General features: G+C 46.5%; 10 protein-coding genes, 1 non-coding gene and 1 pseudogene across 12 annotated transcripts; 7 read left to right on the top strand and 5 right to left on the bottom strand.

Moving 5' to 3' along the window:
• Positions 1-5,854: 5,854 nt before the first annotated feature.
• On the top strand, positions 5,855-22,747 carry LOC121444649 (nuclear prelamin A recognition factor). Of its 2 annotated transcripts, XM_041646545.1 has the most exons (11): positions 5,860-6,217; positions 7,481-7,561; positions 10,553-10,696; positions 13,124-13,256; positions 14,306-14,440; positions 14,653-14,771; positions 16,412-16,541; positions 18,629-18,692; positions 19,741-19,878; positions 20,238-20,395; positions 22,224-22,747. In XM_041646545.1, the coding sequence occupies exons 1-11, from the start codon at positions 6,191-6,193 to the stop codon at positions 22,463-22,465; spliced, it is 1,371 nt and encodes a 456-aa protein (XP_041502479.1). In that variant the 5' UTR covers positions 5,860-6,190; the 3' UTR covers positions 22,466-22,747. The 2 variants fall into 2 exon arrangements, with proteins under 2 accessions (XP_041502481.1, XP_041502479.1); XM_041646547.1 differs by lacking the exon at positions 10,553-10,696 and having other exon boundaries at positions 5,855-6,217.
• A 7,808-nt stretch (positions 22,748-30,555) lies between these two features.
• LOC121444634 (forkhead box protein K2-like) lies at positions 30,556-74,833 on the top strand. The gene is made up of 9 exons (XM_041646523.1): positions 30,556-31,066; positions 56,619-56,813; positions 59,063-59,210; positions 62,816-62,962; positions 66,526-66,719; positions 67,342-67,517; positions 68,681-68,977; positions 69,703-69,912; positions 71,823-74,833. The coding sequence occupies exons 1-9, from the start codon at positions 30,675-30,677 to the stop codon at positions 72,017-72,019; spliced, it is 1,956 nt and encodes a 651-aa protein (XP_041502457.1). The 5' UTR covers positions 30,556-30,674; the 3' UTR covers positions 72,020-74,833.
• LOC121444658 lies at positions 61,748-61,875 on the top strand. Its single transcript, XR_005973808.1, has one exon. It is a non-coding gene; the product is annotated as a small nucleolar RNA SNORA24 (small nucleolar RNA).
• Positions 74,834-78,247: 3,414 nt separating the features above from the next.
• LOC121444655 (WD repeat domain phosphoinositide-interacting protein 3) lies at positions 78,248-102,440 on the bottom strand. The gene is made up of 10 exons (XM_041646555.1): positions 102,260-102,440; positions 94,630-94,704; positions 91,328-91,429; positions 89,049-89,136; positions 87,515-87,609; positions 85,997-86,187; positions 81,307-81,392; positions 80,442-80,543; positions 79,664-79,785; positions 78,248-79,413 (listed from the first exon to the last, which is right to left on the bottom strand). Exons 1-10 carry the CDS (start codon positions 102,324-102,326, stop codon positions 79,307-79,309), a joined length of 1,035 nt encoding a protein of 344 aa, XP_041502489.1. The 5' UTR covers positions 102,327-102,440; the 3' UTR covers positions 78,248-79,306.
• Positions 102,441-105,703: 3,263 nt separating this feature from the next.
• LOC121444631 (ras-related protein Rab-40B) lies at positions 105,704-138,943 on the bottom strand. The gene is made up of 6 exons (XM_041646519.1): positions 138,710-138,943; positions 112,143-112,203; positions 109,109-109,169; positions 108,355-108,432; positions 107,486-107,708; positions 105,704-106,896 (listed from the first exon to the last, which is right to left on the bottom strand). The coding sequence occupies exons 1-6, from the start codon at positions 138,852-138,854 to the stop codon at positions 106,625-106,627; spliced, it is 840 nt and encodes a 279-aa protein (XP_041502453.1). The 5' UTR covers positions 138,855-138,943; the 3' UTR covers positions 105,704-106,624.
• An 8,730-nt stretch (positions 138,944-147,673) lies between these two features.
• LOC121444605 lies at positions 147,674-157,399 on the bottom strand (annotated as a pseudogene).
• Positions 157,400-160,282: 2,883 nt separating this feature from the next.
• On the top strand, positions 160,283-172,065 carry LOC121444632 (ketosamine-3-kinase). Its single transcript, XM_041646520.1, has 6 exons — positions 160,283-160,463; positions 163,774-163,925; positions 164,632-164,723; positions 166,789-166,871; positions 170,526-170,648; positions 170,882-172,065. The coding sequence occupies exons 1-6, from the start codon at positions 160,323-160,325 to the stop codon at positions 171,218-171,220; spliced, it is 930 nt and encodes a 309-aa protein (XP_041502454.1). The 5' UTR covers positions 160,283-160,322; the 3' UTR covers positions 171,221-172,065.
• A 3,427-nt stretch (positions 172,066-175,492) lies between these two features.
• Positions 175,493-188,534, top strand: LOC121444635 (fructosamine-3-kinase). The gene is made up of 6 exons (XM_041646524.1): positions 175,493-175,815; positions 178,126-178,277; positions 180,673-180,764; positions 181,349-181,431; positions 187,067-187,189; positions 188,134-188,534. The coding sequence occupies exons 1-6, from the start codon at positions 175,675-175,677 to the stop codon at positions 188,470-188,472; spliced, it is 930 nt and encodes a 309-aa protein (XP_041502458.1). The 5' UTR covers positions 175,493-175,674; the 3' UTR covers positions 188,473-188,534.
• Positions 188,535-190,067: 1,533 nt separating this feature from the next.
• On the top strand, positions 190,068-338,437 carry LOC121444590 (tubulin-specific chaperone D-like). Its single transcript, XM_041646431.1, has 39 exons — positions 190,068-190,330; positions 191,579-191,629; positions 197,011-197,108; positions 198,184-198,285; positions 198,963-199,109; positions 199,521-199,576; positions 209,957-210,089; positions 226,527-226,572; positions 229,318-229,450; positions 232,271-232,413; positions 234,517-234,577; positions 235,626-235,700; positions 239,007-239,101; positions 273,852-274,008; positions 281,909-281,966; positions 291,420-291,449; positions 295,603-295,688; positions 305,287-305,367; positions 306,912-306,985; positions 307,642-307,759; positions 310,081-310,141; positions 311,570-311,592; positions 316,326-316,357; positions 317,894-317,956; positions 318,929-319,005; positions 320,651-320,732; positions 321,274-321,392; positions 322,949-323,040; positions 323,786-323,926; positions 329,491-329,574; positions 330,197-330,355; positions 330,430-330,568; positions 330,814-330,935; positions 332,476-332,553; positions 334,156-334,245; positions 334,780-334,867; positions 335,490-335,599; positions 336,906-336,990; positions 338,300-338,437. The coding sequence occupies exons 1-39, from the start codon at positions 190,114-190,116 to the stop codon at positions 338,315-338,317; spliced, it is 3,624 nt and encodes a 1,207-aa protein (XP_041502365.1). The 5' UTR covers positions 190,068-190,113; the 3' UTR covers positions 338,318-338,437.
• On the bottom strand, positions 246,456-249,614 carry LOC121444591 (zinc finger protein 750). The gene is made up of 2 exons (XM_041646432.1): positions 248,194-249,614; positions 246,456-247,919 (listed from the first exon to the last, which is right to left on the bottom strand). The coding sequence occupies exons 1-2, from the start codon at positions 249,612-249,614 to the stop codon at positions 247,214-247,216; spliced, it is 2,127 nt and encodes a 708-aa protein (XP_041502366.1). The 3' UTR covers positions 246,456-247,213.
• Positions 338,438-339,172: 735 nt separating the features above from the next.
• On the bottom strand, positions 339,173-419,162 carry LOC121444592 (UDP-GlcNAc:betaGal beta-1,3-N-acetylglucosaminyltransferase-like protein 1). Its single transcript, XM_041646433.1, has 13 exons — positions 419,027-419,162; positions 416,754-416,870; positions 416,568-416,667; positions 398,422-398,486; positions 391,873-391,938; positions 384,770-384,865; positions 353,161-353,256; positions 351,328-351,452; positions 346,798-346,933; positions 346,613-346,681; positions 346,132-346,206; positions 341,986-342,102; positions 339,173-339,288 (listed from the first exon to the last, which is right to left on the bottom strand). Exons 1-12 carry the CDS (start codon positions 419,072-419,074, stop codon positions 342,022-342,024), a joined length of 1,074 nt encoding a protein of 357 aa, XP_041502367.1. The 5' UTR covers positions 419,075-419,162; the 3' UTR covers positions 339,173-339,288; positions 341,986-342,021.
• Positions 419,163-445,749: 26,587 nt separating this feature from the next.
• Positions 445,750-459,210, top strand: LOC121444574 (meteorin-like protein). The gene is given in 5 exon segments (XM_041646408.1): positions 445,750-446,198; positions 451,055-451,175; positions 451,177-451,441; positions 457,653-457,712; positions 458,664-459,210. Coding segments are annotated over 5 exon segments (957 nt in total). The 5' UTR covers positions 445,750-446,007; the 3' UTR covers positions 458,984-459,210.
• The last annotated feature ends 135 nt before the right edge of the window (positions 459,211-459,345 follow it).

The following is a 459,345-nucleotide window of genomic DNA, read 5'->3' on the forward strand; positions in this document are numbered from 1 at the left end:
AAGCAGACACAAGAGGATACCTCACTGCAATACCTAATGTAGGGCATCTGCTATTCCAGAGGTCCTGAGTTCAATTCCCATTAACCACAATGGTGGCTCACAACCATTCACCACGGAATCTGGTGCCCTCTTCTGGTGTGCAGACATACATGCAGACAAAACATTGTATACATTAAGAAAGAAAGAAAGAAAGAAAGAGAGAAAGAAAGAAAGCTTTTTAAAAATTGAATATAGGGCAGCAAGAAGGGGGATAAAAAGGGGGTTGATAGATCAGGGCCACAGAACCGTGATCCCACATGCCTACTGAAGCAAGTATTTAAACACAAAAATCACAAGTACCAGGTTACAGGGTGAACTAGGAAATCCTCCCTCTGCCTCTCCAGTGCTGGGACTTAAGGTGTGTGCCACTACCACCTGGTTGCATCTGGAATTTTAAGGAAATAATAAAGACATTACACTATACACTAGTACAGCATGGGAAACATGGATTACCTGAAGTCGATCTAACAAAAGATGTAAAACAAATGAAATTTGAGGTTTTTATTATAGATGTAAGGGAAAGCACAACCAGAGGCATCTAACAGAGGCCATAGTGAGCATGGCCAGCAGAACAGACTGAGCCATGAGTGAAAGAGAGAGGGGCAGAGCAAGAGAGGAAGAGAGAGGGAGACAAAAGAAGACCCCCAGGGCAGAGAGAATCAAGAGGCCAAGAGAGCGCCTAGTCACAATGACTGGGTCTTATAGGAAAAGAGAGACTAAGGGGAGGGAAGGGAAGCTCAGTGGTGGAGAGGTTTAGGGTAGTGGGCGGGAATGAGAAGTGCTGAGGAGTCGGGCTTGTCTCTTAAAGGGACAGGACAGACCATTACACTCCTGCCTCAACCTCTTTGTTTTTGTTTGCTTGTGATAGGACCTTTCTATGTAGTCCTTCCTGTCCTAGTGTTGTGGGTTATCCACCAGAGAAGACTGCTTGGACATAGAAGTAGAGTCTTTAGTCAGCCAGTGACTACACTGGGTGTTCAGGAACCCAGTGTAGCACCAAGCCTTTCTCAGGGTGAGATTTTAAGCAAAACAACAACAACAACAAAAAAAAAAAAACATATTCTGGGTTAACATATTTCAGTTAACAAGAACAGTTAGCTAGAATCAGAACTATAGAAGCCAAAAAGTAAGGTTAGTATGGTTAGTTAAATAAATTTTAAGAAAGAAGAGGCTTTGTTTGTTTTGGTTTCTGAAGAAGGGTTTTTCTATGTAACACTGGCTGTTCTGGAACTCCCTCTGTACCCCAGGCTGACCTCAGACTCAGAGATCCTCCTACCTCTGCCTCCCTAGTGCTGGGATTAAAGGCGTGTGCCACCAACTTCCAGCTCAAAGAGACACTAGTGCTAAACTAGCTCTATACCTGGCACTCATTCCTGAATGCAGCCCCAGCCAACTCAGCCAGGAGTTTTTGAAGGCAAAGAATACAAGGTTATATTCTGTTCTAATGTGACCAGAAGGTCCCCTTGTCCAAAACAAGTATTTATTACAGAAGCTGAAACAGCAGTAAACAATTAACCCTTAACAGTCCTTAACTTTTGGAAGTCTAATTAACTTTGCTTTATAGTTCTCTTAAGCACAGAAATTTAAAAATTTTAAACTTAACTTTAGCAGCAGAGCATGCCTTTAATCCCAGCACTTGGAAGACAGAGACAGGCGAATTTTTGAGTTTGAGGCAAGCCTGGCATACAGAGCAAGTTTCGGGATAGGCTCCAAAGCTACAGAGAAACCCTGTCTCGAAAAACAAAACAAAGCAAAACAAAAAAAAAAATTGTTAGTTATCAACATAACTTTAGCCATTACAGTGGTATGTGGCTGAGTTTTACAGCTTGAATGGTTCCTTTATGTGGACCAGGTTGACCTCAAACTCAGAGTTTCTCCTGCCTTTTCCTCTCAAGCACTGAGATTCAAGGCACGTACCAACACACCCAGCTGCTTTAGGTTAATTCCCCGCCCAGCTAGTTTTTTAAATCACTAACTTTGGAGTTCGCACAGCCTAGTAATAAATTATTTCTCCTGGTAGGTTTGTACACCTCTCCCTGTACCTGTTAAGGTCTGAGCCCACTTCCAGGTTTGAAAACCTATCAAAACCCACCAATCTCTGAGCATGAAAAAACATCAATCCCTTAGCTAAACATTCCACCTATCCCTGGGCTTGGCTTTAAATCTCACCAGTTCTCACCCTGGAAATCTCCTCCTTCCTATATAAACCTGTCTCCTGCTCAGTTCCCTGCTGCTTCTCACTTGAGCAGAGGCAATAACCCTCTTGTATTTCTCCCAATAAACCATGTGTGAGGTTTGTTGTGCTGTGTGACTCTGTGTTACTCCTTGGCTCAAAACTGCCAGGAAGCCTTCCCCCTCAGAGCTGCAACACTTTCATAGGGGAAACCTTCCCCTCAGAGCTGCAATAGCTCCATTGGAGAAGCCTTCCAAGCTGTAACATGGGCATGGGAATTCCCACAGAGCTGTCAAACTTGTATTGGGGAAATCTTTCCCCACCGAGGAAAGCTCTAACACTTCTGTTGGAGAAGCCTGAAAGAGACACCCCCCCATACACACAACAGCAGCGGCTTCCTCCCAGACCCCGGGTTAAGCACAAACCACATCCAAACACCTGTTTTCTTACAGAGATCCTTTATTAAGTGGGGGGGAAAGTTAAAGTGGCTGCTCTCTGACTTACGCACAAAACAGCAGCAAATGACCTTGCAGGTGTAATTTTTACGAGAAAGAGGAGGGGAGGTTATGTGTTACGTGCTATGATGAGCTAGGATGTGGTGGTTAAGGAGTTAGGGGATGAAGGAGAAGGGAAAGGCAATAAGGAAAGAGGGTAGGAGTATTTGTCCTGGAGGGACAAAGGGCTGCCTCTGGATGGAGAGGAAACAGATGTGGCACACAGGCAAATGACAGTTTATAAAGGTAAAGGGGAAACCCGTGTTAGGATGAGGTGTTAACTTTAATTGGACATGTTAATTAGGTTAACCAAAGGGGGCTTTCGATTGCTGGACTTTCCTCAGGAGGAGGAAGTGACCAGGAGGAAAACCTTAGTGGCTAGCTTTAGGAATGTAATCTAACAGTTTTTAGCAAAGCAGAGGGAATGGAGAGAAGAACAAGGTCTGCCAGAGCCACATGCTCAAGTGGGCTAGTGCCCCTTTAAAACCTTTCCTCTCAGGACAGAGCTGTAACACTTCCATTGGGGAAGCCTTCCCCTCGAGCCGGAACATTGAAAGTACCAATGCAGTAAGCTAAAATTGTTCTCTGGTGTGGCGTTTAGTGATTGAGCATTTGCATGCATGCAGAAAGTCCAGTTTTGTGAGTGTAATTGAGGGTCTGAAGGGTAGATTGAAAACCAGCTGACCAGCTGCACACGCTTTTAATCCCAGCACTCTGGAGGCAGACAGGTCGTTCTCTGTGAGTTCAAAGCCAGCCTGGTCTACAGAGCGAGTTCCAGGATAGGCTCTAAAGCTACAGAGAAATCCTATCTTGAAAAACAAAAATGAAAACACCAAAAAATCCCATTCCATCCTGTAGGAAGCTCCTTAAGCAGGAAGGTAACTCAGAATAGCTTCTGAAAATAACCAGATTCACTAGGCCTTTTCCCTGCTCGAGATAGTCTCTCAGAATTATGCTGAGCTGCAAAGAAGACTCTCAGATCAGACCAGCTACCTGGAAGATGTTTAGACCAACTGAGGCACCTGGGAAGGACACTCTCCAGCCTCTTGAGCTGCCTGCAGGCTGTGGAGTGTGCTCCAGGTTTCCTGTGAACCCTCACCCAGCTATTGTTGGCTTTGGTGATGCAGCTGTCTTTTGATCATTTCTGCTCCTATAAGTAACCCCTCACCTATACTCCTGCAAGTAATCTAATAAAGCCAAGTTGGACTCTGTTAATATCCATACTTTGGTCTGTTACGGGTTCCCTATCTGGGGTAAGTAGACATGTATGCATGTTGTGTCTCCCCAGGCAAAGTTCTGTCATACAACACTGCAAAATAAGAAGTAAGCACATGTCTGCAAAGAGTTCAGTATGCCATAAGAAAACATCTTGTAGGGCTAAGGATGGAGCTCAGTACAGAATATTTACTTCTATTTTTTAGATTTGTTTACTTATGTTTGGGACAGGGTATAGTGGTAGAGTATTTGTGCGATCTGGGAGCTGGGTGGCGGGCCCTCCAAAAAGCCAAAAGAGTAAAACATCACACAAGATACTGAAACCAGGATGTGACAACCAGCCCTAGCCTGATGGCACTATGTGACTGCCCGCCCAGAAACAAACGGCTGTATCCCACTCATTAGAGACACTTTCCCCGGAGTGCTCTGTACTGTGTAATAATTTACACTTAACTCCCCTGTGATGGCTAAAGACACTTATAATGGTAACAGGCATTCCTTTAGAGCTGTTGACCCCTGTAATGCTTGTGACATCCTTGTGGCCTGCAGATGGGGTAAGAACAGGATAAAGGCACGGGAGGGGGTGGGAGCAGACATAGCCAGATCTCTGTGAGGTCAGCCTGGTCTACAACCATGAGTTTCAAAACAGGACTGTTACAGAGAAACACACACAGAGTATAATGGTGTTCCTGTTCTGAGCAATTGTTTGCATTTTGCTTTTGTAATGAAGGGATAAAAAGCAATGTTCCTGCCCAGCCGTGGATTCCCTAGATAACTGTAATGCATACCTTTGATATCCACCTTTATAAACCCTCACTTAGCCCCTCTTTCAGAATGCTGTTTGCCTCTAAGGGTGACATCCTTCTGGTAACAGTAAAAATAAATCCATTTACTCTAAATTTGAGTTGAGTCTGTCTTTGGTCTTTCCCAGTAGATTCCAGAGCTGCAATGAAAGGATAAGTCGTTTAGTCTGCCTTTGAGACAGGTCTCACTGTGTAGCAGTGTAGGACAGGTTGGCTTTGATTTCACCTTTCTCTTGCCTCAGTTTCCTGAGTGCTGAGATTACAAACCTACACCAATAGAGGGCTGGAGAGAAGGCTCGGAGATTAAAGAGTACTGTCTGCTCTTCCAAGGGTCCTGAGTCCAACAACCACATGGTGACTCACAACCATCTGAGATCTGGTGCCCTCTTCTGGCCTGCAGGCATACATGTAGACAGAACACTATACATAATAAAAAAAAAATAAACCTTAAAAAAAAAGTCGGGTGGTGGTGGTACACACCTTTAAGCACAGCACTCAGGAAGCAAAGGTAGGCGGATCTCTGGGGGTTAGAGAACAGCTAGGGCCCTGTGTCAAAAAACTTTTTTTAAAAAATTCACCAACATTCCTACTTATGCTACCAGACTGTTTTTGTTTGTTTGTTTGTTTGTTTGTTTTGACAGGGTTTCTCCGCGTAGCGCTGGATAGCTGTCCAGGAACTCTCTCTGCAGACTAGAGTGACCTCGAACTCAGAGATCCGCCTGCTTCTGCCTCCCGAGTGCTGGGACTAAAGGTGTGCGCCACCCTGCCCGGCAGAATTTTAGCATTTTCTTAACTGTAAGTGATATAAGGTATTCCATGCCAACCTTCAAGGTCAGCCTACTTTCAGCCTGCCCTCCAGACTCAGCCAAGCTCACAAAGCGACGCAAGCCTGCTGCGCATGTGCACGTTTACAGCACCAGCCTACGTGAGGCTTGGCTGGGTGGTCATGGCGGTGGCAGAGGGCGGCGCCTACCCCGCCCTCGAGGAGCTGCAGTGGCTTCATCGAGACGGCCGGGCCTCGGCCTCCGCGCAAGGCGCTCTGCAGTCGCCGCGGACCGCGTCCTCCGCTCGGCCAGCGCTCTTTTTCCGCCGCCTCCGCCTACCGTGGCCGCTCTCACCGGCAGACCTTCCCGCGGCCCGTCTACTTCCAGCCGGAAGGAAAGCTCCTCCCCCATTTTCTGATTGGCTCTGGGGAGGGACCTGCCACTTCCTGGCCCTCTCATTGGCCTAGACGGAAGAGGAGGCGTGGGTGTGCCATACCACCCTCGCACTCGTCTCATTGGTCCAGGGGCGTGACTCATCTTGTTTCGACTCTCTCATTGGTCTACCACCGTCCTGGGGGCGTGGCCCCCGCGGATGAAGACAACAAAGGGTCGCGGGTCGCTAGCCGGCGGCAGGCGGCAGTGTTCCAGGCTTCCTCGTTCGGCTTAGCTGAGGGTGTCGGCCTCCCACCAGTCCCGCTCCAGATGAAGTGTGAGCACTGCACACGGAAGGTGGGTGCGGCGTCCCGTGGGACCGGGGGCGAAAGCCAAGACTGTGCGGACCGTGCCGCGGGTCGGGCTCGGCCGCGTGCACCTTCCTTTCTGTTCTGTCAGTCTCTGGTAGCCGTCACCTGTCTGCCGGGGACTGACCGGGCGGCGAGCTGGCTGCGGGCCACTGCGGGCGGCTGCACCGCCGGACTCGCTGTGGGGTCAGTGCTCCATCTCAGTCCTGGCACGCTGGCTCCGTGGAAGTCAAGGCTTAATGCAGTGATCAGAAATGCCTTGATGACTCTTATATTAAAACAAGGACAAGAGGCAGGCGGATCTCTGTGAGTTCGAGACCAGCCTGGTGGTCTACAGAGCTAGTTCCAGGACAGGCTCCAAAGCCACAGAAAAACCCTGTCTCGAAAAACCAAAAAAAAAAAAAAAAAAAGACAACAAACCAGCATACTTACAGTATCAATGAAAACGAGCGAAGAAGGAATTAAGGGCAGGCCCTCCTGTCCTGCTCTGCTGGGTGGTTGAAATGTCTGACAGCAGCCACACTTGGTTCCACATGGGATAGCCATGTGATGCATGTGCAGGAACCTTTTTTTTTTCTTTTTGACAGAGATTGTATCATATCCAAACACCCCATAAGTTGTTCCTTTTTACTTCTCACCGTAAGTGGTAATTAAATGTCTTTCAGGGAATCACCTGTATTCTTGTGTGATAGCCATCTAAGGGTTTTGGTATCCATTGGGTTATATCTGTTCTTAGTAAAACAGTGCAGATGGAGGTGTGTGTTTATGTGTATCCATCTTTAAATATGGGTGATTTTATTTCTGTAGAAAGGGTTTCTAGAAGTAAGACTTACCTGTTCAGGATATGTTTTGTGTTTTGATAATGGAGAGAATCATGCTAAATTATTCTTGGCTGAGCTTGGTGGTACACACCTGTGATCCCAGTACTTGAGAGATTGAGACAGGAGATCACAAACTAAACGTTAGACAGTGCAATTTATCAAGAGCCTATCTCATTTTTTAAAACCTGGTGTGGTAGCACACACTTTAATTCTAGCACTCAGGAGGCAGAGGCAGGAGGATCTCTGTGAGCTTGAGGTCAGCCCCTTCTACATAGTGACTGCCAGGGCTATATAGAGAGACCTGATCTCAACAAAAGCTAAAATAAAGAAAATAGAAGAAGAAAGTTCCCTTTCTAACATTTCCTTGTCTTTCTCCATCCCCTCTTTTCTTTTCTTTTTTCTTTCTTTCTTTTTTTTTTTTTTTTTTTTAGGAATGTAGTAAGAAATCAAAAACTGATGACCAGGAGAATGTGTCCACTGATTCATCAAGTCCAGCCCAGGAGAATGAAGAGGCAAGTAAACATTTGAGTTTGTGTCGGCCTAATGTGAGTGGGGGGAGCTGCGGCTGCGTCGTCTCCTGTCGGGAGTTCATATCGCCTCGCACTTCACGCACTAAGAAAGATTGAAGTAAGAAGTGGCAAGGGCCATGTATAGGCCAGTCTTGAGTCATCTCACACACCAGGCCAGGTACTCCGTGAGAAAGAGGGACATCCTGGTGCGCTGTTGAAACCTGTGTTCTGTGAAGTGGAAGGGATTTAGATTCTGTAACATGTGAAAAGACCTAACTCAAGTTTCGTGATTCTTTAAGCTTGCTGTTTAGGTGGCTGTTTCTTGAGTTCACCATAGCGATGCTTGTTTTGTATTTATTACACATCACAGTCTGAGCTGGGTTTTATACCTACCTTACTTCATGCTCTGGGGGCATTTGCCTATCTCTGCATGTGTCCTGCCATGTTCTGGATTCACAGAGAAAGTTACGGTCACTGTTCCCTTAGAAAATATTAGGACTAGTCAGGCATGGTGGCATACCAGTGAAGTCCCAGTTTGAGTCCTGTCTAAGCTATACAATGAAACCTTGTCCCAGAAACAATAACCGAGAGATAAGGATTTAAGTCAACAGACTGATTGGCTAGCTAGTGTGAGGCAGGCCCTGAGCTCAGTCACAAACAGACACATTAATTTTAGTGCTATTTAGATAGCTCAACTGGTAAAGAAACTTGCCGCCAAGCCTCAGGATCTCAGTGTGATTCCCAGGACCTATGAGTGACATGAACACAAGATGACATGAAAGAACATTCTCAAGTTGCCTTTCTACCTCCACACCAACACATGTGCCATGGCTCTAGCTCCCCACCACACACTATTAGGCAAGCAATCAGTCAGTGTACAAAAACAGCTTTTTTATATAAGCGGAGAATTAATAACGTGGGAGAGTTAGTAGTTCTGATGTTCTGTTTAATCTGATGGGCATAGCTCTTGCTCTCCGGTGTGCCATGACTGTGCTTTGGGGAACAGCAGTGGCCCCTGGAGTTCTGGGTCAGTTTGGGCCTGTGCTTTAGACACCAGGACTGCTCCCTCATGCCTACACCCTGTTGCATGGTGTTGGAAAGAAATCCAATCCCACTGGATGCGAGCACACACCTGAGAAGTAGAGGCCGGGTGTCAGTGTCATGAGTTTAAAGCTTGCCTAGACTGTACAGCAAAATTCCATCTCCAAACAACATGAAATAAACCCACAATCTTTTGAGGCCCTGTTTCTTATCAGTGTTGTGGGGAGTTGGCTTTCTTCCCTCCTAGGGTTTTGGTGAGGACGAGATAAGTCTGAACACCATCTAACCAGTACCTGAGCAATGTAGTGTGGACATACTTGGGGAAGGGTTGGTAGACTGAGCCCTTAAGGTGAGAATTCAAGGTAGGATGGAGCATCAGACGGATGTCTGCACCACATAAATGCCTGGTGCCCACTAAGGTCAGAAGAGGGTGTTTGAGGCCCCTGGAACTGGAATTACAGATGGCTGCTAACCACTATTTGGATGGTGGGAATTGAACCTGGGTCTTCTGAGAGAGCAACCAGTGCTCTTAACTGCTGAGCCATCTCCAGCTTCTGTTTGCTTGCTTTTCTCTCTGAGGCAGTGCCACACTAAGCATCCCTATGGCTTGGAACTTGGTCTATACCATGCTGGCCTTGAGCTCTGTGATCTTTTCTCTGCCTCGGGAGTTCTGAGATTAAAGGCATGTGCCGTCATCTCCTGGCTTATTTTATTTATTACTAATACAATCTGAACTTAGAACCTTGCACTTGCTAGGAGAGGTGTGTCAGTCACCCACACCTCTAGCTCCTAAGCACCTTCTAGAGGTGCTGGGCAGCATAAGGAACTTAGGTTGCCAGCCTATGTGAGTTCATGAGGGAGGGACAAGCAAGTTGACAGTGTGGGAGTGGACACTGAAAATAAACGTCAGGATGCCAGCTCTGTTAGGGCCAAGCGTGGCTGAACATGAGCCCTTGGGAAGGGCAGGGCAGGGCAAGGCAGGCAAGAGCTGTGCTGTGGCCCCTGTTCTGAGCGAGTGCTGTCAGAGGCTTTGAGCAGTGGGAATGTGGCTCGTGCTTTAGTGGATTCCTCTGGAGACTGAGAAGGACAAGGGTGGGGCACAGGTGTTCAGCACCCCTTTACTGAGCTGGGAGTGGGGCAGTTCAGAGCTGGGGGCTGAGCTCTGTGTTGCACACAGGTGGAAACCTCAAGCCATCATGACTGTATGGAAAGTCTGCTTAGCACCGTGGAGCTGGAAGAGCTCGGCAGAGAAACCTGAGGCTTGTTACAGGCACTGGAGAGGAAGGGTGGAAGGAGGAGATGGCCGTCAGGCCAGTTTGCAGCAGGCAGGAGTATCATCTTTCCACACGATAACACTGGGGCTAGTTCACCCTTGTTCATCTGCTAAGTGCCGTCAGGGGCCTTGTGCCATGACATGTGCCTCCAGTGCCGTGAGCTGTTCAGAACGGCGACCATTGCTCAGTAGCTCCACCTGACACTTCAGGCATTCAGGCATGACTTTGTCTCCATGTTAAGTGTAGATTTTTTTCTTTATTGGGCTTATGTAGTTACCCTCCCTAGAGAAACAGTGCTACCAAAAAATAAATGAAACAAAACGAAACATAAAAGCAAACAGGTGGATCTCTGAGTCTGAGGCCAGCCTGGTCTACAGATCGAACTCTAGAATTCTAGGAATTCTAGGCTACACAGAGGAACCCTGTCTTGAAAAACCAAAAAAAAAAACAGAAAAAGAAAAGAGCCGGGCGGTGGTGGCGCACGCCTTTAATCCCAGCACTCGGGAGGCAGAGGCAGGCGGATCTCTGTGAGTTCGAGACCAGCCTGGTCTACAAGAGCTAGTTCCAGGACAGGCTCCAAAACCACAGAGAAACCCTGTCTCGAAAAACCAAAAAAAAAAAGAAAAAAAAAAAAGGAAGAAAGAAAAACAAACAATGTTAACACCATTTTCTTTCCTAGAAGGGAGAATTCCATAAGCTGGCAGATGCTAAGATATTTCTGAGTGACTGCCTGGCATGTGACAGCTGTGTGACTGTGGAGGAAGGGGTCCAGCTTTCCCAGCAAAGTGCCAAGGACTTCTTCCATGTCTTGAATCTTAATAAGGTATGGGTGTCAGCTGGAACTGATGGTGCAGGCCTGTAGTTCCAACTGCTGGGAAACTGAGGCAGGAGAACTACAAGCTCAAAGTCTGCCAAGGCTACAAAGTGAGCTCAAGACCACACTGGGCAACTTAATAAGACTTTGTCTATGAATGAATGACTGAATGAATAGCTCAATGGTAGAACACTTGTACTCGGTTCAATCCTCAATATACGTAGATAGATAGACAGATACATAGATACATACATAGATATATAGATACATTCCTATTAGGGATATTATTACTGTGATGAAACACCATGACCAAAAGCAAATTTGGGAAGAAAGGATTTATTTGACTCATACTTCCACATCTTAGTGAGTCATTGAAGGGGAAGCCAGGTTAGGAACTCAAACAGGGCAGGAACATGGAGGCAGGAGCCGATGCAGAAACCATAGAGGGGAGCTGCTTACTGGCTTGCACATCATGGCTTCCTCAGCCTGCTTTCTTATAGAACCCAGGACTACCAGCCTGGGAAGGCACCACTCAAAATAGGCCCTTCTCCATCAATCTCTAATTAAAATGCCCTGCAGCTGGATATTTTCTTTCTTTCTGTCTTTCTTTCTTTCTTTCTTTCTTTCTTTCTTTCTTTCTTTCTTTCTTTCTGTGTTTTGCCTGCTTGTCTGCCTGCAGGCCAGAAGAGGGCACCAGACCCCATTACAGATGGTTTTGCACCACCATGTGGTTGCTGGGAATTGAACTCAGGCCTGTGCTCTTAACCCAGTGCTCTTAACTGCTGAGCCATCTCTCCAGCCCCTCTGCAGCTGGATCTTATGGAGACATTTTCTCAGTTGAGTTTCCCTCCTTTCAGATAACTCTATAGCTTGTGTCAAGTTAGCATAAAACTAGCCAGCACAGATAGAGAGAGAGAGAGAGAGAGAGAGAGAGAGAGAGAGAGAGAGAGAGATCTGGCCCCATCAGTGTCTGTCACTGTACCTTGGTTCTTTGTATCTACAACTTGTTCCTGATGGGATGGGGGCCACTACTGCTTTGTAGAACATACTACATTCTATTGTTCTATTCCACAATGTTGATTTTTGTGGGTGTGTTGGAATTCTATGGTTAACATGTGAATTTTGTATGTGGCATTTTATAAACTTAGTCTATGACTGATTTGCCAAAGTATTTTAGTTTTATAAGTCTATTAAATGAAAAAAATTCAATTTTGTAATCCTTTCCTTTTCGTGTTGTATGACAATATCTAATATTTATCAGGCTAGTCCCAAAATTTCTATTCTCCTGTCTCAGCCTCTACAGTGCCTGGATTGTAGGCTTGTGCTACCATGACAGAAGCTTTGTACATCTTGCTTTTTCATATTGGCTGGAACTTTTAAACTGGTGCACAGTAACAGTGGTGATAAGCAGTACTGGTTAAAACCTTCCTATGAGCCGGGCGATGGTGGCGCACGCCTTTAATCCCAGCACTCGGGAGGCTGAGGCAGGCGGATCTCTGTGAGTTCGAGACCAGCCTGGTCTACAGAGCTAGTTCCAGGACAGGCTCTAAAACCACAGAGAAACCCCGTCTCGAAAAACCAAAAAAAAAAAAAAGAAAAAAAAGAAAAAAACCAAAACCAAACCTTCCTATGGACATTAGTGGAAATGCTTCTAAGTTTACTTCTAAGTTGGGTTTTGTTAGGAATTTATTGTAGATGTCCCTGTCATCCTGCATTTCACCCAGATAATGAGCTCCGTCTAGAGCCTCATAGACAGCACCAGAAGCCTAGGCGTACAAGAGATGTGCAGCCGATCCTCCTGCCTCCCGTCTCCTGAGTGATGAGGTGACAGTCAACCACTCACCACCACACCAAGACCCTATGCATTGTTCTTGTTTGCTTGTTTGTTTTTAAGACGGGATTTTCCTTCTCTGCGTAGTCCTGACTGTGCTAGAACTTGCTCTATAGCCTATAGTTTTTTCTTTTCTTTTTCTTAAAAAATGTATTTTAAAACTTTTATTCTTTTTTTTTTTAAATATTTATTTATTATGTATACAATATTCTGTCTGTGTGTATCCCTGCAGGCCAGAAGAGGGCACCAGACCCCATTACAGATGGTTGTGAGCCACCATGTGGTTGCTGGGAATTGAACTCAGGACCTTTGGAAGAGCAGGCAGTGCTCTTAACCTCTGAGCCATCTCTCCAGCCCAAAACTTTTATGTTTTGCTGGGCTTTGGTGGTACATGCCTTTGGAGGCAAAGGCAGGTCAATCTCTTGAGTTCGAGGCAGCCTGGTCTACAGAGTGAGGTCCAGGATAGCCAGGCCTACACAAAGAGAAACCCTGTCTCAAAAACAAAACAAACAAAAACTCCATTTACTATGAATTTGCCGTCGAGGTGTCTGGCTTCGCCCCTGATGCAGTCGATACACGTGTGACATTGCTGTTCTCCCGTCTAGAAATGTGACACCTCAAAGCACAGAGTGCTGGTCGTGTCTGTGTGTCCTCAGTCGCTGCCTTATTTCGCTGCTAAATTCAACCTCAGTGTCACCGATGCATCCAGAAGACTCTGTGGCTTCCTGAAAAGTCTTGGTGAGTCAGTCACTTTTTATTTTGTTAGTTGTGAGACAGATTTGGCTGTCCTGGAACTCACTCTGTAGACCAGGCTGGCCTCAAACTCACAGAGATCCGCCTACCTCTGCCTCCCAAGTGCTGGGATTAAAGGCGTGTGCCACCACTGCCTGGCCAGTGACTTTTTTTTATATATATATTACTGTTGGTATATACTTTAAACTCATGAAGGGCCCTTTTTAGTTTTCAGTTTCAATTTTCAAGGGCACAGGATAGAAAAACTTTGAAGAAACCCCTGGAACGTCAAAACCCCATTCCTTGTGTCATGAGTCCAGCTTCCTATCAGTGGTAGATGGGTGTCACACACCCTCTGCTGTGTGCAGACAGAAGTTTTGTTACAGTGAGGCTGACTGGTCTATTGTAAGATGTGAACCGCTTACAATATGGTTGTGTCTACCTATAATGCTAGCATACAGAAGCCTGAGGTAGGAAGATTACAACTTCATCGCCAGCCTAGGCTACACAGAGAGAGACCTTGTCAAGATTAACAACAAAAAGCCAAGTGTTCTGGTCCACGCTTTTAATCATAGCACTTGAGAATCAGACAGATCATCACAAGTTCAAGACTAGCCTCGTCTGCATAACTTAATGAGATCTGGACCAGCTAGGGCTGCATAGTAAGACCCTGTTTTAATATAAAATGAAAGGCAGAGAGTCCACAAGTTCAAGACTAGCCTCGTCTGCATAACTTGATGAGATCTGGACCAGCTAGGGCTGCATAGTAAGACCCTGTTCTAATATAAAATGAAGAAAGGCAGAGTGCCGGGCGGTGGTGGCGCACGCCTTTAATCCCAGTACTTGGGAGGCAGAGGCAGGCGGATCTCTGTGAGTTCGAGACCAGCCTGGTCTACAAGAGCTAGTTCCAGGACAGGCTCCAAAACCACAGAGAAACCCTGTCTCGAAAAACCAAAAAAAAAAAAAAAAAAAAAGGCAGAGAGTGCTTAGAAGTCAGATGTGGTCTGGACCCATACTTGGTCTGAGAGAAACATCCATGTCCCTCTGTCCTGCAGGGGTGCACTATGTATTTGACACCACAATCGCAGCAGATTTCAGCATCCTGGAGACTCAGAAGGAATTTGTACGCCGGTATCACCGACACAGTGAGGAGCAGCGTGAACTACCCATGATGACCTCTGCCTGTCCTGGTGAGCACAGGCCTGCTGGTACCATTTCCCCAGAACTGTAGAAATAAATGTCCTGGCTTTGGCTAGAAGTGGGCAGGCCCATCCCACTCGGCAGGGCACCTTCTGAGCAGGGACAATGCAGAGGAGGTGTCTTGGTTCATTCTGGGGCTGACAGTCTCAATCAGAAGGCAGGAGGAAGCAGAGGGATCTGACCTCATGTGTTCTCTCTCTAGGTTGGGTCAGATATGCTGAGCGGGTATTGGGCCCCCCAGTCATCCCACATCTCTGCACTGCCAAGTCCCCCCAGCAGGTCATGGGCTCCTTGGTGAAGGATTACTTTGCTAGAAAGCAGGTAAGCCAGCCCTCTCCAGAGAAGAGCAGCAGAGGGTAGACTCAGGGTGGGGACAGCCTGAGGGAGAACACTGTACACTCCACAAGACAGTGTGGCCCTGGACCTCCCGGTGGAGACACTGCCTGATTGCATCTGTTCTGGGTGCTTCAGAAAGCTAAGCGCCCCCTCCCCCCTTATCCTGGCTTTTTGCTCCAGGCTACAGATGCCCCCCCCCCCCCCCTTAGCCTGCCTTTTGGTTTTGTTTGGTTTTGGTTTTTTTGAGACAGGGACTCTCAATGTAATCCTGGGTATTCTGGGACTCACTGTATGGATCAGGTTGACATCAGACTCAGAGAGATCTGCAGCCTCTGCCTCCTGAGCACTGAAATTAAAGAAATATTCTAACACACCTGGTCCTAAATTTTTTTATTTTGAATTTTACTTTTTATTTTATGTGTGTGGGTGTTTTGACTGTTTGTTTGTATGTCTGTGCACCACTTACATGCCTGGTGCTACAGAGGTCAAAAGATGCTATTAGATCCCCTGGAACTGAAGATACATCTGGTTGTGAGCTACTCCGTGGGTGCTGGAAATTGAACCCAGGTTCTCTGGAAGAGCAGTCAGTCTCCTTGACCACTGAGCCAACTCTCCAGTCCCTGGTCCCATGGTCTTAACACTATCTGTCACATGATAGATAAAACCTAGTCTAGGGTGCCTTTATGTCCCTTGCCTCAGTCCATCCCCATCTTGTATTCCAAGACTTTGGGCAATTTGAGATAAATCACACCCTTCCTTTCTTTCTTCTTGTTAACCACACTGACTAGGAAAGACAGCAAGGGGAGGGATCTTCCAAACACTGAAGCCAGCCTAAAGGTTGTATCCATCTGACAACCTCATTTTAGCCATAGGAAATGTTTCTTTGTTTATAAACCGTTTATATACAGTTGGCAAATTTCACCCCCATCATGTGTATTGAGTGGAAGGGGCAGAAAACTGGCTGTGGATTGGTACACACACACACACACACACACACACACACACACACACAATGTTCTACCTGCATGTCTGCCTTCAGGCCAGAAGAGGGCACCGGGTCCATTATGGATGGTTGTGAGCCACCATGTGGTTGCTGGGAATTGAACTCAGGACCTCTGGAAGAGCAGCCAGTGCTTTGAACCTCTGAGCCATCTCTCCAGCTCCCCCTTGCCCTCTTATACCTGCTTTGAGAGTTCTAGCATTTCTAAGTCTTCTCAAAGCTCCCAGCCCTGTGCTCTCTGAGTGGAACCCAAAGTTACAGATCTGATTGCAGGTGCAGGTGGGGACAGCTGAACCTATAGCAACCTCTTGGCCTAACCCCTAGAAGGCTAAGATCAAGGTATAGTTCCTCTTGAACTCTGCCCCTACCCTGAGTAGGGCTTTTGTGCTCTGGCCTCAATGTAAAGGTCACTGGGCAGCTGGCTCTTGATTTGTCTCAGGAGAGCGGGGTGGCCTAGATGTTGTTCCTTGAACAGCTTCAGAAAGTCTTCAGGTAAAACCTGCTCTTACCTGTGTAGAGCTGGTGGGGTAGTACTGTACATGGGGTAGGGTAGGAGCAGCATTTTGGACTCCCCCATATTCTAGTTGACATCCTTGAAGCTCTAAGTGAGTGCTCTCCTCCACAGAATCTGTCTCCAGAGAAAATTTTCCATGTTGTCGTGGCTCCTTGCTACGATAAGAAGCTGGAAGCTCTTCGGGAGGGACTTTCCACCACTCTGAATGGTGCCAGGGGCACTGACTGTGTGCTGACATCAGGTGAGAGCTGGACTCAGAAAGTGAGCATTCCTCTGACAGGCCACTCTGGCCGAGCTGCCTGGTGGCACTGATAATTGGGTTCAGCTGCCTAAAATGAAGAGGAGGATCCTGCATCCTTCCTGCCCTTAGTCTTCTTCCAGAGGAGTCAGGTCTCTGGGAGAACGATTGATATGTTCTTACAACACAGCCATCAACATGGTTTTCTGTAGAGGGCAACAAGTGTTTGTGCACACCGACAGCACTGGGGAGGCCAGGAAGGTTAAACACACAAGCATCCTTCAAAGGAAAGAGATGTTTAACTTGTCCTCCTGTAATTCTGGGAGTGGACGTAGTTTACAACCTGTCTGTCGAGCCAGGCTTTGCCCATATCCCCCAGAATTTAGGTTTTACTATTCCAGACCCTTCCCCCATAAATCTTGAGCATTGTTCTGGGCCATAAAACCCATCCTTACGAACGATGTCTTTTGTACAGCCCCAGTGACTTCTATGTTGTCTTAGGGACAGACCAAATCCTGACTCCCATGGGCATTATGTCTACATCAGTCATTCATTCTCCTTAGAGCCTGTCCAGGAACTCACTCCATAGACCAGGCTGGCCTCGAATTCATAGAGATCCACCTGCCTCTGCATCCCAAGTGCTGGGATTAAAGGCATGCACCACCACTGCCCAGCCCCTAGACCCTTATCTTGAGCATTGCTTCTGAGTCAACAAGAGACCATCTTAGGGATGAAGCCATATGTGTTTGTAAAGAGCATCAATGTAAAGACGTCTTAAGCTTTCTTGTCATCACAGAGCCAAGTTAATTGTTATCAGAAAACTTTTTTCCCCAAAAGTGTGCTGTGCTTAAATATGGGTAAAATAAGTGAGCAGTTGGTCAGACTCTCAAAGTTTTGGCCCAGCACCAATACCAGGCTGAATTGAGTTTCATCCTTGTCTCTTTGTGGATACTTCTCTGCCTGCTGTAAAGGCTGCGGAGACCCTCCACACTTTCCCACATGTGAGGAAACCAATATACACTGAAAAAAGTGGAAGATTCCTATGTACTCTAGTGAATGCTGCATTTAGTGACCCTGCTGGCAGCTCTCTTCAGATGCTATGCTTTAGAGCAGTTGTTCTCAATCTGTGGATGGCGACCTCAACTGGGATTACATATCAGATATCCTGCATATCAGATATTTATAGTATGATTCATAACTGTTGAAAAATTATAGTTACCAAGTAGCAAGAAAATAATTTATGGTTGGGGGATCACCGCAACACAAGGAACTTTACTAAAGGGGCTAGCATTAGGAAGGATGAGAACAACTGCTTCAGAGAGAGACTATGGCAAATTCGGTTGGGGATGAAAATTAGCCACTGGTGTTCTGGAAGCTTTTCAGAAGAAAGAAGGTCAAGAGCGCTTGTGGGCGCTTGTTAGGATCCAGGCTCGTCTGCTTGAATCAGACTCTGAAAGCTGATCCTTGAATGTGTGTGGACCGGGGTCAACCTTGAAGACCAGGAGCTCTCTTCCTCCCTGTCCTGTCCTGGGACTCTAGCTTTGACCAGGGTGGGACAGTGTAGCAGGAAGTATTCAATGGTGCTGGTCGAACTTCCTGAGCAGGGGTCCGGTTTCTCTAGAGCACCACATTGAGAACTCAACCTGTGCTGTGTGTTAATGGTGTCTCATGGCACCTGGTGCCTTACTGATGTCTAGGGGACTCTCCCAGGGGTTTTTCTTGGGAACCTGTATATAGAAAGAAGGCGGTATACAAAGTGTACTTTTCTGATAATGCGCAGTGTTGCGTGTCACAACCTCCAGTGCAGTGTGGCGCATAGACAGGCTTTCGCTTTGATTCAGTATGAAGCAACTACAGCATTACCTCAGGTCAGGGTTCAAAAGAGGATTCTGTTTTCACATCTTTTTAGAGCTTTTCTGATGCCAGCATTACCTTTTCCCGGCAAGGGGCTCCTGAGATATGAAATGGATTATACAGCAAGAGGGGTCCTAGCTTTCTAATGCAGAATTTCTCTGGGAGAAGCAAAGCCTGGCCCAGAGCTCTGGACCACCTGTCCTCCCAGTGACTCATTGCCTCTTGTTTTCCTCCAGGTGAAATTGCTCAGATAATGGAGCAAAGCGACCTCTCTGTGAAGGACACTGCTGTGGATACTTTGTAAGTGGCATCTTTGTAAATGGGGAGGGGCCTCTAGTGAGCTTTGCAAGCCCCAGGGCTGCCCTAATCAGATCATGTGAGTACTGAGACAGACAGGTTCCTGCAGTTTTACCAACCTGGCCTTTGCAGTGGATTCTCTAGTACTGCCAGGGGACTTGCAAGCTTACTGTATCCTTCAGGAAGAAAGGAAGTGTAGAAGCTATGTGGGGAAGAGCCACACATCTAACACTGTGACTTCTTCTGGTCCCTTTGCACCAAGAACACAGCTGTTGGGTTTCTGTTTCCCATAGTGCCCTGATGTCCAGCTAGGACTTGGGCTTTCGCTGCACAGAGAAGCAAGGAAGTGAGTCCCAGTGACACAGCCTCACGGCAATCTTGGGTAGATGTGAAATGACAATTCACGTTGGTCATTAGACCTCATTAAAAATATTCTCTGGGGGGCTGGAGAGGATTCAGTGGATTAAGAGCGTTTACTGCTTTTCCAGAGGATCCAGGTTTGTTTCTCAAGCACCCACATGGTGGCTCCCCAAAGTTTAAATACCTGCAAAGTGGTTCCCTGGATCCTGTTCCTATAAAAACTGGGTTACTACTTTGTCTTAGTCAGGGTTTCTATTGCTGTAACGAAAAACCATAACCAAAAAGCAAGTTGGGGAGAAAAGGGCTTATTTGATTTACACTTCCACATTGCTGCTCATCACTGAAGGAAGCCAGGACAGGAACATCAAACAGGGCAGGATCCCGGAGGCAGGAGCTGAAGCAGATGCTATAGAGGGGTGCTGCTCACTAGCTTGCTTCCCCTGGCTTGCCCAGCTTGTTTTCTTATAGAACCTAGTAAGTACCACCATCCCAGGGATGGCACCGCCCACCATGGACTGGACCCATCCCCCATTGATCACTAACTGAGAAAATGCCTCACAGCTGGATCTCATGGAGGCATTTCCTCAGCTGATGCTCTTTCCTCTAATGGCTCTAGCTTGTGTCAAGTTGGCACACGACACTAGCCAGTACGTCATCAGCACCAGTGATGATCTTATCTTGTCTGTTTGAGGTTTGGAGACGTGAAGGAGGCAGCAGTACAGCGTCACGATGGAGTGAGCTCAGATGGGCATCTGGCCCACGTCTTCAGACATGCGGCCAGGGAGTTGTTTGGCGAGCACGTGGAGGAGATCACCTACCGTGCACTGAGGTTTGCACCGGCGGCGGCGTATCTACGGCTGGGGTGCCCAGGAGGGGTGCTGACAGACAGCCAGAGCCGGGGTGATACAGGCGGCCCATATGCAGTGTGTGTGGTGCGCCTGGTGTACATAATGTATGTGGCTGCTCCACACGAAAGCCAGCGCTGCCTACGATAGGAGGGCCTTTTGTGAGTCTCCCCACTGAAATTATCTTGGTGACATTCAAAACTTAAATTGAAAAATGGGTAGATACGGTAAACCTCGCATGGGGGAGACTGAGGAAAGATTGTGAGTTCAAGGTTAGCCTGGTCTCCATAGTAAGGACTGTACTTCAGACAATGACCATTAAAATCCATGTTTTGATTTACAGAAACAAAGACTTCCACGAGGTCACCCTTGAGAAGAACGGGGAGGTCTTACTACGCTTTGCTGCGGCCTACGGCTTTCGCAACATCCAGAACATGATCCTGAAGCTCAGGAAGGGCAAATTCCCATATCACTTTGTGGAGGTCCTTGCATGTCCCAGAGGTAAGCGGTGCAGCAGGCCCGTAGTAACAGCCTGTCCACAGTAACCACGCAGGGCAGGTTGCTCCCTCATGTGCGGCATGCCATCCTCGGCCATGAAGTTCCTTTCCCTCAACTGTAGCGTGAGAAGTGGACAGCTGTATCCTTAGACATTCCCTTGTGAGCGCTGTAGGGATCTCCACCTGGTACCAAGGTGGCTAATGTGGAGCTGTTCCATAGGGCCCACTGGTGGAAGCTGGCTGAGACAGGCGTTGATTGCTCCCTAGGAGTTCCCCTTGCTGCACAGGGAAATTAACCATCCAGGTGTAAAGACTGGGGCAGCTGAAGAAAGTTCCTGTCTAGGCAGAGAGACAATGAGAACAGGCCAGAGCTGGGATAGGTGTAGTGCCTAGAATCTCTCGCTGATAGAGAAGGTGTAGGTACTAGAGAATGAGCGGAGCCTCTGATCTTAAGTGGTCTCTCTATGCCCCTGGGTGTGACGGAGCAGTCTCAAGACCAGGAGTGTCTAGGTCATCCTGAGTTTGTGGTGACGAAAGGTACTCAAGTAGGAACACCAGAGTTCTCAGAATGGCCCCGGGGGAGCTAGGCAAGGTGCATTGTCAGAGACGAGAAAGGGTCCATAAGGAGTGAGATAAAGGAGAGCCTATATATTTCTAGTCCATCCATGTCCCAAGGGATCTTCCAGAGGAGGGAAGCTGCTAGTGACCAGCATCTAAGGGGGGATAAGAGCAGGGAGCATCTACTTCGCCTGGGGTTGTACCCCTGTGCTACAGTAGAAACAAGATGGCTGGGGGAGGGAGCCTCTAGGAGGGCCCCTCTTGCTTTCTGGGGAAAACTGCATAGGCCTGTGAAGGAGAGAAAGTGGGTGCAGCCCGCGAGAGAGTGGACATCAAAAGTCCAGCTGTCAAGTGGCCGATCAGTGGAGTCTGAACCCCCAGGTATTGTACGTGTATATGGTAAGCAAGGGTTTCCTTATAGCTTTCTACTGAGATATGTATTCCCAGCCTATCTCCTGGCTTGTTTAAATGAAAGCTTGATGCTGGGAGTGGAAGCCAGGAACTTGAGCCTTCTAGACACACACTCTGCCACCAAGATATTCCTTCCCCTATGTCCTTTGGGGCGTGTGTGTGTGTGTGTCTGTGTGTGTGTCTGTGTGTGTGTGTCTGTGTGTGTGTGTGTCTGTGTGTGTGTGTGTGTGTGTGTGTGTCTGTGTGTGTGTATGTGTCTGTGTGTGTGTGTGTATGTGTGTGTGTGTGTCTGTGTGTGTGTGTGTGTCTGTGTGTGTGTGTGTGTGTCTGTGTGTGTGTGTGTGTGTCTGTGTGTGTGTGTGTGTCTGTGTGTGTGTGATCGGCAGGTCTAAGAGTGGCTGGTACTGACAATAGACCCACACTGATTTAGACCGTATGGCTGGGATGCTCACGCAGAGCCCTTAGCTCCCTCAGCCCTCACGCAGCCTTGTGGAGCCTGCACACTGACAGCATTGTGTGCAAGCGGTTGTGTTCATAGCTTTTTAGCCATTCTGTGCTTTTTGGGTAATTTTCAGAAGCCAGGAATCCAGACAGCAGAAATCTGCCACTTCTAAAGGCTTTTAGGTAAAACCGGTTTATAGGTAATGTATATATATATGGTAAGACTAAAGAATACCAGAACTCTCCTCCTGGGCAGGCTCCATGATAACCTCAGAGAATGCTGCGAGCCCCAGAAACACGCCCAGATCACAAGATACTGCCTGTTTGATGCTTCTGCTTCCAACTGTGCCCCTTGATGTGAAGCTCCCTTGTAACCGGCTGTCCCACAGGGAAGATGAGGTCCACCTCTGTGTATCTTTCAGGATGCTTAAATGGCAGAGGCCAAGCCCAGACAGAGGACGGCCACACAGACCGTGCACTGCTGCAGCAAATGGAAGGGATCTACTCCGGCATCCCCATGCGGCCCCCAGAGAGCAGTGCGCATGTGCAGGAGTTGTACCAGGAGTGGCTGGAGGGTACCGAGTCCCCCAAAGTCCAGGAGGTGCTGCACACCACATACCAGAGCTTGGAGCCCCGCACAGACGGCTTGGATATCAAGTGGTGACAGAGCGGGAGGGCAGGAGGGGGCAGTGCCGAGTGGAGAGCAGTGGATGTTTCACGAACAACGGGTCGCTCCGTGGCATGCAGCTTCACGTGGTGCTACCTTTGTAGTGTGTGAGGGAGTGGAATATTTTCACATGGAAAAAGCTTTTTTCCTCTCTGAGTGTCCTTTTAGCCCAAGATTGTGAGAAAGAGCCCAAAGATGAGGCCAGGGACACGCCCCTGTCTTTCAGGGGTCTTGTTTGTTTGTTTGTTTTGTTTTGTTTTTTAAAGAATCCAAAATGTATTCATTTTTTGGTTTTTGTTTTTTAAGAAAGGATTTCTCTGTGTAGCCTTAGCTGTCCTAAAACTTGCTCTGTAGACCAAGCTGGTCTCAAACTCACAGAGGTCCATTCACCTCTGCCTCCCAAGTGTTAGGATTAAAGACGTGTGCCACCACTGCCCGGCTCCAAGTGCTAGGATTAAAGGTCTGTTCCACCACCGCCCAGCTCAAAATGTGTTCTTAAAGACTCAAGCCCCTGGAGTTGTGATCCATGAACCTCAGAGTATTGCTGCGGAAATGGAAGGGCCAAGCTGCTCTATGGTGGATAACTGTGGTTTCTACACAGGTCCAGTCTTCCTACCCAGTTTGGCTCTTTTACTTGTACACATTTTTGAAAGTAATTTTGAATTCTAGGGCCAGCAAGATGGCTTATTGGTAACAACCGTAGTTTGACAATCTCGTCGTGGAAGGAGAGACCACCTACTGTAAATTATCCTCTGACTTCCACACAAGCACCGAGCCTGGCAGCTTTAAGGTAGATCCTCTTCACGGCAGGGGAAAGGCTGGTGAGAATGACAGATATCTGCCGATGGAACACTTGCTTAACATACATGAGGGCCTGATTTGAATTATTTTAAAATAAATGAGTCGAGAATGAAGAGGGTAGCCTACTTACGCTTTGGGGTTCTAAGGGAGGTCCAGCTCATCGGTTACCCTCATGGGGCAGGAAGATGCTGGTAGAAAGGGGAAACAGTGTATCCACACAGAGGAGTAGCTGTCCAGAGGTAACCTCTACACAATCACTTGACACATGCCAGAGTTCATCCAGGAGGTGATGCCTGGAGAAACCCAGGGGCAGTTTTGTAAAGCCCTTGGATTTTGCTCTTGTATGTAATTGCCTTGACTCCTCAGTGCTGTCGGCTTTGGTTTGTTTTGTTGCTCCTGCGAGACTGTCTAGGAGCGTAACTGAGTCTGTTGTAAACAGCAGTTCTCAACCTGTGGCTCGCAACCCCCCCCCCAAGGGGTTGCATATCGGATATCCTGCACATCAGATATATGTATTATGATTCATAACTGTAGCAATATTACAATTATGAATTAGCTGTGGAAATAATTTTATGGTTGGGAATCAGGACGACATGAGGAACTGTATTAAAGGGTTGCAACCTTAGGAACGTTGAGAACCACTGTTGTAAGTTATAATTTTTTGCCTTCAGTCTATATGCCTTGGTATCTGTCCCTCAAAGTAACTGATTATGGAATAAACAGTGCAGCAGGGCCTGAGTATAGAGTTGAAGGGCCCAGAAGCTGTCCTACCTATCCCAGACTACAGCCTGAGTGATGTTACCTTGTTCCTGAGTCCCTTCCTGATAGGTCAGGAGGATGCCCAGCCAGCTCAGAGCACTGAACGTCAATGGTGGGAAGGGACTGACTTCCTATCTGTGACAGCAGCTGAGGTTAGGTCTAAGATATGAGATGAATTCTGTTTTGCTGATGCTAGTTTGTGGCCCTGTGAGCTTCTCAAGACTGCAAATGGTTTTCTGTTCCTCCATCATAATGGAAGCACGAGCAGGGTGGTGGCAACACATGCCTGTAACCCCAGTACTCGGAAGGCAAAGGCAGATGAATCTCAAGTTCAAGGCCAGCCTGGTCTAAAGAACAAGTTCCAGGATAGCCAGGGCTACACAGAGAAACCCTGTCTTGAAAAAATCCAAAACAAAAGTGCAAATAGTTTAAGCACAAAGTGAGACAAGACCTGGTCAAAGCAGCATGACAGCTGTGGTCAGAGTACACAGTGTCTTCTGGTGAGTGACTGGTCCCAGCATGAGGAGACAACATAATCCCAGTTCATATCTACTCAGTATCCTGTTTCACAGTGCCTATGATCTACACGGCAGAGGACCACTTTCTTAGTTTGTTTCCTACCTGACCTGAGCTGTATTGGTTTCTGCCACTGTGGATAACCATGCTTATACACGATGAAATTCTGTCACAAAGACAGCAAACTTGGTTTCTATTACAGGTAATTTAGAAATGGTTTTATCGGGGTGGGAGTCATGGTTCAGGAGTAGACTGTGTGCCTATCATACCTGGCACTGGGTTCATCCTCTGAAACCACGAAAGCAGAAAGTTGGTGGGGAAAGATTCACTACATTCTTTCTGGTAATGTATATGTGGGATTGCTGTAAGATTTGACCCAGCCGGTGTGCCCTACCCATCACTGGTTGACATCTGGGCTTGCCAGGTGCATCACAAGTGAGCCAGCTACACAAGTTGCAGTCGCAGCTGGCAGCTAAGCTGCAGGTACTGCCTTGGGTGCAGCACTCATCTGAGGGGCACAGCTGGCTGGAAGGGTAAGGCAGGAATATGGCTTTTCATGTGGGTTCCGTTCTGCAGCTACAGATGGGAAATTACCTGAGGAATTTACTTCGGCTTGGTACAGTCCATTACAGCAGAGAAGACACCTCATACCTCACCTTTCATGAAGCACAGTGTCTCCTTGTAAATACTAAGTTGAGATGGATGTGAACCGAGTGCAGTGTGTGTGTGTGTCTGTCTGTCTAGTGCTGGGAATGGAACGCAGGTATGTCATGTGCTAGGCAAAAACTGAGCTGCATCACACACACACACACACACACACACACACACACACACACTTACTCTTTTTATTTTGAGACAAGTTCTCAGTAAGTCACCCAAGCTGGCTTTGAACTCACTCTGTAGCCTGGGCTGACCTTGCAGGTTAGGCGCGGCCAAGTAGTATGGCAGGTTTGTAGACTTTCTAGCAAGCGCCAGGAAAAGTCCAGTCGCTGCAGATGCTCAGTGACTCAGAAGCTCAGCTGCTTCTGCCGCTGTAGTAGGGCAGAGCAGACCGGCAAGGAGCTGTGCTGAGAGGGTACAATCTGCATGGAGGGAGAGGCCTCCAGTGAGGGGCGGGTCTGCTCACCCGGGAGGCTCTGAGGGGGGGGGGTGTCCGAAAAGCCCCACTTTGGGCGCCAAAATGTAGTGGTGTAAATAAAGGCAGACAGAAATTATAATAATATATTCAGCTTTAATTGGGAAAGAGACTTACAGAGCCTGAGGGTCCAGCGGAGAACAGGAAAGCAGAAGGGAAGGGGGAAGAGCACACCAGCAATATTTATTAGTAAAAAATATCCCCAGGTGACGCCGCCCTACAGGCAAGGTGATTGGCTGGGGCTACCCCTACAATTTTAATCATCCTACCTCTACTTCCCAAGTGCTAGGGTTATAGATGCAAGCTGCAAGCTACCATAACCTGTTTGTTTGTATTTATTTATTTATTTATTTGTTGTTTTTCAAGATAGGGTTTCTCTGTGCAAGAGTCCTGGCTAGCCTCAAACTTGCAGATATCTGCCTATCTCTGCCTCCTGTGTACTAGGATGGATTTAAGCCTGTGCCACCACCACCCAGCCCATACCCTGTTTATACAGTGGAGGGACTGAATCTAGAATTTGGGGATATACTAGGCAGGCTTTCTGATAACCGAGCTATGTCCCCAGCTCTGTTTCTTCTCCTTATCCCTTTCTTGTCCTCCCCTCTGCCCTTTTCTTTCTCTTTCCTTTCCCTTTCCACCCTTCCTTTTACCCCCACCCCTCTGATATCTAATGCTGGCCTTGAACTCTGGCTCATGGGATCCACTCAGCCAAACAAGTAGATGTGACTACAGATTTACATCACTGCTGGAGAAGTTTTAATAGAGAAAGTCTCAGAATCATACTTTTTCAGCCAGATATGGGGCATACACCTTTGATCACTGCACTTAAAAGGTAAAGGTGGGTGGATCTCTTGAGTTGGAGGCCAGCCTAGTTTGCATAGTAAGTCTCAGACTAGCCAGAACTAAATGGTGGAGACACTATCTCAAAAATCAAACCAAGGTCTGGAGAGATGGCTCAGTGGTTAAGAGCATTGCCTGTTCTTCCGAAGGTCCTGAGTTCAATTCCGGGCAACCACATGGTGGCTCACAACCATCTGTAATGAGCTCTGGTGCCCTCTTCTGGCCTGCAGACATGCACACAGACAGAATATTGTATACATAATAAATAAATAAATATAAAAAAATCAAACCAAAAAATCCCTTTCCTTCAGCCTTCCTCCCTGCTTCCTTCCACCTTTAAAAAATTTTTTTAAATAATTTATTTGTTTTTATTTTATGTGCATTGGTGGTTTGCCTGTGTATATGTCTGTCTGAGGATGTCGGATCCCCTGGAATTGGAGTTACACAGTTGCAAGCTGCCATGTGGGTGCTGGGAATTGAACCTGGGTCCTCTGGAAGAGTGGCAAGCGCTCTTAACTGCTGAGCCACCTCTCCAGCCCCCCTTTTGTGTTTTTGAGACAGGTATATACCTCTATGTCCAGCTAGCCACATTCACATCTCCTCTTCCACCCACTTTCCCTGTCCCTCTCATTGCCTTTCCCTTTGTAGCCAACTCCCTCCGTTCTGTTTTGTTTTGAGATACAGTCACATTTAGGCAAGGCTTGCTTTGAACTCCTGATTCTCCTGCCTCCATCTCCCAAATGCTGGGGTTACAGGAAAGCCACCGCCCAGTGAGATTCTCCTTCAGATCCTGACAGTAAATTTGGGAATGGGGGTAGCTGGAGAGATTGCTCAGCAGCTAAGTATGCTTGCTACTTTTCTAGAGGACCCAAGTTTGGTTCCCAGGATCCACATCAGGTGACTTAACCACTTTTAACTATGGCTCCAGGGAAACTGATACCTTCTTCTGACCTCTGCAAGTAACCATGTGTACCTGGCACACACAAAAAAATCTTAAACCAGCACTGGAGGCAGAGGCAGGTGGATCTTTGTGGTTTAAGGCCAGCCTGATCCATGTAGTGAGTTCCAGGTCTGCCAGGGCTACACGTGGGATGATCTCAAAAAAAAAAAAAAAAAAAACCAGACAGATAAATCTCAGTTTGAGGTCAGCCTGGTCTACAGAGCGAGTTCCTGGACAGACTCCAAAGCTACAGAGAAACCCTGTCTCAAAAACAAAAACAAAACAACAAAAAACCCAAAACAAAGAGGAAGGCAAAACCCAGAATATTTTTTAAAATTCAGTCTGCAATGTATATTGTTCAGATCAGGTATTTCCTTGCCTAGCATTCGCAAAGCCCTAGGCCCATCCTGAGCACCAAGTAAGCAGGCACGAGAAGCAAATGCCTTTATCCCAGCATTTGGGAGGTGGCATTAGAATGAGAGTTCAAGGTCATCCTCAAAACATTCAGTATTTTAGGCCAGCCTGGAGTAGATTGAAAGGAAGAGAAGAAGGAAGCAAACCATCTCCCATAGTGTCTCACTAATTTCTCTTCCCAGTCACTTCACGTCATTGCCAGGTCTTTATAATGTCAGTCAATTTTAGCCCTTCCATCAGGTGTCAGGATTTTGGGGGTTGGTTGGTTTGTTTTGTCTTGTTTTTTTGAGACAGGGTTTCCCTGTGTAGCTTTGGAGCAAGTCCTGGAACTAGCTCTGTAGGCCAGGTTTGCCTTGAACTCACAGATATCTGCCTGCCTCTACCTCCCAAATGCTGGGGTTAAAGGCTTACATCAACACCACCCGGCAGGATTTTTATTTTACATTTGTTTTTGGAGAAAATATTCCCAACTATTGAGGTGATACTAAACACACTTCTGCCATTTTGTAGCTGTGTATATAAAGCAGTATTCTTAGCAGTGATAATCATAAAATCAAAATTTGCTGGAGTATGCATTAAATTTCAGTACTAGGGAGGCAGAGAAAGGTGACTCTGAGTTCCAGGCCAGTCAGGGCTACATAGTGATACCCTGCATACAGATCAAACTGAAAATCATCAAAGATGCTCTATGTCTTGCAGGATCAAACGTTCAGCATATGGAGCAACTGAAAATCATCAAAGATGCTCTGTGTCCTGCAGGATCAAATACTCAGCTGGGTAGGGGTGGGGCATAGGAAGAAGTATATGCGGGTGGATCCTGGGGACTAACTCGTCAGCCATCCTTGCCCAAAAGGTGAACTCCAGGTTCATTGAGAGACCTTGCCTCACAAAAAGACAAGGAAAATAAACATTGGGGAAGACATCCTGACATCAATCCGTGGTGTCCACACATCCTACGAGAGAGAAGCATTCACTCTTATATAATACATATATATAACTAGACAAGCACATAGACCCTATTAGTATGCAAATTTGCTTTACGCTAATAAAAGCTAAACATGTATGTTGAATAATTGCTCTAAAAAATATCTTTATAATTTATTATAAGTGTTTGGTTTGGCCAGATATGGTGTGATGCGTGCCTTTAATCCCGACACTTGGGAAGCAGAGGTGGGTGGATCTCTATGAGTTCTAGGTGATCCTGACCTACATAGTAAGTTCCAGGCCAATCAGAGCTAGAGAACAAGACTCTTGTCTTTCCTCCCCCCCCAAAAAAAAACAATCAACCACAAAAACCAAACAAAGCAATAACTGTATGTTTATTTTGTATACCTGTTATTACCAGGATTGTGTAAAAAATTATTGGACAAAAATTGGTGGAGAGTGGAAAAAGATTTATCCCTGTTATAGGTAGATGCTTGAAGCACAGTGCAGCCTCAAAACGGCCCTGGGCTTGAACATGTATAAAGTAGAAGCTCAGTCGCTGTCAGTGATGGCGAAACACTTCTTGCTCTTGACTACGCATTGTCCTTTGACTGCGTTTTGTCTCTAGACGTTTACCTAGTTATTTCCATGGTTATCTCTACATCATCTACAATCCCTCAAATGAATGTTTAATGAAATGTCTTTCTTCCATATTTATAGTACAAAGCAGTCAGCCTTTAGGAATTTGTACGGTGATTAGTCATCTATATGTCAAAAAAGACATGGCAATGTTATAGAGACACATTGATTGTCATTACATTTATCGCTGGGACACACAGAATGAATTAAAATGCGAAACGTTCTGATGCCTCTCGCCCGGGGCCGCTATTTAGAAGCTCTTGTGCAGAGTAAGTACAGCCTGCTCTCAACCTCTCCACTATACGGTCCCTGACCTGAACTCCTTTTGTGCCTCAGTGAGAGAACACTGGATCGCATCAGCCAGCACCTAGGGGCCACCATGTTGATGTGACGTTCCTCATGACCACGTGCCTCCCTTAGCAGAACCAAAGCAGGTGCATCGCTGCCCTTCGGTCCTGGAAAAGACACTGGGGCCTGAGCTTCACCCCTGTATGGCACTGGCTTCTTGAGCCCCTCACAGTCTGCTCGATCTGCACGGCTCTGCTGTTCTCACGGCCCCCGTGACGGTTTCTTTTTTAATGGGAGTGATGGGCTGGCTGGCTCGCTCTCTCTCTCTCTCTCTCTCTCTCTCTCTCTCTCTCTCTCTCTCACACACACACACACACACACGCACTCGCACACACGCACACACACTGGCAAAACGTTCAGATTTGCAGTCATTGCTATGAATTACTGAGTGCAGAACTATACACCGGGGTAGTTTTGAGTTGCAGCGGTGCGCTGTGTCACACTAGCCGTGCAGCGTGCGGGACTCGACGTAGCCTAGGGCGCAGTACGAGCGTGGCCACCGGCTCTCGGGGCGCACCCGCGTCCGTCGTGACCTTGGACCCCCGCTCACCCTGCGAACGCGCGCGGCCCCACGCCAGCTCCCCATCCGCCCCGGGTTTTCCGCGCCGCCGCGGCCAAGCTGCGTCGCGCGACGCCGCCGGACGTGCGGGCGCTCGGCGGCGCGGCTCGCCATTGGCCGGGCTCGGTAGCCCCACTGCGTGCGCCGCGCCCATTGGCCAGCGTGCCCGTCCGTCGTCGGGCCCGGCGCGCGGCCGCGCGAGCTCCCGCCCTCGCAGCTCTCCTCGCCGGCCGGCGGTCTCGGCGACCGTGCTCGGCTCGCGCGGCCCACGACCGCGCCCGGGCCTCGGCCCGCCAGGGCGCCCGCGCGGATCGGCCGGGCCTCGCAGGCGATGGCGGCCGCGGCGGCGCTGTCGGGCGCGGGCGCCCCTCCCGCGGGCGGCGGGGCCGGGGGCGGCGGATCCCCGCCGGGCGGCTGGGCCGTGGCGCGGCTCGAAGGCCGCGAGTTCGAGTACCTCATGAAGAAGCGTTCGGTGACCATCGGGCGCAACTCGTCGCAGGGCTCGGTGGACGTGAGCATGGGCCATTCGAGCTTCATCTCGCGGCGCCACCTGGAGATCTTCACGCCCCCGGGCGGCGGCCATAGCGCGGCCGCCCCGGAACCCGCGCAGCCCCGGCCGGACGCGGGCGGCGACTTCTACCTGCGCTGTCTCGGCAAGAACGGCGTGTTCGTGGACGGGGTGTTCCAGCGGCGCGGGGCGCCGCCGCTGCAGCTGCCGCGCGTGTAAGTGGCGGGCGGGGGCTGCGGCCTGGACCTGACCCACGCTAGCCACCCCTCGGGAGGGAGGGACCCAGATCCTGGGGGCAGCCAGGACCCAGACCCACCACCTCAGCTACCTACGAGCGGGATCAGACCCTGAACCAGACCTCTGGTCACCCTTCGGGAGGGAACCTGACCGCTATCCAGGAGCAAGGCTAGATTCAGCACCAGGACCAATTCACTGATTGTGACCTACAGCCAGAATCTAGACTTAGGGACCCACCCTAGTTTAACGCCCACTGCTCGAACTGGACCACATCCGCAGATTCCACCAGGGATGTTTAACCTGCTGGACCCCCTATGTCAGATCCCATGCACTGGTATTGCAGTCCACAACCCTTTGTCCAGTCTGACATGGGACTCCCAGGACACAGACCGTCATTTCTGCCATCAACCACCGGCTCTCCCACCTTCCTCACCTGTGTTGGTGGGTGGAAGTTTTACGGGCTCTCTGTGCCTTCTGGGAGTTTGCATAAGTTGTTATAACCATCAGGGAGGTCGCACCCAAGGGAGATGTTAAGCTGTGTGTGGTAGGAAAACTGACCCGAACTTAATACCCAACTTAAATCAAGAATAGGTATCGTGTTACTTTTTCTTTTTCACATTTTCAGTGGCAAAAAATTTTGAGGGCAGTGTCTTAAGCCTAAGAGTAATCTTTTCCCAGTTTTTTTGTAGCCAAAAAATAGAAAACTTCAAACCTGAAGGATCTAAAAACTGTCCAGAATCTTAGACATCTGGGGAAACTGGGTACTTTCAGCAGTTTTTTTTTTGTTTTGTTTTTGTTTTTAAAGCATCTCTAGCCAGGTGTGATGTCTACAACCTGTAATCCCAGCACTCTGGAGGCCGACGCAGTAGATAGAAATTTGAGTTTCCGGCTCAGTTGGACTGTGTAATAAACTCTAGATCAGTTTGAATTGCATGGCGAGACACTGTCTCGTAAAACTAAAATCAAGAACAAAAGGTGTTTGGTTTTTAAGGACTTGTCACAGGTCACTTAGGGTGACAAGGGAGCCTAGTAGGGACTGTCAGTCGTAGTACAAAACAATTTCATTTACTTCTTTGGTTGGAGAAAGTTGTTGTTTGCTGTGCGTGAAAAACAACTTTGCTCTCCAGGAAATGCTAATTATTCCCCAGGGTTCCTTTTCTAGATCTTTGCTAGTGTAGCTTTTGCCACAGACTGAAGTTTTTATTGCTTTCAGTTTCTGGAGATAGATAAGAGCTGTGCTTTTAAGTTAGGTTGATATGTGTGCCATATATCATAGCCTTGGAAGGGTGTTCCAGTATGGGACACTGCTGGGCTGCAGAGCTCACTTTTAAGTTAGGTTGATATGTGTGCCATATATCATAGCCTTGGAAGGGTGTTCCAGTATGGGACACTGCTGGGCTGCAGAGCTCACTTTTAAGAAGAATTTACCAGTCTCTGTGGTTCAGGCACTTGTTGCTCTTGCAGAGGACCTAGCTTCAATTGGCAGCTCGTCCACATTATAGCTGCAACCATTGGTCACTCTTAGGTGTCAGGTACCCTCTTCTGAACACGGTGCTCACCAGGCATACACATAGTGTACAGACACATGCAGGCAAGTACCCATCCACTTAAAACAGAATACATTTAAAATTACATTTGTTGCCAGGTATAGTGAGTGGTACACACCTTTATTCCCAGTACTCAGGAGGCAGAGGCAGGTGGATCTCTGTGAGTTCTTCAAGGCCAGCCTGTTCCACAGAGAGAGTTGCGGGACAGCCATGCTTATCATAGACCCTGCTCCAAAACAAATGAACATATAATGTTTGTTTATGCGCGTGCCTTCCTTACGTCCTCCACAGCACACAGGGGGCCAGAGGACAGCAGTTTCCTCAGTTGGCAGCTGTGGCCGAGTGAGCCTTACCAGTGAGCCGTCTTGCTGGCCTACAAGTTCTTTTTTATTGTTATTACTTTATCAAATTTGAAATTAAATTAAAACACTTAAGATTAAAGAAAACTTGTGAATGTGTGTCTGTGTGTTGGTATGTACTTGTTGAGGGCATGTATCCTCGGGCATCAGGATCCCCTGTAGCTGGAGTTAGGGGTGGTTATGAACTGACAGGTGCTGGGAAATAAACTCAGGTCTTCTGAAGGAGCAGTACATGTTCTTACCTGATGAACCATCTCTCTAGCCCCAAATTATTTTTTAAATCTGTCCTTCAAATTTTATTATTACTTTACGTGTATAGATGTTTTACCTGCAAGTATTTGTCTGTGTACCGTTTGTTTCTGGTGCCTTCACAGGCCGGAAGAGGGATTTGGATTCCCTGGAGCTGGATTTAGACAGTTGTGAGCTGCCATATGTGTCCTGGGATTTGAACCTGCGTGCTTTGGAAGAATAGCCAGTGCTCTTAACCATTGAGCCGGCACCCTAACTGCCCAAATTCTTTTTAATGGATTTTAAACAAATACACACACATGTACACACACTTAAAAGGGAGTGTAAAAGAATAATTGTGCTGAGGCTGAAATGGTTTTTATTTTTATGTTTTTTGAGACAGTCTGACTATGGAGACCAAGGTGACCTTGAACTGGAGATCTTCCTGTCTCCATCAGGGAGCTAGGATTACACCTACACCTGGTGTAAATACTTGTTTTATTTTGTTTTCAGACGTGTTATTCCTCTACAGGCCAGGCAGACTGGGAACTCAGTGTGGTGTTAGGCTGGCCTTGAACTCTTAGTGAGTCTTTTGCCCCAGCCTTTATCTCTCTCTCTCTTTTTTTTTTCTTCCCCAAACAGTATTTCTCTATGTAGCCCTAGCTGTATTGGAACTCTGTAGACCAGGCTGTCCCCAAACTCAGTGTTCTGCCTGCCTTTGCCTCCCAAGTGCATCACTACAGGTTCCACTAACCCCAAGTGCTAGGCTCTATGGACTGCCACGACTGCTTGGTTTTCCTGTTGAAAATCACTGTACATTAAAAAAAAAAAAAGCAGTTCATGGTTGATCTCTTGTTTAAACCATCATGATTTTATCTAGTTCCAACTTTTACATCTTTACATTTTGTAGTTTACTTAAAAATTCAAAGAGGTGCCCGGCATCTTAGTGCCTGCCTCCCAGCACTTGGGAGGAAGAGGCAGGAGGATCTCTGTGAGTTTCAGGCTAGCCATGGTTTCAAGTGCCACCCTGTCTAAGAAAACAAAGATAATTTAGAAGAATTATGAAGTACAATAGTTTAGGTTTAAAGTGTGATTGATTCATTGGAAGAGTATATTCTGTGTGTATTTGGCATATCCAGGCTCTGGTGAATATCTTTGGTACTCTGGTTGTCTCTGCAATGGCCAGTGAACCCTGTGCCCACTGTGGATGGGTACTTGGGACTCGATATTGCATGGCAACAACAGGGGAATGTGTTTTTCTAGAAACAAACCCCCACATGATTCTGAACATCCTTGTTCTTCGGTCAAGGGAAGTGTGACATTTTAGTTCTGAGACCCTGTGACTCTGGAAGCACTGGTGTTCTGGATTCGGTTCTCTTGGGGCTCCTGAAGGTGGGCAGGTGAGTGAGCCTATAGCCTGGCATTGGAGTAGAGGGCATCCAAGCTGGGAGTGACCTTAAGGGGGAAGTGGGTTTATTTGCCTGGTGGGACAGTGCTTTCACTTTAGTGAAAATGCCCCCCAGCCCAGGCTCAGATAGTTGAATATTGGGTCCCCTGTAGGGACTGTTTGGGGAGGTTGAGGAGGTGTGCCTTGCAGGGATATGTCCCTCAGGGTAAGCTTTTGAAATTAAAAGCTTCTAGTTTTGTTTTTTCTATTTCAAACTCATGGTTCAAGATCTGATCTCTTAGCTTTCTGCTCCTCCTGCCATGCCTGCTGCTGTACCTTACACTGTAATGGTTTTTATTCCTTTAGATAAGATTATTCCAGAATAAACTTTTTCTTCCCTAAGTTGCCTTGTTATGGTATTTCATCACAGCAATAGAAAAGTGCTAATGCAGTCTAGTAAAGAAAGTCCTCTTAGAGGACTGGTCCCTTGCTGCACAGTGCCTAAGACCATGGTGGTGGCCCCTGTCTTTCATCCCAGCATGTGGAGTTCCAGGATAGCCAGGGCTACACAGAGACACCCTGTCTCCAAAACCCTTCCCCCTCCCCACCCCAAAAAGAGAAGAAATCAGTGGGACCATAAAGTTTGGGGTTGCTCCTGTTGTCGTCATGGTAGCAGACTTAAATATAACATCAAAATAAACATTTTTTTTTGTTGTTTGTTTAGGCAACTTTTAAAAATGTTTTCTTTACAATATATGTAAGTGCATGGGTGTCAGATTCTTCAGGGGTGGAGTTACAGGTGGTTGTGAGCTGATGTAGGTGCTGGGAACCAAACATGGATCTTCTCCAAGAGCAGTAAATTCTCTTAATCACTGGACTATCATTCCAGTCCCACCCTGATGTGGGAGTCTTCTGTTTTGAGTTGATTTCATTGGTTAATAAAGGAACTGCCTTGGCCCTTGATAGGACAGAAAATTAGGTAGGTGGAGTAAACAGAACAGAATGCTGGGAGGAAGTGAGGCAGACGCCATGCCTCTCCTCTCCAGGGCAGACGTGATGAAGCAAGCCGCCAGGTCAGACATGCTGAATCTTTCCCGGGAAGACTGGTGCTACACAGATTACTAAATATGGGTTAGGCAAGATATGAGAGCCAAGAAGAGGCTAGATATAATGAGACCAGGCAGTGTTTAAATGAATACAGTTTGTGTGTTGTTATTTCGGGGCATAAGCTAGCCAGGCGGCCAGGAGCTGGGCGGCAGGAACGCAGCCTGCAGCTCTCACTACACCACCCCAACCCCCAAATAAGTTCTTTGTTTTGTTTTCTGAGACAGGGTCTTTCCACATTGTTCTAGAACTTGATGTGTAGACCAGGCTGGCCTCTAACTCAGAGATCTGCCTGACTCTGCCACCTGAGTGCTGAGATTAAAGGTGTGTGCCACCACAGCTCAGCCTGGCCCAGGTTTTTTTTTTTTAAGGTCTGTTTGTTTGTTTAATTTTATTTGTGGGTGCTCTATCTACATGTAACCTTTATGCCAGAAAAGGGCATCGGACCCCACTATGGATGGCTGTGAGCCACCATGTGGTTGTTAATGCTGTGATTGTCCCTCTTGGCTTCTGTCAGTCTCTGTTTGCTTTTTATTTGTATTTTTAAAATCCATATATATATTTATACATGAGACCTAGAACATAACCTCTTTTCTGGGAGAAGTGGGCATTTGAAGCTGAGTTCTGTAAGCTTTGAAAGTCATCTCTTGCTTTCCAGGTGGCATAGCAGCTTAGGGTACCCTGGGGGTGGTTGGTGACATGCTATCCTCAAGAACAGCCTGGCAGTAAGTTACCCTTTTGCTGCCAAGATTAGAGAGGCAAGAGGGCTTCTTTTCTGTCCACAGCACTTTGTGGTCTGTTGTCATTATCTTCTTGAGTTCTAATTCCTCTTCTCACACAGTTTTTTTCCCCCTGCTAGTCTATCAGGTCCAGTACCAAATCCCCCAAAGACTTGCAATCCCTAGAAATGGCACAGCATAGCTGCCTGGTAACAGTCGTTATTTGTGCCATTAATTGTTGGTTTACCACATTACTCTTGAGCAGACATGCTCAGGTGCTGGTATAGTAGGATGGGATTCTAACTGGATGTGGCTCCCTCATCTGCTCTCACCCCGTGTTCTAGGAGGTCCCTCTGTATCGCCAGTTGCAGAAGCACAAGACAGCTTTGTGCACTTTTGGAAATACTCCAGGAGAGGATGTGGTCGTGAGTACAGACTTCTCCATTGGGAAAGTGCAACTGTTTCTGTTTTGTTTTTAAACAAGAGAGAGAAAGAGGGTTTCTAAAACAAGTTAATTTCTAAGGAAAACAATTAGTATTTTGGATAATATTTTTTTGTTTGTTTGTTTTGTTTTGTTTGATTTTCGAGACGGTTTCTCTGTAGCTTTGGAGCCTGGCCTGGAGCTAGTTCTTGTAGACCAGGCTGACCTTGAACTCACAGAGACCCACCTGCCTCTGCCTCCACCATGATTAAAGGTGTGCGCCACCACCGCCAGGCTTGGATAGTACAGATAGTACATTTTGTCCAGTTCTTCTTTTCTTATTTTATCTTGGTTTTCTCTCTGTCTCTTTCTCTCTCTGTCTCTCTGTCTCTCTCTCTGTCTCTCTCTCTGTCTCTCTCTCTCTCTTTCTCAGCAGGTTTTCTCTGTGTAGCCATGGCTTTTCTGGAACTTATTCTGTAGACCAGGCTAGCCTCAGACTCACAGAGATCCTCTTGCCTCTGTCTCCTGAGTACCAAGTGCATGTGCCATCACCGCCTAGTTTATGTTTGATTTTTTTTAAATTGTTTTTATTTTATGGCATTGATATTTTGCTTGCATGTATGTCTGTGTAAGAGTGTTGGATTCCCTGGAACTGGAGTTACAGATAGTTGTGAGCAAGCATGTGGTGCTGGGAAATGAACCCAAGTCCTTCGGAAGAACAGCCAGTGCTCTAACCGCTGAACCATCTCTCCAGCCCCTCTTATGTTTTTGGTTTTGTTTTGTTTTTAAGCAAAGGCGATTTATACCATCTTAAATAATGACAATATATTTGTCAGCTTTCATGCTTCTGGTCTTTTGAATTCACTAATTTAATTTAAGCGAACCATGATCTGTCATAGGCACATGTTGCTATTGCTGTCACTCAAAGCATGTGTTGAGCATCCTATCAAGTTGTTACCTCTCGTATCCCAGGAGTGGTGGCACAGGAAGATGTAAGGACTCTTCTTGAGACTCAGCTTCATTGAGAGGTACTACCTTCCTTCCATATGGATTTGCAGTGTGTAGCTACTTTGAAGCAGATTCTAGGAATTCTTTAGACAGTATCTGCTTTTTGCTCTAATTGACCTTTTGACAAAGCTTGTGTACCTTATACAGTGAAAGCTGTAGTAGTCCAAGAAGTGGTTCTGATGTCTCTCCTCAAGACTTTAGGCAATGTAGACATGTTTTCTAGGCATATGTAGAAGGCTGGTGTATTGGCATGCAGAGATTGAAGGCCAGGGATGCTGGCACAAATTCCGCAGTACTCAGGACAGATCCCTACAATGGATGACAGTCCCAGGTGTCAGCAATGACAGTTTTCAAAACATTTATTTTGTGTGTGGGGGGGCACATATGTAGACTCACAGGAGGACAACATAGGGAACTGGTTCTCTCTATTATGTATGTGGGTTCTGGGATCACACTGAGATGTCTTTATTCACTGAGACATCCTGTTGGCCTTTGACAGATTAAAAAATACACGTGTGTTATTTGTGGGGAACTAATGTGTGTCATGGTACACGTGTGGAGGTCAGAATAACATCAGGTGCACACTCTTGCTTTACGGTGAACTCCTTTGAGACCTAATTCTCTTTCAAACTAGGTAGGCCTGTAACTTATGAGAAAGACATCTCAGTTTTGCCCCACAACAGTATATGACTTGTGCCTCTAACAAAAGCTGCTCTCGTCCTCTTCTGTCTTGTGGTTGAGGGAAGGACCTTGGTTCTAGAGCTGAGAATTGAGTCCTGAAGATCCTCTTTGTTAATGATTCTCAGCAGACTTGATGAGAGCCTGCTGAATTTGGGGGGAGAGGGAGGAGGGTTCTTTGTAGAAAATCTGAAAAGATTCCAGGGTCAAGGTTGAAGTTAAACATTTGTTGTTTTTTTTTTTTTTAAATATTTATTTATTTGTCATGTATACAATATTCTGCAAGCCAGAAGAGGGCACCAGACCTCATTACAGATGGTTGTGAGCCACCATGTGGTTGCCGGGAATTGAACTCAGGACCTTTGGAAGAACAGGCAATGCTCTTAACCACTGAGCTATCTCTCCAGCCCGAAGTTAAACATTTGTAATGGTTATGTTGAAGCCTCAAAAGGTGGTTCCACTGTAGCTTGGAAAAATATTATTGTAGTTTATAAAAAGAACCCAAAATCCCAAACTCCAAGTTACTGTTTTTCTGTGTTGATGTTATCCAACTAGATCCCTACCTGCTTTCACCATAGCATGCCCATTCTAACCCTGGAGAAGGAGCCTAGGAGTGTCTGATTGGCACAGCTCTGTCCCATGGCCGCGGTAGCTTTGGTTCGTCCACTAGACAAACTTCTGTCCAGTTGATTTTAGTGTGACGTAGTCTTCTGGGCACATTTATGGTTACTGAGGGTTGGGTCTACGTTGGTTGGGGTTTGGTTTTGTTTTGTTTTGCTTTGCTTTTTTGAGACAGGGTTTCACTGTGCAGCCCTGGCTGTCCTGGTACAGGCTCTGTAGACCAGGCTGGCCTTGAACTCACAGAGATGCACCAGCACTGCCCAGCTGTTTTATTTTTTGTTTTTTACCTGAGTTCTACTTTTGCCACCCTGGTTTACTGCAGGGAGAGTGGACCGGTTAGGTGTACATTGGAGTCACCATAGCAGTAAGTGACAGCTATCCAAGGTACTGAGACTCACGCAGCTGCAGTGGCAAAACTCATCTCTTGGTTCTCTCTTAAGTGAATATAAACAGGTTTGCTAGAGACACGAGAGGAGTTGTGAAAATGCTACGTTTGCCATTTCTAAACTGTTAGAGGTCATTTCCATGCCCATCTGAGCTTGGTGTGGCCTCCGTGGCTTAACGGTTAGCTGTGCATTCTGATTTTTTAAAAAAATTATTATTTTATGTACATTGGTGTTTTGCCTGCCTGTGTATATGTATGAAGGTGTTGGAACTCCTGGAGCTGGAGTTACAGACAGTAATGAGCTGCCATGTAGGTGCTGGGAATTGAACCTGGGTCCTCTGGGAGAGCAGCCAGTCTTCTTAATTTCTTCAGCCCCCATCCTGGCTTTTTAATGAGTCTTTGTCTACTTTGCCCACTTTTCTACTAGAGCATATCCTAAATATACCTAAATAACCATTCAGGTCCTGAGTATATAGTCTGTGGATCTGAATGGCTCCTCTTCAGGTTCTCCTCTTCCTGGAGTTGTGACCTGTGACCTCCTCTAGGTCAAGGGACTTAATGGGACTCAGGTGTGTAGCACGAATTCTAGTTGGTCTTTCTTAAATTTGTTTTTTAAATTAATTTATTAATTATACACACATACGCACCAGAAGAGGGCATCAGATCTCATTACAGATGGTTGTGAGCCACCATGTGGTTTCTGGGAACTGAACTCAGGACCTCTGGCAGAACAACCAGTGCTCTTAACCTCTGAGCCATCTCTCTCTCTCCAGCCCTCTAGTTGGTCTTAATAATAAAAACCCAGAGTCAAATATAGAGGTTAATGCTGAAGATGAGAGAACCAGAAAGGCCAGCCACTAGAGAGTTTTTTTACCTCTACCAATTCTCAGATTGAAGGGGTAATTCAGTCCTCAGGCTGCATCTCCAGACTCCCTGTCTCTGCTAAACCTCAGACTGCACTGAGCTCCTCTCTCCTCCCAGCCAAATCATTCCTGTCTCTACCTCCCTAGTGCTGGGTTAAAGGTGTGTGCCACCACTCCCTGGCCTCTAGTGGCTTAACTCTGCACTCTGATCTTCAGGCAAGCTTTAATTGTTAAATCATAAACAAAATATCACTACACAGGTGTTTACTAGTGAATTGTTCAAGGTAGGCATAAAGAAAGATATGTATGGGTATGTACAAAATGCTCTATGTAGGTCAGAGGATACACATGTATACATACATATATGTCAGAGGACAGCCCATGTTGGTTCTCTCTTCTGTATGAATTCCAGAGATAGAATGCAGGTTGGCAGACTTGGCAGCCAGTGCTTTTACCTGTTGAGCCATCTCACTGGCCCTTGATGTATGTAGGCTTTGTTTTGTTTTATTTTTAATCTTATTTTGTGACAGGGTTTCTCTGTGTAGCCCTGGCTGTCTTGGAACTTGCTCTGCAGACAAGACTGGCCTCTAACTCAGAGACTAGCCTGCCCTCTCCCTCCTGAATGTTGGAATTAAAGGTGTGTACCACCAGCCCATCAATACACGCTTTTAAAATTTGACTTTTGGGGGATGGAAAGATGGCCCAGCAGTTAAGAACACTGGCTGCTCTTACAGAGGACCTGGATTTGGTTCTTAGTGCCCCCCCCCCCATTGTACATACTCACAGACACAAAAATAGAAATAAATTTTTAGGCCAGATGTGGTGGTATACACCTTTAATTCCAGAATTTGGGATCTAGAGGCAGGCAGAGATCTCTGTGAGTTGAAGGCCAACCTGGTTTGTAAATTACAGGCCAGACAGTGAGACCCTGTCTCAAGAGGCAAAATAAATCATTAAACAGAACAGCAACAAACTTGGGAGGTGGCTAGAGAAATGGCTGAGCAGTTCTAAGCATTTACTACTCTTACAGAGAACCCACAGCTGACTCTAATTCTAGTTTCAAGGGATCCGTTGCTGCCTTCTGGCCTCTGAGTGCCAGGCATGCACGTGGTGCACAAACATACATACAACCAAAAGACCTTTACATGTAAGATAAAAGTAAATCCCCAAACAAAACAAAACGGCAAAACTTGGTGTTTCATGAATGCTGCAGAACAAGACAGGATGTTACAGGCAATTCACCTTTGATTCTATAACTATCTCTACTTCTGGGGAGTCATACTTATGGCCTTATACCTGTTGGATCAAATCTACCCCCCATCCCCATTAGACAGTCTCATTATGTAGACCAGGTTGGTCTCAAACTCGTTTGCCTGCCTGTGCCTCTCTTGTGTTGGGATAGTGGTGTGGGCTGCCATGCCCAGCCACCTATTCCTGTTTTGGTTGATGATGGACTATCCAAAGTGGCTTTTGTTTTTGTACTATGTGTTTTAAAGCTAAATATGGTTGATTCATGGAGAGGCAACCTGTGGAAGCGTGGGTACATACACAAACGGTTTAAGTAAGTGAAAATGTGTTTCCATGTTTAGAACTCATGGTGGTGATTGAAAACCATTATTAGTTTCTTAGAGGAACAAGGCAGACCTGCTATTGGTCTTACCTTGATGCTAGACAGAAGGACCTGGTCTTCCCTGTATTCCCACCACTCTTGCTTGTTTTTGCTTCTCTCACAGACCACGTGTGACTCTCGCTCTCATCTGACCTAGATTCCTGTGTGTCTTAGATGGAAGTAGGGTGTGGTGGTCTTTGTTTATTTGCTTATTCTGGTGACTCTCCTTGCAGAGGTCTGGGGAGAGATGCTCCTGAGAGTGTCCAACTGGAGCAAATCCTGCTCCCAAACCGTGCCTTTTCCAGTTGTGCGTACCATCCTGACTGGACCAGCCTGAGTTTAGTGACTTGGTAGCTCAACTTTCACTTCCTTCCCTTCCCTGTTTCTTATAGAATACTGTCAAACTTGTTGAAATTAGCTTTTCAAAGATAAAATATTTCTTTCTTAGTTTGTTTTGAGACATCTGATCTGGACCTCTGAAGACCATGATGTTTTGTTACAGTCCTCCTGCCTCTGCCTCCTGAGTGCTAGGACTAACAAACCATCCTGTTCTCTTGTAGAAGTTTTTTCTTGGTTTGTTTGTTTATTTGTTTCTTTCTTTCTTTCTTTCTTTCTTTCTTTCTTTTTTTGAAGACAGAGTCTTTCTACTCTAGTTCAACACTGGCCAGGCCTTGAACTCAGATCCAGCTACTTCTGTCTTCTGTGTGCTGTGATTAAAGGGATGAGTTACTACACTCAACTTCTTTCTTTTTTTTAAGACTTATTTTGTTTTTAATTATTTGTATGTGTGTCTATATGTGCCCAGGGAGGCCAGAAGCGTCAGAAACTCTGGAGCTGGAGTTGTAGGTGATTGTGAACTGTTCACAGTTTTATTGCTGGGGGCCTGAACTCTGGTCCTTGCCAGTTAGTATACTCCCTTAACCACTGAGCCAACTCTCCAGTCCCCAAATTTTATTTCATTTGTTTGTTTTTTGAGACAAGAACTCAGTGTTCTACAAGAGCTAGTTCCAGGACAGGAACCAAAAGCTACGGAGAAACCCTGTCTCGAAAAATCAAAAAAAAAAAAAAAAAAAAAGAACTCAGTGTTTAGCCTAGGTTGGCCTTGAATCTCAGCTTCCCAAATACTGGGACTGCAGGCATGAGCCACCATGCTTGGCTAAGGAAATTGTTTTAAAGTTGTTGTGTAGTAAGTCCAGCACCTGGCCTTTCTTCAATAATGGTTTCTTTCTATTCAATTCTTGTTTGTGTGGCTATGTACATTAGAGATTGAACAGAGGGTCTAACACACGCTAATCATAGGGTCTAGCACCAAGCAATATACATAAATCTTGTTTGCTTCTTTGGTGAGTCACCCTTTCCTGTTTCTTTATGTACCTTAGGACATAACATAACCTTGTTATCAGTCTTGACTATCAGCATTGGAAGTCATATTCTCCTTGTAGTTTGCTGCGGGGGGGGGGGGGGGGTTGTTGGTTGGTTGAGAGCCATGTGAACCTTTCATTTAGTAACTGAGATAGAGCATGTATCTGGCTGTTATTTTGATAGATCATCTGAAAGCCGGTCTTCCCAGTCTTGGAATTGGGTTTGACGAGGCCCACCATCATCTCTGGTCAGTCTTGCACTTTGGCTGGGGAGCAACCCAAGTGACTTATTTACATTCTAGTGTAAATATCATACATACTGATACTTTGGAATGTCTTGATTCCCAGAGAAGGTCTCAAAGCCCATGCCTCAGGCAGTATCTTTTGTTTTTGGACTAAATTAATTTGTCTAAAGCACTGAGGTTTGGTGGTTTGGCTTGAAGTTTTTTTTCTTTATTTTTTTCTTTTTTTTCTTTGCTTTTTACTTGAGTTCTTAGGGATGGAGCAGAAACAGATTTGGAGACTGCGTTCAGCTTCTACTGGTAAACACTCAAAGTTAGAAAACATTGGTAGGAAAGATGACTGCATTGCAAGTGGTTGTAGGTGGTTCTTCACCATGCCAGGTCAGATACTGAATGAAGGGCTGTCAGCTGACCTGTGAGTAGGATTGTAGTCTGGTTTTTGGAGTTGTCTGAAGAAAATTATGTCTCAGAGGTCTGAATACGTTTTATTTATTTTTATTTTTATTTATTTTTTTTAAATATTTATTTATTTATTATGTATACAGTATACAATATTCTGTCTGTATGTCTGCAGACCAGAAGAGGGCAGCAGACCTCATTACAGATGGTTGTGAGCCACCATGTGGTTGCCGGGAATTGAACTCATGACCTTTGGAAGAGCAGGCAATGCTCTTAACCACTGAGCCATCTCTCCAGCCCTCTGAATACGTTTTAACCTTAATTGACGAGATGCTGATATTGTCTGTCTGTCTGTCTGTCTGTCTTTTGCGTTCTGTTGCTCTCACTGTTTCACTCCCAGCCCACCCCGCAGGTAGTCTTTTAAATGATCAAATTGTATTTGAAAATTTGAAAACTCCCTGAAGTAGATGGGGTTTGTAGAAGTACTATTCTGTGAAAAGTTTCTGTAAGCAAAAGCATAGTGCAAACACTGACCTAGGCCACTGTGGACAGAAAGAAAAGTTTAGGGCTGGAGAGATGGCTCAGAGGTTAAGAGCACTGGCTGCTCTTTCAGATGTCCTGAGTTCAATTCTCAGCAACCACATGGTGACTCACAACCATCTATAGTGGGATCTGATGCCCTCTTCTGGCATAATACATATAGTTAGAAAACTCATACATAAAATAATAAATACATTTTTTTAAGAAAGGAAAAGTGTATTTGGGGGAACAAACTGCTGGGTCTTGCCAGTTTTATGGGGACAGGTGTGTATGTGGGGTGTTTGAGCCAGAAAACCTGGGGGCTAGAGTGAGGACTTTCATCTGTTACAGACTAATTTGGCTTAATCTGGAACTAGATGCCCTTTGTTGGAGATAGTTGTCTGTTGGAGACAGATAAGGGAACTAATAACTTGCCAGACAAACAGGAATTCACTTCAAGAGATTGCTGAGGGATGCTGGGTCTACGTTTTTGTTTACCTCATAGCAATCCTGTTACCCTGTAAGAATCCAGCCTCAGGTTAGCCCAGACTGTCATTTAGGATATTGTCAGTGGCTTTGCTATTTTTGGGACCTGCTTTGGACTTAACAGTTAGAATTTGATTTTAAACAGTAGAGACCCTGTTGGAGATGAAATGTATCCTGACTGTGTCAGTATTTGTTATTTGTTTTGGGTTTTGAAACAGGGTCTTCCATCATAGCTTCCTTAGGCTGACCTCAGACTACTACCAGTCCTCACCAGCCTCTGGAGTGCTGGGGTGCCAGGCTCGTGGCCACACGCAGTGCTCACTTTCCAGTCACTTTGTGACTTGCTCTACACGGATTCCTGTCTGTTGGACAGGGTGTGAATTATGTTGTGTATACACATTCTCTCCCTCTCTCTCTTCCAGGATTTGATTCTTATCATCCACGTAGCGGCTAATAACCTGGAACTTCAGTTCCAGGGAATCTGATACTCTATTCTGGCCCTGCATGCACGTAGTGCCTGCAAGCAAAGTATTCACACATCTAGAGTAGAAATTAAATATTAAAATAATGATTGTGTTTCTAGTCCTCGTAGCCTAGATAGACTTTACTATTGTTTTAGATTTATTTATTTTATGCATATGAATATTTTGCTTGCGTGTATGTTTGTGAGCCACATGCATATTTGGTGACCACAGAAGTCAGAGGCATCGGATCCTATGGAGCTGCTGTTGGGAGTGGCTGTGAGCCACCGTGTGGGTTCTGGAGGTAGGGATCAAGCCTTATACAAGAGCAACAGTCATGCTGAGCCGCTGAGCCATTTCTCCAGTGTTAGGTGGTTTGTATTTTTCTTTGTTTTTCAAGACAGGGTTTCTCTGTATAGTCCTGGCTGTCCTGTTACTTACTCTGGCCTTGAACTCAGAGATTTGCCTGCCTAGACCTAGTGCTAGGATTAAAGGTGTGCACCACCCACCACTGCCTGACTGGTTTTGGGGTTTTGTGTCTCCTCTTCAGCCTGTTTATGGACTATGAAGCTGTTCTGTTTTCTAAGTCTGGATTAGTTAATTTTCTTGTGCAGTGATGAAATATCATGGCCAAGGCAATTTTTAGAAGGAAGGGTTTGTTTGGATTTACAGTTCCAGAGGGATGATAGTCCATTATTATCATGGCCATGGTGGGGAAGCAGGGCAGCTAGAGCAGCAAGCGGGAGAGTTCACACCTTTAACAAGCAGAAAGGAGGGAAGGAGGGAGGGCACGCGCACTAGAAACTGCATGGCTTTTAAAACCAGTGACACACTTACTTCATCTCCTAAGCCTGCCACAACTTTGCCAACAGCTAGGGACCAAGTATTCAAATACCTGAGAATATGGGGGACATCTCATCTGAACGACCACATTGTTTTAATTAACAATGTCCTCTCACTCTCAAGGAGGGAAATGTCCTTGACAGTCCTCATCTGCATTTCTGGCTAAATTAGAACAAATGGATTAGAGTTAATAATGCTCGCAGATTAAGATTTTCTGTTTGCTGTCTTTGAATTTTATGTTTTTCCTATGATAAGAAATCAAGACCTGTTTTTTAAAATGTGTGTTTGGCGTCTGGGATTATAGGAAATAAAATCAATTTGGGCTAGCAAGATGGCTCATTGGATAGAGGTGGTTACCACCAAGCCTCAGCATCTGAGTTCGGAGTTCAGTTCTCAAAACGTACATAGTAGAAGGGGAGAACCAACTCTCATACACTGGGGTGGACACTTATTCCCCCAAATAAATAAGCAAAAATGTCAAAAGCATAAATTAGCCTAATAAAATTTCTGACAAAGAGCTGCTTGCTCACTATGGAGATTAAATTCTTTCTTTGTATGAACTGATCTTGTCCATCAGGATCTGAAATTTTAAACAATTTAAGACAGTGTGTCAAGGGTGCAAACCTAGTGGGCTTTTTTTTTGTTGTTTTTCTTTTTGTTTGTTTGGTTGTTTTTTTTTTTTTTGGTTAGGTTTTTTGTGTGTTTGTTTTCTGGTTTTGTAAAAGAGGATTGCTAAATTTGCTATCCAGGCCTGTCTCAGACAGGAAGAGAATTTAGTTCTTCATTTTGACTGGGTTGATAATATTGTTTCTTTTGGATTTTAGGTGAATGGAAAATGATTCTTGTCTTGGGGGCAAGGGCATAGCCTGGCTTACTGTGTTCTGTTTTCTGCCGTGCCCCTGTAGATTTTCTGTACTAAGCAGACAAACTTCTCTGTAGAATCTCCTCATGAGGTTAAAGCTGGCATGTCGTAGGAACAGTTGGATCTTGGGAAATAGGACTAAGGAAGATGAACTGCCGTTTCCTGTTGTCAGGTTAATACATAAAGGGTAACTCATGAACTCCTTTTTAGAATGAACTTCTGTTTGTTCATTTTGTGTTACTAAGGGAAGGGATTGAACCTAGGTCTTCTTAGATCCCAGGCAAACATTCTACCAACTGAGAGCCATTTTAGCCCTAGAATGGAATTGTTTTGTTTTTGGAGACAGGGTTTCTCTGTGTAGCCTTGGCTCTCCTGAATTTACTCTGTAGACCAGCCTGGCCTCAAGACCCAAAGGTCCTCCTGTCTCTGTCTGTGCTGGATTAAAGGTTTGTGCCATTACACCCACCTCAAAATTTCTTTTTTTAAATAAATGTTTTTTGAGTAGTTATAGGTTCAGTGTGTTAAGGGTAAAGAGATTTCCTTTAATACTCTCTGCCCAGTGACTACGGATCATATAAACTATGAGTCAAGATTTTGTTTAACCCACTGGGTAGTAGCTAGTTGTCTGGTAGTGTGTGAGTGATCCTCTGCTCCTGGCTCTGAGACATGCCGGCCAATAGAGGGCAGGAGTTATTGCTCTGCTTCTCTGGATAATTTTGGGTCTGCTGTGAGAGTGATCCAAGATAAGTATGCAGGGAGCATTTATTGCCTATCAATAACAATGGATATACTAACTAGTGGTCTAGGACAGCAGTTTAGGGGACTTCCTCCTTTTCGTATAGTCATCTCGTGTGCCTATTTAGAGAAATTCTGTGAGGAGTGGCACAGTGTTAGAATCCACTGGAAACCTGCGGGTCTGGTGGACTAAAGAAAAGTGGATGTCGTGTGCGCTATGTGTGATTCCACACTCCCGAGCACCTTGTGATCCAGACTGTTAGACTTCTGAGGCAAAAACACAAGGATGTTCTCACTAAGTGGGGCAATTGAAGGCTATAATTAACTCTTCAATGCAGGTCAGATGGGCTGCCAGGGGATTTGAGGTTAGGTTGTAAGAACCTTTGCTTTTAAATTTGGACAAGGGACTGCAGACCTGTATAAGATACAGGGCAGGAAGAAGGAAATGCTAAGGGATGGCATGCTCTTCAGCATTCTTGTTCTTTCTTCCCGGGTTTTCTCTTTAGTCCCGGTCCTTCTGTAGCCTGTGGGTTCATCCTCGTCCTCCCTACTTCTCTGAATACACAGAACTCCTTACCTGCCCTCTTTCTCATTTGAGCGTTTCTCTAATCCCTCTGAGTCATTGCCGTTGCTGCTTTCCTGCAATCCAAGTGCAGAAGTATCCTGTTCTGGGTGAAATTTAGTGAAAGCCACTTGTGTTAGGATGCATATCATCAGCATCCTCCACACTGCCTCCTCCTTGGCTCTGGACCACTGTCCTGCATTCTAAATCATGCATTAGGTGTCTTTGCTTTTGAATGGATATAGAATAAACAATGGACTCTGAGGTAAAGGGATTTGAAAGTTGCTTATGAAAATAGTCTGTGTCTTTAACATAACTGGTGTTTGTTTCGTTTCTGTAAAGCCCCTCCTTCCCTCCCCTCCCTCCCTCCCTCCCTGGACTCTCCTTTCCTTTCCTTTCCTTTCCTTTCCTTTCCTTTCCTTTTTTTTGAGACAGGGTTTCTCTGTGTAGCCCTGGCTGTCCTGGAACTCAGTCTGTACACCAGACTGGCCTTGAATTCTTTTGAGATTCATGTGTCTCTGCCTCCCAAGTGCTTGGACTAAAGGCGTGCACCACCACTGCCTGGCTTCATGTCTGTAAACTTTTAAAAATGTGAATTTAGTACAATTTATTCTACTCCAGATGAACACATAAAATAGTTTTATTTGGAACTATTATGGATAATGCTGCTGTGGATATTCTCAAGTGCTTCCGTGTTAGTCTGTGAAAAAAGATCTCATGTATCCCAGGCTGACTGACCTGGAACATAATATATAGCTCAGGATGACTTTGAACTCCTTCTGATCCTCCTGTTTGACTCATAACTGTTAGGATTATAGGCACACACCACCATATCTAGCTCTTTGGATAGATTTTAAGTTAGGAAGCTTTCTTAAAATTTTATTTATTCAAAGCCAGGGTGGTGGTGGCACTGGCCTTTAATCTCAGCACTCAGGAGGCAGAGGCCAGCCTGGTCTATAAGAACTAGTTCTAGGACAGATTCCAAAGCTACAGAGAAACCCCATCTCAAAAACATCACAAAAGTTTATTTATTCAGGGCTGGGCGGTGGTGGCACACGCCTTTAATCCCAGCACTCGGGAGGCAGAGGCAGGCGGATCTCTGTGAGTTCAAGACCAGCCTGGTCTACAAGAGCTAATTCCAGGACAGGCTCCAAAACCACAGAGAAACCCTGTCTCGAAAAACAAAACAAAACAAAAAAAAAGTTTATTTATTCAAAAAAATTATTTATTCTTGTTAGTATTTATTTGTTTATTGAGACTAAGTACCATTCTGTGGCTCAGGCTATCTTGGAACATCATATAGTTCAAGCTGGCCTTGAGTTCTTGGTAGTCCTGTCTCAGCTTTCCAGTGAAACTATACAGCTATGCTTAGCTGGTTTTGTTCCTTTGTAACAGGGCCTCTATGTCTTCCAGGCTGGTGTGGAGCTCTCAATGATCTTCCTTCCTGCCTCAGCCTCCAGGAAAGAATTTTTGCATTGCTTCTTTTGAGACAGTCTCACTGTGTAACTTTGGCTGACCTAATAAAAACTTGCTGTGTAGACCAGGCTAACCTGGAATTTACAGATATCCACCCACCTCTGCCTTCACATGCTATTATTATTAAAGGAATACACCACCACATCCAGATAATGGATGTTTTTGTTTATTTTTAATTTATTTTAATGTGTATGAGTGTCTTGCCTGCATTTATGCCTGTGTACATGGTGAGCCTTGTGCCCATGGAGGTCAGAAGATAGCATCAGGCCCTCCCCTGAAACTGATGTTAGATCGCTGTGAGCTGCTGTGTGGATTTGGGGAACTGAGCCCAGGTCCTCTACAAGAGCAGCAGTAAGTGCTCTTAACCATTGAACCATCTCTCCAGCCCCTAAAAGGATGTTTTTAAATAGAAATTTGCTGTTGTTTTGTTGGATGTTTGTTTGTTTGAAACAGAATATCTTTATGTAGTCCTTGGACTTGCTGTGTAGATCAGACTGGCCTCCAGCTCAGAGACCCACCTGTCTCTGCCTCCTAAGAAAATTCTAGTGTATATTTTTAGGTGAGCTCATGTGTGTTCCTTCTGGGTTTGCTCCTTAAGCTTTCTATTTCCAGCTACGTGGTGGTGCATGCCTTTGCCTTGTGTGGTAAGAGCCGTGCTGGGGGGAGAAAAGACACTGACTGTATAGTTCAGGTGCTTTGACATTTTCTCTTTTGATTGCTGGCACTTTAGCAGGTACCTGTAGTTTGAGTTTGCTTTTCCCTGCTGGCTGCTGGCATAGAGGATCTTTTCATGTGCTGATTAGCCATTCCATGGAGTGCACAGGTGATGTGAAGTGTTGGGTGTGAAGCAGATCGAGGAGGGCTTGTGGCATTTGTCACCATAGGTGACTGAGTGTGGTGGAGGACAATCTTGTTCACCCAGAGCCAAACATGCACAAACTCTTGACTGCTGTGTAATCATCAACTTTATTAGTGATGAGAAAAAAACACTTCTAGACAATATACTCATTTTGCTCAGACCCTTACAGGTAAAACAAAAGTAACACTTTGTCCAGTGTGCCACTCCAGAGTTAATGTGTGTGCGTCCTAAAATGTGTCAGGGTGGTTTTCAGGTTTGGGGGAAGAGGACACCACTGTGTTTTGTTTGTTTTTAAATTAATTGTTGTGTGTCTGTGAGAACGCATGCTTTTCACAGAACATGTGTGGGGTTCAGAGGACAGTTTCCAGGAATTTATTCTTTATTTCCACCCTCGCTTCTGGGGTTCAAACTCAGGTGATCAAGCCTACACAGCAGGCACTTTTACCCACTAAGCTATCCTGACTTGGCTGGTTGCTATTTCATTTTTATTTATTTATTTATTTATTTATTTATTTATTTATTTTGGTTTTTCGAGACAGGGTTTCTCTGTGGCTTTGGAGCCTGTCCTGGAACTAGCTCTGTAGACCAGGCTGGTCTCGAACTCACAGAGATCCGCCTGCCTCTGCCTCCCGAGTGCTGGGATTAAAGGCGTGCGCCACCATCGCCCGGCTGGTTGCTATTTTAAGTAGGCTTTCTTTGAAGTATACTTCATATAGAACAGAGCAATCCGAATGTGAGTTTGAGTGATGCTCATGTACATCCTGAGAGTGCCCATCGCAGTCCGAGACTAGAGCATCAGTTCACCCTCAGAGTTGCAGGCATCACCTTCCTGTGGGAGCCCAGGCAGTTGTGAGGTTTTCAGGTTTCATGAAATGGAGTCGGTGGAGCAAACTCTTGTGTTGACTCTCTTTGAATGATGTTTGAGATGCACTTGTGTTACTTGCATGAGTGGTTTTCCTTTGCGGTGGTTGAATGGCATTCTGTTGCATGGATTCATTCTCTACTTGTTCCTCCTGTTGTCCTCCCCTCCCCCGTTTCTTCTCTCTTCTTACTGGTTTGAAGCTAGAGCACATACATGCTAGACACATACACTCTTACTACTGAACTAATCCTTATCTTTGTACTCTTTATTTTGAGATTGGGGGATCACACTCTATAACCCAGGCAGGCATTTGGCTTTTGATCCTTGTCTCTGCTTTCTGAGTAGCTGACATTACAGGCCTGTACCATAGAGCCGGATTTTCTGACACGTGGTCAGGCAGAGCAGTGGGTAGAGCTCTTTTCAGAGTCTTTGTTAATGGAATTAGGGGACAGAATTGCTAAGATGAAAAGTTGAGACAATATTGGTTGTGTAAAGAAACTCAGAGCTGGTGTTAGTGGCGCATACCATTAATCCCAGCACTTGGGAAGCACAGACAGGCAGATTTCAGTGAGTTCAAGGCTAACCTGGTCTACAAAGGAAGTTCCAGGACAGCCAGCACTGTTGTTACACAGAGAAACCCTGTCTCAAAACAAACAAAAAAGAAACTCAGACACTCAGATGAGCCACTCACATTGCTCATCACAAGCCACTGGGACACTGCACCAGCTCCTGAGAGTCTTTGAAATCAAGGCTCACTGTGGAAAGGTACCGCCCACTAGTATGTCATTCATTCATTGTGTGCGGGTCTCTGATTAACTAAGGCCGCTGATGTTACCAAGTTTCAGTGTTTATTTCATTCCTGAGAGGACACCGAGGGAACTGGCAGTGGAAGTACTCATGGGCTTATTGGCAGGTCTCCCTTTTTTTCTTCCAAACTCCTCCAGCCTAGAAAAAGCAGGTTTTTTCTTTAAAAATTTACCCGTTTTAGCCGGGCGGTGGTGGCGCACGCCTTTAATCCCAGCACTCGGGAGGCAGAGGATCTCTGTGAGTTCGAGGCCAGCCTGGTCTACAAGAGCTAGTTCCAGGACAGGAACCAAAAGCTACGGAGAAACCCTGTCTCGAAAAATCAAAAAAAAAAAAAATTTACCCGTTTTTTGTTTGTTTGTTTTTGTTTTTTTGATACAAGCCTCCTGTAGCTAAAGTCATAGCTAAGGCTGACTTTGAACTGGTCCTGCCCCCATGTCTGAAGTGCTGAGATTGCAGGTGTGTACCATGACATCGAGTTTAGAGTCGAAATTTAAGTCAGTGTTTTAAGAGGCTGGAGAAATGGCTCAAGAGTTAAAAGCACTGACTGCTCTTACAGAGGACCCAGATTCAATCCCCACATGGTGGCTTATAACTATCTGTAACTCCAGATTTGATGCCTTCTTCTGACCTCCATGGGCACCAGGCACTTACCCAGTATACAGACATACATGCAAGCAAAACACCCATTCACATTAAAAAGAGAAAGAGAGATTTAATATAGATATAATCATGGGCATTAGAGGCATGAGAAGATCTCTGTTAGTTCAAGGACAGCTGGCCCTACATAGGGTTTCAGAACAGCCAGGCTACATAGTGAGATACTGTCTTGAAAGGAAGGAAAAAAAGAAAAGGGAAGAGAAAAATTCCCAACCAAAACATTATAGGATTTGCTGGTACTATAGCTGTTTTAGATGAGGAATCTGCACTCCTGAGACTCCAAGATCATGGGTGTCAATATGAAAGAGAAATGCACAGTGGAAAACAGGAACCACTGGAGTTGTTTGAAGTTCCAGGAGCAGGCGATGGTTTCCCAGAGAGCAGGGACATTTGTCCTTCACTGTAAGGGAGATAGATTGGTTGCACGAAATCTGTTGGAAGCACTTATTTTGTGTTTTGTTTTTCAAGATAGGGTTTCTCTGCATAGCCTTAGCTGCTCTGGTACTCGCTCTGTAGACCAGGCTGGCCTCACATTCCCAGAGATCCACCTGCCTCTGCTTCCAGAGTGCTGGGATTAAAAGTGTATACCATCACCACACACTGGAAGTAATGTTTTGGAAAACAGTTTAATAAATCAGTTGAACTTATTTTATATAAAGAAACACATACCTGTGCTTTTAAACTACTTTCCTACTTAGAGACCATTTAAACATAATTGGTTCCCACGGTACTGTAAGTTGGTGTGTGTAGTATTAGGGGCGGCAGGGCCGCTTCCCCAGCACCCCAGCCGCCCGCTCAGCTAGCTTATGCCCCAAAATAATTACACAGACACTGTATTCTTTTAAGCACTGCTTGGCCCTTTAGCTCTAGCACTTACAGGCTAATTCTCACATCCCGATCAACCCATCTCTAATAATCTGTGAGAACCGGTCTTACCGGGAAGATTCTAGCCTAGTCCATCCTGGGTCGGAGCTTCATCCCGGGAGCGGGGCATGGTGTCTCTCTCTGAGGCGTCTGCTCCCGAGAGAGCTGTGGAGTCTCTGACCTCACTTCCTCTTCCTCCCAGTGTTCTGTCCTGTTTTCTCCTCCCACCTATCCTCTAACCAATAAAATGGGCCAGGGCAGTTCCTTTATTAGCCAATGACCTTCCTCCATCATTTCCCCTTTTTCGGTTTAAACAAAAAAAAAAGCTACGAAGTAATAAGGGTGGCGGGGCCGCTTCCCAAGCAACCCAGCCGCCCGCTCAGCTAGCTTATGCCCCAAAATAATTACACAGACACTGTATTCTTTTAAGCACTGCTTGGCCCTTTAGCTCTAGCACTTACAGGCTAATTCTCACATCCCGATCAACCCATCTCTAATAATCTGTGAGAACCGGTCTTACCGGGAAGATTCTAGCCTAGTCCATCCTGGGTCGGAGCTTCATCCCGGGAGCGGGGCATGGTGTCTCTCTCTGAGGCGTCTGCTCCCGAGAGAGCTGTGGAGTCTCTGACCTCACTTCCTCTTCCTCCCAGTGTTCTGTCCTGTTTTCTCCTCCCACCTATCCTCTAACCAATAAAATGGGCCAGGGCAGTTCCTTTATTAGCCAATGACCTTCCTCCATCATTTGTCTTTGACCTGAAGTAACTCTGTAGACCAGGCTGTCTTTGAACTCTCAGAGATCTGCCTGTCTCTGCCTCCCAGGCATTGGGATTAAAGGTGTAAACTACTACACCTTGAACTCACAGAGGTCTGTTTGCCTCTGCCTTCTAGGCACTGGGATTAAAGGCGTGTGCTACCACACACAACTCTCTTTCTTTTTTTGTTTTTTACTTTAAGAACTTCAACTTTTAGTCTGCAAATATTTTTAACACACTGTAAACCATTTAAAAATTTTCTTTGTCTTTGAATCTCTCTTTACTGTATATCTCTCTTTTTCTGACCACATGAATCTTTAATTTACCAAGCAATCTCAGTAGGACTAAAGGCGTGGCTTTGCCAGCTAGATCCAGACCATTCCTTAGCTTTCCAGCCTCATGGCTGAGGTACTGGCTGTAGCCAGCAAGCGAGCTTCAACAGCCTGTGCTTGCAAACTGCACAAACTGCCTGCGTAAAAGAGTCAGAGTTTGTCCTGGCAGGACAGCCCAGAAAGCCGGCATTTTTAAATGGCGCAGCTTTTTTCCTGCTATGGCTGAAAACCGAAAAGCATGTGATCAGCTTTTCGTCAACACTATTTAAGTGTTTCGTGGCAGGACCTCTTAATGAGCTGCAGGCTTTGCAGCTAAAGCTGAGTCAGGAAGCCTCTCTTAGATGAGGCGCTTGCTTGCCTCTAGCAAGCAGAGTAGAACCGAGAAATTGCTGCTACCAAGAAACCAGGCACAATGCTTTCATTTTGTTCTAGAATTACTTCCCAAGCTGTCTCAGGCTTTATGTGGAAGCAGTTGTCCACGTGGGCACCATAAGTAATAATATTGGGCGGCAGGGCTGCGTCCCCCACACCCGGCCGCCCACATGGCTAGCTTATGCCCCAAAATAATTACACAGACACTGTATTCTTTTAAGCACTGCTTGGCCCTTTAGCTCTAGCACTTACAGGCTAATTCTCACATCCCGATCAACCCATCTCTAATAATCTGTGAGAACCGGTCTTACCGGGAAGATTCTAGCCTAGTCCATCCTGGGTCGGAGCTTCATCCCGGGAGCGGGGCATGGTGTCTCTCTCTGAGGCGTCTGCTCCCGAGAGAGCTGTGGAGTCTCTGACCTCACTTCCTCTTCCTCCCAGTGTTCTGTCCTGTTTTCTCCTCCCACCTATCCTCTAACCAATAAAATGGGCCAGGGCAGTTCCTTTATTAGCCAATGACCTTCCTCCATCAGGTGTGAAGGTCTGGTTTGTACCTAAAATATATGTTGGTGAAGCCTTAGGTGTGTCAGCCCAGTGCTCCAGATTGTCTGTGTGTCGCCTTTGTAATACAGTGAAGGAACCATCTTCAGCCAGGACAGAGGCTGGAAGTGTTAACATTGTTAACCTTTGTTCAAGTAAAGGGAAATTAGCTATTGCTGGGGACTACATCTGGCAGGTGTTTGATTTTCTTTTTTCTATTTTTGGTCTATACTTTTTATTTTCTTATGCTGATCTGGGTACTGTCTTTGTGTGTTTCTCTGTCTCTCACACACTCTTTGTCCCTCTCTTCTGTCGATGGGGTGAAAGGCATGCCTCATATTTCCCAGGTTGCTCTTGAACTTTCTGTTTAGCTAGAATTGGTCTTGAACTTTTACTCCTACTTCCCAAGTGCTGGTTTCACAGGTATGTGCCATTATGAATGGCTAGTGTCATATAAAATACCTTTTTTGTGGTATTAAATGATTTGGTGTACATTGTGTGTGTCTAGAGATTGAGGTGGGGAGGGCCTCCCTTACCTGCAGTTCCTGTGGGGAAGCTCAGGCTTCTGGTGGGCAGCGGACATGAACTGACCATTGGGTTTGTTTTTCAGGTGCACTTTCAGGTTTCCGAGCACAAACATCAAGATAACATTCACAGCCCTTTCCAGTGAGAAGAGAGAGAAGCAAGAAGCCCCAGAGTCGCCAGTGAAGCCTGTGCAGCCACACATCTCACCCCTGACCATTAACATTCCAGACACCATGGCCCACCTCATCAGCCCCCTTCCCTCTCCCACGGGAACCATCAGGTACAGCAGAGGCTGAAGGTCGCATGTCCACAGCTGTACCCAAAGTGACCCTATCTGTTTTCACCGCAACTGGCGGTCAGGAGTTTGCTCAAAGTTTTTGTTGTGAATTGTAATTCTCATGTGTTGGTAGGTTGTGGGATTCCTGTCTTGTTTGTGTCCCTTTGGGTTTGTTTTACCAGAGCCATTTCTGTGGCCTTGGAATTAGAGTCTGGTGAGCACACCATACCAGTGGTTACATAACCCTTCCTAAGTCTCCTGAGTTACTGCTAAGCAGAGGTAAGGGCTAGGGTCCCAGTGATTTCCTCCACCATCCATAACTGATGGTTAAGAGGGCAGCCAGTGCCTTGTGCAGACCTGGTGTGGGTTGTGTTGTGTCTAGAGATTGAGATTTCACTGCCCTGTCTCTGTCTTCCAACTTATTCTGAGCCTTGGAGGTGAAAGTATAAATGACTTCTCACTGAGCCTTAGGGGGGAAAAGTATAAATGACTTACTTCTCACTGAGCCTTAGAGGGGGAGTATAAATGTCTTCTCACTGAGCCTTAGGGGGAAAAGTATAAATGACTTACTTCTCACTGAGCTCTCATCCATCATTATTCTCAGAATTGCGGGCATCCATGAGCTCCTTCATTTGGTGGTGACGGAGAATAGTATTGAGGGAAGCTCTGGTGACAGTAGGGGTGGAGCCGGTGTGTTTGGAGTCTCTAACCCTGGTGACTAAGTCTGGGGCTCACTTTTTTTTTTCCCTCCCTCCCTCCCTCCTTCCTTAAAATTTACTAATTTATTATGTACACAGTGTTCTGTCTGCATGTATGCCTGCACACCAGAAGAGGGCACAAGATCTTATTATGGATGGTTACTGGAAATTGAACTGAGGACCGCTGGAAGAGCAGCCAATACTCTTTAGTGAATGAGCCATCTCCTGCCTGCCCTCCCTCCCTCTCCCCCTTCTCTGGAACTCACAGAGATCCACTTGCCTTTGCCCCTGATTCTGGATTCCAGCTTTAAGTCTAGTCCTGTTTCCTGTTTTTTTCTTTTTCTTTTCTTTTATTTATTTATTTGGGGGGGGGTGTTTTGTTGCTATTTTTTGTTGTTTGTTTTTCGAGACAGGGTTTCTCTGTGTAGCTTTGAAACATGTCCTGGAACTCGCTCTGTAGACCAGGCTGGCCTTGAACTTAGAGAGATTTACCTGCCTTTGCCTCCTGAGTACTGGAATCAAAGGCCTGTGCCACCTCTGCTCAGACTGTTTCCATGTTTTGAAATATTTTTTTTCATTGAAGAGCTGACAGATTATCTGATTATATTTCTTCTAAAACTTCCCACAGACTGAGAGTGACAGAGTCTCTAGGAACCATATTCAAAGCTGAAATTTAAAATTCTAAGAGGCTAGAGAGATGACTCAGCTCTTAAAGAGCACTTTCTGCTCTTACAGAGGGACCCGGGTTCAGTTCCCAGCACAACACGGCAGTTTACAAACATCTCATTCCAGTTCCAGGACATCCACCACTCTCTTCTGGTCTCTCCAGGCCCCAGGCATGCACGTGATACACATATACATAGGTAAACACTTCAAACATGTAACATAAATCTTTTTTAAAAAATTAAGTTAGGGGCTGGAGAAATGTCTCAGAAGTTAAGAGCACTGGCTGTTTTTCAAGAGGATCCAGGTTTCAAGTCCCAGCATCTACATGGCAGCTCAAACTGTCTATAACTCCAGCTCCAGAGAATCTGACACCCTCACACATACAGGCAAAACACCAGTGCACATAAAATTTTTTTAAAAAAGTTCCTGTTGGATGTGATGGCTTTCTCTCTCTGGTAGAGCACCTGGGGCCCTGGCTCCTGACGATTGCATTTCCTGACACATTGCTTGAAGCAATCTTCAATACCACAAAGAATTCCTGGGAGGAAATACTGCTTTCTCATTTTTTTTCCAGTTTAGCTAGACATGGTAGCACATACTTACAATTCCAGTACTTCAGATTCAGAAACTAAAGCCAGAAAATTGCTGCCTCTTTAAAACCAGCCTGCAGTACAAATGAAGGGCGCTGGGGAAGTGTAATTCCAATTCCAGGAGATCAACATCCTATCCTGGCCTTCTTTAGGTACCCACATAGCATATATGCAGACAAAACACATTAAAAAAAAAAAAACCTTAAAAAAGAAATGTTTGTTTTCCCTGATCTCAGATCTATACTGAAGAACAATACTATGCTTGCTTTAAAGTAGACTTTCCCCCTCCCTTTCACAGCGCTGCAAACTCCTGCCCATCCAGTCCCCGGGGAGCAGGATCTTCAGGGTACAAAATGGGCCGTGTGATACCATCTGACCTCAATTTAATGGCTGACAATTCACAGCCAGAAAATGAAAAGGAAGCTTCAGGTGGAGACAGCCCAAAGGTAAGTGTCTGTTGTCTTGTACCTGGGGCTGGGAAGCATTCTGTAGACATTGGTCACTGTGGGACAAGTCCTTTTAGGAACACTGTGTTGTTTTAGTTCAGCTTCTCTGCTGCTGTGATAAAACACTGTCCTACACTCCCTTATAATGGCCATTCCTGAGGGAAGTCAGGGTAGGAATCCAGAAGCCGAGGCCATGAGAGGAGTGCTGCTTCCTGGCTTTTTGCTCATACAGCCCAGAGTCACCTGCCCAGGGGTGTTACTGCTGACAGTGGGTTGGCCCCTTTCAGATCAATAATTAATCAAGAAAACGCACCATAGATATTCCTATCGGCTACTCCAGTAGAGGCCATTCGTCAGTTGAGGTTCCTGCTTCCCCAATGATCTAGTTTATGTCAAGTGGACTGAAGCTCACCAGCACAGCACACAGTGAAGTAAGCGTCTATCTATGAATTGGATTCTGGTGCAACTCTTAATGTGCCATAGGTATCAGGGTTCGTAGTGCCTTTTTTGTTTTTTTTTTTTTGTTTGTTTTTGTTTTTTAAGACTGTTTCTCTGTGTAACAGTCCTAGTTGTATCCTGGAACTAGCTCTTGTAGACCCGGCTGGCCTCGAACTCATAGAAATCCACCTGCCCATGACCCCTGAGTGCTGGGATTAAAGGCGTGTGCTGCCACCACCCGGCTGTAATGCATTTTTTAAATCCTTGAATACACATGTGAGGACCTCAGGGTAACTGTAGGCACAGTACTGATTATATATAAAATTTTTAGTAGCACAGAAAGGCTGTTATTGCAGTGTTAAGTAAAAAACAGTCTGTACATATGTGACATGTTCACAAAGAACACAAGTCATAGCTATGTTACCTTGTGCACACAGAGGCATTCCTAGGTGGTGGGTTGAAACGTTACAGTAGAAAGGAGATTATGATGCCAGAACTAATAGTGATCTTTGCGAGGCAGGAGCTGCTGGGTACTCACTTTGCAAAATTTGTTCCACCCATTTGGGTATATTCGAGTATTTTCCGTGTTAAATTATTTAAAAATAAAAATATTTTTATGCTCAGTATTTCAGCACCTGGGAGGAATCTCTGAGTTCAAGTCCATTCTGGTTTACATAGCAGCTTTCAGGCTATTGGAAGTGTACTTAGTGATACATTGTTTCTAAAAAACAAAAACAGCATTTTTTTTTAAGATTTTTTTATTTATTATGTACACAATGTTCAGCCTCCATGCCTGCAGGCCAGAAGAGGGTACCAGATCTCATTACAGATGGTTGTGAGCCACCATGTGGTTGCTGGGAATTAATTGAACTCAGGACCTCTGGAAGAGCAGTCAGTGCTCTTAACCTCTGAGCCATCTCTCCAGCCCCAAAAACAGCATTTTTAAGGCCAACAAAATAGCTTAGCGGATAAAGGCACTTGCCACCAAGCCTGAAGATTTGAGTTTGATTCCTGGGACCCACATAGTAGAAGAGAACTAACTCCCGGAACAAATGAAAGCATCCTCAGAAGCATGTAAGAAAAAAGCCCTAGGAAGTGCGTTGGCCATTTGAGCAGGGATGAGGCCTCAACCTCTGAGCCAAGCACATGGTGTGGGGACAGCTGCTCAGCCACATGAAAGACTCACATGGTTCTTTTCCTCGAACCTTGGGGTGTGCTGTTGTGGGTGCTTAGGCAAAGCTTTTAGCAGCCTAAGTGATAGCAAAATAAAGTTAGCCATTTAAAGTGGGCTGTGGGAGTCTTCTGAATGCTGGCATTGGTTGATGGAGAATTGATAAGCATCTCTCAGATTATTGGAGAGCACTGTCTTGTCGCTTTGTTCCTTATACTTCTAATTTTGCCCTATCCCTAGTGCATCTCCAATGAGATGGTGTTCTTATTTTTGTCTTGGTTTTTGAGATGGGGTCAGCTGGCCTAAATTTACTATATAGTACAATAATAGTTTGTTTCAACACTATGTAAAAATCTAAAAATAAAAGTCAGGGTTGGAGAAGAGTCTGGAGATGTGACTCAGTAGTTAAAAGAATACTAGCTGTACTTCCATAAGACATGGGTTCAAATCCCAGCAGCCACGTGGTGGTTAACAAGCTATAACTGCAGGTCTAAGGGGATCTGACTCTTCTGTCCTAGATGACACTGCATACACATGGTGCACTGACATGCATGTAGGTAAAATACCTCCACATTTAAAAAGTAAATAAAAATGTATACTTGATATATGAACAGTATGCATCCTTGTGGTGCTGATGATCAAATCCAGGCTTTATACTCAATGTGCTTTGAATAAGAATAAGTGGTGTTATTTTAATATACTCTCTTTTTAAAAATTTATTATGTATACAGTGTTCTGCCTGCATGTATGGCTGAAGACCAGAAGAGGGCACCAGATCTTATTACAAATGGCTGTGAGCCACCATGTGATCACTGGAAATTGAACTCAGGACCTCTGGAAGAGCAGCCAGTGCTCTTAACCTCTGAGCCATCTCTCCAGCCCTTGAATATACTCTTTTGCAGATTGCTCCCCTTTTTAAGATTTATTTCTCCGTTTATCTTTGGGACCTGCCAGCTACGGCAGCCTCCCTTCCTAGCCACAGAAGAATGTTCTTATTTCTGACAAAGTTGTCACCATTTAAATGGGTTATGATTCTGACGGCAATAAGTAACATTCTCAGTTGATTTTAGAAGTTAAAAGATTTATTTATTTATTACATAGTGTTCTGCCTACATGTCTGCCTTTGTGCCAGAAGATGGCACCAGATCTCATTATAGATAATTGTGAGCCACCATGTGGTTGCTGGGAATTGAGCTCAGTGCCTCTGGAAGAGCTCTTAACTTCTGAATCATCTCTCCAGTCAGACCTCTCTCCGAGGCTTATGCTGGTACATGTGGGATTTTGAAATGTTGGAAAGACTTGGAGCTACCAGCAGCCTAGGACGAGCAGTGACTGTCCGGCTCCTTCACAGCCGCGTGCTCACATTAGAGTCTTGGCAGAAGAGGGACGTTTGCAGAGTCCTCAGGTGCTCTTCTGATTGTGCATCACACCTAGACATGCCGGTCCCTCTCCATGTCACAGGCGTTTCTTGATGTGTATCGCTCTGGATTTCACTGAAGTCCAGCGGCTTCTATCGGTTTTATTTTTTGTTCTTGTCACCTCAGTTTTCACCTGTGTGATCCCCTTCCTCCCAATAGTGTTTCTCTGTGTGGGCTGTCCTGAAACTGTTTGTAAACTAGACTGGCCTCTTGTTTCTGCCTCCAGGGTACTGGGATTAAAGGCATATACCACCACTACGCCTGGCTCCTTATGTGATTTTTAATCTTTATGCTGTTCTACAATTTTTCTATTTACTTTTCCCAGATTTTCTCGATCATATTACTTTTATAATAAAAAACCCTTGTTGCCTGGCGATGGTGACGCACCCCTTTAGTTCCAGCACTTGTGGGTAGAGGCAGTCAGATCTCTGAGTTCTAGGCCAGCCTGGTCTACAGAGTGAGTTCCAGGACAGATAAGCCTCCACATAGAAACCCTGTCTCAGAAAACAACAACAACAAAGCCCACTCTGTTGTAAGAATACTCTTGAATCTTAGGTGCTTTTTTTTTTCTAACACAGGATGACTCAAAGCCACCTTACTCCTATGCACAGTTGATAGTACAAGCAATTACAATGGCTCCTGATAAACAACTCACCCTAAATGGAATTTATACACACATCACTAAAAACTATCCATACTATAGGACTGCGGACAAGGGCTGGCAGGTAAGTCCATTTCAGCTTGCTCGCGTCCTGTGTGTTGAAGATGCTGCTTATCCATCGAAGCTGTTAAAATACTGCCGTTTTATATGCCAGAGAAGTCATGGGGGGGGGGGGTCTCCCACTGGAGAGCTCTAGGCAGGATAGTGCCTGCTTTTCTGTCCAGGAGGAGCAGCAGTTCTGAAGAAAAGTGAAATTGACATGCTCTTCTATACAGACCAGGGTCATGAAGATGACTGTGCCTCTCACCTCAGTGTGGCTGCTCCAGGAGTGGTTTAGGGAGAGCGTGGTTGCCTGCTCTGGGGTCTGTTTAACTCATCAGCATACGTTTTCAACTTGCTCCTATCCTTGACCTTGGGATGTTGACATCCATTTGATCTTTTACTGCCATGACAGCGTAGCTGCCTTTCCATCTCTGTATGTCTTACTTATTCTGACATTGCTTTGGGGTAGGGGCTCTCAACAGAACAGCTTATTTAAAAAAATTGTATTTCCAGGGCTGGAGAAATAGATCAGTTGGTTTAAAAAAACATAACAGTTATAACTTGTGCATAAGGACTTGAGTTTCATCCGTAGAATCCATGTAAAAATCAAGGTGCTGGAGAGGTGAATAAGGGTGTCTCTGGGACTCAACTCACTGTCTGACAAGCTTTAGGCCTGTCAGAGACCGGGTCCCAAAATATACCAAAGTGTTTTGCTCCTGAGGAATGAACCTCAGAGCTATTTCCTGGCCTACACACACATAGGCACAGAGGCGGATTCCTGCCTGAGTCCTGTTTTCCAACATTATGTTTGGAGAATGTGAGCATTCCCTCCCTGTCCCAAAGGCCCTGCATCCATAGGATTGCTTTTCAGTCTAAGTTTTAGGGTATTACAGGGTCTGTTCATTGAACAGCTTTTTTATTAATTTATAGAGGAGATTCTAACATAAAATGGGGCAGTCTGAGTGATTGTATAGAAAGATGGACTATTTCTTCCTTATATTTCCTGTCACAGTGCCTCCCTCTCACCGCTTCCCTATTAAATCTCCCGGTGTTGCCTAGGCTGGCCTCGAACTTGTAATATTCTTGCTCAGCCTTCTAAATTGCTGGGTTATAAATGCACTCTCATGCCTGCTTCCAAAATGATTACTTATAATTTTATAATTTCCCCAGCCTGGAGTTGGTTGTTTACTGTGTTTATAAGAAAGTATGAAAAGACTGGGCTGCCATTGTCTGAAAGACCAGAGCTAGTTTGGCATTCCCATCCGATGAGAAAGACTGACTGAGTGTGGGAGCTAGAGCTCGGGTCCCTTCTAGGAAGGCTCAGACTAGGGATGCTTGTTTTAGGTGTTCATTTAAGATTACATTAATTTATAGGTCACATGAGCCTTTCGGGATTTTCATACTTGTAAGAACAGATTGAAGGCACATTAATCTTAGCCTTGATCGCAGTATATAGACCTGAATTATATGGAAAATGGGTCCTTTTTTGTTTGTCTCTAAACTAAATATTTTGTCACTTCTTCCTGTTTTTACAGTGCTGGCTAGGAAATTGCAGGTGACCATTTATGAATTTGACCTCATGCTGTATGCAGATTCTCTGGAAGGGGGTGGTTAGGAAGGAGACCCAGACTAGGTGGATTCTGTTAGTATTCAGATCAGTTCCCTGAGTCTCCTGAGCACGTAACTGGTAGCAGAGGATCTTTCATGGCTCATGGTGGACGGAAAGCCTAGTTACTGCCTCCACTTTTCCACTAGCTGATAGCATGCAAACTCAGTTGTTCCCTGGCCTAGTGTAGTTGGGGTCTGTGGAGTGTCTTCTGTACGGGAGCAGCCTACCGTAGGCAGGCTCAAGGATTTCCCTTCTCAGTGGGTAGTGGCTTTCAATTGACTGGTTGACTGGCTTTTATCTGTTTTCAGGTTTCAGAATGATTCAGATTTTGGAGTATTTGCCTGTCTATAATAATATATAGGGGAAATAACCAACTTAAGGATGATATTCATTCAATTTTTTTTTCTTGTACGAATAGTCTGCAGGTAATTTTATGTAAACTTTCTAGGATGCTCGTGTTAATGGCATTTTGGCACATAGGGGCAAATGTGAATTTTTTACTGGAGCATCCTGTTGCCCTCTAAGTTTTGGATTTGGTTTCGGTTTTGTGTGTGTGTGTGTGTGTGTGTGTGTGTGTGTGTGTGTGTGTGTGTGTTTTAAAAAAGACAGTGTCTCCCTATGTAGTCCTGGCTGCTCAACAACTTGCTCTGTAGACGAGGCTGGCCTCAAACTCACAAAGATCTGCCTGCTTCTACCTCCTGAGTTCTGGGGTTAAAGGCATGTGTCATCATCTGGTGATTTGGGATTTTTAAATTAGGGTGTTGAGCCTGTGTCATCCTTGTCTGGGTTGCTTCTCTTAACATACAGCCTTTGACTCTGCCTCTCCTCCAAACCTGAAAGGTCTGAGTGCAGCTGGTGAAGGTTTGCCTTCTGTGTGAAGGGCACCGAGAACAGTCCCCTTTGGTTTTCTGGAATTGAAAGAAAGGTTGGTTGTCAGCAATACCTGATAACAAAACATCGCACCACGTGTCTTGGTTTTTTTAAATATTCTAAATCTCAACGAGTCAGACACAGCCAGGCCCCTCATACTGCTCACGATGTAACTCAGGTCCACAGAATAGTCAGAGGCCTGGCTGTTCTGGAGCAGCCCTGGGACTGATGGTAAAGCGATGCTGAGCATCTGTTAGATTTTTTTTTAGCTGCCTGTGACAAGTCCGAACTTCAGGCCATGGCTAGGTTTATTAGAAGGTTAATGGGGAATTGAGAAAATTGGGGATTTTTGGATATTCCCTGATTTTATTCTGAGTTATTACCACTTTGAAAGAAGATGAGATAATAGCTGCTATTCATGACTTCCACCCTGCGTGTACTTGAGGTGTGGTCACATTCAGATCACAGCAGGCTCTGTCTCAGACTTGGACAACCTGAAGCTGAACTTTCTGAAGAATGATGGCTTCCGAGTTGATTTTCTCTCTTTCCTAACGGTGTTATTGTTGAAGATCAAATAAACACATGGATGTACTTCGCAAATACAGAGCCGAGTACTTGACTAGAAGGTGGAGTCATTAAAATTCCTGGTCTTTACTGACTTGCTGAATAAATCCTTTATACTGTATTAATATACTGTACATGGCATGGCAGATTGTCAGCTAGTTATGTGCAAACATTTCTAAAGGAGTGCCTTGTGTCGGCTCTTTGTCTTCAGACAGAGTTAGCAGTTAGTCCTGATTCCACCTGGCAGAAGTCAAGGATGCAGTGACAGACCTTGAAAGGAGGTAGATATGGGAGATGGCAGAGCCTTAACCTTTCCCATGCCTAGGTTCCCCCTCTCCACCTGAGATTCCCTGAGTTGTGGCCACAAAGGCTCCAACCCTGAGCAGTCTCGTTCAGCCAGGGAGGGCTGGGCCTTGAAGCCTCTCTGTCACGTCTGCATTGAGCATCTAGTTTTCTGCTTTACAGGACACTAAGGCTTGGGCACATCTTCATTTCTCAACAAAGAATTATATGAAGTCTACGTATTTTTTTATGTTTCATAGAATTCAATTCGCCACAATCTCTCTCTGAACCGTTATTTCATCAAAGTGCCACGTTCCCAGGAAGAACCAGGCAAAGGCTCCTTCTGGAGGATAGATCCTGCCTCCGAGAGCAAGCTGGTAGAGCAGGCTTTTAGGAAGAGACGGCCTAGGGGCGTGCCTTGCTTTAGAACCCCCCTGGGACCGCTCTCCTCTAGGTAAGGACACAGGAACCAGAGACCACACCCATGGTCAATAATATCACCTCAGTGTGCTGGGGAGCTTCTTTCCGAAAATGAGGACCTGCGGATGCTGTTACTGGTGTTGGGGTGGGGACTGGGGAAGGTTGGTTGTGTTTGTTCCTTACTGTTCTGCGTTCTACCTGTGTTGCTTGCTGTTTCTTTGAACTTGATGCGCATCTTACAGTAGTTAGACACCAGTAGGCAAGGTCATGGGCCACGGTGTTTTCCTTTCTTTTGGCATGTGAACAGTTTTTAAAGCGACCTTCAGTTCTGTGCTCAAGATTTCTCATTTGTCTGATTTTGAAACCAAACACTTTAATCTATTGGAAAAGAAATGAGTTTATTAGAAACCGTAAGGCCCCACAGTCTGCTCCCTGCTGCGTCCTGCTGGCTGGCTGCACAGGAACTGCTCAGAGAGGGCACCAACCTTTTCATGGGACTGAGCGGCCTCTGACATGCGTGTGAGAGAAAGTCAGAACACAGAGCTGCACTCAGTTGGCAGGAGACAGAAGGCTGCCCTTTACAAAGTGAGGTTGAGTGGACAAGTCCTTTCTGGGGCATCACTGTGAAAACCCACTGTCTTCTTTTGGTGACCCAGGAGTGCCCCAGCCTCTCCCAACCATGCAGGAGTGTTGTCCGCTCACTCCAGTGGCGCCCAGACCCCAGAGAGCCTGTCGAGGGAGGGCTCCCCAGCCCCCTTGGAGCCGGAGCCTGGCGCCTCGCAGCCCAAACTTGCCGTCATCCAGGAGGCACGGTTTGCACAGAGTGCACCAGGTGAGACCACAGGAGGAGAGGTGGCGAGGGTCAGGCAGTGGGGCCAGACAAATATGCCTGCATTTGGCACTAAAGCAGTGGTAGAATCCTCAGGAAGCTTCATACCTTGTGCCTGGTACTTTGTATAGTTCCTGAGTGTTATGTAGAAGGTTTCGGGGAAAGAAAGTGACACTGGGAATTAATTTTCTCTCCCTCCCTCTCTCTGTTCCACTCTCTCCCCCTCCTTCCTTTCTTTTTCCTTTTTTTCCATCAGCTCAGGTGAGATAGAAGTATGGCTGTAGTGTGTCTGACCGAGAGGTTGAGGCAAGAGGATTGCTGTGAGGTTAAGGACAGCCTGGGATTCATAGTAAAGCCCTGTTTCTAAAAACAAAAGTCAAAGAATCAATATTTCTCAATTGCTTCATTTTTTTTTTTAAAAAGGTCTCTTCTCACTAAAAGAAGCTACACAAACTAGGCAGTGATTAGAATAAAAATATATCTACTTAATGAGTAGGTGAATATTCCCAGTTTACTTGCAAAACCATAATATAGAAGGAAATGTGTGCCTGGGAAGATGAGCATTTTGACCACTAGGCATGATGGATGCTCAGGGAAACCCTAGCCTGCTACCTGTCTGCAGCTGCTGGCGTCCACTTGCGAAAGCCAGGGAGTGGCCTGGGTCTGCTTATGCGTTTTGTGCCTCTGTCCTACCAGGGCAAGGATGGCTCATGTCTCTAGGCCCAAATATAGGGCATGTTTTCGAAGGAGGAAGTATAGAAAGAGGTAGTGGGAGAAATCAAAACAAAGCTAAGTTTGCAGTCTTTGATTCTTAGATGTGGGAACTTAATGTCCCCGTTAAGATACTACGTTTCGACCGTAAGAGATCGTTCAGTGGTTAAGAGCATTCTCTGCTCTTTCAGAGGACCTGGGTTCAGGTTTGGTTCCGAGTATTCAGTGTCCTCTTGTAGCCCCTGTAGGCACTCATATGGTGCACAGACATAAAAGTGAGCAGAGTAAGCAAAAATAAATCTTGAAAAATTGTAATAATAAAGATAGGATATATCTCTCATTAGTAATATTCTGTATTTTAAAGTGTAGTGTTTATGTTAGTGAGTGCTTAGTGTGAGAACTATAAGACCAAGGACCATGCAAGCCTTAACACTGCTCATGTTTTCTCCCAACAGGGTCACCTCTCTCTAGTCAGCCCGTCTTAATCACTGTCCAACGGCAGCTACCCCCGGCCATTAAGCCTGTCACCTACACTGTTGCAACCCCAGTGACCACATCCACCTCTCAGCCACCCGTTGTGCAGACGGTACATGTTGTCCATCAGATACCAGCAGTGTCAGTCACCAGTGTGGCTGGACTGGCCCCAGCAAACACATACACAGTTGCTGGACAAGCTGTGGTCACTCAGGCTGCAGTGCTGGCTCCTCCTAAGGCAGAACCACAAGAGAATGGCGACCACAGAGAAGTCAAAGGTGAGCAGGAAGACAGCACCTCGTGCTAACTTTTCAGTCCATGGAAGTTCACAGGCTCAGTTGTCCTTGGCTGTTTTAACATGTTCCTTAGTTTTTGTGTGATTGTTTCTTTTCTTCCTTTTTAGGGTGGCAATTGAGTCCACATACATCCTAGAGAAACCCTGTTTTACTAAAGCACACCCCTAGCCCACTGTTGGTTTTAAAGATTTTACTCTGTGTGTGTGTGGTTTGCACAAGAGTTTGTGCGTATGCATGCACCCTTGGAAGTCAGAGGTGGTATGTCTTCTTGGAACTAGAGTTACTGAGCAATGGAGGTGCTGGGGATCAAATCCGGTCCTCTGAGTGTAGTATGTTCTCGTAACCATTGAGCCATCTCTCCATCCCATTACTTGGTTTTAAACATTTCTGCAGTACTAGGCATCAAGCCTAGGGCTTTGTACCTGTCAGGCAAGTCCTCTATGGCTAAGCTATAGCCCCAGCTTTTTTTTACTTTTTTCCCTTTTTTTTTTTAATTTTTAAGGCACAGTTTCAAGTTGCCCAGACTAGTCTCCAACTTACTTTGTAACCCAGACTGGCCTTAACTTGCCAGTAGCTGAGGTGGTAGCCATGTGACACCCTGTGATCCTGTGTTGGAATTAGGCTTGCACCATACTTGTTTTCATAAACTGCCAAGACCCCGGCTTTGCAACAGTGTATCATCTCTCTTCCTTTTCTTTTGATTTCAGTGAAAGTAGAGCCTGTCCCTGCAATTAGCCCAGCCACACTAGGCGCTGCTAGCCGAATCATCCAGACATCACAGGGTACCCCTGTCCAGACAGTGACCATAGTACAACAGGCGCCTTTAGGTCAACACCAGCTTCCAATAAAAACTGTAACGCAAAATGGAACTCACGTGGTACCCGTGCCTCCAGCAGTGCACAGCCAGGTGAACAACGGTAAGAACGTTTGTTCGTGTCTGTTCGTGTCCCAGCAGAGGTTCTTGACTATGGGAAGAAGCATTCCATGCGTGGTTCTGATTTGACTTTGTAGTTTTGTCTGTGGAAACGTTTGCCGTTTAAAGCCGTGGGAAGTGCAAGGGATGCTGTGGGAGCCACGGGGATTGGTATTTTCCCACCACAGCCCCTTTGTCTCTAGAGTTTTTTTTTTTAAATTTTATTTATTATGTATACAGTATTCTGTCTACATGTCTGCCTGCAGGCCAGAAAAGGGCACCAGATGGCACCATGTGGTTGCTGGGAAGTGAACTCAGGACCTCTGGAAGAGCAGCCTGTGCTCTTGACCTCTGAGCCATCTCTCCAGCCCCCTAGAAATATTTTTATTTTCATTCAGTTATTTTTACTTGATGTGTATGGGTATTTTGCCTGTATGTGCATCTGTGCACCGAATGCATTCATTGTCCGTGTAGGCTGTAGAGGTCAGATCCCCTGGAACTAGAGGCGCAACAGTTGTTAGCTGCCTTGGGGTGCTGGGGATTGAACATGGTTTCTCTAACCACTGGGTTAGTTTTCTGGTCTCTCCCCAGAAATTTTTACAACATTCTAGGGAAATACCAAACAAGAAGCCGTTTAATATAAAGAGGGTTTATTTGTGCTCAGAGTTTGAAGATATAGTAATATAAAGAGGGTTTATTTGTGCTCAGAGTTTGAAGATATAGCCTGTCATGGAGTGCAAGGCAACTGGCCACATTGTGTCTACTATTGACAAGCAGGAAGAGATGATGGCTGGAGTTTAGCTAACTTTCTCTTTCCAGTTCAGGGGGATATAAACAGTGTGTTGTCGGTGTGTGGAAGGAAGGTCGGAGGACAGCTTTGTTCCTGTGGGGTCTAGGATCAAACTTACTTTGTCACATGGAGGCACAAGCACCTTTCCTGCTGAGCCTTCTTAAACTGGCCTCGTAAGGACAAACTCAGATTTTTCAGAGTTAATATGTTTTCTTTTTTGAAAAACTACTGGGGATGGAGAGATTATGGTTAAGAACCCTTGCTATTCTAGAGGTTATGGGTTCAGCAACCACCTCTAACTCCAGCTACAAGGGATCTGGAAGTGTCCTGGCCTCTGCAGGTACCCACATTCACGAGTTTGCACACGCACGTAGAGAGATTTGCAAACATGCATATAAATAAAAATAAGTCTTTTTAAAATTTTTATAAAACTGTATGATGGGGTACATGTACCGTACATAGCACACATGTGGAGGTCAGGACAACTTTGAGAATTTTGTTCTCTTTTCCACATTTGTGTAGGTTTTTAGAATTGAACTTTAGTGGTCAGACGCAAATGCATTGTATAGTCTACTATAAAGACTGTGCATATAGTCAGCAGTGTTGGGGGGGTAGGGTGCACATGAAGGTCAGAGGGCAACTTGTGGGAGTCGGTTTTCTCTTTCCATCATGTGTGTTCTGAGTATGGAACTCAAGTTCTCAGGCTTGGTGGCAAGCTCTAGCTTAAGCATGTCTTCTTTATAGGCAAATGCTTTAGGTAATGACTTGAACAGGTGAGAAATGGCTGTCTTTCAAACCAGAATAGCCTACTTTCCTCCTTGGAAGGAACAACTCTCTGTCCTTCGGGTGAACAGAAGCCACCCCCGTCTTGACAACAATGAGCTCTTGAGTAGCTTATGCGTTTTTAAAGCTGCAGAAGTTGTTCTTGTTGATGGAAATACCCACTGGCCAGGCTTTGACTGAAGCTTTCCTGATTTCTTCTGCTTAGGATTCTCTGCCTTCGCCCTTCAGGGCCATCCCTAGGGTTCTGTGTAAGCTTAGCTCAGTAGATTTGGAGTGCCAGGGTGGGTTGTGGTCGAGGGTTTATGCAGTAGTGTGGGTTCTGACGCACTGTCTCTCTTCAGCAGTGGCAAGTCCTCTCCACATGCTGGCAACCCATGCGTCAGCATCGGCGTCCCTGCCCACAAAGCGCCAGAATGGTGACCAGGCAGAGCAGCCGGAGCTCAAGCGCATTAAAGCAGAAGATGGCGAGAGCATTGTCATTGCCCTGAGCGTAGATGCGCCACCAGCAGCTATGAGAGAGAAGGGAATCCAGAACTAGCTGCTGGGAGACCTTCTCTTCAGACATCAATTTGTGGTGCCAAAAGGAGATGCTGCCTCTTCCTGAAGCAGGGAGCGCATCCTCAGTGGGTAAAGGGCCCTGCGGTTGGACTTCACCTCTTAGCACTGAAAACATGAACCCAGGTGGCCTTAAAACTCCCTAATTTAAAGACAAGTTAGACTTGAACAGACCCACAACAGCAACCCTGGTTCCAGAGGTGGTGTCTCCTATAGAGCACTCGCTGGGCTGTCATCTGTGGGCTCAGCTTTTACTACAAGCAAGAACTCTGAGTCTCTTGTGCAGATGCAGCACCCGCTGCAAGTGGATCTCTCTGGCTTTCCTCTAGGGGACAGAGACATAGCCACCTGCTGCCCTCATAGGACCTGCTGGTTGCGGCTGAGAGACAAGACAGTATTTTGTTGTCTACATGTGGAATTAGAATACTTGGAGATGTCCTTTCTTTACTAAATAACGGGGTCTTTGACATTTCATATCACTCCATTTCTACTCTGGAAATTTGAGATTCATTTGGGGGAAGAATGTCATTCTGTTTGTTTCTGTGGTTTGTTTCCAGCCCATGGGATGGTTTGCTATGGTCTGTCCTGCCTGTTTGGGTGGCACTTCTTTAGGATACCTGCTTGCCCATTTCCGTTCAGAGCAGTTCCCTGTGCCATTGTAGAGGGTGGGTGGACTGAGGCTGCATGGACCTATAAGGCCGGGGCACTGGGACAAGGGACCCCAGGAGCCTCTAGCCTCCGGGCTGCACGTACCTGTTCTTGCGCGTTCTGTTGTCTGTTTCTTTATGTTGACTTTGTCCTTGGCGTAGTTTCCCACTCTAGTAAATGAGTCTCCTACATATTATGTATGCTTAAAGCAGCAGATCCCCCTCCCCCCTTGGGAAACAGACCCAGCTTCTGTTACACCTCCCTTTTCAGACCGAAGTCATAGGTCTCTCCCAGAACCCTGCTGGGAGTCATAGGGGTCCGCTCTGGCTTCCGGCACCTGACTGGTTACCTGCATGGCGAGAGCTCTTGGAGAGATTGAGGGTCTTGGAAGTAGGACCCAGTGGCCAGGTTCTCAAGAATCCAAGCCATTTTCTGATTCTCTAGAGGTTTCTCTGGCTTTTCAGAATGAAGTACCACACTAAGTCTGACTTACGTCCTATATAAGTAAAGTTTAAGAGGGAAGGGTGAGGAGAGGTGGGAGGCCAGCAGCCCAGCCCACACTCAGGATCACCGCTCATCTTTCCGGAGCATTCTGGACTTAGCTGAGCAGCAGGCAGAGGGACTTAGCCTCATTGTGGGTTGGTTTTTTTTTTTTTTAAATGTCATCATCATAACGTTATTTATTTAAATGTAGTTATTTTGGTATTTAATTTTTTTTAAGAGAAGGGGGGAAAACCCTGTATTTTCCTGGTAGAATGAAATGGCTCAGAATGGTATATTTAGGCAATTTAAAACATTATTTACATAAAGACCAAATATGATGTCTGTTCTAAGTATTGCTTCACCCACAGTATGGAGCTGTCACAATGTTACTGCAGATGATGTGTGTTGACGTTCTGGAGTTATATAACTCAGCCACTGAACACAATAAAAGATGAGACATCATGTGAGTGAGAACACGTGTGTGCCACAGCAGTCTGCCTTTGGACTGCAGCCTGGGGGACTGGAGCCCCTCCCAGCCGCAGTCTGCCTCCTCCGTCTTGCAGGTAACCTTGAAATGTGTATTTCTTAAAGGTTTGCATTTTGCAAAGCACTTTGGGTTCTCTTGTGCCCAGCATGTGGGTCCCAGCTCTGGGCCTCAGTTATGTGGTGCGCTAGCAGGAGGCCACCCTAGTAAGGTGGGTTCGGGCACCACCAGCTGAACATACTGTGTGTCTGGGGACATCTGCCTGTAGCATGCTTGACTAGGATTGGGTAGAAGATGTTCCTTGTGTGAGTCAAGTCTGCAGACTCGTTACCTCTGAGCTCCAGACAGACCTTAGGAGTCTGCAGGGGTTTCTTTTGGGGGCTCATAGAAAAATTTTGAAGATGGAAGGAGGATTTTTTTTCTTGAAGGCCACATTCTCAGTCTCGAGTGAGTGAAGTGTCCTGTGTAGCCACAGTCACACACTCACCTCTTCTCCTTGCTGCTCTTTGGTACATAGGAATGTAAAGCTGAACGGAGCGGGCACAAGCTAAGCCGCAGACTAACAGTACTGAACCCAGGTTTCCTTGCCAGTGTTGCAGGCACTGCTTTAGTCCATGTTCTCTGAGTCCCCAGAAGCCGCTCCACACACCATGGCTGGGCTCGTCTGCTCTCTGATGTGGGATGGGGGCAATGACCCTGACACCACAAGTAGCTTGCAGCACTTCCCAGGTCCACTGTGGCACCTAAGTGTTGAATGCTTCTCTTTGACCTTTACCAAACTTCTGAGCTCCCTCAGGGACTAGATAACTTGAGTAGCTTTGGCTTGAACCACACAGAACACAAAGGGAAACTTTGCTGTGTCCTGGGTACAGTGCATTCCAGAATGTGTGTGGCATACTTTGTATATTCTCCACACCGCAGAATGTTTCCATAAACACCCCACCTCACCTCCTTGTCCTCTGCAGGGGGTGGCTGGGCACAGAGTAGCTGAAGTAGTTCAGAAGGGGCTGGGGAGTATCAGGACTTAGGTTTTCTACGCTGTGTGACACAAGGAGAGAAGTGACAATCGTGAAGTCCGAGCAACTGCTGTTCTAGAGTAAGCAGAGTGGTGATCTGTGTGCAAAGATTTGGAATTTTTAAAAAAAAGTACCAAGTTCCTGAAATTCAATAAAATATTTTTATTAATTTTAACTGAATACAGAGTATCATTGTCTTTTGATAAGCAGCTACGTCTGTCTTACGTCTGTGCTGGGAGACTTTCCCAGGAACACAGGTGTGTTCAGCACAGGCTTCTTCGGGGGTGCAAGCACAGGGCACGATAGTGACAGCTATACAGGCAGCTGTGTGCTATCCAGGGTTGGAGTTCAATTATTTTAGAGTTTAAGTTGTCCGTGTGCACCCCAACCCCAATGCTTGCCCTCTGACCTAAGGATCAAGATCACCGAAAACAAGAGATAGCAAAATGTTTGCCAAAAAGGTATACAGGTGTTGAGGTTCCCAGGTGATGACAGTGGCCTCCCAGCTGCTTTCCCAGGGCGGAACATATGGAAACTCTATGTTGGGGATGTGTGGTCAAAGCCAGGAGAACTTACAGGTGACGCAGTGGCAGCCCAAACGTGGGGAGCATCCTGAGAAAGTGCTCCCGTGCAGGTGACAGTAGACACCCACAGTGCTCTGGTAAGCAAGAGGTGGCATTAGGAGCATTGAATATTTAGAAGAACCTTGACAAGGAATTGGGAGGGTTGATCAGTAAAATGTTTGCCTTGGATGTACAAGCCTGGATTTGGTCCCCAGAACTTGATACGTCCATGTGGTAATCCTGTAATCCTATCCCTCAGAAGGTGGAGGCAGGAGAATGAGAAACTGAAGGCCATCCTTGACTGCAGGGCAGGTTTGAAGCCAGTCTGGGCTACATGAGATCTGCTCAAGGGGGAGCGGAGAACCCTTTAACAAACAGGAGAAACGGTGCCTGGGAGACAGAATCTGGGGATACTAGCATGCGCAGGGAGTTAGAAATTCCCCGTACTACTGCACCTCACGTCCATCTGCAGCCATCGTGGCAAAGCTGGCCAAGCAGTGCATGCAGGGTGGACCTGAGCAGCCCAGAGCAGGCTGGGAGAATGCTTCCCACACACAAAGGTGGGTATGACTACACAAGGTATATGGATATGAAGTCAGCCCAGCAGTGGTTGCTAAGGTAAAACCATATTCCAAAGAGTAAGCAAGTGGCCAAAGAAAGCTCAACCCAAAGAGGACAGCTATCAACTCCAATATGACCTAAATGTAAATAAAAACAGATGACCATTGGAGAAGAATTAGCCATGCTTCCTAAAATAGAGCAAATGCTCTTGAAATAAATCAAAAGATATAGAGCTTGGGCATCATAAATGATTCAGTAGATACAGCATTTGGAAATGAAAATAAATTTCAGGGACATATGCCCCTGAGTTCCCAGCAAAAGATGGACTTGGCTTTCAATAAAACAAGCCAGGTGGTGGCGCACACCTTTAGTCCCAGCACTCGGGAGGCTCTGTGAGTTCAAGGCCAGCCTGGTCTACAGAGCAAGTTTCAGGACAACCTGTCTCAAACACTAAGAATTGAAAGCCTTCAGGCCCAACGAGCTTATACATCTTTGTGCACAGTTATTTCCGTTTTAGCACTGGTTGTGCTAGCAAAAAGTGCAAGTATTTTTGAGCAACCACAGTATCTCTGACATTGAACTTGCTTTCTTTTTCAAAGCAGTACTTGCAGTGTGGAGGCTCCAGGAACTCAAGGCCACCTTCAGGCACACAAAAGTTTAAGCCCAGCCTGGGCTACACAAGACCCTGTTCTCAAAAAACCAACTAACTATAGAAACATTTCTAGAAAAATATTAGCCCCTAAAGCTAGGCATGGTGGCCAGCCTAGTCTACAAAGTGAGTTCCAGGTCAGCTAGGACTGTTAAATAGAGAAACCCTGTCGCAAAAACAAAACAAAAATCGGTACCTAATGTTGATTGAAATTAAAATGTCTTCATTATTCACCTTTTCTGGTGGTAGAAGTATGAGACAGTTCTACAACACTGTATTTCTCTGTCCCTCTCTCGTTCTTAATAACTACATATAGCCAGGCATGGTGGTGCCTTCCTTTAATCCCAGCACTTGGAAGAAGCGGGTGGATCTCTTGAGTTTGAAGCTAGCCTGGTCTAAATAGTTCCAGGACAGCCAGAGGCTGCTACACAGAGAAACCCTGTTTCGAAAAAAACAACAAAAAAGAACTACATAAATTTTATTTTTTTTTAAATTCTAAGTACTTTCCAAAATGTGAGAGTCAACCAAACACCTCGATCAGCCAACTGAGGAGAGGGCGTACATCATGACTGTGACCACCAGGCTATAGACCATGCTTGCACCCAGAGGCATGGTCTGCCTGAAGAAAGAAAACATTATACAAAGACTTGGTCCCACAGGGACGTTGGCCAAAAGGGGAGGAGGAACGGCCAGGGGTCCACTCAACCATGTGAGCCTGTGGTTTCTGAGAAAGGCGAATGTTGGTGCAGGACCTGGCAGCTCTCGCGGGTGGTAACATTTAGTTTGCTGAGAAGAGTGGGCAAGGCCGAAAGTGCAGTTTCTCATGTCCAGGAGGACCTCAGATGCTAAGACCACACCTTGGAAAAACAGCCAATCAGGAGCTTCTGGAATCCCTGTTTAAGTGCCAGCATTCAGATATCCCCTCTTGGGTCAAGGCCCACCTACCACTGGGTGTTTGAAAACCCTGTCTGCTGATGCCTGTAAACCTATAGAGCTTTGCATGGTCCACCAATTCTATTATTACCCAGAGACAAGAACAAAACTGAGGAGCAGGCAGCGCTAAGAGTTTTCTCTTAACCCTTGCACTGCCACTCCCAGGGAGCCCATGTGTGCTCACTGTCCCTTGCAAGGTGTGCCAAGGATGGTGTGGGCTGGAAAGTTGACTGGGGAGGCCACTAACAAGGCTTTGCCCAGGGTCATACACCCTCAGCATGATTAGATGCCAGGCCCTCTTGTGCCACCCATCCTAGCCTCGTGCCAATCCCGCGGTGCTGGAGCACAACACTGCCTCAAATCCTGGTGTATCATCGCCTGTCACCTGCTTGCCTCCCCAGTTCTGAAGCTCCAATTCACACTGGGAAGACCCACGCTTCAGGACCACTGCAAGTTGGAAACATTGAAGGATCATCACACTGCCTGCCCCCCAAAACTGCAAAAATATTATATAAACCAGTCTGACACCAGCCAAAGTATATAGACGAGCGGTGCCTCACAGAACCTTCCGAAGGGCAGCTTGCTGATACCTGTGAAAACAGGAAGCCAACGCTGGTATGGCAGGGGGCAGTGACACCAAATTTTTTTTTATGAAGTGTTCCATCTGTACCCGCTCTCTGGATGGTCCTAAACCATACAAACTCAGTTTCTCTTTTCAGAGGCTGTGCTGATGAGGTACCCATGTAACAGGGCACTCTACTCCCATCTCAATGACCTACAGGTCTGCCCTGCAGCAGGTGCAGGACCCTAATCCCGTTATATACTCAGGATGAGAACATCTGGCTTCATTACACATGGCTCTGCTCTTTACAGATAGAGTACAACAAAATTAGTCACTTTTATTTCAAAGAAACAGTACAAACAAGTGTGCAAAATTAAGTTTCATGATTAAATACACATAAAGTAACATGCATACTTGACATCAAATCCACAGTTAGCCGATTACAGGAATATGAAGGAACTGGCAGAACTCAGAACCTGCTGCTGGGCACAACTTAAATGTTTGCAACCCGAAATCAAAACCGCAAAACCGAGCTTCTTAGAAGATATGTAAAAAACTAAACATATACCTCGAGTGGCACAGAAACACGGAGCCTGTAGCCTGTGTCAGTACCAGGATGTGCCTGCCATCCCCAATGCTAGCGTGTGTTCCTGTGGGTGTTGGAGAGATGAGACAGGGTAGACGCCACACACAACTGGCAGCTACAGGCACATGGAAATTGCACTGAGAAGGCCCCTAAGTTAAGTAATGCTTTCTTCTGGAAGTGATTTTTAAAGTCTATGTGTTACTTTGTTCCCTAAAGGTAATGGGAAGTTCTGTTTTAGCCCAAACTAAACCAGGAGACCCTGCCTCCCTCGCAGCCTGAGGACTGTGCCTCAAGCGGGATGTAACTCATCCTGTTCTCTGGCAGGTCTGGTGAGAACCCCAAGCATGTGCTCTGAACAGTGCTCCTCACGTGTGGCGGAAGGTTCTCTACCCTTCTGGAGTGATGTAGGACGTAAGCCTGACACACTCATCCCTACCAGCTTCCACTGACTCGTGCTTGGACAGTCCCCAGGGACTGCAGGGAGCCTGCTGGCATGAAGGTGTGGTGGTGTCACTAATGCTAACATCACAGCTGAACTAAAGGGTGGTGGCCAGCAAGAGCCTGAGATGCTCAGAGCCACAGAGTCTGCAGAACCATGAGGACGAGTCCTTTTGATATGGGAATGAGAAGCCTTGCTCAGGAAGGCAGACAACCACGTATGGCTTCGAGACCAAGGTCCTCGAGAGGGTCCTTGAGCCCCTCACCCACAGGCCTGGGGCACTGGCACCAGCCCCAGGAGTCCACAGGGCGCTGGGTGGTGGCATCAGCTGCACTCACAGGCAGAGTCACAGCTTGTCATCGGTCATCTCCAGGAACTGTGCACACACATCACGGACACACTCGCCCTTGGGATTGAACAGGAACTTGTAGTAGCTGCCGTCTGCACAGATAGCTGGGAGGGGAGACCACATCAATACATGAGCACAGTTACAGCCCGCCAGGGTACATGCTCATCTAATGAGGACTGGCAAGTCACCTTCACAATGCCCAGATCTACCATCAAAGCATTCCTGGGAAAATGGAAGGGTACTAATAGCATCCTAAATGCTGAAGGCTTTGAGTAGGCCTCACCCCAGCCACAGGACTTGGTGCAGTCTGGACCACATGCTGAGGCCTCCCACACAGATGAACTAACTACTCACCAATGACTGCATTGGGCTCTGTTCCAAAGGCACAGATGCATGGGGAGCCTGATGGAACCTGGAACTTGGAGAAGCTCCACTTGGAGCTGAAGTATTTTGGAAGGAAACTGGCTGATGCCAAACTGTAAGCACAAGAAGAAAAGAGAGGCTTTACATTCACAAAGACAGAGACAGAGGTGTAGCTGGCTTGATACCACAGCACTGCTGAAAATTCTGAAATTCTTTTACAGCTCAGAGCTGTTGTTATTATTATTATTATTTAGTTTTCTGAGGCAGGGTTTCTCTGTGTATAGTCCTGGCTGTCTTAGAACTTGCTCTGTAGACCAGGCTGGTCTTGAACTCATAAAGGTCCACCGGCCACTGCCTTCCTGGGACTGGAGTTACAGACAGTTGTAAGCTGCCATGTGGGTACTGAGATTGAACCAGAGCCCCCTGGAAGAGGGGTCAGTGCTCTTAACTCATGAGTCACCTCTCCAGCCCTGGACGGAGTGATCTCATTTCTTATATACAAAGTCATGGTTCTGTAATAAGACAGCATGGCTCTCGGCACAGGAAGGGGCACAGGCTCTCTTGCCATCAGATTAACCCTCGACGAGCATGGCAACATTCAGGAACTAACCTGCCCAGAACCAAGTGTCAAAGAACCTGACAGTAATGGGGCCTTGGAAGTAGAACAACAGGTGCAGGATCATTCCACATTCACTTTCAAATCCCACAAACACCTAAACTGACATCAGATTTGCCCTTACAGGTAACACAGGGAACTCCTAAAACCCACCTAGACTGTTTATTCCTTTTTGGATCTTCAGCTGCAAAGATGTGCACAGTGCCGTGATCACTGGACACACAGATGAGAGAAGCGTCCTGATTGAAGTTGATGCTGCAGAGAAACCAGACAGGGCTTGGGTCTGTGCAGATACAGAGAACCAGAGAGATCCAACTCCCTTGTTGTCAACACACACAATGCACTAACTAGCCCACATCCCAGGTCTCAGCACTGTCGTGTCAAAAGCATTCACCATGGAACCAGGGATCACTCTCTGTTCACCAGTGCCCCTAGGCACCACTGCTGATGCCTGTGTGCCAGTGAATGGTGTGGGGTTTCCTGAGAGGACCTCCATGCCAGTTTCAGGAGGTTCAGGTGAGAAAGGCATACCCTGCCCTGAGGAGGTGGCTCCCAAGTGTGTCGTAGCAGGCAATGGCTATATGCCTTCTGTGCTGACAGCAGACATGTAGGGGAGTGTGCCTAGGGCCAGGGCACACAGGTTAAACTTCCAATCTCAATACCCACGGGCCAGAAGTGGCCAGGGTGGTGGCAGGCTCTTGCTGTAGCCATGGTATGAAATGCTGCCTGGAGAAGTGTTCACTCTCAAAACGAAACAAACTGGCTACAATAATTATAGACAAACCAGCAAGGCCTCTACCATAAAGGGGGAAGTAAGCACCACAGGGAAGGAAGTTGGAATAGAGGGAGATGGGAAGAATTTGGCAAACATCCATGCTGCAGCAGGAGAGGGAAGGCCCATAATAAGAAGTAAAATCAGTAATAAAAAGAGCTGAAACCCAATAACCTAACAGCTCAGCCACCCCCTCCCACCTGTGCCGCCACCCTGGTTCTACTGCTCCCAGGGTGAAGCCCTTACCAATAGATATTAGCCGCTTGAGATCCTCTTCGTAGCTCCTGGACTAAATGCCCTGATGAAGTATCAAATATTCTTATAAGGGTCCCCTTTGAAAAACAGTGAAGTGTTTCATTATCAACAATTTGTAACTCTGTCATCAATCTGAAACGATTTACATAAAGACCCATTGGCCCCGACAGCCCTGTATCGACTCGCCCACAGCACCTAGAATCCAGTGTGTCTCTTGTCTGCTAGCTCAGGCACAGCGCAGGAGGGGCCACAAGACCATCCCCCGCCTGCTGCAGGTCCTCTCCACAGGCACCAGGCCCTCTTCCTTTCAGGAAATGAGGCAGCACAGAATGATAGGAGAACTTACACACCAACTGCACCAACCTCCCTGAGCAAGAACTGTGCTCAAAAGACTCAAAACTTAAAAAAAAAAAAAAAAAAAAAAAATGTTTCCTTAAAAGTGAAACATAAAAACAGTTTTTGTGGACGATGACCTGGCAACCTCTGGAGATGCCTCAGGGAGGGAAACTGCCACAAAGTGTCCTAAACAAGCCTGACAGGCACTGGATCCACCTAACCAACCGCACTGCTCAGTCCTATCAATGGCAAGGCCGTACGAATCCAGTCTAACAAGATGAAGTTCAAGTAAATTCTAGAGAAGAAAACATTAATTACTGCAGAATCCAGTGTTCTAACAGTATTCATTAAAAATAAACTTGTTAAAACAAACAAATACTTGGAAGGCAGAGGCAGATACATTTCTAGGAGTTTGAGGCCAGCCTGGTTTACATAGTAAGCCCTTGTCTCAAAACAAAAATGAAAAACAAAACCCCAACCACCAACAGCCCCACCTACCCCCACCCAGAGTTACTAGTTTATCTGGTTTTTGTTTTGTTTTTGATACAGAGTCTCATACTGCACCAAAGGATTGCCCCCGCTGGTCCTGAGGCCATAATGCTCCTGCTTCAACTCCCCTGCCTGTTTCCAAGTGCTAGCATTACAGAAGTAAGCCATTAAGCCTGGCTATAGTTACTAGTTTTATAAATATTACATTAAATGAGTGACAGAATGGAATATAAAAAGGTTTCTAACTGGCAAAATGAAACAGCCTGACGTTGAGTAAAATGCTTTTACATAAGAACATATTTTGTAACAAATAGGTTATATATCTACATATATATAATAGGTTTCATATATATATGACTATCATGTATTTACTGAATACTTGGATTTTTGTTTTGTTTTGTTTTGAGACAAGGTTTCTCTGTGTAATAGTTCTGGCTGTCCCGGAACTCGTTTCGTAGACCAGGCTGGCCTCCAATTCACAGACATCCACCTGCCTCTGCCTCTCAAGTGCTGGGATTAAAGGTGTGCACTATCACTATTTACTGTAGTAATACTTATTACTTATTACAGTAAGCTGTACTTACTGAATATTTGTATCCATAAAAAGGCTGGAGCTGGGCATGGTGGCACAGAAGACATCAAGTTCATAGCTTGCCAGGGTTACACTTAGTAAGGCTCTCAAAATAAAAATAAAACAAAACACTCCCCCAAACTACTGAGTTACAGGTAAGTCTAGGCTACATAGTGAATTCCAGGAAAGTGTGGAACATACAGAGACACCTTGTCCTAACAAAAGAAACATTGGCAGCATGGTTTACTGTGGCATATCGGTTGTTACTCCTGGCAGGTAGCTGTGCCTTGCTGCTGTCACCCATCAATACAAGAACGATACCATATTACTTAAATTAGGAGGCAGAGGCAGGCACATCTCTGTGAGTTCAAGGTCACCCTGGTCTACAGAGAGAGTTTGAGAATAGCTAGGGATACACAGAAAAACCATTAAAAAAAACTGTCTCAAAAAAAATCAAAGCCGGGTGATGGTGGCGCACGCCTTTAATCCCAGCACTCGGGAGGCAGAGGCAGGCGGATCTCTGTGAGTTCGAGACCAGCCTGGTCTATAGAGCTAGTTCCAGGAACAGGCTCCAAAGCCACAGAGAAACCCTGTCTCAAAAAAAAACAAAAACAAAAAAAAAAAAATCAAAACAAAGCAAACAAGCAAGCAAATAAATAATTAAACCAAATTTCTGCTGGACTTGAGGCACGCACCTTTAATCCCAGCACTCGGGAGACGGGGCAGGAAGATTTCTATTAGTTTGAGGTCAGCCTGGTCTACAGAATGAGTTCCAGGACCCTCAGGGCTGTTACACAAGGGAAACCCTGGCTCAAAACAAAAATAAAATGAAGGAAGAAAAGAAGGATGGAAAGAAGGAAGGAAGGAAGGAAGGAAGGAGAAAAGAAAGGAAAATACCAAAATTCAGAGTCAAGTTTGTAATGAATGTGTAGTTTTATTGTCACTATAAAGCTGATAAGAAAATTCAAGTCAAATCATCATAAGCTGACTCTGGGGTCAGCCCAGTGTGTGCATAAAGCCTGAGTTTTATCTAAGCCACACTGGTAAATATACAAAGTTCTGCCGAGTTGAGAAAACAAAAAAGATCACACATGTCCCACATTTCTAATGGATTCTGATGTGTGTGTTCATCTAGTGAGGGTGTCCACAACTGTATATACACAATTAGAGGCCAAGGGTAAATGTTCGGTCCTTTCTCTATGGCCCTCAACTTTATTTTTTGACCCAGATTCTCTCACTGAAGCTGGGTCTCATTATTTCAGCTACAATGACTGGCTAGCAAGCCCAACAAGGGAAGTACTTACTGTGCAAGTACCAGGAGCGTACAAAACTCATTTTTATTTATTTATTTATTTATTTATTTATTATTATTTTTTTTTTTTTTTGGTTTTTTCGAGACAGGGTTTCTCTGTGGTTTTGGAGCCTGTCCTGGAACTAGCTCTTGTAGACCAGGCTGGTCTCGAACTCACAGAGATCCACCTGCCTCTGCCTCCCGAGTGCTGGGATTAAAGGCGTGCGCCACCACCGCCCGGCTACAAAACTCATTTTTAAAAAGTCAGGAATGGCACACATCTGTAACCTCAGCGCCGGGGATGTGGAGATGGCGGGGTCACTAGTGTTCACTGGTAGTCAGCATAGCTGACTTGGCAAGTTCCAGGCCAATAACACACCATCTCAAAAACATGGCTATGTGAAGAACATCTGAAGTTGACCTCTAGTCTCCACACACGCATGTGCACACGATCACCTGCATACGTGTAACTGAGGTGTAGGGAATTGAAAATGAAGAATCTAAGGGTAAAAGAATTTTTAAAAAATCCTTTGCCAGATAAGCCCATCCTACCGACACCAGTTTCTATTTATTTATTTATTGTTTGTTTGTTTAATTTTGAAGACAGGATCTTATACATACCAGACTGGCCAAGAATTGATTCTTTTATCCCCACCGCCTAAGTACTGGTAACAGGTATGCATCATTATGGCCCACCTCCTTTTGTTTTGAGGCAGGGTCTCACTGTGTAGCTCTCGCTGGTCTGCGTGGACCAGACAAGCCAAGTGCTGAGATGAAGGCATGTGCCACCACCAGACCAGGCTAGCCTGGAACGTCTAGAGCCTCTGCCTCCCAGTGCGGGGACTAAAGGTGTGCACCACCATGGTTAGTGTAGCTCTGGAGAGCACATTCAGGGAATTGTATATAGTTAGGTAGGCATTCTATCAACTGAGCTACATTCCCAGCTGAGAAAAACCCCATTTCTAAATCTATAAAAACAGTCCTTGTCTAAGAGGCTGAGGCAGCTACCTAGGCCTCTTGGTAACCAGGACAGGAAGAAGTAGACTTGCTAACTCTCTGCTGTTGTCCACAGATACACTGACCACTGCTGTCTATTAACAGCAGCTCAGGAAACAACTAGGCAGGGCAGAGTCTAACTGTGACTTCTCCCAGAAGGCTGAATCCACTGATAGAAACACCACTGGCTTGTGGGCTCACTTTAATTAATAATTTCCTACAAGGTGAAGTTGGGCTTACTGTCCTAAGTGGAAACCATAGTAAAAAAAAATACTAATTTTCAGAAGCTTATGCAGTGGTCAGCAGATAAAGGTACTTGTAGCACAAACTTGGCAACCAGAGTTCAATGCCTGGAACCCACACAAATAAAGAAAACCAGTTCTACAAAGCTACCTTCCATCCCTCACGCTCCCCCCTCAAATAATCTAAAAATAGGTATAAATTTTTGGTTTTCACTTCAGACAAAAATAAAGGACAACACGGTTATGGGGGTTTGAGTGAGCAGCATTCCCCTATAGGCTCAAATGTCTTAACACTTAGCCCCAGTAGCTGTTACTGCCTGTGGAGAGTATGGAATCTTTAGGAGCTAGAAGCTTGCTGGAGGAAGTACAGCACTGGGGTCGGCTTTGGAAACCCACTGCCCACCCCCATGCAACCTCTCAGCTTCATCTGTTGTTATGGATTCTCCCTCTGAAAGTCAAAACAAACCCTTCCATGGCTGCTGCTGGTCATAGAGCTTTATCCCAGCACCAGAAAGGAACCAACAGAACGGTCAATGTGCCAAAGTCTCATCTGTGGTTAAATCAATGAGGAAGTATCCTTAGGCAGTGTCACCAGAAAACCAAGACCTAAGTCCGCCTCAGTCTTCCGAGGGCCCCGCTTAGCAGTCTGTCTTTACTGGGTTTGTAAGGAACAGGAAGTAAAGCAGACAATGTTGGAGGCCTGGCCTAGACCCCGACCCACAGTCAGATCTCACTGGCATGAAGGCCTGCACTTACTTTTTCAGATGCAGTTGCAATTCGTGTTCCCTGCAGGTTGAGAGCAATGCAGCTCAGGACGCCCTCATGTGCGGGAATGTCCACTGGTGGCTTCTCGGTGCTAGCCAGGTCCACAAGCTGTACGTGGCCGGTGTGAGTGCCGGGGAAGGCGAGAAGGGAGTTGTTACTGTTGGGACACAGGACACAGAGACCTATGCAGAGACAGAGAGAACTGGTTGGAAGACGACACTGGCTAAGCCTGTTTCCTCAGCCACAAGTCAACTATTTGTGGAGTGTATCGACCTTGGAATAGTCACTGACTGGAAAGAGTCTTGGGGCTGACCAAGCTGCTGCCCACGAGACCTGCTTACACAGGGAACACTTGCTGAACAATTTACTACTCAACACATTTATCTATCAGGCGTCCGTCTTCCATAATGCCAGCTACTGAGAATACAACAAAAATTACAGAATTTAAGAACTACTCCATCAGCAATAACACAAACTCTCAAATACTTAGAGTCAATCTAGACAAAGATGTAGCACAACATGCAGAGACCCAGACATACTTCCCAAGGCCGTGGTTGGAAAAGCCAGCTTTGCCTGTGTCTAACTCATCCACAGCCTTCAAAGACATAGCTAAACCCTCAGCACACAAGCTGACAGGGAGGGTTATGAGGAAGAAAGGTCCTAAAAGACCCCCCCCAAATGCACAAAAAATGTAAATGTATAAAGTAAGACCGGAAGATTAATTTTAAAGTTTCAGCAATAATGGCAGGGTGGTACCAGCATATGGATCACTGGAAAAGAATGGAGAGTCCAAAAGAGACTTTTGATTCTTACTCATCAAAACAAAGGGAACCAAATTAATGTAATACACAAGACAAAAACAATACCCTGTATCAAAAACAATGGTTCTCAGCAGGGTGCGGTGGAGCACAGCACCTGCAAAATCCTAGCACTCAGGAGGCTGCGGCAGGAGTGTGTGTAGGAGGCCAGCCTAGGCTATGAGAACCTGTCTCAATAAACACAAGTATTCAGAGAGCTGAACATGTACTTCCTGGCTAGTGTGTCAGCTACTCTGGGAGCTGAGTCAGGAGAGCCGAGTCCTGAAGTTCAGGACTAGCCTAGCAAGACTTCACTCAAAACAAACAAAAAAGAGGTAAGAGAGAAAAGGAAAAGAGAAAAATGAAGGGAAAGATGGGGTAAGCATGCAATTTATAGCACAACATGACTGAAGGGAAATGACCATTTCTGCGACAGTATGAGGGTGAGGTTGGATACGTAAGTCAGTTACAAAAAGTCTACTCAAAAAAGAAGAAGAAAAGGCCAGAGCTCAGCAGCTCCCAGTGTGGTTAGCTCCGGAGGCAGTCAGCAGAGGAAGAACCCCAAGACTGTGGTAAGGGTGTGGCATCCAGGATGCTAAGGGAGCTCGGGCAGGCAGGGAGGAAAAGCTAGCACTTCCGCGCTTGTCTGAGTGCTCACAGGGCACCCAGCCTCTTCTGTGTCCCCACTGCTGCCTTCCTCTCCAGTTCTCACCTTTAGGGTTATAGCAGGTTTCAAAGACGTGCAGCTGATGGGGATTGTGTGTGAATGTAAACACCTTAATCATGGAGTCCAGAACCACAACAATTCTGAAAAGAAAAATGCAATCAGAGCTCCTCTCCTCAAAAGTAAAATAAGCATTTTGAGATTTCTGTTCCCACTGTGAAACTCGGAAACACAGGATACCTCACACAAAAATGACTGGGCTAGTTTTTATTTTTTGTCAGGGTCTCAGCTCAGTCTCAAATTGACAGGGGTCCTCTTGTCTGATCCCCGAGTGCTGGGACTGTAAGTGTCTATCAACACACCTACTTTGTGTTATTTTTTTTGAGTTAGGGTCTCATACAGCCTGAAGTGGCCTTGAACTTGTTACATACTCGAGGGTGGCCTTAACTCTTTATCCTCTTGCCTTCATTTCCCAAGTGTTGAGATTATAGGTGTGTGCCACCATTCCTGTTACAAACAGGTCCAATGTGGCCAAGAAGGCAAAAGCATAGGGGCTGAGCACAGTTGGAAGGGCCCACCATCCTTCAGAGCACAGCTGGATGGGTCCACCATCCTTCAGAGGCCACTCTCAGAGGAACTTCATGAGCAGACAGACATCTCAACTAGAGCATTAGCAAGGTGAGACACATCACAGAATTACACTCTTACTCTTAAAACATTTCTATAATTAAGGAAATTGTACCAGGAGTTGTGGCACAAGCCTGAGAAGCCCCTCCTGCCACCTGGAAAGCTGAGACAGAATAGAAAGACTTTAGGGCCAGCTTGGGCTACCTAGTTAAAAAAAAAAAAAAAAAAAAAAAAAAAAAAAAAAAACAAACCCTGATCAACAAACTAAAACAAAAACAGAACAAAACACCACCCAAAAAATTTCCAAGTAGAAGATTATTAGCTTGGGTCAAATATTTGCATTATTACAGCCTCTAAACACTACCATAACTAAGCTAAGAATGATGCAGGAGCAGCTCCCACATACACTCAACTCTACAGCTAACATACAGGGAAATCTTAGGAACATGACACATAAATCACATCAAGTGAAAACACAAGGGATAGTGATGAAGCTCTTCTTTCTCCCAGTCAACAAGCTAACAGGGTAAGCTATGTAAGGCAAGGCTGGGCAGGGCCGGCTACTTTCAGCAGGGAAGAGTCAATGACAAGATCAGCTTCCAAGTTCTCCTCTACACGGGACACCCAGTAAAAGGTAGCAATTGACGAAGCCCAGCTGACACTGCGGTGGTGCTTCACATGCAGACCTAGGGACATCCCCATGCCTACCCAGAACATCCCTCTGCAGAATCTAGCAGCCAATCAAATTTTCAGCCTTCTTCAAGGCAGAAGGAACAAAAACAAAAACAAAGTAAAAAACAAACAAACAAAAAACAGTGACAAAAAAAAAAACACCCTCTTCTGCTATGGGTCATAAACTAGTTACTGACATTTCAATACACTATTCCACAGAAAATCATTGTATCTGTTTTTTCAGGAAAAGAAACTCCACTTAGAAAATTACCACTGAACCCACCTATCTCTCCGCAACTTGACAGCTTTGACCTCCGTGGAGAACTCTATCTCGATGACTGTCTTCTTCTTCAGGTCATCCCAGATCATCACTGAAACACCAGAGAGTGCATATGGCGTCACAAGTGGCCCACAGTGCAGAGCTGCAGGTGGCATCTGACACGTGAGGCCAAAAGGCAGGGTATGGCCAGGCTTGCAAGGCTAGGTGGAGCTAGCCCTCAGAACCCTTCCCGACTCACACAAGCACAACCAAGGTCTTAGGAAACCTACCTGTCGTACACACTCAAGCCTGCTTCACCTGAATGAGCTAAAAAGCAAGAGTGACGACAGTGACTCGTCGAAGTGTTTCAGTGCCAGAGAGAGTGAAGAGGGGGCTGGAGATGGCCTGGTGGTTAACAGTGCTTTCTGCTCTTCCAGTGGACTCAGGTTCAGTTCTGAGCACCCACGTCTGGTAACTCAAAATCACCCATAATTCCAGGTCCAGGGACTCCAATGTCCTCTTCTGGCCTCCTCTGGCACTCACAAACATGTGGTGTACACTCAAATACACATGTACAGAAATAGATTTTTAAAAACCGGCTGGGAAGATAGCTCACTGTTGAGTATTGTCTAGCATGCCTTTGGAGGCCTAGGTTCAGTTCCTAGCACCATAAAGAAAAGGGGAGAGTAGGGGGGAAAGCAGGAGAAGGAACCGGCAGTTGGCAAAGAGAAGGCTCAATAGGTAAAGTTTCTGTGCTGAGTCTGATAACCTGAGTTCACTACCTGGAACCCACCGAACCCACATGGTGGAAAGAGAACCAGTTTCTGAAACTTCTCTTCCTTACCCCATGCATAAATAAATAATTTTTAAAATCTTTAAAAATGATGATAGGTAGTAGGGAATATAAGACTTAGCACAAAGAAAAGGGGAGGGGCAAGATCCCTACCCATAACCACACTACTTTTTCATCTCTCTGCTCCTGATTCTAAAACAAAGGCAGAACTGCAGGGCCAACCTCACCTGAGTGCTGGCTGTTTCCCGTGTGCATAGAGCTCCACTGAGAACGGCAAGCCTAGGACCCATTATCACCTCTGCCTCTGTACATGGTCCCCTTTCTTTCCTTTTTGGGAACTCGGTAATAGAAACAAAGCCTCAAGACACCCAAGGTACTTTCCCGCCCTCACAATCCTTTCTTTTTTTCCTATATCAGACATGAGCTATTCCAATTCTTTACCAGAAACTAGCTTACCTTCCCAGTACACCCTCAACTACCACTTAGTTGCTGTGGGATAATGCTCTTGTATCTTGTAAAGATTTGTCAGTCTTTTTGGTTTAATAAAACGCTGACTGGCCAGTAGCCAGGCAGGAAGTACAGGCACGGCGACCAGACTAGGAGAATTCTGGGAAGAAGGAAGGCAGTCTGCGGTCACCACCCAGATGGAGAGGAAAGAGATGAGAATGCCTCATTGAGTAAGGTACCAAGCCATGTGGCTAACATAGACAAAAATTATGGGTTAATTTGAGTTGTAAGAGCTAGTTAATAATAAGCCTGAGCTAACAGGTCAAGTCAACCAATTTATAATTAATATAAGCCTCTGTGTGTTTTGCTGGGACTGAACAGCTGCACGACCAGGCAGTACAGAAACTTCCATCTACACTTAGTCTCCCTCATCCCCAAGACACGCCCCACTTCATTCTCAAGTAACCCTCCATCTTCCCTGTGCTTTTTTTCTCTCCTTCTTTTCAGGTCTTTTCCCCCCTCACGCTTTCTTCCTTCAGATGGGATCAGCTGTGCTCACTTCCTCCTTCTAACAAAAGCTAGATTAAGCTCAACCAAGGGTGTGATGGCTACAGTGAAAAGAAATTTTAGGAGGGCCATACCTCTCAACTGTAATTTCCTCTAACATATATATATATATATATATATATATATATATATATATATATAACAACAGATCCACACCAATACTGTAACCCATGCACCCACAGCCAACCTGGCTCTTTGTTCTATGTGAACAACAAGTTAATGTTTCTATGAGTCCATGGCTTTCAGCAGGGGAAAAAAAACTTCCCTAGACTTTGCTTTACCAATCACAGTTACACCACTACCCACTACAGGTGAAGCAAACCTCAGTCATTAACAGTTGACCTCCACCTACTCTCTGGAAGCTCCTTTCCCAGTGGTTTTCAACACCCCAGAGGACTACTAGAGAGGCTCTCACATGGTTACAGACATAAGACGCTCTACAAAATTCAGGCACCAAGACATACATGGCAAGGTTTTAAAGACAGGACTACTGTACCTTTGTTGGGAGGATATTTCGGCTTTTTTCCACCACCAACTAAAGCTAAATAGTTACAGCGAAATAACATTTCCACGTGGCCAACTCCTCCTTCTAAAAATTCTGAAATGATAATTTAAAAGTTAAAATGTTTAGCAAATGGGAAAGTGACACCATGCAACGCTAAGCACTCTACTCATTTATTTACTTGTTTTTGAGCCGGGTCTCACTATGAAAGCCCTGGCTCTAAGCCCTGCTTAAAACTTAAGAGCTCTGCCTGCCTCTGCCTTCTGAGTGCTAAGATTAAAATAGGTACCACCACAGCTGACCTAGCCAGCATTTCATTCCCTCACTATTTCAAGTGTGCGGGTGCTTTGCCTGTGTCACATCTGTGTATGAAGTGTGTGCCTGATGCCCACAGAGGCTAGCAGAGGGTATTAGGAAATCCTGGAACTGGAATCGTAGAAAGTCGTGAGCTGCCATGTGGTGCTAAGAATCAATCTTGACTGCTGAGCCATCCCTTCAGGCCCTAGCATTTTAATCTTAATCATCAATTTGTAACCAAATACCATCTGAAGTAGAAATGGTGACTACCTCAGAAAACAGTCAGGCTTTCCTGACTTCTCTCAAGTTTCTGTCATTGTGAGCAACAGTCTCTTGAGAGCTAAGAACAAATTCCCTGAGAAACTAATTGAGTAAAAGTGGAAAATGTGTATGTGTGTGTGTACACACATATACCTAGATAAATCTCTCTCTTTTTCTCTTTTTCTTTAAGACAGGGTCTCTATACAACCCTGGCTGTCCAGGAGCTCACTATGTATTCCAAAGTGGCCTAGATCCTCCTCCTCTGCCTCCTGAGTGCTAACGGTGTGCACCACCACAACCAGCTCCCAAATTCATATTTTAAGATGCAACAAGTTCTATAGATTTTGGAGAAGTAAGCAGTTGTGGTGCATACCTGTAACTCCAGTACTCAGGAGGCTGAGGCAGGAGGATTAAGAGTGCAAGATGGCTCAGTTGGTACAGAGCTTGCCATGCAAAGCCCGACTATCTGAGTTTGATCTCCAGAACCTTATAATATAGAAGAGAACAGAACCCACAAAACTTTGACTTCAGCATGTGCACCCAACACTGCACATACTGAAGAGCACAAAGCTAGTTTATACTATATACAAAGACAGTCTCACAAGTAAATAAACCAACAAATGGAAGAAGTATACTAGAAGCCCTAAAGCGAAGGCTAAGTCAATCCGTGATTTCACGTGTGGGGTGTTTATGTGTGTGCATGAGAACTATTCTAACCGTCTGTTGTACTAAGAGATGGGAAAGAAGGGAGGGTGGGTGGGTGGGTGGGTCAGCTGATCACAAATAACTCATTACTGTTAACGCATTACTGTTGAATCACAGCGATTGTACTTTTAGTATTGATGTCTGTATGGTTAGTTGTATGTCAACTTGACACAAACAAGAGTAATCTGAGAAGAGGGAACCCCAATTGAGAAAATGCCTCCATAACATTTGGTTGTACGTCAGCCTGTAGAGCACTTTCTTAATTAATGGCTGGTTGATGAGAAAAGTCCAGCCCATTGTGGGTGGTGGCACCCCTGGATTAATGGTCCCGAGTTCTATGAGAAAGGAGGCTGAGCAAGCCACAGGGAGTAAACCAGTAAGCAGCACCCTCCACGGCCTCTGCACCAGCTCCTGCCTCCAGGTTCCTGGCCTGTTGAGTTTCTGCCTTGACTTCTATCAACGGACAGTTACGTGGGCTATAAAAGTTGAATAAACCCTTTCCTCTCCAAGTTGCTCTTGCTATGGTGCTTCATGAAGGAATAGAAGACAGTGTCTGTTTTCAGTCCGAGACAGGGCTCTCACTCTGTAGAGAGTGCGGAGATTAAAAGCTCACACCACCATATCCACTGGTGCTTTATTAGTCAGGGCCCCACTTTACAGCTAGAACTCACACTTCTCTGCCTCAGCCTCCAGAGCACCGGGATTACAGATATGTGCAACTTCAGCGGGATGATAATTTCCTTTTATAGAGCTAAGATAGTACTGGAATCAGAAAATTTAAAACCCGACTTTGGAGAGAAATGGTTATGATTCTTCATTTTCTTTTTTTTTTTAATATTTATTTATTATGTATACAATATTCTGTCTGTATCCCTGCAGGCCAGGAGAGGGCACCAGACCTCATTACAGATGGTTGTGAGCCACCATGTGGTTGCTGAGAATTGAACTCAGGACCTTTGGAAGAGCAGGCAATGCTCTTAACCGCTGAGCCATCTCTCCAGCCCCATGATTCTTCATTTTCAATAATTTATCTAAAATTTGTTCACTTATTGTTAATGCTTTATTATCCCAGTAGTTAAGGACCAGGAACTGACAAACATTTAAGAAAAAATATATAGGATGAGAAAGTAAGCTGAAAGTAACTCTATTTATCAAAATTAATCATAAAAATGAAAAGCACAATTATTTTATTTACCTATACAATTTCTAGTTCCAGCTTTTGGAAATTTTTATTTTATGAAAACACAGACTAAGGAGCTAGAAAGATGGCTTAGCAGTTAAGAATAGTGGCTGCTCTTCCCAAGGGCCCAGCTTTGACTGCCAGCACTTGTAGCTCTCAACTGCCTGTAACTCCAGTTCCAGGGAACCCAATGCCCTCTTCTGGTCTCTTGTGAGCCAGGCATGCAAGAAGTACACAGACATACATTCATTACACACACACACACACAAATTTTAAATAAAAAACAAACAAAACATGGATCAAGACACCAAAATAGCTAGGCGTTAGTGGTGGAGGCACAGGCAGGTGGGTCTCTGAGTGTAAGGCCAGTCTGGTCTACACAGCAAAACCCTGTCTCGGGAAAAAAAAAAAAAGATATTGAAATAAATAGGAAGAATTATAGTTTATCATTATAAAGAAAAATTTTCTCTTTCCAGACTGTTTTGTTATGAAGCCCTGCTTGGTCTTGAACTCACTCACAATCCTTCTACAGCAGCTTTCTGAGCGCTACGATCTGAATGCCAGGGTTACAGATATGTGCCATTAAACCCAGCTATTATTAAACCCAGCTATTAATACTTTGTAAATGCTGGACATTTACATAACTGGGATTAAACCCATGATCTGATGTCTCTAGTTTTACATTCAGGAAGAAAAGTGCATTAAATACACCTTATTCTTCCCAGCAGAGGCAGCAGGACTGAAGATGTGAGGAGGAAGAGAAACATGGTCGCCCCGTTTACAAAAGGTCAAGGTCTTCTCTCTAGACTGAGGGCTAAGAGGGGGAATTCAGCAAACGATCGCCATACCGTACCTTGTTTCTCTTTTTCTTTGAGTGGATCGGTGTTATAGACTCGGAATCCATTTTCCATTCCACATGCAAAACATCCTCAAGTAAGAAACATGGAAGAGACATGTTAATCCCCAGGGCTGTTGCCAGCAGAAGGGGTCCAGGGAAGCTTCTGTCACATGTTCAAACCATATATGCTGTGTACTAAGCCACAGCGACCTGGAATGTACTTTGGATGGGCATTTACCATGTAGTTTCCCCGCTCTGGGCCCTTCTCTGGCATTCCAGTGGGCCAGGTTTCTGCTTAAACACCGGACACACCTCTCACTAGCGCCAGAGTCTCACCAGACTCCCCTTCTACAACACAGTGCTTGAGTGCTGTGTCAGGTATAATGTTAGGGATGTGCAGTGCTAGGAGACAAGGTGGAGGCTGCTCTTTTCCAGCTCCACGGTGACCTCCTCGAGAGCAATCCTGAGGTCTCCCAGGACCTCACTCTTGATTGTTCAGGCTCCTCAAACTCCTGTCACAGTCACAAGTAGTGACTGACTTAGGACATCCCAGTCAGACACTGTCTCCAAGTCACATACTGAGAATGTCAAGGTCCAAATAAAAGGTACTGCTAGGAACTGAAAAAACACCCAGGACGAGTGGTGGTGGCACATGCCTTTAATCCCAGCACTAGGGGGGCAGAGGCGGGTGGATCTCTGTGAGTTCGAGGCCAGCCTGGTCTACAAGAGCTAGTTCCTGGGAAACCCTGTCTCAAAAAACAAAACAAAACACCCAAAAAACAAAAAACCACCCAGGTCTCAGGATGATATGGTGATTCCTATAATCATGGCAACATAAAACTACACTAATTAACTTCAACTATTACTGAACTCAAGCTTCAGCTGAGAGAAGGAAACCAAACACTTCATCTTTTCCTCCCAATTCAATGGTGCAGTTTGGTTCCTCACAGCAGTGGGTTAAGGGAGGCAAAGGTTCTCTGTGGTACCAGCTCTAGTCCACGCTTCACCTCCAGAGACAGAGAAGACACCTGCCTGCCTCTGGCCTCTGCATGAACAAATGATCTCTAAACCCACCAAGAGCAGCCAGTCGGTGATGGTGCATGCTTTCTATTCCCAACACTGGGGAGGCAGAGGCAGGAGGATCTCTGAGTTTGAGGCCAGCCTGGTCTACAGAGTTCCAGGACAGTCAGGGCTACACAGAGTAACCCTGTCTCAAAAACCAAACCGAAAAAAAAAAAAGTCGAAACCAAAACAAAAGAAAACCAACCAACCAAAACAAACAAAAACAATTCACCAAAAAACAAAAAACAAAAAACAAAAAACAAAAAAACAAAACACCAAGAGTAAATCTACAAATCAGTATAAGCCAAACCAAGTTGTAACAGACTCAATGCATAAGGCTACTCTAGCCAGAGACCTTGGGACTCCTGATCCTCCGGCCTCCACTTCCCCAGTGCTGAGATTACAGGACTCTACCACCATCCCTAGTATTGGTCCAAACCCATGACCTCATGAGAGCTAGGCATGCACTCCATTAACCGAGCTACATTCCTGTGACTGTCTGAGTAAGAATGGCCCCCTATCTGTCCATGTGCAGCTTTCTTTGGTTAAAAATAAAGAAACTGCCCTGGCCTGTTGATAGGGCAGAACTTAGGTAGGTGGGGAAGACGGAACTGAATGCTGGGAGAAGGAAGGTGGAGAGAGACACCACAGAGACACCATGGAGCCGCCAGAGACAGACATGCTGAATCTTTCCCGGTAAACCACTGCCACGTAGCGATACACAGATTAATAAAAATGGGTTAAACTGAGATGTAAGAGTTAGCCAATAAGAAGTTAGAACTAATGGGCCAAACAGTGTTTTAATGAATACAATTTCTGTGTGGTTATTTTGTGTGTAAGCCAGCTGGGCGGCCAGGACAAACAAGCAGGCCCCTCCATGCGACAATTGGCACCAACATTAGGGACTAAATCCACTTTAAACACCTGAGAGAGCTTAATTTTAAACACAAAAACAAAGAGTTTAACACAGCTTTTTGCTCTTTACTGGCTCCCTTAAGGGAGATTTTCCTGACTCAGCCACAGCAGGAAAACGTAGCGGTTTTAAAATGCCGGCTGTCTGGGCCACTGCCAACGCGAGCCCTGACTCTTTTAGGCAGGTCTGGCTACAGAGCATCTGAGTTGGGTTTGTGAGCAGCATCTCCATGCAGCTTGCTTGATGGCATCTGGACTGACAGTGTACCTGGAACTGGAGCAGTGTGCTCGGCTCAGAGACACGAGCAGCTCCACCATGCTGTACTGTGCAGAGCTAGCTGAAACTACCATATATCTCATAGTAATAGCGCGGCTTAAGTTTTAAACTGGGCAGGCAAACAGGTAGTACCGTATTACCCCTACTAATGGCACAACTTGAGTTTTTAAGAAGCACTTATCATTTTAAGAAGTGCTCCTGGACAGTCAAGAATTACAGATTCAGACATAAAAGACCTCTAAATGGGTGACAGTGTTGGATAATGTATGCAGGCTTGGGAGAGAGAGGAAGAGTGTAGAGTCATAAAATAAAGTTAATGCTTAAAAAAGGGGTAAAGTCTTTAAAGAGGCAGAGTACAAATAGTCATAGACTAAAAGGAGTAAAGAAAAATAAGCCACGTAAAAATGGAAAATTCAGAGAGTCTGGATTCTGTATATTATTGTGTTTTCTTTGAATTTTTTTGACTGTGAAGGAGCTAAGTACAGAGAGACATTTCATTGTATGAATATACATGCTAAACCAGCATGTATATTCTAAGGGTATCTTGACTTCAGAATTTGGGTCTAACGACATGTTGCTTGGGGAAAAAGAGGTTCTTCTTTTGTTTTCACAGAAGATGAGAACCTGTGGATTGCTTCCAGGCGAATACGGTTTCATAGACCACGCCCCCGAAAGGTCACCATGAACACCCTCAAAAAATTACTTTGCCCAGCTGCTGACTGGAATGAACCTAGCACACAGGATACACCATGAAAGACCTGATTAACAGCACCCCCAAACAGCAGGAAGCAGTATGGACAAATCTATGCCCATATTCTCAAATACTGACTATAAATGTTTGTTTTTTTACATTTAAAAGGGATATGACATAGATATGAATAATTTGCTTTGGTATGGATCTTGGTTTATTTGCTGTGGGACAATGGTCTGTATCCTGTCAATTATATTTTAAATAAACACTGATTGGCCAGTAGCCTGGCAGGAAGTAGAGGCAGGACAACCAGGCAGGAAGTAGAGGCGGGGCGATGAGAACAGTACAATTCTGGAAAGAGGAAAGCTTATTCAGCAGTTGTGACTCTGCCACAGAAGAAGCAAGATGTCATTGCTGAAAAAGGAACTGAGCCATGTGGCTAATACAGATAAAAATAATGGGCTAATGTAAGTTATGAGTCAATGGGGAAGGGGGAGGATTGGGATGAAGGAAGGTTGGATGGGGGAGCACGGAAGCACGGTTCTTAGTTAAGGGAGCCACCTTAGGGTTGGCAAGAGACTTGAACCTAGAGTGGCTCCCAGATACCCAAGCCGAGGTCCCCAGTTAGTTCCTTGGGCAGCTGAGGATGGGGAACCTGAAATGACCCTATCCTAGAGCAATACTGACGAATATCTTGCATATCATCATAGAACCTTCATCTGGTGATGGATGGAGACAGAGACAGAGACCCACACTGGAGCACTGGACTGAGCTCCCAAGGTCCCGATGAGGAGCAGAAGGAGGGAGAACATGAGCAAAGAAGTCGGGACCACGAGGGGAGCACCCACCCACTGAGACAGTGGAGCTGATCTATTGGGAGCTCACCAAGGCCAGCTGAACTGTGACTGAAAAAGCATGGGATAAAACTGGACTCTCTGAGCATGGCGAACAATGAGGGCTGATGAGAACCCAAGGACAAAGGCACGGGGTTTTGAACCTACGTAATGTTCTGGCTTTGTGGGAGCCTAGCCAGTTTGGATGTTCACCTTCCTAGAAATGCACGGAGGGGGGAGGACCTAGGACTTACCACAGGGCAGGGAAATCTGACTGCTCTTTGGGCTGGAGAGGGAGGGGGAGAGGAGTGGGGGGAGGGGGAGAAGGGTGGGAGGAGGGGGAGGGAAATGGGAGGCTGGGAGGAGGAGGAAATTTGTTTTTTTTTCTTTTCTCAATAAAAAAAAAAAAAGAAGCCTGAGATACTAGGCCAACAGTTTATAACTAATGTAGACCTCATGTGATTTCTTTGGGACTTAGCAATTGTCAGGACAGAAACCCTGACATTTATCGAGACAAATTTAAGGTCAATTTTGTTATATTTATATTTCTGATCTTGATTAAGGCATTGTGTTTGTGCAGCCCATTTAAGAATGCAATGTAAACGGTAGTCATTTATAATAAGACTGTAGTCATGTTAGTTAGGTTTTCTGGATATATAGATATATTTCAGTTAGTTATTCTTCAAATCTTTCAGAGACCTTCAGAATATGGCATTTAAATGTTTTAATAACTTAGGACTTTTCATGACAATGAGACACGTCTGCTCCTGGCAGCACCAGTTACTCCAAGAAGAGGATGGGCATCGAAGAGACTCCTTATGGAGTTGTTTAGCCATTTGGGCAAGAAACTGCTCTTGCCTGGATTGCTTAACTGGACATGCAGGACCCACAGAGAAATGACTGCTGAACTTGCCTAAAGGTGAGATGATCCTTCAGGGTTCCTGCTTCATGAAAGAGTCTGCGAAACATTCTGCAGGATACAGAAGAAAGTGACTAAACTGTCTTTGAAATTTCCTGCTTTATGAAAAAGTCTGTTGGATACTATGGGCCTGTAGGCTGAAGATGGATGCCCCAATGATACAGAACTTTGGGTGACTGTCCAGGAGGTGAGACGACTCTGTCAATTCTAGAGTTTTGGAAATTGCTTACAATGCACTTCCTGTTTACTTAGGTAATAGTATATCCTTCTGGAGTCTTTGATGGAGTTGAATAATTTATAGTTATAGTTTTCCTTAGTTATGATAAAAGATAAAGTAGATATAACTACTGTAACTGCAATTCTTGCTTGATAATTGTTTTCTTATATGTAATTTTACTATGTTAAAGTTAAAGCCTTCCTTTTTGTTTAAACAGAAAAGGGGAAATGGTGTGGGAGGTTCTTTTGTCTATGTGCTGCTTTCATTAGTTAATGAATAAAGAAACTTCCCTGGCCTTGTTGATAGGGCAGAACTTAGGTAGGCGGGAGGACTGGACTGAATGCTGGGAGAAGGAAGGTGGAGAGAGACACCACAGAGACACCACGGAGCCGTCAGAGACAGACATGCTGAATCTTTCCCGGTAAGCCACTGCTATGTAGCGATACGTAGATTAATAGAAATGAGTTAAAATGAGATGTAAGAGTTAGCCAATAAGAAGCTGGAGCTAATGGACCAAGCAGTGTTTTAATGAATACAGTTTCTGTGTGGTTATTTGGGGTGTAAGGTAGCCAGGCGGCCAGGACAAACAAGCAGGCCCCTCCATGCAACACCCATCAGCTCATATATTAAATACTTGTCTAGTTGGTGTAACTGGGAAAGATTTGGAGATATGGGCTTGTTAGACAAGGTGTGTCACTGTCAAGGTGGCTCATCAGGGCAACAGAAAAGTAACTACAACAATTTGCCAGCTCAAAAGCTATTTTCTTTCTTTCGTTTTTGGAGACAGGGTCTCTTTGTGTAGCCCTAGCTGTCTTGGAACTCACTCTGTCGACCAAACTAGCTTGAAACTCAAGAGATTTGCCTGCTTCTGCTTCCCAAGTGCTGGGGTCAAAGGCATGCACTGTCATGCCCAGCTAAAAGTGAATTTCTCAAGGAATTGTATAACTATTAATTCTGTAAAAGGTTTTATTACCAAAATTTATTTTAAAAAATACTGATTTTTTTTTCCTGCTCTTAAATTCAGAATGTTTGGCCAGAGGATGCCCATTGTACGTCTTACCCCTACCACGCTGTGCTAACTGTGCTTCTTCACAGTCCCCACAATGGGACCACCAGGTCAGTAATCCCAGGCTGCTCTACAACACTGCAGTCTGCTTTCTTCCAAGAACTGCCAGTGCTTTCAAAGGACAAGAGTAAATATGCCCATCTCCAAATCTAAAGGAAAAGCTTCCTACACCTGTCACAAGACAGACATTTTCTACCCCTTAGCTTTGTTTACCTTAGAAACATTATAGCTATCCTTCGGGTTTTGATTATATTGAATGCATCCCTCAAACCTCCTGAAACAGCTAGCCCGTGAACTCCAAGTAAATATATATAGATAAGATACACAATAGTACTACCTACTTAAAATTATTTTTTTTGTACCCCAGCACTTCAAAATAAATTACTTAAAAATTAAGAGGGATGGTGTGAGTATGGTATATGAAACAGGAGGATCAGCACAGTTTACACAGTGAGTGAGACTCCATCTCAAAAACAAAAATGGCTAGGTGTGAGGTATAGGGAGGGGATCTCTATGAGTCCAGAACAGTCCGAGATACACAGTGCAACCGTCTCAAAAATAAACTTAAAGGTTTTTTTTAAGAGGAAAAAAAATCAACTTCTTAGCCAGGGGCAGTAGTAGAATCAGCCTTGTAATCCCACCTACCCCAGAGGCTGTGGGTAGGAAGATCCCTTGGCTCAAGATAAGCTTGGCCAAGAGAACAAGATCCTGTCCCAACAACAACAGAAATCAAGTTAAGCTCATTTTTCTGGGATAGGAAATCATACATTTGCTTAAGTGCCTTCAAAAATCTTATTTTTGAATGCCAAGATGTTAAAACTCTTAGAAGCCCAGAATAACAGCCTTTAAGCTTTTCTCTTCCTTTGGGGAGATTTAGAAAAATGTAACTGAGCTGGGCGGAGGGCCTCACTGTAATCATTGCTCACAGGAGGCAGAGGCAGGTGAATCAGAGCTTGAGGCCAGCCTGGTCTACAGAGTGAGTTCCAGAGCACCCAGGGTTACATAGAGAAACCCTGTTCCGAAAAAAACAAGGAAAAAAAATAGAAAGGGGAACTTGACATCGGAGGCAGGGGTTCCTTGCCCACATCTTTTAGTACAGCACACAGTGATAAAAAAACATCTCCCCCAAGACCCCAAAACTCATAGAGCAGCTCCCAAAAAGGCAAATCATAGACGTCTTTTCATTCTATTGAACAGAAGAAAATACCGGAGGGGAGGAAGAGGGGTATTGCTGGGACCCGCATCAAGATGCCAGCCCACAAGAACCACGACAAACTGCCGCTCCGTGACCGGTAGGACCTTCGACGACACCCGATGGCAACGTAAACGCTTTAAGACCTTTATGCCCAGCAGTAAGCCTGCGTGGTCTAGGCACCCGGTACAAAGTGAGGCTGCCCGCGGGGAGAGGCAGCGCGTCCGCAGGGACATGGGTTGGGGGGTGTGCTCGCCACGCTGTGGTTGCCCTGGCTGGAAAAGCGGGGGGTGGGGATGTCTCCATACAGGGTGGTTCGGAGATCTCCCCCAAGAGTCTGGGGTCTCAGGGCGTGACCGAGGACTCCCGTTAGGGTCGAGGGGGACACTCGCGACAGACAGATCCGGGGCCCTGCAGTGTCGGGGTCTCCCGGAAGGGCTGGGGTTACTGCCACGGAGCCGGGCCCGGAGTCTCACCATGGTCCTGGTTGAAGCCGGCATACAGCAGCCCGTTGCCGTGGGGGTTACACGGCAGAAGGTTCATGGTGCCGTCACGGGGGGAGCGGGGGTCCCTCGCCCCTCAGCACCGCATTCCGCTCAAAACCCGACGATCTACCCCGTCGCGCGGCGCTAGGGCCGCCGCGGCCGGAAGCGACGGTCCTAGGGGCTTGCGTCGTGCGTGTGTCGTCAGCGCGTGCGTCGTCAGTGCGCGCGGGCCCGCTGGTGCGCGTGCGCGCGCGCAGCTTGCGAGCCCAGTGCGCCTGAGACTTTCCAGCCCTGGGAAGCTGGTGGCCGGGGAAAGCCGAGCGCGTCCGTGAGGGGCGGGGTGGACGGATCGGAGGAGGAGCTGCGGAGGGAGGTAGGTGCCTTGGCTCTCACACAGCCGGGCAGGATCGACGGGACCGCGCCCGACACGCCTGCCCACGTCGCAGACTCTCCCGGAACCCTAGCCGCCTTCCCACGGAATGCACGTTCCCCCCGAAGCAGCCTTCTTGAATTCGCACTTGCGTTTGCCAAGAAACGGACCCCCGCCAAGAAACCGACACAGTCGATCTCCTGTGTCTTTCTGGGCTCCCCCAACCGACTGACTCGTCTTCCCACAGATTCAAATTCCCTCAAGAGACACCTCCCTCACTCCAAGAGCCTCATAGGACACAACCCTAGTAGGAAAGTTCTCCCCCACTCCCGCCTTCCGCACTAATCACGGGGTGGGGGCTGTTGGTTGGGGTGTCCTGGTCACAGAGGTTTAGACCCCAGTTAGACCACAGTCAACTTGAATGGCTACTATTCTCCAGATCTCTTCTTTCCGCACCGGCCTCTCCCTAACTTTACCATCCTTTCCCCCAGTAAAGACAGCATCTTGGAAGTAGCGAGCCATCATGTAGGAGTCCTGTCCTTGAAGTTTTGGCCTCCAGAACTTTCAAACTGTGAGACTAATGCTTCTGTTATTTGTAAACTATCCCATCTTGGGTAATTTTCTGTGAGAGTTCTTCAGATGACCCAAGATATGCTCATCCATCTCTCTGCCCCATCCAGCAACCTGGGAAAGAAGTGAGTCTCACAGGGAGAGCTTGTGAGCTCCCTCCCCCCCACCTTACAGCCTGATTTCAGTTACCTCACTAACAAGCAGCTTTGATTTTGCTTATGAAACCCACATTTAATTTGAGGAAGCTTTTTTTCTCAGCAAAGTGAGTCTGGGATCTCCAAATTTTTGCAAAAACAAACACCACCGTGACATCTATAATGCACTTACTTTGTCTACATAAATTTTAAATTTTAAAGATTTATTATTTTTTAAGTGTGTGTGTTTCTATGTAAGTGTATGCCATATGGGTGAAGGTACCCTCGGGGGCCAGAAGAGGAAGTTAGATTCCCCTAGAGCTGGAGTTAACAGGTGGTTATAAGTCACCAGATGCGGATGCTGGGGACTAAATTCAGGTCCTCTGTAAGAGCAGGGGGTACTCATAACTACTGAGCAATCTCTAGCTCAATTGCTAGCCTAAATAATATCCGGTTAAAAAAAACTTTCTGGGTAGGAAAATTTCTGCAATGCAGCCATTTTCACAGGGCAAATGAAGACATAATCGTGTGTGATATGTTTTAATCTCAGAGTTTGGAGAGAAGCTCATACACCTGGGATTAATGAACCCATGCTCAGATTTTCCAGTGAATGCCACAGGGGAAAATGACAAAGGTTCACTGGGGTTTAACCTGCATTTCAGCTATACTTTCTGTGTATTCACCACCAAAGCATGAACACTTTTTAAAAAAAAAAAAAGAATTTATTTATTGATTATGTGTTGTGTCTGAATGACTGCAGGCCAGAAGAGGGCACCAGATCTCATTACAGATGGCTAGGAATTGAACAATTGAACTCAGGACCTCTGGAAGAACAGCCAGTGCTGTCAACCACTGAGCCATCTCTCAGCCCCAGCATAAATACTTTTCTTAATATGTTCCATTTGATAACTTTCATTCTACAGAAATTTGCTGTAGCACTTGCTGGCTCTATCGCTTTTTCAGGTCCCCATAATAAACTATGACAGACTCGGTGTGAAAAATGTATCTATTCTACAGCAGTCTGGAAGGCAGAGGTTCAAAATCAAAGTGCAGGAGGGTTGTGTTCACTCTCAAAGGTCCTGGGGAACAAAGGCAAAAACCCTCTGGGCAGCCTGTATGTTCCATAGATATCAGCCTTCCAAAAGGCTCCAGGTTCCAGGAGTTTACAAAAAAAACAGGTCTGGACATGGTGTGTGCATGTGATGTGTTCCCTAAGCTGAGGCATAAGAACCTATGTGGAATGGCTGACTTAGCTGGGGCTCTCTCCCACACAGCCCACCATCCATCCCAGCAGCACTGAAGAGGGGCGGGAAAGACATTTAAGGAACTTTCTCCACCCAGCTGGATGCCCACCCGTTAGCTTCAAGTCTTCAGTGGACCACACAGCTGTGCTCCATCTTCTCTGAGGACATCATTTCTATGTCTCTGGAGTCCTGTAAATTGTTAAATCTGTAAAGCACTAACAAAAATCATAGAATATCCGATCTTTATCTTAGTTCACTTTTTCTGCTATTTAATCCCTTCTTGTGCCCTGCTTCCCAAGTAGCAGGACCAGAAAAGAGACCTAGACTTGAGCCTTTGTAGAATCAGTAGGGTTTTTGGCCAAGAGAGTGACAAGGGTTTCGTCTGTAGGGAAATGCCTGGCCACAGCTCTCTGCTCCAATAAGGGACAATAAACCTCTGACATTTGCCAAGAGACACATGGATGCTGTCGTCACTTTATTTTGTGGAGACAAGGTCTCACTCTAATCTTGGAAATCACTATGAAGTTCCAGGTTGGTCTAACTATCACAGCAAAAATGCTCCAACATCCCAAGAACGGGGATAGCAGCCATTAGCCCCCGCACCCAGAACGAGGGATAGCAGCCATTAGTCCCCGCACCCAGAACTGGGGCAGCAGCCATTAGTCCCCGCACCCAGAACTGGGGCAGCAGACATCAGCCCCGCACCCAGAATGGGGGCAGCAGCCATCAGCCCCGTACCCAGCGCTGCTCCCTTTCTCTGCATTTCTTATCTTTTTTTCTTTTTCTTTTCTTTTTTTTTTTTGTTTTGGTTTTGTTTTTTTTTTCAAGACAGGGTTTCTCTGTGTACCTCTGGCTGTTCTGGAACTCACTCTCTACAGAGCTCCTCCTGCCTCTGCCTCTTCGGAGTGCTGGTATTAAAGGTGTGAGTCACCACCGCCCAGCTTGTGTTTCTTACCTGGGAAAGAAATCTTTCCCAAAGGTTACAAAGGTCAAAACCTAATCTTTGTGGTAAGCATCGTGAACCAAAACCATCCTCGCCGGCCACACCAAGCAAGGAGTCAAGTGAAGAAAAGGGCTGCCACAACCTAGATCTAGAAAGAGGTATCACAAATTTTCAAAGAGAGGAACAATATCCACTTTATTGAGAAATATTCCCTTAAATAATACGGATTCTACTCCATTGTTTACTGAAACACCTTTCTCCTTGCAATCAGTTGAAACAATGCTGGTTATGTTCAACATAATTGGAGATATCTTTGGCATTTTCTTCCCATAGCTTCGTAACTTGTAGAACACTTTGTACAAAAAATGTAGGTTTACAGAAAAATATGAATATAGATTACTTATTAATCCCAAAATGTAGTAAATGACATAGCAAAAACTTTATCAAATCCATGTCCTACCCAAATGGGACAGATCTGTGGTACACAATCTCTGTGTGCAGCTGCAGCACTTTTATAAATTGACCTTTGACATGAAAAGGTTTACAAAAAGCCCCTCTTGTAATACCAGTGATGCTAGCCTATCTGACTATCATTGTCTCTGAGATTTCCTTGAATATGTATTCACTACACACATTTTATCAGCCATAAAAAAGCAGTGACAGAAAAAGTTGCACAGCAATCATGATAAAGGTAACATCCATAATTTCATATTATCAACAGTAGAGCAGAATACTAATTTTTCCCTTTGCACACACAAGTCCAGAACAAGAGCTTCATGCACATCCACACACAAGTGTCAGTCACAGCACACTGGGCATTCACACCACACCGGTGGCATAGGCATTCCACACGAAAGCAGCATCGTTACCGGGAGAGGTGGAGACTATGTTTCTTGAGTCTAGAATGGTCTCTGTCCTCCAGACTCTCCTAGAGAGCCAGCTCTCTTCACTTCGTAATTTTTAGGCAGGGTCTCATTAGTTCCAGGCTGTCCTTGAACTCACATTCTGTAGCCCAGGTGGGCCTTGAGCTTATGATCCTCCTGCCTCAGACTCTTGAGTTGCTGGATGACAGGCCTGTGCCCCCAATTCCAGGCTCTAAGAGATTTTGCAGCCATTTCTCGTACAGTTTCTGGGTGGGCTCTGGGGTGCGCGGCTGGTCCTGGCTTTGCAGAAGCTGCTCCTCTTGTGGCTGGAGCTGGCAGTTAGGGAGTAGGAACGGCCATGCATCATCCTGGCGTTCAGGCCATTGGCCATAGAGAATGACTTAAGGTGGCTTCTTAAGGCAACAGGGAGCGGGAGCTTGTCTACCAGGTGCACAGGTGTGCAGGACACCACAGCACGGCAGCAGAGGTCTTGCAAACTCAGTACTTGATAAAAGAAAAGAGAACCACTTACGTTATGGTTTCCACAATGAGGGATGTTTACAAGGGGAAGCCCCAAATCTGATTGCCTCCCCCCAGGAACTGGGAACCTCAACCAAGAGGCTGTGTCACTGATGAATGTAGCAAACACTGTTCTGCCTCCACCTTTGCCCATGTACAGACCACAAAAAAGAAAAAAATCTTCCCATGAGTTTTCTTCCAAAACCACAATGATTACTCATTTTAAATACATTTGCTTTAAAAAAGTGAACATTTTATTTATGTATTTGTTTGTCTAATTAACTAATTGTGTGTGTGTATCTGTGTGTATGCACTTGTGTGTGCATGACACACCCTACACACGGAGGTCAAAGGCCCTCCATGGAGATTCCAGGGATCAAACTCAGGTTGGCAGCTTGGCAGCAGGTACCTTTCCCCACTCAGCCATCTCAGAGCCACTAAATGATTGGATTTTTGAGAATGGGCACAGAAGCCTTGAGAGAAGTCCTAGGAGGCAGACAGTCGTGCAGGGGGCCATAGAACCACCTCCCATCTGATGGGTTAAAGGAGACTTGGACTGGCCCCCCTAGCATACCCTTGCTTGGCCTCCAGAGACGGTCCATCCCATGCCGCAGCAGCACGATCCTGGCCAGCTCAGTGAAGGACTCTGTAATGTTGAAGTTGCACAGAGGGCTAACCTCAAAGAAGGTCACACCCAGGCGCTCGGCGTAGGCCTGGGCCTGTTCTGTGGGCACCTGCCGCTTGAATGCCAGGTGCAGCCGGTTTCCCACCAAGATTTTAGGAACTCCAGGGGCATGCTAGAGCATGAGAAAGGCAAGGAAAACAGTTTGAGTGGTGTACCCCTACAAGTTCATGTCCACCCAGAACCTCAGTGGTACCTATTGCAAATACGGTCTTTGTGTACGCAATAACTGAAGGTGAAGTCTTACTGAATTGCAGGGGTAAGGGAACTGTTCTAATGACAGGTGCCCTCATAAGGGGAGGAGAGAACACAGAGGGGGCACAGGGAAATGCCATGTGACAAAGAAAGCAGATGACTGCCTAGGGTAGCTGCAACCATCAGAAGTTGGGATAGGCAGGAAGAGTCTTGTCCTGGAGCTTTTGGAAGAACATGGCCCTGCCAATTTCTGTCCCCCAGGACTTGGAGGACATTAATGCTGTTTTAAAACACTCGACCTGTGGCCCTTTATTAGGAAAGCCACAAAGTCAGCATCAGCAAGCTTGGGGCTCATGCACCAAGTCTCAGCCAGCAGCTGGACAAGCAGCAGCTCCATCACTGCCCACTCACCCCTCCCTCCAGCCGGGAACCTGCATGCCTGAATCGAGGCACAGCAGAGCCCAGCTTCCCGAACCTTAGGGTCCCTGAGTCTCACTGTTGGGCCCAGCTGTAAGGTGAAGCATTCTCCCTGTTGTTGAACCTCTGGCCAATGTCTCATATCATACCTCATCAATCTCCTTAATCCATCGGTTGATGCCATCGAAGGACCACCGGTTGGCAATGTCATACACCAGGATCACACCCTGGGAGCGAAGCCACAAAGATCAGCACACAGAAGAACACAAGAGGCAAGCTTGGTCCAGAGACTTGCGGAGACAAAACTATTTTTAAAAATCAAGACAGTATCTCATTGTATAGATGAGGCTGGCCTGGAACTCACTGAGATCCACCTGCCTCTGTCTCCCAAGTGTCGGAATTAAAGTTATACACCACTTTGCCTGGTCCCTAACTAATCATTTTACATACTTTGACAAAAGCATGTAATTTTGATTCATCTATTCCTTATAGGAGTTATTGTTTCCCATGATGTTCCACACACTCACTGATAGATGCTTAAATAGTTGAGCTGGAACTTATATCTATAAGCTTGTCTGGGGCATAGGATATGGGGATGTTGCCAACTAATGAAAATGCAAAGTGGACACATGGACATGCTTATACATAGATTAGAAGCTCAAATACAGATAGTCACATGCATGTACATATACATTCAGGCCCTCATGAGAATGCATGTCTACCCATGGCATCTGGGATGCTGAAGAAACATAAGCCAGCAGATTATAGCACATGACCTGCATAAACTTATATATATAGGCTTCACTTATCTTCTAGTTCAGCCATGAAGGAAGTGGCTGAGTAAGAATCCGTAAACGCTATTTTTCAAAATCAATTTGATCTCCAGTCCCGGAATGCGATTACCTGTGCGCCTCTGGAGTACGAGCGGAATATGGTACAAAATCTCCCCTGCCCTGAGGTGTCCCTGGAAAAGACGTTGGAGAATGTTAGGAGGAACTGGTGTTTCTTCCTGATGCCCACCTTCTTAAACTTGGAGCCACAGCGAGTACCTTGCACAGTCTTTGTGCTGGTGGCCATGACCTGCCAATCCAAGACAAGGCCCAAAGCCCTCTTGAATTTCCTGGAGAGATCTTGGCACTACATTCCCTATGGGGTGTGTGTGTGTGTGTGTGTGTGTGTGTGTTCGTGAGTTTGTGTCTGTGTCTGTGTGTATATGTGTGAAGGTTGAGGACAATTTGTGGGAGCCTGTCCTCAATACTGAGGATCAAACTCAGCTCATCAGTCTTGGGGACAAGCACCATTACCCACTGAGCCATCTTGATGGCCCCTATTTTTTTTTCTTTTCTTTGTTTTTTTTTTAGATAGGGTTCCTCTGATGCTGTGGAGCCTGTCCTGAAATAGCTCTTGTAGACCAGGCTGGCCTCGAACTCACAGAGATCTGCCTGCCACTGCCTCCCAAGTGCTGGGATTAAAGGTGGGTGCCACCACCACCCGGCTCCCTGAGTTGTTTTTTGAGAAAGGGCATTATTCTGTAGCCTCAGTCCCCTAAGCACTGAGATTTAAAAAGTGGACACCACCACACCTGACTGGTTGTTCTGAGACAGGGTTTCTTTATGTAACCCAGGCTTGACCCAAACTTGAAATGATCCTCTTGCTTTCCTGCTCCCAGCGATGAGATATGTGCCACCAAGCCTGTCTTTAATATCTTTTTAAAAAAGAGATTTGTTTGTTTTTATTAATGTGTACCTGTGTCTGTGTGAGATTTTGTACACTGGATGAATGCTGCAGAGATCAGAAGAGGGTGTCAGAGTCTCTGGACCTGGAGTTACTTGATAACCTTGAGCCACAGGTAATGCTAGGAACCAAACCCAGGTCCTCTGGATGAGCAGCAAGTGCTCTTAACACTGACATATCTCTGTGGTCCCTAATATGTACTTTAAAAGTCAAACTAGAACCAGGCTTGGGGACACACACCTTCAATCCCTATATTCTAGAGGCAGAGACAGGCAGATCTCTAAGAGTTCAAGACCAGCCTGGTTTATACAGTAAGTTCCACCACCTGGGGCTACATAGTGAGAACCTATCTCAACAAAACAAAAAGTCAGACTAGAAACCTAGCAGGGGGTTTTAAGCTTATTCTCAGAGGCAGCAGAGTGGCATAGTGGAAGGGTGCTGGGCCCATAACATCCTCAGAAATTTAAGTAAACCTAACTTAAATTTTAAAAGTTCTTTTAAGGTTAGGAATATAGCTTGGTGGCAGTATATTTCCCTCATGCAAGCAAGACACTGGGTTCCATCTCTAGCACAGAATAATTTTTTTCGATGATTACACAAGATAGATCCTTCTTTGATACCCAGTTGCTCCATAAGCAGATTCTCCGCAGATGATGACACACACCAGGAGTGCGGTTCTCAGGCCAGGCCAGCATGCCAAGAAACTACAGGAAGAAGGAAGGGTGTTCCCAGAGTGGGTTAGGCCATGCACACTGCTGTAGACTCAGTGTCTTTTTTTCTTCATTTTTTTGAGACAGGGTTTCTTTGTGTAGCTTTGGAGCCTATCATGGCAGTTGCTCTGTAGACCAGGCTGGCCTCAAACTCACAGAGACGCCCTTGTCTCTGTTTCCCGAGTGCTGGGATTAAAGACACGCGCTGCCATCGCCTGGTTAAACTCAGCATCTTGAGACAGAGCCAGGGGACTAGAGGTGCAACCTCAGCTGTATCTCCCCAAATGTTGTAGGGTATTATTTTAAGGTGTGTTACATTTGTTTATGCTCTGGAACATTTGTTTTTAACAATGTTAAGATTATTTTAAGGTGTGTTGCTTTTGTTTATGCTGCATTTGTTTAACTCTGTGAACCTGTGATTCTTTGCCTGTCTAAAACACCTGATAGTCTAATAAAGAGCTGAATGGCCAGTATCAGGCAGGAAAAAGGATAGGCAGGGCTAACAGGCAGAGAGAATAACTAGGAGAAGAAATCTGGAAAGGAGGACATCACGGGTAAGCCACCCAGCTATATAGCAAGCCACTGAGAAAGAAGTAAAGAAAGGGGTCAGGTGATGGTGGCACACGCCTTTAATCCCAGCACTCGGGAGGCAGAGGCAGGCGGATCTCTTTGAGTTCGAGACCAGCCTGGTCTACAGAGCTAGTTCCAGGACAGGCTTCAAAGCCACAGAGAAACCCTGTCTCGAAAAAACAAACAAACAAACAAACAAACCAAAAAAAAAAAAAAGAAGTAAAGAAAGGTATGCAGAAATGAGAAAGATAAAGACCTGGAGGCAAAAGATAGACAGGATAATGTAAGAAAAACTGGCTAGAAACAAGCCAACCTAAGACCAGGCTTTTATAAGAAAGACTAAGATTCTGTGTGATTTATTTGGGGGCTGGGTGGTGGGCCCCCCAAAGGAGTAAAGAGCTCAAAGAGTAAAAAACAACTACAATTTAGCATTCCAGCAACACCCAAAGGTCAAGGGAGCTCAGGAAGGAGAATGAGCCCCAAGTTCCCAGGTTTAGGTCCTAGAGAATGAGGCAGACAGGCGCTGGTTAGCTGAACTCAAGATCGGTGTGGTGCCTGCCGGGAAGACCAAAGTAGAGGGAGCTGTAGCCCAGGTGATCAAACAAGGCCCCTAGCCTTGGAACCAGGACACTGTGAGCTCTGTTCTGTACACTCAGAACTGAGGCTGAGAGAGCCGAGCTGTCCTGGCCACTCCACTTCCATCTCTGACAGCATCCGGTGAAGTGAAACAGGAAGCAGGTGACAACCAGGTGTCTTCTACCAACAAGCGCTCTTTCTCGGACACATCCTAGGTGCACATCCCCTTAAATAATGGACTCAGACAACCGGGTCAACATCTTAGGGGGAAGCCATCAGCTCCAGCTAGGACTAAAGGGGCTGGTTCCAGGGCTAGGGCATCCCGACTGGCACAGCCCCCAACTCACCAAAGCTGCAGTTTCACTCTTCGGCCGTCCAGCAGGATGGTGGTCGTCTTGTGATCAATTCCTGGAAAAGAGTCGAGGACATATTAGGTTTGGGCTAGATGTGTTTCCTCAGCCATCACCCACGACAGAACTATTAAGTATGTGGAACCCTTGCACCGAGAGAGAAAAGGGTTTCTTGTCATACAGTTTCAAATCAACAGGCAGGTTGAGATCTCTGAAGATTCCCTTGGACCCCAGACTGGCCTCCCAGTGGACAGCCACTCAGATTCAAACACTCTGGCATCCATGTTGGTGGCTGTCAGCTCAGTACCTTCCTTGGGTACTTCCCAACTGCATGTTGGACTTTGGTCATCCCCCAGTGCTGTCTTGAGGATGGGCACTGAGCCAGGATGGCTGGGTGACCCCATAATGCCCACTTGGGCCTTCCATTCTCAAGAACCTCTCTGAATCTCCACAGAGCTATGCACAGCCTGGTGGGTGATGGGTTTGCCACAGTGCCGTAGCCAGCTGGGGGCTCTTCACTCACCCTTTCTGACCTCTGCCCTTTGCTCTGACCATCCTCCCCTGCACACGAAAGCTAATCTCAGCTGTCTCCGAGGGAACAGAGTTAAAACGGTAAGCCTGGCAGGAGGAGTGGGTCCCCCAGGTATTACACTAGGAATGTGAAGGAAATACTATCTGGGAGCAGAGAGGAAGATGCCAACTCTGAGTTTGTGTGTACCCAGGAAGGTAGGCTTGGGGAGCAGTCTCAGATCAGCTGACCTCTAGACTATACACTATGGGCAGTTTTCTAAACTTTCCTCTCTTCTCAAGCTCATGCGTGTGTACATGTATATGTCCACACTTGTGCACATGTGCATGAGGATGTGAATACATGTGTGTCCAGCATGTGTGAAGGCCAGAGGTTAACCTCAGGTCAGTCTCTCCACCTTATTTTAAGATTTTATTTTTAATTATGCGTATGCATGTGTACATGCATGTGTGTGTCCATGTACATGCAAGCACATGATTTAGAGTTACAGACAACTGAGAGCTGGTGCGTGGGTGCTAGGAACTAAACCTCGGTTCTTCCTAAGAGCAACGAAGTCCTCTTGACCACTGAACCATTCCTTCAGCCCCCACTTTATATTTTTAAATGTATTTAATTTGGTCAGGCGTGGTGGTACACGGCTTTAATCCAAACACTCAGGAGGCAAAGGCAGATGGATCTCTGTAAGTTCCAAGCCAGGCCAGCCTGGTCTATATAGTGAGTTCCAGGCAGGCAGGGATACATAGTAAAACCCTGTCTCGAAAAATTACTCGTAGTTTTTATTGTTGCAGTTATTTTATTACTTTGTGTATGTGTGTGTGTGTGTGTGTAGAGACAGAGACAGAGAGATGGAGACAGACAGACCGGCACATGTATGTGTTGTGGCATACATGGAGATTAGAGGACAATTTCTAGAAGTTGATTCTCTACTTCTACCTGTGTGAGTCCCAAGGGTCAAACTCAGGCAGTCACTGTCACCAGCTGTCTCCTCCACAACCCCCAGTGCCAGGGTTACAGACACGCCTCTGAATTCGGCTCTACTGTGGATGCTGTGGGTGGGGTAGGATCTGAACTCAGGTCATCATGCTCTCAGGACAAACACTCTACTAGCAGAGCCATTTCGCCAGCCCCGCAGGTTTTGTGTTTTAGTTTTTATTACATTCATGGGCACATGAATGCATGCCATCACACTTGTGTACTTAGAAGACAGCCTCTCCTTCCACCTTTTGGACCTCAGGGATCAGATTCAGGTTTGTTGCTGCTGTTGTTGTTTTTCAAAACAGGGTTTCTTTGTGTAACCTTAGCTGTCCTGGCCCTTGCACTGTAGACCAGGCTGGCCTTGAACTCAGAGATTATTCATCTGCATCTTTCTCTCTAGTGCTGGGATGAAAGACATTGGCCACCACCACCCAGCTGAATTCAGGTTCTAATGCTCGGTGGCAAGAGCCTTTGCCTGCTGCTCCATCTCACTAACCCCCCAAAGGGGTGTGTGTGTGTGTGTGTATGTGTGTGTGTGTGTGTGTGTGTGTGTGTGTGTGTGTGTTGCACTCCCGTGTTTTGCTGGGATGGAACTCAGGGCCTCACAAATGCCAGGTAACTGTTTTACCAAAGGACTGCATCCCAGATTCCCCCAAACTTTTGTTTTGGTTTGGTTTTTGAGACAGGGCTCATGTAGTCTAGGCTGGCCTCAAACTATCAATGTAGCTAAAGACCTTCCTCTGGCTTCCCACCTCCCATGTATTGGGATGACACATAGGTCATGATCTGTTCTCTTTAAGAGACAAGCCACGCCCACCCCCTTCCCTCCCTGCCCTCCACTGAGGCGGGCAGATCTTCCTTCCTGCTTGCAGCCTGAGTCTCTTCCTTTTCCTTCTCTCCACCTCAAGAGTCCATCATGCCAGTGGTCGGTAAATCTGCGGAAGAACGAAATCCCACTCCTTAGAGAGGAATACATCTGCTGCTCTTCTTAAGAAGTGTGGTTGGGGTCAGAAGCCTGGCGCCTCCTAGCCCATTAGTGAGAATGAGCAAAGATGCTGACACGCCTGTGACTTTGGACACTCCTTGTCTCACCTCTGACAGCCCCTCCCCCATTTCTCCGCCTTTGTGTTCTTCTGACCTCTCAAAGTCTCTTGTCCTTGTCTAGTTCCTAGCCTGGACCTTCAGATCCGTGGCGTTCCCAGGACTATCAAGCATGGGTGTTCTGCAGTGGTCAGCAGTGAGGCATACAGAGCCTGACATACATACAGGTAGAATGTGGATAGGGTTAACTGTGAGGATATTTCCTTTCCCTGGAATGCTAAGGGTTTTTCACTCTCTTCACACACCTATGAATAAACACACTTGGAAATCTATTTTAAATGTTGAAATAATAATTCTGACCTCAGGATGTCTGTCTCCAGACAAGCAGAGTACCAACCCTTCACAGGCTGGAGGGCATATTATTTTGGTCTTTGAGGAGACTAACCCATGCCTAGGCAGGCTGGCTCTTCCAGCCTTGAAACATCCTTTGGCTCAGTCATACTTACAATCACATTTGATCCATAAGGATCGACTGCACATATGGGGGAGGTCCCATAAAATTGCTTATTCTAGCGGGGCAGTGATTGCACATGCCTTTAATCCCAGCACTTGGGAGGCAGAGGTAGGCGAATCTCTGTGAGCTGGAGGCCAGCCTGGTCTACAGAGCAAGTTCCAGGACAGGCTCTGTAGCTACTGAGAAACCTTGCCTCAAAAAACAATCAAAAAGATTACTTCTCCTAGTAACATTGTAGCACTCTGTGTGGCCATGCCCTAGGATATTCCCACAGTGAAAATTGGCTCGTGATACATTCTTTAGGATGTGTCCCTGTTACTAAGTGGCACTAGGCTGTACTGTAACAAATATAACAATATGGGATGTGGTTTTTAAGCACTTACAAGTTTTATTACATTATTTGTCAGAGACAATATCTGGTCACACACGTGTGCCATAGCCTGTGTGGAAGGTTAGAAAAAAACTTGCAGTAGTCCATTCTTTCCTTCCACCGTGTGGGTCCCGGAAATGAACTGAGGGCATCCCGCTGGTGGGAGTCATCTTTACCCACTGAGCCATCTCACTGGCCTACCTACAGCCCCCATACCTTACAAGCTTTATAGAAGAGAACAAGATTTGGCTTTTGTTTTCATCAAAGTAATGGGTCTCTAGTTTCAAGTCTCAAGCCATTCTGAGACCCAGTAGAAACATTGCAGGCCATCCTACCCTACCTATGTCCCATTCCCTATTTAAATTTTTTGTTCCCCCCAGTAACTAATTTGTCAATTTTTTGACTGAGATAAGATCTCATAGTCCAGGCTAGCCTTGAAGTTGATATGTCCCTTAACTTGCTTTGAACTCCTGGTCTCCCAAGTGTTGAGATTATATATATGTCCCACCACATTCGTAAAATTATTTTGGTTTTTGTTCATTTGTTTTTTGAGACAGAGTCTTTGTTAGAGCCCAGGCTGGCCTCAAAATTATGGCAATTCCTGCCTCCACTTCCTGTGACTCTAAGCATGTGCTAGCATGCCTACCTATGTTTTTACCTTTATTAACCATTACTTTGCTATTTTTCTCCAAATTTTTAATAACTTGTGTTCTTAACTTCTGAATTTGCAGTTTGCAGATAAGGGGGATATGATGTGGAGATTAACACTTTGCATTGGTATGAATCTTGGTCTATTGATACGTTTTAAGGTTGATTTTGTTACACTGTGTATATATATTTTTGTTCTTGTTTAAGATATTATGTTTGTGTAGCTCATTGAAAAATTTAATGTATAATTAAAAATACAGATTAATAGTCATCTACAATAGTCAAACTATAGTCATGTTATTAGGTTTTCTAAATATATACAGATATTTTTCAGTTACACATATAATCTTCAACACTTCAAAGACTCACAGAGTATGGCATTTAAAATATTTTAAGAACTTAGACTTCTCAACAGTGAGACATATCTGTTTTTGGCAGCAATTACTTCAGAGAGGTTGCTGGGCATTGAAGAAAATCCTTATGGAATTTGCCTTCAATGTGACGAGGCTAGCCATTTGGGCAAGAAACTGCTCTTTCCTGGACAGCTTGATAGTGTATGCTGTATGAACTGGACATTCAGGATCCACAGAAAAGTAACTGCTGAACTTTCCCGAAGACAGGATGGTCCTTCAGGGTTCCTGCTTCATAGAAGAAACTGCTAGACATTTGGTAGGACACAGAAGAAAGTGACTGACAAACTGCCAATAGAGACAAAACAGTCTTTCAAAGTTCCTGCTTCATGGAAAAGTCTGCCAGATACTATGGTCCTGCAGGCTGAAGATGGATGCCCCAGTATTACAGAAGAACTTTGGGTGACTGTCCAGGCAGTGAGATATCTCTGTCAATTCTAGAGTTTTGGAAGTTGCTTACTGTTTACTTAGGTAATATTATATCCTTCTGGAGTCTTTGATGGAGTTGAAGACAAATAGTTATAGTTTTCCTTATTTATGATAAAAGATAAATTAGATATAAAAATTTAGACTCACAAAGATAGAATAGATGATAAAGTATTTTCCTTAATTTGCCAAATGTAAATGGACTAAATATTATAACTATAATTGTTGTTTGATAACTGTTTTGCATATGTAATTTTATTATGTTCAAGTTAAAACCTTCCTTTTTATTTAGACAGAAAAGGAGATGATGTTATTCCCCTCTGTATGTTGTGAATGTTTTATTACCATTGATTAATAAAGAAGCTGCTTCAGCCTGTGGCAGGGCAGAATACAGCCAGGTTGAAAGAGATATAGAGAGAAAGTAGGCGGAGTCAGGGAGATACCACGTAGCTGCTGAAGGACAGGCTGGAACTTTATCTGGTAGGTCATAGCCTCATGACAATACACAAAATAAAAGAAATGGGTTAATTTAAGATGTAAGAGTTAGTTAATAAGAAGCCTAAGCTAATAGGCCAAACAGTGTTGTAATTAATATAGTTTCTATGTGATTATTTGGGTCTGGGCATCTGGGAAACAAATGAACAGTCTCTTACTACACATGGACCCCATGTTCAAGGGGTAGGACAAGTCCTGAAAGTTCTCTCTGATCTCAAAGTAGATACCATGGCATGCATATGTCTACACACATACACACATGTTCACACTCAACTTCCTGTTTATCTAAATCTACTGTCAGAATCTTCCTGCCTATTCTCGGCCAGGAACATCCCCCAATATGGGGGTCCTCTAGAGTTTATGATTTCCTTGGTTCTGTCTCAAGGAGGATGCATGGAAGGTAAGTGTGGAGGTGTTAGGAGTGTCCTTATGCATCTTTGAATTCGGTAGGGATTTAAGTAGGGAATACTTTTCTTCCAGAAGTATGTTTGTGCTGATGGCAGATGTCAGGCTGGTCCTCCATCCTTCAAACAATCGGACTTCCTCTCAGCCAGTGGACAGGGCTGCTTTCTCCTCTAGCCCTTGGCACCTTCATGCTTGCGCTTAGATGGCAGCTTGTCACACTGACTGTTCTTGGACCCATTTAGTCTCAGGCCACAGATGCTTCCACTCTGAGAAACATTCTGGTTATTTTATTTCATGTGTATGTGTGTTTTGCCTGCATATATGTCTGTGTGCCACATGCATGCAGTACCCAAGAAAGATCAGAAGAGGGCATGAGATTCTCTGGAACTGAATTTCCAGATGCTTGTAAGTGCTGGGTATTTAACCCATGTCCTCTGGAAAAGCAGCCAGTTCTCTTAACTGCCTCAGAAACATTCTTTTTTTGAGTCAGTGTGTGTGTGTGTGTGTGTGTGTGTGTGTGTGTGTGTGTGTGTATTTTGAGATAGGATCTAATGTCTCTCTCTGGCTAGACTCAAACTCAAAATATAGTCAGGGGTAATCTTGAACTCCCAACACTCCTGCCTCTACCTCCCAAGTGCTGGTTTGTGTCATGCTTGAATTGAAAAGCTTTCTTGAATTACATATCTGTTTTTTTTCTTCTGGAACATTGTCAAGAAGATGCTAAACACTGTGAACTTGTCCCATAACTTTCTTTTCTTATTTTTCATTTCTTTCTTGTTTCTTTCTTGTTCTCAGTCTTTTTCAAATTCTGTTTCATCCTCTACCCTTTCTTTGAGATAGAGCTTCATTTCTGTTACTACTATATTTCCAGTTTCTAAGATCTGTCTTGGTTTTATTGAATCAGTCCTTTCTGAGACTCTGTTCTGGCATGAGCCAGCCATCCTGCAAACAATGTTGGACACAGCAGAAACCCAGCAACCTAAGAGTGCTGGAGAATGCCGTAACAGAGGGACTGCTCACTACATGCCCTACACGGCATGAACACTGACAACACTCACCCGGTTTAGAGGTCCTGAGCCAGCTTCCTCCCGAGGTAAGAAACAGCAAACCTGAGAAGCAGGCTTGAATGTGGAGGTCGTCTGTGGGAAATCCCACCAGCACTGGGATCCAGCCACTCTTGGAATAAGCCCTGCCATAACTGGCCAGACACATGATGTGGGGATATCTTTTCTGCTTAAACAACATTTTTTAAGTTTTTTTTTTTTCATTTTTTGAGACAGGGTTTCTCTGTGTAACAGCCCTAGCTGTCCTGGAACTAGCTCTTATAGACCAGGCTGGCCTCAAACTCACAGAGATCCACCTGTCTCTGCCTCCCGAGTGCTGCCTCAAACTCACAGAGATCTACCTGTCTCTGACTCCTGAGTTTTTAAGGAGTATATCACCACACCTGGCCTCTGCCACCCTCTTCTGGTCTCTGCATATCCACACACATACACATAAACGAAACTTTAGCACAGCAGCAAGAATTTAGATTCAGACTTGTATTATTAGAGTGGTTAGGCTGCTCCCAGATGACCAGTTCTGAAAGGGTGGGAACCCGCAGGGTTGGCCCCAGTGTGCTGGGGACTGTGAGTGACTTTCCCAGCCTTTGTGCTCCGTCCCTGTGGGGCCTTCACTTCTTCAAGGCAGTGAGTGATGAGACCTTTCCTCACAGTTCCGTCTGTCTCCAATCTGGGTGCTGTTTCCCCCGGCACCTCTCTGTAGCCCTGTGAGGATTTAGGGCAGGGCGAGTTGGGGTGCTCTCTCAGACTGTCGAAGACATTCTTAACAAAAATGCCACGAATAATGTTGATTCTAAACAACTGAGACCCATTTCCCACAGCTCTGGCGAAGGGAGTATAAGAAGCACCAGCAGATTCAGATCTGGGAAGTGTGGCTTCCTGATTCCCAGTTGTGCTGTCTCTCAGCACAGGAGGCCAGGGAGCTTTCTGGGCTCTCATGTAACTCATCAGTGAGACCCCACTCCATCACCTACCCGTCTACCCTTTCACCCCACTTCTACCGGATAGGGTAGTCACTCAAGTCAGGTAAGCGGTAAGCATAACCCACTAGGGACATGATGATCAAAACACAGATGTACACACACCATGACACCAGCAGCTTCTTCAGCTTCCCCTGGGTCTCAGTGTTCCAGGCTGGAAGTACGGACAGACCTGCCACAACTCAAGGCTCCTTGCCTGTGGGGGTACAGCCGTGTCTATTCAGCACCTTGGGTCCCACTTAACAAGGGTACTCAGCCTTTGGGCCTCAGTATAGCACCCCAGGCTAATCCTGGGGTGTCCCTTATCCCCTGTGCTCCGATGGCTTCTCACCCATCATCTCTGCCTCTACAATGCTCTGAAAGCATTCTAATTTTTAAAAAATTAATGTCAGTTAACTTTTTTTCTGACTAGGAAGTGCTATAAAAGTCAAAGTCATTTGGAATGATTCACAGCTTTTATCTTGAACATGGAAGTTGCCTTTCTAATGTTTATATAGCCAATTTTGACACCAATGTCTTCTGGCATGATTTTTAACCTTTGTGTAACCTATTTTTCTTTTTCTTTATTTTTTTAATGATTGATTTATTTATTATGTATAGAGTGTTCCACCTGCATGTGTGCCTACAGACCAGAAGAAGGCACCAAATCTCATTACAGATGGTTGTGAGCCACCATGTGGTTGCTGTGAACTGAATTCAGGACCTCTGGAAGACCAGCCAGTGCTCTTAACCTCTGAGCCATCTCCAGCCCCCTATTTTTCTTTTTAAAAAGGAAAAATTAGCATCCAACTGTCTTTGGATGAATACCTGGAGTGGCGTGGACTCTGCATTTGACCCCAGCCTTGGTTAACAGACCTAACTCTTTTGAGTTGATTACAATGAGATTCTCACAAAAAGAGCCCAGATCAGTAACTGTTGCCATACCCCAACTAACTGGAAGTCAAAAGGCCATGGAGGGAAGCTGGGGCATCAATTGGGGGCTGCTCGGGTGCTGCTATCTATGGTCAACTTGGTCTTTGGCTCTTTCCTGATGCTCCATCACTCTCTAGACCAGTGGCCCTCCACGGCCTATGGTACCTATCATTCCACAGTCCTCTACCCTGGGGCTCATCCCCACACAGGGGAGAGGCAGAGAAGACCCAGCCTTCAGGTGTCTAATCCTCCATTACCTGAGTTAGTCACACAGGCCTGATGGACTTCTAGGGTCAGAGGTCTGGTCTCCGACGGAGGGAGACCGAAACCTCTTTGCTTAGGGCACACCTGCCTCTTTCAAGATCCCTGATGCTTGGATGAGGCCTTTGCCTTGCTGTGGTGCTAGGCCTGCCTAGATCCTGACACCTGACCAGGGTCTGTGGCTCACCTCCAGCACCTCCACAGAGTCTGGATGTCAGGTCCTGGGAAAAACCACCACCAGTCCTCTGTTCAGCACCTCTCTCTCTCTCTCTCTCTCTCTCTCTCTCTCTCATCCACCCATCCATCATCTATCCATCCATCCACCCATCCATCCACCCATCCATCCATCCATCATCCATCCATCCACCCACCCATCATCCACCCATCCATCATCCATCCATTCATCAACCATCCATCCATCCATCCATCATCCATCCATCCATCCATCATCCATCCATCATCCACCCATCCATCATCCATCCATTCATCAACCATCCATCCACCCATCCATCATCCACCCATCCATCATCCATCCATCCATCCATCATCCACCCATCCATCATCCATCCATCACCCATCCATCCATCATCCATCCACCCATCCATCCATTCATCAACCATCCATCCACCCATCCATCCATCCATCCATCCATCATCCATCCATCCATCATCCACCCATCCATCATCCATCCATTCATCAACCATCCATCCACCCATCCATCCATCCATCATCCACCCATCCATCCATCCATCCATCCACCCATCCATCATCCACCCATCCATCATCCATCCATCACCCATCCATCCATCATCCATCCACCCATCCATCCATTCATCATCCATCCATCCACCCATCCATCATCCATCCATCATCCATCCATCACCCATCCACCCATCCATCCATTCATCATCCATCCATCCATCATCCATCATCCATCCATCCATCATCCATCCATCATCCATCCATCCATCATCCATCCATCCATCATCCATCCATCCATCATCCATCCATCATCCATCCATCCATCCATCATCCATCCATCCATCATCCATCCATCATCCATCCATCCATCACACATCCATCATCCATCCATCATCCATCCATCCATCCATCATCCATCCATCCATCATCCACCCATCCATCATCCATCCATCATCCATCCATCATTCATCCATCCATCCATCCATCCATCATCCATCCATCCATCATCCATCCATCACCCATCCATCCACCCATCCATCATCCATCCATCACCCATCCATCCATCATCCATCCATCACCCATCCATCCATCACCCATCCATCCATCATCCATCCATCCATCACCCATCCATCATCCATCCATCACCCATCCATCCATCATCCATCCATCCATCATCCATCCATCATCCATCCATCCATCATCCATCCATCCATCATCCACCCATCATCCATCCATCCATCCACCCATCCACCATCCATCCATCATCCATCCATCACCCATCCATCCACCCATCCATCATCCATCCATCCATCCATCATCTATCTATCTACCTACCTATCTATTATCTAATATGGCCACAAAGCACACAGACACAGAAGTCAAGGATTCACAGAGCTAATTTTAGGTTCACACAACACAAGAATCTTTCATAATCTTTCTTTAGTTTCTGAGATATTTTGCTTTATTCTGGCCAATGTTTTCTTGATATCAGCTCATCTGTTGTCTTGTTGTGTTTCTTTTGTTGTTGTTACATTTTGATCCATGAGATTGTAACACTGATGCTGTCAGTGTCAGCATAAAAAATACTATTAAAATTCATTGAATGTGGCTAACTCTGCCTATGAGGCGAGTCGGGCCAATGAGATGGCTCTGTGGGTAAGGGTGCTTGCCCCCTGCATTTGAACTCTGGGACACAATCAGCGGGAGGAGAGAACTGGCTCCTGTAAGTTTCCTTTGACCTCCACATGTGTGACATGGCCCACAATGACGTGTGTGCGCACATACACAATAAATACTGAAAAAGAATATGATTAAAATAAAGGAAACTTCTAAAACAAAGCCTGTCAGAATGCCCACTGAGTCAGAATAACAGGGTTATTAATAGAAAGATAATTTTAACCTTAAAAAAAAAAACCTCACGCACAAAAAAAGAAAAAAAATCAAACACCAAGCTATTCTCTGCACACTCAGATGAGTAAGTGATTTAGTAATCTATTTTGACTCCTCCACCAGCTGCTGCTCTCTATTTCTGGGAGTGAGTTGACAGGAATGTGCCCCTTCATACAAAAGATCACTTAGGGTGCAAATATTGATTAAATGTAATGTATAGCATGTTTGTTTCCGAGCACCTGACTTTTGAGTAATATATCGGGTCGAATCAAAATATGAGCTATCAGATTAGTTGCTGGGGATGGAGGGGTTTGGGGGCGAAGCGAATGGTCTGTAAGCAGACAGTAGTGACACTTGCACAGTAATGAGCACACTCAATGCTACTTGAATAGAATCAGTCTAAGATGGTCCACTCTGATCCCAAATATGTGATTTTTACCATATCAGAAAGAGCTTGGCCTTCTGTCTTCTCCCCAGGACACACCGCTTACCTTGTCAGCTCACTCATCTGGACAAGCGTGGTAAGGGAAGCCAAGTTCTATTTTTAGCAGCACCCTGTTCTAAATCTGCACAGAGAACACCACTGTGGTTATTGCTTATCTTAAGAAGATCTCTGTGCCCTTCCCGGGGTCCACTTTTGGTACAGCAGACACTGTATAGAACACAGCGTGTGTACAGTGGGAAGGGAAGGGCCTCATGGAACCTAGCTCAGAGGATGTGACCTGAGCTAGCAAGTCACCTGTCTGTTCTAGGTTAGGTTGGCCCATCCCTGTTACCCCAGAAGATGCCAGGATGTCATGACGTCAAGACACCGAACCTCACAAATATCCTGGGGTTAGAAAGGGCAGGAGACTGGACATATGGGGGCCTGTTGCCTTGCAGATATTTAGAATGTATGAAGGAACTGGGCTCCCAACGAGCACACAGGAGTGTTGTGCTGGTGTATGTGAGCTGTTGACCCTTGTGTGTAGTGATATTTCACTTGTATTTCAATAAACAAAGCTTGCCTGAAGTCAGAGAGTAAAACAGCCACACTGATCAGCCTTACAGACCAGGCAATGGTGGCACACACCTTAATCCCAGAAGCCACACTAGTTTGCCATAGAAACCAGGTGGTAGTGGTGCACACCTTTAATCCCAGCACTAGAGAGGAATATAAGACAGGAGGAGACAGTTCTCTGACACAATCTCATTCTGAGGATTCCTGGAGGAATTTCGGACTGAGCTAGAGGCAAGAGCCAGTGGCTGGCTGTATTGCTTTTCTGACTTTCAGGTTGAACTCCAATATCGGTCTCTGGGTTTTTATTAGACATGCTACACTAATGGGCTAAGAGCTGTGTGGTCCAGAGAACGAACATGAATATGAGAAGCCCAGGAAGAAGCATGACAGTACACACCTGTTTAACTAGGTAGTGGTGGCGCACGCCTTTAATCCTAGCACTTGGGAGGCAGAGGCAGATGGATCTCTGTGAGTTTGAGGACAGCCTGGCCTGGTCTACAGGAGGAGTGATTCCACGGTGCACGCGGGGCCCCGAGTTGCTGTCATTGCTGCTGGGAGGAAGGGACCTGGGGAGCCATACCTCCTGCTTGTCCTGTGTTGCTTGGGAGTGAGCAAAACACACTTGGTTCTTGTCTGTGAGCAAAACTTTCTGATCTAATTAGCAATGTGTTTATATGTATACATATGATTGTGTATCTGCATATATTATGATTTGTTTTATTCATTTGTTTTTAAAGGTTTATGTCTTTATTTTATGTGAGTGCTTTGTCTGCATGTATGCTTGTCCACCAACAGAGGGCATCAGATTCTGTTACAGACATTTGTAAGTCACCATGTGGCTGTTGGGACTTGAACTCAGAACCTTTAGAAGAACAGAACATCCAGTGCTCCTAATTGCTGAGCCATCTTTCCAGCTCCTCTATAGATAATTTGAATTTCCTCTAATATAGTAAAGGATGGTAAGTGGTTAATAATGTCAATTATTAGAAATAAAAGGTCACTGGAGATACTGGTAAAAATTACTTTTGTATGGGGTTGGAGAAATAACTCAGCGCTTAAGAGCACTGGCTGCTCTTGCAGAGGACCTGGGTTCAGTTCCCAGCACGTGGTGGCTAAGAAACGGCTGTAACTCCAGTGCCCTCTTCTAATCTCCATGGGCACTGGATGAACACAGCATAGATAGACATACGTGCAGGCAGAACACCCATTCACATAGAATAAAAATAAATCTTTTTTTAAAGTTACTTTCACATTTATCTTTTCTCCTTTGTAATTTAGAAAATATTACTGGAGATCTTGGACAAAGGCAACTAAAACAGATGGCCAGGGCAAAGCCTCCATGTCATGGCGAGTCTGTGGGGCTGGGGTGCCCGGTCACTATGGGACCATGAAAGCCTAGCAGGACCTGTGGTGAGGACCCTAAGCCTGAGGCTGACTTTGGAGGAGGTCCTGGGTGTCCTAGCCAACAGAGACCAACATGGGTAAGTCAAGACCAACAGCTACTAGAAAGGGGAACCCCAAGTTCTTGGTTCTGCCTTCATGAGAACGGTAGCACCAGGCTGAGGCTGTGGCTCAGCTGGTAGCATACGTACTTGTCCCAGCATCCACAAAGATCTGGACTTGACGCTCAGTCCTTCATAAACCACACACAGTGGTATATGTCTGTGATTCCAGCACTCAGGCGGTGGAGACAGGAGGATTCGAAATTCAGGGTTAGCGCCAGGTGGTGGTCCACACCTTTAATCCCAACCCTTGAGAAGCAGAGACAGGTGGATCTCAGTGAGTTTGAGGCCAGCCTGGTCTACAGAGTGAGTTCCAGGACAGCCAGGGCTATTACACAGAAAAATATGGTCTCGAAAAACAAAAAACAAAAACAAACAAACAAAAAAAAGTTCAAGGTTGTCAGGTGTGGTGGCACACACTTTAATCCCGGCATTCAGAAGGCAAAGGAAGGACAGATCTAAGAATTTGAAGTCACCTTAGTCTGCATAGAGTTCCAAGTCAGTCAGGGCTACACAGTGAGACTTTTCTCAAAAACAAAAACAACAACAACAAAAAGCCCAGGGTCACCCTTGGCTACACAGCACGCTCTTGGCCTGCCTAGAAAATCGTCTTTAAAATGGGGGTCACTGCCGTCTGTGCTGGATTGAACGGTGTTGCTCTAGACTTTATAGCTCCCTGGAATCCCAGAACCTAACCTTATTCGGAAAGAGAAATAGGGTCTTTTCAGATGTAGCCAAGATGAAGCCATAATGAATTAATTTGGGCCCCCAATCCAGTGCCTGGTATGCTTACAAGGATAAGGAGCTGAAAAGACATACGAGCCAGCCTGCCTTATGCCAAAGACCAAGGATTAATGATACCAAGAAGTGGGGTGGCAAGGAAGGGCCCTCTCCTCAGGCTGTCAGAGGGAGCAAGGCTAGCTGAGAGCTTGATTCTAGGCTCTGCCTTTCTCTCTGTTTAAGAATCACTGCAGCTATTGTAAGGCCCCATTTACGTCAATTGTCACAGCGGCTTGGGAAGCCTTCCTCCGCTAGCTGCACTTGAAGGCCCGCCCCCTCCCTCTGCTCTGCTCTTCTACAGCCTAAGGAAAGCTCTCACAGAGGAGCCCCCCTTTGCAGGTTCCTCCCACATCAGCTACCTGACCCCAAGTTTGATGGTAGTTGTGATGAACTGGCTCCACCCAAACCCCCAAACCCCCACAGACGTTCAGTGACCTCCCAACACACACAGCATTCTGAGCGGACGACACCAATTTCATCTGTGCATAGATATTATTAATCTAAGAGAGAACAGTGCAACTTCACAGCAGTCAATGCATGTTTTCCTGTTAAGATAATAACCTTTTGTATGAATAATTAATAGTCTACATGACAAGGCCAATTACTGTTTAATATGGATATTTATGAGTCTTCCTCTATAAACCTGTTTTGCTTTTATGTTATTTAAACCAATCAAACCAATCCTGCCACAACCCACAATATTAACACACGGTCAATTCAAATGTCATGTTTAGAGGAGGGCAATTAAACGTTAACTGCAGGAGGTTGGGATACACAACCCACACAGTGTAGCAACAGTTTGAGGCCGGTTTTGCCTCAGGTCAAAAACTTGAGGAGCATTGGCGAGGGCCTATGCAATTTTTTTTTTTTTTTTTTTTTTTTTTTTTTTTTTGCTTCTCTGTGGTTTTGGAGCCTGTCCTGGAACTAGCTCCTGTAGACCAGGCTGGTCTCGAACTCACAGAGATCTTCCTGCCTCTGCCTCCAGAGTGCTGGGATTAAAGGTGTGCGTGCGCCACCACCGCCCAGCCCTATGTATTTCTTATTTTTTTGTTTGTTTGTTTGTTTGTTTTTGTTTTTCGAGACAGGGTTTCTCTGTGGCTTTGGAGCCTGTCCTGGAACTAGCTCTGTAGACCAGCCTGGTCTCGAACTCACAGAGATCCGCCTGCCTCTCCCTCCTATGTAATTCTTTATCAGCAACATTATGGGATTCTTTCTAAGACAGGACCACCAGCAGCTAGTACCAGGCAGACCCTGCTGGGACCACAGCACCCTGGGCTTTGGCTTGACTGTCAAGCTCTGACACTAACACACAAAAGGAGCATCTCTCTGCCTGGGCTCCTGATGGTGCAAGTGTATTTGCTGTCACTCTGCCAGCGGAGGCTAGGGAATAGAAATCACAGGGCAGTTTCCCCATTAGCTAGGGATCCAAGACTCAACTGTCTACCTGGTGGAATTCTGTAAACTGTGTATCTGAATTCGATACAATATGTTCAGAGTCTAACAATCAGTGGGCTTGTGTACCTGAATTCAATACAATGTGTTCAGAGTCTAACAATCAGTGGGCTTGTGTATCTGAATTCAATACAATATATTCAGAATCTAATAATCAGTGGGCTGGAGAGATGGCTCTATGGTTAAGAGCACTGGCTGCTCTTGCAGAGAAACTGAGTTCAATTCCACAACCATTGGTAATTCCGGATTCAGGAGACTCAGCGCCCCCTTATGCCTTTAAGTACTACGTGCATGTGGTATACAGGCACACATCTGAGGTCAGACACCCTGACCCACTGTCCAAAGTCCAAATTCTTCTTTCATGGATGTAAAATGTCTAAGATGCCACAAGATTACCACTGTTTTAGCCATGTTCAAACAGTGGTTCTTTGTGTAGGTTGTTCCAGCATATAGGAGGAAAAGCCAGATTCACAGACGGCTGTTCATTCAGGAAAACAAGCAACACTAATGATGCAAGCAATTTGCTAAATTGGTGTATTATCACAGAAAGTCCTATTCTAAGTCTGTCACTCTACCAAGACGGTGCAATTACATTTTGTTTTGTACGGTATACAATAACGGTTTTCTGTCTTGGTGTCAATTTTTCAATAAAGTTTTAATTGTGGAGTTAAAAAAGGAAATTAAGATCGATGATAGCTATGGGGGCACATGCCTTTGATTAAAACTCAGAAGAGGAAGGCAGATCTCTCTGAGTTCAAGGCCAGCCTGGTCTTCATAGTGAGTTCCAGTTAGAAATACATAGTGAAACTATGTCTCAAAACTAAAACAACAGCAACAACTAAACCCCCTCCCAACCCCAAATATCATGGAATGCCAAGTCCAGTTTAGAAAAAACAAAGCATGTAGCCAAATTCATTCACAAAAGAAAAACAATGCTGTGGGCTAGCGAGATGAAGAGATGAATGGTTCAGAGAATGAAGGCACTTATCAAGCCTGATGACCTGAAGCCCCTTCCCAGAACACACATGGCAGAAGGGAGACAGCCAGTTCCCATAAATTGTGTTGTCCTAAACTTCATGCCACGGCATATGGCATGCATTTAGATACATGATAAATAAACAAAATGTTAAAAGAAGAAAAATCATGCTGTGAAAAAATAAAAATAAAATCATCTAAATGACCCAAAGATCATACACATAGTTCCATACTTATGAACTGTACATGCCAACAAAACTTGGAAAAAAGAGTGAGTTGATGAGATGGTTCAGTAGTTGTTCTTCCAGAGGCCCCAGATTCGGTTTCCAGAACCCACATGGTGGCTAACAACCCCCTGTAAATCCAGTTCCTGGGGATCCGGGGATCCAGTGCCCCTTTGTGATCTCTGTGACCACTGCATGTATATGGTACACAGATACACAGGCTAAACACCCTAATGCATTTTTTAAAAAGAGAAAACTCTATCCACTTCTTTGAGGTCAACATTATACCAGGTACTGGAGACACAGCTGCTTATGAACCAAGAAGCAATTACTTCACTATAACAACCCCACAACCCACCAGAAAGGACAACAGACAATACCACCGTGGAGGTCAGGTGGAGACAGATGAGATGACCTAATGCCAACGGGCCTCCCGGAGACTGTTTCTTGGATAATCCGTGCTGATGCTTCTTCCCCCACACCCTTGAGTAATAAAGGGCTGACGGTGAGACCCAAAGCTTATTACAAATTCTTAAAAGCCTTAAAAGGGCGAGATCAGCTGGAATGAACCAACTTTGAGATAACATAAAAAGTGAAGAAATTCCTGTGAGCTGCATTTTTATGTCATAAACATTTTTTTTTTAAAAAAAAATGAGGTAGAGTCTCACGTCTCTCAGCTAGCTTGACCTTCACCTTGCACTTCAGATCCACTTCTACTACCTGAGTGACAGGATCATAGGTGTGTAAACCCAAAACTTCACGCCCGTTAGGCAAGCATTCTATCTACATACCCAGTCCACATACCAAGTCTCAAATAAATACTCTTGAAAATTATTTTGAGGCTGGGGTCATGGTTCAGTGGACAAATGCATCTGCTGTAAAACCAGATGTCCAGCCCAGGATTCACATAGTGGAAGGAGAGAACTGACTCCTTCAAGTTGTCCTCTACATGTGAGCTGTAGCGCGCGCGCACACACACACACACACACAAATGTAAACATTTCAAAAATAAATAAAAAATTATTTATGACTCTGTAGGTAGGACCTTCATCTCATGCGTTTTTAAGTGTAAGTCTGTGGGACACTGCAGAATTTTTCAGCGTTTTATTTGTACGTAATCTTTTTCTCTGAGGGTAGCAAATTAAGCAAGGTACATGTGGGAATAAAGTTTGAAACATAGTTTAAAAATCTTATACTGCAAAAAGCACCCGCAGCCTGCGCATGCGTGTTGACATGGCCCATTGCGCTAGATGCCCAGAGCTGCACTCCTCCCACCTAAGATTTGCAAGTTCAAGACTCATGGGGCTGCAGAGTGAATGCAAGGCTAGGCTCGACAACCTAGTAAGAAGCCGTCTCAAAACCAGAGAGTAACCAAAGGAGACATGGCATGGTAGCACACACCTTTAATACTTTAATACTCCAGAGGCAGAGGCAGTCAGACCTCTGTGAGTTCCAGGCCAGCCAGAGCTACATAGCAAAACCCTGTATCAAAAAACACAAGAAGCCAGATGGTGGTGGTGCACACCTTTAATCGTAGCACTCAGGAGGCAGAGGCAGGCCGATCTCTGTGAGTTCGAGGACAGCCTTGTCTACAAGAGCTATTTCCAGGACAGGCTCCAAAACTACAGAGAAACCTTGTCTCAAAAACCAAATAATAATAATAATAATACAAAATAAACAAGACTAAAAAAAACAAAACCCAAACAACAACAAAAGCAAACAAATGAAAAAAGAGGGCTATATTTGAGCAATGCCTAGCACATAGGAGGCCCTAGGCTCACTACCAGTACCACACACAGACGCAAATGCAGCTTTATTGTTTTCAAGTACACAGAAGCATTTCTCAACATTAAAAAACATTGCATTGAAAGGAATGTTCATACGTGGCGCCACGGTCTGTAAAGGAGTAGGAGAGCAGGCCCTCTTTAGGGAGCTTCTCCAGAGGGCACGGGTTCAGGTCGGAACTCTTGAGTTCACACCGGGAAGCGATGACTTTATACAACGTGTTTTAAGTCTTAAACAGGTTGCCATGGGAAACCTGCAGGGTAGCTATGTAAATGAGCAAATGCAGGGTTGCCTGCAGAACAGAAAGAGGAGGAAACGACAGCTCTGGGAGGAACATTTGTCAGGAGCAAAAAGAAAGGGGAAAAGATTACAACTGGGTCACTGACTAAGGAAGCCTTAGTGCCCCTTGTATGGACGGAGCGTTAAGGAAAGGGGCTTTCCTGAACATTATTTCTTAGAGCGAGACTTCTGAGTGGTGGGGGATATAGCAAAGTTCCCTGAGCCCCCCTCCCCTTCCTGTCCATATCCTGGCTCTTCCACGCATCTCCATATAGCGGAGGCCACTTTACAATCTTAAGGGCATTATTCACCCTCTCGGGGCCTGATAATATAACTTGTCCCCCTAAATGATTCTTTTGTTTTGTTTTTTGAGATACGGTTTCTCTGTAGCTTTAGAGCCTGTCCTGGAACTAGCTCTTGTAAGACCAGGCTGGCCTCGAACTCACAGAGATCCGCCTGCCTCTACCTCCAGAGTGCTGGGATTAAAGGCGTGCGCCACCACAGCCCGGCTCTCTAAATGATTCTTGTATACTCTCAATACATGGGAATTATTATTATCTCTTGGTGAAAATGAAATTTGAAAAAAAAAATAGGGAGATTTTTCCTGAGAAGAAGGAGCTGGAAGGGCTGGAGAGATGGCTCGGTGGTTAACAGCACTGGCTGCTCTTTCAAAGGACTGGGCTCAATTTCCAGCACTCACATGGTAGCTCACAACTGTTTGTAATTCACCTGTGAGTGATCTGACAGCCTCACACAGATATACGTGCAGGCAAACACCAATGCACGTAAAACAAAAATAAATAAATCATAAAAAAAGGAGCTGGAGACACAGCCAAGAAGGGAAGTAGTCAGGGAACATGGCATGCCTGTTCTGCTGGAAGCATTTGGGAAGCAACAGATGTAGTATTTGGGGTCTGTTTAATCCACTTCCCTTCCCTAATGAAATTCATAAAATACAGAACAGTCCTCCATCTGGGAAAGGAGGGTCAGGAGCTGGTGTGGGACATACCAGCCACTGAGGCAAAGGGGAGAACCTGTCGTGGGATATGCATAAAAACTACCAGCCCTGTTCCTCCTGTGCCTACTTGGGAAAGAATAAACAGAACATTCCAGAAAGGTTGAACTGGAGGCCCGCTTGCTGGTCAGGAGAGAGAACCTTGGGAGAGATCAGGACACCATAGTCACTGCAGGAACGGAAGACAGGTCCCTTGGGAAACAGGCACCATAGCAAGGGTCCTCATAGGTGGCAGGACCCTGAACCCAAGACCCTTTGCCTTCCAGCTGCCGGACAAAGGACAGCAAAAGGACCAAGTCATTACGCTAACGAGAACACACCTCATAGGACTCCCTCAGCAAGACAGGAGGAGCTTGCATGAATGAGGCATGCTCAGAGGGGTGCAAACCAGCTGCCACGGTTTGGATGACTGTCCCCAGCAGCCTGCATGCTTTGGTGTGCTCTTAGGGTGACACTTTTGGTAATGGATGGAGCCTTGAGCCGGCTGGTGTGAAGTCTTGGGTCACGGTGGAATCTCAGCTGCCTCTTTGCTCTTCTTTTGCTTTCTGTTTGAGGAGATAAGGGGCTTTCCTCCTCCCATGCCCTCATCCTGATGTACTTACTGCCTTGCACCAGGCTCAAAGCGTCAGGGCCAGCTGGTCACGGATTAAATCTCCAGAACTGTGAATTAAACCTTTAGTCTTTATAAAGCCAACACCTCAGCTATTTGTTATAGAAACGGGAAGCCGGCTAACATACAGACCAACTGCTCAGGCCCAGAGTACTCCAAGGGCTGTTGTCAAAGAGGTGGCACAGAGGAGGGAAGACATTTCTCCAACTGGTTAGCTAACTGTCAAAAAATTACAAAATGTGGGTTGATTTCTGTGTTCACTGTTTTTGTTTTTCTGTCAGCTTAACAGAGGTTAGAGTCATCTGAGAAGAGAGAATCCCAGCTGAAAGAATCACCCACTACACTGGGCTGTAGGCAAACCTGCGGGCCTTTTCCTGATTGATGATCGATGTGGAAGGACCTGCCTACTGTGGGTAGTGCCATCCCTTTGCAGGTGGCCCTCTGTATATACATAAAACAACTGAGCAAGCCAGTCAGTAGCATTCCTCCACGACGGCTGCCTTAGGTCCTGCTTTGAGTTCCTGTCCTGACTTTCCTTTATGATGGACTGCAAGATGAAATAAAACTTTCCCAAATTGCTTTTGGTCATGATACTTCTCACAGCAATACAAAAAAAAAACAAAACAAAAAAAGACAAATAAACAAGACAATCACTCATACCACATCCTAACTGGAAGACAGCTATCGGTATCAAAGGTAGACCAACAGCTTTTAGAGGGGAACATTTTCACTGCGTGTCAATAGGACACAAAACTCACCTCCAACCATGAGGCATTGGTAGTCTTGGTTATGTTAAAATCAGAGTCTTCTGTTTGCTCAAAAGGATTGACAAAATGCTCCCAGGGAGAGTCACTATGCACAGGGCAAGTAACTAACACAAGACTCATAGACATATTTTTAAACACTCCCACCAATCACTAAAAATAATCAAGCTCCATGAAAAAAAGCCAAAGCCCTGCATATTTGATAAAACAAGAAATAAAAAATGAAAATGTATTTAATTTCATTAGCCAACAGAAAATAAAAATCCTAAACAAATGCTTAAAAATATTTCTGTGTCAGCCGGGCGGTGGTGGCGCACGCCTTTAATCCCAGCACTCGGGAGGCAGAGGCAGGCGGATCTCTGTGAGTTCGAGACCAGCCTGGTCTTACAAGAGCTAGTTCCAGGACAGGCTCCAAAACCACAGAGAAACCCTGTCTCGAAAAACCAAAAAAAAAAAAAAAAATATTTCTGTGTCATTTTGAGGTTGGATCTCATGTAGCCCAGGCTGGCCTTGAACTTTCTATATATCCAAGGATGATCTTGAACTCCTAATTTTCCTGCTTCAAGCTGACCTCTTAAATGCTGAGATTGCCATTCTATGCCACTACATCTAGGTTTTTCATTTTGTTTTGTCTTGTTTTGTTTCCTCTGTATAACAGCCCTAGTTGTCCTGGAATTAGCTCTTGTGGACCAGGCTGGCCTCAAACTCACAGAGATCCACTACCTCTGCCTCCCAAGGGCTGGGATTAAAGGCGTGCGCCACCACCACCTGGCTTATTTTGTTTCTTTAATGTGGTGTTGAGGAGCAACTCTTGGCCTTCATGCACGTTAGGAAAGCACTCTGCCAAACGAGCTACATCCCCTAGACCTTACACTAAAATAAACAAAAGAGGGACTGGAGAGATGGCTCAGTAGCTAAGAGCCCATGATGCTCTTTTGAAGAACCTGGGTTTGGTTCCCAGCCCCCACATATAGCTCACAACTTTCCATAATTCCAGTCCCAGGGAATCCAACATCTTCTTCTGATATTCATGGGCACCAGGCATCTATGTGGAGTACTTACGTGCACGAAGGCAAAATACTCAGAACAATTTTTAAAAAAAAATCTAAAATCAAGCAAAAGAGAACAGCTAAAATGTAAAAGGAAAGTATTAAAGTGTTGGTGAGGGTATAAGTCACCACAGCTCTTGTAGAAATGTATGCACCAGAGTTAAATGTATGTGTAAGTATTCACGTCTGGTGTGTGCGTGTGTGTGTGTGTGTGTGTGTGTGTGTGGTTATGGGAACTGAGCCCATGGTCACACATATGGAAAGGCACATGCTGTATGACTAAGCTACACACTCAGCCCCACACACGTGTCTTAAACTCAGCATTGCTAACAGAAGTGAAAAAGACAAGCACTACACAGTGCACAGCAAAGAAAACCATTATCATCAGTAACTGGAAACCACACTCATTCCCATAACCAGCAGGACCGGCAAGCCATAGTGTGGCCACATAAAGGATTTACAAACAAGAACCTCATATGCATATAGGAGCCAGAGAAGCACTCACAGAGGAGCAGACGCTGTGGGATTCTCTTTTCCACCGTGTAGATTCAGGCAAGAGTGACCTATTCTGTCAAAATCCAGGATTGTGCTTATATTGAGGGGCATGCTGGGACTGGTAGAGGGGAGGCTGGCAGAATTGCATCTTAATCTGGATGCTGGTAACATGGCATGTTAGGGTTGTGAAGTTCGCTAAGCCGTGTAACAGCAGAATGTGTACCATTCTACAGCACATGTCACCCCAAAAACGTTAAGAGTAGCGGAAGCGTGACAAAGGACCAAGGGACAAAAGAAAGTCCCTTCTGCCTGCTTTGACAACACAGTGGACTTACAAAAACTTCAAGTCAGTAAACTATGAACTCAAATAGATATTTGACACTTTTTACTTTAAAGTTTCATTTATGTTTACTTTCTGTGTATTAACGATTTGCCGGCATGCAGGTATGTGTAGCCTGTGCTTGCCTGGTGCCTTCAGAGGCCAGACGAACACGTCAGATCTGTAGGAACTACAGTTACAGGCAGTTGTGAGTTCCAGCACCATGTGGGTGCTGGACACGGAACCCAGGTCCTCTGGAAGAGCAGTGAGTGCTCTTAACTGAACCATCTCCACAGTCCCTCAAGGAGATTTTTAATGAAACGTGAAAACTGTTTAAATTGAAAAGAGGAATATAGCAAAAATAAAGAAAAACTTTGGAATGACATCATTCCTCAATTAAAAACTAAGTTGGAAATAACTGTAAATAATTTACTAAAAGCAAAATGCTCAATAAAGAAAGACAAGCTAGCCAGGTGGTGGTGCCACGCACCTTTAATCCCAGCACTTGGGAGGCAGAAGCAGGCAGATCTCTGAGAGTTTGAGGCCAGCCTGGCCTATAAAGAAAAAAAAAGAACAACATAGTGACTGCATTTGGACAATACACAGACGTCCAGCATAAAACTGCAGGGAAGAACAGCAGGTATCTCATCAATGTGCACGCTCAAGCCTCATAATCTGTGAATGTGTTAGGTTGAAGATGGAATTAAAGTTGGTAATAGAAAGTATTAAGACAGAGATATTGTCCCAGATCGTCTAAGTGCACAAAAGTTATCACAGGGTCTGTGGAAGTGGAAAGGAAGGCAGAAAAATTCATGTCAGAGTGAAGGGAAATGAGAAAGACACAATGGCTGCCAATGGCGCTGAAGACCAAGAGAGGGGCTCGGAGCCCTGGGGTGCAGGAAGGTTCTAGGAGTTGAGAAAGACAAGCTAGAAGACTCTATCCTTGAGTTCCATGTCCTACTTATGCCTTGCCTTTAGGTCAGCCAAACTGTAGATTACCAGACCCAAAACTGTGAGAGAATACACTTCTGTTGTTTTAAGACAGCTGGTAGTCATTTTTCGTAACAGCATACAAGAAACTAATACAAAACCAATAGAAGAAATTTTTATGGACATAAGAACAAATTCCTCTGAAATTAAGAAAATATTTTTTTAATCTAGGAACTCAGAATATCTAATATACCAAAACCTCTGAGTCATGGCCTGATTAAGCAAGGAACTGTAAGGCAAAGAAAAACAGTCTTCAGAAATTCCTGAAGAAATGGCAGACTACCCATCTAGGAAGTCAGTTGACTGGAGGCTTTCACCATGACAACATCAACTACTAGACAGACAGTGAACAAGTTCCCAGGTGTTGAGGGAAAAGAGCAGTCTAGTCTAGGAACACTATGTACAGCCAAGGCATCGTCCAAAGACAGACAATGGTGTTCTCAGTGCAAGCAACTCAAGAAAGCTCTTAGTCTTTCCTGGATAACTGGTAACGAGAAGCAGCTAGTCAAGAGGTGAAGCGGCACCACAAAGAACCTGGAAGTAAGCTATGCTTCAAAGGGTTAGCCAGTGCTGAATCCAGGTGAACACTGCACAAACACCAAGCACCCTGATATTAGAGCCACAATACAGACTCGAGGGTTATGAACCTTGGCAGTATGAGAATTGCAAAGTGGGCTACAAAACCAGGATATGGGTGGGAGAGTGGAGCGTGATGCTGCAAACATCCCCCCCGCCCCCTGCCAAAGCACCGAGAGTCTCACGATGAAATGTCTGTCGTCCTGATAACAGCATAATGGCCCCATCCTCAAAATGGTGTTTCTCCCCCATTTATTTATATTTCTTCTTTCTTTTCTCCTCTCCCCTCTTTTCTCCCTCCTATTCTGTTTTCTTTACCCCCTCTCCCAGAAAGGGTCTCACATTGTAACCCAGGCTAGCTTCAAATTCATGTCCATTTAACCCCCTCTGCTTCTTGAATGCTGGGATTACAGATGTGAGCCACCATACCTGGCCTGTTCTTCCTACTCCCTTTTCTTAGCCCTAGAAGAAATATTTAGTAAATCAAAAGTCCACAAAGGCCACAGCTATGGTATCTTTCTCAGCCACGTCGACAATAAAATATGAAGGAAAGCAACAGAAGCTCAGAGGGCCTTGCTCAGTCTAACCAGGCTGCTCACATGTCATCAACGTCTTCCTCACTGCCCACATTAGTCAGCTACTGAGGGACTCATATCCCCTTTGGGGTTCTCTAAATGTTTGACTCTTCCTCTGCTGAGGCCAGTGCCTCATTGAGCACCCAGACCTGAAGACGGGACTGTGGATACATGCCTGCTCTTGGGGTAGCGCTGTCCAACAGAACTTTGCCCTAAAGGTCTAAATCTGTGCCGTCCAGGCTGGCAGTTACCGACCCTGGACCACACGCTTTTTAGAGCCTTGCTAACCCATGTGGCATTGCCAGGGGGCTGGAGATGCCTGCAAGCCCGGAGGACGGAGGTCTGTCCTAGAAAGGTGAGTTGAAACCTCACGATGATACCAAAAGGCAATTACAATAGTCTTTCTCCACAGCCACAGTATAAGGGAGGCGTCACCACATGACTATTTTTGTATGTCTGGCCCAGGTTTCTGCCCCAGTGTTTTCTTCCTCTGGGGTGCAGGGTCTCAAACCTCAAACTTCTAGGGCACACTGCTCACTGCCCTCAAGCCAGAGGCTCTCCAGTCTTATCTGTGCCCAGTCTCCCGAGCCTCTTAGTTGGGCACCTTCCTACACTCAAGCCAGATCCACAGGGTCACTGAGGCGCCTCCTCCTAGAAGTCCTGTCCACTAGAACAGGGAGCCCCAGTGTTAGGTGCTTGGAACACGAGGCTCAAGCCTAGTCTTGTTACTCTCTGCTTGCAGTCCCACGCACCAAAAGGTCACGGCCCCGGAGCCCGTGGACTCTTCTGTTCCCTAGTCCGCTGCCTCTCTGCCCACACCTCCCGCAATCCCACTCACTTCTCCCAGACAGGTCGCTCGCACCTGCGGTCTCCCTCGACACCCACCCCGAGCCGCTTTGCGGACTCTGCCCACAGCGCGCAGTCTACCCCAGCATGCGGGACCTAGCCCTGCCCAGTCGCTCCGTGGGCTACACCCACTCTGGAGCGGCCGCTCGCACCGAGACCCCAGCTATGTGCCTCCGGGTGCTGCGACCGCGCTCCCGCCGCCGCGCTCACCCGCCGGGTGGCCATAAGGAGACTCGGCTGCTCCGTCCTGCAAGCTGGCCAGGATCTCGCCCTTGCCCACGTCGCTGTCGCCCACCAGCAGGAACTTAAGTAGAAAATCGTAGGCCCGCACAGGGCTGCCCAGGGCGCTCATCATGCCGGCCTGGCCACCCCTCCCATACCGGCCCCAAGCTGCGCGCAGGCGGCTGCGGGTCCCCGAGCTCCGCGGGGAACGCGTTTGCTCCACCGGCCAGGGGCGCTTGACAGCCGCAGCGCCCCGCCCACCCTTCCTCGTCATTGGTGAGTCGCAGTTGCTGAGGTGGATACACATGCTTATTGGCTAGCAAGCTCGTCCATCTAGTTCTTAACGCCTCTGCACCTCGCCTACCGCCTCTCTTGGGAGGACTTGTTGCCTCGACCAATGGAGATCCGGAGGCGGTGATGGGCCGTGCCAGAAGGAAGAGGAGGCGGGAGGCCTGCTTCCACAACCAATGGAAGAGAGGGATGGCGAGGAAAGGCGTGGCCAATGTCACTCCTCCCGGTGAGCTAGTGCACAGCGGGAGCAGGCTTCAGATTGGTGTGTGGGAAGTGAGACCCTGCCTGGTAACAAGGATTTACCCCGCAACTCCACAGAACTTCGAATGCTAGCATAAGAGCTGTGCACGTGTCCGTGTGGGCATCAGATGGAACTAAAAGATACAGGCAGTTGTGAGTTCCAGGACCAAGTGGACACATGGACGCTTGCACCCTGGTGTGAGCGCATGGGTGCCTCAAGGTCTCCGTGGGTTTCTCTGTTGATGCATATCAGTGTATCTACTTGTGTGTGCATCGCGTGCCTGTGAAGAACATGCTGGCAACACATGTTGGGGACTTGCCTGTCTTTGACCTTCTCTTAACCCCTAGGGAGTAGTGGACGTTTGGACAAGCCCGGCTCTGTGCTCTGGGGCTTCTCACCAGTAGGCACTAAGTTACATAGAGTAATTGTAGTTTAGCATCTCCGCTACATCTTCGATACAATCTGAAATGGAAGAGCTTCTTACACTCTGTGCCCTCTGTTTTATTAAGGAGCATATTGTACTGGTTCGTTCAGTTCCAGGAGTGGGTGGAAAAGAAATAGCGGTGGAAGAAAATTATCAAAGTGTTTGTGGACACTGTTCTAAGAGGAATGACTGTCCGCAGCTTCAGAACAAGGATGTTTTGACGCAGAACAGGCTGGTCTTCGAGCAAGGTGAAGGCTGCTTCCCTGCAGGACCATTAATTACCCCTTCAGAAAGAGTTGATCACAATAATCCCTAGTTACAAAATATGGTTGCTAGTTTAGAATGGGTAATTGAGACAGGGTTTCCCTGTGTAACCTTGTCTGTCCTGGAACTTGCTCTGTAGACCAGGTTGGCACCAAGATCTGCCTGACTCTGTCTCCTGAGTTCTGGTATTAAAGACATGCTCCACCACTACCTAGGGCTAGGATGGGTGATCCTGCTGAGTCGGTTCTGACTCAGAACAAGACTATCTTTGACTTAAGGCCACACTGTTACTAACCAAGATAAACCCTAGCTGCAGCACCAAGACTTTGCAACATTGTCTGTTCACATAGAAAAACCTCCCTTAAAGAGCTCTTTTGAATGCCTATGCCTAGACAGCCTTTCCCTATTGTTTTGCAAGCTGTAGTTGTTACACAGTGCATCAAGTAAATCCTACTTTTGCCCTCTTCTGTCACAATACCTATCTCACCAGCCTGTTAGTGTCATTCCTGCGAGATGACGGCATTTGGTTTAAGATTATAGCCAGTCTGATTGATGGCGTTGGAGACCAGCATCAACAAGGATAACACTTACCAGGGTAGGGGCATGGGGAATAGAAAAATAAGTAAAGAGAACTAAGATGTGAGTGAAAATAACAAATCAAAGCATAGGATAGTATCTGGAGGGAGTTCCAGTGAATACTGAATCACCCTAATTTCCATTTGCTTAAATACCTCAACCCCAAAAGGTATGAGTAAGGTAAAAACTGCATTAACACGATACAAAAAATGAACTGGGCAGTTGGAAGATTACAGGATACATTCTTAGTTAAACGTTCTGTGGCCAGAACAAGACAAGTAATGCTCACACTCTAGACCAAAACATTCTGTTGACTTTTGAGGCCAACTAGGACTACACAATGTGACCCTGTGTCAACAAAACAAAACCAACCCCTATATTTCAAAGTTTTTCTTTTGCCAATTGCATTCACACAGATTTTGTTTTTTACTATTATTTCTAAACTTATGTATATGTATGATATATATGTATGTCTGTGTGAGTGTACACTGTTGTGCATGCAGTTGCCAATAGAAATCCAAAGGTGTCAGATCTCTTGGAGATGGAGTTACAGATGGTTGGGAGCCACCTGATATGGGTGCTGGGACCCAAACTTGGGTCCTCTGTAAGAGCAGCAAGTACTCTTAACTGATGAACCATGTCTACAACCCTCAATTAGGATTTCAACGTGTTCTCTTTGGATTGTCAGTTTATTTTACAAAATTTATTACTTACAGACTGATCAGTTGATCAATTGACTGATTGACGTGCTGGCAAAGCCACCAATTAAAAAAAAAGAAGGCAAGAACTTTACTAAGCTACATCTCAGGTCCCCCTCACCCTTCCTCCTCCTCCTCCTCTTCTTCTTCTTCTTCTTCTTCTTCTTCTTCTTCTTCTTCTCCTTCTCCTTCTCCTTCTCCTTCTCCTCCTTCTCCTTCTTCTTTGTCTTCTTCCTTTTAAATAGTGACTTTGCCAGCACATCAAAGTTCTTGCCTATGGTGGTAGTTTGAATAAAAATGGCTCTCATAGGCTCATATATTTGAATGGATAGTCACTAGGGAATAGCACTGTTTGGGAAGGATGAAGAGGTGTGGCCTTGTTGGGGTAGGTGTGGCCTTGTTGGAACAAGCATGACACTGGGTGTGGGCTTGGAGTTTTCAAAAGCTCGCACCCAGCCCAGTGTTTCTCTCTCCCTCTCTCTCTGCCTGTCTGTGGATCAGGATACAAAGCTCCCAGCTACTTCTCCAATGCCATGTGTACCACCATACTTCCTGCCATGATGACAATGGACTAAGATTCTGAAATTGTGAGCAAACCCCAGTTAAATGCCCTCTATAATAAGAGTTGCTTTGTTATGGAATCTCTGTGTTAGAACAGTGACTAACACACTTACCAAGCACAAAGTCCTGGGTTTGATCACCGAATAAACTGGGCATGGTGGTACACACCCATAATCCTAGCATTGGGGAGGTGGAGGTAGGGAGATCAGAAGTTAAGGGTCATCTTTGGCTATGTAGCAAGTTTGAACCCAGCTTAGACTACATGAGACCCTGTCTCAAAACAAAATATATAAAAGTCTTCAGCTTACTGCCTGGAATTATACCCAATTTCAGCCTTTCCCTGCTGTGGTACAGAGCCAGAACACTTCCTGGAGGGAGTGATGAGTGGCATCTGTCTTCTTTTCTCCCCATGGTCCTTATCATATCGTAGAAGTCACTGTGAAGCTGGTCTTTACTCAGCTTAAACATGGTAGCTACTACCTGAAGGGAAAAATCAAAGGTACCTTGGTATACTGAAGGGCTCTAGGCCACATATATGTTCAGTATTCATGGTTTATATAAAATCACATAGAATTCACATAGATTCTATAAATAACCTTTTATACTTATACTTAAAATAATCTCTGTATTATTTTCAATACCTAATATAATGTAAATGATAATAGTGATCCCAGCTAGATTATTTGTAATATCTAATACAATGTAAATTGTTGTTCTTACTGTTTGGAGAATAATGATAAGAAAAAGTCCTGCTCATATCCTGTACAAGTGAATTTTTTTTCATCAAATATATTTTAGGCCATGGTAGATTGAGCCCATAGTGCAAAATATACAGAGGGCCATTGGAAATGTCAGAAAGACTGTTGCTACATTCAGATGACCATTTTTTGCCCTGAAATAAATATGAGGCCCACCAAACAGCAACCCAACATGGATGCTTACTTCACAAAGCAGGAGTTCCCACTTGCTTTGGGTTGGATGACCTCTCCAACTCATAATTTTAATAGTTGTATAAAGTAGGCAGAATGTAGAGAGATGAATACACCACTAACAAATCTCTTCAGTCCAAGGCTGGGCTTCTAGCTCTGCCCACCTCTGGTTACTAAAAAATTCCTCCTTGTGGTCAAGCTGACACATCTGTGAATTTCTGTCCATATCCTAGTCAGCTCTGAGAAACCAGGCTCTGACTAACAGGAGTCACACTAAAAGGACAGATGGGACAACAGAAAAAGGGGACCTACAATTTCTCATGGTGAAATACAACAAGAAGGTACACGTGATGTTGACACTTTGGAAGTGAGGGGAGGGTGGCTAACATTGTATTTTATGTTTAAATTACTATACATAAGAGATCTATAAAACAAGCCAGGCGGTGGTGGCATACGCCTTTAATCCCGGCACTTGGGAGGCAGAGGCAGGAGGATGTCTGTGAGTTCGAGGCCCTGGGTAGTGGTGTCTATCCCAATGCCAAATAAAATAAAATCCTGCTCAGCCTTGTCCACAACAGTGAAAAACTTGGAATGAAGGCTTACCCATCACATCTAAGTGGATCTTCCAAGAGCTAGTTCCAGGACTGACTCCAAAGCAACACAGAGAAACCCTGTCTCCAAAAACAAAAACAAAACAAAACAAAACAAAAAAAGAGGGTCAGAGTCCTTTTTGTTCCTCCTTCCCTGTCTTCAGACACTAGGACACTAGGTCTTTTTGGAAGAGAAAGCATGGCTCATAGATTTGTCAAGATAACTTGATTTGCTCAAGCTCTGTTCTCAAATGCCCATTAATGGTTCACTGTTGGAGTCTTGGAAAGATGGCTTGGAGGTTAAGAGTAGTGGCTGCTATGCCAGAGGACCTGAGTTCAAATTCCCAGCAACCACATGGTGGCTCACAACCATCTATAATGAGATCTGGTGCCCTCTTCTGGCGTGAACAGGCCAGCAGAACACTGTATGCATAATAATAATAAAAAAAGATTCACTACACTGGTGGTAATCCATGTGTGCTCTGAGTCAAGCAAGGGTTACTAGGTAGAGTGGACATTTTGTTTATGTTTTAACAAATAAAGCTTGCCTGAGATCAGAGGGCAGAGCTAAGCCACTAGAGGCCAGGGAGTGGTGGCTCACCCCTTTAATCCCAGGACTCCGAAGACGAAGACAGATGGAGCTCTGTTAGTTCAAAGCCACCCTGGGCTACACAACTCCATTTTGTGCTAACATCCATCTTGGTACCCAATAGCCTTTTGTCTCTGACTCAAGCTCCTGGGAGATAAGTCCCAGCAACTCTGACTCCTTGACTCCCACCCGGAAATGTACAGCCACCACCATCTGCCTGTTACGGTGACACGCTGATGACTATGGCTTCTATAACTCGCTAACACAGACAATCCGGGGCTATTTTGTGGTCATCTTGTCCATCTAATCTTGGCAAAGCAGAACAAGATTCTTTCCTTTAAAAGTCCGTCCTTCTCCTACCTCTGCACAGTAAATCTCTGATTTGAGTTTGAGACTCTGGCCCTGCTTACAGCTTTAATAAATCTGGCTTATTATTATCTGAATTGAGTCTGAAGGAACCCAGTAATAGTGAGGACCTGGGAACTGGCTTGGCTCTAGGACACAGCGGAGATAGTGTATGGACCACTGCTGTCCACGGTTGGAGTGAGGCAGTGACTCCACCACACCCCATCTACCCTTTACCTGTAGTACAAATAATAAAAACCAGAGACAGATATAGGGGTTAAAGCTGAAGATCAGAAAGCTGGGTGGTGGTGGCGCACGCCTTTAATCCCAGCACTCAGGAGGCAGAGGCAGGCGATCTCTGTGAGTTCAAAGACAGCCTGGTCTACAGAGTGAGTTCCAGGACTGGTTCCATAGTTACTAAGAAGCCCAGTCTCAACAACAACAACAAAACAAACAAAAAAAACTGAAGATCAGAGGAGCAGAGCAGTAAGACACTCGAGAAACCTTTTACCAAATGCTTAGACTGAAGGGGCGATCCTCAGACTGCCTAGACTGCACTGTGTCTCCCCAGCCCTCAGTCTCCGTACTCCCGTGAGCTCCTGTCTCTTCCCCTTTATATTCATCTCTCTGCCCAGCCATATCGCTCCTGTCTCCACCTCCCTAGTGTTGGGATTAAAGAAGTGTGATCCCAAATGCTGGGATAAAAGGTGTGAGCACCACCACCTGGATCTGTTTCTGGATTGATCTTGTGTAGCCCAGAATAGCCTTGATCTCACAGAGATCCGTCTGCCTCTGTCTCCTGAGTCCTGGGATGAAAGGTGTGTGCCACCACTCCCTGGCCTCTAGTGGCTTAATTTTGCACTCTGATCTTCAGGCAAGCTTTATTTATTAAAATACAAATAAAATATCACTACACTTACCTGACCCTTCTTCTACCCTCCCCTGTTCCTTACCCTTATACCTCCATCTCCACTGAAGTCTACCAAACTGATCTCTCTACTCACAGGCCCCTACTGTACTCCCTGAAACTGGTTTGTTGGCCCCTTTGAAGGTTCAATAATCTAATTTTTCTTCATTAATACATGTCAAAGACACCAGAAAATGTGTTTCCAGAATACTCTATTTCAGGTTAGTACCCATACTTACAAAGACCAGACTGGGTTGTCAAAGCTTGGACCTTCCCATTGGGTCCATGCCCCACAAGCTTGGGAGCATGAAGGCAATACCTGCCATTCAAGCTGCATCAGCCCACGGTGCTGTGTGTGTATTACCAGAGAGCCAGTCTGCGGGTACCTGGTTTTCCTCGGAATAAACTTTGACTTGGCATCCACACCGACTGCATAAGCCCTGAAAGGCTTGAGGTCTTGCTTTCTACAAGACTCAACTTTCTGGTTCCTTTGGGTGTTAACTACCTACACGCAATTGTGTCCAACTTACCAAGGTTGCTTGTGTGTCTGCTCCCACACACCTCCTGAATCCAGGGTCTCAGACACTTTTCAAGACAACTCTTTCATCTTTCTGGGCCCCTTGGGGAGCTGAGTGAAGCGTGTGTTGGCTTCTGTTTATGTAAGATCCAGGCACAGGATTGTGCTGTAGTTATGAGCTTCTGGGTAATGGTGAAGAACACAGACAGGCTCAGCACTGAGAAGTGGGAGCAGTCTTGTCCCAGGCTAATCAGAACCCAAGCTTTAGAAGTACTGCACAGAACAACCCACGTTTTACAATTAAGTTGCCATTTATTGGACCCCAGACTAGGAATACTTGCAAGCAAAGTTAAAAAGCAGTGTGTGTGTGTGTGTGTGTGATCATGGAACCCAGAGTCTCAAACGTGCTAGGCAAGGCAAGTATTATACCACTGAGCTACAATCCTATCCCAATTAAAAAAAAAAAAAACAAAAGACTTCCCTTTTCTTGCAAATGTCCCTTTTCCCTTTAGACATCTCTCTTTCCTTCCCATAGGAACCATCCCGCAGGGGACATCAGAACACCACTTGAAACATCTGGCTTGAGAGCTGTCTTTATACATTAGCTAATTTGCTTTATTTGCGACTGGATGTAGCTCTCCAGTCTTGTTGGAGATTATCTAACAGGATGGAAGTTAATATCCAAAAAGAATTGGGTGAGTTGGGTGGAGTCGCGGATTCTGGGCCATGTTACACATCCACTTGCTAATGTAGGGTCTGAGGAAAGGCTGAAGAAAAACCCCGACTCAAATAGTATGTAAGAGCAAAGAGCGTTTACTAATATTCTAATTAATCATGTGGGGTCGTTCACCTATACAAAATGGCGACAACCCCAAAAACAGAATGTAGGCTCCTTTAAAACACAGAAAAGGGCAGTGTCAGCGACAGGTCATCTCAAATATGATGGGTTAAGCAAGTACACTAGTACACTTTTAATTGGCTGAAGTTTAGCTTAAATGTTTTTGGACATACTTGCACAAGCTTGGGCAAGTTTGGATGTGACTCAGAGGGGCTGCTGGATTTGTCCTTGAGACACTGTGAGGCTCCCTCATCCCTGAATGTGAGGGCATTGTGGATAAACGGCCCTTTGTGGGAGGGACATCTGTTTTTCCCTTCTCAGATAACTCAGCTGTGAGGAGTTTAGCCTCTTCTTTATCAACCACAGTACCTCTGTAACATCTACAGTTGTAGACCGGGAGGTGGTGGCGCACACCTTTAATCCCAGGACTTGGTAGGCAGAGGCAGGAGGATCTTTGTGAGTTCGAGGCCAGCCTGGTCTACAAGAACTAGTTCCAGGACAGGCTCCAAAGCTACAAAGAAACCCTATCTCAAAAAAAAAAATAAATCTATAGTTGCCTTTACTTTCAAGACTAGAGACAGCTGTAGATACCTGGGCCTCAGTCTCTCTGGAAACCCAGGAGAAGGTAGAAGACACATTGAATTTTCCTACCTGAAGTATAAAAAAGGTCTAACAGGGGCTGAAGATTATTCTTCCTATCCTGGCTCCCTGACACTGCTCCAAGGTGTTGATTGTCCACTCTGTCAATCCTTAGGCTGGGGTAACAATAATTTCTGCTACATCTGCTTTTTTAAAAATGTTTACATAACTGGTCATTGACTGTTCAGGTGAAAACTTTGCAATATTTCCTGGAAAGAGAAGAGAGATTTTTGCCAAACTTTTTGTTGTTGTGTAGCAAGTTTTCTTGTCAGACTATCTTTTGTGTGACCACCAGCTCCCCAAATAATGACATGAAACATATTACTAATTATTAAAGTTTGGCCTTTAGCTTAGACTTGTCTCAACTAACTCTTATAACTTAAATTGGCCAATGTATATTAATTTGTGTTCTGACATATGGCATTACCTCTCTTCCACCTTGTACCTCCTGTTTCCTCTCTGTGTCTGACTGGCGACTTCGCCTTTTTTCTCTCCAGAGTTCTCTCTCTGCCTGGAAGTCCTGCCTGCCTAGGCATTGGTCATTCAGTTTTTATTACACCAATCAGAGGAATACATTTTCATGGTGTACAAATATCCCACACCCTTGTTGTTCGTGTTGATGTTTCCTGAAATGAACAGAGCCCATCAGAACGTGGAGTGTCAGGTCCCCGGTGAGTTCCACCAGATGGAGATGCATGGCCCACAGACACAGGCATTCCAAGAAAGTGCAGGGTTTCCAATGGTGATGAAAGGTGTTTACAAAACCATATCCTGTGTAAGTCAGTTGTGATGGAGGAGTGATTCCTGTCCCTAAGAGCTAATGAGGGTCATGTCCTCAAGAGTTTGTCCCCACGGTAACTGGAAGAATTTTCCATAGCCACTTCCTGTGTTGGAGGCCTTGTTTCTGACACAGTTCCAGAGCTGATCCCTTAGGGCATGTCTTCTCAGCGACAACCCTAGCCAGTTTTGGTACATAGCAGGTGTCCCCAAAGCCAGTCCAAGAAGGTCGAGACTCCTGATACCATGAGCTACTGAGAACCATACCATAAACACCAATGCTTCTCAGCAAGAGGAGAAAACAACTCCAGAGGATCAGAGTGGAAAACAGCGATGATCCTAAGAAGTTGTGGTAAATATACAGCTTGCAAACTTGAGGGTAACAGATGAGCATCAGAAGCTTCTGCCTGAGCCTCTCCTAGTGGGAAAGGAGTCTGTCCTAAGCAACTCAGGCTGCCAACCAAACAGCTCAGACTGGGTGACCTGTACCCAGCAAGCTGTCATTTCTTACAGTTCTGCAGGCTAGACGTCTAAGATGAAGGTAGGTTTGGTTTCTGTTGAAGACTGTCCTATCTTTTAGATGAGGCCCTTCTGTTTTATGTGGTCTTTCCACATCCATGTTGGAGGAGAGACAGCTTGTTGGTTTCTGGCCAAAATCATCACACAGAAACTGTATCAATTAAATCACTGCTTGGCCCATTAGCTCTAGCTTTTTATTGGCTAACTCTTACATTTTAATTTAACCCATTTTTATAAATCTGGGTATTCCCATGTGGCTGTGGCTTACCAGGTAATGTTCCCAGCATCTGTCTCAGGAGGCTCTATGGCTTCTCCTTCACTTCTTCCTTCTTCCTCCCAGCACACAGCCTAGCTTTCCCTGCCTAGTTCTGTTCTTCCCTGCCATAGGCTCAAAGCAGTTCTTTATTCATTAGCCAATAAAAGCAACACACAGACAGAAGGACCTCCCACACCACCTCCCCTTCCCCTTCCCCTTCCCCTCTTCTTCCCTTTCTTTTTGGTCACCTCCTTTTATTTTTTGTTTGGGTTTTGCTTTTTGAGACAGAGTCTGAAAATGTGGTCAAAAGTGGCATGGAACTCAGTCTTCTAACTTGGTATGCTAAATGCTGGGATCACAGCTTCTGCCTCCATGCCTAGCTTCTCTACTTCCTCTTGTAAGGCCACTAATCCCATAGGAAAAATCTCCACGATCACGAACAAATTCATCCCCAATTTTTTCTCAAAGCCTCTCTCTCCAAATACTTTTGAATTGGAGTTACAGCTTCAACATGATTTTTTTAAAGACAGGGTTTCTCTATGTAGTGCTGGCTGGCCTGTAACTCTCCCTGTAGGCCATGCTGACTTAGAACTCACAGAAATCTGTCTACCATTGTCTCTTGAGTGCTGGTATTAAAGGCATGTGCTACCACAACCAAACTATTTCAACATGATTTTAACAAGACACAGATGTTTAGTCCATGGAGAGGCTGATGGTGGTAAAAGACTGTGACCTCTACTGAGAGCAAAAAGGGGTATGGAGTTCAACCTACCAAGACCCTTGGCTGGGAGGTATATGCCTCTGTCCCTCAGCTAGCCTTTTGCAAAGGAACTTCTTTGGTCCTAGAAAGCATGTGTCTGAATCCTAGCCTTATTGACAACAGATGATTCCTAGCTGGGTGAGAGAGCTGAACTACTCATTGTAGGATACTGAGTAGCAATCCTGGCCTCCGTACATTAGAGGCTACTATCTCCCTTCTCCTCAGTGGTAACCAACAAAAGATGTGTATGGAAGTTAGAGGCCAGCCTGGTCTACAAATGGAGTTCTAGGACAGTCAGAGCTACACTTGAAAAAAAAACTAGTCTTGGAAAAATACAAAAACAAAACAAAAAAAGGAAAGAAAAGAAAAAAATGTCTATAGAATTGTCAGGATGTTGGGTGCAAGACACCACTACCAGCAACTGATTGAGTGAAGTCTGATTTGCATGTAACTATCTCTTATCCAAGAGACCATTCTAGCCCCATAGCACAGGCCCTGTACCAAGTGTAGAGGCCTTCACCCTGGGGAGGAGTAATATTTACTCTTTACTGTACATGTACACATGATGAGAGACACTCATACCATGACATATGTGTGAAAATCGGAGGACAGTTTTGAATAGCCAGTTCTCTACTTCCAGGCGTGTGCAGCAAGCTCTTTACCCACTTCACTCTCTCGATGGCCTGAGGGTAAGGTTTTACGTGACAGTTTCAGTTTGGGAAGATGGGAAAGTTCTGGATGGTGGGAAGAGTTGCTCAAGAATGTGAATGCACTGGGCATATGGTGGCGCACGCCTTTAATCCCAGCATTTGGAAAGGAAGAGGCAGATGGATCTCTGTGAGTTCGAGGCCAGCCTGGTCTGCAGAGTGAGCTCCAGGACAGGCTCCAAAGCAACAGAGAAACCCATTGTGATGTCTTGCTGGTCCCTCAAGTGTGCCGTACTTCAAGGGAAAACTCTGCACTGTAGCTGCTCCAGTTAGATGGCAGTGAACTGCTGGAGAACACTTGGCCTGAGGCCCATGTACCAAGGGGCACAGCCAGATGCCATGAAGATACATAATGGTGTCTGGGGGCAGGGGGCTGCATGTACAGCGAATTCCACACTACATACATGCCTGAAGTAGCCTCCTCCTTGCCCGTACAAATCTATAGTTGAGAGATCTCACCCAATGTTAGCCTCGATGCTCTGGCCATTTGGGGACATCGTGATGGTTATAGGGACCATGGGTACCCTACAATTGTTCTTTGGTGGGGCTCCAGGAGGTCCTTGTCTCACCCCCAAAGTGTCCACTGCAGATGTCAGCAACCCTGGATGAGCCCCAGGGGGACAGTCCCTGTACATGGGGCTGAGGTGCAGGTGTGTGAGAGAACCTGTCGGAGCACTGGGTAATTTTAGCACACTCTGGACCCACCTAGGCTGTTCTGGTTGGAGAGAACATGGGTGGAGTGGGGTGAACTGTGGGCGGAAACTGAGCAGGGAAAGCTTGAAGGTAAGCTTTTCAAACGGGGGTGTGGGAGCCCTGGTGAGGCAGGGGTTGCAAGGGGCTGCCTTGCTGTCTACGAGAAGAAATGTTGGCAGGGGCAGGTTGGGGACCACATTCAAATGGATCTCGTGTCAGGGCTCTGGTACTTCTGGGGCATCCACAGGTTAGTTCTACCCAAAATAGACTTTCTTTCTATAGCAAGAGAGCAACTGGAATACAGCGATGGATTTTGGTGAGTCACCAGCCAACACACACCCACTCTGTGCTCAGCTGTTAAATTCTATTTACTTCTCCACAGAAGGGAAGAGAAAACAGAGTTCGCGTATTCATACAAGCCCTTGGTTTGAGATAAAAACCATCAACCCAAGTCTACAGTTCTTTGATCTATTTTTATCTGGGCACAAGAGAAAGTTAAAAAAGGGTGGCTTTCTTTTACAATTAGTGGAGATAAAAATCTCGTTTTATGAAAAGGTATTTCTTGCACATGGCCTGGAATTTGCCCTCCACCTTCTTTTTTTTTTTTGGTTTTTCGAGACAGGGTTTCTCTGTGGCTTTGGAGCCTGTCCTGGAACTAGCTCTGTAGACCAGGCTGGTCTCGAACTCACAGAGATCCGCCTGCCTCTGCCTCCCAAGTGCTGGGATTAAAGGCGTGCGCCACCACCGCCCGGCTTGCCCTCCACCTTCTACAGTAAGGGACCTCCTGCCTGAAATTGTACCCTGGGCCAGAGGAGGGGCGAAGATGGCAATGGGGAATTGGACAGCCCACCATCTGCTCCGCAAACTACAGAGCAAGCTTTCTTCAGAAATACAACCCATGTCTTGAAGGTCTTCAAAAAGCTGAACAGTTATTGTATGAACTAGAATTCCACTCCTTCCTATACAGCCCCAGGCAAAAACATTTCCATATAAGATATTCCTAGTGCGGGGAGGAGGCAGAAATCTTTAATAAATAAATAAATTAATTAATTAAAAAATATATTCCTAGTGGCTTTATGCCTGATAAATGGACAAATATGATAATTTATATCAGGAAGGCAACTCCGACAAATACAAAAACCTTGAGGACATCATGCTGAGTAAAATACACCAGATACAGGTCCCAGGAGTGAGTGAAGGTGAGAAGTTGAATGGGGGCTATTGGAGCAGAGTTGTACAGTTAGTGTTTAGTGGGCACGGGTTTCAGCTGGAGAAGGACAAGTTCTAAAAAGGTTAAGATGGTCTCAGGGTGTATCTCAGTGATAAAGCTCTTGCCTAGACTATGCAAAGTCCTGAAACAGAATCCCTAGCACAGAAAAAATAAGGTTAAAATGTTAAAGCTCATGTTACATACACACACGCACATACACATATGCACACACATACAAATACGCATACACATGTGCACACGCATGCACACATGCGCACATGCACACACACACACAAACACACATATCTATCTATCATCTATCTATCTATCTATCTATCTATCTATCTATCTATCTATCTATCTATAAACAAAATCGCACTATGTGGCCCTGGCTGGCCCTGTGTTTGCTATGTTCATCAGTCTGACCTCAATAAAGGTCTTCCTGCATCTGTCTCCTCAGTGCTGGGGTGAACGGTGTGCACCATCTCGTAAGGCAAGGATAACTTGTTATACTGACCAGCTCTAGAGATGGAACCCTGGTGGGACCTCTCTACCCATGTTGCTCCTCTGAGCCATTGTGACCTCCTATGAGTCAGTAACAACTGGTTTGGTTTGGTCTGGTTTTTCCAACTTTTGGGAGGGGTAGTTTTTCAAGACAGGGTTTCTTTGTTGCTTTGGAGCCTGTTCTGGAACTTGCTCTGTAGACCTGGCTGGTCTCGAACTCACAGAGATCCACCTGCCTCTGCCTCTTGAGTGCTGGGATTAAAGGCGTGCACCACTACCACCGGGCCTCTATTGTCTACAATAGCTACAAAAGGTCTACAAAAGCTAGTTCCAGGATAGACTCCAAAACTACAGAGAAACCCTGTCTTGAAAAACCAAACCAAACCAAATAAAAAAAAAAACCAATAGAAATGTCTTCTTGTTTTGTTTTGAGACAGGGTCTCTCTGTGTAACCCTGGCTGTCCTGGAACTCACTCTGTAGACCAAGCTGGCCTCAAACCCATAGAGATTTACCTGCCTCTGCCTCCCAAGTACTGGGACTAAAGGAATAAAAGTGTCTTTAATCAGGCTGGAGAGATGGCTCATCGGTTAAGAGCACTGGCTGCTCTTCCAGCGGACCTGGGTTCAATTCCCAGTACGCACATGTAGCTCACAACTGTCTGTAACTCCATTCTAGGGAATCTAACACCTTCACACCAATACATATAAAATGAAGTAAAATAAAAATTTTTTAAAAATGTCTTTAATCAAGCCTGGTGATGATGACACACACCTTTAATCCCAGCACTCCAGAAGTGGAAACAGGCGTATGGCTGTGAGTTCAAGGCCAGCCTGATCTACAGAGCAAGTTCTAAAACAACCAAGGCTACACAGAGAAGCCCTCTGTGGGAAAAAAACAAAAGTCTTTAATCAAGCAACTTTATTTTCTCAAGAATGAACTAATAAATACAAATGACCTATCTAAGAAATTACACATATTCTTGTTATACACAATCAACATGGGTGTTCTGGATAACATCAATGAAAGGCACATGACACAATTCACTATTTGGCCTGGTAAAATGGCTCAGTGGGCAAAGCTGCTGGCTGCTAAGGACTTGACTTTGATTTCTGGGACCCACAGAGTGAGAAGGGGAAAACTAAATCCTGCTAGTCCCTCTGATGGCCCAAGTGTGTGCATGTGTATGTACATGTATATGCATGGATAATGTAATAAGAACTTTTAAAGGAACTGGAGACACGACTCATTGGTTAAAAGCACATCCTACTCTTTTTTTTTTTTTCATTTTCGAGACAGGGTTTAGATGGAGGAAGGTCATTGGTTAAATAAAAAGAAACTGCTTGGCCCTCATTGGTTAGAAGATAGGTGGGAGGAGTAAACAGAACTGAACGCTGGGAGGAAGAGGAAGTGAGCTCAGACTCCACAGCTCTCCTCTAGGGAGCAGATGCCTCAGAGAGACGCCATGCCCTGCTCCCCGGCAGACGCACGCACGCGAGGAAGCAAGCCACCAGGTTAGACATGCTGAACCTTTCCCGGTAAGACCGGTGCTCACAGATTATTAGAGATGGGTTGATCGGGATGTGAGAATTAGCCTGTAAGGGCTAGAGCTAAAGGGCCAAGCAGTGTTTAAATGAATACAATTTGTGTGTTGTTATTTCGGAGCATAAGCTAGCCAGGCTGCCAGGGTGCTGGGGATGCAGCCCCGCCCTTATTACTACAGGGTTTCTCCGTAGCTTTTGGTTCCTGTCCTGGAACTAGCTCTTCTAGACCAGGCAGGCCTCGAACTCACAGAGATGCACCTGCCTCTGCCTCCGGAGTGCTGGGATTAAAGGTGTGTGCCCCAACCGCCCTGCTAAAAGTATGTATTACTCTTGCAGAGTCCCTGAATTAAATTTCCCTGTTTGACAGCGCACAACTGCCTGTAACTCCAGCTCCAGGGATTTCTGGTCTCTGACTTCCACAGGCTTATGCGCTTGCACGCACTTACGTAGACAAATACACACAATTAATAATAAAAGTAAACTTTATTACAAATTTTTCTTTAAAAGCTCAAAAAACAGTTTACAGGGGAACATACTCAAAATACATTTCACGAAAGGAGTTTTCAATAAAACAGAATTTATATTTTTGACTTGCAAAGAGTTTTGGAATAAAAGGGATCTCCCAAACATTTACAATGGTGTTTGCAGAGTCATCAAATTTTATGTTGAGGCAAAGCAAACTAAAGAGTTAAATTAATGTCATCAAAAATAACTTCTAATTCATGTCAGGTATGGGTGGCATGTCCCTTTAATCTCAGCACCCAGGAGGCAGAGGCAGGTCTCTGTGAATTTGAGGCCAGCCTGGTCTACACAGTGAGTTCCAGGACTACATAGTAGATCCTGTCTCAAGGGGAAAGACAATGACAAAAACAAATCACAGAACAAAAATAACAAAACCAGTTCAAATAAAAATAGAAAAAAATCATCTATAGGCCATATCAATGCCCAGAAAATTGGCCATGGATTAAATTGTTCCAGGTCAAGAAATACAAAGCCAGGCCTGGTTTAGTGGGTAAAGCCTCCTGCCACTAAGCCTCATGTCTTGGGACCCGGTTGTCAGGAAAAGGAGTACCCGTTCCCTTCAGGCTTTCCTTTAGCATGCTAGGAAACAACATCTCTAAAGTAAAGGCAGTTAGCATCATGAAGGCAATTATTCCTCAGCTTTAAAATGTTTTTATTTCATTTTCATTCTTGAAAACACATTTTCCCTGGGAAAGTTATTTTCTTTTGACTATAGTCAATCATTCCACTATCTTCGGCTTCCAGGAAAAACAGATGTTAATCCTGTTTGACATCTTTGCTATTCGTATTACAGACTTCCTTTGCTTTTGCTATTTTATTACTTCACTGCTACTTGTCCAAGAATGGACATCTTTTCCTTTATTTACTTTACGGTGTTTCTCTGGGGCTAGAGGGAGGGCTCAGCAGTTAGCCCAATTCTTTCCCAGTACCCACTTCTGAAGGCTTACGAAGGCTTGTGATTCCAGCTCCAGGAGCATCCAGCACCTCTGGCTTCTGTAGGCACGGGCACTCGTGTGCACATACCACCCCACAGATACACACAGACACACGCAGAGCGGGGGTAGGGGAAGACGTAGGGGTGGTAGGAGGGAGGATAAATCTTAAAAGGGAAGAGCAGCAGCATATAGTGGTATATAGTGGTATATGTCTACCATCTCGGCACCTATGAGGCTGAGGCGAGGAGTATTGAGAATTGGAGGCCAATCTTGCTTTAGAGACTCCGTGTCAAAACAACAGTAATGTTTCTGGGACTTTTTTTTTTTTTTCTTTTTTTTTGGTTTTTCGAGACAGGGTTTCTCTGTGGCTTTGGAGCCTGTCCTGGAACTAGCTCTGTAGACCAGGCTGGTCTCGAACTCACAGAGATCCACCTGCCTCTGCCTCCCGAGTGCTGGGATTAAAGGCGTGCGCCACCAACGCCCGGCCTGTTTCTGGGACTTTAAGTCGAAGGGATGGTGTATTTTACCAGTTCTTGAACATGTCAGTCTCTTTTTTTTTCTTTTTGAGAGCTTAAAATAAGAAAGATTTTATTTTTAAAACAAAACAGATTCATTAACACACATCCAAACATCACAGCAAGCACTCACTCACTGGGTGTTTGTTTGTTGTTTGCTTGTTTTGAGACAGGGTTTCCCTGTGTAACAGTCCTGGCTATCATGGAACTCACCCTGTAGACCAGGCTGGCCTCAAACTCACAGAGATCCTCCTGCCTCTGCCAACCAAGTGCTGGGATTAAAAGTGTGTGTCACCACTGCCCGGCTCCTCAGGTTTTATAAAAGAGAAAGCTTCATTCAGTTGTCACACAATCATTTTAGAAAGTCTACTGCGTATGATGGCAAGGGTGCATGGACATCTCAGAAGCCGTTGTGTGTTTGCCGCTGAGTGGAAATGCATGAGCAATGAGAAATAATAGACGGCGCTGTGGCCTCAGTCACACTTTCTGTGCTCTTGTTCTCCCTCCCCAGTTCATCAGCAGGTAAATGTACAAGGAATTTGATATCAAAGAACACTTCCAAAGGTCAGAAACAGATTCAAGGCCATGGCTAAAGTTACCATGGAAGTCTGGGGGTGCAGTGGGGGTGTTCCCAAAAGCCAGATTTCACACAATAACAGACACTAACTGTAGTCATATGTGCTTACAGTAGTAGAAAAAGAAACCCTGATTAACAGAGTTTGATTCTTACTGACGCGCAGGAACTCTGACTCATTGACCTAGGCATCGCTGTCTCGATCAATTCCATCAATTACTTCCTGAGGTCTCCTTCAGTGAAGGTCTCACTTAACTCCTTGGCCGTTCTTCAGATTTTTAAATGACATTTTCCAAGTTTTGTCATCGCTAAGGAGCTTGAGAGCTTTCAGGATTTCTTCTTGGGCGTCTTTCTCGAACATTTTCTGAACCATCACCATCAAAAAGTCACCAAAGTTTATTTTCCCTGTATCTTCCTTATCGATTTTGCTTATCATTTTCCTGATTTCTTCTTTCGTGGATTCAAAGCCTAGGGCCCTCATTGCCACCTTTAGTTTCTTGATGTCTGTAGTTCCAGTTCCATCGGTATCAAAAAGCCTAAAAGTTTTCCAGATTTCCCATTTCTGTTCTTTATTAAATTCAGGCTTGCTGGGTGGTGGTGGCACACGCTTTTAATTACAACACTTGGGAGGCAGAGGCAGGCAGATGTCTGTGAGTTGAAGGCCAGCCTGATCTACAAAACAAAAAAAAAAGTTCAGGCTTATGGCTCATTATTTTTTGCTGACCATTGGGTGCCATGTTAAATCTCAGCACGTGGGAGGCAGAGGCAAGCAGATCTCTGTGAGTTCAAGGTCGTCCTGGTCTACATGGCTAGTTCCAGGACAGCCAGGGCTGTTACACAAAGAAATCCTATCTTAAAAAACAAAAGAAAACAAAAGAAAAAAGAGAAAAAAGGCCTCTGGGGGACGTATGGAGAAATGGCTCAGTGATTAAGAGTACGACTGATCTTCTAGAGGACCCAGTTTATTTCCTCTTACCCACGTGGTGGCTAACAACTGTCTATAATCTAGAAGAGTCTACTCAATTCTGACCTCCATGGGCGCCAGGCAAGTACATAGTGCCCAGATATACATACAGACAAGACACCCATACACATTAAATTAAAGAAAAGAATGGACTCTGTGCCCGGAATGCAGGGATTATGCTGGGTTTATTGTGCCAGAATATCTCTCGGGAAAGCCCAGAGCTGGCTCCTTTATTCTGCTTATACATGTTTGTTCCATGACATGGGTAAATCCAACATCTGTCTTCCACAAGGTGGGGACAGAGCAAGCTCACCGCAGCAGGACGAGAACAGAGTTCATAGCCAGTTGCCCTGCATTTGTTTCTGTGGTGGGACCTGCTGGCCAACTGGGTGGGACCAACACATGCTCCTGAAGTTGAGGTCTCTCCCTTTTATGTGCAGGTGAAATATTGTTCCATCTAGTGCGCAACCATGCTGTCTTGCCCCTCATGACTCTGATATCAAGAACAAAGAGCAGAAGTATTTAGTGTCCTCCTCTGGGACTGGCAACCAGCATATAATATTCTGATTAATAATAACACACACTCCAATTTGGGCGTGTTGACACACTCCTGTAATCCCAGCACTTGGGAGGTAGGGACAGGAGGATCAGGAGTTCACCATCATCCTTGGGTACACGGCATGTTAGAAGCCAGCCTGGGGAGCTGGAGAGATGCTCAGCTGTTAAGAGCATGGGTTGTTCTTCCAGAGGTCCTGAGTTTAATCCCAGCAACCACAGGGTGACTCACAGCCATCTGTAATGAGATCTGGCGCCCCCTTCTGTCCTGCAGGCAGACATGTAGGCAGAGCACTGTATACATAGTAAGTTAATAAATCTTTAAAAAAGAAGAAAAAGCAGCCAGCCTGGGATACAAGAGAACTTGTTTTTTTTTTTAAATAAGTAAATAAAAAAACTAAAAGTAAATAACATGAATATATACATAAAGATCTCTCAATGCCTACATTCCCCATTTGCTTAAAACTTGTGTTTTAAAAAAAAATAATCTAAGTAATATGAATTTGAGTTGCAAACCTAACCAAGATCAGACCAAAATGACTTCTACCAATGCCACCGCTGCTTTGTTCAAGGACAAGGCCTATAGAGTGAGATCGTATCTCACAAAAATCAACTCCACGTTCCACAAACAAAGCAGCAACAACAAACTTATTTATGTTTACATTCATTTAATGCTTAAATCAGTCATTTCTCTCCTCAGTGTAGTAAGGTTTGCACAGAACGGAATGACCTTCCTCCAGAAGGAACTTTGTGGGAGGGCCTCCAACAGCAACTCTTTTCATTTTCAGTCTGCCACTAGGTCCTACTGATTTCAGGTTTGCAATTTTTTAAGTCTCTTTCTTTTTCATTTTTATTTTGTTTTTTCGAGAAGGATTTCCCTGTGTAACAGTTCTGGCTGTCCTGGAACTTGCTTTTTAGGCCAGGCTGGCATTGATCTCACAGAGTTCCTCCTGCCTTTGCCTCCATCGTGCTGGGATTAAAGGCATGCACCAGCACATCCGCCTTTTAAATCTCTTTCCTTATATCTATACACACATCCTGCTAGTTTGTTTCCTCTAAGCACGACAGATTTTTAACAGGCGTTGGAGGAGCTGAAGTCTGGCTGGGACATTTGCTAATTTGATAATCACGTTCAAAACAAAAACTCTTTTTTTTTTTTTTTTTTTTTTGAGGCAGCAAGCCCCAGGGTTAACAGACTCAAGCAGTCGATTGGATTCCTGCACTAAAGATCATTGTCACCAACCTGGATGCTCTGGCAGGTTGAGGGGACAGCTGAGCAACAAGGGTGTCTAGGACAAGGGAAGAGATGAAGGGTCTCTGTAACCACCACAGCCAGCTGAATAAGGACCTGTAGCTAGAGGCAAGAAGGCAGTTCGGTTCAACACTAAGTGGGCTGGTATTGGTTCAAACCGTGAGTCTGACCCTGACCCTGAGTAGTTTATTTAGGCATATATTTTATGCACAGCACAATTTGGTTAAAAAAAAATCCTAACGATAATGAACTCAATCTCGTGTGTACAATAAAGCTGAAGACTTGAGTCTTTGCAAGCTACATGTGACATCTTCCTTAAAGATACGTTCTATAGATTGACAAGCTCCTAAGGGTCTAGGGAAGGATTCGGTGTGGTCTCAGTCACACAGCTCAAAGGTCACCAGGCTATTAACCGCGCCTGCTCACAGGTTACGCCTCCCTTCCTTTGAAGGAACAACGCAGCGTGTTGAACATTCCTCGTCCCCTAGCAGGGAAAGCACCGCCCTCTGCATCCCTAGAGGCTCAGCTTCCTCTCACTAACGGTTTCACGGGCAGCTCTGCTGGGTTGGGTAGAGCCCGGAGGCGGGAGCAACCTCCCTCTGTCTTCACAGCAGTTCGGGAATTGTTTCGAAGCAGTTTGAATGGAGAAGAGGTAGCAGGCGGAGGGGGCCACTAGGCTGGCCCCACACCCACTTCCCAGGGCCAGCCCCCAAGCAGCGGGAGTGAACCTGTGGGTGTGGCCTTGCCTCTGAACTCATCCTAACCAGTCAGATCCCGCCCCTGCAAAGGTGTCCCCGCCCCTTCCTCCTCGTCACCCAATCCCATCACTGCCCAGTGTCGGCCCCGCCCCGCCGCTCTACCCGCTTCGGCTGCAGGCCTGAAGCAGGTTTGCTGTCCCGCAACGGCCATGGAGGCGGTGCTGAAGCGGGAGCTGGGCTACAGCTCGGTCAAAGCTACGGGTCACTCGGGAGGCGGGTGCATTAGCCAGGGCCAGAGTTACGACACGGACAGAGGACGAGTGTTTGTGAAAGTGAACTCCAAGGCGGAGGTAGGACCACCGGTGCTGGGTCCGGCTCCTTGGCCCGGGGCTAAAATGGGGCCTGGTTTGGGTGCACGGTGTGTGTCTGAGATCCCGAGCCTCCCGGGGCTCTAGCTCTGGGTCTAGGTCCGTGGTGGGTAGCGTTAGAGTCCCAGTCTGCAGCCATAGGCTTTGTCTGGCCGCCGTCCACGCGTGACCACCATACCCAGGCGGTCTCACTCTGGCCTCGGGCCTTTGCACAGTCCCTCTGGCCGCACTGGCTTTGCGCATGATGAGATCGCAGTGTCCGCTTCTATGAGAAAAGCCTTTATGTTTGGCTAGTTTTGAGAAACGTCCGAGGACATGCGTTTTTATCTAGAACTTATTTCAGCTCCCAGGGACTAAAGCTCACGGATCAAAGATCTTAAAGTATCAGGTATAATGCACTCACCCCAGCACGTTCAGTTTGTGTGTGGACTTTTTCCGAAGTGCCCTATTGCTTCCCCAGGGCGAGCGAGCTCGGCTGCTTCAGTTGTGCTCCTGGTTGGCACTGTCCCGTTTTCATTTTAATCTGCTCTCTCCAGGGCTTTTGCAAGGGAGGTGGATGGCTTCCGGAGGACTTTTTGGATAAGACTAAAGGTGTTTATCTTCTTGCCGAGCCCTGCACCTCACACACCCTCAAAGTGCTTTTTTATTCTTTCCTTAGAATTGCTGTCTGTAACCAAGGCTGACCTCCAAACGCAGTCCTCTTGTTTCAGATTCTTGCTGGGGTTACAGGTCTTAGCCACAAGCCTGGCTTGCATGTACGTTCATTTTTCTTTCAAGAAAGGAATTCTAGGGCTGGAGAGATGGCTCAGTGGTTAAGAGCATTGCCTGTTCTTCCAAAGGTCCTGAGTTCAATTCCCAGCAACCACATGGTGGCTCACAACCATCTGTAAAGAGGTCTGGTGCCCTCTTCTGGCCTGCAGACATGCACACAGACAGAATATTGTCTACATAATAAATAAATAAATAAATAAATAAATAAATATTTTTAAAAAAAGAAAGGAATTCTACCTTTCACATGTGTGTTAACCTTTGAAATTATTTTCTCAACATTTGTCCCATCTACAGATAACAGTTGAACTCTGTCAACGGTCCTTGAAGTTACTCTTGTGCTAACTTATCCTCAGTGCCAGTGCTTGCTGTGACCGTGATGGCCTTCAAATTCTACGGGCTGGGCTCAGACTCAGAGATTTGCTTTGCGGAGGTCCTGAGTTCAATTCCTATCTGAACTTGCATTCTCTTTCTCAGGAAGCATTTTATTTTATTTATTCTTTATGACACAGATCCACTCTATATGTAGCCCAGGCTAGCCTGGAACTTACTGTGGAATCCTCAGCCTCTCAAGTTAGGTATGATTACACATATCAGCCAGCATATTCTACTGAGTTTTTTTAGTTTTATTTATGTACTTATTTATTCAGTTTTAAAGATGATGTGGATGATTGTGTGTGTTGGGAGGGATGTGAGTGTGGTACCCATGAGAACCAAGGGCATCAGATCCTCCTGCAGCTGGAATTGCAGGTAGTTATGGCCTACCTGGTGTGGGAGCTGGGAACTGAATTCAGGCCCTGTGCAAGAGTGGTCTGCTCTTTTAACCGCTAAGCCACCTCTACAGCCCCCTGCTGGGTTCTTTCAAAGTCTACTTTCAATTCTCCAGCCTTCCTCTCCCTTTGATGAATGATGCAGGTACACAGGCCATAAGGCAAACATCTGCTGATTGTAGATATAACTGTTGTGTTGGGAATCCAGCCCTTCCATGTTCTGCTTTCTGTGAGTCAAGACTACTACTAAGGCTGCTCCTGTGTTTGCTTTTTTCTGCCTTGCTAGGATCTACCTGGTCTGTTTTTCCCCACTTGACTGTTCTTATGTGACTCTTGTGAACATACGTGATTGGTTTATCTCAATTTTAGTTTGTTTCCAGATTTTGTTTTGTTTCCACAATGGTCCAACCGAGGCTTAATTTTCCTATAGGTCTGTTCATGAGTAGCTACTTTTGTAGCTTAGACTCTTCAGACCACAAAAGCAGTAAATGACATCAAAAGGAGCTCTACTTCTTAATGGCTTCGCTGTCCTTTTTAAACCTCTCCTGATTTTTTTTTCAATGCTGCCTCTTAAAGTAGTCTCTGTCACCAGGACCTTTGTGGAAGGTTAGCTTCTCCTTCATAGTCTAAAGAGATTGCTGTGAAGGTTCTGCCTAGGACATAGCTCTTATCTTTCTCCTCAGAAACGTTGGCCCTGTTAGTGAGTAATAACATCTGTAGAGTGTTTAGAACGGGCTGTGTGTTAGCTGCTAACTCAATCATAACCCAAGTTTAAGAAATTCAGTATTCTCTCATTTTATAGGTGAGGAAACTGAAGCCAAGAAAGCTTAAGTAGCTTGCCCAAGATCACAGAGGTAGTAACTACGAGAATGAGTAGGAGAATTTCCACGGTAGCACTGTTCAGTTAGGGATGTTCACACTGTGAAATAGTATACATGGTGAAGGCATAAAACAAATACACCAGACCCCACTACCCATGTCCCTCTGTGTAAAACACAGCACTCAGTAGGCTGAGGCAGGGGGATTGTGAGTTTGAGGCCAGCATGGACTACATAGCAAAACCCTGTCTCATAAAAACAACAACAAAAACCCAACAACACAAAAAGAATGACCAAATGTGCAGAATAGCTCTTTGATGATAGAAGCCAGGGCAGAGAGAGCTGTCCTGGGGTGAGCAATGGCTATTGAGTGAGAAGGAGTGAAATTTCTGTTGGTATCTGGATTCTTGATCTTGTGATGGCAATGCTTCAAGATCGATTGATTGGCACATGTGGGAGGCAAAGCAGGCAGTTCTCTAAAGAGTTTGAGGCCAACCTGGTCCACATAGCCAGTTCCAGAGCAGCCAAGGCTACACAGAGACCGTCTCAAAAAAGCTAACAAACAGAAGGTGTTGGTGGTGCACACTTTTAATCCCAGCACTCAGAAGGCAGAGGCAGATGAATTTCTGAGTCTGAGGCTAGCCTGGTCTACAGAGTGAGTTCCAGGACAGCCAGGACTATGTGGAAAAACTCTGTCTCAAAAAAAACAAAGCAAACAAACAAACAAAATGCAGCTCCAAACTGAGAAGTAGAAGCTTTCTCATACCTGTGTGACTTTGGCACTTCTATTTTTCCCATGAGTTCCCAGAAAGCACTGTCGATTTCTTGAGTCCTCTCTGGCATAAATGTGGTTTGGAACTGTAATGCCTGAAGAAAGCGTGTCTAACTGGTCTTTCTCTGCTGACCTCGGTTTCCTCTCCATTGTTTGACTGACAGGCTAAGAGAATGTTTGAAGGTGAGATGGCCAGTTTGACGGCCATTATGAAGACAGACACAGTGAAAGTCCCCAAGCCTATCAAGGTCCTTGAGGCCCCAGGAGGCGGGAGTATGCTGGTGATGGAGCATTTGGACATGCGGTACCTGAGCAGGTCTGTCTCGACGCCATCCTTTCTGCTTAAAAACAAAGGCTCTATTTTTCCCCGGTGTGGTTCTTTTATTTTGGGGGCATGATTTTGAGGTGTGGTGTAAAGAGCCCTTGGCTGCACAGATGATGACCCTATAGTCTGACTGGCATGTCCTCTCTGCCAACTGGAAGCCAGAGAGGGCTCTCTCAAAGTGAGATGATTACAGAAGACTCTGCTGTGAAATCTAAGAAGACTAGGAAAGGCGGTCAAATAATGGGAATCTCCTATTTCAATTCTGTTTGTTTATTTTGAAACAGTCTTATACAGCTGAGGCTTGATCCTTCTGCCTTCTCCTTCCTAGAATTCTTGCTATTGTGCCTTCATACCTAGTTTTCCTCCTATTTCAGTAGAATGAACTTTTTTTTTTTAATTATTTATTTTATTGTATTGTGCATGGGTATTTTGCCTGCCTGCACAGCACAGATATGTGTACCACATGCATGCCTGATGTGATAGATTCCTGGAACCGGATCCGTCTGGAGAGTTGTGAGCTGCCATCTGGGTGCTGGGAATTCAACCCAGGTCCTCCAGAGGAACATCCAGTGCTCTTAACCACTCCAGTAGGATGAACTTTGTGCTCAATGCTTGACCTGCTTTATGTGCCTTGAGCTCTTTCAGATGGATCTGCTGTCTGTGTGCCGTCTGTTTAGTTCCTGCGTTTTGGTTTTAGTCATGCTGCCAAGCTTGGGTCCCAGCTTGCAGATCTGCACCTTGAGAACAAGAAGCTTGGAGAGGGGCTCCTGAAGGAGGCTGGCACCGTGGGTAAGGGACCCGCTCTGGAGAAGGGCCTTCAGCCCATGGGCTCAGGGATGGGGTGACGCTGTAGCCTGTGCTGATGCCAAAGCAAGGGTGGGCACCCTAAGGCTGCACATTTGCCGTGCAGTGAACGCCATAGATGTGATGGGCACAGTGTGTCTTAGACATTCTGAAGGACAGGAGGTATCGCTGGACGTGAAGCTGCGTGATGTTATGGTCGCTTTACGTCTAACTTTCCAGAAGGGAGTCTAATCGAAGTTGTTTAGCTTTCAGTATAAAGTGGCTCCTTTAAACACATTGTTGTCTCTTCCGTGTACAACACCCTTGAGATTCAGAATGACGGCCCTAATGCCCCCCATCGTAGAACAATGCTGTGGTGTTAGCATTGAGAGAATTTCCCAGGATGTTCAGGCTGACAGTTTGTAATTCACGCGCTGACTCTGCTAGACAGAATAGCTGATAGTCAGAAAGCAGATGATCCTGTCTACTGTGTAATGTTCTACTGGTGGGTCCTGGTAGCCTGCCCCTGCTGTGAGGATACACTGGTAGTACCATCAGCCTGTCTCTGTCTCTGTGCTGTGATGATACACTGGTTGTACCATCAGCCTGCCTCTGTGCTGTGAGGATACACTGGTAGTACCATCAGCCTGTCTCTGTGCTGTGAGGATACACTGGTAGTACCATCAGCCTGTCTCTGTCTCTGTGCTGTGAGGATACACTCACTGGTAGTACCGTCAGCCTGCCTCTGTGCTGTGAGGATACACTCACTGATAGTACCATCAGCCTGTCTCTGTCTCTGTCTCTGTGCTGTGAGGATACACTGGTAGTACCATCAGCCTGTCTCTGTGCTGTGAGGATACACTGGTAGTACCATCAGCCTGTCTCTGTCTCTGTGCTGTGAGGATACACTGATAGTACCATCAGCCTGTCTCTGTCTCTGTGCTGTGAGGATACACTGGTAGTACCATCAGCCTGCCTCTGTGCTGTGAGGATACACTCACTGGTAGTACCATCAGCCTGCCTCTGTCTCTGTGCTGTGATGATACACTGGTCGTACCATCAGCCTGCCCCTGCTGTGAGGATACACTCACTGGTAGTACCATCAGCCTGCCTCTGTCTCTGTGCTGTGATGATACACTGGTTGTACCATCAGCCTGCCTCTGTGCTGTGAGGATACACTGGTCGTACCATCAGCCTGCCTCTGTGCTGTGAGGATCTACTAATAGGCCCGTTAACTGGCTTTCCTGTTGCTCCCAGGCTGCATGGAATTCATTATTGAGAGTTTCTTGAGTTGGGGAGACACATGAGTTTGATGCCATTTCAAAGTGTAATAGGTTTTTGTTTGTGTATTTTTTGAGACAGGGTTTCTCTGTGTAGCTTTTTGGCTGTCCTGATACTCACTCTGTAGACCAGGCTGGCCTCAAACTAACAGAGATCTGCCTGCCTCTGCCTCCCTAGTGCTAGGATTCAAGGTATGTGCACCACCACGACCCAGCAAGTATAATAATTTTATCTGTCAAAAATGGAACTACAAAGCCGGGCGGTGGTGGCGCACGCCTTTATTCCCAGCACTTGGGAGGCAGAGGCAGGCAGATCTTTGTGAGTTTGAGACCAGCCTGGTCTACAAGAGCTAGTTCCAGGACAGGCTCCAAAGCCACAGAGAAACCCTGTCTCGAAAAACCAAAAAAAAAAAAAAAAAAAAAGGAAAAGGAACTACATTGGCCACTTAAAAACCTCTTTTCTTGATGAATTGTGTGGTAGATATTTTTTCTTCTCTAAACAAATACATGTTTTATTTATTTTTGGCAATGTTTTATATCCCTCCATCCCCATGCATTCTCTGGTACTTGGTTCTGCTTCTAGAATAGCTAGTGTCCTTGGTTATTAAGTTTGCTAAAGCAGATGCTATTCTGAGTGATCTGAGGGTCTTGCTTATCTCTGGGTGCAGGCATGGGGAGGTAAGGGCACATTGACTGCAAAGGAACAGCTCTGAGCTCCCAGGGTGGGCTGAGGGTCTTTTGGGACAAGGGGACAAACTAGTGACCTTTCTTTGTTACTTTTTGTGTGAAAGGGAAAGGAAGTGGACAGGCAGAGCGGCCCTTTGTGGATCAGTTTGGATTTGATGTAGTGACATGCTGTGGATACCTCCCCCAGGTGAGTGACACAGAACTTACTTCCGTTTCACGGTCAGACACAGTAGGGAAGTCACCCTATTCCTTTTCTGGGAGATTTTGTAAGTCTTTGCACCATTTTTTCCCTGATAATTTTTAAGAAGTTGACATGAAGTAAACTCACATGTTAGATTAAGATGGAAAATGAGACAGAACAAAAAGTTAGAATGCTGGATTTCAAGGAAGGGTTAAAAATGAGAAAATCTGTAACTTTTGTTTTATTTTGATTATAATTATTTGTTTGTTTGTTTTGAGACAAGATCTCACTGTGTAGCTTTGTAGTAGTGAGCCTGAAGCTCACTTTGTAGACCAAATGGCCTTGAACTTGTAGATAACTGTAAATGGAGACTAGACTACAGGAGACTACGTGTTGGTTTCCTGGCCACCCAGACCTGAATAATCACACAGAAACTGAATTAATTACAGCACTGTTTGGCTGATGGCTCAGGCATATTCCTTGCTAGCTTTTACATCTTAACCCATTTCTATTAATCTATGTATCACCACGAGGCTGTGGCTTACTGGTAAGGTTCCGGCATCTTTTCCTTTGGCAGCCACATGGCGTCTCTTTGACTCAGTCTACTCTATATCTCTGTTCAGATTTCCTGCCTGGCTTTATTCTGCCCTGTCATAGGCCAAAGCAGCTTCTTTATTAACCATTGGTAATAAAACATATTCACAGCATACAGAGGGGAATCCCACATCAGACATCTGCCTGTTTCTGCCTCCCAATTCTTGGGATTAAAGGTGTTTACCACAATGCCCAACTTATTTTTAGAGATTTTTTTTATTATATATATGTGTGTGTATGTATGTATGCTTACCTGCTAAGGCAGAAGAAGGAATTAGATCTTTTAAAGCTGTAGTCACAAGTGGTTGTGAGTAGCCTGAAGTGAGGTGCTTGTAACTTCAGCTTTTCTGTATCCCACCCATACATGAGTCCCTTTTAAAATAATCACTCAGAGAAGCTGGGCGGTGGTGGTGCATGCCTTTAATCCCAGCACTCAGGAGGCAGAGGCAGGTGGATCTTTGTGAGTTCGAGGCCAGCTTGGTCTATAGAGCTAGTCCAGGACAGGCTCCAAAGCTACAGGGAAACTCTGTCTCGAAAGCCAAAAATAAATAAATAAATAAATGTCACTCAGAGGCTTAATATTAATTAGAAACTATTTGGCCTATTAGCTCAGGGTTATTATTAACTAGCTCTTACAGCTAAATTAACCCATTTTCATTAGTCTGTATTTTACCACGAGACTCGTGGCTTGTTCCCTCACATTTTGCTTCTCCAGCTTCTGCTGGCGTCTCCCAGACTCCACCTTTCTTCCTGTTTCTTCGCTTGGACTTTCCACCTCAACTCTTCCTGACTAATGGCCAAATCAGCTTCTTTATTAACCAATGGTAATAAAACATATCGACAGCATACAGAGAGAAACCCACATCAGTTGCTGCGACCTGAATTTGGCCTTCTACAAGAGCAGCAAGCCCTGTTAATGCTAAGCCATCTCCACAGTGTGGGTTCTGTGTAAAGTACATTGTTTTACTTAAGGACCTGAACAGATGAGGGTTTTACTGTGAGCAGAGGTCTTAGGTCCACTCCCCTGTGGTTACCAAAGTACTAAACTCTCAAAGACAGCACACTGACTGGCCTTATACCTTTCATGTTCATGGTTTATGTCTGTTCCCGGGGAGTTCCTGCCTGATGTCCAGCAAATACAAAGTAGATTGGGTGACAGCTGTGACAGTTTTAATTGTCAGTTTGTTACAGTCTAGAATCACCTGGGCAGAGAGTCACGGTGAGGAATTATCTGGATCGGGTTGGCCTGTGGGCAAGCCTGTGACAGATTTTCTTAGTAGGAAGACCCACCCTGAATCTGGGCAGCACCAATGCCTGACTCTGGATGTGAAGAGCTGTTCCTGTCGCCTTGACCTTCCTGAAATGATGGAACATCATCTGGAATTTTAAGATAAAAAGCAAACAAACCAAAAATACCCCTAAGGATGGCTTTATGAGGGGATTTTTTCACAGTCACAAAAAGGAAACCAGGAAATCTCTTTGCCTAGAGGCATGAATGCAGAATCTAGAAATAGAAACTTCTAGATGTTTTATGGGTGGTGGGGGTGCCCGCCTTTAATCCCAGTATTCGGGAGGCAGAGGCCAGCCTACAGCCAAGGCTACACAGAGAAACTCTATCTCAAAAACAAAACAAAACAAAAAACCCAAACTAAATTGATATGGAAAGTCCTCCTGTATATGTGTTGCTTTTATTGGTTAATGAATAAAGAAGCTGTTTTGGTCAGTGGCTTAGCAGAATAGAGCTAGGCGGGGAAAATAAACTGAATTCTGGGAGAAAGAAGGCAGAGTAGAGTAGCTCTGCCAGAGACAGATGCCAGATGGAACCTCGCCTGTAAGCCACAGCCACGTGGCGATGCACAGACTAATAGAAATGGGTTGGATTAAGATGTAAGAGTTAACCAAGTTGGCCTCAAACTCCCAGAGATCCGCCTGCCTCTGCCTCCCAAGTGCTGGGATTAAAGGAGGCCAGCCTGGTCTACAAGAGCTAGTTCCGGGACAGGCACCAAAGCTACAGAGAAACCCTGTCTCGAAAAAAACAAAAAACAACAACAACAAAAAAGAGTTAGCCAATAAAAAGCTAGAGCTAATAGGCCAAGCAGTGATTTATTTAATACAGTTTCTGTGTGGTTATTTCGGGAGTCTGGGCGTCTGGGAACAAACAAGCAGCCTCCTACTACACTAGATGTTTTATGGTGGGCACAGGGGCCATAGCAGGGTGGTAAGCACCTGTGCCTGGACGTTCTTCTTATGGAAGAGGTTCCATATGACTTTTCTCATCTCTCCCAGGACAAGGTAAAATGTGGCCAGGTAGATGGTCAGAAACAAGCCCTGAGATCCAGAGGGTCAACTAGCTCAGGCCTTTGTCCCATAGTTGTAGTTAAATTGTTTGAATTGATCTCCAGGCCTGGAAGGCTGCAACTAGTCACTCGGCACACCCTGCTGACCATTCCCTGGGGACGCTGGACCTACAGTCTCAGCCTGTGCTGAGACTTCATGCTGCCCGGTCTTCCCTCAGCTCTTAGCCTCCTGTGGCTGCTACACCTCTTCATGCTTCCTGCAGCCCATTCTACACTGGGAGTTCTGTGCACTCAAGTCTCCTTCAGTTCTGAAGTTTTCTGTAAAGTCTGTGTGCTGACTTTGTGTGTCAACTTGACACAAGCGAGAGTCCTCAGAGGAGGGAGCCTTAGTTGAGGAAACGCCTCCTTGAGATCCAGCTGCAAGGCATCTTCTCATTTAGTGATCCATGGTGGAGGGCCCAGCCCACGGTGGGTGGTGCTACCCCTGGGCTGGTGGTCCTGGGTTCTATAAGAAAGCAGGCTGAGTAAGCCATGGGAAGCAAGCCAGTCAACAGCTCCCCTCCATGGCCTCTGTGTCAGCTCCTGCCTCTGGGATCCTGCCCTGTTTGACTTCCTGTCCTGACTTCCTCCAGTGATGAACAGCAATGCTGAAGTGTAAGCCTAATAAACCCTTTCCTCCCCAGCTTGCTTTTTGGTCATGGTATTTCATCACAGCAACAGAAACCCTGACTAAGATAGTCTGCTTTGCCCTATTCTCTCTCCTGGGCAGGTAAATGACTGGCAGAAAGACTGGGTCACATTCTATGCCAGTCAGCGCATTCAGCCCCAGATGGACATGGTGGAGAAGAGGTCCGGAGACCGGGAAGCTCTTGAGCTGTGGTCTGCTCTGCAGGTGAGCAGGGCCTTCTCTGTATACCCAATGCCAACAGTGCCCACTGAGCACTGATGGGGGGGCACCAGAGCATGGGCAGCGCTGATTGTATTTCTTACAGCAGTGCCTGTCTCTCTCTAAGTCAGACACATCTGAGTAACAGCTCGTAGATCTGGGGAACAGCACTTAGGAAGACTCCTACACCTCCATATTCATTGACTGCCTTGTCTAAGACTCCATCTTTCTCCTTGCAGGTGAAGATTCCTGACCTGTTTCGTGACCTGGAAATTGTGCCCTCCTTACTTCACGGAGACCTCTGGGGAGGGAATGTAGCAGAAGATTCCTCTGGGCCCATAATTTTTGATCCAGCTTCCTTCTATGGCCACTCAGAATATGAGCTGGCAATAGCTGGCATGTTCGGGGGCTTCAGCAGCTCCTTTTACTCTGCCTATCATAGCAAAATCCCTAAAGCCCCAGGATTTGATAAGCGCTTGCAGCTGTATCAGCTCTTTCACTACCTGAACCACTGGAATCATTTTGGATCTGGATACAGAGGATCCTCTCTCAACATAATGAGGAATCTCAGCAAATGAACTGGCCAGAGGGCAGTCTGTTCTGAGTGTGCTGGGTCTCCTAACAAGATGATTCTGTGTGCAGATCAAGTCTTACATCACAAGTATCACTGCCCTGAGGGAAGTGCCTCGGAGTCAGGTGACCAGATTCCAGCTATTCCAAGGAGTTCATGATTCTCCACTGTCTTTTCCTCATGGATTCTTTCCATTTACTCCCTGGCTGCACTTGCTTAAGATACCTTGACATCTTATTTCTTAGCCTTGTAGAGCATGGGTTATTTCAGAGGAATGGCTATATAATCTTGAAGTTGCGTACATTGTGAGACTTCCTGGCTAGGTTAGGCCTCAGTTGTCATTTGAGCAGAGACTTAGGAAGTTTAGGTACAGGGCGCCACACCGTGCTGCAAAGGAAAGAACTGTGAGGACCGTGTTGGTGTGGGCTGAGGTGCCCACCTCCCATCGCTTCCTTGTTGTGCATATGGAACATTTCTGAGCTCTTCACAGTGATGCTTTGTAATGGTCAGGCTTGATCTAGACATGGAGTCCTCCTGTCAGGAGATCTGAGTAATGACCAACTCTGAAATCAGTGATATTCCCTCTGCTTGTGTAGTGCTTCTGAACCCTGCCACAAGCTGAGCTGGTCTGGAGATTGGTTTGAGGACCGATCAAGCTACCAACCTTAGGGTAACTTGGCTCAGTTTAGGAGCCTGGAAAAACATTATGCCAGCGTTGTGCTGTTTTCTCCTCTTGTTCCTCCTCCTCCTCCTCCTCCTCTTCTTCTTCTTCTTCCTCCTCCTCCCTTTTGTTTTTCAAGATAGGGTTTCTCTGTGTAGATCAGGCTGGCCTCAAACTTAGAGATCCACCTGCCTCGGCCTCCTGAGTGCGGGGGTTAAAGATGTGCACCACCACTACCTTGCCTTGCGCTGCTATAGAGATTTACATTGGTATGGATCTTGGTTTATATTTTGTTATATGTATATTTCTGCTCTTGATTGAAGCTAGAGCTAATGGGCCAAGCAGTGATTTAATTAATACAGTTTCTGTGCGATTATTTTGGTTCTGGGCGGCCGGGACGAACAAGCGGCTCCTTGCAACATTGTGCTGTTCTCTAAAACTGTCATTTCCTTGCAACATATGAACATTTTTGTTATTATTTTTTGTTTTTCAACATTGTAGAAATGGGAAATTTCATGGTTGAAATTGATGCTGATAAATCTTTTTGCCTAAAAATTTGAATATAATTGCAGTTGTTTCAGTGATGCCTAAGACTTTTTTTACACATACATGTGCTCAACATTTATCTTAGCTGTTCGCCAGAAAATATTGTAATGCTATATTGCCTGAAACTCACTGTGTAGACCAGGCTGGCCTCAAACTCACAGAGATCCACCTACCTCTGCCTCCTGAGTTCTAGGATTAGAGGTGTGTGCCACCACCACCTGCAGACCCTACTACTGTTTTCAGAGACTTAGTATCCCAACTGTCTTGCCTCTGAATTGTTAGTGGCTCTTATTAGCCCTCCCTATGCAGTTGGGTCCTGTTCTCACAGCTTCTTTCTGTGTGCCTCTCATTGTAGCTATCGTCTGCCAGGACCTTAGTGAAGCTCAGAGAGCTGTGGGAGGACAGGCTTTCTTTCTGAGATAACCTAGCAGTCTGTCCAGAGACTGATGGCCGATTCACCTGAAACATCCCTAGGATTTTTAGACACCAGTTACACAGAATAGCCTAGAAACTTCCAGAGAGGGGATAGATCCTATGAAGAATTAAAATGCCTCAAACCTCCCAATGGTTAAAGAAGCTGACAAGCAACGGAGCCTTCTTAGTCTGAAGCAGAACGGTCTGACCACCCTGAATTTTCTACACAGTCAATTTGTCAGCCAATAGTGAAGACGTTTCTGGTTATGTTGTTTTCAATGTTTCATGTCCTGGTAGGACAGGCCTCAGGTGGAGACAGCAGTTACGTTTCCTCTAGATGGCCGTTCTACCTGATTTTTTTGGTTTTTTTTGATTTTTCGAGACAGGGTTTCTCCGTAGCTTTTTGGTTCCTGTCCTGGAACTAGCTCTTGTAGACCAGACTGGCCTCGAACTCACAGAGATCCGCCTGCCTCTGCCTCCCGAGTGCTGGTATTAAAAGCGTGCGCCACCACCGCCCAGCTCATTCTACCTGATTTTTGGAGTGAGCTCTCCACACTGTCAAGTCCATCTACTTGGTATGGCCTTGACAGATCATAACCAGTGTGTGGGGGGCAGAGAAGGCCCATGTGGGTTTGCTTTTCACATGAGCCGCAAGATTAACACCAAAGCTCAGATCCATGATAATCTGGCAAAGCCTTTCCTCCAGGGGACGCTCAGAGAAACGACAAGGCTTTCCTGCGGTCTGAGCGTGAATGTCGACTGTGCTTGCAGAAAATACCCACCATGGCTTTTTCTTCTCAGATATTCACAGCCTGAAGACTGCTCCCCTACAGGGACTGCTGCTGACTCTGGCTCCTACTGAGATTAGTGGAGCCTGCCCCCTTCCTTTAGCTAAATACCACAAACCCTGGCTACTTGTTCAACTGTAAATAACAAGCACACTGAGATTCTGGGATGCTGAAGCCTCGTTCAAGCCTTTTCTGTGTGTCCGTCCATACGTTGTCTTTGCATTTCCTCACCACCCAATTAGGTCAGTCCCTGGAGCCATGGAAGACCCACAGAGGGAAGACAGGGAGCGGTGCTTGGGTTTAGAACCCGGTTAGAAAAGGCCCTGGGGTGGAACCTTGGCTCTGGAGACGCCCACTCTGGCCTCCATGATTGGGAATGTTAAGCCACATTGGGAGGCGGTATCAATGTACCTTGGTTGATGGTGTCTGCTGAGCCCAGATGCCAATCATCCCACACAGGTGCTAGAAACAGGAATTATTAAAGAACCTCAGGGAACCCAGTTTCAGTCCTGAGCCAGGACAGCCCACAAGGACCACAGGGATAGCCAGAACTGACAGGTTTTGCCCTTCTGAGGCCTGCTGGAGCTTATAAGATAGGTTCTCTGCTTGTGGTCCATACACATTATCTCTCCTGTGCTTTGAGCTTCATCTCACAGTGGCTTCACCCTTAACATGAGGGTGTCTGATCGGGGTCAGAGCTGCCGAACTTTCAGCTGGCAGGTCAGGAGGGAAACCCTGAGCCGCATGGTACAGTCAGGCTTTCGATGACACGTCGTGGGCCCTGAGACAAGGATTCAGAGGATGGAACCCAAAGCCAGATTCGGTTTAAAATATTCTGAGCTACATCCCAGCACTGGGTCAGGTGCAAGTCAACTCCTCTGTGCTTCGATTTCTTTACAGAGAAGGTGGGAAATAACTATAGGATCCTCTCACAGGACAGCTGTGGACTTAGCTGACATTCCCTCATGCCCCAGCACGCACGGAAAGTTCAGCAATGGATCACTCACCCCACTGGAGACATTATTAGTACAGGAGGGCACCAGCAGCTCATGGTGGGGGCTGGGTTTTGAGGCAGCCTCTCCTAAAACCCTTGAGGGTTACCTTGGCACAGACGGTCCCCTATACCAGTCTGTGAAGGTGTTCTCCTGTGTGTGTGTGTGTGTGTGTGTGTGTGTGCGCGCGCGTGCGTGCGCGCGCACGCTTTCGCCTCTGCCCTGTATATACATGAGCATAGTGTCTTGAAACTTCTTTCCTATCATGGCTATCCAGAGTCCCACCTACCTTGGGTGGGGCAGGCTGCTGCTATCATAACCCCCAGCACAGCTTTTATCAGCCAGCCCTGTGGCATTAAAGGTGCCCCTAGGCCTAGCTAGGGCACCCCCCCCCCCAGGACTCCACCGTACTCTGTCCAGTGAGAGCCGAGCTAAGCTTATAGCCTCTCCACTAGCTAGCTGAGTCTCCAGGCTGTGCCTTGTGTTGTAAGGATAAAGAAGCCCTGGCCCAAATCTTCCTGTAGGCCACTCCTGATCCACCCAGTTGTGCAGGGAGCACAGGGCCAAGGGTGGACCCCAGATGGTGCAGACAGATATACTGGGACTTCACATGTATGCTGTGAGGACACAAGGACACTTTCTCTCTGTCTCCCAGGCTTTACCCAACACTCAAGATTAGGTCTGCCCGTCTTGCTCCCCTGGGATGAGTCAACCTGGAATAGAAATTCCGGAATGAGCCTCGTAGGAGAGCTCTGAGAGCCTTTGCATCCCTGCTACCCCGGGTAGAGATTGTCTTGGAGAGAAATAGCTGTCTGGTAGAATTCCCCCTTCTTCCCCATCCCACCTCAGCTCTGGTGCAATAGGAGTGTGCAGCGATAGTGCGCACCCGAGTGGCCGCTAGGAGCCAGGAGGCCGCGGCGTCACTGGGTCCGGACCTTGTGATCGCCCAGCAGTAACTGTTCCCCCTCCCCGCCACTGTGTGTTCGCGCGGCGTGTTTACTTCTGGTACCCGGGTCCCCTCCTCTGTGTCATCTCCCTGCATTCTGGTCCTCTGGTCTCCATGGAGCAGCTGCTGCGCGCCGAGCTGCGCACCAAGACACTGCGGGCCTTTGGGAGCTCAGGGGCCGGCTGCATCAGCGAAGGCCGTGCCTACGACACCGACGCTGGTCCGGTGTTTGTCAAGGTCAACCGCAGGACGCAGGTGCGCTGAGGGGTGTGCAGGGTGGAATCTGGGGAGGGGGAAAGAGGAATGCACGGTTCCGGGAAGTAGTGGGGGGAATTACTTAAAAACTACCTGGTGTCCCTACCCTCCCTGAAGGGTCAGCTCCTGCAGGGAGGCTTCCTCTTAGGACTGAAGGATTTGTCTTTGATGTATAATCACTTTTTTGCTTTAAATTTCTGTAGTCATTGATCATGGAGATGAGTCTCAGCTGTAAACACCATCTGCCCACGTCTGGTCTCTGCCTTGAGCTCAGCTCCAGCATTCTGGGGAAAGACAGGAGTCCCACTGCCAGGTTAACACTATCTTCCTCACAAGCTCTGGAGTTACTAGGACACCTTAATATATTCCTGTTTAAGAATGTATGGAGCCAGGAATTGCGACACATATTTATAATCAAAGTACTTAGGAGGCTGAGGGCGGCATGTCTCAAGCCAGCTGGGCCACATGAGGAGACCCTGACTCAAAACAAAACTAACAACAACAAAAGAATATGAAAAACTATAAGACAGATGGAGAGCGTTGGCTAGAGGCCCCAAGAGCAAGCTGCTGATAGCACAGTCCGGTGCTCCCCCAGCTCTGAGGGTTTCCAGAGGTCCTATGCTCCAGATGTAGCTCTGGAAGGTGGTTCCAGTAGTTATGCTGGCTGTGGGGGAGAAGAGGATCCCAGAGCAGCCCTTTTTGGTCCCCCGATATCATTAGAGATGGTGTCAGAAATAGGATTAGCTTGCATCCTCTGTACTGTTGGGATCGCTTGGAGGTTCACCTTGGAGACATGGCTGGGGTTTGCAGATCAGATGCTCTTCCCATCCAGGATACCCAACCCTTGCCTCTTGGTCCCAAGTGCAGGTTTGCAGTTTGAGGATACCTGTCTGACGTTCCCCTTGGAAATCTGAATTAAAGGCGAAGAATTCTTTTCATGTGTGATAAAAGTGTTTTGGCTTCAAGTTTCATTTTTTAAATTAAAAACATTTCAATTATTTTTTGTATGTGTGTGTGAGAGTTCTGGCTTACACACACCATGATGCATATAGAAGTCAGTAGACAACTTTTTGGGAGTTGGTTCTGTTTTTCTGCCTTGTTTTCTGGCGCGGTCTCTCTTGTTTCTGCCCCTACAAAGCATGTTCCAGGCTAGCTGGCCTCAAAGATTCTAGGCAATTTTGCTGTCTCTGCCTCCTGTCAGGTAGCGGGAGGGCTTGGGTTACAGATGCACAGCACCACATCTGACTTCTCATGTGGGCTCTGGGGATCAAAGCTGGGTCATCAGGCTCGTGTGGTAAATGCTCTTACCTACCAGAGTCATCTATTTTTAATTTTTAAAAACCTATGATTCTAGCCAGGTGGTGATGGTGCACGCCTTTAATCCCAGCACTCGGGAGACAGAGGCAGGAGGATATCTGTGAGTTCCAGGCCAGCCTGGTCTACAGAACGGGTTCTGGGACGACCAAGGCTACACAGTGAGACCCTGTCTCAAAAAAACAAACAGCCACCCCATGATCCTATATATATAGAAGTATTCACAAACCCATTATAAATGCATTTTTTTGTGGGGTGCTGAGGATTTCATTCAGTAGTACAGCATTGCCTAGTATGCACAATCTCCTGGGCTCAGTCACCAGCACCATGAATAAATAAGTAAATAAATAAAACACATGTTTTTCACCACGGTATGAACAATATGTAAGTCTGCCTAAAAATAAAATGGGATATTTGTAGAAATAGTTTAGGAACAAGAAAGCCTCTGGGTGCCAGCAAAAGCCTTACAGGCAAGCAGGCTGTATGAGTCTTTTGTAGCTTCTCTAGTCCCTGCTAGAACTGAGCCAGGCCCTACTGACCTCCCCACTCTGCCTTCTCTGACCCAGATATGAGCCCAGGTAATTTCTCCCATGCCCAAGGCTGCCTGTTCGCACTCAGAGGCAGGAAAGAAAGCAGTGCCATGGAGGACCCAGGCCCCGCCTCGGACTTTTTGTTAGCTCACATCTGACTGTGCCTGCTCCTCCTGTCACCCCTTGTCCTCCCCTTGTGGTCTATGCATCTTCCACAGCAAGGCTTTGCCATGTGGGTCTTCACACAGACACCTTGAGTCCTGGCCTCAGGTTTGCCCTTCTTACCTGAAGGGGTCCCTTTCGCACCCTGGCTTTGAGGGGTGCGTGTGAGGTTGATTTTCAGTAATTGAAGGCACTTGGTTTTGTGGCATGTGTCGAGGGCCATGTGTCCCTTGGACTGTCTAGCAAGGCCTCTGTGAAAGTCCAGGTTATCAGAGCTGACAGTGTTCGTGGCATTTGGATGCAGGCCCGGCAGATGTTTGAGGGAGAGATGGCAAGCCTGGAGGCCCTCCGCAGCACTGGCTTGGTGCGGGTACCTAAGCCCATGAAGGTGATTGACCTGCCAGGAGGTGGGGCTGTTTTCGTGATGGAATATTTGAAGATGAAGAGCCTGAGCAGGTGAGTACATTTGTGTGGATGGGAGGGCCATGTGCAGGTGTATGGGGAGAGGGCGGGAGGGCCATGTGCAGGTGTATGGGAGAGGGAGGGAGGGCCATGTGTACATGTGTATGGGAGAGGGAGGGAGGGTCATGTGTGCACGTGTATGGGGAGAGGAGGGAGGGCCGTGTGTGCACGTGTATGGGGAGAGGGAGGGCCATGTGTGCATATTTATGGGTAGAGGGAGGGAGGGCCATGTGTGCACGTGTATGGGGAGAGGGAGGGCCATGTGTGCACGTGTATGGGGAGGGAGGGCCGTGTGTGCACATGTATGCGGAGGGAGGGCCATGTGTGCACGTGTATGGAGAGGGAGGGCCATATGTGCATGTGTATGGGAGAGGGAGGGAGGGCCATGTGCAGGTGTATGGGAGAGGAAGGGAGGGCCATGTGTGCACACTTATGGGGAGAGGAAGGGCCATGTGTGCACATTTATGGGGAGAGGGAGGGAGGGCCATGTGTGCACATAGAGACACACAGACAGGAAGAGAGAAAGACAGGGAAAGGCTGGCATAAACACAGTGAGACAGGTACAGAGGAAAGAGGCAGGGACAGACAGACACATAGACAAAAGACACAGGGAAATAGAAATAGAGAAGACAGACGAAAAAGGTGGATAGAAAGAAGTGGAGGGGGGGACACTAGGGAGTAGCGTCTGAGAGAAATGGACTGAGAGAAAGAGAAAGAGCACTAGGAAGAAGCCTCTGCTGAGCTTGCATAACTCAGTCCAGTGGCCAGAGTCTTTTTTTTTTAAAAGGTATTACTATGTACCCCTGACTGGCCTTGAACTCACTATGTAAACCAGCCTAGCCTCTGCCTTTCAAGTGCTGGGATTAAAGATGTGCGTCACCATGCCTGACTGGCTGTCAAAGTCCATGTTTTAAAGATTTACTTTTATTATACACATATGTTTGTCTACAGGTACATGCACCAAGTGCATGTCTGTGACTCCAGAGGCTAGACAAGGGTGTTGGATCTCCTGGAACTGGAATTAGAGATGTTTTTGGGCTGTCACATGGGTGCTAGGAACCTGGGTCCGATGCAGGTACTCTGAACAGATGAGCTGTTTCTTCTTTCTTCAGCTCCGGTCCCTGGAGTCCACTCTTTATTGTTCTGGTTTCTTCTTATTGGACCTGAGATCTTGAAACTGAAGCTTCTATTAATTCTTCAATTTTCATAAGAATAACAACTTGTCTTTCTCTACTAAAATTTAAAAAAAAATACTTTTTGTGTCTTGGTGTTTTGCCTGCTTGTATGTCTGTGCACCACATTGTGTACTGCCCTCAGAAGCCAGAAGAGGGGGTTGGATCCCCTCAACCTGGAGTTATAGAAGGTATGAGCCATCCGGTGGGTGCTGGAATTGAACCCAATTCCTCTGGGAATTGGGCTCTTAACGGCTGAGCCATCTCTCAAGCCCCCATTCTTAATCCATTAATCAAGACAAAGATGATTGCTGTTTGTTGTAGGAAGACCACTTGTTTGTTCCTGGCTGAGCAGCTTGAAATAACCACACAGAAACTGTATTAATTAAATCATTGCTTTGGCCCATTAGCTCTAGCTTTGTATTAGCTAATTCTTATATCTTAATTTAACCCATTTCTATTAATCTGTGTATCATCACATGGCTGTGGCTTACAGGCAAGGTTCTGGCGTCTGTCCTCTGCCATGGTTATGTGGCATTTCCTGACTCCACCTTCTTTCTCCCAGCATTCAGTTTAGTTTTCCCCGCCTAGCTCTACTTTACCCTATCACAGGCCAAGGCAGTTTCTTTATTCATTAACCAATAAAAGCAAGACATAGACAGAAGGACTTCCCACACCAGTTGTGTTTTGTTTTGTTTTGTTTTTTGTTTCATTTTGGTGAGTTCAGCTGTGATGAGTCTGCATAAAGTAAATGTATTTGACTAAGTTCCTTCCTTTGTGCTATGTAGTATATTCATCCAGTTTGGGCTGAGAGAGGCTGATCAACTATCTGGCATCCTAATCTTTTCCTCTATTACAGTCACGGATGTTCTGTGTGAAGAACAAACTCTGGTTCAGATGGCATCAGCATTTTATCAACAGGGAGTTGCCATAGCTTGCACCTCAGCATGTGACTGTGGTCCCAGGGTTTCTCTATGTTTAGTTCACATTTCTATAAGTTTAGAGCTGAGTGTTTTTTACTTACTGGCCAACATATGCTAAGATGCTACAGACATGATCACAAAGGCCATTGTGATACTTTTTTTGTTTTTTAGAAAGGGTTTATTATTTTACTTTTAAGAGTACCTTTAAGGTATTTACAACATTTCTCAAAGCAGAACATGATGACTAGTGTTATTTGTCTGCCATTTTAACTGCTGCCTTTCTTCTTTCTTTAGCCAGGCATCAAAGCTCGGAGACCAGATGGCAGATTTGCACCTTTACAACCAGAAGCTCAGGGAGAAGGCCAAGGCCCGGGAGAACACAGTGGGTCAGTTCAGTTCACCCTGGGCCTAGCCCATCAGCTCTCTTAGATGGGTCTTCGTGCTGCTTCTTGGTGGTATTTTAATAATGAGTTGAGTGGTATAGCATCTCCCTTTATAGTTCATCAAACAACTTTTTCTTTATTTGTGTGTGTGTGTGTGTGTGTGTGTGTGTGTGAGAGAGAGAGAGAGAGAGAGAGAGAGAGAGAGAGAGAGAGAGAGAGAGGAGAGACATGTTCAGGTACTTGCTGGGGTTGATCTGCCCCTGATCTTCTAGAGGTAGAGTTTCAGGTAGTTATATGTTGCTTAACCCAGGTGCTGGGGTCATCTCTCCAGCCCCAAATACACTGTGAAAATGAGATGATTAAGTAATTTTAACAAAGCTGATAAATGAGTAGAATTGGCTTCTGACCAACCCGTCCCGCAGTCTGTCCATTGGTCTAGGGTAGAAAAGCCCCGGTGAATCTATGTGCTGGCTTCCATGTGTAGTGATTTCTCAGATGACCAGTGTCTGAGCCATTTGTGTGCCTGCAGCCAGGTCTGCAGGTCATTCTCCTGAGGTCTGGTTCCCATGACAGATTTCTGTTGACAGGCTGTGGGGCTGAGGGTGCTGAGTCCCAGGGTGTGACCAAGTTTGGCTTCAACACAGTGACGTGCTGCGGCTTCATCCCACAGGTGAGTGTCTGAGTGAGGGCGTCTCTACTTAGTGATGGCCATTCTTGAGGCTCCGGTGCTTGACTGATGTCCTTCCATGAAGTGCCAGTCGCTGACCCCTTGTGTGCAACAGAGTGCCAGTTCTCCAGATACCGGAGCACTCAACCGTTGTTTCTGAAGGCAGAGTGTAGGCGGAGCTGCCTATGACAGATGTGAAGGCTACGGGAGCCAGGCTTGGTCAGACACTGCAGTCAGCTGATCGACATTCTGGGTGGGGGCATAGTGATACAAAAGACATGCTGTAGGAGGGTACCAGGCCAGTTTAAGAGTCTGAGGAGTGTGGACTGGGTAATGCCAAAGATCAAGCCCTTGTTACTCAGGTCCTTTTCCAGGGCTGCTAACATAATTGTCTTTTATTAAAATACAATTGAGATGTAACACATGTAACACAAAACTCTCCATTTTATTTTGTTTGTTTGGCTTTTCAGGACAGGGTTTCTCTGTGTAGCCCTGGCTGTCCTGGGATACCCTCTGTAGACCAGGCTGGTCTCAGACTCATAGAGATTTGCTTCCCTTCACCATGCCCAGCTAAAGCTCTCCCTTTTAAAGTGTATCGTTCAATGATTTTTAGTACAATCGCAGTGCTAATGCAAATATCACCGTTATCTTGTGTTCAAGTTCTAACCAGGCCCTTACTGCTTAGCCTCTGAGGTCAGAGGAGGTCAGGTGTGTTCAGGCAATATGTCTATGGATTCCTATGTCTCATTCCAGAATATTTTCATCACCCAATAGCAACTCCCGTTAGCAGTCATCCCCTTTTCCGCCTTCCCTTTGCACCAGCCATCACAAACTGCGCATCTCTATGCCCACTCTAGACATTTTATGTTGGCGACATTGTATAACATGTGACCTGTGTCCAGTTTCTCTCACTTACTACAGTGTTTTCAAGGTTAATCTACACTGCACGATTAATAAAAACCTCGAGAGAGAAATTGGAGTTCAACCTGAAGGTCAGAAAAGCAAAACAGTCAGCCACTGGCTCTTACCTCTTCCTCAGTCTGAAATGGCGATCCTGCCTCCAGGAATCTCAGAATGAGATTCTAGTGCTGGGATTAAAGGCCTGCACCACTACCGCCCAGTTTCTATGGCAAACTAGTGCAGCTACTGGGACCACTGCCTGGTCTGTAAGGTTGATCAGTGCGGTTGTTTTACTCTCTGAACTTCAGGCAAGCTTCATTTATTAAAGTACAAATGAGCTGGGTGGTGGTGGCAGTGCACGCCTTTAATCCCAGCACTTGGGAGGCAGAGGCAGGCAGATCTCTATGAGTTTGAGTCCAGCCTGGTCTACAAGAGCTAGTTCCAGGACAAGCCCCAAAGCTCTGGAGAAACCTTGTCTTGAAAAACCAAATAAATAAATAAATAAATAAAGTACAAATGAAGTATCACCACACAAGAGCATCATGTTTTACTACTGTATACTTGGAACATATTTTGGACTGGAACCCACAGTTTTCCCTATTATAGTCTCTCAATTGCTGTTATTATAGATGGGAGCCAACATCCCAACATTTTAAAAAGATTTATTTTTATTTATACTGTTTGTGTAAGACAGAATGAATGCCACATGTACGGGTACCCGAGGAGGTTAGAGGATGGTGTCTGATCCCTCAGAACTGAAGTTATGAGTTGTTGTGAACCATCTGATGTAGATGCTGTGAACCGAACTCCGGTCCTTTGGGAGAGCAGCAAGTACTGTTATCAGCTGAGCTGTGTCCCCACTCTCCATTCTTATTATTATGGCTGAATAACATTGTGGTCTCTTGAGTCACCATCTCAGAACCTTAGGCTTATCTCATGGGCAGTCTACCTGCCCTACACCTACCTCAGAGAAGCCATTATTAGACTATCTTTTGCTTTATTAAGGACAGAATACCTCTTGTATAAGGACCATCCCAATTTAAACCTGTTAACTGCTTGAAGGACCAACATTTTCAAATTTTTCTCTTCCTTTAAACCTTCTCTGACTAGTTGGGCTACTTTAGACAATAGTAGAGCTCCCCCTGGCATGGGCTGGAGGTGACTTGTGAGAAGACTTTTATGAAGCCCAAGGCAGACTTAGGGATCCCATCCAATAGGCAGCTATGAATCTAAGTCCCAAAACTGTACACAGAAGACTTGCCAAGATCCCCCAATCTCAGGCAAAACTGACTTTCCTGGTGTTACACACCTGGTTGCAGCTAGGGGCTAGCATGGGCTCTGTCATCACAGACAAGCATGATTTGTTGTCTTGATTTATACGTTGAGTTGAAGGGCTTCTTGTGGTGGTGGGTCTTCAAAGACTTGGCGGGTGTAGCGGTGTTTTCTCAAATATTTATGAGTTGAGAAATGAAATAGTGTCTAGAACTTGTATATGAAGCAGGGCAAGAATGGAACTGGCCAATCAGAAAGACAGAGGGTCTCTGCATTCCCTTCAGACTCTGGGACCATGAGGCAACTGTGGACGTGTCAGAAGGGCATCAGAGTCCAAGCCTGCCTACTTTGAGTAACAACAATATTGTTCTTTAGTTCTTCCAACTATCCCCAAGCTCCTGGCATCCTACTCCCTTGGTGGATTGAGTGGGCCCTTGAGAGGTGTTGCAGTTATGGTGGGAACCACTGAAGGTGGACTGTGTAGACCCTAGCGCAGTCAGTTCTGTTGGGAGTGCTAGTCCAGTTGGCCTGGGAATGTATAGGTTGTATTCCCTGCTAAGAACCTAGCAGTGTTCCAAGCATTTTGCCCCATTTGGTAATGAACTAGGTGATGTCTCTGATGTATCTTACAGAATAAGAAACTAATTGAGACTAAGTAACATTCCCAGAGACCATGAAGAGAATGGAGGAACCAGGACTTGACATATAGTCTGGCCTCAGAGATGGCTCTAACCATTACACAATGCTACCTTTCTCAGTCCTTATGCTCAGGTGGCACCTGCCTGTAGTAGCTCAGCAGAAAGGTCACATCTTTCCTTGACCTTGGGAATCTTGGCCCTTCCATCTAAGTGGCGAGACTGAACTTTGTTCCCAAAAGGAAATTGTGTTTTTTGTGACCTTGTTATATTTTCAGGTAAGAGGAGAGCCCCCAGGTACTGGGAGCCGTGGCAGGTAAATAGGAATGGTGGGATGCTGTGATGGTGGACCGCAGTGGTGGGGGCTTGCTAGGCTGGGGAAAAGGGTTCCTTTGAGGTGCACCTGGCACTAGGGAGTAAAGCCTGGGATAAATGCCTGAAGCACCCAGGAAAGACTCCAGGAAGAGGAGGACGACCAGTACTACATAGGCTGCCTGTCAGGTTCAGAATACACTCCAAAATCTCTGCTTCAGGGGTTTCTCAGAGCAGCCCTTGGAATAACCTTAGCCCATGTCTATCTCCATGGAAGCCTAGGTGACACAGATTGCACCTGTTTCAGGTGTACAGTTTGATAACATGGCCAGCCAGCCACAGATTGCTCGCTGCAGGTGAAAATGAGTACTGTACAACCTCTTCCTGTAACCTATCCCTGTTCCAGGACATCCGCAGGTCTGCTTTCCGGCACTGCAGATTTGCTTGTATTCTGTGAAGTTTTATATAAATATAATCATACAGTGTGTCCCCCTTCGCTTTTTTTCACTCTGACTTACTTCGCTCCATATAATCATTTCGATATGGTCCATGTCAAATCTTTTGAAGTTCATACATGAAATCCGTTCATGTCAAGTGTGTCCAAAGTCTATTCCAGTGTATGGAATAACCATGATCTCTGTCTATCCGTTCATCTGCTGATGGATGTCTGTTGTTCCTAGCGTGTTTTTGATAAATAAAGCTGCTATGAACCTTTGTGTAAGTCATTGTGTAAAAGTACTTTATCTTGGATGAATACAGGAGACCCGAGACAGGAAAGCCTGGGTAGCTCAGTAGGTTCTTACTTAGTTTTTGTGAAACTGCCATGTGGGGCTGAGAGTTGGTTAAGAGCACATACTGCTTTTTGGGAGGACTTGAGTTTGGTTCACAACCACCTGTCACTTCAGCTTCAGGGGATCTAATGCCCTCTCTCGTTCTTTGTAGGTCCCACACATCCGTGGCACACTCTCACAGATCTGTGGCACACTCTCACTGATCCGTGGCACATGCTCACAGATCCGTGGCACACGCTCACAGATCCGTGGCATACGCTCACAGATCCGTGGCACACTCTCACTGATCCGTGGCACATGCTCACAGATCCGTGGCACACTCTCACTGATCCGTGGCATACTCTCACAGATCAGTGGCACACTCTCACAGATCTGTGGCCCACGCTCACAGATCCGTGGCACACGCTCACAGATCCGTGGCACACGCTCACAGATCTGTGGCATACGCTCACAGATCCGTGGCACACTCTCACAGATCCGTGGCACACTCTCACTGATCCGTGGCACACGCTCACAGATCTGTGGCATACTCTCACAGATCAGTGGCATATACACACAGATCCATGGCACACTCTCACAGATCTGTGGCATACTCTCACAGATCCGTGGCATACTCTCACAGATCCGTGGCACACTCTCACAGATCCATGGCATACTCTCACAGATCCGTGGCATACTCTCACAGATCAGTGGCACACTCTCACAGATCCGTGGCACACTCACACAGAGATACACACACATAAAATTTAAAAATAGATTTAAAAAATAACACAAAGCTGCTCATGCTTCCAAAGAGGTTGTACCAGTTTACAGTCTCATCAGTTCATATAAGAATTCCATTTTTTTCTACTCTTATCTACACTGGATGTTTTCTGTAGTTGTTTTCAGTTGAAACTGGAGAAAAGCGTTCACTCTGAGATTCCATTTTGTATTTCTGTCATGACTGGTGGATGATGTGGAATAAGCATATGTGGGCACGCACATGTGTTAACTGTATGTCTTCTTTAGCATATGTGGGTGTGCACATTTGATAACTGTATGTCTTCTTTAGCATGTGTAGACATGCACATTTGATAACTGTATGTCTTCTTTAGCATATGTGGACACTCACATTTGATAACTATGTCTTCTTTAGCATGTGTAGACATGCACATTTGATAACTGTATGTCTTCTTTAGCATATGTGGACACTCACATTTGATAACTGTATGTCTTCTTTAGCATGTGTAGACGTGCACATTTGATAACTGTATGTCTTCTTTAGCATATGTGGACACTCACATTTGATAACTGTATGTCTTCTTTAGCATGTGTAGACGTGCACATTTGATAACTGTATGTCTTATTTTCCTTTCCCTTCTTGAGACAGGGTCTCACTATATAATCCTGTCTGACTTGGGAGTTGAATGTAGACCAGGCTGGCTTTGAGCTTGCTATAGTCCTCCTACCTGAGCCTCCCAAGGGCTGAGGTTACAGCTGTGGATCACTATGCCTGGAAAAAGCCAATTATTATTTTTTTAAAATTGAGTCAGAGATGGTGTACGCCTGCAATCCCAGAAGTTTGGAAAGCGGAGGCAGAAGTAGAAATTCTTAAACATCCTTAACTACATAGCATGAGGGCCTGGGTGCAGGTCCCTGGCCCTGCTGTGAAAATGCTGGGCACCGTGCCATGTACCTGCAATTGCGTATACTGTAGTCACAGTGCTGGCTTCTCCTCTTATTGCTCAGGTGAATGAATGGCAGGATGACTGGCCAACCTTTTTCACACAACACCGGCTCCAAGCACAGCTGAACCTCATTGAAAGGGACTATGCTGACCGAGAGACACAAGAACTGTGGTCAAGACTACAGGTGGGCATACGGCTTCTCTCGAAAGAGGCTGTCTCTCATGAGCCCACCACATGCATGTGGGGGCCTCTCAGGACTGAGTCAGAGTTGGGATGGTCAAGTTGTGGGTACATCAGCCATCACTTTCTCACCCCGTAGGTGGGGGAGGGATGAGACAGACCCTTGGCTCATAGATTTCACTCATTTTATTTGTCCACTCTTAACCTCAGCTTTTTTTCCTCTGCCAAAGACCCGATGTGCCACCCTTAGTGAAAATATGCATTCCTGCATGACTTGTTTCAAAATATATTCCAAATTATTAGAAACACAGTTCATCTATCAGTCTAGGGCAATGATTCTCAGCCTGTGGGTCGTCATCCCTGGGGATCAAACGACCCTTCCACAGGGGTCACATACCACATATCCTGCATATAAGATATTTACATTACAAGCATATCAGATATTTACATTACAAGCATATCAGATATTTACATTACAATTCATAACAGTAGCAAAATTATAGTTATGAAGTAGCAACAACATAATTTTATGGTTAGCAGTCACCACAACATGAGGAACTGTGTTAGAGGGTTAAAGCATTAGGAAGGCTGAGAACCACTGGTTTAGGGTAAACATGCATCAAAGTAATGTTATTTAACAGAAAAGATTCGGGTACATATGTACAATAAACTAAAAACACAGCTCAGAGGGTAGGTACCAAACTGGTTCATAGTCTACAGCATAAAACTAACTTCTGAGATTTCCCATAAAGCTTTTTGACTCATTTGGTTAGTTCCCAGAAAGCTAGGCAAAGCTGCATTCCTGAATCAGGTGAGCCTTTTCACTGGACCCGACAGATTTTTTGGTTGGACTCTAGATGAATCCATGTCTCTCTGCTCTAGTTCCAAGCTCCAGATAATGAACCCATGAGCCTCTGAGTCCCACATTTCCAATACTTTCTCTTCTAGGTGAAGATCCCAGACCTGTTCTCTGGTGTAGAGATTGTCCCCGCCCTGCTCCATGGAGACCTCTGGTCTGGCAATGTGGCTGAGGATGACCAGGGGCCCATTATTTACGATCCAGCTTCCTTCTATGGCCATTCTGAGTTTGAACTGGCAATCGCACTGATGTTTGGGGGGTTCCCCAGATCCTTCTTCACTGCCTACCACCAGAAGATCCCCAAGGCTCCAGGGTTCGACAAGCGCCTGCTGCTCTATCAGCTCTTCAACTACCTAAACCACTGGAACCACTTTGGGAGGGAGTATAGAAGCCCATCCTTGGGCGTGATGAGGAAGCTGCTCAGGTAGCAGAGGGCTGGGACCCAATAAAAAGTCAAATCGGGACCCTGACTGGGCTAATTTGGAGTTGGCCTCCAACAAATTCATCAAGAATGGGCTGTGAGGCTGCAGCAGTGCTGACAGAGGGGGCTGTGTATGTAGCTCCTGCTGATGCTGGCATCTGATACAGCATCACTGTTCCCAGCAAGTTCCCACCTCAGCGGCTGCAGCCCCAAGTGCCACAGTTGGGTAGGAAGGACCACCCCCACCATGACTCTGGTCATTCAGTTGCAATCGCCACTGGACCCTCTCCAGTACCTCACTTTTTTTCCTACTTTTTTTTTAGACATTATTTTGTGTGTATGTGTGTTCAAATGTGTGTGTATAGGTTAGAGTACAAACCTTGTGTTTTCTCTTCTTCCACTATGTGGGAACCAAACTTGTAGGTTATCCACAACATATCCAAGAAGACTGCTCTGACATGGATTTAAGCCAATAGAAACTCTTTATTAGCCAGCCAGTAACTACAGCAGTTTGGAATCTCAGCATAGCATTGAGTCTTTCTCAGGGTGAGCTTTTTGTTTGTTTTGTTTTTCAAGACAGGGTTTCTCTGTGTTGCTTTGGAGCCAGTCCTGGAACTAGCTCTTGTAGACCAGGCTGGCCTCAAACTCACAGAGATCCGCCTGCCTCTGCCTCCCAAGTGCTGGGATTAAAGGCGTGCGCCACCACCACCCGGCTCAGGGTGAGCTTTTAAGCGCAAAAACCATATCCTGGACTGATATATTTTATTTAACAAGAACAGTTAGTTGGTCAGAAGCGGAACTACAGAAGCCAAAGAAAGCAAGGTTAGTACATTTAGAGACTCCTAGAACTATGTATTTTGATGGGTTAGGTTTTTGTTTTCAGTTTAACTGGTGGGTGTTGTCTACATGCTGAGTTTTATAGTCTGAACGGTACTTCCACCATGGAAAGAAAGCCTGGGGCTCTATTACACACTCGGAGTTCTGAGACTTAGTGCGGGAGATTTTATCCACTAAACTATCTCATCCCTTCACCACCCCACTTTCCAGTGAGATCTATTATGTTGGTGAGCGCAGGGCCAGCAGTGTGCAGCCCACACCCCTTGTCAGGGCTGCCTTGGGCGGCCAGCATTGTTCCGATGATTAAAATGTCATCGCAAATGCCTTCATCCTGGAACAACATCTCTCTCACAAACCCTATAGTCTCCCATACTCTTATAGCACATCGTAGGCGCTCTGACATCGTCACCCAGTTCTCATCCCCCCTCCCCTGCGTTCAGACACCTCCCCTCCACTCAGGCCCTTTCCACGCAGCTTTCCTGCAAAAAACCTCGGTTCCGCCCCGATCTTAAATCCTCCGTGTCCAGACGCTCCGCCCCCAGCCCGCCTCCAATCACCCAAATCCATCCCTCGCCTAACTCAGATCTGCCCACAACTCAGACCACGCTCTCCGCGGCCCCTCCCCTGCCGGGCTCCACCCACTCCCAGTCGAGGCTGGAGAAGCCTCCCTCATCCTAGTACCGCTCTGTGCACCGAGCCGGCTTCGCGCGAGCTGTTTTGTCGGCTGGCGCTCCCTGTAGGGCGGGTCGAAGGTCTCGGGGCGGAGCTGGCGTCTCTCGTGGGGCGCCTCCTTTCTCTCCCGGTTGCCGGTATGGTTCTGACGGAAGCCGCTGGCGGAATGGTCCTGAGCGATGAGCCGGCTGCGACCACTGCCGCCGAGGAGGAGGAGGTGGAGGATGACGCGCTCTCCAGCGGCGCCGCCCTGGAAGCGTTCGGCGAGAGCGCGGAGACCCGCGCGCTGCTCGGCAGCCTGCCTGCGGTGCACGGCGAGCGCGCGGCCCGGGAGGTGGCGGAGGAGCGATTCCGCGGTGCGCGCGGGGCCCCGAGTTGCTGTCCTGCAGTCATTGCAGCTGGGAGGAAGGGACCTGGGGAGCCATACCTCCTGCCTGTCCTGTGTTGCCCGGGAGCGAGCAAAACACACTTGGTTCTTGTCTGCGAGCTGGGAGGGAGCGAGCAGGATTGCCGAGAGCAAAGCTGCCACCTACGGGCGCTTGTGGCTTGGGGCGTGTGCTCCTCTGGGGCTCCGCTGTGAGGCCATTGGCTCTTCAACCTAAGAGCGCCAGGTTTAACTAGGACCTCGGCTGCAGGCAGGGCAGGAGAGTGGACAATGCCATTAGGTTCCTTGAGTGGTTCCACATTCTCCACGTCTGGGTAGACCTTTGCAGTCGTCTATAATGGATACTGTCTGTCATAGTTTTTTGTCAAGTTGACACAAACCTAGTCGTACCTCGAAAGAATCTCAAGTAATTGCCACCACCAGATTGGCTTGTAGGCACGTCTTTGCAGATGAAGGAGGGTCCAGCCCATTGTGGGCCGGATAAGAGAGACTGCTGAATTTGAGCCTGGGATCAAGTCAGTGAGCAACGCTTCCATATAGTTCCTGCTTCTACTGCTTAAATTCATTCCTTAACGTCCCTCAATGTTTGGCTGGGTAAGCCAAATAAACTCTCAAGTTGGTTTTGGTCAGTTTTTATCACAGGAACAGAAAGCAAACCAGGGCAGTGTCCAAATGAGCCCTTGGATAATTAAAGCTTTATATGTGAGCAAAATCGTTTTTGTGGATTCCTTAGCTAAGAAGATTCTCTCTACAATGTCTTTCTTGCTTTGGAGTGATGGGGCTCTAGTTTTAGGGAAAGGCAAGGGGGTGGGGCTTAGTGGAGGGAGTCTGAAGTGGCAGGTGAGGATTGCAGAGGCAGAGAGATCTCTGGGTTGGGTCGAAGCAGATTAAGTTGCTGGTAGGGGTGGAAGGCTGGTGGCCAGGGCCAGGGAGGTTGTGCACTGGTTTGAAGATTGTTGGAATGGGAGGGCCTCACGCTTAGCAGGGGAGCATCGAAGATGTGGAAGGGTGTATCTGAAAATGCATGAGAAAGAGGGTCCACGAGGACGATGTGGTCACACTGGTCCTCAGGAACGTGTTGGGCATCCATTAGCAAGGTCGGGTGTGTCCCTGGGAGTTACAAAGGCCAAGAAGAGGGGCACTGTCTCAGGGTTACCCAGAGGCAATAGGAGAGTTTATAAAGCCATCTGATTTGATTTTTATATTGTTTTCCTTTTAGTGATTATGGGCAAATACCAGGAGCAGCCTCACCTCCTGGACCCACACCTCGGTAAGCATAGAAGCTGGTGATTTTGATGGTTCAGTATTGATCACCATGAAGGCTTTGTGTGTACCTCTGGCACCTCTGTGTGTACCCCTGGCACCTCCGTGTGCTACCGGCAGAAGGTGCCAAATGAAGTGTCCGCAGGGCTGTGTCCTTTATTGTCTGCCATTTGGTTTTATGAACCTCTGATAATGAAGACCTGGGAGTTCAGGTGTCAGCCTAGATTGTGTGCAAATGTGTTTAAGCTACTTTATGCGCGTTGCTATTTAAAGACTACATCTTGGGCTGGAGAGATGGCTCAGCGGTTAAGAGCACTGCCTGCACTTCTGAAGGTCCTGAGTTCAATTCCCAACAACCACACGGTGGCTCACAACCATCTGTAATGAGATCTGGTGCCTTCTTGAGGAAGAGACCTACCCAGTCAGTCGTCCTCACCAGCTTAGACCATGAAACCCAATATGGACAAGTTCAACAGAACCTCCATATGCTGGCTGCCCATGCATGCTTTAGCATTGCTAGAGCAAAGTTTCATTCATTTCTTTTCTCCTTATGTGTGTTTTAGCGTGTTATGTGAACAGCTGTTATCTTCCGGGTAACTCACGCAAGATCGTGCGCTTTCTAAGTTCCCGGTTTATCTACACAGCCGTTGATGAGGTCATCTGTCATCTCCATGTTTACAGAGGGAGACACTGAGGCGTGGTCTCATGTCTATAGTATAAGGAGAGTGTGGTACAGGGCTATCCTCTGAGATAAACAGCCACCGTCTGTGGAGTTCAGCCATGTACACTTTCAAAAGATTATTTCAGCCGGGCTTGTTGACTTTTTACACCCCCTCATATGGAGGCAAGAATGGTCAGTAGACCCTAGAGTCTGGGTTCTCAACCTGCGGGTCTTGACCCCCCTCATACGAGTCACATATCAGATACCCTGGATATCAGATTTTTTTTTAATCCCCCCCCGGATATCAGATTTTATATTGTAATTCATAACAGTAAAATTAGTTATGAAGGAACAATAAAATAGTTTTATGGTTGGGGTTCACCACAATATAAGGAACAGTATTAAAGGGTTGCAGCATTAGGAAGGTTGAAAACCACTGTTCTCTATAATATTTATATAATAGGGTGTATATATATATGTGTGTGTGTGTGTGTATATGTGTGTATAAAACATATAGCACCACATACAATTTTCTCTATGTATTATACATTATTCTCTATCTATCTATCTATCTACCTACCTACCTACCTACCTACCTACCTACCTACATAAACTCTAGGCCCTAGAGTATATAGGCCAGGCAAGACTAAAGGAGGGAGACTCCCATCTCTGGCTATGGGAAAGTCAACTCTGCTGGGTAAAGACTTTTTTGGGAGACACCCGCATTCCAGTAAATAACCCCTCACCCATGCTCTGTAAAGAAGTCCAGTATATACTCATGGGTTCTCTAGAGTGAACTCTGACGGACTAGTACCTTGGTTTGCCCTTGGGACCTTAGAGGAGGTGTAGATGTTTTACGTCCACCACTAGGAAGGCATTTTAGTTTGTTTGCTTTGCGTTGCTTTCATTATAATTGAACCTAATCCATATTACATTTTTTTGTTTGTTTGTTTGTTTGTTTGCATCTTCTGTTTTGAGACAGAGTCTTGCGAAATAGGCCTGGCTGGCCTTAAATTCATGGCAGTTCTCTAGCCTCAACCTCCTAAGTGTTGGGATTACAGATTTGAACCTCTATTCCTGGCTTGGTTTCTCTTTTTTTTAGGTCGGGTCTTGCTATGTAGCCTGCGTTGGCTTCAAGTACTCTTGTTTTTGTCTTGTTCTATTTTCTCCTGTGTGTGTGTGTGTGTGTGTGTGTGTGTGTGTGAGAGAGAGAGAGAGAGAGAGAGAGAGAGAGAGAAGAGAGAGATCGAGCTATCCAACTGATTTAATCACTGTAGTAACCTCGCAGTCCCTGTGGAAGGTCAGTTATCCTAAGCTACATGTAAATATGGGGAAACTGAGGTATAGGTCTGAGAGGTTCAGTAACTTGTTCCCTGCTGCACAGTTGGTGAGATTGCAGGCAGGATTTAAACACCCACTCCCCTGAACCTCTTGAAGATGGGTCTTTGGAGGGACCAGTTGCAGACGAGTGGTTGATGTCAGACTGAAGAGTGGGTGTTTTGGGTCTCGTCTGATAGTTTTGGATTCCTCGTTATCCCCATGAAACAGATGTGGGCACTGTACAAGAAGTGAAAGAAGATATTTGACCTCTTCAGGTGACAGCTTTGAATCTGTAGCTCTGCCCTTATTGCCAGACGCTCTGCTGTGTAGCCCAGAGTGTGATATGTGAGGCTTACCGGGTGCCCTCAGTGTTTTGTTTTGTTTTTTAATGAGATAGAATTTCTCCGTATAGTCATGGCTGTCCTGGAATTTGCTCTGTAGCATAGGCTGGCCCTGAACTCGCAGAGATCCACCTGTCTTTGCCTCCCAAGCGCTGGGATTAAAGGGGTGCACCACCACCTCCCGTTGCCTCCCAAGTGCTGGGATTAAAGGGGTGCACCACCACCTCCCGTTGCCTCCCAAGCGCTGGGATTAAAGGGGTGCACCACCACCTCCCGTTGCCTCCCAAGCGCTGGGATTAAAGGGTTGCACCACCACCTCCCATTGCCATCCAGTGCTGGGATTAAAGGGGTGCACCACCACCTCCCGTTGCCTCCCAAGTGCTGAGATTAAAGGGGTGCACCACCACCTCCCGTTGCCATCCGGTGCTGGGATTAAAGGGGTGCACCACCACCTCCCGTTGCCATCCAGTGCTGGGATTAAAGGGGTGCACCACCACCTCCCATAGCCATCCGGTGCTGGGATTAAAGGGGTGCACCACCACCTCCCGTTGCCATCCGGTGCTGGGATTAAAGGGATGCACCACCACCTCCCGTTGCCATCCAGTGCTGGGATTAAAGGGGTGCATCACCACCTCCCGTTACCATCCGGTGCTGGGATTAAAGGGGTGCACCACCACCTCCCGTTGCCATCAAGTGCTGGGATTAAAGGGGTGCATCACCACCTCCCATTGCCCTACAGTGCTGGGATTAAAGGGGTGCACCACCACCTCCCATTGCCATCCAGTGCTGGGATTAAAGGGGTGCACCACCACCTCCCGTTGCCATCCGGTGCTGGGATTAAAGGGGTGCACCACCACCTCCCGTTGCCATCCGGTGCTGGGATTAAAGGGGTGCACCACCCCTTCCCGTTGCCATCCGGTGCTGGGATTAAAGGGATGCACCACCACCTCCCGTTGCCATCCAGTGCTGGGATTAAAGGGGTGCATCACCACCTCCCGTTACCATCCGGTGCTGGGATTAAAGGGGTGCACCACCACCTCCCGTTGCCATCAAGCGCTGGGATTAAAGGGGTGCATCACCACCTCCCATTGCCCTACAGTGCTGGGATTAAAGGGGTGCACCACCACCTCCCATTGCCATCCATCCAGTGCTGGGATTAAAGGGGTGCACCACCACCTCCCGTTGCCATCCGGTGCTGGGATTAAAGGGGTGCACCACCACCTCCCGTTGCCATCCGGTGCTGGGATTAAAGGGGTGCACCACCACCTCCCGTTGCCATCCAGTGCTTGATGAGTTTTTATTGTGAATTATCTTCTGGGAAGTAGAGATAGGTTCATTTTTGAAGAAGACCTCAATGCTTGCTTGTGCTAATCCTTTCCTGTGTGGGGCACATTTTGTGACTTCATTTTTGCCTTTCAGTGTTGTGTGTAGTGTGTATCCATTGAGGTTTAATATATTTGAGTTTGAACATTGTCTATTTTTCTTGTGCTTTTTTTTGTTTGTTTGTTTCTGAAGCAGGGTTTCATTGTATAACCTAGACCAGCTTTAAACATCATCCTGCCTCAGCCTCGTGCTAAGATTGTAGGCCTCTGCCAGCAAGCTCAGTCTCTTACTTGGCATTTGGTCTTTGGTAGTAAGCCCAGAATCTTACTCTTTTTAATTGATTATGTAAGGCTTATTAACTGAGTGATCTGGCAGCCCTTCCCCCTGTTTGAAATATAATATTTTAATGTAATTTTTATTTCTGTGGGCATGTGTCAGTTCTCGGAATTGCAGGCAGTCGTTACCTAGCCAGCATGGTTTCTGGGAACCAAACCTTACCGATTTTCTTTTTACTTGGTTCTGTTTCTGCTTTTGGTTTTTGCTTTATCTTGGTGTTCTGGGATTTGTTGTATTGCATACTGAATTATTTAGTCTTCACAGTGAATTGATTTTCGTAATTGAAAATGTCCTCTAGGTTTTGTGATGTTATTGTTCCTTAAGTCTCTCCTGATGGTAAATACTGCGTGTCTCTCCTTTTTGTCTGGATTCAGCCTGCCAGTCCTTGTCTTTCGATAGCTATTAGGGTGTTTTCATTTAGTAAAGCTGACAACATGACTAGCTTTTTTTTTTTTAATTAATTTTTTGTTTCATGTGCACCCATTTGCCTGCATGTATATGTGTGAAGGTGTCAGGACACCTGAAATTGGAGACACAGGCAGCTATGAGTTGAACCAGGACTTGAACCCGGGTCCTCAGGAAGAACAGCCAGTACTCCCAACGGCCGAGCCATCTCTCTAGCCAACATGACAAGGTTTAGTCAACTCTTTTGAAACTTACTTTCTCTTTCTTATTTCCTTTTTAGGTTCTTTCTTCCTTTTTTTTTTTAATTTTTACTCTATTACTTTATTTTGTATCAATTTAATTGCTTCTGGTGTTTATTTATTTTGAGACAGGGTCTCACTTTATAGGCCTGGCTGATTTGGAACTTGTTGTGTAGACCAGGCTGGCCTTGAACTCACAGAGATCCTCCTGCCTCTGCCTCCTGAGTGCTGGGATTAAAGGCATGCGCCACCACCTCTTGGCTTGGTAGTTTATCTTCACTATGTGCTCAGTGGTTTTTGTTTTTGTTTTCTTTTTTCCAGGATTTATCATATGTACCCTGAACTTACTACAATATACCCTCAAATAATACAGATCTGCTTGTCCTGGGTTCTGGTCATGGCCTCCGTACAGACAGGAGAAGGCTGTGTTCCGCATTACCCTCATTGTCCTCTCTTTTCCATCTCAGTGCATTAGTTCAGCCTAGTCTGTTGGTAAATCAGAGCAGTTGTAACAGGTGTCCCTGTAAAACATGGTGTCAGTTACCGGTTTTAGACATTTTCCCTGTATCGTACAAGGGGGAGGGAGTTAAGGGGCGAACCTTTCTTTCAGAGGCGACTGAGGTGAGCATGCGCTTTGCTGTATTGACACTTGGTTATCCAGACTTGCTAATACTGAAGCATTTGTATGCCCTAAACACAGCCATTTTCATCTCCCCGATGATGATTAATTTATGTTAAGTATTTCATACCTGCTTTTCCCTAGAGTGGATGATGAACTCCTTGTTGGAGCTGGTACAGGACGAGACATCTCTGCCTGGCCTCGTGCATCTGGCTTTTAAATTTCTTTATATCATCACCAAGGTAACATTTCTGCAGCACTGTAGAGCGGACAGAAATTTTCTCATCCAGTTACCTCCTCAAGTGTTATTTCTCGGCGGACGTGGTTCTTCAACACAAGCTGGATTTTCATTCTCTTTTCAGTATGTGTTAGGTCTTGAGTCTTAGTGATCTTGGGATCCTTTAGTTAGAATAAGGAAAAAGCAGAAAAGCTGGATGAAAATAGAAGTGCTCAACCTCCTCCCCCCATACACACACAAAGTCTTACTACGTATCTCTGATTGTCACTGTGTAGACCAGGCTGGCCTCAAACTCACAGAGATCCCCCTGCCTCTGCCTCCCAAGTGCTGGGATTAAAGGTGTGTGCCACCACCACCCAGCAATAATAGTACTTTGTAAGATAGAAAAGGGGGTGAATTTACTGGGGAGTCTTACGATGCAGCTCTGAGGAAGAAGGGCTGGGGCTGACAATCTGTTTTCTCTGCAAGTTCTCTGGTGATGCCCATGTGCTGGCCCCAGACTTGGAGATGAGGGAGTGATTTGGAGTAATTTCTGTGAAGTTTGTTTGCGTCTCAGGGCACATGTTCTAGCATTCTTACCGTGTAGCAGGGCGAGGACTTTGGCTGTTGAGATAATGCTGCATGTTTTATAGAAGTATGAGTGGGGCCATTGGAGGTGCATTGGAACTTCGTTTTCATAAACGTCAGAGACTGATCTCGGAACAGGATAGAAGCAGAAGTTTTTAGTTTGTCATATACTTATGTCCCTGGTGCACACAGTATGTTTTGTTAACCAAATTGGGACAGAGCATATTTACTGAATATTAAGAAAGAAAAGAAGGAAGGAAGGAGGGAGGGAGGGAGGGAAGGAAGGAAGGAGGGAGGGAGGGAGGGAAGGAAGAAAGCAAGCAAGCTAGCTCTCTTGTCCCTTCGGCCTTGCTGAGTTGTGGCACTGCAGTGTGACAGGATCTCCTCAGTCATGGGGGACATAGACAATGGTTTTTGATAAAAATATCAAGATAACTCTGCTGGTCTTTTTATTTTCTAATTATACACTATAGTCTGTATTCTTTGTATTCTAAAGTCATTTTATTTGGCAGGTTCGCGGGCATAAAGTATTTCTACGTCTGTTTCCTCATGAAGTAGCTGATGTTCAGACTGTGTTAGACATGTGTGCAGGTCAGAATCCTAAGGACCATGAGGTGAGTCCCACCCCATCCCGCCCTGCTGGCTGCACTGTCACTCACAACTTCTTCCAACTTTCCTTGGTTTTATCTTAGGCTGTTAAAAAAAAAAAATTCTTCTGCTTCTTTAGCTTCTATACATGTTGCTCTAAGTTACTCTCTTTTAGACTATATCCTTTAAAAAGCAAAGAGTATACCTGTGCCAGGTCTCCAAGACCACCACAGGCCCATGGTACCCTGGGAGGACACCCATCGCACATCGCAGAGTTGTGTTTATAGCGAGGGTGGGGTTGATGGCGTGTAAGGGTAGGCATTGAGTTGGTGGGAAGGCCAATAGGATGGTCAGCGGAGTGCAGCTGGATATTGTTCTCTCTTTGGGATTATTGTAGGTTCTTGTTATGTAACCCAGACTAACCGAGAACTTACTATGTGGCATGGGCTGGCTTTGAACTTGACATCCTCATGACGCAGACTTCTGAATGTTGGGATTACATGTGGGTGGGTGCCTTATGCCTGGTGGCTTCTGCTCCTTTTTTTTGGAGGTCAGGTCTTACTGTGTGGCCCTGACTGGCCTGGAACCCAGAACAATCCACCTTCCTCGCCTTCCGAAGGCTGGGATTCAGGGTGTGTACCATCACACCCATCAGCTTTGTCTTCTGTACTGGAACCATTCTGACTGTGATTTAACTCCTTAGACATGGGAAACACGCTACATGCTTTTACTATGGCTCTCTGTGACCTGCTTGATCCCTTTTGATTTTTCACGCCTTGATGGGAACCTCTCCGCTCAACCTGGAGAAACACGAACACCCATAATGGACCGTATTCTGCAAGTAGCAGAGGTAACTATGATCATATAGCCCTTTGGCAGTTAATTGTACACTTGTTCACACTTATGTTGTTCTGAAATGGGTTTGGTTAGATAAACCTTTGATGCATATATTTATATTTGCTCGACTGACATTCTTGCTGTCAGTGATATCTCAGCTTACTTTGGGTAAAATCTCACCTCGGCTTACTTTGAAACTGTGGTAACTTACGTAGAGATTAGATGAATTACTTGAGTAAGTCTCGTTTCTTTATAGATAATATAAATATTTGCTAAGCATAATGGTGGTATATGAGAGGTTTCAGGGGCAATTTACATTTAATTCTGACTATTGTATAAATATATTGTATAAATACTACATAATTGTAGGCAATCTGGAAAATAACGAAAGAATACTGAATTGAAATTTGTCACATTCTTGCAGTCCTATTTGGTCGTCAGTGACAAGGCTCGAGATGCAGCTGCTGTCCTTGTTTCTAAGTAAGTGTTGTGGGCTGTGCAGGGCTATTGACAGAGATGAGCCTGATACATTGTAAGCCTGCTTGTGTCTGTGCTCAGATGAAGTCTTATCTCGTTGCCCTCCCTGAGGGAGCAGGTAGCTCTGCTTAGTCTTGGAAGGCCTCTGAATGAGAAATGACCACCCTTAGTGCTGCTTTGGGCTTGTGGGGTTGACTGACACTAGTTTGTGGCACTCATAGGGGTCACTGGTGCCAGTTTTGGGCTGGTAGGATTTCTTAATATAAGTTTGGGAGTTTGAGGGGGTTGCCTGGTGCTGGTTTGGGACTCACGGGGGTTACTTTATAGGCCGTTAAAAGAGAAATATGCTTAGCGCAACTGAGATTCCTTTCTGTAGTGTGGCACCCCCTGAGGTGGTAGCAGTTGTGAGGTTTTGTGAGCCACCATGTGGGTGCTGGGAATTGAACTCAGGACCTCTAGAAGAGCAGCCAGTGCTCCTAACCTCTGAGCCATCTCAGAAGCAGTTTATGCTGGGGTTTGTAGAGATCATAGTGACACATGGGTATGATGTGGGAATGAAATTCTCAGACAGGGTTTGTAGTTCACTGGGTAAAATCCTGGGTTCTGATGAAACGAACAAACCCTTGCAAATGTCCTGTGTAGCCAAAATGCAAGTAGGAGGTGGTCTCTGCGCTAAGGTGGTCAGCACAGCCTGCTTGGGTTGTCTCAGACATAGAAGCCAGGGATGCCTGTAAAGGCTGAATGAACCTGTGCTGGGAAATCCGGGAATGTTAGGATTCTTTAAAAACATCTTATTCTTGAAGCTGGTGTGAGGGGTCAGTGGTTAAGAGCCCTGACTGCTCTTCCAGAGGATCCAGGTACCTACATGGTGGCTCACAATTGTGTGTAACTTCAGTTCCAGAGGATCCGATGCCTTCACTCAGACATACATGCAGGCAAAAATCCATAAAAAGGAAATAAAAATTAACAGAAATATTAAAAATATTATTCTTGGGGAATTTCATGCAAATAAATTCCCTATTATCTCCCTACACCTCGCCCTAATGTCCCCCAGACTCACCCATTCCTTCCTACTGTTGTGTAACACTGTTCCTGGGGAGACTTGAACAAGAGTCTGCTCACCTCAGATAGGAAATTAATAGTGACAGATCCCAGTGTGGCTGTCCCCAAAATCCAACTGGGTCCACTAGTGAGTTTTGTTGTGATTACTTACAGGAATATGGGTGAGGGGTTACTAACAGAAACAGAAACCACTCAAAGACAGCCTCATCACCAAAGCCCACTCCAGCATGGGGGACAGCTCGGGTACCTTGGCACACACTGCAGATGTGTAGGGGACAGCTCGGGTACCTTGGCACACACTGCAGTGTGTAGGGGACAGCTCAGGAACCTTGACACACACTGCAGTGTGTAGGGGACAGCTCGGGTACCTTGGCACACACTGCAGTGTGTAGGGGACAGCTCAGGACCCTTGTCACACACTGCAGTGTGTAGGGGACAGCTCAGGAACCTTGGCACACACGGCAGATGTGTAGGGGACAGCTCAGGAACCTTGCACACACTGCAGTGTGTAGGGGACAGCTCAGGAACCTTGGCACACACTGCAGTGTGTAGGGGACAGCTCAGGAACCTTGCACACACTGCAGATGTGTAGGGGACAGCTCAGGAACCTTGGCGCACACACACTGCAGATGTGTAGGGGACAGCTCAGGAACCTTGCACACACTGCAGATGTGTAGGGGACAGCTCAGGAACCTTGGCGCACACACACTGCAGATGTGTAGGGGACAGCTCAGGAACCTTGCACACACACACTGCAGATGTGTAGGGGACAGCTCAGGAACCTTGCACACACTGCAGATGTGTAGGGGACAGCTCAGGAACCTTGGCGCACACACACTGCAGATGTGTAGGGGACAGCTCAGGAACCTTGGCACACACTGCAGATGTGTAGGGGACAGCTCAGGAACCTTGCACACACTGCAGATGTGTAGGGGACAGCTCAGGAACCTTGCACATACTGCAGATGTGTAGGGGACACCTCAGGAACCTTGGCACACACTGCAGATGTGTAGGGGACAGCTCAGGAACCTTGCACACACTGCAGATGTGTAGGGGACAGCTCAGGAACCTTGGCACATACTGCAGATGTGTAGGGGACACCTCAGGAACCTTGGCACACACTGCAGATCTGTAGGGGACAGCTCAGGAACCTTGCACATACTGCAGATGTGTAGGGGACACCTCAGGAACCTTGGCACACACGGCAGATGTGTAGGGGACAGCTCAGGAACCTTGCACATACTGCAGATGTGTAGGGGACAGCTCAGGACCCTTGGCACACACTGCAGTGTGTAGGGTACAGCTCAGGAACCTTGCACATACTGCAGATGTGTAGGGGACACCTCAGGAACCTTGGCACACACTGCAGATGTGTAGGGGACAGCTCAGGAACCTTGCACACACTGCAGATGTGTAGGGGACAGCTCAGGAACCTTGGCACACACTGCAGATGTGTAGGGGACAGCTCAGGAACCTTGCACACACTGCAGATGTGTAGGGGACAGCTCAGGAACCTTGCACATACTGCAGATGTGTAGGGGACACCTCAGGAACCTTGGCACACACGGCAGATGTGTAGGGGACAGCTCAGGACCCTTGTCATACACTGCAGTGTGTAGGGGTAGCTCAGGACCCTTGGCACACACTGCAGTGTGTAGGGGACAGCTCAGGACCCTTGTCACACACTGCAGTGTGTAGGGGACAGTTCAGGACCCTTGGCACACACTGCAGTGTGTTGGCAGTTCACCAGGCAGGAGACTGTCTTTTCCAGGAGCCCCAGTTGATCCTAGCTTTTCCAGTTACCCGTCTTGGCCTCTGCTGCTTCCAGGCAGTTTTCTTGTCTGTCTCTTAGTAGTCCTTGCTGCTTGTATATGCTTGGGGAGGGAGAACCTTGTTGAATCTGCTCAGTTTCAGCACTTCCTGAGCTTAAGGGGTGTTTTTCAGGATGGAATATTCACCTTCCTTTAGGACATCTTGTTATTTTTACTTCTTTCTTAACATTCTGTGCCCCTTTTTTGTTTTAAATTTAATCCTTTTTCTAAAAAAAAGGTTATTTAATTTGTATTTTATGTGTGTAGATATTTTACATGAATTTGTGTTTATATCGTGTGTGCATTGCTTGTGGCGGTCAGAAGAAGGTGTTGAATTCTACGGAATTAGAGTTACATATGGTTGTGATCCACCATGTGGGTTCTGGGAATGGAACCCTAGGTTCTTTGAAGAGCAGCAAGTGCTCCTAACATCTGAGCCATCTCTCCAGCTCTAACATCCTGTGTCTTGAGATATATGGTTTTGTCTGGGAAGAAATTGATACACAAAACCTACTCTCCCACACTTTGTATCCTCTTTTTTTTTTTTAAACAAAACTATAAAAACAAAAACTTGGAGGCCAATTTGTGTGTTGCTTGTATATTTATGGGACCCTTAAAGAGGACAGATTTTTCCCCTCCTTCAGAAGCCATTGACTGTCTATAGCGCCTCAGTTAGGTGTTTGGTACTCACAAGCTCCTTCATCTTTCATGGTGCACTGACGGCTGGCATGATTTGTGCAGGCAGCTATATAGGCACTGTGAGTTCGTGAGAGCAGTGGTCCCATCCTGTCCAGGAGATGCATGCGTACGAGTGAGTTTGTCGTGTGTGTGTGTGTGTGATAGACATCCCACCTGTGACTGAGCCCTTCAGTGACATGCATTCTCTGCGCGTTGATCACTGTGAGTGTCTGCATTAACTACTGCCCACTGCACAGAGAAACTTCCCTGATTGGGTCTGAGAGCTGCACTGACGTATGGGTGCAGAGTTGTGAATTCAGAGGACAGTTTAATAATATGCACATTAGCAGGATAATAGTAGTGAGTTCATCCCTGGCCTCTGTGAACTCCCCCACCACGAGTTCTTGACCAGACTACAGCGCCAGGCCTGTGTTTCTCCTTTTCGTTTGGGCCTTAAATACAATCATAAAGCAGCTGGTTATACTTGGAATTCATGCCGCTATTATACCTCTCGGTATATCTTGCTGTTCTGGTTAGTGTTATAGTTTACAGGGTTAAAGGCTGGGTAAGATTCTTGATGACTCTCCCTCCAGTCTTCGGCCACCTACGTAGTAACTTCCAGTAACTGTAGAAGCTTGCCAGCAGTGAGGTTAATACTATCTCATTTCTCCATGTCCTGTGACCAGTTGTGTGTGGTGTCATCAGCAATAGGGTCTTCCCATCAAAGTTTTGGTGGGCATCAAAGACCAGTGACAATGGCCTGTGTTGTTCTTAGGGTCTCTGGGACACCTCTGACCAACAACTCAAGGGGAGGTACCTCACACTTGGTATTGAGTTGTCCTGGAACTTGCTGTGTAGACCAGCTGGCCTTAAACTTAGAGATCTGGCTTCCTCTAAATCAGTGGTTGGTGTTGAATGACCCTTATACATGGGTTGCATATCAGGTATCCTCAATATCAGATATTTACATTATAATTCATAACAGAAGCAAAATGACAGTTATGAAGTAACAATGAAAACACGAGGAACTTTATTGAGGGTCACAGTATTAGGAAGGTTGAGAACCACTGCTCTAAGTGCTGGTACCGGGAGATTAGGCATTCCTAGTGATGTGATTTAGAATATGCACACAGTCACCTACGTTAGAAATTCCAGCATTTTCCCTCCTGAATTGGTGAAAGTTGTGGTTGTTTTGACTAGATAGTGGTTGGCACCTCAAGTGAGGGGTGGCTGTAGCTTTATGGTGTTAACCTCTGTAAAGTGGGAAGAGATGTTTTTGGGCAGTTGGCAACCTTGGATGCCATGTTAGAAAGCATGACCCAGTAATTGAGCTATGGGTCCTGAGAAGGCAAGAGAGGGGAGGAACACTTTAGTTTCCTGGGATTGGCAAGGCCTCTTTGGTTTTTTAAGACAGGATTTCTCTGTTGCTTTTGAGCCTGTCCTGGAACTCACTCTGTAGACCAGACTGGTCTCGAACTCACAGAGATCACCTGCCTCGGTCTCCCCAGTGCTGTCATTAAATAGGCACCCCTTTCCCAAGGGCTACTCCCTCCTCTATCAAGGTCTGAAAAGATGACAGCTTTCTAATGATAGAGGTGTTACCATTCATTGCTGCGGAACAGTACCTGAGAAAAGTCACAGGAGGAAATGTTTGTTTAGGCTCCCAGTTTGGTAGGTCTGTGGTCCATGGTAAGTCCATCTCAGTCATTGGTCTGCCTCTGTGAAAAAGACACTGGGCTGTGCTGTGTCGGATCATAGCAGAGAGGATGGAACAGAGTTGCTGACCTCATGGTATCTGGGTAGTAGAGACGGATGGACATACAGACAGACTGCCAGGGACAAAATACAACCCTCTCAGGGAATATCCTAAATTTTGAGCCCTCATGATCCAGACAATCACTTCTGAGAAACCCCGTCAGCCAGCAAGCAGCTTTGATCACATGGTCTCTCAGGATAGTTCAGATTCAACCGTAACAAAAGGAACACATACATTTTGAAGACTGTAATCTGTATCTCCTTTCTTCCTCTGGGAGATGCAGCCGCTTATGCTTTGGTGCATATCTGGTAACCACATGTTCTGTTTGGTTGAATTGCTGAACCCTGAATGCCCCTGGATATAACTGTGGCTGGAGAGATGGCTCAGAGGTTAAGAGCACTGCCTGTTCTTCCAGAGGTCCTGTGTTCAATTCCCAACAACTGCATGGTGACTCACAACCATCTGCCCACCACCGCCTGGCATGGCCTTCTTCTTATTTGGTTAACATGGCCATTCCTGAATCTTCTACATAAAACTATTTTGATTGATTTCTTGGAATGAATTCCTGTAAGTGGGGTGAATTTTTTTTTTTTTAGGGGTTTAAAATATAGTCACTGCAAAGGTTAAGTAAATTGAAGGCTCCCTTTTTTTAGTATTTGTCAGCTGGGTGGGACATTTAACTTTGTTAAATGAAAACTATTATCTTTAAAAATTAAAAATACATTTATTAAAAATGCTACATTTAATTATTTGCTGCAAGTGTCTGTACATATGCATGTGTGTGGACTTTTACCTCCTGAGCCATTTCACCAGCCTTATTGTCTACCCTGTATCCGCTGTGTATTTTTAGTACTAGTCGTGGTGGTACTTTTGTGCCACGCTGTACTGCATGAAGTATCTGCGGGCCACAGAATGTAAAACTCAACACCTCGTGTTCACTTCTTGGGATCCTACAGGAAGAGCCACAGCTTGGAGCGCCAGAACCTCGGTTCCATTTAGTGCTGCTGTGAACAGAGTGACTGTTTCATTTGGTGAGGTTGTATCTACCTTGGGGAGGCTGTTGCCAGACTGCGCACTGTCTGTGCAGTGCAACACTGGCCTGAGGTCGTGTGAGACCAGGGTTTGCAGAGACGGACACGGTCACTGGGAATGGCCCCGGAGGTGCCCAGTGAATTTATTTACTTGGTTCTGAGTCACCTTTTTGGTGGGTGCAGAGTGGGCCTGTGCACAGTGACGTGCTGTTCTCTGTTGAGATGCTGCTGTCTGGCCCTGCTACACTAACTGCCGGCAGCTGTCTGTGCTCTTCTTTGCCTGCGGCTCTGGAACCACACCTGCTTCCTGTAGTAGGCTTAAGGTGGAACTTCCCCTAACCATTTGTTTTCAAGTTTCTGAGACAGAATTCTACTCGTCAGCCAAGGCTGGCCTGTGGTTCACGTGAGGTCCAGGTTGGTCTCAGAAATGCTATCTTTTTCTTGTCTCAGTCCCCCAGCTGCTGGAATTACAAATGTGAGCTACCATGCGGAACTTTTCCTATAACCTTTTGTTTTTCTTAATTGTTATTTTACTTTTAAGTTTATTTTTACTTTTATTTAAAAAGTGTTATTTGGAATTTTCATATGTGAACACAATCCGTTTACTTAGATGCTATCTAGATACCGTGTCCTCATTCCCACCTCCAGCTTGTCTGGGAGACACCCTCCTGTCCATCCAGTTCTCTTTCCAACTTCATGTCTTGTTGTTGTTGTTCTATTTAGAAGGCAGTTTGTTTTCTGCGTTCCTTTGGCAAGATAATACTAATAGGGCCTATGATCTCCCCAGCCGTGGGTTATTGCCTAGGTATTTAGTACCAGACAGGAGTTCCTCCTTGTGGATGGGCCTTACATTCATTTAGAAAGCTGTTGGTTATTCATGCCACTGCTCTACCAATGGGTCTGTTTTGCCAGGCCAATCATTACTGTAGCTTACGGTCACATCTGTTGTTGGCTTTTCTCCCTCAGTAGCCTGTAAAACACCTTTTGGCACCAGGAAAGCTAGCCAGCAAGGAGGAAGCTTCCAGGTCAGAACAGCTTGATTTCTCTGTGTCCCGTGATTAAAGTCTGTGTCTTTAGCAATCAGGTCCAGCTATCAAGTTCTGGTGAGAAAGAACACCTGCCAAAGAAAGATAAGGAAGCCAGGCAGGGCGACTTGTGATTTAATCCCAGCACTCAGACGACCTTTGTGAGTTCAAGGTCAGCCTGGTTAATACCGAGATTTCTAGGCTAACTAGAGAAAGCTACACTGTTAAACTCTGTCTTGAAAAACAAAACAAAACAAGAAAAAAAAAATAAAGACAAGGAGGATAATAGAGCTTTACTCTTAAAAATTTTTTTTTCATAAATTGTACATATATATAATTTTTCAATATATATGGGTATTTTGCCTGCATGTATGTCTGTGTACCATGCGCAAACAGAGCCCTTGGAGGCCAGAAGAGAACACTGGATCCCCTGGTACTGGAGTTACTTACGGTTGTTAGCCACCATGTGGCTGCTGGAAATTGAATCCAGGACATCTGGAAGAAAGTCCAGCATTCTATTTTTTTTTTTTTTAAGATTTGTTATATATGCAGTGTTCCTGCATACATTCCTGCCAGAAGAGGGCACCAGATCTCATTTTGTGAGCCATCAGATGGTTGCTGGGAATTTAACTCAGGATCCCGAAGAGCAGTCAGTGCTCTTAACCTCTGAGCCATCTCTCCAGCCCCAGCCAGTGCTCTTAGTCACCCAGCCAAGCCTTCAGCTCCCAGATTTACTCTTGATGGCATCAGTCTGGAAAAGTAGCTCCTGTTTTCTGTTTCTATATGCAAGGACTACTGGACATGATGTCTGGACTGGAGAGGGTGACGCAGGACAATCTCGTGAACTTTGGAGGCCATCTTAGGCTACATAATGATACTCTCTCTAAAGAAAAAAGTACCAAAGAAAAAGATAAAGCAAGGCATATTTCATGAAGAAGGAAATTTGGAACAGAAGTATTAGAAAAATCCTACAGATGAATTCTAGTGACACATATGGTATTTTGTCTTTTTCAGTGCTGTTATTATTATCATTGTCATTATTATCAGTATTAGGTTTTTCGAGACAGTTTTCTGTATAACAACTCTGACTATCCTGGAATCGGTTTATAGGCCAGGTTGGCCTGGAACTCCCAGAGATCCGCCTGCCTCTGCCTCCCGAGTGCTGGGATTAAAGGTGTGCACCAACACTGCTCGGCTTTCATTGCTGTTATTAAGTTGAACATATGTAGCACAGTCTCACAAGGTAGCACCGTACTTTTCTATTTTTTATTTTTAACACCAGGCTGACTGGTGTATGCCGTGTGTCAGGCCTGTGATTGCTTCTGTCATCTCTAATTATGAAAATATGACGAAAGCCTGTTTTGGTATCTGGGTTGCTCCCTGTGCATAGACCCTAAGGGGTGCAAATCTTGGGCCTCTCTTGGGCCCCGGGTGTGCCAGACAGCCTGGAGAATACCTGCTTTGGGCTGGACCGAGTGTGTCATGTAGTTGGTGTCTGTATTGGTTGTACTGCTGCGACTGTAACCTCACCGCGAGCGAGCGAGACACTGAGTAGCTCCATTCGCTGTGGTGGGAGGTGGCTTATGTGCAGTGCACCAGGAAACAGAGAGCGTCCTGAACTACAGTCCAGATGGTAACTTTTTTTTTTTTCCAAGACAGGGTTTCTCTGTAGCTTTGGAGCCTGTCCTGGAACTAGCTCTTGTAGACCAGGCTGGTGTCGAACTCACAGAGATCCGCCTGCCTCTGCCTCCTGAGTGCTGCGATTAATATCCTCTGGATATTACAGCTTTCCACATCCCCTTGCTTGGGGTTCCCTGAGCTCTGATGTGATTGATTTGATGGAGTGTTCTGAGGTTTCTGTCTCTGCAGAATGCCTGGCTGTGGGTCTCTGTATTTGTTCCCTGTCTGCTGCAGACACCACTTGGCAGGGAAGAGGAGTTTTAACAAAAGTAAGGAAACCCAAAATGCCAAAAAAGGCCTACGTCAGCTCTGGCCAGCACCGAAAGACAGAAAAGAAGAAAAGGGAAAAGTGACACCTTTCTGAGTCAGGATCCAGAGAAGCAGCCGACCTGGTGGAACCCCGTGGTGGCTTGTAGGCACTGCACTAGGAAGTGGGAATTCTGGGAAGGAAAGTGCATTCTGTCCCACTGAAGGACTAATTACTCCTCCCGTCTCCTAAGCATGACCTACGTAAACCACTTTTCCTCTTCGGTCCCTGGTCGTTATGCTTAATTTCCTCTTAGCTCCATTTCCCCTGATACAGAGTTTTCTCACCTGGGCGGTGTCCTTCCTTGTCCAGCTCTCCTTTGCAAGTCCTCGAGGTTTGTCTGTGAGCCTGGGAGCCTTCTTTGGGAAGGTAGTGCCATCTGTCCCCCTCTGAAGTTTGTCTTCTGGTCTCTTTCTTTGGGGTTACACCTTTGGGCTGCCTTCTCTCTTGGCATCAGCCCTGAGAGGGCAGAACCTTGCTTGTTTTTTTCATTATCGGACCCGTTTAGAGTCACAGAACCAGAGGTCTGGGCTCACATTGTCAGCTGGACGTTGGGTGGAAGGAACCAGGCATGCGTAGCATGAGGTGGAAGTTATGTGACCCATAAAGGCTGTGGTAGAGAGGTCCTTGGGTTAGATTGGCTGTCGGATGAGGTTTTGGAGGATTTATCTTGAGGTTAAGGGATACACTTGGAAGGAGACGGAGCTGAGAAGTAGGAAGATGTTCCCTGCCACGGTGGGGATAAAGGTGTCCATTGATTTGTGAAGCTGCTGGATGAGTTGTCCCAGGAGGGAAGGCGGGAAGGTGGTGAGGCCTGTGAGTAACTTCGTGAGAGAGTCTGGTGGGAAATCAGCTGCTGGACCATGATGGTCAGGGGCTGTGGTTCGCTAGAGAGAGCACCGTGTATGTAGGCAGCTGCCCTGCTTAGGGGTACAGGTGACTGGGAGGAAAAGTGTGTGGTGGTTGCTGGGATGTGGCTGAGTTCAGCACTGGAGTCCTGTTGAGCTCCTCCTGTGTTTATGTTCCTCTGCAGGTTTATCGTACGTCCTGATGTCAAGCAGAGAAAGATGGCCAGTTTTCTGGACTGGAGCCTGTGTACCTTGGCCCACTCCTCCTTCCAGACCATCGAGGGTGTCATTGTCATGGACGGGATGCTGCAGGCCCTGGTAAGCACCAGGGACAGCTTGTGGATCTGTGGGACTGTGTTTCCAAACTGATGGTTCATCCCCAAACTGTTGGCTCCAGTGACTCTAGGTTCCAGCGACTGGAGCACGGTGGGGTTTGTTTGCATCACAGAAGTGTGGTTTCATCTACTGCGGTGTTTAGTGTTTGAGGCTGACCAGGAGTGGTGGCTAACAGGAGAAAGCCGATGAAGTGCGCATCACCACTAGGGGGCAGTGGTGTCTGTAGAACTGCAGCCGTGTTCTTGCGGGTTTTGCTTAGTTTCGTTGACTAAAGCAGTCAGTGACGCCAGCCCTTGTGAACGAGGCAGAAGGCTTGAAATCTGATCCTGTTTGAATTAGTGGGTTAATCCGAAGTTTCTAGTATCTGAGTTTAAATACAGAGTCTGGGACCTGTCTCGAGAAGCCCGTTGTGCCTGACCTACTATTGCTGGTCTTCTCAAGAAGAAAGCTCTAGTGTGAAATCCTGTGAACAGGGCTAGGAAGCTCCTGCACCAGTACTCAGGAGGTCACAGATGGACTTCTAAGACTTTGTTTGGTTTTGATGCTCAGTGTTCAGAAGGTCATAGTGCCTCTAATGCTGTTACTAGGGTTAGTGTTTACGAGGTCACAGCGGCCTTCTGAGGCCCTGGTATTGAGAGTCAGCATTCAGGAGGAGGGCATGGATTGGAGGGTTGCAGATGATCTTCTGGACTGTAGGCTCCAGGGCCAGACATGTCTTCTTGACTTTCTTTGACTACACTGGGTGAGATTTGAGAGTAGTTCTTGTCCTTGTCTTTGAGGCAGAGGAAACAGGATCCTTTGGGGAAGTTTGAAGGCAACCAGCTATACTGGCATCTGGGGTTTGGCTGTCTGCACACCTTTACACATGTCCTGAGTCAGGGTGGGAGGTGCCAGGGCCAGGTGCCCGAAACCCTGGGAAGGGGACATGGACCCCCTGCATCTGCCTCTGCAGCTGTGTGTGCACCCTAGCTGTGGGAGCGAGAAATGCTTGATCTCCTCATTTTCAGTTGTGTTGCTGTTGCCTTCAGAGGGCTGCCCTTCAAAACACGTAGGAAGGAAACCTGGGAAAATGAGATGTTTATGTCCTGTGCAAATCGAAATGTGATTTGCTTGCTATGAGGACTGGCTCTTCCTTTGTTTTGTTTGTCCACAGAGTTGTGCAGTAACCACCGTCTCCCTCAGTCTGTCACTCCACACACCACACCACTCCATGGCACCCGTGGTTCCTGACCTGCATTCGTCTGTGGATGTGGCTTTTAGTTTACATGTTTAGACTCATGAAGGACAGGCTTCTTTCACTGAGCACAGTGTCCGTAGGTCTGTCCGTCGTCCTGTGGCGTGTGTCAGTCCTCCACTCCTTTACTCCTTTTTTGTGGTCAGACAATGTTTCATTATGTGGTTGGTTGTGATTAGTGCTACAGGGAACATAAGAGTTTTCTTTTTATTTGTGTGTGTGTGCATGTTTAAATTTATGTTTACAATTAATTCTCTTGGGTATGTAGCAGTAATTTTTTCTAATGCGTGTGATAATAGATATTTAACTCAGCAGATAGTGTTTCAGCTCATAGTGTTTTTTTTTTCTCTCTCTGGTAGTGCTGGGTTGTCAGACAAAGACCCTTAAACATGCTAGGCAAGCACTGAACCATCTAGGTTTACCTAGTCCCTAATAGTTTTTTTTAGATCATATTTTGTCTTTGAAGTGTTTTTTTTTAAAAATTATGGTTGTGGGGCTCAAGAGATGGCTCACTTGCTGCCTTTCCAGGTGGACCCGGTTCAGTGTCCAGGATCCATGTTAGGAGGTGCACAACTCCTGTAACTAGTTCCCGGAGATCTGATGCCATCTTTTGGCCTCTGTGAGCACTTATACACACATGTGCACACACACAGATCACACACGTATACCCATAATTAGAAGTAAAATAAATCTTGAGAAAAATTATGGTTGCCTTCACATGTCAGTTATAGTGTGTACGTACATGCACACATGTGTATTTCTTTTACTATATATATATATTGTGTGTGTGTGTGTGTAAAAGTTATGGTTGTCTCTTTGTCATATTGGTGAACTGTGAGGTTCTGCCTGTGGCAGATATCTTTGGGATTTGCGAGTACAGAAGGATAGCCCACACCTCTAGAGGCTTTGCTCTAGCTGTGTGGAGAGGGTTTATTGTGATTTTCATTTTGATTGCAGTAGCGGTTGGTACAAGCAGTGACCTACCCTGAAGGGTAGCATGAGGAGGGAGGGGGGAAGGATGCAGAGGTCACATCTGTGTGCCCCCCATGATTGATTTATAAATCACGGTAGGTAGTATGCATTTGTGTCTTAGGTAACTGGTGACGAAGTAGACAGAAATGGTTAATTTGAACGATTTGGATGTAAATAGATTCTTGATATTTTGGCATTAATATTTAAAAGCATTTTATTCCTACTTCTGTTTGCTGTGTGTGTGCACAGGTGCATGCACCACAGTGTGTTTGTGGTGATTCAAGTGCTTTTAATTGTTGAGCTCTCTTTCGAGCCCAGCAGCAGCAACAGTAAAAATAATGATAAAAGATTCCAGAATAACTGTTCCTTGTGTCCACCATGTGCTTCCGGGGTTTGAACTCAGTCTTCAGGTTTGATGACCAACTGAGCCATCTCTCTGCTGCCCTGCCCTACCTGCTGTGATCGTGGTCCCTGTTGTGAGTGTCCGTGTCCCCCCCTATACCCCCCTAGCCCCCACCCGGTTTTAACTTCTTTTTGTTTTTGGAAACAAGGTTTCTCTGTGTAGCCCTGGCTGTCCTAGAACTTCCTCTGTAGACCAGGCTGCCCTCAAACTCAGAGATCCACCTGCCTCTGCTTCCTGAGCGATGGGATTAAAGGTATGCGCCACCATACCTGGCTTCCTATGCTTTTTAAAAATGAGGCATGTTTTACTATGTAGTCCCGGTTTGCCTGGAATTTGTAGACAAGGCTGACTTTGAACTTGTGTTGATACTCCTGCCTCTTCCTCCTGAGTGCTAGGATTCCAGGTGTATGTCAACACCTCTGGCTTGGCATGGGTCTTGTTGAAAAGTTTTAGGTCAAGAGAGTACAGGAAGGTCTGACAATGTAGCTAGAGTCTGACCTGTCTAGCATGTGTATGTGGCACACAGGAGGGCAGACACGATTAATCTCAGGGGATTGATTTTAGACTGGTTTTGTTCAGCTGTCTGCATTCTTTCTGGGTTTAGGTGAGAAAGATCTTGCTTTACAGCTCAGGTTAGCTTCAGTCTTGTAAGTACAAGGGTTATGTGTACGGATCACTACACCTCGCCAGCACTCTGCATTTCTGAGGGGCTTTGGGATCTATAGCTAACTACTTGCCAGCCTGGCTCAGGAGTTTCTCTGATCTGCCCATGGCAATAGAGATGCAGCTGGCAGGGTAAGCAGGGATTCCTGCGTAGGGGCTGTAGACTCCAACGGGAGGTGGGACAACCTGCTGGGCTCTAACCGAAGGTTCACTGGAGGTCCTGCCAGAGTGATCACCTGTTTCTTGTCTCTGTGTGGCTCCCAAGTTTTCTGTTTCTTCTTTCTCATTTGGGGTGTGCATCAAGCATTAGATTGCGCTCAGACACTGGAGGCCCAGTTGCTGTTCATTCCTTGCCAGTTATGCCAGTGGGTTGAGATTCCTTTTAGTGACTTAAGCCAGTTAGACGTGTGTGCCTTTTATTCGAACATCTTCAAATTCCAGTGTTGAGGGAGAGAAATTCTCTCTTTCCTTCCTCCCGAGGTGTAAAAAGGGTTCCCAGAGGCTTAGAAAAGTTGTCTCTTACCCCCCCCCCCCCAGCTGGGTGTGTTGGCAGGGAGGGGAAGATGAGACCCAGATCTCTGCTGTTGGGGCAGAGTGCCGTGGTGGTTTGGCATCTGTACCTCTGCTCTATCTAGAGAGATTTGCCCTGAGGATGGTGAGCAATTGTCTGACGCAGACACCTGAAATCCCGGGAAGTGGACGAATGAAACCGTGGATCAGCAGCCGTGGTGGTCTCTCGCCTTGGGCTCGCAGTGCCTGACTCGGCCTCCCAGAAGCCCAAAGTCCTGCTGCTTGGGGCAGCGGCGTCTCCGGTCTCCCACTCGGCTTTTCTTCTCTCATTTGGAGGGTCACTTGGGTCTGGTCTGGCTCCAGGGCAGAAGGAAGTTACACTTAGTGGGTGGAGCAGTTTCACCATGGGCTTGTCAGACCTGAAGGCAGAGGGCTGGGTGTCCTGTGCATGATGAAACTTGCAGGTGTATTGTGCTTCAGGATTGCATGTTTCCTTTGATGCACTTGGCTTCATTTTTATCCACCTGTTCATTAGTGTGGGTTAGGCGAAACAGGTGAACCCTGAACAAGTCACATCGAAACTAGGATTGATTTTATTTCCCTCGAAGCATAGCCTCTTGCTGCATCGATTCTTAACTCCCGTAGGACCGACCGAAACAAGAGCGACTTCACTCTCTGGAAGGCCCCTTTACTCTGGAGTATTTATAATATAAGTACTTATAAGAACATTTGAGAATGGAAAACATAATTTAAATAAAATTAAAGTGTTAAATAAAATTAAGAATGTATTTGTGGGTTTCCCTCAGATTCGGAGTTTCTAACTACTGTGGCTTCTCTGCTTTTCCTGCGGTGGCCATGATGGTGTAGGAAATTCTGTTCCCAAACACAGGCTGCTGGCAGGGAAGGTTCTGCCTGTGTTGATTGGTAGCAGGAGATGCTCTTTTGTTTACCGTCTGTTAGCACCGTATCTCTCCTTCACAGTGAAGTTTTCTTATTTTTCCCATTTTTAAGTTCTTTAAGTTTTCCAGGCACGGTGGCACATGGCCACACCACTCAGCTCTGCACAGAGGCAGGTGGATCTCTGAGTTTGAGGCCAGCCAGGTCTACGGAGAGAGTTCAAGGATGGCCAGGGCTACACCGAGAAACAGCCTCGAAAAACAAAAAACAAAACAAAGAACAATTAAAATTCAAGGTTTATTTTACTATTGTCTAAAGGTAGAATTCTTACTACAATATGGTTTGGGGGCATAGCTTAGTAACTTGTTTAGCTAGCATTCTTGAAGCCCTGGGTTTTTTACTCAGAACTGAAAACAAAACAAAACAAAAAACCCACAAAATTCTACCCAAACCCAGCAACCTCATAAACAGTAGTATTAAAGCTCACAAAAGTACAGGAGGCCAACCTGGTCTGCAGCACCACTTCTAGGACAACCAAGGACAACAAAGAAACCCTGTCCCAAAAAACCAAAACAAACCAAATCAAAACAAACAAAAAAACAACCAAAAAAAAAAAAACCCTCAAGAAAGCTGAGGGCACCAGGATCTACAGGCCCATCCCAGGCTGCTACAGGGCAGGCACCAGTAGACTCGGTGTCTTTTCTTACATGTGGTTGTGGTTTAAAGGATGAAAGAGGCCAGGTGCCTGGGTACAAGTGACTGTTGACTGGATTGCCTGCGTGGACAGGCATGAGGGACCAGTGTCCTGGACTTGGCTCTGCCTGGGCCTTCAGTCGCCTGACCAAGCTGTCCTGGCTGTGGCCTCTCAATAGGCTTTAGCTGTTTTTGATTTCATCTCTCCTAGTGGCCTGAGGCATAGGTGTGGTACTTGGCTGACAAACTTTTCTTGCCTTAGAACTGTGTGGAGACTGATCGGTACCCAGCATGCTCTTTAGACAGAACTTAGCCTATTATGATTTTGTGGACTTTGGCTTCTTTTGGGGGGGCTTCTGGTGTCTGGAGATGCTCAGTATGCGAAGGGCGGAGTGTCTGGATGGTTCTGCCTTGATGCTCAGGGTAGCTTTTCTTTTTGTTCTATTTATTTTTATATATTTTGTGGGTGTGGTGTGTGTGTGACATAGCACTCACGTGGAGGCCAACTTGCAGAAAAAATTCTCTCCTTTCGTCGTAAGAATCCCAGGAATTGAACGCAGTCCTGACAGCAGCAAGGGCCTTTTCCCACTGAACCATCTTGCTAGCCCCAAAAGTCGGGTTTTGGGGTGGAGAAAATGTATGACAGTGTGGGGATCGAGCACTGAGTGCTGCGTGTCTGTAAATTCAGGGGAATAAGTTCCTGTGTTCTCGCTCTATCTAATTTTATGTAGCTCAGCATTTTACATAGGTGAGCCCCGTAGGAACATGTCTGTACATGCCGGCAGTGCAGGGGAGGGACTTTGTAGGTCACAGGCCTCATCCTCCTTATTCCTGTGCTGGTGTGAGCTGGGTTACTGCTGGAGGCTGAAGAGCTGGTGCACCCCACACCCCCCTTTAGCCTTGGCTGTGACTTCTGTGGCAGGCCATTTGAATACTTCACAACTCCACCCGCCTCTTTCCTCTGACCTGGCCCGTGGACAGATGTTGATATCTGGTTGCCCATACTTTCCTTGGCCTTCCTTCTCACAAGCTTCCCTCAGGCCTTGGCTGTTGACACCCCATCTCTGCTTTGCCCTTGATCCTTGTTTCCTGCTCTCTGTCCTTGTTTAGAGCCCTCATTCTGTGGGTGCACTTGAGACACCTCTGGAGTCACAATCTCACCTCACACCTGTTGTCCTCCTTAGCCTTGTAAAGTGGAAGCCTGACGGTGGTGGTAGCGGTGGTGGTGGAGGTGGTGGAGGTGTTGGCGGTAGCGGTGGTGGTGGTGGTGGTGGAGGTGTTGGTGGTGGTGGTGGAGGTGGAGGTGTTGGCGGTAGCGGTGGTGGTAGTGGTGGAGGTGGTGGTGGTGGTGGTGGAGGTGTTGGTGGTGGTGGTGGAGGTGGAGGTGTTGGCGGTAGCGGTGGTGGTAGTGGTGGAGGTGGTGGTGGTGGTGGTGGAGGTGTTGGCGGTAGCGGTGGTGGTGGTGGAGGTGGTGGAGGTGTTGGCGGTAGCGGTGGTGGTGGTGGTGGTGGTGGAGGTGTTGGCGGTAGCGGTGGTGGTGGTGGTGGAGGTGGTGGTGGTGGGTGTATGAGAGAGGAAGAGAGACAGAGACTCAGAGACCGAGACTGTCTCTGCCTGTGACTTCTATGCCTGCTGTGTTGTTTGGTTCTCTCGTCTCCTTTGTCTTGTCCAGAGCATCACCTGGCTTTCCAGCCACCCCTCTATGATGCCTTATTCCCACCCCACACGTCTCATCCTGTAGTGTGGCTCCTTAGCCTGTTTTGACCTCACTCAAGCCTGTCCTGTCTGCTGTGCCCAAGCAGCACAAGTCTTTATCTTTTGATAGTAGGGCAAGCCATCCTACTTTGAAGTAGTTCCACGGGGCCTTTGTTGCAATTTATGTAAAATAGTCTCACACTAGCCCAGAATGGAGTATAATAAAGGTTTATTTAATAGGGGGCGAATTCACAGAAAGATTAGTGATCTGTAGTCCTCCGCCTGTGCTGGGAACTGGAACCGAATCCAGTAGCCAAACAGTGTTGAAATTAGTATAATTTCTACGTGATTATTTCGGTTCTGGGAGACTGGGAAATGGATGAGCAGTTGCCGCTCACAGGCCCTTAATATCGTCCTTGTTGTTGGGGTCCCCGAAGTTGTGTGCTGTTCCACGGTCAAGACAGCATTCTCTGTATGTAGTAGGCCGCCCCTCAAGGGACTAGGGAGTGAGACACTTCAGAAGGAAGATCTGCCAAGGACAGGTTGGGGGTCTTCCTGCCATCTGTGCACAGAGGACGGCGGTATGTCATCAGTACACCAAGTTTTCCAAGCTGGGCACCCGGCACTGTCCTCATGCTTGTGTGTGGACTGGTTAGCTCAGGTGATGAAGTCTTGAGCGTCTGTATGGCTGCTGGCCAATGTCTGTTCATTGGAGAAGCTAGGTCCTTTGTGGCCAGTGGGTTGATCAGCCCTCTGTGGCTGAAGGTCATGCTCTCGCTGTGGGACAACAAAATGTCTGTATCAGCTCCCTGAAATTGTTCCCTCTGTATCCTCTTTCAAAACTTTTGGGCAGTCGACACTTTGTCCTGACAGTGTATAGATCGTCTGTCCTTTGGACTAGGTCATTCTAGTGGCTTAGCCCCACCAGACAAGCCTTCTATCCCAACACCTCCCCGCTGTTTTGTTTTATGACAGAGGGTATAGGATCTCTGCATTCTGAGCTGTGTTCCGAGGAGTCATTGGAGGGCTCTTGACATAGAGTTCTGTAGAATCCAGGCTTGCTTTGAGCTAACTCATCCGACAGGATTGTAGACATGTGCCACAACGCCCTTCTTGATCAGTCTGATACTCTCAGCCATAAGGCATCGCTGGCTCCTGTTGGCTTTGCGGGCACTGTGTGTACCACTGCCCCTCTGTGTGTCATGTCTTTGTGGTACCGCCTCAGCCTTTCCTTGCCTGTGCTTCTTTCCTCTCTCCTTTTGTTTCCCTCACTTCCACATGGGGCCAGTCAGTACTGACCTTGCCTGCATTGGGAAGTTTGGGCTTTGGTCTCTGACTTCAGGTGCCTCTGCCATACTGGGCATTCCTCCAGGTGCCCATGGCTCTTGCCTTTGAGCCTGGAAAGCTCCGTGGTGGTGGGCCACCCTCAGTCCTGTGCTCTCTGTGGGAGGACTGCTACCACACTCTTCCACATCCCTCAGGTATTGAGGAATGGTTATTTTTACTTAAAAAGCACTAGAAATTGAAATAAGGACAATAACACAGACTCGAGGGGTTGGCGTTATCTGCCCTTAACATTGGTCCATTTTCCTATTGTCTAAGGTCCTTCCTATTGGTGAGTTTTCTTTTCAGATCATGGAGGTTGCAGTGAGTAATTGTGTTTTTGTTGCTGGGAAGAACTGATTCTCCAGAACTGGCTGTGCTGGTACATGCTTGTCTGAGGCAGGACGATCATGAGTTTGAGGTCATCCGGCTCTGTAGGGAGATCCTGTCTCATATAAATGAGCAAACAAACCCGAACTTGATGTTTTAGCTTTCACTTTCTGAAATTCTTCTGTTAATGGGATAATTTCTTTTATTTATGTGTTAGAAGAGGGGGCTTTGTTTCTCTAGTAAGGAAACACTCTTTTCTGGAAGTCTTGCCTCTGGGTTATGGTCAGACCTGAAACCGCCCAGCGGGTAGTTTTTATCCTGAGAATTTGGGCTGATCCCATAGTTCAGAAGTGGCCCAGAGCCACTGCCATCTAGGGAACCATCAAACTAGAAATGTCCAGGGCATCCATGGGACCCCTCAAAGAGCTGGGGCTGTGAGGGAAGACATGGTAGGAAACACTGTCTCTGATTCTAATGAGTTATTTATTCCCATCATTGACAGTCAGTTTCAGCAGTCTGCCTATTGGGCAGGTGAGGCCTCTGGCTAGGATGGTGCTTCTGGGGCTGGGTCCTGCCCTGTATCTGAGCACCCCCTTTCTAATGTACTGTTCTTCTTGGGGTAGACAGTCCTTCAAGACGTTTCCCATCTTTATTTTTATAAGCCAGTTGATGTGCTAGGCCTCCGTTTTCTAGACTCTACTTTGTGGAAAGAGTTTCTTCCCCCCTAGTGCTGGAAGAAGGACCTTCAGGGGTGACCTGTTGTTCTTATGCCTTTGCATTGGTGGAGAGGCAGAGAGGGTAGATCCTCTGGCTTAGACAAGGACCTGACTTGGGTGCTCAGCCTAGGGTTGCCTGTGTGGGTTTTGGCGACTTCCTTTGTGATGTGTTTAAAAGCACCTTCTAGTTCTAGCATCACTGGTTTGCTAAGCTTTTCATGATGGAGAGCTTTCTTAGTGTTAGGACAGAGCTAAGGAGGATCGTTGTCTGTCCCGCGCCTTGTCCCGTCTGTGAGGTGGTCTGGGTATAGCAGCACCCTTCTGAGAGACCAGTGGTTACTCGTGGTAACCTGCTACCCTAATGCTGCACTTTGAGTTCGGTCTAGTGCTCGTCAGTGTTCCCAAGGTTCCAGATTGGTGAGCTTCTCAGAGACCTTGCATTTTCTGTGACAGCCACACCTGAGCTCCAGTGCAGGGACCTTTCTCCAAGGGCCTGGGGTGGAGTTGTTTTTCTTGGCTTGAATTTGGCAGTGCCTTCAGGGAGCCTCAAACCAGCACCTCTTGCTTGGCAGCAGGGTGAACTTGCTTCTGTGTGGCTCTTCAGCCTGTGATTTACAGGGCTTGGAGAACATGCCCCAGGGAGGGGAAGCTAGCTTGGGTGGGGAGCAGTAGAAAGGTGCGGTGGTGGTTTAGGATGATTACTGGGAAACTCGTTTCGTTTGCACCTTGCACCGAGCTAGTTTCTAGAACAACAAAAACAGATGTGGTTGCTCCTCCTGCGTTGAGAGGTGTTTTTTTCCAAACTGTTGGTGGTATAATTGCCTTGGTGCTGCCTATGCTTTTCAGAAAAGCAGGTGGCTCTATGTTAGTTCCGATTTTATGCATCCTCAAAAGAGAGGCGTGTGTATGAATCAGTGCAAGGGCTCAAGTTCCTCTGAAGCCGAGAGTCATTCTCCCCAGGGCAGGGCAAGCACTGATCAACATTGGAAAGGTTGAAGTACTGTGAAAAAAAAAATTTTTTTTTTAAATGAAGTATAGCCCATGCTGGCTGGGAACTTGTGGCTCTTGTCTCTTGCTCCAGCCTCCTAAGTGTTGTGGAGATGCCTTTTATATGAAAAAAATCAAAATCCCATATTCATTTTTCTACCTCATTTTCCTGGGTGCTCCATGAATAGTTGCCCCTCACCCCCACCCCCGGGACAGCTTCTGGCTGTCCTGGAATTCACTCTGTGTAGTTGGTTATTTTTACTCTTTGCCCTTTGCGTGCCCACCACCCAACTCCAAATAAATACATGGAGACTTATTCTTACTTACGAATGCTTGGCCTTAGTTTGACTTGTTTCTAGCCTGCTTTTCTTAACTTAGATTATCCCATTTACCTTTTGTCTCTGAACTTTACTTTTCTCTATTTTATATACGTTTCTTTTCTTCTTGCTCCGTGGCTGTCTCTCATTCTCAGTAATGAGTCTGTGGTCATCGATACCACTGCAAAAGAAGCTTCCTTGTCCATAGCAGCTGGCAGTGCCACAGATCATGACTTCTGCATGATTTGTGGACATCAACATAGTTTCCAACGACAGCTTGGATCATGGACATCAGCTTGGTCCTCTGTGGGCAGCGTGGATCATGATGCCAACACAGTGTCCAGCAGAAGCACCGATCATGGATGTTACATAGCCTGGGAACAGGACCTTTGAGAGCTCCAGGCTGCTGTGCATCTCTCTACTCTTGGTGCCAGCCACCCTGCCAGGACCCCAAGCACTGTCTTGTTTGCAATCTGTGGGTAGCGCTGCAGCTCCGTTTTTCCTGCCCTCTGTGGCAGCGGCAGGAGCAGTGGCAGCTGGACACTGGCCTAGTGATGGGGTGAGGCTGGTCAGTGGTGGCCCTAACCTGCCACTGCCCGAGGACTAACCCTGCTTGGTAATGACATGTTCCTATACATGTGACTGCTGGTGTGTCTCTGGTTCTCCTTCTCCCCGCTACTCACCTCTCTGTTCTGTATTACAATCAAATAAAACTGTACATTAATCAAATCATTTAATATTATTAAATTTAATATTAAAATATTAAATTATAAATTATGTGTATATGTGTATGTTTGTATGAGAGTTTGTCATGTGAGTACAATGCTTATGGAGGCCCCAAAAGGCTGTTAGACCCCTGGAGTTACAGGTGGTTTTAAGCTACCTGATGTGGGTGTTAGGAACTGAACTTGGGTCCTCTGGAAGAGCAGTACATACTTTTAACTGCTGACCTTTCTCTCCAGCTTCCACAGCTGCCTTTTATAAGGTTGAGAAGGCTCCTCCTCCTTTACAATTTATTGAGTTTTCATCAGGAAACTAATCGTGTATTTTTATTTGTTGTTATGTTAATTTGCTATATAGCACATTAATGGATTACTGGATATTAAACTAGCCTTGCATTCCTTGCCGATGAAGGATAAACCCCATTTGGTCATGGTGTAAAGTCCTTGTAAACTGCTTTTGGAGTCAGTTTGCTAACGTCCATTCAAGGGTTTTTATATCTGTATTCCATGGGTGTTGGTTGTAGTTTTCTGTTGTAATCTTGGCTATGTATTGGGGTAACAGTGACCTCAAACAGCCAGTTGGCAAGCATTTCCTCAGAATTTGTGCAGGGTGGTATTTTTTTTCCATGAATGTTAGCTAGAATTCAGTAATGAAGTCACTAATTTTTCTACTAGGATTTTATTTGTGGGAGGATTCTAAACCACAAACTCCATTCTTTACATGATATAGTTCTACTCCAAGTTTTTACTTATTTTGTTTTCTTAGAAAAATTCCATATATGTATGAACGTTCTGCCTGCTTATCTGTATGTGCACCACATGCATGCAGTATCCATGGAGGCCAGAAGAAGGTATTGGATCCTCTGGAACTGGAATTTCAGGTGGTTGTAAGCAGTCATGTGGGTGCTGAGAACTGAACTTGGGTCCTTTGCAAGAGCAGCAAGTGCATTTAACTGCTGAGCCTTCCCTAGAGCGCTAAAAGTTTTTTCTCTTTCTCTCTCTCTCTCTCTTTCTCTCTCTCTCTCTTTTGGTTTTTCGAGACAGGGTTTCTCTGTAGTTTTTGGAGCCTGTCCTGGAACTAGCTCTTGTAGACCAGGCTGGCTTCCAACTCACAGGGATCTGCCTGCCTCTACCTCCTGAGTGCTGGGATCGAAGGTATGCACCACCACCGCTAGGCTAAAAGTTTCTATTTTCTGACCTATGCTAACTTCTTTTGAGGTGTTTGCCCGAAAGGTCATGACAATCCTTTGCCATCCTTTTGAAGTCACTGCCCTTTGACTTTCTCATGCTCATTATTCTGGACATCAATCTACTTTTGTGTGTGTTTTGGGCCTGTGAGTCCAGGTCGTAATTATGGAAGGCAAGTGCATCTACCCCTGAGCTACATCCTCTGAACTTTTGTTGCTCACACACACACAGCAGTTCTGATTTCAGTGTGCTTTGGAAGTATAGGTGCTTTGAGGTCCATTATGCTTTAAGCGTGGTTGCCATTGTCTGTTTTATGGCTGTGGCCTCTGCTCCTGGCTGCTTTCTGGACAGGCACAAAGCCTCACATAGACACTGTGGACTTTTTAAAAGTGAAAAGGTGATGTGGGAGTGTCATATATCAATCTGTTGATTTCATTGGTTAATAAACAAACTGCTTGGCCTCATAGCTTAGAACATAGGTGGGTGGAGTAAACAGAACAGAATGCTGGGAGGAAGAGGAAGTGAGCTCAGAGACCCGACAGCTCTCCTCTCAGGGGCAGATGCCTCAGAGAGACGCCATGCCCCGCTCCCGGGCAGACGCACGCGATGAAGCTCCGACCCAGGATGGACGTAGGCTAGAATCTTCCCGGTAAGACCTGTGCTCACTGATTATTAGAGATGAGTTGATCAGGATATCAGAATTAGCCAGTAAGGGCTAGAGCTAAAGGGCCAAGCAGTGTTTAAATGAATACAATTTGTGTGTTGTTATTTCAGGGCATAAGCTAGCCAGGCGGCTGGGGTGCTGGGGATGCAGCCCCGCCACTCCTATCACTACAAAAAGGGTCTAACTTCCATATTATCCCCATGCGATTTATGATCTGGGCCTGGATTGTGTGAGTTCACAGTTTGCAGACCTGGGCTGTTTTTTATGTGCTGTGAGATAGTGGATGGACAGGTGGGCAGCAGGGTGCGGTCAGCCTCTGTCCCAGATGGTGGTCAGGGTGGCCAGTAGGGCCATGCTTTTCCCTTGTTTACTTCTGGTGTCAGACCAGCTCCAGAGTTACAGTGTACACAGTGCTTGTTTGTGTTGTGTCCAGTTGTGTGTGGCGGCTGAGTGTGGCAGGTATAGAGAGTGGGAACGTGCAGGGCCCTAGGGTCCACTGGCAGGTTCCTTCTGGGCTGCCCAAACTAAAGCTTTCCTTGGTGACACCTCCCTGAGGCCTCTTCATGTTCAAGGATGATTTTCTAAGCTGTGACATGGTGTTTGAGAGGTGACAGTTAAGGGCCCAAGTCCTAGGTTGCCATTCATTTGCTCTGAGTGTGTTGAAGAAATGCCATCTGTGGTTGTTGGGTCTCTAGAGAGAAATGAAGTTATGGGGACTTGTGTCGAGGATGATCACTCATGGACTGGAGTTGAGCTGGTGGAAAGAGCTGAAGGAAGACAGTGTGGCTTCCGCTAAGGGGTTGTGACTGCCAGCATTTTGAATCCGTGGTTGGTTGGTCCCAGTTTCCATGTGAGAGCTGAAGCAGCTGGGTTGCCTTAGCCCACTAGAGACTAGAGCTTACCTCTGCTCTAGTGCCTGGCACAGCTTGTGCCGCAGGACCCTTGTCTGGAAAGATTTTAGAGTTTGTGCCTTGTGATGCCCCAGCTTTCAGGTGAGACTCCCCATTGTCACTACCTGTTCTGCTTGAGCAGCTTGACAGTCTGGGGAGTCAACAAGCACCAGACTTCTGGTCTCTATTAATAGCACTGGGTGGAGCTGGAACTTGACATCAGGACCCGGGTTTTATGTTTTAATGTGTGTTTAATGTGTGTTTGTGTGGATGCTTATATGTGTGTGTCTGTGGATGTTTATACGTGTGTGTGTGTGTATGTATGTGTGTGTGATGTTTGTGTATGCCTGTGAGGACCAGCAGGAAGGGTCCAATGCAGATGACTAGACACTGATTGGACCTGAGTTTACTTTTGGTGCATGTATATATGTGTTGCTATATGCCATTACATGTGTTTATGCTGGTTTTAAATGCTTATAACTTGTGTGTCTAGATGTGTAGATGTGTTTATGCTCATGTTTTATTTGCCTGTTTGTTTCTTGAGACAGGGTTCTTGTGTAGCTCTGGATATCTTGGAACTTGCTGTGTAGACCAGGGTGGCTGCGAGCTGATGGTGATCCTCTTGTCTCCGTCTCTCAAGTGATAGGATTGTAGGCGTGAACCACATGTCCACTTGTGCTTGTGCTTTGCATGTGTGTAAATGTGTGGAGTCAGTGTGGCACCAGGACTCTAGTGAAAGAGAACTGGTGTTCCAGTGAGAAGTACCAGAATTCTGTAGTGATATGAGCGGCGGTGCTGCTTCCCACCACCCGGCTAGCTTATGCCCCAAAATAATTACACGGAAACTGTATTCTTTTAAATACTGCTTGGCCCATTAGTTCCAGCCTCTTATTGGCTAGCTCTTACATATTGATCTAACCCATTTTTAATAATCTGTGTAGCCCACGAGGTGGCTTACCAGGGAAGATCTTAACCTGCGTCTGTCTGGAGTGGGAGAATCATGGCGACTCCTTCGGCTTCTTTCTCCCAGCATTCTGTTCTGTTTACTCTGCCTATCTAAATTCTACCCTATTAGAGGGCCAAGCAGTTTTCTTTATTAGTTAACCAATAAAAGCAACAGATAGAAAGATGACCCTCCTCCATCAGAGTTCTAGTGAGGACCAGTGTTTCAGTGAGGGTCAGTGTTCTTAAAAAAAATTATTCATGTGTGCGTGGTGTGTGTGTGTGAATTTGGTGCATGCTTGACATAATGCGTGTGTAGAAGTCAGAAACAGATTCCAGGAGATCAGGATCAGTGTTCAGTTCTAACTGAAGGGCCAGTGTTCTGGTAAGCACCAATAATCTAGCGAGTATGCTAGAGAGAAGGACTTAGTTCTCGTGAGGTCAGATAGTTGTCTGCTGCTGCCCTGCAAATCTAGCACTGTGTACAAGGGTCTTCATGCTGTATGGCTGCCGTCCCAGGGAGGGTGAGTTGGGAGGTGCTAGGTCCAGTGGTAAGCTGTGGCAGAGGATAGAGGACTTCTGTGGAAGGCGAGGAGGGCGGAATCCTCCTGGGTTGGCTAAGGTGGTGAGAGAGGAAGAAAGACTTCCGTGGCTTCTCATCTTGGTGTGGATCCTCTGGTCTACAGCTCAGAATTTGTACACAGATGACAATGATGAGACTTTGCACCTCTCTTTAGTTCAGTCTGTACGTACTGCAGGTTAGGATCAGAGCCCCTTGGAGAACTAGACTCCATTGGTGTGCTCTTGCTATGAGCAGACCTGTTGGAGGATTCCTTTTCTATACTTCCCTCTATCAGGAACTGACTTTCTTCACCCGGTGTTAGGTGGGCTTTTCTGTCCTGCCAGCCAGTTCCCAAATAACCACACAGAGACTTCTTATTAATTATCCAATAGCTAAGGCTTGTTATTAGCTAACTACATTAGCCCATATTTCTTAATCTGTGCTCGGCCATGTGGCTCAGGTAGACCTTGTCCTCTTCTTCCTAGTGTCTTCTTAGTCTGGTTCTCCCACCTAACAGACCTTATCCTGTGCAGCTATAGGCCAGTCAGCTTCTTTAGTAAGCCAGTCACAGTGACATATATTCACGTGGTATAAAGGAGTATTCTACAAGTGTATGCTCAGCAAACATTCTGGAAGATGTAATGAGCTTGTTCTGATAACTTGTGTACATTTTAAACTTAGAAATGTATTTAAAGTATATTATTTTTTCAGGCTCAAATATTTAAGCATGGAAAACGTGAAGATTGTCTACCCTATGGTAAGATTAATTTAAAGAACAATATAAATATACTGCTCTGAGTTTGTGTGCTTCTGTGACATAGTGTATATAACAATGTGTGTGTGTGTATATATATATGTAATAGTATATATATATATATATATATAAAAAACAGTATTGTAACAGTACATATAACAGTATTACAACAGAATAAACATACTGCTGTGGGTTTGTGTGCTTCCGTGACACAGTGTATATAAATGTGTGTGTATATATTTAACAGTGTGTGTATGTATATATATATATATATATATCAGTATTGTAACAAAATAAACATACTGCTGTGGGTTTGTGTGCTTCCGTGACACAGTATATATAAATGTGTGTGTATATATTTAACAGTGTGTGTGTGTGTGTGTGTATATATATCAGTATTGTAACAAAATAAACATACTGCTGTGGGTTTGTGTGCTTCCGTGACACAGTGTATATAAATGTGTGTGTATATATTTAACAGTGTGTGTGTGTGTGTGTGTATATATATCAGTATTGTAACAAAATAAACATACTGCTGTGAGTTTGTGTGCTTCCGTGACACAGTGTATATAAATGTGTGTGTATATATTTAACAGTGTGTATATATATATCAGTATTGTAACAAAATAAACATACTGCTGTGAGTTTGTGTGCTTCCGTGACACAGTATATATAAATGTGTGTGTATATATTTAACAGTGTGTGTGTGTGTGTGTGTGTGTGTGTATATATATATATATATATATCAGTATTGTAACAAAATAAACATACTGCTGTGAGTTTGTGTGCTTCCGTGACACAGTGTATATAAATGTGTGTGTATATATTTAACAGTGTGTATATACATATCAGTATTGTAACAAAATAAACATACTGCTGTGAGTTTGTGTCCTTCTGTGACACAGTGTATATAAATGTGTGTGTATATATTTAACAGTGTGTATATATATATATATATATATACATATCAGTATTGTAACAAAATAAACATACTGCTGTGAGTTTGTGTCCTTCTGTGACACAGTGTATATCAATGTGTGTGTATATATTTAACAGTGTGTATATATATATATATATATATACATATCAGTATTGTAACAAAATAAACATACTGCTGTGAGTTTGTGTCCTTCTGTGACACTTTTGCTCAAGCACGCACCTGTAGCTTTGTATATTTGGACACTGTCAGGTCTTTGACTTTCTGGTTTTTGTTTCTTAATATAACTATGATAATAGGAAATTGCTAGAGGCTCTGTAGTGAAGAGCTGAGTTTTGCAATGCTCCAAGTGCCCTGACTTAATCGTGGAGGGCCCTGGTCATTGTAGACTTGGTCCTACTATGGGACCTGGGGCCGTAGAGCTGCTTTGTTTTCCCGTGTCACCGTCCCCCATTGCTTCACCCCCCCCCATATCATCTTAGCGCTTCTTCCCGTGAGTCATCCCGTATATTCATTGCTCTGTCCCTCTCACCTTCACCGTTTCATTTCTCCTTCATGTCCCTCCCCAACTCTCCCTCCCCATCGCCCCCTCCTCACTACACCCTCCCCCTCACCCCTCCCTGTTATTCCCTCTCCATCAGTCATCACTTCATCCCCTCCCCGCATCCCCTTATCCCCTCATCCTCTCTCCCCATCCCCTCTCCCCATCCCTTCTCCCCATCCCCTCATCCCCTCTCCCCATCCCCTCATCTCCTCTCCCCATCCCCTCTCCCCATCCCCTCATCCCCTCTCCTCATCCCCTCTTCCCATCCCCCTCATCCCCTCTCCCCATCCCCCTCATCCCCATCCCCTCATCCTCTCATCCCCTCTCCCCATCCCCTCTCCCCATCCCCTCATCCGCCCCTTTCCATCCTCCCATCTCCCACTCCATTGGCTCTGTCTTCCCTCCTCACTCATTCCTTTGGTTCACCACTGCCCTCTTTCCTGGCCTCTCACTTCTGATCCCCATCACTCCATCCCCTTCCTCATTACTTCAGCTCTTCCCTCTTTCCTGCCACCCATTTCTCCTTCATTGTATCCTCTCACTCTTTCCCTGGTCTTGTCCCAATCCCTCCCATCACTCCACTACGTCATTCTTTCTCCTTCCTCCTCCCCTGTCCTTTCATTCCCCTCCCCGTGCTCCCTCCTCTTCACACATCATCTTTTGTTACCCATCGATTCTCTCATCCTCCCTGCCTGTGGCCTCGCACCCTTTCCCCGTCCCCTCACCCCTTCCTCACTTCTCTTGTCACCCAGCCCATCTCAGAGACCTAGCCCTGTGCTTCTATCCTAGGCTTTAGTTTTGTCTGTAGAATGCCATTATCATATTCCGCCCCACCTTAGTTCCCTGGATGGCCTGTGCATCCCAGGGTCTCGTGTAAGAGATCGTCCTATTATGCTCCCTTGGGGCTCAGTGTCCTGCCTCAGCATTGCCTCCATTCTAGCGTAGTGCTGAATGAGCACTCCTTGAATAAAGCAAACCCTAGAAGCACTGGTAAATTTGAATGACCTTTTTTTGCCCACACTTGTGTCTGAGTGTCCCTCAGGCCCTGCATGATTGCTTGCAGCAAGATGGCTTCTCCTACGCTCTGGGCCTTTTCTACTTTTTGTTCCATGGTTAGGACAATGAAGAGGCTTCACTCTAGCAATTCTGGTCAGATAACTTGGGAAGAAAGAGGTCTTGCTCAGGGCTTCAGTGTGAATGGGGATTGACCCATTTCAGGGGTGCATGCCTCCTCCTGCCGCATTGAGTTGCATGTTCTCATCTGTAGCCAACACTGTGCTCCAGTGCCTTGATGGATGCAGACTCCCCGAGAGCAACCATACCTTGCTGCGGAAGCTTGGCGTGAAGCTCGTCCAGAGGCTGGGGCTGACTTTCCTGAAGCCCAGGGTGGCCACATGGAGGTAAGTTAGGCCTGTGACCTTGTTTTTATCTCAAGAGGAGAGGGCTGTGTGGGCTGAACAGCAAATGTCTTCTGCTTTGGTTTCCCCTTTGGTGTCTGAGTGTTTCTGGTTTTGAAGGAATAGTTTGTCTTTTGGCTATTTTCTGACTCAGTATCTTCAGCAGAATAGCTGAAGCTAGAATGGTAATGGGAGAAGCTTGCTCTGCCTTTCCCTAAGGTACTGCTCAGGTGTACCTCCAAGGTGTTGGTTTGGGCTCTTGGGATCTTGGGGGAAAGCTTTCTGGTCAGTCACCTCTCAGAGAAAACTTGGCTCACTTTGGAAGGTTTGTTCAGAAATCAAAGTGTCTTTTCTTGCTGGTAGATGTAACGTCTTCTAATGTCTCACAGCATTTTTTTTTTTTGTGTGTGTGTGTGTGTGTGTGTGTGTGTGGTGTTTATTTTGGAGACAGATTTATTCTGTAGCCCAGGCTAGCCTTGAGTCACACTCCTCTTTAATCTTCTAAGTACTGGGATCCTAGGCATGTGCCATCCTGTCTAGAAGGTGCTGGCGTTGTTGCTATTAACATTATTGAATGCGAGCATTCTACCACCGAGCTGCACACAGTTACCAATGTGTGTGATTTGAGAAAAGTTATATAAGTTTCGTTAAAACTTCTTCTAAAAGTGTAGTGAATTTCAGAGAATATGTTAGGCTTTAGAGATGTCTAACTGAAGTACCCTCACGTGTTAGTGTGCACTTCACTCTCAGGCTGTTAGTAGGCCACATTCTAGTGATCTGTTCTCAAACCCCATGGAAAATCTCCCAAAGAAACAAAACCAGTAGGATTTGAGCACAGTATGGAAGCTGGGGAAACCTAAGGTCTGAGCCTGAAGACTCAGGAGGAGCCTGTGACCTAGCCAGAGGCTGGCAGGTGGGCGAGGCAGCCTTCTGTTTTGCCCAGGCTGTCAGCTGATTGGACAAGACTCACCTGTGCTAGAGCTGGTCCGTGTGTCCAGAAGTGTCCTCAGAGACATACCAGATGTGCTCAGTTAATGCTCACAGCTACTAAGAAGCTTAATTTAAGAAAATAATTCAATATTACCATTATTTGTCTCTATTTTTGCACACCTAATAATGTAGTTATTAATAGAATTAGGTTTTGATGGGCTGGGTGGCACACTCATAATCCTAGCACTCTGTGAGGTAGGAGGAAAGCTTACCACTGGCCTGTTGTACATGCTGAATTCCAGGCCTGCCAGAGCTACGTAGTAAGACTCTGTCGCTTAAAAAAAAAACCAAACCAGACCAAAATATGATCTGGTGTTTGTTTTGTTTTGTTTGAGATGGAGCCTGTATATGTAGCCCCAACCCTGTCTGTCCTGGAACTTGCTTTGTAGACCGGTCTGTCCTCAAACTCACAGAGATCCTTCTGTCTCTTCCTTCCGAGTGCTGGGATCAAAGGAGTGAGCCACCATGCCTGACTAATGATTGGATTTTAAGGTCACCCTCTTGCTATTTGTTTTCTCTGCACAAGTGGGGAGGGAGAAATAAAAGAGAAATCCAATCATTAGTCAGACTGACTGACCTTGAATTTGCTATTTTGATGACCTTGATTTCCTGGTTTTTTTCTGTCTCTGTCTGTCAAGGGCTGGGATTGCAGGCATGAACTACTGTGACCAGTTCCTCGTTCTATCTCTCTCTCTTTTGAGGTTCTTGTTAGATCTCCTAGCACTATTCTCTTAAAGGCTTTTTTCCCAGTGCAGGTGGTGAAGTTTGGTCTTCAGAGGCTGTGGTGTGCTGGGTGGATCCACTTCCTGTCTTGTGTTGGCTTTAGTTTTGTTAGTTTATTTCAGTTCTTCTCTTCTGTACACAGGTTTTCCTTAAGTGAGAGCTGGAACTTCTGGTCTTCTCTGGACCCGATAGCCAGTGTCCTTAAGATCCCCTGAGTGCTGAGAACTCTGTGCAGCTTTCCCCTGATCTTCTCTCTGGGTCCTGTCCTGTCCTTGCTCTCTATGGGAGACCGAGGACCTGAGGGAGATTGGGTGTGAGTTTTGTGTTCTTTCTCGCAGCTCGTGCCTGTCGTGTGTTTGTGTTCATTCTCGCAGCTCGTGCCTGTCGTGTGTTTGTGTTCATTCTCGCAGCTCGTGCCTGTCGTGTGTTGGCTGCAGTCTTGGCAGTGCCTGTGAGGCGGAGGTAAAGGTGGATGCACAGCTGGGATTCTGTGTTGGGGAGGAGAGCATCCTGTCTCTGCCCAAGTGGGTCTCAGAGACTCAGACAACTCTCTTTGGAGGTGGGCTTTGATTACTCTGGCATGCCGACTCTTAGCAGGGAGTTGCTTGGTCAGGGCCAGACAGGTGATGGTTGAGTGGTGTCCATGAACCACATTATTGTTGGTTCCCTTTTGCTTGTTCCCCAGGCAACTGGGAGATCTGTTCCGAGCTGCACTTGGCGCATAGGTAAGGAGTGGGCCCTGTGGCCTGGGCTGAGGGCTGAGGCCAGAATGCCAAGCAGCTGGAGAAGGCAGCCATTTGCTTGTGAGCAAGGGTGAGGCCCTGATGTCTTTCATGTGTAGCCTGTGGCGAGGCCTTGCCATTGCCTTCTGCCTTCAGACTTTGTTGTGGATGGCTCTTGAGAATTAGGGCATGCGTCTGCTCTAGGTTGACTTTCTTTGATATTACTACATCAGTAGTCTTCTTTTTCCCCAGTTTGTATGGTGTGTGAGAGTTTCTCAGGCCTCATGTATGGTTTTGAGGGATGCTAAGTTGATGACTTCACTTACCAGACAACTTGCTTTTAAGGTCAGGCTGTGCCTACCAGCCTGAGACGATTTTGTTCTCACAGGTATCAGCGTGGCTCTCGGTCTTTGGCTGCCAACCTGCAGCTCAGTGTCCCGGGTAAAAGTGAGCAGAAGCCACTGTCCGATAGCTTAACTTCTGATGGCGATGAAGACTACGATGTCCCAGAGGGGGTGGAGAGCGTGATAGGTAAGTGAAGCCACAGCGTGTGTCACGCACGCCTCATCTACAGCATGTCTGTGCTTTTCTTCTCACCTAGCATATGACCCCTGACTGACCTCCCCATGGACACTCGCTCTTGCAGCGCTAGCTTCCCGCTGTCCCTTCACCCCTCCACACTGCCTTCGTACACCCTGACCCCTAAGTTGCTCTCCCTGGTTGTCTTCAGGGAATCAGGGTTCCCAGGATAACAGACTTGGAACATAGAACTCATGTCTCCAACCTTTATTCTCTTGTCTTGTTCCAGCATGGGACTCATGTCTCCAACCTTTATTCTCTTGTCTTGTTCCAGCATGGGACTCATGTCTCCAACCTTTATTCTCTTGTCTTGTTCCAGCATGGGACTCATGTCTCCAACCTTTATTCTCTTGTCTTGCTCCAGCATGGGACTCATGTCTCCAACCTTTATTCTCTTGTCTTGTTCCAGCATGGGACTCATGTCTCCAACCTTTATCCTCTTGTCTTGTCCGAGCACGCTTTTCATCATCTCAGACTATTGTAGGCCTCCACACTTATCAGGAATCTTGACCCAGGGTTCCCAGTCCCCCCTTTACTCTGCCCAGCCTCAGGTTTACCGCTATCTCCTCACTCCCTTCCTTACTACGGATGCTGGATGGAGTGGATCCTCAGCCTCCACTTCCTGGGGGATCCTGGCAGGAGGTTCAGAACCACTTGATCACCTCCCTTGCTGTGTTCTGTCCATTCATTCTTCAGGACAGTTTTCCCCAGACTTGTCTATCCCTGCTGTCTGTATCGTCTCCTTGACCTCTGTAGTGGTGTTTCAGTGGCCAGCACTCACATGTATTTGGTCTTTTCTTGGACGACCCTTCCCTCCTTAGGATTCTCTTCCCTGCTTGCTGCGGCACAACACCTGTCTTGAGTCCCTCTAAACCACCTTGAACTCCGTAGACACAGATGAATTCTCTTGCTCCTTCTCTGTTATTGCCTGCTTATCTGCCTTAGGCATGTTACTTCACGCTCTGCTCCCCCAAAGACCACCCAGCCTGCTGATTTGTTTCTTCCCACCCCCGACTGTTAGCTATCTTCTGGGGTTTGCCCTCTGACCAGTGTTTGGACCATACTGGGCTTGTAGGGCTGTGTGACCTGGGATAGCCTTCTGACTGCCTCTGGGCTAGTCCCCAAAGACCTCATCCTCCCTTGTGGGAGCCTTCCCAGATGTCTCGGGTTTCTTTTGACCTCTCTGGCTCACTGAGGCCTTTACCTGAGGAGGCAGCTTGCTCCCTGCTGATTGTTGTTAGGAAGTGACAGAAATGCTCTCTTCTGTGGTTGTTTAAAAGCAGGGAAGAAGTGTTTTCATTGTAACTAAAATGAAGGCTCAGGATTGGAGATAGTGCAGCTCTCGGAACATTGTAACGAAAATGAAGGCTCAGGATTGGAGAGAGAGTTCAGCTCTCAGAACACTTGCTGGTTTGGTTCCTAGTGCCTACAAGATGGCTCACAATCATCTGTTACTTTAGCTCCAGGGGATCTGACCCTCTCTTGACTTCTGTAGGTACCAGGCATGAACATTGTGCATATACATACATACAGACAATACGCTCATGTTTTTTAATGGGCGTGCAAGCTGGCTCAGTGGGTAAAGGGAAAATCAGGTTTGATTCCTGGAACTTGAGTGGTGGAGGGAGAGAACCAGCTCCTAGAAGTTCTCTGGTCTCTCCATTCAGGCAGTAGCATGCCCACGTCAGGCCCATCCCTCATCTAATGTGAAAAACAAACAGAAAACAATTCAGACTCTTACTTTTTAGAGAAATGGTCTCACGGTGTAGCCCTAACTGGCCTGGAACTCTGTATAGATCAGGCTGGCTTTGAAGTCAAGAGATCTGCCTGCCTTGGCCTCCTGAGTGCTAGGCTTTCCAAACTGATTTCCTCCTTCCTCAGCTTGCCGAGTGCTGAGATTACAGGCATGTGTAACCCACGGCTGGCTAACGTTAAGATTCTCGGCACAATTCGCACAGTGTATGCTTTGGAGTGCAGGATTGGTGGAGTAGTTTGCATACAAGAAGAGGACTAAGGTTTTGTGTGGGCTGATGGTGTGTGTCCTGCTTCTTGCAGAGCAGCTGCTCACTGGGCTGAAGGACGAGGACACTGTGGTGCGGTGGTCTGCAGCCAAAGGGTACGTATAGAAGCCGGGATGAGGGCCAGCGCTGAGTGCTGGGTGAGGGGCTGGTGTGTCCAAGCCGGTGTTCCTTAAAACCTTGCATGGGCTTTGAGAGTTGTAAATAGTTTGTAGGTTTTCAAATGGTAGAACTATTGTTTTATATGCTGTACATTGAAAGGTAATTACTGGCTGGGAATGGTAATTCCAGCATTTGGGAGGCAGAGGCAGGCAGATTGCTGTGAGTTCAAAGCCAGCCAGATCTATGTAGGAAGTTCCAGGGCTGCCAGAGCTACATCGTGAGACCCTGTCTCAAAAACCCAAACATCTAAAGAAAAATTCTGAGGTTAAATTTAAGCTCCCTGAAGTGGTGTGAGGCCAATATTAGTAATAGTTGGTTCCTATAAGTTACATGTTAGGGTGTTGAAGAGATTCTGTGTGGTAAAAATAGAGTGAGGCGGGCTGTGTCCCGCTCACAGGTTCCCGTGACATCACAGATAGGAAGCTCTCCCCGAAGGGGGCTGCCCTGGGAATCTGTCCATAGCAGATGTTCTTGGCCTGAAGTCTGTCCGGCTGGGAGGGATAGACAAACAAACGCACAGTGAGCACGCTAGGAGGAGCCTTCCCCTGGGCCTGACTTCAGGATAGACAAGCGCACAGTGAGCACGCTAGGAGGAGCCTTCCCCTGGGCCTGACTTCAGGATAGACAAGCGCACAGTGAGCACGCTAGGAGGAGCCTTCCCCTGGGCCTGACTTCAGCTCTCTGCTTTCCTCTGTGCAGGGCCTGGACTAGCCTTTGGTGGAAATGGGACAGTGTGTAGGGGAGAGGGCCTAGGTTGGCTTTTGCAGCCTTCTAGTGTCTGGGGCTGTTATCAGTGATGAGTTCAGTGTCTGTATTACTCTGGGGAGAGGTGACCACACTCCCTGTTCACATGCCCAAGAGTCACCTGCCCTGTCCTTGGCATTGTTGCTGAGCAGTATTTGAGGCTTGCCGTCCTCTGGAGAATGGGAGACTTATTCAAGATGGTCGTGTATATAGCAGATAAACTCTTGCCTTTCTTTTCAGGATTGGTAGAATGGCTGGAAGGCTTCCCAGAGAGCTGGCAGACGATGTGGTGGGGTCTGTGTTGGACTGCTTCAGGTAGGTCATTCCTTGTGGCTGTCTGCTCTTGTGGACTAGAGTATTTTCTTTCAATTGAGCTGTTTGTTAGAACCCCAAAGCCTATTTTTTCCCTCTTCAAGTTAAACTTGAAAACTTAAGTTATCCGATACGTTGTTCTTTTCAGCACCATTATGTATCTAAAACCTTTAGAAAGAAATGACGCTAGTGTTGAACCCATGGGAATGTAGGTCTTCACCTTCAAGTGTGGGTTTTGCATTTGTACTGCGGATGGGCAGAGCTTCATAGAGTGAGGGAACGTTCTGAATCTATAGGCCTCATGTCGCTACTAGCCAGAGTGGACACTAAGACCCTTAAGTGTCTGAGGCCTGGAGTTGCATTGTAATGGATTGGCCTCTCAGGACATTCCGGGTGTGTGGGCGCATGGCCCGTGTGTAATGTGGCTTATTAGGTGGGTGTGATCCTTGGGTCACAGACTGGCACTGTGTACTCATAGACAGAGGCATCGGTTTTGCTTCCTTCCTAATGATTATTATTCCTGGTGTGATGGTTTCTTCCTGGGCTTTGGAAGTAGAGAGTTGAGCAGGGGCATACGCCTGTCCAGACATTCCTTTTTCACGGCCCCTTGTTGGCAGCACTGTTCTGGGCCTGCTCTTCTGGCAGGAAGTATGTTATCAGTACTTTGGGTGCTCCAGTCCTTTTTCCTTGTGTCTTTAGAGATGACCCACCAACAGCCCAAATCGGCTTCCTTCTGGAGTAGGCCCTTCTTCATTTTGCCTGAGGCTGCTTAGAGGCAGTTTACTAGAGATTGCGTGTCAGTGACGGTTTTAGACTGACGGTATATGTAGTGGAAGCTGCAGGAGGTCGCGTGTCAGAGACAGTTTTAGACTGACGGTATATGTAGTGGAAGCTGCAGGAGGTTGTGTGTCAGAGACGGTTTTAGACTGACGGTATATGTAATGGAATCCTAGCAGAAAACATTCTTACTGGGACGGCTGTGTGGAGTGTGGAGAGAAGAGAGACTGTGTAGCTTCTTTTCTCACGATTCTCTAGATTTGTTTTAGACCTTGTTCCTGGAGCTCCTTCTGGAGGTCACGAGGTGGCGTGCTGGAGATACCATGAACTTATTACCAGTATGTACTGGCTTCTGAGGACAGCTAAGGCCTTTTTTGCAGGTTTAGGAAGGGTTGGATTCCATCATTTCCCAGCTTTTGCAGAGTTCTAAGCACTGTTTTTGCCCATCCCTCTTAGGGTGTTTCTGCACATTCCCTCCGGTCACCTAGAACTTTTTATGCAGGTGCACCTCTCCGCACCCTCCCGGAACTTCTTCTACACTCTCTTGCCTCCAGTCTCTCTGACATTCTTAGCCCATTCTCTTTGAGTTCTGCAGGGTTCTGGTGTGTAAAGCTTCTGCAGACTGTGTTCCTTCCTCCTGGCTTACAGTCTTGTCTAATGTTGGAGCCTAGTTCATTTAACCTTCTCGTAGGGTCCATTTTTCTTTTTTTTTAATAGATGGCAGATACAAAAGTATATCCTGTTTCCATGTCTCTGTTCTGGAGACAGAAAGGGTGTTACTGCTCTTGAATTCTCAGCCCACATTGCATGCTGATGGAAGGGTCAAGATGTTGGGTCTGTACAGAGGCCTGGGTCTCCCAGTGTCTTCCTCTAACCCACTTACGGCATCCCAACCTTTTGTGCTTTCTCTGTCTGGATCCCTAGGTGTGGGAGTTTAGGCTCGGATTTGGGATAATAGCATGCCCTTGGCCAAAGTCAGGCTGGATTTTCTCAGACACGGGGATGTGGTGGTGATAGCAGCATCTCAGGCCTGCCTGCCTTGTAGTTTAGAAATGAAGTTAGTTTACTGTATTTGAGTCATTATTGCATTATACTCTGTTAGGTTCACTCTGATGGTAATCCTCATAAAAGCACAAGGAAGTGTCTCTCTCCGTTTGAAATCCCGAGGAACATAAAGATTTGGAAATGGAACCAGGTGTGGTGGCATACTCTTATAATCCCAGCACTTACAAGGTAGAGGTAGGAGGGTCAAGAATTCAAGGCCAACTTCAGCTATATAGCGAGTTTGAGGCCAGAGTGGGTCCATGAGACCCTGTCTAAACAAATAAAAAACCCAAGATTTGCAATGATGGCATAGCCGCTGAGCAGCACCTGCTAAGACACCTGGCACATTAGGAAATGGTAATTGTGGGTGAGTCATTGGTGGTGGTGGTGAGTAGGAGGACAGCTGTGTCTGACAGCTCACGAAGGCCCATGCTGTGTCCATCTTGTAGACATCCGTCTTTTCGTCTCCTCGTAGTTCATGTACAAAGCAGCTGGTGTACAGTTTAGTGATGATTTTCCTATACATTTTTTTGCTGTCAAATGAATTCAGCCAGAATAGGTAAAATCCTGTCATTTGTTTTGCTTTTTTTGTGATGTGCATTTTCATGTTTATGTTGGCAACAAAATACAGAAACTTCAGAGCGGCCCTGACCAGTCTGAGACAGTCACTCACGTTGTAGTTACGACGGGCCACACCCTGAAGAGACCTTTTGAATACCCAGACACATTGATTTTAAATATAAAATGTCGCTTGTGAGTCCCTATTTCATTTGGGTGCAAAATTGGGTTCTCGTATGCCCAGCTACTTGGAATGCTGAGGCAGAAGGATTGCTTGAGCCTACAAGTTCACCATTAGTCTGGGAACATAGCCAGACTTGATACCTCCGTGCCTTTGAAAAAGTCTTAAATGCTCTTTCTTTTCTTTGTTTTGAGATGGGCCTTGAACTTGTGTAGTTGAGATGGCCTTACACTTCTGACCTTCCTGCCTCCACTTCCCAGGTACTGGGATTAGAGCATATGACACGGTGCCCATCTCATTTAATCTCTTTTTAAATCTTGAATGTGATCACTGAGGTAACAGTGGGTGCCATGTAAAGGCGTCCTCCTGTTCCTTTTCTACTGATGTCCTCTAAATTGGGTAGAATCTCTGTTGACTCTCTACTGTCTGATTAGGGTGGGCTGAGGTCAGAGCATTGTGGCCATGGTGGCAGGACGTCATGTAGGGCAGATGGCCTGGTTTGATGCTGAAGGTGGTGGAATGTCTCTAGATTGGTCTTGAGCTGACCCAAGACCTTTCATTTTCATTGGTTGATGTGAAGGGTAGTGTTGATGTGGCGGTTGTCTTCATATTAGGTTTGATGCCTTATTTGTTTAACCAAGAAGTCATGGTTTTAATAAGGCTCATGGGCCCAGAATATGGATTAACTTGTGTTTCTTGCAAAAGTGTGGGCTTTCAATATGGAGTTGACTGTTGAACTGTGGTCTTAGTTTTCAGGAGACCGATAAGGCATGGCATGGTGGATGTCTGGCATTGGCGGAACTAGGGAGACGAGGCCTGTTGCTGCCATCGAGACTCTCAGAGGGTAAGTAACTGAAGTGCATGGATCTGCATCCTTAGGGCTGCTGAATCTTGGGGGGGGGGTTCCTCAGTGTGGTTGTCCGTGGACACCAGTGCTTCTGGAGAGGGCATGCATGGTATATGCGTGGTATATGCATGTTCCTCAAGCTTCTTTCTCACGCCAGCCTTTATAATTTACTAATTACCTCGTTAGCCTGTTGTAGCTTCATGCTGCATATGCTCTGTTGTGCCAGATTTAGAGGGTCATGGACCCTGGTCATATTTGGTTTTCTTGTCTCTAGAACTGCTTTTCTCTCTCGGGGTCTGTCACCCATTGAGAGCACCTGAAGACGTAGCTCTTGGTGCCCCCGCAGTGTATTGTGTGACCTGCAGTGACAGTGTCCTGATCGATGACACAGCTTGTGGCAGCAGTGGAACTAACCTCAGGACGGGGCACAGTGCCGTGCCAAGGCTGTTTGTTGGGTCCTGGTGAGGTGGAGTCAGAATAAGGCCATGCACCACTGTCTGGAAGTAGCTTGTGGGTTGAAGAGAAAGGAGCACAAAAGATGGAGAAGGTCCTTTCTGAAAGTGTGCACCAGAGATTGTGAGGGTGTGGCTTTCGTGTAGAGCAGTGGTTCTTAACCTTCTTAAAATGCTGTAGCCCTTTATACAGTTCTTCACGTTGTGGCGATCCCCAACCGTAAAATTATTTCATTACTTCTTTGTAGCTGTAATCTTGTTACTGTTATGAGTTGTAATGTAAGTACCTGATATGCAGAATATCTGATATGCCATCCTTAAAAAGGGTCATTTGACACCCAAAGGGGTTATAACCCACAGGTTGAGAATGGGTGGTCTAGAGTAAGACCCAGGAATCGTGTGGGTTGCATGTCACTGCTGCCAAGCTGCAGTATCAGCACTGGAACACAAGGGAGGCGCTCTGGAGCTGTGTTCTGTTTACCCCTTCTGCTTTTAAAAACGCAATATGTTGCATCCTGCACCGTCTACCTGTGTACACTTGATGGTGGTCTCTGACATCATGTAATTTAACCTCAGAACATTCTCTTTGCCTTAGGCTGGAATCCTGCACCGCAGAGCAGCCGCTTCCACCGTACTACCCAGCCCTAGGCAAGCTCTGGTCCCCTCTTCGCTGTTCTGTTCTGCCCTTCTCAGGCATTTCATGTCAACAGACCTCGATGTTTGTTCTTTTGTGTCTGGACGGCACGTGATTTTCTGATGGTCACTGTGTGGTGGTGCTTCGTCCTGCTGACGGGGATCCTCATGAAGGACTGCTTTTTGCTTAGTCTTAGCAGTTTAAGTAACCATTTAGGTGACTTTTTGAGTAATGCCGCAGTGAGCGTTTGTTTGAGTGTTTGTGCAGACATGTGTTATTATTTGTCTTGGATGTGGACCTGGGAGTGGAAATGCTGTTTCGTCTGAGAAACAAATCAGACTCTTGACTGTAGTGTGCATTGCTCTACACTCCCACCAGCTCCACTTTCTTCATATACCCATTTTTGTTTTTGTCTTCTCTTTTTAAGACATAATTACTATTGTAGTTGTTGTAGGATGTCAGTCATCTCATCATGGCTTGGTTGTTCATCCCTGGTGGCCAAGGAAGAAGTCTGAACCAGCTCCAAGGTGTTGCTAGATGTTTGCCTAGCTAGGATTGCCTCTTTGCCAGGAGTTGTGGTGTGGCAGAGTCACACTGTTCTGTCAGAAAGGACCGACACAGACTTGGGAAGGTAGGGGGCAGTTTCCTTACCCCATGTGGAGATCAGCAGGTCTGTGCAGATGGATCATTGTGGAAACCTATTGCGTGAAGTCCTACAACTTGCTGTGCCGTGGAACCTGAACAGTGCTGTTTCTCTTCGGGTTTCTTCATTGGGCCCAGCTTGTATGTGCTGTGCCATATTTCAGCACGTTAGACTGCATCGATTCCACCACCTGGAGTAAGGATAACAGTATTACTGGTGTCACAGTGTCAAGCTGTTATTTACAACATGATGTGGAATAAATTAGCCCATTATCTCTCTGTGGGGCGCTGTCTTCCTGCCCTGCAGTACCTCCATGGGAACTGAACCTCCCTGAAGCTTCTTCTTGTGCCAGGGGCACCCCGTACTGTCTCCTGATGGGGGAAGTGTCATGTCAGATAGGGGGACAGGGGCTCTGGAACCTGTGTGAAGATGGTTACCCTAACATGGAACGTCTGAAGGATTTTTTTTTTTTGAACTTTCGAGACAGGGTTTCTCCTTAGTGAAGGATGTTTTTTATGTTCTTATTTTAGATCTCACACCATTCCTCTGCGAGTGGTCTTGTTTGTTTAAAGTCACGGCTGAATACTTGCTTCTCATAGCCATTGTGTAGTATGTAGCCTTCTTAGCTGACAGAAGCAAAAGCAGCACAGTCCCAACATTGGATCAGGAATTCATGTTCTTGGTACAGTGAGTTTGAGGTTAGCTGGCCTAATATGAGAGCCCCTGTCTCTTAGGAAAGAAAAAGGATAAACACGATCTGGAAAGACAAAGGTGTCCATGAACATGCTGGTAAACAAAACTTCTGTTTTTGTCTCAGAAGACATGGGAAGCTTTCTGGGTACACGCTGAAGTCAGGGAGGAAGTGACTTTGTGGAGGTCAGATTGATTTTACCACAGCCTCAGAGAGCAGACCTGGGCAGTCTCAGGAAGGAGCAGCTTGGTGGTCTCTTTAAAGAGTTCTGCCAAGTTACCTTCATGCACACACACGTGAGCTCTTACACACATGTATTCCCCCACACTTGAGCCCAAGTTTGTTTGTTTGATCTTTGCTGTGGTGGATAAGGACCTCGGCCATTATCAGAGGACTGCTTAGCCTTTATTCCAGGTGGCCCAGATGCTTGGTTGGTCCTGGTTTTGATCCTCTTGGTTTTGGGGGGAGTCGCTCCTTGAACCATGGGGCATCATCATTAGCCTGACTAGCCTTGTTTACGGTTTTGGCTGGATTTTCTCTGTGGCTGTATTTGATTAGTGTTAGTATTCTAATAGAGTGTATACCCGTGTTCCTCATTTTGTGGTTGATTCACGCCCACCCCCAGTTTTAGGTTTTGAAATTAAACATCCTTATCTCTTTGGTTACTTGGGTTCAAACCTTCTGTTTCCTTGCTGTTTTTATTCAGTGGAGAATTTTGTGCCGATAAGTCATGTGTTATGAGTTTCTTGGGTGTGTCCTATCTTTCATTCAAACTTCAGTGTGTTCAGCCTTGGCTCCCTTAGCTAGCTCACTGCCTCTTTCTCCCTTTTCAGCCTGGGACTGGAATTTTGGAAATGTAAAGTTGTACTCTGCTTGATCCCTCAGGTCTCTTAGGTTTTTGTTCTTTTTCCTTTATTATTATTATTAGTATTCCTCATACTGGGTGATTTCAGTTTCTTTATGTTCACTGATTCTGCCTTTTACCTGTCGCAGATCTGACTGTAAGCCCCATGTTAGTTTCTGTCCTCATCACTGGGACCAGATTCTACCTGACGAAAGTGGTTAAAAGAAGGAAGGGTTTGTTTTGGCTGATGCATTTTAAGAGTCCAGTCCGTCTTGACTGGGAAGGCATGCCGGCAGGAGTGTGAGGCCGCTGGTTACGTTGCATTCTCAGTCAGGGAGCAGAGAGAGATGAAAGATGCTTAGCTCACTTTTTCCCTCTTATGTAGTCTGGGACCCCTGCTCATGGAATGGTGTGTCCCACACTTAAAATAGGTTCCTATCTTAGTTAACTCAATCTAGAAACTCCCTCATGACACACCCAGAGTCTTGTCTTCTAAATAATTATAGATCCTGTCAAGTTGGCAATCAGTGTCAATCATCACATCCCTCTAGAGAACCTTCATTTCAATTGTTGACTTTTCAATTTCAGAACCTCTGTCAAGTTGCTATAATTTGTCTCTTTGTTGACATTTTGAGCTGATTCAGATATGGTCTGTGGTTCCCTTTGAGCATTTTAAAGTCTGTGTTTGGTAAACTCAATGCCTGGGCTGCTTTCCTGTTCCCTTTGTCTGCCTTGCAATTTTTTGTTTTTGTTGAAAATAAAATATTTTGAATATTCTAATAGGCACCTGCACTTAAAAAGCCTCCTCCCCACAGGCACTTGCTCTCCGGACGCATTGAGGCCTGTGGTGTCCACTGACCCGGTGACTGTCTTGTGTTTGTTTACTGTGGTTTGTTCCGTGTCTCATCATTAGGTGAGGTGTGAGGGGATCTGTGGTGCTGAAATAGTAGTTTTCTTCTGTAAGCCTCCCTCTGGTCTTCATAAATGCTTGATTAGTATCCAGACTTCTGCAAAAGTTGATCCTATCAGTTTTGTTCAGTTTAACACTTTAGCACGTTGTAACGCAATCTCGCTGGGGGCCTCCACTTGTACCTCGCACGCCTCTAGTGTACCACCTGCACCACGGGACCGTTTGTGAGCTGGGAAAGGGGCTGGAGATGGACACACACACAGAGACAGAGAGGCAGAGACACAGGTCATCCTTGAATTCCCCAAGAATGCCCTCTTTATTGAGTTTGGGGACAGCTTATATAGGGCTCTCAGGAAGGATCTTTCAGCTACAGACTCACCAGAAAGCACTCCCCTGCCATCAGGGTCTCACACTTAGAGCAGGTGCTCAGAGCAGAGGAAAACAAGGAAATTCAGGGTCTGGTGGTCTGCAGTCCCCAACAGCGTATAATTCCTGTTCTGCTGTGTTGTATGACATCATCCAAAAAGGAACATTTGGGTAGTGTTGTGGCATCTGTCTGGATCTTCTTAAGTAGCAAATGCCATATAGGATTAAATATACAAGAGTTTGTTAGGGAAATGCTTGTGTGTGAGAGAGACAAGAGGGGGGAGTTAGACAGGAAGACTGGACATCTTCAGTGGCCCTGATAATACATATGTAAGATACCTGGTATTGTAGGTCCCAGGCAAACAGGTCCCTGGTCAGGGACAGGTTGACCAGGTCCCAGAGCTGCACTGTTATTTAGTTTTTAGCGTTTATGCCATTTTGAGCTGCCAGACACCCACCTTTGTAAGAAAGTGACTACAATGTGGCATCTATGACTTTTCTGCTTGGCAGATTGTCCTCCCGTGCTTTCTTTTCGTATCTGTTTTTTCCTGCCCTGTCGAAGGTGTTGTGGGAAGAGGACAAATCACAGTGGACTGTTGTCAGGATTGTTGAGAAAGGATTTTGTTTTTTTGTTTTGAAATATAAATTGAGATACAGTTTACTCATTTAAAATGTAATTAAATTGATTTTGCTGTATTTCATTTCTTTTAAACATATAGTTAAAAATATATATATATATATATAAAACAAAAATTATTGTAGCCATTTCCCAGCATTCTGCTCAGTGACATTAATTATGTTCTTGCTGTTGGGCAACTATTTCATACATCTGGTCCTACAACATCTGTTATTCTGAGTAGATAACCTGTCTCCCATCCCACATAACTCCAGTCGACCTCCTATTCCTATGGTTTTGCCCATTCTTGGGTCTTCATGGAAGTACGAAGTGTGTAGAATATTTTGCATTTGTGGCTGGACCATCTCATAGAGTATAATGATCCCAAGATGGGGTGGAGGTCCTTCTGTCTGTGCATTGCTTTTATTGGTTAATTAGTAAAGAAATTGGCTTGACCTATAGCAAGGTAGAGCTAGGTGGGGGTGGGGTGGGGATGGGGGGCGCACAACTAAACTGATTGCTGGGAGAAGGAAGGCAGAGTCAGGGAGAAGCCATGCAGCCCCTGTTGGAGACAGACGCCAGATGGAACTTTACCCAGTAAACCACAACCATGTGGCAATTCACAGATTAATGGAAATGGGTTAAATTAAGATATGAGTTAGCCAGAAATATGCTTAAATACGCTTAATCTTAAGCCAATCATTTGTGAGTGTAGAGAGGTACTAATCTGGAAACAAGATCCTAGTATTTTGTTATATGAATGCAGGGATTCCTTTTGTTTTATAGGCAGATGGAATATCTACTCTAGTTGCCATGGGTATACTGTTGAAGGTGACCTTTGGAGCAACTGTCCCTGGAGGGTGGTGTTTCTCCATGGGGGGCCTCTCAGCTGAGGCAGTGGTACCTGTGCAGACCCAACTTTCCGAAGGCTTAGTACCTCCTGTTTGGTAGAGTGATTTCTCACACTTCACCCAGGCATGGGAGGCAGCTGGCTGGGTTCTTCTTGTTTGCCATTTAAGGTGGTATAGACAGTGGGTGAGCTATCTGTGGTACTACCTCAGAGTTCTGGGCCTGAATGGAGGGCTCATGAGCACGGAGCAGACAGTGCTTGGTGGGTCATTCCTCTTTCCCGCAGGCCTTTACTTGATGGGGAGCAGGAGGGATCATATTTTTGTTCTTTGTCAAACAAACAAACAAACAAACAAAAACAGAGCCAGGCTGGAAAATATAAGATTGTATTTGTTGGTTTTATATCCTAAGAGAGCACATTTCGGTTAATGGTGTGTGGTGGTTTGATGGACCCAAAGGCCTCATCTAGCTCCTTGAAAGGGAGGGGCTCCTCCGGCCTCACCAGGTGATAGCAGAAAGCTTTCCTGCTTCCATGAGTGGGAAACCTGTTGTACCTTTAGAGATGGCTTGCAGCACTGGCCTCCTGTATCTCATAACGGTTGTGAAAAACTGCATCCTGCTTATGCTGGTATTTGAAATTTTTTTAAAGATTTATTTTTTTTTTATGTACATTGGCATTTTGCATGCATGAGTGTCTGTGTGAGGATGCCAGATCCACTGGAACTGGAGCTACAGGCAGCTGTGAGCTGCCCTGTGGGTGCTGGGAACTGAGCCCAGGTCTTAACCCCTGAGCCATCATTCCAGCCCCGGTATTTGAAATCTTATATGACATTAACCAGTTGCAAAGTGTTTCTCTATGCCTAACATCATCATACCTAACAGGTAGGGCACTGGCCAGCTTTCACCGGGCATCCTCTATGGGGACTGGCTAGGAGCTGGGAATTGATGCCAGAGGAAAAGGACTTTTCAACAAGAAACCATGAATTCTGCTCAGTGCCTATAGCTTGGTTCTTGCATGCAGGATAAAAGACCATCTCTGTCTAGACTAGAAGAGCTTTTGGGGACCGAGAAAGGTGGAACCCTTCCCACGTAGCACTTGGGGCCAGGGCTCCTGAGACTTACCTTCTTCGTACTCTGAGACTCAGGACTCCTGGATGGTCCTTGAAAAGCCCCAGGGGTGAAGATTTGTCCGTGCCTGGATTCTGGTGATTGATTCACCGACCCCAGAAGTACTTTCTTAGTTTTATTGTTGCCTCAGCTGTCAACTCTCTTGCTGAGTGCTATAGCGGAACTCTAAAGAATACCACAGACCTGACGTTGGTCTTTGCTCTATGTGTCCTCAGAGTTCACACAAGAGTTTATTGGAAAATTAACATGTACATCATTTTAGGGAGTTGAACGCGAGTGAGAAAGTTTGCTGTGACATCATAAACAAGAATAAATTGATCCTACCTTAACCAGAAATGCGTTTCCCTGATGGAAATAAATTACTTGTAAAATCAACCTCTGGACGCTTGTGGTCAGTACAGTAAGTAACCACAACACTTTTTACAGGTAACACCTGATGCTCAAGCTGAAGCTGTTTCTGGCATCAAAACACATAACTATATTCAACAGGAAAACAGTAAAAGTTTACTAGTCCTGACAAACAGTACATATAAAACGTCGTTCCTCACACTGCTCTCGACTCAAACTGCTGAGCTGGATTTTAGTTCTATATAGTTCCTTGATGTGTCTCAAACAGGAAAGCCCAGTTTAATTTGTCTTGGAGAGCATAAGCCACTCAGATGTTTTTTTTTTTTTTTATCCAGAAGTAGAAACACCTTTTAATATTTATTCTTAATGCTTACAAAAACCTGAACAAGATTACAGCCATTTGTCTTTTTTTTTTTTTTTGAGAAGAAAAGAGAAACTGTTTATAAAAACTGACTGATAAAAAGTGAAGGTAAACTGGGAGTACACTGGGTGTCCCAGCACTTGGGCTGATGCCAGCTTGAACAACATGACAAGACTGTACCTCCTCCAAAAAGCAAAAAAGCGAAGATGCTGCTTAGAACATGTGTGAAAGGCATCTTGTTGGCCACAGCGCCGAGCACGTGAGGCCTCAGGACACCCGGGTTCTCTTGCGCAGCGTGAGCACTCTCGGTATGGTGTCGTTCAGCCTTGGCTTTTTAGTTCCTTGCTGGGATTTTCCTGCGTCCCTTTGACTCGTCCTCTTTTGTCCTTTGGGTCTGAGGTCACACTGAGCCCCCTGGTTCTCTGTAGAACCGAGAGTGGGCACATCTTGACCGGTGGATTCCTGGGCTGTGCCTTCCTCATCGCCCACGCGGACTTTCCCCGGGCTGTAGGCCGCCAGCTGACAGAGAGCGACAGCCGCGGTTTGCTTTTGCTCATCGCTACTGTCTACCGTGTGCACATCTGGGGCCGTCCTGCCGTGGGCCTTGTCTTCCTGTGTCTCCACGGGGCTTGTCCTATCTTCGGAACCTTTGGTCTCAGTCTTTAGAGCAGCAGCAGGTTCAGCACCTTGCGGTGGGCTGGGGAACACAGGCCTAGGAGCCCAGGCATTACAGGGATCCTTTACAGAGAGATTGAGTGGCAGGTCCTGCAGCCCCGAGAAGCCCAGGGCGTCTGCCTGAGCATTGTCTACGTACATGGGTCCATAAGTGGCTGCAGGGTTGGTCTCCAACTTCTTTGAGAGGTTGAGGGGGCTTATCCTGGAGTGGTCCTCTGGGCTGGAAGGTGGGGCCTCTGTGATGAGAGAGGTACTGGTCCCTGTCTGGGCTGGAGAGTCACTGTTCATGACCTGAAGGCTAGAAGAAATCAAGAGAAATTTTAGGAAGATCATCATGTAAAGCATTTTTTTTTTTTTTTTGAGACAGGGTTTCTCTATGGTTTTGGAGCCTGTCCTGGAACTAGCTCTTATAGACCAGGCTGGTCTCGAACTCACAGAGATCCGCCTGCCTCTGCCTCCCGAGTGCTGGGATTAAAGGGTGCCACTGCCCGGCTTGTAAAGCATTTTAATCAAGTGTGAACTTGGTGTTAAACAAAACTACATTGAAGCTTTTGAGAAAGAAATTTTCTTACCTTTTTGGAGACTCTGTTCTGCTTGTGGGAGGTTGAGACTGAGGACTTTCTGATCCCCTCTGGACAGGTTTGAAGGCAGTGGGGCTCTGTTCAGGCTGCTGGAGTCTCTCCGGGGTTCCCGAGGAGGCCTCTTTGTTTGAGAGATCACACAGGCCTTCGAATGTTTGGCTTGTTTGGGTGAAATTGGTGGGGCTTGGCCTCCCTGGGGAGCCCGTGGCAGCGCTCCCCGCTCGGGGACTCATTTTGGCCTCTTCTGCATCCCTTTGCCCATCTTTAGAAGGATCTTTTGCCTCAGGGAGAGGGCTTTCTTTCTCAAACTCTGTGTGTTTTTTGTGGGAGTTTGAAAGATTTAACTGGGAGGGACTTGAGGCTGGATAAGCCAGGGCTGCTTCTTCAAGCAGTCGAGAGCTCTGATCTCGCGTGATGCCAGGGACAGGTGGGAGCCGGAGACTGTAGGGGGGGAATGCCGACTCTGGTCTGTAAAATCCGTAAGGAATTGGCAGATTTGAGTGGTATTGCTGGAAAAATCTGTAGTGGTCGTATGTCGATGGAGTTGTGTTCAGATGCTTGGGGATCGGTCCAGGATGAGACAGGAAGTGTCTTTGGTCTTGGGACCCATAGACAGACAGCAGAGTGGCATCACATTCAGGCGTGTTCCCAGTCAGGAGGTAGGGGGAGTAGATGGCAGCCAGCCCATGCTCCGTATAGAAGGGATGGGGGTACTCGGGGATTGCAGGGTGCATATAGGGGGAGATAGCACCAAACCCCTTCGTAGATGGGATTTTATGTGGAAAGTCAGGTGGCAGGAATGGGGAGCCAGCTTTCCAGGGGTAACCAGGAGTATGGAATGCAGACTTGGCATGGAAAGAGGTGGCTTTGGTGGTGGAGTTGGTTAATGCCAGCATTTCAGGAGCCTCTGTGTCTTCCGGCCCCCTGAGTCTGTGCTCCCCGACTGGAACAAATGCTGAAGACCTAACCCCACTGTCTAGCTGGGTGCTGAGGATGGCTTCTGGTGTCACTTCTTTCTGTAGGATTGGTTTCTGGGGACCCTTGTGGGTCCCCCGGGCCTGCATCTCTAGGTTCTCTTTGGCATCTTCTTTTGTAGAGCCCTGTTGAGACTTTGGATCGAAGCTGGAGAGTCCATTTGGGAGAGACTTGGAAGCGGCTGGCTTTGAGGTGGGCTCTGGCTGGTGGGACTGCTTAGGGTCCAGCGAACTAGATTTGGGACACTTGGGGATGCGATCTTGCTCTGACACCAACGTGATAGAGTTTTTGCAGAGACCGTACTTCATGTGGTTGAAGAGATGCGACTTCTCGTTGCATGTGAAAGGACACTGGAAGCATTTGTACTTGAAGGGCTTTCCCGGGGGCCGAGGAATATAGTGTGGTTTCTTTGGTTTCCGTTCCTTTAGGAGACTCATTGTCCTCTGTATCTGGACTCTGGTCTGTTCAGTCTGTGGTCACTGCCGATGACTCTTTGCCCAGGATGCGATGGTCTTGAAGGAGGTAGTACCGGTCTGTGTTCTTGCTCTGAGCACTTTATCTGCGGTCAGCCCCATGTGCCGGGGGTCTAACAAGGGAAATGCCTTCCATCAGGCACCTAGAACTGTGAAGGCAGCAGAGACTGGTGTTAGGCGCAGTTAGCGGGTCATTGTCGGCACTGCCACACTATAGACAGACAAGGAGCCTAGAGCTTTCGGAGAGTGGGTGACACCCGGGTCCCTACCCGCCTGCTCTGCATTTTCTCAAGCCTGACCTGCAAGAGCTGTCTGGGGACCAAGGGAGCAGCGTGCTGAAGGCGATTCTTTGAGTTTTGGGGGCCTTTATTCTGCAATCTGGACCCTTCTTTGGTCAGTTTCTATGGGGTTTCTGATAGGATTCTGTACCAGAGCCTCTTTCCCAAGTGCTGTGTGAGAGCAAGCATCTAGGGAATAAACTGCTATGGTATTGTTCAGTGCCACAAGGCAGCTTGGCCCTGCTTAGCTGTGTTACTGCTGTGCTTTGTGTTATTATTAGTGAATATTTAAAAATGAAGAGTACTTAAGAACATAGGACTTTGCCCTGCTGCTTCTAAAATCACAGATGAAAAGCCCACTTTATCGGCAGGTAGTACTTGCTGATGTTGGGGTGGTGATCACATAGCTTCGTACTTGCTGGGTGATTGCTGTAGCACTGAGCTACATCCTCAGCCCTAGTAAGCAGTAGCATTTATGTTGACTCAAAAAATGCGAGCGCTTTATTTCAGTAAACTTGGTTTGCAGGTCCGCTAGCATGATTCGCAAGTCCCCACGACTCTATGCCCTGGCACTCATCAGCATTTGGGAGTAAACTCATAGATTTGCCCCTCCTTTCCTTGGATATGCCATCTCAAGAGACTGGGGCAGTGGTGTTCAGGCAGAGGGAGGAAACTATTTTGCCTCAGGTATATCCAGCTCCTAACCCAAAGCTGAGCACGTAGCGAAACCGCCTGCCTGGACATCTGGGCGACTCTAGATGGAGCTTGGGCGTGAGATGATCTGTGTAGAATATGTGAAAAGAGAAAGATCTGCTAAGTATTTTAAACACTTAAAAGTAACACTTAGTGGAAATTATTTAAGAAAAGTGTTCTCAGCTTTAAAACTAAGTTTGTGAGAAAAGTGCAAAGCTGTGCCCTCTAGTCCTAGCCAGACACTTGTCTGCCAGCCAGACCCTTAGAAACAGAAGCAGCCACTAAAGTCTTACTCTCTCTTGTCTGCCTCCCCTGTCCTCAGTGTGCGTGTGTATGGTGGGCAGTGGGGTGGAGTGGCCGGCCACAAGAGCAAGTTCCTTATTTCTACTTGTATACTTTATATTCTGAGGATGTATCTGGTTTTATTTATTTTTTTCTTCTAATTTATTTGTCTCTCTGTGTAAATATATACTCCATGCATAATATATAAAAATAAATTACACACACACACACACACACACATATCAAACACAAAGAACTATGCCCAGCATTGTGGTGCACATCTGCAATCCCATGTAGGAGACGCTAAGGCATAGGGTCTCAGGTTCAAGACCTGCCTGTGCTGCTTAGCAATTTTTTCCCCCCTCAAAACAGCAGGAGCAAGCCCACAAAGAGCTAAAGTGCCCTTCACCAGCTACCCTAGTACCGTAATTTAGGGCTGTTGTGTTAAGTGGTTGTTCTGGAGAATGGTGGCTCATCTGATACTGAAAGCAATCCACTGTGAGCGTCTGTATCCGGAGAGTGAAGCACAGATTTTAGATAAGAACATCAGGTGCCCATGGCTGGACGGAAGCTAGGATCCTAGGCTTCTTTTGGGCATGGGGGAGACTAAGACTGTCAAAAGGGGTGCTGCCTGGACCAGAAGCTATGAGGCACACTGTCAGCTGAGCATGTTAACAGGAAAAGCCCTGTGACTTTCTCTTTTTCTCTCTCATTAAAAGGAAAATGGAAAGAAATTCTCTGTGGGCCCTGCGTGAACCTGGAGTACATTTTCCCTGCCTCCGTCAGGGAACCTGAGAAGCCTTGTCTGACTAGCTGATGAGGGCATCTCGATAAGTCAGTGAGGCCTGTGCTGGCATGTTCATTACACTCTTGATTCTGAAGGCGTGAGAACCTCTGCAAGACTGGTTCCCATGGCTGTATAGGATATGTCATGGCACAGATCTGAGAGAGATGATTTCATCACTGACTGGGAGCATCATGATCAAAATGATGACAGTTGCAAACATTTATCGAGGGTGAGCTTCTTCCCAGTTGCTGAGTATGGACACGGGGACTGCACTGTGTGTCCTGGATAAGCTAGAAAGTCCCTTCCAGACGTAAGGAAGTAATGATGGGCCTTCAGAAGCAACCTTAGGGAATGCCACTGAAGTAAGCACACCACTGTGGCTAAATAAACACACTGTCATTGTAAGGTTTTCCTATGTCTCTCAGGAGGCAAGTGTTTTACAAAGCGCCATATGTTGTCCTAAAGAGTAACTTAGGAAATAATTATTGTATAAAGTTACATATGTAATATATTAAATTATTAAAGTCTAATATAAAGTAAAATGCTATCTGAAGTTTTGGTTTGAGCCTTTTGCCTTTTTATTTTTTATCCTGTGAATCCTCAGGCTGGGTGGGATAAGCCCCAGCGGCTCTTGGGCAACTGTTCTTGGGTGAGACGATTTACTGAGGTTTATTAAAACTGGAAGGGAACGAGTATAAAGACGGAGTCTCAGCTGTAGTACTTTCAGTAACTGTGTATAAACTGACCCCTCGGGATTTCACAATTTCTAATTAAGGCAGAAGCTCGCTGCTCGGAGGCAGGTGTAAGACGGGTGTAACTCATCTATAAAACTCCTGTGTTAGAGAAGTAAGTGGGATAAAATTGATGCTTTTGTAAGCTTTCGGATGATGATGTCAGCCTGTGAGTTCTCTGTCCTACCCAAATGAGGTTTATGAATATAAAGAAACTAACCCACAACCATGACTGCAGCCAGGCACATATGTCTGTGGCCATGGAGGCTTGTTCCAAGTCCTGTTTGCTCAGTTTATACCTGCCGGACTTTGTACTGTCTGGCAGCTTCTAGTGTTAAATATTCCCCAAAGTGCACATTGTTGCCAAAACAGTAAAGCCTAGACCTTTGACTGTTTACAGTAAGTTTGGATTTGTATTCAGGGGAAAGCTCTTTCTAAAGGCAGTAAGAAGGGTATGTGGCTGTCTCTTTTTCGGGGCGTGCCTGTTATTACTTTGGGAATACAGCTCTGGAAGGCTATATGTGGAGCTGTGACTGTCTGAGAACTGTAGTGTTAGCATGTTAGGTGCCCCAGAGGAGTTTTACCTGGCACCCTACCCTCCTCCCCTTCACTTCCTATACGATGGTCAGGGCGTTCTGAGGGTGTGTTCCCACAGACATCCAGCCTGGGTCAAGGGCTGTTGGTAGAGAGTTCCTAGGTATCCTCTGTCTTCTTGGGGAAGCCCTTTTCTCAAGCATGCCTCCCCAGACCACCTTGGCTTGAGACTTCCTTCTCTGAATCCTCTTGGGATGCAGTAGAGACTATACAACATGGCAGTGACCTAAAATCGTGGACAGTGTCCAGCTTGAGACCCGTAAGCTCTGTCCTAATTTTCTGCTGACATAAATCAGCCGTGTTTGTTGAGACTCGACCAGCTCTTATATTCAACTGCTTGACTTGGCCTTGGAAAGGACCCTGGGCTGAGAACACCTTCCTTCTGCCCACAGTGTGCCATCCGGGATACCTGCCCACACAGCGAGCTCTGGGTGGTTTCGGTTGGCCACGGAGTTCTGTTTGTCTTTAAAGCACTCTAGCAGGTCCCTAAGTGTGTGGACCTGAAACATAGCTGCCAGCGTCAAGGCAGCAGTGAGTGGCTTGCAGGTTTTAAAAGTTTGTAAGGGGCTTGCACTTAGAAAACCGACGAGAGAAAGAGTAATTTAAAGGAACCCCGGTAGGACACAATAGAGGTAATTACAGCTTTGCTCTATAGGACAGCGATTGACAGGCTGAGCAGCTATGTTTGTCCTGTGACTTGACCTGCAAAGCAAGGCCATGCTGTAATAGTCCTGGTGGTGTCCAGCTGTCTGGCACAGAGCCCCGCAGGTGGAACGTCGTGAAGGGCATGCTATAATTACAGCACTGTGATGTGGCGTTATTGCACCACTCAAGGGCACGCCACTGTCGTCTACCCACTGGGGTGTCGCAAGAACGAGATCTGTGAGTTTTACTTCAGTTGAGTGTTTGCTGTGACTGGCCGCCACTCCCTCCCAAACTTTCTGTTCCTTGAGATGAAGGTGAACTTAGGACGGCCATATCCTTAGAGGAAAGCAGTTTTCTAGACTATGTGTGGAAGAAAAGATCCAGAAAACAGATGGGTTCGGTTGTGTTGGCACACGGTATACACAAAGCTCCCAGGCCAGCACTGCACCAGTGATCACCTTGCCTCTTGTTTCCTTAACACACATTCTGAAATACCAGAGAGCCTTTTCTAGTGCTCAGAAAGCACCGGGATGGCAAATGTAGGTGGCTCTGCCTAAACGAAATGTGATTTGGTTGGAATTGGCCGATTATTTGATCAGTAATTATTTTCATACAGATTTATGGGAACTTTCATATAGGAAAAATACCCTCCCGCCCCGTATGTGTAACCTTAGCAACCAAACAAAAGCTTAAACTTTGTTGGCTTCTTGGTTTTGAAAGGTTTTGTCGAAGCAGCACTTATTTTAAACTTGAAGTCTTAAGTATTAAACTAGAAGTGAAACCCAGCAGTTGTACAGTTATTTTTCTATATGATATACGATTTTTGCCTCTTTTATGTTGAAATTTATTGTAGTTTGTTTGAAAAGTAGGAAACAGTTACGTGCTAGTATAAATACATGTTTTGGTTTATTTTTAAAATAAATTTTATAGCAGAAAGGAGGGCTTGATTTTTAAATAAGCTTGCTCGTATTTTTGGAATAAAGCATCGGCCCCATTAGTTTTGTTATTGTGGTCTGCATCTCCAAGATGCACCTGCCAGGTTCTGAGTAATCCCTAAGGAACAGAGCAGGAAAGAACAGACAACAGCAATCATTCTACCTAGACAGACACCTCAAGACACATTGTAGAGTAGTTTTGAAAGAAAACTTGAAGAAATTGTAAGCACTTACCGGAGGTGGGCAGTGCTGGGATGCGGAGCCCTTCTGTGCAAGGTGCTGAGGACTGAGGAGCAGGATCTGTTCTCACGCTGGCTCGCTGGCTCGGTGAAACTGGAGCCGGCTGTTCCAGTGGGAGGGATTTAAGTGTAGGAGTTGAGCCCTCAGGGCGTAGAGATGCACCTGATATTCCTCCGCCTGCAGCTACAGTTCATGTGTTTGCACCCACTGAGCCTCACCGAGCAGGGACCCAGAGAGTCCTGTGCCACTCCAGGTGCCCTGTAGGACTCTAGGTTCACCGTGGGGGGTCCTGTCAGGGCTGCCCAGTCGCAGAGAAGTCAGGGTTTTAGGATGCAGAACACGGTGCTTCTGAGCATTTGATGTACGTTAAAGATTCAGTGTTGGACTTCCCTTCAGTACTCCAGCATATGCACAGAGCTGCAAAGAGACGCACATTCATCCTGAAATACACATCGCTGAAGACAGCGCCAGTAGTGTTTTTGCTGTGAGGGCCAGAGAAGCCTCTGACCACCCTTGTGACTTTTCACCCTTCTCCCCCGAGGATTTTTGCCGTGGTCACCCCGAGACCCAGGGTGGCAGAGAGGATGGTAACCTTGCTGCCTTGTCACGGGAACCTGCCGGAACATGCCCCAGGCCGGCACTGGTGGTGGAGCTGACATGTGCTGCTTGTCGTTAGGGCGGCAGCAGCGAACACGCTCACACCCCCCTTCAAGCAGTAAATCAGATGCTTGATTTTGGAGCCATTCTATTCCCCCACTCCGTTTACTTACTTGCTCAGAGGCTTGTGTGGGCTGCAGTGAAGGCTAGAATGTGATGGCAGTTTGGGGCCTGGGAAAGGGCAGTCTGGTAGTTGTCAGGCTCTTGGTCATACCTGAAGCTGCTGGCATGGGCCAGAGCACCAGAGCACCAGAGCACAAAGGACAGGCTCCCTAGGCTGGAGTACTGGTTCTCTGCCCCCACCTGCTTAAGACTTAAGATTTTACTGACTCACCTTTATGCTTAATTCTTTGTGTGTGTGTTTGTGTTTTGTTGTTGTTTTCAGATTTATTTTATGCATATGGGTGTTTTGTCTTCATGTATATATGTGTACCATATGCTTGCCCGGTGCCCACAGAGACCAAAAGAGGATATTAGAGCCCTCAGAACTGGAGCTATAGACAATTGTGTAGTACTCCATTGTATAAATGTACCACATTTCTTTATTCATTCTTTGGTTGAGGGGCATCTAGGTTGTTTCCAGGTTCTTGTTATTACAAATCATGCCACTATTTTGATAAGGGTAGTCTGGCCTTATGAGACCATATGTAGCTGCCTCGTCTTTGTCCTTATATTCTCAGTTCTGACATGAAGCATCTTCCACAGTCAGTGTCTGTGGTTTCTGAGAGTTGTGAGTGACTTGGCTTTGATACCTTGTTTTGACTTCTCTGAATATTTCTGTGATAATCTCTGAGAGGATGGGAGGGCTCCAGGACTTTATGCAGGGATTTATCTTCGTCTCCTGGTTGAAAGAAATCCCAGAGTTGTTGGTGGCCCCGACCTTGGGCCATTTACGGACTGTGATGTGTAGGGCGTGGCTGGGCTTCCTCTTTGGTCCCTCACCAAATGTGCTTGTAGCCTCCTAATGCGCCTTCCTGTTGCTGTGTTCCCTATCCTCTTTGACCTCATAGCTTATGCCTTAGAACGTGAAGGAGGGTCAGGAGCGATACTTAGCAGTGAAAAGCACTGGTTGCTCTGTCGGTGGCTCTAGCTTCTGTTCCCAGCACCCACACAGCGGCTCAGCCATCTATAGCTACAGTTCAGGGTATCTGATGCCCTCTCCTGGCCTCTGAGGGCACCAGACATAACGTGGTGCATAGTCATACATGCAGGCAGAACACTTACAAAAACACATAAAAAGAAGGAGGTCTTTTCTGTTGTCTTTAGTGGGGTTCAAATCCTTATGTTTTGTCCCAGTCTTTTCCATGACCTAGATGTCTTAATGAAGTTTCTGAGCAGTAAGTAAGACCGTAGGGGAGAGCTGGGAGCGGCAGCTGGTGTTACTCGGCATCTTCCATGTGGGTCCTTGGGCCGCATGGCACTTGCGTCATTCCTTATAGTCACAGGAACTGCCGCGCACCTGCTTTACGAGAGTTAAATGAGCACCGAGGGGTTAAGTAACTTGACCCAGGAACCTAGTCCGGTAGGTGACAATTTCATCATGTGGATGGGAGGTAAGCCGGGGTACAGAGTAGGTGTCTGGGGCAGCCGCCACCTCTGGACAGCAGCATCCCCGCTGACTGCGGACGGGTGCTGCCGGGTCAGCTTCACCAAAGCTTATTTTCCCTGGTCCCTGCTGGAACCATCCGAGGGATGCTGTCCTGCACTGCAGGGTGTGGAAGGCAAGCAGTGTGCTCAGATGTAACGTAACATAGGCACTCCTCCACAGCACAGATTGGCTCTCCGTTTCCTTCCTGTCCTTACACATCTGTTTTCCTGTGCTTGGGCTAAGCTGAGTCTCCTTGGATGCAGGGCAGGGCTGTGTGGTCTGTAAGAGGGTCAGCAGAGACTTTGCCAAGTCTGGGGAGTCGCTTCACACAGCAGCTTCTCTCAGAAAACATCTGGGGAGAAGGAAGGGGGATCATTTATATTTCTACCCTCCTTACAAGAAGTCACAAGATGACTTTTCCTGTAATCTTTTTGTGCTCCTTTTTGTGAGGAACATCTGAAAAGTAAAAAGGATATGAAGATTGCTGTAGTGATTATTACAAGTCTGGTTTCAGTTTCCTGGTATCCTGCAGTGCCCCAGGGGCGGTTCTAGGCAGCAGGCAGCTCGCTCTGGGGCTTGCTACGCAGGTCTCCCCTGAACTGGAGCTCTCTCTGGTGACCTGATTGGGATGGGAGGACAGGGTCCTTGAGTGGCAGGGGAAGGGTAGCAGCAGCTCCATCCTGCCCGGTTCCAAACTCCTGGGAATGTACAGGGTTCTGGGGTTTGCAGCAGTCCATCGGCCTGTCCCAGGCCTTAGTAAGTCTGTCTTTGGCCTTGCCTCGATGGCTTCTTTCCTATTGAGGAGGGTGTCTCTTAGGGTTTCTTGATTGAAATTCCTTTTCAGGTAGGATTGTAGTAGTGAGAGACTGTCCTCTTGAGAGTCCTGTCCTTGAGCTAGTCCTGAGCTGATGGATGGCTCCTTCCCAGCGTCCCTTCCTCTCATTCTTCTTATTCCATCTGTTAAGGTAAGTCCTGGCTGAACTGTGAAGAACTCTGCTCCCAGTGGTCTGGACACTTTCCTAGACTTGGGTTTGGCCATCGGCACTGTTCTTGTTTTGCTCAAAGCCACCGGGCAGATCTGGAGCTGTAGCCAGGGGGTGAGTGCTGCTGCTCAGTAGACTGAAGTGTCCAGAGCTTCTTCTGCAGGGCCAGCAGGGCATCCGGCCAAGACGGGGTGGGGGGGTGGGGGGGTTGTGACCCACCTCCCTCCCTGCTCTGATTCCTAGAACCTCTGCAGGACGGTGGGCCAGATCCTGGCCAGTGGGGCCTGTGCCCATCTCTCAGCCTTACGGGTCTTCGTCTGTGACAAGGCGGGAGTTGGACATATGAATGGAGCCCTCAGTGCTTCCTGGCAGGCTTTAGGACTCAGGTGTGCCCAAGCTTTTGACTCTGGAACATGACATTCTTCTTTATGGAGTTTCTGCTCAAGAACCAGCAATTGAATTAACAAAATAAAACAACAATAAAACCCCTCAGTGTTTTAAGTAGTTTTATACTTTTGTGTAGGCCTGAGGCTGCATTTACCACTCTCCCTGGCCGTATGCGCCCCTTGGGCTGTGGGTTGAACTTGCCTGGTAGGTGGTATACTTGCTTTTTCATTTTAAACAAAACTAAGAATATCAGTGGATTGTATCCACCAATACAGAGTGAGCTGGGCAGCTCTAGAGAGATAGGGCCAAAGTGTGTCAGAAAGTTTCGTAGTTGGTGGTTGACTTTCCTGAGAGGGGAGACCTGAAGGCTCAGATGGTGATACCATCATGTAGGTTTTAGTTCTTTATTAAGGTGAAGCCACTCTGACATTCCATAAACTTGGGGACAATTTATTTTGGGGAGTAGGGAGGACAAAAGGTACCTCTTACACCTTTCCCACCGGGTTGGTGAAGGTGAGTGGTGTCTCCCTGAGACGTGCCCTGTGTTGGGAGGCCTGACTGACTCTACCAGAATGTGGCCTGTGGGCAGCTTGTGTAGGGCACATGTTCTCCTGGCTCCTTTGCCTCTGAGCTGTGTGGAACCAGGTTCCTGTGGTTCCTCAAGAGCCTTCAGGGTGAGTGACTGAGGGTGAAAGGCTTTTTGTTTGTTTGTGTCAGCAGTCCCTGGTTCTTCCCGTCCCTCCTGGTGTTGGTTGGCGCCGATGCTCTGTGTCTAAAGGGAAACCTGAAACTCCGAGCAGCGGCTTGCTTTGTCTTTGATTGGGAAACTCAGTTTGGGTTTGTGAACTTGGGCCAAGTCTTGAGGATTGCCACAGTTTTCCTCACCTGCCTGCTCTCCCAGCCCGCCTGGCAGTGCAGCTCGGGAACTTTTCTGGACAGTTTTGCTCTGCATGTGGCCACAGAGAGAAGTCAGTTATACTGAACATGGACAGATAAAATTTAAAAGTTGACGTTAAGATTTCCTTTTTTTTTTCTCCTCATGCTACACATTAAGAAGAGGGGGAAAAAACCAGGGTCTTGCTGGCCTGGAACTCATCATCTTCCTGTCTCATCTTCCCAGTGCTAGAATCACAGATGTGTACTACTGTGCTTGGCTTGCCCCCTTTCCTTTTTTAGTGTCTTCTTTGGTTTGCTTTGTCTTGTTATTATTGCTTGTTTTTTGTTTTTTAAGACAGGGTTTCCTCTGTGTAGTCCTGACTGTCCTGGAACTCACTCTGTAGACCAGGCTGGCCTCAAACTCAGAGAAATGCCTGCCTCTGCCTCCCAAATGCTGGGGTTAGAGGTGTGTGCTACCACCACCTGGCTTCAAGTTTGTATGGTTTTGAAAGTAAGAATTAAGCGAGACTCACCCTTCATTGAACTTGTTAGGCATTGCTCTACTTGTTGAAGTTTTAAGTCCCATGGCTATCTTATAGCAGGGAGTAAACACTTTCATTCCCAAGTCTTCAGTATGGTCCATTCATAGAAAATCACACATCGTAGGCTGGTGCCCAGAGTTTTTCTATCTTGTTAACTATCCCAGGTCTTCCCTGGAGGTTCAGGAGACAGCTGTTCTCAAAGAGAGGAAAGCAGCAGCAGACTGAGTGCCCGTGAGGCAGGGTACTTCCTTCTTCTGCAGCGCCTCTGCCTCCCCTAGCTGGTCATGTGCGTATAGTTGCTCAACCCTGGCCTTGCTAGCTCTGAGCTGTGCCTTGCATGTGTGTGGCACTGCTAGTGACCCTGATATGTTACTATAGATGTCTAAGCTGATGGAAAGTAAAAGTCCATAGGGCCGCAGAGATAAGTCGGTAGCTACAAGTCCCTGGAAGTTCTCTACATTATCGATAATAATAAAGCCAAGTAGGAAGCCGACTGGAAACAAGATACCAGACATACATGCTGCACAGTCTTACACTGTGCGTGAATGTAACATTTGAACAGTAGAAACAACAGATTTGGGTTTATGTAAAATATTAAAAAATAGTTGCTACATCATTAGCATAACATAATCCTTAAGAAGTATCAAGGAGTTCCAGCGGTGACCATATCCTCATTGTGAAGTGGCAACATTAATGAGTAAGGCACAGATTTTTTTCCTTAGAAAATTAAAAGTTTGTATTGTTGCTTCCGTGACTAGGTAGTTCAGGCTAGCCTACACTGGATCATGGGCAGCATACTTGATTGCTGTGTTTGTATTGTTGCTTCCATGACTAGGTAGTTCAGGCTAGCCTACACCAGATCATGGGCAGCATACTTGATTGCTGTGTTTGTATTGTTGCTTCTGTGACTAGGTAGTTCAGGCTAGCCTTCACCATCATGGGCAGCATACCTGATTGCTGTGTTTGTTGATCCCATGCTTCTTTTTACTGAGTGTTTGACGTTATTTTTAGCCTCTTTTCAGTCTCTCTATGCATACAGAATTTGCCTCTGATATCTTTGAATCTCGGAACTCTTCTTTAGGATAATTTTCCTTCTTTTGTTAAGGTGTGTAAGTCATTGTCTGAATTTCCTGGGTGTCTGCTCCCCAAGGGCCCACTGGTTGTTTGTGCATGGTCAGGGTAGCTGTCCACATGATTGTACTCAGTATTGGCTACTTGTTTCCGAATTGCAGCATCACCCTAGATATGTGTAGGTATGAGTTCCTTATGTCTTCTTTTATGTAGTTATGTTTTGTGTATCTGACTTAGGTTTTTCAATAGTTTGGAAAAATTTTTCCTTAAGTCTTTGGAATTTTCTTATTTCTATTTTCTCTTTCTGTGACTCAACTGGATCCCTTTTTATCTTATTGTGTCTCCTAGGCCTTTTTCTTTTGTATTGTCTATTTTCCTTTTACTTGGATTTTGTATAATTTTTTAGCTTTTATCATCATCAGGTTGTCTTAATTGCTAGATTTTTTTCCTTTGCCAGACTTTGTGTTTTCAATTTAGATACTTGTATATTATGCATAGTGAGCTTTAGATTTATATATGTATATTATGGATATTTAGGCATTTTAAATTGTCTGGTCATATTTGATTCTGTCTTATTTGTAGTTTGTTTTAATCTTCATCTTTTATTTAAACAGTTCATGTAATGTTCTGCAAAATTGGAATTGTGTATATATGTGTGTGAATACATATATGTGTGCATAAACATGTGTGCACACACAAGTGTGGGCAGGCCAGAGGACAATCTTGGGCGTCATTTCTCTGGCACTTTCCACCTTTTTCTTACAGATTTTATTTTTTAAGTTGTATATTTGTATACAGGTGCCTGTGGAGGCCAGAAGAAGGTGTTGGATGCCCTGGAACTGGAGTTAGAGGCTGTTGTGAGCCATTCAATGTGGATACTAGGAGCTAAACTTGAGTCTTGTTCCAGAGTCGTAGGTGCTCTAACCACCGAGCTCTTCAGCCTTCCACCTTGCTTCTGAGACCGGGTTTCCAACTGGTCTGCAGTTCCCCAGCAGGGAGGCTGGCTGCATATGTCTGTCTTCATCTCCCCAGCACTGAGATTACAACACACATCACCATGCCTGGCCTCCTCCTCCGTCTTCTTTTTTCTATTTATTTATAAAACATGGGGTTCTAGGGATTGAACTAAGGTTCTCAATCTTGCAAGGCTTTACTTTACTGACTAGGGCATCTTCCAGATCCATCGACTGCTTTAAAGTGAGTAATTCAGTAACATTTGGGATATGTAGGTTTGCACAACCATTGCTTCTGTCTCCTTCCAAGACATTTCTATCACCACAGAAGACACCAGAACACATAGTCTCCCATAGTCTTCCCCAATGTTAACAGCTACCAGTTTGTCTTCTGTCTCTGTGAGTTAGTAAGTCAGAACTTATGCATCTGATTTCTTTCACTGTTGTTTCTGAACTTCATTCCTTTTAAAGACTGAATGCAGTGATGTTTGGGTTGTTTCCTCGTAGTACTGCTGTGGACATTTCTACAGCAATACTGGTTCAGTTACAGTTTCTCTCTCTTCTGGGTGCACCCCAAATCTCATGACACTCCCTTCTCTGTCCACCAGGTTGTTTTCCATAGTGCATTATTATCTTATATCTCTAGGGGTGGTGAAAAAAGAAACCAACCTCTATACCCAGTCTGGTGGGTAGGGAGAGTCTGTTGATGTGCTTTTGACTTACGTTCGCCTCGGTGACGAGCATCTTCTCATGTCTCGGCTGCTTGTCTATTTGGGCAAACGTCTCTTCAAGAGACAACTGTTTAAGGCTGAGTATGGTAGTACATACGTATCATCTCAGCACTCAGAACAGATTCTTTTTCTTTTATTTGGCGATTATTTAATTGGAGTTGGTATTCCCTGTGAAATATGTATTGTTCAGTAAAGTGTCAACACATCAAGGTGGGCTGTGTCTCAGTGTTTACCATTCATGTGTCTGTAGGAGCCAGGTACATTGTAAAACTCTCTACTTGTGTTCCGTAGTTGTCTTGTTTGCTTTTGAAAGTGGGAATCAGCTTAGGATCAGACCTGAGCCGTGATGCTTGTGAGCACGGGTGCTGCTGCCCTCTTTGGCTCTGTAGTACACTCAAGGGGCCTTGCTACCCACGTCTTTCTGTTATTTTGGACACTTTGATGGTGTTTATGCCATTTGATGAAAAAAATTACATTCATTTTTCTTTTGTATTTCTCCCATGCATGTCATAGCACATATAGAGGTCAGGAGACAACTTTTGAGGTGTTTTCTTTTCTTCTATCATGCAGTCCCCTGGGATAGTGCTCAGATAGTTAGGTTTGGGGGCAAAAACCTTTGCCTCCTGAGCCGTCTTGCTGGCCCATTGATGAGAAATACTTCAGTGAGAAACTTTCACTTGCTGAGCTTGCTTCCACACTGTCCAGTCTTGTCTTCTGTGTTTTTCCGGCCAGCCTTTCCTGGTGGTGGTGCTCATGTGTGGCCAGTTGATTTTACTACAGAGTTTACAGCTGATTTTGCTGGCTGAAGAACCCGGTCCTAGCACAGGTTAGCAGCATGTCGGACACTGAAACTGCTTCACACAGTTCCAGAGCAGAGAACAGCGGAGAATACCCTTCATGTGCCTTTGTGGAAGTTCCAAGTGTTGGTTCTCTGTTCTCATCATTGTCTTTGCTGATCCCTGTTGTGTGAAGGGCCTATTATGAGCAGATCACTGTAGTTCCTGAGACCCAATTGCTTGCTTTACCCAGACACACTGGGCTTATAGGGATGAGGGGAGGGACTTGAGGTATGTCTAGCTAGTAGATATGAGTGGAATTCTTAGCTTCTGCACGGGAGTCTAGGCTCTGTTCTTGATCCTGAGTCCGTGTTCAGTGCATTCACACGTGACTCCATAAAGCGTCAGTGTCTTCAAAGCTGTGTTTTCTGTGTCACTTAGCCTTTTGTTACTGTGACAAAGTTCCTGACTTAACAGGAAAGATTTATTGTGGCTCAGGTTCCAGAGTTCCCGTCCAAGGTTGGCTGGGCCTCTTTCTTTGGCTCAAGGCGAGGCCGAATATCATGGTGGTGCAAGTGTACGGAGGAGGAAGGGTGGCTTGCCTCATGGTAGCCAAGAGGGAGAGAGGGAGGCATTTGACCTCCCAGTATATACCCCCTCACTGACCTATTTCTCCAAAGGATTCTACTTCCTAAACTGCCTCCTCCCGATAATGTCATCACATTAAAAATTCGCCAGTGTATTAATCTATTAAATCAGCACTCTCATGATCTGGTCACCTTCCAGTCACTGGCTCCAACATCTGGTTGGACACTTCCAAATTATAGTGGTTCTCCTACTGACTTGGTCTTTTGGAGAAAGTGAGTGCCGTGAAGAATGGATGATGTGCCTTGAGCTGTTCCAGCAGGTGATGGGTAACTGTAGTGAACACAAGTGATGGGGGTTAGAGGTTTTAACTGCCGATACCAATTGAGCATCCTTTGGAATTGGTAGCCAAGGATGACTGGCAGGCAGTGTGGTGATGGAAAGTCTGAGACCTACCCAGTGGGGCTATACCCACCAGGAACTGCATGTCCCCTGTCCGTGATCATTTTTGTATAGGAAATTTGTAGACATGTGCAGTGGTCACACCAGAACCTCTTCAGTCGGTTAAAGATGGGTGCTAGGCTTGCCCTTGACCACGACTGAGGACTCGCTAGCAGGTTAGATGTGCCCTCTATGACCTTGGGCCAATTGCTTTTTATGGGGTCTTGTGTGTCTCTTGCAACATTGCCTTGGGGCTAGGGCACACCTCTGACAGCACAGTCTCCTGGGATCGTGCCGCTTCTGAAAGAGCTGTGATGTTCCTAGAGGCCAGAGCCAGGGTCATCGTCTTGGGTCATTGGTGGCCTGGGCCTTGGGGTTGGGACCCTGGCTGTAAGTCAGGTAGAACTGGTCTGACTTCCTGGTTGAGCCTCTAATCCTCCTGGACGCTGTTTTTGCTCCTTTCAACCCATGGTCCTCGCCACTCTGTCATTAGCTGTGGGTGTTTCTGTGCCAGTCCCACAGCATCAGCAGGGAGCCACCCTTGGTCCTGGAGGCACCTCCTGCCTCATGGTTGTCCTTCCTCTGTGGTGGCCTGTGGTGGTGGCAGTGGGCAGGAAACTGCTGCCAGGGTGGTAGCTGGAGGAACCAATGGCACAGATACAGGGAGCCACTGGGTATTGTTGAAGATGATCAGGGACTCTGGGAGTGTTTAATTGGCAAAGAACCACTAGGAGCATTAAAAAGGCTAATGTAGCACTGGATACAAACTCGGGAAGGCTTGGCCTGGCTGAGTCAGCTCTTGAGTGTCTTTGAGAGCCAACAGGTAGACTGGCTGACTGATAACGGAGAAGGTATCGAGTCTTTTTTTGTCAGCCTGGTGGTCTTTTTATGTACCTTTACTGGGCACCACCAAACTTCTGGCAGGGGGTCCACCTATACCCCAGTGACCTTGTTGTGGTGCCTGTGTGTTTGGGCAGTTGTAAGACTCACATCCCTTTGCCCTCTATTGAGGAGCCTGTGTTCTACTTCCCTGGAAGGCTGTACTGGCCTTGCTTGAGTACTCCAACCTGCTTTTGTTTGGACAATATAGGATGGGGTTCATGGGCTGTTGGTGAGTCTGTTGGGGTTCATGGGCTGTTGGTGAATTCATGGCGAACACAGAGAAGGGGAGGTGCAGCTGTGGGAATGCCCGGCTATGGAGCCGTGGTACTACGTGCACACCCTATCATTGGCAGAAGTGGGGTCCATGGCACTGTGTGTATACCCATGGGTAGGTAGGATGGAATCTGTGGGGCTGTGTACACACCTAGTTTGTGGGGGCTGTCATGGGCAGGTGCAGGGAAGTGAAGTCTGTGGCATCGTATGCACGTCCTATCCAGACAAGTACAGTAGCATCCAAGGGGAAGGGGTCTTGAAGACTTACCTATTTGCCCTTCATTTCAGTTCAGTACAGAAGAGAAACCTCTCATGAGCTGATTTGGGCAGAAGCCTTCATTCATTTTGTCTAGGCCCTAAGTTTAGGCCTCAGTTGGCCTATTCTGATGAAGTGTGGTTTGGTGGGAAGTGAATTGGGGGTGCCCGTCCGTGGATGTCTGCCGTTTCCCTCTGCCAAGACCCTTGTAATATGGAGCGGGGTCTTGCATGTGAAGGTGACTCCTCACTCTGTGGAAAGGGCAGATAGCACAGACCTGTCGTGTTACCTTGGTAGTTGTTCCAGGGTGTGGAACATGCTTGGGAGGTGCCTGTAACCTTGGACTGAGAGAGAGGCTTTGCTGCCTTTGGTTGGCTGGCCTGTAAGTAACACCTCCAGGTAGGGTGCTCCTTCTGGAGAGAAGCACACAGCCCCGGGGAAGTGCTGGTGTCCTCCAGTGGGACAGAACATTTGACTTCCTTGTCATCTTGAAAACTTAGGTGCTCACTGTTGGTGTCTTCTGCCAGCCCTCTGGAATACTTGGGGGCACAAGGGGACTCTTGCTGCCTATCCTCTCTGTTACCCTAACCATGTGGACTCTCACAGAAGCTGTTTTTTTTTCAGTTTTGCTTTCTATTTTTTAAGTCAGGGTTCATTCAGTAGCTTAGGCTGACCCAGAACTCGTGGAAATCCTTTTGTCTCAGCTTTCTGAGTGCTGGTTTTACAGGTGTGAGCTGTCAAGCCTGGCTTCACATGGAAGCTTTGCTGTGTGTACAGGGACAAAAGAGTGTTGCTATGTTCTCTCAGACATCTGTGAATGTAGCTTGGTGGAGGTTTTGCTGGCTTATTCCTAATTATGACCTATGCCTTTGGCCTTTCCATCCGGACACCCGCTAGACCTTGCTCAGTCAGTATGACTTCTCAGAGTTTTGTGCGTTTCTTGATGTAATCTTAGTTCTTTTGGGCTTGTGTTCCCTCAGTATTGTTCCTTTTTTTTTTCTTTTTTCTTTTTTTGGATTTTTCGAGACAGGGTTTCTCCCTAGCTTTTGGTTCCTGTCCTGGAACTAGCTCTTATAGACCAGGCTGGCCTCGAACTCACAGAGATCCGCCTGCCTCTATCTCCTGAGGGATTAAAGGCGTGTGCCACTTCCGGCCAGCTCCTCAGTATTGTTCCTTTATCTCACCTCTGTTCTCTACTCCCTGTTACATCCATCAAGAACGTGGTGTTTATGGGTGCCCCGTACTTCTTACTAGGCGTTCTGTGGATTTCATCTGACTATCCAGCTGGTGGGGATGGAAGAGAAGGCACATGTCTCACCTGTGTGTTTCTTGTCATTGTTCCCGGAGAACCTGCAGCACCCAGAAGGCTGGTGTGGTGGGTTGGGCCTCCCCTAGTGAGACTTCACCTGAAGTTGGAAATATCTTCTGTAACTGAATTTCTTTGAGGGAAACACTCATGGAATGAAGGGCACTGCCAAGCTGGTAACTGTGTGCCTGTCTGTCGGAGTTTCTCATGGGGACTTAGGGACACCTGCCTGGGCTCTGTGATGGATGGGCCTTGGCTCTCCGCTGGACAGCTGGAGGGTTTCTTGTTGGTTGGAGGGTTTCTAGGACCCACATGAATGCAGAACCCTTTTCTGGATTAAGTGTGGACTTAATGTGGTATCTGCTGGATACTATACCTGAAGTGCCCTTGGAGAGAGCAGAGCCAGGTGATTTCTGTCCTGCAGCACTGGGCATGGAAAAGTGCACTCCCCAAGTGTGGGTGAGCTGTCCCTGGCTCTTCAAGGACAGGCCAGACCCACAAGTCTATGCCTCCCTTGCTGCACAGTTGAGGATCCCATAGCCATAGGCAAGATGCTGCTGCTGCAGGTTAGTGAGGGGCCTCTGGGGCCATTCTGCCAGGGCCTGCAGGGAATTAACCCACAGGTCTGTGCTATGTGCATCATTCTTCCTGTCTCCAGTATATTCAAGGGGCATTTTTCCCTGAGCAAGTTGGACTACATTCTTAAAGACAGTACACTGGCTGTTGGTACAAGGGGCAGGTCCTGCAGCCACACCTGATCCCGGAAGCTCAGGTTCTGTGGGCATGGCTCTACTCATGGGATATTAGATAGGTCAGGGTATTGAATTGGGCACAGCTTGGGAGACACTGCTCTCTGTGATGTGTCTGTTCATGGCCAGCATTGCCTGATTTTAGCCTCCTGGGTTGCATTGGAAGACTTGATTTTTTTTTCATACCCCTCTCTCAGGCCATTGTGTACCTCTCTCTCTACAACTCCTTTTATCATCGAGTTTGAATTGGGAAGGTCGAGTAAAGCCTGGGGTTTGCACTAGACACACCTCAGGAACCTGCACAATCCATGATTGCCCAACGTGATGACTTGTTTTAAATTAGTGTGGCTGAGCGGCTGTCAGGAGATGTAACTGAGTGGTGACTTTTATGGGCTGGTTGCTTCTGCATCTGCAGAGGATGCCCGAGTCCTTGCGTTCCTGGCTTATGGGCTCTACAGACCCCATAGGGAGGAATGTGGGGCTCTGGGGTTAAATCGCTTCTCTCACCTGGAGGCTGCTTCTTCCTTAGGCAGCCCGTGTTAAACAAACGACATGCTGTCTAGAGAGAAGGGTGTTCAAATTACCTTGCTAGACTCCAGGTTGCCAAAAGGAAGCCTTCTGGGGGTATGATATATATTTGACATGTATTTGCAGTGTGTAATTGGAACCATGAGAAAGGTTTTTGTTCAGAGCTATTGAACAGTTTCCTTATTTTTTAAACCTTTGAATCTGGAGAGTGCTGTTTCTGAATTTCTGTCTGATAATGACTATAAAGGTTGAGAGCAAAGAGTTTCCTGTTCCAAACCACCTCCTCCTTCCCCGAAGCCCAGCTTTGTGAGTGCTCATTGCCTTCCTTGCCCAGGAGGTCATCCACAGAGGTGCCCTTCTTAGGAGCAGCAGAAGCGGGCCCAGCCTGTCTTCTCATGCCAGGCCGCCGCTCTCACTGCCTTAGTATGAATCAGTGGCCTTAGTCTGGCTTCCCTATTTTTAGATACAGTATCTGCCGTTGCTGTCTTTCCCAAGCCGTTCAGCTTCTTTCTGGGCCAGCCTCCACTTAGTGGCCGGCCATTGGTGGCCATTGCCTCACGCCACATGGTCTGTCGGCTCCCAGTGTTTGCTGTGCCTCTGTGGAGGATGCTTTTCATCTTTCTCAGCAGGAGAAAGGCCAGGATGCTGTCTCTGAAAACTGCTGACTGGGCTGCAGGCCAGAGGAGGGAGAGGTCAGTCAGGTCCTTGCTGAGCAACATTGGCACTCTGGCTGGCTGTAGGGCCCGAAGCCCTAGTGAGCTTTGCTTTCTGCTTTTCTAACTTAGAATTGTAGAAGAACACACGCACGGGAGGCCCAGCATGTTGTGACATCTGAAGGTCCTCACCCTAGCTGGAGACAGGCAAGATGTGAGTGTGTTCTCAGGGCCTACAGCTCCTGCAGCCTCTCAGGCAGTCTGGGTAGTTGGAGCCACCAGGTGTCCTCTGAACAGTAAGTAGGGTCACACCCTGACAAAGTCTGTCAAGGTGTCCTGTTGGTGGATATAGACCCATTCCTTGAGTTTCCTGTGACTGGCTATGTCAGTAGTCTCTGAAAAGGGCTAGTTTCCACAGTTATCTCACTTCAACGTGGGGACAGAAACCTGGGCTCCCTGGCCAGGCTGGGCACCGCGGTGGGTGTGGTACGTGTCTCTCCGGGGAAGCACCGAATCTGTGTAGGAGAGAAGTGAAGTGGACATGGAGAGTCCTGACACGGCTGCTTACAATCATCTGTCTGGAAATTGGTTTTGTCCTGTGGAGTGATACGTTGACAGCACATTCAGATTTCCCTGAGGCCAGAGGCTGGCTGGCTGGCCTTGCCCAGAGCGTCCAGGCTCTGGAGCCCCAGGGACTCGAGCTGGCAGTGACACCACATATACGAACACTGCCCTCCCACAGGTGCCACAGCCAATTTTCCTGACATTGTTTGCTCCCTAGTGGGCAGCCCTGTTAATTAACAGAGTGTGAATCTGAGCTGTATACTGGCAAACTGGGAGCAGTTCCAGGTCAGTCAGGCCTGTTTCAGTAGAACAGCTGACAACTTTTTCAGCATTGCCCATTGGATATAGGTAAGTCGAGATGATCGTAGTTATAATTCCTAGTCCACAGCAGCCATGGTGGTTTTCTTTTGCTGGGTTTATATTTAACCGTCAGCGCTATATTTGGGGAAACATCGGGTGTGTACAGGAGTAATAGTCTGTCAGATACTGGGTTCGCTTCTGGCTTGATGCTTCCTGCTCCAAAGAGTCTGCCTGCTGATGTGCCTCTTCCCTGGGGTGTAGAGGAACCCTGTAGGGTATGGGAGTCTCTGGGACATACTTAGGAATGATCTAGCATGGGAAACAGGTTACCAAAAGCCAGTCCAGCGCCAGGGAGAGGTCCTGTCTTCACTGTTAGAAGCCTTTGTGCAAGCCCGTGGGAGGCCTGCCCCTTTCTGAATGGAGATGGGGGTCGGGTAGTTGGGAAAAGGAGGAGAGGAGGGAGGGGAAACTGATTGGTATGTAAAATAAATGAAAAAAAGTTATTTAAATTAAAAAAAAAGCGTGATCCCCACTGGAGCCAGCCTTTGTTTGTAACCACAGGGTGTTTCTGGTTTGATGGGAGATGGCACTGGGCGGAGTTCTTGAAATATAGGAGCTGCATCTGTGGATAGGGCCAACTGGAGATTGGCTGTGAAGAGACCTTGGGATGACCACTTACTGGGCCCACACTCTCCCCAAGACTTCACTGTAGCCACTTACATGGAAAACTGTTGGGAAGATGGGCTCTGTGTTGGACATCTAGAGGGACATCTGTCCCAAGTCAGGAGATAGGCTTTATTTGGTGTTCTTAGCAGGACCACGCTGGGTAACCTAGCATCTGCATGAGGCCGCAATGCACACTGCGTTGCTTCCCTTAGGATGTATGTGTCCAGGCCTCTTGCCCATCACTTGTCCTGTGCACGCTTTACAGCTTCCCTGAAATGCCACAGCTATATGAAACATATTCCATCGATCCATAACTACGTTTGATATTTATATAGAAAAACCCTTAGAATCAAAAAAGTAGAGATTTGGTTTTATAACATTGATAGTTCTTCAAGATTTTTTTTTTTTTTTTTGGCCTATATTTACTCCTAGGTGCTATTTTCTGGTTGACAATCGCACATGCAGGAGATGGGTACCTCCCCAAAACACACCTTAGTGGTGCCATGACGAACTCCTTTGATTTGTCTGCCAGCTGTGAATCTTACCTTGATGGCCTTCAGTGTTTGTGGCCAGCTTCTGCAAGTAAGGGTGATCACTGAACCCCAGTTGCTTTGGAACCTCCTGCCATGTTACTGGATAGTCCTCCGTCCCTCTTTAGGTATGGCACTGGGAATTGAACCCAGGCCCTCACACATTCTAGGCCCCTATGGGCTCTCCCACTGAGCCATATTACTAGTCCTCCAGCCCTGTTTTAAACACATTGTTAAAGTACCAGTGAGAGCTGTCTAGCATTCCTTGCTGCAGAATGGCTATCTATCTGGGTGGGATCAAGAAACTGGGACTTTAGCACGCTCTTTTAGAAAAGTCCATTCACCTTTGCATTGTAAAAATCAAGTTTTTTCTTAAGTTTTTCTCTGTCGCATTTTCCATTACCACTTTTAAGAGTTTTAAAAATGAACTCTCAGTCTTCTTATTAAATTCCGGACTGTTGGGGTGGCTTAGATAAAGGCATTTACTATCAGCCCTGACAACCAGAGTTTGCTCCATGGACCTCACGTGGTGGAAGGAGAGAACTAATTCTGAAGGTTGTCCTCTGCCCTCCACACGTGCACGGCACTCGTGTACCCATCCACAACTCTCCTACACACAGTAAATACATTTCTTACATGATTCAGTAAATATAATGTTTAACCTTTAAGAAGCGTTCAATCTTTAATAGGCAACTCTTCACAAATACATGAATACACAGAACAGATACAGTAACATTTGTTTTTATTATTTTTTGTGTGGTGTGTGTATGTGTGCCTGTGCACACATTATGTGTTTTTGTGGAGGCCAGAGGTCAATTTTGGGTGTCTTCTCTATTTATTTTGTTTTTTGTTTGTTTGTTTTCCAAGATAGTTTCTCTATGTTGCCATGGCTGTCCTGGAACTTGCTCTGTAGACCAGACTGTTCTTGAACTCACAGAGATTCGCTTGCTTCTGCCTTTTAGGTACTGGAATTAAGGGCGGTCTGGAATTGCACCTATTTGACGAGATTAGCTGTCCAGCAAGTCCTCTTATCCTGGCCTCTCCAGTGCTAGGGTTACAAGTGTGAGACACTATGCCTGCCTTTTTACGTGTGGACTGGGGATCTGAACTTAGGTCCTCAGTGTTGCATGGCAAACACTTTATTGACTGAGCTGTTTCCTCAGTCCTTATTTAATTAATTATTTGTGGGCATATGCCTGTTGTGCACAGTATAATTTTCCTTATCAGTTCTTCCCTTGATGAAGAACCAGGTTGTTCTATAACTTAGCTGTTTTGGACAGCGCTGCAAATAAACATTGATGAATGTGCTGGACATGGTGGGTGCCAGACACCTTTAATCCCAGCAGTTGTGAAACTGAGGTAGGCTAGCCTAACTTGATCTACATAGCAAGTTCCAGGCCAACTAGGGCTACACAGTGAGACCCTGTCTCGTATAAAACAAAACAAAAAACGTTGATAAACAAGTATCTTTGTGATATGTTAACCTAGGTCCTTGAAGAAAATACCCAGGAATGCTATAAATTTAATGTTCCAGCATTCTTGAACACATCTTAAAATGCTCTCACCTCCTTATATCAACTGCTGTGTGTGTGTGTCTGTCCGTCCGTATGTATGTACATCTCTTACTCTGTCTCTGTGTGTGCATGTATATCAGTTACTTGGTTGAATATTTCCACCAGAACCAGAAGAAGAATTCATGTGTCTTTATCTCTTGGCTACTATAGACGTTTCAGATGGTGAAACAGATAATCCTATGCACACAGGACCACTAGGACTGGCTTCTGTGTCTGGATCCTCAGCCCTGGGACTTCCAGGGCCCCTCTCTGGTCCAGGCTCTGTGGTGTCTCCACCCTTTCCTGAGGTTGTTGAAATCTTGTCCTGTGGCTTCACATCCTTCTGCCTCACTTGTGGGAGTCACCATCACTCTCCATAAATGCATGACCCTTTCTATCCTGGTGTGAGCTTCTGAGATTTGCATGCTCTTGGTATGGCCACAAACTTGGGGGCCTGGTTGTGGTTATTGCTTTGAAGAACCATCATTTCTTTGTGTGATTCTTAGGAATCTCAAAAATACCTCTTTGCCTTTGAGCTGGTGGACTTCTTTCATTTCAGGGGTTTGTTCTGAGCAGATTTTGATTTTTTCTTTTTTCATTTTTTAAATTGATTTTATTGAGCTATACATTTTTCTCTGCTCCCCTCTCTTTCTCTCCCCTCCCCTTCTACCCTGTCCCATGGCCCCCATGCTCCCAATTTACTCAGGAGATCTTGTCTTTTTCTACTTCCCATGTACATTAGATCCACGTATGCCTCTCTTAAGGTCCTCTTTGTTGTCTAGGTTCTCTGGGATTGTGAATTGTAGACTGGTTTTCTTTGCTTTATGTCTAAAAACCACTTATTGTGAGTAGGTATGATATTTGTCTTTCTGGGTCTGGGTTACCTCACTCAATATGAGTTTTCTAGCTCCACTTATTTGCCTGCAAATTTCAAGATGTCATTTTTTTCTGCTGTGTAGTACTCCATTTTGTAAATGTACCACATTTTCCTTATCCATTCTTTGGTCGCGGGGCATCTAGGTTGTTTCCAGGTTGCTGCTATGAACATAGATGAGTACACGTGGTGTGATTGACAGGTTTTGATTCTCGTAGGCCTGTGCGTGGCCTGTCTCTGACCCTGCCTCATGATGTGCCACCAGCTGCTCTTTGCTTTTGTCTTCTGCCAGTTGTCACAGTGATCCTGAAGGCACTGACCTACGAAGAGAAGCGGGGCGCCTGCAGCGTGGGTGCCAACGTCAGGGATGCCGCCTGCTATGTGTGCTGGGCTTTCGCACGCGCCTATGAGCCTCAGGAGTTGACTCCTTTCGTGACTGCCATTTCCAGGTAAAGCCTGTTGGTTGTGCTGAGGGGTGATGGTGACATGAAGGAGATTTACCTCAGGCAAACGTCCCATCTGCCTTGAACGTCTCTCCTCAGATAACCCGTTCTCAACAACTACCTGCCAGTCCCAGCATTGCTGGAATCTTGTGGACTGGGACATGATGTGGGATTTCCCTCTGTGTGCTATGATTACCATTGATTAATAAAGAACTGCTTTGAGCCTATGGCAGGGCAGAACAGAACTAGGCAGGGAAAGCTAGGCTGAATGCTGGGAGAAAGAGGGCAGAGTCAGAGAGAAGCAATGTAGCCCTACGGAGTCCAATGGAACTTTGCTGGTAGGCCTTTGCTGATAGGCCACGACCTCGTGGTGATGCACAGATTAATGGAGATGGGTTAAATTGAGATGTAAGAGTAAGCCAATAAGATGCTAGAGCTAGTGGACCAAGCAGTTTCTGTGTGATTATTTAGGGGCTAAGCAGCTGGAAACCAACAAGCGGCCTCCTTACAACAGGGGCAGGATCTGCTGGGTGGGGAGATAGGGTTCCAAGCACCACTGTCCAGGAAAACAAATGGGTTCTGGATCCCACTTCAGGGAGATGCCATGAAACCGAGTAAAGCTCAGTCACTAGAATACCATGGAACCCCTTCTGCTAGTGACTCTGGAGCCTCTAGCAGCTGTCCCACAGTGTGCTGAGGATAGAGCAAACCATAGGCCTTGTCCTAGTGAGCATGAATAGACTTCGACAGAGAGGACCCATTATGATGTTCACACCATGATAAATACAATGAGCTGCTTGGCATCCTCCCTTGACTTCTCAGAAAGGAACAGAATGAAGCTCAAACTCAAAGAAAGTTGGTTCCCCCTCCCACCCCAGTGTTATGTGCCAATTGCTGCTCAAAACTGAAGAGACACTTGTACTGAGGACCCATTTGTCCTGCATCTTTCAAAGGGATAGGAAAAAGAAAAAAAAAATACTGAAAGTCAGGCAGAAAAGCCCTGGTACTATCCCAGAGGCATGGAGCTCCAGAAGCCACTAAACTCGTATTTAGAGCCTACAGACCCAAGCTACTACCCCTGCACGTTGGACTGTACTCTTCCATGGCCAGAGGTACTGGAGTCTGGTGACCCAGCACCCATCACTCCTCTTCTAAGGATGCTTCCGTGCTTCACAGAGGTCTCCGATACTGTTTATATCACAAGTTGCTGAAACAAAGTGCAAGTCACACAACTTAGGAAATCAGGACAGACAAAATCAGCCTCAGAAAAAAAAAAACAGATATTTCTACATTCCAGAACTCTGAAAGTGTGAGCCTGGACCCCAAGTATCATCCCCATGGTGCTACTCACCCCCTCACCTCATTCTAAGGCACACCTCCAGAATATTCCTCCTGGACATCTCAATTGGAACTCCCTGCTATCAGAAAGGAGCATCTCAGGACCTGCATCATTTTATGGGGCATAAGCACATACTGACGGTGTACCACTCATAGGAACATGACGTAAGCAGGATTACCAGGAAGCTTGCAGGAGCCCAGGTGCACAGCTCACGGGGAACATGACGTAAGCAGGATTGTCAGGAAGCTTGCAGGAGCCCAGCTGTCCAAGGTCTTCTGCTGAGCTTTGGGCCCTATCCATGGTGGTGACCTCTCTGCTTCCTACCCGACTGCCATACAGATGTGGCCTCTCTTTGCTGTTTATGTGGCTTTGAAGGAGGTTCTTGCAACTGCTTTCTTGTCCTTTTCTTCAAATTTCTGGCAGTATACAGTATAAGTAGAAAAAAGGTTTTCTCCTGTGCTCAACTGTCCCAGAGCCGGGCAGCTTCTTCAGATTGATGTCCTCTTGCTTAGCTCCACAGGGCTCTCTCAGGTGGCTAGCTGCGGTCATTGCCCAGTTTTTTCCTTAGGATGAAAAGAGGATAGAGCCTTAAGCAGGAGATAGGTGCGAGCCAGGTGTGACCCTGTCATGGCACTGATGAACGCCAGATTGTGAAGGACTGGGAGGGACCTTGGCTTTGATGTGCAGGAGCCTCCTGCTTCGAAGTGAAAACAGTCCTTACAGATCCCACTTAGTTTAACAGTTTTGATCAGAAGAGCAGCAGACTTACAGAATGCTATGCCATGCCCTTCCACCTCTCCTGATCCAGGAGGTAGGAAGGCAGGATGGCCTGATGGAGGAATCGGAGTGATGCCAATGGGTGCTGGCCTGCTGGCTTGGGAGCATGTAGCCATGTGGAGAGGCAGTGCGTGGCTATCTTCCCATTCTCTTCTGTTAAATGTGGGTACCAAGGCCATGCTGCTGCCTTCTGAAGGTAAGAGGTACAAATGAGAGGTTCCAGTCAGCTTCCTCATGATTGGGGGGCCCCGTGGGGCACCTGGTCCAGAGTGAAAAGCCAGAGTTACCCAGTTCCCACCAGAGCGCCTGTCTTCACTTAGTGTTGTAGGACTCTGCCACAGCCCTGATTGAGCTCCAGGTGGGCTTTGTAAAGGACATGAGCAGTCTTTGGAAAGCATGGCTGATAGGCATGAGGCAGCCCTGAAGTCGGCTGCTGTGACCTGGTGTTGTGGCTGCAGGTGGAGCTTTGGGCTCTGTCCTGTCTTCTCTAACCCTAGCTTCTCTCACACACAGAACAGTACGGTGAGCAGCTTCCATAGCTGCTAAAGGAACTCGGGACCTTTTGTTTCGGGGTTGTCCTTTCCTGCTCAGGGAAGAAAAGGGTCCCTCCCATCCTTCAGTCTCCTGGCAGTTCACCAGTGCCTGGTCAGGGTCACACCTAGTGCTGCACCTGTCTCCTCCTCAGCGTTCCATCCCCTTTTCATTCTCAGGAAAAAATGTACACTGATGCACACTTGAAGGTGGCCAGATTGAGCGTGACCTTTCCAGAGCTTGTGTGGACTGCGGTTGCTGAGTGTGAGGTGTCCCATGGGGAGATGTGAGGTCCTCTTCCTGTTGGGTTGAGATTTTGGGTGTGGTGTGGAGAACGCTGCTTCTGTCGGGACTCTGGGTGAGCACAGAAGTGGCCTTAGCTTTACCCACAGCTCAGTCTCTGGAATGACCTAACTTTCCTGGCCCGGGAGTAGTTGGTATGCAGCCGTGTCTAGCTGTAGTCTTTAGAAACTCTTGTGTTTCTTGGGCCTAGGAGAGGTTGGACTTGCTGACATGTGGGAAAAGCCCAAGGGGTTGATGAGGAGCTCATGCCTGTGTGTTCCACATGGAAACTGCAGCTGTCTGGCCTCAGGACTGCTGGCTGTCTCTCTCACAGCCTCCTGCTTCTCCTAAGCTGGCAGTCAGCTGCTCTGGAGTTTCTTCTGAGAAGGCTTCTCTGGCTCCTTTGCCCACACCTGCCTCTCATGGGCAACAGTGCCCTTTGGAGCTGAGCTGCTGCAGGTTTCTAGCCGGTCAGACAGGTTCTGAGGAACTTGTGCCTGGCCCTTTCTGGCCCATCTGACTCCAGGCATCAGTGGGGGAGGGCACCTGGTGAGTCAGGTGCGCCAGTGAGCTTGGGGCATGCACTACCTCCCGCCTGAAGCTCTGTGTCTGAGTATCGGTCGGGTGTGCCCTGCAGACTTGCTTGCAAGGTTTGTCATGGGTGACCATGCTCTTTAATTATCAGGTTTTAAGCCCATTAATTCCAGCACATGATAAAAATCTTGGTATCTTTACTTTCACAAACCCCTCCGTGTATCCTGTAAAAGTGCAGTTGAGATCCAAATATAGTTCCCAGAATAAACAGAAACATCTGTCAGAAAGAACCAGGGAGGCCTTGGTGCCCGATGCAGAGGTAGCCACTAACCCTTTCTAAGCTTGGCCGAAGAAGCAGGATCAGTTGTTCTTCCCCCTCCCAGTGCTGACTCTGCTTTGAAAATGTTAAGGGCAAATTTTTATTGTTTTGAAGTAGTTTTGATCGACTCTGAAAACCATCTTTCCTTGGCTTTGAGCAAACACAGGTGGAGAAGGTCTGACTGTTCTGTGCCACACACCTGGCTTCCTGAAAACCCCGATGTGTAGCGAAAATGCACTGGGATGGCTGTCTATCACCTAGATGAGTCTTTCTAACCAAAGTCAGGATCTGATCTACAGGAAGCAAAGAAAGCAAACCTGCTGCCGCTGCCAGGGTGCTCTGCCTGTCACCTTCTAGTGATTGCCTCACCTGAAACTCTTTTGTAAGCTGAGCTCCTGTTGACGTTCACTCCGCCCAGGCACAGGCCCGCCCATGCCAGGGGCAGCTCCTGACTCTCACCTCCACTGTGCAAACCGGCCGGGCAGCGTGGGCTGCCTGTGAACTGCCTGGGATTGGCTCTGTAGGATCTCTTCCTCCAGGGCAAGATTGTCCTGGAAAAAAAAAAATCAGGAAATAGCAAGCATTGCTCAAAGCTATGTCTTGGTCTCCTCCGCCTCTGAATGGCCCAGCTCTCAGAGAAGGGAAAGCTGCTGTAGCCAGGACGGGGCAGCAATCAGGCTGTGACCCCGGAGTACATGAACCTTCTGCTTACGGCTTAGGGAAATTCAATAAAACACAGGGCTTATATTTTAATGCGATTTACAACTTAAAAAGCCACAGATGCACGATGAATTATTAGTCTTCTCTGCGTCAGTATGGAAGTGCCGTCATTTGCCAGGTAGCCGCAAGTATGCTTGCTTTTGAGTGCTACATAGTATCATACAAATGAAAAAAAGATGAGTTTGGGGTAAATGCTGTTCTCACGGCACATGCTGAACTGAGGGATAAGACTGTGAGAAAGCAGAGAAGCAGGCTGAGGCATGCCACTTTCCCTTGGCCTGAAAAAGGGTCCCTTCCCGGTGAATCCTGGTGAGCTGTCACACAGCTTCCCCAGGGAAGTCAGGCAGGTGGGCATACCCACCAGCACCTCTCTCAGATGGTGGGTTTCACCGTGGGTGCCAGGTGTTGTAGTGACATTCACACAGGGTCACCCTGCCGAGGATGACTGGGGCCCAGGCGGAGGTTAGTACGCATGAAGACAGTGATGTAGGAAGGTGATTTCCTAACCCTTTGCTCTTGAAACATCTTCGTATATTTAAATACTGCAGTCTTGTTCTAAAGTTAGGAAAACAGTTTTAAGGAAGCTAATCCGGAGCTGGAGAGTGGCTCAGTGGACAAAAGTACTGGCTGCTCCTTTAGAGGACTTGAGTTAATCCCTGGCCTTCACGTGGTAGCTCACAACTGTGACTGTAGTCCCAGGGAATCTGAAGCCCTCTTCTGGCTTCTTCAGGCTCAGCACACAGGTGATACACAGACACAAGCAGACACACACACAAACACACAAATGAATAAAAAGTTAAAAAAAGATTTTAGCCCAGATTAAAGTGTTTAAACACCTTTACTCGTAAGTGCATGCAAATTTGTTTTAGTTAACCTGAAGGTGTTACTTACAAAGCAGCATTTTCCAACTATTGTTACATCTACTTCAGTATAATCTCAAGTTTTATGAAACATGTAAATTCTGATTCATGCCTATAATCATAGCACTTGAGAGGCTAAGGCAGGAGACTCACCATGAGTTCAAGGCTCACCTGGGCTACAGAAAGAAAGACTGTCAATGAAGCAGTGACTTTTAAGGCATTTAATGCTCAAGGAAAAGCTAACTTGATGGTAGTGTAGGAGGCTGTTGCTTCTCATGGCTTCTGATACCTGCTGCACATGGGTTTCCTCTGATGAGAGTCCTGTAATGGACTCCATGTCCCAGTCCTTCTGACTTATGGCTCATTTTACTTGCTCACACCTTGGAAAGGTCTGTATGGAACAGCCTGTGTATGTTCACTGTCAGAGACCAAGAGGACAGTCACCAGCAAACTCGCTGCCTTGAGAAGAATAGTTGAAATATTCCGGTGCTCTGAGGAGCGTGGTAACTGGGGCTTTTGTGAGCACACAGACCTGTCAAGGTGATTGTGGGAAGGATGGCCCCATAAGGAAAATTGTTGGGCAGGCCTGCTGCAGCTTCTCCCACTGGATATGGTCCCCATGGGAGGAGCTGCTACTTGGGGCTTCTTGTGTTGGTGCTGAGCACAGGAGAGATGCCTTCATTTACGTGTGCAGTACTCCCTTGGCCTCCCACACACCTGAGAAGGACAAGTGGAGTTGGGAGAAGGCCCCAGTAGGGGTTCCCCTAACTCTACCACCTTATCAGGTCTCATCTGCAGCTGTAAAGTTACCTAGTAACCTGTAGAAAGTGTTTTAGGAAAAAGGTGAATTGGGTACAGCCTTGTCCCTAGGAGGAAGGAAGTAAAACATTGAAGCTAAAGCTCAGGTCAGCCTCGCTCACTGCATGCTCACTGCATGCCCACTACATTCCCACTACATGCTCACTGCATGCCCACTGCATGCCCACTACATGCCCACTACATGCTCACTGCATGCCCACTGCATGCTCACTACATGCCCACTACATGCCTACTACATGCCTACTACATGCTCACTGCATGCCCACTACATTCCCACTGCATGCTCACTGCATGCCCACTACATGCCCACTACATGCTCACTGCATGCCCACTACATGCCCACTACATGCTCACTGCATGCCCACTGCATGCTCACTACATGCCCACTACATGCTCACTGCATGCTCACTGCATGCTCACTACATGCTCACTGCATGCCCACTACATGGTTGGGAAAGTTGAGAATGAGGTCGAGAAAGACATACTTGGCTGGTCCTTGATCCATAGGTCTCGCACCTTGCTGTTTCCTGAGAATATCCCTGGGGCTTCTCCTGGACCAAGGAGAGAAATCCTAGATGGGGAAATGCTTCCCTGAGAAGGGTTCCCCTTGAGGATGGGACCCATGGCAGTAACTGATGACTGCAGGAGAGGTGAGAGACATGAGATGTGGAGGAGCAAGGACTCTCTAGATTCTGACAGTAATAAAGTTTTTATATAAGAAAAAGACTTAGTTAAAACCTGTTGGGTGTCATGAGAGCTGGGGAAAGTTGGTTTGGTGTGGTGGTATTGCTTCTGGCTCTAGAAAAAGTTGAGACTTAACAGCTGCCTTCCATGTAGTGTTTCTGTGGTGACTGCTATAATCGGCTGACTGCCTGTTAGCAGCTCACTCATTGCTATATCAAATACTTGAAGGACACTACTTTGTAAAGAAAAGGCTTATTTTGACTTGTGGCCTTGGTCTGAGGTCAGGAGGCTGTGTGTAGTGGTGGCCTTCTTGCATGAGGATCACCAGAAGATCCAGTCTTGGTCTCCGTCCCGTTGACTTCATCTAATGATACAGACAGTGCTCGCTCCATTGTGCCTCACACTGGGTTGAGGCCTGTGAGCACTGTGGAAGCCATAAGGTTGGGTGCTTCCCAGGGGCAGGCTGCCTGCAGGGCGCATGGAGCTCTGGCTTGCTGTTAGTGTGTGGAGGAGGTAGTGTCAGCCATGCACTTGTGACCGTTTGTCTGTCTGCTGTCAAGTCTTATCCTCTGGCACCATTTGTCTTTGCATTTTGTCGAGCGCATGTGATCCCAGGAGGGCAAAGACATTTTTCTCCAAGGTACTAGAGGCTCAGGACATTTGTTAGGGCTGGGGCTATAACTCTTGCTATCTTCGAGGTCACTCTAGGAACCTTGAGCTTCCTGCTGTCGCTGTCCGAGAGGCTCACTCAGCAAGTGAACAGCGGGAGGATGTCACATGGTCTGTGCCCCTTCCTATGCATGTGGAGGGCTGAAAACAAGCTTGGTGTCATCAACAGGAATTCTGTCCACTCCTTTAAGACAGAGTCTCCTGTGGGCCTGGTGTTCAGCCGTTAGGCTAGACTGGCTGGGGTTATTAGCATGCACTGCCTCACCAACATTTTATGAGGGATCTCATGCAAGACAAGCAGTTTATTGACTGAGTTATTTTCCCAGCCCTTGCATATTTCATTTTAATTAACCATTTTCCTTGTTTTTACAGTGCGCTGGTCATTGCCGCCATCTTTGACCGAAACGTGAACTGCAGAAGAGCTGCCTCTGTAAGTTCTGTTGTCCCCGGAGCATTCCTTTCCTGGAGCTGGGGGTGTAACTGTGGCTAATGTCCTGCAGGTGGGCCTCTGTCCCCCTGGAAAACCCATTCCCCTGGGCAAAGGAGATCAGAGGAAAGAGCCCAGTAAAGCAGTCGCCACAGTAACATTTGTAGGGCTTTTACTGTGGAATTCACGGGGAAGTCAGGGCTCAAGGCCTCCATCTAGTGCTGCCAAGAGAGCCACAGCCAGCTGTGGTGAAATATCTTGAACAAGTACGGGTGAACAGGTTTCTGTTCGTTACCCAGACCAAGTTCAGGGTGGCTCCGGCTCTGCAGGGGAAGAGAAATTTATCCTGTGACTCTACCCTAAATGGCCTGGCAGGACTGGTCCAGGAATGACAGAACAGGGCACTGCAGGTTTATGCTTCAGGAAGAGCTGTTACTAAGCTGCGTTTAGCTCTGCTTTCCTGGCCACATCGGAATGGATCTCCTTGGGTGGGCTTTGGCCTCATAGCTGACCGTGGGCCTTGTGTTTTGAGCTCAGTTACCCAGGTCCCGTGAGATCAGCTTTTTGGGGTGGGTTTGGGTAGATTGTGTCAATAGGGGTGTTGACTAGGGCCATTGATGAGACCAAAGTCTCATGAATTACAAGGGGAAGAGACTGAGATGTTGCCCGCGTGGGGATGTTGCAGTTCCAGCTGACTCCACACATAACTGGCCGCTGTGGTCAGTTACTGAGGCCAGGTCTGTGAGTGCTGTGGGAGGCCATAGCTGATCCAGGCTCTGTCAGGAGTGCTGTGGTGTTTTGAGCTCTGAGGCTCTGCATTCTCATAGAGACAGATTGAGTAGCATTTGACTGCGGCTGCTCTGAGACTAAGGGAAAGGGAGGGTGCTGGTGCACAGGGGGTCGGTTAGCGCCAATGAGGTCTCCAAACTATGGGAGGCCTGTGATTGAGTAGGCAGTGTTGCAGATGTGGGTGGCATTTGTTAGTACCAATGAGATCTCCATACCATGGGAGGCCTGTGATTGAGTTGGCAGTGTTGCAGATGTGGGTGGGATTTGTTAGTACCAATGAGATCTCCATACCATGGGAGGCCTGTGATTGAGTTGGCAGTGTTGCAGATGTGGGTGGGATTTGTTAGTACCAATGAGATCTCCATACCATGGGAGGCCTGAGATTGAGTTGGCAGTGTTGCAGATGTGTTCTGTGGGATAGGAGCCGGGCCTTAGAGTGGGACGGAGAGGAGACCTCTGAAGTCATGGAACTGAGGAAAAGGGAGACTTACCCGGCTCTGCATGTCAGCAGGGGCTTCCTGTTTAGCAGGCTGAGAAGTTCTTTCCTGTAGCTTCTTTCATTTTATTCATGTTTTAAAATCATGAATAGGTATTCGACTTTGATGTAATCAAGTGGTCTTTGGCTTGTGTCTTTTTATGTGGTACACTGTGTGGTTCCTTTTCAGACTTTGAAATAACCTTTCCTTTCTAGTGTAATTTCCACTCACGTGTAGGCCCTTCTTTATGTTGTTAGTGTTCTCAGAAAAAGAATTTCTGAATCTGTTCATGGGGGTTATTAATCTTTTGTTCAGGTATTTTTGTCTGCAGTTTGACTGAAGATGAACTAACACATTGAGGGTGCAGAAGTATTTCTCTTTTATTTTGTACCATAATTTTTAAGAGATTGATGCTTTTCTACTTTAATTATTTGGTAGTATTTGAAGAACCTATCTAGGCATTTTTTTTTTGAAAAATTTCCACTGTTTGCTTTTGTTTTTACTGATTAAAGAGTTGCCCACCTTCCTTGTTTCTCAGGTCAAGTCTTCTGTGTTGTTAAGTGTAAACGGAGACCGTTCTTTCTTTCCCAGCCGCCCAGACCTGAATAATCACATAGAAACTATATTAATTACAACACTGTTTGGCCGACTCCAGCTTATTCCTAGCTCTTACATATTAAATTAACCCATTTCTATCAATCTGTGTATCGCCAAGAGGCTGTGGCCTATTGGTAAAGTTCCTAAGGTTCCTGCGTGTCCTTCTCCTTCAGCAGCTACATGGTGTTTCCTTGACTCCACATACTCTCTCTATATATAGCTCTGTTTGGATTTCCCGCCTGACTCTACTCTGCTAAGCCATTTGCCGAAACAGCTTTATTCATTATCCAATAAAAGCAACCCATATACAGAAAGGTATCCCACATCAGTTAAGTGAAGTAACTTGGTGTTATCAAAGGCTTCAACTGAATTCATCTTCTCTGTCACAGTGGTCCCTGTCTTCAGTTGCCTGTCCCAAGTGATGTAGTTTCTATCTGTTACCTGACCTCTGGCTGCACTGCAGTAGGAATGCACGCAGGCCCTGAACCTAGTTCTATATATCCATTGCTGCATCAGCTGTGTGTTTGGCATGGGATCCAGCATATTGGGTACTCATATGTGAAGACCTACTATGGAGGGCTTAGAAGGCCTTGCTGTTCAGTACTGGTCATGGGATCTCAGCCAATGGGTCATGCCTCTGGTGTTCTGGTCATGGGATCTCAGCCAAGGGGTCATGCTTCTGGTGTTCTGGTCAGGTGATCTTTGAGGTCTTGCTGTCTCAGGATGTCTGACTGTGGTCTTTCATGACTGCTGTTGGCTCTCTGCCTACACCTGCACCAAGAAGCAGCCAGAATGCAAGCAGCCTGCCCAGAGTCCTTTAAAACTGTCACCAGCCCAGAGGGACTCCACTTTGTCTGCAGTTAGTAGGCTCAGTGCTTTCTTGGGAGGTCTTAGTGACCTTGCTCTCATAGTTAACTGTTAGGCAAAGTCTATATTAAATCTGAACTAATGTATTTTTGTGTTTTCTTTATTATTTTCTGTAACCTAGGACATATTTATGGGAAACAGTAATAAAATCAAAGCCCTGTGGCTTTATGTGACCTGGGATGAAGTGAGACCGTCATTCATCATTATGTCCCGGCAATGCTTACGCATGCATGGCCAGCCCGTTGATGGCGGCTCTCCAGTTGTTCCTACCCTGGACAGTCCTACATGCCTTTGTTATTGCACTACCCAAGGTTCCAGTCTTCCTTTATGCTGACTATCCAGCATTCTTTGAGTCTTCCTCTTTGCCTTATCCTGTGCACTCTTCCAAGCAGTGCTGTCTTCAGGTATCTGCCGTCATTCATTCTCATAACACGGCCAAAGTATCTCAAGCGCCATTGCCATATTCTGTAGTTTACTTCCTTCTGCAGATGGAAATGTTTCTGAACATTACACAGTCTGTCTCTTCATGTGACGTCTAGTATCCTCCTGAGGCATGCTGTCTCAAACACATGAAGCCGCTGTTCTGACAAGTGTTTCATTTTCTGGGTTTCAGAGTTGTAAAGAAGGCAACTCAAGACAAGCATCTCATATACTTGTAATTTTGTTGTTGTTATGTCTCTTGCGGACCAAACTTTTCCTAGTGCCTGCAATGCAGCCCTTGCTATCCCTCTCTACCTCCGCCTCTTGCTGTCTAAAATAGTTCCTTCCATTCAACTGAGGTTTCCTCCCAGATAGGCAAAGTTGACTATTAGCTTGAGGTTCTGATTCTTTATTACAACGTTAAAATCCTTGTGCGCCCTTCCCAAGTGTTGCATCTCAGTCTTCTCGATGTTTACTTTCATACAAGGCTTTCACTGACTTCCAGCACTCTATGTCCCATGGCCTGCAGCTTGTTTGGACTTTCAGCAAGTAGTGCTGTATCATTGATGAAACACAAGTTACTGATTTTCACAGCACCTATCTGCACACCTATCTCCTCGTCCTCCAGGGCTCATGCTGTTATTAATTCCAGGAATATATTAAAGAGTGTTGGGATAGGGTGCATCGCTGCAACACTCCTATGATTGTCTTAAACTGACTACTTAGTTCTCCACAGACTTTGACTGATGCAAAGGTATCTTTATAGGCATTTTCTAGTATCCTATGGTTTTCTCTGTGTACCTGTAGAACCTCATTGTTTTTCAAAGTCCTTTCTTCCAAATGCTATCAAATGCCTTCCTGAAGTCGCTATAACAGACATGACTTTTCCAAATTCTTGGTATTTTTCTGCCAGTTGCCTCAAAGTGAAGATCTGATCAATTGTGCTCCTGTTAGCTCTGAATGCTCACTAGGCCTCTGCTAGGACTTCCTCTTGATCCTTCGCAGGATGATGGGGAAGGTCTTGCTGCTATGGCACAACAAACTAATACCCCTGTAATTTGAGCAGTCCAGCTTGTCCTTCTTGTGTATGGGAATTATGGCTGAGTGCTTCTATTCCGTGGGAATCACTTCGTGTTCCCATGTCTCTCTGAAGAGTCTGAGAAGTGCCTTGGCCCCTGAGCCTACTGTAGCTGCCTCCAGCTCCTCCACCATGATGTCATCCACTCCTGGACCTGTGTTTCGCTCTCTTGATAACTTCCTCTGTCTTTCTCCTGTCAATATTTAATATTTTCTCATCGTCCCTGATGTTTGAGTGTCTGCTGAAGTGTTTCTCGTTGTAGTCTGCGTTGACAGCATTAGGGTCATGGTACAGGGTGTCAAAGTATTGTCTCCATCTTTGCTTTACTTCCCCTGGTTCTATTAATAAATGACCTTGCCCATCTTTAATCACCCAAACTGAGGAGCATATCTGGCAGTTATCCGTCTGATAGCTTCACAGACAAGATGTGTTATTGTGGAGTCTGCCTCTTTGACCTCCCTCACGGGTAGTTGTGTTTGCTGCCTGCGGGTTGCTCTTTAGTTTCCTTCTCCCGCCAGGTTGACCATCTCTGTAGTGAGCCATTCTACTGGTGTTGCCCTTTTTGCCTAACCAAGCATCTCCTTGAAGCCTCCTGTAAAGCTCTTTTGATTTTCTTCCATTCACTTTCTATGTTTGTAAACAGTTGTTTAATGATTTCCCTCATCTTGTTTTCAGCGAGTCTCTTAGCTCTCTCCACACAGCTGGGTCCATTGTTTATGTTCGATCCTGCAGGTCATCTTGCCTGGCATCCCTCTCCTAGGTTTGAGTTGAATGTTGGCCATAGAAGTTGGTGATCTGACCCCAAGTCAACTGTTTTAGATGCCAGATAAAAGTTTCCTGCTGACCAGAATGTGGTGGGCTTGGCTGTATGTGTGTTTGTCAGGGGATTCCTACGTCCCACATCTTGATGGTTTGGCCTGCTTGAATTTTGGGTTGGATTTGTACAAATCAGTTACATAGCAGAGGTCAGGCAGTCGTTCCCCGCTGGTTCCTTTGTCCGAATCCATATGTTCCCACAACACTATAGTCCTTTCTTTCTCCGGATCCCACTCTTGCACTGAAGTCACCCATAATCATTAGTGTCGTTCTTACGCACCCTGGTGACCTTGTTCTGTAGATCTGTGTAGAAACTGTTGATGACATCATCTTCTGCTTCCGCTGTTGGCGCGTATGCCTGTATGGTAGTTACTGGTTGTGTCATTGTCTGAAATCTGGCTGATACCATTCGGTCACTTACAGATCTGTACCCGAGCAAGCATTTTTGGGCCAAACTGGATAGCACCAATGCTACACCTGCTGCGTGTTTTCCCCTCCACCTGAGTTGCTAATCTTGTTTACTACAGGTTCTTGTGTTCCTGTCCAATGCATTTCTGCCACGCCAGGGACATCCCACCTGAACTGACTGAGCTCATGCTTGAGCAAGCCGGCTCCCCCGACTGTGTTTAGTGTTCTCATGCTACAGGGCCCTGTTGTGGTGACTCTTTTTGGCGTGAGGAAGTGTCTTTCCTGTCCATTTCTGTTAGCTCCCCTCCCCGCTTTTGGCTTTAAGAAAGAAGAAGCACCTGTCCTGCGCTTAGGACATAGAGGTACTGGGCCCCAGTCAGGTCCTGGGGCTTTCACCCAGGTGTTTCTGTTGAACTTGTCCATGTTGGGTTTCGTGATCTGAGTTGATGAGGGTAATTGACAAGGTGAAATAAAACTCTGTAAATTTGTTTGTTTTTTCTTGAAGCTAAAACCCTATTAAACTAACAAGAAGTTCCTTGTGTTCCTTTTGAGTCCAGCGCTGTTTATCTAGTGATGTGGGATTTAAACACAGGGAAATGAAGGATGCCTACACTTGAGGCCCATTTGAAGACATAAAGGTTCTGAGTGCACTAAGAACTTCTTTCCAGGAAGCTGCTTCTTCAGGCAGCCGCTGCTCTGGGTGCTGCTTCAGCCTCTTGGCCGACGCCTTTCCAGGGTTTCTCTTTCTGGGTGTGTGAGATGTCTGTTTACCTGGCCAGGATCCAGGAGGTGTGAGAAGTGAAGTGGCCAGACATTGCCAGTTCTGTGGCCTTACCTTGCAACTGTTGTTGATGACCCCTCTCCTCTTCCTGGGTCCCTTGTCTGGTGGCCACAGTCCTTCTAAGGCAACAGGGCCTTTGATTTGGATCCTCATGAGAGCTTCCTGTTGCCGGCTCTCTCTGGTGGTCAGCATGCAGGGGCTAGACAGTAGAGTCCTGGCATTGCTTGGTGGAAAGGATCAGTTACACATTGCTAACTACTCCAGGTTTTGCATGCTAGATAGTGTCCAGCAGGCTAGATGTGCTGCTGACTTTGCGAAGAGGCCTGTTCCTCTCCTGAGGACAGGCAGTGGGTGTGGCCCTCGTGGGAAATTTGGGATGAGGAGTGGAGAGGAAATGGGGGGGGGCGAGGACAGGGGAGAGGGGGAGAGAGAGGGGGATGGAAAGGGGGAGGCGAGAGGAGAGAGAGAGAGAGAGAGACTTTCACCCAGTATTTTATTTAATGTTTCATTCCAATTGTTTCTTGTATTATTTTTTGCCTTTTATTTTGATATTCTTGAGGTTCACGTAGAGTTGTGAGAATACAGTAAAGTCTGTTAACCCTTTTCCTCAGGTCTCTACTGGGTAACATCATAGGTTATGTCTACCAACTCAGTAGTCTCAGTCAGAACTCTTGGTGTTCTGTGTCCTGTGTGTGTGGTTAGCTTCGTATGTCTGCATCTCATACATATGTGAACCCCCTACAGTTAAGGCACACGGTAGTCATCACCACAGAGGTCCCTGCGTGATCCTTTTAAACATGGCTGCTTCTCTCTTCACTGCTAGCAATCTTCAGTCTACCTTTCCAGCTTTGTAGTGCTGTTCTGTTGCTGAAGTAGCAGCCTTTGGGTCTGGTCTTCTCACTGAGTGTGTCTAGTACGTTGGGAATTCCTGGTCTTCACCTTCTACTGTGAGTGGGTTTGTTCTCTAACCGAGTCTTGGCTTTACTTGTAAACGGGCATTTGGGTTGCTGCTGACCCAGGATTATTATGAGCGCTTTCCTACAGATTGTGTGTGCACAGTTTCTGTTTCTTAGGGTGTATGCCTGGAGTACAGTTTCTGGGTCCCATCTTCCAGTATGCTGCTAACTGTTCCCCAGGGCGACTGTACTATAATGTGTTCTCCTCATCTTTGCCGAGACGTGGTGGGGTTGCCTGGTTTCTTCCTGCTCTTACTTTTTGCTGATATGTGTGTGGTTTTAGTTTCCTTTTCTCTGATGATACTGAGTCTGTTTGGGGTGCTCATTTGCTTTCTGTGTCCACCTGAGTAAGATGTATTCTCAAGTCTCAGTCATTGTCTGGTTGTATTGTTAGTCCTCACTGTTGAGTTTTGAGAGATCTTTATGCATTCTAGATTTTTGGCCTTTATATTGGAGATGTGTGTTGCAGATCCCTAGTCTGTGGTTGTTTTCATCCTTTTCTTAGCGTCTCCATGGACAGGAGTTTGCTATTGGAGTGAGGTTTTTGTCTTATTTATCTTTCTTTGGTGTGTGCTTTCAGTATTAAGGCTGCTAGCCACTTGACCCTGTCCCAGCATTCTTCTGTTTTCTGTCTGAGCTGAGCGTATATTCTGAAGTGATATCCACGTGGTCTGTCTTCATATTGTGTTGGGTGATCCCCTAATCTTTTATTTTCAAGATGGTTTCCACATAAATCTTGAATTAGTTCTTACCTTGTGTGGAGATGTCCCTGCTTATAATTAAGGTGACACTGCATCTCTTTACATTACCCTTTTCCTGTGTTTCTTTCTTTCTTTAAGAATTGACAGCTGGGTAGTGGTGGTGCACGCCTTTAATCCCAGCACTCGGGAGGCAGAGGCAGGTGGACTTTTTGAGTTCGAGGCCAGCCTGGTCTACCGAGCAAGTTCCAGGACAGGCAGGACTACACAGAGAAACCCTGTCTCAAGAAAACAAAAACAAAAAGAAAAAGCAACAATCCCCTACCCCCCAATAAAGGAAAAAGAATTGACTGTAAGGAGCTGGAGCAGTAGCTGCTCTGCCAGAGAACCCCGCTTTGATTCTCAGCACCCACACAGTAGCTCACAACCCCCCCTAACAATGTTCTGGGGGGGTCCAGCTTCTGACCTCCCTGGGCACTCGGCATGTGTGTGATACGCATACACACAGGCAGATGAAACACTCATATATATATATAGTAACTCTTCAAGGGGGGCAGTTTGCAGAAATTACAAAAAGGCCAGCATTAAAAAGCAGCTCCTTTCCCATTTTAGAAGCGTGTGAGAGCCACCTGAGGGCCAGTCACCGAGTGTCTCCACCCTGCCATGAGGCTCTGTCCTGGAGTTGTTCCACATTTCTGTCCTGGTGTTTACCAGTCCAGTGGGGTTGATGCATAGATTCTGGGGTCCCATGACTCAGTTCTCTTTCTGTACATCTCTGCTTGCTCTCAACCCCCTACCCCACGCTGCAATGTCTCCTTAGGTAAGGGGTGTTTCTTCTGCCACCACTGCCCTCCCCCTGTATCTGTTCTCACCTCTGCTTGCCAGGATGGTGCATGTCGCATGGTTGTGTGCGGCTTTGCTCCAGCTCCCTAGGGTCTCTAATCCTGGTTGGAACTCAGCTGTGGATGCTTCGGGGAAGTCGCATGAGGTTTCATTGTCACTTTGTTCAGACAGTCCTAGGTAGGACAATGTGCGAGACAGGAAAAGTTGTCTCCAAAGAAAGAGGAGTCACCTGAACAAGGTTTACCTGGAGGTATCTAATTTTGTTCAAGTTCACATGGAGCATTTTCATCCCCGATTCTGTGCCTGGCATGTAGGACTCCAGTAGTCCAGAGCTGGTTGGAGTCAGGCATGCTCCCTCTAGGAGGCAACCCTGAGGTGTTGGGGATGGTGGGGAGTGGTGATCGTGGAGTTTGTTCTCAGGGTTGTTTGTCCTCTGGGACCTTCGTTGGGGTGTTAGTGTGAAAGTGTATTTCCAGGGAAAGGCCAATCTCTTATTATATTTGATTTTGTAAATGGAATTCTTCAACTGTGGTTTTAAAGAGGACCAGGACACAAAAACAGTGACAAACCACCCTCAGGGCTTTGGTCCGCTAACAAAGAGGACTTTTATTAAAAAGTAAAGCCATGGGTCATTTACACTGAGCTGTGTTTGTTTTGAATTTATCTTCTGATGTTGAGCTGAAGCAAACCTCACTCACCTGCTCTGTTTGTTCTTTTTGCTCCTTAGGCTGCCTTCCAGGAGAACGTGGGGAGACAGGTATGGCCACTTTATAAATCTTTATTTTTGAAACTTCCTGTAGGCTTAGAGGTGGGAATTTTGACAACTTTGGTTTCATATCTTCTTATACTATTGGGTGTGGGTAATGAATGTGCCTCACCTCAGAGCAAGCTAATAAACATGGCAGTTCTGATCCCAGACCCACCGTCATGTGACCAGGGAGCTCCGGGAGGCTCTGTATGAGTGTTTTATGCAGGTTAGGATCTTGCTTTACATGTTGCTGTGGGCTGTACCTGTGCCAGGCACCAAGCATCTTATCCTGGTGAGTGAGTCCTTGGATCCTGTAGGCCTTGACCCGTCCCTAGTGTTTTGCTTGGAGGCTGGGTCCTTTGTAGTAAGTTCTGGCCTCACCTCCCAAAAGCCTTGATGCTCACGAGTGTCGTAGCTGTGCCTGTAACTCTTGACACCCATCACAGGCCTTGAAAGTAGGGTTTAGATTCATTCACGAGTAAGGTTCTGGCACACTGAAGTGTGTGGTCAGTCTCGCAGGAGGCTGGAGAGGGGCTAGTGCAATGGTTCTTAACCTATGGGTCATGACCCCTTGGGAGTTGAGGAATAACCCTTTCACAGGGCTTACCTCAGACCATTAGAAAACACGCTATTTACATTACGATTCATTATAATAGCATACATGAAGTAGCAACAAAAATAATTTTATGGTTGGGGGTCACCACGGCATGTATGAAAGGGTTACAGTGTTAAGAAGGTTGAGATCCTACTGGGTTAGGGGCTGGGGAAAGTGGCAGCTACCGCGAAGAGTCTGAGCAGGGAGGAGAGTTCCAGAGGAAACCGCTAAGAATGATTGCTCTAGGGTTTCATGACAGAAGTGGCTGGGGTGCTTCTTAATGTTACAAGGGAGGAAGGTCGAAGGATGGCCAAGCCCTGCCGTGGTGTGCAGAGTAGGCTGTGTGTGAAGAAGGATGATGGGGTTAGAGACGTGTAGACCAGGATGGATGTGCTCCAGGTCAGAGAACCTATACGTGGCTTGGGACGTGAGGTAAGAATATTGTCAGCTGCCATATGTTTGTAGTAGAGGATGCTGGGAATAATTCAGGAAGTAACAGGCCTGCCCAGTGACCTGGGTAGGGGTGTGTGTGACTCCTCCTCTTGGGCTGGATTGCTGGAGATGTAGGTCTTGACATCAGAGTTGATTAGATCTTGCCTGCCTCCATCCTGGCCAAGACCCCAGTGGCTAGCTGAGTGGGCTCTCCAATAAGTAGGGGTGTGTGTGTGTGCGTGCGTGCGTGTGTGTTGTGTGTGTGCACGCACGCGTGTGTGGGTGTGTGTCTGTGTGTGTGCGTGTGTGTCTGTGTTGTAAGTATGCTCCGTTCCCTTGCTGTATCCTGGGGGGATCTTTGCATGTTAGGGTTATCCCTTGGGCAGCTGCTGTGTCTAGCTGAGTACCTGTGTGACTGCTTGGAGTGTTCCTGAGTCACATCTCTGAGCAGGTGGTTTTCCCAGATGCCATACTTCTGTGTGTTCAAGTGAGACATCTGGGGTGCAGGGTGCTGAGGCCCCTTTCTGGGGAGGAGAGGACAGCCACATGATTGGCAAGCCTTAGCTTATTGCTTATTTTGTTTTTGGGTGATATGGGTACTGCTGCTTCTCCTTCATCTTGGTCACAGTCAAACCTGGGCTCTACTTGCCTGCTCAGTCATGAGCTGTTGTCCTTTTGTGAATCATTCTGCAGTGGTACCTTTGCCTGGGCTGTGGGCTTCTCTCTCGTTGTTATATATGACGTTGGGGTCTCCTTGATAATAATTACCTAATCCAAAGCATTCTGTTAAAGCAGAAAGTTTTACTTCTGCAGAAAGGTGCAAAAGCCACCTTTATTTTTCTGTTTTGTTTTGTTTTGTTTTGAGACAGGGTTTCTCTGTGTAGCACTGGCCATCCTGGAACTAACTCTGTATAGACCATGCTCCAGGCTGGCTTCAAAGTCACAGAGATCCACCTGTCTCAGCCTCCGGAGTGCTGGGGTTAAAGGCACACACCACCACCACCTACTGCAAAGCCACTCACAACCCAGCAAGCATGCACACCCAGTGGGGGTCCTGCTCTGATTTTTAACCCCAAGGCAAGGGGCTCTGTGCCTCACAGACTGAGTTCTTAGAGCTTGGCATTACATTACTTGATTGGCTAATTCAAGTTGGACTAGCATTTTGCTAGGGAGAATGAAATCTTGACTTTAAGAATATGCTAATCTGGAGAAATTCTAGCCAGATGATGTCTTTACCAATTTTTTTAAACATAGAATTTCCTCTGTCTTCTTTTACCTCTGATAAAAAGACATTTACATCTCTCGTATCATCAAGCAATATGATAAGAGCACACAGAGTGTGTACTCTGCAGAACCAGGACACCTTAGCTCATCACTCTCCTCACAGGCAGAGGCTGGGGCAGCCTTTCTAGTTCTCAGGGGGACTGTTTGTTGGGTAGTGCTTGTGAAGTTGTGAGGTATTAGTGATCAAGGCTCCAGGATTAGCTTACGGAAAGGGTGAAGGCATTGAGGCTGAACCTGAAGGTGGGCTGCACGGAGGAAGGAGTTGCTTCCTCTGCTGGCTGTGTTTTCTAGCCCTTTCATTCTGTGCTTGGGGTAGCTCTAAGGACAGAGGCCAGGGAGCAGGAGGCTGACAAACCTCAGGTGTTTTACTTAGGCCTGGGTTTTCAGCTCTTCTGGATTCCAGATGGGTGGTGCATCCTACCATGTCCTCAGACTAACTGGCATTTATATATAGCTCAAGGACTAAACTTTTGTTTTTGATACTGTCTCCATGGTAATAAATAGCCTGAATTCCATGTAGAAATTCAGACTCAGATTGTCAATGTCTTTATTTTGTGTCAGTTTCTTTGGATCTGGTCACACACATACATATACTGGTAGATGCACGTCTGAGACTGTTGTGAGCTGGCTGTGTGAGATGCAGGGATGTGCTGGTGGTGGGTACCTGCCGCTTTTCTTGGCTTTTGCTTATGCCGGTGTTGTGCATAGATTTGGAATCTCCTCTGCTTTTGGAACAGACTCACCTTTGGGCCCAAAGCTGTAAGGCTTTCTACATTTGGCTACAACTTTCTATATTTACATTTTTAAATAAAGTTTTTTATTTAGTTTCTAGATTCTTTTAACCACGAGGGATAATATTAAGGGAATACCAATAATGTGATGCTTTTTGGGCTGGAGTTCCAATAGGCATATTCTTGGTAGGAGAGAATGGAGGGGCCTGCCTCTTGTTTTGGAGTTTGGGGGACTGATGGCTGCTTTCCTTGAATCTCTTATAGGTTGGCCATTAGCCCTGAAAGTGGCTGTTTCTATCAGCCTCATCCGTCCTTATGGCAACTAGTAAGTTGTGGGCCCAGGTCCACGTCTCAGAGACAGGCAGGGGCTTGCCTGTCTTTCATTGGCTTTCTGCTCCAACAAACAGCTGTGGAATTGAGGGCTATGTTGTTGTCTTTGTTTTTTTTTTGTTTTGTTTTTTTTGTTTTTGTTTTTTGTTTTTTTTTGGTTTTTTCGAGACAGGGTTTCTCTGTGGTTTTGGAGCCTGTCCTGGAACTAGCTCTTGTAGACCAGGCTGGTCTTGAACTCACAGGGATCCGCTTGCCTCTGCCTCCCGAGTGCTGGGATTAAAGGCGTGCGCCACCACCGCCCGGCTATGCTGTTGTCTTTGTGACCAGAAAGGGGGACCAAGCTCCAAGAGTTGGGACCCAGTACTTTTTTGTTTATTTGTCTGTTTTGTTTGTTTGTTTGTTTGTTTTTCGAGGCAGGGTTTCTTCTCTGTAGCTTTGGAGCCTGTCCTGGAACTAGCTCTTGTAGACCAGCCTGGTCTCGAACTCACAGAGATCCACCTGCCTCTGCCTCCCGAGTGCTGGGATTAAAGGTGTGCGCCACCACCGCCTGGCCCCCACTGTGTTTTTAAAGGAAGGACTTTTATAGCACTTGAAGTTGAAACAGTGGGTTTGAAGAATGAGTTGTACTACCCGCAGCGTCTGGCCAGGCAGGCAGGATGAACACTGACAACCATCTGGGCACCCATGAGCCGTGTGGCTCAGCTTGAGCCACTCTGTTGTGAGCGTGTGACCAGTGATTTCAGGTCCCATTTCTCAACTTCTCTATTTTCTTCACTTTTACTTTTTTCAGGGTACTTTCCCTCATGGAATTGATATTTTGACGACAGCAGACTATTTTGCAGTTGGAAACATATCTAACTGTTTCCTTGTGATAAGGTAAGTTTTAACGTGTGTAACACAACTGTAATAAGGCTTGGGTGTCAAACATCAGCTTCTGCTGTTCCCTGGTTCATTATACTGTGGTCTCCTTGGTGTGGACATAACTTACGTTGTAGGAAGGACAAATTGAAGTGTTTTCAGACCAGTTTTATACTCCGTGGTACACACGTGTGTGCTCACACGTCACTGTCCGGGGTTGGTACCATACGGGGAGTAGCCACAAACACAGTTACACATGTCCTTCCCACCAGGTGTAACAAATGTATTGGTCTCTCAAAATGACATTTTGGATTAGAAATGACTGTGCATTTTTTCTCTTTTTAATAAAAAAAGTGTGTCCAAGTTGAAATTATCTGATTATCAGATCAGTAAGATAGATTAAGAAATCAGGTCAAGGAATAAATATTTAACACCCTTACCTGCTGTTTTCAGAAATCACATCAAATTATTTTTACTTGCATAACTTAAGTACTAGGGACTAGTTTTGCACTGTAATGCTAACGTGAAAAGGGGATGCTTTATGAAGTAGTTTAGTTGATGTGAGTTAGGAGAGACATGCCAAGTACATTTTTTTTAAGTTCCTGATTATTTTATGCCCTGGGGGTAGATTTCCTAACAGCCCTGCTGTGCAGACTGTGCAGAATTTACACGTCTCCATAACCAGCCTTGACAGACTTTAAACAAACAAACAAACAACTAAATAACTAAAATCAAAAAGTGGTCAACCCACCCAGGAAGCGTGTAACCACGCGTGCCCACCGCTGCATGCCATTGCCCCTCGGCCCAGGGCTTCATGTCTCGTGTCCTTGTGTTCTTTGTTTGCTGAGTATTAGCGCTTTGATTTTGTATGTGAAGTTCTGTGACCCCTTTTCTGGAGTTTCCTAGGTAAAATAGATGGTAGTTAAGTTGGACTTAGAAAAATTCTACTTGTTGCTAAGGTTTCCTTCCACATCAGTTTAAAACTTAACCATATTATTATTTCCGATCTGTAAAAATACAAAGAGCATGACCTAGCCCCAGCACGCTTCTTCTCCAGCACCTTGGGCCCATGTGATGCTCTGGTCTGAGCAGCAGACCAGCTGCTGTCTTCTGAGGACCGCCCATTAGCAGGCTTCACTGCCTCCTTGCACAGGGCCTCTGACCAGGGTCTCATCTCCCTGACTACATCCTGGAGGGTAGGATTTACAGGGATAATAGCAGGTGCTGGGCTTGTAGAAGGCCGTGACTGAGAGCCAGGTGTGGGGTCAAGCAGGGACATAGTGTGCTCCGAGGTCCTGTGCTGGATAATTTTATTGTCAATTAAAAGCTAAAGTCATCCAAGAGGAGGGAACCACAATTAATGTCTCCATACAGATCTGGCTGCAGGCAATCCTGTAGAGCATTTTCTTAATTAGTGATTGATTGGGGAGGGCCCAAACCCATTAGGTACTGGCATTCCTAGGCTGGTGGTCCTGGGTTCTATGAGAAAGCAGTCTGAACAAGCCATGGGGCCAAGCCAGTAAGCGACACTCCTCCATGGCCTCTGCATTAGCGCCTTTCTCCGGATTCCTGCCCTGTTTGGGATCCTGTCCTGACCCCTTTGACGATGAACAGTGCTGTGGCAGTGTAAGCCAAGTAAACCCTTTCCTCCCCACGTTGGTTTGGGCCTGGTGTTTGTCACTGCAGTAGAAACCCAAACTAAGACAACCCCCAAATGCAATATGCTTGTTCAGCACTGTGTGGTGAATGGAAAGTCATCTGGAAGTTGGTCCACGAAGCAAGTGGTATTGGGGTACTAGACAATGAGGATTTAAGGAAGGGACTACGTGCTTGATGGGTACTGGGAAAGGCTGGGCCCTCTGCTCTGTCTGTGTTGAATTTGGGGGCCTGGGACAGTCCTCAATTGGGATAGGATCCAGGCTATTACAGAGGAGCTTCCTCTGAGCTAGGTGTTCTGCTCTGTGGACCAGAATCAAAAGTGGAGGAAGGTCCCTTGGGAAGATATTTGGTGAGACCCAGAGCTGGTGCTCACCTTTGCGTGTTGAAGACGCATGGTAGACTGTGCGTGTTCAGCACATGTCTTGATGTATCGTGGTGTGAGCAAATCTGTAGCATTCACATGGTGAAGGACATAGTGAGGCCCGTGGCCCTCGGCTCTGTGCCTGGTGGGAATTTGAGGATTCTTCATATTCTTTCTCAGATGTTCTGTAGCATGATTAATAAAAACCCAGAGACAGATATCCCCCGGGGTTCAGCCTGAAGGTCAGAAAAGTAAAACAGCCAGCCACTGGCTCTTACCTCTACTTAAGTCCGAAATGGTGGTCCTGCCTCTAGGAACCCTTAGAATGAGACTGAGTCTCTCTTCCCATCTTATATCCCTCTGTAGTGCTGGGATTAAAGGCGTGCACCACTACTGCCCAGTTTCCGTGGCAAATTAGTGTGGCTGCTGGGATTAAAGGTGTGTGTCACCACTGCCTGGTCTGTTGGGCTGACCAGTGTGGCAGTTTTACTCTCTGATCTTTAGGCAAGTTTTATTTGTTAAAATACAAATGAAATAACACTAGAAAGTTTGGAGGTATCGTTTGTTGTTGGGGAATATTATTTTCAGGTGTGTGACTTCTGTTTACGCTGCATTTGTTTAACTCTGTGAAGCTGTGTTACTGGGCCTGTCTAAAACACCTGATGGTCTTAATAAAGAGATGAACGGCCAATAGCGAGGCAGGAGCAAGGATAGGCGGGGCTGACAGGCAGAGAGGATAAATAGGAGAGCCAAGGACAAAGAGAAGGAGGAGCCAGACAACAAGGAGAGGAGGACATCAGAGGCCAGCCACCAGCTGCACAGCAAGTCTTGAGTAACAAGGAGAGAAAGGTATAGAAATAGAGAAAGATAAAAGCTCAGAGGCCAAAGGTAGTCCAGATAATTTTTAAAAAACTGGCAATAACAAGCCATGCTAAGGCTGCGCTTTCATAACTAAGTATAAGCCTCAGGGTACGTGATTTATTTGGGAGCTGGGTGGCGGACCCCTCAAAAAACCAAAAGAAGAAAACGTCATACAACAGTTTGTATTATTTTTTAACTGGACTGATATATTCTTTCAGTGTCCTGCAGGCTTTTGTGTCAGAACCTTTAAAAAAAGTACATGTTTCATAACATACAGTTGTACTGTAGTTTTAAATATGCATTTGTGTAACGTGTGGGTCATGGGCAAGTGAGTAGTTGGAAAACAGAATCTTTTCATGGTCCTCAGGGAGGACGTGTCTACCTCTAGGAGGTGGCCAGACGTCCACCAAGGTTTGCCTTGCCTGCTCTGTCCTCAGGTTTCTCACCCCTGGACTTCATGGGAATGGAACACAAAGCCTCATAGGAATGTGGCTGGGTTGTCACTGTCCCTGTGGACATACCAAAGTCTGTCTGTTAACTGGGTGAAGAACTTTGGTCTATGTGATTTAACCCCCGTGGCCACTGGACGTGGTGTTTTTCTGCCAGGCCATTTTCTCGGTCCATTTGTCAGTTTCTCAACATCTCCAGCCTTGAGCACCGTTTGAAAAATTGTCACCTTTTTTATTATCTAGTAGTTTGTTTTCCAGGAATCTCATATACTGTGTCCTCTAAGTCACTCAAAGCAAGGCGACCTCAAGATGGAGTGCCTCCACCTGCCTAAACCATCATCTCTGTTCCGTTTCTTGTCCTCATAGTGCTGGGTGTCTTAATTCTGCCATTTACACATCCCTCATCAGCTTCAAACATGTGTCCCCTTCTGGTCCTCCTCCTGTCCCTGGCTACCCGACCCCCATTTAATGCTTTGTCCCGCCACCCTGGCATCTGACATCTTCCTTAGATTATGCTAGCTCGCTCCTTTCCCTTCCTGTACCTTTGTGTCTGTCTCCCCCCTCCCAGTACCCTGCATGCTACCTATGGCTTCATTGCTGCCTTGGGCCAAGGTTCAGGCTTGTCATCCATAAGGTCACAGCTAGTTGGTGGCAGAGATAGGAGTGGCCTCTGGTGGTCTGGTCTCCTCTCTCTGCTCCCTTCTTCTGTGAGGCACAAATTATTTGTCCACTTTTCTGGAATCCTGCCCTTCCTTGACCCTGCTGCAGGCTTTAGCGTTGCTGACTGGGTGTGAACCTGGCTTCTGTGTATGCAAGGGACAAGCCATAGAACCTTGCAGCCAAGGTCCTTGATGATGTGGCCCCATTCCTATCTCCTAGGAAAAGCCACTTATTTCTTCTTTCCATCTCCTGGTCCCATGCAGGAGTTCCTGTTAACAGTTTACTGAGAGTCTGCTTATGTTGCATATGGGCAGGTTGGCTGGCTAGGTGAGGGGCATCTTTGGTCCACTGTTTAGCTAGTATATGTTTCCTGAGAGTGGAAGCACAGCAATCTGTGTCTGGACACTGATCTCAGCAGATCCTTGGGGCCAGTCAGTCTTCATAAATGCTGCATGGTTGATAACAACTTTTTACTTGTGTGTTATACATGAAAATATCAAAAGTGAAGTTGTGGTCCCTGGCATGCTCTCACCAGAGTGCTTGTTTAATACCGTGTGCAAGCCCTAGGTAGTCTTCAGGGCTGCCCTGTCCACAGTGGGTCCTTCAGCTCCTGACCGTGGTAAGCCCTCGGTAGTCGTTTGGCAGATGCATTAAATTCTTTTTCATTTCCTGCATTGAGCTTAGCTTCTGGAGGTTGAGTATGCACTGCCCTTGATGCTCCTGGTGATTTTTCTTATGGATGGATGTCCTTATTGAGTGGAAGAATTTGATTATTTCAAGGAAGTCTGCTGTGATACCAGCAGAAGATACTTTGTGCGTGTGTGTGTGTTTTCTTTGTTTGTTTGCTTTGACTTTTATTTTTTTTCCTGAAAGACATTTTTCTTAGAGCTTTAAGTTTGTGTTTTAATACTTTAACTTCTTACACGGTTCTAGTTTTTTTTTTCCTAAATTAGAAAGATCCATCCCACCTGTAGATTGTTTTTAAGCCCTGCCTTGTTGTTTCTAAGAGTTGTTTTCCAGTGGTTCTGGGAGGAAACCCATACCCTCAAGCTTGCGAGGGGAGCTCTCACACCTTGAGCTGGACCCTCAGCCTTGTAACTTTTTTCCGCTTCCCTTGCACCCTACAGTGTGTCTCTTGTTATTGTACAGTTTAGCAGGTGCTGACAGTGTACCTTCCCAGGGAACTATACTTTCGCCGTTGTGCAGAGGCTTCCCACTCTCTCTGTGATCTGTTCTGCCTCGCTCTGAGTGCAGGTGCTTTGTGTTCTCTCATATTACTTGAAGAGTGAGCTTTCCCTTGTCTGAGTTCTTCCACTGAACACCGCGATTCCTCTGTATTGTGTGTTGTGGTGTGTGTCCATGCTGCTGTGGTGCATGTAGCCTGCCTGCCGGGTGCCTGCCTGCTGGGTGCCTGCTGGTCAGTGGTTAGCATTTTTCAATTTGTTATTCTGACGAATAAGGCACTTGTAAACACTTAGAAATCTTTATGTGAATGTGTATTTAATTCTGTTACACAAGGGCGTGAGAATTTGTGGCGATTTTACTCTGTACAGGACTGTGAATGTGTAAACCACACTCACATTGGCCTCTCCATACCTTTCTGAGATCAGTAGCAGCCCGTCTTTGAACATCTTTCCTTTCAGAGCATTTCATCTTTGCTTATGTCCTGTGTTGGACATATTTCCATGTGCTTACTGGATTTTTATTTCTTTTTTAGTGATGTTCCTAGGCAAATGTAGGCCTTTTTTTTTTAAATTTGGGTTTTGTTTCCTTTATATTTTTTAGTGTAAATTGACAACTGTGCCTATTTTTCTGTACACTTTTCATAGCCTTACTGATGTGTAGTTAACGCATGTTACAGGCATACAGAGTATGAAGCTTGCTGTTGCTGAGAGAGGAGGATACTTAAACTGCCAGATGGGTAATGGTTGTGAGCACCATCACCAAGTTATTTTTCTGTTATATATTACTTTTCACATTTGTTTAATTTCTTTCCCTTAGGATAATTGTTTTGCAGTTTGTTCATTTTATGTGTTGTGTCAAGAAATTCAAGAGAGAGGACTCTGGTTAAGAATGTTGCTATTCTTGCAGAAGATATGAGTTTAGTTCCCAATACTTAAGTCAGAAGGCTCACAGCTGCCTGTAACACAAACTCCGGGAGATCCAGCACACTTCTCTGGCCTCCTCGGGGACCCACACACGTGTAGTTTATACTAACACAGATTGTAACACATTAAATGACTAAAAATGATCTGTTGGGTCTGTCTGACCCTTAGCCTACCCAAACTATACATACCCTCAAGGCCTAGCCTGGGTCAGACACCCTGTGCTCTGATCCAGTCTGGTGAGTTCCTTGGACCCCGGCCCACCTACACCTTCCCCACCCACAGACCTAGTCTGGGTTGCATATCCTGTGTGCTGGCTTAGTCTGGAGAGTTCCTGAAACTCTGCTGGCCTGTGCTATCCCCACCCCAAGGCTTAAACTTAGTCGTACAGCCTGTATGCTGGCCTGCCTTGGTGACTGCTTAGGACTCTGGGCCATTCATGGCAGCCTCACATTCCCTAGGCATAGACGGGTAAATCAACTTGCACACTACCCCAAGCAGATCCAGTATGTTCCATTTGTTTATTTCTGAATTGAAGTCACCTCTGTTGCTCCAGTTCACCCACCACTCACCACGATCCACCAGTTCTATAGAAGTGAGAATTACCAAAATGAAACCAAGAATACAGAATTTAAAAGAACAGTCATGAACATCATCAAAGAATCCAAGGACTTTAAAGGCAACACGAGCAAACAATGACACTAAGGATGATGGGAAAATCCACAGGGAAGCATTTTATGTTTACTTAAACATTTATGAACAATAGAGAAGTGTGTTGCGTACATACATGTATGCAATAATGACGTGATAACACTTGGTGGTACTGCTTCCCCCAAGAGCCATCGACTGTATCAGTTACTTGTCTGTTGCCGTGATACAACACCATGCCCAAGACAACTTATTGAAGAACACGATGATTTGGGCTTAAGGTTCCAGAGGGCTAAGATTCCATCATGGCAGCAAGCAGCAGGTATGGTGGCTGGAGTTCACACCTCAACCATATAAAAGAAGCAGAGTGAAATGCAAGTGGGTGAGGCCTTTTACTCTTGGAACCCACCCCAGTGACATACTTCCTCCAGCGAGGCTGGTCTAACCTAAGCCTTCCAAAGCAGCGCTGCCGCCTGGGAACCAGCTGCTCAGGTGCCTGAGACCGTGGGGACATTTCTCATCCTGACCACAGTATGTAACAAAAACCCCAGTGTCAGGCATGGGAAGCCTCCTTTTGAGTTACTGGTCAGGAAAGTTACAAGAGACTCCCAGAGTTAATAGGTTTTTGCTGCTGTCCTTAGCAGCACACTTCGGAAAGGGACTTGGAGGAATTGAGCTGGAACTAACCTGGAATAATCCTGAGGACTAGCTTTCATGGTATCTGAAGGTGCTGTGCAGGCTGCCCAGGCAGAAAAGCAATTAATAATTCTATGCAGCTGAAAAGTCTGTGAACCACAGTGATCAGCACAGCAGAAAATACCCAGGGCACACAGTGGCACTTGAACAATAATTTAATTGGACTTAAGGCCTCCTCAAAGGGGGGAGGAACTGTATCCACATCAGGTACTGTAAACCTCGCCAAGCTGCCCTGGCTGGTGAGGTCCCCCTAAAGGAGAGCCTACAACTGTTACCTTTTCTGAACCAGTGTAATTGCCAACTGCTTTCAAAATATCTGTCCGTATATCCACAGATAAATACAGCTCTCATCCAAAATCAAAAAGCTTTTTTCAGCAGAGAATCTATCATAGAAATGCACAATTGGTAAAAATGCAGAGAACAACTGATCACTGGTACCCATCCTCAGTAGGTTTGTCCACAACACAGCTCATACAGCTAAGGCTCAAGAAACATGGAAGAGGAGGTGGAAGGATTGTAAGAGCCCGAGGACCAGAGCATCTTCCTTGATCATATCTTCTGTATATGACAGGGCACTGTACCCAGGAAACAATAAACAAGACCTGCACTATGAACCCCTCCCCCCCCCCAGATCATAGTCCAGTGTAGGTGGGGAAACTCACAAGGCTCAGCTAGAGGAGCTGTAGGCAATTATTGGCTGCTGACAGAGGAAGAATCACTCTCTTCCAGAGACAAGCCCCCTGGTAGGTCAGCCTTAAGTATTATTAAAGGAGCACATACTAAATGAGACCAGCAGCACTTGGAAGGTTGTGTTTATTCATGCCCACTCACTAATAGTTGAAGAGGTCATGAAATTGTAAAGGAGTCAGGGTGGACAGAAGGCGTTGGGGGGAGAGGGTGGAATGAAAATGATGTAAATACAGTACTCGTGTGTAATTCTGAAAAGTTCAAAAAGCCAAATCAAATGGAAAAAAATCTTTAAAACAACAACAAAAAGCCAGGTTTGATGATGCATGCCTTCAATTTCGGTGTTTGGGAAGCAGGCTGGTCTTTTGTGATTTTGAGACTAGTTTAGGCTGCATAGCAAATTCCATGTCAACCAGGGGGTATGTAGTAAAGCCCAGGCTTCAAACAAAAAACCCATTCCTGTGGCATGGATGAATAAGCAGTCTGCTTCTCCATCAGCTGCATGAGCACAGAGAGCTGCTCCCAGTCACAGCCCTGGGTATGCTGCTGAGCTGTGGGCATGGTTTCTGGATGAATGCTCTGCTGCCTTGAGTAACAGTAACACAGGGTCATCTGGTAGGTACATTTTACTTTTGAAGGAATGGCCAAACAATTTTTTTTTTCTTTTTCGAGACAGGGTTTCTCTGTGTTTTGGAGCCTGTCCTGGAACTAGCTCTTGTAGACCAGGATGGCCTCGAACTCACAGAGATCCGCCTGCCTCTGCCTCCCGAGTGCTGGGATGGCCAAACTATTTTTGAGTGTAATTGTTTTAGTTTGCATTCTCAAGAGTAGTACATGAAGGTTCTTGTAGTGATATTTTGTTTGTGATCTAGCAAATAAAGCTTGCCTGAAGATCAGAGTGCAGAGTTAAGCCACTAGGTAGCCATAGAAGTCAGGCAGTGGTGCCACACACCTTTAATCCCAGCACTCAGGAGACAGAGGCAGATGGATCTCTGAGTTCAGGGCCACCCTGGGCTACATGAGATTGGAATCTGTCTAAAAGAGAAACAGAGCTCGCACAAAGGTGATCCCAGAACTTGGGATTACGTACATCTAATCCCAGCACTGGGGAGGTGGAGACAGGAGTAATATGGCTGTGTGGAGAGAGGAATATAAGGCAGGAGGAGACAGGAGCTCAGGGCATTCAGCCTGAGCATTCAATCTGAAATGCTGTTTCGAAGAGACGGCATTCAGTCTGTGGATTCATAGGGACAAGGTTGCCCCTTGGTCTGAGGATTCCGTAAGAACTAGTGGCTGGCTGCTCTGCTTCTCTGATCTTTCAGCTTTCACCCCGATAGCTGACTCCAGGTTTTTATTAAGACCAATTAGAATTTATGCTACGGGTTCTGGCTTCAATACATAAAATAATGGCTTAAGAGAGTTTTATACATGTGTCATTGTACCTGCTCATATTTGCCCCTTTCTTGAGATCTTAATATTATGTCTTTCAGTGTGTTTATTGCTGGCTTCCAAGAATACACCAAGCCGATGATTGACCACTTGGTTTCCATGAAAATCAACCATTGGGATGGGTAGGTTTTGTGGTTTTGTATTCTCTGAAAATTCCCCTTTTTCCCCCAACAGGAGACGTTTAATTGAACTTATAAGTCACGAGTGTATTTTCTCATTGTAGATAAACTATTTTAAGATAATTATTTCTGATAAGTAAAGAAAATCCCAGTCCCTGTGTGTGGCATGCTTGTTAATGGTCTGTCTGGTTTCACTTCTGGGGCTGTTGGTCAGGGAATCCTGAGACGTAAATAATTATTGCTGAATACGCTTGTCATATGTAACAGGGAAGCTATCGCCTGAGGACAGGGCAGTCCAGGCAGCTGGCATAGCCTGGTCTTCCTGGTCGTTTGACCGGCCTCCATACCGATTCTGCTCTGCTTGGCCTCCCTAGGTATCTTACATATTGTCACCTAAGAGCTGAGCAGACTTTAGTGGTAGTTTTCATAATGACAGTGGCAGCTTTGGGGCCATCGTGGTATTTCATAGGTAGGTAAATGTGTCTTCAAAGAAGAAAGGCAACTGTAACCTAGATGTAAGCCCTGTCAGTGTTTTGATACCATTTCTAGGTAGGCCTGGTCAGCCAACACAGGGCAAATGCTGGGGGAATTAGTAGTACAATCGCGGTGCCCCTTCCAAAGCCCAGTGTCAGAGCGGTGTTTGTGGTTGAAAGACTCTGATACTGGGGTTTCAGCTTCCCAAGGACCAAAGCCTTGCAAATGTTTGTTGGCTGCGGCTTATGCTTGTATAGCTGTGTGCAGTCTGCTTTGGACTCTCCGGAGCGAGGAGCCTCTGGCCCAAGCCTCCGAGCTGTTCGCTTGGGCTAGCTGTGACCACTTGCCAGGAAACCTTCCCTTCCTTCAGGACCTTATGTGCCAGGTATACAGGAAGATGGGATGTTAGCTCTCTTATCGGGAGAAGAGCACCTAGGCTTGCCCAGCCAGAGGTTAAAATTAAATTGCCTTTTTATATTAGTTTACGAGCCAACAAGACATTTAAAACTACATTGTAAATATGCAATCCATGAGCTAGCTTAAGTTTTTGAACTTTTGAAATCTGCTTGATTGTCTAATTCTGTCAGTTCTTTCCTGTGTTTTGATTTGGATTTCTTTTTAGATACATGTATACCTCTAATTTTTAATCTTCCTGATGTGTTTATCATTATGAAATGTTTCATAAATGTCTTAAAATGTAACATGATATTGAATCTGCTGTGTATGGGCTATCAGCTTTTTCTTTAAAGGGACAGATAGTTAATGCTTTGGGTCTCTGACTCATATATATGACCCTTAAAAATTAAAACAGTCCTTAACTTTAGAGCCTTACAAAAGAAGCCTTCTACAAAAGTTAGTAGAAAAACCTACTAGCTACAAACAGTCATTTTTGTCATAGCAAGTGTCACAATTCTCTCCCTTTTTGGTTGAGTAATATTCCATTGTATCTACCATATTTTGCTTATATATAATCTGTTGATAGATCCTTGGGTGCTTCCATCTCAGGGCTGCTGAATAAAGCCGATAGGAGCGAGTGTGCAAACCCCTCTGTAACAGCTACTGTTACTTCTCAGGGCCATCCGAGAACTGTCTGCAAAAGCGCTGCACAACCTGACCCCACAAGTACCCGAGTACATGGCCTCTCATGGTAGGTGTGTGTTCCACTTCCTACGGCCGTCATACAAGCAGAAAGATGTGCTGTTCTCATAGTAGATGAAGATGACGTCCTATGTCTGTTGCTGAAGAGTAGGCTGTAGGCTAAACCAGGATAGAGTACCAAGACAAACACAATGTGCTTGTACAGAGGCAGCTTTGGGTGGCGTTCAGCACAGGTGATATCCACAAAACAAGGAGTCTGTGGGTTGCATTGTGTAGGTTAAAATGATGGGGGATTCAGCGGTTGTCAGTGCCTTTAGATTGGTGTGACTTAGAATCTGGAGCTGTTCTGTCTTCTCCTCCATAAACACCAGAGGCTGAGGTTTTATCTCACTGGGAAGGATGGAAGTGCCTGTCACCTTTTATGGTTGTGTGGCGTTTGATCTGCCTGCTGCCCTCAGGCAGAGTGCTACCACCATCTGTGGGGCAGAGGTGCAGATGGGAGAATCTGCAGATGTGATATCACTGGGCATCCCGGGGCCTGTGTGCATGTACTGATTTATATGCCATGCCCTAGCATGTTGCTCTGGTTGCCCAGAAGAGATCTCTGCCCACCAGAAACAGGGGTGCTGACCCTGACCAACCCCAGAGGAAATGCTTCTGAGTAATGAGTTGTCCCGGGTGTGTTCTCCAATTTGACCACTGCAGTCTTCCCGGCACTATTGTTGATGACACTGAGCTCAGATCTACACACCAGACATGGTGCCATCCTCTCCTGCGCAGAGATCACCTATGCCCTGTACAAGCTGGTTTCACAGAGCAACAGGTAGGAGATGTCATCTGAGAAACTAGGTAACAGTAGTGATTTGGGGTTGGAGAGTAGTGTGTCTGCTCTGATGGTTGATCATTTGTGTGTTTTGGGTTTCGTTGTATGTTGAGGCTGTCGGTGGTTAGGACTACTCTCTCTTATCAGGGAAGGGCTGCTGGTTGGCATTTGTAAGGGACCTCTGCTGCCTCTGCTGTTTAGATTCCCCTCTTCATCCCAAGGACTCAGACAGCAAGAGCAATGACCACCTGTTCAGGGGTGGCACTGAGCAGTTCAGTTACCATTCCGTGTGTGAATGTGTATCAATGCACACGTGTGTGCCACAGAGCACATGTATGTCAGAGGAAACCTTGAACGTCTTCCTCATGGTCCCCCTTGTTGAAGACGGTGTCCGCCTTGCGGCTCACCAAGCTGCCTGTGAGCTTCAGATGATGCTCTGGGGGTATGTACAGATGCACCACTGTGTCTGGCTTTTACCTGGGTTCTGAAGATCTGAACTCAGGTTGTTTGACTTGTGTGGCAAGGCGTCATCTCCTCAGTCCCCATTTGTCACTTGAGTAATTTAAACTACTTTGGGCTGTGCAGTGGTGGCACACAGCTTTAATCCCAGCATTTGGGAGGCAGAGGTAGGTGAATCTCAGAGTTCGAGGCCAGCTTGATCTGCAGAATGAGTTCCAGGATAGCCAGAGATTCACATAGAAACCTTGTCTGGAGAAAAACCCAGAAAGAAAAAAAAAAAGACAAGTTTGGAAGTTTTCTTTGGGAATCTTCCCCCCCACCCCCCACGCATTGGCTTTATTTATAATATAACTACAAAGCAAAAACTCAGGACCATGCACCGTGGTGCATTCCAAGAGCTGTGTGATTTCCTTATGTCACTGTGCAATTGATTCCTCAAAAATAAGATCTTATAGACACAGTGCCATCTATGACCTGCCCTTAGGTTCAAGCTTGAAACTTGTACTTAAGTCTTTTCCTGTGTGTAGGTGGCTCCCTGGGCCAGGGTGACAGCATGGACCTCATTCCTACCTATCAGCCCCAAGGAGGTTGATTGTCCCTTGGCCTCAGAACACAGCTCACAATCTGTATGGGTGGAATGGTCACCTAATGTTGAAGACCTTGCTGTCCTTGGTGGAAGGCACATGGGCCAGGACATGTCTCAGCAGTGCATTGTGATGACATGGTACCTTTGAGACACATTCCCAAGATGTTGGGTTTATACAAGGCCTCAAGGTGTTGGACTTTACATGGTTCTGTTCAACACAAAGGAGATTTCAGACCTCCAGGGCATCGGGGCTCTGTGTGGCTCTGCCTAGCACCTAGCAGACTAGATCTCCAGGGTGCTGGAGTTAGTTACCACAAAGCTCAGCCTAGCAAGTAATAGATATCAGATCCCCAGGGTGTTTGTGGCTGTGCATAGTTAGGCCTGAAACACAGTGGCACCACAGGTAGTTGACACTGCTTGGCTCTGCCTGGCACATGCCATAGCTCAATCTACAGCATTAATTCAGAGCATGTCACTGTAGGGGACTTCCACGGTGTCAGCAGGGGCCCAGTGTTCAGTAAGGGTACTTCTGTCCTGATCATAAGGTTGTGTCTTCAGCAAACTGGCTATAGGTCAGAGCATAAAGATAGCACCCAGCTGCCGAAACCAGCATTGTGTGTGTGTGCATGCGCGTACAGATGTACTTGTCCATATGTGTATATGTGGAGGCTAGAGATTGATAGTGGGTGTCTTCCCTTCTCTGCTTATGTTCTTATTATTTGGTTTTTTTTTTCTATTTTAAATTAAATTTAATGCCTGGAGACAATGGCTTAGTAGTAAAGAACATTTGCAGAAGACCCGGGTTCAGTTCCCAGCCCCCGAGTGATGGCTCACAGATCTTTGTGACTCCAGTTCTAGGGATTCCCAGTACATTCTGTGGACTCCATGGGCCTCGGTCTTGCATATGGTACACATACACATGATGGCAAAAGACACACATACACATGATGGCAAAAATGCGCATATGTATAAAAATATTGAACTTACAGCCACACGTGTGGGCATGAGTTTGCTGTGATGCAGATGTGGACGATAGAGGACGACCTGAAGGGGACTCAGTCCTTTCTTTCTACCTCGTGGATCCCAGGCTTAGCAACAGTGCCATTGAGCCATCTCTCCAGCCGTCAGCACAGCTTTCATACAAGCAGGAGTAGGAGATCTCCCGGGATTGTGGGAGCACGGACAAGGCTGATCTTTCTGAGTTTGTGTTCTTGACTGTGAACCTGAGCTCTGGCTTCATCTTGTTGAACTCAGTGCTGTGCTTCTCTTTCTGCAGGCCCGTCACAGACTATCTGGATGAGAAGGCAGTGCAGAGCCTGAAGCAGATCCACCAGCAGGTTTGTGTGGTCTGTCTGAACCTCTTCCACCTGGACAGGGTCTGCTTACCTCGTTGACCAGGACATGATGGGTTCTCTCCACCAACATTACCCTTGTGGGAGTTTATCTGGAATTGGTAGTTGGACTAGACTTGTTCTCTGGGGCCAGAAGCCATCTTGTTGGATGGGTATCACAATCAGTGGGTCTCAGGGCAGTATTGGTGTCTCATTGGTCCTTAACAGGAGTTCCCAGCTGAGGGATCAGATGTCCTTCTGGAGAGTTGGGTACCCATAAAACAACGTCCTTTCATTTCTACCTTTGACCCTGAGGTCCTAATCTCCACTCTCCTGAAATTTAATCCCAAATGTTGTACATTTTAGGGAATGGGAAGCATGTATACTTTTCTGGGATTTGGAGATTCTCAAAACCTTCTGTGACATAAAAAAGTATTGTTGTAGGAGACCGCTTGTTTGTTTCCTGGCCGCCCAGACTCCCAAAATAACCACACAGAAACCATATTAATTAAATCACTGCTTGGTCCATTAGCTCTAGATTGCTATTGGCTAACTTTTGCATCTCAATTTAACCCATTTCTAGTAATCTTTGTATCGCCACATGGCTGTGGCTTATGGGTAAAGTTTCGTCCGGCTCCAGCCCTGCTCTGCCATAGGTTCAAAGCAGTTTCTTTATTCATTAACCGATAAAAGCAACAACACACAGACAGAAGGACCTCCCACACCAAAGTATGAATCCAGGGTATTTTCCAGGAATTAAGATTTCTCCACATTCCTGAGTACCCTCTCCAGTTGCAAATATTTTTCTATTCCTCTTTTTATGATAACGGTTTGTCTTAGATCATAATGACTGTGATGAGGCCATTTGGTTAGTTTTAACATTTTTTGCCTTGAAGCAGAGCCTGGCACCCTTGCTCAGTATTGGAAGTGAGGGTGGCAGCCCCATGCAGAGGCTGAGAAAATGGAGCCCCTGTGTCCTCTGAACCAGGATTTCCTGTTTCTGAGGAATGTGGGTAGTAACAGGGATGCTGCTTTTAGTTTTTGTAGGAATTTCTGGTATGTCTGAAGAGTTTGGTGGAACTAACAATGAACTAAATTACTTTTGAGTTTTTCTGAAGACAGAAAACACCAGAGCCATTTGGCATGATGAGTTTTGATCAGTGGTGATCAGTGGGCCAGGACGAAAGGGGCCACCCTCTTTCTTCATGTCTGTGTGCCTCAGTTTCCCTTTAGAGAAATGAACCTGAAAAACATAAGCGAGGCCAGGATGAGGTGGGCCTTTGTCTTCTGACCTTCCTGACTGGCTCCCTGGCAACTAAGAGCTCAAACTTGTCTCCCTGTCATCATTCTTATGTTGCTGATAGCCACCGTTTAATGCATGACAAATTAACCTAAATAACTTTAAATAACTGACTTTTCATTCTTTAATTTTAGCTTTATGATCGGCATCTCTATAGGTAAGCCTACAGAGTAAAACTTCTTATGTGTGTAATGGAAATGTGTGTTGTCTGTAACAACTGGTTTACTGAAGCACCTACATTATATTTGTGTGCGTGTGTGTGCATGCATGCATGTATGTGTGTGGTGTGTATGTGCGTGTGTATAAAACACGTCCCATGTGCAATGGTGGAGGTCAAAGGACAACTTGAAGGAGTTCATTCTTTCCTTCTGTCTTGTGCTTTCCCAGGGAGGGATTGAACTCAGGTTGTCAGCCTTGGTAGAAGGCACCTTCAGCTACTGAGCTATTTTGCTACCCCTTGTTGTACTTTTAAGCTAATAGCTAACCTTCATCTGTCCTGTTTCATGTTTACTTTGTAGCATTGTAACTTTGTAACATTTTTAACTTTGTGAACTGTTACATGTTCACTTTGAAGATATGCAGCTGCCACTTAGCCCAGGATTCAAGGGCGTGGAGGCTGCAACTCTTTGGTGTCTTTAGGCATTTTAGAAGCTGAAGTCACAAGTCATGGCACCCCACAGTTCAGTGTACCCTTGGCAGTTCTGTGATTGAAGACACTTGTGTCCTGCCCATTTGGGTTGCCTCTCTGCTTTTGGTGGCTGTTGACTCTTGGGTCTACCACTTCGAGTGCTCTGTCTCTGCAGTCTGTGCAAATGGGATGATATGTAAAGCCTTTAGGTCTGGTTTTCTCCAGTGTGTTTTTGGGATTCATTCCTGTTAGTGTGTATGCTGTTTTTCTGCTTTGTTTTATTTTAGGTAGGTTCTTACTATGCCTCACTGTGGTCTTTTAAAAAAAATTATTTTATGCATATTGATGCTCTGCCTGCCTGTGTGTCTGTAGACAACAATGCATGCAGGGCCCTAGGAGGCTGGAAGGTGTCTGGTTTCTTTGAGATGGTTGCTGCTGCATGGGCACTGGGAATTGAACTTGGATTTTTTAGAAAAGCAGCTGGAGTTCTTGACTGCTGAACCATTTCACCAGTCCAGGGATTTCCCTTTCTTTTTGAAGACAGGAGGACCTCACTGTCTTGCCCCGGCAGGTCTAGAATTCACTGTGTAGACCAGCTGGCCTTGCATTTGCAGAGCTCCCTCTGCTTCCCGAGTGCTGGAAGAATGTACCACTACACTTGGCCCTTTTCTACCGGCAGCTCACCTGCCTCAGTTTCCCTGTTTTGTGGTTCCATCATACCTGTGTTTTCTGTCCACGTTTACTCCTAAGAAGGATGTCATCTCAGCTCAGGGTGCAGTGTGGAATGAAGCTGCTGGGCACATCAGCATGTGTGTACGTGTGTGTCCCTTTCCTTGGGTATATGAGGAATAGTTTTCCTGGGTCATTCGGCAGGTGTGTATCTTTAAGAAACTAGAAGATTTCTTTGCAGATCACCCAGCCCTTAACCTGTGTCCCAACCAACTCCACACCTGAGTGTGTGTGGTCTGCAGTGGCATACTGTAGTCGTGATCATGTTCCTGTCTTGTTTGAGAATGTGGTTTATGTGTCCCCAGTAACTACATGGTATTGAGCATCCTGTGGTCTCCTGCGAGTGACCATTCATTCAATCCCTTTTCCCCTTTGAGAGGCAGTCTCTCCGCATAGTCCTGGCCATCTTGGAACTCCCTATGTAGATCAGGCTGGCCTCAAACCCAGAGTTCAAGCCTGCCTTCTGAGGGCCGGATTAAGGGTGTGTGCCACCACATCCAGCCCTCGTTCGCTTTCTTAAATACTCACCGCTTCCTTTTCTTGTTGAGCAGTCAGAGCTCTGTATATTCTGGATCTGAGTTCTGTGAGACGCAGGAGTTCCCCGTTTTCCTCCCACTCTGTTTCATTTCTTGCTGTGTTATTTCTTTTTGTGGCGTGGGGCTGAGCACTTACTGTCCTGTACTCTCTAAGTGGGAAGCCTCACTTCCTGTGTGTCTTATTGACTGCTTTCCAAACCTTTAAGAGTAGGTAGTGATGGTAGGTGCACACAGTGAGCTATGCAGTGCCCGAGAGCTTCTGTGGAGCTGAGAGTATCCTGTCAGAACTCTCCACCACACAAGTCTCAGTGTGGACCTGTTCCTAAACCTTGTCCAGGTCTGAATAAAAATGCCTTGATTTTTAAAATTTTTTTATTTTTTACAGCAGTAGGATAAAATGACCCCCAGAAAACGTACTAAAACAATTTAATTTGGAGGACTAGAGAGATGACAGTTAAGAGCACTGGCTTCTTTTCCAGAGGACCAAGGTCCGATTCCCAGCACCCACGTGGCAGCTCACAACCATCTGTAACTCCAATTCTGGGGATTTAGTGCTTCTTCTGACCTCCCTAGGCAGCAGACGTGCAGATGGTGCACAGATACACACACAGGCAGAACATCCATACACGTAATGTTTTTAAAAATGTATTTAATTTTTGCAGTGTTTGCCTAAAGCTACAGAAGAGACCGTTTAAAATAGTATAGAGATTTGGAAGAACAATGGGATTTTATTTGGAGAGCTTGTGGAAAGCCACAAGGTGTCAAAGAAGTGCCATCTCAGTCCCCAGATAGGCTCCTAGACCCCTGTGATGACTGGGCTGCTGCTGGCAGTCACACTGTATTTCTGAGTGATATAGGGGTCAGACTGATTTTCCAGCAGGGTCGCTGGCAGTGAGAGGCTGGGGAGGCCCTAGCCTGGTGTCTATATCTTCAGATGTGTATTCATTATTATTCTCATCTGCGTGTTGGAAGACAGATATAGGGGTTTCCTATCCTGTTTATCCTGTAGATTAATTAAACTTTATGAGAAAGCTCATCAATTTTAATTTTGTAAGGTTTGGGATACTTTTACAGAGTCATAGCCTGTAACTACCACCCTGAGGTAGATACCTCCCCCAGCTCCTGGTACCACAGACCTGCTTCCTGTTGTTTTAGGTTAAATTTTTTCTTCTGCTCTTTTTAATCTTTTGTTAACTACATTTGGCACAGTTTTTCTTTTACATATCCAAATTCTTAAAGTGTTCTTCATGTTCTCTGTTGTTGTTGGAGGAGGCCGCTTGTTTCATTCCTGGCTGCTCAGCCCCAAAATAATCACACAGAAACTATATTATTTAAATCACTGCCTGGCCTATTAACTCAAACTTCTTATCAGCTAGATCTTACATCTTAATTTAAGCCATTTCTATTAATCTGTGTATGGCCACTTGGCAGTGGCTTACCAGATAAAGTTCTGTCTCCGGTGGGGCTACATGGCTTCTGACTCCGCCCTTCTTTCTCTCAGCATTCAGTTTAGTCCCCCCCCCCCAGCTCTGTTCTCCCCTATCAGGTCAAGCCAGTTTCCTTATTAACCAATGGTATCACAACATACATAGGGGATCCCACATCACTCTGTGTCTTCTCCCCCAGTTTCCGTCCTCTCTCTGCTTACATTTCCTTCCATCCTTTTAGACAACACGAGGGATATGATAGCTGCATTAGTGACCTCGTGTGAACTTTATCAGCTTGAACATTTCTGGGTTGTTGATTTCTTTAGTTGTGGTCCTGTTTTCCTGGTAGTTCTTCATTAAATTTCCATCTTTCCCAAAATTTACATTTCTGGATTTGGAATACATGCACGTGTGCCTGCACGTACACGCACACACACACACATATACACACACACACGCTCGCACACACATACATATACATACACACAGACGCACACACACATACATATACACACACATACATATACATACACACACATACACACACACACACGCACACACTTTTTCTGGTTTTGTTTAAACACTTTCAAGACAGCATCATAGCTTGGGTTGTTTAGAACGGTGCTAACCTGCTGCTGATTTACAGTCGCTATGAGGACCCTGCTATGGCCTTTCCTTCCCAGCTGATGAAGATTGTGCTCAGCCTGGGTAGCTGAGAAGCATCTTGCCCTCTTCTCCTATGTGTTTTCTTTCTTCCTGGCACATAGAGCTCCGTGCCACTCTCTGTGTCTGTGCTGCAGGCTCTGACCTTCATGGCCTCACCCGCTAAGCATCTCTGTCTCTTTTGAGCCTGTCATCACAGGACATCCAGGGGTTCCATTAGGGCTTCACCCACACCTGCCCATGTGACTTACGTGGTGGTGCCTGAGGTGTTAGAAGTCTGCTGTGTAGCACATGTATTCTCTGGCTTCCTAATTGTTTGCTTTGTTTTTTATTTTTCTCAAGACAGGGTTTTCTGTGTAACAGCACCAGCTGTCTTGGAACTCACTCTTCGTAGATCAGGCTGGCCTCAAAGTCACAGCAATCCCACCTGTCTTTACCTCCCAAGAGCTGGTATTAAAGGCCTGCACTACCATTGCCCAGCTGGCTTCCTAATTTTAAGGCAGATCTTGTTACTGTTGGGGCCAGAAGCCGGAGCCTCCAAAGCCAGTACTGTTTTCCCAGCTCCTGCTTGCTAGCATTCCAGGTTGGGTGGCTTCTGGAAGGCAGGCTGGGTGATGATGAACATTAGTGTCCCACTGCTTTGGACCACACAGTGGTCACCCTGGCATTGTTGTGAAGTGTGGTTAAGCAGCGTTTGAGATTGGTTCTGTGTGACCAAGATTCCTTTGACAGCTCAAAGGACGATCGTCTGCCAGAGGATGATCTTGCCACAGATTTTTGTTTCTTGCCAGAAATGTAGCCCACACTTTGGGCAGACTATGTCCCTAACTGAAACTGTTACAGTTGGAGGGGTGTTGCATGTTTTATGTATAAAAGATTTTAACTGTTTGTTCCTTTTGTTTTTTAGGGGTCTGGGAGGAGAGCTTATGAGACAAGCAGGTATGTCTGGGGCCAGAAACTGCTGTCCTTCATTCCAGTATGGGGGAAGAGTACTCTGAGGTCAGGCCAGGCCCCCAAATACCAAGTGGTAGCAGTTCTTTCTGTTGGAGATCCTAGCTGTTGTCCCAGGAAGATGGGAATGTGGTCTGTGCACATGCTCTGCTGTGTCCAGTTATTCCATTTCCCAGCTCTGGGGCTCTGATTTGTTTTGCATACCACAAGTCTGGTAGCTGTGGTGGATCTGGGGGTATTTCAGCTGCAGATGTTCTCTTTATACTAAGTTCTGTGGAGTAAGGGATGGTGTAAGCAGAAGTTTCTGTCCCGCCTGATCTTGCAGTCGTTCAGTCCCAAAGAAACACACAGAGACTTATATTAATATATAAACTGTTTGGCCTGTTAGCTCAGGCTTATTGTTAATGAGCTCTTACAAGTTAAATTAACCCATAATTCTTATCTATGTTTAGCCCTGTGTCTTGGTACCTTCTTATCTTGCTTTCTCTGCCTCTGAGTGTCAGCTGCAGACTGAGCCTCTCCTCTCCCAGAATTCTCCTAGACTGGTTGCCCCGCCCATAGTTCCTGCCTGACTACTGGCCAATCAGTGTTTTATTAAACCAATACAAGTGACAGATCTTTACATTGTACAAAAGCATTATACCATTGCAGAATGGTTAATCAGATCCTGTGTTAGTGTGCACAGGGATCTCACAGCATAATCAGATGAATATTCCCAGTTAGTTGAATGTAATAGAAAACCCAGGTTCTTCCTGGCTTGTCTAGGGGGGTATCTCCAGATATCCTGGCCAGAACTGGCCACATTGGCAGCTGATATCCTAGTCTGGTGTGTGTGGGGGCAGGGCGGGGGAAGCAGGTTTTGGTGTGCTGGTGTAGCCCTAGTTGAGACCGGTCAAAACTGTCTGTTTGACCCTTGAACTGCTCTGCAAGTCCAAGTGGACTCTGACTATACTTGGGGAGATAGATGTCTTCTGGACTGTCCCCCACAGCCTGCTCTCTCTCTCTCTCTCTTTTCTTCCTTCCTTCCTTCCTTCCTTCCCGCTCCCCCTCTCTCTTTCTTCCTCTTCCTCCTTCCTTCCTTCTTCCTCCTCCTCCTCCTCTTCCTTCTTCCTCTTCTTCTTCCTTTTTCTTCCTCCTCCTCCTTCCTCCTCCTCCTCCTTCCTTCTTCCTCCTTCCTCCTTTTCCTTCTTTTTCTTCCTCCTTTTTGGTTTTTTAAGACAGGGTTTCTCTGTGTAATAGTAGCTCTGGCTTTCCTCAAACTAACTTTGTAGACCAGGTTGGCCTCGAACTCACAGAGACCCACTTGCCTCTCTCTTCCTGAATGCTAGAATTAAATGCACCATGCTGGCTCCCACAGGTCTTTTTAAGAGGGGTCATCACGCTAGGTCTGGAGTATCTTCTTCCTGGTGTCCATCTGGGGAGATAGCCTGGATTTGCTTATGGCCTGGCCAGCATGAAGGTGGGTGGAAGAGTTAGGTGTTGATTATACACTTTTGGAAAATAATTTTTTTTCTTTTTCCACAGTGTGCATTTTAATAAAGAATTTGTCACTTTCCAGAATGCCCTTTAAAGGCGACACCGTTATCGGTAGGTGCTTTCCTCAGTGACACAGATAACATTTTCTTAATACTGTTATTTGGGTTACAGAATAAGAGATGAACTCATTGGGGTGGGGTGAAGTTTAAAGGGCCGCAGTATTGGTACATCTTGTCTTGGAATTGCTGCCACCTCCTGCCACCCTCTTCTAGAAAGGACAGGGAAGTGGGAAGTTCTTCTGGAATCCTCTACTGGTGCTCTTAGCTGTGGCTCTGCCTGCCACCATGGTCTCCAGTCCTGGAAATTTGTGGTCATTCCTTGCCTGGTACTTATTTATTGCCCAGATGGTTCTCATTGCTGAGACAGAGGGCAGTCCCCCTCAAGTCTGCTCTAGCCTCGTCTAAAGTTACTAATTTTATTTAGCTGAACAGAGAGCAAGCATATCTCCAGTCCATTTATTAGATATAGTTGAGTTGAAGTTAGGTTTAAGTTGTACAGGACCAGGAAAGATTGTCTAAGAGAAAGAGATAAGATAAGATCACTTGGGCTGGAGAGATGGCTCAGTAGTTCAGAGCACTGACTGTTCTTCCAGAGGTCCTGAGTTCAATCCCAGCAACCACATGGTGGCTCACAACCATCTGTAATGAGATCTGGTGCCCTCTTCTGGCCTGCAGGCACACATGCAGACAGAACACAGTATTCATAATAAATGAATATATAAATAAATCTTTAAAAAATGTCTTAAAGCTTGCAGCTGTTACAAAAGAGGAGTTCTCTATCGTGATGTGCAAGTCATTGGTTTACAGGGAATGGCATTTTCTACACAGTGGTGGCAGCAGCAGGGTGTGGGGGAGCTAACTTTTAGCAGCCTGAGGTGGGCTTCCTCCTGGAACTGGGGCCCTTGGACTTTTACACGGTCTGGGAATGTTCACTTTGGAGTTTCTCCAGGATGCGTGTCTGTTGTTGTGAGTGTCGGCTGAGTACTCTGAGGCAGGTTAGCCGTTGTCTTTGCTTTCTCACCAGATGGTTGGCAGTGGCTGATAGATGACACTCTTAGAAGTCTTCACCTTGTTTCCAGCCATTCCCGACAGCAGATCAAGGTATGCCACGCGGGTTTCTCTCCCCTGTTGTCTGTAGCGCTCCTTTCATGCGCTAACCTCACAGTCTGCAGCACCATCTTCGGGTCTGCGTGGTTCACACAGGCAGCCTAGAGTGACCATGGTAACCAGGAATTTTACCCTTCCTCACTATACTTTTTATTTCTACCAGTCTTCTTCTCTATTTTGATAGTGATAACGTGCCCAGTCACACCTGAGTTCTGGTAGCCGTAGGTCAGGTTGGGAAAGTATTCACATGAAGACGAGATTGAGCAACTAGATGCTCGCTTATGTTCATCTTTCGGGATCTGAGCTGTGACATACAGCCCATTTCGTAGGCCGTGGGCTGTAATGGTTGATGTTTGACGTGCCAGACAAGGTGCGGAAGCATGAGCCCCTGCCTGTCCTGCACTTCCTTCTCTTTTGTTTCTGTGGAATTCTTCCTGGTTAAATACAGTCTGCCTGGTTAAATTTGGAGGTCTCATGGTTGATATCTCAGAATTTTCTTTGAAGACTGTCCATAATCGAGTCCCACTGGCCATGATCGTATTTTTTGTTGCTTAATTAGTGTGTGTCGCAACTCTGTGATGTTCTGAGGGACTCCATGCTGATCTTCTCCCTGCCCCTCCTCAGTTGGGGAGGGGTGGAATGGAAGGTTTGATTTGAGGTCGAGTCATCTCTTGCAGAGGGGAGGTGGGGAGTTAGGGAGATGCCACATCGCCACCTTCTGATTTGTGTGACCCTGCATCATCCCGTCTCCATCAGGGTTACTGGGGCTAAGATTGGTTCCTCACCCTTTCTGTTCTGCATACACTTCTGTGCGGAATGCCAGTGGACCCTCCTGTTCCTTACACCATGATGTGGGAGTGTCATATCAATCTGTTGATTTTATTGGTTAAACAATAAAGAAACTGCTTGGCCCTGTGGGTGGAGTAAACAGAACAAAATGCTGGGAGGAAGAGGAAGTGAGGTCAGTCTCGACAGCTCTCCTCTCGGGAGAAGACGCCTGAGAGAGACGCCATGCCCCGCTCCCGGGATGAAGCTCCGACCCAGGATGGACATAGGCTAGAATCTTCCTGGTAAGCACACCTTGGGGTGCCATACACAGATGATTAAAAATGGGCTAAATTAATATGTAAAAATTAGCCTAGAAGAGAATGGGCCAAGCAGTGTTTAAGTGAATACAGTTTGTGTGTTGTTATTTCGGGCATAAGCTAGCCGTGCGGGCGGCTGGGGTGCTGGGGACGCAGCCCCGCCGCCCTTATTACTATAACACCAGGTTCTACCAGGGCCGCCTTGAGCCCCTTGTCCTTGTAAACAGACACTCAATCCCCACATTGCTGCTGCTGGGAAGAGAAGCATGTTTTGTCTTACATTAACTGTGCCATATAGGAATACATAAGAATTGTACTGTTTGGAAGAAATAGAGTTCTCACGTTAGGGTTACTAGTGCATAGAATTTAAGGTGATTGATACATCTGACAGGTTTGGTAGACACACTGGAGAGTCAGAAGATTTATTAGAGAAACTGTGGCAATGACATACTTTAATTTGTTTTTAAACATAATCACTGTCAGATTGCAGTGGCCCACGCATCTGTGGCTGAGGACTTCTTAGACCCTTTTTTCACTCATGTCTTCTGTTTTAGGAGGCAGCTGTCTCGGCCCTGGCCGCCCTCTGCAACAAATACTACATGAAGGAGGCTGGGGAGGCAGATGTTACCATTGAGAGTAAGTGTGCTGTATGCTGGGCCTATAGCAGGGATCATAGTGTAGACAGGTAGTTAAAATTCCTTATGAAAGCCAGGTTTAGCAGTAATACATTTCCCTAATGCCAGATGAGGAGAGCACTGTGAGTTCAAGACCAGCCTGGTTTAAATAGAGAGACTTTGTCTCAAACAAACAAACAAAACACAGACATAAAGGAAAAATATCTTAGGAACCTAGTGGTAGTGGTGCATACCTTTAATCCCAGCACTCGGGAAACAGAGGCAGGCAGATTTCTGTGCGTTCTAGGCCAGCCATTCTACAGAGTGTGTTCCAGCATAGCCAGGACTATTTCACAGAGAAACCTTGTCTTAAAAAACAACAATAACAACAACAAAAATCTTAAGGAAACCTTAAAACCACCTTATACAAATTTTCTTATAGCTTATCTTTCACTTTGAAGGTATGTCTGCATCATTGTCCTGGTTCACCTTACACATCTAACTTGTATTTCTGAGGGGCACCACTAGACACAGGCCACTTCTAAATATTTCTTTCTTTTTAGGGGAACTGATTCCACAGTACCTTGCTGAGCTCCAGAGCCCAGAGGAGATGACCCGCTGTGGCTTCTCCTCAGCCTTGGGTGCCCTTCCAGGTTTCCTTCTCAGGGGCCATCTGCAGCAGGTGAGGGTCCCAACAGCACCGAGGGGGCACAGATGGGAAGGGCTGGCAAGTAATCCGCACACCTCTGCTTGGGAATTTGATGCGGGAATTCTCAGTATTAGCACACGTGGCCATGAAAGCAATGGCTGCTGACTGCTCCTTCAAGGCATAGAGAGCTGTGCTCAGGTTTGTAGGGTAGGAGGCTCTGTCTGAAGAAACTGGCTTCCTGATGAGAAAATGGTAGCCTCTGTGCAGAAGCTGGTGCTGGCATGTGTCTTCTATTCTTGTAACCATCTCAATTTATTTCCCTAATAATAAAGCCATGTAGTTAAAATTTCTTATGAAATTTTATGTTCCTTATGTGCCTTGTGTCCCACCTTGTTGGTAGTCATGGTGGGAGGTAGGCTGGGTATGGTTGGAGGCTGCCAGCCTCTTGTCTCAGCCTGGTGTCCTATGGGCTTCTTTTCTGCCTGTGCCATAGAAGAATATATCATGTACTATTATTTTTCTCACACTGCTTCCTCTGCTTTGGTGTGGCCTGCTCTCTCCCCATCGTCTTTCCTTCTCCGCATCTCCTCTATCACCTGTCCTTGTCTAAGACCTGGGCGTGCCTCCAGCCTGACTCTGGAGACCATGCACTTTTCCCCTCTGAGTTTAAACACTAGGCTTGGTCCTACCAACACCTCCTCCCCCAGGTGCTCTTACTCTGTCTGCCCCTGCTGCCTGCCACACAAGCTGGGATGCAGTAAGACACACACTCCATGTTTGCTTCTATGTATACTGGTTCTCTTTCCTCCTGTGGGATCAGGCAGTTCTGATGATGTGACAAGTAGGCCCTTGAACCCTGTACAAAGCCGAGTATAGCTGTTGTAATAACTGAACTCACCCTGGGGTTTATTCACTTGAAATGTGGATAAACAAAGATTTTAGAACTGAACTATCAGTTTACGAAGTAATAGCCCTGGGCCTACAAGGTGGCTCAGTGAATAAAATCACTTTCCGGCAAGCCTGGTGACCCAAGTTTGATCCCTAGGACCTGCATAAAGGTAGAGAGAACCAGCTCCACCAAGTTGCCCTCTAATTTCCACACACAGGCTGTAGCATGTATGATTGTGTACACACACATGTGCGCATGTTCGCTGGTCGAGGGCAGTGGGTAGGAGAAAACATAAAACTATAATTGCTCATTTATTGTTGAGATCTAGAATGTCAGCTATCCCCTGTCCAAGATGGGAACAATAGAGAGGAATCTCCTGTAGGGATGAGGCAGATTCATAGCAGGTGCTGGAGTTCGGGTGCAGCAGATGGGAGGCTATGGGATCTCTTTTCAAACTTTCTTCCAGAAACTGAATCGTGAACTTCCTGGCAAGCCCCACCCATGGCTGCTGTGTCCGTGGCTCCAGAGCCACATCTCTGTCCGAAACAGAAGTGTGCTGACAGCCACGTCTGGTGGTGCACACAGCACTTAGGATAGTGAGACAGGAGGGTTTGCAAGCTTATGGAGACTGTCTCTAAAAAACATGTTTACTTTGTAGCTGATACTTATTTACTGATTTGGGGGACTTTTTTGCCCTCAGGTTCTCACAGGTCTAAGAACAGTCACCCGTACTTCTCCCAAGGATGTGAGCTTTGCTGAGGCCAGGAGAGACGGTTTGAAGGCAATCTCAAGGTGAGCCCTGGCCTGGCAGGTGGGCACCAACAAGCACCACAAGGATTACCTGCCATGCTAGCTAGCAGAGAGCAGAAATGTATAGAGCTGCTTTGTTATTGCTTTCTAATTCTCCCCCTCTAGAGCATTGTCAGGGAACATTTGTATCTTCATTTGAAAGCCACCTCAGAAGCTGAGGAACAGCAGTTTGAGGCCAGCCATGGTAACATTGAAGCCTTAAACCACACACACACAAACCAAAGCATTGTGCTGGCTTTGGGAATAGCCAAGGGTTAGAGTGCTTGTTTAGCATGTACAAGGCCATGGGTTCTATGCCCAATACTGCTAAATTAACAAACAAAATGGATGAAGAGTTGGGGATCGTGCCTCAGCTTGAGGCTGACAAAGGGAGCAATGCCTGAACCCTGTGTCTTAGTGACTTCTGTCTGTAGATGCAGTGTGAGGGCCTTGTCTGCCTTCTCTGGCTCCCTGTGGTTCTGCAAGCCCATTCAGTCTTGACTTCTCAAAGCAGCATTATCCTTTTTATTGGGGTGGAAGAGAGAAAGAGCCAGCTACCTTGTAGATTGTGGGGCAGTGAAGGTGACTTCACAGTGAGCACCATTCCGTATCTGCAGTGGGAAGGGTGCCCTGGGCCCTGAAGTCTGCCTGGGGCTCCTGTGCCATGCCAGGTGTTCCCTGCAGCAAGACACCCCAGGCCATTGTAATGTGAAGGATGAGCTCACAGACATGCATATCTTAATTTCAGAGTTTGCCAGACGGTTGGCGTGAAAGCAGAGGGCCCTCCAGATGAAGTCGTGTGCAGAGAGAACATTTCCGAGGTTTACACTGCGTTGCTGGACTGCATGAACGATTATACCACAGACAGCAGAGGGGATGTGGGAGCCTGGTAAGGACAGTGTTTGTACACTGACTTCTCTTCTGAGATAGGGGAGGGCATGGCATCCTGAGGTACCCAGGATTGAAACAATAGGCATTAAGTCATGCTAGAAACGCTCATAGCAACGGTCTGTACTGACGTCTCAGGCGAGCCCTCTTCTGCTGCTCAGATATCCATAGTTCTTTAGTCTGCACGGTCATCTTCCCTTTCTCCTCCTGTAGGGCAAGTTTCCTGCCCAGGTTGCAGCACCTTGCGAGGGAGAGAACAAGGCTGCTGCTGTCTGAGTCAGCAGCTCTACCGGGTGCCTCACACCCCCTCGTACCCCCTCACAGTCCCTCACACCCCCTCGTACCCACTCATACCCCCTCATACCTCCTGGCCTTAGGCAATGATGGTAAAGAGTTCAGAAGGAGCTCGTAAAAGATGCTGTCTTGATTGGGATCAGAACATGGAGAGAACATGTTATCCTTTACATAGGATGTTTCAGATATTACTTTCTAACTTGTTCTTCTTGCCTCTTCATTTTCCCCTCCTTTCATTCTGGGTGCCCAGCTAGTTGTTTCTTCTTACATCCTATTTCGTAGCTGGTTACCCCACTTTACAGATCATTTTGGAGATCCCCCATGTCCTCGTATTCCAGAAACTCGAGCACCCGTCACATACCAAACAGATCCTGAAGGTTTCTTCGTTTTGTACAACTTTCTGTTGTTGCTGCTCTTCTTTAGCTGTATAAATGCTATATAGTCTGCTTTGCTAGTGATTCTCCCTTTATTTCTCTACTATTAAGCTCATTTAATATTTTTAATTTCATGTTACATTGATCATTAATTTGTGTTTGCACTGGATCTTTGCTGGCATTTCCTGTATGCTCCTTCATTGCAAGCTTATCTTCCTCTTCCCTAGGACAGCTCCCTTCAGGTCCGTCAGCTGTCATGGACTGAGCTGTCTGAACATATCCATGTAGATATAGATGTCTACATAGACAGGTTTTCCTGTGCTGACATCAGTCTCATCAGAGCCTGGAGAATGGAGACTTTGAGGGACCCCCTGGCCGTTTCCCACAATGCCAAGGTCTTCCCTGGCACAGCTGAGTGTGGCTTTTCAGCTACAAGGCTGCTTCCCTGTAGTGTCTCTTGGCAAGATGTCCATGAGAAACGGCTCCTTTGGTCTGACCTCAAGGGTTCCTCATTGACAATGGCCATCTTGCTTTGCCGGAGATTTCTTGCTCCTGGTTGTCTTTCTCCTTGAGAAGGATCTGTCGTCTTGGTTGTGGCATGTCATGTGGGCTGGAGCGCCTTGGACATGTTTTGTTGTCCAGACCCTTCCAGAATGTACTACAGGCTAGGTAGCAGACAGGGCCTAAGGTGGCATTGTGAACCTAGCCCACATGGAGCTGATGACTTGGTTCTACGATAAATATTGTCAGGTCCTAGGCTTCTTCTCTGAGGCTCCTAGACTCCCAAAAGACCTAGTTCACCTGGATTCCTTCTTGAAGTTCAAGACAGAAGAATGGTGAGCACTGTGTGTCTTTTCCATGGAAGGTGTGAACAATCATCTATTTACCCAGTGTAAGGCACTGAATACAGGCCGAAGAACAATCCCACCCAAGTCTAGCGTGGTGAGCCAGTCAGTCTCCTGAAGTAGGAGTTACTTACACACGGGTGACTCAAAGGCACTCCCTAGCAGGGGAGACAGCTCACAGAAGTCTCTGGAGACCTCTGCCCTACTTGTACGCATCTCTCCAGCTGAAGAGTTTCCTCTCCCCAGCAGTTGTTACTGCTTTTATAACTGACTCTATCTAGGCTGAGCAGGGTATACATCCAAAGAGAATAGGTTCCCAAAAAGCCAGTACATGCAGTAGGGATAAATCCTGGTGCTACTGCCAGTGGCCCCTCAGTCTGCCCCAGCCATGCAACTGTCAACCACAATCAGAGGGACTAGTTTGGTCCTATGCTTGTTTCTTCCCAGTCTGGCTGGAGTTGGTGAGCTCCCATTAGCTCAGGTAGACTGTTTCAGTGGGTGAACCCATCATCGTCTTGATGTCTTTGCTCGTGTTCTCACTCCTCCCACTCTTCAACTGGACTTTGGTTGCTCAGTCCAGTGCTCTAATATGGGTCTCTGCCTCTGTTCCCATCAGACAAGACTGCCTGACAAAATTGGGAGCATGGGGATGGGGGGAGAAGAGGAGGGGTGAGGAGAACTTCAGGAATGAGATAGTCGAGAAGGAGGAAGGACAGAGATGAGAACAAGGAAAGAGATATCTTGATTGAGGGAGCCTTTATAGGGTTAGCAAGAAACCTGGCTCTAGAGAAATTCCCAGGAATCCACAAGGATGACTCTAGCTAAGACCCTAAGCAGTAGAGGAGAGGGGGCCCGATCTTGACTTGCCCTGTAGTCAGACTGATGAATATCTTAAATATCACCATAGAACCTTCATCCAGCAACTGATGGAACCAGACATTCTTTTTAAATTTTTTTCTTTTAGTACATCATTTCTCCCCTTTCCTTCCTCTCTCCAAACTCCCATATACCCCGCTCTTTGCTCTTTCAAATTCATGGCTTCCTTTTTTCATTGGTTGTTGTTATGCACCGTGTGTGTGTGTGTGTGTGTGTGTGTGTGTATGTGTGTGTGTGTGTATTTCTCCCACTCTCCAAATTCCTTAGTAGTTCATGTAGAGTTGAGGCTTTGCCCACCTCAATCTGTGTTTGTTGTCAGAGATGGCTCATTTGTTCCCGGCTGCTTAGACCCGAAATAATCACTCAGAAACTATAATATTTGCAACACTGTTTGGCCAACAGTTTAAGCATATTGCTAGCTAGCTCATATATCCTCAGCTAACCCATCTCCATTAATCTATGCATCACCACGAGGTTGTGACCTACCAGCAAAGTTTTGGCAGGCTCCAGCGGAGGTATCTGTCTCCTATGGGGGGCTGCATGGCTTCCCCCTGACTCTGCCTACTCTCTCTCTATATCTCTTCCAGCCTGGCTATATTCTGTTAAGCCATTGGCCAAAAGAAGCTTCTTTATTAACCAATAAAAGCACCACCTATACAGAAGGACTTCCCACACCACGTTACCATGTCTGTTGTCTTTGTTCAGCTCAGCTTTAGGCAGTAATGTTGGTGACAGTCTTTCTGCCTCCTCTTCTACAGTGATCCCTGCGGCTTAGCTGCTTATATTGCGGATGTGTGAGTTGGGGCTGGGGCTCCACAGCTCTGCCTTTTGATTGGTTGTGGCTTTCTCTGAAGATCTCTGACCATTGCAAAGAGAAGTTTCCCTGATGAGGGTGGGGACTACACTTCTCTGTGGGTACAGGGACAAATGCTTAGACTGAAGTTAGGGATTATGCTGGGTCAGTATTGTGGTGGCGGTTGTGGGTTCTCCTCCAAGAGCCATGACTTCACAAATCCTAGAGGGTTGACTGGGCTTCTAGTATAAGGTATGATTTCCCTCTTACTGAACAGGTCTTAGGTCAACTTAGAGAACAGTTAGTTTCCCACACAGAAGGAGGAGGGTAAAATAATAATAAGGAGTCTGAAGAAGTCATATGGAATTGTACAAAACACTTATAGTACATGTAAGCTGGTGTATAAACACATGTGTGTATTTTAAATAAAGTTTTTCCATCTGGGCTGACCGTGCTCCCTCTTAGAGAGCCAAAGACCATCTAATAAAAACCCTAACAACTCATGAGAAGCCCTCTTTTGGGTTGGTTAGGATTGTCCAAGGGAGTCCTAAAACATTGCAGGCTGTTACTAGTTAGTGCCCTTGGTTGTCTCCCAGATGTAGAAGGTAAGTCCCTATTGCTAAAGACATCGTGCGTTTCAGACATGGGGCTCAGAGGCCTCCTCCCTGAGGACCAGCTTTCATGGTACTGGGAGGCTCGACTCAAACTTCCGTAGGAGGGAACCCTACAGGCACATAGTGACACATACACCTTGACTTTCTCAGAGGTTCTAATTGTTTTTGAAATTCTGTCTTTTTCATTTACTTTTCTCTATTTTCATATTTTTCAGATACAGTTATTGTAAAGACTGTACCTTTGGTCAGTCTCTTTTTGTTGCTCCTGTTATTTTGGCATTTGTTAGGTTTTATTCACTTGAAATTCTTAACTGGATTTTCTATGTTGTGGGTTAAATTGTAGGGCTATATAGTTTTCTTTTAGCAGGTAGTGATAATGGCCAGCCAAATACACTGCTGTCTACTATGTTTTCAGGTCACAGAGTGGAAGGGCTTCACAGAGAGAGGTGGCCAAGTCTGGACAGACCTGGCCGTATAGACTGGGCTCCATGACAATGGCTTTATGCAGTTGCCCTTGCTCCCAGGAGCTTATCTGGGATGTGATTTTTTTTCCCTTGCCCCAGGGCTCTGCCAGTGGTCCTCTGAGGCTCAGGACTCAGTTCTTTCCCCTGTTCATGTGCTTGGCAAGCACAGCTTGTCCTTTTGCTGGTTTCTGCTGTATTGTTTGGAGCCTCACCCTGTGCATCACAGCTTCAGAGATGGCAGGCACCATGAAAGGTCTGTGTGTGCTTTCTAACTGTGCACCTAGACCTAGGCACTTTCCAGACTTCCCCGTGTCCCCTGGCATACTTTACAATCATGCCCCTGTGTCCCATGGTACTTTCTGCAGGTCTCCCCCATTCCCTGGCATTCTTTGCAGATGTACCCCATTTCATCCCAGCATGCTCTGCAGATCTCCTTCCCTATGTCCCGTGGCATCCCTTGTTGATATGCACCCATGTCCCTGTAGCTCACTACATCCCCAGGCTAACTTTGTGTCCATTGACCCTCACCTGACTTTGAGGAGTCCCCTGGAACCCTGGCCTGCACTGCTGTCTGCAAGTTCCCCTCAGAAGGGCCCATGGGCCTCAGAGGGAACCTGGTACAAGCCCCATAGAGTTTGATTGAGGCAGAGATGACCCTAAGCCTGAGGGTTTATTTCTTCCTTTCCTGACTCACTGAATGCACCTGTATCCCAGTTTAAATGGCTACTTTTGCTCTGGAATTAGATCAATTTTTTTTTCTTCGATATGAATTAATGACAGCTCTGTTTAGCAAGAAGGAAAGTCTAGAATGGGTATGAATGTTGGTTGCTCTCTGGTGAGAACAAGAAGCGCCAGCCTTGTGCAGAGAGACTACAGCGGCCAGCTTCACAGAAGAGGAGGCTGTGGGAAGTAGCTGCTTCGATGATGTGTGCACATGTCTTAGGCCCTGCTGAGACTTGTCCAGTCTGTCTTCAGATGCTAAGAATGAGCCCTCTTGCTTGACAGTATGAGCGAGAGCACGTCCCTCATTCTCCAGTCAAGGGATTTAAATAAAGACTGCCAGCTGCCGGCATTGGGTTTCTCTGATGGTTTACACTGAAGTGGGATTTCTGTAATCTCTGAAACTTTCCCTGTGTTTGGGCCTTCTGGAACCAAGCTTGTGTGTGGTCACTGGGTGTCTCAAGACTTTTTCCCCCTCATGGGCTCCTTGTAGACTGTTCTCACAGGACCCGATGGATGTGTTTGATGGGACCAGGGCTTGAATCCCTGTCCTGGATTGACCTTCCTCTATCTCCTTATTCACAGGGTCCGGGAAGCTGCCATGACGAGCCTCATGGACTTGATACTTCTGCTGGTACGGACAGAGCCGCAGCTGATTGAGGCCCACATGTGAGTATCCGAGGACCGCAGGGGCTGCCCTGTGTCTTTATCCCTTCTCAGAGTAGCTTCTCTGACCTCTGTCTGCCCCTCCACAGTTTGTGGGCCATGGCCAGGGGCCTCCTCCTGTTGCATGTCCCCAGGACAGGATACCCACCCCCCTACCCCTGTACCAGGACTTCCTTTGATCTGGCCTGTTTGGCAGCCAGCTTCAGAGAGTGAGACTGTGGTGGTCTCTGAACTCCGGTTCTGTAGCCGAGATTCCGGCCAGGAGGGGCCACCATCATTTGATCCAGCCCCGGTGATTCTCAACCTCTTCTGCCACACTGCTGAGGCCTGGAGTTCTACTGTTCTGGCTTTTTGTTGTTGTTATTTTCTGTTTTGTTGTTGTTGTTGACCTGAGTTGTATAAGAAAGGCTGAGCAAGGCATGCAAGCCAGTAAGCAGCATTCCTCCATGACTTCTGCCTTTGTTCTGCCACCAGCCTTAAGTTCTTGTCCTGACTTCCTGTAGTGATGGAGTATAACCTGAGAATTACAAGTGGAAATAAACCCTTTTCTACCCAAATTGCTTTTAGTCATGGTGTTTTATCACAGCAATAAAAACCCTAACTAAGACACGTGTCCTGTTTGCAGCTGTGAGCGCGTCATGTGTTGCGTTGCCCAGCAGGCAAGCGAGAAGATTGATCGGTTCCGTGCCCATGCCGCCCAGGTGTTCCTGACTCTATTGCACTTCGACAGCCCTCCCATTCCCCATGTTCCCCACCGCAGAGAACTGGAAAGCCTGTTCCCCAGGTACTGTCAGGTACGGATCCCCTTTGCAGCCCAGCCCCTCCAAGCGTGGCCTTGAGGAAATCGCTTTCTTTCAGGTCTGACGTGGCCTCTGTGAACTGGAATGCACCTTCCCAGGCCTTCCCTCTCATCACCCAGCTCTTGGAACTGCCCACCTACAGATACCATGTCCTGCTGGGGCTGGCCGTGTCTGTTGGTGGTTTGACGGCTTCTACGGTAAGGAGGTATCGGGCTGTGCAGGACAAGGGGATCCAGGGGACTCCTTCCAGAGGGTTCTGTCCTTAGATGTGTGCACTGCACATGCTCAGTCATAACAGCCCAGCACCTGGAAGGCCCTCATGTCTTTGTAGTTTGCAGTTGTTTCTGTTTGGTCCTAAGCATTTACTGTCGTTGACGTAGCCTTGGGGGACCAAGGGAAAAACTAGCCATGCTGTGCCTCAGTACTACGTTTCGGGTTTTAGGTCAGGTATTCTACACAGAGCCTCTTTGAGTACATGAAGAGGATTCAGAAGGATGCTCAACTCCTGGAGAGCTTCAGTGGGACCCTCCTGAAGGTCTTTGAGGACAACCTCTTGAATGACAGGTGAGGGATATCTTGAGGCTGGGAGGTCATGGTGCCTGTGCCCCAATCCTATTTCCACAGAGCCCAGGTTTCCCTGGGACACATGGTCACAGTTAGTAGGTGAGGAGCAGGGCCCAGCACACTGTCAGGCCCTGCTGGCTCCCTTCAGTAACTTCAGTGAACCCCAGCATTCATCTCTGGGCCTCACCGGTTCTTGGCACTCACCTCCTACAATCCCTCTCCCTCAAGGCAGGAAAATGAGCTTTTCTGTGTGCGTGTGCAGATGCCAGATAACATGTGAAGTGGGATGAGGTTCTAGTCTGTAGGAATATTCCCTGACTTTTCTTGTCTGTAATAACCTCATCGAGAATATAAGAAACCGGAAAGGCAACCCATGAAGTATGTGGGGTGGTTCCTGTGGGTGTGCGAAACCTTTCTTGTTCCTCCTGCCCCAGAGCTCTCCCAGCCGTCCACTCTGGCAGCCACTGATCTGCTATCACCTTAAGTCGAGGTGGCCTTTTGTGTCATTCCATTTAAACAGGCAGGCAGTGTCATCACCCCATCTGTCTGTCCGTCCTCTTGTTGAGCTGACTCACTTTTTGGGCATTTCATGTTCCAGGCCTTGCAGACAACTGCAGTGGACATGCAGGAATGGATCTCTGTGGATGCACACCCCCTTTTCTTGGGTACACACTGTATGATGGACTGTGGGGCCATGTCAGTTGTTAACTTCTCTGAAACTGCTGGTCCCGTCTGTTCCATGTCTCACCAGCAATGGTGTGGTCAGCCTCTCGGGTGGCTATTCTGTTTGACACTCAGCCGCCCTCTTAGAGTCTGAGGTGTGCCTTCCCTGACACCACAGCTGTTTAGTTGGGTTTTCCTCCTCCCTGGTTTTGATGCCTTCACTGGACCAGGCAAGTCCTTGTTAGGTCTGTGGTTTGAAGGAGCCACCTCTCACCTGCCGTGTGCTTCAGTGAGCTAGTGTTGTTGCTGAGAAATCTTTGCCTAATCTGGAGGTCCTAGAGAGCTCCTCTCGTCCAGAAGCTTCAGCTTTAGGTTCTATCTTTAGCCCTATGGTTTGTTTTGAGATAGTTTTGTGAGTGCTTTGTTTAATTTTGCAAATGACTGTCCAGTTGTCTAGCTGTCCAGCACAGCCTGCTGGACTGCTCACTGTCCTGGCTTTGCGCCTTGTCAAAACCATCAGGTGTACAGGTGATGCTGGACTTTACCTGGCCGTCTGTACATCTTTACGTCAGCAGCTCTGTTCTTACCTTTGCTTTAGGTAAGCCCTGAAAGGAGCCACGTTGGCTCCTGCTTTATTCTTACTTCCCATAGTCATCCTGGCTTTCTGTAAGAATTATAATGCTGGTGTGTCTGTCCTTAAGAATGTGGCAAGGCTGTCTTGACTCTAGACTCATCTAGGAAGAGCCATGGTGTTCAGGGTTTGTGTTTTGCTTTGTTTTTTTAACTTGTCAGTGGCATTTGCCTGTCCCTCGCATGGGTGGCTCATAGTTCTTGGGTGCTTGTGTGAGTCTCATGTTTGCTTATCTTGTCCTCTCAGGGTGTCTGTATCACTGCTGAAAATGCTGGACCAGCTGCTGTCCAATGGGTGCTTCGACATCTTTACTGCTGAGGAGAAGTAAGTATCTGCTTGCTTAATGCTCCCTATCTGGTGAAACCTAGTTGCCCAAATTTAAAAAAAAAAAAATGTATTTATTGTTTTGGTACCTTGCTGTGTTGCTCAGGCTAGCTTCACTGTTACCCAGGTAGGAAGGTAGACTTGGACAGGTGAGGGTAGTCCACTTACTAGGGCAGGCAGGCAGAGAGGTCTGGAAGCTGACGGAACCTGAGGTGTGATAAGGACTGGATGGAAATAGAACAGTCTGTGGGCTGTGTTTTGGGGCCCAGGAGTGTGCCTGAGCCCATCATAGCGGGACAGAGGCTATGGGACATAGGGCACGAATGCTGCTTCCTGCTGTCTGTGGTTCCTCTGCCTCTTGTCCAGAGGAGCAGACAGTCCAGCTGCATGATGTCTCGAAGCCCTGGAACCACGTAGGTGCCAGGCTGCCTTCCTGAGTGGATGATACTTTTGTGCTCATTTTTGCCTTGTGGTCTTCACCAAATGAAAGCTAAGTTCCTTAGAAACTGCCTGGAGCTTTGAATTTTCCTTTTAAGTTAACTGGTGGTGGATTCAAATCCACTGGGTCTAGACTGGTCTCCTTTGCTCATTGCTATTTGCTTTCTATTTTCTGCCCCCCCCCCCCAGAAGGTCTGTGCTGTATGGGCATCAGGCTGGTGTCATGTTGAGAATGTGTTCAGGTGCGAGTAGTAACTGACTTGATCAGGTCAGGCCTGAGAGGGCGCCAGACTGTGGCTGATCCAGGGGCATGACGCCAACAGATGTGAGTGTGAGGGAGCCATAGCAGCCGGAAAACGTTATGGCTGGTGTGTGTCTTTCCACAACAGAAATCTTTCAGAATACCAGGTGTGGCCAGGAAGCCATGTCACCCCACTCAGACAGGCAGAGCCGAGACGTTCATTAGACACCAACCACGGGAGGCTCATGCCTGGTGGATTAGCTCAGGAGTCTTTCAGGAATGCTGGAGATGACCAAGTTCAGTGTAGACCTGGATTGGGACCATTGGGACCACAGAGTCTGTGGCGTGTGGGACCTTTAAGTCTAGAAGAGCAATAGAATTGCTTGAGTCCCAGAGGAAGACCAACTGAGGATGTATTTTAGAGAGCTAGTCAGGGAAGGACTGAGATCTGGATCAAAGTCCCAGGGTACGGCAGCATTCTCTTCATACCAGGGTTGACCTGGGAATTAACTGTCATGGACTAGCCTGGTGTGGTAGCCCAGTATCAAGGTCATTGGGGATGACTAGGACCCCTCCTATGGCTTCTTTCCATGAATAGTACCTGCTGGTAGGGTCTTCTGTTGGGTGGGTCACTTGGATATGGTCATACCATAGCTGTGCTGGGCCTGCCTGCCCAGGTGTTGAATACCATGGGTAAGGTGGGTGATGGCATATCTCACCAGTAGTGAGATAGGATAGCTGTTCTCTGCTGTGTGTGTTGGGAATGAAAGAAAGTGGTTGATGCCACATGGCACAGCATCTGTTGAGCAAGCCGACCTTCAGGTTACTTGGTACCAACAGCACACTGGATGCCAGTAGAGCATGAACCATACTGCTCTGTATTCCTGTAAAGACCTACTTACAATACTGTTTTCCCCTTCAAGCCACCCCTTCTGTGTGAAGTTGCTCACACTTTGTAAGGAAGAAATCAGGAAGTCAAAAGATGTCCAGAAGCTTCGGGCGAGCATTGCAGTGTGAGTTTTAAGTGCTCCTGGGTGGAGATGGAGGGACTTGGTGGGAAATACAATTTTGATCACAAAGCTGTTTAAAATATGGACTGTTGGAGTGTTCAGTGAGGAAGGGAAAAGTCAGATGATTGCTGTGAGTCTGGAGGGTCAACCTGCAGGAAAGCTCTACCTCTCACATGCCCAAGGAATGTGAATACAACTATGCCAGTTCAGGCATCTGGGCAAGTACACACTGGCACAGAACACTGTTCATGTGTAGGCAATCTGATAGATACACACAGGCACATGCTAACACAAAGATCTCATTATGTATAGGCAAGTACATGGGAACACATTAGTATACAGTGCACACTTGGATACATGACCATATACCACATGGGAGCGCACTAGCACACAACACACAGGTGTGTATATAGGTGCACACACATTAACACATGGCTCAAGGTTTATGCTGTGTACTTGTTGGGTCTCAGATGTGTCTTGGGTCCTTGGGTAACATGAGTATGGCACGGCTCCATGTCCCCTGTGGGCTTTCTGCAGGCTCTGTGGGATGGTGCAGTTCAATGGTGATGTGCGACAGAAGGTCCTTCTGCAGCTGTTCATCCTCCTTGGCCACCCCTTCCCTGTGGTGAGTGTGTCCGCCCCACCTCAAGGCCATCTAAAGGTCTGTGCTCATGTATGGCCTTTAGACGAGTGTGTGTTGGTGTAACTTTGAAGTAGGTTTAGAAGTAAACACAGGGGTGAGATGGTTTCCAGGCGTAGGCAGCCCTGGGTCATGGTAGTCAAGTGGCTGGCGTTCGTATGAAAGCAACGTGGGTGCTGGTACCGGGCAGGGTGAGCATAAGGAAGCATTGCTGAGGGTGGGGTGTCAACAGCCTAGGGTTAGGATTCCCCTCCTACCCAAGAACTCTCTAAGTATCCCAAAAGGGAAATTTCTCCCCTAAGTAGTCAGGGAATTTCTGCAAAGGACAGTAGGTTTTTTTTTTTTTTTTTTTTTTTTGAGGTAGAGTGGGATGGCCCACCGCTCACCCTCAAAAAGGCACATTACAGGGTAGACAAGGCCATCTGAAGCAGTTTGTCACAGGACACTAGCAAGAGGGACGGATCCCAGGCAGGAGTCCCTTCTGACAGAGGCTGCTGATCTTCCTTCTGCTGCATGTCTGTGATGGCAGAAGTGTCTGGGCTGTGGCCAGATTCATTTCCCAGTGGTGATGGGTTTTCCTCTTGTTGACCTGCTGTTCTTGTCCCAGATCCGGAAGGCCACAGCAAGCCAGCTGTACGAGATGGTGCTCACCTATAGTGACTTGGTGGATGCAGGCGTGCTTGATGACGTCATGTCTGTGCTCAGTGACACAGCCTGGTAAGTAGGGGCTGCCTGAGCTGCTGCCACTTCTCTCCTGTCCCCCTAGCTTCTGATGGAAAGAGGGGAGACATTTCTAACCCTCAATAGCTTCACATAGGGCTGAGGACAGACACATCCTGGGAGCTTCAGGAAAATGTTTAATGTGTGACTGCTTTTCTCTTGTAAGCAAGGTGGGCAGAGTGGCTCAGAAGCTGGTGTTCTTCAGTAACTCGAATACAGGGTCATCAGGATGCCACCAAGTGGGTGTCAGTTAGCAACTTTTATTTTCCTACTGCCCTGTGATCTTTCCTGTTTTAATGGCCTTAGAGACTTGTCTTCAAAGTCAAGAAGTGGAGAGGAGATGGTGGTGGTGGGGTGTACAGCCTGTGGGTGTGATTCTCAGACATTCCAGCCTGAGCCTGGAAGCAGTTACCTTATATGACCTGTGATCCAGGCACTGTACACATTCATATACATGTTTGCATACATGATTACATACATACAGCTGCTCATAGTCACATATGTATGTACTACCAAGCTGACTTGTCCCCTGTAGCAGATATACTATTTGGGAGGCACAGCCAGGTAGGCCAAGTTACTGCTACTGCGGACACTGTCCACTCAGACTGATGGAGAGGGGTATTGCTGATCTCAAATGCTGGCAGGTCTGTTGGGGTGGTAGCAAGTGAGGGTTTGTGATGTATATTCATGCATGCTCCCCAGAACAGCGATCTCCATAGGAGCTCATGCTAGGATGTGGCCTTCCTGCCTCGGTGAGAGCTGTGGGGGCCTGGAAGGCCAGAATGCATTTCAAGGTCTTTGCTGTCAGTAGAAACTTAGCACGGTGCCTTCTGATGAGACACTGCTTCCATTGTGGAAGCAATGGGCATTGCTTCCAACTTCCTAAAACACTCATCTTGAGAAAGGACAGCAGAGAGGGAGGGAGAACTTTGTGTATGCATGTGTCAGGGCTTGCATATGTGAGTGCAGTTGCCTGCCGAGGCCAAAAAAAGATGTCCAAATCCCCCTAGAGCCGGGGTTACAGGTGGTTGTGAGTTGCCCTACATGGGTGTTAGGAACTCTGAAGAATATGACACCTGGTTTACAGAGGACTATTTTTACTAACCCTTACAAAACATGCTTTGTACCTTTCTATTCAATGAAATCAACAGCATCTGCGTTCTAATGAAGATGCAGAAGCCTCTTAGCCTGAGGTCACGTCTCTTCTGTATGTTCCTAGAACAGGGTATGGGCCCTGGTATCTACTCTGGGGGAAGAAACTGAACCATGTTGGCTTCGGGGACTCAAATGCTTTACTCCCCAGGGACGCAGAGCTTCCAGTTGTAAGAGGGCAGCGGAATCACCTGTGTGACCTCCTTGGTGTGCCCAGACCCCAGCTGGCTACAAAGGTAACAAGTATTCTGAGGATACATGGGGCCTGTGCTGTCTGCTGTTCTGAGCTCCTGTCTAAAGTAAACCGGGTCCCACAGTCCGTTCTCTTATCATCCCTGCCTGGATGTACTCTGAGGACACCTGTCCCCTCAGGCTTCCGTGTCTCCCTGGACTTCTGTCCCACTGGGGCCTCAGTCCTCTTGATTGCCTGTGCTTGGCTGTGGAAGCTGCTGTCGGATGTTAGCTGTGGCGTAGGACATGGGCTCCCTGCCCTTATAGAACCCAAGCCTTCAGAAGCCCAGCCTCATGCTGGAGTCCTAGGTGAGTCAGGGACAGAGGAACATTCCAGTCAGCCAGTCCTTCTCCACCCTTGGGCTTTTCCTGGCCGGTGGGATACATCCCTTCCTAGAAGACAGTTCAGGTGTGCCTGACAGAGATGACTTTCCTACCTTGCTGCAGGCCCCCATGGTGGGGATTCTGTCGTCTTACTCCAATCAGTACTGACGAAGCAGTGTTTGCGTTTGTCTCGGCTGTCCTTTAATTATGTCTGAACTTTGGGGGGTGCACTCTGGAGCTGTTATTAACTAGGTGTTCCTACACTTGACATCCCCTCTGCCTCTGTTAGTGGTGACATCTGGTTAGCTTGTCTTCTGTACAGTAAATTATGCCTTTGTGTCATTTACAGGTCTTTATTAATTAGTGTTTCATGTTTACTCTAATTACTGACAAGTTTATGTTCATAGTCTCTGTTTCCTATTTGACCTTCCTGTTTACAGTTTCTTTATCTGGATTTCATTTCCCATCCTGCTAACTTGTTCACTGTTCTATTCTTCTGTCCCTGATTACCCTGGGGCCAGCACCCTTTCCCTGCCTACTGCCTCATCCCTGACCTTGACCTCTGAGCCGGGCTTGCCCTAACCCTGAGGCCTTGGTATTTAGCTGACACAGTCTTGACAGTCAGCTACTGTTTTTCCTGTTTGCTTTGCTTTGATGATCTAGCTTTAAACCCTGAGCTCCTGTTACCTCGCATGCTGGAAAGGATTTTGTTCTTTCCCTCTCTTGTGTGTGCTATGCTGGGTTTGTGTGCCTGAGTTCTCCCAGGGCCTCCCCCTTGGGGAGCCAGGATGTAGTCTCAGTCTCCTATATGGAGAGCGAACTTGAGTTTTTCAACTCTGTTCATTCACATACTTCAAAGTTCCCTATCAATGGAAAGAACATTTAGCAACCTACTCTGTCCACCAACCTGCCAGGATCCTGGGACATGGCAGCCTTTAGCCATACATCAGAGGGTGGGGACTAGCCTGACGTTGCTGTGTATCTTTACAGCCTGCTCCTGGAAGCTGAACCGTTGCCTGCCTAGCTGGGATGCCCTGCCCCGAGGCTCTACAACAAGCTTTACCATCATGGAAACTTGGTGCCACACACCTGAGAAAGGTGGCACATGCTGCTAGCTGGACTGGGAGGCCATCCACAGAGCGCAGTGACTTCATGCATGCTGTCCTCTGGTGGCCTGGTCTGCCCGTACTTCTGCTGTCCTAACACCATGTGCTTCCCATTAAATCATGCTCCATACAGCCCAGCCTCCATCTCTGGGACTTAGGTGAAGATCCACCGTGGGTTCCGCTCCTGGTGTTTTGCTGGGTTTTAGGCACTTAGTGATTTCTGTAGCATGGCAGATGCTCACACCCTGGTGGAGTGGGAAGTGCTGGGCACATGCAGTGGCAGGAGCTCTCTCCTCCTCATGCTGAGCCAGCCACGTCCCCAGCAGTCCTATCATGGTCTGAGCAAGAGATCCTCAGAATCCAGTGTCCCTGTGGGACTATGGGACAGCTCTGGTCCCCGGGCCTGGATCCTTTGCACTTCCTGTCCCAGGACGTACATTACCTGTCCTGCTGTGGTAGCCTCATGCCTGCCTCTTTGATCTGTCTATATCCGAGGCCTGGGAGCCTGCTGAATGTTGCTCATTGAGCTTTAACCTCAGAGAGAGAGAGAGCATAGAGGCTGTGTGTGCCCAAGGCCATGTCCCTGCTTCTTTCTAGTGGATGAAATTTTGGTGGTAGCAGGGCAGAGTAGATAAAAGGCCACAAGAAACCTAATAAAGCTGGAACTCTACCGAGCTGTGTTCTCAACACTGGTAGACGGAAATCTGTCCTCATGGAAGGAACTCTGGCTCTTGTTGGGTCTTCACTGCGTTGAGTGAAGAAGAAACATCCAGGAATGGTGTGCACACCTTTCATCCCAGCAGAGGCAGGCGGGTCTCTGAGTTTGACGCTAGTCTGGTCTGCATAGTGAGTTCCAGGATGACATAGAAAAACCTGTCCCAACAAAAACAGAAGAAACCCTGGGTTGATGATCCATCACCATATAAACGGGGTGTGGTGGTAGGTGCCTAGGATCCTAGCACTTGGAAGGATCATCTCTGAGGAGGCATGCAGAGCATTTTAAGCTGGGCTGGGATATAGGAAACCCTATCCCTCCCCATAAATAACAATTCTCCCTGCAAAAAAGTTAAGAGGTAGAAATGGTCAGAGATTAGGATAGGAGCTGGAGAGATTTGCTCAGTGGTTAAGAAAGAGTAATCTTGCAAACAACTTGAGCTCATCCCTAGCACCCATAAAACCACCTGTAAGTTCATTTTCGGGGGAGTTCAGTATCTTTGGCCTCAGCAGAAACTACACTCACGTGCAATATTTATACTAAAAAAAAATTAAAAGACAGATTAGGAAACAAAACAGAAGAGCTTCTGAGAAAATAGCAAAAGCAAAGGTCCTATATGGATGAGGCCCCAGCTCAAGACAGAATTCTGCAAGGTCAGAAGCTACCCAGGAGGACAGCTGGTAAGTCCATATTGTATCCCTGCTTCCCAGACTAGGAATGTTCATGGTTCGACAACCAGTCCTTGGAGGTGGGGGTGGGATCTGAGCTGGCACCAGGTGCCCTGGGTGGGTAAAATTACTGTTAAGAAGGCAGATGGTAGTCCAGTGGTTACCAGCTCACCAGCGGACATTGGAGTTGAGGAAGACAGTAAGATCTGCATTATACTGAAAAATTGTCAGCTTGGCTAAATCATGTGTATGGTGTGTGTCTTCGGTGGGGTTAACTATTGCTATGAGGAGACACCATGACTATGGCATCTCAAAACATATAACTGCAGGGGCTCACAGTTTAGAGATTCAGTCCCTCATGGCAGGAAGCAGGCAGGCGCTGGAGAAACAGGTGAGTATCCTACATCTTGCAGGCAGCAGGAAGTTGACTGACTCACTGGGCAGTGAGTGTCCTGAGTATATGAAACCTTCAAGGCTACCCCCACAGTGACACACTTCCTCAAGAAGGTGTGGCCCAGATTAAAGATATGACCACCAGCCTCAAGGTCTGGATTAAAGGCCCGCGTCACCTGTCCATCCAGCCTCTAACAAGGCCACACCTCATAATCGTGCCACTCCCTATGAGCTTCTGGGGGCCAAACACATTCAGACTACCACAGTGTAACTACCATTCAAGAAAGTGGGCTGTAGTATTCAGTGCAGTCAGAGTATCCCTGATCCCCAGCTGAAAAGCAGTGATTTCTGTGGGTGAGCTTTAAGCAGCAGAAAATGACCTCATGCAGGCAGTTTCCGTCAGGATACCAAGCAAGGGAGAAATGCATGGTAGCTAATATGGGGTTTAATATACAGGTAAAATTTCTTCAAATGGACAAGTGAGGTAGAAAAGGGGTCTTAGTCCTGTGATCTGAGTGAGGGTGGTGTGTAGGAAACCCAGACACCAGGTGAGCCTGCTGACCCGCCAGGAGCTGCCGAGGAAGGTATCACAGCAGCAGCAGAGAGAGTCTTAACATGAAAGACGAGAAAAAGGACAGGTGTGACAAACATCAATAAGGAGATTGTTGACACAACGGGAGTGCATTCAAGTCCCCATCTAAAGACAAGACTAACCTGGAGGGACACAGACAAAACTTGGGAAGGCTCAGCCTTGGAGAGGGAGATGCCCACGTTTCCTTGAGCAGGAAGATGTCAGAGCTTTAAACCTTGCACATATGTGGATGTACTAACAATGTTTAAGCCGGGCACACGTCTGTAGCCCACTGCTCAGGAGGTGGAGATGGGAGGGAGAGTTCAAGGCCAGCCTGGGCTACACAGTAAGACACTACCTCAGTAAGTAACAAAGCAAATCAGGAAGAGCAAAGCCAGCCTACCATCTGGGATGGGCACTTAAATTGAGAGGCTAAATCTTATCATTTAATGTGAATGCCCGACAGGCTTGAGTTTAATCATTCACTCCCAGGTGGTGGCACCTGTGGGAATTAGGGCCTGTTGTGAAGACGTGGGTTGCTGGATGATGGGGTTTAGAGCCTGGTCCTCTCTCTAAAGACATGAGAGGGTGAAGAGTCCCAGCTGTGAAGAACAATGCCTACCGTCAATGCCTTCCCTACCTTGACGGACCATACCACCCTCAAACCACAAGCCTATATATACCTCCAGAATTTGCTGCTTGTTTGGTATTTGGTCACACTAATGAGAAAAGTAGCTAGTACAGATGGTTTGAAAAATGAAGAAAAGTTTGGCTTAATAGACATTTCTAGAACCTAGAAGCAACTTTGATAATATAGACTCCTGCTTTTAAAAGGTAAAGTAGTATTTTAAAAATTAACAGTTGGGAGCTGGGCGGTGGTGGCGCACGCCTTTAATCCCAGCACTCGGGAGGCAGAGGCAGGCGGATCTCTGTGAGTTCGAGGCCAGCCTGGTCTACAAGAGCTAGTGCCAGGATAGGCTCCAAAGCTACAGAGAAACCCTGTCTCGAAAAACTAAAAAAACAAACAAAAAAACCAGTTGGTCCAAGTTACCAAACACAGGAAATTTGCCTAAAGTGGTGCTTAGAAGATTAAGACCTCAAGTTATGTAGCAGAAATGAAAGGGTGAAAACTAAGGAACAGAACGTGAGGGGAGGAGCTGGAGGAAGCAGAGAGTGACGGACAGTTGTCTGTGGAAGGGAGTAGAGCAGACAAGGCTCAGAACCTGCAGTGGGTGCAGTGCAGACACCTGGTGGCAAACTCAGCTGAAATGAACGAAGTCCCGGCCTTCCTGCAAGTTCAGTGACTTCAGGTTGTCTTCAAATGCACCCCCTGTGAGGTCCTGTGGGGAGAGGAGATCCAGCTCAGTCAGGCTTCCTCGTGCTCTTGACTGCTGCAGGGACTGAGACTGGGCCCACTTACCCTCCCTCTGCTGATTAGGGGAGAGGGAAACCAAAGGCTAGTCAGAGCTGCAGCTAGGACTGGTGTTGGCCACCGGTAGGGTGAGGTACTGAGAGGTGCCCTTGCTGTCTGGCCTTGCCCCTCTCCAGAAGGCAGATAAGGCACTCTCTGGTTTACCTTTCCTTCCTGCTATTCAGGGAACTTTGTCTCATCTCTGCAAGATCTACCAAGTGCCCACCCCGTGACTTCTTACCTGTCACCCCCACCCCCAGTCCCTAAAGGGAGCAAGGACCATAATCTTGCTAAAGAACAGCCCAACTAGTGGCATCCGGTAGGATGTGGGAGGGACCGCTTTGTTTCTCTTAAGGCATCTGTCTTTGGGCCAGCACAACAGGCCTCTGAGCTGGGCTGTGACACTGACCCTACTTGTCCCATCATTGCTACCGGTGGTCAGAAACACTCGAGTGAATTGGGCAGTGGTGGCGCACACTTTTAATCCTAGCACTTGGGAGGCAGAGGCAGGCGGATCTCAAGTTCTGAGATCTGAGTTCAAGGACAGCCTGGTACAGAGTGAGTTCCAGGACAGCCAGGGCTACAAAGTGAAACCCTGTCTCAAAAAACAAAAAGTAAAAGTGAAACACCTGAGTGAGCTGCCTGAAAAAGCAGAAATGTCCACAGTGGCCACACTTGCCGCCCTTCCTCTTTTCCCTCTCACTTCCCCTCCTTTCCCTTCCCCATATTCAGAGAAGTTATCGGGCTTGGGGCAGGGTAGGTCAGAGTCTGCCCCCATGAGACTTAACACTGTTGAACACGGAACTACTCACTGGATGCTCCTGTGTTTAACATGTTCTGGGAGAGTGAGAGGACACATGAAGGGAAGGGGTGTCTGCAGGACACAAGCCAACAAGGGTTAACACCGGAGTTGTAGAGGAGAAATCCCAGTTCTAAACATGGCAGGCTGAATCTAAATTCCCACCAGATGAGTGGTGCTCAGCTTCAAGTGAGACACCCCCACACCACAGCAAGATAGTTCTCCAAAAGGGTAGAAACAGGCCATCCAACATGGGTGGCCTTTGGAGGTGTCACAGCCAGACTTCTCTTCTAGGACAAACCAGAGGAATGGAGCTCACGGCAGCATGGCCAGTAACTCCCACAAGCCATGGCCCTGACAAGACCCAATAATCTGTACCACATAGGTGCTGAGAGGAATCAGTCATAAGGACAAAGAGTTGGGATCTGTTCACAGATGGCCACATGAGTGGCAAGCAGACGGTCCTACTGTGTGTACCCAGTGCTATATGGATGCCAGGAAGGTGTTCTGCCAGCTGGGGCCATGCTGTGAGCCTCATATGGTGTCCTGCTACTGCCCATAGCTCTTTGAAGCCTGCACATCCTACATAGGGTACTTTGGACACTTCGTCCAGCCCCTTGGAACATTTGCACTGTTCTTAAGGAGGCTGTAACTCTGCCCTGTGAGCGCACATCCTCTTTTCTAATAAAGATACTTACGAAAAGAGGTGGAGGGCTAAATGTGACCTGCAGGTCAGTGGTTGCTAACCTGTGTCGAGCCATCTTCTGTGTGTCACGGGCCACAATACAAAAAGTTCCTTTAAATAAGAAATGTAAAAATAGCCTCCTTCTGTGGTGAGACCCTGGAATGTGAGCAGGAACTGGTAGAGAGAGACCAGGGAGCAGAAATGATCATCTCAGCCTTACCAAGAGAATGGGCTGCCTAATGTGAGGCCGGGACAATTAGATGTACCAACCTTTCTATTAAAATAACTTCTCACTGTATCACAAAGAGCAGAAGTCCTAGTCATAGGTGTGGGTCGTGTAATCCATCTCAGAATGAGGGTCAAAGTCAAATAATGTAAGTTACTCGAAACGGCAAAATATACCATCAGCTTATAAATTAAAATTCTGGAACAAGAGATGGCTTCAGTAAAGTGCTTGCCACACGCACACGCGGACCTGCGTTCAGTCTCTGGCACCACTGTGAAGGCTGGTGTGGTGGTATACACCTGCATGCCAGCAGTGGGGAATCGGGGACAGGAGAACCCAATGGTTTGCTTCCCTGCTATAGTCTTGCTCAGTCAGGGAGCTGAGTGAAAGAACCTGTCTCAGTAGTGATGATGAAGCCAGTGTCAACCTCTGACCTCCCCTAGCATACACAAATATACCATGCACACAAAGAATATCCAAAGTATGTAACACAATCACAGGCAGGTCCATCTTCCTTACTGTGTTAAGAGAAATGCTACAGACTGCTAGAAGATGCTTGGTAAGCAGTGGAAACAGCTAAGGAGGGGCCTTTCTTTCCCACAGTATCATATACCCGTTTCCAGGTGTGACTGTTATCTGCTACTGTGACACCACTCTATAGGAGACACAGACAGATAGACGTGTCTCACTTTCTGGGGGGCTAAAACCCAGGCCTACCCCTGTAATGACCGGAAATGAGCTGTCACAGATTGGAAGCCACGGGTTGAAACACAGGCTGGAGTTCCACCTATGGCCCCACATGTGGGGGACAGCCGCACCTTTTGCTGAGGGCCCACCATATCCATCACTGTAACAGAGGGTGACAGCACTATCTTTGAAGCTGGTAATACCTTGTCCTGCGGCTGCTGACATTTAGGGTGGCCATGCTGTCTCTCCTGGTAGATGTCTAGAAATTCCCATAGGACTTGGAGAGAGACAAACTATCCAAGAATAAAAGGAGTCAAGCAAATAATAGACAACTTACCAGCACTTGCCATGAGACCTTTAGGAATAAGACTCCCCTGGACCCAAAGCTGGAGCGGGATGGTGGGTGGCTCCGAGGCCAGCGGTGAGCAGATACAGTTTGACAAGAGTGACTGGGATACAAGGCTGGCTTAGCTCTGCCTCAGCCTGCACCCAGAAGCTTCTCAGTGAAAGACAGGTCCATTTTACTACAGTGAGGAAAAGCCATGGACGGACAGGGCTACTGACCATCAGGATTGCACACGGTCGATGACCAGGGGCAGGTCCCACGGGCAGGACATACTAGCCCTCCACAGCCCAGTACACATCCCTTCCAGGTGAACTCAACTGTGATGGATGCTTTCTGTTAAAAAACATGACGTTCTGTATAAGAAAGAACTTCCTATGCAGGATCACCATCGAATCCATTAATGTCACCCCATTAAAGAGTTCTGGGAATATCTGAAGAGCAGACTCCCAAGAGGGAATCTGCCACATGCTTGACCAGCCAAGAAACAGTGTCCAGAGCAGATGAAGAAAGGTTAGCCCTAGCTCCACCAAGAACCTTGCTGTCCCGTCATTGTTAGCTTGGCACAGTTGTTGGGGACTCCTTTCCTGGAGAGACTGGGATTCTGTGTAACACTGACCACAAGTAACCTTGTTTTCCACAGAAACAGGATGCTTGGCACCTATGTCCACATGACCAAAAGCAGAGAAACCAGATGAACCGAAGCAGGGTCCTGTGGCCCCACTGGTCACCACCAGGCTGTTACTCTATGTGGGCAAGGCTGCCCTTCAGGTAACATGAGCCACAGCGCTTGAACGTGGTGGCTGGGCTCAGAACAATGACTTTGAGAACAGCTTTACAAGGGGGTTACCAGGCATGCCCACCTCATCCCCCACCTCTAACTTAGCTCAGGGTGTTTTTATGGTCACCTGTCTCCTCCAGTCTTAGATTCCTCTCTAGTGCTGGGATTAAACATATATACCACCGCCACCTGGCCTCTATGGCTAACTAGTGTGGCTGCTGGGATTAACGGTGTGTGCCACCACTGCACGGCTGACTAGTGTGGCCTTGCACCCTGATCTTCAGGCAAGCTTACTTACTAAGGCACAAACAAGATACCACTGTAGCTGATTTACAATAAGGATACAGGAAGCGGGCTATGCTCTGGTGTCCTTTGTTTTAGTCACTTGTCAGAGTGGGAAAGCACTGAGGGGCCCCACCACCAGAGCCAACACTCACCAGCTTCACACAGATGACAAAGGGGGACCGGGCAGCTTGGAAATGCAGGATGGGGACCTTCGGCTTGGGTCTCTCCTATAAAGATGGTGCCAGCCATGAGTCACTAGGGCGTCACGCAGAAGGAACTCCCTGGAACCTGTCCTAACCATAGCTTCTACTCTCAGTAGCTTGTGGTCAAGTAGCTGATGGAAGTCTTGGGCCAGTCGGGGCAGGACAGGTGGTTGTGTCCCGGATTCTAGCAGCCCCAGCCACCTGATAGCCACAAGAACCAACTCTGGTATGCCAACATTGATGCCCATACCGAAGGAACATGTAGCCGTTTCCCCCAAGGACAGGGGCAGAGTCCTAAGGGGTCCTGGAGACTCTTTGAGGGCTACATTTTTGGGCAGAGCCAAAAATGCCAAAGTATAAGGGGAAGCTGGCATGGTATGGATGATCCTCCCCTCTAAGGTGCTTTGGTGGTCTGCACATGGCTACATACCTGAGACTCCTCATGGCAGTAAAAGCCCTTTCCGATCTTGTTCTCATCAACATCACAGAAGGCCACCACCTGGGGGTGAACACGGACAGGCAGGTCAGATGGTGGTCGCGGGTGTACGGTAAAGACATGACAGGATTGAGGGAGTCAGGAGAGTGGCCAACGGGATGAGGAGGACAGGGTCCTACCTTGCACCGGCTGGCTGCTGTCAGGCTGCGGTATAACCTACGCCCCTGCTTGCCTGCATTCCAAATGGTGAAGCACTTCCAACGGGGCAGGACTTGTTCCTCTAGGAAGTGGACACGGTGGGTCCAGATGGTCACCCTGTAGCCAAGCAGAGGGAAAAGCTAGGGCTGGCCAGATGTGGGCTCCAGAGCCACCTTACCCCTTAGTCCTGGGGACACACGTGAACGGCTTACATGAAGTGTAAACCAAGGGAGATCTGGTTCTACCTACCACTGTCATAGTTAGAGGTCACCATGAGCCACCATGTACAGCAATGCTCTTTGGGAAGCCTTTAGCCACTCATACTGATCCCAATTTCTATTTGGGACCCTGAGAAATACAGACTTGATGGATGGGGGCCTCTCCACAGCTGCCAGTTCCACCAGCACACGAGTGCCTCCAGTATGTGGCAGGTGTGTATACGTGTGCACAAACAGGAGGGTTCATGCAAAACCCAGTGGCTGGCATCAGGTATCTTATCATTCTCTACCCTACCTGAGACAGGGTTGAACCTGGAGCTCGCCAACTCAGCAAGACTACCAGCAAGCTTCAGGGATCCTGTTTCCCTTCTCGGCACTGGGGTTACAGGTGTGTGTTGCCTTGGCTTTTTATGTGGGTGCTAGAGATTGAACCTGGCTCCGTCAGTGAAGTGCTTGCTGCAGAAACATGAGGACCTAAGTTCAATCTCCCCAGGTTCCAAATTCTAAATGTGGCAACTAGTCCTTCTGAGTTAGAAAGAGAAAAGGAGTGAGAGTGGACCAAACCACCCTGGGCTAATTTCACAGAGGAGTCAATACTCACAAGGAAGGCCTGGGTAAGGTCATAGTCACATTAGGAAATAAACTTTCTACCCTAGAGGTCCCTTTCTGGGCACAGTAGGCCCTTGGATGAAGATCTCCAGGGCTGGTTCTTTCTCCTGAGATCTCCTCACCTGCTGCCCCTCATCTAAGGGCCTCCCAGACCCTAGCACTCTGTCCTTTGGATGGTGCCTCCCTTGTATTCAGGGCTGTGCCTCCTGACGTCACTACCCACATCAAAGCATGCTTTGCCTGTTCAGCATCTCCCTGAGATCTCCTGTGTGAAAACATTCTAATTAGGGTTGTGCCTAGCTCAGTGGTTTTGGTAGGGGATTCCCTGGAGGTTCTGGGGAACAACATTTAATCCTGAACCCCAGCCAGAACCCCAGCCAGTTCTCTCGATGGCTGCAGTGCCCCCTTTATAAGAGAAAGTCACACACAGGACTTGCTTCAGCCCCATACATATACCTCTGCAGCCATACTGTCACCCAAGGAAAGGGAAGGCCCTGAGAGTGAGAACCTTGATCTCACACCAGACCTCAAGCAAGGGTCAGATACTTCAGCAATGTCATAAGCCAAGAAAGGACCTTCTGATTTGTATCTCTCAGCAAACTTTAGAGTGATGGGCCCAGCCAGTTTCAATATGGGAGCAGAAGGCAGGAGGGTAAAGTCAAAGGCAAAAGATCAAGACTAGTTGGCACCCCCCAGCAGAGGTGTTGACACACCTGTCTGTCTGCTCTAAGTGTAGGTGAGGGTTCTCAACAAAATGAGGCTGAAGCAACCCCAGGCACAGGCTTCTCAGACCCTGTGAGATGCCAGCAAGCCAACCTCCATCTCATCCTAGCCCCAAGCACCCCTTCCCTTCTGCCTCCAGCAAGGGCCTTTGCAGGAAACCTGCATGGAGACAGCACACTGTGAAGGGTTCATGGATATGAACACAGGAGATGTAGCAGGGGCTATGAGGCATCTCTATGTCCTCTCGGGCTCCTCAAGGAATGCCCTGCCTAGACGCGGCTAGAGGGCTGCTTGTCCTCACTTGACCTCTGAGGATACCCTGAGAGTTTGTTCCCATAGCGTTGGTCACTTCAAGAGGTCTGTTCTGGTCAGTCCCCTGAGCAAGATGTGATGTATGCATCAAATCCATGAGGGTACATGCACAGTGCTCTTGTGCGGTATATGTGCACACGTGCCGTGACTGCCCATGTGCCTTTCTGCATGTATGTATGTGACATGGTCATAGGTAAGTAAACATGTACAACAGCAGCTCCTGCTAGAGACTAAGCACGGATGATGTGTTGGTGAGATCCTGCCCACGCACTCGCTGGGTCCACTGGGGTATCTCTGTGTGAGAAAAAACCCTGATCCTGCTATGCTCCGTCTGTGAAGCTTACTGTGAAGCTTATTTACAGGATGGTGGGTTTAACTGGACAGTGAAGTCAACTTGGTTTCCCAAAACCCTGGGCACCAATGACTTTATACTGCAATCCCAAACCTGTCCACCAGGACTGGGCTCTAGCTGTAAGGCTCTTAGCATCCTGAGTTTTGTTAGGTGGTTTCTAACGGGAAGGGGGGTTGCGTGCAGTTACTAAAAGGTGTGATGCAGAAACTGCAGGACATCTGGGCCTTGCTAGAGCATCCTGCACTGGTCTTGTTTCCCCTAGGAATCTGCCTGGAGAACAGGCCATCTGGCATCCAGCAAGTTTGTGTCTTTTTGTTAGGAGACCATCAACTTAGAGCTGGGGTCAACAGCTAAGGGAACTGGTTTTCTTGGACCCAAATGTCCACATTGAGACTGAAAGATCACAGACTCAGCACTGTACCACCCACAAGAGTCCATGGGTAAGCGGTGGCTGGTGGGGTGCGAAAGGCCCCTATTCCCAGAAGGCATGGTCACTGGTCAGTAGCATCTGTGGCCAGAAACAAAAGGCTGTAAAAATCTTGCCAGAGGCACATGGGGGATGGCCCACCTGTCCCATCAGGTACCACAGCAGCCGTATGTCAGCACAAGCCGTCTTGGGCTGAATACCAGGGGTCAGGACGTGTCTGGTCCCCTCATTCCTACTTTTGAGGTGCATCTTGTTGCTGCACTTATCTGGGGAAAGGGCCCCATTTAGTTCTCTCCAAATATTTGAGAAAAGCACGAACCCAGCCTCATACTGCCAGGGAACAAGGTCAGAAACATACTTCTCTTCAGACCTCAACTGTGATAATGGGAAGCTAACAGCTTGCAGAATATAAGCAGCCTGGGTATCATAAAAGGTTAAACATATCGTAAGACCAAAGAACCCTCAGTGAAAGAATGAAGGCACCAGATGAAGTGGCGACAGTCGGTTCAACAGCTCACGAGTTTAAGGAATGCTTGATTTCCTGAAGGGGCTATTCTCTCTATGTCCTTTGGTATCTGAGGTATTACACACATGAACAAAGACAAATGACACAAATTCAGGCCATTTTGAGCCTGAAATAAAAACGACAGAATCGAGGTATTGCCACCTGAAGACTTCTGATAGATTAGACAAAGACAACTCTCCAGCGAGCCTCACGTTGTAATTACAGCTGCTATCCTGGGAGGTGGTGCGGCTCACAGCTTAAAGACTTTAATCCAACACAGAAACTCACATTAGATCACTTATTTTTATGCTGTGGGTGGCAAAGCTTACTGTGAAAACACAAAGGCATGAACTCTGTCTACACAGGCCGCTCTGCTGAGGGCGTGAGGAGTGCCTGCTGGGTGGGCTGCAAGCCACCACCCAGGAGTCGAGACTCATGGACGAGCATGGGAAGGACCCCCGTTATACAAATGGCCGCATCCCAAGGCCGCTCACGCTCACGTGGCCTACGGGATGACAGGAGATGAGTGTAGTGTTTCGGTCAGCCAGTAGAATCAGTACCAGAAACACCCGCAGCTTGGTGCCCAGATAGCTCCCACAGTGTTCTGGGACTAATTTCTACTTCTATCAGTGGACACTGGGAAGGGGTTCCTTCTTGGGAGAAACACTGCTGTGTGTTCTAATGCAGGTATAGTTTACACAGGATGAATATAAACCTATACTAGCCGATTTTTAAGACAGCTGTACTCTTGGTTTGTTTCATTCGCACTTCTGAACCTAGTTTGCTCATGTGACTGAGGTTTTAGTGAGAACCATGGTCTGTTGCTCGTTCTCTTGTAACACACCTCTGTCTCACACACAGCACAGACTGAAGAGTTAAGAAGCTCTCTCTTTTATACTAAGAGCAAGCCTGGTTCTACATCTTTAACCAGTGGGCTTGGAGAGCCAAGGACAGATGGCCCGTGCCAAAGAAAAGTGAAACGGGGTCCGTCGTTAGCCCATCAGATCTTTTCTTGGGTCCCACGGTGAGCTGCGCTAGGTTAGAGCAAATGAGAACAAAGCTGAGAGCAAGCCTTCACCCCAAACAATCAGGGAAACCGGTATTTGGCTTTGGCACTGGTATTTCCTGACCTCTGAAACAGGACATCCGGTAGCCCTGAAGGACTTACTATGAGGTGCTACAGTATACTCTGACCCCACCACTTTCCTCCTCAGTGGTATTCCCTACACCCCACCCTTATGAGCTTCATGAAGTCCTGACTCCAATCACACCAGTGACTTACAAGTGGTCTGGGCCCGGCCACACCGGCACCTTACCTGTCCTTGCCGTCCCAGGAATTTCCAGGACTTGGTATGTCCTACTTACTCAAGGACCGAGTGTGTGGCTGCATACGGGTGATAGCGGTAGAGGAGCAGGTTGTGGTCCACACGGAAGACGCCGCCCCCTTTCCTAAGGTGCTCATAGAAGAACAGCAAGTCCTCTGGTACCCCCTGAAAAAGCCAGAGGACAGTGTTCACCATGCTGGGTACTGACCCAGGCCGTCAGGAGCTGTGGAAAGGTGTTATGTTTAGAGCCAAGGATGGTGGCCCCTGTGGCCCCAGCTCTCTGGGAGGCAGAGCTCACAGGATCGCTTGAGCCCAGAAGCTAGTGCTCAGCCTGAATGCCACAGCCAGACTTTGCCTCAATAAAAGAATCCACTGTTGATACTCAAGGGTGATGTAGGTTGGTGCAGGTCACATGAAAGAAATGGAGATTAGTAACTTGTTCCTCAGCAGGTAAGGAATGAACTCTAAGACATAAGGATGAAGCAGAGGGTAGGCTGTTGTGTGGATCTTAAGTCCAGTCCTGCCTTAAATTCTACTCTGTGGGGCAGAAAAGGTCTTGGGGCAAACTATCAGCAATCAGTGAACACAGAGCTGCATGGCCTTGGAAAATGGAGATCTCATCAATGTGGCAAAAAAGGGGATGGTTAGCTTGTTTCCCAGGAGGCCCTCAATGAGATGCTGAAAAGGGGAGAGACTGGATGCGTCAGAAGGCAAGGATATCACCTGAGTTCAGTCTGTTACAAGGTTGTATTTTAACATCCTGGTCAGAAGGGGGCGATGTTGAGCTAGGAACCAGGAAATAAGCAGAAAGACATGGAGGTGAAAAGTACACTTGTCTCAAGCAGAACAAATACTGCCTTGATGAAAATTCACTTCCTTCCACACCATATAAACACCAATGTGCTCAGAAACAAAACTTGAGACAGGTCTCTGAGCCGTATCATACAGCCTTAACAAACAGGAAGGTGTGGAGGTGGGAACGTTTTGGATGGAAAAATCAATACCTACTCAAACTGGTTTCAAAAGGGAGAGTAAATAACACAAAACAGATCTGAGGATGGGCTTAGCTCAGACTGGGGTCAGGCTCACCAGCAGAGATGTTGCTTGGGAGTGAGAATGTTCACTACTGCTAGGCAGGGGCTGGAGGACAGCAAGGCCATATGGCCTGTTAGCCGGCTCCCTGCAGGATACAAGCCAGCCCTGAGGATTCAACAGACCCAGAGGTAGAGACAAAGTAGCTAATACCTTCCTTACCACCTACAGTTTCCCACCAACAGCATTAATGCAAGCTGAGGTACCGTGAGCCCACAGCCAAGATGCACCAGAGACGTTGTGGCTCCAAGCATGTTCACCGAAACCCACTGCAATTAGCACAATGATGAGTACCACGGGGGTGCTGGAAAGTGTAGTGGTATACTTGTATTTTGATAAATAAATCTTGCCTGAAGACCAGAGGCAAGGCTAAAGCCACTAGAGGTCAGGCAATGATGACACACACCTTTAATCCGAGTAGCCACACTAGTTTGCCACAGAAACCAGGTGTTTAATCCCAGCCCTAGAAAGGAATATAAAACGGAAGGTGACAGCTCACAGACACAGTCTCATTCTGAGATTCTTGGAGGCAGGATCGTCATTTTGGACTAAAGTGAGGTAAGAGTCAGGGACTGGCTGTTTTGCTTTTCTGACCTTCAGGTTGTGAACCCCAAGTTCTGTCTCTGGGTTTTTATTATTTGTGCTACAGGAAAGAGTCTGAAGTGATTTCCTGAAAATCCTGGCCTGATTATCGGTGCCCTGCAGGCACCCCACACACACACACACACCCGCCACCTAGGGGAACCCAGAAAGAGCCCAAGTTCTACTGGTTGGCACTTACCTGTCCTCCTTCATCAAACAGGCCCACATGGGAAAACCAGGCCCGAGAGCAGAACCACGTGGGCATGATCACTGTGGGGCCATGGGAGGTGAACACCTAAGAGAAAAGAGAAATTAGCACCAATGTCACTAATAGGAAAGACCAGCTTGTCAGGAACAACCTACAGTCTTTTACTCATGTGTCATTAAGAAAGTGACAAAAGAATTTATGCCCCTTCTTTGTGGGAACAGGATTCACAAGACAGACAGGAGGAAATTAACCCAGGCTACTCCTAGGTCCCCACTCTCCAGCTGATGCTCACTGCTAAGCACATTAGGGAACCCTCTGCTTATGCAGGAGGTGAAGCTGTGTGTGGGGACTGACAGTAAACACACTGCTTCTAACTGCAAGAAGAGAAATCTGAAGGAGTGTGAAAGGATTCCAACCACGACTAGATAATGAAGCTCAACATGGCTTCCTGGAATGACACAAATATCACAACTGACTCAAGACACAAAATCTGAGTAATTTCTAATAGCTTGAGCCTTCCCACACACACACAAAAAAGCCATGGCCAGGTGGGTCTCTGGTGAACGCTGCCAAATGCTTAAAGAACCAACACCCTCTTCACAATCTCTTCCAAAAACAGTTGTGCAGAGTCCTTCTAAGTCACGCTATGTAGCCAGGATCACCGGATGGAAGCAGCACACATAAGTGATCTTTATGAACAGAGGCAACAAAAATGCTCGTGAATGGAGTTTAGCGGTCACAGAATAGGACCATACCCATGAGGAGGTGGTATTTACCCCAGGACAAATGCACCAAAAGCAGACTGAGGATGAGAGAGCCTAGATAGATGCAGTAGCATTTGGTAACACCCAGAGCTCTGCCAAGAAAAGCCCTGGGCTGTTGAGAGCATCGGCTGATATAATGTACACAAAACCCTGGCACCAAGTCTGGTGTGCCACAGAACTCAGTTAAGGTCAGTGCCTCCACTGCTTAGGACTTTAGGGTTTGTCATGTACATGGAACATACTCATCCTTTTTCATACACCGCCACACCTTCTTAGTAGCCAGCTCCTACTCATCCTGACCAACATGTCGTTAGTTAAAAGGCTCTTCCCAGGGACACCCTCCCTAGACCTTACTGTCATCATACTGACATGCAAGTATCTATGATTGGCCTCTCAGCACTGGCTGGAGCTTCCTGAAGGCAGAGAGTGCCCAGAGAGCATCTCCTGGGAGGAAGATTTTACACCTGCGTTACCTTGACTACAAATGGTCTGGGCCCAGTCTCAGCTGAACCCAGGACAAATGTCTGTATCAGAAAGGTAAAAGAGCAGCCAAATCTTGTTGGATGTGGTAACACACACCTATAACCTAAGCACTGGTGACGTACCACGGCATGCCAACGTAAACACACATATCAATGAATAAACAATAAAAAGAACTTTTTAAAATTAGGTTTAATGAATAAAGGTCCTTTCCACCAAGCCTGACAACTTGAGTCCAATCTCTGGAAGCTGATATGGTGGGAGAAAACAGCCTCTCTCAAGCTGTCCCCCAACCTCCATATACAGGTAACAGAAGAAGCATGCTCATATAGAGAATCAATCAATGTTTAAACAATCTTAAAACCACACCTGTATCTCAACACTCAGGAGGCTACAGCAGGAAGATCAGACAAGCCTCGGCTACATGAGACTCTAGCTCAAAAAATTATAATCAATTAAAAAAAACAAATAATAATAGTCAGTTCTCAAAGACAATGGTGAGGGACTGAAGCATGTCTAAGCCAGGTATGCCCTTGATGGAGAAAACGCCACAATCCTCGTAAGGAAGATACACAGCCCTAACTCCTGCATCACCTGCTTCAAGAGTCTGCCCTGATGAACAGTCTCCTTTCTCTGTTATCCCCCAGTCAGTAGCAGGACTCTCCAGGGGTGAGTGTCTAGGCGTGTCTAGGTAGCATGATGGCCACCTCATCGCCACCACTCAACAAATCTCTACAGCTGTAGTGTCCATTTGAGCGGTGAAGGTCAGCTATGTGGCTAGGTTCCAGGCTATGGTGGCTGAGCAGGCTTGCTATGCGTGGTGACTACTATACCACATCCCAGGGTAGAGAGATCCCAAGGTCCTGGACTTTTAGGAACATCACACCAAGAAAAAGCATCAAAGGGACCCTTCCCAATAGTCTAGTTCCCACCTCCCTGAAGTCTGGCTCAGCCCCTGATGGAGGGATAGATAGACTTCCAGCTTTTGTTCCAAGGAAAGGCTGTCAAAAAGAAATGAGGCTGCTTCATTGGGGAGTCAGGGAGATTGCTCAGGCGGTGGGGGAGCAACAGGGGACAGGACAGACGTTGACATCTGGGGGAGCCAGGATCTAGGAATGCCTGGGTAAGTTTCTACATCCATCCTCAGCAGCTTGAAGGTGGCAGCTGGAGCAGATGAGGGAGCCATAGGCAAAGGGCCATGCCAACATCACTGCTGTGAAAGCCGTCTTCCCTTAGTGCTTCAAGGACAGGTCCTACTTGGGTAATTCCAGTCCACGAGGGTCAGACACCAGACAACTGATGGGCAGCCAGATGTTGGAAGAGGAAGGAGGAATTTTCCCAGATTCTTATCAAGGGTCCAAGTATCAGGCAGTTTGGATAATACCTACTCATACAGAGGTGACCACACAGGGGGCGCTCAAACAAGGTCTGTGTGCTCCAATACTGAGCCACAGACACTAGGACCCTGGAAACCCTAAAAGCAACCACTTTCAGGCTTCAGGATTCAATCCACAAGCACAAGCCTCAGCTCTCTGGCTTTTTTTCTTTTTGAGACAGGATCTCACTATATAGCTCTGGCTGTCCTAGAACTCACTATGTAGACCAGGCTGGCTTCAAATTTACAAAGATCTACCTCCCTCTGCCTTCCAGGTGCTGGGATTAAAGGCATTGTGCCACCATGCCAGGCTCCGTATATTTTAAAGACTTATTATTTTATGTGTATCGGTATTTTGCCTGCATGTATGTACACCTGTCCACCATATTCATGCCTGGTACCCTCAGAGGTCAGAAGAGGGCATTGATAGAGAGGGACTGGAGAGGCAGATGGTTGTGAGGTGCCCTGTGGGTGCTGGTAACAACCTGGTTCCTCTGTAAGAGTGAGTGTGGTTAAGCTTTCTAGCTCCTACTTCCACTTTTTGACAGAGAAGCTTAGTGGAGTTTGGACTCCGAGACCTTCTCATTTCTTTCTGAGCCTCAAGGATCCTTTAGAACGGGATTCAGGGCATCTTGTGGTATCCAGGAACCACTGACCAAGCACTAGCCCCACAGGGACGATGGGCTGTAGATGCTAGTCAATACAGAGTTCTCTATATGATTTATTTATTTTGGGAGGTTGTTTAGAGGTCTTTTTTTTCTTTTTGTTTTGTTCCATTGATTCCAGAAATTCTCACAAGCATCCTACCAAGAGTTACATTCCCAGTCCTCTCTGCTTTAAATTTTGAGGCACTAAGTTACCCTGGCTGGTGGTGTTGGTTGTTTTACTCTTTTGGCTTCTTTGGGGTCCACCACTCAGCTCTGAAATAAATACACACGTGGAGTCTTATTCTTTCTTATAAATACCTGGCCTTAGCTTGGCTTGCTGCCAGTCAGTTTTTCTTAAATTATCCTATTTACCTTTTACCTCTGGGCTTTTTTATTTTCTTACTTCTATAGTCTTATTTCTACTCTTACCCCGTGGTTGGCTCCTTCTTTTCATGTTCCTTGATCTCTCCTGCTCTTCTCCCAAATTTCTCCTATTTATTCTGTCTGCCTGCCAGCCCCACCTATCCTTTCTCCTGCCTTGCTATTGGCTGTTCAGCTCTTTGTTAGACCATCAGGTGTTCTAGACAGGCAAAGTAATACAGAGTTAAATACAACATAAAAAAATGCAACACATCTTTGCACCATTAAAACAAATGTTCACAGCATAAACAAATGTAACACATCTTAAAATAATATTCTACAATAAACTGGTCTTTAACTTTCCAGCTTCAGTCCCAGCCTCCAGTATGACTGGGATTATAGGCTGTGCTATCAGGCCCAGTTTATTGTCTATCTGTAGAGGTCAAGTTGAACCTAGCCTCAGCAAGTTTAGTTCACTGCTAGAACTCTCCAAAGCTGAGCCTCCCTCCACCTCAGAGGAGATGCTTATCTACCCGGTCCCCTCGCCTCTCCTAAGGAGAGATTCCTCCCCATGGCACAAGGCCCAGACTCTCAGCAAAAATAACAAGTCATCTGCCCCCATTCCCCATCACTGTCATCCTGATTCCTGCAGCTAGAATCTTAGACTGGATTTGGACCAAAAGGACAGAATCAGAGGTTGTCCCTAGGCTGACCCTCTGCCCCACTGGAGAGGCCTTGCTAACAGCTCCAGTTTAGAGCCTCAAGTGCTACTCTCTCAAGTGGCTAGCTCTTGACAAGGTCTGTGACCCAGGGGTAAGAGGCTTAACCTCTGAGACTGGCTTTCCCATCTAAAATGGGGATACTAGCCAAGCAAGGCACCTGCCTTTAATCTTAGCATCCAGGAGGCAGAGGCAGATCTCTGTGCATTTGAGGCTAGCCTGGTCTATATAGTGAGTTCCAAGCCAGCCAGAGCTCCACCAGTGAGACCTTATCTCAAAAATACATAAAATGGATACTGATATTTCTGCCTATTTAAGTTAGGAGTTGAATGTATTTCCTTAACTTGCTATGAAGTGCTTAAAAACAACAGAACCAATCCACAGTGGATGCCATGCATGACATGTGAGATGCTGGAAGGCTGCCCCTGAGGTCAGAAATGTCTGCTCTCATCATCCTTGTTCAATGCTGTCAGTGAAATTCTAGCCAGTGCAAGTGGACAATAAATAAATACAGCCTGCTTTGGAAAGGAACTCCGTATTTGAAGATCACATGATTAAGTTAGAAAAAAAAAGGAAAACACACATACACAATCTTTGGCAATAAATGAAGTTTGCAAAGCAAAATTCAACTGGATCCTAGGTACTAGCAAAAGGCGCTCCGAAAACAAAATGAAGAAAATACTTTCAGGCTGGAGATGTAGTTCAGTGGATAGCGTGCGTGCCAGTCTTCCCAGCAGCAGTTGCTGAAGGCACGGGTTTTTTTCTTCAGTGTGATTTTTGGCACATCTGGAGAGATGAGTCAGTGGTTAAGGGAACTTGCTGCTCTTCCAGAGGATCTGGGTTCAGTTCCAAGTACCCACACGGCTAACAAACATCTGTAAATCCCAGAGGTACAGGCACAACACTGTGGCCTCCACTGGCACTGGCCAAACACCCATATACAGGAATTAAAAATAAAATCTTTAGGTGGCTTTAATTGCATGTGGAAGGACTCCAGCCAGCCCTTCTCCCCCATCCACTCTGCCTTGCTAAAAAAAAAAATTAGATTACATTTCTGAAGCTAGCCCCCAAGGCCTATTTCCTTATTTCGCCACTTCCTCCTCCTGAGGCTGACTACCACAGTCCAGCTATTGAAGTATTGAAGTCCAGCAATCAAAAGCCTCCTCTGGCCCACCAAAAAAGCCCAATTTAAATTAAACACCTCATCCTAACATAGGGTTTCCCTTTTTAAGTTTTATAAACTGTCATTTTCCTATGGGTCATATCTGTCTCCTCTCTCCAGAGGCAGTCCTTTGTCCCCCTCTGGGACAAATATCTCTGCTCCCTTCCCCTTCTCCCTCATCCTCTATCCCCTTTCTTATTCCCTGCCTTTTGTCCATCTGGGGCAAATAAACCACCTCTGTGCTGAGAACTTGGTCTTGGAGTGTCCTGAGATAACACTGATCCTTACAGCATGGGTTTATGATGCAGGATATTTGATCACCCTGTACAGATGTCTCTCTGTCCTTCCTCACCCACCTAAGGTACCTTCTGATTGTTATCTTACTCTCAGAGTTCTATAAAGAGGGTTTTGCTATTCCTTTGTCTTACCCAAGGACACACAACTGACAAGTGGTAGCCAGGGGACTGGGAAACAAGAATACAAGCCCAGTTTATTATCCTCATTGCTGAGTCCTGTTCTTTTTTGTTTTTATTGGGCTATATTTCCCTCCCTTCCCTCCCCTTCCACCCTCTCCCATGATCCCCATGCTCCCAATTTACTCAGGAGATCTTGCCTTTTTCTACTTCCCATGTAGATTATATCTATGTATGTCTCTCTTAGGGTCCTCTTTGTTGTCTAGGTTCTCTGGGATTGTGATTTTCTTTGCTTTATGTCTAAAAGCCACGTATGAGTGAGTGCACATATATTTGTCTTTTTGGGTTTGGGTTACCTAACTCAATATGATGTTTTCTAGCTCCATCCATTTGCTTGCAAATTTCAAGATGTCATTTTTTCCTGCTGAGTAGTACTCCATTGTATAAATGTACCACATTTTCCTTATCCATTCTTCAGTCAAAGGCATTTAGGTTGTTTCCAGGTTCTGGCTATGACAAACAATGCTGCTATGAACATAGTTGAGCACATGTCCTTGTGGCACAATTGAGCATCCTTTGGATATATACCCAAAAGCGGTATTACTGGGTCTTGAGGAAGGTTGTTTCCTAATTTTCTGAGAAATCGCCACATTGACATCCAAAGGGGTTGTACTAGCTTGCATTCCTACCAGCAACACAGAAGTGTTCCCTTTTCCCCACAACCTCTCCAGCATAAGTTGTCATCAGTGTTTTTGATCTTGGTCATTCTTACAGGTGTAAAATGGAATCTCAGAGTTGATTTGCATTTCTCTGATGACTCAGGATGTTGAGCATTTCCTTAAGTGTCTTTCAGCCATTTGAGATTCTTCTGTTGAGAGTTCTCTGTTTAGGCCTGTACCCATTTTTTAATTGGATTATTTGTTCTTTTGATGACCAATTTCTGGAGTTTTGCATATTTTGGAGATCAGACCTCTGTCCGATGTGGGGTTGGTGAAGATCTTTTCCCATTCTGTAGGCTGCCATTTTGTCTTGTTGACGACCATGTCCTTTGCTTTACAGAAGCTTCTCAGTTTCAGGATGTCCCATTTATTAATTGTTTCTCTCGGTGTCTGTGCTACTGTGGTTATATTTAGGAAGTGGTCTCCTGCGTCAATGTGATCAAGTGTACTTCCCACTTTCTCTTCTATGAGGTTCAGTGTGGCTGGTTTTATGCCTAGGTCTTTGATCTCTGATTGGTCTAATAAAAAGCTGAACAGCCAATAGCTAGGCAAGAAAGGATAGGTGGACTTCCAGGCATAGATAGGCACTCTGGGAGAGATTCGGTAGCAACACTTTGAGAGGTTAACAAGCCATCTGGCACAATGCATATTAATATAAATGAGTTAATTTAAGTTATAAAAGCCAATTGGGAACAAGCCTAAGCTAAGGCCAAGCTTTCATAATGAATATAATGTCTTTGTGTCATTATTTAGAAGCTGGTGGTCCAAAGAAGTCTGATTAATGACTTTTCCGCTCATTGGTCTGTATGCCAGATTTTGTACCACCAGTCTCCCAGTTTTATGACGGTGTGGTAGTATAATTTAAAATCAGGTATTATGATAACTATACTACTGCTTTCTGCTTAAGGTTGTTTTGGCTCTTGAGAGTCCTTTATGTTTCTATGTTAATTTTTTTGTTATCTTATTTTTTTGTTCTTGTGAGACAGGGTTTCTCTGTGTAGTTTTGTCTGTTCTGGAACTAGCTCTGTAGCCAGGCTGGCCTTGAACTTATAGATATCCTCCTGCCTCTGTCTCCCGAGTGCTGGGATGAAAGTGTGCACCACCACTGCCTGGCATTATTGGAGTTCTTATAGGGATTACTTTGACCCTGTAAATTGCTTTGGTGAAATGGACATACTCACAATATCGATTTTCCCAATCCATGAGCATGGGAGGTCTTTTTATTTTCAAGTTCTCTTCAATTCCACTCCTAGTTTTAAAAGTTCTCATCGTAGAGGTCCTTCATCTTTCTAACTAGGGTTATTCTTAGGTATTTTTATGATGTTACTGTGAAATTTTCTTAGTTAAGTTCCTTATTAGCATATAAAGTTACTGACTTTTGTAGTTGGTTTTATCTCCTGATACTTTGCTGAAAGTGTTTAACAGATGTAAGAGTGTTTTGGTGGAGTCTTTTGGGGGCGTGCCTTTTAAGTATAGGATAATATTGGGTGCAAACAAGAATAACTTGACTTCTTCCTTTCTTATTTGCACCCCTTTTCTTCCTTTTGCTTTATTGCTCAAGATTAGACTTTCAAGTCCCACGCTGTGAAAGAGTAGATACTGTTGATTTTAGAAGAAATGCTTTTGGCTTTCCTCACTCAGTCTAATGTAATTTCTAGGCGCAGCTCTGACACACAGCCTTTAACATGCCGAGCTATGTTCCTTCTATTTCTAGTGTCTTTGTGGCTCTGCTCTTGAAGGGATGCTAAACTTGGTCCAGGCTAAGTGACGTTTAGCACAGTACATCAATCTGTAAGGCTATGCACACACATTCCTGGCCACAGAGAAATGTAGGCACGCATTACACATATTTCCAAAGACACACATGCACACACAGACATGTAAGGTATAGACCACACGTGGACACATGCATGAATGCCTGGCTCGTGATGGACACAGGGCAAGTCAAGCGAGAGCAATCAACAGGATCCTGGAGATTTATCAATCCTGAGAAAGTGAGCAGCTCTGGTGACTCTGGTCCTTCAGGCAGGTTCTAACCTAAGAACTTGTTTCTGCTTGGGATTTTTAAAATTTGGTTTCCAGCAAGATGGCACTTGCAAGGCTACCGATGCTCTAGAAACTTTCCAGTCATTGTTTTTTTGTAATCAACATTTAATTTTCAATCAACATTTACTTATTCTTGGACTAATCCTACATTTTCATGTGTCAAGATGTGAAATGTAATATGTTCAGTGGTCACTGAGCTGGGTCCCTAAACAGGGATGCATGTGGGCAGCAGGTGATTGATTTCTGAGTACACATATGTCCCTTTACTTACAACCCTAACGAGATATAAAATAACCCTGTCTGATTATTCCCCACTTACCAATACAACAAGCCCACATTAGCAAAAAGCTAAAGCTTGGGAGGACCAAAGGCCTTGGCCCACTGATCACTGACTCAGGGGTCACGGTTTCCCACGAAGACGTTGTTAAGCCTATGATTCAGTACAAGTCCAGAGAAAAGCATCCTTTGGCAGTTTGGTGGATGCTATAATTCCAGAGCATAAAACAAGTCCCCTCTGCTGGTGAGTGAGAGATGGGCGTCAGGCACCTGGTCATTCCATAACTTCTCTTACACCTCTGCTACCTCAGGGACACAGAGAAGGCGGTGGAGAGGCACAGGCCAGGCTTGCGGGCATCCTCAGTGCAGAGGGCTCTCCACTCTCCCCAGTTCCCAAGGTTGACATTAGGATACCTGGCCTGGGCACTTCAGGATCTCATGGTGGTGACAGTAAATGATAATAACAAGGTTATTATCTCCCTCCTCACAGGGAGGGAGATGAGGAAAAGATGCCCTGCAGGGTACAACAGCGTTGTGGCCCCTTCCTCAGGGTCCTGAAACATCTGGACCAGCTCTGCTGACAAGGGATGACAATAACCCAGAAGGGACTCCTACACTCCCTAGCACAGACAGATCTGTATTGAGAGGACTTTATCAGAAAGTCTGCATGTACACACACACACCTAAACATACACACGAGCATTATACACAGAAACACACTATGCAATTAAGAGGTCTGAAAAGACAACTCTCAGAGTGGGGTGTTAATAAGGCTTCTACCAACCACCAACAAAAACTAACAACAAAAACCTAACAGCTTCAACTAAAATGGACCAAAGATGTGATCTGGCATTTCTCCACAGAAGGCACTGTGAGACATGAACAGCCGTTCAGCTTTGCTTGGCCCCAGAGAAACATGAGATGCACCTTTGCCCCCAACAGAAATTTGCTATCAACCGCCTCCCCCGTCCCCCCACTCTGCAATCAGATGCTAGGGGTGTGTGGTAAGGCTATGAAGAAATCAGGGACTCCCTTACCCCCACCACTGCTGGTACAACTGCTGTGAAAAACAGCTCAGCAGTTCCTCAAAACAATTGAAAATAGAATTACCGTATGATCTGGCAATTCCTCTTGCGGGTGCACACCCAAGAACTGAAAGCAGGCCTGGAACAGATGTCTGTAAACTCACTTTCGCCACAGTCAGAAGATGACGGCAAACACGGGTAGGCATGTAGCCCAAGCGCGTCATGGGGTCTGACTCAGCCCCTAAGGATGAGGTTCTGACAGCCGCTGAGACACAGATGACCCTGTCGACATTACGCCAGGTGAAGCGGCCTGTTTAGGAGGCCCTTAGAGTTGCTCACAACTCCCAGAAACAGGGAGGCTATCCCCAGGCCTGGGATGGGGGTGACCCTGAAAGTAGTTCACCTGGAGTTGTGACTGGTAGAAGCGACGTTTGGTAATGCTAAAGAACACTTCCCACATGTGAAGTGTGAGATGCACGCCGTTTCACACAAATTGGTGGAACCCTGAAGGTGCACCTGAGATCTTGATGTGCTGGTAACTTTACTACCAACACGATGTATCCGAGGTAATAATCTTGGCTGATCATCTCCACAAGCTCCTGGTACAAAATTCAAAGAATCTTGCTCAGGAAGCTGAAATCCAGTGTTTTCTTCTCCCACTTGGCCCCTGAAGTCTCTACCCAACAATCTCCCATTGGGGTCTACGAGGCTGCGACCCAGTAGTATGCTGAGTACTTCCGGCCCCAGTGCACAGTGTCCCAGCACCAATCTTGAGGTCCAGACTCAGAAGTTTCTAGAGACTGTCCTTGAGGCAGGGATCAAGAGCTCTCTAGCAGAGGGCTATAAGACTGGAACACAGCAGTCTCGGGACCTAGTCTAGAAGGCCAAAATCATCCAGTTACCAGGTCAGGAAGAAGTCTCTTACCCAGGTATTAAGACCTTGGTGGCATATGCTTAAAATCCTAGCACCTGGACCCAGAGGCAAGAGGACCTCCAGCTCCAGGCTAGCCTGGGCTGAAGCGTGAGGCTAAGTCTTCAACTTCTGTCTGGTTTTTAATTTTGTTTGTTTTAAGTGGAAGTCTCTAGAAATCTTATTCTTTCTTCATGGTTCTATTTTTGCTTTAGAAGTTGGGGGAAGCATGGTATAATGTGTTTCTGTTTTATCCTTGTACATTGTCTGCAAACAATGAACTGAAAATGTTCCAATAAAAAATTATAGTCCAGTAAACAAAAACAATTGCTAAAAATGCTGAAGGCAGAGATGCTCACCGTAACACAGCCCATGAAACCTTCCCAGGAAGAACGTCTCTGCCCAGCTGTGCTCTCCAGGAGTAGGGTGGCCTGGTTCTGTTAGTAATGGCTGGTGTGGAGGAGCAGAGCAGCTCGCAGAGCCCTATCTTTGGGGCTCACCTACCAATGGGCCACCACCTCACATATGCTACCCTAGTTTTCTTTCTGTTGCTGTGATAACAACATTCTGACGAAAAGCAATTTTAGGAAGAAAGAGTTTATTTGGCTTATACTTCTAGGTCATTAGCAATCACTGAGGAAGCAGGAGCTTGAAGCAAAAACCATGGAGGAATACTGCTCACTGGCTTGATCTGATAACGATCTTTTCTTAGAGAGCCCAAGCCTACCTATCTGGGATGGCACTGTCCACAGTTGGTTTGGGCCTCCAACAACAATTAGCAATTAATAAAATGCTTCACTGACACAGCCACAGATCAATACGATCAAGGAAATTCTTCAGTTGAGGGTCCCTCTCCCCAGGTGACTCTAGGTTTGTGTCAAGGCAGAATAGATACAGAGGTCTCCATAGCCTCCTTTACCTGTGGGTGCTGGACCAGACCGAGCTCTGCCTATAAGGAACTTGATAACAGATCTTGAGACTCCCTCATCCCTGGGAAAAGCTTAAACTTAGTTTTCCTGTCCATGGAACAGGCCAACAGTACTTGTTCCTCCTGTGGACCAAGCTGTGGTAAAACAAGAGAAAGGAGGTGTATGGGGGGGGGGGGTGGCTAACACTCGTGACTCCTGAATCCCTTGAGGAGGGCTGGTTGAGAATCTTGTGGCTACCTTCCCCCTGCTCCTACCCATGGAAATGCAGGAAAGAAGATAAAGGCCATTAGTAGTTAGCTGGGTGTGGCTTCCACAGAGGACTTCCAAGATCTTCACTAACTCCTGAAATGCCTTTGTCTTAGCCATAAGTAGCTAACCCCATAACCAGTGGGGACAGGTTGACAAGATGTCTGAGGCTATGTATACTTTCCTTTGAGGTGATCACCGAACCATGGCCACAACACAATCTCAGATACACAGCAGTAGCCTGCAGCCAGTGTTACTTACACATCCCAAACTACAGAACCCTCTAAAGGCCCATCAGGTGCAGACACAGAAACTAAAAAAGGATTCAAATGTCCCCTCAGTATGCTTTCTTTGTGTGACCTCCTCACACAAGGGGGCAGAAGCAGGGCCCACACACAGCAAGGACCTGCAGAAATGAACCACACACCTAGGGCACTCAAATCTCTCAGAGAGCCACAGCCTAACCAAGCAGAAAGGAAGTGAAAATACCTGGCCTCTGGAAGGGGAACAGTCCTCCACAGTATGTAGAACAACCCTCGCGGTTCACAGGGCCCCAGGACAACATTCAGAACCCATAGACAAGCAACCTTGCTCTAGTTAGGTTCAGATTCCCTTTTCCCAGGCAGTTTTTTTAAACCTGCCCTCGTCCCTTAGCTCTGTAACCTGTCATTTCTTAGTCAAGGGTTAAGTTATGTGAGGCTGTGTGACGGCGCTGACGGCAGAATCCGTGACTTTACACATAGCTGGCAAACGCTCTAAGCTACAACCTCATTGTAGGGCTGAGGTTTTGTTTGTTTCTGAAGACACGCTCTGACAGCAGAACTATGTTGCATGGCCCTATCCCGTCATAATCCCACAGTACACAGGCCCCACGGCTGGGCAGAGAAATGCCCAGTAGACATCTGACCAGAGGGATCGCATGGGCCAACCCTCGAGTCAGCCACTCAGGTGATTCACCAGATACACCAAACACCAGGCATTGCAGTAAGTCTCCACCAGTTTAAAAGGCCTCCACTTAGCGTCTCTCCTGGGGGATGTGGCAGCGAACAGTCAAGTTCAGCACCTTCCAGCAGCCCCCAGGGGTCAGCTTTAGCCTTTGAGTAAAGAACTATGAGGCCCTGACGCCTTTGCTCACCAAAACTTAGCTCACGTACAAACGTTATTCCCCTAAAACTATGTTCTGTATGTTTCTTTTGTTTGGCCATCAGGGAAAAAGAATCTCATGCTGGTATCTGGAAATTATCAGAGAGCAAAAAATTGAGCTACCATTTTCAACCTTTTTTTTTTTTTTTGGTTTTTCGAGACAGGGTTTCTCTGTGGTTTTGGAGCCTGTCCTGGAACTAGCTCTTGTAGACCAGGCTGGTCTCGAACTCACAGAGATCCACCTGCCTCAGCCTCCTGAGTGCTGGGATTAAAGGCGTGCGCCACCACCGCCCGGCTCCATTTTCAACTTTTATTTGCCAAAACATCCCAACTTATTTTCTGGCTAGAGTACTCTGCAGTTGGACACCTGGGAGCCTCTATCCAACACAACAAAGATAAACAACAATCTTATGGCATTCAGATTGTCTATGATATACAATGTATCAACAATTCTAGGACTATCCAAACAGCTACTAGCCTTCTAGCAACAGCTGGAAGCTAAAAGCTTTAAACTATTTATAACAGCATCATACTAAAAACACTTAAAGATGAATTTAGTAAAATGTGTACACTTACAAATGAAAACTGTATTAACAGTTCTAATAATTAAAGAACATCTAACCAAATTCTGTTAATTGGCCTCTTAATCAATGCCACCGAAGAATCTCAGATTTTGTGCAAATCAATTCTAAATTTAGGATAATTTAAAAATTAGCTAAAGTATTTCTATAAAAGTAGAAAAACACTTAATACAGCATGATGAAAACTTCTGTAACATTGCAACAGACACTGGAGTAAGGACAGATGTGCACGCATATCTCCACGCGGATCCACACGCGTGTGGTCAAGTGCCACAGTGAAGCAAAGGAGATACACCAAGTGCTTGAGCTGGACGAACCTCGGCCCTTATCTCAAACGATGCACAAACTTAGGTGACCATGGATGAGGGGACTGAACCTAAGAGTCTTAACTAAAACTTCTAGAAGAAAATACGTAATAAAATGTTTGCAAGTTGGGCAGAGTGTTTCAAAATAGAATTTAAACTCATAAAGTGATTTCATCAAAATTAAAAATGTTGGCCTTTGAAAGTTGAGAAAAATGACCTTCATTTTTACAGACCCTAACACTGACTGGGTACTCTCTCCATGGACTCCTCTGACAGTTGATGTGATGTATCTGGTAATTTCCAACAAGAGCCAGAAGAAATGCCACGGGAGGCAAGGGTGATGAGGTGGCACAACAACCAGGCATCTGTGGTCCAAGCCATCTGATGCTGAGGGGCACACACTCCCAGAGCACTGGCCACACAGTCAGCCGAACAGCTACCAGCCTAGCAGTCAACTCACTGGCCAATCAGCTTCCTGCATAGAGGCTCAATCAGGGTCTTGGAGAGGCAGAAAGGCAAATGGAAGATAAGGCAGAATGGTCTATAAGAAACAGACAAGACCTGGTTAGAGACTGAAAAGTAAGATAGGACAGAAGTGAGGAGATGATGAATATATAGAACACAAGATCTTCCAAGAAAAGCAACAGGAGAGGGGGGGGGCACATAAGGGAGGAGGCACTCAGGAAGTGGCTGTGGGCACTGCCCCTGGTCTAGGGGCAGGGAACGTTCCTGTCAGAAGCAGCACAGAGTGGACCGTGGGCAGCAAAGTAGCCCTGACTACTACAGCTGTGGGCAGTGTGCAGGACCTGTCTAGACACAGCATCCGAGACTTGTAATCACCAGACAGTGATACCAGCTGTAGTCAGGGCTCAGAAACTCTTGAATATCTACCTAGAGATGGTAGGCACAGGGTACAAAGTCCCAATCCCAAACTGGGTTTGCGCAGACAGGGCCAGACCCCACTGTTCCAGCCAGAAAGGCAGAGGGAGGCATGAGGACCCTGGTTCTCTGCAGACTCCACGTATCCACAAAACTGACCTATAGCAACAGACTTTTATGCCACTAAACTTTGGAGTGGTTTGTTATGCTGTGGTGACAACTATGATGTTGTTAGTGACATGTGGTAGAAATGCTACCCTACGAGAAAGCGTGAAGATTGTCTCTGAATCCAGGACTTCTATCCTCTTTGGGAAGACAAGGGGCAGGCTGTGCAGGCTTCACACTCCCACAGAGCAAGGATGCAAAGACAGCCCATAACTCCTGGTGTCCACAACTGGCTGCCTAGGGGCTGGAGACTTTTAATATTTCTGTCCCTCCTGTTTTGGGTAGTTCTGTGGTGAAACGTCATTTCTGTGGGTGAAATACAATGCTCTGTCAAGTCAGGTGCTCTGATGGTAACCTGCACGTGGACCTATTTGCCGACTTCCAGAGCAGGCATCCTAGCACCGGCCCTGATGCACACACATGCATTGATTGGTTTCCTGCAGAGGCAGGTGGGGAGTCCTGGGAGGGATTCTCTGCACAGGGATTTCTCAGGCACAGCTAAATATCGCCTGGAGCCCCAACAGTCTACAGTTTTGTCTACCAAGCAAGTCATTAGCAGCTCTGCGGAATAGCTCCACAGGGATTTGGTGTGGTTCCCGTGAGTCATGGTGACTGCCTAAACAGACATCGCAACAGAATGATTTACTGAAGGGACCCAAGTGACTGGCACAGTGTTTTGTTTCAAACCAGCATGCTGGTCCCTGTAATGTTCTGATTCTCTAGGTCCTAGAGAATAAAGGGTCCCCTGCTACGGGGAACACCAGGGAGCATTTGTTCATCTGAATGTCTGGAAATAATGCAGGATACAGGACTGTGGGCTACACTCATTTCAAAGTACTCAATAGTACCAGATGCCTTCTTCCTCAAGTCGGACACCATCATGCCTTAAAAACAGTTATACAAGACTGGAAAATCAGCTGGATGTGAGATTCTTCCTACTCAAAACACCCTTCACTGGCTCACTTTACTGAGGTGGGTGTAAGCAGGCAGCATGGGACAGAAATATGGTGAGTGACTATTCCCTAAACTGCTTAGGAGAAGAACAGAGGCTGAATTTAATGCTCCCAGATACCCTTGTAGGTACTGAGGTTCCAAATCTCATGTTCAGAAGAACTGAAAACCATGCACTCAAGTCTCAGTCAGGTCTTAAAATCTCAAATTCTAACTGGAAAGATTTAGAAGAGGTCGTGGTGCCAGATGCTGGCTCATTCGGGCACGTGGATCCCTGTTTACTCCAATAGAGTTAAGACTCTCTCACCAAGTCAGACTGAGCAAAAAAAGGGGGGCATAGATGCTGGCAGGCCATCCACAAGCAATTTTAGATGTCAGACAAATCGACAGCTGCCTGAATACAATGGCATGACGGCACCTGTGAATGCTAGTCCTCTAGACTAGGGTTTGGGAAGCACCTGGTTCCTAGAGGGTCCTTCTCATTACACTGAAGTACAGAGAAGTCCCTCTCGAAGGCTGTGGCTGGGAAACCTTGCCATGCTGCCCTGTTTTAGTGCTCTGTGGATACCTTGTGCCCCATGATGTCATTATACGTGTGAACACCATGTCAATACACTCAGGTCCAAGGACAGGACATTGTACCACTGAGGTCAACATAAGCATAGGAAAATATTTCCAAAAAACTGGTTTTGCCCAGCTGATCAAAGTTCCCACACATGGGTGGCTTAGTTCATATTTTTAAACTTAACGCTTGTCTATTCGTCTTATAGGGATAAGATCAGATTGCCATATTTCTTGGCTTACAAAAATCCAGTCTCACGCCGGGCGGTGGTGGCGCACGCCTTTAATCCCAGCACTCGGGAGGCAGAGGCAGGCGGATCTCTGTGAGTTCGAGACCAGCCTGGTCTACAAGAGCTAGTTCCAGGACAGGCTCCAAAACCACAGAGAAACCCTGTCTCGAAAAACCAAAAAAAAAAAAAAAAAAAAAAAAAAAAAAATCCAGTCTCAAACTTTATGAAACTAGTTCTGACAATTCAAATGAGAAATGAGAGGGTCTGGCTTACTTATGGTAAATATATACTCCTGGATCAGGTGCTGTCCCAGTATGTTAGGACCTGCGGTAGGGGCAGGGCCCTGCTCATACCCTATGGCTAATACAGTACCATTTGCTTTAATCCCAGTTTGGGGCTCATGAACTTGGAATGGGGTCAGCGAGGCAGCCTCTATTGCTTGAAGGCTTGATGGCCACCACCACTAGCTTCCTGCCCAGTGAAGAGCTGGTGTCAGCTTTTGGCAACAAGCTGACTAGTTTAGTTGGTCCTGGCATCTCGAGGACAGAGGTCTCATGAATGTACAGCTCTGGTCTCCCCTTCTAAATGTACAGATTCCTGAGGGCCTTTGTGCTACCCCCACATCCAGACCCTCTGCAAATGCTAGGGTTATATTGCTGTCCCTGAGACAGGTGAGAAAGAAGAACATAAACATTTCATTATAGAGGAACCATTTACTACTGCAAGGGCAGATCACACACAGTCTTTCAGGGCTGCCGCTTCCCAGATACATCTTAAAGCGTTGTTCTGTCTATTTTATCAGTATCCTCCACACACATCCAAGAATGAAGATGCTTTGGAGAACAGGAGAAAGTCTTTCACTGTCCATGGAAGAACAGAATGGTTGGCTATGGTGGGAAGCAGTAGAGGAGTTCCTCAAAAGCCCCCAGAATGGCCAGCTCCCCCTGCAATACTGTTCCTATGTTATAAGCCCAGAACTGAACAGAGAGCTCAGAGAATGCATAACAGCCACTCACAGCAGTGTTATTCCCAATCACCAAAGGGCAAAGACCACCTGCTGTCTACCGAAATACGGGAGAGGACGCACATGATGGACTGTTTGGCAGCTTTAAAAGGGAATAAACCTCTGCACTTTCTACACTGTGGATAAACTCTGAAAACATATTTAGTGGAAAAAGACAAGCTTAAAATTTCAAAGAAAAGTGTTTCTTAAGGAATAGTTTCCTTACTGTTGCCAAGCAACTTATACTAAGTTACAGACAATCCTATTGTGCCCCTAATAGCCAATGACAAGAACTGCAGGCAGATCAGAAATGCTGAGTATCCAGGCAGCCTCAGCTGACACTTGGGCAGCACATCCTCAGTCACCCACTTTGTAAACTGACAGAGGTAGAAATGCTACGATAATTGTATTTGAAATACAGAAGACAGAGAGTAAGCAAACATGCAGCAGAGAAAGCAGTTAGTTCTAAAGACCCTCACAGAATGAACTCCAGGGAGAGCAAGTGTTGATAGTGCCAAATCTTCAGATGCCAAATCTCAGCTCCTGGAGGAAAGCTTTGCGAGCAGGTAAGAAAGAAGAGGGAAGCCATCCGGTGTGTTTAGACTCAGACTGTAGAAAGTTCATGTGTAGGGTATTCCACAGGGCCCATGCTGAGGAGAGGTATCTCGGAATTGGTGCTGGAGCCAAAGTCAGTAAAGTCCAGCCGAGAAGCTGTGTGCCTACACTGTCTGCTAACATGAGGCTAGGTAATGGTGGTCTTGAAGACATTCGCCGCCATACTGATGATCAAGGAGCTGAGTCAAGGTCAGTAGAGCAGCCATAATAAAAGTGCTCCAAACAGGAAGACTGAGGCCCCATAGACTTGCAAGGAAGCACAGCTAACCCAGCTCAAGAAATTACATTTGGATATAGTCTGGTATGAAAAATCAACAGGTAGAGAGAAGAGTATGGGCAGGCAAGAGAGAGGAAGGGGGACCAAAAAGGGAAGCCATAAACAGGAAGAGGACATGTGAGGATTCTGGGAAAGGGGTGTGAACAGCCAAGAGGGGCATGAACAGTTAAGAGAAAAGGCTATGGACAGATCAGAGGGATTTTAGACAGGGAACAGGGGTATAAAGTAAGAATGAGGGGCATAGCAGGTGGAGTGAGGGACATGGAGCCAAGAAGGGAGCCAGGTGAGAGGGAAAGACAAACAGGCAAGAGGGAGTAGGAAGTAGGAGTTGAGAAGAGTCAGCAGCGAAAAGGGAAGGGTGAAGACTGTGAGGATATCACACAGTGAGACTACAGAGTATAGGGAATGGGAGGAGAGCGTTGGTGGCACTGATGGCCATATTAATGATTTCTTCCTTCCCTGTTTGCTTTCGTCACCTCCTTCATGCCGGGCTACCCCGTGCCCCCATGAGAAGTCAGATAACCCATTTCCTTAAGCTGTCAGTGTGAAGTTCACAGGCAAGGCCTCACTTGCTCGGACACTGCTCTAAGGTCCTAGTCTGAAGTCTGCTCTTACGTTTTCCCCACGAACGACAGTAAGTACACTCGGCCAAAGACATTTTAAAATTATGGTATAAAAATTATGGTATAAAAGTGCCTTTGGATGTATATTCAATCAAGTTTAACAAATCTCAAAACCTATAAGCCACGAATGTCCTGGGTGAAGTCTATTTTTCTTTTGTAACAAAGAACATGAGGAGGGTAAGTGCTACCCAATTGGAACGAACGCATTTCTGTCTTTCCCTCTTAGTCATCTACCTCCTTTGCTTCACATCCATGGTCCCCATTTGATCTGTCACAAGAGTCCCAGTTGATTGTGGGTCAGCAAGAGGACTTAGTGGTCTCTCATATCTACAGACAATAGGGTCCCTGGGTCACCAGAACCTACAGCATGGGGATGATCACGTGCAATGCCTTCTAAACCAGTTGTAATTTTTCCTTTATTTAATTTTGTTAAAGATCTTCAAATGAATGGGTTACTGTGTGGTCAGTTATGAAAAGACCTAGGTCTAATGGTGAAACCCTCGAATTTACAAACAATGAAACTGAGCCCGAGGAACTCTTTTGGGTGTCTATTAGAACTGAAGACACAGGTTTTCCCAGCAAAAACAAAAAAATAAAGGAACAGATATTGTACTGGGAGTGTTAGAATCCCAGACACAGAAGTCAGGAAGCAGAGGCAGTGGATCTCTGTGAGGTAGAGGCCAGTCTGAGCTACAGAGCGAATTCCAGGACAGCCAGGGCTACACAAGAATCACAGACAGAGAAGGGTACAGGGCATAATCACAGTAACTAACTTTATACATATTGATTCATCTGGATCCTTTTTAAAGAGTAGCCCTTTCTCCAGTGATATGCAAAGTAATGGGATATGAGGCATGGTGCCACACGTCAGTGCTGAGGAAGCCTGGGGCCATCCATGACACGACCTTGCTCTCTGTACATCTGTATCTTTAATATTTCTCAACTTCAGAAAAAACTTTTAGACAAGGCATGTTCTGTAAACATGAGCTAAACAAAAGGGTCTGCCCAGTTGGCCCTCCAGCACCTAACACATTACATTAACTAATAAGAGCTCTGCCCCGGTGCTTAAGCTAGCTCTTGGGAACCCACTCCCTATGCTGGGCTGCCTTGACCAATCGTTTTTTAAGTTTTTTGTTGTTGTTTTATTTTTATTTTACATAAATTGGTCTTTTGCCAGCATGTATGTCTGTGTGGGGGGGTGTCAGAACCCCTGGAATTGGAGTTAGAGACAGTTTTGAGCTGCCATGTGGGTGCTGTGAATTGAACCTGGGTCCTCTGGAACAGGAGGAGAGGATGAAAGGGAAACTGTCAGTATGTAAAATAAATGGAAAAAAAAATTTAAAAAGGAGTTTGTAAGAAGAGCAGGCACTATGAAACTGGTAAGGGTTATGTAAGAAACCCAAACACATGGCAGTCAGTCAGACCCTCCCTTCTGCTAAGACTGACTCTGAGTCTAGAGGGATGTCACTTGATGGGGAAGGGATAAGCCGGGGTCCCTAGCAGCCACCACTAATGTCATACTCACGTCTGAAGCATTTACTATTGGCATCCCTGGGCCCAATCTCGGTATATGGCCCAAGAGAAAGAGCCCAGATGGGTTGCTGCAATACCCTAAGGCTTTTGTTACACAAGCCGTCCCAAGGCCTTGTCCAGCTAGGATCCTGTAAGGTAGACAGACACCCACGCCACGCTCTTGATAACCAGGCCTGGTCCCCCACCCACACTCTGGGAAGAACCAGCAGGTGGCCTACTACTCTTCTACTACCACAGATATATCCAAAAGGACCCGTCCAGTCATGACTGGCCCCAGGAAACACAAGCGAAGGCCTCTGAAGGCTCCTGGGAAGAACCCGGATCTCTCCAGTTCACCTTAGCACTAAGCATCGGCTGAGCAGCTCACTCTCAGAAGCCTGGCCAAGGCCTTGAGAAGCAGCTGGGCAGACCTCTCTGGACAGGTCAGCTTCAGGGTCACAGCACAGCCTTCATTTACAAAAGCAAGCACGGGCGTTATTCCCTTAAATATTCACCCGATTCTCACAGACAGGACTGTGTTTTCTTTCCATTTCCCAGGATCCTAGTCTGTGGACTGAGTTCCTTCTATCTCCTGCTGTCCTGTATAGCTCTTCAGAACATGGGCCTGCCACCTGAATCTTATACGCGCCTCCATCTTAACTAGCTTTCCAATTTTATGGAGTGTCCCCCAATAAGTTTCTGATAAATATTTTCTGACTATTTGAATACTTCTTAGAAAAGGTCCGATATACACACACAATAAACACTGTCAGGTGCAGAATTTTACATTCAGTTTCTATGGTGGGTGGTGGTGGTCAGAAGGCAGAGGCAGGTGGATCTCTGTGAGTTTGAGGACAGTTTGATCTATATGGCAAGTTCCAGGCAGTCAGGGCTACATAGTGAGACCCTGTCTTTAAAAAAAATTAATCCAGTCTTTTTTGTTTTTGCTTTTTGTGACAGGGTTTCACTGTTTAGTTCTGGCTGTCCCGGAACTCTGTAGACCAGGCTAACTTCGAACTCAGAAATCCAACTGCCTCTGCCTCCTGAATGCTGGGATTAAAGTCATGCACCACCACTGCCCAGTTTTAATTCAGTATTTTCTATGAGGACTTAAAGTTTAAACCTCAAAGATTAAGGCATCCTACAGTCAGTCAGAAAAGCCTTGGGTCACACCTGGGAAGGAGGGTACAGGACCTTGCATGACAAGTAAGTGAGCAGAAGAGTGGGAATATAGTTAGCATGCTTCTTTAAAACTTTTTCTAATATCCAAATTTATTTATTTTTTAACAGCTAAAGCTACTTCTATATTCAAACGTTTTTGTACAAAATAATGGGTTTATAACACTATGTTCACACATATGCATGTATAACACTATATTTTCACACATGTGTCTCTGCACTTTGCTCGTACTCACCACCACCCCATTACTTTCTCTTGGCTCTCCTCTCTCCCAATTTGTTCATGAAGTAGCCAACCCTATTTAAAATAACATCATGTCTGAAACCTTTGCACTCTGGAGGCTGGGGCAGAAGGATCTTGAGTTAGAGGCTAGTCTTGGCTACACAGTGAGATCTTTATCACAACATCTTTATAATAGTAACAATAACAAAGTTTTCAAAATAAAATTTAAAAACATCAAAATTAAAACACAGTTTTCCATAGGCACAAAACCTAACTGTAGCGCGCACCATGGCGCTGTCATGTCATGGGCACGGAGCCTGGGCGCCATTTGCTGTTCCACGTCAAACTTGAGAGAACTTGTGCACATGCGCGCGAGCCCCCCCCCCCCCAACGCGGGGAGTCTTTCGATCTGGCCATCCGATCTGGCCAATCATTATTTAGCACGTTTATCGCTCCATTCTGGCCTGAGCCATTGGGTTGATGACATGTCAGGGCTTAGTCTGGCACCGTATATATTCTTCTGCTTCCACGGGGACGGGGTCTTCTTGCCTCTTTCAAATCTCAATGTAAGTGCTCCAATAAAGGGTGTTCTGAGAAGGATCCTGTTGCAGTCGTCTCTTCTGCTGGCAGGAGCGGCGTGCTGCAAGTGGTGCCGAACCCCGGGACTTCCATCACGGCATCAGGCAGAGACCCCTGCGGAAGCAGGAGGATTCAGAACTTAGACGCTCGGAGCGGCGGCGCCGGTGAGTTCTCCGTGAGTATTACTTCTGACGTGCTGAGTGGAGGAGTGAATCCGCTCTGGGGAGCCCCTGTCATTCAGGGTATGGTCGTCTTGGTGCTGACCCATTGCCTTTTTTCCACGTTTTCATAGAGCCGGTCAAGAGTGTATTTGCTGGGACCGGCAGTAAGTGAAACTGAAAGTAAGCCCAGTGTAGATAGGTAGGCATTTCAACTTGTGCATAAGGTGTGCAGATAACGTACAGCATGGGAAATGTAGCGTCTGGACCCACTGGCATGGTGCCTTTCTCGCGCCCTATCCAGAGGCTGCTTAGGGACCGAGATCTAAAAATCTCCAAGGGTACCCTAAGAAAGTTTTTGGAGGATGTGGATCGAGTAGCACCATGGTTTGGAGGTTCGGGGGACATCAATCTCCCATGCTGGAACAAGCTAGGTAGGGCCCTCGAGACAGCAAAGGCGGAGGGTAAGCTTCAGCCGGGAAGTCATCCATTATGGAAATTGGTACGAGCCTGTTTGCGGGACGTGAGATGCGTCGAGGCAGTAAAAGAAGGCCGAAGAGCGCTTTCAGCCTACCAGGATAGCATGTCGGAGCTAGATACCAAGGAAGAAAAGACAGGAGAATGCAAAAAACATAGGCCTAAGGAGGGCGACAAAAGCTCTCGGAAAAGGGAGGGCGACAAGAGCTCTCGGAAGAGGGAAGAGAAAGCTCCAGAGAAAGACAGGGAGCTAGAGGATACGCGGTATCCACTCTTCGAGGAATTTCCTAATTTTTGTATAGATGAGTCCTCCGAGAATGAGAACCAATTAGATGTGGAGGAGGAAGATCTAGAGGAAGATCTAGAGGAAGCTGCAGTTCAGGATGAACGGGGACAGTGTAGTCCGGAGCGTACTAAGCCCCCGCCATATGATTCACCTAGAGCTAGTGGTACCAGGAGTGGCCCATCGGCACCTCCTGCCACATCGGCTTCCTTCATTAAGCCTGGCACGTGGAGCCGATTGGCTGCTGTGTTCCCCGTCTTTCAGGATCCCAACACAGGGCAGAGGTTTCATGAGCCGGTTGATTATAAACAGTTAAAGGATTTGGCTGAGGCCACACAGACTTATGGAGTGTCTGCGAGCTTCACGCTCGGACTTGTAGAATGCCTAGGACAATCGGCAATGACACCTGCTGATTGGATGAGTACTGTTAAGGCGTGTGTTACTTTAGGCCAATACTTGGACTTCAGGTCCATTTATACCGACTATGCTTATGCGCAAGCCCGTATTAATGCAGATAACAGCAATGCTGCCTGGACGGCAGACATGTTACTAGGTCAAGGACAGTGGATAAACAATCAGACCGTGTTTCCTATTCAAGTTTACCAACAAATTAATGAAATAGCCATACGAGCCTGGAAAGCCCTGCCTAACAGGGGCCAAGTGTCGGGTAATTTAACCAAGATAATACAAGGACCAGCAGAGCCATTTTCAGACTTTGTCGCTCGAATGATGGAGGCAGCAGGAAGAGTATTTAGAGACATGGACCAGTGTATGCCTTTAGTAGAGCAACTCGTCTATGAACAATGTACCAAAGAATGTAGGAGGGCAATCACCCCCTGGAAAGGAAAAGGACTCCAAGCATGGATGAAAGCTTGCAGGGAAATAGGAGGGCCATTGACTAATTCTGGACTGGCAGCTGCTGTTTTGGCTGCTGCCCGGATGTCTGGCAATAGGCCAGGAGTCTGTTTTAAATGTGGCCAGCCGGGTCATATAAGAAAAACATGTCCGAATGGAGAAGGGAGGCAGGGAGGTGGAGGACGTCAACCAGGCCTCTGTCCGAGATGCAAAAAGGGGAGGCATTGGGGAAATGAATGCCGGCCGGTGAAAGACATCAATGGTCGGCCCATTACTAATCCACCAGGTTCAAAAAACGGCAAGAGGGGCCCACGTCCCCAGGGCCCTCAAATGTATGGGGCATTGCAGGATCAGGCAGAGCAGCCACCTCAGAAACCCGAAGGGCAACCGCGGGCTCTGCAGGGTTGGACATCTGTGCCGCCACCAGGCTGGTATTGACACCACAAATGGGAGTGCAGCCCATCGAGTCAGAATTTAAAGGTCCGTTGCCTAGAGACACTGTGGGCTTACTGTTAGGACGTTCATCATCTGCTCTGAGGGGGCTGGTAGTAACCCCGGGTGTTATAGACCCTGATTATACTGGCATAGTTAAGATCATGTGTTCCTCCCCAAGGGGCATTACAGCTATTTCCCCAGGGGATCGCATAGCTCAAATGTTGATCTTGCCTAGTCTGCATAACCATTTTCCAGCCAAGGCTATGAATAGAGGGGATCAAGGGTTTGGATCCACTGGCACAGATCTTGTTTGTCTGTCTATGGGTTTAGATCAAAGGCCAATCATAGCCCTTAATATAGAAGACAAAACGTTTCAAGGATTGCTGGACACAGGTGCAGACCACAGCATTATTAGAGAGGGGGATTGGCCAAAGCGGTGGCCTCTTCAGCTATCATCTCAAACATTACAGGGCCTGGGGTATGCCAATACACCAAAGGTCAGTGCTAAAGAATTAACTTGGACATATGAAGAAGGACAAAAGGGACTATTTCAACCTTTCGTGCTTGATCTCCCCATTTCCTTATGGGGGCGAGATGTTTTGAGTCAGAATGAGAATAAAACTTGTTACATAGTATTCAGATGTTAGTCAACGGTTAATGCTGCAGTCCGAATATGTTCCGGGCAAGGGACTAGGGAAGGGGCTTCAGGGCACCCCTGAACTGATCATGCCTTCAATGAGTCCTGGACGTCGAGGCCTGGGTTTTTCCTAGGGCCCACTGAGGATGCCATCCCTATACCCTGGACCACTGACATTCCAGTCTGGGTCCCTCAGTGGCCCCTCTCTAGAGAAAAATTGGAGGCAGCACAAGAATTGGTAGAAGAGCAACTTGCTCTGGGGCACCTGGAGATGTCTCAATCTCCTTGGAATACGCCTATTTTTGTGATCAAGAAAAAATCAGGGAAATGGAGGCTCCTACATGACCTTAGAGCAGTTAATCAGCAAATGCAGTTATTTGGATCAGTGCAAAGGGGATTGCCTTTGCTTTCTAGCCTTCCTAGAGATTGGCCGATCATTATTATTGATATAAAGGATTGCTTTTTCTCAATACCCTTGAACAAGGAGGATTGTCCTCGGTTTGCATTTACAATTCCATCCGTTAGTCATGAACAACCTGATACAAGGTATCAATGGAGGGTTTTGCCCCAAGGAATGGCCAATAGCCCCACCATGTGCCAGTTGTTTGTTCAAAAGGCCTTGGAGCCAGTGCGCTTAAAATTTCCACATTTGAGATTATGCCATTATGTGGATGATATCTTGATAGCTGCCCCTACTAATGATGTGCTTGATTTGGCGTTTTCCACCACCGTTGACACACTTAGGAACTATGGGCTGGAAATTGCTCCTGAAAAGGTACAGAAGGAAGAGGTGGGACGATTTCTGGGAGCTATTATAACCCCACAGGCTATCAGACCGCAGAAAATAAGTCTGAGACTTGACAATCTTAAAACACTTAATGATTTTCAAAGATTGCTAGGTGATATCAACTGGCTTCGGCCGTACCTTCGGCTCACTACAGCTGAGTTGAGACCCCTCTTTAAAATTTTGGAGGGAGACCCAAGAGTGACGTCCCCTCGAATGCTGACACAGGACGCAAAAGAGGCCTTGGAGAGGGTTGAACAGGCCATCCAGAATGCACAGTTAAGACGATATGATGAGAATAAACAATTAGTGTTGTGTATTTTGCATACTAAGTCAGCACCCACAGCTGTCCTTTGGCAAGATGGGCCTTTGTTATGGATACATGCTCATGCCTCCATTCACAAAACAATTGAGTATTATCCCACGGCTGTGGCGTCTATTGTCATGATGGATATAAAGATGTCTTTAACACATTTTGCTATGCAACCACAGTTGTTGATCCAGCCATATACCCCTAAACAAATACAAGTCTTGAGTGCAACACTAGATGATTGGGCTGTTCTTGTCTGTGCATTTTCTGGCAGGTTTGATAATCATTATCCCTCCGATAAACTGTTACATTTTGTCATGAATCATCCAGTTATTTTTCCTAAGGTGACCAAGCCTTGCCCCTTGGATAATGCAGTCACCATTTATACTGATGGGTCAAGCTCTGGTGTGGGAGCCTATGTTGTCCAGGGAGGGGAGACAGTCATTAAACATTTTGAGCCAAATAGGCCACAACTAGTGGAGTGTCAAATGGTTCTGGAGGTGTTTCTCACCTTTACAGGTCCTCTTAATATTTACTCAGATTCCCATTGTGTGGTCAATGCTATAAATCAACTTGAATCTTCTGCAATGATCTCTGACAGGAGCCCCGTGGTCTCCATTCTGTTGTCCATACGTGATACTATTAGAAAGAGGTCGCATCCTTTTCACATGGCTCATATACGAGCGCACACACTGCTGCCAGGTCCTATGGCAGAGACCAATGCTCGCGCCGACGAAGCCACCCGAGCTTTTCCAATGATAACATCAGATCCTTTTTCAGCAGCACGCCAATTTCACGAGTTATATCATGTGCCCGCCAGGACACTAACGCTTAAATTTAACATTCCTAGACAAGCGGCTAGGGACATCGTTAAATCTTGCCAGGCCTGTGTCCCTTTCAACCACCCACCACATGTTGGAGTCAATCCAAAAGGCCTGCTACCAGGTGACCTCTGGCAAATGGATGTCACCCATGTACCTAGTTTTGGCCGTATGCAATACGTGCATGTATCAGTCGATACTTGTTCTGGTGTGATCCATGCATCACCCTTTACAGGTGAAAGATGGTTAATGTTGTAACTCATTGCCTGGAGGCATGGGCCGCTTGGGGTAAACCCAAACGCTTGAAAACTGATAATGGTCCTGCGTATGCCTCCAAAACCTTTCAGCAGTTTTGCTCTCAGATGGGTGTTTGCCATCACACTGGCCTGCCGTACAATCCACAAGGGCAAGGCATTGTAGAACGGGCTAATCGCTCGTTAAAGGAAATGTTACAAAAACAAAAAGGGGGAGTAGCCCAGGGCTATTCACCCAAGAATGCCATATCCCTAGCTACTTTCACTTTGAATTTTTTAAACCTTGATGATCAGGGACGATCAGCGGCCAGCCGACATGCTGGGGCTCTACCCACCGAAAACGTTGAAGTAAAGTGGAAAGATGTGTTAAATAACACATGGTGTGGCCCAGATCCAGTGATTGCTAGATCCAGGGGAGCTGTTTGTATTTTTCCACAGGGCCAGGAACAACCGGTTTGGGTCCCGGCAAGACTGACAAGAGAGCTGAAACGGATACAGGACAATGAGGACGACCCTCGTGGTGCTGATTCTCCTCCTGTGGACGCCAATGATACAGATGAAAATGACGCAACTGTGGGCAGTAACCAGGGCATGGCCAATACCTATGCCTGTTCACGCTAATTCCTCTATTATTCCCACCTTGGTTTCCACCTCATGCGATATGGAAGCCCCTTGTATGGTCCCTAGAGATGATAAGATAGAACGATTTAATTCAACTAAAGTTGTGCTTAATGGGACCTTTTGTTTTTCCCTGGAACATAAAACCCCATGCATTCTGTTAAAACAAAAGAATTTGGTTAATTGGATGGATCCCTTGCTTTATAGTCAGGTGAATATAGGCATATTGGCATCAGCTTTAAATCAGATTGTTCAGGGTGCCCAATCAGGCGGTGGTACATCCAGTAATGCAACTTCAGTTAACGTTACCACCTTGGCTATGAATACCACATTGTTGGTGCCTATGAAAGATCCCTCTCTTAGAGATTATGATAGCACTGAATTTAAAGCATCCCCACATGTGTCCCAGATTTTTCTTTCCCTCCCACCTATACTGCCTGTCAGGGCAGGACATGGGAGGAGTTACAGATTTCACAGGGATTCTCCCTTTCTCCATCTATGAAGAGATATTTTTATAATCAGTCAAACAAAAGTTCTACCATAGGGGATGGGTGGTCCTGGTATCAATGGTTGGTTTCCAATGAGGCAGGAGCAACAACAGACATTTCCGCCTTAGCCCAAATCCAAAAGCTCACCACCCGGCTGATTAATGTTTCTGGTATAATAACCGAAACATCCCTTGGTAGGTGACTTCGTGTACTTCAGGAGGAGGAGCTGGCCAATACTACCTTGGTGGCAGCACCAGTGTGTGTACCTTCTCCTTTTGTGTTTCTGCTAACTAATATTACTAATGCTACCCAAGAGGTAGATTGCAGGAGTACCGATTGCTTTCTAGCTCAATGCTGGAATGCTTCATGGAACCTTGTAGTGGTTATGAGGATACCAACATTCGTGCCAATTCCTGTTAAAACGGATCCTGATGCGTTCCCACTCGTTACTCTTTTACGAGAACGAAGGGAGTTTGGACTCACCGCCGCTATAGTAACAGCGATAGTGGTGTCAGCGGCTGCCGCAGTTACCGCAGCAGTGGCTATGACCAATCAAGTACAAACTGCAGATACCATTAATAATGTGGTTGCACAGGCCGCTACAGTGCTGGATACTCAAAGCAGAATAAATAGACACATGCTGTCAGGCATAGTGGCAGCTAATCAAAGAATTGATTTTTTACAAAGTCAAATTGATGATTTGGCTGATTTGGTTTAAATGGGTTGCATTTCGTATCAAAAGCATGTATGCATAACCCCACTTTCTTTTGATAATTCCAGAAATGAATCAAAGATCCTAGGCGAATTCCTTGCCGGCAACTGGTCCAAGGAAGCGGAGAACCTGATCCAGGACCAGCTGTTGCAGATTGCTACCTTGAACGATACTCGTATACAGCCCATAACCCTTGGACAATTTACTGATTGGCTGCAATCCGCTTTTTCTTTCTTTAAGGAGTGGGTGGGGGTTGGCGTATTCGGTGCCATATGTTGCCTCGGCGTGTTTCTCTGCCTTTGGCTTCTGCGCCGATTTCGTGCACGGCAAGCTCGGGACAAAGCAATTATAGTCCAGGCCCTTGCCGCCCTCGAACATGGCATCTCCCCTCAGGTCTGGCTGGCTAGCCTCAAGCATGACCTACAACTGGATGTGGCCTCCGCACCCCAAGTCGTTAGAGACATTGCACTGGGACAGGCACACCCAGTTCTCAATGTTTTTTAAACGTGCTGGTAGTCCTTGCACCTCATAGGCCTTGCTGCCATTGCCCATGAGAGGACACACAGCATGACGCGCACAGCGCACCCTAACCCTTGATCGTTGGGGACGTCATGAGGTCTCAAACTAGATCGGGTTTCTGCTTTAAAATATAAAAGGGGGAGATGTAGCGCGCACCATGGCGCTGTCATGTCGTGGGCACGGAGCCTGGGCGCCGTTTGCTGTTCCACGTCAAATTGAGAGAACTTGTGCACATGCGTGTGAGCTCCCCCTCCCCAGCGCGGGGAGTCTTTCGATCTGGCCAATCATTATTTAGCACGTTTATCGCTCCATTCTGGCCTGAGCCATTGGGTTGATGACACGTCAGGGCTTTGTCTGGCACCGTATATATTCTTCTGCTTCCACGGGGACGGGGGCTTCTTGCCTCTTTCAAACCTCAAGTGTAAGGGCGTTCTGAGAAGGATCCTGTTGCAGTCGTCTCTTCTGCTGGCAGGAGCGGCGTGCTGCACCTAACCTCCTAGGGAGAGATTCTGAACTCATGTTGGGCATCCACTATATTGGATGGAAATTGCTCTCAGAAGACATGTAACAATGATCTGTGCCCCAGGGCATCCTGATACACTGTGTGCACACTGGTTCCACCGGTGTGGTGTTACCTTCCTGCTCTCACAGGCGGCACAGATGCATGGAACAGTCACAGTCTGCCCAATGTCTGTTTTGCACACACTCAACAATTTAGAGTATATCTTTCTATTCACAGCATAAAAGCCTGTGACAGCAACATGAATCAGGGCTCTGCGGCAGGTGCTGGGCCTTGACTGCCTCTGTACAAGGTGACAAGACATTCTCTGCCTGCCTGCGGGGATAGACAGAGGATCCCATAGAGGAAAACCATAATCATTGGCTCCATGATGCCCACAAATCCTCACTCAACAGAATTAGGTCTAAGTCAGTATCTACTAGGTGAAACTGTGTCTGTCCTCACACCTGCATACCAGAATTATAGCCATCCTTCTACCTCTACATATACTCTTCATACACAGCCACTCTCTGTCCACTGCTAAAGCAACTGTGTATTTGATTCTGGAGCCACTGTGGCTGCCAATGTTATGCTTATCCACCTGGGCCACGTTAAGGACACACTGCAGAGTAAAATGCTTTCTTTGGATTCTGAGCAACCAGTACTTGAGATAATGTCCTACACTGACCTGACCCATCAAAGCTCAAAGCAACTAGACATTGTCTAGTTAATAGTGTGTAGATGACCGAAGTTACAAAGCCCAACCCTGACAGGATATGTCAAGAAGTTGGACATGGTCCCAGAGGACTCTAACCTTGAGCCTATAAAAGATCAAACACCCAGTGGTTGTCACCTGTGTCAACAGCTGACCCGATGTCAACTGGTTGATCCAACGTGTGTATCGCTCTGTAGAGTCTGGGGGGTCTCTCCTCACTTGGCATCCTATGATCTGTGAAAAACAACAACAAAAAGATTTTAAGGTTTTGTAAATAAGTGTGAAATCCAAGGATTGGGGGCCGATTCAAGCAAAAATCCTTGGCATCAGGAGGAAGAGAGAACAGAATGCCGCTAGACAGACCCTTGCTGGTAAGCCACAGCCTCGTGTTGATACACAGACTAACAGAAAAGTGTTAACTTAAGATATAAATGGGGCTGGAGAGATGGCTCAGTGGTTAAGAGCACTGGCTGCTCTTCCAGAGATCCTGAGTTCAATTCCCAGCGACCACATGGTGGCTCACAACCATCTGTAATGAGATCTGGTGCCCTCTTCTGGCATGCGGGCATACATGGAGGCAGAATGTTGTATACATAATAAATAAATAAATCTTTAAAATAAATAAATAAATAAAATGTTAAAAAACAAGATATAAGTGTTAGCCAGAAATACATGTTAAGTGATTAGCCAAGCAGTGATTTAAATAATATAGTTTCTGTGTGACTGTTTCAAGTCAGAGCGGCCGGGAACACATGAACAACCACTGACAACACTCTGACAAGTATTCTTATGTCACGGGTGGTGACAGTGGACCTGGGATAAAGCTTCCGTGTTGTGGGAAGAACAGGGTTGGTGTGGGGGTCTGAATGAAAACGGCCCTAATACGTTCAGGCATTTGAATACTTGGCCTCCAGTTGGTGGCACTATTTGGACATGTTTAGGAGGTATGAACTTGCTGGAAGTATGTCACTAGGGGTGGGTTCTGAGGGTTTAAAGCCTTATTCTATTTCAGTTCACGCTCTGCTTCACACTTGCACTTGAGAATGTGATCCCTCACCTTCCTGCACCAGATGCCATGCCCGTTACCTGCTGCTGTCTCCCCCGCAACACGATCTCTCTAGAGCCATAAGCCACAATTAGCTCTTTCTGTCCTAAGTTGCCTCGGTCATGGTCACAGCAACAGAAAAATCACTAGTACATTTGGGGCTGGTTTGCTAGGGGTTGAAGTTCATGCCTCACACAATGAAAAAGAATCGGTGAAACTGCAGTTGAGTTGATGCTCATGCGTAGCTGGGTAGACAACAGTCAGTGAAATTCTACTTAGGAGCAAAGCTCCCACCATATGTATGCTCAAGACTTTGCCCAGAAATATAGTGATTCTTCATTTACATTTTAATAACAGCTTGTCTGAAGATCAGAACACATTAGTCAGTCATGGGCCAGGCAGTGGTGGCACACAACTTTAATACCAGGAGCCACACTATTTAGTCATAGAGGCCGGGCAGTGGTGGTCCATGCCTTTAATACCAGCCCTAAAAAGGAAGATAAGACAGGAACTTGCTCCCTTTTACTCTGAAGATTTCACGGAGGTAGGAGCTCTCTATTGGCTAAGCTGCTTTGCTTTCCTGACCTTCAGGTTGAACCCCAGTATCTTTCTCTGGGTTTTTATGATTTGTGCTACAGTGAAGCTCTTGCTTTGCTAGGTGGGATTCCCTTCTGTATGCTGTGAATACCACTGGCTAATAAAGAAGCTGTCTTGAGCCTATAGCAGAGCAGGGCAGAACAGAGCTAGGCGGGGAAAACTAAACTGAATGCTAGAAGAAGAAAGGTGGAATTTAGAGAAGCCATGGAGCCGCCGCCAGAGACAGACAAGCTGAAACCTTGCCGGTAGGCCACAAGCCTCGTAGTAAAATATAAAATACTGGAAATGGGTTAATATTAGATGTAAGAGCTAACTAGCAATACACTTAAGTGATTGGCCAAGCAGTGATTTAAATAATATAGTTTCTGTATGATTATTTTGGGAGTCTGGGCAGCCAGGAAAAAAAACAAGCGGCCTCCGACTACATATACCCAAAGTGAAAGTAAAGCTTTCATGTTACCAAGTAGGCAAGGGTTGGTGAGGCTGTCCTTGGGATAAGGGTCCTACATTACCAAGAAGATGAAGGTCACTGAGACTCTACTTAGGGGTGAAGTCCTAGGTTCACAGGGTAAATGAAGGTTAGTGAAAGACTCGACTTTTGGGTGACCTCTTACCTCACAAGTATCCAGTAAGACCATATAGCTGGGGGGAATGTGGAATATTCCTTTACACTGTGTGAATATATGTCACTGTGATTGGCTTACTTAATAAAAAAGCTGACTGGCCTATAGCCAGGCAGGATAAAGTTAGGCAGTAGAACTGGACTAAGAGAATGCTGGGAGAAGGAGGAGTCTGAGGTGTCAACAGGAGACACAGAGGAAGCAGGAGATGAAGTTGCCATATTGAAAACAGGTACCACCGTGTGGCAGACCATAGATAAGAAATATGGGTCAATTTAAAATGTAAGAGCTAGTTAGTAATAAGCCTGAGTCATCAGGCGAGCTTTATAATTAATAAGTCTCTGTGTGGTTAGTCGGGAACTGGCTGGTAGGAAAGAAAAGTCCACTTATGGGGGAAGCTCCTACCTTACAGGTTAAATGAGGATCAGTGAGACTATAGCTGTAGGAAAGTTCCTGTCTCATCTGTAGGTAAGAGTTCAAAGATATGGATTGGAACGGATAGAAAATGTTAGCTCTGCTGTCTTTGAGGCTACTGCCTGAACTGGGGGATGAGAAAGTTTACTCTGTAGAGGTAGACCCTGGGAGAGGAAGGCTGGTGGTTCCTCAACTCATCTATGCTTAGTGCTTGTGACAGATGTTCTTGTGCCTACTTCTAACATTGAGTTTGATTTCTGCAGCCTACTGGATTCAGCAGACACCCACACAGCCTAAGTACAAGGATTCCAAAGAGAACTATCAGCCATCTAGTGTTTATTTGTACACCACTCACCACCATGCTTGTCTATAGTGGGCCACACAAGTGGGATGATGTGATTTTCCTGTCTTCACCCGCTTACCACCACCCTTCCCTCCATGCCTCTGCTCAGGAATCCAGTGGGAAGGCCCCTTGTGACAACCCGAGGATCCTGCAGAGCAAGCATGAGGCTTCCCACATTCTCCTATCAGCTCCAGAACTGTTTAGGTTGCAAAGGTTCAGGAGACTGAGGATAGGAATTAATGACAATAATAAATTACATTTAGAGCTTCTAATAATGCCCCAAACATAAAATCCAAGAATTCTGCAGTGATTCAAACAATGGGACACATTATCCCAGCTGCCATCAGGGGTCTTCCCTTACTAAGTAAGTGGTTTTTCTTGTAAATGGCCTCAAGGAAGTAACAACAGGGCAGGGACAGACTGCCAACATTCATTTCATTCCTTCTGAACAAACTAAGCATAATAATCAACATAGCCACCAACCAGCAACTACAGATTAGGACTTCGTAAGCCATGATTTTAAACCCAGAATCCCAGTAACCGCTTCTTCTCAGGCTAATTTTGTGTTACAGAGCCAACGGTCCTGAGTCAAGAAGAGAAAGAAGTTCTTCACCAGACTCTAAGGCTGGGAGCAAAACGCAGCACAAGGTTGTCTACTGGATGCTGGACGGAGCATCTGAGAACTCAGTGAGGATGACAGGAAAAGTCATAATCTAGAACTTTAAGCAATATATTAAAATGCTTTAACTCGTCAAGGCTGACTTAACTATAACAGAAACTGACAGTTTTTTTTTAATTCCTGAACATCTCTAAATACCACAGCTCATTTCAATGAATGAATGGCACAAAAACCGCAGAATTCAGTTCATTAATGCAGCCAATCTGCTTAGTTTTAGCTTTGGGTAGAAATGAAAGGGATTAAAACATCTGAAAACAGCTATCTAAAATGTCAATACGTGTTACAGAATTCCTTACATGTTTCCAGCATATATAATATTATAATAACTGGAAACTCTCACTTCTGAGTAAAGCATACAGTATCTTTCAGGAGAACTGGAGCCCCAGCCCCAGACAGCTTTTCTCTGCTGGGGCAGAGACAGGTTCATGTGCCTTGATTTCAGCACGACCGTCAGGACAGGCAAAGCACAGACGAACATGTCCTACTGAGTCGGGCAGCAAGCAGGCTCAATTCAGAGCAGGGCTTGTCCTTCATCCCCTGACTTCCACAACAAACATCATCTGGCAGGCAGGCACTCCAGAGGAACTTCTGGAAATTCTATCCCTTGTGTTCCCTTCACAGACACAGCACGGAAGTTTATTTTACTCCTAACAAACAGACCACACCAGAAAATTCTCCAGATGATGAGGATACCTGCCAGTATCTCTGGCGACTGGGGTAGCAAACCCTGAACTGTTGGGTGAGACCTAGTGATTCCCACCCTGGGGAGCCAAAGGACGACATTGCCTGATGTAAATGGAGTTCCCATTCGCTCCATGACAGCCGCATGCTGCCAGACACTGCTGGCCATCTCCTGACATCTTTCCCAATTGAAGGGGGTGGGGGGGTGGAATATTCTATGCTTTTGAACTTTAGAAAAGCGACTTCTAGAGTCTGTGGTCACTGAACACTGTGATTTGTGGCTCTTCAGCTTTGTTTACTCATGACCCTTTCGGGACACAATGAAGGCTACAGATCTTCCTTTCTCTTGCTGAAACACACTGCACACAGAAGTCCTGCACACACCCTGTGGGTCCGAGTCCCCCAGAACCTTTGGTAACCATGGTGAAGGTGGTTACATTGATGCCCTCTGCTCCGAGGAGGGCAGTGCACATGATCACACACTACTGCCTACATGGGCAGAGTAGCTCGTGTCCCTGCCTTAAAATTCTATAATAGAAGAGGTTCTGAGATCTCCCAGGGTAAAGTTCAACATCTACCCTCTATGCAGACAAAAGTGGCTGAAGCGTCAGAAGCAGCCTCAAAGGTAGGCTGGGTAGGACGGGCTTGGGAAGACTGGTGAGGCAGGCAGAGTAATAGGGACTGATACGGGCACATCCCTACCTGGAACAACTCCCACCCCCAAGAATCACAGAGCTGCCTCAGGGGATATAAGGGTACTATCCTCTGCCAGAGACCTCTCAGGAGCAACCAAGGCATGTCCTCTTATCTTACAGGTGTCCTCCACAGCATCAGCAACCCCAGCTCAGGGCACATAAGTCTTCAGCCTCTGACTTGAAATAGGATAGGGATAGCTGGGTGGTGGCGGCACAGGCCTTTAATCCCAGCACTCAGGAGACAGAGGCAAGCGGATCTTTGTGAGTTCAAGGCCAGCCTGGTCTACAGAGCAAGTTCGAGAGCTAGGACTGTTACACAAAGAAACCCTGTCTCAACAAACCACAACAAAAAGAATCGGGAACTCCCTACTCCAGGAGTGGGGTCTGAGGTCTGTGTTTGTACATCAGGATCAAAGGGAGGGGAGGGGAGAAATAAGTAAAAGGTGCCGACTTAGTGAAAGCAGCGGGAGGATAACCAGCTGCCCTGATGGTAAAAGGTTGATCTGAATGTCTCAAAGTATGCTTTGGGAAGGTTGCTTAGTGTCCTTTCCCCTCCGAATGGACCAGTGTAATATGGAAATAAAGGCCACTGTAGTCCGACTTGACTTTACATGGAGTTGAACTCCCTGGTAGGAAGCAACACCCTGTCCTGGGCGAGTGGCTACATGGCAGAGGATAACCACTGCATCATAAAGCAAGCAATAGAGAGAGGGACGGAGAGGAGGAGGGGAGGAAGAAAGAAATCTGTCTTTTCTGTTTCAAAGTGACAACGGCTTCCCAAAACGGTAACAGGATAGAAAGACAGTGGACATCAAAGGCACATAGAAAGGAGCCCTTTGCTTAGGAAGGAGTTTTTGCTTGAAGTCTTTCTCTAGTTGAGAGTCAAGAATTCCAGTATAATTGGAAAAAAAATCTCCTGTGGAGGTTAACTACATAGGGTCAATTTCTTTTTATTTCAAGTAAGAGTATTATAACATGATAACAGATCATGCTTGAGGCCTAAGCATGTTATTGACCCTGCTGCATTTGGCTACTACTTTCCCTTCTCCAGCTATAAAACGTCAATTTTCTAAGACTCTCACAAGAGTGTAAACTTTGTTTACAGTAAAAACATGTCTTAACTCCTTGTAACCTAATATATAAAAGATTCCTTCAACTCTTCTGACCTATGGTTTTACCTTATTACCCTTTAATCCTGTCCAACGTACCGCAGAAACTACCCTCTCTGATCTCATTTATAAAAGAAACAAAACAGCAAAGAAAAAAGAATTTCTTAGAATCCTTTAAAGAATGTAGCTTCAGAAGTCATCAAAATTATATGTACAGTGATTTTGTTTTGTTTTTCAAGATGGTTTCTCTGCATAGCCATGGCTGTCCTTGATAGAACTCGCTCTGTAGACCAGGCCGGCCTCGAACTCAGATCTGCCTGCCTCTGCCTCCCGAGTGCTGGGATTAAAGACGTGTGCCACCACGGCCCAGCTTTGTATAGCTATGATAAGATCCTTAAGTGACTCTCTTGAGAAGTCTATGCCCGTACTTGGGGGTATGGTATCTTTTCCTAAATACTTGTCTATTAATACTCTGCTTAAATCTATGTTAAAAATCCCTTCTTAATAAACTCCTTTACTTCATACTGACTTGTCCTGAAGTTCTTTTTTTTTTGATGTTTTGTTTTTTTCAAATTGATTCTTTTTTTTTTTTTTAGATTATTTATTATGTATACAATGTGCTGTGGGCATGTCTGCCTACATGTCAGAAAAGATCTCATTATAGATGGCTGTGAGCCACCATGCGGTTGCTGGGAATTGAACTCAGGTCCTCTGGAAGAGTAGCCAGTGCGCTTAACCTCTGAGCCATCTCTCTAGCCCAAGAAATTCTTTTCTTTGATGAAATTAAGAATTCTGATCTCACTTAGTGGCATTCTCTCAAAAGAACACCTTACACTTCTATAGGCAGCAAGGTAGTTTTGCATCTGGTTCCTACTCTTGTTGCCACTAGCCAGAAACACGTTTATACCCTTAAAGGCTCAGAAACATGGCAGTCACAAATCTCCCCAATTTGACTGACTATAAACAGTCTTTCTAATCCCAAGGAATAAAATCTCTAAAATAAAAAGACTAGCATTCCATTAAAGATGGCAACAACACAGAAAAGGTGTTGTACTCACACTCGTTGGGTGCTGCACGGCAGCTTCATACTGCAGCCTCACTCTCTGGGGCATCATGACATCGTCCTGTGTAAAGAGCACGTTTTATATTAATATAAAGCAACCCCAACGTAGTAAGAAAGGCACACAGTCCATGAACACAACAGCATAGGCAACTCAGATGTTCATAAACCAAGCTCTTTGGTCATCAAAGAAAAGCAACTATGTGACTGGTGGGAAAAAGAATTCTGGCAGTCAAAGCGTAGCTCAGGATGAAGGTGCAGATTTCCTAAGACTTAGCACTGTTACCATCTGCGTAGAAAAGGTCCTCTATCCAAGTTAGATTTGGACAGCACTTTCCAGACATGGAACATCCAAGTCAAGAATTTCAAATGGAGAAACAAGCTACATCCAATATTATTCTCAAAGATCACTCAGTGGGGAATGCAGTCACAGCTGCGCTGATCAGCAAATCCAGGACAAAAAACAGATACAGTATCACTTCACATACTTAAATTCAACCGTAGGAAAGTAGACCACGTTACTTATTAAGTGCACACATAATAAAAAAAAATAAGGAAAAGAAAGGACCATGGAGCCCCAAAAGCCCACTGAGGTCACTTGGAACAGGAAGTTGCTGGAAGCTGTGGTGATATTTTTGATATTTTATTTGTGATCTAACAAAATGTGCCCGAAGATCAGAGTGTGGAGCTAAGCCACTAGTTTGCCATAGAGGCCAGACAGTGGTGGCACACACTTTAATCCCAGCACTCGGGGATGCAGAGACAGAGGGATCTCTGTGAGCTCAAGGCCACCCTGGGCTACACAATACTGATCCAGTCTAAAAGAAAAACAGAGCCAGGTGGTGGCTCACACCTTTAATCCCAGTACTTGGGAGTCACAGTCTTTAATCCCAGCACTAGGAAGGTGGAGAGAGGAATACAAGGTGGTGGGAGGAGATAGGAGCCCAATACATTCAGTCTGAGAATTGGTGGGGACAGGATCATGTCCACTCTGGTCCGAGGATTTGGTAGAGGTAAAAGGTCTCTCTAGTGGCCAGGTCCTTTTCTTCTCTGATCTTTCAGCATTCACCCAATATCTGACTCTGGGTTTTTATTATTAAGAATAGTTAGAATTTGTGCAGCAGGATGCCACATCGTGGCTGATTCCTGAGATGCTGGCAATAGGAAGCTCCTTATATATGTTCCACAATATAAGGTTTTGTGCATTTTCCTGCAGGAATACTTCACTTCATAGTAAAATAAGGTATTTTCAGAGGACGAATAATCAACAAAGATTTAAATATTTAAAAGGGTGTGGGAGTAGGTGACAGGGGAAATACTTATAAAATAATGCTACAATAACTGGACCAGAAATTAAGGGGCCACTTGCCACTCTGGACTCCTTATGCCCATAAACAAACAGATAAAGAAATGAGTTAGGGTGCATGCGAAGGTGGCTGACCCAGACTCCTGGGGGATGCAGATGACTTCTCTACAAAGGACTAGGAAGTATAGAGTGCAGGAAATTTCTTAAAGAGTCTCTTGGGGGGCTGGAGAGACGGCTCAGAGGTTAAGAGCATTGCCTGCTCTTCCAAAGGTCCTGAGTTCAATTCCCAGCAACCACATGGTGGCTCACAACCATCTGTAAATGGGGTCTGGTGCCCTCTTCTGGCCTGCAGGCATACACACACAGAGTATTGTATACATAATAATAAATATTTTTTTTAAAAAAGAGTCTCTTGGTTTGATCGTGTTCTGTGATTAAGGCTAATAAGAAATCACAACAGCACGATTCAGGCAGCATGACAAATGGCCCAGACAGTTTCCAGAATAAAGGTGTTAGTCGCCTTCCAGGCAAAGAAGCAACTCCACTGAGGGGCTTCATAAACGATTATGAGACAGAGAATTATGGACGGAGACAGAAAGAATTGCCTATTGCCAACACTTTGGGAATCTGCCTTGATGCTGCTTCCAGCAACTTCCTGTTCCGAGTGACCTCGGTTTGGGCTTTTGGGGCTCCACTGTCCTTTCTTATTTTTTTCATTATGTGTGCACTTAATAAACAACGAAGCCAACTTTCCTAGGGTTGAATTTAAGTATGTGAAAGGATGCTGTATCTGCTCTTTTGTCCTGGTGAGCAGCTCTGCTTGCATTCCCCACTACGTGGACTTGGAGAGCCGTTATAATAACTATGACCATGTGACCCATTACAGAAATGAGGCTATCAAAGTTCCAATACATTTCCACCTTATTTTGTTACAAACACATTAGGTAAACATCTTTGTTTCCTTCCTTTCATTCCCCTATTTCAGTTTTGGGTACATCAACTGAAGACTAGGACTCTCTGACGAAGAGACTGTATATGTTCAGTCATAAGCAGCACAGCCGCACAGTGTATTACAGAACCACCTAACTCTGGCTGGACCCAGGTGCTGTGGAAGGAGAGGTGTACACACGCCATGTTATCAAAGGGTGGACACACACATGACGATTAATTCTATGTCTTGACTTGACTGGCCTAAAGGCTGCCTGGAAAAGAGGCAAGATGCTTATGTCTGTGAAGGTGGATCTGAGAGAGAGAAAGAGGAGCACTTTTATCAGTGGACTGAGACCAATTCTCCCATCCTCCTCTCTTGCACACACGCATACACATGACCACACCCTCCACCCCCCCCACCCCCCCACGACTTTACTGTTCAACTTCTGGTTTCTTCCTAATACACATGGAATTAACCAAGGCTCTAATTTTACAGTTTAGGGGAGCTATACAAAAAGCATAAATGGTCAGTCCTGCTTGGCTCTCAAGAGCCTAAAGAACATTCAAATATGATTTCTACCACTTCTGCTGTTCAGAGTCAACAACTACAGTAAGAGCAAAGAGAGAATGAAATCAATACACTCACTGGCCTGGCCAAATGGCTGAGAAGCTAAGGAAGATGAACAGAGACTCAATCCAAAGAGTTAACAGAGAAGCAGGTACTAAACGTTACAGACCACGGTGACCAGTAATATAAATAGGTCTTTTCCTGAAGCCACCAGAAAAAGAAGGTAGCCCAGAGGCTAGAGAATGGAAAGTTTTTTTTTTTTTTTTTTTAAATGAAAGCAAAGGAGAACTTCAATAAAGAGTCAGAAGTGTTACTGCAGGGGACGGTTTCCCCTTCATGGAAGTCAAACTTGACCTGCTGGCTCCCACTCCCTCTGTGGGCAGGACCACTCTGATCGGTTTATAGGAATCAGCTGGCACTTGGACTGTAAAGGAGAGACTAACAGGCCAAATCCAAGATGCTGTCAGCACCAACCGTGAAAGCAGAGTGCATTCAGCTCAGGGCTCATGCCAAGGAATATTACCTGGAGTTCTCAGTGAGAAGATGATTTGAACCATCATTACTGGCATTCCTAGATGTGCATAAAATTCCCAGAGGGGCTGAAATTCCACAATTATGCACAGGCAATCACCACTATGGAATGACGGGGCAGTCTGCGAGAAGAAATTGGAAGCCTCATAGAATGAGTATTTATGGGCTGGAGAGACAGTCAGGTGCTCTTTCTGTGTTTCTAAAAACTTGAGTTCAGTTTCCAGCACCAACATATCAAATGGCTTACAGCCACCTGTAACTCCAGCTCCTCAAGACCCAATAGCCTCTTTTGGCCTCCTTGGGCAACTATACCATGATGTGTGTATACACACACACACATACACACACACAGTTTTTTTTTTTTTTGGTTTTTTTTTGGGGGGGGGGGTTGGTTTTTTTCGAGACAGGGTTTCTCTGTAGCTTTGGTGCCTGTCCCGGAACTAGTTCTTGTAGACAAGGCTGGCCTCGAACTCCCAGAACTCCCAGAACTCCACCTGCCTCTGCTTCCTGAGTGCTGGGATTAAAGGCGTGCGCCACCACCGCCCGGCTACACACACACTTTTTAACTTTAAAAAAGCATTAAGTAAGAATGAAATGCTTTTCCATTCTGTTATAAAAAAAAGCTGGTGAAATCCTGCTAGTCAAGAGAACTGAGAATAAATGATAGACAGGCTTCCTGTGAAGTCTGAGCGAGATATGCTTAAGTGCAGAAAGGCCTTGGGGACACCAACAAATGCCACTGAGGACACACACACTAAGTCTGCCTGAGTTTGGCGTTTGGATGGGATGTGAAAACTTAGGAAGAAAGTTCCTGGTCAGGCATAACCTTGTGGACTGAACTATGGAGGACTAATGTACAATCCCAGCACCTCCTGAGCCTGTTCTGAAAAACAGTTTTTGGCGATTTACATACGCCAAAGGGCTTGTAAATCCACAGCACTCCGACCTGTTATGTTTTCCCTGTCAGTGCTGTCAGGCCCTGACCCACTGGAGCCTCAGAAAGTGAGTCTGACCGACAGCTGGCTTCCTCCCCATGTGGTTCATCTCTCTCCAGGACCTGTGGTTCCTTCCCGGAGGATTCCACATAAAACTTTTCTGATGTAGAAGCTACGGGATGTCAGCATACCAGACAGATAGCAGCACAGAAAATCACAGGCAATCCACTGCTATTCCGTGGGCCAAGCAAAATGCACTGGCCCAGTGACTATTCCTCAAACCAGAAGCTCTCCTACATGTTACCTCCCTTCCTCTCAAACTACACACATAGCCTCCCATACAGCAACAGCCTATAAACCTGGGATCACTTTAGGCTGGAAGTGACCGCGAGTGTGCTGGGCTTCCCCCATCGCTACGATCCGTCACATATCTATGGTCCTACTTCATCTCTTTCAGTTTGTTCCATCCAAAGAACCTTGAGGAGGATGAAGGAGCCCTGTCCTCAGCTCTGAATCTCTGCAGCCCTGCAACTCTGCAGGCCTCTGCTAGGATTCACCATCCAATGCAGACCTTATCTGGAGTAGCATGGATCCCGGGCTATGGGCTCATACCCCTCAAGAAGATGGCCAATTCAGATGCCATGCTATTTGGCTACACAAATGGGGAGTTGCCAAGTGCTAGGATTAAAGGCGTATGTCACCACTGCCCGGTTTTTAGGTGGACTCCTGTTATAAAATAACACGAGTCCACCTAAATTATAGACACACTCACATGAAAATTTGTAGTTCCCTGCATGGAGCTAGCTATAAGGCAAGAGAAAACTAACCAAAGAGACAATTGTGAGATATGAGACACAGGTCCCAGTTTTCCCTCCCCTTCTTGTCTGTCATGGCTTCCAGAGCTAGTTACACATAGGCTCAGAATGAACAGCTTGCTTTCTGTTTTCAGCTTAAGGGAACAACTAAGCACCTGAAGGTGGAGCCAAAAACTTGAGGGCAAAGCTCAGTAGAGCAGCAGTCCACATGGATCTTTTCTGCCAGACACACGCACTGGGCCAAAGACAGCGACAGTCCCCACTTGCTTCCTACAGCTGAAGTGGGTTCTGCATGGCTAATACCAAAGCTGTTTTATAAATAACTTCAGCCTAAAACAGACAGGTCAAATACAAAAATCACAGAGACACTTCCTCGTCCAACTGGCAACATCTGCCTTCAACAAGTTACAAGCGTGCTGTCTAAATACAATAAAGATAACACTATGCAGAACTCTGACTTCAAAATGTCAGACCTCCCAAGGTAACCCTGTGGGTCAGTTCTCCTCCCGTCCCTTGCATGAAAGGGAGGCTGCATCTCCTGGCCTATGTGACCTTCCTACCTCCATGGACCTGGAGTAGCCAATGAGAGACAGAAACAAAACTTGTAACAGCTGTATAAACCAGTGGCCAACATATCATGGGCCCTGGTATGCATGTTTCTAAGAAGCCAGGGACCCAACGTATGGAATAATTTAGATACATAAAAGTTGTATTTGTTTAAGACAAACTGATTTGCTCTGCTTTAGTCTGTCAGGGTTTCTAAGCACAGCACAATCTGTATACAGTCTCTGTTCATCTGCTGCAGCTAAGTGTCCTATTCCTGAGGAGGCCCCATAAAGGTGACAGTTCTGACGGTCTGCTAGTGCTCTCCATCAGTGCTCAGCACACAGTAACCAGCTTCTAATTTGTTATGATAAACAATTGTGAAAGTCAGGAGTCAAGAACACAAGCATTTTAAGTTCCTGAATAAAATATACAATCACGCTATCAGTGTGGTCCCAATTCACACTGACATTTTGAAAACTTACTTTGTGGAAGTATCTTGCTAATTTAATCTGATTACAAATTAAAAGTTTAATATAACTTTGACTGATTTGAAATTCTGTGTAAGTCTACCTGTCACCGCTAGGTCCACTCCTGACCCCCACCCACGAATCCGCTTCATATTTTGCTCTAGCTGTCAGGACCTGTTTCCATGTTTTTAATCTCTTACGATCATGCTTGCTAGTACTATGCTTATGTTAATGTTGTTTATATTCTGTGGTCCTGTTTCACATTTGTAAATGATCTTACTTAGTGTTAATTGTTACGGCAGCGTATAGCAACAACCTATTAAACTTGACTTTTGAGATTCATCATAACGTGTCGACAAATTTATTTTTAAGAACCATACTAAAATTCACAATCATTATTTGGTCAATATTACACAAAGCCATTATCAACAAAACAGGGAGTTACTTACTGAATCCAAAAAGCAAAGGTAAGACCCGGTGCTCTGTGCGATTGCTTGGTTTTTAGAATATCCAACTGTTAGGAGAAAAAAAAGAGAGAGAAAATAGCTCTTTTAGAATTCAACATTCAAGAGCATAAAACTATATTTTACACTCCAAGAAAGCTAAGGTCACTTCACACTACTAGAAAAACTTTAGATATAATTTTGAAGGAATGAAAGGAAGGTAAAGAGAAAGTAATGCCCATGCTCACTGATGACAGCAGAGAATGCCAGCAATAAGTGACGACAGGCACCTAGAACAACACTAAAGTAAAAGTAAAATAGCCTCGGGGAGAGTCTAAAAGTCTGCCTGCTTATGTGTGACTGGTTGGCAAATACCTCAGTTTGAATACTTCAAGGATGGCTAGCTGTGTCCCTAGTGAGATGAAGCGACTGCTAACATCTGTGACACCTGAGTGTGTCCACCCAACCCAGGTCATTGCCCGAGCATGAATATTCAGCTCTGACTGCAGCAAACGCTGATTACTACAGACCCAACAGAACTTTATTTAGTCACGATTAGTCATCCTAAAAGCCCACAGCTGGGGTTAGTAAATGCATATTATAAAAAAAACATTTTTTTTTGCAGAAATCCTTAATAAATAAATAAATTTAAAAAAAAAAAACAAACAACTTATTTGACAGTGGAAAGAGGCCAGGATCTCTCACACAGAATCATAGGTGATCCTTACTGTACTACTGAGCAAAGAGTTCAGACCCAGAGCAGAGATTGCAGGGGACAGAGAACTCAGAGCAAAGAGGTTCTTCTGGGCTTAAGAGCTAGGAAAGTGCTTGTCCTGGATGGAGAGGCCAGGTTAGCCTGGGCTTCAGGGGCTGGCGATGCCTTATCCCCAGGAGATAGATATTAAAGTATATATATTATAAAGTTTCCTTCAAAGATATTACATCCGAGACATAAAAACCAAAGCAAACAAAAAAAATCCACAGTGACAACTAAATGTGCTGAAAACACACAAGAGTTTGGAAGATAAAATCACCACAAAGAGCATTACAGAAAGAACTGTGCTATAACTGATATAAATACGAAATGGAAAATGCAGGGCAAACACTGGAGAGTACCTGGTGACTTGGGTGTAGCCGTGATTTGGATGGAAGAACAAACCACTTCTGGAGGGGCTGACAGTTGGGCTAACGCAGCTCAAATTTGCCCTATGGGAAGGACAGTTGCAAAGGCTTGGAAATTTGGGGCCCCGTGCAGAAAGGGACAGGAGCTCAGCCTGGGTGTTAAAGGCAGATCCCTTAAAAGGTGTTCAGTCCAGAAGAGGGCACTAATGGGGCTTTAAGGAACGAGAACTCTACTGGAAAAGAGACGACCAACACCTGAATCACGTTAACCACATCGTTACAAGTCTTGATGCCACTGCGAAAAGTCACGCAAAGCAAAACAGGTGTGTACAGAGTTGAGCTAATAAATCTCTTTGGCATTTGAAGTTAAGACAAGCTGAAGAAAGTTGTCAGTCCTGAGGGAACACCACCCTAACATGCATTTAGAGCTAACTATGACACTCTCGACTTTCTGCTGTAAGAAAGGCCTCTTATACAGGGTCTATTAATACAAAAGAGTTGCACCTCCCTCCCCCATTCCCCCAAGGGGGAGGGGAATGATATGACTCAGAAGCAAGACAAAGACACGGGGAAGCTGCCCCATTCACTCACGCCCCCAAGATCCAACCCAAAGCAGCATCTTTCCGCAGGGTTCATACCAAACAGCAGTTTAATTTCTACCCTTAATCCCTAGAATTTGGCCGGTCCAAACCAGTTAGCAACGGCACCAGATTCTGATGAACTATAGGCATAAATAAAAGTAAAGGGGGAAATGACCAAGAAAGGTAACGTGATGCCTCCTACTGTGAGATAGGTTTGCCACCACCAGGAAACTCCAGCCATCCCTGTGGCTCAGGGCAAGCATGCAGGATAAAACCCTCCCGAGAACCTCAAAAACAAGATGACACTCCTCACAAGCACACTGAAATTAACAGAATTCTGCTACAAAAGTTGCTTAAGGAAAGTCAGATTTCAAGAAAAACTGAATCCGTGTAATGCTGGAAGATTCTCACAATGAATCTTATGTTTGGCAAAGACAAGGAATTTGCTCTAATATTACAGCCTTGAAGAAAGTCAAATGTTTGTGCGTGGGGGTTCCATGTTTGGGGAGGCCAGTCCCTTTGTAAGGGCAGCTGGTTGCCATGGTTCCAACAGGAAAAACCTAGCTCCATGGAGATATTAACATTCCTCACTCCTGGAAGAGGAGCAGTGGGCTGTGGTTCACTCTGCCCTTAGTAAAAAGTCACATGATGAAGTGCATTCCTGTTGTTACGAGAATGTAACGAAAAAATTAGTCCTCCCCACTGCAAATAACCCAGCATTTCTGAAAACAGAACCTTCGAATTTATGCTAGTTAAAGATGAAGGTAACACGTTCTACTTAACACATTACAGGAAAACATGTCCTTCCTAAGAGCCAACTAAATTCCACTGTGCCATACAGAACTGCCATGAATTCTCATTCACTTCCCACAGACAATAATGAGGTGATGTCATCTCCCAGCACTTTACCTAGGGTCCTTCGTTCTATAATGTCCTTATCATAGACAGATGCATTCAGATACAATGACACTCAGTGACAAGCCATTTGTGTTTTATGAAAGACAAAACCTGTTTTTACAGTGGTGACAATGAACATCAGTACCAAAATGCTCTTTCCATTCAATGACAGAGGTTGCAAAACCCCTCTCTTAAGTATATCAAGGAATATTTAGTTTCAAAAACAAATTCATTATTTCAGAATTTCAGAAGTTGAAATGTATATTCTGTGATAACCTATACATAGTTTTCTACTTCAAAGATAATAAAACTAGAAAATAATTTCCAGAAGATATTAAGATTTTCCAGACGTTAGGGTTGGATGAGTGGGGATAAGAGCCTGCTGGAACTGTACCACCTCAGATGTTACCATCTTCTGTGTGACAAGGTCTCTCGCAGACCTGGATGTCACCAGACAGGCTCAGTTGGCTGTCCCGGGATCTGCCGGCCTCCAAACAAGCCACCACACCCAGCTTTTTGACACAAGTTCTAGGAATTACACTTGGGGCTTCATGCTTGCAAGACAAACGCTTTACAGATGGAGCCGCCTCTTCTGCCCTAGGAAGTAGTTTTATTTAAATTCTGTCTTAAGAATTGTTCACGCCATTCTGCTTCCTCAAACAGCCATGATGAGGCAACACTTGGGTTTGTCTTGACAGAACAGGTTCAGCTGAGTCTTGGCAGCTGACCTCAGCTACTTACATCTACCCTGTACTTCACCCAGAATAACAAACACAAGATGAACTAAACAGCGGGGACCGAAAAAGGAAGTAACATCAGCAGGGCAGGCTTTCAGACTGGGAGGGTGTGAAGTATAAGCTCCTTTCAGAAAGCTAGCAAACCGTTTCCTGAGGACTGAGCTTGGCCTAAGGTACTGAAGACACTGTGGCCCAGTATTCCATGCTACCTAGATGTCTGGATATTGGGAGGGAAACCATGACAGCCCCAGCCAAGAATGAAATAAGAACTGTGTAAGCTCATGGTGATATACACTCTAAAAATCGAGTAAAGCAAACACGGTAGCAAAGGCCTATAATACCAGAAGGTTGAGGCCGGAGGGTTGGCTACTCAAAGCTGATGCCATCTTGGGCTACATGATGAGAGGTAGTGGGGAAAGAAAGGAAGGGAGGAAACATCACTAGGTGACCTGAGGCCACAGGACCATCATTATCATCCATATTATTATCCATGTTCCTGAAAGCAATCATCCGGACGCAACACTAGCAGAAAGGATCCGTGCAGCACCAGGTTGGTAATGGCAAGGTTTGTCTCTTCCTCTTATTCCTCTTCCTGACAGCCACCAGATTATAACAAGTACACCCACACCACCTGTTCCCTCCACCTTCCATCCACACAACTGTACCCCAAAGTCTCAAAGGAAGCTGTTGAGAGACCAGGCTTGGATCTAAGTTGGTCCTAGCAGCAGCAGGTCCTAGGCACCCAGGCTGTCACAAGTTTTCTAATGGGAACCCTGCCTGCTCTCAGAATACACTAGAGCTGTATGAACCACCCCCATCTGGACAACATAAACAAAATGGGAACAGTGTGTGTGTGTGTACTGGTTTGACACCCAACTTGTCATAAGCTAGAGAAAAGGGAACCTCAACTGAGAAAATGCCTCCATCAGATTGGCCTGTGGGGCATTTTCTTGACTGATCACTGATGTAGCTCAGCCTACTGTAGGTGATACCACCCCTGGTCAGGTGGTACTGCAGTGTATAAGACAGCGAACTGCTGAACCAGGAAGTACAAGTAGGTAAGGAGTGTTTCTCCATGGTATTTGCTTTAATTTCTACCTCTAGGTTCCTACTTTTGAGTTCCCGCCCTGACTCCCTCAGTGATGGACTGTATGCTATAAGGTGAAATAAACCCTTTTCTCCCCAAGATGTTTTTGTTGATGGTGTTCATCATAGCAACAGAAACTTGGCTAAGACAGCATGCTACTCTTGGCTTTCAACCCTAAGTTTTTCTCAGAGGTCCTGGAATACTTCTACCGCTTCCAGTGCTGAAACAGGACTCTATTCCAGACAGACGCTGTGAGAACATCTTAGGCAAGACTTGGGTACCAGGTGCTTTAAAGTATCACAGATGTTCCAAATGCAGCCACACTGGATACAAGTAACCATCTCACCGCAAGTAACTTACCAGCTCTACACCTGAAGCAAAAAAAAAAAAAAAAAAAAAAAATAGTGCAGCAATAAGGAGACTCTGGGGCCAAGTAGTGGTAGCGTATGCCAGTACTTGGGAAGGCAGAGGCAGGCGGATCTCGAGTTTGAGGCCAACCTGGTCTACAGAGTGAATTCCAGGATAGTCAGAGCTACACAGTGAAACTGTCTCGAAAAACAAAACAAAAAAAAATAATTAAAAAATAAAACAAGAGTCTGGATGCCACATTAGAAGGTAACGAGGTGAGTCCTTTACAATTATGAGAAAAATTATTTTGCCACTAGAATTCTTTGTCCAGCCAAACTAAGTATGACTTAAAAAGGCACTGCAGACAAGTAGGAATCTTAAGTACATTACCATTTATACCCCAGGCACAAAGATTACTTTAAATAGTAGTTTCAGAAAACTGAAAAGGAACATGTAAGAAGAAAAAAATTTCAAAGGGAAATGAAGGCAAAACAGCATGTGAGTAGAAACCAATGCCACAGAAACAATATGGTCCAAGGCTCTAGGAGGTTCTAACTTTCAGGAAATCCAGCCCCAGGGTAGCTGCTCCTTCTGATTCAACACCAAATACATTATGCTGTGAGTTGCATATTTACAATACTGTCAACACCGCTTTTACAAAGTCTGCTTGCTGGAATCTACCTACTGGCAAAACAAGTAGCATAAGAGTTTCAGGATAATAGAACCTCAACAAGCTTCTAAGATGTAACTATATCATAATAACAATGGGTCTAAGGAAGAAAGAATAGATTGTAACTTACCAAAACATACATTTATTTGTAAAAAAACAAGTAACTGGGAGGGGTCACTGGGAGGAAGGCAGTTACTGGCGACTATTTAACTTGGCAAAGGTGTGTTTGTTACATTTGTTTGTGTTGTGGACTATTTAACTATGTAAAGCTGTGCTACATTTGTTTATGCTGCATCTGTGTAACAATGTAAAGACGTGTTTCTTTGTCTGCCTAAGGCATCTGGTAGTCTAAAAAAAAAAAAAGCTAAATGGCCAATAGCTAGGAAGCAGAGGGATAGGCGGGGCTGGTGGACAGAGAATAAATAGGGAAAGACTCTAGGCTCAGAGAAAGTGAAGAAGAGAGAACAAGAGAGCAAATAGGGAGTCTCTTGGGGCCAGCCAGTCATAGAGTAGGACATACAGAATACAAGAAAGGTAAAAAGCCCCAAGGCAAAATGTAGATGGCGAGAAACAGGTTGCAATAAGTTATAAGAGCTAGTGGGACAAGCATAAGATAAGGCCGAACACTCCTAACTAGTAAGAAGTCTCTGTGCCAAGATTTGGGAGCTAACTGGTGGCCCAAAAGAAAGCCGGATACAGGTGTATGGAGGGACAAGTGCAGTAAGTCTCTTTCACATCCCAGCTTCTAGATGGCTACCAAGTGATCACCTGCTTCCTTCCAAGTCAGGAGCAGTCAGGGCTCTGCCATCATGAATGTGACTTCATCTTATCCTTCTAGATTCCTCATGCCAAGCAAAATACCAAAGTAAAAATTAGGAAATAAAAACCAAAACAAAGCCGGGCGGTGGTGACGCACGCCTTTAATCCCAGCACTCGGGAGGCAGAGGCAGGCGGATCTCTGTGAGTTCGAGGCCAGCCTGGTCTACAAAAGCGAGCTCCAGGACAGGTTCCAAAGCTACAGAGAAACCCTCTTTCGAAAAAACAAAACAAACAAACAAAAACCAAAACAAATGTATACTATCTAATCAGAATTAAATTATCTATGTAAAAAGTCCATGATAGTGTGTGAAGATCTAACAAGAGGTAGAGGAGGTGGTGATTTAATAAAGTTGCTAATCTCACCCCAGGATTCTAAACTGTATAAACTGGGTAAGAAGAGGGCTGTACAGCCAGAGTCCTTCAGGGAATTCACTTCCCACCTGTACACAAAAGGGAAATGGACTTCATGGAAAGAGAAGTAAAGACGGAGAAGAAAAAAAAAGAAGAGAGAAGGGGAGAAGGAAGGGAGGGGTACAGTAGATAGGCAGAGAGCGTCAAGATGGCTGGGGGAGGGGCTCCCTCAGGGGAAGAATTGGAGCCAATAAAGAGGCATGAAGAGAAATCACACTTGTGTTAATCAGGGCCACCTGCCAACATTCATGCTGCCAGAAAAAGACGTAAGATCTATCTAAAAGGATCCATTGACCACGACAATCACTACAAGAAATGTTTTCAGAAGTCGTTTAGTCAGAAGAAAAATAATAAGATGGGAATCTGCATCTATATGAAGCAAAGAAGGACACTGGGAAAAGGCATATGGGGAAATATGAAAAATGTTCATATCCTTTTCACAGAGCCATAGCTAAATTAGTGACAACATGCTGTGGATTCACAACCACACAAGACGAAGTGTAAACGTGTGGATTCATGTTAGCAGAGGCCAGAGGGCAATGTGTAAGAAAGAGCACACACTCTAGGTCCTGACTCTCTGGTGCACACACTCAAAGGGAGGTTGCAGCTGTTAAGGCCAGCCTGGTCTACAAGAGCTAGTTCCAGGACAGGCTCCAAAGCTACAGAGAAACCCTCTCTCAAAAATAACAAAACAAGGGGCTGGAGAGATGGCTCAGCGGTTAAGAGCATTGCGTGCTCTTCTAAAGGACCCGAGTTCGATTCCCAGCAACCACATGGTGGCTCACAACCATCTGTAGTGAGGTCTGGTGCCCTCTTCTGGCCTGCAGGCATATATGTAAACAGAATATTGTATCCATAATAAATACATTAAAAAAAAATAACAAAACAAAACAAAAAAATCAGTCTATTTAAAATAGCCAGTTTTTTTTAAAATTCAAAGTCTCTTAACTGTGGGGTCCTGTAAAAATCAAAAATAAATATTTTCTTACTGCAAGAGGGAACAATCAGGGCACAGTCACCATCTGAACAAAGCAAAACCAAACCCCCACAGTATAACTATCTCGATACCCAATGTCCAGGATTGATTCACGATCGTTTGTGCTCCTCCAACGGGCTTGGGTCACGTCTCTGACTCTGCCCTCTGCATCACACTTAACGCGTCTTCTAGGCTCCAGCTGATTCCACTCAACCACTGCTGCGGTTCTTGGTGGTTGTCTCCAAAATGCTGAAGTCTGCTGCTACAACTGGGCTGCATCTTCACCAACAGCCTCTCCTGGAATCTCTTCAGGGACTCCAGCCCTGCCACACAGTGTCAAGCCTTAGTTGCTCTCCATGTCCCCTTCATGCCTTCAAAACCAGGACCACCCTGGATGACTCTAACGTTATGAAGTTCAGCTGCCGGCCCGAGTAAAACCTTGGCAAAACCTGTACGTCAGCTTCTCTGTGTTGACCCTGAGCAAACACGTCCCGTAAGACTTCACCTCAGTGATGCTGGTCTCTTCTTAATCACAGCGGATTCCTCAGCCCCGACTGACCAACATCCACTGTCCCAGCAGAGCAAAGGTTTAACTTTAATGTTTCTGGTTCCTTGTTAATCACAGCCGATTCTTCAGCTCCTGCTGACCAGACACCGCAGATGCTTCTCATGAAAGGCCTAGTAGAGTCTTTAAACTTCTCTCGGAAACCTCACAGGCCAGGTCTCCATCTTCTGCACTGTTCTTGACATTCTCATCTTCCCAGCTCCCACAGAACAGCCCGCTGAGCTCTCAACACTCAATGGCTTTCTAGACCAAAGTTCCAAAGTCCTTCCACAACCCTTCCCAAATCAACATGGTCAGGTCTGTCACAGCAATACCCCACTAGGGTTACTATTGCTTTGATGAAACATCATGACCAAAAGCAATTTGGGAAGGAAAGGGTTTATTTGGCTTACACTTCCACATCATAGTCCATCGCTGGAGGAAGTCGGGACAGAAACTCAAGCAGGACTGGAATCTGGAGGCAGGAGCTGATACAGAGGCCATGGAGGGTGCAGTCTACTGGCTTACTCAACCTGCTTAGACCACCAGCCCAAGGATGGCACAATGGACTGGGCCCTCCCCATCAATCACTAATTAAGAAATGCCCTACAGCCAGAACTTATGGAGGTGTTTTCTCAATTGAGGTTCCCTCCTTTCAGATAACTCTAGTCTGTGTCAGGCTGACATAAAACTAGCCAACATAATCTTTCAGGTAACTCATATCAAGTTGACATGAAACTAGCCAGTTCACACACTTCTCATCCTGGCCCAGCTACCTGGAATAAACTAAGTCCCGGGTGAACCGGCTGAGAACTACGAACTCCTGAATGATAATTGGATGCTCCCATCTGTTTCCCAGACCCATAGAATGAAGCTCTTTCTATCTTGACAGTAGTGTCCCTAGAAAACTAGGGGCCTTGGGTGTCCTGATCTTGGCTTGTAACACAGAGCTGGCATCCCATGGGGAGAGATAAGCTGAGGTGACATCAGGGATTACTGTACAGTTAGTCACAAGTCCTCAGCTCATTCAGCAAGTCTGGGCATACAGGAGCTTCTCTTATCTGCAGCCCAGAACTGTGACTGGACTATATGACCGTCTTAACCAGTGTTCTATTGCTGTGAAGAGACACCATGACCAAGGCAACTCTTATAAAAGAAAGCATTTAGTTGGGGCTTGCTTAAAGTTTCAGAGGTTTAGTCCATAATCATCATGGCAGGAAGCAGGGTAGCATGTAGGCAGACATGGTAGCTGAGAGTTCTACATCTGGATCCCCAGGTGGCATGGACAGAGGGACACTGGGCCTGGCTTGAGCCCATGCCTAGTGACACACTTCTTGCAACTAGGCCACATCTACTCAAAGACCACACCTCCTAATCCCTCTCAAGTAGTGCTACGCCCTAATGACCAAGCACTCAAATATATGAGCCTATGGGGACCATTCCTATTCAATCACAATGTCCAAGGAGAATTAGGCTTAGCACAGCACAGACCACAGAGGTACAGACCTCACATTTAACAATGTAGTGATACCAGGTGCCCTAAAATACTGAAGAGGTGATGGGAACAGGAGTCTGCACTAAAAACACTGACCTCAGGAATTATCCCTAAATAGGGCCTAAATTTGACTGGATTGGTCTCTGCAGTAATTCACTCCCCACAATGTCACAAAAACAAACAAAACAACAGCAAGCAGCAGTGACTGTAGCTGAAGGTGCAGACAGAGAAAGAGGTCCACCGTCCAGCCAAGACGAAAGTCATCTCAGGTAGCTGCCTCTGAGGAGGTGAGAGGTATCAGCAACCAGACACCTGTTATCTGTACTGTCATTTTCCAGTAGAAAACAGAAGCCAGGAAAAGAAACAGGAACGCATACCCTACACTCAGGTCAAAGGGCAGAGAGCAAAAACTTCCAGTAAGAAAAGCCAGACATCAGGTTTAGAGCTGAGAGTCAGAGCAGTCAGTACAAACACATTACAAGCAAAGGAAGCCATGACCACAGAAATAAAGCTCTAACAACATCATATTTTTCAAAACAGCATTAACAAGAATGCAGAATTAAAAATAAGGAACCAAATAAAAACCCTAAAACTACAAAATATAATACCAGAAACCGATTTTCGGTAGTATACTCAAGACTGCATTAAACCCTGGAGAATCTGGAAACTTGGAAAGAGATGGATAAAAATTTTGCTCCTTGGAAAAATGGAGAAAAAACAAAACACACAACAGAGAACAAAGAACACCATTAAGCATGGTGTATATGCTGCAAGTGGTGGAAATAAATAAGCAGGGAAAAAATGACTGAAGGATAATGGTGGGAAACTCCCCAGACACATTCAAACAGTAAGCAACATATAGGAAGCTAAACAAACTCCAAAACAAGTAATTCACAACACAGAAAAAAGTGCCCAAAACATGAATAAATAAACTCCATAGTTACAGGAAGGAAATGACTTATCACTTATAGGGTGTATTAATCAGAGTTCGAGGGTAAAGCGGAAGAGAGAGAATGAATATATACTAAGAGAATTTATTGGATTGACTTATACGTCTGGGTAGTCTATCCATGGCTGTTACTAAAATCCCTTCCCAACAACAAACTGAGGTATGATTTCACCAAAGTTCACCTGGGAAAACCGAGTTTACTAAACGTACTTACAGAGAAAGGGGTAGGGGTGACGGTCAGGAGTTGGCCTTAAAGTGGCCACACTAGGTCTGCACTCAGCAGGAAAGACAGCTTCCCTAGGGCTGCACGGAGGCCCTTCTCCTGGTCCTTCCACACTTACAGCCTTTAACCCTTCCCAAGAGCCCATGTAATTAGGACAAAATTGCACACAGGTCATTGGCAAGGGAAACCTAACGGGTTCCACCTCTCCTATGAGGGAAGAGGAAGCCTTTAATACCTGCGCTCAGAGGCAGAGGCAGACAGATCTCTCTGTGAGTTCAAGGCCAGCCTGCTCTACAAGAGCTAGTTCCAGGACAGCTAGGGCTGCTCCACAGAGAAACCCTGTCTCAAAAAACAAAAACAAACAAAAATTATCCTTCAAAGATGAAGGAATCAAGAAATCCCCAAGTAAGAGAAAAGTGAGAAGGGGAAGATAGGGAGAACTTGGGGGAATGGGATGGTTGGGATAATGGAAGGTTGGATATGGGAGCAGGGAAGTATATATCTTAATTAAGGGAGCCATGTTAGGGTTGGCAAGAGCCTTGACTCTAGAGGGGTTCCCAGGGGTTCAGAGAGATGTACCCAATTAGGTCCTTGGGCAGCTGAGGAGAGCCTGAAATGGCCTGATCGTATAGCCATACTAACGAATATCTTGCATATCACCATAGAACCTTCATCTGGCGATGGATGGAGATAGAGACAGAGACCCACATTGGAGCAATGGACTGAGCTCCCAAGGTCCAAATGAGGAAAAGAAGGAGGGCCGGGCGGTGGTGGCGCACGCCTTTAATCCCAGCACTCGGGAGGCAGAGGCAGGCGGATCTCTGGGAGTTCGAGGCCAGCCTGGTCTACAAGAGCTAGTTCCAGGACAGGAACCAAAAGCTACGGAGAAACCCTGTCTCGAAAAATCAAAAAAAAAAAAAAAAAAAAGGAAAAGAAGGAGGGAGAACATGAGCAAGGAAGTCAAGACCGCAAGGGGGGCACCCACCCACTGAGATGGTGGGGCTGATCTATTAGGATATCACCAGGGCCAGCTGGACTGGGACTGAAAATGCATGGGATAAAACCGGACTCACTGAATATGGTGGACAATGACGGCTGCTGAGAAGCCAAGGACAATGGCACTGAGTTTTGACCCTACTGCACGCACTGGCTTTGTGGGAGCCTAGCAGGTTTGGATGTTCACCTTCCTAGACCTGGATGGAGGGGGGAGGACCTTGGACTGTCCATAGGGCAGGGAACCCAGACTGCTCTTTGGACTGGAGAGGGAGGAAGAGGGGAGTGAAACATGGGGAGTGGAGGGAGAGGGAGGGTAAAGGGAGGCGGGGAGGAGGCGGAAAATTTTAATTAAAAAAATTTAATAAATAAAAAAGAAATCCCCAAGTAAATAAAAACTGAGGAAGTTCATGGATTGCCCGTAGGGACAGAGGAGAATCCTAGGGCTAACCAGAAACCTGAAGCCCAAGGATGTGAACAGTACTGATAAAACTGTGGCACAGGCAAATATACAAGATGGCATTGTCTTATTTTTATCTGTATATTTTGCAATATGACTTAAGAGATGATATGTAAGACAGCAAAATCTTTGTCAATAGGCACAGTTTATAATGTATCTCTATGGACACAAAACAAAGATGTAATTTTTGTAACATCAAGTAAGGCTGTTCAGAGCTGCGAGGAACTGAAGCTGAAATGATATTAATTCGACCCAGATTACTGATAAACTGAAGATGACTATTATAATCCCTACAGTAACTCACCATAAACACATAGACAGGCTAGAAGAAGGAAATCAAACAGAACACTAATCAAGCAAGCACCTGCAAAAAAGCAGAATTAAAGGATTGAGGAATGAGCACAAGAGATTTAGGACTTTTATAAAGCAGCAATAAAATAGCAAAAGTCCTTATAGGTGAAGTACATTTATATTTAAACGGACAAAAACTCTTCAATTAAAAGGTAAATAGTGGCAGAACAATTCCTAAAAATGTTATCTAGCCATCTTATTATCTACAATCTCAGCTTTTGGGGAAACTAAGGCAAGAGAATCACAAGCCTGAATTAAACAGTAAGATCCTATCTCAAAACAAAACAGTAAATTTACAAATGACTCCTCTAAAGCTGGGAGGTGGTAGCGCACACCTTTAGTCCCAACACGTGGGAGGCAGAGGCAGGGGGATCTCAGAGAGATCTCAAAGAGTTTGAGGCCAGCCTGGTCTACAAAGCAACTTCCAGGACAGCCAGGACTGTTATATAGAAAAACTTTGTCTTGAAAAACCAAAAAAGAACACCTCCTCTAAATGTTGTAAAAGATCCAAATGCATACATAAGCTGAAAGACAGCATGTAAAAAGATATTCCATGCACAAACAAAGTTGGGTAACTGTGCAAATACCAGACAAAACTGATTTTATTCCTAAATTATTTTAAGCAAGAAAACAAATAAAGTACAACATTATATACTGATAAAAGAATCCATCAATCAAAAAGACAACACTTAGGACCAGAAAGAAACAGAGTAAAAGAAGCAACTAAAAAATTTTAAAAAATGCTGTTTTTAGGGGAGCTGGAGAGATGGCTCAGCATCTCTGACTGCTCTTCCAGAGGACCCAGGTTCAATTCCCAGCATCCACACAGTAGCTCACAACTACCTGTAACTCCAATATCTGACACCCTCACACAGGTAAAACATCAATGCACATAAAAAATTTAAAAACATGTTTTTATGAAGAAATGAACAAAGTAACCAACGTAGCTAGACGGGGAAAAAGGAAGACTGGAATCACTGGGATGAGGAATGTTACATCACTGTCAGCCTTGATGAGGGTCCAGAGGGCTAGAAGCGGACACTCTGGACACTAAAGCCAGTAACCTGAGAGAAGCAAAGAAACTCCTGGACATACAAACTAAAAAGTGACCCAGGAACAAGAGACCTGACTCAAGAATAAAGGGAAAAAAAAGAATAAAGCAAAGAAATAAGCCCAGGATCTAATTCATGGCTTCGTCAATGAAGTCTAGCAAACAGGAGAATTAACACCAGTCCCATTCTTTCCCACTTCCTAAGCGGTCCTACAGGTCAGAATTCCCATCAAAGCCACTAAAAAATACTTTAAGAACTAGAGACCATACAACAACATCCCTTATGAACACACACACAGAAACCCTTAATAATAAAAGCTGAATGTAGCGGCTCACACCTTTAATTCTAGAAATCAGGAGGAAGAGGCACGTGGATCTGCAAGTTCTAGGTCAGCTTGACTACACAGCAAGTTACAGGCCAGCCAGAGCTACGTAGTGAAAGCTTGTCTAAAAAAAATTAATTAGGCCGGGTGGTGGCGGCGCATGCCTTTAATTACAACACTCCGGGAGGCACAGGCAGGAGAATCTCTGTAAGTTCGAGGCCAGCCTGGTCTACAAGAGCTAGTTCCAGGACAGGCACCAAAGTTACACAGATGAACCCTATCTCGGAAAAAAAAAAATTAAAAAAAATCTTAAACAAGAGACGGGAAAGAGGGCTGGAGAGATGGCTCAGAGGTTAAGAGCATTGCCTGCTCTTCCCAAGGTCCTGAGTTCAATTCCCAGCAACCACATGGTGGCTCACAACCATCTGTAATGGGGTCTGGTGCCCTCTTCTGGCCTGCAGGCATACACACAGTCAGAATATTGTATACATAATAAATAAATAAATATTTAAAAAAAGAAAGAAAGAAATGGGAAACGACTCTGTTAGTAAAGTGTTTGTCACACACACGAGGGACTGCTTGTATCTCCAGCACCCACATGAAAAGCCAAGCGTGGTGTTATATGCCTCTAATCTTAGCACTGGAGAAGCAGAGACAGGAAGAGTGGTCACCAACTACTCTTGACCAACCAGTGAACACCAGGTTTAGTGAGAGACCTTATATCAAAAAATAAGATTGAGAATGACACCAGATATCTAGCCTCCATGTATGTACCTGCACACACACACACGCACACACACACACGCACACATACACACGCACACACAAGGCACCAGGAAACTGAATTCAGCAGTCTAGTAGAAAGATTACACAGAATGACTGAGTAGGACTTACCCAAATAATGAAAAAATGGTTCAACAATGGTTATCAGTGTAATTATATAAGCCAACATGGTGAAGGAGAAAAATCAGTTTCTCAAATTGATGCCAAAAAAAAAAAAAATCACTTGACAAAAATCCAACCCACTTACCCCTTTGGTGATTAAAAATAGTACTGTTGATAAACATGCAACACAAGAAGACTTCCTTAGTTTGACAAAGGCTACTAGTAAACCCCATAGTTTAATAAAGGGCACTAGTAAACCCCCTAGCTAGTACCATACTCAACAGAGGAAGATTGTGAGCTTTGCCTCTAAGGTCAGGGTAAAGATAAGGATGTCTACTTTTACTACTTCAGCACTTTACAAGAGATTTTAGCCAGGGCAATTAAACAAAAAAAAAGAAGAGGACTAAACTAGGAGCTAGGTATGGTGGCACATACCTATAAGCTCAATACCCAGGATCCTTAGCAGAAAAATCATGAGTTTAAGGCCACCCTAGGCAACACAGTGAGTTCCAGGCCACTAGCCTGGGCTATAAGGCACAAATGTGCACATACATGAGCACACATACACACACACACACACACACACACAAGTCCAAGATCAAATCATAAGGAAGACTACCTCTGGCTCTGTGAATACACTGCACTATCTTTAAAAAGAAAAAAGTATTAGTGCTAATAAGTAAGTTAAGCAAAACCATAAGATCTTCAGTATCAACAATAAGAAAAATAAGCAGAAGGAAGTTAAGAAAACAATTTATTTGGCTGAGAATATACACCAACCAATGGCTAAGTATCTGCGTGTATATGCAACACAGATGAACAGAAAACCTAATGAAAAGCTATACTAGCAAAAAGCATGGTACTGGCAAAAGGATGGTGACAGAAAACAATGGATAGAACAGAGACAAAAAGTAAACTCGTGCGTCTGTGGTTAGTTGGTTCCTGACAAGTTCTCTAGAGAAAAAAGACTCTTAAGAAAGCTGTTGATGCAGCAGGCAGACCTCTTGAGTTTAAAACCAGCCTATTCTACAAGGGAGTTCCAGAATGGCTGGGGCTACACAGAGAAACTCTGTCTTGAAAAACCACTCTCTCTCTCAATCAATATCTCTCTCTCTCTCTCTCTCTCTCTCTCTCTCTCTCTCACACACACACACACACACACACACACACACAAACACAAAGGAAGAAAGAAAGCTGTAGATGACAGGAGAGATGGCTCAGTGGTTAAGAGCACTGATTGCTCTTCCAGAGGACCGAAGTTCAATTCCCAGCACCTAGGAGGCAGCTCACAACTGTCTGTAATTCCAGTCTCCATGAATCTGACACCCGCTTCTGGTCTCCATTAGCACCAGGTACATTCATGTGGTGCATAGACATACAAGCAGGCAGAACACCCATAAACATAAAAAAATAAAGAAAAGAAAAAAGAGAAAGAAAAAAATGTTTTTGAAAGGAAATAATATCTACAGATTTTTCAAAAAAGATGTCTAGTCTCCTACCTCTCCTGCCATTCATAAAAATTAACTCAAAATGGATTAAAGACTAAATATAAGAGCTAAAAGAATAAAAATCTCTAAAACAAACAAAGGAGTTATTTCTTTACTCCCTTGATCAAGCAATGGTTGTCTTAGATATTGACACCAAAAGACATGCCAGGAAGAAAAACTAAACTGGATTTCATCAGTTGTAAACTTTTGTGCAGCAAAGGTTACCACAAAAGAATAAAAAGATAATCCCCCAAAATGTGAGAAAATGTATGTAAATTATACATTCTAATAATGCTTTGGTATGCCACATATGTATACTGCTTCTAGAGCTCAGCAATGAAAAGACAAAAGACTTGGGCTGGAGAAATGGCTCAGAGGTTAAGAGAACTGACTGCTGTTCCAGAGGTCCTGAGTTCAATTCCCAGCAACCACATGATGGCTCACACCCATCTATAATGAGATTTTGTGCCCTGAACACTATAAACATAATAAATAAATTAAAGAAAAAGACTCAAGGAAACAGTGAGCAAAAAGTTGAACAGATTCCTCTCCAAAGATACACATCACCAGAGTACATGGAAGGCTTTTAACATCATTAACCACTTGGAAATGCAAACAAAACCGTGAGTTACTTCACACTCACCAGAATGGCTACAATAGTAATGACAAAAGAAAACAGCAAGTGATAGTGTGCGTGAGTAAATTGGAAAGTGTAAAATAGTATAATCAGTGAGAGTAACAGTCTGGCAGTTCTTCAAGATGATAAATATAGAATTATAAGGCATATGCTCAATGGATTTAAAAAAAAAACAACGCTCATATACTCAAAGAGTTGAAAAATCAGTGTTCCAACAAAAACTTGTGCACAAATATTTGTATGGGCACCACAAAAAGAATTTCCAACTGCAAAAATCTAAATGCCTATCAACTGATGAAATGGATAAATAGAACATAGTTTATCTGTGCAACGAAATTACTCTCTAATAAGGAATAAAGTATTGCTATAACAGATGAATATTAATAAAACTGTACTTAAGAGACTAAGCCAGTTACAACAGTACATACTATGGTGTGTTGATAGTATATGTCCAGAACTAACGAATCTGTAGACATGAACTACATCAGGCACTCAAGAGACCTCCATACAGCCAAGATCAATGCACTGCCAGATTTGGTATCTGGTGAAGACTGATTCCTGGCTCATTGAGGTTATTTTCCCTTTGTCCTTATATAAGAGAAGTGTCAAGGGCTATTTGGGGCCTCTTCTATGAAGCACTAACCCCATTCTCAATCATGAATCTCCACCCGCAAGACCCCATCACCTCTCAAAGGTCACACCTCCTAAAACCTACATGTGAATTAGGCTCCAGCTACACATTGGAAGTGGACACTGAGACAGCAATCAGTCGTTACCAAAGGGTGAGAAAGTGGCTGGAGGGAGGCAGAGGCAGGCAGATCTCTGTGGGCTCAAGGTTGGCCTGGTCTACATACTGATTCCATGCCAGGCGGGACTATACAGTCAGACCCTGTCAAGAGAGAAAGAGAGGAGACAGAGAGACAGACAAGACAGACAGAAGCTGAGGTCCATTTGATTCTTAGCAGGCAGCAGACCTAATCACTAGACCTAAAGATTACCAAGATACTTTTCTTCACCAGGATACTTTTCTCTAGACTAGAACAATATGAAACCATTTAAGTTCATAGGTTGATAAAAAAAACTATAATTATAATGTATCATGTTACCTCCTCTGGGAGAAGGAGAGTCATGGCCTCCAACGACTACAGAGATGCCAGAATCTTCCAGTTTCACCTTCCATTTCTCTATGATGGTCCTAGAATTGTCCTGTAAGTGTGATACTGCCGGTTAGGAAACGCCCTTAAGTGTGGTTTGTAAAGCATTAAGTCACCCAACAGCTGGCTCATAAATACCTTGCTGGCATCATTAAAAACAGAGAGCTCCATGGTGCCTTCAAAGTCTTGCTGTAACACAGACGCCAAGCACTCATCCAGCCACAGTTCAGCATTGTGCACTGGGAGGATAATAGTCTAGAATTCAGAGAAATGGGTTAGCCAACAGCCACGGGGAACCGCACGCCCTTCAGCATCCATGAGATGGCCTAGAACCAGGCCTCATGACAGGCATACCCAACAATCCAAATATATCTATGTCTCCTTTCTAAGCTCTTGCCATTCATTTGGCCCCTCAAGTTCCTGATGCTTTCAAAAAGTTATTTCATTTATTCATGTTGTTGTATGTATACACATGACACTGGGGAACAAGTCCAGGTTGTCAGGCTCAGTGCAAAGTGCCTTTACCTCTGATCGCTCTATCCCTATTCCTTTCTAGATGCTTCTGAAAGGGGGGGGGCTGAAAAGCATCAAAATGCCCCTCCAGCTCAATGGTAAATTCATTATTTTAATCACGAGGCAAAAGCATCGCCATTCTGATTAACATCTATCCCCTACTCATGAGAACCAGCCCTTGACTAGATGGCACACTCGTCCTTAGGAAAACTCCAACAACGTGACCCCTTCATACTCCTGCACAGCTAATCAAACAGCTGGATCAAGGGGGCCTGTAGAGACCCTTAATCTTTGTTCTGTCCTTGACTTCAGGCACCAGCACTTTCTCTCAGGAAGTGAGAGAAATAAAATCAAAATAAATAAAATCAAAAGTTTCTAAAGTGGCATAAAATAAAATCACTAAAACTTGATGACCAAAAGAACAATTGTCACTGGAACTGCCTCAATTTTATATGATGGAGTGAGCAATAAAGAACAGCCACAGATGGGGCTGAAGAGATTGCTCAGAGGTTAAGAGCACTGGCTGCTCTTCCAGAGGTCCTGAGTTCAATTCCCAGCAACCACATGGTGGCTCACAGCCATCTGTAATGAGATCTGGTGCCCTCTCCTGGCATGTGGGCAGACAGAACACTGTATACATAATAAATAAATCTTAAAAAAAAAAAAAGAACAGCCACAGAAATTAACGGTTGTTGCCACCCTTGAGTTATCGTGCAAATACAAAAGTTTCTCAGAAGGAAAACCAATAGGTTATGTAGGTGTGAACATACACACACATAACATGCACATGTTACATAGCTATATGTAACCCAGACAGTAGCTATAAAATCTCCACAAAGTCTACATACAATATAGACAATATCTATATAAATCACTATAGATAACATCTACACATAATATTTAAATTACTGAAACTGAACATAGTTACAAAAATTTATGAGTATTGAAGACAAAATTTACCAAGTTCTTTACAAACTAAATGCTCTTTGAGGAGGTGGGGATCCAAAAGTGGCATTTCATCCTGTGTTTGTTCTGAAAATGAATGCCTAAAGACTTTTTATTTATTATTATTATTTTTTTTTTTAGCTTCTTGGATTGAACCCAGGGCCTTGCATGTGTATAACAGAATTATACCCCAGTCCTCTGGACTGACTTTGTAAAGGAAATGAACATTTTTCATTTTCTCAAGACCTACAAGTGAAGAAGGGTGTGGGGTGACTCATATCTGTTATCAGTTAAGTGGGTGTGGAGGCTGGAGTGTTAGTTCACGGTCATCCTCAGCTATGGGTGTTGCAGGCCAGCCAGAGCCACGGGAGACCTAACAATAAAAAAAAAAAGGGGGGGTATGTGAATTTTTAACAAGGTTAGGCTAGGCCTTAATTGTGCTGCAGGCCAGCCAGAGCTATAGGAGACCTAACAATAAAAAAGGGATATGTGAATTTTTAACAAGGTTAGGCTAGGCCTTGATTTTACCTGTTCCCAATGTCAATAAGATGGGCATGAAAAATACAAATGACGCTGAGTCTCTGAACCGTACCTACAAGGTGTCCTGGCTCCTGACGTCTAACCCACCAGCTAGGTTAAGTGGGACAGGTGTGGCATACTGTCGAGGCGAGCAGGGCTAAGGGAGTGGGGGTGGGCGATAGTGTGCTGGACAAGTAGGTGTGTAGGTTAGTGTACGGTAGGAACTCTAGCAGGAGCGCCATCTGTACACACGTTCGCCTTGACACAGGAAAGGGTGGGTGCCGCCCTCCAAGCTGAGGTTCCTGAACCCGTGGCAGCGTTCCGGAAAGACCCTGGCGGCTGCGAGCCCAGAAAAAGATGATTACCAGGTCCGGAGGAGAAAAAGCTACAGAAGGGACGAGGGATGGGGCTGTGTCTCACCCCACCGTACCTACCACTGAGGCCAGCGGGCCATGCCCAGTGGAGTCCTTGGGGAGCTGCATGGCAGGGCTCCACCGCCCTCCTTTTGCACGCGCGTCCAGCACAAGCAGCCACGGTTTGCAGAGCAAGCTCCGGGAGGCGGTGCAGAGACTGGACCACTTCCGATTGGCGCCGTGCCACGTGGATCGCTAGGCGCTAGCGGGTTTCGGGCCGTGAGGGGCAGAAGATATCACATTCTATTGGTGCAGAGACACGTCAGTCAGGAAGGGAAGGCGGGGCTTCGGGCAGAGAGCCTAGCTAGGCGGCCTGCCGGTGTATCCAAGGGCTCGTGAGCTCGCGGGTCAAGCAGCCAGCGCTGCCCGAGCCGCTGAGGAGGGGGTTGGGGCCGGGAGGTGGCCGAAGCCTACACTGAGTGTGGGCAGGGCCTGGCCGAGCAAAGGGTTGGGCTCCCGAAGGCCGTGGGCGCTCCTGGCTTTCAGCCCTTCTCGTAGTACTCGCCGGTCTTTGCGGCTTCTTGCCCCGCGGAAGTCGTCTTGCCCCACCTGATGGAAATAATTGCAAACCGAAGTCCACAGTCATAAGAATGTGATAAAAAATATTTTAGAAACGGGGGAAACTTGTGAGGGGTGCCACCCTGTGCGCGTGGGTGATGACTTAAAGATCCAAAACCGACCACCCGAGGTTGGGCCTGAAGAACTTTAAAAAGGGAAATGGCAGTAAGTTTAAAATAAATAGGCGACATTTCATCTGAACTGTGTTTGGTCTGACTGTGCCGGAGGAGGAAAACGGATCCCGCCCAGTGGGAGGATCGCCTGGCTAGGCTGGTCTGGATTTGGAGTAACCAGCAGCAGATAATTTGTGTAGCCTGCATTTGGAGGCGCGAAACGCAATCAAAGCCAGGTGACTGAGTTTCTATGCTACACAGAGATTCACCGGCCCAAGGGTTGCTGGAGGTTGACGAGGGAAGGAAGAGTTCTGTGAACTGTGAGAGTCCCAAAGTGCAGGAGTCTCACACACAGTGCCAGAAGGTCTCAGGAAATCAGTCTCAAAGGACAGGTGACAATCTCTGGATCACATGAAAGATAATAACTGGAGGGAGGATGGGAACCCAGATAGAGAGGAGGGTCTTGAGAGAAAATGCGTGATTACTAATATAAATGACCCGTGTGCGTTTCTTTTCCAGAGGCTTTTCTGACATTCGCTTGTGCCTGCAGTTTCTCTGACTAATCATCCCACAACTAGAAGTGTATTTTAAGATGGCATATTTTGGTCGTCCACACCCTCCATTTCTGAGGGGGTGACACTGAGGTCACCCACTGGCCTTGGCACCAAGCAGCCCTCAAGATGTTTCTACATTTAAAAATAGCAGGAGAAGGGATGGGAGAGATGGCTCAGTGGATAGAGCTGCTTGCTGCCAAGCCTTAAAACCCAACTTTGAGCCCCGACACCCACATGGTGTCAAGGAGAGAATCTACCCCAAGTTATTTTCTGACCTCCAAACATGTAGGCAGTTCATAGTCACCCACACCCGCAAAACAACTAAAGAAAATATAATTTAAAAATAATGGTCTCAGCAAAACTTCAGAGAATTGCAGTGCTTTTTTTTTAAACTTTAGTTTTAGATTATTTTATGTATTTGAGTGTTTTGCCTGCATGTATGTGTGTGTACCACATGCCTTCCTAGTGTCCATGAAGGTCAGATAAGGGTGTCAGATCCCCTGAGCTGGAATTACAGAATTGTGAGCCACCAAATTGGTGTTAAGAATCAAAACCATGTCTCTGCAAGACCAACAAGTGCTCGTAATTGCTGAGCCAACTCCCTGGCTAAGGATTGTAGTGCTGATACATTGAAACACTTTCCTCAGTAGGAAACAGTGGCCTGCTTTTCTTTCAAGGAAAGAATCTCCCTGGTAGTTCAGCAAAGGAACCTAGTACCCTTAGCAGTCTTGTTTGTTTGTTTGTTTTGTTTTTCAAGGCAGGGTTTCTCTGTAGCTTTGGAGCCTGTCCTGGAACTCACTCTGTAGACCAGGCTGGCTTTGAACTCACAGAGACCCGCCAGCCTCTGCCTCCTGAGTTCTGGGATTAAAGGTGTGCGCCACCACCACCCAGCCCCCCCCCCTTAGCAGCCTAACAAGCATGATTTTAGGAGATGAAGTGGAACCCAACCTGTTTCTACAGCCTGTCCTAGGCATCGCCAAACCTTTTCCTGCCTGTATAAACAAACGGGGCTATGATAGACCCTAACCCTAACCCTCTGCAAGTACTGTGAGCTCCCTAACTTGCCCCACATAGAGAAGGTAAGCAGGTGACAAGGACCCCGGAGCTCTGTATATTGAGTGTGCTTTGGCTAGCATTGTGCTACCCCTCTAACCTAGACGAACCCACTAAGGCATATGAGAATGTCTGTGAGCACCTCTTTTTATCTCCTATCCTTGTCTCTTATTTCCTGCCCTTTGTCCCTCTGGGGCAAATAAATCTCCTTTGTACTGAGACCTTGGTCTTGGGGTATAATACTGGTCCCTTCACTCACTGCCTGTAATCTCTTTGCAATAAGAAAGTTGCTTTTCTCTGTATCCTCCAACACTAGATGTTCTCTTTTAAAAAATTATGGCTATCTTTTTATGTGCATGGGTGTTCTGCACACATATGTGTAACACGTATGTGTGATACCTGTAGAGGCCAGGAGAGGGCGCTGGATCTCCTAGGACTGGAGTTACAGATGGTTGTGCACTAACATGTGGGTGCTGGGAATCAGACTCAGGTCCTCACAGGATCAACCAGTGCTCTTCATGCCTGAGCCATTTTGACAGCCCTGGATTTGTGTAACAGTTTCCTCTGATGATGAAATATTCCATCCTGCAGAGAAGCTCCTTAAGCAGGTAAATAACTCAAAATAGCTACAGGAAGTCCCTGAAACTAACCAGATTCACTAGGCCCCCTTCCTGCCAGAGTAAACAAAAGCTGACAAAACCCCTCTCAGACTGAAAGAAGCTGAGCTGCAAAGAAGACTCAGAGGAGAAAAGCTGCAAAGAAGGCTCAGATCAAAACAGCTGCCTCAAAGAGGCAGAAACCAGCATGTCTGGAAGAGGTGTAGACCAGCTGAGGCACCTAGAGAGGACACTCTCCAACCTGTCGAGCTACCTGTAGGCTGGGCAGTGTGCTGTATGTTCCCAGCTGGGTTGGCCCTTAGTGGTGCAGCTGTCTTTGAGTCATTTCTATTCCTGAAAGCAACCCCAATAAAACTCACTGGTTTACCACACTGGACTTGGGTGGTATCTGTACTTTGATCTGTCATGAGTTCCCTGTCTGGGGTGAGTAAACATGCGTGTTCCATCTCCTTAGGAAAAGCTTTGTCACACACCTAGAAGTTCCTTTTGCAAACATTCAGAGAGCTAAAGTGTTATATAAGTTCATGGTGGTAGCAGGGGCTGTTCTGAAATCCAAGAGTAGTGGAGCCTAAGCTTGAGCCCTCTGAGGTTGTGAGAGTCTCACTGAGATACTACCAAAGGGCCAGACTATGGATACCGGCACCGGCACTGGCAGACAATGGGAAATGGGCAAGGCATTATGTTTAATGTATTGAGAGCATGTTGTCTTTGTTTTGTTTTGGTTTGGTTTTGGTTTTTTGTCTGCTACCACGGCCTGGTGAGAGCATGTTGTTTTGAATCAGAGCAAAGAGGAGCAGGGATGAGGGATGCAGATGAGTAATTATGGGCATCTGGAAGAAAGTGCAAGGTGAGAGTCTCACCTCCCTGGCAATTTGGAATGCAGACCCTTAGTCTCTGCCCATCCTTCAGCTCAGCCACCCTGGCTTGTCATCCTGCATAGTCTGTAACCATTAGAAATGGCAAGTAGCCATGTCTACTCCCTCACTGCCTTCTGGAAGAGGATCCAGTGCCCCACATCTTGTCTCAAACACCTACCAAGCAAGGGGTGGTACCTATTTTCTTACCCAGCCCTTGAACCGGGGCCCCTAGAAGCCTTGTGTCTGTCGTGGATGAAACAAGGTGGGAAAGAGAAGGACGATGTTTGTATCTGCAGCGCTAACGAAAGGCTTATGGCTTTCTTCTTACCCATGAAAAGATTGACTGTCCTAGAGGCGTGGAGATAAGAAGGGTCCTCCGTTCACCTAGGAGTGGACTCCTGTTCGCATGGACTCCTGAGTGTGTGTGTATTTAGGGTTCTACATGACTCCTGGTCTATGTTAGTCTGTTCGCTTCTGTTTTTCAGCACAAACTGTAGGGTGCTGGTGGGCAGCCTAGTGCTGGCTGGTGTGTGGGGTACCATCTGGCTTTCAAACTGAGATTCAGAAAAAAAAAAAAGACACACTGCAGCAGGGTTGGGAGCTGGGTGGCATGGTTTCATATCCACCCTCTGCCAGTGATCCCAGCAGGGTGGGTGGAGCCCAGAGAGGCTCTGGCCCCAGAGAAGGGGAAGGAGTGAAAATGTCAACAGGAAGCCCCTTTGTGGGTACTTTTGAATGTTGTCTGTCCTCACTTCTTTGAAGTCCAGCAAGGGTGGACAGAATGACTTCCATCATCTCCAGATCACTTTCCTGGCCATCTTGCAGCCCAACTCACTTCCAGTTTCATGATCCTCATGAGCCCCAGAGCCTCACAATCTCCACTCTTCCTTAGTGGAGCTCAGCTGAGAGGCTGAGGACCAAATGTCATCTTTAGGGACACTTACTGACTAGGCTGGGTGGTAGGTATTCCATCCCTGTCTACCCTGCCACTACCCCAGCCCTTTCTCAATAATTTTCACAGTTGGCCAGGCAGCACCCGCTCTGTTCCCTAGATGGCAGCTTCCAAGGTCAAGTGGCAAATCACATCCCAATCAACGAGGCCCAGTAAGTTCTACACATAGTAGAGGCTCAAGGAGTCCATACCAGTGGATGCCACCAAACTGGAAAAGCACAGCCTTCAAGAGGAGCGTGTCCAGCACAATGTCCCTTTGGTGCTGAACACCTGAACCTCACTTCCTCCTAGTCATCACCTTAAGAATGTGGACACTAGCCGGACTGTCCTGGCAAGCTCTGGGCTCAAAGAACAGCTAGGCAGAGCTCCAGCCTTGAATGTCCTTCTCTGACTTGGAGGATGAAACAGAAGATACTGGACAAACTAGTATGGCCAGCGTGTGCAGGTGTGTGCCAGGTGTGTGATATCCAGGAATGGGGAGGAAGGATGGCCCACGCCCCAACCTCAGTTTGGGTCAGCCATGCCTGAGGGCCCCAGCCGGCACTTGTGTTAGTTTTGTGGGAAGGGAGTTTCCTGTGTTTTCTCAGAATACATTTGACCAGAATAGCCTGCCCCTGAGAGATCCTATGCCAGTATCATAAGCAAGGTGAGCGTGGCTGCTGGAGCTCCAACAGTTTACGTGGTACCCTGTCCCCCCACTGTAGAATGCTGTTCTCACACTACCCATCTAGCTTGGCTTCCTTCACTCATTTTTCTCTGCTTGTGCACATATGATTTCCATAGCATAAACAGCTCTGACTTATTTTCCATCCTAAAATTATAATTTAAGTAAGGTTTGAGGATATTTTTCTCTGGAAAAGGTGAACTGGGGAAGATAACCTCTTGTGAATCCCCAGGAGACTCTACTGTCTTCTTGCCAGCCAAGTTCTCCAGCATCATGATGTAAAGAGCCTCCCCCACTCCCGCCGCCCCCAACACACACCCAGGGCTCATGCTTTGAGAAGCACTTTCCCTCAGCTAAACCTCATATGTTTCCTGTACTTCCAAAGCATCCAGGCAGGAAGTACTAAACCTCAGAAGGCAAAAATAGCTCGCTCTTCCCCAAGGGCCATGGCCTCCAGACACAGAGCCCCTGTGGTGCCAAATGCTGCAGCTCTGGGCCCACGAGGTCTTGTCATTTTCAATCTGATCTGATACAAGTCCATTCATTTCCAAAAAGGCTAACATTAGGCCTATTGGTGACTGCTTTGCTCAAATGTGGTTCTTAGACACAAACAACCCCTGGCAATAAGATACAACTAGTGCTAATTGTAGCCAGATGAGTGAGGAGGGGCTCCAACTGGGTCCCACAATCCCTCAGCTCAGACTCTCACCCCAGTTACCAGGGAGACCAGCAAGGCATGATGCTGTGGCTGTAGGTGTCTACAGCAAGAAAGCAGTCCTGGAGAGGACCCAAGACCCAGGAGATTCTTTGGGGCTGACCAATGTGGACAACAATATCAACATCTTCAACATCCATCACGAGGAGTCAGTGAAGGTTCAGCTCATAGTACAGAGAAGGAAGAGAGGGGACAATCTGCATTTACATTGCACACTTAACGGGCTGGCATACAAAGCCCCACCTCTGCTGCAAGCTCTGGGCTTCATCTTCACCATTACTCATACCCCACAGGGGAAGCAGCAGCCTGGGAATTTAGTGCTCCTTGAAGGCACACACTGGTTGTGGGACTGGACCCACTCCAGGATTTTGCTGTGTCCCCAGGTGGGGAGTCCTTTGTAGCATGCCTGTCTCCTAACATCTCTCCTGCCATGGTTGCCCATGGCCTAGATAAGGACACATGGACGGGATCCAGAGAATAAGTCGTCAGAGGGATGGGTGGCTAGGGAGCATGGCTTCTATTGCCAAAGTAATGCACTTTTACTATATAAAATATAGGTAAAAAAAATATAGGTAAAACAACAACAAAGAAATACGATTAACACAGGGGCGGGTGTGAGGATGCCCTAAAGTTCCACAGAGGAAGTGGCAGCTGGGTGGTGGAATGTGTTGGATCCTGGGAACTAAACTCGGTGTTCCTAGTACTGGATGACCCTGCGTCATGGTCTGCTGAGGTGAAATCTGATTCCTGAGGGTTGTGGCTAATAAAGAGAGGCAGCTACAACTTGGATATCCTCAGGGAGGGATGGCCTACAGATATTTTTGACAAACGGCCTACAGTCCATGTTTCATTCAGAATTGGCCTGAGACATGCTGAACTCTTTGGATGTCCACACTGGACATCAATGTAACATAATAAATGTGTATTTGATTTCTGTCCTCGTTCCTGACTCAGCCCTGAATTTGGAATTTCCTGGACAACAGAAGCATCTTTTGCTTTAATGAGAAGACCCCTAAACAATGAAGCCGAGTTGTTCAGCATGTGAGGGTACCAGACGGTACAGCCTAATTCCATGGGGACCGAAGGTCCTGTTTTTAGGATTCTTGGTACTAAAATGTACTTATCACCTGGCTGCTCATTTATATCTTTTTCTGTGTCCCCTGGAATAAACTGAAAATTCATTCTGTGTTTCCCTGGGTTATGTGAGGCTTACAGAAGCCAATAAGGGATGGTAAGTCAGGCAGAAACATGGGGACTGTAAGGGCCTAGTACCTGTGATAGTGTCTGAAGTGGGGTTTATAATACCAACATAGGGTGGCTGTCAGAAGTTATTTTCTCAGCTGCCCACAACTCCTTGTACATTTTGAAGTCTCTGATTCTCTTTCCTTCTGAGATCTGCATATTTAGAGAGCAGGTATTAAAAAGAAAGAAAAGGAAGTTAAGTCAACCAAAACTACAGGCTAGTGAGCAGGACATGGGCTTTCCAGCTAGCAATGAATTAGAGCCCCTCACCACAGACCTCTTTGGTGACCTCCAGAGGTCAGGGAGTCTGACCCTTCATAGACCCCCTCAGAAATCAGAGAGGCCCTGGGAAGACAACAGCCTGCCAGCAGGGCCAGTCTCTCTCAGGTCTAGAGGAGGGATAACCCAGCCACACTGATGAGGAACCCTTCGGTTGCTCATGGGCTGTTCTATTATAACCCAGCCACGCTGATGAGGAACCCTTCGGTTGCTCATGGGCTGTTCTATGGGCCTTACCCAGCTGTGCAAAGATCCCACCCAGCCTACCCCAAGGCCCTTTGTAAATGCCCCAGGCATAGTACAAAGCCAAAATCTGTTCTTGAACCAGGAAACCTTACATCCTAAGTGCCACCCTAGAATGTATAGCCACACCTCTGGTTTGTTTAACACATCCATGATTTATAGACCCTTCACGTTTACAAATCTTGGGGGAAAGTGCACATTTGTCCCCCCAAGAAAACTGCTATGGCTAGTACCGCCCCTCACAATCCATGGGTTATAAAAGCTTTATTCCCAAAGTAACACTTATGTTGATGGTATTTAGAGATTGGAATAAGTCAGGATAGAAAGACAGGGAAAATAAAAGAGGTATGGGAAGGGAAAGAGTCCCTCACCCTCGCTGACTGAGAATAATATGATTTTTTTATGTGAGCAACATATAAAGATTCCCTCAACTTTTTAGACCTATTTCCATATTATCACCCTGTATACTTATATATACTCAGAAACAATCTATGATCTCATTTACTAAATAACAATTCCTTAGAATTTTTGACATAGTAAATATACCAAAATATTTTAATTTTTAAATCCCTTGAACAATAAAACTTCAAAGGCTACCAAAATTATATATGTATAATATATATATCTAAGTTTGACTCTTTTAAGGTGTTCTCATGAGCTGGAGAGATGGCTTAGTGGTTAAGGCACTGACTGATTTTCCAGAAGACCTGTGTTCAATTCCCAGCACCCACATGGTAGTTCATAACTGTCTGAAACTTGGGTTCCAGGGGAACTGATACCCTCACACAGATATACACACAGGCAAAACACCGATGCACAGAAAAATAAAAATAAATAAGTTAAAACCTAAAAAAAATGTTTTCACACATTCTTGGCCACTTACACTCTCCTCTTACATCTCTTTTTTTTTATTGTTTGTTTTATGAGACAGGGTTTCTCTGTGTAACAACCCTAGCTGTCCTAGAACTCACTCTGTAGACCAGGCTGGCCTCGAACTCACGGAGATTTGTCTGCCTCTGCCTCCCGAGTGCTGGGATTAAAGGTGTGTGCACCACTGCCTAGCTTTCTTGTTCCCTCTTAATACTGGTACTTAAAACTGTATTAAAACATCTTGTTTATTTTGGCTTTTCTGGAGACAGGATCTCCCTATTCATGCCAGGGTGGCCTGGAACTCACTTTGTAGTTCAACCTGTCTTTAAACTTGACAATCCTGCCCTAGCCTCCCAGCAACTAACTTTTCCTTAATTAACTTCGAGTTCGCTTCATACTGTCTCATTTTGTAATTCTTTTCTGTGGTGCAAGTCAAGAATCCCAGTTTCACTTAAGTAGTGGTCTCTGAAAATAATTCCTCAGGCTGGCAGCACTGAGCCCTGTTTCCCATTGCTGCTGAGAGGGTCTTTGGATTAGATGAGGTCATCGGAGTATAACCTACAGTAGCATTGGTGACCAGAATGAAGTAACAGAAGATGAGGATGATAGCCTGTATTTGCAGTCCCAACTCCTTGGCCGGCTGAGCTGGGGGAATCATTTGGGCTAGGAGTTCAAGTCTAGCCTGGAGAATATAGCCAGACACTAAAGAAAAAGGAGGGGGAGAGGCTGCGGCACTCACCCCTAGCAGGCACGATTGTCTATTTCATCGTGTGATATATTCACTAGGTCATAGCACAAGGCTCCATCAGACGCCGATGCCATGCTGTTAGGTTTAACCAGCCTCTAGAACCATGCGACAAACTTCCATTCTTTTGAAGTCACCCACAGGAAATAGACTAATGCAGGTAGACATATAACAAACAGATCCCTCAGGCTTTTTACATGTGGCCTGCTGAATGGCTGGAGGAAGCACAAATCTTCCAACCCAGGCAGACCGGCAGGAGCCACAGTGTGTGGGGACAAATTGTCCTTTCTACCCAATGGTCGTGTACAGGGTTGCTGGTCACCACCTTTTATTCATATGTGGCCTTAATTCACAAAGCACAGCGTTAATTCTGACAGGCAGCATAGCAGTAGTGAAAATACTAGACACTCTCCGAGCTAACAGAATACTAAAACTTGAAAGTTCAAAGAGAAGCAAAGGCAAACTCCCTTGCTCAGCAACAGCTGAGGAGTTTGCTTCTGGTGCTGCACTCAGGGCAACTACTCACCTGAAAAGCCAGAGGCACTGTAGCCTCCAAGCCAGTCCACTCCTTTAGCCAGGGAGAGAGGACACCCCATCCAGCTCCCAACACAGGTCTCCTCAAGAGGAGATGGTGTGGGTTGAGGGTATAGAATTATCTGACATCTGAAGTGCTCTGTCACCCAACAAAACTGTATAAAGCTAGGTACCCCGGCCCGGGATACTGTCACCAGTCACCAAAACCCATAGAATAATAATATAAACTACGAGAGAGCTCAGGATACCACCTGACCGTACCATGTCAGCTGATCAAATTAACCAGATAATACAAATCATCCTATAGGCCTGAGATAGCCAATTTCTATGTTATTGTGTGAGATCAACTCAAAAAGCGCTTTGAATATTTTGAGTGATTTGAACATTTTGGCATTCTCTGTTTCTAACTGTATGTAGGTACATACAGCCTTAGTTTCTACATTTGTGGTAGAGAGAGATGTCCCTGGAATTCATTTGTTCATTCCTAGCACCTGCCCAGCACTGGGCAGCTACTTTGCCACATGCTCATGTACCAGGAAAGCAGATAGATATTGGCTCTCAGGTTCCACAGTAAAGGGCAAAGTAGGAAGCATAACCTCCTGGCATGAAGTGTTCTGTGCCTCACGGCTGTGGGTTTTGTGTTAACTGGGCCAGAATTGTTTGGGTCTGGAGCCACCTTCAGCCAGGACCTCATGGGCGTAAGAAGCATGCTTAGCCCTCTTCTTGAGACGTTACTCCCCAAATGTCTCAGGGTCTGTCTTGAGCCAGCCCCTTTCCTCCCTGCTGCCTGTGATACTTCCTGGCCCCAGAATTCTGGACCTGCATCAGCAAACAGCTCACGTGATCGTTGGTCTCCGCCAGCCAAAGGGGACTTGGCAGTGCACAAAAAAGACCCTGTCCCTGCCCCCACAGAGCCAGCAGTTTGGAGACAGTGTTGGAAGGTCCTTAATAGAAGGACTTCCTGCAGAAGGGAAGAACAGACTGCGGGGTTGGGAGGATGGCAGAGATGGGGTGACCTAAAGCAGCTCTCAAATGAGGTCGGGGTCACAGACACCTGTCATCTGAGTAGGACTGAATTTGATATTGTCTTAGTTAGGGTTTATATTGCTGCAATAAAACACCACGACCAAAGGCAACTTGGAGAGGAAAGGGTTTATTTCAGCTTATAGTTCCACATCGAGGTCCATCACTGAGAGAAGTCACGGCAGGAACTCAAACAGGGCAGGTAGCTGATAGCAGGCACTGATGTAAAGGCCAGGGAGGAGTGCTGCTTACTGGTTTGCTCTTTGTGACTTGCTCAGCCTACGCCTGCTTTTTTTTTTTCTTTCCTTTTTTCACCCGGACCACCTTCCCATACCAATCAGCAGTCAGGAGAATGTACCATGGACTCACTCACAAGCCAATCTTATGGAGGCATTTTCCCCATTATGATTCCCTCTTTCTAGACATAACCTAGCTTGTGCCAAGGTGATATAAAATAAGCCAGCACAGATATTGTGGTTTGGAATGCTGTCCCTGGAAAGTGTGGGGGTAAGAGACACAGGAAAAGCACACAGGCAGCTGTGCCCAGCAGACTTGTAGCCTGGAATTACCACGGAATGGCTTTTCTTTGGACCTAGGAGTTGGAGTGAGCCTGAATTCTTCCTGGGTTGTTTGTGGCTGGATAGGCTGAGTTTAGTTTTTGAGGCCCAGTTGACTACTGACCCTCTACCTATCTATTTGTGTAGCCTCTCCATGCTTGCGGGTCTCCCTATGGGACAGCACCTTCTCATCACTGCGCCCTATCTTTCCTCCCATACTGTGGCAGTGACCATAGGGATAAGCTTACTTTGTATGAGAGGATAGCCACCAAGAGACTCAGATTTTATTTGCCAGTGGCAGCCTACATCATCAACTCTGTGACCCCAGTGTGCCGGAAAGTTCTCTAGGGTGACTTTTCCAGCGTCCTAGATTCTTGGCTGAACCTCGCTCTAGAGTGGATGTCTTTGAATGTTGGAGGGTTCTGGGTGATCCTGGTGACACCTGCCTCCACCTCCATAATAACTTGACCATTGAGGATAACCTGAAATTATGTAATATACCACAGACCATGGGGAAGTGAGGGACCAAAAATGCTCACAGACAGGAGAAGAACAAGGGACAGAGTGGTGGCTGCACAGGCTGGCAACCTAGAGTTTGCCTCCTGGTAGTAAGGCTGTTGCCATGTACTACGGTAACAAGGCATGTCACCTGCCTTAGGTGATTTAGCTTTTGTTAATGCAATAAGAGTCTAATTTGCAATAAGGTACACAAGTTTATGTGGCACAATGACTTGCCCAGGCTAGGGTCACTAGGCCAGGACAAGGCAGAGCTGAGAAGGAGGTGGCCCTGAGCCAATGGCTTCACTCTATTCCAGGCTCTTGTCCAGTGGCAGCCTTTCCTACTAGCTACTGCCACTATGGGCCAAAAGAGGACCAATAAACAAACATATTTTGGCATTGTCCTGGCCACAGAGGAGCTGCAAATTATTTGGTGCTGAAGCTTGCTTCTCAGCAAATCCCCCTGTGAGGTGAGGGACTGCTAGGGAAGATCTTGAAGCATCTTCCCTCAGAAGTCTTAACCGAAGCAGAAGCTGTCAGTTTAAGATCTTGAGCTTTGATAGCTACACTAGCAGAACTGTTTTCCCTCCTGAGCACTCAGGGAGCGTCCAGTTGCCTCCAGAATCTTGGACCTCCCACCTCTCCTCCATGCTTTCTGTTGTTGACTGATTCCAGCTCCTTCCCTTGCATGCAAACTTTTATGGACGCACATTTTCATATTAGTGAGTTCCATATATTTATTATTGTAGCTCATGTGAGCATCTTTCTCCTTACATTTTAGAGAACAATGTCTCATTGATTATAGAAGATTGTCAATCTTAGACCATTCCTGTTCCTCTATGAAACAGCCTGCTCAAGTTAGACGGATAATATAATGTATTGCTATACCCCAATACAACTCTGAAGGGACCTTCCATCTACCCTTGAATTATCTTAGAACTAGAGGGGCATCTGGCTTTTAACACTGCCAAACTAGCCTCAAGAGGGTAGTCCCTTTTGTAATTAAAATACTTCTATCTCTTTTCCAATCTGAGTCAGGCTTCTTCAGCAAGCCAGGCCTACCCTGTGTCCTTATCCTGATGCTAGAAGTGGTCTTGCATGGTGTGCTGGTTGGTTTTTGCCAACTTGACAGAAATCTAGACATATCCAGAAAGAGGGAGTCTTAACTAAGAAGATGCCTCTCTAAGACTGACCTATAGATTGATGTGGAAGGGTCCCACCCACTGTGGCAGTGCCATACCTGGGTAGGTGGTCCCGGACGGTATAAGAAAGCAGGTAGAGCAAGCCAGGAAGTAGCACTTCTCCATGGCTTCTGCTTCAGTTCCTGTCTCCAGGTTCTTCTCTTGAGTTCCTGCTCTGACTTCCTTTAATGATAAACTGTGATATGGAAATATAAGCGAAACAAACCCTTTGTCTCCCAGGTCCCTTTCAGGCATGGTGTTTTATCACAGCAAAAGACAGCTAGCGAAGACAGTGAGTGGCTGGATGTCCAGGGCTCAGGACATCTGGAGATCCTGAGTAGCCACAAGAGGGCTTAGACCCAGTCATTTCAGCCTCTGATATTGGGTAAGACCTGGGTTCAATCCTTGTATGAACTTCATATTGGAGTCCACTTATTCTGGCCCCCTCTCCTGCACCTCCACAGCTTCTGTTGTTACCTGAGAACAGAAACACTCCATATGGAAACCTCTGATTTAGGCTCTGTTTTCTTGGCTGTGGGGTGGGATCCAGGTCAAGACAAACACGTTACATGAACTGGCTATGTATATGATTGCCAAAGAGCCTATTGCTTGTTATGTGTTTTCTACCAGAGAAGCCTATCCTGTCCTGCAACGGGGCTCTTAGTAGAGAACCTCATTCCCACAGGGATGCCTCATAGCTGTCATAGAGTGCTTGCAGGAGTCTAAGCTCTGTATCAAGGCTACATTTTTCTTTTTCTTTCCTTTTCTTTTTTTTTTAATCAGTGCAGAAATGAAGGGTCATCACAAACCTTGTGGAACAAGTAATTAACATTTCTCTATGGTCTCTGCATCAGTTCCTGCCTCCAGGTTCCTGCCAACTTCCTTCAGTGATGGACAGTGTAATGGAACTGTAAGCTGAAATAAACCCTTTTCTCCTCATAGCAATAGAAACCTTAACTAAGACAGCTGGTCCCTGCCCCTTCTAGGGCGCTGGGTTTGTCTCGGGTTGACTCTCAACAATCTTTACTGTTTATATACTATTTTTAACTTTATTTATTTATTTAATATACAATATTCTGCCTGCATGTATGTCTGCAGGCCAGAAGAGAGCACCAGATCTTATTACAGATGGTTGTGAGCCACCATGTGGTTGCTGGGAATTGAACTCAGGACCTCTGGAAGAGCAGCCAGTGCTCTTAACCGCTGAGATATCTGGTCGTTTCGCCTTCCCTTTTATAGTCTATGCCTTAAGATGTTTACAGGGATTCAGGTGTCTTAGATACGAGGGGCAGCAGACTGTTGTTTTATGCTGTTCAACTTCAACTAAAAGCTGACTCTGGAGTTGGGATATGGCTCCCCCTCTTCTGGACCCAAGAATGCTTGTGTAAAGGTTTCCTCCAAAATTTCCGTTCCATATCAGCTGATCCATCCGACTGTGTGACAGAGGAAGGGCAAAGCAAAGGGACAGACTACCCTCCGTGGGGACTGTAGCTATTCATTTCATACTCTTTTGGTTTTTGTTTAACGCGTTGAAACTTTTGCTAAGGCATAAGTCTTATCTTGAGATTTCTAAGACTATTGTGTAAACTTTCTGTGCCTCAAGATTTGTAAGTGTATTGGGTATGGCTGAAAAATCTGTGAAATCTGTAACAAAGGGGTTAACGTAAAACTCATAACACTGGATCGTTAGTTAAAAATCTATACCTGGGTAATCTTAAAGGAAACACGTGGCTTGCTGCCATCTTAGCCGCTATCACCCCAGCTGAATGGAGACAGCTACGTAGCTGATGGCCAGTTTTGCTAGAGTTAGGAAGGTTTGGTTTTGCCATGTGACTTCATCCTCTTTTTGATTAAAAGTGACCACATGGTATAAGCCAACCTTTTGTTTTTGTTTTTTACTGAAGCCCAAGCTAGATGATTTCTCCACTATTTTTGGTCACACTAACGACCCTCCCCTTTATCAGCCTCAACCCACAGTCCCTCGCTCCTCTCTGGCCTCTTTGGTCTCTCTTTCTCTACCCTCTGTGATAGGCTGTCCAGATCAACCCTCTCAGGTGCCCACTTTCAGCCCACAGGTAGCCCTTAGTCTTCCTGCTATGCACCCCTGCTCCACCATGGGACCCTCTCTACCTCCCCCTACCTGGCCTAACCTGACCATGGTTCTCCCCCTGTGAAAAGTCGCCCAGGTGGAAGGCTTGGTCAGGGCACATGTCTCCTTCTCACTAAGCAAACTCTCTCAGATAGAAAAATGTCGGCGTCTCTACCTTCATCAAAGAGTTCTAATATATTGCCCACCCTTATAGCCTCACCTTCCATGATGTTTATATGATTCTCTCCAGCAACCTTCTCCCCAAGGAGCGCAGGCGAGTCTAGAACCAGGCTACGATGCATGCAGATGAGATCCACCAAACTAATGCTCCCCACCCAATTGTGGCTGAGTCGGTCCCTGACCAGGATCCCGAGTGGAACTACAAACCTGGGGTGGGAGTGGGGGTGGCATTTTAGCTAGAGATCAGTTTATACCTTGTTTCCTGGCCAGTCCCCATAAAACTACCTAAAAAGCATTACATCATGGAAAAATCCAAGAGTCATCCAGGACAAACATGAAAACACTTCTCCATTTCTGGACCGCCTTACAAAGGCCTTCCTAAAATATACCAGTCTGGATCCCAAGACTCTAGATGGGAAACGACTCCTTATTACCTGTTTCTCCCAGAGTGTTCTTGACTTTAGGGCCAAACTTAAATGCCTAGAGAGGGGACAGAAGTCTTAGCGGTGGTCAGTGGCCTTTAAGGTGTACCATAGGAGAGATGACAAAGCTCAAACCAAAAATACCTGATGACAACTAAGGCCTTTCAGCCAGCCATAGCAACTGCCCCCTTGTACATGAAGACTGTACTTTAGTTTCCATGATGCCCATACCCAAATAGCCACACAAAAACTATATTAATTACAACACTGTTGGGCCAATGGCTTAGGCATATTCCTAGCTAGCTCTTACATCTTAAATTAACCCATTTCTATTATTTTATATTTTACTATGAAGCTTGTGGTTTGTTGCCTCTTGCTTCTTGGGCAGCTACACGGCAATTGCCTCCTTCAGCAGCTACATGGTGTCTCTCGAACTCTGCCTTCTTTCTCCCAGCATTCAGTTTAGTTTTCCCTCTGAGCTATATTCTGCCATGTCATAGGCCAAAACAGCTTCTTTATTAGCCAATGGTAATAAAACATATTCATAGTATACAGAGGGGAATCCCACGTCAACCCCTTGCTTCCAAAAGCATAAGAATCTCTGGGTCCCTGCTCCAAATGTGGTCAGAAGGGTCACTGGGCTCAGGTCTGCCTGAACCTTTACAAAGTCCATCGACCATGTCCAAGGTTCCATCAAGAGGGACAATGGGCTGCTAACTGCCCATGTTCCTTGTGGCATGAGGATATCAAGACAAAGTCGCTTTCCAAATGATCTTTTAGGCTATGGAAAACTGAGGGGACTTGGGCTCCCCTGGCTCAACCACCACCATCTCCACAGGAAGCCTTAGGTGGTCATCACAATCACAATGTAATTTATCCCTACACACTAGCACTTAAAAAAAAAACTCAACCCTATGGAACCTATTGCTTGGTTCAGGATCTCTGGTTTATCACCTTGGCAGTGGTTCCTTTCACCCCATAGTAGCTGACTGCTATACTCTCCTCTCCACCAACCCCTCGGGGACCTATCATTTTTCTTTCTTTGACCTCAAGGATGTCTTCTTTTCCATTCCTCTTGACCCTGAGTAACAAAATATCTTTATTTTTACTTGGACTAACCCAGACACCCACCTTTCTATCCAACTTGGGGTTCTAGGACAGCCCACATCTATTCAGTCAGGCTTTGGCCTCTGACTTATTCTGTCTCTTCCTAAATCCAAGCTTATACAATATGTAGAAGATCTTTTCCTCTGTAGTCCATCCCTACAAATTAGTCAGTCAGAAACCTCTACTCTACTAAACTTTGTGTATGGTCAGGGACACAGAGTCTCAGCCACTAAAGTCCAGCTGTCTGCCCCTCAGGCTAATTCTGTGAGGCTAGCTATTACTCCAACTCACCAAACCACTATCCTAGAGAGAACACACACAATTCAACCATGTCACTCATGGTTCTGACCACCAAGAATGGAATCCTGACCTTCCCAGGGATGGCTGATTTCCTGTGCTCTTGAGTCCCCTCTGTCTCCCTTTTTGCTCACCCCCGATATGAAGCAGCATTTGGCCTCTCACACAAACCCCTCCTTGCACCCATTACCAAGCCCTTTCATAAGTATCAACAGGCCCTCTTCCAGGATGGGCTGAGTCAGTCCCCAACCAAGTGTAGGACATAACTCGGGGTCCTGGGTCATCGACTGGGCCCTTCCTTTGCACCTGTTGAATTCTTATTGAAGAAGATTGGACCATACTATCCAAGGATGGACACCTCGCCTGTGTGCTCTGGTCACAGCCACACTTATTATATATGAATCAAAGAAGTTAACCTTCAGGTCATCACCTCCTACCTTCTTCCCTCCCCACCTCCTGTTCCACCTTCTAACATACAAGGGTCTGCAAACATTGCCCTCTTCCTGAGTTCTTTCTCTTCAGATAGCATTGGTAGAGGACACCACACTTACCTTTCGGTCATTCCTAACTCTCAACATTTCAAATCTCCTTCCCCTACCAATCCAGGTAATATTCCCCATCTCACTCTTGCATCAAGACCCTTGAAGAAATACTACCTCATCCTCCCCACACACCTGAGGAAGCCCTACCTTAGGCCACCTAAACTTGGTTCACAGATGGTACTCCTTTCTACATGAGGGAATCTGAAAGGCAGAATGTCTCAGATACTAAGGAGGTCAAGATACAGGCTCTTACAGCCAAAACCATAAAGCAACAAGCCAGACAAATGGCTTTTACCCATGCCTTTCAATTAGCAAAGGGACAATCCCTAGACCTTTACACAGATTCTAAATATGCCTTCCATATTCTCCTGTCACATGCGGTCATCTGAAGGGAGCATGGACCACACTGATCCCACCTCTCTGCCCTTTCTGACCTTAACATCTATCAGCTACTAAATAACACTCTGTCCGGCTACTTTGGAGAATGTTAGTTGTTTGTCCCTCCTGGGTAAAACTCACAACCACCACTTGTGGTCTTACCCATTGGCTTAAATCCCTTCCTGACCTTTGACTAGCATTCCAGACTTTCTGGGCCCTGAAAATATGTTGCCTTTTATTCTCTACAAAAGTCTGGAATGTTAGGAAACTCCCTGATACAGGGAACAAATGGCTACCTGTAGTGCTAATGGCACACCAGGAAAAGTACCCATTAGAACCAAATTGACCCAAATCTATCATTAGGTAGATTTATCAGCCAAAGTAGTTCTACAATACGATAGGGCACTCGATCTGCTCTATCTAGAACAAGAAGGTTATTATATGATTTTAAGAAAACATTTTTATTTCTATCCAAACCACTTGGAAACTATTAGAGACAATATTGACTGTATATTATCACCAGAACAGTGGGACTAACTTTTACTCTCAGTTTTCCTCTCCGTCCATCCAAGATCTCCAACAGGTGACTAAGACCATCCTTACCCTCCTGAGCCAAATAGACTTGAGGCCATTGTGGTACTAAAAAATTGGCAACTAACAGCAGAGAAGAGTGGCCTTTGCCTCTTCCTCAGAGAGGAAATTTACTTCTATGTCAACCAGCTGGGTAGAGTAAAAGACAAGATCCAGCAACTCCCGACAGATCTCCAAAAATGTGAGGAACAGCTCGATGCCTCTGAAACTGGATATTACCTTTTTTTCCCCCTCCTTTGAGGCAGGGTTTCTTTGCGTATTCCTGGCTGTCCTGGAACTTGCTCTGTAGACCAGGCTGGCCTTAAACTCAGAGATCTGCCTGCCTCTGCCTCCTGAGTGTGGGATTAAAGGCGATTAAAGGCATGCACCACCATCACTGGCTTGATACTATTTTACTTAATCTTAATTCTTAATCCTGCTCGTCATACCCTGCCTTATAAACTTCTTGTCTAGATTTCTTTAACAAAAGATCCAAAATATTTCTAGCCAGACTTTTAATCAGTTGTTATTAGAGGATTACCAGCCCCTAGTCCAGAGGTCTGTGAGGACTTCGATGCTCCCATTCAACAGGAAGTAATCTAATGATAATGTTTACCCCCTTTTACAACCCCTGATTGTTTATCAGTAGCAAACAAAAAAACGGGGACCCCACCCTTGAGAACCTCCAACTGCCAGGCCCCACCCCCCAGAATACTCTAAGGGCCGTTCCTTACCTCTGAGCTGTAACCCTTACATAGTGTATAAAAAGATGTGTGATTTTATTCTTCCCATTAACATGGTTTCATTGTTTTTTCCCCCTATACATCTTGTGCTACCCTCCCAGGGTAAGGCTACCTGGAGTGTCTCCTCATCTGAGCTAGTCCTCTTCATAACACCCACCCCAGTAACACTGACACTCTTGGGGGAAAGGCATGTGTATGTGGGTCACCTTCTCCTGTCACCTCACCAACACTGGCTGTTCCAAGTGGTTCAAAGACAGGCTGTGAGCAGAGCTGTGGTAGGGAGTTCCTCTGCACCTAGAGGCCTATGTGGATATCATCTTACTCCCCTAAAAAGGTGGGAAAAAGTGGAGCACCTATGGAGGCGCCATCTGCTGAAGGGTGAAGGGACGTAGGCTAGGAAAGAGGGGAGGGAGGCAGTGTCCATAGCATCTATGGCCCAGTTGTCTTTCTTGAGGCTGAATTGACAGCCAGATGCTCATTCTACCTTCATAGCCTAAAGGGGAGTTCTTACTTCTAAAAATGTGTATAGAGCACAGTATCCCTTCCCAAAGTCAGGGAGAGTAAGGTAGAGATAGAGCTGGAGCCTGGACACCTTGTCTGGTACCTGAAACCCATGTCGCAGCAAGGGTTGTCTGAACCTGCTGTGTGGCTCAGAAGTTTTCGTGTCCTATCCTAGGGGAGGCAATACTAAGGGACAGGCTGCATACTCACAATTTTGTGATCTTGGAAGGACTCCATCCCCACCCTTGCAGTCAGAAACACACTGCGGTTCCTTAGGTACATTTTCTAATACTGGCAGAATACAGATGGCACAGAAGGTATATAAGGGTCCACATCACCCCTGCCTGTTTTGCTTAGGTTCACCCATGTCCTGCTAGCTCCTCTTCCTCACAGCATCTTCCCTACTCTCACCTCTGAGGTCTCTGTGCAGCTATTCCCAGCCCTATTCCTATACTGTATAGGTGGGCTGGGACGAGGGGGACTGATCCTGCCAGGTTATGTGTTTGGGGCATTGGATGCTCACTCCCTGGGCAGCCATTCTAGTGGCCTCAAGAACAAGGTAGCACACACGGGTAACTAACATATTGTCATGTTGGAGACAGATGACCTGATCCAACTAACATCCTGAGCTTGGCTACACCTTTGTCTCCTGACTCAGGGTGGAACCATCTGTCCAGGAGAACCCTTGGGATAGGTGGACTCCAGGTTCTTGCCTTTGTGTCAGATGTGCCCAGCATGGTGCCCTGTGCTGGAATAGCAATTTCAAGCTTCTTGTTCTGGGGCTGAAGGTCTGACTCTGTGTTGGGACGGCCTTCAGCTACAGTTTATCTATTCTCTAAAGACAGGACTAGACAGGTTGATGATACGGGTAGATACAGGAGGCTCTGACAAATCCTTATTGATGGGAGTTTATAGCCACTCCTGCCACTGGGCTGAGTCACTGTTGGGGGAGGGCCAGCTCAGGGTGTCTCACTGAGGAGCTCAGCTATGGACTAGAGGAGAGACACCAAATCCAGGCCAGCTGGGAAGCTACTGAGTGGCGATGACACTATCCACTGCCCACCCCCCCATCCCTACATAGAGACAGCTTCCCGCCTTCCATCGAGTCAAGACTGTGCCCACATATGCACAGTTCAGCCTTCCCAACATGACCAGATGAATAGGGTCTACCTCCCAGTCTACAGGCATGCAGCATCTTATGCCTTGGTGGGTTGGAGTTCTAGTTTAACAAAGGCTGATTAGGCCGTGTGCAGGATAGCATCAGGTACGGGTGCACAATCTCCCATCCTTTACCTGGTTATAGGACCTGCTAGGGTCTGGCGGTGCTTTCCTAGCTAAGAAAGTAGACTCCACTAACATAGTGAGTGAGTCTTTTTTCTCAGCTATGAAATGCCAGGAAAGTAAGGGTTTCTACTGGGTGCTAACATCCTGTCGTATATCTGGAATTATCTTGCTATTCTGTAGGGTGATCACAAGTAGGTCAGGCAAAAGTGCTTTCTGGGACTCAGATGGAGATCAAGTACCTACCAGGTTCCCTACAGGGTAACACCTGCCCAGATTAGCTCTCAACCAGGCACCAGGCTCTCAGGAGGATGCTACTGCCCTGTGGCCTCCCCAGTTTAGTGGGACCAGGCTTGGTGAGGTACAGATAGATGCTCCTCCACAGCTCAGTGTCCAGAGACATCAAAGGTAGATACGCTGTGTAAACGCCATTATTTTCGGAGCTGGTGTCTGTGTACAGCACTGTGTGTCTATGTCTATCATCCTTGTAGGCAGAGATATTGTTGTATGTAGTGTTTAGGGCTGATAGGTCACAGCCTGATAACCACTACATAATTTGGGGGATGTTGAAGTAGGAGCAGCGGGGCTGCGTCCCCGGCACCCGGCCGCCCCCACAGCTAGCTTTACCCGAAATAATTACACGGAAACTGTATTCTTTTAAACACAGCTTGGCCCATTAGTTCCAGCCTTTTCTCGGCTAACTCTCGCACCTGGACTAGCCCATTTCTAATAATCTGTTTAGCCCACGAGCTGGCTTACCAGGAATGATCTTAACCTGCGTCTGTCTGGAGTGGGAAAATCATGGCGACTCCCTGACTCAGTTTCTTTCTCCCAGCATTCTGTTCTGTTTACTCCACCCACCTATGTTTTAACCTATGAGGGCCAAGCAGTTTCTTTATTGCTTAACCAATGAAATCAACAGATTGATATATGACACTCCCACATCAGGGGGATGTGTGTGTGTGTACACAGATATATACACAGCCTTCTCTCTGGAGAAAGTGGACAGACTGACTACCACAGTTTCCTGATGCTTCACACAGAACTTTGGGTGGTGGCTGTGTGAGACGCTGCTCTCTCCTTAGGTGTCAGGAAGTAGATTCTTTCAGGTCATTTTTGTCATGAGAGTCACTAGGTTAGACCTTCTAGCTAATGTCCTAAGAGACTACAGGCCTATGTGTATGGGCCACTCAGTCATACCCTAGATTATGGCCACTGTCATATGGTGGCCCCATCATTCCACCTTAGTCTCTGAGTTTGCTTTTCATGCTTTTGCCCAATGATCTCAGTTACTACAGCACCAGGTGCCTACAGAAGTGTCCCTTGGCCCTCAGTTTTCACCCTGGTGCTCAGCTTCTTTACACCTGCTCCTGACCCAGGCAGAACTATCTGACTCTGAACTTCTTCAGATCAGAAATCACGATATGCAGCCGACCTAGGCTAGACACATAGGTAGTTCCTGCCACCCCCCACCCGGCCCTGGTTTTTTGAGACAGGGTTTCTCTGTGTAGCCCTGGCTGTCCTGGAACTCATTTTGTAGTCCAGGCTGGCTTTGAACTCAGAGGAGATCCACCTGCTTCTGTTTCCAAATGCTGGGATTAAAGCTGTGCACCATCACTGCACAGAGATGGCTTGGTATTCTATCACAGGTCTCTTTGTCCAGGCCTTTGTGGTTATTTGACTAACAACAACCAGGGTCCACTTGCATGTCAAGCTGTCATTTCCATGTTTGAATTTTGATGTGGCTAAATCTCTCCTAAGGCCACCCCTTTTCTTCTGTAAGCTGCCTCAAGAGTCAAATGCCCACTGGTGGGGTCACTACAGCTGACCACCCCTTAGGCTGTGATCTTCCAGGTACCACACACAACTTCTACTTCTGTGACCCATATTTACATACCTTAGGTTATATGTGGGTCAGTCTGTCTGGACTTGAATATGAGTCCCTTTCTCTGTGGACTTGAGGGAGGCCCTTGACTCCAACCAAGCCAGCTGACTTTTCTCTTCCTCCCACTTTTCTCTGACTCACAGACAGCAAACTTGCTAGCAAATTAGGTTAGGGGGAGCTAGGTGAAGGTTGCTGAGTTGAGGCCTCTAGGCTGTTTCATGTCGTAATTACAGGTTACTCACTGCAGTTGCTAAATGTTAAATTACAAGCGTTGGCTCTCTGTGCATCATTTGACCACAATTATGATAATTATGTCCTTGCCAGAAGGTCAGCAGAGTGACCTCAGAGGGGGATAGTAGGGTGACAGATGACTTGGGGGCTGGGGCTGAGCAGGGTAATGGGATAGGTGTTCTCATACCTACCCAAAGAACCAAAGAACACAGCAGGGCCATGACTGACTGACCTAAAAAATTTCAAATGCTGAAAGAAAACAGAACTTTCCTAGGTGATTCTTTAGTGATAGCCATTTTTATATAACAGAATAATCATCAATATACAATGGAAATCCCAAGATTAGGTAAACCCATCACTGTTGGCAGTCTGATAAGTTGTGTCTGTGGCACAAAGTCCCAGTGCTATGTGGAAACAGACAATTCCCACTAATGTGTCTTTCGTTAAAGAAGAGATGCCTGAATCTTGTCTTCAAGAGCCTCTGATTACCGGCTCCCATACAGGATGACATTGGGAACAGTGTCTCACTCTGGAATTAGAGCTATCTTACTTTGGAAGTCACTGAGGTTCAAAATTGAGCCCCAGCACCACAAAGTGTGGAAACCATAATGTGGTATTGATATCTAAATCATATAGTCTATCACTCACAAGGGCCTTTGTGCACCCTAAAGTTTAAAAAGGTTGACAGGTGTCCAGTCTCACAGAGCTTTTCCCCAGCATCTCCTTTCTATTGCTGGGCCCATGAAATGTGATAGCCACACTTTAGGGCAGAAAATCTCTGGGGCCACACATACATAGCTGATCCTATACTTGTTCCCCTGGTCCTCAGATTTGAGGCAGTCTCACATCTGACCAGCTATAGATGCTCCATCCAGGGGCTGTCCTTGAAAATTTATCATAGATATCTGCATCAAACTCTGTACTAATACTATAAGGACCACTGTGGGGCCATTCCTCTCCACTGTAGGACAGGAGGGAGATGCCGCAGCCTTTTGTGGGTTTAGCCCACAAAATGTTACCTGAAAGTAGTCATATCCCACTTACCACGGAATAACACATACCAGGCTTTTCCCTTACATAATTTCCCAAAGGAACCTTGGAAAATCCTACCCTAGGCTAGCCAATAGGTCAGGGAGATGAGAATGAAGAATTATTGCTTTAATAATCCTACAGGAGGATCATGGTCCTGGAAGGCAGTGCCAACCTCCTCAATGTCCTATGGGATTCTTGTAAGAACCCTCATAGGCAAACACCCATTCTTGCTTTGTTTTTTTAACTTGCTTTTTAAAGGTTTACATTAAAACTGGGCAGAAAATAGAGAAATCGCCAACATCTACCCCTTCTTCCCATTGTCATTAACATGTTGTCTTTATATATGTGCTATAATTGATGAGCTAGTGTTGGTATGCCATAAACGAAAGCCCAAGTCTACATTCCGGCTTACTCTTGTGTTCTACTGGTTTTGATAAATGCACTTGGCCTTGTACCATTCCCTGGAATAGAACCAGCTTTAGTGACCCGAGACCATGGTTGGTGACTGCCTGTATTGAAAAGCACTCTTACCTGCTTCCACGATGCTATGGTTTGAATCATGACAAGCCATACAGTCCTTCCAAGATGGATGGTTACATGCGAATAGTGTATTTAGCTCTAGAGAGCCCCTGGAAAGAGGAACTGCTATATCGAAAGTGGCTGGAGTTTGCATATGCAATTGGCAGGTTCCTTTCCTCACCGGCTTGGGGTTATCACTTGGCTCATAGAATTCTGTACACTGGAACTCTGTAGTGACGGGGCAAAGCCCTTACTCTAAGGGCCCTGGAGTTGGTGGAGTAGACCCCTAAGTGCTGAATACACAAGTGTGTCCCTGAAGCATCAAAGAGGGCCTTGAATTTCAGGGTGACATCACTCTATATGTTATGCGGGGTTTCAGTTCTGGGTTTTAGCGGAGTAGAAAGACCTGTTCAATTGTAGGACTGTTCTACACTGATTCTTGAAGTCTTTTCTAGCTCTGCAGGCTTTTCACCTTTTCTGAGCTCTTGTTAGTGGCTTTGAATCCACAGGTGGTGCTGGCTCTTCCTCTGTCCTGAAGACTCATAAGTCTCAGTATGATAACCATCCAATAAACTAAACTTTTAGTTCTCTCCTCGTGAACAGGGGCATTCTACAATCTCCCCTCTCCACCAATCTCTTGAAATCCCTCCTGAAATGCATCCACGCCAATTTCTTCCATCATTTGATATTTTTGGTGCTTTGGAGCTCAGGTGAGCAAACAGAGGCCGCTAAAAGCACCTGCATCATCACCTTCTCCTTGGCTTTTCTGAATCAAGTTCCAGGCCAGAGAGAGTGTCTCCCCACCTCCCCATTTCTGTTCTGCTCCTGTATCACTCTCCCGAGAAATGTTAGGATCTTCATATGATATCCACAGAAGGAAGAAGCTGGAAGAACAGCCCTCCTTCATTGCCAGATTGGGCTCTCAGATGGTTATTTTGTGTTTCTGTGGGAGAGATGTTTGGAGATCATTTGAGCTGTCAATCCTGGGAGTAGGAGGGGAAATACTATTAATACATAGAATGGGTGCCAAGATTGAAGGATGCTAAAGTCTCACACTGCCTAAGAGAGGTTCCACTGTAAAGAAGCATCCAGCCTCAAACCTCAGCTTCAAGATGATAAAGTACACATCAGACACAGAGACCACAGGTCCCTTGGAAATGTGGCCTGGCGACTGCACACCTGAGGCCTTTCTGTGGGCTGGATGCTCCAGAGCCTCACCCCGCAGAACCTGCCAGCTCTTAACTAATGGCAGTCTCTATCTCCACCAAGGCAAATTTTGAGTTCAGGGAGGGTTAAGGGAGGGTGTCAGGAAGTCCACAAAACCACTCCTGGTAAGGTGTGAGCGTTACCGACAATGAGCCCCTACTGCACTCCTCAAGGCCACAAGGATGCAGTCTAGCTTCTGGCAGAGTCTCAGGTTTCTTTACTCCTACAGCTTCTGAGCTCCAGCCCTAGTCCTCCTCCCGGACCATATTCCAGTCCTTCGAGAGCACCCCTCTCTGCAGCGTCTTCGTTCGTCCCACTCCGAGGTACACTTTCCCATGTCCTGTGCCGCGAGATGCTGACCATTGTGTATGTGCTGCGTGATACCAGGGCGTTCCAGCCGGAGCAGGCAGGACGCTGGTCTGTGAGCTGGCACGCTGGGCGGAACTGCTAGCTCCGGCCGAAGGCCAGGCGGGGGCGGAGCTCGGACGAGGGCGGGGCGGCTTCGCGGTTCCGCCCCCCAGCTGAGCCAGACCGGGGGCCTGGAACTTGCCAGCTCAGAGGTTCTAGCGGCTGCCGGCGCGCTTCTTTGGTTGCAGCTTGGACGGCTCCGGCGGCTCCTGTGGTGGGCGGCCAGGGGCGAGCAGGGATGGGCTGCGGACGCGCGACGTGATCAACCGGCACGCAGAACCACGCGGCCGGCCGCACTGGCTCTAGAGTCTACTAAGTGGGTGCCGGCGCGCGCCGGACGCAGACCCGGCCACAGCATGCGGGGTGCGGCGTGGGCTGCCCGGAGGCGAGCGGGGCAACAGTGGCCTCGGTCCCCCGGCTCTGGGCCCGGCCCGCCCCCGCTGCTGCCGCTGCTGCCGCCGCCGTCGCCGCTGCTGCTGCTGCTGCTACTGCTGCTGGGCGGCGCGAGCGCGCAGTACTCCAGTGACCTGTGCAGCTGGAAGGGGAGGTGAGTCTTGCCGGCGATTCCAGCGTGGATTGCTTGGACCTGGCTCAGAGCCCTCGGCTGCGAGATGCAGAGCTGCTGGAGGCGGCAGGGTAGGGGCCGCGGTGCTGGCCAAGTTCGGTGACCCCCCGCCCTAGCCCTGGTTTCAGAACAAAAGAGTTGGCTGCTTTGGGGTCGCGTCTCGGTGACGCCCACTATCCGTGCGCGTATCTCTGCCATAGTGGGTTTCCTTAGCTCCGCCGGCTTAGGGTTCCGGGCTCCATCGGTTGGGATTTCTGACTCCTGGTGAAGGTTTGGTCCTGTGCACATCGAGAGGGACAGCTGTGGCGCGGAGAGCACGGAGCCAAACGCGACCTGTATAGACCTCAGCACCAGTCGCGTCTGTGGGACAACGAGACCGGGTCGACACCTGTCTGCGGACGAAATGCAGTAGGGTAGAGCCCCGCGCCCGCTCGGTGAAGGTCAAGCCGCCCTTGGCAGGCGGACGCGGGGTTCCCGTGACACCTCCCCTCTGGTCCCCAGCAACGGTGACAGCCGAAGACTTTCTGTTGTTGTTTTAACTGAAGTGTGACGTGTGGAAAGGAGCGCAAGTCACAAGTGTGCGCGGGCGGGGTGCCTGCCCTGGACACTGAGGGCGCGCCAGGCGCAGCGGCCGGCCCCCTGTCTTTGCAGAGCCAGTTTTATACACTGCAAGTTGCCAATTCAGCGGTTTGCCCAGCGCGCTGCGCAGATGCGGGTCTCCGATGAAAACGTGGGCTGGGGTCAGCAGCAGGGGTCTGGTGTGGCTCATACCATGGGCAGGGCGCCTGCGCAGGCCGGTGACGGTACACGGTCTGGTCGGATGCACAGACAACAGTGTAGAGGGTTCATGCGGGCAGTATGTGTGATGGGTGATTTTGGTGAAGAGGGTTTTCTAAGGCATCCTGGATGTTGAGCGGTGCCCAGGCTCTGCGTAAGCAGGACACCCATAGTTATCTTGTACACTTAACAGTGCCTAACTTTCCGAGGAAACCACGGAGACCTCAGTCAACCCTCATAATGACTCCTGCTGAGCGCTGCCTCCAGAGAGCTCCGCATCTCCTTTCAGGGAGTTTTAGCTCTCTCTCTCCAGTAGAAATCCCTTCTGTCCGGCAAGAGCAGGGAGTTAGTAGAAGCTGGGCAGACAAGGGCAGATAGGGTCTGGGGGAGGACTGGCCTCGGGAATGCTGGCGCCGTCACAGGGCTGGCCATGAGCCTGTGATGTTGAGCTCTTATGGGGCTGCCCTTTTCCCGATGTTAATTAGTTCTCTGCTCACAGCCTGCACTGCTGAATCAGTGGACTCTAGCTAGCTTCAGGTCTTGGGGTGCCTTGTTCCAACAGACCAAAACCAGAAACCGAACTCCTGCCTTTGAATGGGGTTTCCAGACACTTGGTTTTCTTCCAGGTTCCCAGAAGACTGTGTGCCTGAAAGACCACCTTCTCCTGAGCCCAGGCATCTGTGGTGAGGGACTGAGCAGAGATAAACCAAGACACCTTATTTCTGCCGGCCACTCTCACATCGGTCCTTCCAATTAAGTGGAACCAGATGACCACATGATTCATGTGACTGCTGGGATGGCAACTCTCAAACTCATGTCTGGGCATTGTGAGCTGGCTCCCTGTCCTCTTGGATTCCCTCTCTCCCCTGCCCACCTTCAGAGCCAGGCTAAGGGCCTCCAAGTGTGTGTTAGCTGTGGGAAGTGTCCAGTAACTGGTCACACTTATGTTTCCTCCCCATCCCCACAAACTCTTTTCTATTTTGGGATTCCTTTGAGGGCCTCTTTTCCAAGGCACAGCCTGGCAGAGGACAGCTGAAGGTACCTGGTGGTTGTAGGTAGTTATGTGGGATTGGGAGAACACGTAAGAGTCACACAGTTGTAGGTAGATATGTGGGATTGGGAGAACACTTAAGAGTCCCTTGTGTTACAGCCATTGTCCCCACTTCACTGCCCAGCATGCCAGCGTGTTTGCGACTCCACAGTGTTTATGCCTTTTTTCGCCAAGTAGTCTAGAACAAACCACTGGGTAGACCAAGCCTCAAAATGTCGAATCCTGGCCTCTGATAGAAAGGGAGTTGCTGTCCATAGCGCTGGCCACTCCGTTTAACTCATGTAGGCTGTGGGTGTTTCCAAGAAATCAAATTGGAAATTTTGAAATCCCTTTCTCTGTTTATTAGCTGGTGCCATAAAGGTGGACCGTGAACTTTCCCACTGTTACCAGCAGGCGCATGGCAGGTGTGGTTACGCCTGGGCTGCCTTGCACGGTGGGAAATGAAAGGCCGAACCTGGCAGCAGAGTCTTTAGGTTTCACTTGAACCTAAAACCTTTCTAGAGACCCTTGTCTTGTCCCAGTATGAGCAATGCACCTGAGCAAACCCTGCTCACCTCAGCGAGTCCTCGTACCAACTTGGAATTTACAGTTTGTCTCACAGGGCTGCTCAGATGGGTATTCATTGGGTGGTGACCCTCGCTGGGAGAAATAAAACAAAACATTGTTCTGGTGATATGGCTTGACGGTATAGTGCTTGTCCAGCCTGTGCCAGGGTAAAAGACGTTGCGTTGTTCCTTGGGGGGCACACACGCACCCATGCACACCATCCATGCAGTTCAATCTGCGATCGGATCAGCCTTGTCAACTCTGTGGTATAGACTAGGATCAGCTCTGTCTGTATCGCAGCTTTAATAGCAGCAGTGGAACGTGACTGCTTTATTTTGTGTAGCTGGTGCATCATCTACATCTCATGAAGAAGATAAAGTCCTGTTGATCAATGGGCATTTTGGATGTACTTTTGTTTATGATGCTGGATATTGGAAATGGAAATTTAGGGTATTAGGTGTTCCCGTGGGAACCTGCATGGCTGGTCGTGACTTCTTCATAGATCTCTGTCTGGTCCTAGGCTGAGGGTCCCTTTACTTTGATTCCTGCTTCTCTAAATGGATTATGCACATGGCACTAGTTTTGATGTGAAATCTCTCTTGTTAACCTTAATATTTTTAGGAGTATGAGGGAAGACTCTCGCTTGGCCTGGGATGGACACTTAGTCCTTCCCTTAGCTAGTGAGACCTGAGTAGAGGTGAGCTAACAGGTACCTTGTTTCTGTGGGTACCCTGCCTTCATGTTCTTTCCAATTAAGTGGAATGCAGTGGCCAACACAATGCGTGTGGCGGCTGGGGTGGCAACCTCTAATCTGGGCATTGTGGGCTGGCCCCTTGTTCCCTTGGGTTCCTTCTGCCCTCCTGTGTTCTGGATGGAGGATAGTCTTCCTCTTTATCCACTTCTGCTTCCCTGGGGCTCAGTGATCTGAGGCTCACAGAGCCTCTGTAGTGAGGCCTCCACTGCTAGGTGCTTTCTATGGAAGAGAGTTGAGGTTTGTGACTGGCCCGGTGCAAGTGTCAGCTGTCCCTTGATGCTGGAGACAGGAGAGGAAAGAAACACAGCAATTAGGTTTCAGCCACGTGTGTCAGCTACCCGCCATTTAGTCCAATTTTCGCGCTATAATTATGCCCAAATTCCTACATAGGTGTCGGATGAACTTGTGTGAGTTTTATTGACTGTAACTTCTAAGTTTGTTCCACATGGATGTCATGGTACTGCTGGCTGTTGCCTGGCCCAGGGCTGTGTGGGGGGTGGGAAGCAGGTCAGGAGGGGTTCACCCACAATGCTTCTCTCTGATGTGGTCTGCGGGGTGACTTAGAGTCCTAGACTCCTGCAGTCCTTATATACAAAATGAGGTTTTGGGTGCCGGAAGCATGAGTCACGAGCAGTAAAGGTATGGCATGTGTTATGCATTTTCTCCCTGCAGGAAGGGCTTCTGGTAACTCACTCAGTCTAGGTTCTGGACAGAACCTTTTTTATTTTGCATAAAAATCCCAAGAATGTGGGTGAACCTGTCTGAGATCTGATCAGAACCAAACTCGTGTAATAGAACTCTTAGCTGAAGTCGCTGGTTTCTTTCCAAGACCACTTGTGGTTATGATGTAACCTTAGCAACAGGCTGACTTTTGCTTTTTAGTCTGTGCAGGAGAAACTACTACATTTTCAGCAGCTTCGATTTTTTTGAAAACAGCACTGCCTCCCGAGGGTGTTGCATACTACATGTCTCCTTTCTTTTGGCGTTTGTGGGGCCAGATTATTCCTTTAGGAACCGTACGACTTTGCCCATCCAAAGGTCCTCTTGTCCTTAGACTTCTCCCCAACTCCTACCCCAGGGATGTTCCCTTATAATGAACCGTGCTTAAATGGCCCTTGGGTTTATTTTCTTAAAATATGACTGGTGATATGACAATTCAGGTTTGAAAATGACTAAAAAAATGGTCAGATTACTGACTTAAGGAAAATCGAAATTTCTTATTTCCTGTGCCTAACTCCCCAGCTGGTTTGTAAGTTGCTCTCCGGAGTATGTGATTACATATGTAGTACATGCATGGCATCTCTGCATGCAAGGTTTATCCTTATCTTCCACTCCCTTGACTGATTTGAAGCCTTAGCTGATGCAGTGGTCCTGCTGGTCTGCTTTCTTCCTTGTTTTGGAAAACCTAGAGCATCCTTGCTATAACTTCCTGGTGCCATTTCCTTAGCTAGGGAACCAGCTAAGACTCTGGTGCCCTGTGGTGTAGTATGGGGAGTAGCTAGGGTCTGGGGAGCCAGCATGGCTTGTACCATCAGAGTTTTGACCTGACTCCCGCTTGGCTCTTGGAGTAGGTTCAGTGGAAGCTAAGAGCGGTGGGTACCTGAACACGTCAGGTGAGTGTGAATGACCCCTGAGTGAGACTTGTATGTGGGTTAATGCAATGGGAATCTTTGCCGTGAGGTTGCCTGACTCTGTCCCCTCTTCCCACAGTGGGCTGACCCGAGAAGCACACAGCAAGGAGGTGGAGCAGGTCTACCTGCGCTGCTCGGCCGGCTCCGTGGAGTGGATGTACCCAACTGGGGCGCTCATCGTTAACCTGCGGCCCAACACCCTTCTCACCTGCCAGGAACCTCACTGTGTGCATCAAGCCTTTCAGGGACTCCTCTGGGGCCAATATTTATTTGGAAAAAACTGGAGAACTGAGACTGTTGGTACGGGACATTGGTGGTGAACCTGGCCAGGTGCAATGCTTCAACCTAGAACAGGGTGGTCTCTTTGTGGAGGCCACACCCCAGCAGGACATCAGCAGGAGGACCACAGGCTTCCAGTATGAGCTGATGAGTGGGCAGAGGGGACTGGACCTGCATGTACTGTCTGGTAAGTACCCTGTTCAGGGCTAGCATGGGTTAACTAATCATTAGTCTGTCTGCCTTTTCTCAGGTAACAGTGGAGGTTTGCATAGTTACTCTGATTTTTTTTTCCTTCCCTCTCCTTTATTCACCTCTGTGAAACATTCCCGTGTCTATGGCTTCAATGTAGCATGCTTGTCCCAAGAGCCCTTTGTCGTACTAAGGGACTGCAGGGTCAAAGAGTAACGAACCTTAAAATTAATGCCTTCTTTTCAGCCAAGAACCCCTTTAAGAAGACTTCTGGAGATTCTGACATGACGGAAGTGAGGTGGTTCCCTGAGAATGGCGTATGGTCTGATCCCTAAAGGACCCTTTACAACTCATTTGAGATGGGGGATGGGACTTCTACAAACTGGCTAGGGTTTTTATTTATTTATTTTTTTTGTTTTTCGAGACAGGGTTTCTCTGTAGCTTTGGTGCCTGTCCTCGAACTAGCTCTTGTAGACCAGGCTGGCCTCGAACTCCCAGAGATCCACCTGCCTCTGCCTCCCGAGGGCTGGGATTAAAGGCATGCACTACCACTGCCCGGCTCTGGCTCGGGTTTTTAGTGTCTGCCATAACCTTGAAATAGTTTTGGGTGGAGAACAGAATGGTATAAAGCTGTGATATCCCAGAGGCTTTTGTGAATGGATATTAATCAGGATTGAGAAAATCACATAAGCTCCATCTCCACAAGATAGAGCCAGGAACCTAATGGAGAGGCTCCTGCACAGAGCTGAGGTGCCTGCTAGGGATGGAGGTAGATGAGCCTGGGAGGTGCTCCCCACAGGGACAGAATAGCAGCCTCAGGAACCAATGCAGGGTCAGCTTCGTGACTGATGATGAGGTTCTGGTACGCATTTCTCCCAGACCAGGTGAATGCCAGATGAGGAGATATGTCTGCCTAATAACTGAAGCTCTGGGCTTGGCTTTGGTTTTGTTTTTTGCTTTGTTTTGACTCAAGCAGATGTTTTTCTGTATGTAAGGCAAATTGCATCAAGGATTGTGTGGCTTTGTGGGTGGGTAGTAGAGAGATGCCAGCATCAGAACCCTACGTTAGGGAAAGGCAGGTCTCTCCATCAGAGTCTTATTTCTTTGGTCATAAATGAGAGTGACTGATAGATCCTAAGAGCTGCCCTCTCTCCTCTCTGATCCTTACTGCTTGCTGCTTCAATGTCCGCACTTGAAGGCTAAGGGAAGGAGACCTGTGGGGGTCAGTTGAGTGGCCTCGGCTTCTCCCGGGGTTTCGGGAAGGCAGTAGCCATGGCATAGGTGTGTAGCTGTAGTGCTGTATTCGGTTCTCGTTGCACCTCTCAGGCCACCGGATCTCACACAAGGCAGTCAAACAGTTAAAATGTCGTGCTATTCCTGTGCCTAGGACTTTGCTGTGTTTGAGCCTCAGGGTTCCCTCGCCATCCTAGAACATACACCTGCTTGGCCCTGGATGTCTGAAATCAAACCTGAGTGACTTTCCATACCTTGCCAGTGCCAGTTACTACACAGTGACTATCAGAACTCAGGACAGGGTCTCAGACTAAGGTGGCTATTAGCTCTGGCCCATCCCTAGGATTGCCCGAAAACAGTCATAGACACCTGTATTACCTAGAGCTGGGTGCCACCCTTCCCAGGAGCACTACCTAAGTCTCAGGGTTAAGATGGTCTCAACCTGGACATTTGGCTTGGTTGGGGAGTGGGGATCATGGGCTATTTGTGCCTAAGGAATGGGTATGTAATGTGGAATATTAGTGCTGGCCATTGCCCTGCTCAGATTGGGGCAGCCCCCGAGGTCTCTATGGCCAGTGGCAGTCTTTCCCTCTTCTGCTCTGGCCTTGGTGTGGTTTCAGAACTAAGATGTAAGCAGCGTTAATGCAGTATCAGTCAGAGAAGAAAGAATGCACCTGACCTGGATGGTTGTGCCAGAGGCTGACAAGCTCTTAGATGAATCAACTTCATTTGTGCTGACTCGAGAGAATAGTGATGCCGTGGGCTGGAACCCAGATCGGCGTGCATGAGAGACTGTGTGAGTGTGCAACGGTGTGGAAACCTGTACGTGTGCACGTGCGCCTTGCTCCCCAGCCAGAACAGAGGGGACCTGTCACTGCTCTAGGGTAGTTCTACCAGAGCGTTTGTAGTATTTGTCCACTAGGATTGTGTAGTTGACTTGTGACTGCATCAAAACAGAAAAGACCAGGGCAGTGGGGTACAGTGCTGTTCCAGGGGCACAGATAGGTCCTAGGAGGGGTGACCCCAGCATCTGGGATGCTGGATTTGGCTGCTTGCCCTGTATCTGCTGCCCTTGTGGCCTTGCTCAGGATATCTGGGCAGTGGCACTACCTCTGACCCTTAGGGAAATCTGGCAGAATACTAAAGGCCCCACGTCTGACTGCAGATAAAACTCCATCTGGAGGCTGACCTCCCTTGGCTCAGCTATGTGAGAGAAGTGACTGTGGGGTTTGTCTGGTCCAGGGAACAGGTACAGTTTGTGTGGGTTCTCGTTTCATTCCGTCCTGGCAGGCTCATGACATAGGCCATTGCTGTGGAGAGGCCGAGTGAGGGGGTTGGTGCTAACAGGGGCATTTTGGACACACAGCTGAAGAGGTGGACAGCAGGACACTTCTCATTGCCATTGATGTTACTGGCTCACAGCGCTCACAGGGTGAGCCTGCCACTTCTGAGCATGTCTGCCTATTCTTTCTAATCCTGATTTGTTTGTTGCTCATAGGCTTGAGAAGCTATATGGAGCCCCACTGCCCACGCACCTTTGGTAGCCTCAGAATGAGGGCTTGGCCCTGGCAGTGTAAGGGTTGATGGCCTTGTCTTTTTTGTTTGTTTTGTTGAGACAGGGTCTCTTTATTATGTAACTTTGGCTGTCCTGGAACTCGCTCCATAGACCAGGCTGTCCTTGAATTTACAGAGATCCACTTGCCTCTGCCTCCCGAGTGCTGGGATTAAAGGCGTGCGCCACCATGCCCAGCGATGGTCTTGAAGTGGAACGAAGCATTGTGTCCTGGAAGTCGAAGAACAAAAGGCATGTTCCTCTGGTCGGCTCCTGCCTTGGTGATTTCTCAGGCCACTGTAATTATTTTGAGTCTTAAACCCTCTCCCAACCCTGGATAAAGAAGGGTGTTGTCTCCATTGACTTCCTTGCTAGGATGAAGGGTTCAGAGAACCCCTGGGTCTCCATCCTTCTGGTGGAACCTGGTGGTGGTGATCAGTGAAGGAGCCTAGACCTCATCTCCCAGTCTTGCTGCTCTGCGCCTGTTAAATCACAGCACCTACCATCTGCCACAAAGTGTACTAGGGACCTGAAAGATTTTTGCTTTGGAACTGTACGTGTCGTCCTGGCTGTCCTCCTTAGGTCTGCAGACTTTTCTAGCACCCAGCAATTCTTGCCTGTGTTTGCTCTCCCTGCTTTCCTCCGCTTTTGGCAGCTATACCCAGACTGAGCCCTCGCCCTGACTCTTCAGGTGTCCTCAGGAGGCTCCCTTAGATTCTTTTTCTTTATCCTCATTTGATTTCTTTGATGCACTTTCCTGCCTGGTTTCCAAAGTGGCTCCCAGGAAATGTGATGCGGCGTCTGCGGCCAGCACAGTTTACAGCTGCTATGAACTTGATCGTTTAATAAGTGGAGGTCTTTGTCATCCACTTTGAGTTTCTGCAAAAGTGAAGCTCAGAATTAGAACAGGGGTGCCTCCAGGTGGGCTGCTAGCTAGCTCATGGCACCGGCTCGTGGAGGCTGGTACAGGTCTGCAGGCTGACTAGCCTGACAAAGGAGCATCTCCTGCAAGGAGCTGTGAGCCACGGCAAGCACAACTGAAGGGGATGGATGGTTTCTACATGTTCTCTGAAGCTAGCACCTGAGGTCTGAGCCCTGTGATTCACAGAGAAGGAAAACTCATGGACTTGTTTTAGGCTACATCCCCAGGCCTAGGGTCCCTGCCCCTCAGTGCCTTTCCACTGCAAGTTGCTGCCCTGGTTCAACTTAGGCAACTCTCAACTCTGAGTTGTTTTAGGGTAGCTTCTGGGGACTCCTGCCTCCAACTTTCAACCCTTTCCCTAGCCTCTGCTGCCCTCTATCCTGAAGGGGACCCTCAGATAGGCTTGGTCACCAGGGTCAATACCTGCCTGTGGACACTGGTCTGGGCCAAACAGGGTACTTCACAGAGCATTGTACTCTGAATCTAATGTTGCCCAAAATGTTAGGCACTGAGGTCTCCTGTACTGCAGGAGTACTCCTGTGCTCAGGCCCTGTCTGTGCTCCAGATCAGACCAACCCATGTCTGCCCACACCAGTATGAACCACTGGTTCCTAGTTAGTATGAGAATGAATAGGATGCTACAGAAACCACACACCTCAGCAGCTTCAGAGTTGGTGGTCAGGTAACCCCCAGTGCTGGGGACTATGATGACCCCAGCAAATATTCCAGGAAGGAAAGGAGCTGCAAGCCAACTAGGGTTGAGGGTGGACATCCAAGGGACCAGCAAACCTCAGCTTCCAGGAGTCTGGCTGTATCCAGGTCTCCTCGGCGAAGTGTCCGGGCTGTAAAGCTCATGTGGAGGTGGTAGTGCTTGATTTTCTGATGGGCTACGCTGATGCCAACAGGTTGTACTTGTTCTGCGGCTTCTCCCTTTTCTGATAACTAAATAGAAGCCAAAGTGCTGGCAGGTGAGTGGGTGGGTGAGTCAGCAAGTGCTGAGGCTGGGAGGCACCCCGCCCCGCCCCCCTTTCTGGGGTAGGACCAAAGGATAGGGCCCCAGACACACCCAGCCCAAGGGTCCACAGAGAGCCCTGCTTGGCTGGGACACTGTAAACCCTAAGGCTCTGTCGCAGGCTTACTCTTTCAGAACCTCATAAAGCTTCTCTGAACTCCTGTTGGCCTGGAAACACTTGGTCTGCTTGCCCTCCGCCCACACGAGTGTTGTCTTGGTTCCCCTGGGGCCAAGTCACCAGCGCTCTGGGTCAGGCTGTGTGGCCTCCAGGCGTGTGGATAGCAGGAGTTTCTTCAGGACCAAGCTCTCCTAAGACAATGGCTGCCCCAAAGTCTTTGCAAGGGAATGGCCCCAGGGAAATTTATCTACTGAGATTTCATACCTCAGGGTTTCTGTTTATTTGGAGAACTTGGCCCCAAGCAGGAAACAGAGCACGAAGTCTTGAGACATAATTCACAGCAAATAGCAAGCTTCCATCTTCCTGAATCCACTCTGAGTGCTCTGTGGAAAAGCTGCTGAGCCACAGTTTCTGTTCCACACCAAGGGAAGTGGTGCAAAGGGCAGGAGAGGGCTATCTCTGGAGAACTGGGCTGTGTAAGTAATCTACCCGTGGGGTAGCTCATTCTAAAAGTGTCTGTATCTCTGGGCTCTCTGTAAGATGTCAGACCCCAGGTTTTGAGTGCTTCAAGCCCGAGTTCTGTGAGGAGGACTCGGTTTGATGGGCTTTGATAGGTAACTTGTCCCAAATCTCGGGTGAGGCCTAGGGTAGGGTTAAACTGATGGCCCCAACCCGAGACTCCATACCCACAGCAGACAGATTTCTCCATTCACCCCCAACTCACATTAGCACCCCCTTTGCAGACTCTTAGCCTTGGTTCTTGTAGGAAATGCCTGGGGAAGATGGACTGAGTGAGATTCTCCACTGGGGCTATGATCTGGGGAGGAGGGCATCATACTGCCGTAGGGAGTCTGCTTTCCAGTAGGATGCCTGTGTCATTTTAGGATGTGGATGTGGAAACTGGGGGAGGGTACCTTGGTTGGGTGGTATAGGCACATGGTTTTAGTTCAGCTGGGGGTATTTTGCATTGTGATAGTCATTTAATAACAATTTTGTTTTGTTTTTAAATGAGTAGAGTTGTTGCTTATTTGGAACTACATCAACAATCTCAACACAGGAGTGGCATGGGACTCCTTTGTCTGGGCTCATGTTATTTTGGCTACAGCATGAGCCAGGACCACCAAGTGATCACTTGGAATTGGTGTCTGGCTTGAGAGAAGTTGTTCTTGTGCTTCCTGCTTTGCTGATCACCTCAGGGTAGAGTTAGAGTGGTCAGAAGTTTCACCTTGACTTTGTCTCATTCTAACCGAAGTCCTCAGATGTAGGGCAGGGAAGCAGGCCTTTTATCTTCTGCCGTGTCAGGGCTTGGGAGGGTCGATGACTAACCAGCGTTGTCTGGGTTGTATCATCCACCCTGTTCTTTCCTCCCCAGCCCCGTGCCGGCCATGCAGTGACACTGAGGTCCTCCTTGCCATCTGTACCAGTGACTTTGGTAAGTCTATCCTGTAGTTGTCTTTCCAGGGTCTGAGGGCTTTCCCCAGTCAGCAATGATTCGTGTGTGTGTGTGTGTGTGTGTGTGTGTGTGTGTGTGTTGGGGGGTGGTGCTGAAGCTGCCCAACCTGGCCTCACCCTGGACTCACAGGGAGCAGTGCACTGTGTGCACTAAGCGAAGTCTGCACACCATGCATGCTGGCAGAGCTTTGGTTTGCAATCTAGGTGTGTCAGTGTGTTCTCATTGTGCAAACCAGCTCACAACCTCCTGGAGACTCTGGGAGTCCATAGGTTCCCAGTAACTTTTCAGAAGTTCTCTGTCTCTGGGAACAGAGTTCAGAGAGCAGTCTGGTGTGTGCCTGTGCCAGCCCTAGCTCAGAGCTCTGCCCATTCTGCGTCCAGGTGGTTGGGGTTTTGGAGACCTTTCTGGGGTCAGGGATGTTTGCACAGTGCTCTTCTTGGTCATGGTCCTTGCTAAACTGCTGCCATAATAGTGGCTACCCTAAGCTCAGGCCCAGCTGGCCCTACTCAAACTCTTATTCAAAAACCAGGAACTATCACTGGGTGGGATCTTGACTCTTTGTTTCTCTACTTTCTAGGCCCTAACCAACCTCCCAAAACAAGTCATTCCCTGTCCCTTCTCCTCACATCACTCTTGTCCTGTGAGCTGCGCTGTGAAACCTGATAGGACCCAGAACCGAGGAGCATTTTGCTTACATTTTTTGTTTTTACCTGAAGAGCATGTGGTATTTAGCTGGTGCTCAGTGGAATACCTTTGTCCGACACTGTCAGTATCATGGACTGAGCTTTCCAAAGGCTGACAGTGGGTTCAGGTCCAGATTCTAATATCTTTGATAGCCCAGGACATGCCCAGGTTGACATGTGCTATATGTGCCTGCCATTGTTGACAGTGCCCTTTAGATCTGCTGACCTCTGTCTCCTTCCTCTGCAGTTGTCCAAGGCTTCATCCAGGATGTCACGCATGTGCCAGAGCAGCAAGCTTCCGTCATCTCCCTGCGGGTGAGCAGGCTCCACCGGCAGAAGAGCAGGGTCTTCCAGCCAGCTCCCGAGGGCAGTGGCCACTGGCTGGGCCGTGTCACGACACTGCTGGAGTGTGGTGTCCGGCCAGGGCATGGAGAATTCCTCTTCACCGGACATGTGCACTTTGGGGAGGCACAGCTTGGGTGTGCCCCACGCTTTAGTGACTTTCAAAGGATGTACAGGAATGCAGAGGAGAGGGGCACAAACCCATGTGAGATCGAGATGGAGTGACCTGCAGGGTGAAATGGTACGCCACGGTTTGTGTCCTCAGGTGCGAGTCTTCAGGGTGGTGGCATGGGCCCAGCCTGGTGCTCAAGCTGGGGAGGTACATGCTGCTCTGACCCATTGGGTCTCAGTCAAGGATGCCCTGACCCATTGGAAATGCTGTAAACTTCAAACTAAGTTATTATTTTTTGTAAAAAAGAAATGTACATAGCAAACAAGCTCTTGTGTCTGAAGATGCCTTTGGTGTGCCCATTTAATGGTGTTTTTTAGAAAGTTAACTTCAGCCATTGCATTTGGGCTGGTGGGAGCTAGGTTTGGTGCGCAGTGATGGCTGGGGGGTTTCCATGGTTACCACTCACCCTGGTTAT

The sequence above is a fragment of the Microtus oregoni genome, unplaced genomic scaffold (assembly GCF_018167655.1).
Source record: "Microtus oregoni isolate MIOR12 unplaced genomic scaffold, Mior012 000134F_ref0000037, whole genome shotgun sequence".
NCBI classification, from domain to species: domain Eukaryota; kingdom Metazoa; phylum Chordata; class Mammalia; order Rodentia; family Cricetidae; genus Microtus; species Microtus oregoni.

Coding starts and splice junctions, on each gene's coding strand:
- LOC121444634 (XM_041646523.1), top strand. CDS start 30,675: ATGGCGGCCGCGGCGGCGCTGTCGGGCGCGGGCGCCCCTCCCGCGGGC. Junction 59,211..62,815: donor CAGGTGGAGACAGCCCAAAG/GTAAGTGTCTGT, acceptor TTTCTAACACAG/GATGACTCAAAGCCACCTTA. Junction 67,518..68,680: donor GTTTGCACAGAGTGCACCAG/GTGAGACCACAG, acceptor TTCTCCCAACAG/GGTCACCTCTCTCTAGTCAG.
- LOC121444591 (XM_041646432.1), bottom strand. CDS start 249,614: ATGAGTCTCCTAAAGGAACGGAAACCAAAGAAACCACACTATATTCCT. Junction 247,920..248,193: donor AGAACAGAGTCTCCAAAAAG/GTAAGAAAATTT, acceptor GATTTCTTCTAG/CCTTCAGGTCATGAACAGTG.
- LOC121444649 (XM_041646545.1), top strand. CDS start 6,191: ATGAAGTGTGAGCACTGCACACGGAAG. Junction 10,697..13,123: donor ATGTCTTGAATCTTAATAAG/GTATGGGTGTCA, acceptor TCTCCCGTCTAG/AAATGTGACACCTCAAAGCA. Junction 19,879..20,237: donor ATCACCTACCGTGCACTGAG/GTTTGCACCGGC, acceptor TTTGATTTACAG/AAACAAAGACTTCCACGAGG.
- LOC121444592 (XM_041646433.1), bottom strand. CDS start 419,074: ATGCAGCTCCCCAAGGACTCCACTGGGCATGGCCCGCTGGCCTCAGTG. Junction 353,257..384,769: donor CGGGTCAGCTGTTGACACAG/GTGACAACCACT, acceptor CTTTTCTCTTAG/GTGTTCACCTCCCATGGCCC. Junction 346,934..351,327: donor GCCACACACTCGGTCCTTGA/GTAAGTAGGACA, acceptor GCTTGGCTACAG/GGTGACCATCTGGACCCACC.
- LOC121444635 (XM_041646524.1), top strand. CDS start 175,675: ATGGAGCAGCTGCTGCGCGCCGAGCTGCGCACCAAGACACTGCGGGCC. Junction 178,278..180,672: donor AAGATGAAGAGCCTGAGCAG/GTGAGTACATTT, acceptor TTCTTTCTTTAG/CCAGGCATCAAAGCTCGGAG. Junction 180,765..181,348: donor GGCCCGGGAGAACACAGTGG/GTCAGTTCAGTT, acceptor TTCTGTTGACAG/GCTGTGGGGCTGAGGGTGCT.
- LOC121444590 (XM_041646431.1), top strand. CDS start 190,114: ATGGTTCTGACGGAAGCCGCTGGCGGAATGGTCCTGAGCGATGAGCCG. Junction 306,986..307,641: donor CGAGTACATGGCCTCTCATG/GTAGGTGTGTGT, acceptor TGACCACTGCAG/TCTTCCCGGCACTATTGTTG. Junction 335,600..336,905: donor GTGCTCAGTGACACAGCCTG/GTAAGTAGGGGC, acceptor TTTACTCCCCAG/GGACGCAGAGCTTCCAGTTG.
- LOC121444632 (XM_041646520.1), top strand. CDS start 160,323: ATGGAGGCGGTGCTGAAGCGGGAGCTGGGCTACAGCTCGGTCAAAGCT. Junction 163,926..164,631: donor GACATGCGGTACCTGAGCAG/GTCTGTCTCGAC, acceptor TTTTGGTTTTAG/TCATGCTGCCAAGCTTGGGT. Junction 170,649..170,881: donor AGCTGTGGTCTGCTCTGCAG/GTGAGCAGGGCC, acceptor TTCTCCTTGCAG/GTGAAGATTCCTGACCTGTT.
- LOC121444631 (XM_041646519.1), bottom strand. CDS start 138,854: ATGATGAGCGCCCTGGGCAGCCCTGTGCGGGCCTACGATTTTCTACTT. Junction 107,709..108,354: donor GGATTAAGGAGATTGATGAG/GTATGATATGAG, acceptor CTCATGCTCTAG/CATGCCCCTGGAGTTCCTAA. Junction 106,897..107,485: donor TCTCTGGAGGCCAAGCAAGG/GTATGCTAGGGG, acceptor TCTTTTATCAAG/TACTGAGTTTGCAAGACCTC.
- LOC121444655 (XM_041646555.1), bottom strand. CDS start 102,326: ATGAACCTTCTGCCGTGTAACCCCCACGGCAACGGGCTGCTGTATGCC. Junction 87,610..89,048: donor GTCAAGTTGCGGAGAGATAG/GTGGGTTCAGTG, acceptor TTTTCTTTTCAG/AATTGTTGTGGTTCTGGACT. Junction 79,786..80,441: donor AAAAGGAATAAACAGTCTAG/GTGGGTTTTAGG, acceptor TTGTGCTTACAG/TTTGGCATCAGCCAGTTTCC.